This window comes from Pan troglodytes, chromosome 4, assembly GCF_028858775.2.
Source record: "Pan troglodytes isolate AG18354 chromosome 4, NHGRI_mPanTro3-v2.0_pri, whole genome shotgun sequence".
NCBI classification, from domain to species: Eukaryota; Metazoa; Chordata; class Mammalia; order Primates; family Hominidae; genus Pan; species Pan troglodytes.
Window position 1 is genome coordinate 39,282,401 of NC_072402.2, and position 415,344 is coordinate 39,697,744.

At 41.5% G+C, this 415,344-nt stretch overlaps 3 protein-coding genes and 1 pseudogene across 10 annotated transcripts; 1 reads left to right on the forward strand and 3 right to left on the reverse strand.

The window, feature by feature from the left end:
* Positions 1-25,660: 25,660 nt before the first annotated feature.
* On the reverse strand, positions 25,661-45,434 carry F2R (coagulation factor II thrombin receptor). The gene is made up of 2 exons (XM_526888.9): positions 45,010-45,434; positions 25,661-29,098 (listed from the first exon to the last, which is right to left on the reverse strand). The coding sequence occupies exons 1-2, from the start codon at positions 45,095-45,097 to the stop codon at positions 27,909-27,911; spliced, it is 1,278 nt and encodes a 425-aa protein (XP_526888.3). The 5' UTR covers positions 45,098-45,434; the 3' UTR covers positions 25,661-27,908.
* A 7,828-nt stretch (positions 45,435-53,262) lies between these two features.
* Positions 53,263-357,424, reverse strand: IQGAP2 (IQ motif containing GTPase activating protein 2). 8 transcript variants are annotated; one of them, XM_001146396.6, is made up of 36 exons: positions 357,000-357,424; positions 298,969-299,068; positions 198,678-198,834; positions 190,449-190,526; positions 185,329-185,405; positions 172,113-172,180; positions 171,351-171,464; positions 170,493-170,671; positions 168,155-168,242; positions 163,499-163,662; positions 160,148-160,308; positions 154,795-154,919; positions 149,839-150,002; positions 133,535-133,625; positions 129,084-129,251; positions 123,928-124,070; positions 120,006-120,176; positions 108,255-108,338; positions 106,812-106,883; positions 106,080-106,149; positions 102,419-102,627; positions 95,905-96,054; positions 92,240-92,403; positions 89,038-89,262; positions 87,422-87,562; positions 86,975-87,059; positions 86,299-86,531; positions 83,670-83,802; positions 77,823-77,925; positions 77,123-77,264; positions 67,580-67,667; positions 65,358-65,570; positions 62,866-63,026; positions 60,026-60,163; positions 58,651-58,759; positions 53,263-54,196 (listed from the first exon to the last, which is right to left on the reverse strand). In XM_001146396.6, the coding sequence occupies exons 1-36, from the start codon at positions 357,043-357,045 to the stop codon at positions 54,083-54,085; spliced, it is 4,728 nt and encodes a 1,575-aa protein (XP_001146396.1). In that variant the 5' UTR covers positions 357,046-357,424; the 3' UTR covers positions 53,263-54,082. The 8 variants fall into 8 exon arrangements, with proteins under 8 accessions (XP_001146396.1, XP_063667218.1, XP_063667217.1 ...); XM_063811148.1 differs by lacking the exon at positions 357,000-357,424 and adding an exon at positions 356,060-356,161; XM_063811147.1 differs by lacking the exon at positions 357,000-357,424 and adding an exon at positions 304,776-304,922.
* F2RL2 (coagulation factor II thrombin receptor like 2) lies at positions 137,628-145,547 on the forward strand. Its single transcript, XM_003310674.6, has 2 exons — positions 137,628-137,864; positions 142,387-145,547. Exons 1-2 carry the CDS (start codon positions 137,801-137,803, stop codon positions 143,445-143,447), a joined length of 1,125 nt encoding a protein of 374 aa, XP_003310722.2. The 5' UTR covers positions 137,628-137,800; the 3' UTR covers positions 143,448-145,547.
* A 25,974-nt stretch (positions 357,425-383,398) lies between the features above and the next one.
* LOC100614401 (U1 small nuclear ribonucleoprotein C-like) lies at positions 383,399-383,878 on the reverse strand (annotated as a pseudogene).
* Between the last annotated feature and the right edge of the window lie 31,466 nt (positions 383,879-415,344).

Genomic DNA, 415,344 nt, shown 5'->3' on the forward strand with positions numbered 1-415,344 from the left:
GAATCTGGGAGGCAAAGGTTGCAGTGAGCTGAGATCGTGCCATTGGACTCCAGCCTGGGTGACAGAGTGAGACTTTGTCTGATAAATAAATACACAAATAAATAAACAAAAGCCAGGAGAGCACCTCCTGCACGAGGTCACTCATCCTTGCATCTGGGCTGATGTTGAGAGGTAAGGCTGGGAACCAAAAGGAGCATTAGGAGAGGTCACAGAACCTGAAAAGCCGATAATGAGGAGGGCGGAACCAGAGAGAGGGCTGGGGTCTGAGACACTCTCCAGGGCTCAGGCTTGTGTGGGCAGCTTCATTTGAGGGCAGGAGCAAGGCAGATAATCCATCCTCAGGCTGAAGCGGCATTTATTCTGGGTTTTTGTCTTTTAGCAACAGTCCTCCTCTTGATTTTCTCACTTCTTCAATACTCCCTCCTTTTCTGGTCTTCATTCTTTTTTTGCCCACAAACCTGTTCAGAGCTCTTGCATCCTAAGCTACACAGCAATCTGAACTCATCTCTGTCTTTTCCCAGCACCTCCTCGTCATCCCTCCAGTTCAGGCACCTGGAGCTGCCGACATTCTTAGCTTCCTCTCAGCCAGACCTCTCCATATCTACCTCCCATGCCGCTGCTCTCAAAGGTGCTGACAATGTCACACCTGGTGTCCCCTGGTGCAATCCAATGCCCTTGCTTGGGAGTCATCCTATCTGAGCCCTCTAGAGTATGTGATAGCCTCTCTTGGAAACTTGTCTCCCTTGGTCCTTACCACACCCTTTCTTCTGGTTTTCCTCCTTCCTCAAGGACTATGGGTCCCTTTTAGGACTCTCTTTTCTCTTCTACTGACCCTTAAATACAAATGTCCCCCTAAATTCTGGCCCTGATATTCTGCTCTTTTTGCTCTGCATTCTTTCCCCATGCAATCTCATCACCTCCATGGTTTTAACTCAGCCGTGTGCTGATGACCTATTACTTTCAGCCCCAGGGTTGGGACCAGGATGTAAAATTTAAGGGAGTGCTAAAAAGATTGAGTAATAACAATAATTAATATGTTAATATAATATTGGAAAAAATGAAAAGTAATGTAAGAAAAATCCGTGATGAACAAAATATCAGAATTTTCAGCCGGGCATGGTGGCTCACGCCTGTAATCCCAGCACTTTGGGGGGCCGAGGCAGGCAGATCACGAGGTCAGGAGTTCAAGACCAGCCTGGCCAACAAGGTAAAACCCCGTCTCTACTAAAAATACAAAAAAAATTAGCTGGGCATGGTGGCTGGCGCTTGTCGTCCCAGCTACTTGGGAGGCTGAGGCAGGAGAATCGCTTGAAACTGGGAGGCAGAGGTTGCAGTGAGCCAAGATTGCGCCACTGCACTCCAGCCCGGGTGACAGTGCGAGACTCTGTTTCCAAAAAAAAAAAAAATCAGATTTTTCAGTAACGACAGGACCAATAACAGTGCTGCACAGAGCCATATTGGAGCCTGTCCAGAAGGAAAAATCAAGATTTTTTTTTTCTTTTTTGAGACGGAGTCATGCTCTGTTGCCCAGGCTAGAGTGCAGTGGCATGATCTTGGCTCACTGCAACCTCCGCCTCCCAGGTTCAAGCAATTCTCCTCCCTCAGCCTCCCAAGTAGCTGGGATTACAGGTCCCCACCACCACGCCCAGCTAATTTTTGTATTTTTAGTAGAGATGGGGTTTCACCATGTTGGTCAGGCTGGTCTTGAACTCCTGACCTCAAGTGATCCTCCCACCTCAGCCTCCCAAAGTGCTGGGATTACAGGCATGAGCCACCACACCCAGCTAATTTTTGTATTTTTAGTAGAGACGGGGTTTCACCATATTGGCCAGGCTGGTCTTGAACTCCTGACCTTGTGATCCACCTGCCTCAGCCTCCCAAAGTGCTGGGATTATAAGTGTGAGCTACCACGCCCAGCCTAATAATATTATTAATTATATATTAATTATAATTAATTATATATTAACACTGATAATATATTTATATATTTATAAATATATTTATGTTTATATATTTATTAACATATTAATATTACTGATATGTTTATAATATTAATATAATTAATTAATATTAATTATATAATAATGTTTGTATATTAGGTATAAATATAAATATATATTATATATACATATATATTTCAGACAGATTCTTGCTCTGTCACCCAGGCTGGAGTGCTGGAGTGTAGTGGCATGATCACGGCTCACAGCAGCCTGGACCTCCCCGGCTCAAGTGATCCCCCTACCTCAGCCTCCCAAGTAGCTGGGACTACAGGTGCACACCACCAGGCCCAGCTAATTATTTTTTATTTTTAGTAGAAATGAGGTTTCCCTGTGTTGCCCAGACAGGCCTCAAACTCCTGAACTCAAGCGATTCCCCTGCCTTGGCCTCCCAAAGAGCTGGGATTACAGGCCTGAGTCACCACACCTGGCCTGAAAAGTATCTTTAACCTCTACATAGAAGTTTGTAATACGCTGTTCGATTTGATAATTTGCTACCCTGGTAATGTTATAATTGATGTCTCCATTTTCCTAAATGGTCTGTATAACTGAGGCAGGAGAATGGGGTCTGGAGACAGGGAACCTAGGGCTGTTTCAAGTCGACTTCCTAGAATTAAACTGAAAGGAAAACCCTAACTTTCCACCCCTAAGTAACAAAATGACCTACTCCCTTTGTAAACCCTCACCTTTTTAGTGTCGAGTTGCCGAGTTGCCGCAGATGGGAAATTGGCTGTACTCAACAAATCAGACTGATTGCAGGTCCAGCCTTGGTTTGCAACTTTGTAACTTCACTCCAGCCTCTGAATGGTTGCTGTCCACAATCAGACTGATTTTGGGCGGAGTCTTCGTTTGCATAGAAGTATAACTTTGTAACTTCACCCTAGCCTCTGACTAGCTGCTTTTTGCAACCAATCAGATGTTTGCACAGGAGTGTGACCTTTGTAACCATTTCAGCCTCTGTTTGGCTGCCTTCTGCAACCAATCAGACTGATTGTGGGCTACCACTTTATTTACATGAGGTGAGCATGAAGTGGCCAATGGGAAACTTCTAGGGGTATTGGACCCGAGAAGATTCTGTGTCCGGGCCCTTGAGCTGCTGCTCGGCGCACTCCCACACTGCTCCTTGCTTTTTCATTTTCAATAAATTCCTGCTTTTGTTCTTTGGTTGCTTCACTCCTTCTTTGCTTTGCTAGGCGTTTTGTCCAATTCTTTGTTCAAGATGCCAAGATCCTGGACAACTTGCAGTCACAACTGTCAACCGTCTACTGATGACACAAGGAATGAGGCCACAGAGGCCTACCTGGGACACAGAGGACTGAGGTGGACGGAGGCTGGAAGGGTGCCCACCCACTGCAGCAGCTGCCACCCAGCCTCTCTTGAGGGAACTGAATTCAGTAACAGGAGCCACCAGGCTCTGAGTGCTGTCTAGCAACACCCAAGGACCAGGATCCAAACGGCCAAGAGCAGAAAAACTCTACCTGGAAAGGTTCACTAAGTCCTTCTAGTAATGGGACCTTGAGGTTTTTAGGCCATTTTGCAGAAACTTAGGTGACATCTGAATGCTGTAGACCTGGCCGTTGTGAGATTGTTCAACTCTGCAGTCTGAGAGAATTCAAAGGAAAATACCTGGTTATCCCTAAATAATCTCTGAGCTGAACTGTTGGAAGACAGGCTGGAAGGGAAGCAAGGAGCAGGGTAGAGAGCTAGCCCAGAAAAGCATTTTGGGGTGTGTGTGTGTGTGTGTATATAGTGACACCTCATTTTTCAGTAACATTGGAAAAAAAGTCTTGTTTCAAATGCAGGAATATTCATATAACTGAAGCTTACCCTTCTGCGCTGGTGTAGATTAAGATTGTCCAACCCACAGCCCAGGGCAGCTTTGAATGGGGCCCAACACAAATTTGTAAACTTTCTTAAAACATTATGAGATTTTTTTTTTTGCAATTTTTTTTTAAGCTCATCAGCTATTGTTAGTGTCAGTGCATTTTATGTGTGGCCCAAGACAGTCCTTCTTCTTCCAGTGTGGCCCAGGGAAGCCAAAGGATTGGACACCCTTCATGTAGATTCTTCCAGAGGCGGATCTTGAGACAGGCTCTACCTCTGGAAGAACACAACTAGTTTACCTGGGACGTGCAGGAAGCACCTCTAGGGAAGTGGGGAAATGATAAAGATGGGATAGCAGCCACTAAAGGCTATGCTACCAACCCAGTTAGCACAGTGGGTGACTGGAGCCTCACCTAGTTGGCCACTCTGGGAGACTGTGTAAGATCTCACTCAAGGGGCATGGGAGCTAATGGATTTGCACACCAATGCCTGAGGGTTATTAGTGCTGCTCCCAGGGGAGCAGGGTGTGTTCATTCTCTGGCACTCTTGGGCTGCTGATGAGTGCAACTGTGTCCGGGAAATAAGCCTTCTGGTTTCAGAAAAACCTTCAGGTATGGATTTGGGCAGTTGAAAACCAGCCAGAGGATAATAAATCAGTGAGGTTCAAGGAATGTGAGCAGAGCACTGACAGTGTCTGTTGCATTTATTAATCCCCAGACTCACTTTAGACTCCTGAAATTTTCCAACACAGTACATGGAGCATAATTTAGTCCTTTCTTCACGGCTAAGCAGCATCATAATGAGCATCAGTCATTTTAACTTCCTTTGTTGCAGCTGCTAGCAAGGTGATAGAATGGTTTGTTTTAAACCACAGGCCCTTGAAACTTCTGAGTTTGTTTTATATTTCCAGTGAATACTATTGAAAGAATGAATAAATAATTTTCCATGGCAATACATGCATTTTGTTTTTCTTGAAATGAAAATTTAAATCATAGAGGTAAACATTTGGGTACATTCTCTCATAAAAGGTTTACCCAATACATTAAAGCAAACATTCCCTTTGACCCTGCCCGTGAATCTCACTTTCCTAGTGGATAACAAAGCATAACAGTGATTTGGGTATATTCTTCCCAACCATGTTAAAGGTATCTGTACATATATATGTATACCTTTAGAAATATGTAGCTTTGTTTTTGTGTTGTATATAGATACATGTATATATCTATATTAAACCACTGTTTATAACCAAAACATTTTCATCACCCCAGCATAAACTCTATATGCATTAAATTGTCTCATTCTTTTTCATTCTCATCTTATAGATGTGCCATAATTTACTGATGGACATTGAGGTTTCCAGTTTTTTCCTAGTGCAGACATTGCTCAAGGAAATATTTTGCGTTCTTGCCATTTTGTGCATATGAAGATGTTTCTCTGTATATTCCCTGGAATTGAGGACAATTTAAACTCTTTCTTTGAAATTGTTATGCTACTTATTTCCTTATTTTTTCTGGATGTTTTTCTGGAATAGATGTTGACAGTGGAATTGGTGGGTGGTAGAGAATGCAAGTCAAAATTTTTGATAGAATAAAATTTCTTTCTGAAAAGGCTATATCCATTTATTCTCTTCAACTGAGAATGACAGCTTCCATTTCTCCATATCTTCACCCATATTGGATGTTATAAATCTTTTATTTTTGCCAATCAGGGTGAAAAAGAACCCATTTTAGCTGTTGAGATTGAACATATTTTCATATTATTAGTCATTTGTATTCTGTGAAATTCCTGTTCATACCTGATCTTATAAAAATATTCATTTTCCATATTATTAGGTTTGGTCTTTCTTTTTATTTATAGGCACTGTTATGTTATTATGGCTATTAATATTTTGTCTGTTATATATGCCAGAAATAGTTTCTTCCATTCTATAGTTTGTCTTTTGAAAGTTGTTTATGGTTCTTTTTTGCCAGCTGGATGTTTTAAAAGCTTATTTAGTGAAATTTATCCGTTTTATGGCTTCTTTGCTTAAGGAAGTCTATGCTATCCCAAAGTTATAACCACATTCACTTATGTTTCCTTTTAATTTGTCTGGAGTCTTGTTTTTCATGTTTTCCTCTTTTAATTAACCTGGAATTTATGTGGCAGCATAAAGTAAGGATCTAATTTTTTCTCCTCCCAAAATGCATAGCCAATTCTTTAATGCTTTTATTTATTTATTTATTGAGACAGAGTTTTGCTTTTGTTGCCCAGGCTTGAGTGCAGTGGCACGATCTTGGCTCACTGCAACCTCTGCCTCCTGGGTTCAAGTGGTTCTTCTGCCTTAGCCTCCCGAGTAACTGGGATTACAGGTGCCTGCCACCGCGCCTGCCTAATTTTTTGTATTTTTACTAGAGATGGAGTTTCACCATGATGGCCAAGCTGGTCTCGAACTCCTGACCTCAAGTGATCCACCCGCCTGGGCCTCCCAAAGGGCTGAGATTACAAGAGTGAGCCACCCCACCCAGCCAATGCTATTTATTTGTATCCTTTCACAATTAATATGGAATGCCTTCTTTATCAAAAAGTACACTCATGAAAGTGGATCTACTTTTCAACCTCATTCTATTTGATCGATGTATTTGTATTTTCTTGTACATTTCTGAGTGCTCGTCTCTGCTTTTCATTGGTCTTCTGTCTCTCTCTCTTTTATATGTGGATGTGGGTAGTGCCTCTGCCTCCAGCAGCATGGTTCCTTCTTAACAACTAACTCGAGTCTGCTGGGAGCTAGAAAGCAGTGGATAATCGGGCTTGTACGTATTGTGGCCAAGAAGAAAAAAGATGGCAACACAGCCTACAAATGTCCTATAAGCATTCTGGAAACACAAGGTTTATCTTCCTCCTCAGAAGCCTTTTTTTTTTTTTTTTCTGAGACAGGGTCTCACTTTGTCGCATAGGCTGGAGTGCAGTTCAGCCTTGGCTCACTGCAACCTCTACCGCCCAGGCTCAAGCAATCCTCCTGCCTCAGCCTCCTGAGTTGCTGGGATGATAGGTGTGCACCACCACAACCAGCTAATTTTTTTGTATTTTTAGTAGCGATCGGTTTTTGCCATGTTGGCCAGACTGATCTCGAGCTCCTGGCCTCATGTGATCCGCCTGCCTCAGCCTTTCAAAGTGCTCGGATTATAGGCATGGCACAGCTGGCCTTCTCATAAGCCATTCTTGCCTCTTCCTTGAAACTTGGCTGAGCATACATTGTTTGAAGAAGTAACTTTGGGATAAGCACAGGGTCTCACTTCTGATGTGCTCAAAGGGATTCCTTATACTCAAGTGCATTTGCCTTCTTGACTGAGGCCCAGGCAGGGCACCCGCCACCTGTAGTCACTGCAGAGATATTTAAGGGAGCCAAAGAGGGCCAAATAAAGAGAGACTGACTTGGTTAAAGGCAAAGTGGAAAGAACACACCTATGTGACAAAGACACATTTTAGAGAATCACAAGAGCCAACCGTAAAGCCATGTGGTTTGACTGTGGACTTCTGGAAAGTCACAGGAGCAGACTCCACAGGCATCCTGAAAGAGGTATCCGGAAAGAGGGTTTCATCCCTGAAAGAGGCTCGGGCATCTGCTGGGCCGTGAACCTTTTATTCTTCTCAGGGTGACAGCAGCAGCTGCCAGCAGAGCAGGCAGGGTCTTCACGATGTTTTCCAAAACTGTCAGGTCACAAGAACCACATGGAGCACTTGCTCAACATAGAGATTCCAGATGCCAGCTGCAGACTCCTGAATCAGCATCTCCAGAGAGATGCCTGGGCACCTCTGTGCTTCACACACACCCCAGGTGACCCTTTCGGCCTGGCACACCAGGGAAATGATGGAATGAGAGCAAAGGCAACCTTCAAAGCAGATTGAACTCAGCTGGGTAGTGATGCTGCTCATGCGGGTAACTCCTACATCCAGAACGAAGTGAAGGGAGGTCATTCCTAGCATGGGGCATGCCAGGGCCTGCAGCATCTTTGAGAGCCCAAGGAAGCGCTAATGAAACCAGACTTGTTTAAAGCGAACCTCATAGCCCAGGGTGGACTTATGTATAACACTTCTTAGATTTGCTGTAGAACAATGATTCCCAGTTGAGTAGGAATTAGAATGAGGGAGGAGAAAGGAATGGTATAGCTGAAAAATGCTGCATTTTCCAACTAACTAGTGTAGTTGGAAAAACATTCTCATTAGAAATTGCTTTGATTTGTTTTAAATCAAAAGTAATTTACTTTGAAATGTAAGAGATGTTAAAGCAGTGTGAGATTTTAATGTTTCTCAAAAAGGAATATGAGTGTAAGATGTTTGAGAGGACCTGTGGTTGACTGGGATAAACCAAGAACTACAGGTCAGATTTGCTTGAGGTATCTGTAGAATGGTAGTGACCTCCTAAAGCTCACCCTCTCCTGGCCCCTGCCTCCTGGTTGGCCCTCTCCAGCCCATCCCTCCTCTGCCATCTTTCTAAAACTCACATCACAAGTCAATAACCACCTTGACATTGTTGAAAGGTTTACTGCTACCTATGAGATAAAATCCAAACAAACTTAAGTGTGGCCTTCAAGATCCCTCTGTCTGGCCCTACCCTAAATTTCCAGCTGTACCTCCTGACCTTGCTTGCCACGTGTACTTTGTTCCCGCAACAGCAGGCTGCGGAAGTTACCCAAACACGGCCCCACCTTGGAACCTTTGCATGTGCTGCGCTTTTCTCCACTGATCTATCTGCAGATCCAGCTCCTCATCCAGATGCCTTTTCATTAAGCCTCTCCCATGTCCCATGTGCCTGGCAGAATAAATTGTTTCCATTTCCCAAAACAAGACATTTGTTGATTGACATAGAAGTCAGAGTGGGGTCTTGGGCAGGGGCAGTGGAGTCTGAAAGTCATCTGTCCATTTGTCCGGTCTTGCCCCAAGACAAGCACAGTTGATTAAGGGATTCCTTCCTTCCTTTCTTCCCTCCATCTTTCTTTCCTTCCTTCCTTTCTTTCCTTCTTTTTCTTTTTTCTCTTTCTTTTTCTACCTTTCTGTCTCTCTTTCTATCATGGTAAATAGACAAAACATAAATTTTAACATTTTAAAGGTAAAAGTCATGGGCATTAAGAACATTCACAGGGTTGTATAATCATTTCCACCATCCCTCTCCAGAACTTTTTCATCTTTCTCAACTAAAACTCTGTATCCATTAAACAATAACTACCCCTTCTCGTCTCCCCCAGCCCCTTATATTTTTTCATCTCTATAAATTTGACTACTCTGGGTATTTCATATAAGTGAAATTTGCAATATTTATTCTTTTGTGTCTGGCTTACTTCACTTAGCATGCATATTCAAGGTTCATCCATGTTGTGGCAGGTCTCAAAATTGTATTCTTTTTCGTGGCCAAATTATGTTTCACTGTGTGTGTATATCACATTTTGTTTATCCATTCACGCACTGTTAGACATTTGGGGTGTTTCCACCCTTTGGCTATTGTGAATAATGCTCTTATGAACATGGATATACAAATATCGGTTTGAGTTTCCACTTTCAATTATTTTGAGTATATACTTAGGGGTGGAATTGCTGGATCATATAGTGATTCTACATTTAATTTTTTGAGGAACTGTCATATTGTTTCCTGTAGTGGCTGCACTGTTGTACATGCCCACCAGAAATGTGCAAAGGTTCCAATTTGTCCACATCCTTGTCAACATGTGATTTTATTGTAGTTTTTTTTTTTTGTTTTTTTTGGTTTGTTTTTTTTTTTTTGAGACGGAGTCTTGCTCTGTCGCCCAGGCTGGAGTGCAGTGGCATGATCTCGGCTCACTGCAAGCTCTGCCTCCTGGGTTCATGCCATTCTCCTGCCTCATTCTCCCAAGTAGCTGGGACTACAGACGCCTGCCACCACGCCCAGCTACTTTTTTGTGTTTTTAGTAGAGACGGGGTTTCACCGTGTTAGCCAGGATGGTCTTGATCTTCTGACCTAGTGATCCGCCTGCCTTGGCTTCCCAAAGTGCTGGGATTACAGGCGTGAGCCACCGCGCCCGGCACTATTGTAGTTGTTTTTAAATAATAGCTATCTTAATGGGTGTGAAGTGATATCTCACTATGATTTTGATTTGCAATTCCCTAATGATTGGTGATGTTGAGTCTTTTTTTGTTAAAAACTTCCATTTTATTGGGGTAAAATTTATGTACAAAAAACTGCACCCATTTTAAATTCAAAGAATTTTGAAAAATGTATATATAGCTACGTAACTACCATCAAAATAAAAATATATAACATTTTGGCTGGGCACAGTGGTCCCTGCCTGTAATCCCAGCACTTTGGGAGGCTGAGGCAGGCAGATCACTTGAAGTCAGGAGTTCAAGACCAGCCTGGCCAACATGACGAAACCCCGTCTCTACTGAAAATACAAAAATTAGCCGGGCGTGGTGGCCCACACCTGTTATCCCAGCTACTTGGGAGGCTGAAGCAGGAGAATTGCTTGAACCCAGGAAGTGGAGGTTGCAGTGAGCCAAAATGATGCCACTGCGCTCCAGCCTGCGTGACAGAGTGAGACTGTGCCTCAAAAAAAAAAAAAAAAAAAAAAAGATTTCCAGTTGCTTCACATCCATGTCAGGATAGCCTTCCATTTGAAAATCTCTCTGACTTCTGGCTGAGCTCAGAGGGCCACCAGTTCCTATGAACTATGCCTGTGGGTATCAGTGACAAACATAAAGAAAAAGGGCAAAGGGGAGGAGGTGAATTTCTACAGGATTATGTTGCATAGATAATGCTGTACAATATTTTTCTATATCTCAGATTATGGAGACTGCTGATATCAGTGGTCAGCAATTTACAAAGGCAATACCTGTTCCATTGAGGCTAGTGTCTTAGTCTATAGTTTGTGCCACTATAACAGAACACCTGAGATTGGGTAATTTATAAAGAAAACGTTTATTTAGCTCACAGTTCTGCCAGCTGGGAAGTTGAAGAAGCGTAGTACTGACATCTGTTCTGCTTCTGGCGAAGGCTTCTGTGCTGCGTCATAACATGGTGGATAAGGTCAAAGGGGAAGCAGACACACGAGAAAAGAGGAAAATCCGAGGGCATCGTGGCTTTATTTTTTACTTTCATTTTTTTTTGAGATGGAGTCTTGCTCTGTCACCCAGGCTGGAGTGCTCTGGCACAATCTTGGCTCACTACAGTCTCCGCCTCCCGGGTTTGACGGATTCCCCGCCTCAGACTTCCGAGTAGCTGGGATTAAAGGCGCGCACCACCATGCCCGGCTAATGTTTGTTTTTTGTTTTTTGTATTTTTAGTAGAGACGGGGTTTCGCCATGTTGGCCAGCCTGATCTCCAACTCCTGATCTCATGTGATTCTCCCGCCTTGGCCTCGAAAAGTGCCACCACCGCACCCGGCCAGCGTCATGGTTTTATAATAATGGAAGAGAAAACCTTAGACAAATTACACCGAACAGAGTTACACTGAGCAAAGAGCGATTTGGGATTTGCGAATCGGGCAGCCCCTAAAGCACATAGGTTCAAAGAGGCTCCAGCGCAGAACTGCCTGGTGGAAGATTTATGCACAGCAAAAGGAAACCGACGTAGAGAAAACAGAAGTGAGGTACAGTAACAGCTGGATTGGCCACAGCTCGGTGTTTGGCTTATTTGAACACGGTTTGAACAGCTAACTGCCTTCAATTGGCCAAAACTTAGTGACTGGCACAAGAATAGGTTAGAGTCTGTTTACACATTCAGTAAGGTTACAGTTTGTTATGTAGGGAGAAACCTTTAGGGCCAACTTAAAATATGTAAGGAGGCCGCTTTGGGCTAAACTTAATTCAACAATAACAACCCACTTTTGAAGGAACATTCCCAGGAGAACTAATCTAGTCTGGAGGGCAAGAACTCACTACCAGGAGAATGGCACCAGACATCCATGAGGGATCCACCCGATGACACACACACCTCCCAATACACCCGCCTCTCAACATGGCCACACTGGGGATCATGTTTTGATGGGGACGAGCTCAAACTGTATCAGCTAGGATACGCTCGTCTCATACTCAAACCTCTAAAACAGATTCCAACCTAACTGTATGCATAGACTCATTGAGCTATGGCCTGATCACTGAGTGTCGCCAAGTCTTACTTCTCACTGTCTATCAGAGAGAAATGCTGCATTTTCCAGTTACTGCCTATCAGCCAATAGGACTAAATGCGAGTGGGTCAAGAAATGTTAACTGTCTAAGTAATTCCACATGCATATTAAAGTATTGAAAATTCTAGTTAAAAGGTTACATTTTAAAGATCAGGATGAGGCTACTGATAGCATCAGAGTCAGTGTCATCTTAAGAAACAAAGTTTATTTCTTAAAATAAGCAAATAGCAATTGAAATTAAGTTAAATGGAAAGCAGAAACCAGAATCACCCCTGACATTTGTTTCATAAACCTTTCAAGGGTCACTTTGTAAGCATGACTATTCTGATTTTAAAAAGGCAAAGATTTAAATCAGTATAGAATACGAAAAATAATCTCAAAAAACATGTTGACATAAAAGAATGAAAACTGTACTTGATCACACTGTTTTTCTGAAAGTGGCTTGTTAGTACATCAGCACCCCTGCTGGAGGAGGTAAAATTTTCAATTAAAATGGCACTTTTCTTTGGTACAACTTGAAACATTCTATTTCCTGTTTCCCAGAGTCATTATCCATCTTTTTCTTTTTTTTTAACTTTTATTTTTATATAAAAGTAGAGACAAGGTCTCACTGGGTTGCCCAGGTTGGCCTCAAACTCCTGAGCTCAAGCAATTCTCTGGACTCAGCCTTCCAAAGTGCTGGAATTATAGACATGAGCCACCATACCCCACCTGTTTTTCTCATTTCACATATGACAGTGGAAAGGTATATGCTGACTGACTGGGTGTAGGTCCCAGGTCTTTGAGATGTTTTCACAATTCTTCCGTTGACCTTAGAAATATACACATAAATGACTGGGTGCAGTGGCTCACGCCTGTAATCTCAGCACTTTGGGAGGCCAAGGTGGGCGGATTGCTTGAGATCAGGAGTTCGAGACCAGCCTGGCCAACATAGCGAAACCCCATCTCTACTGAAAATACAAAAATTAGCTGGGCAGGGTGGCGGGAGCCTGTAGTCCCAGCTACTTGGGAGACTGAGGCACAAGAATCCCTTGAACCCGGAAGGCAGAGGTTGCAGTGAGCTGAGATCGTGTCACCACACTCCAGCCTGGGCAACAGAGTGAGACTCCACGCCCCAAAAATATAAATATACATATACAACTGAAAAATCTTCAGAAAACAAGGACAGTTTTATAAAAGTACAATACTTGAACACTAAGCCAAGTATTATTATTGTAATGAATTTTCAGTCATTATGTACAGTAGATTTTGGTGATAGCCTCATTCTTCATCACTCCCTATAGCCATGGCCTTGCATGTGACATTGAAATTCCTTTCACTAAAGAAGCAATGTCTATTTTTCCATCGCCTTAAAACTGGGATGGCCTGTGTCTTGCTTTGGTCAGTAGACTGTGACTGTGGTGAGAACATGCCAATCCCAGTCTTACACTTCCCGATGTCCAGCATGCTTTCTCTTATCTCTAACACCTCGGCCATTGCCATGGGAATGTGCCAGGATTAGTGTACTTGAAGATGAGAGACATATGGAACCCAGTAAGTCACCCCAGTCATCCCAGTCCAGGCCTTCCTAAATCAGCCAATAGATCCCCAGACACATCAGCAGGACTACCTAGCTGGCTATCCCAGAATATTAGCAATAAATGCTTGTTGTTATATGCCTGTGGGGTTTTGTGTAGTTTGTTATGCAGCAAATATCTGACTGAGATCTTTATACATCAAAAGGAGTTTTTAAAACTGAAAGATACCATTAAAAAATAAAATGGCTTATTGTGGGCGCGGTGGCCCACGCCTGTAATCCCAGCACTTTGGGAGGTGGAGGCGGGGGGGATCACTTGTGGTCAGGAGTTCGAGACCAGCCTGGCCAATAAGGTGAAACTCTGTCTGTATTGAAAATACAAAAATTAGCCAGGCATAGTGGCGCATGCCTGTAATCCCAGCTACTTGGGAGGCTGAGGGAGGAGAATTGCTTGAGCCTGGGAGGCACAGCTTGCAGTGAGCCAAGATTGTGCCACTGTACTACAGCCTGGGCAGCAGAGCAAGACTCTGTCTCAAAAAAAAAAAAAAAAAAAAGCTTATTGTATACTCTCCTTTAGCTTTCCTACCAAAAGTAATAATGAGTTTCCAGATTGTTTTTTAAATAGATTCAACACCATACTCAAGAAGCTGTTAACTGTGGTTGTCTTCCAGGAGATGACAGAAAGGAAAGGGTGATTTTTCACTGTATATCCTTTTGTTCTTTTGAAATTTGAACCATATGAGTGTTACCTATTTAAAAAAATACAATAAAAATCCTACATGAATACAGGGCATTGACTTGTATTTCTAGAGGAGAGGAGAGACAAGGCAGAGTAAGTGATAGAGACAATTGTTTGTAAGGCTAAATCTTTCAGTGGATATAGTCAGATATTTAGGGTCAATATCTAGGGGGTTATAGCTAAAGAATACTAATATTCCGATAACTTTACTGAGAGACATGATAATATACAGGTCAACTCTGAAAAACTTTAGCATTTTAACAAATAAACTGTGGTTTACTAGGTTAGAGATTTCATGTAAAAACTAGATCCATGGTTCTCAAAGTTTGGTTTGCATAAGAATCACCCCCAGCTCTTGTTAAAAATGCAGATGATCCAGGTCCTATCCCAAACATTCTGGTTTTAGGTCCGGGATGGAGACCAAAAACCTGCATTATAACAAGCAGCTCAAAAGACTTTTGTGGACTCCATTTCCAGAAGCACTGAATGTAGTCACTGCTGGGTGGTTCAATCGACTACTGAAGCTGCCTTCATTATACAGAAGCAACAAGCCTATGGATACCAGCTTCAGTCTCACCATGTAAGAGACCATTTAATAATTGTAAGAAAATGAATAAGTGAAATTAAGGATCCAACAACATGGGTCAAAGAATGCAGAAATTAAATAAAGCTCAAGTATGTTTTAAAAAGAGCTTATGGGATAATTAATCAGATTTTTAAAATACTGAATAATAGAATGTGGGTTACACACATTCATTAATTTCAAGAATAAGAGGACTAACATAACTATGCAATAAAATCAGTCAAAGTTTTTGTTTTGTCTTGCAAAACTAATATTTGCTGCTTGATGAGGAAATATGAATTCCAGAAGAAAACAAATGAATAGCCCTTTTGGCACAAGTATAAAGACTATCAGAGTAAAAAGTCGTGCTCTGGTTATGATGACAGAATGCTGTACTGAATGTTCTGGTAGCTGCTGGGGACAAATAGAAACATTTCTGGCTTCAGAATATAGCTAATGACTTTTTTTTTTTTTTTTTTTTTTTTGAGACAGAGTCTCGCTCTGTTGCCCAGGCTGGGCTCACTGCAACCTCCACCTCCAGGGTTCAAGCGATTTTCATGCCTCAGCCTCCTAAGTAGCTGGGATTACAGGTGTCAGATACTGCGCCTGGCCATGGCTAAAGATATTTTTATGTTTTTGAGAATTTCAGAGTTCCACAAGATATTTTGGGAGAATCTTGAAGATGTCAACTATATGTAGAATCATATGATTTCCTAACACCATTATTTCCTGCTTGAATAATATATTGAGGCACAAAATACTAATTGTGGCTAGGAGATGGTCAGAAAGATTTGTTTATTTTTTCAGATTATTTTAATTTTGTTTTAATGTGGGTTGCTTTTTTGCTAGAGAGGCAGTACATACTCAGGAAAGAGAGAAGTAGAAAATACTTTAAAGGAAAAAAAATGCCCCAATTACCAAAACGCAAGTTTAAACATCTTGGTATATTTCTCATTAGTCTTTGCCTTGACTTAGATCTATTTTTCCCCATCTTGTTGGTTTTGTACTGCTTGTATATCATTGCATCTTATTTTTTAAAAAATTAAACATTATAAGCACTGCTCTGTGTCATTACATACACTTAAAACGTCTCATTGTTAAAGGGTATAATAGTCTCTGGAGAAGTCCTTTAAAATTACACATCTAGAGGAGTTTTGTCTTCTGCTAATATGCAAATAAGGCTGCTATTAACAACCAGAAGCCTATTACTTTTTTTGATGTTATTTGTAATTATTTCTTGATAGATTCCCAGAAGTCACACAACTGGGTCAAAGGTTATGAACACGTAAGGATGATGACATTTTGTCAAATTGCTTTCCTAAAGTGTGTCCACCGACATTATCTTACCCTTTCTGGTATTTATATTATTTTCCTTATTTCCTCCATTCCTTCTGTAATACTTACTAGGGAGCTGTTTTAGCCATCATAGAAAAAGATCATTGTTAATTGGACACGAGCCGGTGTTATCTTGTTTTAAATTGCAGCTATTTGATTATCGCTGAGATGTAACATTTTTTCCCACGTTGGCTAACAAATTGTAGTTTTTCTTTCATCATTTAGTTTTTTCAATCAACTTGTAAGAGGGCTTCTATAATGACGAATTTACTCCAAGTTTACTGAATGTGCTGTAAATGTGTTCCTAGAGTTGATTAACAAAATCTTTGGTTTTCCCCAGGCACAGTGGAGTCATGGATCCTCTGATGATGATCCGTGGGCTGACTCATTTGCCTTTGGGTTTGCAAAGCTTCTCATTCCAGCTCCATCAAGACTGAAGCTCCTGAATGCTAAGTAGCACCCTAGTGCTTCCCTGAGGTCACCATTTTTCAGCCAGACCCAGAGACAGGAAAAATATCCACAGCTGCTTTCTGGTAACCAGGCGCTGCCGCTATCTGCCGGGCACTATCTTTAAAAAATGGGAGTTGCCACTTTAAACCCCCAGTGTCTTCTGAAATGGTTTTATGTATAAGATTAGAGCCATTTAAGCTATCTTTTTCCCTAGAAAAGAACCAAAGAAGGGAGAAAGAGGAGAGGAAGCATACAGCAAGATAGCTATCACCTACAACAAATTTTGATTAAGAACATATGCTGCCACTACATTAAAAATTGCCCCAATTTTCTCAGAATAAAAAAAAATTGTCTCAGAAAATGATTTTAAGAATATGAGAATTGATTTTCTGGATCCCTGGACCTGCAACCTAGCCAAATTTTGCCTCGGGGCTATCTCTGAGAGCACTGCTATTCAAAGCATAGTCCAAAAGGAGCAACTTTAACTTTACCTGGGAAGTTGTTACACAGGCAGACCCAGCCTCAGACCAGTTGCAGCAGACTCTGGTAATTTGTATGCATGTTAAAGTTTGAGAAGCAGACAGATCACAGCTCACTGTAACTTTGAACTCCTAGGCTCAAAGGATCTTCCTGTCTCAGCCTCCTGAGTAGCTGGGACTACAGGCATGTGCCACCACACCCAGCTAATTCTTAAATTTGTTTTAGCAGGGTCTTGCTATGTTGCTCAGGCTGGTCTCAGACTCCTGGCATCAAGCGATCCTCCTGTCTTCACCTCCCTAAGTGCTGGGATTACAGATGTGAGCCACTGCACCTGGCCAAGAAACACTATTTTCTTTTCTTTTTAAAAAAACTTTTACTTTAGGTTCAGGGGTACATGTGCAGGTTTGTTATATAAGTAAATTGTGTGTCTTGGGGGTTTGGTGTACAGATTATTTCATCACCCTGGTAGTAAGCATAGTACTCGATAGGTGGTTTTTCAGTCCTCTCCTTCTCATCCTCCATCCTCAAGTAGGCCCTGGTATCTGTTGTTTCCCTCTTTGTGTCCATGTGTACTCAATGTTTAGTTTCACTTATAAGTGAGAACATGTGGTATTTGGTTTTCTGTTTCTGCATTAGTTGGCTTAGGATAATGGCCTCCAGCTCTATCCATGTTGCTGCAAAGAACATGATCTTGTTCTTTTTTATGGCTGCATCGTATTCCATGGGGTATATGTACCATGGAATTTTCTTTATCCAGTCTATCATTGGTGGGCATTTAGGTTGATTCCATAGCTTTGCTATTGTGAATAGTGCTGCAATGAACACCTGTGTGCAGATGTCTTTATGGTAGAATGATTTCTATTCCTTTGGGTATATACCCAATAATGGGATTGCTGGGTTGAATGATAATTCTGTTTTAAATTATTTGAGAAATCACCACACTGCTTTCCACAATGGCTGAACTAATACTTTACATTCCCACCAGCAGTATATAAGTTAAGAAGCACTTTTCAAAAACAGTGGTATTGTTGATCTAAAAGGAAGAAGCTGAGTCAAAATTAATATAAGTAGAGAGTTTATTTGGGCCAAGCTTGAGGACTGCAACCCAGTGTATATTGAAGTGTATATTCAAGTTGTCCTGAATATACAATCTGATTAGCAGCAGTTGCATGTGAATGTTTATAAAGGAAAAGAGGCAGTTACTAAGTTGTTTATCAAAATTTACATTAAAATAACATAAGCTGTTGATTGGATACACATTGTTCTTTGTATCACAGATTCCAGGAACATGAAGATAACAGGGAAGGTAGCTAGTCAGGAACAAAACGCCTTTTTTTTTTTTGAGATGGAGTCTCTCTCCATTGCCCAGGCTGGAGTGGCGCCATCTTGACTCACTGCAACCTCTACCTTCTGGCCTCCTGGGTTCAAACGATTCTCCTGCCTCAGCCCCCCGAGTAGCTGGGATTTCATGAGCATGCTGCCATGCCTGGCTAATTTTTGTATTTTTAGGAGTGTAGGGGTTCCACCATGTTGACCAGTCCGGTCTCAAACTCCTGACCTCAAGGGATCCTCTCGCCTCAGCCTCCCAAAGTGTTGGGATGACAGGCATGAGCTACCACACCACCAGGAACAAAATGACTTTAAATAATTGCCCACAGGCATGGGGGGTGGTGGGTAGGGGGAGGGTATGTGCCGGGGGTGTGACTGAAGTCCTCTACTCCCGTCTCTCTGGGCCTGATAAATTTTGCACACCTCACATAACTCAGACTGCTGAGGGATTTTTCTTTTCTTAGTATGAACCCTGGTTTAACATCAGAATCTCCTGAGGAGCTTGAAAACAATATCAATGTCCAGGCCCCGCCCCCAGAGACTGGCACTGGAATTGTTAAGAAGCTCTCCAGTGATTCTATGCGCAACCAGAGTTGAGAACTGATTTAGTTTCTTTTCTTTTCTTTCTTTCTTTTCTTTTTGTTTTTTTTTTAATTTTATTTTACTTTTATTGATCATTCTTGGGTGTTTCTCACAGAGGGGGATTTGGCAGAGTCATAGGACACTAGTGGAGGGAAGGTCAGCAGACAAACAAGTGAACAAAGGTCTCTGGTTTTCCTAGGCAGAGTGTTTGTGTCCCTGGGTACTTGAGATTAGGGAGTGGTGATGACTCTTAACGAGCATGCTGCCTTCAAGCATCTGTTTAACAAAGCACATCTTGCACGGCCCTTAATCCATTTAACCCTGAGTGGACACAGCACATGTTTCAGAGAGCACAGGGTTGGGGGTAAGGTCATAGATCAACAGGATCCCAAGGCAGAAGAATTTTTCTTAGTACAGAACAAAATGAAAAGTCTCCCATGTCTACTTCTTTCTACACAGACACGGCAACCATCCGATTTCTCAATCTTTTCCCCACCTTGCCCTCCTTTCTACTCCAGAAAACCGCCATCGTCATCATGGCCCATTCTCAATGAGCTGTTGGGTACACCTCCCAGATGGGGTGGTGGCCGGGCAGAGGGGCTCCTCACTTCCCAGTAGGGGCGGCCGGGCAGAGGCGCCCCTCAGCTCCCGGACCGGGTGGCTGGCCAGGCAGGGGGCTGACCCCCCCATCTCCCTCCTGGATGGGGTGGCTGGCCGGGCGTGGGGCTGACCCCCCCACCTCCCTCCCGGACGGGGCGGCTGGCCGGGAGGGGGCGCTGACCCCCCCCCACCTCCCTCCCGGACGGAGCGGCTGGCCGGGCGGGGGGCTGAGCCCCCACCTCCCTCCCGGACGGGGCGGCTGGCCGGGCAGAGGGGCTCCTCACTTCCCAGTAGGGGCGGCCGGGCAGAGGCGCCCCTCACCTCCCGGACGGGGCGGCTGGCTGGGCGGGGGGCTGAGCCCCCCACCTCCCTCCCGGACGGGGCGGCTGGCCGGGTGGGGGGGCTGACCCCCCCACCTCCCTCCCGGACGGAGCGGCTGGCCGGGCGGGGGGCTGACCCCCCCACCTCCCTCCCGGACGGGACGGCTGGCCGGGTGGGGGCTGACCCCCCCACCTCCCTCCCGGACGGGGCGGCTGGCTGGGCAGAGGGGCTCCTGGCTGGGCAGAGGGGCTCCTCACTTCCCAGTAGGGGCGGCCGGGCAGAGGCGCCCCTCACCTCCCGGACGGGGCGGCTGGCCGGGCGGGGGGCTGAGCCCCCCACCTCTCTCCCGGACGGGGCAGCTGGCCGGGCGGGGGGCTGACCCCCACCTCCCTCCCGGACGGGGTGGCTGCTGGGCGGAGACGCTCCTCACTTCCCAGACGGGGTGGCAGCCAGGCGGAGGGGCTCCTCACTTCTCAGATGGGGCGGTTGCCAGGCGGAGGGTCTCCTCACTTCTCAGACGGGGCGGCTGGGCAGAGACGCTCCTCACCTCCCAGACGGGGTTGCGGCCGGGCCGAGGCGCTCCTCACATCCCAGATGGGGCGGCGGGGCAGAGGCGCTCCCCACATCTCAGATGATGGGCTGCCGGGCAGAGACGCTCACTTCCTAGATGGGATGGCGGCCGGGACGAGGCGCTCCTCACTTCCCAGATGGCATGGCAGCCGGGCAGAGACGCTCCTCACTTTCCAGACTGGGCAGCCAGGCAGAGGGGCTCCTCACATCCCAGACGATGGGCGGCCAGGCAGAGACGCTCCTCACTTCCCAGACGGGGTGGCGGCCGGGCAGAGGCTGCAATCTCTGCACTTTGGGGGGCCAAGGCAGGTGGCTGGGAGGTGGAGGCCGTAGCGAGCCGAGATCACGCCACTGCACTCCAGCCTGGGCACCATTGAGCACTGAGTGAATGAGACTCCGTCTGCAATCCCGGCACCTCGGGAGGCCGAGGCTGGCGGATCACTCGTGGCTAGGAGCTGGAGACCAGTCCGGCCAACACAGCGAAACCCCGTCCCCACCAAAAAAACACGAAAACCAGTCAGGCGTGGCGGCGCGCGCCTGCAATCGCAGGCACTCGGCAGGCTGAGGCAGGAGAGGCTGCAGCGAGCCAAGATGGCAGCAGTACAGTCCACCTTTGGCCCGGCATGAGAGGGAGACCGTGGAAAGGAGAGGGAGACGGGAGAGGGAGAGGGAGAGGGAGAGGGAGACAGGAGAGGGAGAGGGAGAGGGAGACGGGAGAGGGAGCTCTTTTTTCTTTTTTTTGAGACAGAGTCTTGTTCTGTTGCCCAGGCTGGAGTGCAGTGGTGCCATCTCGGCTCACTGCAGCGTCTGCCTCCCGGGTTCCAGCAATTCTCCTGCCTCAGCCACCCGGGTAGTTGGATTACAGGCACGTGCCACCATGTCTGGCTAAAGTAGAGACAGGGTTTCACCATGTTGGCCAGGCTGGTCTCGAACTGCTGACCTCAGGTGATCCGCCCGCCTTGGCCTCCCAAAGAGCTAGGATTACAGGCGTGAGCCACCAGGCCTGGCCAACTGATTTAGTTTCTAAAACTTGTTACAAGGCAGAGCTGATAAAATTCTAAATCTGAGGTCTTCACATTTTGTGCTTCCTAACTAAACATTAAGTATTAGGATTAAATCCCAAAGCCAGTTAGCTCCTGGAGGATGGGAATATATTATTTGTCTTGTTTTTTTTTTAAAATATGTGTCAGCTAGTTTCAAGAGCAACTAGATATCCCAGGATAGGAAACAAAACAACAAAAATAGATATCAAATGATTATGGTTTTGCTCACGAATGCATTTCAGTATTGGACAGCCCACCCTTTGTGGTGTTTTCACTTCCTTGGATGGGTCGCATAGCAGCACACCAAAATGACCTGCAGATGTAGTCATTAAGATAGGCAAAACAGCCAGACTGGCCCTGCCACCATGCAGGCTACTATAGATGCAGCTTTCTTTTCTTTTTTTTTTTTTTTTGAGATGGAGTTTCGCTCTTGTCATCCAGGCTGAATGGCACAATCTCGGCTCACTGCAACCTCTGCCTCCTGGGTTCAAGCAATTCTTCTGCCTCAGCCTCCTGAGTAGCTGGGATTACAGGTGTGTGCCGCCACACCTGGCTAATTTTTGTATTTTTAGTAGAGACAGGGTTTCACATGTTGGCCAGGCTGGTCTCAAACTCCCGACCTCAGGTGATCCACCCGCCTCGGCCTCACTAAAGTGCTGGGATTACAGCGGTGAGCCACCGTGCCCTGGCCAGATGCAGCTTTCAAAGCTCATCTCCTTACTGCTTATGAGTCATTTCCTGAAGTGATAAACACACAGCCTGCTGGGTTGAAACCATACATGCTGTGTTATCTGAATTCTGAGCTGCTACTGAATTTGACCTCTGGTTTTCCGTGTGTTTCCATAAGACTAGCATGCAATCAACAGTCCCCATGACAACAAACTTGGCGCTTGAGTTTCACTTTACAGGAATGCCACCATGGGTAGAGTCTGCTGCTGTTCTGAATTGTCTCTTGGTCTTCTGGTCTGAAACTTTGCTCAGCAAGCACCTCTCTATTTCCTTTACACAGCAGCTGGCTGAAAATCAGACCTCACACAGAGCTTCCTGTTCTGTGGACCACACCATACCTGATGACGTGAATCAGTATCTTTTCTTTTTGTGACAGGGTCTCACTCTGTCACCCAGGCTGAAGTGTAGTGGCGCCATCTTGGCTCATTGCAACCTCCGCCTCCCAGGCTCAAGCCATCCTCCCACCTTAGCCTCCCAAGTAGCTGGAACTACAGGCATGAGCCATCACGCTTGGCTAATTTTTGTATTTTTCGTAGAGACGGGGTTTTGCCATTTTGCCTAGGCTGGTCTCGAACTCCTGGGCTCAAACCATTCATCCGCCTTAGCCTTCCAAAGTGCTGGGATAATAGGCGTGAGCCACTGAGCCTGGACGTTGAATCAGTTTCTTGCTCCAAGACTTGGAACCCCTCAGCTCTGAAACAGCCAGAAACCCAGAGTGGTGCCTGCAACTATAAGCCAACTCTTTACCCGTTTGCTTTTATGCTTTTATAATAATTACCAGTTTCTCTGTTTTCTTCAAGTCAATAAAGTTGGGAAATCTTGGATAAGGGCAGTGGTTTTCAAACTTCTTTTGCTCAGAACACCTTAATACACTTAAAATTATTGAGGACCAGCAAAGAGGCTTTGTTTATGTGGGTTGCATCCATTGGTGTGCTGGAGTCAACTCGTACCTGCTCACAAGAATTCAATATTCAGGAAATTTGTCAAGCCAACTGTTAAACAGTTGGGAGCTTGAAACTGGAAAAGAAGGGAGTATTCACACCATCAAAATTGGCAAATGCTAGTTTGCCAGATCAGGCTTTTTTTTCTTTTTGTGGAGATCCTGCTTAGCAGCACATCACTGACTTTTTTTCTTTTTCATTTTTTGAGACAGCCTTGCTCTGCTGTGTTGTCCAGGCTGGAGTGCAGTGATGCCATCTTGACTCACTGTAACCCTTGCCTCCCAGGCTCAAGTGATTCTCGTGCCTCAGCCTCCCAAGTAGCTGGGATTACAGATGTGCACCACCACACCCGGCTAAGTTTTTTATTTTTAGTAGAGATGGGGTTTACCTATGTTGCCCAGGCTGGTCTCGAACTCCTGGCCTCGTGATCCGCCTGGCTTGGCCTCCCAAAGTGTTGGTATTACAGGTGTGAGCTACTGCACCCTGCTGCCAATGATTTTATCTACTGATATTTTCCATATTAGACATTAAAATGGAGAACTTTTGAAAATATCTATTTCAGCTAAAAATGACAATAAGCCCATTACATGTTAAAATAAATACTATATTTTTCAAAATTTTTTCCCAAAACAATAATTTAAGGAGGAGAGTTGCATTGTTTTACATTTTTGCAATCTCTTTAATGACTGGTGTAATAGGAGACAGTCAGATTTTCGTCTCTGCTTCTGCATTCAATCTGTTGCACTTTCACATGTTGTGTAGCTTCTGGAAAACTCATCTGTCCACTTATGAGAGAATCAGACCAAAAAAGGCAAATAATATCTTGGTATTTGAAGAGAGTTTGACCTTGCAGATCTCCTGAGAGTCTCAGGAACTCTGAGAATAATTGCATTGGATAATTTCTCCTCTCTTCTCACATTGCAGCTCACTTAACCACACCTCCTTCACAAAACACAATTAGGTTTATCCTGTGGTCAATTACTCTTCACACACATTTGGTCTAGTAGTTTCGAAAGGCATAGCCACATAACAGGCTAATTATGCCAGGAAATTACCATTGGTGAACTGTTTTTCCCCTTAATTTTCACGACAGCACCTGGCTGAAGATAAGCTACTAATGGATGGTCCAGGCCCCAGAAACTTAAATAGCTTGGTCATCAATGCTGCTTAACCTTTTCCACTTGCTTCTGTAGCTCAACTTCCTCAAAGACATGCCAACGGCAAACAGTTTTTAAAATTTCTTAAATTCAGAAGTATAACCTAAAATTTTCCAAGTGTATATTCAATAGCCAAGCATTCCATTTCCTTAAAAATGCTATTTTTAGCTTGGTGGAAAAAACATTTTTTTTTTTTTTTTTGGATACATGGTCTCACTCTGTTGCCCAGGCTGTACTGCAGTGGTGCAATCATGGCTCGCTGCAGCCTCAACCTCTTGGGCTCAGATGATCCTCCCACCTCAGCCTCCTGAGTAGCTGGGACCACAGGCATGCCATCGTGCCAGGTTAATTATTTATTTATTTTTTAATTGAGATGGGGTCTCACTATGTTGCTCAGGCTGGTCTCAACCTCCTGGTCTGAAATGATCCTCTGGCCTCAGTCTCCCAAAGTGTTGGCATTATAGGCATGAGCCACCATGCCTGGACAAAAAAAATTTTTGTGTTAGCAAAACTTAAGGTTTTTTGAACTCAATCTATTCCTTGAAACACACGTGAAAAGTCCAGGCCTTAGAAACTTAAAAAGCTTGTGTGTTAACTTATAAAAATTCTGTATGTTAACAAAATCCTTGTTTAGTTGAAATAATTTTTTCATTGACTATGACTCTAGAAATAATTTATCAAAAATTTTTTTATTTTCAACCTAGAGAAGTACTAGTCATTTTGCTTTAAATTTTCCCTCCTCCCTTCTGCCTGAGGGAGTGCTAGATAGCAAAGGACTGTCATTCAGCCAGAGAAGACAGCACAGCCCTTTTACGGATTTCCTTTCTACTCTGACATTTAATTTCTCTCTCACTAGGGAAGAACTGCAGACACTACCCATGATGTCTATAACTCAGAAATTTGAATATATTCTCAATAAGCTTAAATTTTCTTAAGAAGGGATTAAGAGAGAGAGAGAGAGAGCTAATCACTCAATGTCTTTGGCAGAAATGGTGCTGTTTGTTTTATTTTTTCCTTGCATTTGTTCTTCCAGATCCCTTCTCCACGGCAAAGGAAGCTGATCTTTATGGACTACTTCACTGTGGGTATTGGGTTAAGATTAGGATCAAGGGGAGGCCTCCCAAGAGATCAGAGGGTGAGGGAGAGGCATCAGTGTGTTCCCTCCTCTACCTGGGCCTTGGCAGTAATGGCTTCCCCTGATTGCTAGTCTCTGGGGGTGCTTCACCAGTCCCTGTTGGTTCCCTTAACCCTGTCTACACCTTTGTAAATCACCTCTTCATTAAATGCTCTTCAGTTAAGCCCTTAAAGTGTGCCAGGACCAGAAAGATATAATACTAATTTGTTCCAAAGAGATACCAAGCAAATGTTCACATTTATTAATACAGGTTACGTTTTTAAGAGTGAACATAAAAACAGTGACATACTATTTTGTAAGTACATTAATGATAGCATATTTTAATATATACAGACTAATAAACAATGACAGTAAATCTCCACTGATTTAGATAAAATGAATATAGTCACTAAATTAATAAAACCAGTGCTAGCTTCTACTTACAATACAGTTATATTACTTTTACGTAAGTTATTCTATGGTATTTGGAAATAGTTTGCTCTTTTTTTTATTTTTTATTTATTTTTATTTTTTGAGATGGAGTCTTGCTCTGTCGCACAGTGGCACGATCTCGGCTCACTACAAGGTCCGCCTCCTGGGTTCACACCATTCTCCTGCCTCAGCCTCCCGAGTAGCTGGGACTACAGGTGCCCGCCACCACGCCCGGCTAATTTTTTTTGCATTTTTAGTAGAGACGGGTTTCACCGTGTTAGCCAGGATGGTCTCGATCTCCTGACCTCGTGATCCACCCGCCTCGGCCTCCCAAAGTGCTGGGATTACAGGCGTGAGCCACCGCGCCTGATCTGCTCTTTTAAATAAACATTTGCCTTCTATTTTGTTTAAAATGCTACCATTTTTTCATAAGAAAAAAGAGATACGTTTCAACCTAATTTCCAAATTACTTTGTGAATTCCATGAAGATTTTCTATACTTGATACTTAGGAGGTTAAAAAATGCTTTTAAAATCTCATTAAGTCTTAAGTAAATGGAAATTATAGAATAATTTTCCTAGATTTCAATGTCAATTCTATTTTCTTCTGTTATTTCTAAGCAGACTGACATGATTGATTCTTAAAACCTGATTTGAGCAATCTAGTGAGCAAAACATTTGTAAATAAATAGTGCCCAATTAAATCAGACTTACTTTAAAAAATATATGTCCTGAACTGCATTGTTTTCATTAAGTTATAACCACAAGAAATAGTAACCCAAATGTTCAAAGTTCTTTAGCTGACAGGCCTTGTTTGTGTGAAACATATTTATTACACATACATCACACTCTATGCATGATCTACTTTGCTCTTGAGGGCAGGTCTCTGTCTTATTCCACTCTGTACTCCCAGCACCTATTGGAGTGGCCACAGCGCATAATGGGTGCTTCCATATCAGAACTGACGTTTCAGAACAACTACTAGATGTGTTTACACCCAGTGGATGGGCATCCAGAAGTCCATGCCTTCTTTCATTGTTTTTAAGATGGGTAGAGAAGTCTTTCATGGTCATTACCTCCTAGGATATCACATTCTGCTTTGCCAGTTTCTCATAAACATGATCAGTTCACAGCCAATCCCAGGAGGATGGAGCAAATGTGGTGGCCCCAGTCTCACTGCTTTCTGTGAGGCTCAGCAGGAAGGTTTCTGGCCAATCTGTGTGTGACATGGCCCTGGCATGTGTCTGCTGCCTGGAGTCCTCCATCGGGGGCGGACACATGCAGCTCTCAGGAATAGGCTACTCTGAAAGCCAGCCTACATTCACTAGAGGACTTATGCTCAGTTTTGGCTTATGTGTACAGTGTGTAAAATGTAAAAAATACTACCCATATCAAAACAGAGGCTTTTCATCCGTTTCCATAATTTTAGGAATTCAAACTTGGATGTGTTTAAAATTGAAAACACTAGAACTTCTACGCACAGATAGTACTAAGTCTTACCTCTTAATAACTTAAACCTTGCTGTCAACCAATTTCAAAATACACTTATTTGCAAAAGTGGTACAAGCCCAAACTATGGAGTCTCTCACTGTTGATGAACACCATCAAATGTTCAGGGCTAAACTCTACCAACCTAGACTTTGCATATTAAATCAGGGAATCAGAGATTATTTTCATAATTGCTGGGGTGCGGGGGAAAGAGTGTTTTAAAGTGCCTATTCTATACTGCACTGCAAATAATATATGTGTGTGCATACATCTACATATACACACATATAAGTATGTATATGTCACCTAGCTATATCCAGAAGTGACATTCATTTATTACTGTAGCATTGGCAATATTCCCTTGGAATAACACCGTCATCTCGTCCTGTTATCTTTCTGGTAATTGACAAAAATACATGCTTGACAGCTCCCATAAAAAGCAGGTATGCAAGTCGTACATCTGTTGTTTTAGGAGGTGAAGTCAATAAAGTTTGGGTGGGGACTAATAGAATCCTCAGGTTATTCACTTTTATAAACTTTTCTTTTTAACCTCCCAGCAGTCCCTTTTCCTAAGTTAACAGCTTTTTGTATATGCTGTTATTCAGGTTACTAGAGCAGGTATCCATTTTACTTGCCATCAACTGCCCACTGCTGTTATAACTGCTGGGATCGGAACTTTCTTTGCAGCATAAGATACTGTAGACGTACCTCTGGCACTCAGAGGAAGCGTAATAGTAAATTAGGGGGTCGATGCAGCAGCTTATGCTGCTGACACAGACACAGAGGAGGTAGGCAAAGTAGGCAGCCTCTGTGGTGGAAGTGTGAGAAAGGAATGAGTAATGCGCAATCAGGAGGACGTTTGTGGGTCCGAAGCAAATGATGAAGATGCAGAAAACAGCAGCTGACAGGAACAAAGCCCGGGACTTCTTGCTGCGGTTGGCAACTGCGGAAGAGCTAAGACATCGAATGATAGACACATAACAGACCGTGGAAATGATCAGCGGCACAAAAAAGAAGACAGCAGAGAAGGCTGAGAAGTAGTAGGCATAGTAGCCTTCGAGCAGGGTTTCATTGAGCACATCATGACAGGTAGTGATGTTGAGCCCGGGCACCTGGATGGTTTGCTCCTTGAGGAGCAGAGGCACTACCCCTGCGATGGCCAAAGCCCAGATGGCCAGACAAGTGAAGGAAGCCCTTCCCAGAGTACGCCAGGAGAGGGACTGCATGGGATACACCACAGCCAGAAACCGGTCAATGCTTATGACTGTCATGAGCAAGATAGAGGCGTACATGTTACAGTAAAACGCTGCAGTGACGAAGCGACACAATTCAGACCCAAACTGCCAATCACTGCCGGAAAAGTAATAGCTGATCTTAAAGGGGAGCACAGACACAAACAGCACATCTGCCGTGGCCAGGTGCAGCATGTACACCACCGCCGGCTTCTTGACCTTCATTTTCAGGATGAACACAACGATGGCCATGATGTTTAGTGGGAGGCTGACTACAAACACTCCGGTGTACACAGATGGGACAAAGACTGTCAGCCAGGAGCTGGTCAAATATCCGGAGGCATCTTCTGAGATGAATGCAGGAAGTGGTTTTTGAAGAGGACTGCTTTTATTGACGGAGACTAATCTGTATTCAGTTAACCCACTTTCATTTTTCTCCTCATCCTCCCAAAATGGTTCATATTTATCATTGGGGTTCCTGAGAAGAAATGACCGGGGATCTAAGGTGGCATTTGTTGCTTTTGACTCTGAAAAATAAAATTTAAAAAATTTTAAATGTAAAAAGTGAACGCATCAACAAGGCAAAAGCGACAAGCGGAGAGCATATTTTACTTTTGTTTATGTTTTCTTACTAGGAGAGTGGGTGGTAAAGAGCAGATAATGCACAAATAGACTTTATTAGAGAATAAGCCAACTCAAAATACTGTGAAACATTTGTCTTGATATAAGCAATACTTCCTAAACTCTGCCCCTCAAAGGGACAAAGGTGAATGATAAGTTTTCGGAGATCTACCCTGAAGACATTAGGAAAGGCTGAGTACTTGACATAAAGGGATCAATCAGTGATTTCCACGCTAGCCACTGTCTACATAAACAAATCACTCCCAGCTTCCATGACTTCTCTTTCCTCCGCATACCTTCATGTGCACACTTTCTCCATTTAGTCTGCAGTCATCCCATGAAACCTGTCCCCTTTCAATGGAAAAATCCACATAGAAAGTTGAGGGGATTTAGGCTGGGCACAGTGGGTCACGTCTGTAATCCCAGCACTTTGGGAGGCCGAGGTGGGTGGATCACGAGGTCAGGAGCTCAAGACTAGCCTGGCCAAGATGGTGAAACCCCATCTCTACTAAAAACACAAAAATTAGCCAGGTGCGGTGGCATGCACCTGTAATCCCAGCTACTTGGGAGGCTGAGGCAGAAGAATCACTTGAACTTGGGCAGCAGAGGTTGCAGTGAGCCAAGATCACACCACTGCACTCCAACCTGGGCGACAGAGTCAGACTCCGTCTCAAAAAATAAAAATAAATAGAAATTAAAAAAAAAAAAAAAAAAGAAAGTAGAGGGGATTTCTTTTTCTTTCTTTTTTTTTCTGAGACACAGTCTCACTCTGTTGCCCAGGCTGGAGCACAGTGGCGCGATCTCGGCTCACCGCAACCTCCGCCTCCGGGGTTCAAGGAATTCTCCTGCCTCAGCCTCGTGAGTAGCTGGGATTACAGGCACATGCCACCAGAGGGGATTTCTTAAAGGTTTTGGAGTTAGAGGCAAATTAATAATGGGATTCAGGACTCCCAATTCTACGGCCAATGTCCATGACAGTAGTTTTCCTCTACAGTCTTTAGTTTGCTTACACAGGAGAATGTAGAAATCTCTCACTATATCTGGGTCCAAACCACAATCCCTGGGGTTATCTCCTAACATAGTCACAAGGTACCCATCATCTCAGTCATTCTTCTACTTCTTTCCTGAGCAGGTCAGCAGAGCAGCCGATGTTCTTGGCCACTCATGCCAGACCAACCAAGGTTTTTGGAGTATCAACCAAAAATAGGTGAACACATGGAGGTTCCTGGAAGGTAGTGCCCAAGAGAGGGCATGGAAACTCTGTGCTCCTTCCCACAATCGCTGCCCTATGCATCTCTACCATGTGGCTGTTCATCTGTATCCTCTGTAATTTTCTTTATAACGAATGGATAAAGGTAAGTAAAGTGGTTCCCTGAGTTCTGTGAATCATGCTAGCAAATTAATAGAATCTGAGCAGGGGGCCTTAGGAACTCCCAATGTATAGTGTGGTCAGAAGTCTGGAGGCCCAGACTTATGACTGCCATTTGAAGTGGAAGGCAGCATTGTGAAACTGAGCCCTTAATCTGCGGAATCTGACTCTATCTCCAGGTAGATAGATAGTGTCAGAATTGAGTTATATTAGAGGTAGATAGTGTCAGAATTGAATTATATTCAAGGATATCCAGCTGGTGTCCACTGGAGAATCTGCAGGAGAATTGGTTGCTTGGTATGTGGAGAAACAAGCTCCAGACATACGGTGTCAGAAGGATTGAGTGAAGTGCTGGGTAAGAGAAAACAGTTTGGGGAAAATAGTTTGGTTTTTCCTATATAACAGCAGTGCCTATATAACATAAAAGGTGACTAAAACCCAGATAGAAAATCCGTAGTCTTTTTGGCCTACAGAACCAGAGGACAGAGTTCAGGGCAATCACAGTCACTGGAAAGTTAGGAGAGAATCCTGGAAAGGAAAAAGTCAGAGAGGGGGAGCCCTAAATTTCAGTATAACTTCTGTCCTAGGGTTTGGCTGACCCTTGAACTATGCATTTGTAGGAAAGATGAGAAGCACCTCTGCTAAAGATAAAAGAACTGAAGTGATATTTAAGCTTCTGCTCAAGAGAGAAAGAGTCTGCTACTTGAGTAAAACCAAATTAATTGGCTGCTAAAGCAAAAACACCAACACTCTTTGAAGGAATATAACAAAATCCAGAGTCTTTTTTCCTGTAATTTATACAAGAAAATGGTTTATTGGACTTACAGTTCCACATGGCTGGGGAGGCCTCATAATCATAGCAGAAGGTAAGGAGGAGCAAGTCACATCTTACTTGGATGGCAGCGGGCAAAGAGAGAGCTTGTGCAGGGAAACTCCTGTTTTTAAAACCATCTGATCTTGAGAGACCCATTTTACTATCATGACAACAACACAGGAAAGACCCGTCTCCATGATTCAATCATCTCCTACTGGGTCCCTCCTACAACACATGGGAATTATGGGAGCTACAAGATGAGATTTGGGTGGGGACATAGAGCCAAATCGTTATCACCAGATCCAACCAATATACACAAAAGTGATAAACTCTGGATGTCTTGTCCCCCTTCTCTCACACTATATACAACAACCAACTTAAATGGATTAATGGTTTACACATAAGACCTGAAACTGTAAAACTACTAGCAGAAAACATAGAGGAAAAGCTTCATGACATTGTTCTGGGCAGTAATTTTTTATAATGACCATAAAAGCACAGGCAATAAAAGGAGAAGTAGACAACTGGGACTGTATCAAACTAAAAAGCTTCTGCACAGCAAAGGAAACAATCAACAGTGAAGAGAAAATTTATGAAATGAAAGCAAATATTTGCAAACCATACGTCTGATAAAGGGTTAATACCCAAAATATATAAGGAACTCCTATAACTCAACAGCAAGATAACAAATCACCTGATTTAAAAATGGACAAAGGATCTGAATAGACATTTTTCAAAAGAAGACATACAAATGGCCAACAAGTATATGAAAAAATGCTCAACATCACTAATCAGGGAAATGAACATTAAAACCACAATAAGTTATCACTTCATACCTGTTAGAATGGATATTATCAAAAAGATGACAGATAACAAGTGTTGGTGAGGATACAGGGAAAGGAAGCCCATCTATACTGATGGTGGGAATTTAAATTGGCATAGCCATTACGAAAAACAGTATGAAGGTTCCTCTAAAACTAAAAATAGAACTATTATATAATACAGCAATTCCACTGCTGGGCATACATCCAAAGGAAATAAAATTAGGACGTTGGCTGGGCACGGTGGCTCACGCCTGTAATCCCAGCACTTTGGGAGGCCAAGGCGGGTGGATCACCTGAGGTCAGGAGTTTGAGACCAGCCTGGCCAACATGGCAAAACCCTGTCTCTACTAAAATTACAAAAATTAGCCAGGCTTGGTAGCGCATACCTATAATCCCAGCTCCTCGGGAGGCTGAGGCAGGAGAATTGCTTGAACGCAGGAGGTGGAGGTTGCAGTGAGCTGAGATTGCACCATTGCACTCCAGCCTGGCCGACAGAGCGAGACCTCATCTCAAAAAAAAAAAAAAAAAAAAAAAAAAAAGACCAGGATGTCAATAGCTGCAATCTCATGTTCATTGCAGAATTATTTATAATAGCCCAGTTATGGAATCAAACTAGGTATCCACTGATGAATGAATGAATGAATAAAAAATATGACGTATATACACAGTGGAATACTATTCAGCCTTAAAAAAGAAGGAAATTCTGTCATTTGCAACAACATGGATGAGCCGAGAGGGCATAATGTTAAGTGAAATATGGCAGGCACCGAAAGACAAATATAGCATGATTTCACTTATATGTGGAATCGAAAACAGTTGAACTCATGGAAGCAGAGAAGAGAATGGTGGTTAGTAGAGGCTGGGGTTGGATGGGTGGGTAGGGTAGACTGGGGAGACATTGGTCAAAGGGTACAAAATTTCTGTTAAAAGGAGTAAGTTAGAAAAATCTCTTGTATAATACGGTGACTATAGTTAATAACAATGTGTTGTATACTTGACAATTGCTAAGAGAGTAGACTTTAAGTGGTCTCACCACAAAAAAATGATAAGTATTTGAGGTAATACATGTTATAAGTTTGATTTAGCCATCTCACAAGTTATGCATATTTCAAAACATTATGTTATACACTATAAATATATATAATTTTTTGTCAAATAAAAGAAAAAGGGGGCTGCCAGGTGTGGTGGCTCACACCTGTAATCTCAACACTTTGGGAAGCCCAGGTGGGAGAACAGGTTGAGCCTGGGAGATCGAGGCTACAGTGAGCTATCATCACACCATTGTACTCCAGCCTGGGCAACAGAGTGAGACTCTGTCTCTAAAAAAAAAAAAAAAAAAAAAAAAAAGTGACCCAGTCTTAAGTAAAAAGACAATGAGCGGAAACCAACCTCAAGTTGACCCAGATGTTGGAATTAGCAGATAAGGATTTTGAAGAATGTATTACAACCATGTGCAAAAAAAAAAGAAAAATATTTTATAGAAATGAACTGAAAATAGGAAATATCAGCAAAGAACTACCAAGTGGAAATTCTAGAAATAGAAAATAAAATACAATATGTTGGCATCTATTTCCAAAATGAAGAGCAAAGCTAGAGTAGTACCAACTCAGAGACAGCAGAGCAGAGCCTGGTAGTGTAGGGTTGAGGTCAAGCTACCTAAGCAAAGTTGGGAGAGGGTCTCCAGACAATGAAGGGGTGGCCTGGCAGGAGATCTGTCACAGGAAAGGAATGAATGTCTCCAGTGATGAATGTGAATACACACTTGTGTCTACATTGATCCTTAAGGGTAAGAACTGTTCCTGTTAATCTCTGAACCTCCAGTACCCTGTGCCCTGCATGTGGTAGGCACATATTTGTATTCTAATATTGACTCTGTTCAGGGATCACTTAACTTCTCTGAATTAAGCTCCGAATCATTAAAATGGAATTCTAATTCCTGTCTGGCCTACAAATCTGGCAACTGGAGCATCCCGTGTGAAACAGGACATACATTCACTTTGGAAACCATAACGATTAAGTAGTTAAAGAAATTACTATTATCCTTCCTCTCCCACTTCCATGTAGTGTGCTTTTATACCCAATTGTTTGCTCACTTAATTAAGTTAAAAGGAAATCTAGGTTCATCTTCCCTCCTACTTAGCAATGTTTATAGTTTTTTAGTACAATGAGGGAATGAACAAGTTGTATATTATATAGCTCTAGGGTTCAGAGCTATAAATCAAATTTTGAATTCACAATCTTTTCTGGAAGTATCACTCTCTTACCTTTGCAATGCATGTAACTTACTCTGTGTTCACCTTGCCCCAGTCACACAGAAGCCTGACCTTGGTACCAACAGACCCTGTGGATGTGAGGCTGTTCTCAAGATCACAATGAGTGTGTGGGTGCTGAAAGAAAAGAATGAATGGCTTCTGGCACTTAAAATTTTTTTTTTTATTTTTAATTTTTTTTGTTTGTGGTTCTGGCACTTTAATATCACAAAAACATGCATATGCAAAAATGCTGATCTAGAGGAACCATTTTTTTTTTGAGATGGAGTCTTGCTCTGTCACCCAAGCTGGAGAGCAGTGGCGCGATTTTGGCTCACTGCAACCTCTGCCTCCCCGGTTCAAGTGATCCTCCTGCCTCAGCCTCCCAAGTAGCTGGGATTACAAGCACGCACCGCCATGCCCAGCTAATTTTTTTTTTTTTTTTTTGAGACAGAGTCTCGCTCTTTCGCCCAGGCCGGACTGCAGTGGCGCTATCTCTATCTCGGCTCACTGCTAACTCCACCTCCCGGGTTCACGCCATTCTCCTGCCTCAGCCTCCCTAGTAGCTGGGACTACAGGTGCCTGCCACCGCGCCCGGCTAATTTTTTGTATTTTTAGAAGAAACGGGGTTTCACCGTGTTAGCCAGGATGGTCTCTATCTCCTGACCTCGTGATCCACCCACCTCGGCCTCCCAAAGTGCTAGGATTACAGGTGTGAGCCACCGCGCCCGGCCGCCCAGCTAATTTTTGTATTTTTAGTAGAGATGGGGTTTCACCATGCTTGCCAGCTAGTCTCATGCTCCTGGCCTCAAATGATCCACCCACCTCAGCCTCCCAAAGTGCTGGGATTACAGGCAGAAGCCACTGCACCTGGCCAAGGAACCTTAAAATAATGCAATTCTCCTCTGCAGTTTTGGAAGCCTGGCCAGATTATGGGCTTTTGTGATGCACAGAGGGGAAAAAGTGGACGTGAACATGCATACTTACATACATGAATCAAGATGACACCTGAGAGACTGACACAATGTGAAAACTAATAAATACAACTAAGCTCTTCAGATACTATCACTTAGTCTGAAAATAAAACTGTCACTAGACTTTACTCTGTATTTAGTACTTAGGCAGTAAGTACTTGTTTTAAAAAACATCTTCTCTGGGTAGGCCTCAGGCAGACGGTACTTCCAACAGGAACATTATACTTGTGGAAACATGAAATTTTTATAGGCTAGAGCTCAGGAAGAATGTATAATCCCTTGGTTAAATATCGCTGCCTAAGGTGTTACCTTTTCTTGATACTATGGGTTTGATATTCTGGTTTTTGTGAAATTAAAGAATGTCGGAAAAAAAAAGAAAAGAAAAAAATGTAGTATATACCAGCATCAAAGAAAGGACAAAACTAATGCAAGGTGACTAGACAATTCCAACTAGCTCAAGACCCTTAGGCTGAAATTTGAGTTTAAGTATCTCGCTTTTCCTCCAGTCCTAGCACAACTCAGCTCAAGGAGAAAGTGCATGTGAAGGTGCCCAAATCTCTTATCATTCATCTCTGTTTTTTTTTTTTTGGTTAAGCTATGGTTTCACAAAAAAGGCAGCAGAGGTCCTGAATTCAGTTCTCATACGATTTGCTAAGTTTCACTTAATTTAGGCTTTTCTAAATTGCTCTAGAGTAGTTTTGTTATCGAATACAGCAAATTATTAAATAGTTTAAATACGGACTCTTTAACTGTGGCGATTTTTAAAAATTAGTGAGTTAGGCAACACGTTTTCTGACCGTGATGAGATCTGTCCTGGAAGCAGAGGGGTGACTAGAGGATCTCTGAATGTCGCATTTGATCCTGGGATTTATACCACATCAGCATTCCATGACACACATGGTTTTGACTCACAGTTCTGCCCTTCGGGGCTCATGCTTTTTCAGAGTTAACAAAGCAGAAGTCCCAGGACTTTGCTCACATTCCCACACAGAGCACAAGAGTTGAAATAACACTACAGGCTAAAGAGAAATGAAGAGGAGGACAGGAAAATAACAGAAACACACTAACTCTGTCAAGTGGAAAACAGCAGCATTACTGGAATGTTTTACTCCCTCAGATTCAAACAAACACCATTTTCCAATGAAAAGAACTGGGGCTTCTTAAAGAAATGACTAGTTCCAGATCTGGGGTAGGAAATACACAAGATGAACATTGAACATCTTCAAAGAATATCAGGGTTAGGTCAAAAAGACGCTGGAGTCAATCTCAAAGGGCTCCCACTGACCAAAGATGTGACATGTTGATCACCAATTTGACCATCAAAAGAATAATGATGGAAATGAATTGAAACATTTCATACATGTTAAGATCCATGAGTTGAAGACGCAGTCAGCCAAATCCAGTATGTAGAAAAGACAGATGGCTTAGTTTCTTTGACAAATAAGAACTAAGACAGATGGCTTAGTTTCTTTGACAAATAAATAGCAATAAAAAAGGGGTGGGGGGGGCAGTTACAGATTAAAATGTAATGGTGGACCTTGTTTGAACCTGATTCAAACAAACCAACTGTTAAAAGAGACAATTTTATGAGACAATAAGGTAAATATGAACATTGACTGATTATCAGATGATATTAAGGAATTGTTAGGCCGGGCACGGTGGCTCACGCCTGTAATGCCAGCACTTTGGGAAGCCGAGGCAGGAGGACTGATTGAACCCAGGAGTTCCAGACCAGCCTGGGCAATGCAGCAAAATCCTATGTCTATTAAAATAAATACAAAATTTAGCTGGTCGTGGTGGTGTGTGCCTGTAGTCCCAGCTACTTTGGAGTCTGAGGCAGGAGGATTGCTTGAGCCCAGGAGGTTGAGGCTGTGGATGAGCCATGATTGTGCTACTGAACTCCAGCCTTAGCAACAGAGTAAGAATGTGTCTCAAAACAAACAAACAAAAAAAACAGAAGGAACTGTTCATTTTTTAGGTATTATAATTGTATTGTGGTTATGTGGAAAAAAGAGTTCTATTCTCTAAGGATGCTTACTGATGTTTTTATGAATGACATAATATGATATCTCGGATTTGCTTTAAAATTATACAGTTGGGAGAGGAGGAAAGTTGAGGGTTTAGATAAAACAAGATTGGTGATATGTAAATAACGTTGAAGCTGGATGATGGGTATGGGGAGTAACTATACTGTTCATTTTTGGGTATGTTTGAAAAATCCCATAATAAAAGTTAAAAAAACAAACAAATACTTTATGCATGTTTATTTGCCACTAGAAGTTAAGGGCAAGGGTTTTTGCTTTTTTTCTTTTGTCCTAGTTCTGAAGGGGAAAATGTTCTTGCATGCTTGTGTGAAGATTGTCTTATATTTAGATAATTTATTTGGTATCAACTCTTCAAAAGCTTTTCTGGAATATGGAAGCATTGGTGTATGAAAAAACCTTACCATCTTTTTGAGCACCTACTATGTGCCAGATACTTCACTTGCCTTAGTTCATATAATTCTAACATTTCTATGACATGAGCATTATAACTACCATTTTATAAATGACAACATGGAGGCACAGAGAGGCTAAGTAACTAATCCAAAGTCACACAGCTATGAAGTAGAGGAGCCAGGGTTTGAACCTAGGTCTGCCCAGCTCCAAAGGTCATACCTTTTGACCACACCACGCTATTCTCTCCTTAAAAACTTGTGATTCATGACCTACTTCTAAAAGAGTACCATCTTTTTCTCTTAGCATTTCACCAAACAAATGAATCTGCCCATCCTTTTAGCTACAGTAGGCAGTATGTGGACATGTGAATGGCTAGCTTAACGTGATGATGCCCAAAGCTTGGGAATTCTGGAGTCCTACTGACTTTGGCTGCACACCAACCACACATGCCAACAACTTGGTCCTTACACACAGGAGAGAGATAGCAGGGAGATATTCAAGGACAAAACAGAAAAATACATCTTTAAAACACTGTTCTAGATGGAGCAGATGCAAGAGCAGTAAGTGAACAAAAATCTCTGCTACAGAAAAAGCAGAATTAAAGACAAAATTCTTTTTTTTTTTTTTTTTTTTGATACAGAGTCTCACTCTGTCTCCCAGGCTGGAGTGCAGTGGCACGATCTTGGCTTGCTGCAACCTCTGCCTCGGGTTCAAGAGATTCTCCTGCCTCAGCCTCCTGAGTAGCTGGGATGACAGTTGTGCACCACCATGCCCGGCTAATTTTTGTATTTTTAGTAGAGACAGGGTTTCACCATGTTGGCCAAGCTGGTCTCAAACTCCTGACCTTAAGTGATCTGCGCCTCAGCCTCCCAAAGTGCTGGGATTACAGGCATGAGCCACCGTGCCCAACCTAAAGGTAGAATTCTTGACTGACTGGGAGTCAGAAGAAGCTGCCAATATCAGAGGCCTCCTCTCCTCCCATTCCATGTCCTGGAGCAGGTACTCCTCTGGAAGCATAGGAAAGCAAGCCTAAGAGGAAGCTGGGAGAAGGGAAGTTGCAGGAAAGTAAACGCAGGTGTACCCAACGCCACAGCAGGCATGAAGACTACATAAGTAAAGTGTGTGGGCTCTTGCTTGGAGCAGTCTGGAGGCCAGAGCCTGACATGGGCTGAGGATGCTAGCAGGCCTTGCCCGGGAACTACTCAGATTCCCCGGCTTTCCCCGTTTCTCCAGGTCTGTTCTCCACGATAAGTTACAGGTCCTGAGCTCTCTATCTTGGGAATGCTGATCTCTACTCTCCAACAAGACATCTAGCTAAAAGAAAACTAATTCACAGTCAAGGATGTTAATGATCACCAATTCCTCCCCAGGGCTGGGGATGGGGACAGCTTTGTATTGTACAAAATACTGTGAGTTGTACTATAAAAACTGTCCCCATGCCCAACCCTGCCCAAGTCCTTCTGCAGTCTGTATATCTGAACTCAAATAAATTAGGTTCTAGACATGATAAGAACAATAATAAACAACAGTTCCAGGAAAACAGAACTCTTCCTGAAAAGCTAATAAGGCCTTTGATTTGGCTACCATAGGAATATTCATGTAGCTGCTGCAATATGTTTTAAATTATGTTATAGATTTAGCAATGGCTATGAAATCAATTCACAAGATTGCAATAAGCATTAAAAATAGAATATAGTGTGGAAAATATCAAAATGCATACAATGCAGTAAAGGTGAGCACTGTTTGGTAAAACTTTTGTTTCATGTTTACATATATACTATGATTGTCCACACATATTTATTGAAAACACACATCCCTACCATATCACAATGTGAAGTGTTGTTTCTACAGTTCTTACTGTTGGTTACCAAAGAGGAAAATACTGTACTGGTAAACACTATTCTACAATACCATAATACCTGATTTTTAATTCATCATAGACTTGAAATATAAATAGATTACATAATGTCTTTTCCTAAAGTTATATAAATGTGTTTTCAAGGGCAAATTGCAGATTATTCCTGTTGTTTCAAAAGGCCACTTACTTTTGAAAGCAAATAATGTATATAGGACCGTCAGGGCCCTTTAAGTGGCTTCCTCCAAGTACCACGACAAGGTCAGTGTGGGAGACGGTATCTGGGGAAGTGAAAGCTCATGCCCAGAAAAAAATTCTCAGTATATAGACAGAGCTATTTATGACGAAAATTTTAGGCACAGGCAAGAGAAAGAAAAAGGCAGAATGAAAGAAATCACAAAAAAGGAAACAAACAGAAAATTATGAATGGTAAAACTATGGAGTCCTCAACACTAGTATCATAGTCAAAAATAAACCAAGGCCCTGAGTCCTAATAACTCTTCTAACAAGGATGTTTTTGTGAGTATCCGCAATGGAAGGGGAGCCTAGGTACTCATGAAAACTAGTTAAAGACTGGGCATGGTGGCTCACGCCTAGAATTCCAGCACTTTGGGAGGCCAAGGTAGGTGGATCGCTTGATCCCAGGAGTTCGAGACCAGCCTGGGCAGTGTGATAAAACCTTGTCTCTACTAAAAATACAAAAATCAGCCAGGCGTGGTGGCAGGTGCCTGTAGCCCAGCTACTCTGGAGGCTGAGTTAGGAGGATAGCTTGAGCCTAGGAGGCAGAGGTTGCAGTGAGCCAAATTTGTGCCACTGCCCTCCAGCCTGAGTAAGACACCTAGACCCTGTCTCAAAAAAACAGCAACAACAACTTTAACCCACCTAAAGTTAAGTTCCCCAGACACTAAGACCACATATTATATGATTCTATTGATATGAAATATCAAAAATAGGTAAATCCATAGAGAAAAAAGGCAAACTGGTGGTTCCTGGGGGTAGGGGAAGGGAGAATGGGATCTGACTGCTTATTGGTTTCCTTTCGGGGAAATGACAGGATTTTGGAAGTAGGTAGGGGTTTACAGTGTACATTGTACACTGTAAATGTACTAAATACCAATGAATTGTATACTTTAAAACGGTTAATTTTATGTTATGTGAATTCTACCTCAATTTTATTTTTTTTTTAAATTTAAATGATTAATTTAAATTTAAATTTTTCATTTATTAAATATTTTGAAGACAGCGTCTCTCCCACTCTGTTGCCCAGGCTGGAGTGTAGTCACATGACCATGGCTCACTGCCACCTTGAACTCCTGGGTCAGGCCATCCTCCCAGTGTCCCAAGTGCTGGGACTACAGGTGCACACCACAGTGCCTGGCTAATTTTTAATTATTTTTTTAATAGAGATGGGGTCTTACTATGTTGCCTAGGCTGGTCTCAAGCGATCATCTGGCCTAGGGTTCCCAAAGTGCTGGGATTACAGGTGTGAGCCACTGCACCCAGACCCTGAGAACCTGCTATGCTGGTATGTTCTATAAAAATAAAGGCAAAGCCACTAAAAATTATTAGATATAGATAGATAGATAGTAGGGCAGAAAATTACTTGCTGACTCATAAGAAATCTGACTTTCAGGCTTTATAGAGCTTTCTGGTCTGCTTAGGGTAGAACCACTGCTCAGTTTTCTGTCTTTCTGTTTAGGTTTACTAGCAATATCTCTTGTAACATCTGATTAATTCGTGTATTCATGAGCAGGGATCTTTTCAGAGCCTGCCTTATCATCTGTTAGCGAAAGTAAATGAGAGAACACCACAGTCCGTGCATAAATGCTTACTAAATACCTCCCTGTGCTGGGCCTGAGCTACCAAGGCGATAGGGCACAGACTTTGCTTCTATATTTTCATGAATTATCAAAAATAGGTAAATCCATACTGTACTAGGGAGCACAGTGGGGTTACTTCTCTACTGTAAGAGGTGCTGGGAGTCTAGATGGCTTCCTTTCTATAGGGGGTGTTAGAGAAAGCCTGCACTTCGGAGAGACAGGCCTGTGGTCAACTCCCAATTCCACCTCTTTTTTTTTTTTGAGAGAGAGTCTCACTCTGTTGCTCAGACTGGAGTGCAGTGGCACAATCTCAGTTCCCTGCAACCTCTGCCTTCCAGGTTCAGGCAATTCTGGTGCCTCAGCCTCCCAAGTAGCTGTGACTACAGGTGTGCACCACCATACCCAGCTAATTTTTTATTTTTAGTAGAGACAGCGTTTCACCATGTTGGTCAGGCTGGTCTCAGACTCCTGGCCTCAAGTGATCCCCCTGCTTTGGCCTCCCAAAGTGCTGGGATTACAGGCATGAGCCACCGCACCCAGTCCCAATTCCACCTCTTTCTCAACTTGTGACTTAACCATTCTGGGTCTCTGTTTTATAACCAGTAAAATGAGGATGACATCTACTCAAAGGGCTGTTGTGAGAAATAAATAAGATAGTATTGTAACGTCCCTAAGAAGGATGTCAGCTGTAGTCAGTGCTCCATAGAGGGTAGCTGTTTTTAATTAAACATGAACGTGGCGGGTATGGGATATGGGGAGCGCATTCTGGCCAGAGGGAGTGGCATGCGGACAGAAGCCAGAGAAAGCATAGCTCCTTGAAGGGAGGATCTAGAGGATGGGGCTGGGTGAACTGGAGGGTGAGTAATAGGAGATGGCTGGAGAGGGGCTGGGGACCCTCCTGCAAGGGGAGGAGCACTTCATTCCATGCCAGAGAATTGGGCTTGACTCTGTGAGTAGGAGGGTAGCAAGTGGAATTGCCCACCAAGTTCTCTCTGTCATAGTCACCACCAGCTATTCTTGAACACTTCAACCCTCTAGAGCCCCATAAAATTTATAAACATCACCTTTTACTCTTGGATGTTGGCCCTTTTAATGATCACATATCATCTCACTTAAATTGTCTAGACGAATGTAAACTGGTTGATGAATTTACACATTTCTCAACAACTATCTGCTGAGTGAACATTTGTTTTAGTCACCATGGGGATAAATAAAACTTTATAATCTTAGTTGGGAGAATGAGACACACACACAAAGTGACAAGGCAGGAAATGCCAAAATGAGTGGGAACAAAAAGTCGGGAAGTGCTGGAGGAAGGCTCAGCTTGGTGGTCAGGGCCAGCCCTGGGAGGGCTTCACAGCCCCTCTTGGCACACAGAGCTGGTAATCCTGGACAATAAACTCTATCACAGCGGTGGCGGTTCAAGGATGGGAGGCACTGTTGGATGCCTCAGAGTCCCAGCACCACTACCTTATGACAGACAATGCTTAGAATTGCCAATGCATGGTGGTAATAGAAAGTAAACCTATCTTGGGTTGATTTTATTAGTGATTTTAAATTTTCTAAAGACAAAGCCCCACTTATTCCTAATTGCTTGCACCCAGGGTGGGTGGACTGCCCCTTCCCCGCCCCACCCGCCACCATTTGCTTAGCCGCTGTCTCTGGGTCTTAGTTTCAGAATCAGCAAAAGGGAATAAATACCCACCTTAACAAGGTGTTTTGACAAGGTGAAATGAGACAATCTAAGTGAAAATTCCTTCTGGCCCAGGGCTTGACATGGAATATGGCACTTAGCAAGCACTCCTTTTCCTCTATCATACTCCTTTCTTCTTTCCCTCCCAAAGTGGTTCCAGAATCCAGTGTTGATAAACTAGCCAAGTTCATCCACCTGCCTTTCTGTCTCACCAGCGCTGTCCATATTAACATGCACCACTCCTGCCATGAGGGTGTAAGAAGCTTGGCAGAAACCAGTACGCTTTGACTTCACTCCCTAATGAGGCTACACACCTTGCTGGGAGGCCACTGTGAGAAAGGGTGGCTACAATGGATGCAGCATTTCTATAAGCTCTGTTCTCCACCCCATGATCCAAATCTCAAACAAAACACTGGGTTCTCAAGAGCGTGTCCTCAAACTACATTGTGCAAATTACATAATGGTATGTGAAATCATATCTCATCGCAAACAATTTTTCAGGAGTTCTCGGTGTTCTCTCAAACACTTTCGGCAACAATGCTCACTTATCTGCAGGCAGGCTAGTTACTGCTAAACACTGGGCCCCAGTCTGGAGCTCTTAGTTTTCCCAAAAGCATCTCAAAACTCACCCTGAACAAAGACAGAGAGGCGAGAACATGCTATGTCTTTGTCACCTCTTAATCTTGATGTGTCTACACTTTTTTTTGAGTGTGGGAGCAATATAGAGTGCACATTCTTTTAGCGATAACAAGAAAACCCGCTGGAACTTCTTTCAGCGTAAAAAAAAATGGCTCAAAGCTTATAAAATACTATTGTTATTAGGAAATTCAAAAACACTTTTCTCACTTTCTAATTAGCGCCTTTACAGGCTAAAAACAACTCATCTGTCCTGCTCTTGGGGAAAGGGATATAGAAAATATTTGACCAAATAAATTAATCAAATTTATTTATTTGGTCAAGTAGCCAGATACTTAAAAATAGACTACTAGTGGGGAAAATATTCTAGGGGAGCAACCTTCTTGCAGTGGATCAGAAATCTCGTTAAGAAATACTGGGATCCCACAGTGTTCGAGGGAGCCCGGTCCTGGGGAGGGATCTCTCTCTTCAACTCACTTAGAAGGAATGGGTTCTAGGTAACAACAAAGTCCTCCCCATGCCCCCTCCCCCGCCTCCACGCGGAGCCTCTGCTATTGTCACCATACATCTCGCACCCTGCGCACCTCCTGGACACAAGGCCGGGCCGGGGGCTGCTGGTACTGATTCTCTGCTAAACATGCCAAGGGACTGCCTGGGCTTTTCTCTACACCACTTTTCTCGCCTGTAAAATGTGCAAGAAAAAAACTTCCAACAAAGCAAAACTTCAGCGGCAGCGGTTCGCCACTTTATATTTTAAAGATCGGAACGTTTATTGGTGGAGCAACGTGAGAGCTTTTCTTTTTGGGGGTGGTCCTGGGAGAAACAGGCTACACAATGACAAGTGCAACGCAGGACTGCAGGCTCCCCCAGGGGGCTTCCGCTCTATCCTCCTCCATATCCAACACCCCGTGGCAGGCGGGCTGCACCCTCCAAGATCGAGTCCAAAGGGGCATCGGCTGGGCCCGCGAAGGGGGTGGCACGCCCCACCTAAACGTGACTGGAAAAAACTCTAGATCTCAGCCCAAATGCCAGTTTGGCTTTCGGAGGAAACTGAGGCAGGGGTGAGGAGAAGGCGCAACAGTGACCCCCGCAGTCTCCCCTCGGCGTCCCTCCGCCCGCGCACCCCATTCCCGTGCAGCTCTCACCTGGCCTGCGGGCCCGGGTGCGGGCAGACAACAGCGGGCCGCACAGACTGAAGCAGGCGGCCACCAGCAGCAGCCGCCGCGGCCCCATTGTCCCGGGCTCTGCGCGGCGCTGCTCCGGGAGGCTGCCCCGCCTCAGGCTGCTCCGCTTCACCCTCTCTCCTGACTTCTGCGGGTCGGGGAGCCGGTCTTCGCGGCAGGCAGAGCGCAGGGTGCCCACGGGTAAGATCAGGGTCCAAGCGACCCTCGGCGAACGCCGTGTCTGGGGCGGTTAGCGGGGCGGGGCGGGACTGGGGCGCGCGGTCGCGCGGGCGCGAGCGAGGAAGGGCGCCCTCCGGCGTGCAGTGAGAGTCTCTGCGCTGGAGCCGCTCGGCGCCCCCTCCCAGCGGTCCCTCAGCCGCCGCTCGCAAGCCCCTCAGGCTCTGTGCGCCCCGCCCCGCCCCGCCCCGCCCCGCCCCGCCCCGCCCTGCCCTACTCGGGGGCCCTGGCCGCCGGCCACTGCAGGGCCTAGAAGTCCAAATGAGAAGTTTTTTCCTCTGGGCACCGTTGATTCGCGAAGCTGCCAGTGACTCACACTGGCGGGGTCCTTGGAATGGGGCCGCACGGCTCGCCTGCTGCTTCCCGCGGCCGTCTCGACCCTCCTGGGATGTGGAGACGTCGACAGTGGACGCCCCGGCCAGGATGCGTCCACGCCCTTCAGCCCCGCAGCCCTGTCGTGGCCTCCCGTCCTCCCTCCCTCCGTGTGGGACACCGGCAAAGTTCAGTTTTCGCTAAAAGTCTAAAAGGGACTTCTGCTTTTGTAACGTGGGGATCACGGATTTAAAAGTTTATGATGTAGTGACAGGGTTGCCCCTAAATGAGAAAGGGCCCTTGAGTCTGGACAGAATTCCTGAACTTTTATACGTCTCTCTTTATTTCGCGAAGTTAGGCGTTTCATACGCCGGGCACTCGTTTCCCCCACACGCAGACTGCGAGTGGAATAGGAAGAGCGGCTTCTCCCGCTTCCTCCCCGCGCGGCCTCGCGGAGCTCTTCCCTTTTCCGCGCCGCCCGCCGGGGTCACCTGCGCATCTGGGAGGAGGGCGCGCGTCTGCCGGTGAGGCCGGCGTTCTAGGGCCGCGGGCGCCCAGGAGAGAAATGGCCCGGTAACTTTCCAAGTGTCCTTCACACGTTCTTGAACGATATTACAGTTTGTTTTGTTTTTGAGGCAGGGTCTTGCCCTGTCGCCCAGGCTGGAGTGCAGTGGCGCCAACACGGCTCACTGCAGCCTCGATCTCCCGGGCTCAGGCCACCCTTTCGCCCCAGCCTCCGGATTACCTGGGACCACAGAAAGGCGCGCGCCACCATGTCCGGCTAATTTCACTGCTGGCCTCAAGCGATCCTCCTGCCTCAGCCTCCTAAGTTGCGGCGATTACAGGCGTGAATCACCGCGCCAGGCCTGATAGTAAAGGAGTTTGGCTAAATTCAAGGCACAGGGCGGGGACACTCGCCTGGCAGTCTGCTAAGGGCCCCCAGGGGCGTCGCGGCTGGGGGTGGGCAGGAGGAGCCTGCAGCTTAAGTTGCTTTGGCACTGGCTCTGGTGCGTGCGCCTTTCAGACTCCAACAGGAAATGGGTCCCCAAATAGCTGTTTCTAGGAAAGCTCAGCCGCAGCCCCTTCTCCTCTCAACCCAGCGCACTGATGTGCGGGCGTATTCGGAGTTCTGTGGTTGATAAGCTGCAGCTGAGAGCCGATGGTCAGTTTTCTAAGCCTTTTTTAAAAGTGAATTTCGCACGAAGAGTATCATTCCCCCACTAGAGCCCGGACACTTACATCCGTGGAGAAAGTACGATCAGAGGCGATTTCGTTCTTCCCTGTATTCTCCCATCATCCTCAAAGGACAGTACCTTGTTGTACACGGAAGTTGATCACTAAATTGCGGAAGTACCCAGTTAAATAAAGCTATTTAAAATCTATCCCCGTTCAGTTATCCTCTGGAAACATACCCAAGAGTAAATGTGAACAGTTAAAATTACATAGTTCTTCATTCACTATTAAACTATTTTTCATTATTCCTAAGACGTCATTGATTTTACAATTCATCATTTTAACCCATTACCACAAGCCAGAAAAAAATGTGACATACCAATGATTGTAAGAAACACTCCAATTTCAGGGTTATGAAGAAAAGGCATTTTAGAATCAATGAAACACAGTGTAAAATATAAACACATATGACAAAATTTCTGATAGTTGAAGGATATGAAATGAAAAATAAATTACCTTCTGCCTCCCCTCCCCTACTTGCCATCTGACCACTAAGTTTCCCTTCCTTCCTTCCTTCCTTCCTCTCTTCCTTCCTTCCTTCCTCTCTCTCTCTCTCTGTCTTTCTTATTTTCTTTCTTTCTTTTTTTTTCCTGAGGCGGAGTTTCACTCTTGTTGCCCAGGCTGGAGTGCAATGGCCCGGTCTCGGCTCACAGCAACCTCCGTCTCCTGGGTTCAAGCGATTCTCCTGCCTCAGCCTCCCGAGTACTTGGGATTACAGGCGCCTACCACCGGGCCCGGCTAATTTTTTGTATTTTTAGTAGAGACTGGGTTTCACCATATTGGCCAGGTTGGCCTCAAACTCCTGAACTCAGGTGATCCACCCACCTTAGCCTCCCAAAGTGCTGGGATTACAGGCATGAGCCACCGCATCCAGCTACCTGACCACTAAGTTTCTGTTCACCATTCAAAAAATCATATCCACATACAAATTGCATATATGTATAGCCTTAAAATAAGAATGGAATAATACGACCACACTTTAAAATTTTATCTGTGTCATTGGTGGAAAATGTTATTTTTAACCATTTTACAAAACGATAAAGCTTAAAAGGATGCTTTGGGGTCTTAGTTATTAGAACAAAATGTACCTCTAGTGACAAAAAGACATACAATGAAGGCTGGGTGCAGTGGCTCACACCTGTAATCCCAGCACTTTGAGAAACTGAGGCGGTCAGATCACTTGAGGTCAGGAGTTAGAGACCAGCCTGGCCAGCATAGAGAAACTCCGTCTCTACTAAAAATACAAAAGTTAGCTGGGCTTGATGGTGTGCACCTGTAATCCCAGTTACTTGGGAGGCTGACACAGGAGAATCACTTGAACCTGCGAGGTGGAGTTTGCTGTGAGCCAAAATTGCACCACTGCACTCCAGTCTGGGCAACAGAGCAAGACTCTGTCTCAAAAAAACAAAAACAAAAACAAAAACAAAAACAAAAAAACCCAAAAATAATGAAATGCTTAAATGCTTTGTGCATATTGACTAAAGGATTCCTTCTAGGAATATTTCTGCCAGTTGTATTTTTTGAGGCTTGTTTGGTACATGTTTATCTAATTCTTTTTAAATAGTATACTATTCCCTTCTATACATATAATACCTTTTAGTCTTCTAAAACTATTTTATCTGTAGTGTTGTCCCCATTTATATTCCTAACATAGCTAATTTTTTGCTTTTTTCCCTTTATCTGACCAGAGGTCAGAAATGACTATTTTCTAATGCCCGTCTTTTTGCTCCGTTACTTTTATTTTTATTTATAAACACAGATTTTTAATTCATTATTTTCCTCTACTTTCTTTGAGTTTACTCTTTAGCATAATTTTTTTTTTTTTTTTTTTTTTTTTTTTTTTTTTTTTGAGACGGAGTCTCGCTGTATCGCCCAGGCTGGAGTACAGTGGCGCGATCTTGGCTCACTGCAACCTCCGCCTCCTGGGTTTACGCCATTCTCCTGCCTCAGCCTCCTGAGTAGCTGGGACTACAGGCGCCCGCCACCACGCCCGGCTAATTTTTTTGTATTTTTAGTAGAGACGGGGTTTCACCGTGTTAGCCAGGTTGGTCTCGATCTCCTGACCTCATGATCCGCCTGCCATGGCCTCCCGAAGTGCTGGGATTACAGGCGTGAGCCACCGCGCCCGGCCTCTTTAGTATAATTTTTTGAACTGATTATTTTTTACCTCTTCTCCTTCAAAAGACCACATCAGCTACATTTTGCAAGTTTTGATATGTGCATATATAAAATTCAGGTCTAAATATTTTGTCAATTTCATTCAATCTTCAACCATAAATTCTTGGATATTTTGACTGGCTTTTTGTGACTGATTTCTAATTTTATGGTCTGTTAGTGATGTTGTTTTTTGTTTTGTCCTTAGACTTCACAAAGTTCCTATGTTTATGTGCTGTTAAGAGCTTTTTTTTTTTTTTTTTTTTTGAGACGGAGTTTTGCACTTGTTGCCCAGGCTGGAGTGCAATGGCCGGATCTTGGCTCACCACAACCTCCGCCTCCTGGGTTGGAGCGATTCTCCTGCCTCACCCTCCCAAGTAGCTGGGATTCAGGCATGTGCCACCATGCCCAGCTAATTTTTGTATTTTTTTTAGTAGAGACCGGGTTTCTCCATGTTGGTCAGGCTGATCTCGAACTCCCGACTGCCGAGACCAGCTCGGTGGTGGAGACCCTAACCCAGCGGTGCTAGAGGAATTAAAGACACACACACAGAAATATAGATTGTGGAGTGGGAAATCAGGGATCTCACAGCCTTCAGAGCTGAGAGCCTCGAACAGAGATTTACCCACATATTTATTGACAGCAAGCCAGTCATAACATTTACTAAAAGTATTACTTATGGGAAATAAAGGGATGGGCCGAAACAAAGGGATGGCTCTTGCTAGTTATCTGCAGCAGGAACATGTCCAGGCACAGATCACTCATGCTACTGTTTGTGGTTTAAGAACGCCTTAAGCGGTTTTCTGCCCTGGGTGGGCCAGGTGTTCCTTGCCCTCATTCCAGTAAACCCACAGCCTTCCAGCGTGAGCGTCATGGCCATCACGAACATGTCACAGTGCTGCAGAGATTTTGTTTATGGCCAGTTTTTGGGCCAGTTTATGGCCAGATTTGGCGGCCTGTTCCTAACACCCGACCTCAGGTGATCTGCCCGCCTTGGCCTCCCAAAGTGCTGGGATTACAGGCGTGAGCCACCGCACCCGGCCTCTTAAGAGCTTTTTGAAGAAGATAACCCACTACTTCATTTGTTCCACGCCACTCCTACCAAAACCCCTTTGTCAGTTTTAAAGCAAACATCTGTAGGTTTCTGAGAGTAGAAAATCTACTTAACCAGAGATGATGATAAACATGTTGAAAATCTGCCTAACCAGAGTTGCTAAAAATATTTCTTGGAAATGAAATCTTGACTTTGCAGCATCATTCATATTGGAACCACTTGATATTAGTTTCCGATTTTCATTTTCTCTGTTTTAACTTGCCTGGTACCAAATAGTATGAGTCATTAGCCATCCTCCCATAATGTTTATGGTATTTAGTAGTGTTTTCAAACAAATGTGGCATCAACGTGGTAAACATTTTAATAACTAGATGATACGAAAGCAGTTTGATGTAAGCCATCAGATGATCTACCTGCTTCAGGTATTCTGGTTACCACTCTTCTATTTGAAGTGTTCCAAAGACAATAGTATATTCTAAGAACTTGCATAGTAATTTCCTTTTGGAAGCTAAATGATGGGGATACCAGAGCTCATATGAAAGTATTCAAAGTAGGTTGAGGCACTACCAGATTCTGTGTATATATTGCCACATTTTTTTTTAAGCAAACAGAAGGTTTGTAATCAGGTTACAAGCCAACCAACAGATGACCTGTTTCTGTCTTTCGCTGTTATAAACCTGTACTGTCAGCTTAGATTTGGAAGTTTATCTCTCATAATGGATCAACAACTATATTTCTACCATCGATAGAATGGTAGGCTATCCCTATGATTTAGGATGCTAAGCAAAGGTCAAATTCAGTATCTATTAAAAGACGACAAAACCCAAAAACTTTCATTCCAGTTAAGTAAGGTGAACACATTATCTCCTAGTTCTCCCTCTTCATTGATTTCCCTTTCAATATATTTTAGCTAAAAGATTTTATACTCTAAGGAAAACAGTGAGGCAACATAGTAAATCTGTATAAGATATTTTATTTGGAAATTGAGTTGAGAGGCTATTCATTTTTAGGCTGAGATAATAAGTAAAAGCCCCATTCATACAAGTGCCAACCTGAAGTAATAGTGGACTCCTGAGGGGCAGTGGGGGTGGTAGGGTCTGTCTGCTTTTCATTCCATTGCTAGAACCCCTGTCTGCACCTGCCATTTATTTACAAAGCATTGCCAGGCTCCGGATTTAGAGTGACTGAAACACAGATTCTGTCCTCTGGAGCTTAGGGGGCCTCTGTTGTAACCTGTTACCAAGTTTGGTTTTAGTAACATTGGCAATAGATTTTTCAAAAAGCTAACCAGCAATAAGAACATCCAGTGCTCACTATAATTTTTCAAAATAAAGACAACTTTCACCATTCAGAGTTTTGTGGTTTGCCTCTTGGAATGTTTGAGGAATACCACAAATCCCTACTTAATGACAAAGTCATAAAAATCACATCATGAATAGCATTTCTAATTTGTGCCCAACCACACACAAACACTAACGTATAATTATAGTTGAGATCATTCATATCAGACAACGGTCACACCAAGCCGGTCTTTCTTCACCACTAACTTTCAGAATAAAGCATACACATATTTTCCTTCTCCTGAAGACCACTAAAGCATATCCTTTGAGAGCACCTAGAGTGTTGCATAAGTACTTTTTGCTTTTAAGATCAAAATAATCAAAATACAGGAGTCAGTTTTGCAAAAATAAGTTATAGTTCCAATTGCTCAGTGTTTAAAAGCAAAAAAGCAAGCAAACAAAAAACCCAAACAACAAAAAACCTTTTCCATTGAGTAAGAAAAATCTATGGGCTCTGGGAGGAAGTTGGAGTCCTTAGTGGCTCAGGCTCAGGGTTATCAAGAATTGTCCTGTGGCTTGAGGGACAGTTTAGTCCTCTTAAAGAGTAGCACAGGACTTGGCTCCAACAAATCTCTGTAAACTGAAGTCTGCTACACCCAGGCCCCGATGGCCCTTGGTTTTGTTCCTTCATCATGAGCCTTCTTCTCGGGTCACCCATTCATACCGCTTAAAGATCTCACACAAATAGCAGTTGGTGATGTCTTCAACAATAACCTCATCTTGTGGGCCAACAGAGAAATCATTCACAGCGTTCCTTGAAGGTATTGATATGATGCAGGTATCTTTATTCGTACAAATAACATTCAAGCATATCATTCAGTGTTGCAGTAAGTTAAGACAAGCTCCTTTCAGAGATGCTGGGAAAGGCTGGCTTTTTCCTCCAAAACATTGCTCCCTAATTTTGGCTCCTTCTATACATTTCCACTAAAAGCCTTGCCCGGAGCAAGAAGGAAGCTTACCCCGCCCACCCCTCATTGCCCCTGGCTCCTGTTCCCCTTTCCAATGCTAGCAGTAGGGCAAGAGGGAGGTTTATTTTCAACGTGAAACTTAACTGTATATTTAATTCCTTTTACCAAAGCCTGCATTAAGGCTAATGCATTACAAAACATACATACCCGCAAACTGTTGAGATAGTGAGCATTGTTTTAAGCTATTCATCTCTTTGTCAAAAAAATATATATAGCCTGAAACCATCACTAAAGTAGCAGATTTTACTTTTTTTAATTTGAATTTTCCAAATTCTGTTGGTCTTACCCTTCAAGTTTATTTGTGCCACATGTACATAAACTAACCTACTTTCTCAATATTTTGCAATTTGTGAAAAAATAAAGCCTGTTGCAGGCATGAACAAAGTGGCAGGGAGGTTCCGGCCTGAGAGTCTGGAATCCTTTTGTGGTGGAGACTCCTAAACTGTCAGCAGGAATCATACTCCTTTTCTTCCTTTTAATAACAGACCCAATTCCCTCTCTACCTCTCTGTATTCACTGGCTACATGGCTGCCTAGTTAGGGACTATCTCTAGCTAGCTGTGTCCACGTGACTCAGTTTTGGCCAATACAATGTAAGTGGAAGTAAAAGTGATGCGTATAACTGAAAAGGCTTGCCCTGGACTTCTTCGCCATCCTCTTCCTCATCTGGCTGGGGGGAATCAGTACAAGGACAGAGCCAACTGACTCACCTGGAACTCTTTACCTTGTGGATCTGCTCACCGTTGAGCTGAATTTGAGAAAAACAAACTTCTACCCCTTGTTTTAGACACCAGGGTTTTGTATCTTTTCCTTACAGCAGCTTGCTCTATACTTTAACCAGTACAGCAAGAAATGTATTCTCTCCTAACAAACCCGACCAAGAATCTTCCCCTACCCACTAAATGACTTTGATTTATTAAGACAACTTAAAAGCCAAATTAATGGAATTAAGTAACATTTATTTTACATAAAACAATTTCCAGAGAATACATTTAAAAACCATCTAGATACTGATTTTTTAGCATTACAAAAAATTGAGAGGCACAATTGAAGTATTCAAATAAATTGTGAGGGGTGGAGGCGGGGACTATGCTCACTATCTATGTCGTTCCTTAGTCACTTAAAGGCTCTGTGTGCAAGAGTCTTTACATGAGGCAGTAGTGCACTTTCATTTAGTAGGAATAAATCACATAAAATATATACTTTTATACAGAAAGTGTTATTGTGTTGTCATTTTCAATTACTTATAAAAACTTCATTTGAATTGCACAAAAGTTCTCTTTAAAATTGATAACTCCCAGAAGACAGGGCTTAGAACTGTCTAAATAATTCATTACAAATAATTAGGTTTCCATTTATCCATAGATTAAAAAAAACTATGAAGAATTACATTATTCAAGTGGGACATTTAAAATTTTTTTCATAGGAAAATAGGTTTACATGTTTGTCCCTAGTCAGCTAAATTTCCCACCCCCCAACTTTAAAACAGATCACAGGATGTCCAAAGTTTTAAATCAGAGTACCTATACCACAGTACAGTGTGGATATGTTTCCATTAATTCATTTTATGTCTCATTCTATTATAGTATCAAATTAGCAAAAAGGCACCTGGGTACATTCTTCAGAACAGTTTTGGTCGTTTAAAAAAAATCACACATTTATAAGCAGTGATTTCAATCATGTTTAAAAACAAAAATATTAAACAAATTCATTTCCTAATCCAGATGATACAGAATCCAAGAAATTTCTGTAGGCACTTCACTTTCCATAGAACTTCTTGTTCAGCAGGTATATGAGAAGGTTTACATTCACTTTAACCTTATCAAACATTTTCATTACAGCTACTCCTTCATATTGCATCTGAAGTAAATCCTGAAATTGTAAAAAGCATCATTAAATCTCAACTTTGACATTTTGTGCATTTAAAAAACATATTAGAAGAATTTGTTGACAAAAGTCAGATTCAATTGACCTAATCACCTAGGTGGGGTCTAACTATGTTGCCCAGGTTGGTCTCAAACTCCTGGTTTAAGCTATCTTCCCACCTCAGCCTCCCGAGTAGCCAGGACAACAGGCGCATGCCATGGCACCAGGCCATAGATGGGGGTTCTAAAACTTAAGTGTACATCAGAATCATCTGGTTAAAAACATAGGCTAGTTAAAATAAAGGCTGCCTGGGCTCCTCCCACAGGAATTTCTTATTATGTAGCTCTCTGGTGGGGCCCATCAATTTGCATTTTAATAAATTCCCAAGTGATTGTGACTTAGATGAAAGAAAATAGCTTTTTGGAATTGATAAGGGCTGTATGAAAGAAAATGATGATCATTAAGTTAATGTCAGATATATAATTTCAATTTTTAATCGAAAATGTTAAAACACAAAGTTCTGGCTAGATGCATATTCTTTAGAAAGCAGTGTTTTCTGGCTGGGTGTGGTGGCTCATTCCTGTAATACCAGCAGTTTGAGAGGCTGAGGCAGGTGGATCACTTGAGGTCAGGAGAGTGAGACCAGCCTGGCCAACATGGCGAAACCCCATCTCTACTAAAAATACAAAAATTAGCTGGGCGTGGTGGTGCACACTTGTAATCCCAGCTACTCAGGAGGCTGAGGCAGGAAAATCACTTGAACAGAGTAGGCAGAGATTGCAGCGAGCCGAGATTGCACTGCTGTACTCCAGCCTCAGTGACAGAGAAAGACTCTGTCTCAAAAAACCTGAAAAACAAAAACAAAAACACAGAAAGCAGTGTTTTTTTAAAGTGAAGTGAGCAAGACATTCACTGGGGAAGCAAAAAGAATATTAGAACTCCTATTTCTATTTATTTTTTCTCGTTTTTTGGACTTTTTTGGTATATATTTTATACAGCACATTTTAGAGTACAATAGCAGAAGCATGTATACTTTACAAATAACTATGTATGGAGAGAAGTGCTCGTACTATTTCCTGATGAAGTGACCAAAGTTTGGAGACCATTGTACAAAGCGGTGGTCCGCACTTCTTGATCTAGGCTACTTCTGTTTCTGTACTGAGAACAAGCCCTCATTCTTAAGTCGAACTGTCATTCTGTTTTTCACTGCCAGCATATAAACAAAGGAAATCAACTTCTTTTTAAAATAAGTAACTGGATCACACCAGCCATATGCATGAAACTAAGCTGTAACATTTCATAGTAACATAGGTACAGGAAGCCTTTCCCAATGGAAGATATAATTCCTGAGCTGTCCTGGCCCAATATCTAAGTCTCATTTTCTTGTTTCTAGCAAGGTCAATTGTAGAAGTTGGAGTCATCTCTGAGAGAACTCTGACTCTTGGCAGCTTCCTCCTCCACTTCCTCAATTACCTCTCACTGCACTTAAGAAAACCCCTACATTATTCAGATATGCTTCTAGAACTAAAATTCTATAGGGAATTGAAGTCCTTTCATCAATAATACTTTTAGCTATTTAGAGTGTAGAGGAGATTCACTTTTCCTCTGGGAAATGCAACATCTGTTAAACAAAGTCTAGTGGAAAAGAATTAAACCAACAGAGTTAGATTGAAAAGGAATGGCATATGTAGGGGAAGTAGCTGGGTCCCCAAAGTAGGGAGCAGAGAAAACATGGCTGGACTCATGACTTGAAAAGCAGACTTTAGTTTTAGCTCTGCCATTTGCTATCTTAAGACCTTGCAACATGACATAACTTCTCTGAAGTTCTGTTTCCCTGTGTGTAAATTGGGGATAACACTGCCAATTTCACAAGGGTGCTACTGGGAATGAGATATGAGATTAAGGTATATGCAAACCCTTTGTAAGCTACTCTTGTCTTGCAGGATCAACTGGAATCCTATGAGACAGGCAGTGGACTAGAGTGATGAAGAACTTGGATCCCAGCTGCATTATCTTCCATAATTATCCCAGCTAATTATCTTCCATAATTAGCTGTCTGAACCTCAGTTCTTCATCTAGGAGAGGAAGAAGGCCCACCCTGCAGTCCCCGATAAATACCTGACATTATTTTTACAAGAAGAACATATATCACATAAGTCATATCCTCCTGTTACCTATATGGCCTATAATTATAGGATATAATTCTATCCTACGGTTTTCTTTAGGAACTGAAGGGAAAATGGGCTGAAGATAACCAAGAGACATAGAGCTGTAATGTTAGAAGGGGCTTTCTTTAGTCCTTTCAAACTTTGGTCCTGTTCCTGGTCCTTTACTCACAGTAAGGACCTGGCCATCACATTTCTCTTTGACAATTTACACATTCATGCAATTGACTGAAAGCTGCATATATAAATAGAAGTCTGCCTTTACATCTGACAGCTATCAAATGCAGGGCTGGCTCCGTGGGTATGCAATCTGTGCAGCCGCACAGGGTCCCATGCCCAGGGTTTTATTCTCTTCTGTCATCATCCTAAAATCCTTAATAATTTTAAAAACAGGGCGCTGCATTTTTATTTTGCTCTGAGCGCTGCTAAGGATGTAGCCAGTTCTGATTATGCACTACTGATTTAAAAAACCCAGGACATACTGGTCACCTGCATATGGCTAAGGATTAACATTTCACAATCCATTATGTGTATAAATGAATGGTATGAACAGCTAATCTTACTGTATACAGAATCCTTAACAAAGGAACAAGTGAAGCTTGGTTTTTGTACCAGTACTCAAAGGAAGTCTCATGGAATTATTGCTTTCTCTCTAAACACAATATAAGGTGTCTCCTGGTCACTTGTGACTCATTGGTCCAGTTGATATTGACTGGCCCTGGATAATTTCCTTCTTGGCAATCACATATGTCTTTTGCTATTTCTACAGAGGAATCACTAACCAAAGGGTATCACCACAAGCACCTTCTTTTCTCTTCCTGTATTTATCTGTTACACAAAATAACTGAAGACCCTAATTAGCTAAATTATTAAATGGATACATTTAGTGACATTTAAAGTAAGTTAGAAAACAATACTGTTTACTTAATTATACTTTCAATAATTACATAATAGCTTTCATCTTATCTCCGAATTCTAATTTACTCCATTATCTCAATGTCCTTATCAAACCCATTCAGCTCCCGTTTTTCTTTTAAACTTACAAGGGCTGCCAGAAAAGAAGGGCTCTGGCACACACTCCCATGATGGGGAGGTAATTCCAGTGCATGGAGCCCTGGGCTGCACAGACAGTGAGGCCAGAATTCACATCACTCTCAGGATCTTAGTGAGATGATTCATGTAAACATATGCAAAATACCTGGAAACCATTTTGTAAGTAGTTTGGGGCCCAGGTAAGATGTTATTTCCATTTAAAAAGTGTTACATCAAAAAAGAAAAATAAATTACTTCTTTAAATTGATTTTGTGCTAAGGATTAAGAAGTTGGGGGTAGATGAACATTTGTTTGCAGTGCCCTCTTTTTTTTTTTTTTTGCACAGAAACTGGATTTCTCGGTTTTCATTTACGTGTATTTGGCTTAAATGTGGCTCTTATGATAAAATAACGATAATTTATATTGCAAACACCATTTTTCTATGTATAGATATCTGTTTTGCATAATGCCTTTCATTCCTGTGATCCCAAGCATTTGACAAATAGAGTTAATAAATTGACATAAAAACTATTCTAGGGGCCAGGTGTGGTGGCTAATGCCTGTAATCCCAGCACTTTTGGAGGCTGAGGCAGGCAGATCACTTGAGCCCAGTAGTCTAAGACAAGCCTGGGCAACATGGTGAAACCCTGTCTCTACAAAAAATACAGAAATTAGCCAGATGTGGTGGTGTGCGCCTGTAGTACCAGCTACTCGAGAGGCTGAAGCAGGAGGATCGCTTGAGCCCAGGAGGTTGAGGCTGCAGTGAACCATGATTGTGCCACTGTATTCCAGCCTGGGTGACAGAGCAAGACCCTTTCTCAATGCCCCACCCCCACCCCCTCCCTCCACAAAAAAGAAAAACCATTCTAGGAAAGAGGGAAAAATGAGATCATGAAAGTTCCAGTCCTGGGCATACATAGTCTTAGAAAGAAATGCAAGTTTCCAATAAAAGGAAAATTTATAGCATTTATTTAATAGCTCTGAATACTTTTAAATTATATTCTTTTGTCTAAGCTTTAAAATGGAAACATGGCTTAGAGAAACTGACTGCTATGGTTTGCCAGCTAGAAGCATATTAATTTCCAATCATTTGAAAAGTCACAGCTCTTAAAAATCATCAACACTTAACAAATATTGGCAAATAAGGCTGGCACTGGTTTTCTGTTAAACTTTATTGTCGTCCTGAAGAGCGAGAGCCAGGGTAGCAATGTATGATCCACATATAAAATTTATCATCAATGTGCAGAAATTCCAGCAGCTTACCTGAATATTGAGTTGCACCTTTTCCATCTCAACACCAAGGAATTTTGATCTTACATCGAAAATGCCTACATCTTCAGTAGCTATGATATCAAATGTAACATTCTTAAACCTGTGAAGAAAGGAACATTCATACATGAGAAATTACAAATACAGATGTGCTTAAAGCTGAAACAAACTAATGGAATCTCAAATAATCATTTTAAAATAATGGCTTGTTGAGAAAATCCTAAGGAAGTCACCAAAAACCTCACGTCATCTTTCCCCCAATTCTGCTCTCCAAACACTAGGTTTGATGGCTATTGTTGAGATCTGTAGCTCACAGAGTTCTGACATAGGTGCTTTATTACAAAAGAAATAGAAGATATGGTCCTTGCTCTTCAAGAGCATAAAACATAATTGGAAATATGTGAGTCACAGAACATGAACATTATTGACCTATAGCCAATTGAGTATTTCAGATGATAACTTTTATAGAAACTTCAGGCCAGGCGCGGTCGCTCACGCCCGTAATCCCAGCACTTTCAGGCCGAGGCGGGCGGATCACCTGGCCAACATGGTGAAACCCCATCTTTACTAAAAATACAAAAATTAGCCGGGCAGTGGCATGTGCCTGTAATCCCAGCTACTCAGGAGGCTGAGGCAGGAGAATCGCTTGAACCTGGGAGGTGGAGGTTGCAGTGAGCCAAGATCCCACCACTGCACTTCAGCCTGGGCCACAGAGTGAGACTCCATCTCAGGAAGAAGCATTTTCTTCTCAGTTGGTGTTGTCAGGAGGTTTCATGGGATAAACAGAAGTCAGGCTTTGAAGGAAGGCAGGAGTTAAAGAAAAGGCAAATGCCAGTGAGTCTGGCTTCCCTTGAGATTTTAGGACAAGAAAGTGATGGAACACTGGGCTCATGACCCCTTTAAAAGGAGGCAGCACATGGTGCCTGATGTGGGGCTGTGAAGGAGGGTTTGTTTTTTCCACTACACCGAATACACACACTCACAGCATGCTTTGGAAATGGCTCTGATCCAGGGGTTGGCAGAGCCTATTTTAAATGAGAAAGGTGCTATTTTGCAATGGTAGATAATTCATCCATCAAGACCAAAAGACAGCCTTTTACTCTCATTGCTATGATTCAGTTCTGGAGGTTCACCAATCCAAACATATTGCACAAGCCACGGGAAAGACAACCACTGATCAACACTACATATGACCGACAGCACCAGATGCTGAGGCCAAGGGAAGAGTAGCCATAACAATTTGTGTATTCTTCCCTTGTCACCCATCAGTAATTGAGGTTAAGCCTTGCTAGACCAAATGGAGCTCTCTCCAAGGCCACAAGAAATCAAATGGCATGCGTGTTCTATGCAGATTCCAGGTCACACTTACTGGTTTGTTTGAAGATCATCTATATCTAGCAGGACACCTTTCTCATGCAGCTTTGCCGCAGTGTACTTCACTGGCTTCGCTCTCTTCGCCCCTTTGGGTTCTCCTTTTCCATCTAGTTTAATTGATCTCCGAGTATTTCTGACAAAATAAGAACAGAACATTTGTTGTTATGATGGCAAATGCAGAGGCTTCTGGTAGTGCAATTACCATACTCAGAGTGACATCGCTGTTCATACCTGGCCCTCAGAGCGCTGAATATACACCTTTTTATTTTGTGATAGTAGGTAATTTTGTCCATAGAGTGCAACTTCACTACTAAACTGTTTGTGGGGAAAGGGATTTCCCAAGTGACTGAAGTTTGCATTACAGACTAACATTTTTAATAAAACTTACACTCTATTTTCTCAGGTATATTGAACCAAGTGGCTATCTTTAGTCATTTCAGAAGTAACTTTGGTGCAATAACATGAACTGTGTATTCCTAGATAACGATATTACTAGGACTGTTTTAATCTATTTAACAAACACTATGTGGCCAGCATTGTTCTAAGTGCCTTATAAATATTACCTCACATTTCCAAAATTAACATTTCCATAGTACTTTTAAACTAATAAATTCCTTTGCTATATACTATATCATGTAGCTCTCATAACCATACTTGTGAGTCTGGTACTCTTTGCTTTTTGGGGGGGAGGTTTTTTTGTTTTGTTTTGAGATGGAATCTTGCTCTATTGCCCAGGCTGGAGTGCAGTGGCGTGATCTTGGCTCACTGCAACCTCTGCCTCCCGGGTTCAAGTGATTCTCCTGCCTCAACCTCCAGCTGGGATTACAGGCACATGCCACCACATCCGGCGAATTTTTGTATTTTTAGAGGAGAAGGAGTTTCGCCATGTCAGCCAAGCTGGTGAGGCTGGTACTCTTAATTCCACCTTAAGGATGAGAAAACTGAGGCTCAAAGTTCACTGAACTGGGCTCAAGATCACACGATATAAGAGAGAATCAGAACCCAAATCCAATTCGCCCGACTGTGGATCTTGTGTGAAATGCCCTAAAGTAAATCCCTAACAATCTCATTTCTACTGAAAGTAAGCTTGACCAACTTCTTCCTTGCATGTATATGTATATATTCTTCCTTCCTTCCTATATTTAGTGTATAGTGTATATGTTTATGTAATTATAAGTGCATATGCACACTATATATAGTGTGTGTATATACATATTTAGTGTATTTTTGTATATATATATATATGGAGAGAGAGAGAGCACGAGAGTGAGAGAGAGAGAGAGAGAGAGAGAGAAACAGAGAGAAGCCTGAAGCAAATGAACTATATATGGAGAGAGAGAGCACGAGAGAGAGAGAGAGAGAGAGAGAGAGAGAGAGAGAGAGAGAGAAGCCTGAAGCAAATGAACTAAAATTCAGGACTAGTGGGAGCCAAATCAATAAGGTTTAAATGTGGCTGCATCCCTTTATCAAATCTTCTGTGATTTCAGCAATCCAACTTCTGGGTGTTTACTCCAAGATGTGAAATCAGTTTGTCAAAGAGATGTCTGCACTCCCATCTTCATTGCAGCACTACTCACACGTTAGCTAAGTTATGAAATCAACCTAAGAATCTACTAACAGATGAACAGGTAAAGAAAATGTGGTATATATACACACAGAAGAATACTATTCAGCCCTAAAACAAAGAAATTCTGACATTTGGGGCAATGTGGACAGAATTAGAGGACACTATGCTAAGTGAAATAGGCCAGGCACAGAAAGGCAAATACCACATGTTCTCGCTTATATGTGGAATCTAAAAAAGTTGAACTCATAGAAGCAGAATAGAATGGTGGTTTCAGAGGCTGGAGGGTGGGGGAAATGGGGAGATGATGGTCAAAGGATATGAAATCTTAGGAGGAATCAGTTTTTTTTTGAAATCTATTGCACAGTGTGGTGAATATAGCTAATAATAGTGTATTGTACATTTAAAAACTGCTAGGAGTAAATTTCAAGTGTTCTTATCACAAAAACTAAGTATTTGAGGTGATGCATATATGAATTAATTATTTCACATTGTAATAATAAATGATAACATCACCTTGTACCCCAGGAATACATAAAATTATAGTCAATTTGCAATAAAATTTAAAAGATCTATGATTAATGCAATAGATTTTTCCATACAGCACCATTTCCTCCTGCCAATTTGATGACAAGGATTATATAAAAAATTGTATTACATATTTAAATGGGTAATTAAAATTTAACTAGCATTGATCATAGTCTAGTGATAAGAATAATTACTAAGCAAAGGATATTCATTAAAAATGGCTATACTGTATATAAAAACCTATAATACTTATGCTAATGGATAATAGACAGCTGCCAAATTTTGCCAGTTGTGTCAATAATTTTTTAAAACCATGAAGCAATTTAAAAACATTCAGCTGCTCTGTGCAATTAGCAAACACCTGGCATTATCTAATATTATCAATTATATAAAATACATTCCAAAAACAAGAGATTTTAAAAATAATAGTATTTAAAAAAATCTTTGGCTAAAAAAGACAAAAGGAATAATGAAAGTGCTTCCCTAACTTACTAATGCTATTTGCTCAATATACAACAGGTAAGCCACTTTAATTCTAGTGCTGGTGGGGAATTGAAAAGCTTTCACTTACTCCTGCCTTCTTAGTTCACAGTGGCAAATAATAAAACTGAGACTCTAGTTTTCGGTTAGAAGACAGAGCAAAAAGTTTTCTTCCATACCCAACCCAACTGCCTAGAAACACAGAATTGACATCTCATAGAAATCATGACATTACAAATGAACATGACATGATTTTAACTTACTTTCTTTTTAAGTTGTCTAAACAAGTCTTTATGTAGGTGTCATAATAATTGATTTGCTCTTCATAAAATGCTGCCTTCTTGTTAAGTGCATTCAGGGTCTGCTGAAGTTTTGCCAATTCAGCTTTTCGAAGCTTACGATAGATTCTTTGATTTCGAATATCCTAAAACAACAAGTAAGGGGTATCATATTTAAGCAGAAGTTTGCTTTATGATATTGCCAGTTTGGGACAAGAAGAATATCAAGCAGTAGTAAGTCACTATTTGTAACTTGACTTGTAGCTTATCTCAGGCACCTTATTTTACTCTCAACACCACAGGGTTCCCATCCCTTTTTACTTCAGAACTGGAAAGTGTACATATTTCACTTTAAGAGACTTGTTAACATTAATTTTTCTCTTGATGGAAAGGCAAAGAAGTTATTTTAGAATAACCACACATTTAGTTTAAGGAAAAATTGTGTTTTAAAAGGGGCACAAAGTAGCAGAAATGCAATTTCTTCAGACTTTTTTTTTTAGACATAGTCTTGCTCTGTCACCCAGGCTGGAGTGCAGTGGCCTGATCTCTGCAACCTTTACCTCCAGGTTCAAGTGATTCTCCTGCCTCAGCCTCCTGAGTAGCTGGGGCTGCAGGCCCGTGCCAATATGCCTGGCTAATTTTTGTATTTTTAGTAGTTACAGGGTTTCACCATGTTGGTCAGGCTGGTCTTGAACTCCTGACCTCAAGTGATCTGCCCGCCTCGGCCTCCCAAAGTGCTGGGATTATAGGCATGAGACATTGTGCCCAGCCTCTTCAGACTATTTTGAATATTCCTCTTTGAATAGTACTTTAAACTAAAAAAGTTTACATTTAATTGTTAAATTCATTTTTAAAATAAGAAAAGAACAAACTTTTTCATCTGACAAATATTTCTCAAGGTTTGAAAAAACAACACTGGGCTGTCAAGACTGAGTGAAAAGATTCAACATTGATAACTATTACTTGGATTTAAATAGAATTCCTAGAACATTAAGTTGCATAAGCTGCTTATAGCTTACAAGAGCTATGCTAAATTTAAACTTGCAGATATAAGTTTTTTTCATAATTCTAATTGGTAAGTTATGAAAATGTTTGACTTAAGAAAACGGTGCCTGTTTAATATTGTTTTTCTTTTGTAAACAAGTTAAAAACCATTCCCCTAGGAATTCAAAGAAATACCTACATACACATACACTCCCCCACAACTTCCCCATGCCCTTAGGTAAAATTTCTTCATTAAATAGAATATTCTTCATTAAATAGAATTCTTCATTAAATAGAAATTCTTCATATAATAGAATATTCATTAAATAGAATATCATGTCTTCATGATAGCCTTTTTCTTTTTTAAAGCAAAAGCATATATTTATCTACCCCATATTCCCAAATAGAAATATTTCTACCCCCAAACTAAAGAAAGAAATGTTATTTCCCTTGAGTCACTTGGGCTAGAAGGAATAAGCCTACTGCCAGAATTGAACATAACTTTCTATCAAAGAACAAAGCTGAGCGCATTTCCCTTCCAGAAGGTGAGAAATTTTTTTTTTCTGGTCATTTAACTGCCTTTAACCTCTAGATCCATATTAATTTGCATGTTTGAATAAAGAGAATGAAATATCCTTCTAACCCAAATATATACTTCCTTATCCTTGACAAACAGATCTCAGCCACTTCCTGTGATGTTTCATTGCACTAAGTTGAGATCCTTTGCTCAGGAAGTTTCTCAAGTGTAAAAATATTGGATAAGAAAACAGAAACTAATCTTCAAGTCTGAACTGCATTGAGGCTAAATTGCTTAAAAACAAATGATCAGGGACACAGAGTTCCATCTCAGTGGCAGGTTCTAAGAGCAACTGAGCTATATGACAACTAACATCTCAGGAGAAAACTCTTCCAATAGTGTTATTTTTAAAACTTTAAAGGTATAGACCAAACTTGTCAAGTACATTTTTTAGTATTTATTTCTGGTCTGTTTCAACTCTCCTAATGACATGAAAGTGTTGTGATTGATGACTTTCTCTTAAAAGTCATCAACTGCTTGGGAGGCCTGGGTGGATCACCGGGTCAGGATTTCGAGACCAGCCTGGCCAGCATGGTGAAACCCCATCTCTACTAAAAATACAAAAATTAGCCGGGCGTGGTGGTGCACGCCTATAGTCCCAGCTACTCAGGAGGCTGAGGCAGGAGAATCGCTTGAACCTGGGAGGCGGAAGTTGCAGAGAGTCGAGATTGCGCCACTGCACTCCAGCCTGGGCAACAGAGCGAGGCTCCAACTCAAAAAAAAAAAAAAAAAAAGAAAAGAAAAAAAGTCATCAACTGCTTTGAAACCTTGAAAAATCTGTAGCATTGAAGAGGGCAGTAACCACAGCATACGCAACCATGAATCCCTAATGCCACCTCACAGAGTGCCCAGCACTTGACTGGTGATTAGCAAATGTCTGCTAAGTGAAGGAAGAAAGAATACTGTTTCCAAAAACCTTGGCAATCTCATTGAGAATGTCTTGGTATTTATTTTCAGATGACACGTGTCCAGTCTGTTCCAACGTCCGAAGATTCCTCTGGATTTTCCTCTTCTTCTGCTCAAGAGGCAGCTGTGCATCTTCAATCATAGATTGGCTATGCTTCATTTCTTCTGGAGTCCTGGAATCTATCATTGCACGGCTCACCATGTCCGTGGCATGGTCTACCTCCTGAAAAGAGAATATCAAGATGCTGAGTTTTCTCTGATCCCCTAATTTCACAGTTCATAAGCTACACAATGCAAGTTAATGTCAAAATGAAAGTAGTCCTCCAGCCAAAGTTCAGAGACTAGGACCAGAACATGTTCTTCCTGAGTTTTGAAGTAGGTCTTTGAAAGGAATTACTTCATCTTTTCGATAGCAAGCCTTATTTGGGAAAAATTCTCAATAGCTACTTTATTGCCAAGGTGACAAATCACTATAGTAATGGACATATTTTAATGGATAACTGCTACTTTGTTCCCCAGATGGAAGCATTTCAATTCCTGGATAGGCTAGCTGAGGAAACTAAAACTAGATTACCTATTGAAATGTGGCTATGAGAACCCTGAATGTTCAGAACCCAGCTAAACTCTCACACATCAGCCATGTTTATGGAGAGTCCTAAACTAAACCAACAGTAAGGCAGTCAGAGAGCTTTATTCTTATAAGGTAATCACAAACCAGCAACTCTGAAAAACTTGCAAAGTTTCTTTGAGCCAAAGGGAATAAGAATATTCTAGCACATTATAAATTCCCAAACGATGAGTAAATGAATGAATGAATGAATACTCTTTGGATAGTCTGTTCAAGGAAACAGTAACAAAAAGAGACTATTGGTCTTCCCATTTCATTGTACTAGACAATTGACTGACCCAATAGATGAAGTCTAAGGAAACGACTATTAGTTAGGCACAGTAATCTTAGACACAGGACAGGTAGGTCAATATTATTGGAACATTATTACCAGGTTAGCAGTAAATAACAAAAGCAGCAGCCAACATTGTTGAGCACTTAATGTGCACCAGATACAGATGTACCCACTTAACATGTTTAACTGACTTAATCCTGCCTGTGAGCTGGGTACTATTATTATACCCATTTTACAGTTGAGGAAACTGCGGCACAGCAATGCTTCTAAGTGCACAGAGTTACACACCTAGGAGGTGCAGAGGTATAGTTGATCTCAGAAGTCTGTGTTCTTAGTCACTTATTCATGATACATTTAGGGGAAAATGAAAAATAGTAAGGAGTAAAAGTCTTTTATACTAACCTAGTATAATATTTTACCCACATTGTTTAAAACATATCCACATATTAACAAACGTGATTTGAAGTTTTGCTTTACATTTTTTATTAAAAATTTTTAAAAATTAGAGATGGGGGTCTCACTGTGTTGTCCAGGCTGGTGTTGAACTCCTGGGCTCAAGTGATCTACACACCTCAGCCTTCCAAAGTATTGGGATTACAGACATGAGCCACCATGCCCAGCCTTTTATATTTTTTAAATTAAAAACTATTACAAGGATTCCTTGGCAATCAATTAAATTAAGAATGATCCAGGAAAATTATGTGTAGCTGTGCTAAGAAATAGTTAATTAAATAATTAACTTTTGTTTAGGGAGCGGCAATTATTGGTACTAAAATAACAATCTTGAATTTATTTTAGAACGAACAATGACGTATTTTCAAAGATGTTAATAAAAAGCTAAATGCAAGATTGTTGTGAAACCTCACTTACGCTAACATAATGATGCTTTGACTCAGTGGACTCAACATTTGCTTCTGAAGCATTTGGAAAACATCTTTAACATGTGAGACGCTTATTTGTTTCAAGTTAGTAAATACATAAAATGTGAAAGGTATTTTTCAATATCCTGTCAGCTAGAACTCTCTCAACTGACTTATTTGCCCATTATGATGAACATTTCCGGGCTTTGAAAAACCCAGAACTATCATCCTAGGTTAAGACAAAAGTATATTCGGCATGAATTTGGTGCTGTATTTTCTACTTCATTCCCATTGATACTTCATACAGGTTTATATATGGCTGAACTAAGTCCACTGCAGTAATAGATAAAATTCCTTACTTCCGGACCATGTCAGATACAGTTTCTCTGAGATAATAAACATATGGCATAAAGATTTATGAAGAAAATCAACACCTGTCTATTATTATTTTACACTTAAAGTCAAATTACCTGTTGCGCAGTTGCTGGTGTCTCTAAGATTTCTGTCAATGTGTTCCCTGGCTGGTTCCGGATCACATCAATTATCAGCTTCTTGGTCCTTAACAAACCAGAGAAAGAGACAGACTTTCAGACTGTAGTCCTTATGCACAAAAATCTGTTTCTCCTAAGAGAGTGCACAAACACATACAATACTGAAGCTTCAAAGATAATACCTTAAAATAAAACATTCTTGCGGATATTCACCAGGTCTGCTATAAGGCTCCTGAAAGTTTATGAATGCTTGATAATCAAAGTCTGGGCTTTCTGTGCTTGATGTTGTAGCATTATACTGTCAGTAACATGGGCACAAGTGTATCACAAGATTTCCTCTCTAAATACTTTTCCTTCTTTTTTAGACGGAGACTACTTTTTGATGGGCAGGGGGAGCAAGTGCTGCTGATATGGCCTGCTACTGCAGAGTGCAGGAATGATATCTAATATTCTCCTTTCCTGACTTTAATAGCACCTAGACTTCTGGGCTGGCTTAATACCTCATAAGCCTTTAGGAGCCAGACCAACTGTTACCTTTCCTACTATCAGAAAGCTATTAAAGAGTCTGAAGACCAGTGGGAGCGAACGTTCAGTGTGGGCTGTGGAGGCTTGGTCTGTCAGCTGACACAGCAGCGAGGAGGATGGTGTTCAAGGGCCTGAGCAACTAACAAATAGGGTTAACAAAGAAACCTATTTGTTAGGTCTTCTTCCAGTCTTCAGGTGGAAGAGAATAGAAGAGCTTCTCAGTAAACAGTAAAGAGCTGGAAAATTCTTCTGGAAGTAGTTCTGAAAACCGTAGTTCTCTCATAGGTGTTCTTTATGGCAATTGGCCACCACTTCCTAGGGAGGCATCATGTTATGTAATTACATACAAAGGTTTTAACATAAAAGCTAAAGGGTCAAATTTGCTCACTTTTACATAAGGTGGAAACAGTATTATTGGAAAAGGCTTTCCTTCTAAAAAGAAAAAAAAGGGCCAGTCGCGGTGGCTCACTCCTGTAATCCCAGCATTTTGGGAGGCCGAGGTGGGCGGATCACCTGCGGTCAGAAGTTCCAGACCACCCTGGCCAACATGGCGAAACCCCATCCCTACTAAGGATACAAAAATTAGCTGGGCATGGTGGCGTGTGCCTGTAATTCCAGCTGCTCAGGAGGCCTAGGTGTGAGAATTGCTTAAACCCGGGAGGCAGAGGTTGCAGTAAGCTGAAATCGTGCCACTGCACTCCAGCCTGGGTGACAGAGTGAGATACCATCTCAGATAGATATCTAGATAGATAGATAGAAAGAAAGAAAAGAAAGAAGAAAAGGAAACACAGACAAAAGTTTGTTTAAATTATACATACACTGGTCTAATCGACATCTGAAGTTTCACTTTTACTGTAGTCCCGTTATTGCATTTAACTTTAGTTATTTCAGAGTCATTACATGATATCACTGAATGACTAATTTTTCTTCCTAAACTCTAGCAGGAAATGTTCATGTAGCATGAAATTTAGAAATGAGAACAAAATTTTCACATTTTGAAGGATATGGGGAACTACTCCCAAATGACAGAGAAAACTCTTCAAGTTAATTACAAATATATTACCTTTGAAAATAGGATAAAATCCAATAAGCCATCTGCAAACATCATTTTTCTCGTTTCCTATTTATCAGAAGTCTGTGTGAAAAGAACAATCACAATGTGTCTTCCTTGCCTCCCTTCCCCCTAGCCTTTGGAGAACCATTTCCTCTGGCCCCATGACCCTTTGCTGCTGGGGATTTACAGGCTGTCTGGGAATGCACAGCTAAATACTCCACAGAGAGTCAAAGGTGGGCCCACAGCTAATTACAGCCACGTGGGGGATGGCATGTTTCCTAAAGCGGCTGTGGCTGAGAAAGCAATGTATCCTTTCCTTCCTACACACCACCTTCCTCCAGCCATCATCATCAATGTATTAAACAGGAACACTGAGTTAAAAATAAAAGCTTTGGATGATTTAAAAAATGTCAATATAGTAACTTTCTTGTTTGAAATAGTATTCTCAGAACTAATTGTGATATACAGTTTCTAGGGAACTTCTAGTTCTTTAGAGAAGCTGTGCAATGACCAAATGACTGGAGTCAATAAAACGTGCCCCACCAAAGACAAAGAATGTTTATTTGCTCAAGAGTTGCTGGAGGACAAACTGCTCACACAGCCTGTTTCCCTTGGACTTCTACTGTACACCAGGCCTGTGGAATTCATTGCCAAAGTTCTACCTCAGACATAAGTAACCATCCAGTCCCATGACAGGGAACCCACCTCCCTCCCACTACAGTGTGTCTAGTGCTTAAGGACGACGGGGACGGACAGATTTAAAGCCAAATCTGTCTTGGCTCGGACTCTTGTTGCATATTAGCCATGTGGATTTGTGCAAGTTATATAATCCTTGCAGGTTTTGTTTTTTCGTTTATAAAACAGGAATCTCTCAGGACTGATGCAAGGATTGGATGAAAAGATCTAAAGCCTTCTGTGAGGTCTGGCACATGGTAAGCACTCACATGGTCGTTAAAGCTGTGCTGCCCATGATGGCCGCCACTGGCCACAGGTGGCACTTGAGCACTTGAGACATGGCTAGTACAAACTGAGATGTGCTGTGTGAAACACACACTGGATTTTGAAGATGTTGTATGAAACAAAGAATGTACAATAGTTCATCAATTTTTTACATTTATTACATATTTAAATATTTTTGGATATATTGGGTTAAATAAAATATATTATTAGAATTAATTTCATCTATTTCTTTTTAAAATGAGGCTTCTAGAAAAGTTAAAATTACATGTGGCTCATATTAAATTTCTTTTGGAGAGTACAATATTGGCACATTCCATTCTCAAACAGGGGCTCACTCTGAGAGGCCTGCCTTCCAGGGCCACCCAGTCATGAAACCTGGTTAGTCTTAGGACTGTGGCCCGGAGGGAGACCTTTGAAAAACAATCCAATCCCTGATTGTACAAATGTGGCAACTAAGACCTAAGAGACTAGAGCTGCAGGAAACAAGTCCAATTCCCTTTCCAAATCAGCAGCTCCTGAAAAACCTATAGAGAAATGCCAAGACTGTGTTCCTCTATCCCCTCTTCCACCATCTTTCCTTTTTCCAAGTGAAACCGCTCAGTCCCTTAAAGCTCCTCACAATGGCATCTGCAGAGAGCTCACAGTCCTGCTCACATTCCAGTTACCAATGACCTTAATATGCATCCCCCTTCCCACCCCAGTCCAAATATAACATTTTGGATATGGTCTGACCAGCATAAATCAACTGCTTAGAGTACTGGCGCCAGGGCTCTTCAAATATGTAAGATAGGTTGATCCAAACCACGGGTCTTGCTCTCCCTGAATGAGGAGGTATCTAATTTTGAAAAAGAATTAAGAAAAAAAGAGAAAGAAATACACCAGGGAGTTTATTCATCATAGCTGTGCTCAAACCCCACTGTAGATAAATGAGCCCATACGGCGCTTGTAAGCTGGTGTGGCCCCTTGGGTTTGGCCACTCCATTCATATGGTATCTATTATTACCAGTAGCATTCCTGAAGCTCCCCCTCTGTCATCTGCTTATACTGTGCCCAAGGTTGAAAAGCAATCAGTGTTTGTGGAAACTAAGGAATATTTTCAATATTTAACATCCTAACAAGATAATTTACATTATTAGCTCCAGACCTCAAATATCACCTTAGCCATTTAGTGCTCCTGCTAGTTTGGACCAAAAAACAAGGAAATCTTTCAGCTGGGATCATGGAACCTAAACTTAATCATGTGACAGGAAATTCTTAAGAGATGACAATTTAAGCACTCAAGCAGCTAAGTATGATTAAAAACCACAAATATTGCCTTCTACTTAAACACACATACTTTTGTGGGAAACTAAGCTTAATTAAGGCCATAAGGATCACATATTTTAAGTTGAATCATAAGTTATAATGAAAGGTTGACAACTGCATAGTTTTATATAATTTATATGGTATTAATTATAATTTCATGTGATCATCATAGCCCTTCCTTTCCCCTCTCCTCTATATTATGGAGGAGAAAACTGATGGCGAGGCAACTTGCTGAGTTCCATGGTTAATAAGTGATAGATTGAGGCTATAACCCTATGTCATCCTAAGACCCCTCGACTAGGTTTTTAGGATTCCTCGACCAGGTTTTGTTTTTGTTTTTTTTTTTTGTTTTTGTTTTTTTTAAATATCCCTGTGCTTGGTAGTATTAGAAAAATAGCAATAGCCCAAACTGAGGTTCGCTATTCTATAAACATACACAAGGGAAAAAGAAATAAATGTTTCTTCCTACTCCGATATGTGCCCTTTGTCCCTCCTCTTTGGTCTGGAAAGATGCTCCAGCCTCCGTTACTCAGTAACTGCTCAGCTAATAATTCTCATTATTTATTCTAAGATTCCTAAGAATGCAAAGAACAATGACCTTGCCCTCGACAAGTTGTAAAACTTTATGATCAAGAGTGTGGGCCCTGGAGGATTTAAAATCATGTGGGTTTGAATCTCTGCTCCACTTAGTAAGTGTGTTACCCAGGAAAAGGTTTATACCTGTTCTGTGCCTAGTTTCCTCATCTGTAAAATACTGATAATAACCTCCACTCTCTTGGGGTTGCTGAGAATATTACATGCATATTTTATACATGTTTATTTTAATATATATATGCACATGTTATTCTCTTTCTCTCTTTACAGATTGTGGGTCCCTTTTTCAAAATGCTTGGGCCCAAAAGTGTTTCAGATTTTTTATCTCTTCAGATTTTGGAACATTTGCATTATATACTTACTGCTTCAGCATCCTAAATCCGAAAATTCAAAACACTCCAAAGAGCATTTCCTTTGACCACTGTCAGCTCTCAAAAGGTTTGGAATTCTGGAACACTTTGCATTTGCACAGTATATAAAAACTGTCCCTGGCCATGGTAAGCACTACATAGGTGTTTGCTATTATCATCATCTTCATCTTCATCTAATGAGTAAGAATTATGAGACTAGCATGGAATTAAATTTACAAACATAATGATTAACAATGCCTCAAATTCTGCTACTATGGGGGCCTCCATGAAGATGAGTTACTCATGACTGGAAAACTAGTGACATTGTAATTAAACATAAGGGCATTTCTGAAAGTTAAGAACACAATCTGTTTCACAAAAAAGCAGAATAGTTTTTTGATAGAGAAAAGCTAGGTATTTTCACATCCCAATTGCTCTGCATTTCATGTCTGTCCACTTCATAACTTATAAAAGTCATTGTCTGATTTTAGTTAAATTTGGTTCTCTAATGAATCTCAAGAACTATATCTTATGCTTGAGTTACAAATTCGGTTTATTAGCTTGGAAAAAAGTCATCCTCATGAGAGTGTTCAAATCAAAAAAGTCATCCTCATGAGTGTTCAAATCAATATTTTAAAGGAGTGGTCCCCAACCCTTTTGGCACCAGGGACAGGTTTTGTGGAAGACAATTTTTCCATGGACAGGGTGGGGGATGGTTTCGGGAAGATGATTCAAGTGCATTACATTTATTGTGTACTTTATTTCTATTATTATTGCATTGTAATATATAATGAAATAATTATACAACTCACCATAATACAGAATGAGTGGATGTCCTGAGCTTGTTTTCCTACAACTAGACAGTCCCATCTGTGGGTGATGGGAGACAGTGACAGATCATCAGGCATTAGATTCTCATAAGGAGTGTGCAACCTAGATCCCTTGCATGTGCAGCTCACAATACGGTTCATACTCCTATGAGAATCTACTGCTGCCACTGATCTGACAGGAGGTGGAGCTCAGGTGTTAATGCCAGCAATGGGGAGCAGCTGTAAATACAGGATGAAGCTTCACTTGCTCCCCTCCTGCTGTGTGGCCTGGTTCCTAACAGGCCATGGACTGATACTGGTACTTTTAGACTTTAGTTTCCTTGCCTGCAAGAAAAAGACTCAGTTTTCAGGTTCCCTGTCAATGCTGCACTTTGTAATTATCTGTTAGTATCAAGATTTTTTCAAATATGTACTTTAAAGGAAATATATTTAGAAGCAGGGCTTGGCTAAAATCATAGAACTAATTCTATTGAACCTTTTGGGCAATATCCAAATTTCACTTTCAGGGATGGCTAACCAGTCAGTGTTGATTTCAAATTATTACCTACATTGATCACTGGGCTGCTTAGTAAAGTGGTCGGCCAACAGTAAGATCTCACAGTATGCCAAGAGGAAGGCCTTTGAGCATAAAAGACTTAGGGCCTCTATTAAAACACTGGCCTCAAGCCTTTTTTACATAAATGGAAAAGTTGATCCTAAAATTCACATATAACTGCAAGAGACCTATTCAACTGCAAGACTAAAACAATCTTGAAAAAGAAGAAAGAAGTTGGAGGACTTCCGTATTTCAAAACTCATTACAAAGCTACAGTGATCAATATGGTGTGGCACTAGTACAAGGATAGACATATAAGTGAATGGAGTAGAATTGAAAATCCAGAAATAAAGCCATACATGTATTGTCAATTAGTTTTTGACAAGGGTGCCTAGACCATTCTATGAAGAAAGAATAGTCTGTTTAACTAATAGTGCTAGGACAACTGGACATCCACATGCAAAAGAATGAAGGTGGGGCCAGGAGTGGTGGCTCACGCCTGTAATCCCAGCACTTTGGAGGCTGAGGTGGGCGGATCACGAGGTCAGGAGATGGAGACCATCCTGGCTGACATGGTGAAACTCCGTCTCTACTAAAAACACAAAAAATTAGCTGGGCATGGTGGCAGACACCTGTAGTCCCAGCTACTTGGGAGGCTGAGGCAGGAGAATGGCATGAACCCAGGAGGCAGAGCTTGCAGTGACCCGAGATCATGCCACTGGACTCCAGCCTGGGCGACAGAGCGAGACGCTGTCTCAAACAAAAAACAACAACAATAACAACAAAAAAGAATGAAGGTGGACACCTGTCTCACACCACACACAAAAATGAACTCAAAAAGGGTTAATAGACCTAACTGTAAAAGCTAAAACTATAGAACCTTTAGAAGAAAACACTGGGGTAAATCTCACAAGTAACAACAACAACAACAAAAAAAAAACAGATAAACTGGACTTCATCAAAATAAAAAAAAATTTGTGCGGAAAAGGACATTATCAAGAGAGCAAAAAGCCCACAGAAGGGGCAAAAATATTTGCAAATCATATATCTGATAAGGGTCCAGTGTCCAGAACATATAAACAACTCTTACAACTGAGGAATAAAACCACAAACAACCTAATTTTAAAATGGACAAAGGACTTAAATAGACATTTCTCCAAAAAGAATACATAAATACACAAGTGGATGACAAACATATGGAAGGATCCTCAACATTACTGGTCATTGGAAAAGTACAAACCAAAACCACAGTGAGATACGACTTCATATCTTCAGGCAAAAGTTCAAAGACATAGAGTGCAGACTAGTAGTTGCTAGGGGCTGGGCAGCAGCGGGGAATGGGGAATGACTACTTAATGGGTACAGGGTTCACATCTGATAAAAATGTTCTGGAACTAGACAACAGTGATGGTTGCACACTGCGAATGTACTAAATGCATGTACACTTTAAAGTGGCTGAAATGGTAAGTTTTATGTGTATTTTACCACAATAAAAAATAAACCCACGGCTGGCTCTACATAGTGTGGTGATTAAAGAAGTGCATAGTGTTTGTTTCCAACACACACTGGGGGGATGGGGGAGAGCCACACAAGGGCAGAGGCTGGGTAATGGGTAAGGCAAACAGGACAATGTCCCAGGTTTCCCAGGCTAAGACACATTGCTTCCAGACAGGCCTGACTTTTATGGTTTTATCTTTAAATGTGATTTCCTAGAATTTGCAGAATCATGGAGACTCATGTTCAGGAATAAGTATAAATATATATGATATTCAGATTATCTGATACTTTGAACTACTCAAATTGTGATTCTCGATATCATGCAGACATTTGAGTTGACTGGATTTAGAAAATGATGTTCAAAGAGCAGACAAAACTAATTAAGAAAAAATTTCTTCCCATTACTTCTAAAGGACAAAGCTTATGAGATCATGGGATACTTGGCCTAATTTCATTTACATGGCAAAACCACACAATCTGTATTTCCATTTATCTTTATAATTGGCACTTGTTCAGAGGAACCCAGGATGTAGACTTTCTCCCCCTTTCTCTCCTGCCCTGCCCTGAATTGTCTCCCTGAAATTTTCATCTGCCTTGGTAATCTGTAGTCAAAAAGAACTGCCCTCAACTCTTGTGAGGCCAAGGGTGAGTCCTAGTCCTGCAACTTGGTCGCGGTCCTACTGTCGAGCTGTGCTCTCCACCCCTGTAAGACAGGGGCTGTTACCAGCTTACCCACTGTTGTATCCCAGCCTCAAGCCCAGCACATGAACACAGAGTAGGTAGTCAAGCATTTGCTGCATGACTGAATGGAGCCTCAGATGATCTGAGGACAAAATCAACAAGCCTAAGAGAGGAACATATCAACACAGCACAGTGAAGAAGCTCTTCCTGTTGTTTTCACAGATGATTGAATGTTTAAAAAAAAAAATCAAGTGGAGATGAATGCTGTCTTCATTCACACTTAAAGCACACTTCAGCACATCAGTGGCAGGAGAGAAAGCTCTTGCCACAAATTAAAACAACCTCAGAACTCAGGACAGGTAGCTTGGAAGTAATATGTTTAGTATTGTTTCAACACATATTTGTTCCCTTTGTCCTCGTTTTTCCACTTCCAGTCTCCATCTCACCCCAATACGTAACTGTTCTAATGTACTGATATGCATTCTTGGGTTTGTATAAGTTCTTGAAAACTGCATTGCTTGGTCAGTGGGTGCTTTTGATTTATGGTGTTTTGATTTATGGTGTTGTATCATGAATCTCATTCTCTTTCTTACTCTGTGTGTAAAGGATGGATGTGGAATATCCTTGATTCTTTGATGGAGAAAAGATAGTATTATTTAAAGTGTGAATGCTTCACTTGAAATCTTTGGTGGCAGGAAGCAGGGTACAAATAAAAGTCAAAGCTGGTAAATATATCCAGGATCAGTTTAACAGGAAGGAAGGCCAATAAATCAGATGCTATCATAATGTCTTATTGTAGGTATATGTTTTTATATTATGATTTTATACCGGAAATTAACGTTGATTAACTGAATTTCCTCACTAATCTTCTGGCCACTCTGTAATAGATATTTCTCTTCAGTTACCTAAGGACTTGCATAAGCTGAGTTAATCATTTCTCAAAGGAAAAAAATCAAATTACTACATGGAAAACTAAAAACCAAGGAAGGTGTTGTAAACTATTATAATATTTAATTCCTTCCTAAATTCTAAAGAGTCTATTATCCTTTGGTTAGGTGTTTGATGGATATACATAATAGATTTCAATGTTCACATACTTTTAAATAAATTAGTTGGGATTTAGCCTTATTTGAATTTGCATGGTTTAAGATGTGTATTTGGAGACATGTGCCCTTTAACCCCCAAACTTACTTTATCATGAGGCTTCGGCTATCTATAGCTTCACCGTCCTCTATGTCATATTTGCTTGTCAAGACAAGAGAAATCTCGGTCTTTGAAAGCTGACTTAGTGTATTTGCCTTGTTAGGGTCATTGGGGTCAACTGCTCCTTCCCCTGTAGGGAAAAAACCTAGTGTTATTTTTCCAATTCACTCTTTGTGATGATGGCACCAACAATGTAAGATAAAGGTTCTGTGGGAAAGATAGGCTTGGTAATTAAATGGGAGATCATGGTCTTCACAAAACCCACATTCTACTATAGCTAAAGTGGCTTTTAAAACATCTGATTGAAAAATGAAAATGACATGGGACATAGGTATTTCAAATACAAATTACTAAAAAGGATAACTGTTAATAAAAGTATTTTTCATTTTCTAATAAATTTGGTTCTTTAATGATGCCTTCTTTCTGTATAATACAGGTTGACAATTCCTTTTTGACATATCTGGAGCTTACCTTCAAGAATACTGAATTATTTTATAATCCCGGACTCCATTAATTACAGAACTCTTACTGTAGGAAGGGGCAAGTGTAGTTGTTATTCTTTAAATATCCTTAAGCATTAAATTCTAAAATAATTGTTTTATCTAGGATAGGAAAACCAACGAACCAACCAACCAACCCACCCAATTAAACAAAAACCAAGGGATAAGTAGAAGGAACAAGCTCTTACCAAGAAAAGATTCCACGGTTGGCACCTCTCCCAGCGACCCCAGCAATTCACTCAGTAAGTCATTTTTCTCAGGGGCAATTGCATCCTGGTGTTCCAACAGGAGCTTTATGTAGAAAGCAACACACACACAAAGAAAAAAGTAAATTCTCAACTGTACCATATTTATATGAAATTTTTCATAATTTCCTTCTCATACCATTTAAATCTTAAATATGAGTATGACATTTATAAAAATTAGAGACATAGATACAGTTTTTATTGTATCTCAGAGGGAAGTACGTACTCTACATCAAGAAATTGTTGCAAGAAACGTGTTCATAAACCCTTTTTCAGCAAGGTCTGCCAAAGGGAAGCCTTCTACCACCTGATCTCTGTGCTTCACTCTTCCTCCATAGAAAAAGTCAAAGTTGGGGGAAAGAGTCCAGAATGAGGCAGATCTTTCAGTTAACGTTGGTAGCAAACTGGAAGGGCATTTATATCTCTATGCAGTAATCAAATACTACAGTTATCTTCTTCTTAATCACTACTATGAGCTGTTTCAATCTGTCTTGCATTGAAGATCTCTCATGGGTAAGGATGTAAGAGACCTAGATGTCCTGAGTGGTTTCCCCTTTCCTTATCCTAAAAAGGCCCAAAGATGAGTAACATCTGCTGGGGTGTCTTGCCAGGTCTTACAGGAAACAGTGTTAACTCCTGAGGGGTAGCAGCACTCGGGGGAAACCATGAAAGACAACACTTTTTTTTTTTTTTAAATTTAAACAAATTTTAATGGAGTTGGTTTAATTGTTACAACCTTACACATGAACAGCGACACATCTGTTTTTGCTTGCATTTCTAATTAGATTGAAACAACATTTCCAAAGTACGGAACTAGTAATCTTGGAGACAGGAGATAAAATTTGTTGTTCTCAGCAACTATTTTATAAAACTCTGCATCATAATGATAAAGCTAGTTCCTTTTCCATTTTCAATCTTTTTTCCAACAGCTTTACCAAAATAGAATTCAGATACATCAAATCCACTCACTTAAAATGTACGATGCAATGGCTTCTAGTGTATTCACAGAGCTGTGCAGCCATTACCACTCTCTGACTGTAGAACAGTTTCACTGCCCTAAAAGATACCGGGTACCCATTGGCAGTCACTCTCCATGATCTCTTCTTTCTATCCCCTAGAAACCACAAATATACCTGTATGTATTTGATTACTCTAGGTACCTTAGATAAGTGGTATTTGTCTTTTTGTGACTGGCTCATTTCAATTAGCATAATGTCCTCAAGGTTCCTCCATGTTGTAGCATGTATCAGAATTTCCTTCTTTTTAGAGCTGAATAATATTGTATTGTATGAATATAACACATTTTATCCATTCATCTAGTGATAGACGCTTGGCTGTTGTGAACAATGCTGCTATGAACATGAGTGAACAAATAACTCTTTGACTCTGCTTTCAATTTTTTATGGGTATACTTCCAGAAGTGGAACTGTTAGATTATGAGGTAATTCTATGTTTAATTTTTTTAAATTGATCGTGCCGCCATACTCCAGCCTCTCTGTTTAAATTTTTGAGGAAAGACTATCCTGTTTCCATAGCAGCTGCACCATTTTACATTCCCACCAACGGGGTGCAAGGGTTGCATTTTCTTCACATCCTTCTCAACACTTATTTTCTGTTTTTTTTTTAATTTTGATATTAATCATCCTACTGGGTGTGAGTGGTATCTCCTTGCAGTTTCAGTTTTGATTTCGCTAATTATTAGTGATGCTGACCATCTGTATACTTCTCTGGAAAAACATCTGTTAAAGTCCTTTGTTTATATTATAATTGGGTTGTTTTGTTGTCGATTCGTAGGAATTCTTTATATATTCTAGATATTAACCCTTTACCAGACATGTGATTTGCAAATATTTTCTCCCATTCCATACGTTATCTTTTCACTCAGTTGATTATGTCCTTTGATGTGTAATTGTCCAATTTTTAAATTGGATTATGTTTCTATCATTGAGTTGTAGGATTTCTTTATATATTCTGGATACAAGTCCCCAATCAAACACATTATTTACAATTATTTTCTTTCATTCTGTTGGTTGTCTTCTCAAGTTTTTTTTTTTTTTTTTGAGACAAAGTCTCGCTCTGCTGCCCAGGCTGGAGTGGTTCACTGCAAGCTCCACCTCCCAGGCTCAAGTGACTCTCGTGCCTCAGCCTTCCGAGTAGCTGGGATTACAGGCGTTTGTCACCGCACCTGGTTAATTTTTGTATTTTTTAATAGAGATAGGGTTTCTCCATGTTGGCCAGGCTGGTCTTGAACTCCTGGCCTCAAGTGATCCACCTGCTTCAGCCTCCCAACATGCTGGGATTACAGGTGTGAGCCACTGCACCTGGATGAAATTTTTTTTTTTTTTTTAAATGAGACAAGGTCTGATTCTGTCACCCAGGTTAGGGTACAATGGCATGATCATGGCTCACTGCAGCCTCGAACTCCTGGCTTTAAGGGATCCTCCTGTCTCAGTCTCTCGAGTAGCTAGGACTACAGGCATGCACCACTACACCCAGCTAATTTTTTTTTCCTATTTTGTCGACGAACTCCTGGCCTCAAGCATCCTCCCACTTTGGCCTCCCAAAGTACTAGGATTACAAGCGTCAGCCACCACGTCTAGCCTCAATTTCTTGATATTACTCTTTATAGCTCAAAAGTTTTCAATTTTGATGAAGTCTAGTTTATTTCCTTCCTTTGCTGCTTATGTGTTTGGTGTCATATCTAAGAAACTACTGCCTAATCCAAGGTCACAAAGATTTACTCCTATGTCTTATTTCGAAGAGATCTATAGTTTTAGCTCTTACATCTATGTCCACCACCCATTTTGAGTTCACTTTTTGTATAGAGTGGAAGGAAGGGGCACAACTACATTCTTTGGCATGGGAATTTCCAGTTGTCCCAGTACCATTTGGAGACACTATTTTCCCATTGAACTTAGTCCCCTGTCAGAATGAATTAACCATAAATGTGATGGCTTATTTCTAGACTCTCAATTCTATCCCATTGGTCTTTATGTCTAACCTTATGCCAGCATAGCACTGTCTTGATTACTGCCTTTTCCGTTCTCTTCTAATCTTTAAGATCAGTGAAGGAGAGACTATCTGTTTGATGCTAAATTTTTCTTAACATTTCCCTGACACATGGAGAGTTGTTAACAAAGAGAGAACACACCTCAGATACATAACTTCAAGGTAAGGAAGTGACTGTATCCAACTATTTTGTTTTCATTACACTTATTTTCTTCTAAAGTTTCTGTGTATGGAAAAGCAGGCTAGTTTTTCACTATAGTAGAGGTACTTTGTTTTAAAGCAAAGAAATTACGTGTTGTTTTTAAAAAGGTGAGTTGATTCAAAGAAAGGCATTAAAGAAATAATAGAGGTGATACAAAGACCAGGCAAAATCTGGAAAGGCGGTATATATGATGTTTTGGAGGGAAAATTAAGAGACAAGAACAAAATATGCAAGACGGATAAATTTATGTTCTTGTTCTCTGATGAGCCAGGGCAACTGATTTGGCTGTTTTCTTTGGAAATGATTATTTAGGTGGCCACCTTCTACCCTTTATTCTGACAAAATTTCCTGATAATGTCTTCTTAAAGAGCTTATTTGGAAGTTCTTGCATCTTCCTTAGAGAAAGGGGTAAGCACATGGCCACAGGCTTGGCAAATCCTGCTACTGCTGTGCTTGTGTCTGCACACGGACGCCTCCACACAGAAGGCAGACAGTAAACAGGACAGTCTTCCTATGAAATTACACAATTTCCCCACATTACATCTGCTTCTAACCTAACACAGGAAGGAATTCCAAATCAGTCACAAGCTCTCTTTCCCAGGATTGAATTCTGTTTTCAATTCTTGTTAACAAAAGAACAGACTATTTCTCCTTAAAGACTTCTAAGACTTCTAAATTAATACAGTAACATTTTCTCTCTGCTACCCTTGGGAAAGAATCTCTCACTCTAAACAAGTACTCCCCACCATTTTTTTCGCATGTGGATATTGCATTCAGCAAATGTGCACCCAAGATGTGCATATTCTTTGAAGACAGATAATGTACCACAAAAACAGACAAATGGGTCATTGCTCAAATATAAATGAGCCTGTCCAGTAGATAATTATTTCTGTAAGTAATGCATTGCTAGATTGCTGGACAGTTTTCCTTGTAATCTAGGGTGTTCATATATAGAGAAAAGAAGAATAGCCTATTCATTTAATCAGTACGTATTGAGAGCTTGATGTAAATGTCAGGGAAGTTCCCTGTTCCAACCCTGAAAGAAGAAAATCGATACTAGATTCAATCTTTCCTTCAAACCTACATTCAAGCTTTAGTTTCTTAAAGAGCTTAATAATAGACTGAAATTTTAAGCAGCTAACCTGCCACTTGTCAGTATGTCTGGTTTGATGGGGGCTAGAGAACAACCTTTGAGAATGTGTATTTGTTATGCTTTCCCCTTGGTTCTCTGTATAATCCAAAGTTGGGTGCATCCTTCACTGAAGCATCTAGAACTTGAATGTGCATCTGAATCCTCTGGGATCTTGATACAATGCAGGTTCTAATTTGGGAGGTCCAGGGTGCATTGCTAACATATCCCCAGGACCTTGCTTCAACTCATAAGGTCTGAAACTATTCTTGAAATGGTTACCTTTTAAAAACCAAGATTTTTTCATGAAATAAGTTCCAATTGATCTTAAAAAGAAAACAATGCAAACCCCTCAATGCTTAGCTTTTTTTTTTTAATTTTAATGTTTGAAAAGTCATCTAAAGCCTCCCAATTCCTTCCCCATGCCACTGAGCACAGTGCCCTGCACCCAACAGATACTTAATACATGCTAATGGCTGACGGCAGTGATGTCTGCATGCAAACCAGATGTAGATGTCATAACACAGCACATGATGTGAAAAACTGCCTGCTTCCAAGAAATGGGGGTTTCCAGAACAATGGAAGTGATTCTTTGCAGAAGGCTACTATTGGGTGGTAGTTTCTTGTTTTCGTTGCGTAGCCTGTTTATTACCACTCTATGTTAAAACATTAGAATAAAAAGAATATTCTCATTTCCCCCAGAAAATTACTGGAAAAGCTGAGAGGGTTCCTGGAAGAGGGGAGAGACAGGGTGTAGGTCTACATAGCATAGCTTTGGCGGATGAGAACACCATAGCCTGTCCTGGCTCAGGGCTTAAACTGCATATTTACAATCTGGCTTTATTTTTATTATTTATTTATTTATTTTTTGAGGTAGGGTCTCGCTCTGTTGCCCCGGCTGGAGTGCAGTGGCACGATCATAGATCACTGCAGCCTCAGACTCCTGAGCTCAAGTGATCTCCCACCTCAGCCTCTTAAGTAGCTGTGACTACAGGCATGTACCACCAAACCCGGCTAGTTTTTTAAAAATTTTTAGTAGAGATAGGGGTCTCACTATGTTGCCCGGGCTAGTCTCAAACTTGTGGGCTCGAGTGATCCTCCTGCCTCAGTCTCCCAAAGTGTTGGGATTACAGGCATATGCCACCATTCCAGTCACAATCTGGCTTTGTAAATGGATTATGCCAAAAGTACACTTTCTTTTTTGGGGAGAAGTTTTATTAATGTATAGGAGTCAGGGAATAATTATGTAAAAATAGAATTTTGTTGTTTGGGAGAAGGAGTTTTATTAATGTATAAGAGTCATGGAATAAATAATTGCGGGATTTTTAGGGTTAAGAATATGAGTATTAGCACATGTGTACAATAAGTCCTGTAGAGATTAAGCATTTTCAAGATAACAGATGCCTAAATCATGGGTCCATTGCTAAGATGCCTCCCCATCCCCACTTACTGAGTGTGTGCTGATGATTTCTTCAATTGAAATATAAATGACTGGTTTGCTGACTGTCACCAGGTCTGTGTATTTGTCCATATTAAACTTCTCTTCTGGCTCAGGGACATTACATGCTTCTTTGAAATATTTCCTAATAAAGGGGGGAAAAGTCTTAAGACAGACTCAAACATGTGCATTAAACAGTTTCATCAAAATAGCTAGGAAATTTTGAATGATGTCATGTACTTTGTTCCCATCTCAAACCTTGAGAGGACGTGTTACAGCTTCTTCCAGGCTGGCTCCTGGCTGTCGGAGCTGCATCCATGTTTCTGGATATTGGACCCAGCTCCTCAAACAGGATTGGAGAGAGTGGCAAGGGCCTCAGGCCCTGTTTGTGACTTAGTGATATAGTGACCTATGCGTAGGTCATCTTAAAAATGTTATTTTAAAAATGGTCCCTGAAACCTAAAAAGTCAAAAATGATAATTCTTGATCTAAGAATCAAGTCTGTGTGAGGAATACAATAGAAAAAAAAGCAATTAGTCAAATTTGCTGCTTTAAACAGCACAGGCTCCTGGGCCTACATCACCCTAATCACCCTTCAGAGCTTCTGTTACCAGTTTGACAAAAATGAGATTAAGTCTACTCTTCTTCGTTGCTGCAAATATCTGCTGGCCGATGGAAAGATTGTTAAGGCTAGACACCCAAATACATAACATGTCCCAGGACTCAGACCCTAAAAAGTCTATTTTAAGCTAAAGCAAGTTTTGACAGAGATCAAGAAAAGTGAGGCATGCTGTGATCACAGTTGAATAGTTCTATGTATTTTTTGCCTAAACAATTCTTGTGCAGGTCGAATATACATTTTATTCTATAAAGTTGTAAATGTTTCATATGCCTGAAATCATTGTCGGCATCTCTCCTACAGGCACCTGGGTCTTATGTACCAGAAATGACCTCTGCTTTCCCAGCCAGAGGCTGGGGGAAGTTAAACAGCAGAGCCCTGTTGTGGGGAGCATGTTCCCATGTGACAGTCGGCTTTCCTATGCTGCTTTGGTTATAATTTTTTGTAGATTTCTGAGAAACACAAAGGATAAATATGAGTGGAAGAAAGGACAAGTTTAGAAGAGGCTCACTTCTTTGGTCTTGTTTCTTTTTAAATAAAGAATAGGTGGGAACATAAATGACTGATAGGAATAACAGCAGTTAAAAGTTCATGAGAAATGTGGGAAATGGATATTACTTTGTGTGTGTGTGTGTGTGTGTGTGTGTGTGTGTGACAGAGTCTTACCCTGTCACCTGGGCTGGAGTACAGTGGCACAAACACGGCTCACTGCAGCCTTGACCTCCCAGGCTCAAGTGATCCTCCCATCTCAGCCTCCTGAGTAGCTGGGACTACAGGTGCTTACCACTATGCCCAGATAATTTTTTAAATTTTTTGTAGAGATGAGGTCTCCCTATGTTGCCCAGCCTGGCTATTACTTTGTTAGTCAGTGAGGAGAATGAAAAATTAGCTTGAAAAATCAACACTTTCTGTAGTAGGAGGATTTGGGGCAATTTTCTCACAAAAGACCACAAATTCTAAATAGAAATGAATAATCATGAACTACCTTTGTTTTCTAGTAAGTCACTCACTCCAAGGGAGACCGAGGAATGAGAAATGAGTTTCCAAGTGAGGATTAAAAGAGGCCAAACTGATGTTACACTTCTATGGCCTGTTGATTAAATGGCAGACATGAGAACAAACATGACAAGAGGAAAGTGTTTCCTCAGAGCTCCAGGAGGAGTGAATCTGACTACCAGACTCACGCCTTTCTTGTTAATGATTAGTGATATAATTTGGAAACACAAAATCAATAGAATTAAATCTTCTTACATGTGTCATTAAGAAAGGCTTGAGAATAGAACAGAACATATTCACATACACAATCATCAACAAATATAAAATCTGGGTTTTCCTAACCTTTCAAAATCAAGTATTCCATTTCCTACTACAGTCGTTCCTTGGTATGTTTGCGGGATTGGTTCCAGGACCCCCATACACACCAAAATTTGTGCATACTCAGGTTTGAAATTGGCTTTGTGGAACCCATGTATGTGAAAAGTCATCTGTTTGTATATATGGGTTCTGCATCCCATGAATACTGTATTTTCTCTCTGTCTTTGGTTGAAAAAATCCATATATAAATAGACCCGAGCAGTTCAAACCTGTGTTAATCAAGGGTCAAATGTATCTGACGTAGATAAGCAAGTTCTTCCTCATAGGAAAACTTTTTAAAAATGATTCCTCTCTTCTTAAGTTGAAAGAAGCAGAAATCTGCTATTTTGATTTTTAAATTCTAGGTACTGGAAGCCTGTAGCATACAAGGAAGAACAAGTATGCCATTTTGTCAGCAGCAGAAATAATACACACAGAAAAGACTCAGTGTAATAGGAGTGCTGTGGTGGGGGTGCGATAGGATCGCCAGACAGAGGCAATCTTGCCTGCACTTCCCTCTCTCCTCTTTCCCCAGTGGCTGGTAGAAGAAATGCTTGTAACCACCTGGGGTTCCTGTCCTCCATGCCCACTCTAGCTCTGGGCACAGAGCACATATTATTCTTGCCTACCATTCTTGCACGTTTCTCCAAAACTAACAGCCCCTCTCACCTGAATTCCTGATATGTCTCTGATAAATAATTGTTCATAGATGAGAGATGCTCATTTTCTCCTTCAAACAGCTTGTTGGAGGCTGCGTGCTGAAGAACCTTGGCCACTGATCCTAAGTTTCTCCTTTGGTCAGAATTTATCTGACCTCCAGCTGTCATGTCGATGATATCAAAGCCATCTGGAGCTACAATGGCTGGATTCATGTACCGATAGTACAGGAGGTTTCCAACAATCTGGAGTGACGCAGAAGTGCATGACCATTTTTAAGAGAGAAAACTCAAGAGTTTTAGTTTTCTTTTTTTTTTTTTTAAAGATATATATTCTCCTACATTTCCCAAGAGAAAGCAGATCATTTTCTGATGTAAATCCTAACAAGGAGTTTAATAAAGGCAATGAATATAATCACACATTATTAATAGCATAATTTGCAAAGTTATTTTTGATGAAAAAATGCTCATTGCCCCCAAAATGCTCTAATGCAAAGAATTTCAATAATGTCTAGGATCTCCAAATTAACCTCAGCTTAATCAATTATCTTGAGAGTCATTAGAAACAGAAGACCTGCAGCTTATTATAAATAATCATACATGGGGAATAATCTTACGAAGTTATATGTTGGTAATTTTGATTCATACCCCCAGGAGAAGCTATGGTGAGATTACCCTTGAAAATCTACCTTTAATAGCTCATCTTCTGTTGCATCGGGGAATTTCTCATGGATCGAATTCTTCAGTACTTTGGCTATATACCTCAATCCATAACTACATATAAAACAGATGACAAAAGAAAATAATGGAAAAAAGGCGGAGTGAGGAAAAAACACACAGCAATTGTTCCAGTCAACTTCAGCTGAGTAGTTTTTCTAAAAATTAAACATAAGATGAGATGGTAATGGAATCACAGGACTTCCACTGATGATAATAACTGAGCTGTGTTTGCTACTGAAGTATTGCCCCTTCTTTAGAGAACAGTCAGGAATTTAAAAGGTAAATGTAGGCAATCTTTTAAAATAGTAAACACAATATAAGGGAAAACTGCTGTCTTCACTACAGGGGCTTATTTTACATCGTATTCCAAGAACTTTCCAGGAAAGAATGTTAAACTTGCTGCAAGTACAACTTACGGCAGTAGATCAAGGGAAGAAATGATAGAATTCAGGACTTTGTCGGTGACCCTTCTCAGGTTCTCAATGGAAGCCTCCAGTTTATTTTTCACTTCTGGGTATGTTAGAGCTTGTTCTGTGGTCACATCATAAGGCAACTTGCTGAAAACACAAAGGCTTTAAATTAACTGGAGGCTTAGGTACAAGCATTAATTTTGCTGCCAAGTTGGTTCTATAGTCAAGCTTTGTATAGTGAATCGGACTTTGCCACTGACTCCAGTAACAAAATGTTTACTAAATGAGGGGAGGCTCCACCTTTACAGAGGGTACCTTCTGCAACTTGGAACAGGAAGGACTTGAGGCCTTCCCTCTGGTGTCTTCTGGCAAGATAATAGGCAGACCCAGGTAATTTAGACTCAGCTAAATTTCTTTTAATTATAAAAAGCAAATGTTCATTACAGAAAAATAAAATCACATATAATCTAAAACAATACCAGAGAGGACAACCATTTTTCTTTTCTTTTTTTTTAATTAATTATTTTTTATTTTATTATTATTATACTTTAAGTTTTAGGGTACATGTGCACAATGTGCAGGTTAGTTACATATGTATACATGTGCCATGTTGGTGTGCTGCACCCATTAATTCGTCATTTAGCATTAGGTATATCTCCTAAAGCTATCCCTCCCCCCTCCCCCCACTCCACAACAGTCCCCAGAGTGTGATGTTCCCCTTCCTGTGTCCATGTGTTCTCATTGTTCAATTCCCACCTATGAGTGAGAATATGCGGTGTTTGGGACAACCAATTTTCATACCTTAGTGCATAACTGTCCAACCTCCTCTGTGCATGTATGTCTGCGGGCCTCGCATATTGATGGGTGTAATGCAATTTGTGTATATAGACATTCTATACAGATCCTGTGTGGTGTATGTAATGAGCATTCTTTTCCCAGAAAAATGGGTTATTGCACCTAACTCCAACTGGAATATATACCCTGAACATTTTTTTCTGTGCCAACAAATGTATATCTATACCACGATTCCAAATACTTATTCCATTATGTGCTATACAAACATTTATTTAACAAATCCCTCAAAGCTAAATATTTTGACTTTTCCTGACTTTTTATTATTACAAACAGTACTGTAACAACCACCCACATAATTACATAATTCTCTGTGTACACTTTATTTCACAGACATCCTTTTACAGGAAACAAGAAGCTAGGGTTGCTTAAATCTACAACCACCCACCCAGAATAAGCCAATCCAACCTGGATTGTTAAACCTTACACCTTAAAGTTACTTGCCTGGTAACTGTAAAGAAAAGTACGTATTATCAGGTGAAGAGAGAGTCTACACCATCTCTAGGTCTAGGTTTAGAAATACACAAAGAAAACAAACAAGGGAGAGAATTATGGAAGTTGTGGCACTGGGGATCACCTGGCTCTGAAATGTGAAAATACCATTTAGTATCAAGATGTAATTTGCATGGATATGTTAAAGGGAGGTAACATTTTGGATTGATAACTGACTTTGTACAGTTCGCCTAACAAAGTTTAAGAGTATCAATAAATACACATGTAAAAATATCATAAAACATAACAGAAGACCAACACCTTCCTGACTCTATTACCTGGCCTCTCCAGTCTGTGTTTCTAGTTGGTTCACCCAAGCCTTGTACACCTCTACAGGGTTCGTGTTGATAATCAGCGACTTGTCGTCGATGATCTCCTTCACCACTGGAGCCAGGAGTTGGCGCAGGGTGTTCTGTCCCCGGGCACCTCTATTGAAGCTGACGACCATCTTGATGACTGTAGGGTTACCAGTAACTATGTCCTGTACCTGGTCCACTTTTGATCTAAAAAAGCCCAAGAAAAACAAAATGGTTTGCTTCTATGGATACAGATTTTTTTTTTTTTTCCCCCGAGACAGTCTTGCTCTGTCACCCAGGCTGGAGTGCAGTGGTGTGATCTTGGTTCACTGCAACCTCCACCTCCCAGGTTCAAGCGATTCTCCTGCCTCAGCCTCCTGAGTAGCTGGGACTACAGGTGTGCACCACCACATGCCCGGGGCTACTTTTTGTATTTTTAGTAGAGACGGGGTTTCACCATGTTGGCCAGGCTGGTCTCGAACTCCTGATCTCAGGTGATCAACCTGCCTTGGCCTCCCAAAGTGCTGGAAATACAGTCCTGAGCCATGGTTCTGGGCCTGGATACAGTTTTAAACAATGTATTCTCCCTCTGGAAGGCAAGGACTTCATGGAATTATACTTTTCTCTATGAAAATCTAAGTTGGTGTGCTTTAAAAACAAGCAATCATTTATAAGGTGTATGTTTCTTTTTTTCTTTTTGAGACAGAGTCTCACTCTATTGCCCAGGCTGGAGAGCAGTAGCGCCATCTTGGCTCACTGCAACCTCCTCCTCCAGGGTTCAAGTGATTCTCCTATCTCAGCCTCCTGAGTAGCTCGGATTACAGGCACATGCCAGCATGCCCAGCTAATTTTTGTATTTTCAGAGAGATAGAGTTTCACCATGTTGGCCAGGCTGGTCCCAACTTCTGACCTCAAATGATCTACCCGCCTTGGCCTCCCAGAGTGCTAGGATTACAGGCGTGAGCCACTGTTCCCAGTTTATAACGTGTATGTTTCTTAGATGAGCAATTTGAGGATCTGAAAATAAAGTCACAGCCTCAATTTCAATCTAGAAGGCAGGTATGAGCTGAAAATGGACCAGGACTAGCAATACTGGGTGACACGGTACAAGTACCATGCCCCTGTAGTTATCAAATTTCAGAAACAACTTTCTTGATTGAATGAACTGTTTTCACTTTTTCAAATCCCACTCAAAGCTGCAATACAGCTTCTAGCCATGTCAGATGGCTGAGAGAGCTTTTCTTGATTTATGGTTGCTGATTCTTAGGGCCTCTCTCCTCTCTTCCTCCGCTTTCTCTCTTGACCACTTTCTCTCCCTCTTCCACCTCCTTCCCCTTTAGAGCTTGACAATGCCTGGTTCTTATCTTACCCAGTCATTCCTTTTTATTTTCTTTGCTGTGCTCCTCTTCCCACCTTTAAATGCTAGTTTTGTTTATTTTATTTTATTTTTTGAGACGGAGTCTCGCTCTGTCGCCCAGGCTGGATTGCAGTGGCACGATCTCAGCTCACTGCAAGCTCTGCCTCCTGGGTTCACACCATTCTCCCGCCTCAGCCTCCTGAGTAGCTGGGACTACAGGCGCCCGCCACCATGCCTGGCTAATTTTGTTTTTGTATTTTTAGTAGAGATGGGGTTTCACCATGTTAGCCAGTATGTCTTGATCTCCTGACCTCGTGATCCGCCTGCCTTGGCCTCCCAAAGTGCTGGGACTACAGGCGTGAGCCACCGTGCCCGGCCTTTTTGTTTATTTTTTGACTAATTGTAGGTGCTTGTAAGGCGAATGAGGGTGAATCAATGCCCAAACAAAACAATAACTGGTCTACCAGAGCCCAACCAAAACCCACGTTCTCCCCTCAGACCTCACGTGCATGCACAGCTTCACCCGCCATCTCTCTGGGACCTATCCCCCTGAAGTCAGGAGTTCAAGACCAGCCTGGCCAACATGGTGAAACCTCTTCTCTACTAAAAATACAAAAATTAGCCAGGCGTGGTGGCGGGTGCCTGTAGTCCCAGCTACTCAGGAGGCTGAGGCAGAAGAATTGCTTGAACTCAGGAGGCAGAGGTTTCAGTGAGCTGAGATCATGCCATTGCACTCTGGCCTAGGAGACAGAGTGAGACTTCGTCTCCAAAAAAAAAAAAAAAAAAAAAAAAAAAAAAAAAAAAAAACAAAGAAGAAGAAAAAAGATTTCACAGATCCCCAAAAAGCAAATAGAGCCTTAACAGCTGGGCCTTTACTCAGAGTCTCCCACTACCTGGCCCTACCCTATCATTCAGGATTCATCTCCTGGTAGTTAGTAATTAAGTCACTTTCTGGCTAGACTAATCTACTTTCCTCCTGGGACCTATGCCCATGCGGTTTCCACCACCATTGTGCCTTATTTCCCTCTTCTATCTCTTCTTATAAAAATTGTAGCTGTTCCTCAAGGTTTTGGGTCAAGCACCTCCTCTTCTATAAAATCTTTACTAGTCAACCTAGTTGGAATCTTTCCTTCTGTCCTCTAACCTGATACATTGTGCATATCCTTCATTTAGACGCGTCCTTCATTTAGTACTTACCACATTCCACTGCATAGCATTCCTATTTCTCACGAATCACATGTCTCGTGGGCTTACAGACACCTGGAGGGCAGAGGTGCCTGGCTCCCATGCTCCCAAAACCAATAGGAACTAGTATAACTTAAGGTTTCCACAAGTTAGGGAGGCCACCTGAGCTAAGGACATTTCTCATGCTTGTTTCTCAGCCCACTCATTATAGCTACCTATACAATTTTTACATTAACTGAGTCAGAAAATAAATTGGCAAAAGTAGTTTAAGTTCTAGAAAGAAGGGAAGACTATTTAGGCAGAGATTGCACTCTGCATTCCCACCTGTTAATGGCTTTACTACTCAGAATTTTAATTAAGTTAAATGTTTTCACTGACTTTCAATATGCTATTGATTTTCAGTTGTTACAGGCATACAAAATCAAAAGTTAATTTAACACTAGAGAAAGTATCACTGGTGGGAGAAAATGGTACTTGAATATAGCTCTAATAATATAGAAGTATTCTCAAGAAACTTGATATATTTTAATATGTGGGAATAACTTATAAGAATTTAAAAATAATTTTAGTAAATCAAAGACAGCAACCACTAACAAAAGGATTGATTCATTGGTATTTTTACATACATATTTGTATACATACTTTATTTCTTCCTCCAGAGCAGTTTTAAAAAGCTTGAGAAGTAGATATTCTTCTCGCTGATTAGAGGCATAATTATATAGTGTGAAAATAACAGTATCCATAAATTTAGTGGACTTGTTCTGTGGCATCTGGAAAATCAGCTTAGCCAAGTATAAAGGGTTGGTCTAGAAGGAAAGAAGGAAAAAGAAAACAAAAAAAATCCCACAAAACAATAAGTTAATATATTATTAAAGCACAAAGCAGTATCTGATTCCCTGCTCTTCAATGACTTAATGTCACTAAAAGCATATAGATGAGTATATAAAATAATTTTTATGTGCCAGGTACTCATCTCTATGCTATTAGTATATAGTGTAACTTTCTACTACAGTTTCCTATAGATTGATATCATATAACTTTCTACTTTAGCTTCCTATCATATATTAATATTTTAAAATATTAATATCAAATATTAATTACTTAATATTATTCATATCATACTATAGGAAGCTATAGTAGAAAATTATGATAGGATTTAAATGATACACACCATATGATACACTTAACATATTATATCTACTTTTCACTGTTGACCTTTTTGAACCACATATTAATATTTATTGTAGAGACGCAGAAGACAGGGCGGGTAGCGAGTAGAATCTGGCGTCCAAGGACACTGGCAAAGCTTGGGCACGGCGGCTCACACTTATAATTCCAGCGCTTTGGGAGACAGAGGCAGAAGGATAGCTTGAGCCCAGGAGTTCGAGACAAGCCTGGGCAACATGGACAGACCCTGTCTCTAGAAAAAAGTAAAAATAAATTAGCCGGGTGTGGTGGTGTGCGCATGCAGTCCCTGCTACTCAAGAGGCTGAGGTTGGGAGGATCACTTGAGCCCAGTATTTCAAGGCTGCAGTGAGCCGTGATCATATCACTGTATTCCAGCCTAAACACAGACTCTGTATCAAAAAAAAAAAAAAAAAAAAGAAAGTGGACTAAGGGCCCGGCTACATAGACTGGCCTAGAAGGGTTGATAGATGAGTAGAAATGCATACTATCTTGTCAGACTGGAAAGAAAAAGAAAAGAATACATTTACAATGTGGAAACAGCAAAATGGCCACAATGTTCTACACAGAGTGAGAAGGGGGAGTGAGGTAGGGAGGCTGAAGAGAGGGGTGAAGATCAGGACAGTTGATAAGGGAAGTGCCAGAAGACCATGAGCAAAAAACAACAAAGAACTTAAAATGGACGTGGAACCCTGTGGGCTCTGATGAGGATGGACCCATTGGATACAGAACCAGCCTTCATGGTGATGTGGCTTTTCTCCAGCAGCTACACCTACCAGGTAGAAGTTCAAAGAGAACAATAATATTCAGGTTATAGAGGAAGTATGTACAAAGAGAAATTTAATACTCCTAATCTTCATCTTCTTTCTGACAAGAGAAGAAAATTTTTCCATACTTGAAAACTGGTATTCATCTAATATACTCAAGCAGTTTGGGCAGCTTTTAAGAAGCCTCAAATTCTGGTTTACTTTACCACTTAGGTTTACTTTTAAGTTCATAATGATTGGTTGAAATTTTATAAATAAGCAGCTCAGTACTTTTTCTTGATAGCTCTGTAGTGACTGTTTTTCAATGTGAAGTATATAGGAATTAGGAGAAAGGAAACTTACTCCAGAACTAAAGAAAGATGCCTGCTCACCATTCCTCCTAACGTTACCTAAAAATTTTAAATTTAGGTTCATACTGAAGAGACAACCCCCCCAAAAACCTATACTAGCTGACTGCAGCTTTGGTTAAGAATTTTTGCTAGGTCAGGTGTGGTGTCTCATGCCTGTAATCCTAGTGCTTTAGCAGGAGGCTGAGGTGGGTGGATCACTTGAGCTCAGGTGTTTGAGATCAGCCTGGGCAACATGGAAAAACCCTGTCTCTACAAAAACCATGAAAAAATTAGCCAGTCATTGTGGCAGGTGTCTGTAGTCCCAGCTACTCAGGAGGCCAAGGTGGGAGGATTGCTTGAGCCCAGGAGATGAAGGCTGCAGCGAGCTGTGGTTGCGCCACTGCACTCCCGCCTGGGTGGGAGAGTGACATCTTGTCTCTACAAAAAAAAAGAAGTCTTGCTAAAGTGTAACCAATGGGTCGAAGGAATCCAGGCCATTTGCTTTTCTATAATTTCTTTAGTGATATTGGGCTAACGCCTCAAAAGAAGAGAAGGAGAAGAAAAATATATGATTTCAAGAGAGAGTTCACTTGATACAACTGAATGGTTGCACCCTTTGGTTGTACATTTTGGATTGTTTGCGGATCAAGTTTGGTGGAATTATTCTAAAAATGCTCCTGCACTTTTTCTTCTTCCCATAAATGTGCCTCCACCTATATAATAAACAATGAGTAGATTTTAACTTATGACAAATTCTGTCAAATTGAGAAAACTAAATTCTAAAGAATCTTCAATATGCTTGAAATTTCATGGGTGTAAAAAATGATAAGTGCCTAAGATTAAATTTCAAACTGGTGGTTGACTACTAAATTAGGGAGACCAAAGTCCTTTCCTGTTTAAAGAGAGCCCCCTTTCTTTCTAGGTTTGCTGGCGTGAAGCAGTGGGTTCCACAGACAATTCTAAGTACTGTTAACCTTTTCCTTCTGTGCCGCCATGTGGTGGCCACTTGTGTGAAGATGTTCGTATGTTTGAAGATGTTCTCCAATCTCTTATTCCAAGTAGAGAATTTTCAAACCTACCAAAATTAACATCGTGTTTCTCCATGAGGTTAGCCACACCTCTTATTTATGGTTTGTGTAATGTGCTCTCTATACATCTACTGCCAGTGACATCCTCAAACAAAGATCTAAGCATCTCCAGGCTTTGAAGGAATCCCAGCAGTGGCCCCACTCTGAGAGACATCTGACTCTTACAAGGGAGAACTATGGATCCACCTCTTTGGGGAAACTTTTCCTGCTGAAGAGGATGCTTGTTAATTTCTATTGCTATCATGCAGTTTTCCTCTGTGACTAGCTGTATGTGCTAGTAGGGCTGACGGGCTGAATCAATGGTCAAACAAAACAATAAGTGATCCATCAAAGTCCAACCATAACCAGTCAAACTTATTAGTTCTCACCAACACTCAGGAAGCAATGGAAAATTACTATTCATTTAGATCATAGTAATGCCATGAAAATAATACAAGAAAAAAGAAATACTATTTTGAAATCCCAAACCCTCTGGCTCTTCCCCCATAGAAGGGGAGACTGGTTCTGGTAAATATCTGTTTTTCACATACAGCTATTTTAATTTTTTCATGGATGACAGCACCTGTTTTAGTTTTGTTATTATCAGATTTATATTGTTTCTGAAGGTAACCATAGTATAATATTGTAAAGAGCATGGGCTCTGAAGTCAAACTGCCTGCGTTTCAAAACCCCTGCTTTATCATTTACTGGCTGTGTCTGTTTTCTCATCTGTAATGCAGGAATAAAAACAGTACTCATTCTCTCACGGCTCCCAGGGTTATGGTAAGAATTAAATGAGATAATGTATGTAAAGCACCAACAACAGCACTTGGTACTTAGTAGATGCTCAAAACATGTATGCTATTATAGCTGAAGCATGACAAAATACTCCCTGTAAGCCACAAACATGTAACATAGTATTACTCCCAAACTCAGAGTGAAAGATAAATTGTTCTCACCTGTAAAAGGTAAAACAGCTGCTGATATGTTTCTAGTGTTTTTCTCCTCTCCTTACTCAAACTTTTTATTCCTTGGTTGTCGGTGTTATTCAGTATTTCCATTTCTCCTCCTTTTTTCTTGTTCAGCTTTTTACTGTGTGAAATTACATCCTGTAAAAAATTTGATGAGATTACTGCTTTTTAATTCTCACACTCTTTATCTCCTCCCTTCACATATAGGATTGAAACACACGTAATTGGAAATACAGGCATACCTCATTGTATTGTGCATTGGTTTACTGTGCTTCACAGATACTGCATTTTTTTCTTTGCAAATTGAAGGTTTGTGCAATCCTGCATTGAACATGCCTATTGTCACCATTTTTTTCCAATAGCATGTGCTTACTTTGTGTCTCTGTGTCACATTTTGATAATTCTTGCAATATGTAGAACTTTTTCATTATTATACTATCTATTACGGGGCGCTGTTATCAGTGATCTTTTTTTTTTTTTTTGAAATGGAGTCTTGCTTTGTCACCCAGGCTGGAGTGCAGTGGTGCAACCTCAGCACACTGCAACTTCTGCCTGCCAGGTTCAAGCGATTCTACTGCCTCAGCCTCCTGAGTAGCTGGAACTACAGGCACGCGCCTCCACACCTGGCTAATTTTTGTATTTTTAGTAGAGACGGGGTTTCACCACGTTGGCCAGGCTGGTCTCAATCTCCTGCCCTCTTGATCCACCCGCTTTGGCCTTCCAAAGTGCTGGGATTACAGGCGTAAGCCACCGTGCCCAGCCTATCAGTGATCTTCGATGTTACTATTGTAATTGTTTTGGGGTGCCACAAACCACGCCCATATAACTTAATCAATAAATGTGTCTGTTCTGACTGCTTCACCAACTTTCCTTTTTCTCTTCTCTTCTTGGGCCCCCTATTTCCTGAGACACAATGATATTGAAATTATGTTAATTAATAACCATATGATAGCCTCAAAGTATTCAAGTGAAAGTTACACATCTTTCACTTTAAATCAAAAGCTAGAAATTATTAAGCTTAGTGAAGAAGGCATATCAAAAGCTAGGACAGGCCTAATGCTAGGCCTCTTGCACCAAACAGCCAAGTCATGAATGCAAAGAAAAATTTCTTGAGAGAAATTAAAAATGCTACTTCAGTGAACACATGAATGATTAAAAAGACAAAATGGCCTTATTGCTGATATGGAGAAAGTTTGAGGGGAATGGATAGAAGATTAAACCAGCACAATATTCCTTTAAGCCAAAGCCTAATCCAAAGCAAGGCCCTAACTTTCTTCAATTCTATGAGGCCTTAAGAGAAGCCAGGAAACTTCGGAAGAAAAGGTGGAAGCGGGCCAAGTGTGGTGGCTCATGCCTGTGATCTCAGCACTTTGGGAGGCCAACACGGGAGGATGGCTTGAGGCCAGGAGTTTGAGATCAACCTGGGCAACAGAGCAAGACCCCATCTCTACAAACAAATTTTAAAAATAAGCCAGGTGTGGTGGCTCATGCCTGTGGTACTAGCAACTCAGAAGTCTGGGACCCGCAGTAAGAAATACATTTTCCATCTTTTATTAGTGAACACACATACACCCTCTCTCTCACTAATGGTACATGCTGATATTTTCATTTGCTTTTATTCTATTCCACTTTTAAAGATTGCTCATTGTGACACACTAAATTGATTTCATGACCCTAATGGCATGCGACTCATATTTGAAAGTCGCCGTTCTAGAACACCTCCCCTGCCACTTAACATTAGTTCACTGTCCCAGAGTGGCAAGAAAGTTGCTTTTCCTAAAACTTTTTTCAGATTTTTGACTGAGCTCTTAGCTGGACCTCCACGTGAGGACTCTATTTGCACATCAGGAATGCTGGCCCAGTGTCCTTAGAGGGGCACTATGGGCAGTGTGGACAACAGTGTTTTGCTCTGCATGCACTACCAGCGTCTATCACCCTGGCCCCTTCCCACCACCGGCTATCAGCAGGGGCCCCTAGTCATTTTCACAAGCGGACATGGGCCCGCCCCCATTTCCAGTTGCCCCTGGGGATGAGAACCACCGTCAGGTCTTGCCTAAATGGCAAGCTCTAAATCTGTTTACTTCCTGGCACCCCATTCTCCCATAGCTGGGGTCAGCCCATTGAGCAGCTGGGGTCCAGAGCTCTAGGAAGCTCTGGAGTAAGACAGTTCCATGTGGCTACATCTGTTGCCTTCCAGGTCCATGATTTTATTCTTTCTCATTCTCAGTTCAGAGAGAGGCAGCCTTGACTTACCCACTTACTTCTGTCACCCCAATTGCTTTTATAGGGAAGGAGGGAGGGGAGTTGATTTACATTCCAATAACATTTTTAAAAAAGCAACATTTCCCCCTTGTTTTACCAATATATAAAATGTCTTCAGTACAAAGAAAGGAAGTGCAGTTACCACCAGATAGAGGTCAAGGGGGAATCTAGGCAGGCGGCTGTCTGATAATCCTTATCTATAAGAAGTCCTAAGACATCACTAGAATAAATGTGGCTTACAGTGCCAGTTAATCCACATTTTTCCTCTTCAGATAGCTGGTGACATGTATGTAAATCATTCAACTCCCTCAAATACACAGAATAAATCTATCACCTTGATTTTAAATATACGACAGGAAAGTCTTGTTACCTATGATTCTCCCCTTTTCCCTCCCAAGTGTTTTCAGTGGAGGTCACTCTAGAAACTGGGGGCTTTTTGTTTTGTTGCAGACTTCATCTTCTGGTTAATGGTTTTTGCCATATACAGATGAGAGGGTAGGGGTGGTGAGCAAGATCTGGGGCAGATCTAAATTCCTCTGCATTAGAAACAGAGAGAGTTGGTGAAGGCAGGATAATGAGAGGAATGGAGGGAGGGAAGCAACGGAGGCAATGCTGAACCCAGAAAGGGGAAGAGAGAGGACGGGCTGGTGGCTGTGCTGATGGAACAGCACCTGTCTGCTGGAGCTCCAAGGGCAGAGCCCGGCACAGCAATGGGGATATCCCCTCTTCCTTCTCCCTGTGAGGTTCTGACTTGCTCCAGAATGTGCTTGTGTGAATGGAGGTTTGCTTTGGGAAGCTTGAAGATGGACACAAGAGCCAACCCAGACAAGGATAACAAACAGGGGCAGATACTTTTTATTCATCAAAACTCACTTTTCCTGATTCTTAATAAATATTGAACATTGGAGGAATACCGTGGTTTGAAAGAGCAACCGTATTTGGCTTGTTCATGATAGTCCCCCATCTCAGTATTGCCCTTTTGCCACCACCTTTCCCCTTGCTCTGATAAAGGGATATCTGCATGCAGGTAGTATGCTATGATATAAACGTTTTTGTAGAAAGTGTGGGCTAGTATGAAGGGCTTGGGCTTGGGCTTTGGAGTCATAAAAGATATGGGTATCTGCAGAGTATAATTAGCTTGGTAAACCTACACAGGTTAACCTAAGCTTCAGTTTCCTCATCTGTAGAGTGAGTGTAATAACAGCAATTTTACTGAGTTGCTGTGAAGATTAAAAATATATGTAAATCACCTAGAACATTTTCCAGGGAAGAAAACACACTCAGAGAGAGGTTAAGAAACATGCTCAAGGTCACATGTTAACATAAGCAGTGAAGTAGTATAATTAAGTATTAATAGTTAAAAATCTCAGTCCTGAGTTTCAGGTAGTACTGGCCTGCAAATCTGGGCTCCTAGATGATACATCATACTCATGAATGGGAATTTTAGCACTAGTTTTAGATTAGCTTCAGTCTCTTAATTTAGGCTTTCCTTCCAGCTAGGCTGACCTATACTTTTTTATTTTTTATTTTTTGGCTCCTGTGCCTCCAGGAAACCTCTTATTTCAGTTGCTCTGTCTTCTTTCTCCAAACCATTCTTTTTGCCTAAAACCAACGTTAGCCACTTCACTGACCTACAGATTTTGAGGATTTTAGGAGGAATGCTGATTTTAAAAGAACTATAAAAAATGTTAAGGTTACTAGCAAGAGCTACTAGCATTGTTCTATAAGAACAAAGCCATTTCCCTTTACAATCTCTCTTTTCCTCACTAAACACACACTCATTGTTAAAAATAAAAAGGTGTGGGAAGGAGGGGGAGAAGATAAACTTAACTATCACCCAAAGAAAAATCACTTAACTTCTTTCTTCTTCTGGATTATTATTTTTTGATAATAAAAGAAATCATACTACCTTAGGCACTATTTTCTCCTCTACTATATCGCAAACCTTTCCTCCTGCTTTAAAATAGTCTAAAAACTATCATTTTTAGTGGCTATGCAACATCCATATTAAACTAATTCTATCGCCCTCTGCATATTGCTTTGGGCTTCAGGTCGTTTCCCACTTTTTCACTACTATAAATAAAGCTTCAATTGCTCTGTTCTTGTATCACTACTAATATTCTGTCAATGACAAGGCTAACAGCTACATATTTAATAATCATTAATTTAACCGCTAAAAAATGCTGGATACATATCTGGTGTTTGCAAATATGTTGAAAAACTTCACAATGTTATCTATTAGAGATAAGTGGCTTTAAAAAACCCCCACAAAACCTCAAGCATTCATAAAAATCTGATAACTTGCCATGATTGTGTTTCCAAAAGATACATATTATTTAAACTATGTACTGATTTGCAACTAAGCCTTTATTTTAAAAGGCAAGACATTTCCTGTTTATGATTTTATGGGGATAGCGTGAAACAGCAGTTTAAGGCTATAAAAAGCATTCTCTGAAAATCCTTCTGGAATATATTACACTTTAAAAGTTCTCATGGATGTCAAACAATACAAATAACATTGTTTCTTAAAAAGTACTGTTGTTTTTCTGGATAAAATAATAAAAGTAGAGTTAAATGTAGAACATTTAAACTGTAGTTTTATTCCTGAATATTTAGAAGAGATGCTTATTTCTGTTTATAAAATGCTGTTTTTCTTATTTTCTCCTCCACAATTGCCCTGGTGTCTTTATGAGGTCTGGAGGACCAGCCTGGGGCATTCACATGCCCATGTAACTGGCAGCCTCCTGTGGCTGCTCATCCTCCCGTTGTCCAGAACGTTCGCTTGGTTGCTGGCCGCTGGCGCTCCACCTATGAGCCACTGTAGCCTTCTCAGAGCTTCCAGAAGGTCAGTTTCCCTCTTCGACCTATCAGTTTTCTGAAAACTGATGTGGCACATAGGAAGGGAACAGGGACAGGGAGAGTGGTCTTAGGCATCTGTTCTTGGGTAAAAATGACACTTTTTATACTTTTTTTTTTTGAGCCCCGATGTTGGCAGGTTTCACACAGATGTGAAACCACACCGTAATTTATTCAGAAGTTATCAACGGGGGCATAACGGGGGCAGTGTGTCTTTGTAGGGAGTCACATTTTGGAAATACGTAGGGGTGTTTTTTAATATCTTAACAATTGAAGGGCACTCTTGGTTTCTAGTGAGCAGGGATTGGGGATGAGAGGTGCTCTGTGATCTGCAATTTGTGGGATGGTCTTGTGTAAATAATTGCCCTCACCTTGCATGACAGAACTTTTGAATGTCTTACTGGTCATTTACGTGGGTCAAGATTCTGTTTGTAATTATCTGAGCCTAGAATCTAATTGTTTTATGTAGATGCATAATACATTTTCCCCACACAAAAGCTAGGATTTTCTAGAATTGCAACTGCTGTGTAAATTGGGTGGAGACTACACTTGGCTAATGTTGAACTTTACAAATAGTTGTTCTCCATTTTGGAAAATGAGGTCCTGCCTCATTCGCCACTGAAGCCCTCATAATCTGTAGCTGTTCTGTGAAGAGGTCTACACCTCTGGTAACTGTATCATGTCTTCCAGTGTCATCAGGCATATACATTTTCTCAATAAAATGTGTGCTTTTATTATTAATTACTCTTTAAATATCTCTTTTGTATTCATATAAAGGCCCTAGTCTTATTCTGAAGGTATATACATCAGTACATTTTATCATATAGATTTCATTTCAGAATGATAAAGAAGCCTTACAAAATGTTATAAATGGGCGGGCTTAAAATTTTACAGACGAAGAACCACTAATTTATAATAAAAACGATAAAAACTTATCCTAGATTCCAAATGAACTTAGCTAGACCAAAGTGTCATGAACATATATAACCACAAACAACATAATGTTTCAGTCAACAGTGGACCTCATATAAGACATTAGTCCTGTAAGATTATAGTACTATATTTTTACTGTATTTTTTCTATGTTGAGCTATGTTTAGATACACAAATACTTACAATTGTGTTAGAATTGCCTGCAGTATTCAGTACAGTCACAAGCTGTACAGGTGTGTAGCCTAGGAGCAGTAGGCTTTTTTACCATATAGCCTAGATGTGTAGTAGACTCCACCATCTATGTTTAGGTAAGTGCTCTATGATGTTTGCATCAGGATGAAATCACCTAATGCTACATTTCTGAGAATGTATCCCTGTCATTAAGTGACTCTTGACTGTATGTAGGCGTCTTCCCTCTTCTGGGAGCTGACAGTCCCAAAAACCCCACTGACCTCTAGTGTGATCCTGTTCTTCACCAGCAGTCCAATCTTGATGTCCATCAGGTTCAGGTCTTTTTCCAGCTGTTGATTGGCCCTGATCTTGGTCACTACTTCTTCCCTTAATCGTGCAACCTCTAGTTCTTCCTGGAAATCCAAATCACTTTGGTCCAGCAGGTATACAAATTTGCGAATTACTGTTAATGGTGGGTTTTCAGAGCCAACTGCAGTGACAGGTACAGGTATACTTTAATTAGGAAAGCTTGGAATGATTATCAACAGGAAAGAAACAAGGTCTTAAATAATTACTAGAAAAATATACCAATGAAAGTACTTGGTCTAGGGTGAGAATCATTCTACCCACCCCCACACAATTTAAAATCTGGACAAGGAAACTGATCAATAAATAAATGCACAAAACAGATATCTGGCCCCACTCTTTTCTACTTATCAACTCCCCTTTTATCCCTTTTATCAGCTCTCTCTCACACTGTTCCCTGGACTCATGCGCTAAGAAGATAGTCCTATCTGTGCCTCATTCCTCAGGAACCTGGGAAAGAAAGTTAACGTAAGTTACCTCGACCCTGAGACCTTGTGCTTGAGCTAGATAAGTGACTTACATTCTTGCTGCAGGAAGCAGAAAATGGTTTCTCCCAGCCCAAAGGATCTTTGGGAAGGAGCCGGAAGTAGGTGAAAGCTGAATTAGAAAAGGGCCAGGAAGGGAGGACTGTAAAAGCCAAACAGGAACCAACAGAATGATAAGTAAAACGAATGTTCTACTTAGCTGAAATAAAAAGATTTTAGAAATTGAAACTTGGCCCTTGTCCTTTGAGCACCGGCCAAGGGAGGGTGCTCAGAATCTAGGGGTCAGCCCCTGTTATTGAGAGGGACATTCTCACATAAATTCTAAAAGGGTTTTCCCCTTAGTACCTGGAACTTTAGGCTTTAATTTCCTGGCACTCTGACTCTTGGAAAAATATTTTTAACATGCTTAGGGAGATCAGATCTGGGTAAACTGTAAGAATAAATTGTCTGGTCCGTTGAGGACGAATGATTAGACCCAGTAATAGAAAGATGACTTGGAAGAGCTAGTCCAGCCATGGCCATCTCATTAGTTGCCCTCCTTTACACCTAGGCCCTCGACAGTCTTCCTTTTACTTCCACCTTAGTTCTGTGGTGTTTTGACACTAAAGGAGTAAGAAAACTAACACCAAAACAACTGCATAAACCACAAACAACTGCGTAAATGGCCTTTATTGGAGAATTTTCCTTGGATCATGGGACCCTTTATTTCCTGATCACTGAAGCACATCAATTTATTTTCCTTCTATTTCCAGCAAAGATGCTACCACTGACATGACCACTTCAGGGAAGGCCTTAGCAATGCACCACCGCTCATCCATGCAGCCAAGTTAGGGGAACATGAGCCCTCCCAACGTGGCCAGAGTTGATGGCTGCCTCTCCCACCCACGAAGGGTTGTGTCTCTTCTATGTATTAACAGTCCCATCGGAAAAAACTAAATTAGTATTTTAGCTTTACTAATTGTTATGGCTCGAATTTAATATTTCCTCTATCAATACTAGGCTTTTTGCCATCTTCATCTGAGAATGACTTTGTGGTACAGGTATTTTAATTTCAGGAAATCAGACCACTTTATAGTCTGCTCCTACAACTGACCACATCTTAGTTTCAGCATCTTTCAAGCTGGAATGCGTTCAGTGACATTCCAGAATAAAAGGGTGAGAACAGATGATAACAAACTTAGAAAAGTTATTTTTTTTTAAATTAGAAAATCCCAAAGCCTTACTTTTCTAAAGATGCTGAACTAAGAAAGAAATGAAAATTTATGTTTTGGTTACCATAAAAGCACCCAATTTGCTGAAGCCCAGAGAAGCTTAGATCTAACTCACTCACCGAGATGGTTTCTCTATTTACCTTTTATGCCCCAATATAAAGTTGCCTAGATTTTAAAATTGGAATTTGTCTTTGTAATAAAAAAGTAAACAAACAAAAAACATCACTATAACTGCTTAAAAAAAAAACACTTTACCTTGAATAAAATGAAAACTAGCCTGTGTTCATTTGGAAAATTTATTTTGAAGTCATCTTTCATATATAAAAGCAACAGCAAACATATTTTAGTGTTAGGGCTCAGGAAAAAAAAAATCCTCTTTAGCCTTCTTTAAAAAAAAACCAAAAACGGCTGGGTGCAGTGGCTCATGCCTGTAATCCCAGCATTTTGGGAGGCCGAGGCGGGCGGACCACAAGGTCAGGAGATTAAGACCATCCTGGCTAACACGGTGAAACCCCAACTCTACTAAAAATACAAAAAATTAGCTGGGTGCGGTGGTGGGCGCCTGTAGTCCCAGCTACTTGGAAGGCTGAGGCAGGAGATAGCGCCACTGCAGTCCTGCCTGGGCGAAAGAGCGAGACTCCGTCTCAAGAAAAAAAAAAACAAAAAACAAAGAACAAACAAAAAAAACCAACAAAAAACCCCCAAAACAACAACATATCTACCAGCTGAGAGGTGAGCTGGAATCTAGTGGAATGAGACATTATTCAGTAGATTCTGCAGGCTGGAGGCAGAGTGAGGACTTCAAGCGTCCCTAGATTTTCCTTAACAAGTACCAGGGAAGATCTTTCTTGAGCCATATACTTCATCCCTTAATTCAGACAAACTTTAGACAATAAAAGGTGCTGGCTAAACTTACTAGGCACTGTAAGTACTAGTAAATTTATCATCAAGCTCTCCTTGACTGTGCATGTTCCTATGATAATTAGAATGTTAAAAATTTAGTATATAAAGAATCAACTTATGATCTGTAAAAAACCAAAATAACAAACATAGGCAAAGTTGGGACTGTAAGGAGATAGCACAAAATGTGATTGTTATTTTTGGGTGAATTTTATTTTGCTATTTTCAAACTTTCTACAAATTTTTATTAAAAAATTTAATCTGTAATCCCAGCACTTTGGGAGGCCAAGGCAGGTGAATCATGAGGTCAGGGGTTCAAGACCAGCCTGGCACACATGGTGAAACCCCGTCTCTACTGAAAATACAAAATATTAGCTGGGTGTGGTGGCTGGTGCCTGTAACCCCAGCTACTCGGGAGGCTGAGGCAGGAGAATTGCTAGAACTGGGGAGGTGGAGGTTGCAGTGAGCCAAGATTGCGCCACTGCATTCCAGCCTGGGCGACAGTGTGAGACTCTGTCTCAAAACAAAAACAAACAAAAATTAAAAATTATTCTGTGAAAAGTTCAAAATGAAATTGTAGGAAGATATTTGCAGTTGTCATTTTTGGGAGATGAGACTATGTCTAACAAATTAAACAATTTAAATATAAGGTTATTTTCTGGCTAACTCTTTTGCATTAGATTTTTGACTCTCGCTTAGATTGAAAAAAAAATCAGCATTTATGCCAACTCCACTCTCTTTGAAGAAGAAATTATACCATGTGGCTGATCCCTTCCATTTAATAGGAAGGCCCATTTCCTTTCACCATGTGTTCCTCTGTGTACTGGTTTAGAACCTGGAGCCTGAGATGATCAAAATCTACTGGAAACAATGGGTATCCTCTGTTCTTAGCGCAGCCTCTGAAGTGACCAATATGGACCAATATGTCCTTGCCTGGTTTATAAAAAATCCTTGCTTTGTTTCAGAAAGCTCTCACTTACCCAATGTTTTGTAGTCATCTCTAGCTTTGTTCGCTCTCAACAGTGACTGTATTTTCACAATTTCATTATTCTGCAAAAGATTAAGACAAGTCTTGATCTCCCAGAGTCCCACCTACTCCATTATTTTTGAATTTAGAACATTTAAGAACTGTCAGTATTTAAGAACTGACACTACTTAGAACTGACAGTATTTCAATGTGGTGTATTCAACATTTATTTTTCCATTTTCTTTGAAGAAGAGGTCAGATAAGTCAGCTAAAAGTACAAACAAGACTGTACGGGAACTGCTTAGAGAAAGAGATCTAAAAAGGGAAAATAATTTTAGCACACAACTTAGATGATCCAATCTATGTTCCCATATCTCTTCTTTAAAGATTCAGGAAGAAATCCCTCCCAGGGGCTTCTATTTAAAGTAAGCAGTTAACAGTTGAAAAAACTACATATGCAATGCTGTAAAATATTTCTCTAGAGTCTTCTCTTTGGTGTTACTAGCCCACAGTTTTCCCCTCACCCATTTTCTATCGAGTCCTGACTGGTGAAGTCTAACTCTCAACATGATTTCTGAGTGAAAACAGTAAGCCTCCAAATATTATCATATGAAGTTCTAAGATCCATTATTTCTTAAGTGTTCATGTCCACCATTCAATAAAAATCATTCAATGCTAACTTTCAATAAAGCATTCATTTAGGTCATTATCAACCTGGATAAAATCCCACAGGCATTTTTCTTACATGATCTCTGAAATACTGTAGTCTTGAAAGATAGCTCTTTCTTGCAGTTGCCATTCGGAACCAGGACTGAATCTAAAAAGTTTTTAAAAATAGAAAAGTACAACAAAAAATAAAGAGAAAAGTCAAAGTAATCACCAAACAACCCGTAATACGGTTTTGTGTAGTTTTTCTAAAAACAATGATACTTGATAAAGAAAAAAAGCAGCCCACTGAATAATCAATCTCTAAAGCCTACTCTTCATCTTTCACTGATGTTTCTTAAGGGGTTCAAAACGCTTTACATGTTACTCTTAATTTCACCACCTTAATAAGAGAGAAGTGGGGAAAATAATTTAACTTTGTACTATTTTACGTTAAACTCAGTAAATAAAAGCCAGAAGGGTAAAGCGTTTTGCTGAGAGTTGCAATGAGTCAGGAAATCAAGTAAACTAAGTCTAGGGTTTCTTCTAACATCCCTTTAAATGCATCCAATATCCTTTAAGTTTTTACAGGAAAACATCGAAGAGGTCTCATGAGGGACCAATTGCTACCAACGGTTTTTGACAGAATAGGCATATGTTCCATAGGATGCTATTTCATCAAGGAGCTACTGCACAATGGATCTGGGTCACATTATTCTCTGTCTTCACAGTTTAAAACGTTTTTTAAATTTGTTTTTATTATTTTTTAAAATACAAATGAGGTCCCCCTATGTTACCCAGGCTGGTCTTGAACTCCTGGGCTCAAGCGATCCTCCCACCTTGGCCTCCCAAAGTGCTGAGATTACAGGTGTGAGCCACTAAGCCTGGCCTGAAAGATCTTTAAACTAATCTGATTCTACTTTCCAGTTCCATTGCTTCCACTCTCATCTGGATTTCCAAGCTGGAGACTTGTAGATCTCCAAGTTGTAGATTTCCAAGTTGATTTTTGTCCAGTCCTCTGGCTTTCAGATCCATGAGAGTGGACATCACAGTATCCTTTCTTTCTCACCCAGAGCTATTCACCTGGGTGAAAGGCTGTGTTTGACTAATTCAGCTCCCAAATATAGGCCCTAAATTAGCTCTACTTTCTCTTATCATTGGTTTTGTTCTGTTACGTCTGAGCATTCTAAATATGCTTAAGCAAATGTGGAAAGAGAAACATGAAAAAAAGCTGGGTTCTACCTAGAGTCTAAATAATCTACTTGAACTTTCTAGACAAAGAACATTTATTGGTTATAGAACACTTTCACTTGTGATTCTCATAACCACTCATAAAGGACTTGAGGTTTTATAGTGGTTTAACCAACCTGCTTGAAAAATGATTAGGTAAATGAGCAGCAGAGCTGGGATTCAAATCCAGTACTGCCTTCTGACTTCAAGGCTCACATGTACCCTCCCTTTCTATAGCTGTCTTTCAGATTAAACATGAAATGAGGGGAAACATTTAAGCCAAGCACTTGGTATGGTAGGAAAGGGTATTTACCTTCACAATAGAATCAGTATTATCAATGAACGTTTGCCGCCTGTGCATATACTCCTTCCGTTGTTTATATCCTTTCCAAAAAGCCTAAGGAAAAGAGTGGGTTATAGAATTATTTACCAGCAAGTTTCCCAGTTTATCTAGGAAGTGCAAGAGCAGAGCACATCTCAGGCCGCATGGAGCTGGAGCACTGTCAGGCACCCTCCCTTCAGATCTCATCTGGACACCCTCTCTGGGGGTAGCCAGTTAAACACAGCAGAGCACATCAGCTCACAGCTGAGACTAGTTCTAAGCTTAGGACAGCAGAGTAAGGGTGATAAATTACATGGAGAAGCACAGTTCCTGCTGGAAAGCTTAACTTTACCAAGGCCCTGGGTGGCAAAAAGGAATAATAAAATGGAATTTCTCCAAAACCCATAAACAGTATTAACTAGGTGCTAGTGGTATTTGATAACAACAAAAAATGCTTGAAAATAATGCTTAATATTAAGTATCTTTACCACAACACGTGGCCCACTGTGGCCCCGACTGGAAAGGAGGATGCTCTACCAACTTGTGGCCCTGAATCCCTTGGATCCCTGAAAACACTGGTGCTGCAACTGACCATCATTTCATATATTCCCACATAAAGTTAAACAATGCTTCATCAACATAGCTTTACCTGATTATCACCATTAAGAAGAATTTTTACAGGAAACACTTTACAAAAACTGGACACAAACTAGTATCTTTAGAAGAATTAAATTCATAACTGTTACAGTTTATTCCAATTCATTTATGAGCATCTTTTTATTGAAACATCTTTGTAACTCACCCCAATTCTGATATTGTTTTTCAAATTAGAAAGGAAGTAAAAGTTCCTTGTTAAAAAGGGCAAATATAAAAAATCAAATTATTTTTATAAACTTCTTTTCATGTCCCTATATATTTACCTCATTCTTTTTAAAAAGGGTACATGAAATTTTGTTATTTCAAAAATAATATTTTTGTAATGAGTCAAAACAATATAGTCAGGATGGAATCAAAATGACGAACTAGGCACTTGCTCCAGACTTCCCCTCAGTCCAAGTCCCTAGAAGGCATAAATATGTTTTAAAAAAAAAACCTTTTAATTTGGAATCATCGACTCCCAGGAAGGACAAAAAATTATACAATGAGTTCCGTGTACCCCTTTACACAGCTTCCCCCAAGGGTGACATCCTACAAATATACTTTTATTTTCTTAATATTTTTTGAGACATGGTCTCATTTTGTCACCCAGGCTACAGTGCAGTGGCACAATCATGGCTCACTGCAGCCTCCACCTCCTGGGCTCAACTGATCCTCCTGCCTCAGATTCCTGAATAGCTGGGACTACAGGTGTGCACCACCATGCCTGACTAATTTTTCTATTTTTCATAGAGACAAAGTCTCACTATGTTGCCCAGGCTGGTCTTGAATTCCTGGACTCAAGCAATCCGCCCCACCTTGGCCTCCCAAAGTGTTGGGATTACAGGTGTTAGCCATGCCTGGCCCAAACATACTTTTAAAGCAATCCATAATACTGCTAGAAAATAAGAAGGCATAGAGATAAAAATTATGAGGGTTCCTAGAAAACAGAAAGCAACTAGAACTGAACTGAAAGAGGAAGAGGTAGAACAAATTTCCACAAAAAATGTCAAAACTTTTTTTTATGGCTTTAAGCTTGAGGCAGTCAGAGTAATTTTGGGAAAATTCTTGCCTTATCCATATGTCAATCGGTGGACAAAGAAAGCATAGATGGTGAAGTGTGAGCTCGAGGAAACTACAAAAGGGTATAGTTTTGGGGAGGGAATTTAGCAGTATCAAATTTAAAATTATTTAGCCTTTCACCTAATATTTCCAGTTTTCAATATATCTAGCCCAGGAAAATAAAAGCACCTGTGTAGAAAAGCCCCATATATAAGTATTTTTGTCACAGCATTGTTTGTAATACCAAAATTGTGCATCCAGTAAAATGTTCACTAACAGGGGGAACAGCTAGAGACACTGCAATTGCAGTCCCACTGAGGGATGTTACACATCAGTTAAGAGTAAAGTAAGGGAGCGGGGAGGGATAGCATTAGGAGAAATACCTAATGTAAATGATGAGTTAATGGGTGCAGCAAACCAACATGGCACATGTATACATATGTAACAAACCTGCACGTTGTGCCCATGTACCCTAGAACTTAAAGTATATATATAAAAAGAGAGTAAAGTAAGGTCATATATACTGACTATGGCAATGCTCTGTATCTTGGAGAACAGGAAGACCTCTAAGATATATTGCTAATATGAAAAGGAAATTTTAGCTTACCACACATATTATGATACCACATGTTAACAAAAAACCCACAGAATAATTATACATATTTCTATGCAAACAATCTGTACCTCAATACCTAGAAGATCTATTAAAATACACAGTGAACAAAGAGAAAGGGTATACGGACCTGTGTACCCATCTCTACTTCCACCTAGCTACTTTATAAAGGGAACTACTATTTAACATTTTATTATGTATCCTCTGAAATACGCACATGTGTAAACACATATATCCCATCATTGTACACACAAATACAAATACAAACTTATATAAAGATGTTAACTGGACATGGTGGCTCATGCCTTAATATGGTTTGGATTTGCATCCCCACCCAAATCTCATGTCGAATTGAAATCCCCAATGCTTTAGAGACCTTCACAGAAGCTCCTGCCATCACAGGCTGGGAAGCCTAGGAGGGCAGAATGGTTTTGTGGGCCCACGGCCTTGCTGCACTGCACAGCCTTGGGACACTAATCCCTGCATCCCAGGTGCTCCAGATCTAACCATGGCTAAAAGGGGCTCATGTACAGCTAAGGATGCTGCTTCAGAGGGTGCAAGCTGTAAGCCTTAGTGCCTTCCATGTCATGTTAAGCCTGTGGGTGCATAGAATGCAAGAGTCGAGGTTTGGGAGCCTCTGCCTAGATTTCAAAGAATGTTTGGAAAAGCCTGGGTGTCCAGGCAGAAGCCTCCTGTAGGAGCAGAACTGTCATGAAGAATCACTGCTGGGGCAGTGTGGAGGAGAAGTGTGGGGTTGGAGCTCCTACACAGAGTCCCCACTGAGGCATTGCCTAGTGGAGCTGTGAGCAGACGGCCACTGTCCTCCAGACCCCAGAATGGTAGATCCATCGACAGCTTGTACCCTGTGCCTGGAAAAGCCACAGACACTGAATGCCAGCCCTTGAGAGAAACCACAGAGAATGAAGCCTGCATACATTCAGAGCCACATCAGCACTTCAACTGTCAACTTTAAAAACTCAAGAGTAGAAAAATGTATTTATTCATATTTTTATCCTTCTAGCTATCCTTTCTTCCCTTCTGATGTTCCAAAATTTCTCCTTTCTTGATTTCCTTTTGGTTTAGAGAGCTTTCTGTAGTCATTCTTTGAGGGAAGTTTGCTGGTAACAAGTGCTCTTAGTTTCTCCTTCATTCCTAAAGGTTATTTTTGCTGGATATAAAACTCTATGTTGACAGTTATTTTCTCTCCAGGTTCTACAAGTGTCTGGGTGCCTTGTTACAGAAGGGTGGAACTCTAGACTCCTCATTCAGCCTTTGCTTCCCCCAAAAATGTACTTCCTTCTGGTCTCCTTAGGTTACGAAAAATCCTCTGTCATTAGAACTGTCTCCCTCTTACAGGTAAGTTGTTTCTGTCTCTCTGCTTTTCAAAATATTTTCTTTGTCTTTTGTTTTCAGAAGTTTGACTATGATATGTCTTTGTGTGAATTTCTTTCACTTTATCCTGTTTGAGGTTTCCTCAGCTTCTTGAATCTGTGTTTTTGGACTATTTCCACTTTTATTTCAAGTACTTTGTCAGTACTGCCTCTTTCTCCTCTCCTCTGGGACTCCAATGACACAAATGTCAAATCTTCTGTTATAATCCCACTGATCCCTGAGGCTCTGTTCTTTATTTTTTTCAGTCTGCTTTTTCTTTGTTGTTCAGATCTGGGAATTTCTGTTGTTACAGTCTCTAGTTCACTGATTCATTCCTCTGTCCTTCCATTCTGCTGCAAAGACTATTCATTGGGTTTCCACATCTGTTACTGTATTTTTCAGTTCTAAAAGTTACTATGTGGTTTATAAACCTTTTAATTCTTTGCTGAGGCTTTAGTTTTTTTCCTGAGATGTTCTTTCTTTTGCTTCAAGTGTTAGTAATTGCTAATTGCTTAGTATAACATTTTTATGATAGCTGCTTTAAAAATCCTTGTCAGATAATTCTAACATCTGTCATTTCTGTGTGGGCACCTAGGAATTGTTATTTTAAACTTAAGTTGTGATTTTCTTGGTTCTTGACATAAGTGATTGTTGTGATTGCAATATCCAAACAGTCAAGTGATTGAACCTTAGATAATGTAGGTAGTATGGGGTCCTGGATCTTATTTAATCCTACTGTTTTAGGTGGCTTTTCCTGACATTGTTTTGGCAAGGAAAAAGTGGGGCCACTGCCTCATTACTAGGAGGTGGGAGGAGAAGGCTAGGTTCTCCATTTGGTTTCTGTCTATATAAACAAACATAACTCTCTTAAAGGTGAAGAGAAAAAAAGGAGGCTAGTGAATCTTGGGACCCAAGGAACCTTAACACCAAGGTGGGGAAGGCCTCCTCGTTATTGCTGGGCGGGGGTCCAGCTACCTACTGGACATCTCTTGATATCACTCTGGCTGGGAGAGTAGGGGTGCCTTCTTATTAGTCCCCATGTGGCCTCCATTGACCAACTGAGGGGAAAGACCTCATTACAACTGGATGGTGTGAAGGTCCTGCCTCTCTGCCATGGCTCCTCTCACATCACTCTAGCAGGGAGAGGGAGGGCTGCCACATTACTGCTCAGTGGGCACAAGATCCAGATTCTACAAGTCTGGGTGCCTTGTTACAGTCCAGGAGGGTGGAAGTCCAGGCTCCCCATTCAGGCTTTGCTGCCCTAGGTGGAGGCATTAGTTTTTTTTCATTTGTGTGTGTGTGTGTGTGTGTGTGTGTGTGTGTGTGTGTGTGTGGTGTTTGGCTAGAGTAGAGTAGTTACTGTCTGAAATTATTTTTGTCTTGCTAGCCTGTTTCTTTCTGTCCTTTGGCTACAGAGAGCAGGCTTTCATTGGAGCCTGTATTAATCTGTTTTCACGCTGATGATACAGACATACCTGAGACTGGGAAGAAAAACAGGTTTAATGGACTCACAATTCCATGTGGCTGGGGAGGCCTCACAATCATGGTGGAAGGCAAAAGGCACTTCTTACACGGTGGCAGCAAGAGAGAATGAGAAAGAAGCAAAAGTGGAAACCCCTTATAAAACCATCAGGTCTCATGAGACTTATTCACTACCACAAGAACAGTATGGGGGAAACTGCCCCCATGATTCAAATTATCTCCCACTGGGTCCCTCCCACAACATGCGGGAATTATGGAAGTTCAATTCAAGATGAGATTCGGGTGGGGACACAGAGCCAAACCATATCAGAGCCTGTACCCATTGGCATTTCTGGGTGGCCAGCCTCTTCAGCTCCAGGTCAGAAAAATATAAACAAAAAGAAAACTCAAAGAACTCACCACTATGTCATTCCTTGGGTCCCAAGGTTCACTACTTAGTCTGACTTTTTTCTCTTCACTTTTAAGAGTGTTATGTTTGTTTATATATAATATTGGAGGCTTTTAGTTGTATTTATGGAAGAACAGGGAAAAGAACATGCATTCCATTTCCCCAGAAGCAGAGGCAAGCCCAAATAATTTTTAAGTCCTTAAAGCTTACTATATTATTAAGGCTATGTGAATCTATTCCTTGACAAAATTAAAGATTTAAAAAAAAATCAGAAGTGTCAATGGTAGTTATTGACTCAAGAGGATCAACTAAAAATTTATTAGAACTAAGAGTTCATCCTGGTGACTAGTTATAAAATGAATATAAAATTGATAACTTTTCTACATGTCAAGAATAAACAACACAATAGAATAAAGATGTTATTCACAATAGCAGAAAAATATACATGAGTAAACTTAAATATAAAGGAATAAAATTATAATGGTACAGTTTGGAACAGATTAATAAATGGAAAAAGATTAATGCCTGAACTGTAAAGTTTATTATTATAAAGATGCCAATTGCCCTCAAAAAAAAACCTTAAACTTCAATGCAATCATTTAAAAACACAGGAATGAGTCTAGAATTCTATCAAATGCTTTTGCAGTAACTATTGAAAAGAGCACATGGGTTTTTCTCCCTTAAGCTCTTACGGTGATAAAGAATTATACAGGAAGATGAATTATTATCTGGAGTTTTGAAACTGGAGTGATCTTAACAGTGCTTCTCAAACTTTAATGTGAATATAAAATCATCCGAGGATCTTGTCAGAATGCAGGTTAGGATTCAGTAGGCCTCGGGGAAGGCTTGAGATTTTGTACTTTTACCAATCTTCCAGGCAAAGAGAGCATTGGGTATGTGTTCACACATTAAATGATAAAAATGTAAATAACCAAAATAAAAAATTTTAAATTAATTATCCTTTTAGAAAATGCTACCCCATGGGATTTGTCACAGTGTGACAATTCTGAGATGGGCAAAATTCTCTGATGTCACCAACAGTTGTTCATAAAAGTGGCCCAACAGCACAACAGAAACTAGGGGAAGTGGACCCTAATCGTGGGTCACTGGGATTCCATGGCAGTCCAACCAGTAAAACACGTGTTGTGATGGATCTTAACAGTTCCTATATTTTGGTGGTTAACACTGGTTTAAAGCAGAGAAGTGCAATTGTTTGAATGTATATTATAAATTCCACTCCTTCCTTAGTCCATACTGAAAGGCTAAACAAGATAATTGGAATTAGCTCTAGTTCCTATTCTGCTCTTCTGGAATTACCTAAACTCCAAAAACACTTAATTTCAATTATCTGAGATTCGCAAACATTCTGAATAAGTGACCTGTCATAGTAACAGATTATTTAATATTGAATCATTCCTGCATTGGCAAAATTACCCCATTTGTCCATTCTGTTTTTTTTTTTTTAATGTACTAAGGATTAACTATTTACCTTGAGAGCTCATTATTATGTTTCATCTCATAACTATTTATGTAAATTTTTCTGGTATTCTTCTATATTTATGAGTTTTTTTACGTTTCCAAACAAAGGCAGCTTGGCTGGGAATATAATTTTTTTGCTCCTGGATATGAAGAGACACTTCTCAAAAGAAGACATTTATGCAGTCAACAAACATGAAAAAAAGCTCATCATCACTGGTCATCAGAGAAATACAAATCAAAATCACAATGAGATACCATCTCACGCCAGTTGGAATGGCAATCATTAAAACGTCAGGAAACAATAGATGCTGGAGAGGATGTGGAGAAATAGGAATGCTTTTTACACTACTGGTGGGGGTGTAACTTAGTTCAACCATTGTGGAAGACAGTGTGGCAATTCCTCAAGGATCTAGAACCAGAAATACCACTTGACTCAGCAATCCCATTACTGGGTATGTACCCAAAGGATATAAATCATTCTACTATAAAGACACATGCACAAGTATGTTTACTGCAGTGCTGTTCACAATAGTAAAGGATTGGAACCAACTCAAATGCCCATCAATGATAGACTGGATAAAGAAAATGTGGCACACATACACCATGGAATACTATGCAGCCATAAAAAAGGATGAGTTCACATCCTTTGCAGGGACATGGATGAAGCTGGAAACCATCATTCTCAGCAAACTAACACAGGAACAGAAAACCAAACACCGCATGTTCTCACTCATAAGTGGGAGTTGAACAATGAGAACATATGGACACAGGGAGGGGAACATCACACACTGGGGTTTGTCAGGGGGTGGGGGCTAGGGGAGGGATAGCATTAGGAGAAATACCTAATGTAGATGGTGGGTTGATGGGTGCAGCAAACCACCATGGCACGTGTATACCTATGTAACAAACCTGCACATTCTGCACATGTATCCCGAACTTAAAGCATAATAATAAAAGAATTTTTTTGTTCCATAGAAGCAGAATACTACATGCCTCATATTTCATTTGCCAAAATTCTGTTTTTCTTTTTTTAGTCTGTAAGTTTTAGTTCCATTGAGATGAGCTTTTCCTATTATGTCCTAACAACAGAACTCTTGTGCATAGCCATGACATTGTAATCTCTTCTCTAATTAGAGGCTGTTTATTATAAGCAAATATGGGTATACAGTTGATATAAAGAAACTTTGAAAATTACAGACAGATGGGATTTACAGGCCAGGTGTGGTGGCTTATGCCTATAATCCCAGCACTTTGGAAAGCCGAGGCAGGCAGATCACTCGAGGCCAAGAGTTCAAGACCAGCCTGGCCAACATGGTGAAATTCTGTCTCTATAAAAAATACAAAAATGAGCTGGGTGTGGTGGCGCATGCCAGTAATCCCAGCTACTTGGGAAGCTGAGGCATGAGAATCACTTGAACCCAGGAGGTGGAGGTTGCAGTGAGCTGGGATGGTGCCACTGCACTCCAGCCTGGGCGACAGAGCAAGACTCTTGTCTCCAAAAAAAAAAAAAAAAAAAAAAGGATTTACAAAAATGGCAGTCTCATTCTCCTGCCTGGTATGGGAACTTGTGGGAAAATTTATAATAGCCATCTTATTTGTTTTGTTTTATAGTACCATAAATATATTTTCTGTGCAGAGTATCTGTATAAAAGAAGTCTGTCAAAACGCTTAGACCTCAGAGGTCATTGCTCTATTTTATAGACTTTAACTATTCCTCTCTGGGAAATCTGGCTTGATACACTGGCTGCTATGCTTGATAACTGGACACTCAGTATAGAGATATTCAAATTACCAATGCCAACTTCTGATGCACAGAATACTTGTGTGATCTCGGTTTGCCAAGAAAGCCCTAGACATTTACCTCTTCTCCCTCTCCTCAAAGGTAAAAAAAATCCAGCCATCTATAAGAGCAGTCGGTTACATTAAAACAACTGAGGACCGACTCTCCCAGGCCATCCCCTTCCTCTTGGCCTGCAGACTCTGCCGCTGCTCCTGGCGAAGTGAAGTTCCTTCAGGGTAGCTTGTTTTTCTTCACCAGGATGCTTGTGGCACTCTCTGAGCTGAAGTTCAATAATTCATTAATTCTCAGGGCTAAGTTTTGGTGTTTGCCACTATTATGTCCTTTCCTAAAAAGTAGTATACTAGCTTTCTTCAGTTCATGAAAAAAACTTCCTCCTGTAGTTACCTACTCTATCCTATTTCATTTTTTTCTGATGTTTTCCTGTGCCACATCAACAATATCAATATTGGATCCCCATTATCTGCCTTCTGAGTCATTATCTCTATCATCTCACCATTTCTAAAGTTTATCAAGCACTTGAGAAGCACATACTAGGAAACATCTGTTATGTGAATTATGCCAGTCAGTCTTCACCACCCTGCAATAAAATGGGCATTATATTTTTCAGATGAGAAAGTGTGTTTTTAATCATCTATTCTTTCTCTCATCTTTTGTGGATTTTTCTGAAGTTTTTTGTGTCTGCTCCAATTATGTTCAGTGTCTATTTTGCATTCTGCAGTTATAAATTCATTTACATTCTATAACATCATTATTTCTCTTCCTCTCCTTAGCTGTCAGCTGTCTTTTCATTTTATTATTCCATTGTCTTCTTATTTCATTAAGTCCATGTCTTATCAAATTCCTTGACAGTATAAAGCAGCTTCAGTATAAAATTTTCTCCTGTCTTCTGGAAGAGTAAATCTAGATATCTACTCCATTTATATTTTACAAGTTACATTCCTTTTTCTATTTTTGATATAAAATCTGTTTTGTTTGTGAACAGATTTTTTTTTTCTGGCTCACTCAGGCAATTTTATCGGGGACTTCTAACTGCTCAAAAATAATATGGCTATGTAGATTCTCCTTGACTTCCTCTCTATTGACCTGGGCACCTCCCAGTTAACTCCATAAGCACTTGAGACAGAGTGCTGGATGTTGATCATGCTGCACATTCTCTGTACCACTACTCATTTCCTTGGCAGACCACTGATGGCAGGGAGGGTGGTGTAGCCGGAGTATAGCTGGCCTCGGCCTAGGAGCTTTGCCTTTGTATTTCTCTCCAAATGTGTTAAGACTACTGTGTCTGGGGGGCGGTTCAGCCAGCTAGGAAGCTCACAGTGTTTTACATAGGGGACCTTCTCAGATATCAGAACATTTTCCTACTTGAACATTTCTCAGCCACTTTGGTGAGAAATGAGATTAGCATGACACCTTTTGGTTCATAGTCTCTTGGTTTTATGGGTCAGCAGGTTCCTATTAACTGCATTATTCACTTCTGGTCCACATCTGTAAAGTAGGCTTACCTTTAGGCCTCATGCCCTCTGTTTTGGAAAATTGTCAGAAGACTGAAAAAAAGGCGTGGTGAGGTGACTTCATGGTTTGATGGCTGCTTCGTCAATTCTTTTGCCTCTGCTGAGGTGGAGGAACAAGGCTCCAAATGATCGTTCCTGTCCTTACCCCATTTCTCTCATCCTTCAGCCCTGGTTTCTAATACAGAGGGATTCTGTACTGATGGGCTCTGTGGTATATCTTCCAACTGCAACACTGCTGTGTGACCTGAGACTGGAGAGTGTGGGGTCCAAATTTTATATTGGCTGACACGTGAAATTTGTGCAAAATTAGAGTCTCATCAGTGTAGATGACTATTTTTAGGCTTTTGTTCACTTCCTGTGTGTTTTGCCTACTATTTGTTTAAAGGAATAAATTGGAAACTCATTGGCCCACCTAGAAAAATCCTTTGAGTGTCAGATTTATAGTAGAAATTTCTTTTATAAAATTAATTATTTCTGCTTTGCTAATAATATCTTAAGCTCCAAGCAAATTTAAACATGTAAGCACCTATCATGTGCAAGATACAAGAAGACAAATGTTTGTAAAATTCATTTTCTGCCTTGGACATTACAGTTAGGTGGGAAAAGCAGATGAGTTCACCAGTGACCACACAAAAAAGAAGCTCTTCAACAGAAAAATGTTCAATTTAGGAAACTTCAAAGTAAAAACCCATCAGCATCAGACTTTACCAGTTGTTAATAATACCCCTTTGAACTCACAATAAAAAGAACAAACTCACAGCCTTTCACAAACCAGTGTGGTGACTGGTAGGGGGCGCTATAGGAATACAGAAGAGAAACATCTAAACCTGGCCAATTCTCCTGCCAATCAGAAAGTTTAGACAAGTCATGCAAACTTAAGAACAATTTATAGCAAAAAAATTGGGAATGAAGGTTTCTCCTGAAGGCCTAAATGAAGAGTGACAGATTACAGAAGGTAGAAGACATTCTTAGAGAGGCTAAATCTGTTTATTTCATTAGTTCTCCTGTTCTTTCAGGCTAGAACAGCACAGAAACTAAGATGCCACTCAACATCTACCTACCACAAAAAAGCCAAATTGTTAAGTCCCCAAGTCAGGTATGATTTCAACTCTGATCCAAGGTATATCCCTTTGGGTCCAACTAGGTTGGCAGCAGGTGGATCTGTGCAAATCTGCGGTGCTCCTAAATGCTCTCTAGAAGACCATAGGTTAAGTCATTCATCATCAAAATGCTTCCTATTTTAAAGCCTTAGTGAAGTAGACTAGGGGCACTGATTATGTAAAAATATGCAGTCAGATTTGTTTATAGGAATGCTGGTAGTTGACTATTCTATTATCAAATAAAACATTTTCAGGTGATATGACAGTTTTGTGTAAACAGTGGTAGGTGATCCACATACCTGTATTTTGACCACATTCTCTTCTTGTTCATGCAAAAATGATTTTCTAGCTTCAAACTCTTCCCTAAGGATGGGTCCTGAGCTTGTGGCTTGAAAGCGAAGAAGCAACTCTTCTGAAGCAGACCATATATTCTCACGAATGTAACCTACTGTGACTTCCTCAATAATGTCCTGGCAAGAGATATTTCTTATGGTTACACTTCACACATCAGCTGAAAGGCACACATAGAATAGCTTCTGATATTTTATCTTTTAGAAAATAATATGGATGTCTTCTTTTGGCTTGGTTTAAAAACAAATTTAAGCAGAGCTGAGGGATGAAACTGGCTTAACTTCTTTCTAGCAATATGATTTTGGAATCTCTGAGCTTGGTGCTGAGGTGGCAAGAGAATGCAGCTCAATGATCTCAGGATTTGGAGGCAGAGATGTATGGATGATGCTGGCAAGGACCAGGCATGAGGCCTGGGCTCCACAGAATGTAAAGGGACAAGGATGCTTGCTGTAAAAACATGCATCACCTCCTGCTTCCCTCGGACTGCCAAGGAAAAGACTGCAATGGCCATAAGGTCCTCAGACTTCTTTCCCATTTCTTCCCCAGGCCAGAGTAGGCAGACCCCTGTAACGAGCTGTGGCCAAACTCAGAATGATGCTCTGGGGCAAAAGAAAAAGGGGTGGGAGGAGCAAGATAAGTGTTATTAAGGATAGAGGGCAGAAATCTAGAAGAATGAGAAAAAAGGAAGAAGGGGGTTATAAGAAAGTTTCATGTGGGGTATGAACAGGGTTTACTTTTATGCCCGATGAGAGATGCAAAGAAAGACTGGACTGTCACTTTTACAGCTGATGACTCTTATCTAGTACAACTGGAATTAATGGTTGGTTAACTTAAAGAGCTAACAGTGAAATCATACCAAAGATGCATACATATCTTTAAGAGAAGACATATGTATGCATTCATTGAATAAAACTGGTAACTTCCGGTTGTTTAGAATAAATACAATGTTTTATAACAGTGTTAGACCTTCCACTGGTTAATAATCTTAACAGACTGATGCTTGATATAACAAAAAGTTATACCTGGGGTATATCTTGGGATGCCACATGAGCAATTTTTATTCTAAATTTTAAATCTTCGATGCTGCTGCTTTATAGTTTGATACATCTTTTCAACCATGGCATATAATTTTTTAGTATGTCTATAATTTCATTTTTTTCTTCAAAATTAGCACTAATAATCCATTGCTACAATGTCGTTTTCCTAAAAGTTGTACGACCTCTGAACAACTGAAATGAGTCAATAAACTGTGTTCTTCACTATCTTCTTGTCATTAAGCATTTTTGGTAGCATTGGTCAGACTCAGATCATGTTTTTTTCCTCTAAGTTTTAGTAAATACTGCATTGGTGATTCTGTCTGCAATACTGCCACACTGCGATATCTTTGATGTCGACTTTTAACGATTCTGTAAGATATGTGTTGTTGTTTTTTTCCAAAATAGAACTTAATTATCATCAGTATTTTCTCTTTAAACATATTTCGATGCGTGGATCCATTATCAGCAGGTTTCACATCCTTTGGGTCCAACTTTTGTTTTTGTTTTTAAATCCAAAGCAATGTTGGTGAATATTCCTTCAAGAGTATTCCTCCTAGGAAGCATTACTCACTTTTTAAAGTACCTATGTATTTCTTAAGCCACCAACTTATGTTATTAATTCCAGAGCAATGGGCACATGATATAACCACTCAGAGATACCGGTGACTGTGTCAAAAACAATGCAAAAAGTGGAAAACATACTAGACTAGAAGTTGGAAGCACTGGAAATAAATCTGTTTATTGACAAAATCTACACAAATTGCAGAATTAGTACGAACTGCTTCACCTACTCTGTGCCCCAATTTCCTCACTTAGAAAAATAGAAGATGAGAATATTTGCTCTATCTCTACTTAGAGGATAATTTAGGGATCAAAGTGATGTGAAAGTACATTGGAAAGTGAAACTCTATACAAATGAGGGGTACTTGGCTATGTTTATGGTTTCAGGAGACCTCATTCGCAGTTCTACACATTCTTTGGGTATTTGTAGGGACACCAGTTGGAAAGGTTACTTTTGGCCATAACTTGTTTCAGACATCTTGCTACAAGGGTTGATTCCAATTTCACATTCCTCTGACTTTACCCACTCCTGTTTCTTCATGGCTGCCCACCAACCTCAGACAAAGCAAAGAACCACCTCACAAACAAGGCCATTCGGCAAGATCTACCTCACTACCTGTTTATAGCTAAGTCTTTTGTTTCAGGAAATCCTCACCAAGCATTTAGTTCCCTATTCCCATGTTGCAAGAAAATATTCAGATCTAACAAAGCCATGATTATACAAATAATCTATTGTCAAAGTGCTCCTCTCATTCCCCTATGTAGGGAGGGGCAACTAAAAAATGAATGAAATTCAGTGACCTAGAACTGAAACTGAAAATAGCTCTTTTGGCTGTACTTTTTCTCCTAGCTTTGCTCTTGTTATCTTTTTTTGTAAATACTTCAGCCCTGGGCTCCTATATACATATAAAAATTGCTGAATATTTGGGAGGGAATTAGGACTACAATGGACAAGGCACATGGGGGAATCAGGAGGAGCCCTGAGACTCCAGCCAGTCTTGTTTATAATGAGAAAAAGCATCTGAACCTGAGATTCTAACATAGACTTTTCTGGGCTTTTTTCCCTCCCTGGGACAGAGTGTAGCTCTTGTCGCCCAGGCTGGAGTGCAATGGTGCGATCTTGGCTCACTGCAACCTCCATCTCCTGGGTTCAAGCAATTCTCCTGATGCAGCCTCCCAAGTAGCTGGGATTACAGGTGCCCGCCACCATGCCCAGCTAATTTTTGTATTTTTAGTAAAGATGGGGTTTCACCTAATGCAGACTTTTCTAAATGAGTTTCTTCTTTTATTTAAAATAACAAATGTCCCCCCAAAAAGAGAAACAAAAACTAACAAACGTCCTAATAGTCAATAATGACGCTATGTTCACTAATGCACTATTTCTTTACTCCTAACAAGAAGCTCAAACAGGTACTATTTATATAGTTTGGTTAAAAAGAGATGAGAGGAGGGATAAATTGCTTTCAATAAGTAAAATCTGGTAGAAGAAAGCTTTCAAATATGGGTCACGGATTAGTTAAAAGGGACCTTTAGTAGTTAAATAGAAATTCCAGTTCAATGTACCTTGTTTAACTCTTGGTTAGTACAATACATGGACACATGGCTAATTTTTATGTCAGTTAATTGAAAGCAAAGTATAAGATACACTCAATTGTGATGTTTGCACTTACATTTGGACATGGGTACATCCAGAGCTCTAGAAATGTTAAGCAATGAAAACATGCTAAGATGACCATCTCGGAAGAAGCAAACATTTAATGTTTACCCATCCTGCTCTTTGCCCAACTCTGTTCTTTGCTTCTGAAGCTGTCCTGGAGATGGCTGGGGCCATGTGTGGCAGAGATGCCCTCTCCAGCACTTTGTAGAAAAAAATGACATTTTGGTTTGAAAGGTACAATGTTAAGTTGCAGGCTGAGATGGGGGGAAAGAAATACCTTTTAAATATTGAAACCCAGGAATTATCATTAATTGAGCTTAATTAAGTCAAGGAAAATCTTAAGATTGATTTCTTAGGATAATCTACCATCCCAAATAAATAGTGAAATATTTCTTCCCCCTGCTCTATTTGGTTTTGTTAAGCCAATATGGAAAAAATTCTGTACATTAGTAACAATGCAGCCACATTCAACTGCAGTTCATGAAGACTTTATTACATATCCAGACTTCAGATAAATCAATCAGTTCCTCTCATCACTTCCATGATTCAGAAATAGAAAACCAGTCAAATTTAACTTTATACAGTGCAGTTATCCATCAAACACCAACCTCCTACCTCGATTTCTTTTCCTGTGAGCCATGATTCTTTATACAAGCATGATTCAGGTGTGACCCAGGAACTCTCTTTTGAATCAATGTTGTAATAGTAGTCATATTTTTCGTGCAGGTTGAGTTTGAGCCATGAACCGTCACTAGACACTAAAGAAAAAAGTTTGTTAAATTCTACACAGACACAGTGAACCCTTAAACATTAGTGTAGTTTCTTTAATATGTAAAATAATTGAATATGTTTTTCACCAAACCTTCAGACAGTCAAAGGCATCAGAAGTGACCCACTAACATGGAATGAATTCGATGTATTTAATGGCAGATGCCTGCTAACCCAAAGAAAAGGAAGAGACACAAATATCTAAGGCTAGCTCTGGAACTTAAATCTTTCATGAGGATGATAAAAACATGTTTGGCCAAAAACAGCCAAAGAGAAGGAAAAGCAAACAATAATTATAAGTCCCGGGTAGATGCAAACAACAACACATGTAGACAAAGGAGACCAATCGGCAAGATCCTCTTTGCTTACAAAGTTTACCTGCAATTTCTCCAATAAGGAGATACCCACAAGGACTGTGGCCCTTATTAAAGGAGGGCCAATGTTCGGCATTAAACCAAAGCAGAACCTTTGGAGACGTTACTCAAAGTACAAAATGGCATATGCACAACACAAAGGTCAACTAAAGTGGGGAAAAAGAAAATTCCTGGTTCCTCTGACTCATTTTGTGCTATGCAACCACACGACATGAGAAAAAAAATTTTTTGAAACTTAATTTTGGGGGAGGGGTGTTAGAAAATCCTATGGTAGTCATGACTTAGATTGGTCAAGAATCTCTCCTCCTCATGAATCCATGGGCTAAACTTCATATTTAGAAATCCGTTTATTTTGTTGAATGGTTACAATTCTGGTCCCCAGACCTGAGAGCTAAAAACAACAGAAAAACATAAGAAGTTCTAACTTAGATTAAGCTAAGTCAACTGTATCAAGTGAGCATTAGACTCATTACCTTTCCAGGTAAATCAAAGTTCAAGTGCATTTTTTCACAGAATATTGAAATGCATGTAAATAACTAAGCAGGGGTAACTTTAAGGCTCTTTAATATGTGTTGATGCTTCATTTGGCTTTAAATGCCCCTCACCTGTTCTTTCTGTTTGTCAATGCCCAGGAAGAGAGATGTATCTCTTTTCAATGGGCAGCCAGACAGCTGGTTCATCTGTTTAGAAACATTGGTCTACTAGAAAATACATTGTACAGTCAAGTTAGGATGTTTACAAGTAATTATTATTCTTTCTTCCTTCCTTTCCCTCCCCCCACCCTCCTCTCCCCTCCCTTCCTTCCTTCCTTTCTTTCTTGCTTTTGAGACAGGGTCTCACTCCGTCACCCAGGCTGGAGAACAGTGGTGTGACCAAGGCTCACTGCAGCCTCAACCTCCCCAGGCTCAGATGAGCCTCCAGAGTAGCTGGGACCACAGGATCATGCAACACCTGGCTAATTTTTTGTATTTTTTTGTAGAGATGGGTTTTGCCATGTTGTCCAGGCTGTTTTCAAACTCCTGGGGTCAAGCAATCCGCTCACCTCAGCCGCCCAAAGTGCTGGGATTATAGGCATGAACCACCACGACCAGCCAATTATGATATTTTCAATTACCAATAGTTGTCAGATTCATAAATGTTTTCAGAAGAATAATCACCCTTCTTAAGGCAACTGTCTCAGTGGGAAGGAAAGAAAGCAAGCAAAGCTGGTGAAAATGTTTCTCCTGTCACTTGAACTGAGAAGTAAAAAATTTGTTAGTTGGTTAAAAGACAATCACCAATGGTCAATTCACTTGAACTTTGATTTACATGGAAAGGCAATGAGTCTAAAGCTCACTTGATAGCAGCTGACTTAGCTTAGTCTAAGTTAGAACTTCTTATATTTTTCTGTTGTTTTTAGCTCTCATCCAAATATGACACGTGGGAAAAGAAGCAGGCAAGTTTAGGAGAGAGAAGATAAACTAAGTTTTTTCCAGGATGAATATGAAATTAGGATAGCTCATTAATACAATTATGTAATTCTTTCCCAGTGAAGGATGAGACAGGGGACATTACAGTAATTCCTGATGAAGAGATCTGAATGGCATTATAAGGCTTTACTTGGGTTAGGATGTCAGTAGGTAATAGGAAAGAAGAATTCCTATATTTTTCACATCTAGTTTGAATGTAGTTAGATCAGAGGCTGAGGAGAGCTACTTTCCAGCATGGGCTCCAAATAGTTTTCCTAAGAAATATAGTTGGTTTGGTACTTAGAAAAAAGACTGATTACAGTTAGTTAAGAGGTGATGAACATTCCACAAGGAGGCATACTTTTTAGATGCCTTGCAGACAAAATTATACGCGAACATATAGAAGCGTTAAACTGAGTTACAAGGCTGAATAATCCATCCACCAAATGGTGGATGTTTCAGTTTGGGAAAAGATAAGACATCCTAGAATCAGAGGTGAAAGAGATAATAAATCATCCTGTGCACGCCTGAAAACAATGCTCATAGCTCTATCGGGAGGTGAGAATCAGTCTTTAATTGCTTGGGATGCTCTTCTTTCTAGAACAGGGGTTGGCAAATGTTTTCTGTAGAGTCAGAGAGTAGGGGCTGGGTGCAGTGGCTCAAGCCTGTAATCTCAGCACTTTGGGAGGCCGAGGCAGGTGAATCACTTGAGGTCAGGAGTTCGAGACCAACCAGGTCAACATGGTGAAACCCCGTCTCTACTAAAAAATACAAAAATGAGCCAGGCATGTTGGCAGGTAACTGTAATGCCAGCTACTTGGGAGGCTGAGGCAGGAGAATTGCTTGAACCCAGGAGGCTGAGGTTGCAGTGAGCCAAGATTGCCCTGCTGCACTCCAGCCTGGGTGACAGAGTGAGACTTCATCTCGAAAAGAAAAAAAAAAAAAAGGCAAATATTTTCAGCTTTGCAGGCTATGGGTCTCTGAAACAACCACTCAGCACTACCACTGCAGCAGGAAAGCAGCCATAGACCATATATAAATTAATGTGTGGCTGGATTTCAGTGAAACTTTATTTATTAAGGTGGATGGCAGCATAAGAAATTTACTAAAAATGATTAGAATGAGTTCAGCAAGGTTGTAGGATACAAGATCAATATACAAAAATCAGTTGTACGAAAAGATATATCCATGAGAAAACCCGGACATGAATATTCATAGCAGTCTCATTTAGAATAGCCAAAAGTTGGGGGGAGGGGTGGTGCAGAATACAGGTTCCATCAGTTGATGACTGGGTAAACAAAATGGGGCATATTCATACAATGGAATATTAGCCACAGAAAGGGACGAACTGACTAATGCTACATGAATGAACTCTGAAAATATTATGCTAGGTAAAAGAAGCCAGGCACAAAAGGCTATGTATTGTATAATTCTGTTTACATGAAATGTCCAAAATAGGCCAAAGACAGAAAGTAGATTAGTAGTTGCCTGGAGCTGGGGAGTGGGTGATGGGGATTTACTGCTAATAAGTATTGGGTTTTGTTTTGGTGTGATGAAAATGTTCTGGAATTAACTAGAGGTGTTGGATGTACAACCTTGTGAATATACTAAAAACCTCTTAATTACATACCTTAAAAGGACAATTTTATGGCATATAAATTATTTCTCAATAAAAAGTCAATTGTATATCTATAAACTAGCAATAAACAATCCCAAAATATAATTAAAAAACAATATTTACAATAGAATAAAAATGATAAAATACTTAGGAATAAATTTAATGAAACAAATGCAAGCCTTATATGCAGAAAACTACAAAAAATTGTTGAAAGAGTTTTAAACTTGATTAAAAGGAAAGATACCCATGTACATGGATCAGAATATTGTTAAGATGGCAAGACTTCTCAAATTTACCTACAGATTCAATACGATCTCAGCTGACAAAAGTCTTGCTGCCATTTTTTTCTTCCCAGAAGAATGAATCTAAAGCACTTCCTAGGTTTCTGAATTGGATACACAGGGATTTGACTATAGTCACCCAAATATGACATGTGGGAAACGACATAGCAAGTTTAGGAGACAGAAGATGAACTAAGTTTTTTCCAGGATGAATTTGAAATTAGGATAGCTCATTTATACAATTATGCAATTCTTTCCCAATGAAGGATGAGACAGGGGACATTACAGTAATTCTTGATGAAGAGATCTGAATGGAACAGAGAAGGACTCAAGGGTGACCAGATGCCAAGTAAGAGAGTGGTCATTTCATTAACAGAAAATTAACTGAATTTTAAGGTGGAATCTCCAAGTTGGAAATATATGAAACTTGAAAACAAGTACATAGGGTACTACTAGACAAACATCAAGTTGAACTAAAAAAGTTTTTTTTTTTTCCTTAAGCTCTACTTCTAAGGCCACACACTGTCACACTAGTTTCTTAAAGATGAATAGTATCCTGTAGATGACCTACAATGTGGTACAAATAAATACTAGCCTAGAAGTTGACAGCCACCTTGATCCTTGACACTAGGAAATAGTAGGTGCTTAATAAAAATCTACTAAAGGAATTCTGGAATAAAAATTAATTGTCCTTGGGTCTACCATTCTTTCCCTCTGTCTGAAATCTTACCAATGTGAACTTCCAAATCTGAAAAATGAGTATCAAACTGTGTAGTCTCAAAGATTCCTTCCAGAGCTAACAATGTAGGCTCTGCCATTGGATTAAGTAGGCATAACTAGTTGCCTAGCTTTGCCAACTGATCCCTTGCAGGCTGGCTCATTGTACTTTATTTCATATATTCAGAATTACTCTTTACCCCTACTTAATACTGTACAATCACAAAGGATTAGGTGAGAGAAAATATTAGTGTAAACATCTGTTTATATCACTGGTCTACTCACACGAATAAATGAATCAATAAGCATGACCTGTATAAGGCACAGACTCCTCAAATATGACATGTTCCTAATGCCATCCGTATATTGCCACTGAGCTCATCATAGCTTTCTAAAACTAAAAAGAAACATCTAAAACTTTTCCTAATTTCCTTAGCCATAGATGACAAAAAATTACAGAAATGTTAATTTGAAAGCAATACTTGTCTTAAAATTAAGAAAATATAATACCACAGAAATGATATTTAAAATACTTAGTTTGTGCTAAAGTAACAAACCAACTTACCTCTTTCAGATTTGAGCTCTTTTGCCTTCACAAGGGCATCATAGTATTTGTCAGCACACTCCGGGATTATGTCATTTGCATTAGAAGTGGAAGACTTCAATACAGACAAAATATCACTTGATTTTTTTCCTTCCAAACACTGATTAACATCAACCACCAGAGTAACCCCTGGGTAATTGAAAAAAAAGTTTCTTGTTAATGGTTATCTTCCACTTACTTCAAGGCATGCAAATATATAATTCAACGTTTTAGGAATGCATTAGTATCAAACATTTTTACCCTTTGAGAATATTTACCACATATGCCCAAGACAATCACAAATTCACAGACCAGTTTAGTCCATAAGAAGAATTAGATACCATGGGAGTATGGTTTATTAAAAACAATAGTCTTTCCTGGTTACTCATATGTGGTATGAAGGCACTAGGTTTTGCTTGCTGTAGTAATCTATGAAATGGGGTGAATACACACGAACATAGATATGTAGCTGTAACCTAGGGCATTAACATGTATTTGAGAACTAGTTTTACAAAGACATTTGTTTACTTTAGGATAAGCAAAATCCTTTTTAAGTTATGGAAATCCTGGTATTCTCTTGTATAGTGCTAATATATTTAGCAAGATTGTCACAACCTAAACAAGTGTTCTAGAAAGGCAGAGCTGGTGGATATGTGCAACGGAGTCCTAAAACTTAATTCTGGAACCATTTTAGACCTAACAAGCATTTTATCCCATTGCAAATTTCTACCCCTCCTCATTAACAAAACACATTAAACTCTTGGTTGCCTAAGGAAAGTTAACTTAGTGAATTATTTCCCACTTTAATTCCAGGTAAGAATGTCCAATCGATAGGACTAGAGTTTTCACAACCAGTAAATGCACTGAGTTAGAAAAGTAGAACCAGAAAAATGAAAGAAGCCAAGTTAAAATACTTCCTACATGAAAAACATCTTGATGAAAAGAGAAGGGAGACATGGATGCTTTTTCTTTTTTTCTTACACGTACATCAAACTCTACAAATATTAAATTACAATTTGTTGTCATCAAATTATGTTCACATGTGCATAGCACTATGAGGGTTAAAGGAGAAAGAAAAACAGAGATTGACTTTCAACAACCTGGAGTCAAAGTCATGCAAATCTGGAGGGGCACATATAGATGAAGGGAGAACTTCTCAGGCAAACTCCAGTGGTTGTTGAACAAAAGGTATGGCAGCATGTTCTTATGCTAACAGAGGTTAATAGAACATGGGTAGACATAGCCCTTTCCTCTTCTCCAGGAAAGCTTTGTAGGATAGAGAAAATAGAGTACTGGCAATTGAGAAGTTTGTGGTCCGAGAAAAGTAATAGGAACAAGAAAATGACAAAAGTTATCACATGAACTACATGTGACAGTGTCATCTAACCCAATAAAATGCAATTTTCCTTAAAAGATATTACAAAAGGCACACATTTCTTGGATATATCATCACTAAGTGTCGATGAGCTGGTTCACAGGTCAATTTCCAGATAACTGAAGCTAATTCCTTTATGGATCAACTCTCATCTTAATAGAACCATTTTCGATGAAACTCTAAAACATGCCTTAGAGAAAATCCTAACAGGACAGCTGCTATTGCTCCTTATTTTACCCAAAGTCTATGGTATAAAGTAGGTGCTTAATGTCTGCTGAGAGCTGCCAGAAGAGTCCTTGTCATTAAAATTGTGCTGTGCTATAATCCGGTGAGTGTTATTTTCAAGGACTGTGGAGGTGTTTGGGCTTACTGGCTCCTGCACGAAATAGCCTTAATAACTCCTATGCTTCTTAGTTTTTCCTTCTTCCTTCACTGTCAGCTGTCACTTTTTACTGACATTGGTGTGCCTGCCTATGGCAGCTTAAGCACTTTACTGCCTTGTGACTTGTGGCTTCTGATGTGCTCTAACTCACAACCAACCAGGAAAAGAAACTACCAAGATAATAGAGTTTTGCCTAAGAAAAGAATCAACAGGCTCAAAGTGTCTATCTGAGGGGTGCTCAGTGAATAAAGTAGATTAACTTCAATGCGCTTGCTTTGAGATATCTATTTTGATTGCTTTTTTTCTTAATCTGTGAGTTGTAGCTAAGTTCCAGATAGTTGAAGATATCAGATAGATGACTTTCACTCCAGAAAGTCAGGTATGTTTCTGCCAAGGAACAAATTAAGAAACCTCCATAAATCTCCTAAGAGATCCAAAAAATGTTTGCTTTACATCTTAAGCCATATACCAGCAGGCTCTCTTAAGGCACACATTCACAGTGGAGGTGATAGAACCCCTAACGGGGCAAAAATTAGTTCCTGCAGGGAGGGAGTGAAAAAAATCTCTTTATGTATAAAGTACAGGTCTACATATGGCACATAAACAGGTATACAAAATATCTGTGGCATTAAAATTTCATGGTAAGGAGTGATTAGAGAAAAAACTGTCTAAAAAGATTCCTTAGGGTGCCATAATGAGAAAAAGGTAGAGAAAGACTGCTCTAAGGAATCAAAAGTAGAGGCAAATCTACTTTAAGCAAGCAAGATACTCCAGTGAATGTGGACACTGGGCCAAAATGAAAGGGACTTGAGTTACTCTGCCCTTTTAAATTTTGCTGGTGGTAACATATTTGGGCCAACACATTTTCTTTTATCATATTATCTGAGAGTGTGTGTGATGCTTATAGTGTGTGACCAGAATCTATTTCAAGTCTTCATGCAAATAATGAAGAATGTTTTTAATCAAATTCTTGTTGAAAGTCAGAAAATTCTCATAGGTAGCATTAACTCTGGAAAATCTTTTTTGCTGTTTAAGATACAGTAAAAGAAAGTATATCAGCTCTTTAAGGGACAGGACAGAGTGAAAAGATAGGATTTTAGATGTGCAATACAGAGTACAAAATCATACATTTGAGAAATCCTCTTACTTTTATAGTCAATAGAACCATGAGTCTCAATGTGAAAAACAGAATCAACTTGACATTTGCAGGCCAAATGTAAGAACAATGAATATAAGAACATTTTAAAAACCTTCTAAATTGGTTTGATTTCTAAGAAACAAATCATAACCATCTTAGGCTATTTGAATGTCTAAATTACAATCTACTTTCTCAAAACGGTCTCTTCAGACCATGGCTTCCTTCAGTTTTATATTTAAGTTGAAATTTCTTATATACACACCTCCACTTCATTATTTTTTTCTTAAGGCGTGCTAGAAAGGAAAGACTTCAAAGTTCCTTAGGGAATAAAAGTTCAGGTTAGAGAAATACACACATTTTTCTAAGCTAAGGAGATAAAGCCCAGATGTTTCTCACAGATGCTTCCGAGGTTGAAAAGCCCATCTGTGGAGTAAGACAAAGTCATCTTAAGAACCTTCTCTGACCTGATACAACAGAATAGATTCTAATTATGCCATCAGTTGGCAGGTTAGTGAAATATATTTTTAGGAATCTTAATTTATATATGGAGAACAGAGGGTTAAACAATTTTATCATTTGAACCAATGTGGGGATTCTGCCAGTTGCTGATTATGCCTATTCCGATTATGCACTCCAGAAGTGGGGAAGTAACCACAGAAGGAGTTTAGGGACCCACTGTGAGATGGATCTGAGCTAATATTCTATTCATCACCTGACCTCCACAAACCCCTACATTGACTGGTGGACAATAGTTATGTTTTGGGCCTCTTGGAATTAGTGTCAGTTCAGAGCAAGTGTCCACTAATTCCCAAAAGTCTGATTATGTACTTTCTCCTAAGTACAGTCACCCTGGTAAAAGGCCATAGGTCCCTTTGTGGGAGGGGTGGAAGAAAGACTAACAGTATAAATTTTTGGTAGTGTAGCTGAGTTTTTCCTCAAGGGGCCTGGCCTTCCCTTCATTTGAGGGGTTCTGGGTTTGTAAACTGGCCCCATTCTGGGAATTGATTGAGGGTCCATGACTATTTTTATGATTCAAGGTAGACTTCTGTTTGCTTGACCCAAAACTCATCCAGTTGTACAGATTAAGTAAGAATTGAGTAGATTGCCAGTCTATTTCACTTCTAGTTGCACCATGATCAGCTAGCCAACTCCATAGGTCTCCTATTGGTTCTGTTTCTGTGGAAAACCCTGGTAACTATAAAGGCCATGGAAAGGAGAAAAAGGCATTTATTAAGTAGAAATGGTCTAGTTCTCTAAAAGTCAAGAGAAAAAAAGAATTTTATTCAATTATACAATTTGAGAGCTTAAAAACTATTTTTTACCTTCTGGATTTTGTTCAGCAACATTGTTACATTTTGTTGGAGATAGAGTCAAATCACTGACAATAGGGCAACCAACTAATTTTGGTATAATTATGTGTCCAAGAACTAAAACTTGGTAAGAATCCAAATCTTTCAGAAATTAAAAATCGCATGACTTCAGGCACATAACCAAATCCAAAAAGGCAAGTTTCAAGAGCAAAGGAGGTGAGGGCTTACATTGTTTTGCTCTGTCCTCGTCCACGTTGGCCTCATCGACGGCTTGCTGTATCTCATCCAGCCAAAGCACTTTGGAAACACTCTCAGAGTCCTGGGGACAATGTCACAGAATAAAAAGAAAGAAGAGTGAATGATGAGGAAACAGAATTAATAACTGCTTTTGAGGAGCCATTTAATCATAATTCCCACAAATTCTTAATCAGCAACTATCCAGCTCTGCCATATACTGTACACACTGCTAATTAAGCAGACCCCAAACCCGACCACTTCCTCCTTCTTCCCCACCACTCTTTAGTCCAGCCCCCCCATCATCTCCCAACTGGACAGCTGCATCAGCCCCCTAGCAGCTTCTGCTGCATCTAAGCTTGCCCTCACCACAGTGGCCCTCTACAGAGGGCCCAGAGGATCCCTTCAAAATAGATAGCTCAGTACACCACTCCTCTACTTAAAGCTTCCCCAAAGGCTTCCCCCGGCAGTTAGAAGGAAACACAGGGTGCCTTCTCAGGGATGGCGGGGCTCCAACGGCATGGCCCTGCCTACTGCCTCTCTGGCTGCACCTCACACCCGTTTACTTCCCCCTTCCTGTTCTAGACCTTCACACGAGTCTCTTTCAGACCACAATACTCTACCCTCACTGTGTGGCTGTTGGCTTTTTCTTACCATTCAGGTCTCAACTCAAATGCTACCTACTCCAAAAAGTCTTCCCGGGCTACCCTAGTCAAACACTCTCTCCCTCAATCAATTGCTGTGGTTCCCAAACTAAGTGTCAAGGTGTCCCACGGTACCATGGGATATTTTTAATTTGATAGAAACACAGGGATCATCGATATTTATCAGACACAGAGACAAAAATTAAAAACAAACAACAACATGGTGATTGTCTTCAAGGACATAACAATGTAGTGTAAGAGACAGATGTGTCAAGACATATAGCTGGGCATGGTGGCTTACACCTGTAATCCCAGCACTTTGAGAGGCTGAGGGTGGTGGACCACTTGAGGTCAGGAGTTCGAGACCAGCCTGGCCAACATGGTGAAACCTCATCTCTACTAAAAATACAAAAATTAGCCAGGAGTGGTGGTGCACGCCTGTAGTCCCAGCTACTTGGGAGGAAGGCGGGAGGATTGCTTGAACCTGGTGGGTGGAGGTTGCAGTAAGCCAAGGTCAGGCCACTGAACTCCAGCCTTGGGACAGAGTGAGACTCTGTCTCACAAAAAAAAAAAAAAAAGAAAAGAAAAAAAAAAGAAAAAGAATTATAATACAATGTGATCAGGGCAATATATACTGCAGACACATGATCCAGACATAGGTGAGAAAGGGTTAACCTACGGTAAAGGTGTCGAGTTGCAGGGGGAGCAAAGACTAAGTAGTTAAAGATAGCTTTAGAAAGGAAGCAACAGCAGCAATGAAAATGTATTGCATTATTCCTATTATAGGTAAATATTCCTATTTAACTTTGGGTTGATTCTGATGGTCCTGCTACAAAAGCAGCCCTGACAGATATTAAGTGGAACTTCTAGGTAGCAATTGTGTTTTATAAAATCTTTTCCAAGATGGCAAGTAAATAATTATCAGCAGAGATATTTTCAGGAAACATGTGACATTTAACAAATGGGAACATTTTATCTATGTGTAGGAATAAGTGTCGTGTTCTAAATCCTAAGTCAAGACTGTGATGAATGAAAGGTAATGGATCTGGCACCGACTCCGTCATTTAAAACAAGATGGATGGGGGCAGGAAGGAGAGGAAATAGTCACTGGTTCCTCTGGCAGGCTTCTAACACTATTTTCCTCAGAGGTTAACGTGAGATAATGCATGTGGAAAGGGCTCTGAAAATGAGATAAGCTATCTGTTATTTCATCCTGCAACATCTGGGCTAAAGGAGACTTCTGGGGAAGTGTTGGTGCCTGCTTCCACAATCACCTCTAGCTACGCGGCAGACTACAAGGGAAGCATCAGCAAGATTTTCCATTTCTTTCAAGAATGGATGGGGAGGCTCAAACAGGAAGCTGGGTGGAAAGGGGAAGACTAGAGGAGGAAAAAAAGAGACAGGGAAGCAGGAGCTAATTTTTCTCTGTTCACAAGATCTAAGAGAACCCAACACTCCCCAGCTATAGCCTAAAAACTAAGCTCTATGAGTTCATTTATGTGTCTCAGTTCTTTTGAAGGGTATTTGCCTTCCTTCATAACTTATCACTGTAGAAGATACACCACACAGATTTTTACCCAGATGAGAAGGCAGTAACAATCTTACTTCAAAGCTTAAAGTATTAGTCTTATAGGCCAAACTGAAGAGAGAAATTACAAATCAGATGAATTTAAGTCAACGGTTTAAATTATGAAACATTGAACTAAAGATTACTCGAGTTAAATGTAAAACCAAAAGTAAAAGCTGAATCTTATCAATGTAAAGTCTGCTTTTTCTTATTTTATTTATTTTATTTTTGAGATGGAGTGTTGCTCTGTCACCCAGGCTTGCTCACTGCAACCTCCGCCTCTCAGGGTCAAGCTATTCTCCTGCCTCAGCCTCCCAAGTAGCTGGGATAACAGGCGCCCGCCACCACGCTCAGCTAATTTTTGTATTTTTAGTAGAGATGGGGTTTTACCATGTTGGTCAGGCTGGTCTCAAACTCCTGACCTCAAGTGATCCCCCCACCTCAGCCTTACAAAATGCTGGGATTACAGGCATGAGCCACTGTGCCCAGCCAAGTCTGCTTTTTCAGTTGCTCACCAGAAGACTGAAAATAATAGTATATTTATGGGATGGCCACACCTCCACTTCAGTTAAACAGCCAGGTTCAACATAAGAGTTACAAATGAATTAAATGACCAGAAACTAGGCCATGTGCAAATCAAGTCATAAATTCCTGAATTTAGATAACTCCCAGAAAAGTTCTAATGAAACAAAAAAAACCTTTGTCAATATTTTATGTTTTATATTTCTGCAATATAATAACATTCTATCTCAGTTTGTATAACCATATATTATGTAGTTGAAGTATTAAACACTGACCTTTGTAAAAATCTTGGTCTAATGTAATTTAATCAAGATGTGAAAGGTTTCCGCAGATCAATTTCTTCCTAGCATATCCCTAGCCTTTAAGTCTCATGTGAGATTTGTATTTTCTGATTCTTGCTGCATTTTGTAAAGAGCAGGCTGTGGGATGGTCAGGCTTCAAGTTTAAATTTTATTAACTACAGAAAAATCTGTTATAATGCAATTTTTTACTGTATATTAAGTCATACTCTACAGAATATAACAATTCATAAAAGCTTGAATTGTACAACAATGTGAATGTATTTAACATTACTGAACTGTACACTTAATACTGGTTAAGACAGTAAATTTTATGTTACGTATATTTTACCACTATTAAAAATATCTTATTGTAGACTTATTCACCAACACTCATGGAATAAAGGGAGTCCTCATTTTCATGATGTGCTATGATTTTAGTTTAACTGAACAGCGTTGTTTGGGAGGTTCCTCCAGTTATCTGACCCTAAGGGTTATTGAATGGCTCAAAACACATCAAGATAAGGCAAAAAAAAAAAAAAAGCCTGAACAAACCCCATCCTCACCTGGCGAAGAAAAACCACCACCACTCAAAAGCCAGGTTCTGGCCAGGCACTGACGACAAACTGAAATCAATATTACATTGATGGAAAATTTTCAAAGTGATTCACCGCTCAATTTGAATTTCTTAAAAGTTTGTTTTCCATGATTAATTTATAATTATGTAAACTGTTTAAGGATTAAGATTTGAAATAGCTGGGAAGATAAAGGAAAGGATAATTTATTAAGTAGAAATTACACTCTGGAACTGCATTTTTAAAACGGATAAGAAATGAAATGTGGGACAGATTCAAAACTTACTGCTGCTCAACATCTGTTTTTGGCTTAGTTCCGTAAAGGTCTGTGTAATTTCTGCCATTCTTTAAATGCAAATATACTAGGGGAGAATAACAGCACCTATTCAGAATAGATTGTTGGGGGTGGTTAAGAGTTAAATGGCTTTCTCCAGGGATAACGTAACACGTTCAGAGGCTTGGCCTGAGTCACGCTTACTGAAGCATCGAGTGGATTACATCCTTTCCCTGCGGAGGACCAGGGCAAGTTTCCTGCCTGCACGGCACAGGAGAGCAAACTTCTACAGACAGACCAAGGCTTCCATTTGCTGCTGACACATGGAACTGAGTTGAAATTGTGCTCCATGATTTTACAGATTTCATAACGTTTAAGAGACGGGACTTAGGTCATCAAAATGAAAGCCCTCATCTTTGTAGCTGCTGGCCTCCTGCTTCTGTTGCCCACTTTTTGTCAGAGTGGTAAGCAATTTTCTCAGGGGGTAGGATGGGGATGTGGGTTCCTGTTACAAATTAAGAGTCAACTGAACCTAGGTTTCTTTGCATCTCATACAAACTGTAAACCCCAAAGGCAGTTTGATCTTTATTATTAAAAGGTAGAATCATAGAAATGAACATCTATAGTTCATTCACTCTATTCAAACCTGGTCATAGACTAAGTGTTCCCTCCTGATGTTTAAAAATGTGTGGCGTATTCAAGATTTTAGATGTCTACAATTAAGTCAGGGAGCAATTTTGAAAGTAGTTTTTGTGTTTGTAAGAATTTCTCTTCTGGTTAAGCAAAGATGGCACTTTTTCTAGGGATTAAAATATATATCCTGTGTTTAAACCTCTTGGTGAGACATAAATGGGAGAAACAAGAATACTGCCAGAAAGAGAAAGTCATCTGCTTTCAATAGCTGGCAATGCTAATAAGTCAGTATTTCCGAAATGAATGACCTTTTTTGACTTTAAGTGGGGAGTTCTCCCTACTCTCATATATGATTTTTTGATTTTAAAAATAAGGTCTCCCAAATACTATTATTCAACTTTGAATGTACTTTCCACTTTACCCATCACAATGTTAGCCTGAAACCTCCTGCTTTTTCCAAAAATAACAAATTTGGGATAGGTCTGTACCTGTTACTCTTTGTTAGGTCACACACTCCAGTCAACATTGTTAGGAGTGGGAGAGGCAAAGACTGGACATAGCAAGGGAAACAAAAACAGAAATCAATGCTTTCTAAAGGAACATTGCTTAAATTCACATTTGGAATCCCTGAGCGGTTGCAGAGAGCTCTAAGAGAATCTGTGGTGATTAGCAGTAAGCACATGTGGGATTTATGAATATAATAAGTGCACGCTCTTTCTGGGAGTAGATGGGCCAATATGTTGAGAAGCAGAATTGCAAAAGAAGCAAGGTTTTCGGGGGTGGTTCCTTCAAGACGCTAGTAGGGTTTGATGGAGGTGAAAACGGGGGCCTCTGAAGGAAACAAAGAGGCAGTGAATTTGCTTTCTTCCATGGGGTGGGGGAGAAATGTGAAGGAAGAATGAAGCAAGCTTGTCCAACCTGCCTTATTTCGTTGTGGTTTTGTTTTGTTTTAGGATTTTAGCAGCCTGAAGCCATGGTTTTTAGTTTCTGTCTCTAGAGATAAACGGAAAAGAGGGATGAGGAAGGGGCTTTACTGGCTCAACTAGAAACAGAAACTATGAATCCATGACTGTATTCTCTCCCTTGGACACCCCTGAGAGGCCGGAGTTCATTCTCTTTGGATTAGTTCTTCAAGGCCTTTTCCCGGATAGGAAAACATTTCCGAAATATTATGCCCAATGGAAGCCTCTATAAAGAATTAAAATACAATAAAAAAAATTTAACAATGAGTACAATTCATAAGGAAAACCAGGCTCTGAGGAATAAAAGACTTATTTAAGTGGACCCAGATCTGGCATTCTCACGGAAAATGGAATCAAATCAACTTTTCCACAAAACACAGGCACTGTTTGGCATGTCTGGAGGCATGATGTCTTGCTAAATCCCAGAAACTTTCTGAAAACGGACAAACACTTGGTTTTAACAGCTTTTTAAAATCAGGCTAATAACTTGTACGGCATGCTCTTCAGGCACCATTCTCTAACTTTGTGCCTATCTTTAAAGGCACTTCTCTTTGGGTGATGTCAGATGCAAGAACTTTTCCAAAATGCAAAAGTGAGCAGAAGGGTTTGTGTGTCACACAACACAGCTTCTAAGATCACCTCTAAATACAGGCATAGAAGAATGCTGCCTCCCAAATTTTTCTTTCCTTTTCTTTAATCTACCTTTTCTTAAATGATACCTGATCACCTCCATACCCCTCAGTTACTAGGACACACCTCCTCTATTTTACACCGTGAATTCAGCTTGTGCAATCTCAGGTTTACGTGGAGGGTTTCCATTTCACCCGGGAGCTAACTGCTAGAGATTAAAGCAGGAAGAGAAACTGGCTCTGAATGAAACATAGGTTACTAAACACTAACTTCAAGTATTCAATATGGAGGAATTTTGAGGCCATGGGACAAGACATAATGGCGCAGTACTGGCATTTTAAATCGATAAGAATGAGGTTTATATTTGGCATAGAAGTCTATCTTAAAGGTAACATTAGAAATCTGGGAGAATCTATTTTCTATACATGTGAAAGGGTTACAAAAAGTTATATAATAATAAATGTTCAGGTTTGAGCTTTAAGATTTTGTTTTTGAAATTGCAGGAATTAGGATTATTAACATCAACATGCCAAGTAACACCAAATATTGATAGCATATAGTTGATGTGTTTCTATCTTTTAAAGAATTCATTTCCAACTTCTTAGGTCCTCATACCGATTTCATCTTCCGATTTTTCCTCCTTTGTTTCCTCTTCCCTTAAAATCTGTCATTACCCCTAAAGTCCACCTTTGGATTCTTTCTTCTCATAACTCCCCCTAGGCCATCTCAACCAATCCCATTAAATTAAACGAGAGCCTCCATGCAGACTACAATAAATCATGCCTCTAATTTGGGCTCCTGGAATTTTGGACCCACATCCAGTCTTCTAACCAGTTGCTGGACATTTTACACACTAATATTCCACCAGCAACTCATCCTCAGTCAGACTAAAAACAGATTGTAGCTTCTCCCCGATCCTGTCTCCTTGTCTCCCTCCAACTCAGTTAATGGCATCCTCTCCCTCCAAGTCATCTAGAGTAGAAACCTGAGTCATTATTGCTTCCTGCCTCTCCCTCACTGCACCCCAAAGCCAATCAGACACCAAGTCCCTTTAAGCCGCCATCAGAGTCTCACGTGTTCGCCTCTGCCTTTCCATAACCACTGTTCTAGCTCAGTAACTCACTGAGCTATGAATGATGACAGTAGCCTCCAAATCAGGTCCCCTTGCCTGTAATTTCTTACCTTTCCAATCTGTTCTCTACACTATTACCTAAGTCATCTTAAAAACAAGTCAAAATAACGGCTATATTCGTTTCCTACTGCTGCTATATCAAATCATTACGAACTGAGTGGCTTAAAACAACAGATTATATTTCTGGAGATCAGAGGTCTTAAAATCAAGGCTGTTGGTGGGGTTGTGTTCATTCTGGAGGCTCTAGGAGAGAATCAGCTATCTTGCTTTTTTCAGCTTCTAGAATCTGCCTGCATTCCTTGGGTTATGACCCTTTCTTCCATCTTCAAAGCCAGCAGCATAGCGTCTTCAAATCTCTGACTGTGACAACCCTCTTACCTTCCCCTTATATGGACTGTTATGATTATATTTGACCCACCCAGGCAATCCAGGAAAATCTCATTTTAAGATCCTTAACTGGCCGGGCGCGGTGGCTCACGCCTGTAATCCCAGCACTTTGGGTGGCCGAGGCGGGCAGATCACGAGGTCAGGAGATCGAGACCATCCTGGCTAACATGGTGAAACCCTGTCTCTACTAAAAAAATACAAAAAATTAGCCAGGCCTGGTGGCAGGCGCTTGTAGTCCCAGCTACTGGGGAGGCTGAGGCAGGAGAATGGCGTGAACCCGGGAGGCGGAGGTTGCAGTGAGCTGAGATCGTGCCACTGCACTCCAGCCTGGGCGACAGAGTGAGACTGTCTCAAAAAAAAAAAAAAAAAAGAAGATCCTTAACTAAGTTAGAGCTGCAAAATCCCTTTTGCTAGGTAAAGGAATATACTTGTAGGTTCCAGGAATTAGCAGGTAGAATCTTTGCGGGGGGCTACTATTCTGCCTAACACAATGGTCATTCCTCTGTTCAAAATTGTGTGTGCAATCCCATCATCTGTGAATAGACATATGATTTCTTAGGACAGTTTAGAGGCCCTTCAGGAATTTAGCTGTCACCCACTCTTTCAATTTCCTTTCTCAGCTGCACTTTATTCGCATAAGACAATGCATTTTTATGCATCTTCTCCACGAGTAGCATTACTTACAGATAGAAATGGATTTTATTTAAAACTTTACACCACTGACACATCAATGTACAATAAAAATTTGCTAAATCAACTTATCTGGCATTCCCAGATCCCATGATAGCCCACACTATGCTTCTGTCCATTCATCACCAGCAGAATCTTACTCATTAAATTCCATCTTTTTAGGAACCTTGCTAGTCTTTGCTCAAGTTCATCTTTTCCTTGACATTTCGCTCAAACATCTGAATCTATTAAGTATTGTCTGAATGCCTGTATAGTTTGTAGTCAACATGCCTATAATGTTCTGATGGGCTATTTTTGTTTCTTCTAATAGTATTATAAACACTTTACATACAAGGACTGATCATTTAGTTTTTGTTTCCGCACAAGATAGTGTTGTTCTGGGGCATATGATACGTATTAAATATATGCTTGTTGACTGCCTAATCTACAATAACTTTTTAAAATAAAAATGATCTTAAATTCTACAATCACAGAAATTATTTACAAATAATTAAACACACTTTCTTTTCTCTTGAACTATACATTTATGTTAATACTTTCTTTCAATTACAGGCATGGAAAATGATACAAACAACTTGGCAAAGCCAACCTTACCCATTAAGACCTTTCGTGGAGCTCCCCCAAATTCTTTTGAAGAGTTCCCCTTTTCTGCCTTGGAAGGCTGGACAGGAGCCACGATTACTGTAAAAATTAAGTGCCCTGAAGAAAGTGCTTCACATCTCCATGTGAAAAATGCTACCATGGGGTACCTGACCAGCTCCTTAAGTACTAAACTGATACCTGCCATCTACCTCCTGGTGTTTGTAGTTGGTGTCCCGGCCAATGCTGTGACCCTGTGGATGCTTTTCTTCAGGACCAGATCCATCTGTACCACTGTATTCTACACCAACCTGGCCATTGCAGATTTTCTTTTTTGTGTTACATTGCCCTTTAAGATAGCTTATCATCTCAATGGGAACAACTGGGTATTTGGAGAGGTCCTGTGCCGGGCCACCACAGTCATCTTCTATGGCAACATGTACTGCTCCATTCTGCTCCTTGCCTGCATCAGCATCAACCGCTACCTGGCCATCGTCCACCCGTTCACCTACCGGGGCCTGCCCAAGCACACCTATGCCTTGGTAACATGTGGACTGGTGTGGGCAACAGTTTTCTTATATATGCTGCCATTTTTCATACTGAAGCAGGAATATTATCTTGTTCAGCCAGACATCACCACCTGCCATGATGTTCACAACACTTGCGAGTTCTCATCTCCCTTCCAACTCTATTACTTCATCTCCTTGGCATTCTTTGGATTCTTAATTCCATTTGTGCTTATCATCTACTGCTACGCAGCCATCATCCGGACACTTAATGCATACGATCATAGATGGTTGTGGTATGTTAAGGCGAGTCTCCTCATCCTTGTGATTTTTACCATTTGCTTTGCTCCAAGCAATATTATTCTTATTATTCACCATGCTAACGACTACTACAACAACACTGATGGCTTATATTTTATATATCTCATAGCTTTGTGCCTGGGTAGCCTTAATAGTTGCTTAGATCCATTCCTTTATTTTCTCATGTCAAAAACCAGAAATCACTCCACTGCTTACCTTACAAAATAGTGAAATGATCTTAGAGAACAAGGACAGCCATCACAGAGAACGTCTGTTTTCACGAACAACATAAGCATAGTGCAAGGAGCTCCATTTCCGAGCTCCTAAGAAATATGCTTCAAAGGTCAAACATTACAAAAGCATTAGTAGTTTGTTTGTTTGTTTTTGAGACTGAGTCTCACTTTATCACCCAGACTGGCGTGCAGTGGCACTATCTTGGCTCATTGCAACCTCTGCCTCCCAGGTCAGCCTCCCAAGTAGCTGGGATTACACCACCATGCCCAGCTACTAAAAATACTTGTATTTTTAGTAGAGACGGGGTTTCACCATGTTGGCCAGGCTGGTCTTGAACTCCTGACCTCAAGTGATCTTCCGGCCTCAGCCTCCCAAAGTGCTGGATTACAGGAGTGAGCCACTGAGCCAGCCAGCATTAGTAATTTTTAAAAACACTTTATCAGTATTTTAAAAATGTTAATGCAGGAGAAAAGATATCACAACTCTATGGAAAATGACATTTCCATTTGCCTTATTGCTACTTCAAGCTCTTTAAATCACCATCTTCCCTATTTCTGTGAGTGGTATTGCCATCCTTGACATTTGACATCATTTTTTATTCTTTGGTCTCTTTTGACTCTCATGCTGGTGGCTGCCTCATCAACTGATTCTATCTTTGTAGGGTCCCTCACCAGGGTCTTTTATCTAGTTTCACCTTTGCCTTCTTTTTTCCTTTTTTTAATAGAGACAGTGTCTCGCTTCGTCACCTGCCTGAAGTGCAGTAGCCTGATCATAGCTCACGTCAGCCTCCAACTCCTGGGCTCAAGCAATCCTGCTGTCTCAGCCTCCCAAGTAACTAAGACTACAGGCATGCACCACCATACCCAACTAATTTTATTTTTTATTTTTTGCAGAGATGGAGTCTCACTGTTGCCCAGGCTGGTCTTGAACTCCTGGTCTCGAGTGATCTTCCTATCTCAGCCTCCCAAAGTGCTGGGACTACAGGCATGAGCCACTACGCCCAGGCCACCTCTACCTTCTAACCATTCTCTCCACTGCCAGCCTACCCTCCACCACTTCACAAGTCCTGCCAGATTAATCTTCCTTAGATATCAGTTAGGATACATCACTAAAACGTTTCCACTAACTCCACTGTTTCTATAATAAATCATAAATCTTTAGCCTGGCATTCAAGGCTAACTTGCTAATCACACTTCCCATTAAACCTTGCTTATGATATAGGCACCAACCAAACCTCTTGCTCTGCTATATCTCCACTCTGCCTCAGACTGAAAAGCTAGTCCTAACGTCTTTGCCTTAATTCTGTTCATTTTTTCAAGTCCTTGAAGGACCATTCTTCCCTGATTCTCAGGCTAGAAGTGTCACTTTTCTTATCTGTACTTCCAAAGCACTTTCGTATATTTTTATTATGGCATTTATATATAGTTCATTTATATTTAAATTTTAATTCCATGAACAATCAAGTACCAAGTATAATGGAGAAGGTGCTCATCCTCTGCCTTCCTTGAGCTTCTGGGTGATGCCAGGCCCAAGTCTTTGTGGCGCCCAGCTCTATGCTTTGAATACTATGTGGCTGAATGAATTTTTAAAATCTCAAAGCAGTTAAACAGCAGGAAAGCCCATTAACTTCGTACTGAAAAAGCAACATACTGTGATGATATGGGATGATATCATTTCAGGTTGGGCATACAAAAAAATAAGGAAGCTAAACTAAGACTATACTCACCAGGCCATTTAGAAGTTTTAAATAATGCCTCCGCTATTTTTTTTCTTAGACATAGCTTTTAATGGGGAAATGGAATTTTGTTATTAATACCCATTATATTCCTGTAAGTAAATGACTATTTTTCCCTTAACTCAGTGATTAGACAGGAGGGAAGATATTAGTGATTAGACAGGAGGGAAGATATTAGTGATTAGACAGCAGGGAAGATATTAGTGGTAAAGAGTGAATGATAGTAGTGAATATAAATGGGGCTGAGGAAACTTTAAGCATAAAAGATTCCTGAGATGACTTTACAAGTCTGTACGAATCTGCCTTGACTGTATATTTCATACTGCCCAACAAAACAATAAAAAACAATTTTAAATGCATATTTTTAAATGTACACAGTTTTCTATTTCATTGGACTTAAGTAAAAAGCGTCCACATGAAGACCCTTTATGATATGTGTGTGGTTATGCAAAGAGCAAAACTCAGGTAAACACTAAAGTGAGAATGAAAAACAAACCTAAAGTAAGTTTCAAGAAGATAGAAACTTAAATGGAAGGAGCTGACTTCTGAAAACTAAGTCATCAATTACAACACAGTTTTACCTAAGGAAAAAATACAGCAATATTCGTTAAAAGCACACAGTTTTTACAGTATATACAAGGAGCAAAACAGAACTTTTTGGTGGAGTATAACTCATATGCTCACAAGCAAAACCTTCAATTGTAAAATAGCACACACCACCCAGTGAACAGACATAGAAAAAGTGTTAAAGTCAACATGACCATTACTCAAGTCTCTTTCCAAGAGGCAAAAGGAATTTTGTAGCTACACAAGGTTATACTTGACATACTGCTAAAGAGGACCCAGAATCTTCACCAACTTCCATTACTGTCCTCCACCTTTGATAAAACTGGGCAGCCATTCTATGAAGATGTTACCCATTGTGACTTTTAATGGCTGTACCCTTTGGTACAGTTTTACTTTATACTGATAATACCAGCAATATAATTTTCTAATATTATTTTCCAAGGCCAGACCTTGGGAAGACAAGGTGCAGAAATACCATCATAAACACACAACTGGAAACTTCTAGGAATCAAAATAGTAGAGGATGCTGAATGTGGTGGCTTGTGCCTACAATCCCAGCTACTTGAGAGGCTGAGGTGGGAGGATCACTTGAGCCCAGGAGTTTGAGACCAGCCTGGGCAACATAGCAAGATCCTGTCTCCAAAAAAAAAAAAAAGCAGAGGGGAAAAACAAAGACATTAAAGACATTGCCAAACAACAGAATTAGGATTTTTCCAAGAAAAAAGAACAGGCTGAGAAAAGAAAGTTTCAAAGTCAATGAAGAGAGAAAGAAAACTGCTTAAAAACAGGAATTTAACCAAATATGATTCATTGCTTGGACCTACAGTATTTTAAATCTGTTTAAATCTGTTAGTAATTGCCAGTATATTTCAAACCTCTAACTATAGTCTAACAGTGGTTTAACGTCTGAAGTAGAACCCAGATCCCCAGGCTCCATATTAATGCTCTAATCACACCATGAAAGCTACTGTTTCCACACCTAGAAAGGATGCCTGACACAGAGCTGGCATGGTGTGGGCACTCAGAGGCTTCTTTCAAAGGACTCCTGTGGAGTTCCATCTCAATCTAGATTGGAATGCTCAGTCTAGAAGGGACCTATACTGCCTGCCTATGAAAGGCCTTGGGTTTGTGGAGTCAGGCTCACCTCAAAGACAAACCCCCATGTGGCTGTGGGCAGACAGGGACCCAGTTCTGTCTCTATTTGTCCTCAGAAGATCCTGACTTTGGTGTGTAAATTCCGCAGACTCTACGTCTAGTAAGAACCTTGAAGCCGGGTGCGGTGGCTCATGCCTGTAATCCCAGCACTTTGGGAGGCCGAGGCAGGTGGATAACCTGAGGTCAGGAGTTCAAGACCAGCCTGGACAACATGGTGAAACCTCGTCTCTACAAAATACAAAAATTAGCCGGGCATGATGGCAGGGGCCTGTAGTCCCTGCTACTCGGGAGGCTGAGGCAGGAGAATCGGTTGAACCTGGGAGGTGGAGGTTTCAGTGAGCTGATATGGCGCCACGGCACTCCAGCCTGGGTAACTGAGCGAGACTCCATCTCACAAAAAAAAGAACCTTAAGATACTGACATCACTCACCCCTTACTTGGGAGGCAACCATAGGTGCCCACAATAATACTAGCTACATTATTTAAGCCCTTTTTTTGGTGCCAGGCTCCATGCTAAATGCTATAGCTACACAAACACGCGCACATATTCTTCATTAATAGTACCTATAGTTATATATTGATATATATTTACATATTGTATATTCTCATTGAACCCTCACCATAATCCTATAAGACAGGTACTATTATTCCAATTTTATACATGCAAAAATAAGCATATAGAGATTTGATGATTTGACCAAGATCACATAACTAATTTGTGGCAAAGCCAGGATTTGAATGATGTCTATCTTCAAAGCAAATAACTTTGTCTTCCAATGCTTGTAAGTTTACCATGTGCCATGGCCACAGCCACCTCAGTGGAAACATCAAGGTGAAGGCCCACTCTCCTGCCCCTGGGATGTATGGACTCCAGGCTTGTGTATGAGTCCTCACTCTCCCACTCACTGGCTGTACCTTGGCCAGGCATTCGCCCTGAGCCTCAGGCTCATTCACATCAGATGAGACAGCACCCATTCCACAGGTGGTATGAGGCTTAAATGAGAAAGACTGATGTGAGTGGGGGCGCTTGGCAAAGTGAGGAGGGTCAGGCAATGCCACTGCCGTTCCTGTTGGAAGGCTGGCAGTGCAGAGGGCGCCACCATGGGGGATACATTTCTCCACCTTCAATGAGGCAGTGGAGTAGTGAGGATAGGATTTACATTGGTTTTTAAAAGTTTAGAAACAGTAATTATTTAATACACACACTCCTTTAAAAATTTAAAAATCCAAGCAGTACAAAAACAGAGTGAAAAATAAATCTCCCATCCATACTAGCCTTCTAGTTCACCTTCCAGAAGGTACCCTCCCTCCAGAAATATTTTAGACACATGTAAGAGTGTGTGTGCCCCTCCCCCAACACATACACAAGCCTATCTATATTCCATCTATGTGCACATCACAGCATGATTTTTTTTTTGCTTAACAACATTTAGGTTGTTTTTCATGTTTTGTGATTGCAAACAAAGCTGCAATAAACATCTTTTCCCATCTGCCTTAATACATAATTATAATGTTTCCGAATCAGACAGACCTGAGCTGCATGTAGTCTCAGGACTAATTACCTTTTAGATAGCTTGATTTTGTTTTATTTTATTTTATGTATTTATTTTCGAGACAGAGCCTTGCTCTGTCACCCAGGTGGGGGTGCAATGGTGCGATCTCAGCTCGCTGCAACCTCTATCTCTCGGTTCAAGAGATTCTTGTCCTCAACCTCCCAAGTAGCTGGGATTATAGGTGTGAGCCACCACACCTGGCTAATTTTTTATTTTTTATTTTTTATTTTTATCTTTTAGCAGAGATGGGGTTTCACCATGTTTGCCAGGCTGGTCTCGAACTCCTGGCCTCAAGTGATCCACCTGCCTTGGCCTCCCGAAATGCTGGGATTACAGGTGTGAGCTACTGTGCCCGGTCACATTTTAGATAGCTTTCAACAAGTTACTTAATCTTGGTTTCATTATGTGTAAGATGGCAATAATGATGGCAAAATGGTTCAGAAGGCTGTTATGAATTGTTGTGATGATTAAATGAGATGATACACATGAGTATCTAATATCATGCCTGACAAATAGTAGGTTCTCAATAAATGTTTGCATTAACCAAGGATGTTTTTCCTGTTTCGAATGAGGCAGTTCCTAGGTTCTAAAGACCTAGACAGAGGAGATGACCGCCCTTTCAGTTGGGTTTGCACCTGAAGACATGGCAGCCATAAGTAGCTAGGTCCCAGGTGGCATCACTCCCACTCTTAGGTGACAGATCATATCAGCCTCACCACTCAGCCCACTGGCCTTATCACAGAGGCCAGTCTTTGTGGGGCTCCTTATAATAGCGGTGCAAGCTCTGTACTCAGAAAAAGCCACTAGTCTTCGAGAGGACAGCTTCTGCTCTACCTCCACACCAACTTCTCTTAGGATTCTAGTCCCCGACAATCTCAAACATCCGTGAATCAATCTGTGTATCTCTCATTTTGACACTTTGCACACCCTTATCTTTACTATTACTTGACTGTTCCATGTGACAATGTCCACTGCCTCAATCAGTTTCTAAGCATTTTGAAGATAAGGTCAGAGAACATTCAAATGGTATTATGTGTCCCTCTGTATCCCCATCTTCTCTACCAGAAGCTATGGACTGAAGTGTGCACATAGTATCTACTAAGGAAATAGTCAATGAATTGAACTCTGAACAAGAACTCACCTACAACTGAGTTTTTAGTCAAAGAATTAAAGCAATAAATAGCTCTGGAGCTGGTTTCCCCCTAATGCTTGTTACCAGGAAAATAACAGCTCTATTATTTCCATTCTGATTCATGGGTAATTGTTGGGACAAGAAGTTCATGAGATTTAATGTAAATGGGTCAAATCCTCCTCCTTCCCTCCCTCTGCCACCCAGCCTGTAAAATTTAAAAGAAACAGATATACTAAAACTTACTCTGAGTTTCTGTGATTTAGCATGGTATAAAACATCCTGGTAGTGCTGGGCATGGGCTGGGTCCACATCACTAATATTCGCAGTAGGTAGGAGCAAAGTTTCTAAAGTCCTCAAAGGATTCCCTTCATCAATAGCTTCATTGATGTACCCTACAGCTACAACTCCTAGAAAATGAAGAAGTAGTTTTCCTTTTAAGTCACAGTACATTATAACTTCTCTAGTATCACCGATTGCAAAAGGCTAATTAACTAGTACAGCAAGGCTATAGGATGCAAGATGCAAGCACAAAACCAATTATGTGTCTATACACTCATAATAAGCAATCTGAAAATAAAATTAAGAACACATTCAATTCATAATAGAGTGCAACTACAAATACATTATAATTATAAATAAATATTTAGACATAATTTAATGAAAGAAACATAAGACATGTACACTGAAAACTATACAACACCACGGGAAAAAACTTATATAAATGAAAAGATAGCCAATGTTCATGAATTGGAAGATTTAATATTGTTAAGATGGAAATACTTCTTAAACTGATCTACAGATTCAATGCAACTTCTATCAAGGTTCCAGCTGCTGGTTTTTTTGGTTTTTTTTTTTTGAGAGATTCTTGCTCTGTCCCCCAGGCTGGAGTGCAGTGGCATGATCTTGGCTCACTGCCACCTCCGCCTCCTGTGTTCAAGTGATTCTTGTGCCTCAGCCTCCTGAGTAGCTCTCTACATTCTGACCAACACTTGTTATTGTCTTTTTTATTACAGCCATCCTAGTGGGTGTGAAGTGGTATCATACTGTGGTTTGGATTCGTATTTTTCTAGTGACTAATGATTTTGAGCATCTTTTCATGTGTTTATTTTCCCTTTGTACATCATCTTTAAAGAAATGAAATGTCTATTCAAGTCCCAGCTACTTGGGAGGCTGAGGCAGGAGAATCACTTGAATCCAGGAGGCAGAGGTTGCAGTGAGCCAAGATTGCACCACTGCACTCTAGCCTGGGTGACAGAGTAAGACTCTGCTCCCCCCACCAAAAAAAAAAAAAAAAAAATATATATATATATATTTATATATATATTTATATATACTTATATATATTTATATATATTTATATATACTTATATATATTTATTTATATATATATTTATATATATTATTTATATATATTTATATATATATAGAGAGAGAGAGAGAAAGAGAGAAAGAGAGAACAAGACTGACTATAGGGTTCACAAATGAAAAGCACAGAAGTCGAACTATGAAACCTGAAAAGCTTTTACAATTCTAATGAAACGGATCTATCTGGAGGTTACTTCTCAATACCTTATTATTAAAAAATAAACTATCATCCATTCATAAAAAAATGCATTTAGATACACACAGACACACACACACACACACACACACATATATATATATATATAAAACACACATATACACACACTGCCAAGGAGCTTTTGCTTCCTAGGTTAGTACTGATGGATAAGAACTGTTAAAGAAACTAGATATTAATGAACAATAAGCTTAGAATATAAGCATTTTTAAGGTCAAACTTCATATTTCTCATTTTTTCCATTAGATTTCATCTAAAATGATCACCCGTCACTTCACAACTGTGATATGCCATGAAATAGAATGAGTACTTCTCATTTTTAAAAAAAGTATCTCCAGCTTGACATTCAAGTAAAGGTAAAATATTTAGCTAAATATTTCTTGAATAGATGAGCCCATAACCACCACTTCGTTAAGAATGAAAAGATTTACCTGTAAGAAAAATGAAACCATCTAAAACTCCTAGAAATCATTCCAGACTATAATACTTAAATATGTTTGAAGAAAAAGCAGAAGTATTTCTCTAATGTGCAGGTTATATTATCTGTAAACATTGAGAGAACTCTGGAAAGTCTAAGTATTATCTATATACAAGGTACTGTCGTTTTACCCTATAGGATTTATAAACTGGAGTGCATGGAATATTCAGTGCCATTCTCTGGTCACCCCCCCTTGGGTAAGCTGTTCTAAATACCTTTAAAACACCCCATTCAAAAATGGTCTTAACAGAACCAAGGCCGATCACTTGGAAGTGAGTGCATTTCAGCTGACTTGATTGAAATCACCTGCTAAAGTTGTTGTCCGCTGCGTTTCTAAGAATACAAGCTGCTGAGGTCATAGTGAATGACATCATAGGAGCTGAAAGATTACCCAGAAGCCCTCTGGGAACATGTGCATCACTTCCTCTGTTTATAAATAAAAGGGAAATCCTATTTGAACAAAGATTGCTGAGCTTCACTCAGCCCATGGTCCACTTCTTTACATCAACACATGTTACTATAACATTCTAGTCCACAAGAGAGTGGGCGTTCTTTTAGAGTTCATGTATTTGAGGCAGCAGATGAGGTAACCTACACAGAATTGTACCTACCAAATTTAAAGAGCAAAAACTCAAAGAAGAAAACTTCCTGATGTAGGCTATAAGGTTAAAATAATGCTCCTTTATGGTTCTACTGGGAAAAGTAAACTTTTCAGTAAGAAATCAACAGAGCCTGAGGAAATGCATTCAGCAGCTAGCTGCTCCATTAAATTCACCTTCTATATTTCTCATTTTCCATAAGCTGCTTACCTCACCCACAACACAACTCAGATATGGAATTAGATCTCAGAGCATGTGGCAAGAATAAGGTGGGGAGGCAAGAGTAATGCACCTTCAAAACATCCATGAAAAATTCTCAGCTCCTCAGATGACTTAATTACTATAATAAGCAATTCCTGCCTGGTTACAATGGTGTATTTTAGAAATTTTAGATTTTGAAGAATTGCCTAAACATGATATCAAACTCAATACTTCAGGAACTCATTCTGACAAAAGAAAAAAACAAAACCAAGACACAGATAAATTAAATACTCTGTATTAAAGTTCCCAAATTCCAGAAAGGAAATATTAGTGTCTGAAATACCTTTTCTGGTTATGGTATATGTCCTTTATGACAAGATATTTAACAGAAGTGTTATAGTGGCTGTGTGAAATGTCCTAGGGAGAATAACTTAGTAGTGCTGTTACCTTGATAGATAAAAGCCACAGCAATCAAATGAGATTTTTGCTTAAAAATAATATCTACTTACAAAAGACCATTCTCTAAGTTATGCAAATGTTACTTGCTTTTTTTTCCCCCAGTAATCAAATAAAGCAAAGGCTGTACTTGATAGCCAAGAACAAAACTGGCATTTTCCCCCTTTTAATCAATGTCAACTCTACAATCTTTCAGCACTGAGAACTAACATACCTTCATTTGTGTAAGCAGCACATACAGAAATAACCAAAGCAGAACTGAAGCATGGGTATTGCCAAGAATTGGGGGAAAAGTTAGAAAGCAAAGATGGGACGTGAGTCTTTGTTTTGCCTACCAAAAGAAAGGAGTCCTACTTCTTGGGTGGCAGTTGCCGTAGCAACCAAACCACTGCTAAAGGAGATTCAGAGCATTAAGACGGAGGTTGTGGAGAAGGGCAGAAGCCTGGGGGACTGAGCTCTGTAGCAGGACACTAGGAGCAGTGGTGGTCCCCCAACCCCCACCTGATGATGTTGAACATCTGCTCAAATTAGAGCTTGCGTCTTGACTAACGTCTGGCAAGAACCATAAACTCCCAAGCCAAGTATCAGAAAAGAGCTAAGTGGGGTGTGAGCAAGCCGTCTCACTGCAGAGACTTTAAATGCTTCACTGAAAGGAAATGCAGAGGCAACAGGAAGCTGTGCCGTCTCGAAAGAAATTTAGATTTGTGCACAACTTGAAAAGGACAAAATGAAAGTGTCCAGGGATCAGTGCAACAGTGGTACATCCATGGTACCGTATATAGGGTAGCACACCTGGATCCTGTTTTATAGTAGGGGCTTAAAGTGAGAATATGTTTAAAAAACAAGAACCAAAACTGGCCTTGACTTTTGGCCCAGCACTCACAGGAAACAGCAAAGAAAAAGAAGAAAACTTTGCAAATGCAATTAATTAACAAAGTCATATGTTTTATTTCAAGAGTGATCTTAGTATTCCTAAGTTAAATACAGCATTAGAAGACCAGACCTAAGACCTTACCCAAACACACTAAAATAAAACATAATAAACTGTGAGAGAAGTATCTGCCCACTCTATCCGCGAGCTTGGAGCAAATGAGTCAGAAAAGTCAAAGCTGGAAGGTGGAGGAGAGATCAATGATTTTAGCAACGCTCACCCACTGTTGCTGACAAGTCAAAAGCTCATAAGCCACAGAAGATGGTGTTGCTTTGTTTTCATGGTGGAAAACACAGCTCGAAGCTTGAATTTGGTAATGCATACTACAGAAAAGCAGTGAATGTATGGACTGCAGAAGCTACATAGCTCCTCATTCTTCACTCTATTTTCATAAGCAAGATGCAAATGATAAAGCAGCAAGCTGACATTCAAGAAAGCATGTTTCAGGGCATATCTTCCTGAGGTTGGTATGCTTTCATGCTGGCAGCTCATAATTTCTAGAAACACAGCAAATCACCATGATTTGTGATCATTAAGCAACAGTTAGATTGTGTTCTAATTCCTCCATTTGTGGGGCAGAAAAATCGTGTCATATTTCAGAAAAAAAAGATGCCCAAATAAAAGGTCAAAATAAAATTGGGTGCTTAAAAATATGAGTTATTTAGCTGTCTCTGTATTTAGCTGTCTCTGAAGTACAAATAACCAGAAAAATCAGGCCTTGTACTTGTGTATTTTATTACATTATGAATTCCTGTGTAGGCTTTGTAACGTTTAGAACATATTGGTACAGTGGTATAGGCATAAAATCTACCTATAAATAAAGGTATGCATATTAGCGGAGTTTGCTCTCACAAAGTTCCTTGAGCAAAAACTTAAAGCCCTAATCTAGAAAACTAAGTTGTCCAGATACCTTCTTCTCCCACTATGCTAGAGAAGGAAAGCGTCTTATACTTACGGTCATTTTCTTCTTGAATTTGAGCATTAACCATATCAATACAATTCTGAATTTCATTCCAGCTTAAGTTATCTTGCCCTTGGGATAAAACTTCTAGTTTAACAGAGAGTAGTGTGTTTGCATAACTGTGGAAGAGAAAATAATCATGATGTTAATCAGAGACATTCATTCTTCGTTCCTGTTGTTTCTCAACTATGACACATGGTCAAACGTAGTTGTTATGAAGTTAGACAAAGAGTAGAAAGGCAAATAAAATTGTCTTGTGTAGCTCTGTCAACATATACCAGGCTTACTTGTACTAATGGTGTTTTCTTAAAGTATTTTTATGAACAAATTCTGTTTAATGAAAGCTCTTCAAAATTGAAACTCATACCTAACTCAAGCAAAACTGGAAACTTTCAAGTCTGTGAAATTACTTTTCCCTAGTTACTAATTTTCCTCCCCTTTGTATGTCTTGGTTCTTCTCAGTCTTCAGATGATTGTTACAGGACAAAATTCAGAGTTACCATGGGTCTCAATCTTTCTATCATCAAGGGTCCTTTTCATTATTTCTCTTGTTCCTTCCAAAATCTAAGTTTTAAAAGACCTTTTCTACTACAACCCTAATATAGAGCCACTTTGAGGCCTAATATGACACTGAGGAATCAGATAACATGCAAATGCAGTTCCAGAAACCTTGCTGAGTAGCACAATCTTTACCGTATGTTGTCCTGAAGAGGTGGCACATGAGTTAAACCAGGATATACTGAAATTCCTTTTCACCTGCCCATTTCTCCAAAGGCTCCTAGCCAATACTCAAAAATCTCTCTTAGGCCTGGCGTGGTGGCTCACACCTGTAATCCCAGCAATTTGGGAGGCTGAGTGAGAGGATCGCTTGAGCCCAGGAGTTAAAGACCAGCTTGGGCAACACAGGGAGACTCTGTCTCCATAAAAAAATAAAATTAAAATTAAAAATGGCCCTCTCACCCATTGTTTATGACCAATGACCCTTCTCACTGTGCATAGCTCTCTGGAAGATACAGTTTAGTCAACCACTCCAATTACTTTTTTTCTGCCTGGGGAAATTTCAGGGAAAAACTTACTCATACTGATATATTAAGAAACTTTTACTTCTCAATTACCAACTTTCCCACTTTCCAATTTTCACAGAACCAATGTTACAACCATAGGCTAACATGAACTATTCCAGCGAAAATTAATAAAACTAGATAGTTTAGTGTGCTTTTATGTCTTTGCACCAGGGCAATGAAGAACAATCTTCTGTGTACATAATGAGTCACTCTGCAGTTTGAATTCTGAATAGTCTCTAGGGATCTAGTAATGGCAGAGGTTAAAAGAAGAAACATTATATGAAGTCTAAAACTGTTTTCTTGGTTGTGACAAACTTTTTCAAAATTCTGCATGCTTCAAGGTGACATGCAGTGTCTTCCACAGAGAGTAGCTTGAGAGAAAAACATTCAAAAATAGGAAATGGTGGTAACAATTTATTTTCTGTAGCTGAATGAGGCCTCGCCAAGTGCAGATGTGAAATACACTAGTAATGTATAATAAATAATACTGACCACAATAACGATTTGGATAAGCGGTAACTTGCACTGGTTAGTGTCCCTCACAGATGGAGACCATTCCAAAAGCGCAAAGTCCTTACGGGCATCCCATACACTTAACGTCTAAATGCTGACCCAACAGGAGTGAAATGAGAAAGTAAAAAATAAACACAGAAAGAAATACAACTACCCATCATTTCTTTAGAAATGAACAAAAATAAGCTATAAAGGAAAAGATTTTAAAAGTAACACCATTTGACCCAGTAATCCCATTACTGGGTATATACTCAAGGGATTATAAATCATTCTACTATAAAGGCACATGTACCTGTATGTTTATTGCGGCACTGTTCACAATAGCAAAGACTTGGAACCAACCCAAATGTCCATCAATGATAGACTGGATAAAGAAAATGTGGCACATATACACCATGGAATACTATGCAGCCATAAAAAAAGGATGAGTTCATGTCCTTTGCAGGGACATGGATGAAGCTGGAAACCATCATTCTCAGCAAACTAACAGGAACAGAAACCAAACAACACATGTTCCCACTCATAAGTAGGAGTTGAACAATGAGAACATGTGGTCACAGGGAGGGGAACAACAACATACACCGAGGCATGTCAGGGGGTGGGGAACTAGGGGAGGGATAGCATTAGGAGAAATACCTAATGTAGATGGTGGGTTGATGCGTGCAGCAAACCACCATGGCACTTGTATACCTATGTGACAAACCTGCATGTTCTGCACATGTATCCCAGAACTTAAAGTCTAATAATAAAAAAAAATTTTTTTTTAAAGTAACACAAGAGAGCTCCACAGGCTTTTCCAATTGAGTATTTCTCTCCAGTACTGAAGATACCAACTTTGGGAAATATTCCATAGTTTAGCCAAACAGGTCAATGTCCTCTCCTCTCACTCCTCTCAGTTCTCTTCACCTCATCTATGGACAGACTAGTAAGGAGTCTACTAATCTAAGAGACCCGGGAAGCTCTGAGAAGATCAGTAATCCAATTTAGTTCAGCAGATGTTTGTGAGCACTTACTACATGTAAAACATGGCAGGCACTACAGGAATATTAGGAGGAAAAAGGTGCAGCCTTTATGCTTTCAGACCAGTGGGTAAGACGACAAAAATTCCAAAAAGGTATAAAAGCAGAGCACAGGAAGGGCCATTAAAGAGTCCATAAGAGTAGATATAATGGGGTTCAAAGCAAGAAGTGGAAGGAAACCCTTATTGGTGGAGCATCCTCCCTGGGACAGGCATTGAACCCAACACTAAATCCTCAAAACAGTTCTGCAAATGCAGAGTGGGGCTTTTGTTTCTTTTGTTTTTGTGCTTTATAGATGAAGGAAAAAGGCTTAGTTAGGGAGGGTCAAACTCAGATATTTTTGGTTCCAAGGCATATGCTCCTTTAACCACATCATGCTACCTCCCAGGAGAGATAACATCAGATGCTGGGGTGGGGAGAAGCACGGATATACCTCACAGAACATAATGTATGGTAGGCAGGCAGGGCTCAGAAGCTCCAATACTGTGTTTAGCTGAGCTGGGTAAAGGCACCAAGTTCCTGATGGTGACAGGACCACGCATAGGAACACAGAGACCAGAAAGTACACTTGGACTTGGCTAAAGCGCAAAATACGAGTAGGGATGGAGCTGGAGGTAAGGTCAGAGCAACATGCTTAGAATGAGAAGTCTGCTCTTAATTCGGATGTGAACAAGGAACAATCAAACAGAATTATGAATAGGGTTACATTTTAGAACAGTTAATCTGGGAACAGTGTACGCCCAAGGCGAATGTTAACCCATACAATACTTTTGTGAGAATTAGACAAAAGAATCTCTCTGGGCAAACACAGCCCCAAGAGTAGAAGCCACGGTGAATAGGGAGAGACTTTGCATGAATTTGTCAAGGTGGCCGTGCACAGCACACTTGTGCTATGAAGAACCTGCACTCTATGGGGAGAGGCCCTGGACAGAGCCGTGTTTCTCAAACTTGATAATCTGCAAAACTGGGATTCCAAGATCCCAAGTTAAGATGCTGACTTTGGAAGTAAAATGCCAAGGCTGTAGAAGATCATTTGGGGCCAATACAAGTGTCAATACAAGAACCCAAGTGGGCCCTTAAATCCCATGTCAGTACTGGGTCTTCCAGATCCAGAATGTATTTAAATTAAAAAAAAAAAAGCAAAGCACATTTTAAAAGTTCTTCACACAGAACACTCGAACTGTGAGGCTCCATCTGTAGGTCCCAGCTGGAAACTACAGGTATAAATATGGTTTTCAAATAGAATGGGACCACTTCTTTAAGGGTACTTGTAAATGAAGAAGCAGGCATTTTTGATAATCAGAATGGGTGAGTCCGGGGCTAGTGTCATGTGGAGGACAGTTGCCAGGGATGCTAAATATGTGGAATAGTCTTGACAGTTATCTCACCAAGATGCCCCATTAGCCTGTAAGCTTCATAAGGGATTGACCGGGTCTGTCTTCTACTCTAGCACTGAGAATGTATGGCAAATCCTGGTTAGGTAGGAATGATTAATGAATGGGGAGAGAAAAGAAGTAGGATGACCAATTTAGGGGTTACTACAGAAGCAAAAGTGAGAAGTCTAAGTGAGGGTGGTTGCAGGGAAATGGAAACATCTTGCAGAGGTATAAGGCACATAGACTGGCTACTGACAGCAGGCTCTTTAGAGCACAAGGGTGCCCAGCTGAGGGCAGAGGGAAACTCAAATTGAGCTTCAGGTTTCTAAGCTTACAGGAGAGAATGGTGCCATTAACAATTAACAGAAACAGTGGCGGTAGATATAAATTACCTTGGAAACACACTCTAAGGAGTCATATGAACCAGATGGCCAAATTTAAGTAGAACAAGAGAATTAGTTTCTCCAAAAAGACTAAAAACAAGGAAAACCCACCATCCTTCCATTACTTTTTGGCCATTCACTACACAGACAAGTGGTCAAATACCATTTGTTTAACCTAAGAAATCTCTGGTTTTTCCTTGGCAACTGTACATGACCCAAGAGAATTAGCCAACCTGCCTATTAGAGCCGTTCCAAAATCAGTAGCTGAAAAGAGCTTTTGTCAAGATCTGTGCAGACATCTCCCCCTGGTGGTTACAAGAATCCAAGATTCACTTATTTTAACTGGGGCTTTTATCTCAGCGACTCTCTCATCTGGCTCCCAATTCTGGCCATTTGATTTTCTCTCTAGATCCGCTATAGTGTTTTATAATAATGCTATCAGTTGTACTATCTGGTAGCACACTTCAGAAACATGAAATGAAAGATAAATGGATGTTGTTACCCACTGCCATGACCCACTGTGGTCTCAGGATTTCTTTGGCTTAATAATCAGAAGAGTGGAGTTTGGGGCCCAACTGCCCAATTTTAGGTCCATAACCCGGATTCTGTTTCTGCATCAGTGACATAAAAGAAATGGACTGGATGATTATTAAAGTTGCTTCCAACTCTTCTACATTCTGCGGTTTCCAAAAGACGCCCAAGGAAAGGTATGTTTCCAATAGTTCCCTTATTTTCAGCCTATCAAATAATCTTTGCCAATGACAAAGTCATTTATTAATTGCCACAGGATGATCACCTTCTGATTCTTCTTGTTCCCCAGAAGGAATACTGTAAACAAGGATACTAATTAGAAGGACTCTTAAAACAGACTAGTTTTCAAGAAACATGAGCATGGTATATGGATTTCTCCACCAACAGGCAAATTCCTCACTTGTAAGATCTGCCAAACATGCATTTCTGCATTGAAAGAAGGTTTGGAAAATGTTCCTTACCGTTCCACATATGCCTTGTCCAGATTGTTTAAGCCTATTGCGGGGCTTCTGAGTTGATTCTGCACAGACACAAGATCGTTGCTTTCCAAGGCCTGGTTTAGTAAAGCAACAGCAGACAACATTTCCACAGCAATCAAAAGCTCCTCGTGGGCCAAGTAGTTCTGTTGGAAAACATATGGCAACATAAGGTCCCCACACAACACACCTCATGTGCATGATGGAGGTTTACAATGCACATTTCAACAAACAACAAAAAGTCAAAGAACTTGATAGCTCAGCAGAAAGAGGAGTCGTGGCCACCTGCTTTCCACTGGCTTTAAGAACAGGTATATGGCTCCTGGGCTTTCCTTAGATGATCATTTTTTGGGACTGGGTTGATTACAATGAAAAGTTACGATTCCACAAATATCTGCATTCCCATTGCTGATCCCTATCCTAGCTATACTGGTTGCTTAAAGGCTCAGTCCAGCCATATAATTAAGCCAAGGACTAGATAACATTGTCACTGACTGAGTGCCAGGTAAGATTTTAGCACAGCTAACGATTTCCAGTTTGAATTAAGGGTTAAGGGAAGGTTGGGAGAATTTCACTGAAAAGTTATAATCTGAAGCACAAAGCAAAGTCTTCAAACCAAGACTACTGATTTAATTCAAAAAAAGTTAAAGTGACATTTTCATAAATTTTAAAATAGAAATTTTAAAATATACTACCAGGTCAAGATATTTGAAGAAATCTGAGGTGATCTTTTGGTAAAGCAAGTAAAGCTCTCCAGGTTTTTTTGTTTGGTTTGGTTTGCTTTATTTTTATTATTATTATTTTTTGAGATGGAGTTTGGCTCTTGTTGCCCAGGCTGGGGTGCAATGGCACGATCTAGGCTCACTGCAGCCTCCGCCTCCCAGGTTCAAGCGATTCTCCTGCCTCAGCCTCCCAAAGTGCTGGGATTACAGGCATGAACCACCACACCTGGCCAGATCTCCAGGTTTATATGATTTAAAATCTGGATTTAGCTTATCCAAAAAAATATGTCTTAGATTTCAGAACACCCTTCCCCTTTAATATCTTCTTCCATTTAACCATTTTATATTATCTTGGCCCAACTTCAAAAGGAATTTTTTTCCATCATATTGAAGGGACATAAGGAGGAGGACCATGAAAAAGAATCACTAAGGAAAAGCTGATACATATTTTACATTTAGGATATTACAGGTATTTAATATATTACATAATGTTCATCTTAAAATGCATTATTATATCTTTCTGGACCTCCACAGAAGTCTTGCAGCCAACTGATTTCAGAATAAAAAGGGATAGTTTAATCTTTCAAAGCAAATGGGAAGAAGGGGTTACCATCGAGAGCATGTAAGTAAATTTTATTTAAATATATTACATTAAATACAAGTTTAACATACAAAGTATCAAATTATAAGAGCAGAATGGAATCGTTTATAATTCACTTCCTCTATCTCTTTCAGTGACCTGTCCGTGGATACCTAAATTGGTTTACAGCAAAAAGGATAAGGAGAGAGGAAGAAGAAATGGGGCTGGACAGCCACAGGTTAACTATGGCCAGTTGAGGATGAATGAGTGTCCTCAAGCATAAGTAGCCTTGAGCTTCAGAGCCAGAGAAGTGGAAGAAAATATTAATGAGAGAACCTAAATGAAATTAAGAAAATAAGCTATTTTTCTTTTATTACAAATACTATATTTCTATTTAGGAAACATAGGGAGTCTTTTTAATTATTATTATTATTTTTGTAAAGATGAGGCCTATGTTGCCCAGGTTGGTCTTGAACTCCTGGCCTCAAGTGATCCTCCTGTCTCAGCCTCCCAAAGTGCTAAGATTACAGACAGGAACTACCACACTCAGCCAATATAGAAGTCTTAGTAAGCAAGAATAAGAAAACAAATGCTACCACTCAAGCTCTTTTGTGTATATCCTTTTATGTATTTTAAATTCATATATACATTTGCAGAGGTTTTGTCTTTATAACTGACTTCATTTTCTTTTTGCAAAAAACAAGATAATGCTATATATCTTAATCTCATTTTTCCCACTTAATATTAGTATGGATATCTTTTCCAGTCATTCTTTACATTATCATTTTTACTGGTTGCACATATTTCTCACATGTACAAGCACCATAAATGTTATTAATTTATAGGCAATCTGTTATTAATTAAACAGTCATTTGTTTCCTGGTTTTCAGTATTCTAAACAATGCTGTGAAACATCTCTGTGGCCAAAGCTATTTGGTTCATATCCTTCAGGCTTATTTTCTAGAACGTAACTGTCAGCATCATGGGCTTTTGATCTGTATTACTAAGACCACCCTGCAGAAAATCTGTATAATTCATACTCCCAGCAGCTGTGTAGGAGATGTTTGGGCCCCATATCTATCCCTATGCTGGGTTAAATCTTTCTAATCTTTACCAATCTAATTTTAAATCATAAGTGTACTGTGTTTTAATTTATATATTTTTTACTTCTGATTGAGTTTAAACTTTTTTTTTGTTTGTCGTTTGTATATTTCTTGTTTTACGAATTGCCTGCTCATGTTTTTGGCCTCTCTTTATTGTGTGTGGATAAGTGCTGATTGTGACTTTAAAGATCCAATGACTGTCCCGTGTTTTTCCTTAGAACTTTAATTTGTTAAATTATTTTTTATATTTAATATTTTATGTTGAAAATTTATTTTGATATATGTGTAGTGAGTTAATGTTTTCTTAACAAAGCTTAAACACTTGCAAGGATATCATTTATTAAATAGTTGTTTCCCCACCTTCTTGAAATACGAGCCTTGTTATATGCTGAATTCTTGGTTCTGCTTTCAGTAGTTTTCATTTTGTTTCATTGTTTGGCTTACAAGAGTGTTAGTAAACATGTTCTTAATTACTGTAACCTTGTATGAAATTATTGTTGAATGCTGTTGTCATATTAAGGAGCACAAATTTACAAAAATCAAACCCATGGTGCTAATGGTCTTATCTGCAGTTTCTAAAACTGCAGATTGAGCTTATTTTCTACATAAAAAACATTATATATTGTAAAAAAAAAAAAAATACCACATCGGTATAGCTAAAAATTATCCAAGGTGTCTTCAAATATCACACAGAAAATAAGAACAACCTATTTTCACAGGTATATGTATAGACCACTGCCGGAATTTCCTAACTATGCTCTTAGATTCTTTATGTAGACTAAAAGCAAGAATTAACAAGGAAGAAGGCCATGGAATTGGTACAGGTGGGCCAGTGAGACCAGGACTGGTACCCCTTTCCTAACTAGGCTTCCCTAGTGCGCCATGGCATGCAGGGTTACTGTCCCCACAGCTGGGGTCTCCTCTGACTTACCATGGTGTTCTGTTTCTGGAGGTTGAAAAGTTCGTTCTGATACATGGCAGCAGCAAAGGGATAAACAGCAGGCAGCTGGGCCTCTTGTTTCTTCAGTGCAAGCAGCGTATTCTCGGGGTCACCTTCCGGAATGACAGCATTGATATGGTCCACTGCAGCCTGCCCTGAGGATGGGGGTTCATGTTTTGTCAGAATGGTTGCTCTTTCCACTGCAGTCTCACCCAACCAGCCCTTCTTCCCAAGGATTTGAACCTAAGCAGTTACTTTTCATGAACTCTGAAAAGCTGCAGGCAGAGGGTAGGTAAGGCTTTGAAAATGTTATCTCAGTAATTCAAACTAATCCAATCCTTGGAATTAGTGCCTACAAGAACCTTAGCATTGATGGAGCTTAGGGTATGAGATCATTCCTGAGTAGCATGACTTCCTTCCAAAATCCTTCCTTATAGGACCAGCTTTGGTCTCACTTCCTCCCTGAAGCCTTCAGATTGCTCCAGTCCTTAAGGATTTCTCATCATGTGAACACCATAGTTATTTAAAGCTGGGCCATGTAGTTCCAGCAGGCATGTTCCCTATGCTCCTTGTGCATTAGTACTGTCTCCCCAAGGAGACTTCAAGCGACAAGAAGACCAGAAGCAAGCCTTGCCCTACTGTTATATCTTCCTAACACATAAGCACTGCGGTAAGCCTACAGCAAGCACTTGGACATATTGCTGCAACATCTGAGACAACCATAAACTCTGTGATATGGTTTGGCTCTGTGTCCCCACCCAAATCTTATGTTGAATTATAATCCCCAATGTTGGAGGAGGGATCTGGTGGAAGATGATTGTAACATGGGGGCGGATTTCCCCCTGGATGATAGTGAGTTCTCACGAGATACGGTTAAGTGTGTAACGCTTCCCCCTTCTCTCTATTCCTCCTGCTTTGGGCATGTGAAGATGTGCCTGGCTTCCCCATCGCCTTCTGCCATGATCGTAAGTTTCCTGAGGCCTCCCCCAGACATGCAGAACTGTGAGTCAATGAAGCCTCTTTTCTTCATAAATTACCCAGTCTCAAGCAATTCTTTATAGCAGTGTGAGAATGGACTAATACACTCTGTGTTCTCTCAACCAGTTGTAAGGTGCAGATTATAAAGACCTGAATTTTGGTGACCAAACTGAGATGCTTGGAACAGTAGATTCAGCATAGTTTTCAGAGAACAAAAATGAAATTGCTGAGTAAATGGGAGAATGAATGATGAACTCTGCCACCAGGAAAGAGCAAATCAGACAGAGATTGCAGAGTTTTGCCTTATAGAGAAGGCATCTGTGTAGCAGAAGTAACACATACCCATAAATTTTTAGAGCCTTTCAAGGGTTAGCCTGTCTGCCTAATTCGTGACTAGACTGCAGCTAAGATTCTTCTAACCCTTTTTGACAAGATGACAATTTATCTTCTCTAAATACATTCACGAGGATCTTCCCTCAATATTTTTACTAAGAGATATAATTCAATAACAGGAAATACTTATGATTAATGGAATCCTTCAAGTCGTCCCCCAGAAAACTCACACTTAACCTAAAGGACCCTGAGAACCTTAGCATTCCTATCTTTAAAATTAATGTGACAAACCAAAAAATTTCAGAAAGGAAGGCTAGTGGTTGTTTGTGGTATTTGCTGTTCTGCTAAAGTTACTCCAAGGCCTTTCAGCTGTATCTCGGATTACTCTAGGTAGGATCTTGCTTTACCTTTGATAAATTTATTATATGGGCTTGTACAGCTGAATTTCAAACATCAGAAAATCATGTCTTTAAAACACTGTTTTTTTTCTCTCTCTCTCTCTCTCTTTCTTTTTTTGAGACAGTCTTGCTCTGTTGCCAAGGCTGGAGTGCAGTGGTGCAATCTTGGCTTACTGCACTCTTGACCTACTGGGCTCTGGAGATCCTCCGACCTCAGTCTCTAGAGTATCTGGGGCTACAGTTGTGTGCCACCATGCCCGGCTAATTTTTAAATTTTTTTTGTAAAGACTGAGTCTCTCTTTGTTGCCTAGGCTGGTCTTGAACTCCTGGCCTGAAGTCATCCTCCTACCTCAGCCTCCCAAAGTGCTAGATTACAGGCATGAGTCACTGCACCTAGCCTGAAAAATACTATTAAATAAACAATTTCTTCTAAAAAATAAGGTAAGATCAACCACTCTTTTATACTCTGCATTTAACGAAATGTCCAGGCAGGGTGTGGTAGCTTTTGTCTGTAATCCCAGCATTTTGGGAGGCTGAGGTAGGAGGATCACTTGAGCCCAAGAGTTCAACACCAGACTGGGCAACAGAATAAGACCCTGTCCAAAAAAAAAAAAAAGCAAAGAAATGCAAAATGTCCAGCTCTGATCTTAACAGAAAATATCATGCAATGAATGGAATGCATTTGCTGAACCTGAAAGGTAAATGGTTATAATGTGAACAAAGCTGAGGCCTCTAACAACAGATCTGTTGATATTACCACCAACATTGTCACTGATGCTATTACTATGGTTGCTATGAATGTGGATGCCTCAACATTTTAATATAATAACCTACATGGTTGGGGAAAAGCTTGTCAAAGTAATGATTCTTACTTTTTTTTTTTTTAATTTTTTTTGAGATGGAGTCTCACACTATCACCCAGGCTGGAGTGTAGTGGCGCAATCTCAGCTCACTGCATCCTCCGCCTCCCACATTCAAGCGATTCTCCTGTCTCAGCCTCCCAAGTAGCTGGGATTACAGGTGCCCGCCACCACGCCTGGCTGATTTTTTGTATTTTTAGTAGAGACGGGGTTTCACTATATTAGCCACGGTGGTCTTGAACGCTTGACCTCGTGATCCACCCATTTCAGCCTCCCAAAGTGCTGGGATTACAGGCGTGAGCCACTGCACCCAGCTGATTCTTACATATTTTAAAGTGTACAATTGTCTCATTGTCATGTCATCAAAATGAGGGTTTTTTTCCTAAGGTTACTTTCAGTTCTACTGGACTATAAATTTTAAGATGGGGAGAGATAAAAAGACTTCAGAATAATCATGTTCTACACATTTAAAGCCATCAAACCTTGCTTTCATATTTTCAGCCGGTTTTACCATTAGTGCAAAACATCCAATGCCTTTTACTTAAAAATGGAAAAAAAAAGTATAGCCAATTTGGCATTAAATTTGCGGTCAGGAAATTATGGCACTGAGTAAAGAACTAAAACATTTATATAAAGCATTTCATTTAACATGAAAAAGAAAGCTGTTTTCATGGTTATAAATATTTCAAAAATAAAGGATGGTTAAAGGCTATGGAGCCATTTCCTCTCCAGGCTTATGGACCTCAGATGTCTCACTGGCAACATTAATTTCCTCCTGTAATTCATTTCTGTCAAGCATCACGAAATTCTCAGCTTTCGCATAGAGCAAAAAGACAAACTTTAAATTGTACTTCATGTATCATCAGTAACACGTTCAAGATTTCACAAGAATAAAAGAACAGGCACATGCACCCTAAAATGTTAAGGTGTTACCTTAAAAAAAAAAAGGCAATTGAGAGTTTTCAGCCCAGTTGTGTGTATGTGAGGCATATTCTCAAACACATTCAGTTGTGAACTCCTAGACATTTACATTAACCCTCTGGGGCTTTCCTTAATTACTGTTTGAGCCCCTTAGGATATTTCTCTCCAGCAATTTAGGAGCAGACTTCTTAGTAACACCGTGGGTGTACACTTCTTTGCAAGAGTTACAAGCAAAAAAGGATATTCAAAACTCAACGAGGATGTTAAAAGGAAGGCAAGGTTTAGGACTGTTGTAATTAGTGGATACTCCAAATTTTAATTTGGCAGGGAGTTCACATGCTTTATTAAGCAGGCTAAATGGCCTTTCATGTATTAGTTTTTTGGGTATATATGGATTATTTAGATTGACCAGGGAAAAATAAACATCAAATGAAATTTCTTACTGACTCTTCTGATGCTCAAGTAAAAATAGGTTTTGCCAGAGGGGAGAAAAGACTAATAAAAAAAATTGATGTATCTCAACCTGCATACACTTATTTTAATTACCTGAGTCTGCTGTTCTTTACAATCACACACCTGAGCCAGGTACTAAGAGGAACTCATCTGCTTGACTCCACAGAGGCTCAGGGGTGTGGGACTCAAAGCTGCCATCATGAGATTTCATCTGGCCTGTCCATAGTCCCATTCACTGGCACCAAAGTTACACAAGTGTAAGAAAAATCTTACAAACAACAGACTAATGGCTGGGAAGTCACAGAGAGCAGTGGTGTCAATAGTACCTTTTACAATTCCAATAGAACATCATCGCATAATCATGGGCAAGCAACTACAATCTGTAAGTTATAATCTTTTACTAAATGACCTTCAGTATTAGCCCCAAAAGTGACAGAATTAAAATGTGGAATGTAATGAAACAGGAAGGTAGAATCAAACTAGCTTCAGGATACTTTGTGTGGACTGAGATCACCAAAAAAAGCCCAGTGGGAAACTGCCAAATGCTGCACCATAATTAAGAGCAACACTGACACACTGAGTAGATTTTTCACTGTATAAGGCAGTTTTCCAAGTATACAAATTGAGAGTTGTGTTGGGATTCTGGCAAGGAAAGTCTGTATCTTATGGAAATATCAGTTTCCTTCATATGATCCATTACTTACTGTTGACTTTATTAATATTGCCTTGGATTTCTGCTTGTGTCAGCAGTTCTTCATAAGCATCTCTTTCTTCTTCTGAAATACAGCTATTCTGCAAAACAAAGTCTTCACTGATTTCTGAGGTTAAATAAAATATTTCCAAAACTCGAAATTCAAATGGAAAAATGTGAAGAGTGACAAAAACCATTCCCTAATTATTTAAATTCATTGCAAGCATTTGTGGAGTGCCTGCTCTGTGCAGGGGACTAGGGGAGAATGCTAGCAAAGACTACAAAGATGAATGACAGACCCGGTGACTCTTTGAAAAGGGCTAATTTTCAAATGTGGAAAACATTAGTTTGGACCACTTGGTATTGCCATTTTTGTAGATCAAAAACAGTTGAATAGTGCCAATTTCATTTGATTTGATCTAATAAAATCAAGAACACAAATAATAAATATACCTAGAAGAACAGAATAGGTTCTATAAGAGAAGTACTATAAGCATTTTTTAAGAAAGTATTCATACTTAGTTGGGAAGAAAATTTTTCAAAGAGATCATAATCAATGAGGGCTTCGAGCAACAGAATAATGTCAAGAATAGGAAACAGACAGCAGGATTTGGTTACACAGATGGAAAGCTTAGCACATTAGGCTACAGCTTGGAGTGTGTCCATGGTGAGCCAAAAAGATGAGGGGGTCAGCTGAAGGCTAAGCTAAGATTTGGTATTTAATTCAGTAGGTAATAGAGAATCGGGGCATGTTTCTGGTGGGTTAACACAAGATTTGTAGTTAAAGATCAATTTTGTAACCTCTAGCTCTAAGAGGGATTGGCTTAGAGAGTAACAGGAGGCAGAGAGACCCACAAGGAAGGTGCTTGATACAAGAGTCATGCAATGAGGTCAGAAGGGGCAGGACTGAGGCAAGACTGGTGAGACTAGAAGGTTGGCGACAGATTCAACTCCAACAAGAGTAGGCAGCAGAATCTAGCAATGCATGGGACACAGGGGCATAAAAAGAGTTCTGAGACAAAGCTGGTCATCATTCTGAACCAGGGAAGTCAGCAAGGGGAACTCTTCTGATATAATGGGGTACAAAGCCAGAGGGACACAGATGAAGTTACCTGGAGGAGGAGGAGAGAGGCCAATTTGGGACGGGCTGGCATAAAGCTGATGGCTGATTTCTTCAACAAGTGGATGAGCTCAGTGGAAGAAGAACAGAGAAGGGATTCAATGTCAGACCTTGAAGAATCCCCATACTGAGAGGGAGAAGGAAGAGGAGAAAGAGGCACAGAGGAGAACCGTGGCAGCAAGGATGCACATAAGCTAGTGAAGCAGAGAATCTCAAGGTAGGAGGCCAACCCTGCCAGATGCTGGTGGAAGCCACCAGTTGAGAAAACGCCAAAACCTAAAGTGGCTACTTTCAGTCATGGAGCTGAAACTGACATGGCAAGAGCTTAATGAGAGACAAGCTGGTGAGGAAGTAGAAGCTCTCAGTGTAGACAAATTTTTCAGTAATGGACTAGACAGAAAGGTGGTTACAAATGGAGTTAGGATTAGGAGCAGGCTGTCTTGTACAGGAGGGACATCCTCAAATATAAAGGATTGACTATTGGGAAAATATGAAGACTGTAGATTCAAAAACATCCTCTCTGAACTTCACCACACTGAATTATTAACCTCTACTACCAAATGTAAAAGTAACTTGGCTAATGTAAGGTCTGTTGATGTCTAACAAGGGATGATCATGAGTTGCTACTTCTACACTTCCTGGGGACATTAGTAAGTTTGCAACATGACTTTTAATTCTGTCAATATATAACATTCATTACAAAATTCCCTTTCTAAAAATTGAGAGAGGGTCTCACTCTGTTGCCCAGGCTGGAGTGCAGTGGCAGGGTCACAGCTCACTGCAGCCTCAACCTCCCAGGCTCAAGTGATTCTCCTACCTCAGCCTCCCGAGTAGTTGGGACTACAGGCTTGCACCACCAAGCCCAGCTAATTTTTTATTTTTATTTTTATTTTCTTAGAGACAGGGTCTCACTATAGTGTGCAGGCTAGTTTGGAACTCCTGGACTCAAAGGACCCTCCCGCTGCGGCCTCCCAAAGTGCTGGGATTATAGGCATGAGCCACCATGCCTGGCCTATAAAATTCCTTTTTATGCCTTATATAGGGATATAATCTAATTGCCTTACCTAGTGTATGGTCCTCTTGTATGCTACATTTCATTCAAATCAATTGTCTACGGCTATAGAGAACATAGCCAATTGATTTAAAAGTATTGCTTTTAACATTAAGGCTTTTCAAACTGGTAACTCATAAGCACATTCATTACTGTTTTTATTACTCAGAATCTAAGCACCTTCAGTCTTGCATTTTCCTCTTTTTTCTTTTTGGCATCCCAGAGTTCTTTCTGATATTCTGGTGCAAGGTTGTCATCCACTAAAGTTAAAACTGCATTTGGGTTTCTTAGTGTTACAACGGTTTGCTCTGCTATTCCTTTTTCAACTGCTTCATTAATGGCTATAACTGCAGCATGTACTAAAAAGTAAAGAGAGAGAGAGAAAAAGGTTTTTATCAGCAAAAGACAACATGGACAGTTGCACTGACCCTGTGTAAACTCAAGCATTTTTACTTTCTTTCTTGGCTTCCAGTAAATATGTCAAAAAGAGAACTGAGACATATTATGGAGCACCTGACAACCTCTCCACATGGCTGTCTTTGGTCCTGATCTCAGCATCTGTTAAGTAATTCTGACTCATTTATACATCACTGAATGGCTAAAATGAAGCAAGCCCTATGTCAACCACAGGAGTTAGAAGGTAAGTCAATCCTTGCCCTCTGGTCAGGGCGACATGGGTAATTTTAAAGTAACATGTTGGTTCCAAGAGATACTTGCAATTTAGCTTGCAATACTAAAAGACCTGTAACAATGAACTCTACCACTAAAATCTACAGATGCAAAAAGTAGAGAACTATGGACAATGAAGGTATTTCTAAAACCTCAATTCATGTTGTACAAGTAGAAGTCTAAAGACCAAAATCAATTACTTGGTTATATTCTGACATCCTCAAATTAATCATCTATAAAACAAATAATAAAAACTTTTAGGGTGCTTAAAGTATCTTCTAAATATTCTATTTCGAGTAATCAAAATCAATAGGTAAAGTACAGGTAAGTCTCACATCAATGGCAAGTTTGGATTTTAAATGGACTTACATGCAGCTTCATCCACGGACAGTTCATTAGCCAGAATACCACCTATTTTGCTGAAAGATGGCATCTGTATTCCATATTTCTCAAGTTCTTTTCTCATATTACTGATTTCCTCCTCTAACAAAGAACAAAATAATCATAATCATTATCAGAGAAAGCTACAGACAGAGATGGATGCAGGAATGAGTACAATCATATCAAGAAATGTCTTCATCAGGAAGTGGGGTTGTTTGTAAACAAGAGCCTTAGGAAGAACCTAGCCCAAATTTCTCATTTCACAAACATGGAGAAGGAGAACTCAGTCAAGAACAAACAAGATAGGTCTGTTTTCTCTTCTCATCAATATACAGGAATAAGGGAAATCAAAAATATCAAAATGTGGAAAAAAGGTATTGGTAATTTTTTTTTTTTTTTTTTTTTTTTTGAGGCAGAGTCTCGCTCTCTCGTCCAGGCTGGAGTGCAGTGGCACGATCTCAGCTCACTGCAAGCTCCGCCTCCCAGGTTCACGCCATTCTCCTGCCTCAGCTTCCCAAGTAGCTGGGACTACAGGAGCCCCCCCACCACGCCCGGCTAATTTTTTGTATTTTTTAGTAGAGACGGGGTTTCACTGTGTTAGTCAGGATGGTCTCGATCTCCTGACCTTGTGATCCGCCAGCCTCGGCCTCCCAAAGTGCTGGGATTACAGGCATGAGCCACCACGCCTGGCCAGGTATTGGTACTTTTTATAACTAGATTGTAAAAAATTAAAAAGATAAAGAGTAGTACCTGTGAAGTCTACTTTGCCCAACAAATCCTGGATCTGGGGTGCTATTCCTAGTTTGAACAGATATAAACTGAAAGAAAAAAACACAAAATTATCAGAAATTTTATCATCATAAGTCTTAATGTTATAAATTACATAATTCTTAATAGTTTTTTCAGTTGAAAAGACCTAAGAGATATCTAGTCTATTCATTTTGTAAATGAGGAAACTGAGTCTCTGGGTAACAGAGTCCTTGGTGAGGCCAGGATCAGAATTCCAATCTGTGTCCCAAAGACTGGTCTTCTACTATAATCCACTTCTACAGCACTTCTACAGAGCCAGCTAACTCTGCATCATCCATTTGTATGGAGAACAAGAAACACAGCTAATAGAAAACAGCAGGTAACAAATGCAATAAACATTTCTTTGAATATTCCTCACATAATTCTTATTTTATTGAAGGTACAGCATGAATTATATTTTGCTTTTTAATATTCCTCCAAGTACCACATACCCCTTGAGGAAATATTTGTTTTACATTTTCTAAACCAATAAATAGAGTGGCAAGACTATCAGTGGGTGAGGTAATGTTAAACTATGATGTGTGTATATTACCCAAGTGGAAGATGGAGAATAAATTGGATGTATTTAAAAACAAATCCATAAGGTAGTAATGATGGCATCCCTTAACCTACTCATAACCTGAGAAAAGAACTTGAGAGCTGGCATCTAAATTCTATAAAAAATATATGTGCTTTCCCCACTTTTATCACTGAGTCATAGCTTCAAGTAATAGTATATATGAGAAAGTGAACTGAATGATTTTTATGGCTTGAAATACTTCAAAATTATCACTTCAGATGTTGATGTGAGATGAAGCTCCATATTTATAGAACATAGAATTTCATTAAATGCATTAAGAAAGTTCAAGATCAAGCTTTTTTAATGGTATTAAAACAAACTCTTAAAATGTATGATTAGTCATTTAATGTAAGTAGCTTGCATTAAAACTGACAATAATTTTCTGATTTTTTTTTTTGGTTGAGACAGAGTCTTGCTCTGTCGCCCAGGCTGGAGTGCAATGGCGTGATCTCGACCCACTGCAACCTCCACCTTCTGGGTTCAAGCGATTCTCCTGCCTCAGCTTCCCAAGTAGCAGGGATTACAGGTGCATGCCACAGAGCCCGTCTACTTTTTGTATTTTTTTTTAGTAGAGATGGGGTTTCACCATGTTGGCTAGGCTGGTCTTGAACTCCTGACCACCCACCTCTGCCACCCAAAGTGCTGGAATTATAGGCATGAGCCATCGTGTCTGGCCAATTTTCTGGTAATTTTTATGAAGAGCAATTATTTAGAAAAGTAATACATGATCAAAGTAAAAAATTAGTGGCTTACGGTTTAAAAAATTACACAGAAAATCACCACACAGTTACACACTAAATATTTTGGTATATATGTTCTTTTAAAGTTGTTTCTGGACATACCTATTTTATAAACGTATATATTATTCTAGAATATGAATGTACTATAATTTTCTTAAGCAAGTGCTGAGCATTTAGATCGTTATTAATTAGTAACTATGGCAAATAATGCTTAATAAACCTACTTACATATAGACACAGACACATCTTTGTGCATATTTCTTATTTGTTACAATAAAGCCATGAAAACAAAATTGCCAGCTTGAAAGGGTATACACACAATAAAAGTTTTCAATGTTTACTGTCCAAATGTGATCTTAAAAAGAGATTATGCTCATTTATTCTTTATGAGTAAAGGGTTAAAAAACACCCTTTTTCCTTTTATATGAGAATTTGACCTTTGGTTAACTTTCTAGCTCTGTTCTCTTAGGAACCTATACTGTCAACAGTGTTATAAGCATCATTGCTTAGGAAAAAATAACCCAATTGATAAATTGTATCTTGAGAGAAGAAACCATAAATACCTAATAGGTACCATATCTTTGGGCCTTCCTGGGTTCAATGACTCTTATAACTGGTATGTTCTTTGCAGAGAACTGGGAAGCTATGCAGTACAGCTGTTACTATAGATATTGGCTCCTGGGGGCATGAGGCTTACAAGCCAGGAAGGCTCAAACCCACTTCTTAGCAGCAACGTTGTATCTTGGGGTACCAAGAATGGTGGCTTCCAGATGGCTGTATGGACAACTAAGTGGAGTGTCACGCAGGCTCCCACTGAAGAGCAACACCTGCCAGCATGCTGGCTATCCCGGCTACCTCTCTTCTGAGAAACAGGTGCCAGATATGGCTTATGACAGATGGGTCAATCTGAATATTTAGCTAAACCTAAGAACCCCCTGATGGGCATGGCCCACTAGACCACGAATACATCTGAATGCCATTTTCTTTGTCCCCTTATCACCACAGGATATTATCAATAAAGTCTTTCAAGGGACTAGCAACTGATAGCAACAAGATGTTATTTAAATTTGTATTTCCTTATGGTGGTTGGGAGGGTAAATATTTTTTCATACATGCATTGGCCATTCATATGTCTTCCATGAAATGCCTATTAATGAATGTTCGAATTTTAAAGAATTTTTAGGGGAAGAATTTGCCTCTTATTTTCCTGCTTTTCCTTTAAAACCATAGCAAAGGACAAATAACTTTTTTTTTTTTTTTACCATATGTGTAACATTAGTTTTAATACTAAATTTCAATGTGATATTTATATCTTATCCACAGAGGAAAAACTTTTATATTAGACTTTGAACATTCTTCAAAGTGAAATAGCCATTATGTATTCATAATCCCAAACTAGCAAGAGAGGATACATTCCATAGTTAAAGTTCTAGGTCTTTAGACATTATCACGGATATAAAACTGTTTACTTTACACAGCCTCTGAAGACTTTACTACCAAAGGTTCATGCCAACAAGTCATTATAATTAAAGCTAGATCATTAAGATACCATGCTGACATTTTCAAAACCATAATATTTTATGAACCAATTCTCAACTCATTATTACATAGGGAAAAAATTCCAGTTAAAAGGGTGCTCATATTACTTGGAACAATGAAATGTCAACCTCTTCACTTGCTCCTTTCTAGTAATGGGAACGACAAAATTAAACAGAATTTAACAGGCAAGATAAACTGCAAAAGAATTTGGGGGATGAATGGAGATCAAGCCATCATTTAAGAAATGAGAATACATAGCTGGGGGCGGTGGCTCACGACTGTAATCCCAGCACTTTGGGAGGCCGAGGCGGGCAAATCACCTGAGGTTGAGAGCTCAAGACCAGCCTGACCAACATGGAGAAACCCTGTCTCTACTAAAAATACAAAATTAGCTGGGCGTGGTGGCACATGCCTGTAACCCCAGCTACTCGGGAGGCTGAGGCAGGAGAATTGCTTGAACCCAGGAGGTGGAGGTTTGCGGTGAGCTGAATTTGCACCACTGCATTCCAGCCTGGGCAGCAAGAGTGAAACTCCACCTCAAAAAAAAAAAAAAAAAAAAGAAAAAAAAGAAATGAGAATAGATGAACAAATAATCAAAAATGTATAACTGTATCACTTCAATTTCTTTCATACTACCTGATTTGCACTTTCCTCCTCTTTTTACAAATTCAAAAATATACCTAATTTACAAAGAAAACTATAAAAAAAGTGAAATTTAGAAAATGTTATACAGTAAAATGTAAGCAGACATCCACAAAATGTCTTCAAGCAACAAATTTTATACTTATTTCAAGTACTTAATGTGCTGCATCTTTAATATATATTACCTATACTAATATCCTGCTGAAGTTTTAATATACTTTTACATTTTTCTATCAAAGCCTAAACTAATTGGTATCTATTATCCTTACATGCTTCCACCTCTAACTTTCCCACCTATGGAATGTTGAGATAATTTAGAATTTTAGATTCATGCTTTCTTTTTTTATTATATCCACCAATAATTTAGATATCTATAAATTTTATTAACTGTTTTTCTGATTTTATCTATACCAAATTTTCCTTCTTAGAGTTTTATCTTTGGTTCTTCCGTGTATAAATGTAAGTGCTCAATAAATATTTGTTGAACATAAATTGAACGAATCATCAATTGCACATATTTTAATATTTTCATTTGTTCCTTGGGTCTTGGTTCTGTTTGGTGAATCTAATGCTTCCTTCAGTGGCAGTTTCCTTCAAATGTCTGACATCTTCTGATCTGGGACTCATCTTGGTGTTTGAGACTTGCTGTTTGTTGGTCATTCACTGCAGATCCGCATGTCAGGAGCCAGCATTAAGAAGCTGTAGAGAGCAATGGAACGGATGCCAGGAGGGAACCAGTGTCTTTCCTTTTCAGACTGGGGACTCTCTGTTCCTTCTTGAGGTCATTAGCTCTCTTGGGTACCGGCATGCTATCCTGCTATCAGCATCTACACTTGCTGCTTTAGGGAAGGGCCATACAGTTCTGCTGGTCCTAGGCTGACGATTGCTCACTTTGAGGCTCTTCTTTTCCTTGCTGTCCCCTTTGCTTGGAGCAAACCTCACGACAGCTCCTACCTCTGCTGTATCCCCCGCGTTTTGTGGGCTGTGATCTTCTGCCAGTTTGTTTCTCAGTCAATCGAATTCTGTCTGTTTACTTCATGATAGGGGTTGTTCAAATTTCTGGTTAGTAGATGGCATTTTTATCGCAAATGTATTTTTTAAAAGTTATTACTGTAGTTAATTTCATGTTAGTTTTGGAAAGCGGATAAGACAGCTGTGCTCAATGATCTTGATGCAACTGTTTTCACATTATGCTCTGTTTATCCATTCATTCATTTAATTACTATTTATGGAACAGCTCCTATATAAAAATATTTTTCTCGGCTGGGCACAGTGGCTCACGTCTGTAATCCCAGCACTTTGGGAGGCCAAGGCAAGCCGATCATTTGAGGTCAGGAGTTCGAGACCAGCCTGGTCGACATGGTGAAACCCCATCTCTACTAAAAATACAAAAATTATCTGGGCACGGTGGCACACGTCTGTAATCCCAGCTACTAGGGAGGCTGAGGCAGGAGAATTACTTGAACCAGGGAGACAGACGTTGCAGTGAGCCACGATTGTGCCACTGCACTCCATCCTGGGCGACAGAGCAAGACTCTGTCTCAAAAAAAAAAAAAAGATTTTCTCTACCATGCTATCCCTAAATTAAGGTACTTAGGCTACCACAAAATATAGGTTTGATGATAACATGAATTAAAATGTTTATACTAAACTGTTAATTTTCCCCTTTGATGATAAAGAAGTTAGATAGCTATTTCCAATTACACTTTTAATTTCTCCACTGTGCAATGTAATATTAATATAAATCTTACAATAAACAAACATCCTGGCTTAAGTAAAAGTTACCACAAGGTGGTGCTGAGAAGTTAGCTTTCTGAACATGGAAGAATCTTTGCTTTTAAATTTAAGTCTGATATTTTCTTAAGCTAATATTGATCAGGTAAAGATCTCATTTGCATATATCAAAAAATCTCATTTACTAAAAAATTTAAAAAATATATTGTATAGTTTCTGTTTGGCCCCAATTTTCAACTTTTTTTTTTTTTTTTTTTTAAATCATTGATGTTGAGGTTTAAACTGTTAGCTTTGGAAAGATCACTTTTCATGGTATGGGCGTTTTACACCTAATCTCTGTGTGGGAGGTGCTTCCCAGCCGATTACTCAAACGGGCAAATGTTTATCAGGAAACTGTGTTTACCCAGTATTCCCATGCTGAAAAGAAACAGCAATAGCAAACTTCCTTCCCAAGCATTTAAATTCAAATGAGGCTGCTTATTACCTGAAGTATATAGGAAATCAAGTCTTAATCTAAAAAACAAAAAAGCCCATTGAATAGAAAAAATGCCAATCTCATGTAGCTCTTCAACAGTTAATTTATTAAGCACCGTTTGGTACCTAACAGCCAAGTCAAAGGGCTGAGAGCATTCCAAAGGAAGTCATGGAATTAATGTCACCTTTGCTTCTCATGTCTAAGAGAGCACTTTTTGTGAGGTAGCAAGCCTCCTACCACACCAAAAGCTACAGCACACCTGTGCAGCTGAGTGAGGCCAGCAACGGAGGGGTTGCCCAGAGGTAGCTACCGACTCATTGACCCATATGCTCCTACTTGTACAAATAATATCACTTAAAGTCCAGGAAGCAATAAAGAAAGTTTTAAAAAATACCATTTAGTGTATATCACGAAAGTAGTATATAGTAGTAGTAGTAGTAGTTGTTATCTACTGAACCAAATTTTTCCATCTTAGTCACATACATCACTGCCAATATCACATGGCATTAGTTTTTTCTACCACTTTCAAGATAAAACTAGTGGTATTAGTTTTTTCTATACTTTCAGGATATACACTAAAAGGTACTATCGTAATGAAATGCAAACTTAAAAGGCAGGAGCTAAATTTATTTCAGCTTTCTTGGATCACATTATGTGTTGCTCATTTTGTACCATAACATGTAGAATGAATGTTTGTATATCAAAGCCTCATGGTAGAGCAGAAAGACCACAGGACTAGAATCCAGAAGCGCTGAATCCTGGTCCCAAAACCGGTAAAACCTCAATGTGTGACTAAGAGCAAGTCACGAAACCCAAGCTTTCAGTTCCCTTATCTGTGAAATGAATGACTTAGACTACAATAACTTCCCAAGGCCCTTCCCCTTCTCAAGTTCCATGATTCTTCATTTAAAACATGTTAAATATAATAGCTGAGAGGCCTGTGCTGAAGTTCAAGTCTGATACCGGTGTTCTTTTAATTTTCTTAGAAGTAGGGAAATAATTGACTTCTTTTGAAGCCATTGGCTGGCTGAATTCATAATAGCACAGGTTCAGTTCTCACACATCCTGGTTTTTACTAACTGTGTGACCTTCGGCAGCCTCTCTGTGCCTCAACTGCCTTGGTGATAAAATGGGAGTAATAATAGTGACCACTGCACAGATATGTTATGAAGATAAAATGAGATTATACCAGTACAGTATTTTGTGCAGTGCCAGGCACATAGTTAAAAGCTCCATTTGTGTTAACCTTTGTTCTTACTATTCTTTGTTAAATAAATGTGTCCTTTGTATACAAACACTTATTGATAACCTATCAAAGTGGTTTTCTTACTTTTTCCAATGCCAAGAATCTCTATTTCACCACAGACTCCATGTTTGAAATAGTTTTATTTACTGAACCACATTGTTCCATCTTAGTCACATATATCACTGCCAATATCATATCAAAATCCAGGGTTCTATACCTAATTTTCAGCCCCAAACCAAAGGAATCCTGAGGTAGCCTTATCATAGAGAAATTAGTTCAATTAAACCTCCTGAAGAGTTAAATATACAAACTCCAGAGACTTTAACTTGGAATCAATAGCACGTAAGCTGTATGAAGTAACAAGATGTGGTTCATAGTCTCTTAAGAGCTCAGAATTTAGGAAGATAGAAAGGCATAACCACCATACTAATTTAGGACAGAAAGAGGAGGAAAGGGAAAGGAATTGTTCAGAGCACAGAGAGAATTCTGAGAAAGGAAGGACTTGAAAGAAATAAGCAGGTGCAACTGCCTCCCTCACCTTACTCCCAAATACTGCCATCTCCAGATATCCCTTCTGAGAACATAGGATTAGAGCCTGTCCTTTGAGCTAAGAACTGTCTTTAGAAATCTTATTTATAAATGCAAATATGTTCACTGTTAGAGATATAATCAATCTGATATAAGGGTTCAATCAGTTTCTTAGGGAAGGAAAAGGTTCTAAGGGAACAGAGTGTTAAGACAAGGAAAGTTATGCATTAATGCCTGAGGAGCAGGTTCAAAGGCCACCTGGTAAGCAAGACAGCCACCTGGCTGTGTGGGAGCTGGCTAGACAAACTCTACTCCACAAAGCTGCCAGAGTACCTGGACGGCTGGTGAACCAGAAGTGGGTCTGCCAGAGCCATGGCATCACCATTGCACCTGCAAACATGGCTGCTGCGACATAGCTACAGTATCAGCAGCGGGAAGAGTAATCCTATCACAGAGGAGAGGCAGACATAGCTTCAGTTTGTGGCTGCCCATGTAGAAGAATCTCAATGGTCAAATGAACTAGACAGCAAGAAAAGCAGAATCCAGTAAGCTAATAAGGTTAAACTTGAAAAATTAATATAAACACATGACTTTTAAGAGGAATCCCTAGAGAGTGGTGGTTCCACATGTCAAAGCAGAAATAATCAGGATAGGACTGGAACATCCTGTTGTGACCACGAGCAAGGATATTTCAAAGAATGTCAGGGAGGGTGCTAGAAGGACAAGGAAGTGGGCCAGAAAGAGCTCAGACTGACCAAGCTGAAACAATCTGGTTCATCAAAAAGAAAGAGATATTAATCTTGGTTAAGTCTGAGAAAGGCCACAGGTTCAAAACAATAATCAAGAGAATAATATACAGTGTCCAAAAAGGAACTTGTAATAAAAAAAAGAGATAAATAGCGAATGTGTATTTATATTGACTTTAACAAGTTGGGGAGCATTATTAAAACACAAGTACTTTGTTTCTTCTATATCTGTTTTTTGTTTGTTTGTTTTGTTTTGTTTTGTTTTGTTCTTTGAGACGGAGTCTCGCTCTATTGCCCAGGCTGGAGTGCAGTGGCGCGATCTTGGCTTATTGTGATCTCCGCCTCCTGGGTCCATTCTCCTGCCTCAGCCTCCCGAGTAGCTGGGACTACAGGCGTGTGCCACCATGCTTTTTTTTTTTTCTTTTAATTGAGATGGAGTCTCCCTCTGTTGCCTAGGCTAGAGTGCAGTGGCACAGTCTCGGCTCACTGCAACCTCCACCTCCCAGGTTCAAGCGATTCTCCTGCCTCAGCCTCCCGAGTAGCTGTGATTATAGGCACCTGCCACCACACCTGGCTAATTTTTGTATTTTTGGTAGAGATAAGGTTTCACCATCATGGCCAGGCTGATCTTAAACTCCTGACCTCACATGATCTGCCTGCCTCGGCCTCCCAAAGTGCTGGGATTACAGGCATGAGCCACAACACCTGGCCTATATTTGTTTATATATAGATATTTTTATACTATTTATACTACATGAAAGAATAAAGACCAAGAACTTTGAGTAAACTAAATAGTCCCAGAAAACAAAGGAAGTGCCCCAAGGTAAGGAAGAACCAAGGAGCATAGGTGGTGACAGAAACACCGGGTAAAAAGAGGGTCCAGCACTGGTGGTCACATCCACTAACTAAGTGGAGGCAGGACTAGAAACATGATCTGAGATGATAAATCAGCCCAAAAGCCTAAGGATCACTGGGTACAGTCAATCCCTTGTCTCCCAGGGGATGAAAACCTATAGAAAGCCCAACTAATTAAAAAAAAAAATATTTAAAAGGCATACATAAGCTTTTAATAATGTTAATGGATCAGGCCAATACATTATTATGACAGGACAATGGATTATACAATGCTGGTCAAGTGAGACTTAAGAAAGTAAATTATTTCAGGGTAATGGGGAAGGGGGGCAGGGGTGGGGACCAGATTGTAAATAAAGACCTACCTGAAAGCCAGGTACTTAAATACGGTCTGATTTTTTTTTTTTTTTTTTAAACAAAGAAAGTTTAGCCTGATGCCTGTGGCCAGGGTCTGACTCGCCATGGGAGAAGAACCCAAAGTTGCGCCATGTTCTGACTCACAAGTGATCCATCCGAAACCCAGATCTGTAATCATGGCAGGTTTGAAAGGGTATTCTTTTGTTTCTGGTGCCACGAAGATTATGTCAATTCTGGGTAGGTATCAAAATAATATAATAGCCAAGGACAACTCAAAACTAGTTATAAATAATAAACAAAATGAGTGAAACTTGTAGTATGGGTCTTACAGAATAGGTTCCAGTGTAGTAAGTTTGTAATAACGTACCTGGGCATTTCACCTGCTCTTTAAGGTATCTGAAGTACTCAAAACATCATTTCTACTAAATTATTCCAACTCTTTCAAGGAATTCACTTTTATGACTGTTTAAACAAGTAACAGTTGTTTAATATCATTTATTATACAACTTTAATAAGGTGGGCACTAAACAACATGTCAAAAAAGTGTTCTTACCCTTACGTAAAAGGCCTCCAGATATTTTTTAAAAATTAGTATAGTAACTAGTTAGTAAGGCTCTCACTCTTAAACTGGTTCCTTTTCAAGGCAGAGGCTTTATAACATTCCAAAAGAAGCCACAAAAGTAAAACATGCCATACGCAGTATGCACTTTAAGTTCAAAGATATCAAAATAGTTACAGTGGTTTTTACTTGGTGTTGAGATAGTGGGTATTTTAGCTTTTTCTTTAACATTCTTCCTGGATTTTCCAATTTTTTCCACAATGAGCATACATTACTTTTGAAAAAATGAGAAAAAGACAAACATTTCTTTAGAAAAAGAATGATGTGGCCGGGCGTGGTGGCTGATGCCTGTAATCCCAGCACTCTGGGAAGCTGAGGCAGGCAGATCACGAGGTCAAGAGATCGAGACCATCCTGGCCAACATGGTGAAACCCCATCTCTACTAAAAATACAAAAAATTAGCTGGGCATGGTAGTGCGTGCCTGTAGTCCCAGCTACTCAGGAGGCTGAGGCAGGAGAATCACCTGAACCCGGAAGGTGGAGGTTGCAGTGAGCTGAGATTGCACCACTGCACTCTAGCCTGGTGACAGAGTGAGACTCCATCTCAAAAAAAAAAAAAAGATGCCATCCACCGCTAAGGTGAGTCTGTCTACATTAGGTGAAGCTTGAGAATTTCCTCCCTTTGCTGCTGTGGGAATGTTCATGGAGTCTGGCTTGAGAACACCAAGCTAAACTGACACAGGGATTGGTGAATGGTAGGACACGAGACTGGGATCAGAAATAAAATGATAAGGTGAGGGGCAGGCAGCAAAGGGGAACACAGATACAAACAGGAAGCAAGCATAAGCACCCAGAAGTTAGGTTGTTAAGCCCAAATCAAGATGACAGGGAATAGGAGACAAGTTTGGTCAGGGCTAAGAGCTAACTTTTTAGATCAAGTCAGGCCCACAGGCTGGGGCAGGAAGAAGGCAGCGCCTGGCAAGCTTAACTTCCTAGGGAAACTTCCTTGCTGGCTTCTGAGTTATAATCAGAATCTCTGACCTGCCTAATTACTCTACCAGGTAATAACAACTCTCAAATACAGCAGCAGTGCTGTATTTGCAGCCAGGATATAAAAGCTGAAGACATGTTAGTTCATTTCCATCATCATTTCTAACTATGCAGCAAGAGTATTTATCAAACCCACTGTATTTATTAGAGGATTGTTCCTCAGCTTTCAAATGTGTCTTGCACAACAAAGCAGAATATCAGCCTCCTTTGAGTGACTGACTGCATTTTAAATCATAGCAGGAACAAGTTTTGATGGAAAAAGCTTCAAGATACACTTGGGACTTCTCGGCTCCATAGTGAGAGGCAGCTACACAATAATTTAGAACAAAGAAAAGCGAGGAGAATGCTATTTACTAAATAAATATTGCTTTTGAAGATAAAATATCCTACTTAAGATCAGATCTGGTGAATGACATGACCCAACAGGAATCCCCTCCAGGATGAGTAAAAGTAATGGAGATGTCTATGATGAATAACTGAAAAACACAGTCCTGGAAAATATCACATCAATATTTGTATACAATTGGCAATAATAAGCAAAAAGTTGTTTTTTCTTTGTTTACCAAGCTATTCAAGCCATTGTTAAAACCATGGCAAATACACATGTAAGTCTAAGTGCAGCTCTAGATAGCTCCTTTAGGAGAACCATGATATCACCAGAAAGGAACTTAGCATACCTTTTGTTTATAAGCTCCTTAACATGAATGTCCCAGTTGTCTATTTCAGAAAAACAATTGAAACTTATACGAGACAGCCCACGAGCATGCGACAGAACTAGAGATTAGCACTGTGATGCACACATGTAGCAATGGCATTAACTAGTCGTGGCTGGCTTAGCAGGTCATAGACCCAGTACTAACTATAGTGTTAAGTTATCATTCTAAGATCAGAAAAATATTTAATAAAGAATATCAGGCAACACAAGTTGAAAATATTCCTCAACATAAGCACTTTTGCACAAGGAGCTTTTAGAAAACCTGTGGCATAATGATACTCTCGCCACATCTGAGAAGGCAGCATGAAGTAGGTTTGTTTTCACTGTTGTTGTTTTTCTTTTTTTAACCAGTTGTTCTAAGTTACTAGAATAAAACAAAATCATAGCAAAGGCATCTACACTTGGTCTATATTTCTAGCAACTGTCATCTTCCAAAGCAATCCCATAAGTACTGACTGGGGGAAAAAGTCAAATTATATGACATAATCAAATTTCTTCTCTAGAAAGCCAACACCACCATGAATTATTGTAGAAGCATTTTCCTTTGGAGAGGAAAAGAGCCAGGAAGAAGTCAACATAAACCTCTAGGCAGAGTACTCTGCCAGGAAAATGACTTCTAGTGATGAAAACACAAGGCAGATGTTCTAAAAGTAATTTAAAATTTAATCAGACACGAAGTCTTCCAAAACCATTACCTGTGTACATTCAAGACAACAGCCACAAACTGGATTTTTAGAATAATCTTTGTTACCATCTAAAAATCACATTTCTTCCAGGCCAATAAGATAAAATGTAATCTGTGAACTAGCAGAATTTCAGCATTTTCAAAAATTAAGTTATTGAACAATTGCTTTAAAATAATGAATGTGTCTTGATTTGACTAATTTACACCAACTACTATGTTTCTTCTTTATCCTTAGGGTACAAATTCTATTGAACAGAAGATCAAAAGAAACCATTCTTACCATCATATTTTCTTAATTTGTAAGAATTGAACTAAATTATAATTTTAACTCATTAAACCCAAATTATAATGACTATTAAAGCTGCTCATTTGATATATCTGCATTATATTTGTAAACTAGGTCATAACTCAAGAATATAGTAGTACATTACAATTGGATTTCTAGAAGTTTCAACCTAAATTTTCTCTGTATTGTACTTAATGGTTTTCAATCATTTTCTGGTTTTCTATTTTGAGTTAGATTTAAAAATCAGAAAAACATTTTTCAAGTTCAAGAATTGCTTATATGTGACCATTATTTTAATTTTGTACCAGCAAATCCAAAACAATGGAATTTAATAAAAAGTTCTTCAAACTATTAAAGTAACTTAAAACCTCTTTTAAAATTGAAATTTTAGTTTTATTTAAATCTACTTCTTAGAGCATCTTTTAGCTGCATTTTCCCCCTACCTCAGTGCGTGAATGCAATATATCATTCTTGGTATGTTTTTCCGATCATAGACATCTGTTGTTTCTGGATAAAATATCTGGAAAACAAAAGAAACAATATTTATTATATGTTTTGCTTCTCACAAGTATTTTAACTTCCCAAAATGACCCTATTTTGATTGTCCTTGCTATCCTATAATTATTTAAATATAGAGGAACCTCTCTGCCATTGCTTCATCTTGCTGTAGAGATAGACCAATCGCCATATCTGGACCCCTGCCTGACAGCATGCCTCTTAGTGGTCCACAGGAGGATGGTGGGGTCCCCAGCCAGCTACTCCAAGAAGGCTGTGTCCACAGTGCTAGTGGCAGTGTTTCATTTCATAGGGCATATGAGCACATGTGGGCTCTGCCTCCTGTAGCCTTCACACTCCTGTGACTTCCCAGAGGTCCCATGGGCCTGAGAAGGGTGTCCTTGTTATTAGCCACTTTATTGCATTGTTAAAAACTTGGCATATGTGCTCTGTAGACATGTATACATGCATATACAACACACACACATACATTAAAAAAAATCTGTTTAAAGTAAGACATTTTCACCAAATAAAATCTGGAAAGTATATAAGGTATGAAGGAAAAACATCTATGACCCCACCTCCCAGATCATCACTATTAGCGATTTTGTCCCTATTTTTCTTCTGGTCTTTTTTTCTGTATGTCTCTGATTTTTTTAGGTTTATAGATATGTGTGCATGTGAAAACAAAATTGTACTTAGTGTAACCTGTTTAAAACACTTAACAGAACACAATTATTTCCCATCCTCTTCATTATTCTATAAGATTATTTTTAATAGATGTATATGATTCGTTTATATTTTTGAACCCTAGCTTAGCCAGTTAATCCATGGTTGAACATTTGTTTTGCTTCTAATTTTTCCCTATTATAAGCTACTGCAATGAATATTTCTGTATTTTCTGAGCATCTGATTATTTTGGATAATCATCTAAATATGAAATTACTAGACTGAAAGGTCTGAACCTCAAAGTTTTGAATACACCTTCACACTCTTTTCCTTTTTCTAACATGTTTTATTTTAGGTTTGGGGTACATGTGAAGGTTTGTTACATAGGTAAATGTGTGTCACGGGGGGTTATCCTACACACTATTTCTTACTCTTTTTCTTAAACTTGAAACTAATAGCCTGATAAGAAACAGATTTCAGGCCAGGTACAGTGGCTCACGCCTGTAATCCCAACACTTTGGGAGGCTGAGGCAGGCGGATCACCTGAGGTCAGGAGTTCAAAACCAGCCTGGCCAACATTAGCCAGGCGTGGTGGTGCATGCCTGTAATCCCAGCTACTTGGGAGGCTGAGGCAGGAGAATTGCTTGAACCCAGGAGGTGGAGGTTGCAGTAAGCCAAGCACGTGCCACTGCATTCCAGCCTGGGTGACAAGAACAGAACTTCATCTCAAAACAAAACAAACGAACAAAGAAATCAACAAAAGAAACAGATTTCAGAGTGAGGCACCAAACTTCTCTGTTCCTAAGCACACACAAAAAATAATTAAGCTTGAGGCTTTTAAAATTAAGATAATCATTTAGACATTATTTACTTTAAGTAAATATTTTATAAAAACTGACATCAAAAACTAAAATAATGCATCATATGGTAGTACTTGATACTCAAGTGCAATTTCCTATTGGTCATTGAGAAAAGCTGAGAAAAGAAAGAAGCAAAGTTTCTTGAGCTACAAAATATATAATTACTAAGTACTTAAAGAAATGGCAGTAGCCTAAGAAATTTAAAAAGCCTTTCCAACTTTCCTTTAATGCATTTGCTACTAAAGTATCAATGAGAAGAGGATCCCTAAATTCAGAAGAGTATTAGCTGGGCATGGTGGTGCTTTGGAAGGCAGAGGCAGGTAGATCACCTGAGGTCAGGAGTTCAAGACCAGCCTGACCAACATGGTGAAACCTCACCTCTACTAAAAATTAAAAAAAAAAAAAAAAAATAGCTGGGCATGGTGGAGCACACCTATAGTCCCAGCTACTTGGGTGGCTGAGGCAGGAGAATCACTTGAACCCAGGAGGCGAAGGTTGCAGTGAGCCGAGATGGCACCACTGCAGTCCAGCCTGGGCGACAGAGCGAGACTCCGTCTCAAAAAAACAACAAAAAAGAGTATTACCGGTTTAAAGTTCTCTATGTAAGCAGAGAACAACTACAATTGCCTCTTCCCTTTTCTTTAAACAAGAATCTTTTATATTTATATTTCTCCTGGAAAGCCATTATAAATGTCTTCCTTCAGCAAGGAGATGAGATCAATTTATCATTCACCAGAATGTTTTATGCAGCATTGTATTTCTGGCACCTAGCATGATACTGAGCACAGAGTAAGCACTTAATATTGATAAATGAAGGAATACCAGTTAAATATGATACATCAAAGTCAACTCAGTACAGTCTCTTGCCCCTGCAATGCAATATATCAATGACTTCATAATAAAAACCAATGTTAAAATAAAATCTGCTCTATAACACCACTTGTTTGGCCCTAAATACATACGATTTGAAAAGGTTTACATCAAATCTATCAAATCCAATGAAATTATCTGAATTTGATGTTGCCTTATACAAAACAATTCTGTTTAAATTTGTTTTTTATTAATCGGTTTATCATCCAGTCTCTAGTTAGTAGTTGCTACATTACAATCCAGAAATATGAATTATGTATTATAGCCAGTTCCTAGAAGGAAACAGCATTTAAAGTTCTGGGCATTTTAGGAGAAGAGGAAATAGTTTGATTAAAAATGGCAGAACAAAATTTAAACATTGATCATTTCAAGATAAAATGAGACTGACCTAAAACAGATATGAGCACAATTATATTAAAAATGGGCATTAATAAATTACATTTAAAGAATCTTCTGTTTCTGTGGTGGTGGGTGTTTTTCACTGCACACCTGGCACAACAGAGGTCTTCATAAGCCAGTAGCTTATCCTCTTGACCTCCAGCGAGACCACTCCTAAATAATTTTTTAAAAATAGCTGTACAGGCCAGGCATGGTGGCTCATGCCTGTAATCCCAGCACTTTGGGAGGCTGAGACGGGCAGATTTCCTGAAGTCAGGAGTTCGAGACCAGCCTGGCCAACATGTGGAAACCCTGTCTCTACTAAAAATACAAAAAATAGCCAGGTGTGGTGGTGCCCACCTGTAACCCCAGCTACTCGGGAGGTTACACTTGATAACTCGGGGGGTTATCCTACATACTATTTCTTACTCTTTTTCTTAAACTTGAAACTAACAGCCTGATAAGAAACAGATTTCAGGCCAGGTGCAGTGGCTCACGCCTGTAATCCCAGCACTTTGGGAGGCTGAGGTGGGCAGATCACCTGAGGTCAGGAGTTCAAAACCAGCCTGGCCAACATTAGCCAGGCGTGGTGGTGCATGCCTGTAAGTGATAACCCCGAGAATCACTTGAACCTGGGAGGCGGAGGTTGCAGTGAGCCGAGATTGTGCCAATGCACCCGAGCTTGGGTGACAGAGCAAGACTCTGTCTCAAAAAAAAAAAAAAAAAAAAAAAATAGCTGTACATACTAAGCAACACATAGGAGCAAGTTATTGACCCAGATGGGTCTCAAGGACCATATACAGAGTGGAAACGATGTGACTCAAAGGATACCTGCTGTATGATTACACTTATATATTGTGCTCAAAATGCCAAAACTATAGAGATCGAGAACATATTAGTGGTTGCCAGGGAACAGGGCTGGGGGAGGGATGCAATCAGAAGGACCACTCTTCTGTGTGTCTGTGTCTTGATTGTGGTGGTGGTTACACAGATCTATTCATGGGATAAAACTGCACAGAATCACACATACATGCACACACATGCCCACTTACACAAATAAATGCATATGAAATGGTGAAAATGGAAAAAGGTCTGTAGTCTAGTTTACACTAACACACCAATGTCAATTTAACATGTACTGCAGTTAGATGTCACCACTAGGGGAAAGCTGAATGAAGGATACACATAGAAGTACTATTTTTACAACTTCCTGTGATTCTATAATTATTTCAAAATAACAAGTTTAAAAAAATAGTTCTACAATTTTTATCAAATGTAATTATTTCCTCATTTCCTCCACTTGCCTAATTCTCTCACAGACTTTAGGATGCCTGCTCTTCAAATTTAACAAGCACTGAATGTTTGCTGAGTTAAATTATATTTAGGAGATCTATTTTAGGAATAAGAGCTATAACCCACTAGCCTTTACAAGTGATATTATGATTTATAATAATAATTTATACGCTGGGCATGGTAGCTCATCCCTGTAATCCCAGCACTTTTGGGATGCCGTGGCGGACAGATTGCTTGGGCTCAGGAGACTGAGACCAGCCTGGCCGACAAGGCAAAACCCTGTCTCTACAAAAACAAAAACAAAAACAAAAATTAGCTGGGCATGGGGCAGCTACTTGCCTGTGTTCCCAGCTACTTGGGAGGCAGAGATAGGAGAATCACTTGAACATGGGAGGCGGAGGTGGTAGATTAAGCCACTGTACTCCAGACTGGGCGACAGAGCCAGACTCTGTCTTGAAATAATAATAACAATAATTTACAAAAAATAAATTTATAATAATTTACAGTAATAAAGTGTATACTAATACAATGAGATTTCTTTTTTTTTTTTTTTTTTTAATAGAGACAGGGTCTTGCCATGTTGCCCAGGCTGGTCTCAAACTCCTGGCCTCAAGTGATTCTCTCACCTTAGCCTCCCAAAGTGCTGGGATTATAGGCATGAGCCACCACAACTGGCTGAGACTTAGAATCTTTATGTACAAATAGCAACACAAGAAAGGGAGTTGGCTATTTTAGATAGCTCACCTATCTACCAGCTATAGCTTGTTCTGCCTTTATTTTGTGCACAATTTGACCTGGCTGCTTTCAATCTGGGCACATCCCTCATTCTGAGTTCTTGCCATATGTTACTTTGGATAGGTCTTTCCATGTTTTTTAGTCCTCACATTTCTCATTTCTACATTAACATAACCCAGTCTCCAAAGTCATTGCTCATAAAGAGATGTTTGTGTACTATCCCTTTGCCTTTCTAGTTCAGATTCCAGTGTGTGAAGGCTTACCTTGGGTAGACCAATAGACTCCATCGCTCTTAACCACTGGACGGTATTATCTGTGTGTCGAAAATGAAGGCCGGACTTCTAAAGTGACGATAGGAGGGAAAAAGGGAGAGAAGGAACCACACAAAAAGTGAGTCATTTGCAATAACTTTTTTCATGTACAGGATGCTTTTCAATTGTATTTCTCCTGGAACAGAGTTATTAATGTTCACATAAAGCAAACAGAGGCATGCTAAAGGATGTATCTTGGCAACATCCCAACCATCTGTGATGAACCATGAATTTCCATAATTCACACGTTTGAGGTAAATTCTGAACTACAATCTCCAAGACTGTTTAATGTCTAGCTCATGCTTAAGGATGTTTTATGAGACACACGTACACAGGCGTGGGTGTGTACGCACATACACACACATGCATTGTGTCCAGATTTTGGCAACCATGGCTGAGAGGCCTAGCAACTTCAGAAAAAGACAGGATTTTTAGAAGACTACATTTTTTTTTGTTCTAGTCATGAATAGAATATTTCTGCAGAAAACCTGGAAAATAGGAAAATATAGCAAAATACAAAGATGAAAACAAAAACCATCCCACAATTCAGAACTAACTTCAGTATTGGTTCTTCTAATTTAACCCTGATCTTGGCCTTGTATATAAGAAACAAACCTTCAGCAGAAATATTTAACAAGATCTTTTTCTATCCCTACAATAAAAATAGCTTTTGTGTATCTCCCATTTCTTCTTTATAGCCCTCATCAGATAGTCATTCCTTCTGCACAGCCTGTAAGTATAGCATTCTTGCCTGTATCTCATAAAAATTTATCAGGAATGAACCATTAAGAACTTTAAAATGATCTTGTGCTTTTCACTAATTAAATGCATAGCACAATGTTATCTATTTATTGTAATTTTTAATAAATGTACAAAACAATAACTATAGCAAGTTTTACCATATAACTAACATTCAGTAGTAGATAATCACATTCAGAAAGTTTGGCTCTTCCCACCTTCTGTTACCTTCTACAATCTAATAATTTGTTGTATAAAAAGAGATATACCTAGTGCTAGATGACGAGTTAGTGGGTGCAGCGCACCAGCATGGCACATGTATACATATGTAACTAACCTGCACAATGTGCACATGTACCCTAAAACTTAAAGTATAATAAAAAAAAAAAAAAGTATTTTCATTGCTGTTAGAAATTATAAAGTATAAGCAAATTAACATTTGACAAATGTTTATGCCTTCTCAATGGTGGCCACTATTCGTGATTGAACCATGTGTTCCAATCACTTCATGTAAATTAACCCTAATTTTCAAAACACCCTGAAAGGTAATTATCATTCCTATTTTTTTTTTGCAGTGTTCATAACAGCTTTATTTTAATAGACCCAAACTGGGAATAATGGAAATGTCCTTTAGTGGGTGAATAAGATTAAATAACCTCTGGTGCATTCACACAATGGAATAAATTCCTATTTTTTAAAGATATGGAAAGATAGACCAAAAAGATGATGTGATTTGCCTAAAGTCAAGTAGTTGTCAACTGGCTGACCTAGGATTCAAGACTATATCTCTCCGGATCTGAAAACCTTCCCTATGCTAACACTCTACCAGAGAAGAATGAAGGACCTAGATTGTTTGATTATTCTTTGGAAGGCAAAAATTAACTACTAATGAATTAGATAGAGGAAGGGAGAGTTGAAGGAAGGGAAGAAGGAAAAGGAATAGGAATAAACAGAGCCCAGAGAGTTGACAGGTCAGGCTATACTGTTTGAGTGTTTATAACTCAGCAAAAATTTGCTTATGCAAATAATTTTCAGACAAGGCCACTCTGTGACCATGGAAGAACAAGATAGAAACAATCCACAATCAAGTCTGAACCAAGACAGGTATGAGAACCCTCTGTGCCACAAAATAAATAATGTCCCCCTCTTCCAACTAATATGCGGTACTCTGCTTTCTTTACTGATGACAATCTAAGTCCCTATTCAATCTTCCCACCACTTAGATAAAAATTACCAGGACACCAAATTGATCCCACTTTCTGACGACACCCAAAAGAAAATGGGTTCTTGCTTCCCTAAATCCCTACTAGAATCACCCAGCACAAGCCCAAATCTACTCATTTCTCTTCTCTGTGGCAATATGGGTATGCACTTTTCTTGCCCAACAAGTTAAATAAACCTAATTTTGTTTGACCACAGAGGGCTTCTGGTGTCCAAAACTGGTGGGCTCCAACAATCCCAAATTACGTAACAAAGACACCCATGTGTTTAGTGGTCTTGTTAGCAAAGTAATCTCAGGAAAGATAGAAATCTCTCTGAACCTTGGTTCCTGAGCCACAAAATGCTTCTTTGAGTTGCAGAGATTAATCTGAGAATATATGGAAGGTATTTAGTTGCAAAGTGCACCTAAGAATGCAGTAAATATTAGCTATTTTAATTATTACAGTACAAGATTAGGCTTGGAACTTTCATTTACCTTTAAGGTCAGAAAAAATTTCAGTGCTTCATGTTAAGAGGCACTGAAGAAAAGGGTGGTTATCTTGGTCATATTTCTGCAACAAATGAAATGACAGATTTCAAATCCTTCATCCTTTTAAACTACCTGAGAATGCTGACTTCAGAATCCTATGATTCATGTTAGCACACTTTCGTTAGTGAATTGCAGCAATAACATTGTCAATATACTGAGTTTGCTTCACTTAGAATGAAAATGGTCTTCTAATTAGGCTTGAAATAATCCCAGTCCACTATAATCATCTTTAACAAGTCTTTTCTTCCCGCTCCAGTCCTGTATATTACTATTAGATGAGGTGACATGTCTACAGTCAGATTTAGCCAAGCGTTGCTGTTATCCATACACCTAATTTCTTTCAGGTATTAGACCAGGAAGTATATGCTGTTTTTCCACTGCTGAGCTATTACACCAGCAAACATGGTTCATCTAGTTTAAACTGCATAGATGAGGAATTACATTGTCATCATTGGATGCTAACATCCTACATATTGGAATTAGAGCATTTTAAAACCAGGAGGTAGTTTAGAAACAAATAACATTATCCAAATTTGCTTATTTTACAGATGAGGAAACTGATGGCACAAATAAGTAAGATGCTTGAGTTGACCTAACTTGTTAGGCTCAAGGTTAAGACTCCCTTGCAGAATCCCATAATATTTGGACTTCAAGTCCAAATATTATACTCATTTTACTGCTCAAGTACCTTAGAACAAGCACTGCCTCCAATATTCACTAGATGCTCATGTCTATCAGGCACCATGCCAAGTGCCCTGCATGGATCATTTTGTGCCTCACAATATCTCCACAAAGGCAGATACTGTTGTTATTACATTGAGGATCTGTTATCTGAAATGTTTGGCATTAGAAGCGTTTCGAGTTTCTGATTTTTACAAATTCTGGAATATTTGCATCAGACATACTGACTAAGCATCCCTAATCCCAAAATCCGAAATCCGAAATGCTCCAAGGAACATTTCCTTTGAGTGTCATGTCGGTCTTCAAAAAGTTTTGAATTTTGGAACACCTTGGATTTTTGGATTAGGGATATTCAATCTGTATTCCCACTTCACAGGTGAGGAAACTGAGGCTCAGAGAGCCAAAGTTAATGGCGAAGCTAGACGCTGAAGTATTTTGATTCTACAGTTCACACTGCTAACCACTGTGTGCATGCCTTCCCTATCTAAGGCACACCTACCTATTTGACAAGAACTTATTACAAACCTACAATTATCAAGGTGCTATTCAGAGTACTATTCATGTTTGAACCTTGTCAGACTGAAACCTCTCCAAGGAAGGCCCTTCTGTCCACTCCTCTTTCTCCTGCCTGCCCCAGTCTGCTTGGGACCACTCTCTAATCTCTCAAGTCCCCACCATGGAAACCTTCCTGGCCCTTCACCACCAAACACCCCATTTAGAATGGACAGGACTGCTCCCTCCTCCTTGGTCATCTCCCACTGTCCACCCAGCTGTCTTCTCATGGCCCTCCATCCATTTCTATTTCCTTTTCAGGATCCACCCTTGGTTTTCCCTCTCGAAGCAGTTCACTTCTTGTCTGTGCAGGTCACTGCCACCTGGACTGAGTTATTCCCTCACTGGACTCTGTCTCCCCTCTCATCCTCCTTCTGGTTTGTTCTCTGTATAGCAGCAACTGATGTTTCTGAAGCGCAAACTGCATCATATGGCATCACAAGGCTTCTGATTGCTGTCCCCACAACGTAGCATGAAATCTCAGGTGCTCCATGGGGCCTGCATGGCTGTGCAATCTCATCTCTGCTCTTCCTGGCCTCATCTTCCACCACTGTCCCTTTCAACCACTCTGCTACGGACAAGCTCTTTTCCTCCTTGTGGCAAGTCTCTCACAAATGAGCTCCCTCTCTTTGGACAGTTCTTCCCGGTGCCCACCCCTGACTGCACACAGGTGACTTTCTTCTCACTCTTCCATCCTCAGAGTAAACTCCTCAGAGAAGCCCATCTCCTGGCCGTTGCTATCTACCCATAACACTGGCTTTCGTGTCTTCCTTCAGACACTTATCACAATTCACAGTTATAAATTCACTTAGTCTGCCTCCCCGCCACCACAAAACCAGGCCCTTGTCTGCTTGGCTCACTATTCTGCCGTTAGTGCCTAGAATAGTGCCTGACATGCAATGGGTCTTCATAAGTGTTGCATGGATGAATGAATTCTACCCTATATGTATTTCTATCATGGTATAACTTTATCTTCCTTCCCTACAACTGTATTGCAATTTGGTATATTAATGTTTATTCACCTATTAGAGCAGTGGTTCTCAACTCAAAGTGCAGAAGAAAAGAATCACCTGCAGGTGATTTATTAAGAGTACCGCTTCCTGGGTCAAGAGATGCTGCCTGACTCAGTAGTCTGGGGTGGGACCCAGGAATCCAATTTTTACATACACCCATTAGGTGGTTCTGCAGGAGGCTTGAGCACCGTTCTTAGAGGAAGAGCGTCACACTCAGCATACTGAGTATGTACCAAATAAAGCACAGAAGGTAAGAAAAGGAATGGAATCCTTTGGCTTATGTGAAACTATTGTCATTCATTCCTTCATCCAACAGCTATTCCCCAAGTACCTACTGTGGATAAGACCCTGCACCATTTGCTGGGGATGGGGCATAGAGGCACATACGGTGCCTGCCCACTTTACAATACACTATGGCATGTGCAAGAGAGACTGTGTCAGGAGCTGCAGTGCACATGGCGTGGGCATGTAACTCAGACCTGGTGTGGAGGGCGGAGGTGGCCATGGAAAAAATACTTATAACTGGAAAGTTGAACTCTAATACTCAGGACATCTTTCCAACCCTAAATTAATGAGGAACTAGGGTTGTACATAAGCTGACAAAGAGAAGGGGGTAGCACAAAAGCTCCTGTCTGCCTAACTGATGGTCATCAAAGCTGCCAGGGCCAAGGCTGACATATTTTATGGCTGCAGTCTAGGCAGACCCTGCAGCGAGAGCCTGAGTTCACTGAATTCATGGTTTCCAGATGGCACAAGGGGCTGGGGCTGGGTTATTGAGCGTTCCCTCGTGCTTCAACATCTTTGCCTTAGTCCCATGATTTAGCTCTCCTTGCAAAGGGCTATGTGACATGCTTCAGTCCTGAAGAACACAAGATCAGGAAGTTGCGTTACCTATTTGCTAATATTTATCTCCTTTCATTTTCCTATGAGAGATGAAAAGGCCCTAAAGTAAGATTTTATGATTACATGGCAAATCACTCAAAGTTTCCATCAAGAACACTAGGCACTTTCAGGGATTTAATAAAGAAAAAAACAAACCTCTTTTCTGCAGTCAATCCACAGAGGGGTCCTTTCCATTTGTCTTATGTTTTTTTCTTTTAGCTCAGCAAGGAGGGGCTCCCACGCCACAGCTGGCCACGACCTCCCTCCTGCTGTGCCTCCCTCCTTCCTGCCCCTCTCCCAGCGTCACCTCTGTGCCATCCGGCCTTCCAGGGATCTGATGGGGCAGGGGTGGCCTCCCTCTTGTGATGTTTCACTTGGGGATGTATGTCACCACCTGCCTACGCCCCGCAAGTATTTTATTCCATAACCAGAAATTGCAAATATTATTTCCCCTGTCCCCATCCTAAAGATAAGTTGCTATTCATTTAAATAATAGGATATCTGATGCCAGGAGGAGAAGGTACCTGTTTAAGTTGCCATGAGGCAACTGCCATGAGGGCCCCGAGCTGGTCAGGAAGGACACTCCTATATTCAAGGTATACAACATTCCAGGAAGAGAAAAGAACTAGCACACATACTGCTCTGAGGCTCACTTCCATGAAGGGCCCGTCTTCCCAGCCTGATTCTCACAGTTCATGAAAGCCAAAAGAAAATCTGTAATTCCCTTTCAGTCGAGCTGGAGCCTACTCCAACTACGCTTTAACTCTAACATCAAATCTACATATGTGTTGGTACTGACAGACCTAGATCTTCATTATAACCAAAATAAAAGCAATGAAAGAAAGACAAGCTGTAGTCTAAAATGTGGACTAATATTTATTTTGTGGAGAGAGGATACAGATGGTCTTTTTCTGGGCTTCTCTGAATTTCTAAAAACATTTCTCAAAAAATTTTTCTAAACTTCAATTTTAGCCGGCTAAGTGATTGTTTTATTGTGGAAGATTATAATGAGCTGGAACTCTGGAGTGAAACTTCATGAACACAAATTTGATTTAATAAATGTAAACATTTTTATTTATAACATTATTCAAGGCAAAAACTTTTGCTCAGTGACCTTTTTGACCAGACTAGGAAAACAGACTCAAAATAAATTTGACAAGTAATATTGTCTACTGTTAACCTTAAAGATTATTCAAACATTCTATCTGTATTTAATATACATATTTAAAGAATATATTTTGCCTAAAGAAGTGAAGGGTACTATGAATCATGCAATAAATGGGAAATCATTCCTTTTCCAACTATATGCAACATATTCCCTACAGCTGTAAGAGAAATAACTGTTCAGAATACTGGAAAATCTGCAGATAAAAAATATTGATATAAAGAACAGAATGCATTAAAAAAATAAAGATCAAGTTTCAAAGAAGCTTTAGAAACCTTGACCTGCAGCAGACAAGAGGTCACATATTGCAGAATAGAACACCAGACATTTAAAAAAATCTGTTTTGAGGATACATTGCTAATGGAGGAGCCTTTTAGGTTGGCGTTGGCCTTTTCCTTTTCCTTCTGAATATATAATTTCAAATGTAAAAAAGTAGACAGAATAGTATAATGAACTCCTATGTACCCATCATTCAACTCAACAGTTATGAACTCATGGCCAGCTTTTTATCATCTGTCTACCTTCCCCTCAATTATTTTGAAACAAATCCTAGATGTATCACTTCATCTGTACTTTGATATGTATCTCTAAAAAATCAGGATTTTTATTACTATAAAATTGATATTTATTTTAGTTTTGTTTTCTTCTCCCTGCTTCTTCTAAATTTAAATAACAGTGCAGTTTTTATTGTTGATCTTTCTTCTTCTTGCTATTATTATCTTAGAGACAGGGTCTCACTCTGTCACCCAGGCTGGAGGGCAGTGGTGTGATCATAGCTCACTGCAGCCTTGAACTCCTGGGCTCAAGCAATCCTCCTACCTTGGCCTCCAAAAGTGTTGGGATTATGGGCAAAAGCTACCACACTCAGCTGTTGTGATGTTTCTAAAAGGGCTACAATAGCTTTTTATTTTCTAATGCTTCCCAAATTAGCCCTGAAACAATTCTTAAAACTAGTTGTACACAAAGTGGTTAGTCATATCTTGCTTTAAACATGAAATGGAAAAGAATTCTTGGCTGATCATTCGACCTTCCTACTTGTTTTATCATATTGGCCCTAACTCTTTAGGGCCACAAGTTCAAGTGAAAAAAGGAGTGGTAGCATGCCCCCACTTTTACCTTTACTGGCACTAATAAAGTCAAGAGTGACTTCCATGAAGGAATAATTGGCGGAGGCATTGGGAAGCCCCATAAGTCAGAGGTGTCTTAGTGTCAGACCAGAAATAGAAACACTTTGCTTTTTAAAACTGCTGCTGCCTCAGGAATGCTATTAACAGGCTCCAAAGACATTCCCCAGCCCCCCAAATCCTTACAGAAACACTAACAGCAAAAGAAGGGAGAGGATATGAAATACCAAACTTTGACTTTTAGCTGGAAGCCAAAACCAATTAGATCTTGGTTACCTTATAACGTGTTTGTTCCACATCATAGATCTTTTTCTCTGATACCATTTTCGGGGCAAAGAACTTGGCTAACTTTGCAAGGTAAACTCCATTCCGGAGCCCTTCTTCCAATTCAGTGGTTGGTGGCAATTCTTCAACTAAGCAAACTTCCATCCACCTAAAAAGATTAAAAAAAATATTAAAGTGATTCCAGTTGGGTAACTTTCTGCAAATGAAGGCATGCAGCATTTCGCTGTGTGTGTTGGAGACAAAGGAAGAAGGATCTGAAACATCTTTCGGTGTCACTGGTGGGAAGGGAAGACTTTCTGGGTGGAATGAGGATTTTGAACATGAGACGAACAGGGGGAATGAAAGCCCAGAAGCGCTGAGCTCACTCCCATGCCAGAGCTCGTCAACTTCACCTTTATCTGAGCCTCTGCCAAGTCTCTTTTGTGCCAAAGAAGGAAAAGGCCAAACCATTTTGTATAGGTGGAATTAGTCCTGCTGACATTAAAGAAAAAATAATTCCAAGTTTATGAGCCCTTGGCAGAGGCAATTCTTATACGGTCTGTGTCTTAGGGAGTGCATAGTCCAAAGTACTATAAAATCTGCAGTTACCTCAGTCCAGGAATGACTACCAGGAAAGGTAGGAAGGCATGGAAAAGGGGCATTGGAATTAAGGAAGCAGACAAGGCTTCTTTAAATAACACAGACTCCTTTTTCCAATACCAGGAACTTATGACAACACACTTATATTTTTTGGGAAGATACCGTACTTAATGGGTTCTGAAAAAAATATTTTAGACAAAGATCAGATTAAACCTTAAGATGTTGTGCCAGTATTGTAGAAAAGAGAACACCAAGGTCATTACTGGCTCAAGGACTTACAGTGGGAGAGGAGACAGGCCAGTTCACATGTCACAATGGTGTGCTGAGGATCTGCCAGAGTCATGAGGATACTCCTTTCTCAAGTAACTATTACCTACTGCAAGATTCAAGAGGCCGGTGTGCAGTTCTCAGCAGGGAGCCCCCAGCCTCCCTGCCACCCAGCTACTGATCTACAAATCCAACTATTAGCGTGAGCACCATATCTATATAGACAGTCTCCCTAGAGGATCATTAACACAGTAGCCACTGATCCTGCCAACACTTAAACAGTAGAGCACTGTGCCCCAATATTAACAACTGATCCCAACCCAAGTTGCCAACACTGTAATATGTCTGAACTGCTTGTAGCTCTGAACAACAACTTGTAGAAGTTCAACAAGCCCCTAATAAGTGGTTATTACTGACCATTTATTAGGCACTATAAAATTGGAATCCAGTAGACCCCCCTTATCCAAGGTTTCACTTTCTGCAGTTTTAGTTACTTGAGGTCAACTAGTCTGAAAATATTAAATGGAAAGTTCCAGGAATACAAAATTCATGAGTTTTTAATTGCATATCGTTCTGAGTAGTGTGATGAAATCTCATGCTATCCCACTCCCATCCCTTCCTCATCACAAGAAGGGTAAGTGCAGTACAATAAGATATTTTGAGACAGAGGCAGAGTCCACATTCACAGAACTTTTATCATAGTGTATTGTTATAATTGTTCTGTTTTATTATTAGTTACTGTTGTTAATCTCTTTCTATTCCTAGTTTATAAATTAAACCTGAGCATAGGTATGTATCTATATGCAAAAACAGTCTATTCAAGGTTTAGTGCTATCTTCAGTCTCAGGCATCGACTGAGGGTCTTTGAACATATTTCCAATGGATGGGAGGGGAATAGTATATATGATAAAAATATAAACATAAGCCTTGCCTTCAAAGAGCATTAAATATAATTAAGAAGCAACACAATTCTAAGGAAAAGCCAGAGAACCATATGAGAGGCTATGATGTGCAATGCTACATGGTAGGATATAATCAGAAAAAGTTTGGGAGTAAAGGGGAATCATTGGGTTATCACTGCAGCAATCAAGGTAAACATTAAAAAGGTGGTAGAACCTGGACTTGGCCTTGAAGAATGGAGTACAGTAAGTCCTCACCTACTTGGAAACTATGAATTTAAGCAAAATAATGTATAACAAAATCAATTTTACCATAGGCTAATTTCTATAAACAAGTTACACTGGGCGCTATGGCTCATGCCTGTAATTCCAGCACTTTGGGAGGGTGAGGTAGGAGGATTGCTTGAGGCCAGGAGTTTGAACCAGGCTGGGCAGCACAGTGAGGCCCTGGCTCTCTTAAAAAAAAAAAAAAAAAAAAGAGCCAGGCATGGTGGTTTGCACCTGTGGTCCCAGTTACTCAGGGGGTTGAGGTAGGGGGATTGCTTGAGCCCAGGAGTTTGAGGCTGCAGTAAGCTGTAGTCAGGCCACAGCATTACAGCCTGGGCAACAGTGCAAGACTCTGTCTCTAAAAAATAATTAAGTTCCTATTGCATATTTCTGGTCACAAAAACATCAACAAACTTCTAAATAAAGACCAAAACACTTCTATGTTAAACACTGAAATAAATGTGAGCTATATATACAATTAAGAAAGATTAACATAAACTTTTAGTATAATGAAGGGACTGGAAAAACAAAAAAAGTAAGAAAATTCTTCACGCTCTTATTCCAGGTCAGGGTTTTGGGTGGCCGGAACCTATCCCAGCAGCTCAGAGGTAGGGGGTTGGGCACCAACCCTGGACAAGATGCGTTCCCATTGGAGGATACACTCAAACCCCCACCACACTCAGTGGGGACTATGTAGCCACATCAGTTAACCTAACATGCACATCTTTGGGATGTGGAAGAAAACGAGTCCCCAGAGAAAACCCACGCAGACCTGGGGAGACCACACGAACTCCACAGTGGCCCCTTCTTTTTCTTCATCAACATTATGAGGAAATGACATCAATGAAACGACATTATTGGAGGACCTGCTGTAGTTGGAAAGGCAGGGAGAGAACCGGAAGCTGGGGAGAACAGAAACTAAAGGCATAAAAGAAACATGGCTGACTCACGAAGAAAACCCAGGGAAGACAGTGGGCCTCTGGGGCTCACAGGGAGAAAAGAGCAATGAAGCTGGGCCTTCCCCGTGAAGCTAGGCTCTGGAAGGTCTAGCATGCGAGGACGGTGTTGACATTTGTAGCTACAAGAAGCAGGGAGCTCCTGGCAGCCTCACCGAAGAGGAGTAACGTGCTGACAGTGGTAATTAGAGAAAATTAATATGGTATAATGGATGCCTCAGAGACCGACTCCTCTGTCAGGCCTTTCCCGTTGTGAGATGTTGAGGGACGGGATCAGCCAGGAAAAAACGGGAAGGAAGACAACCGAAAGACAGTTCCAGGAAACAGTAAGAGGACTTGGTGACAGCTCAGAAAAGGGAGTTGAAAAACAGAGGGCCAGGTGCGGTGGCTCACGCCTGTAATCCCATCACTTTGGGAGGCTGAGGCGGGCGGATCACGAGGTCAGGAGATAGAGATCATCCTGGCTAACACGGTGAAACCCTGTCTCTACTAAAAATACAAAAAAATTAGCCGGGCGTGGTGGCGGGCGCCTGTAGTCCCAGCTACTCGGGAGGCTGAGGCAGGAGAATGGTGTGAACCCGGGAGGCGGAGCTTGCAGTGCGCAGAGATCGCGCCACTGCACTCCAGCCTGGGCGACAGAGCGAGACTCCGTCTCAAAAAGAAAAAAAGAAAAGAAAAACAGACAAGAGATTACCAGCCAGGGAGAGGCACTGGGTTGAAGGGAGGGTTCTGCACCAGGAGTCAGCCACATAGTGGTGGTGTGACTGCAAGCAAGTACCCTCACCTCTCTGAGCTTCAGTTTCTCTCCTCTGCTAAAGGAGGGGTGTTGGTGATAAGAATTTGGTGATAAAGTCCTTGCCAGCTCTAACATTCTAACGGCTGTGAAACTGGAAGAACAAGGAACAGGTAAGATGTGATGATGATGAACTTCCTTTTCACATATCATGCATATCATTCACATCTCATGTGGGCCTTGCGTCAAATAAACTGAAGTAAGAATACCATGAACTTGCTAAATTTGGAAAAGAAGAAATCAATAGTAATGCCACCTTAAAAAAAATATGGCCAAGTTAAGAGCCACTGCTCTAGACCAAGTTTCTAAGCTAAATAAACTAATTAGGGTATTAGGTGATTTCACATTAAAACACAATCTGTTTTCAAATAATTACATTTTCAAATAATTATCTTGGAAAAATGCAAGAAATTGTTTTTTACACAAAAATATATGAATGCTTTATAACAACCTGGAAATTGGGGTATATGTGTGAGGGGTAGGGGCTGGGGGTAAACTGACAATTGGTAGCAAGAGTAGGGCGAGATAAGTTGACAATTGGGAGCAAGGGGCAGGATGCAAAAATAAAAGCTCCCCGAAGTATGATATTTTAGAGTTGGGCTTGTTTTTAAAAAGAGGTAATCACATTTTTGTCTATATTAGGATATATGTGCAGTTGGTTTAAAACACTGATACCAGGCCGGGCATGGTGGCTCATGCCTATAATCCCAACACTTTGGGAGGCGGAGGCAGGCGGATCACTTGAGGTCAGGAGTTCAAGACCACCCTGGCCAACATGGTGAAACCCCGTCTCTACTAAAGACAAAAATTAGCCAGGCATCGTAATGGGCACCTGCAGTCCCAGCTACTCAGGAGGCTGAGGCAGGAGAATCGCTTGAATCTGAGAGGCGGAGGTTGCAGTGAGCCAAGATCGCACCACTGCACTCCAGCCTGGGTGACAGAGTGAGACTGTCTCAAAAAAAATTAAAAATAAATAAATAAATAAAACACTGATAGCAAAAACTTAAGTTAGCTACAACCTATTTAAAATATAGCCATGGCTAATTCTTATGACATTATGAACTGCTCAAAGGCAAAGGCCATTTCTTCTTTCTCTTTATAATCCCTTTGTGCCTGGCAACCTGTTTACACAAAGCAAGCACTTAACATATGGTTATGAAAGATTCTGACTGCTAAAAAGAAAGTTTTCCAAGCATCACAGTTACATCATAAAATATTTTAAGATATTGCCAAAGATTTACAAAATGTTACTTTTTTTAACATTAGGCATCAATAGAGATACCTCTTTTTCTCTGCCTTGAAAGTCAAAAGATGATGCTATTATTATCAAAGACAACTACTGCTTATTGAGCATGATCTTGTGCCAAAATCTGGACTTGATACTTTATGGGGATTATCATGGAATCTTCTCATGATGACCCCATAAGGAAGAGGTGCTATCAGAATCACCATTTGCTGATGATTTTCTGGTGTTTTTCTCAGATGCTGTTGATTTTCTGACATGGTATCTGAGGTTTTCCAAAGCTCAGAAAAGGCTAAGGCTACCCAGCTCAATAAGCTGACAGGGGCCAGCCTCTGCTCCTCTAATTCCAACTTTTAATTTCTCACAACTCACCAAACTGAATCCTCTAGCCTAGTGTAAAACAAAAGTAATAACGAAACACTGCAGGGCTGCTTCCAGAGTAGCGGTAGAGTTCCACGGCTTGGAGACATAGATGTTGTCACTGTTTCAGTATGAGGTCAGAAGATAGTATATTCACTGTCAGGGTTGAGTAGATTCCTGGGGCTTCATTTGTTCTCTCAGAACTTCCTCTTTGTCACCTACCTTGCAACAGGCAGGGTAAATGGTCCAGGTTTCCCCTTGTAGTGCTGTAGCAGGGCAGAGGCAGGGTATAGGAAACTTAGAGCCTATTCAAATGCAGTCACCTCCTCAGGAAGGCCCACAGGCCTAGAGCTCTCAAAGGTCCTTCCAATAAGATACAACTCGGAAACTCCTATCAATCATCAGCCCGTCTAGGAGCAACAAACAAGACTATTCTTCTAGGACAGGTGACAGACTCTGCTGACAGAATAACCAGTCAGACTGGGTACTTAACATTGCTGTAAAGGTATTAAAATCCCTCACAATGAAGCAGGAGCCATGATATGCAACTTCTAAACTTGTGCCCAGTCATCATGCGGGCTGACTAGCCTTTGGATTGATTTTTTAAGTATAAGGAGAAAACTTCAAGCCCAGATAGGGATATAGGAGTTAAGAAGAAATCACGCAGGCAGATAGCAAGGGTATGGGAGTCCTTGGTAAGGTTCTTCTTTTTAATGAAAAGCAGCCCCAACTCATTTTCTAACAAAGAGCAGCCAGCAAGCTGGGAGCTTGCACAGGTGAATGCCAGCAGGAACTAAGGAGTAGACATGTTCAAGATGGCGGCTCCATCTTCCCTTCTCTGCCAGCCACCTGTACTGTAAAGGAGCAGACAAGATGGCCCCAACAACTGGACAGCCCATTTGCATAAGAAGATTAGGGTGGGGAAACCAGCCTTCCCCGCACTATGTAAACGTCATACCTGATTGAACCAATCTATGAGCTCTAGGTAAATCAGACACTGCCTCTTGAAACCCTACTATAACACTTGAGGCATTCACCACCAGCAGGTCCTTTCTGCTGGGAGACACCCTCCTTTACAGAGGAAGCTGTTTCTCCCTCTTCTCTTCTACCTATTAACCTTCTGCTCCTAAACTCCTTGTGTATGTGTCCTAAATTTTCCTGGCAGGCGACAACAAACCCCAGGGTATATACCCCAGACAATGTAGCTGCTTCAATACCAGAGTCTGCATTCGTAGCCCCACAGCATCTGTAAGGCGCCAAGTGACTGGGTTGTAACCACAGAAGGTGTGGGGAAATGAGTGTGAGAGGTGCACCACTGCTAAGTGTGGCTCAGGAAAACCTCCCATGGATAAACCTCCTCTCTCTCCTCCCCATCTTCTGGCTGGAGAAGGTAGAAGAACTTCCATCAGACAGGGTCCCTGAATAATTGTGTGGTAAAGAACCCCATGTTTTCAAGGTCATTCTTGTTGGTTAAAAAAAAGAAAAGCAGCAGCAGCTGTTGTGTCTCCTCACTCCCACCCTACACTACTGAACCTTACAGGAGCAGGAATTAAACTGCTATTGCCAGCCTCGGTTTCAGGGGCTTGCTGATCTGTTACATGAACAAGTGAGTGGTACCTGGCCACACCAATACAAATTTTAAGTGTGACTTGTATGGTATGTTGGGGTCAAACTTCCTGTAACAATCACAATGGAGAGACAGTTGGCCTCATGTTCAGGAAGTCTGGCTCTGTGATCACCAGCTATATGCACTGGAACAGGTCGCTTAATACTCTGAGTATTCAGTGTTAGTCCATAAATCTGAAATTATAACGGAATTCAATATGACTGTGTAATTATGTAATATGACTGTGTGTGGCTTAACATCTTTATTGAGATATAATCCACACATCATACACTCAACACTTAACACGTATAATGCAATGGTTTGTAGTATATTCACAGGGTTGAAAGACCATCATCATTATCAATTTTAGAACATCTTCCTTACACCGAAAAAGAAACCTTATATCCATAAACAGTCATTCTCCATTTACCCCCAAGCCCCTAACACACTAATCTACTGTCTTTAGATTTGCCTATTCTGAACATTTCATGTAAATATAAATAGACTCATACAATATGTGGCCTTTTGTGACCTTTCACTTAGCATGTTTTCAAGGTTCATCTATGTTGTAAGATGTATCTGGACTTCATATCTTTTTCTTGGATAATGTTTCATTGTATGGATATATCACATTTATTTATTTATTCATCAGTTTTTGGACATGTTATTTTCCCCCCTAACTTTTTGACTATGGTGAATGATACTGCTGTAAACACTTGTGAACTAGTTTTTGCACTGATGTATGTTCTCATTTCCCTTGGGTATATACCCAAGAGTAGAATTGCTGGGTCATATGGTAACTCTATGTTTAATCTTTTTAGGACTTCCAGACTGTTTTCCAAAACAGCTGTACCATTTCCCATTCTCACCAGCAGTGTATGAGGATTTCAATTTCTTCACATCCTTACCAATATTCTTCTGTCTTTTTGATTACAGCCATCCTAGTGGATGCAAAGTGGCATCTCATTATGGTTTTGATTTTCATTTCCCTGATGGCTAATGATATTCAGCTTCTTTTTATATGCATACAGCCCATTTATATACTTTTGGAGAAATGTCTTTCAAATCTATTGCTCATGTTTTAGTTGAATTATTTGTCTTTTTACTTTTGAGTTATAAGAGTTCCTTACATATTCAGTATACAAGATTCTTATTTGATATATGATTTGAAAGTGTTTCCTCCATTCTGTGGGCCGTCTTTTCACTTTCTTAATGGTGTTATCTGAAGCAAAAATGTTTTTATCTTGATGAAGTCTCATTTATCTATTTCTTCTTTTGTTGTTTATATTTTGGGTATTTTATATGTTATATATTTATACCTATGTTTTCTTCTCTTTTATCTCATAGTTTAGGTCTTTGATCCATTTTGAACTACTTTTTGCATATGGTGTGAGGTGAGAGTCTAACTTCATTCTTTTGCATGTGGCTACCCAGTTGTCCCAGCACCACCAGTTGAAAAGACTACCTTTGTTGAACTGTCTTGGCACCTTTATTGAAAATTAACTGACTGTACAAGTGAGTGTTCATTTCTGAACTCTAAATTCTAGTCCAATCTATATGTCTATGACTTATGTATGGATAGTGCATAAAGTGTGCATACATAAAATCAAGTTAGAGATACTTCATGTGTCATCAAGAGCCTGTTTTCAAATTTGGCCTAAAAATCCACAGAAATGAAAACCAGAATATTCCCCCTTCCCCACCAACACTGTCCTTGCATTCACTGCTTCTTCCCCATTCCTTCTATTGACTAGTTTATTGGCCCACAACCCCAATATGTGAATGTCTTGTTTCAAAGCAAAAGTTTAAGTTATTTCTTATGAGCATCTTAAGGGTTGCTAGAGAACCTCATCTTCCTTTTTAGGGTGGGACTACTTGTGGAAGAAGGGGAGAGAAAGGAGAAATCTTTCAAATTTTAGGGCAAGAAGAAAACTTCTGTCTTGTGGGAGAAAAAAGAAAAAGAAAAAGAAAAAGAAACCACCCCACAAAAATCCTGAAGCAAACAATCCTTTCTATTGTACTACTTTGTGCCTTGCAGAACATACGAAAGTTGTTTTGTGGAGGCATTTGCTATCTGAGTTGTTACTCAGGAAATCACCAACTATAAATCTTGGTCTGTATCATACAGTGCTGTATGGAATAAGTATCCTGACGGTAGAACTGCTGGCCAAGAACAGAAAAATGTGTTTTATTTGCATAAGCCCTGTTTTAATGCAGTGCCCTGTTCTATGAACTTTCAAGTATCACAAGTCAATTTTTCCCTTAATATTTTAAAAATCAGCACATAAGACATATTCTAAAAGAATATAAGAATAACTGGCCTTTGTTTTTATGTATAGCATAGTTGGTCATTTTCCACCTTCTGTGTCAACAGGCAGTAAAAGCATCAGAAGGACTAAGTTAAGTTCTCATGGCAAAACTTTTCATTAGCTGGAGGCCAATGCAAAACTGCCACCATGATTCCATTAGCCTTATTAGCCCAGGGGAACGTGGCTGTAGGAACCCACCCTGCAAAACTAAGGTGGGCATCTACGGGCCCCTATCCTTCTCTCATACAAAACTTATTTGGTTCACTCTAAGAAAGTGACATGAAAGGCTAATTATTTTCTTTAGTAAAATTTTTGCTTTGCTTTAAGAATGCTAATTATTTTCCTTAAAACACAGGCACACAATACCATGAAAAGAATCAACATATGACTTCAGGATCTAGTAGGAGTGGAACAGACTGCAGAGGACTTATGTCTCACTCTTCTCTTTCAGGGGGAGATGATATAGTATAATCTGTTGAGTTTGGCAGGCTTCCCCAAACTGTGTTCCACGGAACGTTGTCTCAGATGCTAAGAGAGACTGTTGCTAGAAATATGGACATGAAAGGTGATTCTAGTGAGATTTTAGACAGAAATGAGGAACATGTTATTAGACACTGAAAAAAAGGCAATCCTTGTTATAAAATGGCCAAGAACATTGCTGAATTGCGTTTTTGTGTTTTGTGGAAGGTAGAGCTTGTAAGTGACAACCTTGGATATTCTGCTGAGATTTCTAAGCCAAGTGTTGAAAGCCTGTTGTGCTTTCCTTGCCACTTTCCTTTCTCCTTACTGCTTCTAGTAAAGTGCAAGAGAAGTGAGAGAAATTAAAGAAAAAATTGTTAGGCTAAACAAACCAGAACTTAAAGATCTGGAAAATTCTCAGCTTATCCATATTGCAAAAAAATGAGAATGTGTTCTGGAGAGGGCACCAACAGTGTGACTGGACAATCACTCCCTAAAGAGTGACAGTGGGACTCACAGATCTAATTGGCCATCTCAACAGAAGCCAGGAATAGAGACGGGGTTCTACCAGCAGCAGAAACACTGCTGACTTGGACTAAAGGGGACAGAGACAGGACACAACAGCACTAGGCTTCTGAGATGCTACAGGATGGGACAATAGATCTATCTGGCTCTGGGTGTGAGCGTGTATTATCCTTCAAGAAAAAGGAAGAATGGTCCCTAAAGCTACTACTCTCACCCCACAACGAAAGTGTTCAGGCCCAGGGGGCGAGGAAGGCTCTCTTCCATTTCAAAGGGTGAGGCTGTCTCTGTCTCAGTGTGAGAGGGTGAGGCTGTCATTGTCCCAGGCCTCAAAAGCAAGACTGCCACCTGGGGCCTTGAAGAAATTCTGCCAGTCCTCTCCCTCCCCCTCCCCTCCCCCTCCCCCTCTCTGTCTCCCATCTCCCTCTTTGCAAGGTCTCCCTCTGATGCCAAGCCGAGGCTGGACTGTACTGTCGCCATCTCGGCTCACTGCAACCTCCCTGCCTGATTCTCCTGCCTCAGCCTGCAGAGTGCCTGGGATTGCAGGCGCGCGCAGCCACGCCTGACTGGTTTTTGCATTTTTTGGTGGAGACGGGGTTTCGCCGTGTTGGCTGGGCTGGTCTCCAGCTCCTGACCACGAGTGATCTGCCTGCCTGGGCCTCCCGAGGTGCCGGGATTGCAGATGGAGTCTCGCTCACTCAGTGCTCAATGCTGCCCAGGCTGGAGTGCAGTGGCGTGATCTCGGCTCGCTACAACCTCCACCTCCCAGCCGCCTGCCTTGGCCTCCCAAAGTGCCAAGATTGCAGCCTCTGCCCGGCCGCCACCCCGTCTGGGAAGTGAGGAGCGTCTCTGCCCGGCCACCCAGTCTGGGAAGTGAGGAGCGCCTCTTCCTGGCCACCATCCCGTCTAGGAAGTGAGGAGCGTCTCTGCCCGGCCACCCATTGTCTGAGATGTGGGGAGCGCCTCTGCCCCGCCACCCTGTCTGGGAGGTGAGGAGTGACTCCGCCCGGCTGCCCCATCTGAGAAGTGAGGAGCCCCTCTGCCCGGCAGCCGCCCCGTCTGGGAAGCGAGGAGCCCCTCCACCCGGCAGCCACCCCATCTGGGAAGTGAGGAGCCTCTCTGCCCGGCCAGCCGCCCCGTCCGGGAGGTGGGGGGCAGCCCCCGCCTGGCCAGCTGCCCCGTCCGGGAGGGAGGTGGGGGGCGCCTCCGCCCGGCCACCACCCTGTCTGGGAGGTGGGGGGCGCCGCTGCCCGGCCACCCCGTGTGGGAAGTGAGGAGCCCCTCTGCCCGGCCGCCACCCCGTCTGGGAGGTGTACCCAACAGCTCATTGAAAACGGGCCATGATGACGATGGCGGTTTTGTCCAATAGAAAAGGGGGAAATGTGGGGAAAAGAAAGAGAGATCAGATTGTTACTGTGTCTGTGTAGAAAGAAGTAGACATGGGAGACTCCATTTTGTTCTGTACTAAGAAAAATTCTTCTGCCTTGGGATGCTGTTAATCTATAACCTTACCCCCAACCCCTTGCTCTCTGAAACATGTGCTGTGTCCACTCAGAGTTAAACGGATTAAGGGCGGTGCAAGATGTGCTTTGTTAAACAGATGCTTGAAGGCAGCATGCTCCTTAAGAGTCATCACCACTCCCTAATCTCAAGTACCCAGGGACACAAACACTGTGGAAGGCCGCAGGGTCGTCTGCCTAGGAAAACCAGAGACCCTTGTTCACATGTTTATCTGCTGACCTTCCCTCCGCTATTGTCCTATGACCCTGCCAAATCCCCCTCTGCGAGAAACACCCAAGAATGATCAATAAATACTGAAAAAAAGAAAGAAAGAAAGAAAGAAAGAAATTCTGCCAGCCCAATGGGCCTGGAGGACAGACCATCATGTAAAAAGAATTATTTTCAGGGCTTAAAATTGAACATAATTTTCCCAGCTAGGTTTTGGACTTGCTTTGGACCCATGACCCTTTTTTCTTCCTTCCAAGTTTTCCCTTTTGGAATGGAAATGTCTATCCTAAGCCTGTCCCCATCATTGTATTTTGGAAGCAAATAACTTGTCTGGTTTCATGGGTTCACAGCTGGAGAAGAATTTTTGCCTCAAGATGAATCATATACTTGAGTCTCTCTCACTTTGATGTAGATGATATTTAGATGAGATTTGGGACTTAGAATTGATGCTAGAATGGGTTAAGGCTTAGGTTGTTGAATGCAGGTGAATGTATTTTGCTGTGAGGAGGACATGAATTTTGGGGGTGCAGAGGGCAGAGTGTTATGGTCAGAACTGTGTTCCCCTCCCCAAATTTATATGTTGAAGTCCTAACCCCTAATACCTCAAAATGAGACTGTATTTGAAGACAGGGCCTTTAAAGAGATGGTTAAGTTAAAATGAGGTGATTAGGTGTGGCTACTGTCCTTATAGGAAAAGGTGATCAGGGCACAGAGAGCTCCCAGGGCTGAACGCTCATAGAGGGAAGACAGAAGGACATAGTGAAAGGGCCATCTGCAAAGCCGAGGACAGAGGCCTCAGAAGAAACCAAACACATTGACACCTTGCTCTTGGATTTCCAGCCTCCAAAACTGTGAGAAAGTAAATTTCTGTTGTTTAAGCCTCCCAATCTGTGGTATTTTGTTTATGGCAGCCTGAACAAACTAATACACTAGCTAAAACATCAACTCCCATCATCCTCTAAAATTCCTCACCCAATTTTCTCTTCACTGCATTTATTACTACCTGGCAGACTAGATATAATACTTATTAGTTTGACTGGCTCACTCAGTTAGACTGTGAATTCTACAATAGCAAGGACCTTACCTGTCTTGAGAGGCATCTAACACAATGGTTGAAAGCACACACACACACACACACTCCAGAGCTCGATGCCTGAGACTGAACCAAAGCTCTGCCACTTACCAGTTACGTGCCCCTTGGGTAACTGAATTAATCTGAGTCTGTTTCCTAATCTACAAAATGGGATAATAATAGAACTGCTTCCAAGGGTTAATAGGAGAAAAGCACTAGAACAGTGCCTGGCATATAGTAGGTACCTTTCATGGTAGCTATTGTAGTTTTTACTGCTCACCACCATATCCCAGACCATGCCCCTGCCTGACTGCCAATATAATTCACTGTTCACACCTGACCTTCAGCAGTATTTGTTTAGTTCAGCACTATTTGTTTAGGCATACAGACTTCCTTGCGCAGGAAGTATGCCAGCATTTTGACTATCAAACATGCCTTCTTCTCCCATCCCAATCTGTTGCACCCCCTGAACAAATCCACTCCTCCCGCTAAACACATCCTATTGCCTTACACTAGATACACTCTCAAATGGCATTTAGTAGGGGCTATGTAAATATTTATGTATGTTCAGGAGAGCCAGGTTTCTGCTATAATGAGACTCCCACTCTACTGATAATCCCAATGGCAAACAATTGCAGCTCACATTTACTTAGCACATGGACTAGCACTTAGCAGGTACTTGGCACTTATATGAATGTATTCTCACACTAACCTGATGAGATTGATATCACTCCCCTTTAATAGAGAAGGAAGAAGAGGCTCAGAGAGTTAAGTAATTTGCTCAAGATTACACAGGTAGTAAGCGGCTGAGCTGTGATTTAAATTCAGGTTGTCACCTCTACAGGACACCTCTCTGCCACTCTGCTCTGACAAATCACTTAAGATTAATAGGGTGAACAGGGCTTAAGCTCACTTCCTAGGAATGCTCTCTTCTTAAGCAGAAGCCTTAGGTGAAACCTTTTCTGAAACTAAAATGAGCCAATTCAGATCTTGATAAACTATGCTTTCCCAAAGCCAGGTGTGCCTGTGCTTTAAGACAGCTGAAGGTGAACATACTCTTCAGGACTGGCTGAAGAGGCTGTGGTCACTTTCGGAAGTGTCTGTGGGGGTACAGCTGTGTTCACTGGACCTTGGATCTCCAAAAATCTGGCTTCTAACTTGGTTCTGCAACTGTATTCATCTTCATTACCTTGGGGTACAACAATCTCTCTGGGCCACAATTTCCTCTATCAGAAAACTGGGTACAATACTTGCTACCTCACAGAGAAGTCATGAGAATGAAAACAGATGCTAAATGTGAAATCACCCAGGAAAAAAGTACCCAGCATGCAACAGGTCCTCAAGAAACAATTGTTAACAAAATGAAATTAAAAGGAGGTAGGCAAGTGGCCACCAGTTTAAAGCGTAATGCTACCAAGGATTTATCACACTGTTCTCCACAGAGCAGCGTGGCTACACTGATCTGAACATATGAGATCCAGTGTCTTCCAGGTGGAGACTACTGTGGGATGTGACACCCTGCAGGAAAATAAGCTGACCAAAGGGCCTTGGAGAACTGAGCTCAAAAATGGGACTCTGCCAACCTGCCTTCCCTAGAACTTGCTACAGGGCAGACTGAGCTGTCATGTCTGTTTGCAGTGCAAAGCACCTTCAGTTTTACAGGATAACCATGAGCTGGGGTGCAGAGGTAAAGTAAAGAAGAAAGAACCGAAAGTACTCAGCAGAAGTTTCCTGGCACATCAACAGTCATCTGAGGCTTACGCATACATTTTGGTCTAAATAACAACTTAAGACTTGATGAAGCAGATTCTCCTTCCTGGGTTTGTCTACACTGTGCACATGCTCTAACCACAAAATAATCACTGTTCTTGCACTTTTAACACGTCTTTGCCCCAACGTAGGCAGGAAAATGAAAGCAACAAGCTTAATAAGATCATTGTAAACTTACTTAAATTGCCACAACTCCTTCCTACACTTGACTTCCCTCTTCTAAGCCCCAAGCAAGTATTCAATATGGAATTGTTAAATAATGGACATTCCAGAACACCAAGAGAATACCATAAAGCCAGCCCATATTTCAACATAGAAGAAACATAACTGGCAAAAGCTGTATCCAGTATGAATTTCCTTCCTTCTCTTCCTCCCCTTAAACTACAGGTATCTTATGTCCAAAGTTAACCCTTTCTTGGAGGTGGTGAATGAGGGAGAGTTACACAGACTGATTCCTCTACAGCCTAAAGGATCAAAAGAGAATAGCTCGCAGCAGGTAGTGTGAAGTAATAGCACAGTGAAAAATTCAACTGTGAGGAATGTCATCTTAATACCATATTTGCAGTGCTTTCTTCCTCTAGCTATGTCCTTTGTCCAGCCCTTATTGATTTCCCCCACCTCCACTACCAGCTGTACCAAGGAAGTGACAAACAGGGACTCACTAGATGCCGTCAATCATTGTCACCAAGAAGAGAAAAAAAGAATCCAACATATGTTCTTGCAAATGCCTCCCACTCTCCACTCCCACCTCTTCCTCTTCACTGACACACAGTCTTTATAAGCAGTAGGCCACTTTTTAATATCCCTCGAGTGAAAACGTTTGAGGCACAGATAGGAGGAGCATCCCAAGCACCATTCTTTCCTGACTTGTGTGTCCATAGTTACAGTTCACAGTGCAAGTGGCAAGACCAAGTCAGTGTTGCCCACCAATGAGTTACTGCTAATCCTGACTACAGAGAGCAGAAGGGCTGCTGATGATTAAACCAATGCTGCTCTTGTGCCAGGCGTGACAGAGGAACAGAAAGATGTACAATACAGGTAGCAGATGGTACTCTCTGCAACTCATTCTGACGACATAACAGGAGTTTCCTATTTGTCTGCTGACCACCATGACGCCTGATATATCAATTCCTATGGCAACAGCTCTAAGTATAGTGCACTACAAATAAAAAGGGGTGTATTGTTTTGTTTTTTTTGAAATGGAGTCCCACTCTGTCGCTCAGGCTGGAGTGCTGTGGCATGATCTCAGCTCACTGCAACCTCTGCCTCCCAGGTTCAAGGATTCTCCTGCCTCAGCCTCCGGAATAGCTGGGATTACAGGCACACACCACCACACCTGACCAATTTTTGTATTTTTAGTAGAGATGGGGTTTCACCACGTTGGCTAGGCTGGTTTTGAACTCCCGACCTCAAGTGATCTGCCCACCTCGGCCTCCCAAAGTGCTGGGATTACAGGTGTGAGCCAACACACCCGGCCAAAAAGGGGTGTATTAAATGGATATAGACACCTGTGTTCATTTCTGGAAATAAAGCAAGAGGTAGAGTGTGGCCACTTCCATCACATGCTGTAGGAGAATTTTTCTCTGGCTCAATAATTCCCTATTGGGCATCTGTTCTGGCTTAAGAAAAAGAAAATCAACAAAGACCAATGATACGCATGTAACCACAATGATATTCAAAAATAAAAAACTTAGATGTCTGATGACAGGAGAGAGTGTGAAGTAATAACTCATTATATAAACGAAATACTATACAGCCATTAATATTTATGACAAAGCAGCAAAATGGAGGAAAGTTGATATAGTAAAGTGAGTAAAACAGTAACACAAAAGTACATGCACTTTTTGTCATGTGTGTCAACATGTGAAAAAATCTGGGTAAAAAGTCACAAAGATTGCTTCAAGTATTTTCCAAATCTCAGTTTGGCCCTACAAAGACAGATAGCAATGAAGTGGATTCACACCTAGTAAAATGGATGGAACTTTCAAAGCCTAGTAAAAAAAACTAAGGAACAGAATGAGATAGCCATACCATTTGCATAAATTAAAAATACTTACACACAAAACAAGATACATTGCAAGAATGCGCACAAATCTAAATGATACATTGTATACATATCAGAATGTTGCCTATGGGAGGGAGGGAACCGGGGATAAAAGGAAATAACTTTTAGGGGTCCAGCACAAACCAGAGTCCACCATGTGCCCAGAGATACTGTGTACCATGACCTAAAGGGTGTGTCGGCTTAACCTTTGCCCCCGAGGTCCTTCGGCAAGGCTAGGCATGGTTTTAAAATTGTAGTGTAAACTGGTGCAATTTCAGACCACCACACATTTCCTCTCCACGGCATGTCCCTTGCTCCCAAACAGTAGCTGCCTTTTATGATGCCACTTCTGTTTGGTCCATTTCTAATTTTCCTTGTGTTTAACAAGATTGAAAGGCTGCAGGAAATCATCATTAATAAGAAATATTTAATCATATCGCTATTGTATACACATCCATGTTACACAACAGTGTAACAATTGTATAGTTTTATATACATAGTTATGTGTATATATGTATGTATATGTAGAGATAACTATATAGAAGAAAACTATAGATACGTATATATGTACTGTATACAACTACATATGTATATATTTACATACAGTACATATATACATATATACTGTATATAACTACATATATACTATAGACATATATATGTACTGTATATAACTACATACATACTGTATAGAACTACATATAGTTCTATCGCTATAGAGTTATCTATAAAGTATAGATAACTATTCAGAAATTATTCCCACTAGGCTACAAAAGAAACTGGCAATAATGTTTACCTTTGGGAAGGGGAACTGGGTGGGAGAAAGATATAATTTTCACTGTCCCCTCCTTTGGGCCTTTTACATTTTGTACCACGTGTATATATGACCAAAAAAAATTAAAGCACTTAATTAAGCAACCACTCACTCTGTACACATAACATTACACAGTAGGCTTAAGAAGTAAAGTGTTCCAATTATACCAGAAGCAGTAAAAATCTGACCAAGTTCTCTCTAAGCTGCATCCTGGTGTGCCTTAGCTAGATCCATCTCCACCCAGCACAACCACAGGCAGCTCACAAGGTGGCAGCATTTGCTGCTGTGCTTGGCTATATGTCCTTGATTTTATATGTAGGTTAATAATCAATTAGAGCCCTGCCACCCAGAATATCCTCCTAGGCCCCAAGTCGGCTGGGAACTGCTATCTCTGTCAAGTGGCCCTGTCCTTGAGTCTCAGTGCTTCTTGGCTCTGAGGATTGTAGACTCTCTTGTGAACCATCGTGGGCTGTAGGAACCCCTGGGGGATTCAGGGTCTTTACTCCTTGACAAAGAAGGCATGTTAAAAATTGTTTCAAATGAAGGTTCTTATCTTAGAAGTCAGTTTATTTACTGTCTGCCAGCTTTTTGGTCAGAGCAGCAGACATTTGGGGTGCCATGGCCATGGGAACAGGAAGATGATGAGAGGAACGGGCTGCCAGGAAAGCGTGGCTTTGGACTGGCTAGAAAGTGATGCCTACCAGGACCCATTCCTACAGCATGTTCAGGAATGGGGCATCTTAACTGCTATCCACAGTAAATTCTCACTCAGAAAGACTTGCAGGCGCTTAGGAGTTTCCAGACAGATAGTTAAGTACCATTTCACCTGCCCAACAATTTCATTATTGTTCTGTATTGACATAGACATCAGAAATAGAGAAAACTTCTTTCTGTGGCACACCCTAATGGGGGGAAATGTAAGTCAACCTGACAAAACAAAAACAAAAACAAAAAACAAAAAAACCTCGTCCCATCTACCTTGAGAAATAAAAGACAAGTGGAGCTTTTAGGAGGGAGGGGCAAGATGAAGCCAGAAAACAAACTGTTACAAAATAAGAAAATACAAGTCCAAACTCACAACTGACTACTATGGCCAGTCAGGAAAAAGAAGACAGATACGAAGAGATTGATGGATGCAAAAAAGAAACTGGCTGAGAAGCAGAAGACAAACACATGCACCACAGGTTTCCCTGACAGGAAGCACAAATCATTGGTACTGACTTGGTGACAACGAGGTTCCCAGCTCCATCGCCTGGGCAAATGATCAACAGCTCCTCAGAGAAACATGCTGGAGGGCCGTGATGCCTGAGAGTGAAGGCAAGGAGGCTGGTCCGCCTAGGCTCTGAGGCCCGCTTGCACATTTACATCCCTCCAACCATCATCAAGCACTGGCTCTTGATCACTGAAATGCTTCACCTTTAATGAAGTCATTAGCGACCACACAGAGAGACGGGCTGAAAACCACAAGGGGTGTCACGCGAAGGTTTGAGGGAACAGGAGCTGGTTATAAGAGAACTCTATTCCACTCCGGCGTTCTTGAGTTTCAGGAAATATGGCTTGAGCAGCAGTACAGCCAGCTCCGTGCAATAACAAATCATGCTGCGAGGGTGTTCTGGGCCGGCTTGGGTTTCACAATGCCTCCATTTCATGGCTGTGACGCAGCTTCACCCTACACCTTCCAGTACTGATTATCTGTAAGACACAGGATCTGAAGCGGCCAATTATCATCTTCACAATCTAAACAGCTACAGCCATTGCTAACTGTATTTCCTGACCACAGACATGAAACATTTGTATTTCTTGTGCCTTAATTCTAGCATATACAAAGACTATTAAATGAATGGGCACACACACAGATATAAAGTCCTTACATATGTGAAAAGATTTCTCTGTAACGTAAACAGTGGATACAACTAGCAAGCAGAGGCCTACAATTAGGTGGCAATGACAGAAGAGCCACTCTATGTTAGAATGTGGCAGAGCTAAAAGGGTGTATCTACCTGATGGGCAGGTGCAAAACATGATATCCAATTGTTCCAGGTATGAGGAGACAAATTTAATGCAACTTTTAACCAGTAGAAACCAATCTGTTGATAAGACCTGTCCCTCAAGGGGCTCAAGGGATGCAAGGATAAATGAAGAGATTTCAGATTTTATCAGGAAAGAAAGTGTCAGAGGAGGTATTAAGTAGCTAGGTAGAACAGAAGTATTAGTCATATCTAATCACCTCAATTATTTATATAAGTTGGAATAAATCCAAACTAACTTTAGCCTCAGAAATCCACTCTAACAGGGCGGGCTTGGAAACAGATACCTGCAGGGGTGAGGCCGGTACCGGTAAGGAACGAAGCTGGCTGGGTGGGGGCTGTAAGCAACTTGGCTCTAGCTCACAGCTACTTGTGGAAATGTGGACCACAAGGGCCTGAACTTTGGGATTTCTTGAAAAGTGGAAGATTCAGATTTTTTATGAGTTCTTCTGTTTTTTTAAATGCTCACAACTAACTGAAAAATAGTGGCCGGGCACAGTGGCCCATGCCTGTAATCCCAACACTTTGGGAGGCCAAGGCAGGAGGACTGCTTGTGCCCAGCAGTGTGACACCATCTCTATAAAAATTTTTTTTTAATTAGTATGGCATGGTGTTGCATGCCCATAGTCCCACCTACTCAGAGGGCTGAGGTGGGAGCATTGCTGCAGCCCAAGAGGGTGAGGTTTCAGTGAGCTGTGATTGCACCACTTCATGCTAGTCTGGGTGACAGAACAAGTCACTGTCTTAAACACATACACACATACACACACACAAAAAATAAACATTCTGCACGTTGAATCAAATACATCTAAAACTCTTATTACAGTATTTCAAAGGAGGTGAAACTATGCTCTGTATGTTCTCATATAAGTGAAGGTTGGCTATGAGTTTATAGGGGGGGAAAGCTGCTCTTTCCAGCATTCTTGAAAAGTAGAGCTTTCTTAATGACAAGCAGGTATATAAAAGTAGAACTGGGACACCAGGGAAATGCACATCAAAACCGTAATGCAATATTACTTTATTAAGATGGCTACTGGTTTTAAAGAAACAGAAAATAACAAATGATGGTGAGGATGATGAGAAGTTGAAACACTTGTGAACTGTTAGTGGGAATGTAAGATGGGGCAGCCACTGTGGAAAACAGTTTGGTGGCTCGTCAAAAAGTGAAACGTAGAATTACTTTGTGATCCAGTATAGGTATTATAATATCCCCAAAGAATTAGAAGCAAGACTCAAATATATACCTGCACCCCATGTTAACTGCAGCATCAGTCATGATCACCAAAACATGGAAACAACTCACGTGCCCAGCAACAGATGAACAGATAAACAAAATGTGGTATATATCCATACAATACAAAGTTATTTGGCCACGAAAAGGAATAAAATTCTGATAAATGCCACACGATGAAACTTGAAGACATGACATTAAGTAAAAAAGTCAGATGGGCACCAAAGGACACATATTCTATGATTCCACTTATATGAGGTATCTAAAGTAGGCAGATCACAGAGGCAGAAAGTAGAATAGAGGTTACCAGGGGGCTAGGAGGAGGGGGAATAGGGAATTATTTTTAATGGGAACAGAGTTTCAGCTTTGCAAGATAAAAATTTCTGGAAATGGAGAATGATGATGTTGCACAATGTTGTAAATGTACTTAATGCCACTAGATTGTCCATTTAAAAATGGTTAGAATGGTAAATTTTACATTATATATATTTCATCACGATAAAAAAAAAAGCTGTGATATGTGTAGATTAGGTAGGTGTCTGTCAAAAGGAGTGCTTTTCTTACATGATGGCTTTTTCTGCAATCAATACAAGAATAAGCACTATCACTCATTCGACATTAGAGTCTGGCTATGCCCTTGATGAAGTGTTGAGGCCTTCTTACTCCATGGGAACCTTGCTGCTCTAAAGGAATCTTCCCCGGGGCCATCATGTATGGTTGTGTAGGTGGCACACTGTGCACCAGAACCTGTGTGCTACAGGCCAGGTCCTGTGCCTGGAGGAGGGAACATCTTTTCCTCCTTGAAAAGGCACTATAGGCTAAGGGTAGCCCTGATGTTCCGCACCCTCAAATTGGTCTTTTCTTCTAACTCCCTTACTTCTGTTCATGGTACCCTCTCCTTTCATGGATCCCAGATTGACGCTGCAAAGTCATTCCCTGTTCTCATTCCAGTCCGTTGTTGGCTTCCAGCAACTCTGTGCCTCTCTCTCATTTCATCCCCTCCTTCCCACTACCACTGCCACTTACTGTGGTCAGGCCCTTTGACCTCTGGTCTGAACACTGACCTATAATCTAGTGCTCCATACCTCCAACTCCTCTTCCCCTGGATGATCTAGTTTCCATACTCTGCCACCAGATTAACTTTTCCCAAAAAGAGCTAGCCATTTCACTCATACCCTCCCAGTGGTTTCCTTTTTCTTTCTTGTATCTACTTAATAAATGAACAATGAAATAGATTACCTGAACCTAATCATCAACTCTGCTATTTAAAGTAAGATTTTCCATTTATTTTGACTGTCCATTTCTTAGGTGAATATGAAGAGGAAGCAGCAAGTCAAACAATCCATCTAAGAGAACACACCTTTATATTTCTAAGTCACTGGCATAGAGTCAGGAGGGGGAAACTGAAGAAAACTTGGGGCGCTTTGAACCTCCAATTCCTGCAGCTAATTAAAATGATGTCCATGGAGACCCCTACCATACCTTTCCAAGGTGAAATACATTTTAAGCCTACTGATCAAATCCGACACAAATGCCAGTAAGTATTAGTGTGGTCCTGCCCTCACTCTGCTACTGCAGGAAAGGATGCACAGGAAGAACATCCTGGACACTACAGAAAGAGAATATTACTAATATCCTTAAAAAGGATATTGTTAAATGGGCTGTTTCCCTTATTTTTAGAATACAGCCAAGGCCAAAGCTGAGCACAACAGGGCTAAGTACCCTACTTAGAAAGCCATAAACAAGTAGGGTCAGACACTGCCCCCTATGGCTTCCCCAGGAGGTCAGAGGACCAGTCTTACTACCTGACCACAGCCCCTCTTCCCATGCAAGGACAGGGAGAAAGGTTGATGTTGGCTTTATGGGGAGGGCAAGTTTCTAGTGCAGGTTACTGTCTGCTTCCCCAACCAGGTAGGGGTTGGGGGACTTCCAAGAGAATCACTAGGAGAGACTAGGGTACCTGCAAGAAGGAGAGATGAGCATCTTGCTCCTAGTCTGACTGCTGGCTGAGCTGAAGACTTCACAGTTTCCCGCTCCCTTCCAGGCTGGCACTGCAGCAGAACGGAGCATGCCATGGAGTAGGGGGAACTTGGCATCCAGTCCCTGGAGTAGGGGCACACCCATGAGCATGACACTGGTACCCATTTTTGAGTCAGAGATTTGGGAGTGACAGGCCCACTGCGGGAGCCACATGCAAGCAGAGCCTCAAGGGAATGTTCCAGGAAAGAAGACTGCAATATTCCCGCTCCAGTTCAGTTCCCTACAACCCCTGGACAGAGAGACAGGACTGCAGTAACTCACACAGTTCCTTTTGAAGGAGTGTTGAGGTCAGAGGGGCAGGAGCCCTTGGGCTGCCAGGCAGCTGATGGGCCAAGCACCAGGACACTCACTAGAAGGAGGAGTTGAAGCCTGATGGGGCATGAACACCCAGCAATACCAAAGGGGGACATTGCTGTCCTCTGCACAGGCTGCTCACAAACGAGGCTGAGGTAAAGCCAAACACAGCCCCAAGAGAGTCACACATCACCTGAGCAGACACCCCACCATCAGAACAAACCGCACAAAAGCAGCAGGCTACGAGAGGCACTTTCTCACCACCAACTCCGCTTGGCGAGTTAAATAATTACTAGTCCCTTGCTCCCCATTTCCATCCTCTCCTCTCCACCCCAGCATCCCAGAGGACCTAGAGCTCAGAAGAGAGAGTAGGAGAGGCACAGAAGATGAACTGGATATAACATTAGGAGATTTGGAAAGATGAAGGAATGATAGAAGATGCCCAATCCACCATTCAGAGACTGGAAGGGGGGATTTAACAGGGCACAGTGGTAAGCAGTGCCTAGAGAAAGTTAAACCCATTTCATGTTGTTAGCCCCAATGAATTGAGTGAGATTCCTTAAGAAACCAGTGATGCTGACACAGAGCTAAACACACATCAATTACAAACTCTCCCTAGATCAGCTGGGTGCAGTTGAAAAACAGTCCCAACAGAATTGTAATCCGGCTTGAGGCAGGCAGAGGTCAGCTCTGGGTCCCTCATGGCCACTCTCCATGGAGCAGACTCAGACTACCTCCATTGCCCTGGAAGAGTACGTGGCAGCAGCCTGGACTCAATGGCTCTACACTTAAACCTTACCCCTTGATATGGATTGGCTGTGTCCCCACCCAAATCTCATCTTGAATTGTCGCTTCCACAATTCCCACGTGTTGTGGGAGCGACCCAGTGGAAGGTAATTGGATCATGGAGGCGGGTCTTTCTTGTGCTGTTCTCGTGACAGCAAATAAGTCTCACGAGATCTGATGGATTGATAAAGAGGAGTTCCCCTGAACAAGTTCTCTCTTGCCCGCTGCCATGTAAGAAATACTTTTGCTCTTCCTTCATCCTCTGCCGTGATTGTGAGGCCTTCCCAGACTCATGTGGAACTGTGAGTCTGTTAAAAACCTCTTTTGCTTTATAAATTACCCAGTCTCAGGTATATCTTTATTAGCATCATGAGAATGGGCAAATACACCCCTCCTCTACACTCAAATACAACATCTACTTTGTAGCAGGCAATATGCATTACTTTATCTAACAGCTCTGCGAAGCAGTGGTGGTACCCCCATATTACAGAGGTTACTTAATCTGGGTGCTGCCCCAAGGGTCCAAATTGTGACACCAGGATTCCAACAAAGTCTGACTCTAAACAAAATACATGCTGGTTCTAGCCCATCACACAGACCTGCATGTAGATAGAAGATCAAAGATGGGCAAAATGAGCCCAGAAAAGAGCTGCAAACACCCATAGTGATTTTAGAATTCGCAGCTGCTCACAAGTAGTCTAAAAATGCAAACACTTTTATTTACATTTTTAAATCATTAAAATCCAGCATTGTGATAGGATATTATAATAGAAAAACTAAGTCAATACTTCCACCCTCTTCCCTAGTAATTCAGGAACAATACCAGTACTCGACAACTACAGTCTGACCTTTAGCAGAAAGACAAAAGCACTATTGAAAAAAAAAAAAAAAAGTTGTGAACAGAATGCATCAGAACTCAAACTTGCCAAGCTGTCTGCACTTTGGAATTTTGCAGTGTTTAATGTCAAGAGTCCAAAGTTGGCCTTGTGGGTCCCTCTGAAATAATACCTTAATATCACTATTACTACCCAGCTCTATAGGTGGCATTTGAGATAATCAAAAGTGGCTGGAAACCACTGCACATTATACTATTCCAGACAGGCCTTTATTAACCTAACCTTTTAAAAGCATAAACCAGGAGACTTATCTTAACCAAAATTATCTCAGAGTCAACTTCCATTGGCCGAATCACTATGCAAATATCAGGGCTCTGAGTCATTGAAAACTGCTGAAAGGAATTTTGTTTAGTAAGCATAAGATCTTTTTTCTAGAAACGTAAACTGTGTTTTAAAAGGTGTTCACAAACTTTGCCCTCAAGATAGCTTTGGTACAGAACTTGCCAAGTAAACTTATTACAAATGAAAATGACAGCAAACAATTTCAGAATATCCCAAACTACCAAATTCCCACAGCCACTATTCTTCCCTCAGTGATACTAGAAGGGAAAATTCTATACATTTATGTCTTCAATTTTCAGAGTTAAGGAACTTCACAATTTACACCTCTTATTCAAAGCTCTGTCCGTTTTCTGAATCATTTTCCACAGGTAAAAAATAAGTGGAGAAGGAGATAAAAAGCCAAAAGCCATGTCTTACCAAATTTTTTTTTTTTTTTTTTTGGAGACAGAGTTTCACTCTTGTTGCCCAAGCTGGAGTGCAATGGCACGATCTTGGCTCACTACAACCTTCACCTTCTGGGTTCAGATGATTCTCCCTGCCTCAGCCTCCAGAGTAGCTGGGATTACAGGCGTGCACCACCACACCTGGCTAATTTTGTATTTTTAGTAGAGATGGGGTTTTGCCATGTTAGTCGGGCTGGTCTTGAACTCCTGACCTCAGGTGATCCACCCACCTTGGCCTCCCAAAGTGCTGGGATTACAGGCGTGAGCCACCGTGCCCGGCTGTATTACCAGTTCTTTAAAAAAGAAAAAGAAAGCAGCACACAATTTAACAGGAAGTCTTTTGCCCAAACCATTTTCCCTCCAAACTGTTTAAGAATATGCTCCTGGAAGCCAGGCATGGTAGCTCACGCCTGTGATCCCCGCACTTTGGGAGGCTGAGGTGGGTGGATCACCTGAGGTCTGTAGTTTGAGATCAGCCTGGCCAACATGATGAAACCCTGTCTCTACTAAAAATACAAAAAAATTAGCCAGACGTGGTGGCTGGCACCTGTAATCCCAGCTACTTGGGAGGCTGAGGCAGGAGAATCGCTTAAACCCAGGAGGTGGAGGTTGCAGTGAGCCGAGATTGTGCTACTTCACTCCAGCCTGGGTGACAAGAGCAAAACTCTGCCATCTCAAAAAAAAAAAAAAAAAAAAAAAGAATATGCTCCTGGAAAGCCAGGTAAATGGGTACGTGCTAGTAAGAAATAAATAGCTCTAAGGAACCAAATTTAATATTAATGTTACTTCCTTCTCCTAGTTTATGTTTTCATCAACCACAGCCAATAAGAACAAAAAACAATTCTCTTAATTCCCATCACCATCCCTACTCACCTCCTCCAGTCATAAATACCTGCTGCCAGTTTTGTTTCCAACATTCTCTGTAATTTACATTGTATTAAGGTTAACAAAGCCTTTGAGTTAAAGAACAGGTTACTCTGGGCGCACTGCCGATAGGGTAGCCCTGCTCTGCAAGAAGCAGTCTAAACAAACAAACAAACAAAATAACAGTAGTAGCTACACAAGCTTAGCTTATCTTTACCCCTCTGCCTAGACCACAGGAGTCATCATCAGCCTTTTTATGGAACAGGCAAGGAGAAGCTTCTCAGGGACTGACTCAAGCCATTTTGTCACACAGACCCAGAGCGTGCTGCATAGCAATCACACAGGGTCCCATGTTCGTTGAATGCTCTGCTGTTGCCATCTTGAAATTATTTTATTTTTGCACAAGGGGTCCCATGGTTTCATTTGGCAGTGAGGGCCCTGCAAATTAGGTAGCTGGTCCTGCACAGAGCTGATTTAAAAAAATTTTTTTTGTGACATGGGCGTTTTTGAAAATGTTTCATTTTATACCATACCTTACAGGGCTTTTACTCTAAACAACAGATGTTCTTTTTTTTTTATACTTTCAAATCCAATAAAGGCAAAGTATCCCTCACCTGTATCACTGCAACAGGTTTCTAGATTATTTTTTTCTGGATTCACTCTTGCTTACTGTCAATCTATCTTTACACAGCCAACGTTCTCATCTAGTACAAGCCTGATCTTGTCACCCTGCTTAAAATCCTCCCACAGCATCTACTGCCCTCAGCATCACGCCCAGTGCTTTCACCTGGACCTAGGCCCTGAAGTCCAGCCCCGACCTGGGCTTGGCCTCACTCTACGCCCTACCTGCTGTGTCCCTACCTCACCAGCCTTCTTTCTGCTTCTAGAACATGCCACGCTCCAACTTCATAGCCTTGGCACCTGCCCAAGGGACAAATACTTTAATGTATGTCCAAGGATTTTGATAAAATCAAGGTGGAACAACCGAATTCAACTGATAGTCATTATTGGTTTTAATTTCTTAAAAGAAACACAAGAGGGATTAAAAGACTCACACTTCTTAGTAAATGTTTTTCACTCACTCTATGATTTGGGCTACTTCCCCAGTGGAAAGGATAATAAGCCTTGATCTGACTGTGAAACGTAGGACAATAATGGGGAGATGTAGAGAAGGTCAGTTTTAAAGTTTTTCAAATCAGGTTAATCAGGCCTTAAAGGCATCTTCATGACCTTCACTGATCCCTGAAACACAACATTCCCAAACAGTTTGGAAGGGTTGGGGAAAACAAGTATTAATGAGGATAAATAAATCATAGGCTCACTTTAAAAAAGAATATCTCATGTTCTTTGAAGAGACTTAACTATTAAAGCTGATAAAAGATTCATACAGAACATAATTATGTAGAACCTTTTCTTGTTCAGAAAAATGAGTAAGTTGCCTACAACTGTTTTCTCATCCAGATAATCACAGATTTTAGTTCTGCCTGTATGTAAATGTTCTGATAGTAAAACTGGTCAAAGGATGTTGGGTGTTCACTCCTACAAGGGGCTTTCTCAGAAGGGTATGTATCTTCTAGACTGAGAAGTCATCTAACCTTGATCAGTAGGATGTTTAGCAATTATCTGTCATTCTCCCCACTCCAGCCACTTTAGCCCTTTGACTACCCTTATTCTAGTGGCCACACACCATGCTACTGGCTTTCCACAAACAGTGTTGAAATAACTAGCTCTCCATGTGGGAAAAAATTAAGTTAGAGTTCTACTATTCATGAAAATATCCCCGATGGATTAACCCTCAAAACACTGTAAAATGTCAACTATTACAGCATGAGAAGAATATATAGGAGAAGGTGTTTATAACCCTGGAGAAGGATGGCCTTTTTAAGCCAGACACAACACAAAGTCATTATTCATCGTGCCTTTGATGTAGTCCAATTTCCTAAAGTTAAAAGATAAGGCCAAGCTGGGAGAAAATATTTGCTATGTAACAAAGGGTTCATATTCAGAATATATAAAGAACTACAAATCAATAAAGAGAGACAATTTTTAAAATAATAGGGCAAGCCAGGCACGGTGGCTCATGCCTGTAATCCCAGCACTTTGGGAGGCTGAAGCAAGCGGATCATGAGGTCAGGAGATTGAGACCATCCTGGCTAACACGGTGAAACCCCGTCTCTACTAAAAAATACAAAAAATTAGCCAGGTGTGGTGGTGGGCGCCTGTAGTCCCAGCTACTCGGGAGGCTGAGGCAGGAGAATGGCATGAACCCAGGAGGCAGAGCTTGCAGTGAGCCAAGATCGTGCCACTGCACTCAAGCCTGGGCGACAGAGTGAGACTCCATCTCAAGAAAAAAATAAAAATAAATAAATAAATAATAGGGCAAAGGACTTTAATAGGAAATTCATGGAAAGAAAAATTAAAATGCTCAATCAATATATAAAGAACTGCCTAGTAAAGAAAAGTAAAATGGTGAGATATATGTGTCTTTTTCCTTCAAAAGCCTGGTAAAAACATTTAAAGATCAATTTTGTAAAGTGTTGGCAAGCGTGTGGCATGTACCTGAGACCCCGTCGGTGAGTAATTTAACATTCTACTGCACCATCCCTCTATCATCCAACAATTCCACAAGTAAGTTTCTAGTATACACATGATGAGGATGCTACACTGCAAGTTTTGGCTCTAACACAAGATGCTAGCAATATCAGATACCAAAGTGAGTTAAAAAAAAAACACCCATCTGCCCTTCAAAAAGAAGATAACTAAGAACTAGGCTTAAGCTCCTCTCCCACAGGGAGGGTCAAGAGCAAGATGTGAGGGAGGATTTCTTTGGAAGGAGCTGCACCGAGATCCCCATTCAGCACCCTCTTCCCATTGGGGAAAGAGTAGGAATATCAGCTTCTTACTTCACAAGCAGGATTTCAGTGAGGCCAGTTGGGGGCTTGATTTGAGTGCTCCACCATTAAAGAGACACAGAGAGGTGCTGGCACCCCTTCTCTGGGGACCTGGAACATGAGAGGCAGTGTGGCTAGCTGCCCTGGTGGCATGGGAGTGAAGGGAAATTGCTGCTGCAGTGGGTCTGGGCCATCCTCTCAGAGGCTGTGGGTGTGGGGGCAAAGAGTGCCTGATGTTTCCAAGGGCATGGAGTGGTCCTCCGACAAGAACGAGCCAGTCCAGGGCTTGTTTCAGGTCCAGTCCTCTAGGGCTGTCTGAAAGGGCAACATGATCACAGTGGCAGGACTGGTGGTGGACCCCTGGACTCCCAGAAACTGACACAGATGACAGAGCCTTTGAAGAACCCTCATGAGCACCCCATGATAGTCAGCTTTAAACCTTGACCAGGCCTAGAGGATAGGAGGCTGTCTTACCACCATATCATATGCAAAGGGTTTTCTATCACCTTTTACCCCCCACCCACCCAATCCTCAGGAAAGCATGGCAAAAGAAAAATGCTGACCTGTGTTCTCCAACATGGATCAAGTAGGAAAAAAAAGCAATTTTCATTATAATCTGTAGGACATAAAATCCATATGGGTTTTTTTTCTTTTTCATTTTATAATGATAAGGTCTTGCTATGTTACCCAGACTGGACTCAAACTCCTAGCCTCAAGCAATGCTCGCAATTTAGCCTCTTGAGTATCTGGGACTATAGACATGCGCCACCATGCCTGGTCTCATATGGTTTCTATTAGGAAACATACTTCATGAACATTTATTTACATAAACACACAGAAAATGATTACAAAACATTGATAGCAATGGTTGCCCGCAATGAACTGAATGCTTATGTCCCCCTCAAATTCCTATGCTAAAATCTTAACCCAGAATATGACAGTATTAGGAGATATGGCCTGTGGGAGGCCATTAGGCCATGAGGGTGGAACCCTCATGAATGGCACTAGAGAGATCCCTGGCTCTGTCCACCAGGTGAGATTACGTGAGCAGACAGCCATCTATGAGGAAGTAGACCCTCACCAGATACCGAATCTACCAATGTCTTGATCTTGGACTTCCCAGTCTCCTGAATTGTGAGAAATAAATTTCTGTTGTTTCTAAGCCACCCAGTTTATGACATTTTGTTATAGCAGCCTGGATAGTCTAAGACATTATCTCTGGGAAGGGAAGAAGTATTGAGTGGAGGAGACAGGGTCAAATGAGAAATTCAATTTATCCATATTATTTTAAAAGACAAAAATATAATCATGTATTCCTTGAATAATTAAATGCACTTCTTTTTAAAAAGACAGTGTTCCGAGGAACAGAGCCTTCTATAGTCTGAATATGTCCTCCAAATTTGCATGTTGGAAACTTAATCCCCAATGCAGCAGTGTTGGGAGGTGCAGCGTAATGGGAGGTATTGACATCATAACGGTACAACCCTCATGAGTAGATTAATGCTGCTATCAAAAGAGCTTGAGCTAGCCTGGCCAACATAGCAAAACCCTGTCCCTCAAAATAAATAAATAAATAAATAAATAAATAAAAATTATCTGGGCATGGTGGCACACACTTGTAGTCCTAGCTACTCACGTGGATCGCTTGAGCCTAGGGGTTTGAGGTTACAGTGAGCTATGATCGTGTCATTGCACTCCAACATGGGCAACAGAGCAGAGACCCTGTCTCTAAAAACATTAAAATTAAAAAATTAAAAAGGCAAGCTTGCAGGAGTAGGTTCTCTCTCTTCTGCCCCTCTGCCACCCGAGGACATGGTGTTCTCCTCCAGAGGATGCAGCATTTAAGGCACCATCTTGGAAGCAGAGAGACTGGGCCCTAACCTCCTGGTACTTTGATTTGAAACTCCCAGCCTCCAGAACTGTAAGAAATAAATTTCTGTTCCTTACAAATTACCTAGTCTTGGGTGTTTTGTTATAGCAGCACAAAATGGACTAATACAGAGCCCATCTGTCAGTCCTAATTACTAAGCAAGAATCTGCAAAAGTTCTAATCATTAGCACACACAACACCCCTTTGGGCTGTTCTGTAAAAATCTGACTGCCATTTTTCAGCTTTCTCTACAAAATGTTCCCATTCAAGTGCATTCTGAATGGATTCTTAAAGTTTACAGGATTCACAGCTGAAGTGACATTGTTTTCTTCATTTTAAGAAATGCTTTATGTGGTTTCCTCTATCAGCAAGGATAGGAAGAAACAGGACTTTACCAGAAGAAAACTAAGATGTACATCTGGAAATAAACTGACACATGGAGAATAAAGAATCACTTAGTAGTGAACAAAAAGGAAATTAGAAGAACTTCAAATTGTTAAGGTAAAGAGCCCTCCTGTGTGTGCATGTGCACGTACATATTTATGTACATAACACAATTTGTTTTGAAACAGGAAAAACCTAGTACTAAACTGCAGCCTTTGAAATCCAGCAACAAAACTGTACTTTGATTACACACCAAATATTTTAGAAAGCTGATATAATCAGTTTGGAGAAATTAGGAAAAAATTCCTGGTTTTGAAATGACTTTTGAAAATGAATGGTACAAGAAGTCTCAGTTGCCAAGAAAACGCTGGGTAAACTTTCTTTTCACACTATTGCAAACATATAGCAGCCTGTATTTTGTACTATTTCTTCCCGAAACTCATCCTATTCTATGTTATGTACCAGGGATTGGCACATACAGCCTGTGGGTCAAGGATATTTTTTAGATTTTTTAATGGCTGGAAAGTTTTTAAAAAAGAATAGCATAACACATTAGTTTACATGAAAATCAAACTTCATTTTCTATAAAGTTTTATTCAAACTCTGCTGCACACATTTGTTTATGGTCTATGGCTGCTTTCAAACTATAAGGACAGAGTCCACACAGCCCACAAAACCATCCAGCCCCTTACAGAAAAAATGTGCCAGCTGCTGTTACAGACTAATCAAACCTTCTTTACTCCTATTTGCATTACACAACCATCATGATTGATAGCTGCAAAAAGCAACCACTGAGCTTCTTACATGTGTTTGAGTGATTACCAGTTGCTCAGAGATGATAAACTGTTCTACATCAGTCCATCAGTGTTTATCCAAACATACTTCCTGGGCTCAAGTCACTTCAAAACACCCCTTGACACTGTCCACAGGAAAAAGAAGCCCTTGATAAATACATAATTCTAAGATTGCAAAAATACTAATCTGTGTTAAAGGACAATGAGTCAAAGGACAGGAATTAATCCCTTCCAATTTCCCCCAATTTCAAGTCTTATGAATTTCACATTAAATATTACTTTAAAAATAACCATTATTATTGTTATTATTATTATTCCGAGAGGGAGTCTTGCTGTGTCACCCAGGCTAAAGTGCAGTGGCGCGATCTCGGCTCACTGCAGCCTTCGCCTCCCAGGTTCAAGCAATTCTCCCGCCTCAGCCTCTTGACTAGCTGGGATTACAGGCGTGCGCCACTACACCAGGCTAATTTTTGTATTTTTAGTAGAGATGGGGTTTCACCATGTTGGCCAGGCTGATCTCGAACTCCTGACCTCATGATCTGCCCACCTTGGCCTCCCAAAGTGCTGGGATTACAGGCATGAGCCACTGCGCCCAGCCCTCAAAAATAACCATTTTTATTCCTAGACATATGCTTCTGGATATCCTGAAGCTCCATGTAAAAACCACTCAGTTAATTTAGTTTGAAGGTAACTTATTCATAACATCCCTTTTTCATATGTACATCATTGGTGAAAGCAGCTCAAGAAAGACAAAATAAAGAAATTAACCAGATATCAGTCATACTTCTCTTTCAACATTCTGATCTCCCCTCAGCATCACTCAACACTGCCACCTGCTCCCTCAAAACTAATCTCCCTTGCACTCTGCATTTCCCATTCTCTCCAGCTCATGAATGCTATCCGCCTAATTCACAAAACTCATCAAGTCTTCGTCTCCAGTTACAACTTGGGTAAAACTGTTTCAAAGTCTTCTCATGGTGCTTTTGCCCTTGTCTAAATTATCTTCTCTTTGCTTCTCAAGCAAACAAAATCTGGTGTTTAGAACATCTCTGAACAGGCTTTACTCCTGTCTATAGAATAGCCCTTCAATTCCTTTAAAAAGCAAAGAGTCATCTATGAGGAAGGGGTGAAAGTAAAAAGCAAGAACTTTGGAAGGTGTCCCTAGAGTCTAAATGGCATGCACTAGGCTTCAGAGCTGGTGCAAATGAATCATATTGGCCACGAATGACCCTAGAGTCGCCTGCTGGAAGCCTTGCTACAAGAAAAAGGATGCAATGAATGGCTGACACAGATATTTCTGTTACCTAGAGGTTAGACTTTTCATTGTTATTGAATTGGCATTCACTCCCTTGAGCTTGGTTTTTATGAACTGAATTCCATAAGCCTGGATCAACTTTGAAAAAAGGAGAAGATTGGGTTCCTGGTTTTGTAAAAGAGGCACACTTGATGCTGGTTGACCCCATCAAGGGTCCATCTCCTCCTATTTGAAATATCTAACTCATGACACCTTTTACCTGCTTCCTCTAAATATTTATTGAACACTTACTGTGTGGTGGTGCTTTGCTAAGAATTATAATATATGAAATAAATAGAGCAGAATACTTTCTATTAAGGAACTCTGACTTGCTGGAAAAACAAGTAATATGTGAAATAATAGAAGACCAATAGTAAACCAAATATACCAAATTGTGCAGGCGAGACAGTGAGAGAGGGATACAAGAATGCTAGGAAGGCAGTGTGGGCCAAGAATGGATAGAATTTGGCCAACAGAAAAATTCCACAGTGAAAGGACAGAAAAGAACAAAGGGTATCTGACAACAAATAAACCACCTTAATGGCGCCCAAGATCCATGTCAGTGAATCAAAGAACAAGGTCGCTAAGATAAAAGGACCTCACCTGAGGTCTAGATGGCCAGAGAAGTTGAGACTTGATAGGGAAGCAAAGGGAGATCCTTAAATAAGAGGATGATGTCATGACATCAGCATGTGCATCTGTAAATGTAATCTTTCTTCTGATTGGACTGATTAGATCAGAGAAAGAAAACCACAAAAACAGGAGGTTAGTTAGCAAGTTAATACAGGATACAATGTGAGCTTAGGGTCTTGGAAGTTTAGATTAATGGAAGAAAGGGGTAAATAACTGCAAACAGCCAAGACATGAGATCTGGTAAATGCAGATAAGACATTTCTTCCCTTTGCTTGCCAAGAATGCTTACCATTCATATGCCACATAGTTGTCAAATTGATTAGTCACTATAAATGATCACAATGATGGCCAAGGCACAGGAACCTTGTAAAGTCCTGATACCTTCAGAGATTAATACGACAATTATAGACGTCATCCTTAGTGTTTTAATAAATTATTATATGTTGAAAATTAGTGATCCATCACAGTATATTTGGCAATTCTCTATAAATTGCAACTTCTTTTTCAAGCCACACTAGGTTAGAATTTACTATATTTTCACTTTATATCCCACTCCTGCTTCTGCATTCAGAAGAGCAGGAGAGGTCTACGGGGGGCACTGAGTGATCTCAGAAGTGCAGGGCTAATGAAGGATCCCTGGCAGAGTTGGAGAAGTCATTCAGGTCCTCAAGCAGCTCCTGATTCAAACAGCTCTTGGGGGACAGGGAGCACCTCTGAGACTAGCAAGTGCACACTTTCTTGAAGCTGTTTAGACCCTGTCTCCATCTGTTCCCTTTAACAGCTTCCTTCTGCAGAGGCGAAGCTCTCCCATCTTTTCTGGCTTGCATTACTTCCAGTTTGTTTTCATAAAGATCACTATCTTGGCCAGACACTGGGAAATAAGTGAGACGACAAATCTGGTTTTGATGAAAAGGAGACATTAAATGGGGTGTTAGCCATGACCCAAGGGACAAGGAAACCCTGAAGCTCCATTGCCTCACTGATTTCACACCCTCACTGAGATGATGGATCAAACACTCAGTATCCTGCCTTTAAAAGCTGTCAGGGAGAAAGGAAGAACTGCCCAGCATCATGCACAGACATACTCAGTGGCCAGCCAGAAAAAGAACACATCCTTATGGCCTATAGGTACATGTGCTTAATAAAATATCCAGACAAAATCAAGGTGTCCACACTTTTGAGTTTCCCCTTAAGTAATAAAACTAGACTATTATCACATGTTAAACCTTAATCTAATAGAGTAGCCAGACCTTTTGGGGCTCTGCAGGTGTAGTAGTTACAATCCAAGAAGGCAGTGGTCCTGCCCCTTCCAGAAACAATCAAGACATGTCCATACTTTGCAGCCAATCAATCATCTGGGGACCTATGTCTCCAGTGGAAGAAAAAAGCTCATGCCCAAATGGAGTGGATGGCAACACCAGTTCTAGTTATTGTTAAAACATTTATAATGAACAAAAAGCTGTTTCTTTGCAACTAAAGGCTTTGGATCAACAAGGCCAGGAGGAAATTTCCTAATAGACTCCTTTCCACATATTTTATAATGCTTTCTCTTTTCTCCATATTATATCCCACTTCTGACACTCCTTAAGGGTCGACAACTCTTAAGAAAATCTAAAGGTAAAAGAGTTTTCTGCTTTCAGCGTAATCTTTGAGTTCCCTGCCTAGCATAAAGTCTGCCCCTACCTCTCAGCAAGTGTAGCAAGTGTCATTTTATTCTATCACTGCCAAAAGAAATCTGGCCAGAAGACCTAACGTGCTTCAAGTCATCATTTGTACACAAGGAGTGAGGCTAGGCATGATCTTCCTATGCCTTTCAACAACTGTACAAAGTAGGTCTCATCAACGCTTTTATAAATGAGGAAACAGACTTTTTGAGGTTAACTTGCCTAAGGTGGTACAGCCAGTAAAAGGCCATGTTAATATTCTAGCCAAGTTCTTCTAACCCAGGGGATCTTAATCTGAGATCCACAAGCTCTTGTTTTGGGGACTGGGACAGGAAAATAATTACATTTTACTTTGCATTAGCCTGTACAATTTAGCATTTTCCTTCAATTATGAATGTATGGACCACCCACCAGATATTGGCAGTATCTATGACCTTGTCTCCAACAGAAATACCCGTATTTTTATATCACTTCACAGTTGTTGCCAATTGTGAAATATCATTTATGCCCATCACCATTTCAAAATTATAGAAGTCATTAGATCCCACAACTAGAGCTTGTTATTTTGTGTGTTAGTAAAAAAGCACATACTACTGTGCCATAAGTGTTTTCTTAAATATTTTGGTAACTTTTCAATACAACTGGCTTTCTTTGTAGTCCAGCTTATTTTATGCATTTAAAAACATTCTGAGAGGGGTTCCACTGAACTCTCAGCCTGCTAAAGGGGCTCTTGCCATACAGAAAATATAAGAACTACTGGCTTTATCTAATCCCAAAGCCTACCTCTCTTTCCATTTTGCCACCCAGCCTGCCTCACACTGTATTTTCCTCCCTGGTTCTCTTCTTTTCCAGATTATCTTAAAATGGGTCCCTACACAGAATTAAAAAAAAAAATTCACTGGAAATTCAACCACTAAATCAACTAATGCACTGTCTCCTATTAAGCAGTTCTTATAAATTTGCATGGCTCCAGATTTTAAGTCCTAAATTAGCTTTAAGTATAATGGGCAAAACCACAACTTATCATTTTGCTGATATGAAGAATGATGCTGATATTCTATTTATCTGAAACCCTAGCATTGCCTAACAACTGCCGGCTGGCATGTAACAATTTCCATCAGCAAACAATGGCACAACTAGTTAAAACAAAAAATAGTATCATGAAACAACACTAAGCTAATCCAGAGAGGGATGCTAAGCTTCAGCCAAGATTCTCTGAGTATCAGGTAACATCCTTCTCTTATATTTGAAAATGCCAAGACACAGCTCTCCCCCAAATCCAGACTCACAGCAGTCTCATGGCAGTCCCATGGGAGGTTACTTAAACACCACACCAGACTCGCATGCATAATGCATAGGCATGGGTTTCCTCAATGAAAATAAGACAGAGGAAAAAGATAGCTTCCTTGTTGAATACACTGGCACAAGGCATGCATTTGTAATACATTCTAGTGCAATTGCAGGATGTCATTGTCTTGATGTTACTATAAACACATAGAAGAGTCGTAGGAAGGAAAAATATATTTCAGATTTTAAATAACGAATCTTACACTGCAAAATATTCCCTAAATCTTTCAAAGGCTATTGATGTGAACTTTCTTTTCAGAGGAATCTTCCACTCAATATACTCAAGAATGTGAATGCCCTAGTTATAAGGTTAAAGAATTTCTTTAACATAAAAATATTTCTTAGTTGATTCAACTAGGCCATGATATCATTTCTTCCTTTGGCTTGTTCAACTCTTATGTTTTTTGATTCTTAACAAAGACATTCTTTGTGGTTTCATGTCAAAAGCAGTGAGAAATCATGGCCTCCCCATTTATGCCTAGACATGTGGCTTGAACAGCCAACACTGCCTTCTCTTCTGTTTTCCCACAATCAGAATTTTTGCTTATATATCACTGGATCGGATCAGTACTAACTGATTCTCAAATGCTGGGTGCTGTTGGAGAACAGTGGCAACAGGAACCCTACTACAGTCCCTAAATTGTTATTTAAAAAACTCTTAAATGGCTTTACCAGGCTATAGCCCAGCCTCAGGGAGTCTTGAAAAGTCAAATGTATGGATAATCAAGTCACAATACACAGGATATCAAGCACAGGTCAGAAGTGAGGCTTCTGGCTAAGGTATAGCATACTTCATTCAACACCAAAGGCTCTTTGATTCCTTGCATTATTAAGACCAAAGCTGATTCTGCTACACAGGTCAATTTGGGAATAGGTTGGGTTGTCCTTTGCCTTAACTGGGGGGCCTTCTCCTAACAGAGAGTGACCCAACAAGGCTTGCACACATCTCACAGCACATGCCCCAGATTTATAGACTCCTAAAGAGATCAGCTGTGTACAGGTTTCTGCTTGAGTTTAAGATTTCTTACCTGTATTGGTAAAAGGTCACAGGGTAATGGACACCTGGGATCTAGCTAATCTTGTCTGCCTCAAAATGTACGTAAATAAAGCTCACAGTGTGTCTGAGTGGGGGAGTACGGATAATCACCCGAATCAGGATGTAATAACTCTCTAAAATCCCGAATCTTTCCCCCATCTTTGTTTTCTCCTAATCATCTCAATTTAAACAAATTAAAAGAAATGCGATTATTAATCAGGAGCTCTTCACTACTTACTAGATGAAAATTTTTCTCTTCAAAGCACTTTAAAAATGTATGCTCCAGAATAGATTGCTGATGATTCCCCCATTCTATTCAGGGCTAGAGGATGAAAACTGAGCTCTTACTGCATAGCTGATTGGACAGAAAGAGATTAGAAATTCCTCCACACACTATACTTGTAACAAGCTACATTTCCATGTCTTATTCAGCTGTGCCTTGGCTATTTGACATCTGCAGACAAAAACACATGCATTTTAGAAAGACATGCAAATTCCCTGTTTCAACCCAGGTAGCAAAAATTTGATATGGCGAGATTGCTAATGAACACAGCATACAGCATGGTTCAATAATCTTTCCCAGTGAAAATTAAGGCTGGGCGTGGTGGTTCAATGGCTGTAATCCCAGCAATTTGGGAAGCCAAGAGGGAGGATCACTTGAGCCTAGGAGTTCAAGAACAGCCCCAGCAGCATAGAGAGACTCTCCCCCTTACAAAAATTTTTTTTTAAAATTAGCAGAGTGTGGTGGTGCCTGCCTTTGGTCCCAGTTACTTGGGAGGCTGAACTGGGAGAATCACTTGAGCATGGGAGGTTGAGGCTGCAGTAAGCCATGATCACACCACTGCATTCCAGCCTGGGCAACAGAGTGAGACCCTGCCTCACAAAAAAAAAAAAAAAAAAAGGCAAAAGAAAATTAAGACTGAAAGAAAATTTGTGAGTTTGCTGATTGCATTTCCTCTCCTTTTGAGGTTAAGATCTTTTACAAAAAGGCATGTAATTTGTAATGGGGATGGATGGTGGTAAGAAAGAAAAAGGGGTCATTTACTTAGGCAGAAATAAATAGAAACATAAAAACATAAAATCTCAAGGCCAAAAAGAAACTTAAAAAGATCGATTCCAAAAACTCCTCAATTTCCTGACTAAAGCGATATTCAAAGTAAGTAGCTTCCAAGGCCCTTGTATTGAGTGTCCAAGGCACACAGAACAGATTTCCTTGGTTAATGATTGATCTTTCTACTCTACCATACTATCTCTGCTCTATCAAGGTACATAGGAGTAAAGCTTTTAGTCAATGGTAAGCATTTTAGAATGAATCATACACTGTCACACTGTAAATTCATTTTGAGTGCTGCTGAATTCTCCTTTCTGCATTCAAGTTAAGTCTGCTGTCAATATACAGAATTTAGCATGCCTAAATGAAAGAAATAAATATAAACATCGTACATTTCCTTGAGGTAAGAAATAGGACTTGAGACCCAACCTTAAGCTGTTAAATGGCCAGGCGCGGTGGCTCATGCCCGTAATCCCAGCACTTTGGGAGGCCGAGGTGGGTGGATCACTTGAGGTCTGGAGTTCAAGACCAGCCTGGCCAACATGGCGAAACTCCATCTCTACTAAAAATACAAAAATTAGCAGGGCATGATGGCAGGCACCTATAATCCCAGCTACTCAGGAGGCTGAGGTAGGAGAATTGCTTGAACTTGGGAGGCATAGGTTGCAGTGAGTTGAGATTGCGCCACTGTACTCCAGACTGGGCGACAGAGCAACACTCCGCCTTTAGAAAAAAAAAAAAAAATTCTAGGGATATGCTCCCTCCTGGTTACATAAAAGAAGAAGGCAGAAAGCAATGTGGCCCAGCTTTGTTTTCTCTCTCACATCAGCTATGGACAGGGCTCCTTAGTGGAGAAGTTTCTGTTTCCATCCAATAACTTGAGAACAAATCCATACCATCTCATTACTTGTAAGAATGATTTAGTTGTAAACATATAAGATTTTATAGAGATTCTGTTGGTTGCATTTTTTTTAAAATTATCAATTCTTTTTAATGACACAAACACAGAAATTAGAGGAATTGATCTCCAAGCAGGCCCCAAACTAGCAGCCTCAGTAATGCCTGGAACTTATTCAAAATGTAAATTCTCAGACCCATCCCAGATCTATAGAACCAGAAATTCTGGGAGTGGTACACAATCATCTGTGTTCTAACAAGCCCTCCAGGTGGTTCTGAAGTAGCTAACATCTGAGAGCAACTGAACCAGAACATTCCAAAATGCTACAGTGACGTGTGTTGATGGACTGAAAGTCCTGGGACACAGGCACACGATGGTCTCTGGTTCCTAAGAGCTTTCTCTACGGGGGCTCTGAAACTTGTACAAAGCATCAAGCTTATCCAAGTTAGATCACTTTTTGGCAAATATCTATGGCAGACGCTGTCTAAAAGTGAGTCATTTTCCAAAAGTATGGAGGAGTTTTATAAAGACAGAATTTATGACTCAGTTTTCTATTGTTTAAGTGGACAGCTAGTTCTATCCATTACAAATTAGATTTTGCCTGCTTTTCCCCAAAGACAGAAACTGTAACTGAAAATAAAGATGAGAGAAATAGGAAATAGTGACGTAAGTATGCTCTCTGGTCTGTTGTCACTTATGAAAAGCTGGCTAGACCCGTGGAATTGGTACACATAGTCACTGCCCTATTAAAGGGGACCTTCTGTCATTGAGGGCCTGTGTCCAACACTAAATAAGATGGAGATCTGGACAAATAATTATGTTTTCTAGTGTACCTACTGCAGTAAAAGAAACTTAAATCAGATTCTGAAAACATTTCTGTTAGGAAGAAAGGTAAAAAAACAAACAAAAAACCCCCAAACATCAGAATCAATGGATCCTTCAACTTTAAAGAGAGATAAAAACTATAAAACACTGATGAAAGAAGTCAGAGACAATCTAGATAAAAGGAGAGACCTAGGCCAGGCGTGGTGGCGCATGCCTGTAATCCCAGTACTTTGGGAGGCTGAGGCGGGTGGAACATGAGGTAAGGAATTTGAGACCAGCCTGGCCAGCATGGTGAAACCTCGCCTCTACTAAAAATACAAAAAATTAGCCGGGCATGGTGGCGTGTGCCTGGATTCCCATCCACTCGGGAGGCTGACGAAGGAAAATCGCTTGAACCTGGGAGGCGGAGTTGGCAGTGAGCCGAGATCGTGCCACTCACTGCACTCCAGCCTGCGTGACAGAGTGAGACTCCATTTCAAAAAAAAAAAAAAAAGAGGAGAGACCTATGATGTTCATGGACTTGAAGATCTAACACAGTTGTCACTTCTCAAAGTGATCTATAGATTTAATGCAATTCCAATCAAAATCCTAGCAGAATTTTTTCAAGGGATAGACAAGCCAATAATAAACTTTATACATGAAAATGGCAAAGGAATTTAAATAGCTAAAATGATTTTGAAAAAACAAAAGTTAGAGTACTCATACTACCCAGTTTTAAGACTTACTATAGTGCGCTGGGCGCGGTGGCTCACGCCTGTAATCCCAGCACTTTGGAAGGCTGAGGCGGGTGGATCTCCTGAGGTCGGGAGTTCGAGACCAGCCTGACCAACATGGAGAAACCCCGTCTCTACTAAATATGGTCAACTGGTTTTTGACAAAGGTATAAAGGCAATTCAATGGAGAAGGAGTAGTCTTTTCAACAAGTGGTGCTGAGATAATTAAAAATCCACAGGCAAAAAACCCCCCTTAACTTATACCTTACATCTTATATAAAAATTAACCCAAAATTGTTACAGACCTACATGTAAAACATAAAACTCTTGGGAAAAAAAACACCCAGGGAATCTCTGTGGCTTTGGATTAGGTAAAGAGTTTTTACCTAAATGACACCAAAAGCACAAACCATTAATGAAAAAAAAAAGATAAATTGGACTGTATCGAAATTAAAGACTTTTGTTCTTTGAAAGATTCTGATAAAAGTAAAAAGACAAGCTACACACTAAAAGAAAATACTTGCTTTTTATATATCCAACAAAGAACTTGAATCCAAATATACGAAGAACTCACAGAACTCAACAATAAGAAAGCCGAATTTTAAAGAATGGGCAAAAGAGTTGAGCAGATAGTTTACCAAATGAGCAAATAAAACTTCTATATGAAATGTCAAAGGAGTTTAAATAGCTAAAATAATCAGCCATTAGAAAAATGCAAAACAACAAACTACACTGAGATACTACCACATACCTGTTAGAATGGCTAAAACAAAAAGCTTAATATCAAGTGTGAGGAAGTTGCAGAAAAAAATAGAACTCACATATATTGCTGGCACAAATGCAAAATGGCACGGCCATCCTGGAAAATGGTTTGTTCATTTATTATAAAGTTAACCATACATCTTCCATATGACCCAGTACTGCTAGATACTTATCCCATAGAAATAAAAAACTATATTAACACAAAACTCTGTATATGAATGTCTATGACAGCTCTATTCATAATCAGCAATAACTGAAAACATCCCACATGTCCTCCAAGCAAACTGTGGTACCTCTCTCCAAGGCAATACTATCCAGCAATAAAAAGGAACATATCATTACATACAACATGGATAAATCTCAAATGCACCACGTTGAATAAAGGCTGCCAGTCTTAAAAGATTACATGCTTTATGAATCCATTCATGTGATATTCTGGAAAAAGTAAAACTATAGGTCAGTAGTTGCCAAGGGTTTGGAGTAGAGGAAGGTTGTGCTTAATTACTGAGAAGTAGCACAAGGGCTGCTTTTAGGAATAATGTAGCAGTTTAGTATCCTTAGTGTGGTGGTGGTGATTACAGGAATATATAAGTTAAAACTTGTGCAATTTTACACCAAAAAATGAATTCATGTATGTAAACTTAAAAAAATAATAAAAAGAGATGGAAAAAGATTTGAAACATATCTGTGTTGGGTTTGTTAGGATGGTAGACTCATTGTCTCATCTTCTCTGGTATGGGAGCAGATCTTATTTTTAAGATAATAAATTTATAATAGGAATTTCTTGACTCACAAAGTTTTAAGCATGCACAAGCCAAAAACTTGAAACTCAATCACATTAATTTACTAACGTTAACACTGGACCCAAAAGCCATTTTTTATTAACTATATTTAAATGTAACATTTTAAAGTTCTCCCAAAGAACTTTAATTTTTCTCCTGAAAACTAGGAATCAGATGAAAATGTTGTGAGTCTTTTTTGTGGTCCTGTCAACTCCATCAATAGTGTTTGGTAAATAGCTAATAAATTCAAAGAAACTTTGGGCAAATAACTTCCGTTCAATTACTGCCAAGCAGCACCCAGAAGAACCGCCGTTACTTACATATATCAAACTTGAAACCCTAAACTCTATTTATATCCCTTCTTCCACTTATGTCCCTGATATGGTTTGGCTGTGTCCCCACCCAAATCTTATCTTGAATTCCCACGTGTTGTGGGAGGGGCTGGCTGGAGGTAATTGAATCATGGGGGCAAGTCTTTCCTGTGCTGTTCTCATGATAATGAATAAGTCTCACGAGATCTGATGGTTTTAAAAAGAGGAGTTCTCCTGCACAAGCTCTCTATTTTTGCCTGCTGCCATCCATGTAAAATGTGACTTGCTCCTCCTTGCCTTCTGCAATGATCTTGAGGCTTCCCCAGCCACATGGAACTGTAAGTCCAATTAAATATCTTTCTTGGGCCAGGTGTGGTGGCTCACACCTGTAATTCCAGCACTTTGGGAGGCCGAGGTGAGCAGATCACCTAAGGTCAGGAGTTTGAGACTAGCCCGGCCAACATGGTGAAACCCCGTCTCTACTAAAAAAATACAGAAAAATTACCCGGGCATCGTGGTGCGTGCCTGGTGGTCCCAACTACTTGGGAGGCTGAGGCAGAAGAATCTCTTGAACCCAGGAGGTGGAGGTTGCAGTGAGCTGAGATCATGCCACTGCACTCCAGCCTGGGTGATAGAGCGAGACTCTTCTCTCAAAAAATAAATAAAATAAAATAAACGTCTTTATTTCGTAAATTGCCCAGTCTCAGGTATGTCTTTATCGGCAGCGTGAAAACGGACTAATACAGTCCCCTTATAAAAGCAGCAGCCCTACCATCTTAGTGAGTTCCTACTCTAAAATAGGTGCTTTAGATAGGTTTTCATTTAACCCTTACAACAGCTCATTTTCCAGGTAAGGATGTAATTCAACAATCACATACTCGTATGCGATGGATCTAACTTCTAGTTGTTGCTACCCAACTCTCTTCCCAATTCCCAACTCCTCTGGTGAACTTACAAGAAATGAAAAACTTCTGCTTTACAGTGTCTTTCTTATATACTTACTTTTTTCTTTTGAAACAGGGTCTCACTTTGTCACCCAGGCTAGCGTGCAGTGGCACATTCACAGCTCACTGCAGCCTCAACCTCAAGCGATCCTCCCAACTCAGACTCATGAGTAACTAAGACTACAGGAATGCGTGCTACTTAACATTTTAAGCAGTTCTAGAAATAGAACATTAGAATGTAAAATCAGGTAAACACGTTACTGTTATTTGCATGAATCTGTATGATTATGAATTGAAGAGTCGAATGCAGTTAGAAGGAACAAAAATTGGGGCAATGGTGAGTGGGTTTAAAAGGAACATATGAGTTGGTACTTATCTCCCTGAGATCACATCCCATGGATGATGCATATTTACATGTGTGTGCATGTATGTATCTGATGATATATAAAGTAAGAAAATATTTTGAACTATGGCATATGAGATCCAGAATGTACTTCCTTTTACACTTTAAGTGTTAACCTGACTCAGGGGAAAAAATGTATTTAGTTTTCCTTGGCAGATTGAGTAGACCATCAGAATTACTACTGACTACCAGTAGTTGGTCTCTGGCTCCTGGTTTTCTTTTGATAGCTCTCTTACCAACTGTTAATTTCTACCTTCAGCTGCTTTGGAACTCCACATTGACAGGAAAGGGGGCCACTATCTTGCCTTCTAGATATATTACTTTAAAACAAGTATTTACAAATGGAGTGTCTTTATCACTTTTTAAAATACAATGTTTTCTGGCATGAAAAATAAAAATTTTTAAGTTAAGATAGCAGCTAGTCTTTGGAAAGCAAGCAGACATGCAAAAGGGAACATATACCTTTCTTCTCTGTGAAGCACATAACTTGCAAAGAAAATCCATTTGTAAATTTTCACAGATCCAATTCACACATGTTCAACCGTCAGTTAACATCTGTGGCTATTTTCTGCTCTATTTTCTGCTCTAGTTAAAGCCCTAGAATTCTTTAGACAAGTTTCCATCATGTATTCCGGCAACCCCCTCCCCCAACACACGCACATACTCAAACACACCTTTTCTCTAAAGTTCCTTATATTTGGAGTTTCTCTGAACAATTAATGTTTCTATTATCCTGGAGAATTAAGAAATAACTTTTAATTCAACTATAATCCAGTATGAACTTGAAAAAAATATGCCATCAGCTATTGTTGGAAGGCAAACATCACAAGTTGACTTAAGTTTTGTTATAGCTGGATGATTTTTATAAGTGAAACAAATACAAAAGCTTAAAAAGTATGTCCACCTGAAATCTTAATAGGATGCTTATCTTTCCTCAAAACAGTAAAACATACTGAAACAACCTAATATTTTAAGAATGGTTCGGGCAACCACATTACATTATAGATTTATATTAAGTTTATAGTCAACTAAAATCTTAAGCCTATTTTCTGCATATTATTATTAAACTATACTTCCTTTTAAAAAGATCATCCCTGGCTGGGTGTAGTAGCTCATGCCTGTAATCTCAGAACTCTGGGAGGCTGAGGCGGGAGGATTGCTTAAGCCCTGGAGTTCTAGACAGCCTGGACAACATGGCAAAACCCCGTCTCTGCAAAAAACACAAACATTATCCAGGCATGGTGGCACACGCATAGTCCCAGCTACTCAAGAGGCTGAAGTGGAACAATTGCTTGAGCCTGGGAGGTCAAGGCTGCAGTGAGCCATGATCTCGCCATTGCACTCCAGCCTGGGTAACAGAGTAAAACTCTATCTCAAAAAAAAAAAGAAAAAAAAAAAAAAGGATCACCCCCTTGTTCCTTGATGAGGACATTTATATATCTAAATCCACTTCTGACTTTCCTGCTGATATTTTTCTTGACCTTCATTTTTAAAGAATAAAAAGAAAACAAAACAAAAAAACTACTTTATTTTTCTAAAAGCACAGTATATTCAGTATTTGGAGTTTTGCCGTTTCACATCTGGACATCTCTCAAGCTGAAATTCAACTTGGTGAAATGTGCTTTACTTAAACAATTTTTAAAGCAAATAAGAAACAAATTTGTTCCTATAGATGCACTTCTTTATCTCCTTCTCACCTCTGTCCTTAAGTCATATTCTTTCAAGTCAACTATTTTTCTTCAAGCTGAACTCTTAAATGCTAGAGGCAATAACTGAGTTGCTAAATATTTCTACTTCATCTCCCCTTTTACTTAAGATAAAGAAAAAGACTTAATGGATATATGCAACTCATTTTCACTTACTTGAAAATCTTTTACTGGAATTAAGCCACAAAAGGTTAAAAAAGAAAACTCCAGGAGAAAAATTGCTTGACAAAATAGTCACCAGATTCCTCAATCTTCAAAGAATGTAAAACAGTGATCAAAACAACAGCATCATTTAAATATTTTCAATCTTCTAAAAGGAAAAATAGGTAAAGGCAACCCTTTGTCATGTAACAAGCATGGTAAGCATATGAAGAAGCATGATAAGTACGTGCCCTTCTTTTGCCTGTGGTTAGATGTTTGACTGGTTTAAAATGTACTGGTTAAAACATATTAATACCAATCTAAACTCTTCATTCAATACATAGTAGAGCAGTCAAAGTAGGGCTACAAATCCCAAATATAATATGCCAGTGATCAAATACCAATAAATGAGAGCATTCTAATGTCAGAAACATATCAGCTATTGCACTGTACGTCACAATAACAGTCATATAGGCAATGAGTTTCTCTTCCATTTCACCTAATAGCAGAGCTCTGGATAGACTGAGAACACAGACACACTGAATTCAGCTGAATGCATTTTTCAAGGACCCACTGTATTAAAAGCACTCCAGGTGACTCAAAAACCAAGGTGGAGGGAAAACAGTCTTAGTCTTAACCATCAGGTAACCTACAGTCCAACTGAGGGGGAGGGGGAGGCAAGTACAACGTGATGTTTAATGCAAGAGTGTCTGAACAAATGTCAACAAGCTACAAACAACATACTATGATAGAGGTCACTTCTGATTTCAATGACTGCTTCTAACGAGATTTCAGAGAGGACAGACCACGTGATGCAGGTGATGGAGAAACTGAGGAGGGAGAGTAGCATGAACAAAGGTTTTTCCCCAGGGGAATGATAGACTCAGGACTCCATTTCAGGAAGATTAATTTGATGGCAGGAGGTAGGACAGGCTGGGAGTGGGTAGACCAAACGTAAGCAGCTAGCATGCTGGCAGCTGGAATGGGAGAGAGAAAACAGATAAGGAAAAGCTCATCCACAGAGCTAGCAAAATATCAAGTGTGCCATCAAGGACAGTGGAATTTTTACCATGATTGATGTCTTGTGGCCTGGGGTCAGTAATTTTAAAAATGAAGGGAATCCTGCCTGTAATCCCAGCACTCTGGAAGGCCAAGGCGAGTAGATCACTTGAGGTCAGGAGTTCAAGACCAGCCAGGCCAACATGGTGAAACCCCGTCTGTATTAAAAATACAAAAATTAGCCGGTTGTGTTGATGGGCGCCTATAATACCATCTACTCGGGAAGCTGAGGCAGGAGAATCACTTGAACCCAGGAAGCAGAGGTTGCAGTAAGCCAAGATCATCATGCCACTGCACTCCACCCTGGGTGACAGAGCAAGACTCCGTCTCAAAAAAAAAAAAAAAAAAAAAAGGCAACAAATAGACTTTTGAGCAGTTTTAGGTTTACAGAAAAATTAAAGGAAAAGTACAGGATTTCCATATAGCCCCTCACCTGTGCCCATTAATGTCTTACATTAGTGTGGAGCATTTGTTACAATGGATGAGCCAATATCCATATGTTATTAATAACTATAATCCATAGTTCATGTGAGGGCTCACTGTTGGTGTTGCACATTCTGTATTTTGACAAATGTATAATCCACTATGACAGTATCATCCAGAATAGTTTCACATTCCTAAAAATCCTCCATGCTCCACCTATTCATCCCTCCCTCCCCTTAGCCCTTGGCAACCACTGATCCTTTTACTCTCTGCAGTTTTGCCTTTTCCACGATGTCATGTACTTGGAATCATACCATATGTAGCCTTTTCAGCCTTAGTTTCTTTTGGATGGCCCAATAGCTTCCACTAACTCTTTCACTGTGGCAAATCAATATTTCTGTGGCTTATATGGAACATGGGAAGTTACTGAACTTCAATGTCATAAGTGTGTTTTATAATGAATTCTAGGAATTTTATACATATACGCAAACTAGTTTGAGTGTTTGAATTATGCCAGATTTTACCACTGTTCCAGATCATCATCCCTATCAAGAGTGGTGTTTTGGTGGCAGACAGACCTGGTTCAGACCCAGAGCTTTCCCTTCCTGCTTTGGTCTTGATCTTTGAAATCTCAAGGGTTCTTAAAAATGTATTTTGGGGAAAATGCCATGTTCCTCAAAGGAGTGCTGTAAGGACTGACTGTGATAATATGCCTAAAATATTTAGCACAGTACTTGGCACAGAAAGAGTACACAATAAATGGTAACTATTAATGTTTCATGATCTCTGTAAGCCTTCTACCAATGAAAAAGCATTTAAAACTAGCCAAGGCCATGAAAGTTCAAAAGTAACATTTCTTTTCTTTTTTTTTTTTTTTTTTGAGACAGAGTCTGACTCTGTCACCCAGGCTGGAGTGCAGTGGCACAATCTCGGCTCACTGCAACCTCCACCTACTAGGTTCAAGCGATTCTCCTGCCTCAGCCTCCTGAGTAGCTGGGATTACAGGCGTGCGCCATCATGCCCAGCTAATTTTTGTATTTTTGGTAGAGATGGGGTTTTGCCATGTTGGCCAGGCTGGTCTCGAACTACTGACCTCATGATCTGCCTGCCTCGGCCTCCCAAAATGCTGGGATTACAGGCGTGAGCCACCGCGCCCAGCCCCAAAAGTAACATTTCTAAAAACTCATACATAGTATATAGTTGATAGAGGCAAAACATTGCAATCATTGGAAATACTTTTTTCTGAAAATTGTAATTTGATAGACTGTCTAAAAATCTGTAAACTTCCACATCCTCAGTTGCCACTAGGTAACATCTGAGAAGCACTCCAGTCTCACTATAGTACTAATTAGCTTTTCCCCTGTCTAATTCAATAGATAGTATCATACTTCAGAGTTTGGTTTCTTTACAGACTGACACCAATAAGCCCAAGTTATCTCTTAAAGATCACCAATAGAGAAAGCAATTAAAAGGTTTTGATTTCATGGAATCAAAAGTTTAGCTACTAAAGCAGAAAGGTTAGCACGTGTAAACTTGGTGCAGAGAGGGATCATGAACTCGTGAAGCTCCCGGGCCTCCTAAGGTTTTAAATTTTCCTTCTCAAGATACAAAAGCCTTATACAAAGTCTGAGTTCCACACTTTCAATGTGTCTTACGATCTGTTTTTGGATGCCCAAGTAACTTCTTGGGATAGGATTCTAGACCCTCTTCTTTAATAGTAAATTCTGTATTTTGGCTAATAAGCTCCACTAGAGTTTCTGTCTTCAAATAGTTTGTCTTTCAAACTCTGACACACCCCATCTCTCAGTTTCCCTGTTACTGCAATATGAGAATAAGAATTAGAATCCATCTCCAAAGTACCCTGGAGACAATCTGCAATGTAATATAATCTTGACCTGAGGATTCTGATGAAAGGACTATATGCCAATTGTCTGTATAAACTCATTTAAGAAAGACACTTCCTTTTTTTGTTTAAATGGGATTCCAGTTTTATTTCAGGAGGCAGTGTTCCAGTCTCATAGATGGAACATGACTGGTCTACTCAACCAATACAACTCTGTTCCCTACTGTCTTAACTTTCTTCACAGCTACAGGTGCAGTGGTAGCTAGCTCAGGCCAAGGGCACCTAAGTGAAAATCTGCAGGAGGAGAGAGCAGGAAACAGGTTTCTGACAGAAGTTTTACTTTCTGATAGAAGTTGACAGGTCCAGTGAGCTTGGCCCTTCTTCTTCCCCCACTCCTTTTGTCCTTGATCACAGACATGATTCTTGGAGATATGGCAGCCATCTTGTGACCATGAAGTAACAAGCAAATGAAGGCAAGGCAAAAGGATCTCGGAGATGTGACCCCTACCATCACAGAGCTGTTGAACCAATACCATTAGCCACCCATCTCTGGAATTCATGCTATGTGGAAAAACAAACTTGTTTGTTTAAACCATCGCAACCAAGGTTTTCCTTTCCTTATAGTGGAATGTAGTCCATATAATAGGGTTATATAAAGACAAAAATGCAGTAGGATCCTTGTTCCTGGGAATGTGGAGCCAGCAGCATGTGGCTCTGCAAGCCCATCTCTGTTCTCCTTTCATTCTCTCAATAATGCTTCATGGGTAAGGCCATGATCCAACTGTCATAGATGTTGGAACTGAGGCTCCCACACTGTTCAGCATGAGTCCAAGGCCTTGCAGCTGGTGAGAGGGGTGCCCAGAGTGAGACCCTCCCCCCAGGTGCAAAGAGAATGCATCCCTGCTATCCCTTCTGGAAGGCCCAGCCTGCTGGAGGCCAGGTGTGTCTTCTGGGCTCTTGGAGGTGGGGGCAGGTGCCAAGGAGGTGGTTACTGCAAGTCTGGTGTGGGCGCCCCCAGGTACACCCTTAGGTCCGAGAGGGTGAAATGGACAAGCTTGGCAGTCTGGCTGCAGCTGCTGCTAGGCTGTTTAGCGGTGGCAGTCCCCAAAGGAGTAGAAGTAGTCACCTCCCTGGGCCCCTTTGATCTAGAGGACATCGATGGCACACTGTCTGGGTCCTTCCAGATCGTGTCCATGAGACTCTACACCTTGGCGGGGTCCAGCACAGATGGCAGCGGCCAGATGAGCACCACGGGAGATGCAGCCTGAATGGATCCTGCCACCTGTGTGCTGCTGCCTGGCCCGGGACCCTCAGGCGCCACCCCTGCCTGCATGGGCCCTGCACCATCATCACTGCATCCCCCAAGAAAGACACGTCTTTATTGCAGTTGCTAATACTATATTGGAAAACCTTCTTAATGATCCAATAACATTCAACAAGGTTAAAAATAAAATTAAGACCAGGCACAGTAGCTCATGCCTATAATTCCAGCATTTTGGGAGGCTGAGGCGGGTGGATCATCTGAGGTCAGGAGTTCGAGACCAGCCTGGCCAACGTGGCAAAACTCCATCTCTACCAAAAATACAAAAATTAGCCGGGCGTGGTGGCAGGTGCCTGTAATCCCAGCTACTCAGGAGGCTGAGGCAGGAGAATAACTTGAATCCAGGAGGCGGAGTTCACAGTGAGCTGAGATTGAGCTGCTGTACTCCAGACAGAGTGAGACTATCTCAAAAAACTAAAAAACAAACAAACAAACAAAAAAAAGAAAATTAATCATTTAAATCTATTCAGAGCTCTCTAAATACTGTTTCCCATAATTTTAAGATATGGAAAACTATTAGCAGCTCTTAGGAAATGTTGGGTGGGAAGAAAGTTTTATTATTCATTCTGCCCACAGGTACACCCTTAGGTCCAAGAGGGTGACTATCTACTAAGGGTAAAAGTACTATGGATACTTTTCTCATGTTCTGTCCTATGACCCATCTCTGCCCTCAGGATACTCCCAAGTCTAGACATAAAGACAGTTTAAAAAGGACAAGGAGTCTGGGCGCAGTGGCTCACACCTGTAATCCCAGCACTTTGGGAGGCCGAGGCAGGAGGATCACGAGGTCAGGAGATTGAGGCCATCCTGGCTAACATGGTGAAACCCCATCTCTACTAAAAATACAAAAAAAATTAGCCGGGCATGGTGGCAGGCACCTGTAGTCTACTCGGGAGGCTGAGGCAGGAGAATGGCGTGAAACCGGGAGGCGGAGCTTGCAGTGAGCCGAGATTGCACCACTACACTCCAGCCTGGGCGACAGAGTAAGACTCTGTCTCAAAAAAAAAAAAAAAAAAAAAAAAAAAAAAGGACAAGGAATTGCAAACAAATTGGCAAGTACTATAAAAGAGATAGTTTATAAGGTACAATTGCGTCTTGCTTTTCTCACTCAACAATACAATCATAAACATCGTTCAGTGTTATTATTCAGTCTTTCTACACATCATTTGTAAAGTCTGCCTAACATTCCCATTGGCTGGCTAGATTAAGATTTCCCATTCTTCACTATACTAAGTGGTGTCATGATAAACATGTGGCATTTACTGCACTTGAGATGGTTTTCTTAAGCAGAGTTTAAAGAGAGACATTAAAGTATGAAATATATATATACACACATGCAAGCATGCACACACACACATACACACACACACACATATATATACAGCCAAACTGTTTACCAAAAAGGCTCCCCCAGAGCACACTGTCATCAGCATGGTACATGGTACACCTATTTCCCCGAGAGGATCAGGATACTTAAAACAGAGGGTACATGTAGGGGCTGTATGCATGCTAGCATTTGTGCTTTTACTAAATTAACAGGTAGAAAAAAGGGACCGCATGGTTTTGTCATTTTGTGGAACTGAGCATGCTGGAAGCTTTTAGTTTTACTTTTTTGTGAATTGGCTACTCCTGTTCTTTGTCCACATACTACTAGACCATTTCGTATTTTTTCCTATGAATTTGTATGCCTCTCACTTGATCTTTTTAAAAAAAAAAAAAAAAAAAAAACAGAGACAGGGTCTCATTATGTTGCCCAGGCTGGTTTCAAACACCTGGGCTCAAGCAATTCTCTTGCCTCCGCCTCCCAGAGTGCTGGGATTATGGGTGTGAGCCACCAAACCGGGCCTGATCTTTATTAAATTTGAATACTTGATCTTTGGTTTTCAGAAGGGTTCTGGAAGCCACCCTCTGTACCAGCCCATCATAAAGGCCATTCTAAGACGTATATAGTGATATCTCATTGCTGTTTTAATTTGTAATTCCCTAATGGCATATGATATTGAGCATCTTTTCATATACTTATTTGCCATCTGTATATCTGTATATCTTCTTTGGTGAGGTATCCATTCATATCTTTTTTATTTTTTTAGATGGGAGTCTGGCTCTGTCACCCAGGCTGGAGTGCAGTGGCGAGATCTCGGCCCTCCTGGGTTCCAGCAATTCTCATGCCTCAGCCTCCCGAGTAGCTGGGATTATAGTCATGTGCCACCACGCCCAGCTAATTTTTGTATTTTTTTTTAGTTGAGATGGGGTTTTGCCATGTTGCCCAGGCTGCTCTTGAACTCCTGACCTCAAGTGATACACCTGCCTCAGCCTCCCAAAGTGCTGGGATTACAGGTGTGAGCCACTGCGCCCAGCCCCTGTTTATATCTTTGGCCCACTTTTTTTTTTTTTTTTTGAGAAGGAGTCTCACGCTCTATCACCCAGGCTGGAGTGTAGTGGCGCGATCTTGGCTCACTGCAACCTCCCAGGTTCGAGCAATTCTTCTGCTTCAGCTTCCTGAGTAGCTAGGACTACAGGCATGTGTCACCACGCCCAGCTAATTTTTGTATCTTTAGTAGAGATGGGTTTCACCATGTTGGTCAGGTTGATCTTGAACTCCTGACCTTATGATCCGCCCGCCTCAGCCTCCCAAAGTGCTGGAATTACAGGCGTGAGCCACCGTGCCTGGCCCATTGGCCCAATTTTTAATCAGATTGTTTTCTTATTGTTTAGTTTTAAGAATTATTTGTATATTTTGAATAACAGTCTTTTATCAGATATATCTTTTTTGCAAATATTTTCTCTCAGTCTGTGGCCTGTCTTTTCATTCTCTTGACATGGCCTTTCATAGAACGGAAATTTTTAATTTTAATTTAAGTCCAGTTTATCGATTCTTTCTTTCACAGATCATGTCTTTGGTATTGTATATAAAGTCAATGCCAAACCTACAGTCATGTATAATAGATTTTCTATTATAAATCTAACAAAACATGTACAATATCTAGGAGTTTTAGAGTTTTGTGTTTTACATTCAGGTCTTGTTCATTTTATGTTAATTTTTGTGAAGGATGTAAGGTCTGTGTCTGGGTTCATTTTTGTGCATGTGGATTCCAGTTGTTCCAGCACCATTCGTTGAAAAAAATTATCTTTTCTGCCTTGTATCACCTTTGCTCCTTTGTCAAAGATCAGTTGACTATATTTACGTAGGTCTATTTCTGGGATCCCTATTCTGTTCCACTGATCTATTTGTCTGTTCTTTCACCAATACCACACTGTCTTGATTGCTGTAGATTTATAATAAGTCTTAAAGTTAGATAGCGTCAGTTCTCCAACTTTGTTCTTCTCCTTCAATATTGTATTGGCTATTCGGGGTCTTTGCCTCTATCTATAAACTTTAGAATCAGTTTGTCAATATCCAGAGTTATTTGCTGGGATTTTGATTGGCATTGCTTTGGACCTATAGATCAAGTTGGGAAGAACTGATATCTTGACAACATGGAGGGTTCCTATCTGTGAACATGAAATATCTCTTCATGCATTTAGTTCCTCTTTTATTTCTTTCAGAGTTTTGCAGTTTTCCTCACATAGATCTTGTACATGTTTTGTTAGACTTATACCTGAGTATTTCATTTTTGGGGGTGTTGATGTAAACGTGTTGTGTTTTCATTTCAAATTCTACTTGTTCATTGCTAATATATAGGAATGTGATTTACTTATGTATTAATCTTTACATTGCAATCTGGCTATAATCACTTGTTAGTTCCAGAATATTATATACATTTTTGTATAAAGCAAAAAAGAAATTCTTGAGACAATAAGTTAGAAAAGTAGATGCTCTAATATTTCCTTTTCACTTTTGATTCTGGAGATCACTGTTACTGTCTATTTTGGAGTCCAGTTGTCTTAACTGTTATGTCAAATCCAAATAAGATGCATAGATTTGTGCCTGTTGGTCAATATTTTTCCCATTAACTTCCAAACTTTGAGATAAGTTCATGCCACTGCTTTCAGGGAAAAAGATAGTAGTACTTAGGAATTGCCCATTAAGTGCTTACATTTTCACACATTGGAAGCAAGAAGCCTACTGGCAAGAACTAGTACTTAGATAGGGTATGAGAATGAGGGTGAGGAAGGTGATAGAGAGAGGGGAAATAGCCCAGTCCTTCCTCCTGCCCTCAAGTAGCTCTCTTGGGTTACTTTCTGTACAATGTTTGACCTACGAATGGATCAAGTCCTCTGAGCTGTCCAGGGGTTTGAAAATCTGTAGCGCTTTTGTGGATCACAGAAAACTATGGATACTTCCTGACTTCACACTAGTTCATCTGCCCATTCTTGTGTGGTTGATGGTAGTGTAAACAGATTTCAAGGCACAGGGTGTGTCTCTTCTTAAACTTCCAAACCTAGCACAGTATCTGCTACACAGAAAGTGTCTAATTAATGTTGAACTTAAATCATAAGTTCAAGACCTCATTACATAACGAATGATAGTTCCTGTAAAAGTGTGGGGGTTGCTGAGCAGAGGGGCAATGGTAAGGAGATGCTTACCAGGAACAGGAATAAAGGTGGGCAACCAGCGTAGTGCCTAGAACATAATGGGTGCTCAGTAAAAGTTTCTTGAATGAATAAATAGGGTCTAAAGAGACAAGAACCAAAATAGTAGAGAGGAAGAGCTGAAGCAGACTGAATAAGAGCTACAAGCCAGGAGATCAGGAATACACCTGCAAAACTCTGACAGGCCTCCTCAGGAAGCAGTGGAAAGTGGACTTGGAATGTTACTTAGAGGTTGGCAGCAAAATCTCTGATCTAGCTCTACAGCTCCCCAAGCTTGTTACTTAAGAGGATTTTTTTTTTCTTAAAGAAATGACCCTAAGGAAATTAGCATCAGTAAAATGCAAGTCTCTTCAATGTCTCCCTAATTTCTCTACTAGAAGAAGTCCTGCTCCATTCTCCCTGTAGCATCACAGATTTTTATCAGTAAAATCTAACAGCAGCAACTGTCTCTCCCTCAAGGAAGCCAGTGGTAGCAGCAGAAAGAGCCTGGGCTTGGGTGTTGGCTCAGCTCTGGGTTGACTCCCCAGTTGAGATTTGCAATTTCAACGGTTTCCTGGATTAAATGAGATGTGTACAAATTGCTTGGCACAGTGCCTGACATTCATTCACTCACTCATGCATCCGCTCATTCCTTCACTAGACAAATATCTGTCAAATGCTCACCTGGTGAGGGGTCTGCCCTAGGCACTGAGCATATACTGTAAGCAAAGACAAAGCCCTTATTGCTGTGGGACTTAAGATTCTAGTGAGGGTGCCATACAGGCCACAAGAGCTTACCCCCATAGACACTGACCTCATTTGAGCATCGAGGGAAGGCTCCCCTGAGGACATGACCTTTGAACATGAAATCAGGAGGATGGTGGGCAGTGGGGAGGTGGGGTGGATTTCAGCAAGTGGGGGCTGGTGTAAGGCCTCTAAGGTGAGGAGGGTCCACCTAAGCAGGGCAGAGAGGGACAGCTGGAAATCAGGCTAGTGAGTGAGGCCAGGGCTAGATCATGCTGGGCCTTGAGAACCACATTAAGGACAGAGATTTAAGAATCTAAACTGATAAAATGTACTGAATACAGAGGGAAAGCAAGAGATTATGGTATTAACTCCCAGCTTGCAAAGTTAAGTGGATGAGAGCGTCCTTCACATGATAAGGACATGAAAGAGACCAAATATGTTATTTTGTTGTTGGGGGAAGGCTTATAGGTAGGAGGGAGGGTTACAAAATAATGAGTTTAGATTTAAACATTTAAAGTTTGAAATAGTACACAGTAGCGGAGAACGTTGAGTTTGCAATCAGACACACAGATCTGGGGCTCACAGAAGTGGCCTGGGCTGGAGCTACACATTTGGGAGTTGGCAGGAAATCTCACCTGCATCATTCTATACCATATAGAGAAGGTACAGACTGAAGAGAAGCAAGCCCAGGACTTTAGCACTTAGATGTTGGTTATACAGAGTAACACAAATGGAGGGAGAGTGGCAGTAAAATAGTAGTAATAAGAATTAGGAAGGCAGAAAAACCTTACAAGTAGATAACCCCAGGCAATGGAGGCTCAGCTACTAGTTCCCCTGCCTGACTTTGAAGGCACTTAGCTGAGCTGTATCCAAAGACTCTGCCTGCTCCCTCACCACCAGGACAAGAGGTGTCGAACAGTAGAAGGTGGCAGGAGGCTGAAGAGATGCAAGGTGCAGAGTACTGGGTGAAAGGAACACGCTCACTGATCCCTGGACATTATCCTCTTACTGTTTGGAGGAAGCAAGCTCCTCTTTGTTAGCACACTACGCTCTAAAAGTCAAGGCCGCTGCCAAAGTCAGTGCCAGCTTTGATCATTCAGGGATTCAGCAGCTTTAGCAGGGCATTTGAAAAGTGCCTAACAATCTGGTCAAGTCTTGTGAGACACAAGATTCTAGGTAGATACTGCTAAACAGCACCAACCAACAGAAGAATATCTGTACTCCACAAATGAATATCTGTCTGGCCTAAAAGAAAAGTAACCTGAGGTCAGGTGCGGTGGCTCACACCTGTAATCCCAGCACTTTGGGAGGCTGAGGTGGGTGGATCACCTGAGGTCAGGAGTTCAAGACTAGCCTGGCCAACATGGTGAAACCCTGTCTCTACTAAAAATACAAAAATTAGCTGGGCATGGTAGTGCATGCCTGTAATCCCAGCTAACTCGGGAGGCTGAGGCAGGAGAATCACCTGAACCCAAGAGGCGGAGATTGCAGTGAGCCGAGATCATGCCACTACACTCCAGCCTGGGTGACAAGAGTGAAACTCTGTATCAAAAAATAAATAAAAATTTTTAAAAAAAGTAACCTGAGAGTTCTTTTCTAAGACTCCACAAACACAGGAAGGTATGACAACAAAACTTAATCTATACCACAATAAAAATAAATGAATTAGAAAATTAAAAAGCAGCCAGGAGCGGTGGCTGATGCCTGTAATCCCAGCACTTTAGGACACTGAGTTTGTGACCAGCCTGGCCAACATGGTGAAACACCATCTCTACTAAAAATATGAAAAATTAGCCAGGTGTGATGGCAGGCACCTGTAATCCCAGCTACTCAGGAGGCTGAGGCAGGAGAATTGCTTGAACCTGGGAGGGGGAGGTTGCAGTTAGCTGAGATCGCACCATTGCACTCCAGCCTGGGCAACAAGAGCAAACTCCGTCTCAAAAAAAAAAAAAAAAAAAAAAAAAAAAAAAGAGAAAAGAAAAAGAAAAGGAAATTTAGAAGCAAAATTTAAAAATAAAGATAATTAAAAAGTCAATCTGAGCTTTACATCACATTTATTGCTTTCAGGAGTAACCTATCATAAGAAAATATTTGGAGGTCGGGCATGGTGTCTCGTGCCTGTAATCACAGCACTTTGGGAGGCTGAAGCAAGGAGGATCACTTGAGCCTGGCAGTTCAAGACTAGCCTGGGCAACATAAAGAGAACTCTCTCTCTCTACCAAGAATTTAAAAAAAAAAAAAAAAAATTGCCAGCTGTGGTGGTGCGTGCCTATAGTCCCAGCTACTTGGGAGGATCACTTGAGCCCAGGAATTCCAGGCTGCAGCGAGCTATGACTGCACCACTGGACTCCAGCTTGGGCAACAGAGTAAGACCCTGTATTAAAAATAAAGAAAATGTTTTTAAATTCTCTTCTTTTGAAACAAATTGTTTTACACTTTAGACATGAAGTAGGGCCTCATAAAACTATTTTATGTTGCACTATTCCCACAATCACAGTTTTAAAAAATCTATTTTAATTCAGGCATGATTAACTGAACTAAAACCAATGACAGCATTATTTAGGTTGGACACCTACAGTGTAAGAATTCAAACATACACAAAGTGACTGACTGCCTTCCTCCACTCCTTTTATTGTCCCTCAGCAAGTGGTGGTGGCTGTTGGCATTTAATGGCCATTTGGAAAAATCCCAGTAGTGTTTTACTATTCACTGGTCACAGGCAGGGAATTTTCCTATCCCCAAAAAACACTGTGGCAAAGCTGAAGGTGATGCTTATATTAATGAATACTTTGGTGAGGTTAACCACTACCATCTCACTAAACTTAATAACAGCCATACTTCCACCTAAACAAACACAGCCTTTTATTCATCTTCCAAATCTCTACACATCTTTGAGTTCGCAGAATGAGCCCAAGGATGCCACAGTGACTATACCTGCAGAATATGATGAGCAACTGTATCTGTGCCAAATGGAGTCCCCTCTCTTTCCAAAGATAAGCAGGCGACTTTCTAATCAGCTTTTCAGCTTGGCATTGTAGCTGCCACAGCAACCATAGCAACCATTTTATTCTTCTAGACTTTACAGGGCCACGCCTTCATGGGCAAAGCAAAGGAGGAGAGTGGCTTCCTCCCAGGTTGTAGCACAATCAATCACAGATGCACAACTGTACAACTGTAGAAAATGCAGCAGGGGCCAGGATCGGTGGCTCACACCTGTAATACCAGCACTTTGGGAGGCCGAGGCGGGTGGATCACCTGAGGTCAGGAGTTCGAGACCACCCTGACCAACATGGTGAAACCCCCGCCTCTACGAAAAACACAAAATTAGCCAGGTGCGGTGGCGCATGCCTGTAATCCCAGCTACTTGGGAGGCTGAGGCAGGAGAATCACTTGAACCCGGGAGGTGGAGGTTGCAGTGAGCCAAGATCGTGCCATTACACTCCAGCCTGGGCAACAAGAGTGAAACTCTGTCTCAAGAAAAAAAAAAAAAAAGAAGAAAAGAAAAAAGAAAACGCAGCAGGAGGGCTGCTTAGAACATAAAAGCTCAGACTTCACTTCATAGCGGTATGGGGTGGGAGGAAGGTGGGGGAATTAAGGGAGGATAAGGGGGAACACCAGACAACCCAACACTATAGACTCTTCAAATAAAAGCAGAGCATGCAATACTGTTCCGATTCTTAAAAAGTTATTTTCCTTTATAGTTTATTATTTTTAATATTCTTTTAAAATTAAAAATAGAGACAGGGGGGTCTCACTATGTTGCCTAGGCTGTTCTTGAACTTCTGAGCTCAAGTGATGCCCCCCCACCTCAGCTTCCCAAAGGGCTAGGATTACAAGCATGAGTCACTGCACCTGGTCAAGAAATTATTTTCGTTTTTCCACATTCCTTGTGGAAGCTTGCCTTCATCTGGAATTTTCTGGCACCAGTACCACTTAAAAACTAGAACTTAGTCATGTGTTATTCTTGTTTAGAATTAGGCAGAAATACTATGTTTCTGTTTATGTAGTTTCGGACTGTGTTTTTGTTCCTACTTTATCATAAGCATGTTCCCATAATGTCATCATCACATTTAATGGTCAGTTCCTTAAATGTACACGGTGTCTCCAACATACAGCCCCATAAAGTCAGCCTGTCCATGGTAGAAATGGCAAGGGTTTTGGAAACACAGACTTGGACTCTAATCTCAGTCCTTTGGCATATTCTGTCATCAAGGCAATTTACCTAAACATTCTGAAATGTAGGTTTCACATCTGTAAAATGGGGAGCCGCTGCAGCTCACAGCATGTTGTAAAATTAAATGAGTATATAAGGCACGGTACTGGAAAGGCTATTCTATGATCTGTAATTACCTTGAGCTCTAAAGATAAGAAAGCAACCTAAAATGATGACATTATTGAAAAATGCTTATGATACAGTAGGAACAAAAACACAATATAAAACTACATAAACAGAACTAACTTGATTCTAGAAAAAAATAATAATAAATGGAAGAGCCAGGCACAAAGGGGCTCATAGAGACTAGCAATGTGCTAGCTCTTAAATTGGAAAGTGGTACCCGTATATTTAGTATTCCTTAATTCATACATATATGTTCCATGCACTTTCGTAGACATGATCTATTTCACACACAAATCTAAGTTAAAAAGAAAGAGCAAAGACACCAAAATGTCTTACTACTTCTATAGAGTAAGGTTGTAAATGGAACTTATTTTTTATGCATTTCTATATTTTATAAGCTTTTTACAAGGGATAAGAAAAAAATTTTAAGTTATAGCAATGCTATGCTTAGCCACACAGTCTAGCTATGGGAAGAACATCTCCGTTTTTTAGGTCCCTACCTCTACCAATGAACAAATGCAGCCACTCTAAATCAGTATCTGCATTCATTTTTAATTACTTGGGAGATTGGGAAATGTCTATTCTTTCAGGAAGTGGTAGCATGCAACAGAAGAAAGTAAATGAAGTTCTTCTAGGCTTTTTTTCCCCCTTTCAATAGATTTTATTTATTTATTCATTCATTTTGTTGAGACAGGGTCTCTCTCTGTCACCTAGGTTGGAGTACAATGGTGTAATCACAGCTCCCTGCAACCTCAACCTCCCACGCTCAAGCAATCTTCCTGACTCAGCCTCCCAGGTAGCTGGGACTACAAGTGCATGCCACCACACCCAGTTAATTTTTGTCTTCTTTTTTAGGGATGAGGTTTCACTATGCTTCCCAGGCTGGTCTTGAACTCCTGGGCTCAAGCAATCCTCTTGCCTTGGCCTCCCAAAGTGTTGGGATCACAGGCATGAGCCACCAGGCCCCAGCAGGATTTTTTTTTAAGGAAATTAACAATTGAGTTCTTACTGTGAGCCTATTCTCTTGGTAACAATTCCGTGAGGCAGCTCTTCTTATTCTCATTTTACAGGTAGCTTAAAAAGGTTAAGCAGCTTGCTCCAGAGTTGAGTTAGTAGGCCGACTAACCATTTTGCACAGCTTGATAATACTATCTTACCTTGAAACTGGAGCCTTTCATCAAATGCTGCTGGGTATGTGTGTGATGCCATGCTTTAAAAAACTGCACAGACAACATGCTAAGGTATTAAAATCTAAGGAACAATTGGCCCAAAGAGCTCAGAGAATTTTATTTTCTGCAACACCTCTCAGGCCCCAAGTAGGGAGGTGACGGAATCTCTCCCCTTTAAGGGAGTTGTTTTATTTCTGAATGGGGAAAGGAGATTTGGACAAGAAGCAACAATACTTTTAATACTGCTTAAGAATAAATCTGCTAAGAGGCCAAGAGGTAAAGCTACTGTCTGATTCAAAGACAGAGGGGCAGAAAGAGCAAGTCCAGGTGCTTACATTTCAGAAGAAACCCTCTCCAGCACAAAAAAGACAACCAAGTTTATGGCAGCAGATCTGTGTCAGTGTTAGTACCTGAGATAGATTTTGAGAGTAGGTTAGGGGAGACGGCTTCTTGTGTTAAGACAATCATAATTGTGCTATCTCCACTGGTGGCAAATTAGAACCCAAATTCCCTGCCAGGTGGTCAGAATTCAAATCTTTGATGTCACAGTAATGGAAGCCCATCACACCTCCCTGCTCTGTTCTTCACTAAACGAATTGCTAATATGTCTGAACAGCAAATCCAAGAGTTTGCCCAAAAGCCACTCTCCTGTTTCTACTATTTTCTTTTCATCCTCTTGCCTGCAAAGCCCCTCATCCCACACCATAACAACTCTCCTGTTGGGGGCACTATCTAGAACCCCAGACATCAAGCCAGCTCCCAGGTAACCAAGCCTCAGAGATGTATCAACATTGTCTCTTCCACTGATTCTGAATTATGGGCCTAGAATGCCAGATACTCAGATCCAATGGGCCTTAAGGAGATACACCAGGTAAGCTCAACTAACACCCAGTTGTGCAAATAGCAGTATGCCAAACCCAACATAAACCACATCAGTAGCTGCCATTTACTGAGTGCTTGCAAGGTTTAGGGACGGTTGTAAATTTTCATTTAACCCTAAAAACCCTAAGAGAAGGGAGTCTCCCTATTTCACACAGGAGAAAACTGAGGCTTTGAAGTTCAGTAACAGCCCAAGGTCACAATGCTGGCATATGAAAGAGCCAAGATGCAAACCGACTCCCTGCTCTTCACCACAGCTCCTGCCTGAGGTTTGGAATGAGGAGGGCTTGGCTCTATTTCTGTCTCTGCTACAGAAGTGTGACATGACCTCAGGCAAGTCAAGTTATTGAGCCTCAGTTTCCTCGTCTGTCAAATGGATATAACACCATCTGCCACATTCCCACAATTTGGATGCATTCAATGAAGAAGAACTACAAAAACACTGAAAAGTCCAGCATTATGCAAATATGTGGCATTCAGAAGAGCGGAAATATGTAGATACTTGTTTATTCAACCCTGCATTCTGAAAAACAATTGGTCCAAGAGAATGCTGAAGCATCTCTCCGTTCTAAATTTGAATATGTATGTCATGCACAATCACAATGTCCATGGTGGGGACTGCACAGGCTTTTTGCTCTTACTATTGTGAGACAGTTGGAATGTTTGTTTTTTCCTTATCCGGGAGTTCCAAACTGTAAGAAGCCCATAACTTAACAATGCCTTGCTAAGTTTGGTCAGTGAGCCAGAAACTTAGGATATGCTGAGTACATGGAATCATAAAATATTTCAAAGTCTAATCACCAAAACACCAACCTCTCCCCACTTCAAGGGCCATAGGTGGTGGCCAGTACACCTGTGTACAGCAGAAAAAAAGGTTCCAAATATTCTTCAGGGCCTCTTAACCCTTGGTTAAGGGTGTGGTCAATCATCCTTCCTTGTCGTCTTACAAATGTACCTCCAAATCATTAAATTGTTTTGCACTGTGGTATCGTAATCTCCAACAGCACTCTCACTTTGTCGTTTGCAATACCCATATAATTCTCAGCATTGTTCCTCAACATTCTCCCATACAGAGGAGAGCTGACTGAGCATAACTCCGAGCTAGTGTAAGGAGGGGGAGCCCAGTAGAGAATACGAAGTGCCAAACTTCTCATTTAAGAATGCCAGTGTAAGAACAATCCAAAAATGGCTTTTTTCAATTTAGAAAACAAATGAAAGTTTAAAGCTTGACAATGAATCTGAGTGAAACAAAGCAATGGTTATCTTCACTGAAATAAGTACTTATTATAAACATTGCACAAATAATAAAAGAAAGTTTTACAGTTTAGAAAAGATTTTTTTAAAATCACTTTTGCAGGGATATTTCAATTATTCCTTACAAAGCAAGAAGTTTTGAGGTGCTGAAAAGCTCCCTTGGTTGGAAGATGTCAGACAGCCACGTTTTCAAAGAAGAGGGCTGTGTCCTCAATAAACTCCAAACCGCAGAAGGCAGCATTAGTGGCTGTTAACAGTTAATATCAGGCAGCACAAAGTGGCTTTATCTTGCTTTCCAATCAGTATTATTAAAATATAAGCCAATACTTTTATCAACCAAATGTTTTGCTAAAAGAAAGATTTGGGCCGGGCACAGTGGCTCATGCCTGTAATCCCAGCACTTTGAGAGGCTGAGGTGGGCGGATCATGAGGTCAGGAGTTCAAGACCAGCCTGACCAACATGGTAAAACCCTGTCTCTACAAAAAATACAAAAATTAGCTGGGCGTGGTGGTATGTGCCTGTAATCCCAGCTACTCAGGAGGCAGAGACAGGAGAATTGCTTGAACACAGGAGGCAGAGGTTGCAGTGAGCTGAGATCGTGCCACTGCACTGCAGCCTGGGCAACAGAGCAAGACTCTATCTCAAAAAATAAATAAATGAAAGAAAGAAAGAAAGAAAGAGACAGAAAGAAAGAAAAATATTTGGTACGTTTGCCTCTACTGTTTGAAACACATGTGAATATGAATACCATTTGTAGCAAACAGACTCCCTCCGCATGATCCCCCAACAATGTTCACACCTTCGTGTAGGCCCCTCTCCCTGAGTACAGACAGAACCTGTGATTTGCCTCTACCCAACAGTAGATGGCAAGGGGGACAGACTGTACTCTTGTGATTACCTTGCATCATATGAGACTCTGTCTTACTGGCAGACTTGTGCTTTGTCTTTCTCACTCTCCTTTCTTGCTGGCTTTCAAGTGCAAGCTCCTATGAATCCTTCAACCCCAGGAAATACAGTGTTGCTGACCACCACATGAGCAAGGAACCAGATGCCTTTCTAGCTGAGCCTACAGATGAGAACCCAGTCCCAGTCAACACTTTAAGGCAGCCTTGAGAGACCCTAAGTAGAGGACCCATAAAGCTATGCCCACATTTCTGAGCTAAAGAAACCATTAGATGATAAATATGTAAGTTGCTAAGTTTAGGTAACAGAAAGCAAATATATCATTACTGTAGTCATTCTCTGTAAAGTGAGTAATCACTTCCTAATTCAAGGTTTCCAAGTTTGGTTCTCTTGAAGGAAGTGCCATGCCTCCGCTGAGGGCTGCTCTTCATAAGAAGAGCCGTTTGTTCACTGAGCTTCACTCTGTGCTAAGAGCTTTGTATACACTTACCTCAACAACCTCAACACTACCTGATATGGTTTGGATGTCTGTCCTCTCCAAATCTCATGTTGAAATGTGATTCCCAGTGTTGGAGGTGGGGCCTGGTGGGAGGTGATTGGATGATGGAGGCAGATCCCTCAAGAATGGCTTTGTGCCATCCCCTTGGCGATAAGTGAGTTCTCACCCAGGTAGTTCATGCAAGATCTGGTTGTTTGAGCTGGGACCTCCCCCTTCTCTCTCCCTCTCCTGCCATGTGGTACACAGGCTACCTCTTCACCTTCCGCCATGGTTGTAAGTTCCCTGAGGCCCTCTCCAGAAGCAGATGCAAGCACCGTGCTTCCTGCATTGCCTGCAGAACCATGAGGCCATTAGACCTCTTTTCTTTATACATTACTCAGCCTCAGGTATTTCTTTATAGTGACTCAAGAATGAATTAACACACTACCCCACAATGGTCCTATGGGGAGAGGGATGATGGTTATACCCATTTCAAACACCCTTCTCCTTCCCAGACTCTACTCCTTTCAGCTAGTCCCTGGCAGCCCAGCAAGGCCTTCCCTCTGCCCTCCAGGAACTGAGTCACCTGAGCAATTCTGTCCCTCTAACCAAAAAGTGCCTAATAGACCAAATTGATCATGATAAGTCCATGTCCTACCTAACAGGCTCATGCCCTTGGACACAGCTCACTGTTAAACTATCAAACACCACGTAAAAGCATGAACATGCAGAGCAGACCGTTTGTGCTCTAGGCTGGTGCCTCTGAGTGTGGGTTCAACCAGTGCTTCTCAACCATTTTCATTACTGTACTCACCCTGAGGATATTTTTATAACATAGATACATTGTATATCTATTTATTGTATATCTTTTATATATATGCATGTATATCTGTGCTTTATACATTTAAATAGGGTTTTTAAAATTTATGTATTTATGTATGTATGTATGTATGTATGTATGTATGTATGTATTTATTTATTTATTTATTTTTGCCTTCCAAGAACCAATGTTTACCTCCTGCAGGGAGATACTGCCTCCACTGACAAATGGGTTATGTAATGAAAAGAAAACACCCTCACAGTCTAAATGGAAACTTTCCAGCTGGGAATTTAGAAAGGTCCCAATTCACTTTTGAAAGTTACTTATAAGATGGCAGGCTAGCTAATTAAAAGTTATCCAAAGGTTTGCACATGTCCACGTTCTCTGTTCTGATTTCCTGAATCTTCTTCAACAGCTTTCTTTAATGGGGAGGGGGTAGGGACAAGGAGGGTTGAGTGTATATGTGTATGTCAATGATGCATGTGTGCACAGGAAAAAAACAGGCTAGGTGACAAGATCAAAACAAAACAAAACAAAAAACAACAACAAAAAAAAACTAAAAACCTTCTGTGGCGTGGTCCTTTTAGGAATTATTCTTTTCCATCTTGTATTCTATCATGTGCTTGTATTTAGCATTTTGTGCTGTGTGTGTTTAGTTCTCGAATTAAGAGGCAACGGAATGCTGAGGGCATATACAATTGTGGGGGTATCTGAAATTCCCCCAAGATAGTAATGATGGAGAACGTGTCACTGTTGTTAGGAATAACTGGAATGCACCCAGACCATGCAAGCCAGAGAACCAGTGGACCTTATCCTCCGGTTACAACATTTTTATCCTCCACTTTAGCCTTGCAGATTACAAATCGTTTCTAATATGTGACTGAACCCTTTTGCCACATTTCTTTTATTTGAAAAGTCGCTTTCAAATTTTCTTTTCTAACTATTGTGCCCATTTTATAGAACTTTGCTCTAAGAATTTCAAAGAGAAAATACATCATTTGAAGAAAACAAATAACAGGTAAAATATACAGCTGGCCCTTCGTATCTGTGGGTTCTGCATCTGTGGATTCAACCAACTGCAGATCAAAACTAACAAGACAACAATAAAAAAATACAAATTTAAAGAACAACACAGTAGAACAACTATTTACATAACATTTACATTACATTAGGTATTATAAATAATCTAGAGATGATCTAGCATATATGGGAAGATGTGCATAGGTTATATGCAAATACTACATCACGTTATAGCATGGACTGGAGCATCTGTGGGGGCTCCTGGAGCCAATTCCCCGAGGATACCAAGGGGCAACTATATTTGGAATTTAGGCTGTGACAGGATCAACCTTTCTTTCTCATAAACAAAATCCACTTGGTAGTGGGGAAAAGTTAACTAGGCCGTACTAGTAAGAGCAAATAAATTACAAATCATTCGACAAATATTGACTGAGCTTCTTCTTTGTACCAGGCACTGTTCTAGACATTTGAGACATATCGTTAAACAAAACAGAAGCTGATTCCTGCCTTAAAGAGCCTACCAAATAAAAAGAAAAAAAATCACTAAATTAATTAATTCCAAAAAAAGAGCCACCTACGGGGTGGGGGGAGCAGTGTGGAGGATCTGACAAGAAACAACAGTAAATGACACATCATGGCAGAAGGTAATCAGTCATGACAACAAAAGGTAGGACAGGGTCAGAGGGGTCAGAAGGGCCAGGGTTAGGGCTGGGGGACAGGTTACAATTGTAAATAGGGTGGTCAGTGACACTTCAGCAGACTTCAAAGAGGTGAGAAATCAGACATGGAGACACACAGGGAAGGAGGGGCCTTGGGGAGCTTTACAGGGGTGAGAGGAACAGCAAGGAGGCCAGTGTGCTCAGAGTGGCTGGGCTGAGCAGGAGATGAGGCCAGAGGGGTGGTGAGGGGCAGGCGGGGCCCTGTGGATCTTCATGAGGACTTTGGCTTTTACTCTGGGTGCGACGGGAGCCACTGCGAGTGTGGGGAAGAGAAGTGACGCGATCTGACTTAAGATTTAAATGGATCACCCTGGCTGCCATGTTGAGAACAGAGCAAGTGGGGACAAGGGAAGCAGCAGGAGACCAGTTGAAAGGGACTGAAGTTGACAGCATCAGGGAGATGTCCGGTTAAGTGACTACAGCAGCACAGGCAGCATTGTTTGTTTCACTGTGAACAAAGCCCAGATCTGCAATCCACGATCTGCACATCCTGTGACTATGCTGGTACTCATATCAGTTAACCAGCACCCTATCACCTCCTATGGATTTTCCTTCAGGTTGGAATCTTCTCACTAGAAACGTGACAACTAAGGTGATTTTGTTTTCATGCCCCTTTCTCCTCAAGGGACACTACTCATCACAGACTCTCCATGGCCTGGCACATGGGACTCATTTTGTAGGATGAGTGAAGAGCGGACTGTGTCTTGGGTCAGGATGCTCCCTGCCTAGACTACTGCAAAAGTCTCCTTCTCTGCCCAGTATTCCTCTGCTCTCATCACTAGACTGTTTGCTCCCATTTCTTCAAAGTTACAAAACCTTCACACACTCTTCTGTATGTCAGGATAACACCCAAATATCTTTAGCCTAGCAATCAAGGCTCTCCGTAACTGGCTTCTGGGATTCCTTTCTTCCTTCCCTCCCACTGCTAATTCCAGAACAGGAAATCTCTGCTCCAACCTTTTGCCCAAATACCTTGTTCCTTCTCAATGCTAATCTTTTCCTTGTGCTCCTCCTCGTTCCTTCACCCCAGCTTATGGAAATCCTATTCATCTTAAGGCAATATCCCAGTGCTACCTTTCCCTTTAGCCTCTGACCGCTACCAGCAAGATGCTTGCTCCCACTCTGCCTTCCAGGGACAGGAGGCCTGAGCCATCCGGCACCTCACACTCCAGAGAACATGGCCTGAAAGCAGTCCACAGGTGCATGCTGTGCTCTGTTTCACTTCACAACTCCTCTGCTTAGCAGCACAGCAACCTTCCTCAGGTACATGCCTGATTTCCCCACCCCAGGTAAGAACTACTGGGGCCAAATGCATCTCAAACTTCTCCGAATCCCTTTTCACAACCTCAGAAGATTCATACAGTTGATCAGCATTTACTGATGACCTGCTTATGATGTTATTACTAAGGTAATGAACAGGGCTGTGTCTCACTGCAGCCTTTCTATGACATGGGAGATGGCAGGTGAGCAAACCAAAAAGAAAGGTGGACTGGGTGTTCCAGGAGCATTGAGAGGAGACAAATCAGTAACTCTGGGCATGTGGAGCCATGGGAGGTGCAGAACAAATGCCAGGGAGAACTTCTGGAGATGAAGGTACAACTCAAAGGTCTTAAGAGTCTTGTGAGTTATGCAGGGCATTTAAGGTGAGGGGAGCAGCATGTTCGGAGACATATAAATTAGGCAGAGAACCACAGGGTACTTGCTTTGCCTGGAGGGTGGTAGGTATGTGAGAGAAGAGAAAAAGAGGACTGAACAACCAACAGGAGCCAGGTATTTGCTGATGGCTATCAGAGGCTAAAAGCACATGTCAGGAAAAGAGAAAAGTTATGGGAAGATGAGAAACATCAAGAAATCCTGCATATCGGCCAGGTGCGGTGGCTCACGCCTGTAATCCCAGCACTTTGGGAGGCTGAGGTGGGAGGATCACTTGAGCCCAGGAGTTTGAGACCAGCCTGGGCAATATAGTGAAATCTTATCTCTACAAAAAATAAAAAATAATAATAAAAAAGAAATCCTGCATACCTCTCAAACAGATAAAAAGCCCTATAAAACTGTAACACTATTACCGATTCTATTTAGCACAACTCACAGAAACATCTATTAAAACAGTATTTTTTCACATTATTTAATTAAAGGAAGTATGAGGGAAAAAGGCATCTTCCTAATCTTTCCACTGTACTCCATCTACTAAGACTTTTTCAAGGTTTAGCAAACAAAACACACCCAGAGAGCCAGTGCTAACCATTCAGAGAAGCATCAACGAGAACATGAATAGTTTCATCATGTTTATACAAACACATCATAAAACACAGCAAGGACAACATGCAAGACAGAAACAATCTTCCAGGAAGTAGAGGAAGTGAGAGCATTTTAAAGCACATGTCAATTATAACACATTTATTACTATGTAAAGATGCAATAATGCCATGAAAGTTTCCAACTGATAAACCCAAGGACTCAAAAAAAAAAAAAAAAAAAAGATGAAAATCTCCAATGCTACATATTCTAAATGTCATATTCATTTTACTGGGCTTTCCTTTTAGGGGTGCCAAGGAATATGCTTTTAAACTTGAATATTTAAAGAAAAATGCTCAAGGTTGTTCAGCCCTTTGGTCCTACAGCCTTAATCTGTTCAGCTTAAATACATTCTGCCACACAGATTCCATAGTATTTTTTTTTTTTAACGTAATGGTATTTTCGTGTTTGAAAGTCACAATAAAAATAAAGTGGTATCCAGCTGAAAAATTTTAAAAGGCCCTATAACCTATACAGTTCCTTGCTGGGTGTTATAACAATGACAACAAAATAGCTTTTTTCTCATAGCCACTATTATGTTTTGAGCTACATTTTGGCCAGGCCGCCCCACTTGAGTGGGACCTTAGGGTTTTATGTAGTTATTGTTGAATCTTTCATTCTCTCCACATCCACTGCACTGCTCCTAAGTCCTAATGGTCTCTAAAAGCATTCCAAACAAAGGACATTAATTTTATTTTTAGATTTAAGTCACTATTTGATAAATGCCTTAAGGTAGTTCATAAATGGATAAGGAAACAAATAAAAATGGGCATTCCAGGGTGATGGCAGTTTATTAACTCAGAAATTAAATCCAGATATGAAGTTATCCTTCTCCCCTCAAAGTACCAGTAATCCCACACTGGTAAAATTCCTGAGAATACTGCATATTGTTAGATATGCAAGCTCCTAGAGTAGACCAGAGTTGCCTAAATGAATCATCCTCAATCTTGTTGCATACTAAAAAAAGAGATATCAGGAGAAAGATTTTCTCTTCAATGCTTGTAACATAAAACCTGTCTTCCTCCTGGGAAGTCCGCAAGAATGAAAACGGGTATAAGGCAATTTACATTTCAATGAAAAGCACTGCTCAGAGTGAATTGTTATTTCCAACCGGCACTCTCAATTTGAGGCACACATTTGAAATACCATGGTGAGCTGCCAACAGAACTCTCTTCACATACTGTGTCAAGGGCTAAGAAATTTCCTTGCAGCCAGATTAACAAAGTAAAGTGAATGTGAGTGGTGAAGTCCGCAGTGTGCATATGTGTGGTGTGGACGTGGAGTGTATGTGTCTGACAGGGGGGGTGAAAAGGGAAATGAGAAACAGGAGTCAGAAACAATCCTCATAAAAACAACAGCTTAATTCAGATTTTATCAAGATAAACTATTATTTTTAAAAGTGTATATGGGCTGGACATGGTGACTCACGCCTGTAATCCCAGCACTTTGGGAGGCCAAGGCGGACGGATCACGTGAGGTCAGGTGTTGTAGACCAGCCTGGCCAACAATGGTGAAACCCCATCTCTACTAAAAAAATCCAAAAGAGTTAGCCTGGCATGGAGGTGTGCACCTGTAGCCCCAGCTACTTGGGAGGCCGAGGCACAAGAATTGCTTGAACCTGGAAGGTTGCAATGAGCCGAGATGGTGCCACTGCACTCCAGCCTGGGGGACAGAGCGAGACTCCATCTAAAAAACAAACAAACAAACAACAAAAACAAAAAAGACTGCATGTAGAAGAGGTCAGGGATGGGGGTGGGGTGGCGAGATGAAAGGACATCTTTACTGGAAAAAGATGTTTTCCTAAAAAAAGTTACTTCTTGGCCTGAGAAGTGACAGAAAACAAAGGTGTCAGCTCTAGTAGACAAAACTATAGAGTTTTAATCAGGAAATGCAGCCTCCAGAGACACTCACTGGAAGGACTGTGTGCAGTCTCTGGACTGCAGGGACCAACCTGCTCCCACCAGGCAGGCTCTCCAGATCAGCTCATCCATAGGTCAAACTGTTCACCTGCGCGTTCCATGGAACCCTACCACTGCGAGGCACAGAGGGAGAGAGGACAAGGCTGTATCAGGCGCAAGCTGGGAAGGAGTTTAGAACACAGTGGAAGAACAAGGAACTGGGAGCCTGGCTTCACATCTGGGGTCAACCTTTTCCAGTCGTGTGACCCTGAATGATTACTGAACCTCCTACCTGAAGGGAGGAACAACACCTACATCATAGGACTGCTGTGGGGGCTGGACTTAACAGTGGATAGGACAACTCAGCCGGCTGCTTGGTATGATATTTATTAGCTCCCATCTGTCCTTCCCAAGCCCACACACCAAGAGAATCTGAAAGCAGAAACTTTTGCCTCTGTTTTAGAAGCTAACAGATGGCTAATCTTACTAATATAAGCTGGTGGATTAGTCCGGCCATTACAGGGAAAGGGCAAACCTACAACCTCTCTCCTTTAGGCAACACGTACCTTGTATCTTCGTACCTCCCTTACTGAAGCAAAACCTGATCAAACTGTTCAAAGAAATGACTTGCATAAACAAGATGAATCCTCTAAAGATGAATTATTGAATCTCAGTTTCTCTGACCTTTCCCCAAATGGATATGTTTTTAGATCAGAAGAATTTTATTCTAGAAAGTTGACCTTGTAGTTTATTGTTATTCAGAAGCACAGAATCTTTCGCAGGGAACTTGATATTTTATCCTACACTTCTCCCCTAGGTCAATCTTAAAAGATAGGCATTCATTATAAACTGAAAACCAAGAAAAAAACAACCAATAATTTTTTTAAAAAAAGAATATTTAATCTATAAGAGAAGGATCTGACCTTAGCTTGATCAATAGAACTTGATTAACAGATACCACAGACAAATGTCACACTTTGATGCCAAAGAGTAAGCTAATTTCTCACTAACAAGAATTTCTCCTTCCCTTCACCTCACATTTACAATAATTTAAATGAGGATTAGGAACTGACAGCTATCAGTTACCAAGTCCCAAGGAAACTGTGCTCACTGCTAAAACAGTTTTTGTATCCATTATTACATCCAGTGCTCACAGCAGTCCTATGACTTGGTATTATTCCCCAAGAAAACCACAGATGAGAGGCTCAGTGATCATTCAAGGTCACATGAATGGCAAGGGGTGATCCCCAGATGTGAGGATAGGCTCCCATGTCCTACAACTCCAATCAGCCCTAAACTCCTTTCTGGCTAGGGCCTGATAAAGCTTATTCCTTGTCCCCAGTCATGGCTTCCCAATATGGTTCTACCATTTTGAATTTTGAAAAGGACTGGACATATTCCATGTGTCTGAGTATTCAAACATGTTTTCTGACCCACTGCTTCAGGACAGCTTTGGGCTCTGTGTTCTGGAGGTGAGCTGTGCCAGGACAGAGTGGAGAACAGACAGATGCAGTGTCTGGCCAATGCACCCCTACCCCATGTAGGAAAAGACCCTGCCCCCCATTCTCTAACCTCGCTGCATAAAAAAAAAGCGCATACATGTGCCTGAGCACCACTGCATGCAGATCTGCCTGGAGGGGTGGTGAAGTGGAGGAGGGAAGCTGCCTTATGATGAAGTGTTAGAATGGCTAGACTCCAATATCCACTTTGCAACATCTTCAAACTTGAATTTGCATACCAATGTACAAATAAAAGCCAACTTCAATTAATAAATAATACTATAAAGATAAACTTTTTTCTTACAGTGATCTTAAGTGTAAGATCCACATCCACATCCCCCCATTCAAACTGACAATATGGAGTACCAATAGACGCGGTGGCTCACGCCTGTAATCCCAGCACTTTGGGAAGCCAAGGTGGGCGGATCACAAGGTCAGGAGTTTGAGACCAGCCTGGCCAACATGGTGAAACCCTGTCTCGACTAAAAATCCAAAAATTAGCTGGGCATGGTGGTGGGCACCTGTAATCCCAGCTACTCAGGAGGTTGAGGCAGGAAAACTGCTTGAACCTGGGAGGCAGAGGTTGCAGCCAGCCGAGATTGTGCCACTGCACTCCAGCCTGGGCGACAGAGCAAGACTCCATCTCAAAAAAAAAAAGAAAGAAAGAAAGAAATACCAATAAACATTTACACAGCAAAGTGTGTAAAAATGTCACTATTATATGTTACATTAAAAAAACACTATTGTGCTTAAAACAGTGTTTGGCATGGATCAAATGCTCAGTTATGATAAATGCAGGTGACTAAAAAATTAAACATCACATATTCTAGATAGTCCTCAGGTTAAATGATTAGTAACCTCCTAGGTAAGAAAATGTGCCTAGGACAGATATAAAAAGGAAAATAAATGAGAAACAGTTCACTTATTACTTATAACTGAGCTTGTAATGGTGGCTACAGTGGCAAACAAAACAAAACAAAACAAAACTCTGAGGAAGTTTAAATTCAGTGATCTTTTTTATGATATTTAGATATACAATCAGCTTCTTTTACATGGGTGTTGTCACTTTTAAGGGTGTGATAACATTCATTTTATTAAAGAAATCCTTTTTTTAAAAAAAAAAAATCACTGAATTGGCAAAATAACTTTAATTTGTTTAGGAAAAACTTCCCCCTAGTCATCTGACAGGCCTTCAGCGCTATTTAAGCAAAGTCAAATAGAAGCATCTAACAGGTTGATAACCGTGCTTAAGGTCTGAAATTGATGAAATTTATGTGTTGAGGATGAAAATGAGTTTATTTCAACATAAAGCAGTATATTAATATAAGCCGGAAACATCACTAACATTATAATCTAATACATGGTAAAATCATTTGATGGGGGGACATAAAACTGGGCAGAATTTTAAATCCATGTTTTGGAGACCCAAACAAAATTTAAGCTAATATTTATGTACAGGGCAAACATGCTGCAACCAAATGAGATTTATTTATTTAAAAGATGGCTAAAAATTCCCATGATAAGCTTTTCAAACTATAACCTTTTGTACTTTCAGTCCTTGGCAACTTTCTTCATGAAGGTTCAGCTGAACACCTTTATAGCAAAGCAAATTCTTCTTCTACATTTTAAATGAAATCTACTGTTCAAGCATATTGCTCTTTGCATTAGGAACATTCTGAATTTCACCAAAGTTACCATGGCAACTCTCATTAATTGGCCCTTGTCTGGATTTTTAAGGGGAGAAAAAGGTGAATCTAAACATCAAGGATCAAGTTTTTACAAAAATTAAAACCAGAAAAAGTGTATGTGCTGAGGAAGTCATTGACAATCTTCCTACTAAAGCTGTGGAAAAAAATAAAATTAAGACTTAAAGTTAAAATGTACTTGAAATATGTCAAATATATAAAATACAATTGGAAAAGGTCACCCTTCCTCCCATCCGGAAGCTACAAAGAACAGGACAGACCCGGCAGTGCACACCTGCTCTCTCCCTAGAGCCACACCTGGGGGGCTGTACAGAATGAGTGCCTGGCCAAGGATGACACACTCAGGATCTGTCCAAGTCCAAAACAGCAGCTCTGACACCCAATTCTGGCCACTTCTCCAATGACTACATGGACATTCAACTCCCCATGTGTGGCCTGTACTACACAAAGATATGATTTCTACAAAACCTCCAAACACTAGGACCCACTTAGGACTTTAAGAACTAACCCATGCAAATGCAAATACTGGGTGGTTTTCAATGTAACCAAGGAAAACTCCAAGGAAACCAAGGAAAAGTATAACCAAGGGGGGAAAAAAGGTTTGTTTACTCGCTATTGCAATTAAAATACAGCAAAAGAAAAATTCTGTCCTCACTACACCACAGCAAATCAGAACCTAAAACTAAAGCAAAGACATTTTGAACCTATTTATAGATAATATTTTGCCATATGTGAATATGTTGTTTAGTAAATCTTTATGTGTCAAAAGAGCTCCAAATATTCCACAAAAATATACTTACCGAAGAAGCATGGTCATCCAGAGAATTGGGTTCTGGCCTGGGCTCTGGAAATAGGCTCAGCTCTCTTGCCTCTGTGCCCATTCACACCCTACCTCGAGGTGTTATAGGGAAAGCAGGTATGAAAATGATTTTGAAAAAAGAAGGCTGGACACCATAGCTCACACCTCCCAGCACTTTGGGAGGCCAAGTCAGAGGATTGCTTAGGAGCTGGAGACCAGACTGGGCAACACAGGAAGACTGTTGCTTCAAAAAATTAAAAGCATAGCCAGGCATGGTGGCATACCTGTAGTCCCAGCTACTCGCTAGGCTGAGGCAGGAGGATCCCTTGAGCCCAGGTCAGGTCTGCAATGAGTCGTGATCATGCCACTGCACTCCAGCCTGGGTGACAGAGTGAGACCCTGTCTCAACAACAACAACAACAAAAAGAGAGAGAGAGAGAGAAATGAGGCCACCTGTAATCCCAGTGCTTTAGGAGGCTGAGGTGGGAGGACTGCTTGAGCCCAGGAGGTCAAAGCTGCAGTGATCAATGATTGAGCCACTGCACTCCAGCCTTGGTGACAGAGCAAAACCCCATTTCTTCCCTTTTTTTTTTTTATACTTTAAGTTCTAGGGTACATGTGCACAACGTGCAGGTTTGTTACATAAAGACCCCGTTTCTAAAGAAAAAAAAATTTTTTTTGAAAGGAAAAGTGCTTCATAGCCCGATATATTTAGTGATTGCTTTATAGGATGATGCAGAAAAGAACCCTCTGCCCAACATTCTGACACTTAAAAACATGATGGGGGAACACCCCATAAAGGAGGAATGAACACAGTACTCTCAAGTGGGAAGCAGAACAGACAGGTGGAGACCAGCTAGCACTAAGACAGCCCTCCCCACCTGAGGGGCCACCTGTCACAACCTGCACCCCCACATCTGCAATGGCAGCTGGACTAGGTTATTCCTTGTAACCCTGAGAAGGTGTTGACACCTGACTAAAGCCACTTTCCTCGTAAGCCTTCACAACACATGAAATTACATGCTCTATTTTGAGTTCTTTGAAGTTTCGTTTGCTCTTTCTATGGGGCTTAGCTTAAATTTAGGTTTTAAAGCAAGATTCTTCCAAAGAAATGTCTGGGGCCCAAGCTGGAAGTCATTTTAACCACCACACCTTTGCCGAGAACCTGCTGGACAGGAAAAAAAAAATTATGAACAATGAGCCAGTCTCCGCCCTCAAAAAACGTGTATCCCTAACATGCTGAAGTCAGGAAGGCTTCTCTATTCGATTCACATTGCGTCCCCTTGTTCTTTAGGGGAATTCTAGAAGGCTTCTCAGGAAGAAGGAAAAGCTATTATTCCCTTGACCCTTGCCTATCCTGTGGCTCTTCCCAGGGGCCTCTGAGAGGCTAAGGAGCTGTCTGTTTAGAGTCCTCTCCCCATCCCCCCAATTCTGCTTGGCTGGCATGGGGTGGGGATGGAAAGAAGAGGCTGCAGGACTAGCATAAGAGAACAAAATTATAAATCTGGCACTTAGCAAGAGCAGACACACACATACCCCAACCCATGGGGGAGCTGAGATGAGCCTAAATTAGTTTTATTTCAGGAGAGGTGCCGTCCCAGGGTTCCGGGTGGCCAGGAGAAAACCTGCAGCCTTTTATGTGCTTGACTCGAAAACACCCAGTCTATGTGCTGCCCACATCACCTGTAAGAGCCAGTGACTTAACATCCAGCCCTATCCAAGATGGTAGGTTAGAGAATCAACATTTTGACCATCTTATTTTTCTTTCTGAAGGAGATGCCAGTTGTTCCAATACGAATTATATTTAAAAGCTGAATTTGCTGGGCCAATATTGCTCCAAGTATTTCCTTGATGGATGCTTTCTTTACCTTGTAAAGGTATAATTAACCACATGCATATACTTCTAGGTTTAAAAAGAGGTCTCCTACTCTCCCCGTGCTACAACAGAGGGACCTGTATCTGGTATTGAGAATATTGTTTACAGAAGGAAGATTCCACTTCTAGGTTGTTCCAATGTACTTATTCTTCCCTGCATAAACCTACTCCATCTCTATTTATGCTATTCAGGAAGTAAACGTGCAAACACTATCAATAAAAAGCAGCTGAAGGCGCACATTCTTTGACTCTAATTAAGCTGGGCTGCCTGATTCACAGCTGTTCCTACTACCGAAAATGTTTTTCATAATAAACAATGGAGCTTAAGAGGTATTTTGTTCCATGTTTCCACACTTTACAATTCATAGCAATGTAGCGCTTAATTTTTAGGCTGCTTTTCACATCATAATGCTGGGATGTAGGTGTGAAAGGTGTTCCTGGACCCATTTCATAAATTCAGAAGTTGAGCCACAGAGACAGTGCTTTGCTCAAGGCCACTCAGGCACTAACAGAACCAGGACTAGGAAAAATAAACCGACTATGGTTCATACATTGTGTGAGAAGAACAAAATCAGCATGTTACCTCCACACATTTCAGTCAAGGCTACATTGAGCCTGATAATTTTATTTGGATAACGCTGCTCTGATAACCAAGGGGCTATATTTTCTATTGTTTCTGCAGCTGTACACAATGAATAACTGAGCCTTGATTTTCCTGTGGATAAAATTTGGACAATGTTTGCCTGGGTAGAAAGAGAACATCCTTCCTGGCCTTTATAACAGTAGAGACTTTGTTTTTAGTCCTGGGTATTAACATGTCGATATTGGGCCACCCTCTTCCTTCTGTATGTACTATCCTCTTCTCCCTCCAGCACCACCCTTATGAAATTAGGTAGTGTGGGCATGTCTTAATTTAATTCCAATGACTCTAAAATAGGCGGCCAATCTTGTCACAGTCCATCAAGTCCTTTATTAAGAGAAAAAGACAAATGCAACATGGATTTGCTGCCATCAGAGACACCTATTGACCAAGAAGTAATTTTTCATCACCACTTTATGAGCATACATTTTGGTTATTTAACTTCAGGAACAAAGCAAGAGGCTATCGGAAGCAGAGGCTGAGGTGGCTGGAATCACCATTTCTTCTCTACAAGCTCTTCCTGCAAAGATGCCACGCTATCATCCACTCACCCTGGGAAAAGGTAAGGCAGGTGCACAGGACAGAAGAAAAAGAATGCATCCCATGCGCTACTTGTATTCGCATAAGTACTTGGTGAGTTTCTCCTTTCTGTTGTAAATTTTTCCTGTTTCTCCTTTCTGTTGTAAATGTGAATATGGGAAGAAAACTAAGGGAGAAAAAAGTTAAGTGCACCTCATTGGTAAATTCTCTGTTTCTATTCTCTTAAAGCTTTAATTTGCCTCCTAATACATGAAACACAACCCTGTAACCTTTCTTGCTTCTTCCTGGAATAATCAGAAGATCCCTAAGAGGCTCCTGTTAGACTAAAGGATCAAGAATGCAGGGCCTATTCTCTCCAACATGGCAGCTTCTAGCCCCATGTAAGTATTAAACACTTGAAGTGCAGCTAGTCTGAGCTGCAGTGTCCTGTAAGCGTAAAATACACACCAGTTAGTAAAGACTTAGTATAAAATAAAGGACAGTAGCATATCTCATTAATATTTTTGTACATTGGGTCGGGTGTGGTGGCTCACACCTGTAATCCCTGCACTTTGGGAGGCTGAGGCAGGCAGATCATTTGAGGTCAGGAGTTCAAGACAAGCCTGGCCAAAATGGTGAAACTCTGTCTCTACTAAAAATACAAAAAATTAGCTGGGTGTGGTGGCACACTCCTGTAATCCCAGCTACTCAGGAGACTAAAGCCGGAGAATTGCTTGAACCCGGGAGGCAGAGGTTTCAGACAGCCAAGATTGTGCCACTGCACTCCAGCCTGAGCAACAGAGCGAGACTCCATCTCAAAAAAAAAAAAACAACTTTTTTTGTACGTTGATTATGTATTAAAATGACGTTTGGGATATACTAGCTTAAATAAAATACATTAAAATTATTTTACCTGTTTTTCTACTTTTTTAATGTGGCTAGTAGAAAAGGTAAAATTATACATGTGGCTCCTGTTATATTTCTATATAGAGGACAGCCCCGGTAGAGACAATATTGTCAGTTCCCATATAAGGCTGCTGCTATGGCCTGAATGTGTGCCCCCAAATTCATATGTTGAAACTTCATCACCATTGTGATAGCATTAAGAGGTGGATCCTTTAGGAGATGATTAAGTCATGAGGGCAGAGCTCTCACGAATGGGATTAGTGACCTTATAAAAGGGCTGGAGGGAACTAGGTAGGGCCTTATTGACCTTCCTTCCATCACTTCCACCAACGGAGGATGCAGCTACAAGGTGCCATCTTGGAAACAGATAACCAGCTGGTATGGGACACCAAACCCACCAGCACTTTGATCTTGGACATTCAGTCTCCAGAACTGCGAGAAACAAATTTCTGTTCTTTATAAGTTACCCAGTCTCAGGTACTCTGTTATAGGGGCACAAGAGACTAAGACAGCTGTGTGCCCAGGGATGCACAAAAAATTCTCTCACATCCTCAGTCAAGGTACACCATTATTTCATTTACATGACAACTCACTTCTTTCCCCCTGCAAAATCCCCTAGCAACTGTAGCAGACATGGTAAGAATTGACACATTGGGGCTGTATTTGGGGAGACAAGATAACATACAGAACAATAATATGGAAGTTGCCTATGTATATGAGACACAAGAACACTGAGCTTCCTCCATCTGCTATTCGTTATACGTGACACAGAAGTGATATGGACAGTAAGTGCTAGGGGCGTTCAGAAGAAAAATTACCACTATTTGGGTGACCAAGAAATCTGCAGAGAAAAGATAAGCTCTGGGTTCATCTTTGAAGACCAGGCAGACTTTAAAAGGAGTAAAATGGTAAGTGAGGGAGAAAGGAATAAGAAAACTATTCCAGAGAGAGAGGATTAGCAAAAGCATGACTGCGAGAAAGAAGTGCCATGTCTGAGAGAAGATGACCTCCTCTCCACCCAGTCCCTTGAGCTCAGCTCCATCCGGAACAGAGGCTATGTGAAATATGTGCCTTATCCCTCAGAGGACACATATTTGCTTCTCCCTGAGCAGGCTGACATTAATCTGAGGCACACAGACACCCCACTGAGTGAAGTTCTGAGGCAGAGAAGTCAAAGTCTCTGGCGACACTCCCTGCCCAGCCCCCACCTACACAAACAGCTCTGTGGGTGCGTAAAGTGGCACAAATGTCCCTTCAATTCTCTTCCTCCACACTTAAACCATATCGCTCCTCCCTTCTCCTTGACTGTGCCTGACAACTTCTCCTTTGTTCTTTGTCATCATCCAGCCTGGGAGACACATCAGGAGTAAGAAAATAATACTCCATCTACTTCTTCCTTCTATCAGTCTCTCAAAACCAACACACACACACAGTTCTACACCACACACATGAGTTTATTTTATAATTTGACTTAGCCACAAGACTTCTGAATATCATTTAAGTTTGCCGAACCTTTGTTAATTCATCCTTGAACCTGTCTTGTTGGTGTGTTTCAGATTGCAGGCAGTTCTGATGCATAAAAAGCCTACTTAAATCTATTTGTGCAGAACACATCGTCAGGGGTTGAGGGGCTCCATTTGCACAGAGGTCCTTTAAAATCCCTATTCATAATGTCATCAGCACAGAGCAGCTGCTAGACAAACTATCCCACTGAAATGGAAGGCTGAGGAGCACCCGGTCCTATGTATTCAAAATTGTGAGAGGGATGGCACGTGCTCCCCTAAATGTCTGTGAGTAACAGAGGATATGTGGAATTCAGCCATTTCCACCACACAACACCTTGCTGCCAAGCACAGCCAGCTGGTCTGTGTTCCCCAAAGCGATCCATGCAATTGAGAATGAAAATCATTCAAAGGCTATCCAACAGAATCAGCGTCCCTCACAAAGCCTCTCTAGACAAAAGCACAGGGACAAAGAGCCTAAGCCAGAACTTCTGAGATCACAACACTCACTCAGGCAAAGCAACCTAGCACCCATTCTGCACAGGCCCCGTGCAAGGCAGTGGGGTACAGCGAGTGAGAATGTCTTCCTCAGGGAGCTCCCTGACTGCTAAGAGAGGACAACACTGGAGAAAGTTACCATAAAGCATACTATGCACAGTGGAAGCAGGACAGGGACCTGAGGCATAACTGAGGAGAGAACGATCAACCATGGCGGGAAGGCGGAGGCGGTGTAAAAGGGGTGAGTATGGGCTCCTGGGCCAGGCTCAGGAGGTGCCCTTCCATGATCCTGCAGGGAAAATGGAGCCTATGAAAGTTGTGAGCAGGGAAAGGCCTAACTAAACACCTCCTGGTTTCTCCCAGATGGTACAATAAACCCCAAGTATGAACTAGATACAGAAAATTAAAATTAATGTTCTTCCTCCCAGAGATGCCTAGGAAGCAGCACCTAGTGCGGTCATGTATCACTTAATGAGGGAAATGTGTTCTGAGAAGTATGTCATTAGGTGATTCCATCATTGTGCAAACATCACAGAGTGCACTTAAACAAACCTAGATGGTGCAGCCTTCTACACACCTAGGATATATGGCCTATTGCTCCTGGGCTACACACCCATACAGCATGTGACTATACTCAATACTGTAGGCAGTTGTAGCATGGTGGTATTTGTGTATCTAAACATAAAAAGGGGGCCCGGCCTGTAGCTGGGATTACATGTGCGCACAACCACGCCTGGCTCACGCCTGTAATCCCAACACTTTGGGAGGCCAAGGTGGGTGGATCACTTGAGGACAGGACTTGTGTCACTGTCCTTTAGGATAGTGAATGTGAAGGGCTAGGACATTACCGTACACTACTGTAGACTTTATAAACATCGTACACTTAGGGTATGCTAAATTATTTTTTTTCTTGAGGCGGAGTCTCACTGTCTCCTAGGCTGAAGTGCAGTGGCATGATCTCAGCTCACTGCAACCTCCACCTCCTGGGTTCAAGTGATTCTCCTTCCTCAGCCTCCCAAGTAGCTGGGATTATAGGTATGCACCACCACGCCTGGCTAATTTTTGTATTTTTAGTAGAGACAGGGGTTTTGCCATGTTGGCCAGGCTGGTCTCAAACTCTTGGCCTCAGGTGATCCACCCGCCTTGGCTTCCCAAAGTGCTGGGATTACAGGCGTGAGCCACCACACCATTGCACTCCAGCCTGGGTGACAAGAGCGAAACTCCATCTCAAAAAAAGAAAAAAAAAGGTTCTTTCTTCAATAATAAATTAAGCCTAGCTTACTGTAACTTTTTTACTTTATAAACTTTTGAATTTTAACTTTTTGACTCATTAGCTTAACACTAACACATTTTACTGCTGTACAAAAATATTTTTCCCTTTATGTCCTTATTCTATAAGCTTTTTTCTATTTTTAACTTTTTAATTTTTTTTTTTACTTTTTAAACTTTTTTGCTATAAACTAAGACACAAACACACATATTAGCAAGATCCCACATGAGTCAGGATCATCAATATCACTGTCTTCCACCTCCACATCTTGTCCCACTGAAAGGTCTGCATGGAGCTGTTATCTCCTATGATAACAATGCCTTCTCCTCCAGTGCCTCCAAAAGGGCCTGCCTGGGGCCATTTTACAATTTGCTTTTTATTTTAAGTAGAGAAAGTTCACTCTAAAAATAAAATAAAAACATAGTAAATACATAAAGCAGTAACATAAGTATTACCATTATGAAGTATTTGTACTGTACACATTTGTATGCGCTATACTTTCATATGACTGGCAGCACAGTAGGTTTATACCAGCATCACCACAAACACGTGAGTAATGCTTTGATTGGGAATTTTTCAGCCCCATTATAATCTTATGGGATATTGTTATGCAGAACATAACTATTACCAAAACATGCTCAAGATAGTGTAAAGCACTTTATTCAAATGCGGCTGTAATGTTTTATTTTGTTTTGATTTGAGACAGGGTATCACTCTTTCACACAGGATGGAGTGCAGTGGTGTGATCACTGTGCACTGCAGCCTCTACCTCCCAGGCTCAGGTGATCCTCCTGCCTCAGCCTCCCAAGTAGCTGAAACTACGGGCGTGCACCACCATGCCTGGCTAATTTTTTTTTTGTATTTTGTGCAGAGACAGGGTTTCACCATGTTGCCCAGGCTGGTCTCAAACTCCTGGGCTGAAGCAATCTACCCATCTCGGCCTCCCAAAGTGCTGGGATTATAGCCACCATGCCTGACCTGTAATGTTTTAATGGATCATAAAATCAACACAGTGGTTCATGACCAGCATTTTCTTAGAAAATGAATTAGAACAGAATAGTAAATATCAGAGGCTGTTGCATATAGTTGAAGTTAAGCGTTGCTCAGTGAATCTTTAGTTAGACACACACGCCCACTTATTACACATATCACACAGCTACCTGGGTCATGATATAAAATTGTTTTACTCTGGGTCATAAGGTTTTAGTCACTTGCTGAAAGTGTATGTCACAGCTAATGAATTAGTAATAAATCAGTAACACAATTAGTAAATCAGTAACTCAAGATCGCTAATGGGCCCCTACCACAGTTACATAAATCTATGCCTGTTTCTGCAGTGGATTTGGTTTCCTAGTAAACTCTAGTAAAAGTCCTGACCCCCCAGAACTCATATAAAGTCATCTGTCTCCGTCCTGCTAACCAGCCCTCCTTAAACATACCCCAAGCCTATTCACTCCTTCCAATGAGCCTCTGAACTCCTGACCCGTTGTAATTCTCCTATATTATCACTTTTTGTTTACACTTTCTCTACCTACTTGTCTAATGAAAAGCTGGCTTTTGCTTCACAATCCCACCCCTCATAAACCCACTCCAGGGGTGGTTGTTTGCCAAATTTCCTTGACTCCCAGGACAAAGAGAGGATAGTCATCACTTTCCCAAATAAACGTTTCTCCCAGGCCACATCCTGTCCATCACCTCACTTCTCAGGGCTTCACTCTTCCCTCTCACCCCTAACCTTGCCACTCATTTCTTGACCTCCAGGACTTTTCCTTTCTTGCCACAATTGCTGCCTTCCTCCCAGGCCTGCCTCTGCTGGGTGGCTTCAAGAAGGTGGATGACCTTGGTAACACTCCTCCACTACACTCCAACCACACACAGGCACCACACCTTGCACGTTATCATTACCTGGAAATACTCCACCTGTAAGATCAAGGCTTCCAAATCTTGGACTATAGCCTTTCTATTTACTCACTTCTCCACTTCCTTATTCTTATAGATCCTGCCCTTTATTCTCATTATAGGTGGTTCCTTGATTTCACCCCACTCCATCTTTCCCATCCTGGCTTCATAGGCTCCTCGGCCAGATGGGACCTCAAGAACCCAATTTCAGCAATACTCTCATGAACACCCTGGAGTCCCTGTTTCCCATGCAGAGGCCAAAGGAAATCCTCCCCTTTGCCATCTGAAGGTTCTCTGAAAAAATCAACTCACAAAAGGCCGATCAATTGGAGAAAAGGCATATAAGTTTTATTAACATGTACACAAGTAGACTCACATGTTTACCCACCCCTCAAGTGACTCAGAAGCTTAACTACCGTCCCAGCAAAACAGGTTATGGGAGGGGGGCAGAAAAGGAATTTGGTTGAGATTACCAAGGAAAAGGGATGGGGAACAGAGATTAACCTGTATGTCATCCTGTGAAAGGGTCTGTTCAGGTGTGGCCACATTCCCGGTCTTACAGGGAGGGGAAGGAAAAACAATTCTTTCCCCTGGTGGGTCTCGATCTTTGGTAGATAAAGCCTTTGAAAGAGAATGTGGGATGCAGGAATGTCAGAGACACCTAGAAGCTTCTTCAGTTTGTAATGTCAAAATGCTGTATTTTGGGGCATCAGTGTCTGAGCCCCAACACCTATGACTTGGTCAGAGCCAGCAGGTCAATCCCTAGGCACAGTTACCCCATTCTTTTATCTTGTTGGAGAAATTCACATGAAAATGCTTATTGGCTCTGCAAAGAACATTTATAACTCTAATTGGATCTTCAAAACTACTCAGGCTTTCTATCCAACCCTGGCTGATGCACTACTGCTTTTTCATGCCTCCACCCTCCTCACCTCAGCAGATGGTGACTCTTAGTATCCTTCCTCTCTCCCCTCTCATCCCAGAGGAAGGGGTATCCTCCGTTCCTTTTTTCTAAGCTGGGGTGGGAAGGCTGAGAGCTGAGAGAGCATCAGCCATAGATGCTATCTCAAACGTCAGTGTGCATAATAGTGTACTCCAGTGCTCTGTTAAAAGGCAGACCTCAGCCGGACGCGGTGGCTTATGCCTGTAATCCCAGCACTTTGGGAGGCTGAGGTGGGTGGATCACATGAGGTCGGGAGTTCAAGACCAGCCTGACCAATATGGTGAAACCCCGTCTCTACTAAAAATACAAAATCAGCCAGGTGTGGTGATGCATGCCTGTGATTCCAGCTACTTGGGAGGCTGAGGCAGGAGAATCGCTTGAACCTGGGAGGCGGAGGTTGTCCTTAGAGATGGCCTTATAGGGTCAGGAGTGATCCTCAGAAGCCTGCACTCACGCAAGCATCCAAGTGACCTTGATGCAGGTGTAAATGAATTTGGGGATCACTGCCCTAAGTCACTCTCCCAGATGACATAGCTGCCTCAACTCTTGCCTTGAGAAATACCAGGGGCAGGAAAAGCTGTGTATTACAAATCACATGATGGGAAAAAACAAACAAACAAAAAAGCAACCCAGGGACATTAAGCCAAGTAGGACGGAGTACAGAGTGCAGAAATTACTAGAAATGTTAATTCCTGAATTCCTGTTCTTGCACCAAAATGGGTTCAAGTTTCTCAGCAAAAATGAAAGATCAAGGACAAGAACATATGAATGGCTAATTCCCCCAAACCATTTGCAGCATTTAACCAAAAGCAAACTTGAACTGAATCTACCAAATAAGCTTAATATTCATGTTTATATTTTTTCTTTATTGAGCTTTCTACTTTTACTACTCAACATGATTTATAGAGACTCATTTGAGCTTTCTACTTTTACTACTCAACATGATTTATAGAGACTCATTTGAGCTTTCTACTTTTACTACTCAACATGGTTTATAGAGACTCATGGAACTAAAGAGCACTGTCAAACAGTCAGGAGACCTTTATCCTAATCCCAAATCTACCACTAACTCCACCATGGATAAGTGAGATAAATTTCTGAGCCTCAGTGTCCCCATATATGAAATGGGGATTTGACTCTGTTAAAGAAAAACAAAGGTGTTCAGACTGAGAAGGCAAGGGAAGATGGCTCTACATTCTATATCACCCTAAAAATGGAAGACACAAAGAAATCATTCTGTGACAACCTTGTACAAATGTTCTCCCCCACCAGCTTCCCTAGAGTCACTCTATGCCTTGAATAATGATACCGTTTTATGACTTTTAAGCATCACAGCATGAGGCAGCTTCCGGTGGGGAGGTTCACACAGGAAGGAAGAGATCTCAGTGCTGTTTGCTACTCATACCTTTTGATGTTTCAACAAAAAGCCAAGCATTCTTTGAAACCAGTCATAATAGTGGCAAAACCAAAAAGACAATTGATGAATTGAAGGTAGTATGGAGGCCTAACCAAGAATAAAGATGCACCAAAATTTTCTTGGGTGAAGAGAACAGAATAAAGTCTACGTCATAGAGAAGTACAAATTCTTAATAATACTTTAAGGCACAGTAGCTGATGCCTGTAATTCCAGCACTTTGGGAGGCCAAGGTGGGAGGACTGCCTGAGGCCAGGAGTTCAAGACCAGTCTAAGCAACATAGTGAGATCTCATCTCTATTTTATTTTAATTGAAAAAAGAGAGAGCAAGAAAGAGCTAGCCTAAAATGAGCAAAAGAGAGAAGGAGAAAGAGGGAGGAAGAACACAAGGTAAATACAAGATAAATTATTCCCAGAACAAACTACTTATAATAGCACCAGTTAAAACAAAATAGAAACAGTTCACAGGAAAAAAAAAGAGAAAGGAAAATAAAACAATATATAGCCATATATAGCCAATGGATGGCTATATTGTGCTAATTCCACCAAAGCTTAAGTGAGAATTTATTGATCAAGAGCTAGAACTAGAACTAGCCCATATAGAACCTAAAAACCAAGACCATGTTTTGGACTTACAAGGAAGACATGATCAAAACACATTAAGAAATAAAGAAATGGGATAGTATGTTATAGTTTTTAAGCACAGTCTTTGAAGTCAGAAAGACCTAGGTTATAATACTGTTGCTGTCGCCTGTTGGCTGCGACACTGAATAAATTACTTAAGTTTTTCCAAGACTTGGTTTTTCCATCTATCAAATGGGGATAATGCTCCTTCCCACAGAGTGGTTGTGAGAATCGAGACCATGTGGGTTGAATGCTTAAAGCACCGTGCCTGGTGAGTAGACACTCGTGTGATAATCCTTGTGAGTAAAGTACATTTGCAACCATGGAAAATTCCAAACCTCTCCCAGGTTTCCAACTTTGAAGATCCTGAGAAACAAATATAAACTTTGGGATCAAATATCAGTTGCTCAACTTGTCTTTGGCTGGAGATGATTAATACCGATTATTTGTATTTTAAAATACCAGCACTCTGAAAAGTTATACTTTCATCTGTCAGAACATACCCGATTGGCACCTGTCCAACATACATCCAAAGCTAGTACAATATGTGAAACTAAAAACAAAGAACTTTTTCCACCTACTATATGCCCAAGCCTAGGCTTGGCAGACAGAGAACACGAAATGTGTCCTGCTGAGTCAGATAAGCAATGCCTTGATCTGCCCCAGGGCATCTGACCTCCCAGTGTCCTCCTCTGCTGCCCAAATCCAGACCCCTGCCAAGTCCTGTAGCTTTTTCCTTTATATCCTTAATAAGTGTTCCTTCCATTCTAGCTCCACAGCATAATCCCTGGTCACCGCCAGCTGGCCCTCAGCACCAACACCTCTCTGAGGCCCCAACTACAAGCACTACTTGTTGGCAGGTAGGGCTGGCTGGGATCACGTCTATTCCTGTGCCACGGAGATCACCCTGTTAAGACCACCTCTCCAACTCTGCCAAGCTACCCTGGACAAGGCTGGGCTCCTCACAAGTTACTCTCTCCCTGCCATTGGGATGTGCCAGGCCCTGATCTCTGCCTCGCTGGCACAGGGCTCCTGAGGCAAGCTGGTTGGAAAGCAGCCCCAAGCAGGCCTTCCCCTCAACCAGGTGCCAGACTTGCGAGGGGGTCCCTGCTCTCAGCTCACTGCACCCTCTGCCCCACCAGCTGCCGCATGGAACAACCAAGCAGTTCATCTTGCTCCCCGTGGAAAGCAGAGGTGAGGTCAGAGCCAGGGAGAGAGAGGGAAGGGAGAAATGGAGAGTTACAGTGGAAACATGAAAACTATTTATGTTTTGAAAATGCAATTAGGAATTCTTAAAAATTTCATTACTATTTTGTGTGTAGAGCAACAAAGAAAAATATTTCCCTGGAAATTCCAAGTTCTTATTAGCATTGCTTATCCATGGGTATGTCCTAGGAATAAGGATAGTGAGGTCCAAGCATGCAGAGGAAATCCATTGGATTCTCTAAAGTATTCCCCAGTCAGAAGATTCTCTTTTTTTAAAACTAATCATGAATATTGACTGTTAAGCAACTCATGGCTTTCACTTGCTTAAACATTTGAAGCACTTCTCCTTTCAAATCTGATTCTCTAACTCACCACTAGATAAGGCCAGAGCTTGAGACTTGATTTAATCAACAAGGTGTTCTTTTGGTATCTGAGTTGTAAACACTGACACAAAAGGAATCACACCCATGTTTTGTTTTCTTTCCAGGGCACATATATAACTGTCCCAGACTCACCAATATAGCCAATGGCTTGGCTCACATAAAGAGACCTTTGAAAATAATATTTCTAAACAAGCCTATCACCAAGGGAAGGGTGTTTTTTTTGTTGTTGTTTTTTGCTTAGTTTATTTTCAGAGGTAGGACAGAAAAAGGAAGCACAGCAAAAGTTTTCTGTGTGTTTTCTCTTTCCTTAAAAAAGGAATATAATATCACAGGAACTTTCCTTGGGAGACACAATAGCAGTCACATTCATAACTATTTACTCAAGCTGCAATTTGCAAACTCCGTCTCCATTCCTTGCCAAGATTCCCTCTCCTGTTTTCTGACCTTCACAATAGCTCCGGTTGGATTAAGTTCCTCAACCTAGAGTTTATCCAAAAAGAATTCTCCATCGTACATTTTTGCATAGTTGTCCTAAAAACTAAAAGACTGAATTTCTTAAAACAGATTCATTTTCATTATTTGAATAAATTTTAGGCAGATTAATATAAAATCTACTCAGCAGTACTAATTCTTTTGGAAAAGTTACTCCTTTAATTTAAATAGTAGGATTTCTGGCATCAGAGAGGACATTTCAAAGCCCATATTAGTAGTAGACTTGTCTGTACGGTTTCATTTCAGCAAAAGCCCCACAGCAAAGAAGCTATAAAGTTAGCTTTGAGGGCCTACTTGAAAAGGAAACCTAAAAAGTCCATTTAGTATTATTTTAAATGACAAAGAAATGAAAAGGCTTAGTTTAAAACAGCTCCCAATTCAAAAAAATCAAGGGAGTTGCCAGGCATGGTAGCAAGCACCTGTAGCCTCAGCTACTTGGGAGGCTGAAGCTGGAGGATTGTTTGAGCCCAGGAGTTTGAATCCAGCCTGGGCAACACAGCAAGACCCTTAAAATTAAAAACAAAAAAACAAACCAACAAAAAACAATCAAGGCAGCAGTAAGCTTAGAACCGTAAGCATTCAGATCAGGAAGGAATCAATTTCTGATTGAGTTTCTAATAGTAACAAAAATAATTTTATCCTCAAATTCCCTTTCTGGGGTCAATTTCAAAAGCCTATGAAGACACCCTGTGAAAGGCAGCTTCTAAGGTGGTGCCCAGTCATCCCCATCCCTCTGAATTCATCCCCTTGTGGAAAACTCCTCCCCTTGAGCATGGCCTTGACTTAGTAACTCGATTCTAATGAATAGGATACAGCATAAATGATGGGTGTCATTGCTAAGAATAGGTTACAAAAAGACTGTACCTTCCATCTTCTTCTCTCAGTTGCCTACTCTGATGGAAACCAGTTGCCATGTGTAAGTTTCTATGTGTAAGAGGCCCAAGTGGTGAGCAACTGAGGGAAGACTCTGGCCAACAGCAGCAAGGAACTGAGATCTCCAGTCCAAAAACCTGTCAGAAACTGAATCCTGCCAGTGTCACTGGGTGGCTTGGAAGTGGGTGTGCCCCACGTGAACTGTGAGATGACTGCAGCTTTGTGAGAGACCCAAAACCAGAGGACCCAGTTAAGCAATGACAGATTTCTGACCCTCAAAAATTCCGAGATAAATGTTTATTGTTTTAAGCTGCTAAGTTTTAGAATAACTTGTTATATAGTCATAGGCAACTAATACATATACAAGACATCCTTTGCCTCTTAACAGAATTGATTCACTCTCCACTTCATCTGAATCCTTCAGCCTGTAGGGTGAAGTAATTTGGGTGAAGAGCCAAATTACTTCTTTTTGGCCCTAAAAATAAGCCTGTTTAATATTTTGTTCATTGCCATCAATATTAGTTTTTTGAGGCCAGGAGCAGTGGCTCATGCCTGTAATCCCAGCACTTTTGGAGGCCAATGCAGGCGGATCACTTGAGGCCAAGAGTTTGAGACCAGCCTGGCCAACATGGTGACATCCTGTCTCTACAACAATATAAAAATTAGCCAGACATGGTGGCATACTTCTGTAATCCTAGCTACTTGGGAGGCTGAGGCAGGAGAAATAATCGTTTGAACCCAGGAGGTGGAGGTTACGGTGAGCCGAGATCGCACCACTGCACTGCATTCCAGCCTGGGCAACAGAGTGACACTATGTCTCAAAAAAAAAAAAATTCATTTTTTGAGTCTTAACATCTATACGTAAAGACTTCATAATTTTATAAAGTTTGAGCAATAATTTCAGCCTTAAGTCCTCCTAATACACAGGCTTCCTCTTTCTCTCTTCATTCATTCATTGAGCAATACTCTATATGCCTTTCTGGATATTTTCTAGTTCACTGTGGTATCACGGCTTATTAAGTTGTCTGGAATTCCCAGCTTCATAACTTACTGGGTCACAAACCTGTCACGAAGGACTTGCATCATCTAACTGCAATATAGAATTTTCCAGTGAAACAAAGATATTACCGCTAGGCTGGCAGTCTAGCTGTCTACCGTGAGTCTGATTCATATCCTCCTTGTTACCTCCAACATCCAAAATGTACAGAAAACAGAGCATAATCAAACCTCTTTAGTAGCGAATGATACTGATCCAACACTGGGCATTACGTTATTCATTCAAACATGCAATAGATGTGATGTCAAAAGGCCTTCTAATCGGTGAGTTTGACCTGGATGTGGAAGCCAGAGAAGGATACCCTGAAAAAGTGAGCTGCAATCTGAAGAGGAAGTAAGTCTGACTAGATAAAGAGGAATATGAAAAGCGAATAGCACATGGCAAGGTCCTGTGCAGGAGGGAACAGGGAATAAAACAGATCAATGTGGTTGAAGCACAGAGCAGTGCGGCACAATGTAAAACTAAAGAGGTTGAACTGGACTATGCAGAGCCTACGAGGCCAAGTAAAGGAGTTTGCTCAGAGTTTTGAAAAGATTTATCTGACTATAAGACAGATAAAGGATTGAAGGAGGCCAGAGACTCATGAAGAAACCAGTTAAGGGCCACTACAGTAGTCTCACAAGAGATGCTGGAATCCTTCGGCAGGCTAGCAGTGGTGGGATAGAGAGGTGAACATATGAGAGCTGTTTAGGAGGATGATGGCTGGATATGGAGATGATACACATATACAGAGAGATTAACAGAGCAAACATAAATGAAGGAAAATAACTTTAAACTCTTGAGTAAAAAGTTCAACCAAATGGCGAGTTTTTCTGAGCACAGCATTATTTGTTGCCTGAACTCCATCTCCCAAAACAACCCTTCTAGGCTTGTTTACACATAAAGGATGCTCAATAAATATCTGTAAAACAAACACAGTATTTAGATATCTCGTGTATCTTAGGGGTAGCTTCTGTATGCAATGTATCTGCTAATACCAATTGATCTTATTTAACAGCTTCCTAAGGACCTCTCCAAGCCAGTGTAAGGAAATTATCTTTAATAAATAGCTTTATTGAGATACAGCTTATATACCATACAATTCTCCCTTTTAAAGTAAACAACTCAGTGGTTCTTAGTATACTCAAAGTTGTGCAACCATCACCACAATCAATTTTAGAATATTTTTATCAGCCCAAAAAGAAATCCCATACCCAGTAGCAGTTACCCAGCATTCCTCTTCTTCCCCTAGGTCCTGGCAATCACTAATCTACTTTGTCTCTTTGGATTTGTCTATTCTGGACATTTCATATAATATGTGGCCTTTTGTGTCTAGCTTCTTTCACTCAACATGTTTTTAAGGTTCATCCATGTTGTAGTATGTATCAGTACTTCATTCTTTTTTATAGCTGAGAAATATTTCATTGTATGGATACATCACCATTTATCAGTGGGTAGACATTTGGATTGTTTCTGCTTTTTGTCATTATAAATAATGATTCTGTGAACATTTGAGTACAAGCTTTTGTATGGGCATAGATTTTCAATTTTCATACGTATATACCTGGGAGGATAATTGCTGGGTCATATGGTAACTCTATGTTTAATTTTTTAAAGAGCTGCCAGACTATTTTCTAAAGTAGCTGCACCATTTTACAATCTGTTCAGCAATGTATGAGTTTTGATTTCTCTACACCCTCACTAACATTTGTTATCGTCCATCTTTGATTATAGCTACCCTGGTGGGTATGAAGTAACATCTCATCGTGGTTTTGATTTGTATTTCCCTGATGACTAATGATGTTGACTACCTTGTCATATGCTTATTGATCACTTGTGTATCTTCTTTGGAGACATGTCTATTCAGAACTTTTGCCCATTTTAAAATTAGGCTATTAACTCTTTATGTAGAATTTAAAAGTGCTTTATTTTTATTTTTATTTTTTTTGAGATAGAGTCTTGCTCTGTCACCCAGGCTAGAGTAGAGTGCAGTGTGATCTCAGCTCACTGCAACCTCCACCTCCCAGGCTCAAGCAATTCTCCCACTTCAGCCTCCAGAGTAGCTGGGACTACAGGCATGTGCCACCACATCCAGCTAATTTTTCTATTTTTTTGTAGAGATGGGGTTTCACCATGTTGCCCAGGCTGCTCTCGATCTCCTGGGCTCAAGCGATCTGCTGGCCTTAGCCTCCCAAAGTGCTGGGATTACAGGTGTGAGCCACCTCACCCGACTAAGAATCCTTTGTATATTCTGAATACATGTAACCTTTATCAGACACATGATTTGTCTTTTCACTTTCTTGATGGTATCTCTTGAATCAAAAAAGGTTTCAGTTTTTATAATGTCTAATTTATCTGTTTTTCTTTTATTGGTTGTGCTTTGGTGTCATAGCTCAGAAACCAATGCCTAACACCCAAGGCTACGAAGATTTACTCCTGTTTTCTTCTGGAGAGATTTACAGTTGTGGCTCTCACATTTAGGTTAATAATCCATTTTAAGAAAATGTTTGTATACGGTGTGAGGCAGAGGTCGAAATTCATTTTTATGTATGGAGACATTCAGTAGTCAGCATCCTTTGTTGAAAAGGGCATCTTCTCTCACTCCCAGTGAATTGCCTTTATTCTGCTGATGAAAATCAGTTTACCAGAAGTGTTAGGGTTTATTTCTAGACTCTCAAATCTATTCTATTGATCTACATGCATATCCTTATGCCAGTACCACACTGTCTCAATTACTGTGGGCTTTGTAAGTACGTTTTGAAATTGAAAAATGAGTCCTCCAACTTTGCGTTTCTTTTTCAAGACACTTTTGACTATTCTGCATTCCTTGCATTTCCATATAAACTTTTTGTTCTTGTTTTTGAGACAAGGTCTTGCTCTGTCATCCAGACTGGAGTGCAGTGGTGTGATCGTAACTCACTGCATCCTCAGCCTCCTGAGTGATCTTCATGCCTCAGCCTCCAGAGTAGCTAGGTCTACTGGTGCATGCCACCACATCTAGCTAATTCAAAAATTTTTTTTTTGCAGAGACAGGGTTTTGCTACATTACCTAGGCTGGTCTCAAACTCCTGGCCTCAAGCAATACTCCCATCTCAGCCTCCCAAAGTGCTGGAAGATAAGCACAAGCCACCAGACCTGGCCACCATATAAATTTTAGAATCAGCTTTTTAATTTCTCCATTTAAAAAAAAAGAAGGCAGCTGGGAATATTTCTAGAAACTGTATTGAATCTATAAATCAATTTGGGACCATTGTTTTCTTAATGCTATTTTCCAATCCATGAACATGAGATGTCTTTCCATCTATTTAAGAGTTTTAAAATTTTCAATGTGATGTAGTTTTCAGTGTTCAATTCTTGTACTTCTTTTGTTAATTTTATTCCTAAGAATTTTATTGTTTTTAATGCTATCATATAGTGAATTGCTTTCTTAATTTCATTTTCAGATTGCTTATTGCTCATGTCAAGAAATGCAATTTTTACACACTACCCTAGTATCCTACAACCATGATGGACTCATTGTGGTGGGGTTTTTTTAGTGTTTTCTTCTGTTCTGTTTTTTAGTAGATTCCTATGGATTTTCTATAAACCAGATAACATCCCTTAGAAATAGTTTCACGTCTTCCTTTCTAACCTGGATGCTTTTGCTTATTTTTCTTGCCTAACTGCCTGGCTAAAATCTCCAGTACAATGTTAAACAGAAGTGGTAAGAAAAAACATCCTTATTCCTGTATTTCACCATTGAGTATGGTACTACTTGTAGGTTTTTCATAGATGTCCTTTATCAGGTTGAAATTCTCTTTTATTCCTAGTTTGTTGAACGTTTTAAGTCAAGAAAGGGGGCTGGATTTTATCAAATGTTTCTCCTGCATATATTGAGATGATCATATGGCTTCTGTCCTTTCTTCCATTAATATGGTCTATGATATTGACTTTCAGGTCTTAAACCAAGCTTGCTTCTTAGGATAAATCTCACTTGATGGTATTAAATATATTTTATATGTTGCTGGATTTGATTTGCTAGTATTTTGCTAAGGATTTTTGCATTTGTATTCATAAGAGATATTGGTCTTTAGTTTTCTTGAGATGGCTATCTGGTTTTGGTATTAGGGTAATGTAGACCTCAGAAGAATGAATTGGAAAATGTTTTCTCTTTTCGTATTTTTTGGAAGAGTTTGCAAGGACTGCTCTTAATTCTTCTTTAAACATTTGGCAGAATTCTACTGTGAAGTTATCTGGGTTTGTGGGAAGTTTTCTGATTTCTAAGTCAGGCTCTTCACTTATTATAAGTCTCATTCTGTTTATGTTAGTTTTTTTCAGATGTTTAAGTCTCTTATTGAGTCAGTTTTAGTAGCTTGTCATTCTAGGAATTTCTCAATTTCCTCTAAGTTTTCATTGGCATGTAACTGTTCATAGTATTCCTTTATAATCCTTTGTATTTCTGTAATGTTGGTAGTGATGTCCCCTCTGAATAAAGAACTTTTCAATGGCCTGATTTTTTATAGAATTTTGAAATTAATAAAACCAAAATTAAAGATATACTGGAATATTATAATTCTCAATTTGTAAAAATCTTAAGTTACAGGATATACAAACTAGATACCTTCCAATTCTCACCTCCAGAAAGAAAAACAGGTGCAAAGACAGAACCAATACATTTTTAATTAAAACGCAATAAAGTCATTTCAACCAAAATCAGAAACAAGAAACACTTCCTAGATGAATATATACAGTACAAGCATACAATTTAGTAGAAACTCAATATTCTAAGTCAACTCCATTCATGTGAACCCACATATGTGCATTATAATAAACCCAATATCACAAATTCCAAAGGTACTAATACTTTAAAAGAATCATGCAATAAATCCTCTCATCTTTTCAAGAAAGACAAATTCACCCTTTCCTGTATTTCTTGCATTCAAGACCATGAGTTTTCTGTGCACTATGCTTTCTTAAATCAGCACAACTATATGTCTAGTAGTAGCCACAAATTTTTATATAATCCATGACCAAAAATCAGCTTCTTTCAAAGTATTTGTGTCTTGGCCGAGTACAGTGGCTCATGCCTGTCATCCCAGCACTTTGGGAGCCGAGGTGCGCGGATCACTTGAGGTCAGGAGTTCGAGACCAGCCTGGCTAACATGGTGAAACTCCATCTCTACTAAAAATACAAAAATTAGCCAGGTGTAGTGGTGAGCGCCTGTAATCTCAGCTGCTTGGGAGGCTGAGGCAGGAGAATCACTTGAACCCAGGAGGCAGAGGTTGCAGTGAGCTGAGATCCCGCCACTGCAGTCTAGCCTGGGCGACAGAGTGAGACTCCATCTCAGAAAGAAAAAAAGAAAAAGCACAAAGAAAAAAAGTATTTGTGTCTTAATAAAAGATTCATAAATATATACTACATCTAATATACTCTTATCAAATAAATTTATGAAAAGCCATCTTAGAGGAAAAATTGTACATTTTGATAGTTATTTTCATGAAACTATTCCAAGGAAAGTTTTCCTCAAAGAATCTGAAATAATCATTATGCTGACTTTCTGAAACAAAATTCAACTACAGAATTTCAAAAATACTAGAGAAGATGACAAGCTTTCAAGCTACATTTATACCATTTCAATATACTGAGGAGAAAACTTTGCTTATGTTATCACCATAAACCTGACTGGCACTATAGCTTACAGAATACTTTCACCTTCTTTAAATGATTTTTTAAAAATCCTTGAATCCATGAATAAGTAGGGCAATAAGTAACATCATCTTGGTTGTCTCATTTACAGAGGGGACAAATTGAACTTCCCACAGGTTAAATGGTCTGTGGAAGGTCAAGCTGCTTGTGTAAGTGGTGGAGCTGGGACCAGGAAGTTAGGTAAACCAACTCCCAATCACATATCATTTTCCTCTACATGACACCCCTTCCCACTTGTTAAAAACAGGAGGCAAAAACAGAATGTAAAGTGAGTATCAATAGAAAAGTAAGTTTTTCTACTATCTCCTTGAACTTATTCACTGAAAGTATATTTTTTCTTTTCTTTTTCTTTCTTTCTTTTCCTTTTTTTTTTTTTTTTAAAGACAGCGTCTCACTCTGCCACCCAGGCTGGAGTGCAGCAGCCCGATCTCAGCTCACTGCAGCCTCCACCTCCCAGGCTCAAGTGATCCTCCCACCTTAGCCTCAGGAGTGGTTGGGACCACTTCTTTTTAATGCCTATGAACTAATCTCCTTATCTAACTTTTTTGCGACAACTTGACTAAAAGCATGTTTTTAATGATCTTAGACTGATAGTGAATCGCTAGCATCCTGCAACCTAACTGTAGACTTCACAGACATGTTAAACAATCTTTAAAACTTGGTTTTTAGAGCCTAAAGAAAGTTACGTGACACTACTAAAATATTAAACAACTCTGAGAAACCCCTTGAAAGCAATTTTGATGTCAAATTAGGGCATGTGTCACCAAAATACTGATTAAAAACCTCATCATTCTAGTTCTGTAGATAGCCATTCATCAGTGATCAGAGATAATTAACACCAGTGACCATTTAACCAAGTATTTATTTCTATATAGCTAAGAGGGCTGGAACATATCTTTGTCCAGGGAACAATACTGTCGCTCCACCCTGGCATAAAGCATTCAATCAAACTCTAACTCATGGTATATGAACTCTGTAGTATTCGCCCCACAAAGGATAAAGTTCTCTCAATTCCTCTCATGAGGAAAGTATTTGCACTTAGGACTCTTTATCTTCACTTTCTCCTTGGAGAACGCAACATTTATTTAATCTAAAAAGCCTAAAAGAGTCAATGTGATTTTAGAGACAATATACCCTAAGTGGCCACACACCCACGGTTTAAAGAGGAGATTGCTGTCATAAACCTACTTAGGGACTGATGGACTTCAGTCTGATATGCCACTGTCCTGCTGGGCATTTATCATCATTGGGCTGCAAGTGGGGAAAAGACCCAAGGAAGCTCTGGGGAAAAAGGAAGTTGATTTAAGTCATTGTTGCTCCTCTACATCCAAGCCAGTGAGATGAAGAATTTGAAACAATCTGCAGTTGGCCCCGTGATTTCCTGGGAGGCTCCGAGGCAGGGAAACGAATAGTTGCCTTCCTCCTAGTGCCTCAACTTTGGCTGTGGCATCAACTTTTTCTCAACTCTGCCCAACCATTTGCAAGAAATAGATGCTTCTTCTCCCATTATCCTGCTGCCAACAAGACTGCAAATGAGTTATTAGAACTATGTAGCATATGCACAGGAGTGTGATGTGCACCCAGCTGTGACTCAGGGGTGGAGCAGAGTGTGGAGGGGTCACCCCTAGCCCACTGGTCTCCTGGCATGGGAGGTTTGGCCAAATCTAAATCACTGAGTGCAGGCAAGAATCTCTCCCTGGCCATCTCCAACTACGACAACTCTTTAGAATTGCTGGCCCATTTCAGAACCCTCTGGTCATCAAATCCCACGCCCTTATCACAAAGCTTATCTCCAAGAGATGGTGCACAAATAGACTAAGTCTGGATCTTACCTTTTGGCTTCCTCTAAGTGGCACAGATATTCATAAGCAATGTTCTGCCGCCTCCTCTCATCCATCTCCTCTGCAGAGAGCCTTTCATCGTCCACAATAGCTAGAAATAGAGGATAACAACATGTGATTTACAAAGGCAGTCTTCATTAAACACCCGAGACAATCAATCAGAAAAAAAATCATATGCAGCTGAACATTTAACATTCAGAGACAGGAGTATTGAAATACCAGGCAGAGAGAGAAATTTGCCTTTGGATTTTACAATATCATTTCTTTTCCTTTATTTTTATTTTTATTTTTTTGAGACAGGAACTGGCACTGTCACCCAGGCTGGAGTGCAGTGGTGCCATCATGACTTACTGCAACCTCAGCCTCCTGGGCTCAAGCAATCTTCTCACCTCAGCCTCCCAAGTAGCTGGGACTATAGGCACACGCCACCACACTTGGCTAGTTTTTTTATTTTTACAGTATTATTTCTAACAAGTGAATCAAGGCCAGGTGCGGTGGCTCACGCCTGTAATCCCAGCACTTTGGAAGGCGGAGGTGGGCGGATCACAAGGTCAGGAGATCAAGACCATCCTGGCTAACACGGTGAAACCCCATCTCTACTAAAAATACAAAAAATTAGCCAGGTGTGGTGGGGGGCACTTGTAGTCCCAGCTAGTTGGGAGGCTGAGGCAAGAGAATCAGGAGAATCACTTGAACCTGGGAGGTGGAGGTTGCAGTGAGCCAAGATTGCGCCACTGTACTCCACCCTGGGCGATAGAGTTAGACTCAGTCTCAGAAAAAAAAAAAAAAAAAAGCAGTGTGCAAACGGGCAGGAGCTTCCATGGATGTCCTCATCCTTGTCCCACCCCCCTTCCTACCACTCCCAATTTTCCATTGTGGCTCCATTCCTTGAACATGGAGACCTCACCCCACAGCATTGATACCAACGGGTGTCAACAAAGATTGACATCTGTCAAAAACATTTTCTTTTTCTTTAATAAACTCAGTCCAATCTAAACTTTAAAACTGAGCTCTCACATTTCAGAAAAGTACAGAAGCTCTCAATCTTCCTCTGCACCTCCATTGCGAGAGTCCAGGTCTTAATGTCTCTCCCATAAACTCTCAGAACAGGTCTAGTCACTCAGCCACTACCCCTCTTCCACTCATTCTCCCCATGGCCAACAGAAGCATCTTCCTTATTACTCCCCCTCTCAAAACTTTTGATGGCTCCCCTATTTCCTACAGAACAAGTTCTAGAGCACTTTGCATCTCCCCACATCCAGGAAGCCCACACTTTAGCCAGAGCTCCCAGGCAGCACCGTGTTCCAGGACCACACCACTCCCTCCAACGCTGAGTGCTTCTGCTCCACCCTTCTCTCTGCCTGGAAAGCCATTCTCCCACCTTCTGCAGGTGGTGCCTTTCACATCATCTCAGGCAAAATTCCATGGATCTCTGAATCTAAATCCATTGGCTCTCCTTGGCACTTTAGTTCACATTTTTATTACATCACTCATCAGAAAAGCCCCCCACTGTAAATCAGTCTGTCTGTCTCTCCAAACTAGGGGATCCTTAGAGGAAGGTTTTGATCATCCTCATGTCTCCTGCGAATTTGTCAGGGCTCCTTGCACATAGATAGCACTCTACGTGTACAGAAAAACTACCTTCCAGTGAATCCTCACTAAGTGAGCTCATCATTACTGCATAATGAATAGACTTTAAAAATTATAATTTTTAGGCCAGGCACGGTGGCTCACGCCTGTAATCCCAGCACTTTGGGAGGTCGAGGCAGGCAGATTACTGAGTCAGGAGTTCCAGACCAGCCTGGGCAACATGGTGAAATCCCATCTCTACTAAAAATACAAAAATTAGCCAGGCGTGGTGGTAATCCCAGCTGTAATCCCAGCTAATCAGGAGGCTCAGGCAGGAGAATCACTTCAACCCAGGAGGCGGAGGTTGCAGTGAGCTGAGATAGCACCACTGCACTCCAGCCTAGGTGACAGTATGAGACTCTGTCTCAAAAAAAAAATTATATTTCTTTCCCTGTGTTTTCTTAAATGATACCTGCCACACTCACATACCATCACCTAATCCTCCATCTCTACTGTTCTGAACAGTTAATCCCCAAGATACCTCATGATTTCCAGTTTCTCTTTTTAATTTCAGCTTAAAGACTTTCCCATTTCTGACAGGATATTTTCATTTTATAGTACTTCAGAAACACTAAGGTTTGGATCCAAAATAAAACTCCTAGTGGGAGCCCATGTGCTTGTCACACCATCCCCAACTTGGAAGAGTGGGCACTGGGGTCACATTAAAAAGGCGGTGCTCTCCCCATCTTTCTTATGCTGCTGCACCCTTCCAGCCTCAACTAACCCCCCAGCAGGAGACAGAAGCCCCAGCAGAACCCCGTCCCTCGGCCTCTGCCCACAACTGCCTCCACAAACCATGCAAGATTGTACCAGCCCAGGACAGCTGCTGAGGGGCTCCCAAACTCTGTTATCATCCTGTCCAAATAAGAGATTTTACTTAATGTGTGAATTAAAATATACACCCACAAAGCTTTAAATTGCAATTGCAACATACTGACCCCATCTAGTGGGATCCTACCTATCTTCCAGGCTTGACCCAGTGGGCACTTTTCTTCCCAAAGTCTTCCTGATTGTCTCAGCTCAAAATGCCCTCCTATCCTGCTTTGGTTAACAGTAAACTCCTAGAAGACATATTTGTGTCCTCATGGTGCCCAGCACACCTCCCTGCACAGGCTGCATGCTCTGTAAAAATATACGATGAAAAAATAAAATATCTTATCGGGAAAGGCTCCCAAAGGGCTCCAAAATATCTCTGTGAGGTAATTTTATTTATTTACACTCAATAAGAGTATGATCATTAATGGAGCAAAGATAGCACCATTCTGTGGACTTTACTCAACTAATGTTCAATTCATAGGTTCTATGTGCCACATGTGAGTCAAAGCACCAGACACAGGGTAATAAGTATAAAAAATGTGTACCCTCATGGGACTTCCTTGTACATATCCATTCCTTGCCTTCTGACCTTCTGCCTGGCCCACTGACTTTCTAACTACACACACTTTGGCCTCACCTTCCTTGAATGGGAGAGGACACCTTTCATAATCTACTGTCAAACTGTAAGTCTAGGAAGGTTAGGGAATTTGAGAAAATCTTAACAGCAAAAGCAGATCCTTCTGGGCCACAGAGACTGCCTGCAAATATTTCTGCATTACTCAATATTTACTAAGTAGTGGCTTCTGATAAGAACCACTGGCATGGATAATAACCCTGTCATTTAAAGATCCATCATGGAGCTAATAAAATAATTCACTTAAGATGTGGCTTTACTGCCTATAAAGGATGTTTCCATATGTTACTGTGTGGTTCTGTGGTTCTGTGGTTCTCATGATCACCCTGAGAGATAGGCATTATCTCTTTCCTATAAATGAGGAAACCAAAGTCAAGCAAGGGAAAGGGACTGCCCACAGCTATTTGCTGGGTCAATGGTAAAGCCAGGGCCGGAACTAAGGTCTGTCAACATTGCAGCCCTTATTCTTTGCCCAGTACCTCCTGCTGTTAAATCTAAGTGGGCCCAGGAAGGGACTTGTCACTGCCAAGCCCAAGAAGCAGGTCATTTAAGTGGCTTCAAAATTCTTTTCATTTTAAAGTAACTTGATTAACTGCAACCTCCACAGTTCATCTTTACTTGCTGCCATGAACCACAAAAAACATGAGGACATTGTGAAGAACACAGCTTTCTGATGTGTTAGCAACACAAAATACCACTTGTAGCATCAGATGACAGTTCAAAGCAATTGCATTCTATGAAAATTATACAATAAGGCTTATTCACAGATTCAAGGAGCAGAATGAAAGCAAGTTGTTAGAGAGTATTTTGAAATAGAAGTATAAATTAGAAATGAAAGAGTCCTTTAGGAGTCCATTGCCCAAAGAATACGTAAAAAATCCAATGTAAAAATAGCCCAAAATCTACCTAATTCAATAAGGAGTTGACATGGTCACTGTTTAATTTCCCCTATTCTCTACCTGCTACCTTCACACAGAGACACCAAGGCCACCATACACTTTGTATTAAAATTCACTCATTTGTTCAACAAACATTTGAGTGGCTGCTTGGTGCCAGTTTATTATGGAGATGGAACACAAAGTGATGAATATGACTCAAAAGGTCTCTCAAAGTTTTTATTAAACAATTGAAAGTTTGGCATAATTACGAAATGCTTAGATTTGAGGGATATATTGAAGGGAGGGTTGGCAAGAGGCCCCAAAACCAGGGCTTGGAATCTGTTCTGTAATAGGGTATTATTTAGGGTGTTTCTCTTCAAGGAAAAGCAGAAAACCAGGAATTACCAATTCATAGAAATATGTCCGGCTGGGGTAGCTCCCACCACTTTGGGAGGCCAAGGTGAATGAATCCCTTGAGTTCAGGAGTTTGAGACTAGCATGGGCAACATGGTGAAGCCCCATCTCTACAAAAAAATACAAAAAATTGGCTGAGTGTGGTGGTGCAAGCCTATAGTCTCAGCTACTCGGAAGGCTGAGGCAGGATTACTTGAGCCCATGAAGTGGAGGCTGCAGCAAACTATGATCGCGCCACTGTATTCCAGCCTGGGTGACAAAGCAAGACCCTGTCTCAAAAAAGAAAGAAAGAAAGAAAGAAAAAAATATGCCCACAATTTAGCATTTATTTTGTATTTTTAAAAATTTAAACTTTATTTATTTTTAGTAGAGACAAGGTCTCACTATGTTATCCACGCTGGCCTTGAACTTACCCCTGAGCTCAAACAGTCCTCCAGTTTACGCCTCCCAAAGTGCTGGGATTACAGGAGTGAGCCATGGTGCCCAGCCTTAGCATTATAAATATACATTGTTATTCTATGTGTTTCAAAATTTCTACAAGGAATCCTAAGTATACTTGAATATATAATTCATTTCAATTGTTCATTGAACCATCTTCTAAGAGTTGGGAACTGCTTTTATCTGGAAGAAAATACCTAAAAGGATATCTGCCCCCTCTCACAACTTAAAGAATAGTTATCAGAGATGGCATTTATACATCAAAGAACACAGTAGAAGGAAGGGAACTGATTCCAAGACACTAAAACTGGGGTGGGAATGGGAGAATGGAATATAAAGATGAGAGAACCTAAAGTCCAAGATTTCAAGTAAGCTGATACCCTCTGTAAATTTGACCCGTGGTACATTCCTGCTTCATACCAGCTTCCAAAAGTATTTCACAACTGCTTAATCTTAAGCTTTAAAGGACCACATAATCAAACTTCCTTAAACTGAATTTTCTTTTGAAAAATAGGCAAACCCTAGGCCGAAGTTGTTAGTAAACCAATACGTATTCACAGGCACTCTAAAGAATCTGAAACAATGAAAGAGACTGCCACCCCCATGTTAAAAACATGGCTTCATCAAGACACTAAAATTATGAGACACTGAGCACAGGCCCTCGAGTCTCATCCATTTCTATATCCCTACCAAGGGCAAAGGAAATAATAGGTGCTTAGTAAAGGCTGCTGAATGGTGTGCTCAACTTTGTGCTTCAAGGCAGAGATGCTGTGTCCTTCCAAGTTTAGTCCTACGAAGTTTGCTGCTCTCATAATAGTCACACAAGATACTAAGGGCAGGGGAACTTTATGGAAAGCCTGCCTTCCACATCATCCCTGGAACTGTTCCCCCATGACACATTTCTAAGAACTTTCCAAAGTTATAAATCAACACACAACTTCAGAGGATATTCGGGTTAGACAAGGCTGTAAGCGATTATGGCCACCTACCATAATAACACAAAGCCCCAAATCTTCAAGTTTGGCATTAGAAGAATTTCCCAGGTGGAGAAGTGAGGGTAACTAACAGTGACAAGACAAGTTTACCAACAAGAGTTAGAGTTCCTGATTGGCTGCCAATACCCTCTTTGTTGCAGTGAGGTCACTAGGGCCTGGAATAGTTAAGAAGCTTGTCATAATTATACAGGAACATGGAGAGATAGTTTAGGCTTTACGAAAATAATTTATCCTTTTCTGCAAATATGCTTTCAATGTACATGGCATCAGGATCTACACATGAAAGAGGGTTCCTTAATCCCACTTTCATACAAAAGTCCCCAAACTTTTTTCATACTTACAAACATCTACTTAACACTTGTTGGTTTTGTTTGTTCTTTTTTTTTTTTTTTTCTGAGACAGAGTCTCGCTCTTGTTGCCCAGGCTGGAGTGCAGTAGTACGATCTTGGCTCACTGCAACCTCTGCCTCGTGGGTTCAAGCGATTCTCATGACTCAGCCTCTCAAGTAGCTGGGACTACAGGCATGCGCCACCATGCCAGGCTAAATTTTTTTTTGTATTTTTAGTAGAGACAGGGTTTCACCAAGTTGGCCAGGCAGGTCTCAAACTCCTGACCTCCTGAGGGATGCCCACCTCAGCCTCCCAAAGTGCTGGGATTACAGGTGTGAGCCACTGCACCAGACTGTTCATTTGTTTTTAAACCAAGCCTGGGTCTCCAAACCCAGGATGTCTTTCCAGAATAGAAGAATTATTTATAAATTTCACACAAGAGAAAAATTCATTTGGTCCACTGTGTAAATCTGAATAAGAATATCTAATTTCTTGCAAATCAAAACCACAATGAGATACCATCTCACACCAGTTAGAATGGCAATCATTAAAAAGTCAGGAAACAACAGGTGCTGGAGAGGATGTGGAGAAATAGGAACACTTTTACACTGTTGGTGGGACTGTCAACTAGTTCAACCATTGTGGAAGTTAGTGTGGCGATTCCTCAGGGATCTAAAACTAGAAATACCATTTAAGCCAGCCATCCCATTACTGGGTATATACCCAAAGGATTATAAATCATGCTGCTATAAAGACACATGCACACGTATGTTTATTGCGGCACTATTCACAATAGCAAAGACTTGGAACCAACCCAAATGTCCAACAATGATAGACTGGATTAAGAAAAGGTGGCACATATACACCATGGAATACTATGCAGCCATAAAAAATGATGAGTTCATGTCCTTTGTAGGGACATGGATGAAACTGGAAACCATCATTCTCAGCAAACTATCGCAAGGACAAAAAACCAAACACCGCACGTTCTCACTCATAGGTGGGAAATGAACAATGAGAACACATGGACACAGGAAGTGGAACATCACACTCTGGGGACGGTTGTGGGGTGGGGGGAGGGGGGAGGGATAGCATTAGGAGATATACCTGATGCTAAAGGACGAGTTAATGGGTGGAGCACACCAACATGGCACATGTATACATATGTAACCAACCTGCACATTGTGCACATGTACCCTAAAACTTAAAGTATAATAATAATTAAAAATATATATATCTAATTTCTTTTTTCATTATCTAGAAACCCAAAGCAGCCCATGGAGACATTAAGGCCCATATACAGAGGGCTGGCCTGCAGACTGGGTTTGTGGGTGGGGTGTATCTAGAACTCTGCTTAATTTGGAAGAATTATAGGCAATGATTCCTAGATTTGGGATTTCTTGGACAATTACAATTTCAAGACACAGTTTGGAAACCAAACCTCTTACTTATTACCAAGTAGGCACAGAGAAAATTCCATTTGCCCACTGCCTGCTCCTATACACTCTGTCCTCCCATCCCCATACAGATCTCAGTAAGAAAGAAGTGTCAAGTTTCCAAGGCCAATTTAAAAAATTTAACTCCAACAACAGAAGGTAATTTAAAAATCTGTAGTTTGGATAAGCTTCTACTATATTTAGAAGAAGGGAAAGAACCTCAACTCCCTATGACTCGGTATGAACCTTTTATGCTTGAACTGTTGGTCAGGGCAAAATGTCTCAAGTTATTTAGAACCAATCCTAAAGTAATTCTCCCTATTCTCTATAGATAATGAATAGTTTAAAGACCCAGATATTTACATAAACTTTAATACCCCATAGGAATAATAATATTTTACAACTGTTAAGCAGAATCAGCAGGTCTTATAACAACAGTCCTCTGGGCTGTTCCCAAGGAGTAGCAAGTCACTGCTAACACCCTGTCCCTATCCTCACAAAAACCACCCCAAATAGTAAAATAGCAGAGGATATTCCTACAAAGTTGGAGGCTTTAGAAGACAAGGGAACAGTGAGCCTTGGCCTAATTTTCCCTTGACTATTAGGAAAAATGAAAAAATAGATCACACATGATTCAATGGTACATGCAAGAAAACAAAACAATCTCTTGGTTACAAGTGGGTTTTTTTCTGTATATTATACAGCACATAACTTATTCCTCTAATCAATGTAAGCTCTTTATGATGTGTTAATAAAAAAACACAGACAGAAAGGATTAATACTTAACATGCACTTACTACATCACATATTTTGCATATATTACTTCTTAGTCCCTGCATTCCTCTTTAAGATAGGAATTGAAGGCCGGGTGCGGTGGCTCATACCTGTAATCCCAGCACTTTGGAAGGCCGAGGCGGGTGGATCATGAGGTCAGGAGTTCAAGACCAGCCTGACCAACATGGTGAAACACCGTTTCTACTAAAAATATAAAAACTAGCTAGGCATGGTGGCGCAAGCCTGTAATCCCAGCTACTCAGGAGGCTGAGGCAGGAGAATTGCTTAACTGGGACCTGGGAGGCGGAGGTTGCAGTGAGCCAAGATTGCACCACTGCACTCCAGCCTGGGCTACAGAGCAAGACTCCATCTCAAAAAAAAAAAAAAAAAAAAATAGGAATTGATTGGAAAATACATTTTTCGAATACGAAACAAACTCAGAGAGGTTAGGTAATTCAGTCTTTGGTAATTCTAAGATCATAAAAACAGGTAAATGGCAGAATTGGGATTCAAAACAACTGGTTCTAAAGTTCATGATCTTTCTACTAAACTGAAGTGCCACTATCTCCCTGCATTTAAATGCTTGATGACATCAGCAGCCATTAGGCTTTTCTGAGGGTGTTGCTTTTCTGAGAGTGTCGCTATTATTATAGATATCTTGTTAATCAGCAGATAGATTTGTGTGAATTTGTTTTTCCCTGAAAACCACATAAAATTAATGTTACTATCTTGAAAGTATAAAAAGTAAAATTATAGGCTTTTTTTTCAGAGATCCAAAAATCTCAAATATAGTCCAGCAAAAGAAAAAAAATTAATATTCAATATTGACAAATTAGACCACACGAGGAATGCCAGGGTTGTAATAAGATCAAAAGAAAAAACAAGGGCTGTCCCCCTTCCTGGGGGGAGGGTAGAGGGATAGCATTAGGGGATATACCTAATGTAAATGATGAGTTAATGGTGCAGCACACCAACATGGCACATGTATACATATGTAACAAACCTGCACGTTGTTCACATGTACCCTAGAACTTAAAGTATAATAAAAACAAACAAACAAAAAAAAAAAAAAAAGAAAAAAACAAGGGCTGGGCGTGGTGGCTCACACCTATAATCCCAGCACTCGGGTAGATCACCTGAGGTCAGATTTGTTCTTTTTTTTTTTTAATTCTTATACATTTTCCAAATATTCTATACCATTTACCTGTATTACTTTACTATATCTATATCAGAAATAACAATAGATTAAATTTTTTTCTTTTTTTAAGACAGTCTCATTCTGTTGCCCAGGCTGGAATGCAGTGGTGTGATCTCAGCTCACTGCAACCTCCACCTCCTGAGTTCAAGCCATTCTCATGCCTCAGCCTCCCAAGTAGCTGGGATTAAAGGCACACATCACCACGTTCATTTAATTATTTTGTATTTTTAGTAGAGACGGGGTTTCGTTGTGTTGGCCAGGCTGGTTTTGAACTCCTGGCCGCAAGTGATCTGCCTGCCTTGGCCTCCCAAAGTGCTGAGATTACAGGCGTGAGCCACTGTGTCCAGCCTAAATTTGTTTTAATGTTCAGTTACAGAAAAAAATAATAATAATAATGAGGAATAAGCATTAATACCAGGTCCACTGCAAAGGATGGCTTTCATGCATCTAACTGATCTATCTGAACTTCTAGAAAAGGATCATGGTCATTCAAAATGTACAATGAATATTTAGTCAGTTTTACTGTATTTTTAAAAATCACAGAAGTTCAAAGGCAGCAGAGAGGAAGTGATCAGAAGATGACTAATGCCATGATATCTTATTAGAAGGCCCAACGGCCTTCTAATAGCTTGGGTGTGACAGGCTAATGGGAGAAAACAGGTAGGGTACGAGGTGAGTGAAAGAGAATGAATGGAAGGGAACCTAACCTGGACAGTGACGAGAAGGCTGCAGCAAGCCTGTGTGACATGAAATCCAAATTAGAAGAAGAAAGAAAAACATGGTGATGCTTTGCATGGGCAGGACTGGCAATAGAAGGAACAAGAGGAAGAGGAGCACGGTACGGGGGAAGAAAAAGGAAGTCAACAAGTAACAGCCAGCACACTTCGTGACTTCAGATGGTGGAGGTGGAAACAAGCCATGGCTTGGCACCAGAAAGTCACCCCAATATGCCAATTTACATAAAGACAAGCTTGTACAATTAAGGGGACAAAACATAAAGGCATTTCACTGTTCCAGGGATATACTAAGGAGCTGACTTTAAGTCAAAACTTATATTTGGAAGAGAAGTTTAATATAACAGACACAATTAGAAGACTATGATGTTGAACAGACGGGTGCTATTAATGCAAGCATATGCTGTTTGTTAGTGAGTGTGAATTAACACATGATTCAGGGCAATTTAAAAAATATTGCCAAAAACTCAGCTCTCAAGTGGATCATACTATGCAAATGGGGATATGTTGACAATACAGTCATGGATCAAGAATATATTTCAATGTGATTAGATTCTGGACTAAAGCCACCTAGGCTAGTTCTCATTAGCAAGAAGTTTCTCTGGTTTAAGTAGGATATGAAAATCAGCTCGGGTCCACACATTTAGGGTTTGTAAGGAGACCAGACTCATGAGAAGTCATAAAACACTGCATATGGTGCCAACAGCAAGCAGCAAGACTTGAACCAAACATGCTGAGCTCTTCAGTTTCATAGAAGTAGTACATATTTATAAAGTGCTACCACATAAATTCTCTCATATGACTAAAACAGCTCTCATCAGATAGATGGGACAAATATTATTACCTATTATTACCTCCACTTAACTAAGATTCAAATGGGTTAAGTGCTTTACTCAAGGTCCTAGAGCTAATAGATTGCTCTATAGAGTTGGTGTGTATTTAAAACTACTCTTGGTTTTTGTTTAGTTTTCACTGACCTTTATGTTTTGGAGGTACCCTATTATATTAGTGCAAACATTTTTATTCTTTTAGGTCAACAGCACAGGAAGCAGTAGGAGGAAATGGAATGGCTGATGTGGGAAGGGAGTTGGGTTGGCAAGAGTGGGTGAGGTTCACATCGAGTTTGCAGGCTGAAGATAACGTATACAACCCGTGATTGTGTAAACTACTTGGAAAGTGTATAAAATACACAGAGAACAGCTCTCTCATGGGAAAGAATTTACCCCACTAGGGCAACAAAGCTGCAAACATTTTGGTTTTGGCTTGTTGTGTGCTTTTTGTTCTAACATGCAGTACCACTGCTCTCAGAAACTAAATGGTCCCAAGTTTAGAAAAGGATGTTCTTATAAACATAACAACAGACATGAAGGTTTTCAGATATTATGATTCTTTAGCCCAGAGCTGAAAGAACTTTATACAAGAGCCAGAACAGCAACTACCTTAAATATAATTCATGCTGTACTGCTTCAGATTTAAATAACTGATCTCCTCCAGGCGTTTAATTCTTGGCTGGGAACTGGATCGTGGTACTGTATGTAAATTCCCTCATGCCACATGTCAGCTGCAGACCAGAGGAGATAGCCAAATCTTCTCTGTGTATTAGCCACTAAATACAATTTCAGAATTAAGTCATGAGAGCCCTGCCAGCATTTGTGCAGCAGAAGTGTCTACAATTATGAAGCTAGGCAGGGATGGAAAATTATTCCTACTAATGGTCCACTAGGTGCAAAGTGCTGGCAGAGAATTATGGAGATTCAGAATCCTAAAATGCATTCCAACTGCTTTATAATTAAAACCAATAAATACAACAACAGAATGTGTTTCTTCTGATACATGGCAAAGTCTCTAACTAATGTTTAAATAGTTGCAGGGCACTTCATGGGTAGAGAAAAGGGATAAGGTGGAAGAAGGACTTTGTACCTCAGTTTACAATCTAACAGGAGAAGACCAATTTAACAGCTGGAGAAAAGTTATAAAGCTCCTTTGGAAAAAGTACCAACTCATTAAAGTAGAAAGAATAGAAAAGCCGAGGGAGGGAAAAGAGGTTGTTCAATAATGGGATTAATCAGAGCCAGTTTTCTAGATGAGGAGAGTTTGAAGTCAGGTTTGAAGGAGGGGAGAGAAAGGAAGTTAGGTGCAAAACACATCTGGAGAAGTGAAGACAAGAATAGAGAAATTGTACACACACATCAAGGCGCATTTCTGTCCCAATCCTCAGCCTTCAAAGTCTCTGTTTTATGGACACAGCTAAGAGGGCCATTCCCCTCCACCCTTCCAAGTCTTTGAGCTTCTCCAGAATAGGTGAAGGGAGACCCCCAGGTCATTTTACAGCTGTTTCTAAGCTGGGGAGATGAGAGGAGTACGGTTGTGAGATGAAAGTGAGAAGATCAGGTGACAGCTCAAAATCAAGAAGCTGGGCAGATGTTCATTCTATTGATAAAAGTTCTTTCAAGGTGGCTAACTTGGAACACCTAATAATACACATACCTGCAAGAGAATCATGTACAGTTCACTGGGCATCAATTGTTAAGTCACTGATGATATTATAATAATTACTATTAATTTAAATACTCAAACCAAGCTCATTTTGCCAGTTGACCAGTATTCATAGTCCACGTGGATCTGCTTTTTCTTGCAACATGTTTAGAGCTGCACCCATGGGAATGGGGATGGAGATTAAAGATAATGGCTCTCATCTGCCCTTCAAAATCCTTGCTTCCCCATTTCCTCTCCTAGTGCTCCACCCACTACTATCCTGATGCTTCCACTTATGGAGAGCCTTGAGCAGCACACCAGATGGGTTTCTTGCCCTTGGAGGTAAAGTCCTCTGGAGTAGTCTTCAGGTACTCCAGATCTTCAGCTACTCCAGACCCCTAGCCAGCCTTCCTTTCATCTTGATATCAGGTCTGGAGGAGTTAAGAGTTATCTAAGGGGAGACAAAGGGCAGAGAGAAGAGATCCAGCAATAAAAGAAGGCTGTGAATTCCAGCATGTAGAGACCTTGCTACATGAATAAGTAAGGATAGAGGGCTAGGAGAGGCACTAATAGAAGCAGCAGGTGAGGCTTCATCTCCTTATCCACCCTTCCACAGACACAGACAAAGCCAGCACCAGCACCTCTTCATTGCACAGCATTTAACCCACAACAATCCTATGACACTGGTATTATTCCCACTTTACAGAGTGGAAACAGAGGCTTGAGACAGCCCAACCATTTGTCCAAGATCACAGATGACACATGGCGAGCACAGCCATGCAGCAGTCTGACTCTTACCAGCCACGCTACCCTTAGGAGATGCAAACCAGCCTTTCTGAGTCTCTCTGGACCTCCACACATCCCCAGGCTTCCCAAATTGTGCAGCAATAAGCTTTTCCATAGAAAACCCTACATGCAGAAGAGAGGAAACACATGGAATGAACAAGGGGTGAAAAGGAATATTTGGGGGCACAGCTCAAAGTCCAATTAGCATAAAGTATCATGTCTGTCTCACCCTTTTAAAAAAATCATCCATTTTTCATTTTAATCCACAATTTATCTGTGTTTCAGTATTTAAAATAGAAGGGGTTCCCACCCCCAAACTTAGTAAAATTGGCATTTTTGAGAAGATGTGCTATGTGTACCCCACGGGCTGCATAGGTCTGCATACCAGCAGCTCCTGGTTTAACAGCACAGAGGTCTCAGGCCACATAAGCAACTTCATGTTTAACCAACCAAGCACCCACCCCAGCTTAGCTCACACTTGGTCAAACATGTGCAGGCAGCTTAGGGAACCCAGCTGGGAGGCATCATTCCTGGGAAGAAGCATCTTATTCAAGACACTCGACCCACCGATTCTGGCAGCTCTCGACGGACGTGGCTATGCCCCATGTTTTTTTTGTTTGTTTGTTTTTGCAGTTACAAGATTTAATAGAATGAAAACAGAGCTCCCATAAAATGGGAGGGGACCCAAAGGGGGTTGCCATTGCTGGCTCGAATGCCCAGGTTTATATCCCGATCACTGCCCCTCTCCCTGTGCTCTCAGGCGATAGATGATTGGCTATTTCTTTACCTCCTGTTTTTGCCTAATTGGAATTTTAGTGAGCTCTCTTTACTACCTGATTGGTCGAGTGTGAGCTAAGTTGCAAGCCTCGTGTTTAAAGGTGGATGTGGTCACCTTCCCAGCTAGGCCTAGGGATTCTTAGTTGGCCTAGGAAATCCAGCTAGTCCTGTCTCTCAGTCCCTGCTCTCAACATGAAAACCCAAGTGCTGTTGGGGAGGTTGGCCGACAACCGCTCTTAACTGTTTCCTGCTGAATTGGGCTATGCCCCATGTTACTACCAATCTCTGTGATCCACAAAGCCTTCTGGAAACTACTCGCAAAATAGACATGACCTTCTTAATGCACTGGTGCCCCTGGCACCCACTGAAACTTGTGCTCACAAAGTAAGGAAGCACGTCAAGAGGGAAAACACAGGCCAGAGGGAAAACACAGGCCAGAGAGGAACCAGAACTTTCTCATTCCATCTGTTTTTTCCCCACATCTTTTTTCATGGATGGGCTACTTTTATGCTGGATATGCTAAGTCTGTTCATAAAAGTTTTACAATACACTTGGAGGGTAGGATCATTCTAATTTGGTAGATGAAACTGAGCCAACCCATTTTTTACACACTGCAGTACATAAACCAAAAAGCCATTTGGTTCTAAACGAATTCTTGTTATAAACTTACTACCTATGACTTGCCTTTCTCCTTAAAAGTAGAGTGCAAAGGATGGGGGTGGGAGTATTAGATCAAGGAGAGGTTAGACGAAACACAGAAGGCGGGTTCTAGAAACACAGAAGGAGGGCTTTGCTGGTAAACATTGATTAACCAGCATCTGATTAACCAGAAGATTTCCCAAATCTTCCTTCGTCAAAATATTTTACTCATTCCTCTTTAAAAAGACTAAGGCAACAACTTAACAACACTGGATATATGACTGCTGGTTAATAAATTCCTCCAATAATTTTACATATTAAAAAATGCATTAAAAAAACGAGTGGTGGTGCAGGTGTGGAAAAAAATGAAACCTGCGTGTATCGCTGGTAGGGATATAAACTGGTGCCACTCCTGTGGAAAGCAGTACAGCAATTCTGCAAAAACTTAGACATAATATTACCATATGATCCAACAATCCCACTTCTGGGTATACACCCAAAATAAGCGAAAGCTGGGACTCCAGCAGATATTTGTACCTAAGTTCATAGCAGCACTATTCACAATAGCCAAAAGGAAGAAGCAACTCAAGAGTCCACGAACAGAGAAGCAGATAAGCAAAATGTGGTATATACATACAAGGCAATATTATTCATTCTTAAAAAGGAAGGAAATACTGACACATGCTACAGTGTGGATAAACCTTGAGGACATTATTCTAAGTGAAATTAGCCAGTCGCAAAAAGAAACACTGTATGAGTCCACCTATATGAGGTACCAAGAGTAGTCAAATTCATAGAGACAGAAAGTAGAATAGAGGTTGCTGGGGGTTATTGGGGAGGAGAGAACGGGGCGTTCATGTTGGCTGCACGACAATGTGAAGGTACTTAATGCCACAGAGACGTACACTTAAAAATGGTTGAAATGGGCCAGGCATGGCGGCTCACATCTGTAATCCCAGCACTTTGAGAGGCTGAGGCAGCAGATCACCTGAAGTCAGGAGTTCGAGACCAGCCTGGCCAACATGGTGAAACCCCATCTCTACTAAAAGTATAAAAAGTAGCCAGGCATGGTGGCTGGCGCCTGTAATCCCAGCTACTCGGCAGGCTGAGGCAGAAGAATCACTTGAACCCAGGAGGCGAAGTTTGCAGGGAGCCGAGACCACACCATTGCACTCCAGCCTGGGCAACAAGAGCGAAACTCCATCTCAAAAAAAATAAAAAAGGTTAAAACAGCCAATTTTTGCCACAGTTTAAAAATGTTTGTATAGCACGTTCTATATGCCAGGTGCTATTCTCAATTCTTTGCAAATATTAACTCATTTAATCTTCACAACAGCCCTATGAGGCAGGTTTTATTATTATTGTCATCTTCACTATTATCCTGGTCCAGAGTCACTCAGCTGGCAAGTGGCCAGAGCAGACACACAAATGCTGGTATCCAACTCCATCACCTTTCCCTAACCACTCTGCCCTGCTGCTTCTCAGTGAGTGAGACAGCCCAACCTGTGGGATTGGCCAATCATTTCACGTAGAAACGGTAACAGATGCTATTGCTCACACGCCACTGGAAGAGTCCTAGAGACACGAGGCCACCCACCCCTCACCGTGATGTACTGAGGAATATTCAAAGGGCTCATCACATAGAGACAGATCTTGTATCAAATTTAGCCTCTTTAACCAATTTCACAGAACCAAAGAGTTTCAAATTAGAAATGGTATCTCTCTGGTCTAATTCTCTTTAAGACAGAACTACTGCTAAACTACCCCAGAGAAGATACAATTTTGCTTTCTTATCTTTTATATATTTACATTTTCTTTTATTTCCAAAAAGCACTTAAGCCGATAGTCTATGAAAAAACCCAATCCCAGGAGGCCATGGGATGAAGGTTCTAGATTTGGCAGGAACCATCTTGAGCAAGTCATTTACCTTTTCTGGATTTTACTTCTTCGACTGCCAAGATAATTTTAAATCTTAAACAGTATTAGTGGCTTAAGATTAGGTTAACGTGTAGGGAAATACTTTCAAAAATTTAAAATGCTGCCTTCATAATTCCAAGCACTCAGAAAGTTGTTAAAAAATAACAATTTTGGCCAGGCACAGTGGCTCACACCTGTAATCCCAGCAATTTGGGAGGCCAAGGTGGGCGGATCACCTAAGGTTGGGAGTTCGAGACCAGCCTGGCCAACGTGGTGAAACCCCGTCTCTACTAAAAATACAAAAATTAGCCAGGTGTGGTAGTGGGCACCTGTAATCCCAGCTACTTGGGAGGCTGAGGCAGGAGATTCACTTGAATCCAGGAGGCAGAGGTTGCGGTGAGCTGAGATTGTGCCACTGCACTCCAGCCTGGGTGACGAGAGTGAAACTCCATCTCAAAAAACAAAACAAAACAAACAAAAAAACACTTGTATTTACTGATGTAAGCATCTATTTTCTCTTTCTATTATTTTAATTTCCTTTATTTTAAATAGAGACAGGGTCTCACTATGTTGCCCAGGCTGGTCCTGAACTCCTGAGCTCAAGTGATCTTTCTGCCTTGGCCTCCCAATGTGATGGGATTACAGGCATAAGCCACTGCACCCAGCCTATTGATTTTCTAACTCCATAATTCTTTCTACTATTGTGAGGAAGAGCCTTCTCTCCCATTTATTTCTATTACACTTTACAATACACTTGGAGGGCAGGATCATTCTAATTTGGTAGATGAAACTAAGCCAACTTTACACACAAGTTTAGACTTGTGAATTCTATATTCAATCCCCTCCTGTAGCCAAATTATAAGCAAAAAATATACCAATGTGGCTATGAAATAGAAAAAAGTGTCAATAACTAAAACTTTATATAAGTATCTCATGAAACTAGAGTTTGCCCAATAAATGTGCTAAAACTTCACCAATAAAGACTATAGCTGAACACTTGCTCTTTGACAAAACCCTGGATATGTTTCAGACATGAAATGTCATGTCCCATAGCAGCTGCCATTGTTAATTTACTAGGCTGTGTGCTAGTGGCCTGACATGTAAGTACTGATCTTTCTAACAACCCTGGCTAGAGAGACGGCTTTATTTTCAGAGGAAGAAAACAGTTCAGAGAGCTGGAAACCTGCCCAAGGATTGGGTGCCAAGCAGGCCAGAATCAGGGGTCAGATTCTGAAACTCATACTCTCTTAATATACCATTCTGTCCTCTCACATTTTTTTTTAATTAAAAAAAAAACAAAAAAACTTTTGGTGTTTTCAGAGATGAGGTCTCACTATGTTGGCCAGGCTGAACTTGAATTCCTAGGTTCAAATGATCTTCCCGTCTCATCCTCCCAAGTAGCTGGGACTATGGATGCATGCCATCCTCTCATATACATAAAATGAGACATAATTGAATTTTGGTTTGTAAATCTACCATAACTTTTGCTTCCATCCATTTCATACACCAGAGAACTGTTATGTTGAAATGAGGTTCTGTAATAAGCAGATGATTTAAAACTCTGGAGACTATTTGTACATATTTTCTGACTATAAATCCTGACATGTCACTCTCTGTAGGGCAATAAGCGTTCTCACTGTCCAGCTCCTTCCTAAAACAATTTTCAACTACAACATGGTGTATTTAAGCTTCCATTGCATGTCCCTTTAGATTTGAGCAGATTACGTGTGGTCTTTATTCCGGTATCATATTATTAACTGATTTTATTTTATTTATTCTTATCTTTTGAGACAGAGTTTCACTCTGTCACCCAGGCTGGAGTGCAGTGGCACGATCTTGCCTTACTGCAACCTCTGCCTCCCAGGTTCAAGTGATTCTTGTGCCTCAGCATCCCAAGTAGCTGGGATTACAGGCACCCACCACCATGCCTGGCTAATTTTTGTATTTTTTAGTAGAGACGGGGTTTCACCATGTTGGCCAGCTGGTCTCAAATTCCTGATCTCAAGTGATATGTCCACCTCAGCCTCCCAAAGTGCTGGGATTACAGGTGTGAACCACCGCGCCCAGCCTGTTAAGTGATTTTAAATGTAGGAGAAATAAGAAAGAACTGGGGTTACAGCTGAATAGGCACTCAGGTAAGCAAGTAGAGATGTTTACATGCACTCTAGGTGAAAACCCTTTATCCCTGGGCAAGGTAGCATGAGTGACCAGGTGCGTCCTCATATCTGCCTTGTGGCTCTAAAACTGTACTATGTTGTTGGTTTACTTCGTGTGATAAAGGATTCACATTCCTTTCCCTCCCCATTACACAGACAGCTTAGTTATTCACTTCTATAACTATTCAGTGGGTTAAGTCAATTCATAGGTCTGTATTATGTCAAAGCCTAAAAATGTTATAATCTAGTTTTACTGTGATGTCATTTTTATTCAAGGAAATGAGATCAGACTATTAGAAGTTAAGTAAAGCTTCTTGTAATAAATCATACCATAGGTTTTCATTTTAATTGGAAAGACAGGAAGAAAAGAATTAAATCCTCCAAAGAAAAATGGAGAAACAGAATGCATATATATTCTCAATGAAAGCACTGTAGCCCGATACGCTTTTATAGCTCCCTTAACCTTCTCCACCTGCCTCAGACAACTCTGTGTTAATGTCTCATCTGATGGGGGGATAAGATCACATAGATAAGAATTCAGCTACTTCATCTATGAGTGATTCAGGCTTTGGGTCCCTGTTTTCTTGCCAGTTCCTTTCTTTCCTCCCATGGCTATTCCCTCGCTAATGGGTAGGATCTCCCCAACCCCCATTTTATAGGTAGAACAGCTCTTCCTGCTTCCAGGCATTAATACGAGAAAAGCTGAGTACCATTTTCCTAGTCCTCAAAGTCCTGAACTTCATTCCACATGTGCCATTCTGCTGTAACTCCTACTCAACACTCAGGCTTTGAATGCCCTCTTTATGGATGGCACAGGGGGATTTCTCATTCTTGCTTTCTTAAGGAAGGCAAAATTTCTTTAGTTTTGATATCTTTTACATGCCTGATGCAAGAGTGATTCTTCATCTGCAACAGTTCAGTCTACAAAGTTAACCAAGAGGTGGAAAAGTAACAGGTATTAACAGCATAGGAGATCAAAGGTAGTGCTTGAATGGGAGCAGAACCAGAAGCGAAAATCAGCCCAAACATACCGCTGAGATTCACGAATCCTGCCACTGGCTTTATAAGAAGTAGCACTATTACAGTTGTACCTTCTCTTACCAACATGCTCGCTTTCTTCCAGGCTCTTAATTCCTTCTTTTTCTTTTGGTTCTTTTTCTCATATCCCGTGACTTAGACACAACCTCTTCAAAAGTAGGTACTTTAGGTAGTTAATTCCTGATTCCTTCCGGGAAGTAAAAAAGAGTTTACTAAAATGTGACAGACAAGACTTATAGATGAATGTGATTACACAGTGGCAGGAAGAATAAACGGGCATCTCAGACTGTCAAGATAATGACAGCAATAAAAAGCATGCTAACCACTGCTGAACACTTACAGTTGTGCTAGACATTCTCTTAAACCCTTTACACAACTTAACTAATTAACTCCTCACAAAACCTGTGTGAATAAAGTACTATTATTTCCGCTCACGAAATGAGGAAACCAAGACACAGAGCCCAAGGACACTGAGCAGTCATTTGTAGGGCCTAGATTGGCATCAATGCAGTCTGGCTTCAGGGCCCTACTCCTTTTTTTTTTTTTTTTTTTTTTTTTTTTTGAGACTGAGTCTTGCTCATGTTGCCCAGGCTGGAGTGCAATGGTACGAACTTGGCTCACTGCAACCTTCACCTCCTGGGTTCAAGCGATTCTCCTGCCTCAACCTCCCGAGTAGCTGGGATCACAGGCATCTGCCACCACGCCTGGCTAATTTTTGTATTTTTAGTAGAGACAGGTTTCGCCATGTTGGCCAGGCTGGTCTCAAACTCCTGACTTCATGATCCGTCCACCTCAGCCTCCCAAAGTGCTGGGATTACTGAGCCACTGCACTCGGCCAGGGCCCTACTCTTAACTACTTACTAGGCTATGCTGTCTCAAGCCATCTCTGGTTAGATGGCAATAATGGGCTGTATGCCCTCAATCACTGTCAACTTGGCCAGCCTAGAGTTCTTCTGCAGGTCAAAGAAATGAATACACACCCAGGATGCACTGAGGTGAGACACAGGTAACATGAGTAAGTTCTGGTATTTGTAAGTCAAGAGATCACATACAGAAATAAATATCCTATCTTTCAAAATAGTCCCTAGAAGCTCTATGCTCATTTCAACTTGGCAGTCATCACTGAGCACATCTTTGGGTGCCTCTTTTGGAATGTCCTTCAACTCAATTAATGTATTTTTAAAATTTTACCTTTAAAAATATATAATTATAAAAAATGAAAATGCTTTTAAAAAGAGAAAAGGTCTCACTATGTTGGCCAGCTAAGTCTTGAACTCTTGGCCTCAAGCAATCCTCTCACCTCAGCCTCCCAAAGTGCTAGGATTACAGGCATGAACCAACACACCCAGCAGAAAATGTATTTCTATTAAATGTCCCCTTAACTTCAGCAGAAATCTTACAAGCTAGAAGGGACTGGGGTCCTATCTTTAGCCTCAAGCAGAATAACTGTCAGCCAAGAATTTGGTATCCAGCTAAACTAAGCTTCATAAATGAAGGAGAAATAAAGTCTTTTCCAGACAAGCAAATGCTGAGTGAGTTTGTCACAACCAGACCAACCCCACAAGAAATGCTAAAAGGAGTTATAAATCTTGAAACAAAAATTCAATATGCAGCAGAATAAAAACTCTTGAAAGCATAAAACTCACATGGCCTATAAAACACTAATATAACAAAGAAAACCAAGTATCTAGGTAACAATCAGCACAATGATTGGAACAGTACCTCACATTTCAATATTAACATTGAACATAAATAGCCTAAATGCTCCACTTAAAAGATATAGATTGGCAAAATGGATTAAAACAAGGCAAGCCAAATATCTGCTTTCTTCAAAAGACTTATCTAACATACAGGGACTCAAATAAACTCAATGTAAAGGAGTGAAAAAGATATTCCACGCAAATGGAAACCAAAAGAGAGCAAGAGTAGCTATTCTTATATCAGAAAAAACATACTTTAAAACAACAACAGTAAAAAAGAAAAAAAAAAGACAAAGAAGGTCATTATATAATAACAAAAGGATCAATCCAACAAGAAGATATTACCACCTAAACATATGTGCACCTAACTCTGGAGCCCCCAGCTTCATAAAACTATTACTACTGGACCTAAGAAATAGATAGACAGCAACACAATACTAGTACAGGACTTCAGTACTCCACTGATAGTACTAGACAGATCATCAAAGCAGAAAGTCAACAAAGAAACACTGGACTTAAACCACACTCTAGAACAAATGAACCTAACAGATATTTACAAAACATTCTACCCAAGAACTGCAGAATATACATTCTTCTCAACACATGAAACATTCTCCAAGATAGACCATATGATAGTCCACAAGTCTCAGTAAAATTAAAGAAACAATTGTATTGAGTATCTTCTCAGACCACAGTGGAATACAACTAGAAATCAACTCCAAAAGTAACCTTCAAAACTATACAAATACATGGAAATTAATCTGCTCCAGAATGATTTTTAGGTTAACAATGAAATCAAGATGGAAACTTAAAAATTCTTTGAAATGAATGATAATAATGATACAAGTTATCAAAGCCTCTGGGATACAGCAAAAGCAGTGCTAAGATGAAAGTTTACAGCACTAAATGCCTATATCAAAAAATCGGAAAGATCACAAATTGACAACATAACACCTCAAGGAACTATAGAAACACGAACAAACCAAAGCTAAAACTAGAAAATAATAAATAAATAAAAGATTAGAGCAGAACTAAATGAAATTTAAACAAAAAATACAAAACATCAGTGAAACAAAAAGTTATTTCATTGAAAAGATAAGCAAAATTGATAAATCATTTGCTAAACTAACCAAGAAAATGAGAGAGAAGATTCAAATAAACTCAATTAGAAATGAAAATGAAGGCCAGGCACGGTGGCTCTTGCCTGCAATCACAGCACTTTGGGAGGCCAAGGTGGGTAGATCACCTGAAGTCAGGAGTTTGAGACCATCCTGGCCAACATGGTGAAAGTCCATCTCTGCTAAAAATACAAAAATTAGCCAGGTACGGTGGTGCACGCCTATAATCCCAGCTGCTCGGGAGGCTGAAGCAGGAGGATTGCTTGAACCTGGGAGGTGGAGGTTGCAGTGAGCCAAGATCATGACATGGCACTCCAGCCTGGACAACACAGCGAGACTCCATCTCAAAGAAAGAAAAAAATGAAAATGAAGCCCATTACAACCAACACCACAGAAATACAAAGGATCACTTGAGAATACTATGAACTCCTCTGTGCACACAAACTAAAAAATCTACAGGAAATGGATGAATTCCTGGAAACATACAACCTTCCTAGCTTGAATCAGGAAGAGACAGAAATGCTGAAGAGACCAATAACAAGAACTGAGATTGAATCAATAATTTTAAACCTGCCAAAGAAAAAAGAGCCCAGGGCCAGACGGATTACAGCTGAACTCTACCAGACATTCAAAGAAGAATTGATTCCAATCCTACTGAAACTATTTCTAAAGATTGAGAAAGAGGAATCCTCCCTAACTCATTCTATGAAAGCTAGTATCACCCTGATACCAAAGCCAGAAAAGGACATAACAAAAAAACAAAAAACAAACAAACAAAAAAACAAAACAAAACAAAACTACAGACCAATATACCTGATGAATATAGATGCCAAAATCTTCAACAAAATTCTAGCAAACCAAATCCAATGGCACATCAAAAAGATAATACCATTTGACCCAGCAATCCCATTACTGGGTATATATCCAAAAGAATATAAATCATTCTGTTATAAAGATGTATGCATGTGTATGTTCATTACAGCACTATTTACAATAGCAAAGACATGGAATCAACCCAAATGCCCACCCATGATAGACTGGATAAAGAAAATGTGGTAAATATACACCATGGAATACTATGCAGCCATAAAAAGGAACGAGACTATGTCCCTTGCAGGGACATGGACGGAGCTGGAAGCCATTATCCTCAGCAAACTAACACAGGAACAAAAAACCAAACACCACACGTTCTCACTTGTAAGTGGGAGCTGAACAATGAAACCACATGGACACAGGAAGGGGAAAAACACACGGTGGGGCCTGTGGGAAGGGAGAGGGGGAGCTATTTATCAGGATAAATAGCTAATGCCTGTGCGGCTTAATACCTAGGTGATGGGTTGATAGGTGTAGCAAACCATGACACACTTTTACCTATGTAATAAACCTGCATCCCACACACATATCCCAGAACTTAAAACAAAATAAAATAAAAAAATTTTAAAAAGATAGGCTGGGCATGGTGGCTCACACCTGTAATCCTAGCACTTTGGGAGGCTGAGGCGGGCAGATTGCCTGAGCTCAGGAGTTTGAGACCAACCTGGGCAATGTGGCAAAACCCCATCTCTACTAAAAATATAAAAAATTAGCTGGGCCTGGTGGTGGGTGCCTGTAATCTCAGCTACTCAGGAGGCTGAGACATGGGAATCACTTGAACCCAGAAGGCAGAGGTTGCAGTGAGTCAAGATTGCACCATTGCACTCCAGCCTGGGTGACAGAACAAGGCTCTGTCTTAAGAAAAAAAAAGATAATACACCACCATAATCAAGGGGCTTCAACCCAGGAATGCAGGGATGGTTTAACATACATAAGTCAATAAATGTATGCATAACATATAATGTATGTTTAACATATACATATAAATGTATGCATACATTTGTATGTATGTATAACATAAACATATAAATGTATGTTTAACATATGTAAGTCAATACATCACATAAACAGAATTAAATACAAAACCATACGATTGGCCGGGCACGGTGGCTCATGCCTGTAATCCCAACACTTTGGGAGGCTGAGGCAGGTGGATCACGAGGCCAAAAGATCAAGACCATCCTGGCCAACATGGTGAAACCCTATCTCTACTAAAAATACCAAATTAGCTGGGCGTGGTGGCGCACACCTGTAGTCCTAGCTACTCGGGAGGCTGAGGCAGAAGAATCACTTGAACCTGGGAGGCAGAGGTTGCAGTCAGCTGAGATTGCGCCACTGCACTCCAGCCTGGCAACAGAACAAGACTCTGTCCCGAAAAAAAAAAAAAAAAAAATATATATATATATATATATATATATGAATGATCATCTCAATAGATGCAGAAAAAGCATCCAATAAAACCTAGCATTCTTTTATGATAAAAACCCTCAACAAATCAGGCACAGAAGGGATACATCTCAAAATGATAAAAGTCATATATGACAAACCCACAAGCCAACATTATATTGAATGGGGAAAAGTTGAAAGCATTCCCCCTGAGTATTGGAACAAGACAGGGATGGCCACTTTCACCACTTCTATTCAACATACTACTGGAAGTTCTAGACATAGCAATCAGGCAAGAGAAAGAAATAAAGGGCATCCAAATTGGAAAAGACAAAGTCAAACTATCATTGTTTGCTGATGACATGATCATTTATCTAGAAAACTTAAGACTCCTCCAAAAGACTTCTAGATTTGAAAAATGCATTCAGTAAAGTCTCAGGTTATAAAATTAATGTACACAAATCAATAGCACTGCTATACACCAACAATGACCAAGCTAAGAATCAAATCAAGAGCTCAATCCCTTTTACAATAGCTGCCAAAAAAAAAAAAAACAAAAAACAAACAAACAAAAACCCAAACCCAAGAATATACTTAACTAAGGAGGTGAAAGATCACTACAAGGAAAACTACAAAACACTGCTGAAAGAAATCACAGACGATACAAGCAAATGTAAACATATCCTGTGCTTATGCATTGGAAGAATCAACATTGTGAAAATGACCATACTGCCTAAAGCAATCTACAAATTCAATGCAATTCTTTTCAAAATACCAACATCATTTTTCACATGACTAGAAAAAAAAATCCTAAAGTTCATATGGAACCAAAAAAGAGTTTGAATAGTCAAAGCAATCCTAAGCAAAAAGAACAAATCTGGAGGTATCACATTACCTGACTTCAAATTATACTGCAAGGCTATAGTTACCAAAATAGCATGGTATACACAGACCAATGGAACATAAATAAAGAACTCAAAGCCAAATTCAACCAAGTGATCTTTGACAAAACATACAAAAACATAAACTGGAAAAGGATACCCTATTTAATAATCGGTACTGGGGAAACTGGATAGCCACATGTAGAAGAATGAAACTGGATCCCTCTCATTGTATACAAAAATTAACTCAAGATGGCTCAAAGACTTAAATCTAAGACCTGAAACCATAAAAATTATAGGAGAAAACCCAGGAAAAACTCTTTTGAACATTGGCCTAGGCCAAGAATTTATGACTAACACCCTAAAAGCAAATGTGACAAAAACAAATAAATGGGACCTAACTAAACTAAAAAGCTTCTGCACAGCAAAAGAAATAACCATCAGAGTAAACAGACAACCCACAGAATGGGAGAAAATATTTGCAAACTATGCATACAACAAAGTTCTAATAACCAGAATCTACAAGGAACTCAAATCAGCAAAAAAAAAAAAAAAAAAGAATCCCATCAAAAAGTGAGCAAATGACATGCGTAGACATTTCTCAAAAGAAAATATAAAAATGGCCAACAAACACATGAAAAAATGCTCAACATCACTCATCAGGGAACTGCAAATTAAAACCACAATGAGATACCACCTTACTCCAGCCAAATGGCTACTAATAAAAAATCAAAAAACAATAGATGTTGTTACGGATGTGGTGAAAAGGGAATGCTTATATGCTGCTGGTGAGAATGTAAATTAGTACAACCTCTATGAAAAACACTACGAAGATTTCTTAAAGAACTAAAAGTAGATCTACCATTCAATCCAGTAATCCCACTACTGGGTATCTACCCAAAGGAAAAGAAGTCATTATGTAAAAAAGACACCTGCATGTGTATGATTAATGCAAGTGTCTTTTTCACAATTCACAATTGCAAAGATATGGGACCAATCTAAGTGCCTGTTGACCAATAAGTGGATAAAGAAAATATGGACTATATATACTATGGAATACTAGTCAACCATTAAAAAAGAATGAAAGAATGTCTTTTGCAGCAACTTGGATGGAGCTGGAGGTCATTGTTCTAAGTGAAATAACTCAGGAATGGAAAATCAAACACCGTTACGTTCTCACTTATAACTGGGGGCTAAGCTATGGGTATGCAAAGGCATACAGAGTGGCATAATGGACTTTGGAGACTCAGAAAGAGGAGGGTGGGAGGGGAAATAGGGATATAAAACTATGTATCGGGCACAATGTACACTACTCAGGTGACAAGCACACTAAAAATCTCAGAATTCACCACTATACAATTCATCCACATACCAAAAACCCTTGTACCCCCAAAGCTATTGAAATTTCTTTAAAAATTTTAAATATATCCTTAAACTTGGTCCTCAAAAGTGGATCAGGTGTTTGCAAACAACCAGTAGTCAACCTGAACCAAGCCTAGAGAATACGGTGGCAAATTGAAGGTTTAATTACTTTTAGATTATTTTTTCCTTCCTGGCTTATAATATGAATCTGATGGCAATTCTAAAAGAAAGTAACGAAAAACTCTGTACCACAGGAGTTGATTGGAAGGATGTCATTTATTGAAATATTTAAGAGCTAGTTTGTTTTATAGCCTCATAACTTCATAGCTGTATCTGACAGGTAAGAAACTTTTCCCTCGGGTTTCTTCTCAATGTAAAGATGACTATGAGAATTCCTTGGATGTGACAAATAGGAAAACACTGAAGTTAAGAATCAGCCATGACATAAAATACTCTGAATTTGAATCCTAGTTCTGATATTCACCGATCTCTACGCCTCAACTTCCTGACATTTGTAAAATGGGATATTATCTAAGTAGTCAGGGTTCAGGCAGGAAAAAAATGGTACTCAAAACAAAGTCTAATTATAAAAAGTCTAATTACAAAGAGTTTAATAACAGAAATTTTACAAAGACATCAATAAGGTAAGGGAAACTAGCAAGAATTGTTGGGTACTTAGGAGGCTAGCAACAGCAAAGCTATCACCTCCCCTAAGTCTGAAGGGGTGGGAGAGTTTATATGCATTTTTGTTTGTTTGTTTAAGTGTTTTTTGAGGAGGAGGATTAGTTGCCAGAATTCAGCAAGAATTTAGCTGCAACAACAGCTAAGAGAGGTGGCCCTGTAAGAGAGGGCCACCCTATGGGAGCTGTGGCTTTCAGCAGAGGAACATAGCACCACCAATCACCCAGAGCCTTAAGCCTTGGATCAAAGACTTAAATCTAAGACCTAAAACCATAAAAGTTCTAGAATAAAACCCAGGAAAAACTCTTCTGGACATTGGCCTAGGCAAAGAATTTATGACTAAGACCCTAAAAGCAAATGTACCAAAAACAAATAAATGGAACCCAACTAAACTAAAAAGCATCTGCACAGCAAAAGAAATAACCATCAGAGTAAACGTGAGAGAAAAGTATCTGCAAGTATTTGGGGTACCTCCCAGGTACCCCACAATTCTTGCTAGTTTCGCTTACCTTGTTCACATCTTTGTGAAATTTCTGTCATTAAACTCTTTGCAATTAGACTGTTTTGAGTACCGTTTCTTTCCTGCCTGGACCCTGACTACTTAAATAATATCCCATTTTACAAATGTGAGGAAGTTGAGGGAAGGAGGGAGCGGGGGAAATAAATACCTAAAAGCCACAGGGCAAGGGGCCCCATATGTGATCCATAATGGTCTGCCTCCCAGGGCACAGAGCATGGTGGATCAGAAAGGGCAAACAGAGAGTATGCAGCCAGGTGTATCTCTCAAAGTTGTGATGAGCTGATCTTCTCATAATCACTTATTTTATGTTTCTGTCTATCCTACTAAACCATAAATGTTATACAGGTAGGAAGTATCAGCTAACTCATTGCCCAGCCAGAGCACAGCTCAGTCCCTGGCACCGTGTAAGTTATTCTTACTACTTCTTGTCTGACACTAATTTAAATAACATAATTGTTTGAAAAATGAGGCATGATCAGGTTACCATACAACACAGGAAGTAAGTAGAGGACTGGCACCTTTAAAATGTAGCTCTAGATCTCTATCTTGGCTTCTATCCTGTTCTATTAGCTTGAGGGGTATGTGATGCTCCAAAAAACCCACCCCAGAAGATTAGCTCAGAAATAGACCAGCCTGGGCTGAGCATGGTGGCTCATGCCTATAATCCCAGAACTTTGCGAAGCCGAGGTGGGTGGATCACCTGAGGTCAGGAGTTCGAGACCAGCCTGGCCAACAGGGTAAAACCCCATCTCTATTCAAAGCACAAAAATTAGCCTGGTGTGGTGGTACATGCCTGTAATCCCAGCTATTTGGGAGGCTGAGGCACAAAAATTTTTTAATCCCGGAGGGAGAGGATGCAGTGAGCTGAGATCCAGCCACTGAACTCCAGCCTGGGCGACAGAGCAAGACTCCATCTCAAAAAAAAAAAAAAAAAAAAGAAGAAGAAAGAAAGATCAGTCAATTCCATTAAAGTCATAAATCTTTTCTAATGTCACCAAATTTCCTTAATTTGATTATTATCTATAATTAACTATATTATGAATATAGTTAATTCCATTTGGGAGATAATACAAGCATAACTGGCTCAACCCAACATGAGTATGTCTACCCTTAATTTCTATTAAAACCATTATAAAAAGATCATTTGGAATCACCACACATTCCAGGAACTGCTGCCACTGAGGAGATTGCCTGAGCAGTAAGAGGAACAAAAAACAGTAAGACTGGCATTCCTTTTTTTTTTTTTTTTTTGATACAGAGTCTCTGTCGCCAGGCTGGAGTGCAGTGGTGCGATCTCGGCTCACTGCAATCTCCGCCTCCCAGGTTCAAGCAATTTTTCTGCTTCAGCTTCCTGAGTAGCTGGGACTACAGGCAAGCGCTACCACGCTTGGCTAATTTTTGTATTTTTAGTAGAGCTGGGGTTTCACCATGTTGGCCAGGATGGTCTCAATCTCTTGACCTCATGATCCGCCCGGCTTGGCCTCCCAAAATGTTGGGATTACAGGCATAAGCCACCGTGCCCGGCCAAGACTGGCATTCTTAAATTTCTCTCGCAACTACAAAGCATGCCAAACAAAGCATGCCAAACAGACTAGTGCCCATCTGTGCCCATGCCACACCTACTGTACCAATTCATATAATAAAATACTAGGAAAGTAAAGTTCAGTAACAGTCCCAGGAAGAAAAATGTTTACCAAATTAACTAAATTAAACTTTACATTTTATAAAAATATGAAACATTTTATATTTTTATATTTATAAATTAAATTTAATGTATTTTAAAAGTTAAAATCTCACATAGCAATTCATATCATAAGAGCAATATAGGAAAACGTAATACATCTAAAAATTTAAACAGCATAGAACTATAGAATGAGAAGTGGGTTCTCCTTCCTATTACCCACCCAAGTCCTACTCTCATCTACAATAGAAATCCACACTAACAATTTAATGCAATTTTAAGACTATTTCCTGAATTTTTACATATATATGTACACATTAAGTTAAAATACTCATGAATCATTGCATACATGTTTTTCTGTAAACAATCTTTTCACTTAACAGATCTTGGACATATTCTTATATAATTACATATAGAGCTACCTCATTCTTTTTAAAGTCTGCATCATATTCCTAATATAAATATTTTATTTATAATTTATTTGAGCTACTCCCCAACTGCTAGGCATTTAGGTTAACTTGAATTTTTCTACTGAACGCAATTATTTTCATTAATTCTTCACAATATACACTGTTCATGCTTTTTCCCCCATTTACAATTAACTCATTCTTGATACAGCTTTCCTAACTTCTACTCAAGCTAATCTTTCATTGAATTAGCACCATGGTGTAGCATGAAATGGCTTATGTGCTTTTTCTGTTTACGTGGCTGTGAATTTTTTTAGTCCTTCCAGTGAGAGGTGGGTCCCTTCTCCTTGAATCTGGGGAGACGTGCAATAGCTTCTACCAAGAAAGAGTGGCAGAAATGCTGTTATCTGACTTCCAAAGCTAAGTTATAAAAATCCATGCAGCTTCCACGTGGTCTCTTGGAACATTTGTTCTCTGGAGACGCTCACTCTTGGAACCCTCCCACTTGGGAAGCCAGCTGCCATGCTGCAAGAAGCCTGAGCTCCATGAAGGGTCAACTCGCAGATGCTCTGGTAAACAGCCCCAGCTGAGTCCAGCCTTCGAGTCATCCCACCCCAGGTACCAGGCATATAGGTGGAGAAGCTTCCAGATGATTCCAGCCCCCAGCAGTTTCAGTCTTCCCAGCTGGAGCTCGTTAATTGGTCCAGTAAATGGAGCAGAGACAGGCCATTCCCACTGTGTCCTGTCTGGATTCCTGACCCAAAGAATCTGTGCAAATAAGATGGTGGTGGTTTTATTCCACTAAGTTTTGAGGTGATTTGTCACAGAGCGCTATGTAACTAGAATCACATATATAGGTCTGCCTGGCTAATTCAGGCAGGTAACATTTTTCACACCTCAAATCCTATTACTTCCAGTTATAAAGACAAGTCCAAGGAATCTGAGGGCTGCACTAGGACCTCAAATCAGTCTTTAAATCACTGGAACTCCTGTCCCCACCCACAGGCTACAGATATCTACTCTCTCTACCTAGATGGATGCTGTGAGAAAACTAAAAAATGTCCTAAATCCTATACAAATGAAATAGTCGTGTGTGTGTGTGCGTGCGTGTGTGTGTGTGTGTATCCTTTTCATTCAGCTGGAATACAAATGCAAATCCTTAGTGAACTTGGGATTGAAGGTTTGGGCAGGATCTCTGGACTTCAGTTCTCCCACAAAGACTTTCATAGATTGATGTTCTTCTAATTTCAAAGAATTATGAATAGCACAAGTTTACTTTAACACCCTTCATCAAGGTGATGGGAATGTTAACTAATTTTAACATATATATATATATATATATATAAATTTTTTTTTGAGACAGAGTCTCGCTCTGTCACCCAGGCTGGAGTGCAATGGTGCGATCTTGGCTCACTGCAAGCTCCGCCTCCCGGGTTCACACCATTCTCCTGCCTCAGCCCCCCAAGTAGCTGGGACTACAGGCACCCACCACCATGCCTGGCTAATTTTTTGTATTTTTAGTAGAGATGGGGTTTCACCGTGTTAGCCAGGATAGTCTCGATCTCCTGACCTCGTGATCTGCCCACCTCGGCCTCCCAAAGTGCTGGGATTACAGGTGTGAGCCACCGCGCCCAGCCTAACATGGATATATTTTTAAAAAGAGAAAAACAGGAATAAAAATTAAAAAGAAAAATGCCTTAAGTATACAAAATGATTATATTTGGGTAATAAGGTCAAAAAGTATCTATAAGAGAAAACATACATGACCTACTTCTCAATGGAAGGAATCACTTTTCATTTCAGATGTTTTTCTAGGAAAGCAATGTACTTCTAGAATTTTTTTTTTTTTTGAGACAGAGTCTCGCTGTCACTCGGGCTCTAGTACAATGGCACAATCTTGGCTCACTGAAACCTCTGTCTCCCAGGTTCAAGCAATTCTCCTGCCTCAGCCTCCCGAGTAGCTGTGACTACAGGCATGTGTCATCACGCCTGGCTAATTTATGTATTTTTAGCAGAGGTGGGGTTTCACCATGTTGGCCAGCCTGGTCTCGAACTCCTCACCTCAGGTGATCTGCCTGCCTTGGTCTCCCACAGTGCTGGGATTACAGACATGAGCCACCACACCTGGCTGAGAAACCTTTTTTTTTTTTTTAAGTAAGTTGGTTTAGTAAGCAATGGAAAGACACTGCCCACTTACAGATTAAGATTCAGGGTAGTCACGGTGACTCACTCCTGTAATCCCAGCACTTTGGGAGGCTGAGACGGGTGGATCACTTGAGGTCAGGAGTTTGAGACCAACCTGACCAACATGGTGAAACCCCGTCTCTACTAAAAAAAAAATGCAAAATTAGCTGGGTGTGGTGGCGCACACCTGTAATCCCAGCTACTTGGGAAGCTGAGGTAGCAGAATCACTTGAATTCGTGAGGTGGAGGTTGCAGAGATTGCGCCATTGCACTCCAGCCTGGGCAACAAGAGCAGAACTCCATCTCAAAAAAAAAAAAAAAAAAAAAAAAAGGATTCAAAGCAAACTCCTGGCGCAGAACAGTGGGTTCCTGGGCTCCCCATCTTCCTTTGCATTACCAGATTTAAACATTTTACTCACTTCACGTGGTGCCCAATACCATACCCTACTCCTTCTCCCTTCCCAGGTACCCAGCAGACCCATAGCAACAAAGGCTTCAGGGTAACAAGGGCAGCACTGAGCTAGGAAAGAAGGTGTCTGGCTGCCCATCACCCTGCAGAGCTGGGCAAGCAGAAAGGCAGGCCAAAGCCCTTCTGAGGGGCTGGCGCTCCTCTGTGAGTCTCTGCTCAAACCACACCCAGGGAGCCACCAAATAGCTCAGAGTCTAACAGTCCAAGCTGCTGCCTCTCTGGGGCCAGTTTGCCCCTTCAGTGCCCATTCAGAGGGTGCAGCCATCTGTCTCAGGCTGTCCTGTTAAAATGCTCCCCTCAGTGCCAGGTAAGGCACTGCAGGCATTGGTCCTCCCACTGCTTGACAGCCTGCAAGGCTGCAGACGGGCTCAGGGACTCACCTCCAGCACAGAGAAGGGTCTGCGAGCAGCCCCGCACACAACAGATTGCTGAAAGCTTATGCTGCCCCCGCTCAGAGCCTTTCATCATCCTCCTGGACATATGTGCCAACTTTTCTTTTATGTCAAGAACTGGTCCGTAGCAGAGCCTCACTACTAAATGTGGCCTGGAGACCTGCAGTGCCGGCATCACCTGGGAGCTTGTTACACATGCAGAGTCTCGGGGCCCAGCCCAGACCTGCGGGAACAGAATCTGCAATTTCACCAAATCCTCACATGACACACGCGAATTCAAGTGTGGGAAGCACTGTTCTAGGGAACCCTCATTTAAAATGGAACGTTTCTGTCAGATAAAACCTAGGATGCTAGTCACAGTAGAAATTTTGAAAAAATAGTTTTAAGTTGTGGGAACAAGCATAATCCTATTCCCGGCAGAAAGACCTCATTATTCATGCACTCTTGAAAGGGGAGGGGGGAGAGCTCAGCTCACTTTATTTCAAAGCCAAATCCAAGAGCATGAAAGTGAGGGTATTTCATTTTAAATCACCACCCACCGTCACAACACTAATTGGTCCAGTAAATGGTATTATAAAAGCTTAAGGTGGGAGCTTGGCCAGGCAACACACAGCTTCACAAAAAGAAATGTCCAGAAAACAATTTTGTTTCTTTATTTATAACAGTGATTCTTAACCGGGGACATGTGGCAATGTCTGGAAACATTTTGTGTTGTCACAAGTGAAGGGGACTGCAACTGGAATTGAGCGTGTCAGGGATGATGCTAAACATCCTACAATGCACAAGTCAGCACCCCACAACCAAGAATTGTCCAATCCTAAACATCAGCAGTGCTGAGGCTGAGAAACCCTGACCTACAGGATTAACTCTAATGTTATTTTCTCTTCTCTCTCAGTGCCCACCACCCATTATGTACTGATCACTCCACTATGCAACTCATTTTTCAGTAAAGTCCTGCACACACGCACACACACACACACACACACACACACACACACCCTCCATGGTTTTTCCCCGCTTGGCTCAGAGAAGAGCCTGCCATTGAGTGTGTGACAGCCAGGGATGGAGGGGCAGGGGCCCTGTCCTTTCATCAAGAATGGCCCCTACTTGTCCTTCCTCATTACCCATGCAGCACAGGCCTTAGGTTACCTATTATAAAATCATGGGCTGTGAGAGCTGGAAGGGGCCTTAGTGATCCTCTCGTCCAGCGCCCTTCGTGTATTAAAGGGGCTGCTTCCCAGCAGACTCGGCACATAGACCAGTTCCTTTACAACACAAAGCAAAAGGAGCCAGGACTCATAAGAAATGCAAAGAAAAGGAACAATGGCACAAGCCCCAGTGTTTGAAGAGCTCGAGCAACTGTTGAATGGTGATGTTCTATTTTTAGCTCAACTTTCCTGAAAAGGAACCCGGCTTCCCATTTTCTGGAATGCTGTGGCATCCTCTCCAACTGTTTGGTTTCCCTTCTGCTCCAAAGGTTGCTGTAAAGACTGTCTAGGAAAGTGAATGTCATTGCACAGACCCATCCTTATGGGCAGGGTGACCATAAGTCCTGGCTTGCCCAGGGCTGGCACAATTTATATGGTTGCCTTGGAAAAACTAACAGAATCCCCCTTTCCTAGGTGTCTAGGTTTGGATGATGATTTATACTGTAACCTTTCTTCTGGGGCACGCTGTTCCCAGGGAGAACAAAGCTCCAGGCCTGGCATGCTTTTGCAGAGCACATTAAGCCACAGACCTTAACGTGAAACTGATGTGCAATTATGTCTAATTTGGCCCTTGCTGGTGATGTGCCAGCTGACCGAAATTCTGCTCACTGAAAATGACTGGATGCCGATGAAGGGAAACCCAGAACTGCGCAAACACATTCTAATCCCGTTGACTTGAGAGCATCAAGACTGAGGATACTGGCACAGACCATGGGAAAACCTGCTCTGAAACTGATCCATGAAGTTAGTACCCAAGAATTTCCACTTCAGACTGAGTCTATCCTCCAGTTTCTAACCCCAGCATGCATGAACAACTCACATTTCTGTGTGGTATGCACGCACTGACCCATGAGGCACAGTGGTGTTATGGAGCTCAGAGGCTCAGGTAAAAGGTAACCGAAAAGCAAGGCCAGCAAAATGATTATTGGCAATTCATCCCATCAACAATGTCTACCTGGGACCTATTAGCCCACACTAGTCAAATCCGAGCAGATGAGAACTTCATCTCTCATAATCAGAAGGAATAATATGAGAACTAATGTGGGTTTTTTTTTCTTTTGCTTATAATACTTACAAGTCTCTCTGGGAAAAATGAAGACTACAGAACAGGAAACATTCTATCTAAAACAACTGTTAACAATTTGACACATTTCCTTTCAGTCCTTTCCCCGTACTATTTAGGTTCTAACTTCCCTACAGTGTATCTTGCCTTTTTGCTTCCTGAATAAGCATTTCTCCATGTCATTATAAACCAATCAGTTTATTTTAAGTTGTGTCCGTGGTTCTGCAATGGCAACATTAACAGCTGTTTGCTATTCAGACTTCAAAAGTTTATGTATAACAGAGGGTAGTAAATAAAGAGGATGGAGAAGAAAAAAGGAAACCAAGCAATAAAATTTTAATGAAGAATCTGTCTCCCAGAATAGTGGTCACCAGTGTTATGAGTGTTGAACCGATCCTCAGTCCTGCTGGAACCACTAGAGAGGGCAGCCCCCCAACTTAACTGAGCTAGCATAGTCTCCAGATGGATTAAGTGAATGCAGGGAAAGAAAGCAAGAAAGGCAGAGGCTTAGAGTCCTGCAGGAAGATAAAGAAAGCTGAGGAGGCAGAAGCAGGAAAGGTCTGACTGTGAATGCCTCCTCAGTGTCTCCAGAATACTTGCCTTCCACGGCAGTCCAGACCCTCCATGCACCGTGCTCTCCTTTCCCTAATCAATCCTGCGTGCATGATGCATTAAGGCCGGGCCTGGGCACAGCCTGTCTCCTCTTCACAGAATGCTTCCTCCTTCTCTCACTGGGCACTCTCTCTGTGAGAGTGCTTTATATTTGCTGTTCCATTTTGTCCTAATAATGCCATCAGGCAGATACTACAATTTCATTACTTCAGGTCACAGGAGAGGAAACCAGAGCTAAGCATTAGCAAATGACAGAGCCAGAGCCCAGCTCTGGGCCAGTGGGCCATGTCGCCTCCCGGAAAATCAGCTCCCTGAGGGCAGAGAGGAGCCCAACCACTCACTTGTCCAATGAACACTTTAATTATATCTCATGTTTTTCCTAAAAATATTTGAGGAGGTTTACAAAAATAGATCTGTTAGGGCCGGGTGTGGTGGCTCATGCCTGTAATACCAGCACTTTGGGAGGACTAGGCAGGTGGATCAGGAGTTCGAGACCAGCCTGACCAACATGGTGAAACCCCACCTCTACTAAAAATACAAAATGAGCTGGGCATGGTGGCACATGCCTGTAATCCCAGCTACTTAGGAGGCTGAGGCAGGAGAGTCACTTGAACCAGGGAGGCGGAGGTTGTAGTGAGCCAAGATCGTGCCATTGCACTCCAGCCTGGGCAACGAGCAAAACTTCGTCTCAAAAAATAAAATAAAATAAAAATAAAAAAAGATCTGTTAGGGAAATAAAGGTTTATAAATAAAAGAAATCTTAAAATTGGGTAAAGGGAAAATAAAAGTAGACAAGGACAATGAAAGCAGGGGGGAATAAACACACTGAAAACAATGTTGAAGCCCCTCACGAATTCTACAGTTCAGTCCCAAATTTGGGTCTCTGTTTTTGATTACCCAAGGCAAAAAATAGAAAGTGGATATTCCTAACTGAGTTATGGATATATTTCAGAAAGTCCTGTTGCTATAGAAATTATTTTAAGAACAATATATATCTCTGCCATCCTGCCTGATTAAAGAGCTTCTAAATGAGCCTATTTTCCATTTAACTGTTTGCTAAACCTACAGGTGCTACAATGTAAACGTGGTAGAAAACTGCTCTATAAAGGATTCCATGCTTCCCAGTTTCCCTATTCAGAATGTGCTGAATACACTTTAAGTCACTGAGAGACAGTGTAAATTATCATCATGAGTTACTTTCTTCTAAACAGTGATACTCTTACTGTGCCCTCTCTCACTAGCTCAGTGCCCACCATGGCTTCATGTGCCTTTTGATGCTTCTAAATCCTTTCTTGCATATCTGCTACTTCTGCACTCTTCCCACTCTTTCTTCTTTCATCTGTTTTTGTGATGACTTCTCAGCTTTGATGATGACCAAGCACTATTTCTCCTTTTTTGAGATGAAGTCTTGCTCTATCGCCCAGGCTAGAGTGCAGTGGCACGATCTCAGCTCACTGCAAACTCCGCCTCCTAGGTTCAAGCAATTCTCCTGCCTCAGCCTCCCAAGTAGCTGGGATTACAGGCTCCCGCCACTGTGCCTGACTAATTTTTGTATTTTTAGTAGAAACGGGGTTTCACCACCTTGGCCAGGCTGGTCTTGAACTCCTGATCTCGTGATCCACCCGCCTAGGCCTGCCAAAGTGCTGGGATTACAGGCATGAGCCACCAAGCCCGGCCGACCAAGCACCATTTTAATAGCGGGTACCAGCACCATTTTAATAGCAGGTACCAGCCAACCCCAGTAACTCACAGCTTCTTCCCTGGCAATGCACATCGCTGTTCATGATTAGACAGTCACTGTGCCAAAAAATTTAGAATGTCTAAAATTCTTCCTTTTCCCAAATTTAATGGCTATACTGAGTTGATTAGTGGTAATTTTTTATAGCAGGAACAAACAGGAAACTAATAAAATGGATAAATCCTTTACTCAGAAGACAGAGTACCAAGTACCCAAAAGCTGTCTTTCTAGCTTGTATTCAGCAGGCATGACAGGCACAAAGCCTGGCGTAGCATTGCCTGGTTCATTCTGCCACTTACTAGCTGTACCTTGGGCAAGTTACTTAATGTTTCTGCACCTCAGTTTTCCCACCTATAAAATGGGGATAACATTACCAACCTCAGAGTTTAGTTACAAGGATTAAATTGGGCGATTTCTACAAAGTGCTTAAAACAGCACCTGGCATATAGAAGCATCATATGTGTTTGTTATTATCTGCACCATTTGAGATTAACCTGGCAGGAAGTGTAGAAGCCGGTCCCCACTTCTTAGAGCTGTGTGTACATGCCTCCTTCTCATAGACCTGTCCTCTTCTACCAGACATGAAGCACAATCCCCCCAGATTGCACAAGGGAGCCAGAGACAGACCAGAGACTCAGGGTTAAGATCAGGATTTTTCCACTGAAGTAGGATTGTCTGCGTTTCAAAATTTACTAGGCTCTCCTGCAGAGCCAACATTTTCTCTTGTTAAATAATCCTGGGAACTCCACACAGAGTACTTAGCACAAGCTCCAAACTAATCATTATGAGACAACCACTTGGTTGCATGGAGTTAAACTGTTGTTTTTATAATTCTTGGCTAATTTCCAATGAAGGAGTGGAAGAATGATCAGCCTTCAAAAACAGCCGCCTACTGAGTCCTGGATCTACCTCAGTCAAAGCACAGTGAAGTCAGACTCCTCGGAACACACTTGCTTAATCTGGACCCTGTGGCCTCAGCAATCTATAAAAATTATCAACACTCACCCTTAGGAAATACATAGCGTCTGCTTACTTTAAGGCCACAGTTATGCTAGAGCTCTCACATGCTCCTGCCACCTTTTGCTCCAGTTAAGCACCACCATTCTAGAGCCCCCAGGCCAGTCTCATCTCAAGACAGTCAAATAGATGCCACCTCCTGTAAAAGAGTAATAACTCATTTAAAAATATCAGTTTCTGGTGTATTGGAATTGTCTAAACACCTTTAAAATCAATGGGAAATATTATATTAATAGCTTGCACTGAATGAATGCTTTCTATGTGTCAGGCACCAAGCACATAGATTAGCTTATTTCAATCTGATTACCATTATTATCCCCATTTTACAGCTAAACAACATGAGCTAGGGAAGTTAAGACCTTGTTCAAGATCGCACAGTATTTGGATGAGCCAGGTTAACAAAACAATATTCTATTTTGAAAATCCCATATGCCCCAAGAGGCAGCCTGTTACTTTGTTTTACACTATTTATAGAGGTCAAAGGCAACTTGTTGTCTATGCACTATTTAAGTCACCAATCAAAAACTTTAAAAATTCTAAAAAGTCATGATTAATGTAAATGAAAAACTGTGACCCTTGTCCTGCATATCTGAGGTCACACCTGAAGTCACAAAGAAGTAAATTTTGCCACAGCTAGATTTTTTTTTATGAGACAGGGTCTCACTCTGTCACCCAGGCTGGAGTGCAGTGACACTATCATGGCTCACTGCAGCCTTAACTTCCGGGGCTCAAGTGATCCTCCCATCTCAGCTTCCCAAGTAGCTGGGACTACAGACACACACCACCACGACCAGCTAATCTTTGTATTTTTTTTTTGCAGAGGATAGGGTTTTGCCATGTTGCCCAGGCTGATCTCCAACTCCTGGCCTCAAGCGATCCTCCTGCCTCAGCTTCCCAAAGTGCGGGGATTACAGGCATGAGCCACTGCACCCAGCTGCCACAGCTAGACTTTATACCCATTGCTCTTTATCTCGTGTGAAGAAAAGATGAATTTACACATGACCTCCCAGGAGGTAATCCAAACAGGAGCCTAAAGGCTGGCATTCTAATTGGCTTCTTCCTTCAAGTCATGGATACTTCATTCTTTGAAGTGTTCTTCAATTCACTCCATTAAAAAGTGATAGGTATCCAATTCCTCAAAAAATTAAACAGAATTACCATATGATCTGGCAATCCCACTTCTGGGTATATACCCAAAACTAAAGCAAAGGCTCAAACAGATGTTTGTACACCCATGTTCGCTGTAGCAGCACTCACAATAGCCAAAAGGTGGAAATAACCCAAGTATCAATCAATGAATGAATGGATAAATAAAATGTGGCCTGTACCTACAATGGGATATTATTCAGCCTTAAAAAGGAAGTACGGATACATGCTATGACATGGTTGAACCCTGAAGACATGCTAAGTGAAACAAGCCAGACATAAAAGAACAAATACTGTATAATTCCCCTTACATGAGGTACCTGGAGCAGTCAAATTCATAGAAATGGAAAGTAGAATGGTGGTTATCCAGTGCTGGGAGGAGAGAGAATGGGAGTTATTATTTAATGCATATGGAGTTTCAGTTTGGGAAGATAAAAAAGTTCCAGAGGCTGGGCACGGTGGCTCACGCCTGTAATCCCAGCCCTTTGGGAGGCCAAGGTGGGCGGATCACGAGGTCAAGAGTTCGAGACCAGTCTGGCCAACTTAGTGAAACCCCATCTATACTAAAAATTCAAAAAATTAGCCGGGCGTGGTGGCAGGCACCTGTAATCCCAGCTACTTGGGAGGCTGAGGCAGGAGAATCACTTGAACCCGGGAGGCGGAGATTGCAGTGAGCCGAGATCATGCCATTGCACTCCAGCCCGGGTGACAGTGTGAGACTCTGTCTCCAAAAAAAAAAAAAAAGTTCCAAAGATAGATCGTGATGATGGTTATACAACAATGTGAATGTACTTAATACCACAAAACTGTCCACTGAAAAATGGTAAGAATGATAATTTTATGTGTATTTTAGCACCAAAAAAACACATACAAATAAAGTAGGGTGGATTTAATTAATTCAATGAATTCAAACCTTGGCTGCACATTGGAATCTCCTAGGGAGGTTTTTAAAAATATCTATTCATCACCAGTAGTGGGAGGGTGGACACTGTAGCCCCTGATGTGATACACCTGGAGGAAACAGGCCTGGACTCCTCAGAGGATTCAGGGTCATTGCATTGAGAGGGAGGTGAGACCACTGTTCCAGGCTGGGGAAGGCCTTGAGGAATAACAGCCAAAGGCAATGCGAGAAACTTACCTGGGTCCTAAAACATGGCTATAAAGCATAGCAGGGGAAATCATAGTGTGGAATTTATATTGAACAATGGAACTGAACACACAGTAATGGTAACACTGAGGATGAAGCTGGAGAGAAGAATGTCTTTCTCAGTATGTGAGATGTGTGCTGAAGGATTTAGGGGTGAGCCATCCCAATGTCTGTAGATGGAATGGTGTGGCAAGATGTCAACAGGTGGTAAAGCTAAGTGAAGGGAATAGATGTTCATTGTACCCTTCTTTGAGGTTTTGAGAGCTTGAAAGTGTTTAAAACACAAAAAAAAAGAAAAGAAAAGAAAAAGAAAAAGAATACCCTAGTGAGGACAGGCATGGTAGATCACACCTGTAATCTCAGCACTTTAGGAGGCCGAGGTGGGGGGATCACTTGAGATCAGGAGTTCGAGACCAGCCTGGCCAACATGGTGAAACCCTGTATCTACTAAAAATACAAAAAATTAGCCAGATGTGGTGGCATGTGTCTGTAATTCCAGCTACTTGGGAGGCTGAGGCAGGAGAATTGCTTGAACTTGGGAGGCGGAGGTTGCAGTGAGCTGAGACCATGCCACTGTACTCCAGCCTGGGCAACAGAGTGAGACTCCATAAAACAAAACAAAACAAAACAAAAAACCCTAGTGAGACCCTGTCTCAACCAAAAAATATTTTTTAAATTAGCCAGGTGTGGTGTGCATGCCTGTAGTCCTAGCTACTTGGGAGCACAGCTTGAGCCCAGGAGTTTGAGGCTGAAGTGAGCCAATATCATGCCAATGTACTCCAGCCTAGAAAACAGAGCCAGACCCTGTCAAATAAATAAATAAATAAAGTTTAAAATAAAAACACCTATGCCAGAATATTCTATCCCCAAATAAACAGAGGATAGTGACAATATCCAGGGAACACACATTTTCTTGGTAAAGCTTTCCTGGAGTTTTCAGTGGGTAGCCAGGTTGACAACTATGAATTAGATGATCTCTAATCCAAGATGGGATATTATGCTGGTGTGGATAATAGTCAAGGGCGTGTAATCAACCTAGGAGGCTGGCCCGCTGTTGACACTCAGCAGCCCTAGGAAACCTTTTCAAGCATTAAGTGACCCCAGCCACGCTATCTTCCACACTCACCCCCCTACTTTTCCTGAGAATAAGCCATAAGCTTTATAAAGAGAGGATCTCTGTCATCAGATTAGGAGACAGAATTGCCTTCCCAAGCTTTATCCTCCAGTGTTAAAAATACAGATGTCCCCTCCCTCGCAGAGTAGTTTCCCTTGATGAAATATTTTCCTACAGCATGGGTCTCAAAGAAACTACTCTTAAGAAGTCTTTTCAATTTAGAGATTTTTTTTTTTTTTTTTTTTTTGAGATGGAGTCTCACTCTGTGACCCAGGCTAGAGTACAGCTAATTTTTAAAGATTTTTTGTAGAAACAGAGTCTCCTGACATTGCCCAGGCTGGCCTCAAACTCCATGGCTCAAGCAATCCTCCCGTCTCTGCCTCCCAAAGTACTGGGATTATAAGCGTGAGCCACCGGGTCCAGCCTCAATTCAGAGAGTCTTACTATTAACTTCTGTTTTCAAAATTCACACTTCGTAGTAAAAGAAATGCTAAGATGGACAAGGAAGAATCTGGCTAAAAATCATATATTAGGATTCAAAAAAGTTACATCTCAAAGATAGTGCTACCAAAATGCAAAATGTTGCCTTTCAAGTTGAAGGAGAAAGGAAAATCTTTTTTTTTTTTTTTTTTTGAGATGGAGTCTCTCTCTGTCACCCAGGCTGGGATGCAATGGCGCAATCTCAGCTCACTGCAACCTCCGCCTCTCACGTTCAAGCGATTCTCTTGCCTCAGCCTCCTGAGTAGCTGGGATTACAGGCGCCCACCACCATGCCCGGCTAATTTTTTTATTTTTAGTAGAGACAGGGTTTCACCATGTTGGTCAGGCTGGTCTTGAACTCCTGACCTCATGATCTGCCTGCCTCGGCCTCCCAAAGTGCTGGGATTACAGGTGTGAGCCACCGCGCCCAGCCAGGAAAATCTCATTTCAAACACCATTTCAAAAAAAAGCACATATCAGCCAGGCACAATGGCTCATGCCTGTAATCCCAGCACTTTAGGAGGCTGAGGGAGGCGGATCACTTGAGCTCAGGAGTTCAAGACCAGCCTGGGCAACATGGCGAAACCCCATCTCCTACTAAAAATACAAAAATTAGCTGGGCATAGTGGCATACACCTGTAATCCCAGCTATTTGGAAGACTAAAGTGGGAGAATGGCCCAAGCCCAGGAGGCGGAGGTTGCAGTGAGCCAAGATCGCACCACTGAACTCCAGCCTGTGACACAGCCAGACCCTGTCTCAAAAAATAAATAAATAGGCCAGGCGCGGAGGCTTATACCTGTAATCCCAGCACTTTGGGAGGCCAAGGTGGGTGGATCACTTGAGGTAAGGAGTTCGAGATCTGACTGGCCAACATGGTGAAACCTTGTCTCTACTAAAAATATAAAACTCAGCATGGTAGCAGACGCCTGTAACCTCGGCTACTCAGGAGGCTGAGGCAGGAGAATCACTTGAACCCGGGAGGCGGAGATTGCAGTAAGCAGAGATCCCGCCACTGCACTCCAGCCTGGGTGACAGAGCAAGACTTCATCTCAAAAATAATTAATTTATTTATTTTAAAACATATGTCACAAAGCTAAGGTAGCATTGCCTTTGAGGTAATGATTAAATGATAAACCCGTTTCAACACTAATAAGTCTTCACCAAAGAATTATTCAAATAAGTGGTAAATCCCTCCCCGCTGTAGACACACACACACACTTGAACAATTTTCAGAGCAATCTCCCATACCTCACCCTCTTTTGAGACAGGGTAAACATAAACCCACTTTTCAAATGTAGAAAGAAGCTCAGACCAGCCTGGGCAACATGGCAAGACTGTTTCTACAAAAAAAATTTTTTTAAATTAGCTGGGCATAGCGGTGCATGCCTATGGTCCCATCTACTCAGAAGGCTGAGGTAGGAGGATCACTTGAGCCCAGGAGCTGGAGGCTGCAGTGAGCTGTGATGATGTCACCGCACTCCAGCCTGGGTGATAGAGTAAGATCCCTGTCTCCAAAAATAAAGAAGAGCTCAGGCCGGGTGTGTTGGCTCACACCTGTAATCCCAGCACTTTGGGAAGCCGAGGTGGGCGGATCACGAGGTCAGGAGTTTGAGACCAGCCTGGCCAATATGATGAAACCCTGTCCCTACTAGTAATACAAAAATTAGCCACGCGTGGTGGCATGCGCCTCTAGTCCCAGCTACTTGGGAGGCTGAGGCAGAAGAATCGCTTGAACACGGGAGGCGGAGGCTGCAGTGAGCCAAGATCGCGCCACTGCACACTCCAGCCTGGGTGACAGAGTGAGACTCCGTCTCAAAAAAAAAAAAAAAAAAAAAGCTCGAAGAACTTATACCCAATATCACACAGTAAGTGGCACCTCAGTCTAAGTCCTCAGATGCTAGATGCAGGTCTTGCTATCACAGTGCTTCTCGTCTCTCATTGGTCTAAGGTCACGGTACTTCCATGGCTACCTCCACTTTACAGCATAATGCTGGGGCCAGTGGCAGCTTCCAAGATGCTAAACAAGACTAATCTATCTTGTTTTGCCTGTACACTGCTCACAAATGTTTTCCTTCCAATTTGAGTGACGAAAGCAGCAAATGCATTCTCCAGCTGAGAGACACTCCAAAGCTTCCTATTATTTTATACAGGCTGTGATCACATTTGACCCCTGAAGGCATTTGGTCATAAACCCTATGTAAATTCCACCTTATACATGGCATCTAGCACCTCCTGTTGAATGAAGGAATGGTCATGAGTAGTTCACCTCTTCACAGGCTCTTCAGAGTTCACTTTGTGAGTCAAGAGAACACTCCACTTTTGTGTCACAACCTTTATTTCCCCCATGGACACTAGTTGATTCATTACTACCTTTTACAGATCTGCTTCCTACACACTTTCTTTTCACATTTTTTTTTTTTTTTGAGACAGTTACCCTCTGTTGCCCAGGCTGGAGTGCAGTGGCATGATCTCAGCTCACTGCAACCTCCACCTCCTGGGTTCAAGGGATTCTCTTGCCTAAGCCTCCGGAGTAGCTGGGATTACAGGCACATGCCACCATACCCAGCTAATATTTTTTGTATTTTTAATAGAGACAGGGTTTCACTACATTGGCCAGGTTGGTCTTGAACTCCTGGCCTCCAGTGATCTGCCTGCCTCAGCCTCCCAAAGTGGTGGGATTACAGGTGGGAGCCACTGTGCCTGGCCCCTTTCACAAATTATTAACTACAACAGTTTAACAGCTATAGGGTCCTGGGCCTCTTAACATTTCTGTCCCTCATTCTCTATGCATGTACACACATACACACTTGGAAAATTAGATAGCCACTGAATCCTTCCAATAATAACTGATCTATCTTTCAGACTAATTTTCATAAGGCAAAGTTTGTAGCCAAAGAGAACTTTGTATCTTGAGCAGCAAAGGGTAACTTACAATTTTTCTAACTCAACTGTTATAGTCTAACTATAAAAACATGTATAGCTGAAAATTTGAGGAAGAAGAAAAAATATTAATCACAAAATATCTCATTACCTACACAGAATCACTGCTGCCATGTTGACCTATGTACCAGACAGTGGGGATACAGCATTGACCAAAAGATACAGTCCTGATTCCTCATGGATTTTACTGCTGTTCTATTTTGTCCACATTATTCTCAAAACATATTTTTCCAAAACACACATTTGCTTTATTTTTTCAAAGGGTAATACAGCATATGGTGAAAACTATTTCAAATCGCATTCCCACTCCTGCCCCCAGTCCCTCTTCCCAAAGGCAACTTCTAAAAAGATATTATAACCTTCTAGATTATTTGCATAACCTTCTAGAAATATTCACATGTCCACAGGATGAGGATGTCCCTCCCTGTTTGGTTTGTCTTATTTGTCCTGCTTATCAGAGAAAGGTACACATTTTCAGAGATATCAAAGCTACAATACAGAAGCACATTATAAGCTCCATTTCTTTCTCAGAGTTCCCCTAATCTAATGTGAAAAGTTACAGGCAGAGTCCAGTGAAGAGGAATAAGCAAGCACAATCCTCCAACCTGTTAACCAATTCAAACTAATAGCAAAGATTAGACTGGAGAACTGAGGAAGGAAGCTTTTGAGACTATCACCAGAATCAGTGCCAAAGCAGGGAAGGGCCTCACGTGACCCTGGTTCTCACGGAGGAAAAAATTATCTTTATATATTCATTTTTTATTTTGTTTTTGTAGAAACAGGGTCTTGCTACGTTGCCCAGATGGTCTTGAACTCCTGGCCTTAAGCAATCCTCCTGCCTTAGCCTCCCAAAGTGCTGGGATTACAGGCTGGAGCCACCATGTCCGGCCTTATATATTCTTTACAAATAAATGTATCTTTGTTTCTTTTTGGAAAATAAAACTCATTAGTAGAGAACAGAATGAGAGCAAAAGCATGTTTGTATTAGCTCTATAACTACCATTTCTTGGACAAACTTCCTAAGAGTTCAACATGCAGCGAGGCTCTGGTGGGCTGCCTTACTAGATCTTACCTGAGGAAGCACAGTTTAGGGGGCAGGTGAATGGGGAGTCATATTTCATGAGGCTAACTATGTGACTATCTTACCAGGCCCCTCATCCCACCCTGAGAAGCCTGCTTCGTGTAGGACTGGGGCAAAAAAACAGAAAAGTGACAATCTCAAGGATCAAGACTGGCTGATTACAATGGTCCCCTTTTGGGGAGGTGAGGAATAATAGAGGGGTTACTAGCAAACATCTTCTATGAAAAGTACTAGAATTTTTTTAAAAAGTGGGCACGTGAGTTGCGGCCCAGGTTTTCGATTCCTAATGGCTCCAACATTCCAGTTAGTCCTCTCAGCTGAGCTTCACTGAGCTTATGAACACAAAACTTCATTAACTTTGTAGAGGTGGTGAGGCCTGAGGGACGTTAGGTGAACCCAGTGTACCAAGTGTACTTCCTCTTCCTCACCTCCCTTCTAAACTCCCACAGGACTGGGTTCACCACAAGGTTGGCTGACCCTGGTAGCTAAGTCAAACTCTACATTCTGAAGCAAGCATAAAGATTCAAACACATTTCAAGTAGCTCCTTCCCATCTAGATAGCATTATAAACCCTCAGGCTTTTAGACAAGCAACAGCAGCAGCAACGACCAACTTCAACTTGGAAGCCTAAATGAAATAAGAGAATGCTTGGTAACTTCAGAATGACACTTCCAAGATCCCCTGCAAGATGGCAAAATATACAACACAGAAGTCCAAATGTTCTCCCCACCTCGGCTATATCTGGAAACAATAGAACATATTAGTTTTTTAAGTATACAGACACAAGGATTAATTTGGTCCCCACCCAAATTGATAGACTGAAGTATTTCCATATAGATAACTTAAGAATTTTCCCATTCTGAAGAGAAAATAGGGCTAGAGTTGGGCGTGGTGGCCCACGCCTGTTATCCCAGCACTTTCAGAGGCCGAGACGGATGGATCACTTGAGGTCAGGAGTTCAAGAGCAGCCTGACTAATACAGTGAAACCCCATCTCTACTAAAAATACAAAAAATAGCCTGGTGTGATGGCATGTGCTTGTAGTCTCAGCTACTCGGGAGGCTGAGACAGGAGAACTGCTTGAACCTGGGAGGTGGAGGTTGCAGTGAGCCAAGATCGTGCCACTGCACTCCAGCCTAGGCGACGCAGTGAGACTCCATCGCAAAAAAAAAAAAAAAAAAAAAAGAGAAAAGAAAAGAAAAGAAAAAAGAAAATAGGGCTAGGATTTTAAATCCACATTCTGTTAAAGTGAAAAAGAACAGGCAAGGAGGTAGACAAGGATACAGGTAAAGAAGGATACAGGTAAAGAAGGATACAGACCAAGGGGCAGCAGTAATGAGGGGGGTTCTGCCATCACCATCCCTGCCCTTTAGGTGTTGACTCCATGGGAGCACACTTTGAGCATGTACATTTCCATCTATTAAATCATTTAATCCTTTGATGATGCATTTTCCACCTACATTTTACAGATGAGGAAACTGAGGCACAGAGAAATTAAAACAACCTGCCCAGGTTCCACAGGGGATGGAAGCAAATCTAAACTCAACATTTAATGTTTGCATGGCATCTGAAAGCTGCCAAGATGATCTTTAATTAGACAGACAATAAATTCCTCATTTAGACAAACAATACAGTATAGACATGTTATGCAAACCTGTCATAACAGCAAATATTTACTGAGTATCTTCTAACTGCCAGGATACCAAGCTGCTGGCTAGATACTGAATCTAAGCATAAGTATGTGAAATATATGTTGCTTCAATTATATGCAAATCAAGTCTACTTATTTGGAGACAACTATAGGATATGCATTAACATTACTTAAGATTGAATTCATATTGCCAGTAAAATAAGAGAACTGAGACAAAATTATCAGGAGCTATGCCAGGCATGGTGGTACACACCTGTAGTCCCAGCTACACAGGAGGCTAAGGTGGGAGGATCTCTTGGGCCCAAGAGTTCAAGTCCAGCTTGAGCAACATAGTGAGATCCTATCTCTTAATAAAAATTATCAAGAAATAAACCACCCTAATTTTTAAAAAAATTAAAATGTCTTCCTTCAGAGATTTAGTAGTAATAGAGAAAGAACAACCAATTAGAAATCTTCTTTTTGGGAGATCCCAAGCAATAAACAATAAAAATGTCCTCCTATCTTTTATCAACAGTAAAATAAACAGATTGGTAGTTTCCCTGCAATTTGGGAATGACCTGGGTGCACTTATGTCTATCAAATAATATCTCTGCTAACATATTCAACAGTTCTAAAAATTGTGAATGAATAAACGAATAAATGAATAACACTGTAAGGTGTCCTGGAGAGAAAAAAAATGGAGGAGGAGGACATCTATCAATTCTTACTGTCCAGCCCCCCACGTGCCACCCCCAGGGATTAGAAGCTCAGAATTTCCAGGCTTAGAGTTCCCTTTCTTACACAAAAAGGTTCCCCGTTCACTCAGCCTTCCCAATGGCTCCTATAAGCCTCACTTCCAGCTGAAATCCCTGGGAAGCTAACCTTGCTTTATCTCTAGTCAGTGGAGATTTTAAACTTTTCCATTTGTTTTAGTCTGTTTTGTGCTGCTATAACAGAATACCCGAGACTGGGTCATTTATGATGAACAGAAATTTGTTTCCGCACAGTTCTGGAGGCTAGGATGTCCAAGGTTGAGGGGCCTGCAATTGGTGAGGGCCTTCTTACTGCACCGTAACATGGCAAAAGGCATCGCATGGGTGAAAGAGAGAGAAAAGGAGGCTGAACTCATCCTTTTACCAAACTCACTCTCACAATAACATTAACCCATTCACGAGGGCAGAACTCTGGTGGCCTAATCACCACTCATTAGGCTCCACCTCCCAACACTACTGCATGGGGGACTACGTTCCAACACATGAACTTTGGGGAATACATTCAAACTACAGCACCTTCCAAATCACATTTGTTTCCCAGAAGAAAGAAAAGCAAACTTAAAGTCATAGCAAAATTAATTCTATAAAATAAACATGAACCTGTAAAGTAATCAAGGCCTGGTTAGCATGTGGTTTACAAATCAAACATTCAAGAGATACTGTAAATAAAGCTTTCCATAACATACCCATGTGTTTTCACTTACTTGACAAAAACCTGCAAGCACTGTGAAGAGTAACTGTATATCAGAAATGCCTCTTTACCTTTCTGATGCTCTAGCGCATCAGAATCACCTGGAGGGCCTGTTAAAACTCAGACTGCAGACCCCGTCGCAGGCTTTCTGATTTGGCAGGTCTGAGTGGGGCCTGGGCATCTGCCTTTCCAACAAGCTCTCAGGAGATGCTCCGCTGCTGTTGCTGCTGCTGCTGCTCCAGAGACTGCTCTTTGAAAACCACTGCATATACTAAATAAACAGCTGTAAGCTCCTCTTAGGCACCTTGGCAAGAAGAAGTCATACATAATACACGATTATAAAATTAAAGGAAGGTCCAATTAGAGCTTAGTAAAATCCCACAAAAAGTCTAAATGAAAGTTCCTCAGGCAATTGCCAATGAATTGGAAACACAGTCTAAGTCATTCTTCAATAAAACTGGGATGCTGGACATTGCAGGACCATAAATCAGTAAAATCTGAAAGGTAAACATTGCCACAATTAATGGAGAGAATGAAGAAAAATGAGGTGAGAGAAACCCTACCCCCTAGAGAATTCAGTTGTCAAGATCCTTGTCCTGCTCTAAATACAACTCATTTTCTTACCTGTTCTCATTGAATTCACCTATCCTCGGCAAAACCCTCTGGCAAAGCTGTTCATCCAAAAGACAGCCAAACCCAGAAGCACAGTGAAGAGGCCGCTAAGCAGCCAGCAGAGAGGGCACCAAATGCTCACATCGCTGTCTTGCCACACCTGCCTCCCCTGTCACTCACTTCACTGGGCCACTCACCCATGTCTCTAATGAAAAGTTTGGGGTGTTTCTTTTTTTAAACCATCTCAAAGAACAAGAAGATACATCAGTAAGGGGTTGCATCAGGTGACTCTCCTCAGGACAGCTCCAATTGTCCTTTATTGCCTATATAAATAGAAGATTCCACAGTACAAATATACTAGCACGCCTTTCAGGTTTTCCTCTGACCTTCCTCAAGGTCATTTCAAATTCACAACTTTCATGAAGCCCTCCCATTGCCCCCATCCAAATCCATCCTTCTCATATCTTCTCTTCCACAGAACTTGGAAGGGCACTAAAAGTATAAGCATTTTTACTTGTCACCCAGATTCTCTGGTAAGCTATCAGCAGCTAAGCGGTGTTTCATTCATCACAATACTTTGCTAGTATTAGGTGCTCAATTAATTGAAACCATTACAACTTGTTTAGCACTATGTGCCAGGAACCACATCAGCCACCTCTATAGATATATCATTTCCACACACCTCTCAAGGTACAGGAGAAAACCCCAAGGCTACTGAGGCAGGCAATGGAAGTCAGAATTCAAACCCACATCTATTCAACTCCAAAGCTTCTGCCATTTTATCAGCACCACACTGCATCTCAAGAGAGAAAAATAAAATAGAACAGTAAGGTGACAAAGTATCAGCTCGCAGGTCAGCTTCACTACTACAAGTTTCTATTTCATTTCTCAACAATCCCAGACTTTAAGGTATGGGCAGTGTATGTAATAAAGCATGTTTTACAAATTATCCTATTAGCAATCACTGGGGCACGTCACTATATTATTATGGAAAAGCCTTTCACTTCAGCACCTCACAGTAAGAGATGGGATGTTTCTAAGTATACACAAAATCTTTTGATGAAGCTTGGATGTATTCTATGAAAAGCCCATGTAAGGCTGGGCATGGTGGCTCATGCCTGTAATACCAGCAATTTGGGAGGCTGAGGAAGGCAGATCATTTGAGCTCAGGAGTTCGAGACCAGCCTGGCCGACATGATGAAACCCCATCTCTACCAAAAATACAAAAATTAGCCGGGCATGGTGGTACATGACTATAATCCCAGCTACTCAGGAGGGTGAGGCATGAGAATTGCTTGAACCCGGGAAGCAGAGGTTGCAGTGAGCTGAGATCATGCCACTGCACTCTAGCCTGGGTGACAGAGCAAGACTCTGTCTCAAAAAAAAAAAAAAAAAAAAGCCCATGTATTCTATGCTGTTTCTTGGGAGGAAAAAATTCAGCAGCAAAATAAACTTTATGCATCTATTTATAAATGAGCACACTATCCAATGGCCACAGGTTTTTTTGTGTTGTTGTTTTTTGTTTGTTTGTTTTAGAGATGGGGTCTCACTGAGCGTGGTGGCTCACACCTATAATCCTAGCACTTTGGGAGGCTGAGCCGGGCGGATCACTTGAGGTAGGAAGTTCGAGACCAGCCTGACCACACGGGGAAACCCCACCTCTACTAAAACATACAAAAATTAGCTGGGTGTGGTGGTGCATTCCTGTAGTCCCAGCTACTTGGGAGGCTGAGATGGGAGAATCACTTGAACCCAGGAGGCAGAGGTTGCAGTGAGCCCAGATCTCACCACTGTACTTCAGCCTGGGTGACATAGTGGAACTCCATCTCAAAATAAAGAAATAAATAAATAAATAAGAGAGATTGGGTTGGGTGGGGGGCAGGCAGATCTTACTATGTTGCCCAGGCTGGAGAGCTGTGGCTATTCATAGTTGTAATCATTGCACACTACAGCCTGGAAATCTTGATCCTCCTGCCTCAGCCTCCCAAGTAGCTGTAACTACAGGTGTATACCACCACATCCAGCATAAATAGCTAGAGGTTTCTACATCTTGAGAGAATCATGACAAACTACTTAAAGACACAGAAGGGGTGAACATTTATGATTCAGGGGCAGCAAAGTTGCAACAGTCAATGAGGAAAGGCTCCAGGATCTGACAGTGCTGCTTTCAAGTTCCCCTGCCACCAGCTAGCAGGGTGGCCTTGACACACAGTACTAGGGGTTTCAGCTTCTTTGTGAAATGGAAAACCACTGGCCCTCTCAAAGGCCATAATGAGCCGATGATAACAGTAACACATGAAAAGCACCTAGCCCTTGGTATGTTCACAAACCTTTGTTCCATATCCCATATTAAACTGCCTGCCCTGTAGGACTTACCTGACCCTATCAAATCAGATGTTGAGTAGCCTTTGTTTCTCTTTTGGTTACCATCAAGACATGGTAAGCATTAGATCTGTTTGTATACTAGGTTTTGTTTTTTTTGAGACAGAGTCTCGCTCTTTCGCCCAGGCTGGAGCGCAGTGGCGTGATCTCGGCTTATTGCAACCTCTGCCTCCCGGGTTCAAGCGATTCCCCTGCTTGGGATTCCCCTATTTGGGATTCTCCTGCCTCAGCCTCCCAAGTAGCTGGGATTACAGGCATGCACTACCACACCAGGCTAATTTTTGTATTTTTAGTAGAGACAAGGTTTCACTATGCTGGCTAGGCTAGTCTCAAACTCGTGACCTCATGTGATCCACCCGCCTTGGCTTCCCAAAGTCCTGGGATTACAGGTGTGAGCCACCATGCCCAGCCTTTTAAATAGAAGGGGCTGTTAAAAAGCTTGTGTAGTAAGAGGGTAGATGGCGATAGTAAGTCATTGGTTCCCTAGAGAAAAAGGAGTTAACACCCCAAATAACACTAAATTCTAAAACAAACTCGGTATTACAAGCTTAAACTCTCCCAAACAAGTCATTCTGGCTAACAGCATGTGTAATTAAAGTTAAAACCATACTAAAATAACACTTTAGCTGTTGACCTTAAAGATCCTTTTGAAAAGCTCAACCAAAACACCAGCATATGAGGGAGCAGCTTGACTTTTTGTCTACTGAAGACAGTATCTCAAGATAAGGCTGCGTATACCTTTCTATGGTTCAAATGAAAGCACTGATAGGATGTTACAGCTGAGCTATGCTAAATACCGACTTATTCAATCACCTTTTACACAACTGCGTTTAACTACTTCAGAACTTAAATTTCATCTCAGATTGGTCATCGTAGATGGATAAGAGTTTAGTTGCACTGACCACCCCAAAACTCCAGTTTCCAGGTAACTAACTTAGTAACTTCACTATTCAGATAAGAGCAGAGAGTAGTACCCAAAAGCTCACAGTATCAGGCCAGGTGTGGTGACTCACACCTGTAATCCCAGCACTTTGGGAGGCTGAGGAGGGAGGACTGCTTGAGCTCAGCCTGGGCAACATGGTGAAAACCCATCTCTACAAAAAAATACAAAAATTAGCTAGGTGTGGTGATGTGTGCCTGTGGTACCAGCTACTCAGGAGGGTGAGGTGGGAGGACAGCTTGAGGCTGGGAGGTTTGAGGCTGCAGTGAGCCATGATTGCACCACTGCACTCCAGCCTGGGTGAGAGAGCAAGATACTGCCTAAAAAAAAAATAATAATAATGCTCAACCAGAATCTTTCTCAACTTCCCCTTCCCCGCCCCCACAACATGCTGGACTTAGGTTGCACTTTTTAAAAGAAGCAAACAGTGAAACATTGATCCCCAATTTTTGTACAATGTATCTCATGAAAGGAAGGCTCTGAATCTTGTAAAGTGTAGAAAACCACAGTTCTTGCCTATGCAATCATTGGAGACCCACTGTAGTCACTTAAGTGTTGATTGGGTTATCAGTGGTAAGTGAAGTCATCTGCCTAGTCACAAACCCCTCTTTTGCTCTTGCTGGTGTTTTTAACTCTCACGTAACTGGAACAAAACTTACGACAGATCATGGCAGCAATGTGTTTTCAGAATTAATTTGGCAGATACATCATAATCCATTACAACAACACAAGTTATTCACAAATCACACCTAAGCGTAAGTGTCATCTTAATTTGGTTGAGTATAGAAAAATACTATACATACAATATATAGTACATACTATGTCTATGTCTGCATTAGTTTAAACAGCTACCTACTATCACTTCCTTCTTCCACCTCTTCCCTTCAGAATTGTGTTACTGAATTGTTTCAGCTTTGTTTGTAGTATTAACATTATACAAAAATAGCTTCACAGATTGCAGGAAGATGTGGCCAATAACAGTGGAAATTAAATAGAAAATAGTCTATTTAATTTCAATCCAGTGCTCCTGTGTGCAAATCAGGGCGACTTCAGCAATCTTGCATCTGTCAGAAACCTGAGAAGAGTCAGAGGCCTCATGGAGAACTCATTGAGAAATCCCTCAAGTACAATTTATTATGTGGCCTTTTACAGACATTCAGCCTGGTACAGAGGAGAAAGACCATAGCAGCCCTGAGCTGAGTTAGTTACTTTGTGTAAGAACTACTGAATTAAATGAGGAGTCAAGTGGGTAGGAGAGAGAGCAGAACAGAAGCTCAGACCCAAAATAAACAATAGACAACTTAATTCAAACTACCAAAAAGTTGTGTTTAAAGCCCAGTCTCAAACATCTTATACTCAGAACGTTCAGCACTAGAACTGAAATTACAATGTATTGCTGCTTTATTTTTAAATGCTAGGGGTAACACCTGTTTCTTATAATTTGAGGTTTTACTGAACCTGTATTTACCAAACCAATAAACAAGAAAAAGCACAGCCCTAGAACACAACAGAGCAAGGACAATCCTGTGTTATCCTTCCCTAGCCTTCCCATGAAGAGCTCACAGCACGATTTTCAGTCTCATGTTGATAGGAGGCTCAGAAAGCCAACAACAACCAGAAATTACACTAACACACCAAATAGCCCTCTTCTGCATGAATAGGTAATGTTAGGTAATGCCTATTAACGCCAAAATCTATTCTGCTAGATATCATGTTCTGAATACACTGAAAATACACCATTCATAAACCAAAATTATAAAAGCGTTCATTTTAATGAGATAACTGTCATATTAAAGCCTTAATATTTCAGGGTGACAAGAAAGTCTGGAAACATAGGCAAATATTTTCCATTTTGACAGTGTTAAGTGACCAACTTGAATGCCAGCACTTGAGTGGAGGGAAAGTAACCGGGACTGATTCCAACAAGATGGCACACCACCCCCTTACACCACATTGGTGAAGAAAGCCGGATGAAGATTTCCAAAGAAAGCGGCCCTGTGGAGTGGGCTTCAGGCTTGCCAGATCTGGACTCCCTTGATAGCTTCTTCTGGAGTGCACTTAAAACACAGATTTATTCCGAGAAAATCAAGCAGCATCACAGATGTACATGCAGGGACTGACAGAAATGCTGCATTCATGTACCACATTCACGGAAATTTTGCACTATTTATTGCTCATGAGGGCCGACATCAATCATGTGATAGCAAGAAATCATTTGTTCATGTAGATTCACCTAGTTTGCAGAAGTTTGTGGTTATCTTATCATTTGACACAGTGAAGCCACCATATATTCTGAGAGCTGGTCACATTAAAGTACTTCCACCAACCTGAGGTTGGCACTGCAAACACTCAATAAGCACAGCATTCCTCCTTGAACCCAACGGGCTCTGCTGTATCTGTGGTTTACCAAAAGGCAAAAAGCTGGGTCCCACCTGAGGTTGGCACTGCAAACACTGAATGAGCACAGCGTTCCCTCTTGAACCCAAGAGGCTCTGCTGTCTGTGTGGTTTACCAAAAGGCAAAAAGCTGGGTCTCAGTCAACTGCTGAATGCATTAGAGTACAGAGGCTGTAGTCCTCAGGCCTCCCCCTCACTGCAAGGGTAACACAGGAAAGATAACCTCCCATCTTTGACACGCCAGCGGGGAGGAGGGGAAAGAACCTACACAAGTTGAGGAGCCCTTTTTCGGTTAAGCAAGTCAGTGGCCTTACGCACCATCCAAAACCACACACACACACACACAAACAAAACACCCTGCTGAAGGTATCACCACCTTAACCCAAACCTGGTACCTCTGCCACCAAGGCCAGCCTGGGCAAAGATTAACCTGTGGTCTTCGGCCTTGGGTTCACTGACAGGGCCACCTTGGAGAGACAGCAGGCCAACTTTCTGTTTGTTTTAAAGGAAATGCTTCCTGGCACATGTTTAGGACTCTGAACTCTGCACATGAAGCCACGTGGTTGGTGTTAATCTGGCTCCATCCACTCACGATCGGCCAAAGCAACCTATTTCCGAGGGCAGCCCCTGGCTGGGTAATCGACACCATCTCGTTCAAGTCACGCGGGCTCCCGCCGGATTCCCCGGAGTCTAGTGCCGCGTCCTCTCCACACAGCAATCCTCCCGCGCGAGGGGAGCGGGGAGGAAAGGGGTTGGGGGGTTTCAGAGGGGAGGGACTTACACCTGTGAGGCCAATGGCTCTAGCGGCTCAGGTGAAGTTCGAGGGCGCGGGACAGGAGGAGACTCCCGCCCTTCCAGTCAAGCCGGCTTTGCACTAGCAGAGTGCGCCGGCGCCCTACTTGCGGTGCCCACCTGTAGCCACAGCAAACAAACTTTCCTCCCCTTCTGAGTTGGAAGAATCCGGTGCCTTACGCCACCCCCTGGCCCAAGCCGGCGGCGACCCGGAGCTCCGCGGACTCCTCACCTGATACCCCTAAAATCCCAACCTGGTCTGTCCCAGAGCGCAATCCCCGCACTGCCCGCGCACCCCGTTTGGGTATGCGGAGTGGAGGGTCTGGGTTGCCAGCTGGATATTAGGAATTGGGGGGCGGGGGGAGCGGGGGGACGCGATTCACTGCCCTTTGCAACTCCAGCTCCCAACTTTGCCAGCCGCGCAGTTGCTGCCTTCCAATTTCCTCTGCGCCGCGCAACCGGCTCCCTCGGCTTCTCCAACGCCGTCCTCGGGGAGGGAGCTCCCCAAGGCCAGCAGGAACCCCGCGCGCCCGGCGCACTTACAGCCATAGCGGGGTCTCTGCAGCGACGGCAGCTCTTCGTGTGGCATCCTGCGCGTCTCCGGGGGCCCGCCCGGGGCGCGCCCCCCGCGGCTACCCTCGCTGGCCAGGCTCGCGGGCTCTGCGCCCCGCCGGCGCGCTCGGATCCCGCCTCTCGCCGATTTCCCCTGGCCGCCGGAAGATCTGCGACCCACTCCCTCGGTGCTCTCTCGCCAGAGCCAGCCACGGCCGCCGCGCGCTGACACTGAAGTAAAAGTGAACTCTCCTCCCTCGCTCCCTGGCCGGTCGCCGCCGCCTCCCGCAGCAGGTTTCCTTTCTCCTCCAGCCAGGCCCTGTTATTCACCGCGGTGGGAGCGCGCGCCGAGACGCAGCGACCCCTACCGCGTGTCGGGCGCAGCGCCCAGGCCGCGTGGACCCGCCCCTTCTCCCCCGGGGGAGAGGGAAGGGGCGGAGAGGGACGCTGGGCCGGGACCCCCTGCAGCTGGGGCCCCCGCACAGCTGGTGGCCTGGGGGTGGCGGCCACCCCGCCTTATTTCTCGGTTCTGGAGAGTTTCGAGGGTGGAAGTGAACCAACGCGGAGAAGTGCAAGAAAAACCGCAGAAGTCACAGGCAGCCCTTCGTGTCCGGGGTGTTGCTCAGTTACTGAGGGACAAACAGCGCGGTTCCTTTTCCTCTGGGGAGATTTCACGTTGACTTTTGTTCTTCTTCTTCGTCTTTTTGGTTTTTTTTTGTTTGTTTTTTTTTTGCTTCGAAAGTTGCTTCTGTCACTTTTTGTCTACAAAATAACAGGGTTCCCCTTATGACAAGAAACTGAGTGTGTGTGTGCTGGAGGAACAAGATAACCCAAGGCAACCACTCAAAACACAACTGCGAGTCATCCCCCTCCCTCCGATCACCTTGTGCCCGCCCCCGCCCCAATGTGCAGAGCCTTCTCTCAAGCCCAGCTGGGGTCGCAAGCCACAGAAACCTTTTCCGGCTAAGCTTTTAAGGAAATTAAACTGCATGTGGCTGTTTTGAAATCGGGGTTTTCATGCGGTCGCCAGGAGCTATTTTTCTCTTTGTGTCTCAGCGTGATAAAATCTGGAGGGAATGCGGGACGCTTCTGTACCTGTGCCCTCACCTGTTTGACAATTGTGGAATGTGTGGGTGACCCGATAACAGGAAAAACAAACTGAGGGAGGGCGATAAGAAATTATTTAGAGCCGGGCGCGGCAGCTCACGCCTGTAATCCCAGCACTTTGTGAAGCCGAGGCACAAGGATCCCTTGAGCCCAAGAGTTGCAGACCAGCCTGGGCAACATAGCGAGACCCCGTCTCTCCAAAAAATAAAAAAATAATATTAGCCGTATTAGCCGGGCGTGGTGGTTGCGCCTGCAGTCCCAAGCTACTCAGGAAGCTGAGGTGGGAGGATTGCTTGAGCCCGGGAGGACAAGGCTGCTGTGGGTTGTGATTGCACCAGTGCACTCCAGCCTGGGTGAGAGTGCAAGACCCTTGGAGGCGGGGTGGGGGGGGGGGGGAAGGAAATTATTTCGCTGAGGAAATGGTGGCATAGTGACACTAATCATTTTTTATTATGCAAGGATACAGAGGATGAGCAGCTGTTTTCCATTTCATATAGGAGACGCAGTCCTTCTCAAACTTGTTGAAACTCAGATTCTTGGGCCCCACCCTCAGAATTTCCGACTCAATGGGTCTGGGCTGGGGCTCATGAATTTGCATTTCTAATTTCTAGCATACTGCCAGGTGATACTGACACTGCAGAGCGTGCTTAGGGTGGCTCTGTGAGTGGTAGATGCTCACAGGGACGTAAACTGTACACAGGGAACTCTCAATTCAGACGGGATAGCAAAATATTTTTTTTTTCCCTGATGGCATTAGATTCTCACCTGTTTGGAATGGGATGAATGGAGTTTTCCTTTCTTAAAAAGCAGATGCCTCTCAGTCTAAGAACAATTCAGAGGCGAAATGGCCACATTTGAGGCACGGCACCCTGTCAATTGATATTCACCCAAAGGAGAAATGTGGAAAGGGATTTTCGTGCATGTCAGGAGATGCTGAATTAAATGATGTCTAAAGTTCATTCCATTTCTGATGTTGCATTTGTCAAGTGTTAACAATTAAGTATTGACACATAACAATTTTCGTATGAGTGTATGACTTAGAGCCCAAATAAATGAGTAGTCTATATATTTAGAGGTGGGCGAAAAAATCACTCTGAACTAAAATGGTCCAGGAAGGTGACAGGGTTTGAAAGTGTGGCTTGAAGTGGAAGTGTGGTAAAAGCTGGATGGAGAGCATCCAAGGGAAAGAAACAATGAGGTGGAGCACAAGGTTGGGTTGGAGCTGGATTGGTTGGACTGGATTGGAGCTATGAAGTTGTCATCAGGTTGTGGAGGGCCCTGAGTGTCTGGCTAAGAGGACTGGAGATTATCGTAGAAACATTCAAGAGATCTTAAAGGTTTTGAGTATGGAAGCTGCAGAATGCAAGGGAGTTTAGGGAAGGAGAATATTGGAGCAGGTCATAGGATAGGTTGGGATGGGACAACTTGGAGATGTTGACGCCCCGTGGAAGGTGTTTGGACAGAGATTGAAGAGAGAGGTAAGAAGAGCCTCAATGAGGCTGATATCAGTAAGGGAGATGAAGGGGGTGTTTTAATATACTCAAGTTGGTGCCATCAACATGTATAGATATTACACACACTAACAAGTAGATTAAGTAAAGTAAATATCTGTTAATCGTAGAAAGTGAAGGTTAAAGCATAAATAGGTGATTGGGAGGGCAGTAGTTCTAAGTTCATGTTCTAGCTGGTCAGCTCTTTGAAGAATCTGAGGTGGCTTCAAGGCCCTGTCGTGGGTCATGTTTTTATGAAGAACTTAAAACACTAAGGCGAAATTGGAAAGGCAAATGCTCTTGTTATTTTGCAAGTGCTAGCATTAATCATGGGCATTTTGGTCTGCACTCATTGGGTAACAATACTGTCTCACAGGCCACTTCACCTCAGCATCTCAGAAAAGAAATTTGTCTGCAGAATGCTGGACTATTTTCTCTTAGGATTTGATACTGGAGAATATTCAAATAGGTACAAGGCAATGTGTCAGCTTACTTTGCCATCTGATTGTGCTTGCAATAATATTAGAAACAAAAATGAAGGCCATCTAGTGAAAAAAAGTTTTCAAGAAAGCAAGGTTTTTTGTTTAATGTAAAACAAAAAACAACACTAATAAACTACTAGACATGCTGAAACAATTTTTAAGCAATATTATTTTAAAAAATTTTGTTTTTAAGGCCCATCTGTTTTCTTTTGACAAGTTGAAATAAAGGTGTTTGGGAAAATGCAATTTTTAAAATAACAGATTATATCAAGAGCATCGAAAGGGAAAAAAAGTATGTCTCAGGAAAAATCTTAGCACACTTTAATATTATATTTGCCTTTGAGATGACTTGGTTATTTTCCAATAATATCACATTATTGATCAATTTTACATGCATACCCAAAATAGTGACTGTCGCCAGAAATGAGGAATGAGGAAATCATAGGAAAGAAATTATTCAAGCCTTTTTCAAAGTACTGGGAGCACTTGGGCTATTAAAATTTTCTAACTTGCTCCCATTTCCAGAAAAAGAGAGATACTGAAAATAAATAGAAAGTATGCTTTACTGCAAAGGAGATTCCTATGTCTAAAAAGAAAACTGTTACAGTCCAACTTCAAATTTACAAAAAAATTAAAAAGAATCAGAAATGAATGAAACAATCAGTGTTTGCATTTTTAGTAGGGATGGGGTTTCACCATGTTGGCCAGGCTGGTCTCGAACTCCTGACCTCAAGTAATCCACCTGTGTCTGTCTCCCAAAGTACTGGGATTACAGGCATGAGCCACCATGCCAGGCAGAATTTGAGCTTCTTGACAACTGGAACTTGGTCTAATTCATCATTGCTATGTGTCCAGGATGTGTAGCAATGCCTGGCATGTAGTAGCTGCTCAATTATTTTGTTGCAATCATGAATTTACTATGATAAATTATATGCACCAGTCACTATACTAGAAATAGTTGTTACTTTCATTCTGGTAACAACTCTGGGAAGAAGATAGAGATATCCTTATTTAACAGTAAAGCAACAGACTCATAGAGACTGGTAGTATATGGCAGAGCTGGGTTTATCTGAGTCCACACAGTTTCCCCAACAGAAACTGATAAATTGAACTACAGTTTTCAACATTTTTGCCTTTTACCAAATACATGTTGTCTTTTCCTAGGTGAACACTAAAGGACGTACTACAAATGACCCCAAGTTACCATCATCTATTTGCCAAAATAGACCCTGGGGTCCATTTTGTATCCAGGCAATAGTTCTGATTATAGTTTTATTGCTAATCCCTTGTAGTTCTTTATTGGTCTTTATGCATGAATGAGACAAAATCTGAATGGTGCTTACTAAAGGGCTCTCTGCCATATACCTGTAAAGTTGTTCTGAATCAATGTTTTAAAATCATTTATGCTTTCCCATTGACCATACTCCAAGTATACTTTATTTTAATCTTGGATTGATCTATCTTTGGCAGTAGCTCATTGTCCTAGCTTTAATCTTCCCTGCCTGACTCATTCCCTTCTAGAAGATTCTGTATTAATTGATTGATGACAAACTTCTAAATGACCTACAAGAGCTTGGATATTTTGAATAAAGCTTCACGATTTATCAGGGAATGAAAATGAAAGCACCCATTAGGTGCCAAAAATGTTTAACAGGTGTGGGGAATCGGGAACTCTCATGCAGTGTTAAGGGGGACGTAACTTTGAGCAACCATTTCGAGGAATAAGTTGGTCATCTCTAGTTAAAGTAAAGATGTACATTTCATGAAACCTGGCAACTTCACATCTATTAAGGTGCTCTAGTGAAGCCCCCACATACAGGAGGACATGTACAAGGATGTTCACTCCAGAGAAAAACGAAACAACTTAAATGGCCTGTTGTGGCAGGATGGATGGACAGATGTCGTGGTATAGAAAAATAAGAGAAGGTCAGGCATGGTGGCTCATGCCTGCAATTCCAGCACTTTGGGAGGCTGAGGCGGGTGGATCACTTGAGGTCAGGAGTTCAAGATCCTCCCTGACTAATATGGTGAAACCCCACCTCTACTAAAAATATAAAACTTAGCCGAGCATAGTGGCAGGCACCTGTAATTCCAGCTACTTGGGAGGCTGAGGCAGGAGGATCACTTGAACCTGGGAAGTGGAGGTTGCAGTGAGCCGAGGTCACACCACTGCACTCCAGCCTCAGTGATAGAGTGAGACTCCATCTCAAAAAAATAAAATAAAATAAAGATAGAGAATGATAAATACAATGTTATACCGTATATGTACAATTATAAACACATGAAATAATAGCACATAATATATGTTGGGTTAGGTGCATATAGTAAAAGTATAAAAAACATGTACAGGAAGAACATACCAATTTCAGAATAGAAATAATCTCTGAGAAATTAGGGAAGAAAATGGAAGCCAAAGATGTAGACAAGGAACATCAAATATATCTAACATTTAATTTCCTTTTTAAAAGCCTGAGGAAATATGACATTTGTTATATTCAGGGAGTATGTACATAAGTATTTGATGTTTTATCCTCTATGTCTTTCTTTTGTTTGTGATGCTTTTCAAAACTTTTTTTTTTTTAAGGAACAAGTATTCTGTTAATATATTCAAAATAAAAGTAATGTCTTAGTTTGTTGGTTTACCACTTTTTAAAGTTCAGATTTGTTAAGTTTTCTCAATAGAGGCAAATCTATAGATTTTGAAATCTATTATTTCAAAACAAGGCCACAGTGAGATGTTGGTGGTGGCAATATGAATATGCAAACATGTATGTCTTTCTAGGAAGGTGCTCATGATTTATTGAAAGAGTTGTAGCTTCTACCCTAAAACTCAGCTGCTTCCTAGGGGGCTGCTAAGAACCACCTGCTGATGACCAGGATCTCGATTTTGGGATTGGTTAGGGACTCCTAATCCTCCTGTTCACACTTACCAAGGAATAGCTCTTCATGGATGAATGAATGAAGAGTTGACCATATGTCTGGCCTATTGTTGAAGCAGAAATTGCCACGCTATCATAAAGTACTACTTATGCATTTTGGTGGATCCTCCTTCATTATAAAGTCTGGGCCAGGCATGGTGGCTCACACCTGTAATCCCAGACTTTGGGAGGCCAAGGTGGAAGATCACTTGAGGCCTGGAATTTGGGACCAGCCTGGACAACATAGCAAGACCCCATTCTGTAAAGGAAAAAAGGAAAAAAAATATAAAAATAGAATCAAGTTTTTCTGTTTGTTTTGTTTTGTTTTGCTACCCAGCTCCTAATGCTCAGTTACTGTTTGTTAAGAGTTAACTTCACATCTGGATCTGGTCAGCCCCTGGCCAAGTGCAAAAGCCAGTAGTGAACCAAACAGTATCACGGCAAGGGAGGCAGACATCACCAAAGACTGCATTTTGTCAGACCATAAATAAAACTGCCACCCCAAACTCCACAGACGAAACCAGAATTGTTCAATTCCACCTTGCTCTTCATCTACTAAAACACATCTTTCCTCTGATTTCCATACCCTGTTAATATACACATTTTCAGTCACTTAGTTTCAAAACCTCAATCATTTTGCATTCCTTTGGAATCATTCCTTAGCATCCAGTCAGTCCCTCAGCCTTGGTGATTTTTTTGTTCCTATCACTCTCCTTGGCTGATGTCTCTTCTTTCTTCTTGGCGCCCATCATCACCCACCACTACTCTGATTCAAGCTCTCACACCATCTTACACCTGGACTGCTGCAAGGGTGATTTCTGTGCTGTTTCTTTCCTTCTTGCAATTTAGTTTGCTTGCTTCCTCCTCTGAATTCCTCTATCAAATACCATACAGTGTTATTGTGAGAAAAAAAAAAATAGCTCATAGCAGTCTGAATTCTGTGAGGTATGCGAGCCCAGAGAGACATGAGTATGGGACTTCATGCCCCCTTCCATGCCTGGGGGCAATTGTTTAAAGTCATTTTAAAGGCTGGGCGTGGTGGCTCACGCCTGTAATCCCAGCACTTTGGGTGGCCAAGGCCGGTGGATTGCCTGAGGTCAGGAGTTCAAGATCAGCCTGGCCAACATGGCAAAACCCCGTCTCTATTAAAAATACAAAAATTAGCTGGGTGTGGTGGTGGGTGCCTGTAATCCCAGCTACTCAGGAGGCTGAGGCAGGAGAATCGCTTGAACCAGGGAGCCGGAGGTTGCGGTGAGCCGAGATCGCACCATTGCACTCCAGCCTGGGCAAGAAGAGTAAAACTCCGTCTCTAAATAAATAAATAGTCATTTTATTCCTGACAGCTGCTTCACCCATTATCTTCACGTTCCTGAAATTTGTGATACAAAGAGCAACGTATAGCCAATCAATAGCCTATGTTATTTTAATGTAATTCTTAGTAAACAACTTATGAACTAACTGCCTCTTCCTTTAAAAGCCTACTTATAACTGCTGCTAATTGGGGTGTATATTCAGGGCAACTTGAGTCTATGCTTCTGGGTTGAAATCCTCAAGCTTAGTCCAAATAAACTCTCTGCTTATATTAATTCTGCCTCAGCTTTTTCCTTTTTCTTTTTTGAGATAGGGTCTCACTCCGTTGCCCTGGCATGATCACGACTCACTGAAGGCTTGACTTCCAGGCTCAGGTGATTCTCCTGCCTCAGCCTCCTGCATAACTGGAACTACAGGTGTGTGCCATCACACATGGCTAATTTTTCTTTTTTCTTTTTTTTTTTTTGTAGTTTTTTATGGAGACGGGGTTTCACCATGTTGCCCAGGCTGGTCTCAAACTCCTGGGCTCAAGTGATCCTCCTGCCTCAACCTCCCAAAGTGCTGGAATTACAGGCATGAGCCACAGCGCCTGGTCAGCTTCTTCCTTTTAGGTCAGCAATTAGTACTCTCCTTTTGTTAGCAGTGGCAAATTTGAATGGGATTGCAGCAACCTCAATTCTTGCCTCCTCAGAGGAAAGAATTCGACTGAGGGGCATAAGGCAGAGGGAGAGATCGAGGCAAGTTTTAGAGCAGGAGTGAAAGTTTATTAAAAAGTTTTAGAGTAGGAAAGGAAATATGTAAAGTACACTTGGAAGAAGGGCAAGCAGACAACTTGAGAGATTCAAGTGCATGATTTGACCTTTGACTTGGGATTTTATACATTGACATGCTTTCAGGGGGTCGCATCCCTTCTCCCATGATTCTTCCCTTGGGGTTGGCTGTCCACATGCACAGTGGCCTGTCAACATTTGGGAGGGGCTGCAGGCACGGTGTGTTTACTGCAATTGTGCACAGGCTCACTTGAGGCATTTTTCCCTTACCAACTGAGTGTTCCTAAAAGAAGGTCGTACACCAATTAACTGCCATTTTGCCTCAGAGTGCACATGCTTGAGCCCACTCACCCAACTTCTGAGATCTTATTGGGATGCTGCTGATCACCGGCTTCAGGGTTTTTCTATCTCTTGGGAGACTCCCTTGGCTGCAACCGATTATTATTTTAGAGAGACAGTGTAACAACTGCCTGAGCATCACCTGATGATCACCTGACATTCTTGGTGTGGGTTGGGGGGCCCTCTCCTGCCTGCTCATGTCTGACTAACTACCTACTATAAGACTTTGAGTCTTTAGCAAATACTACCTTAGTTGCTATTTATGTTTCTATTGTTTCCTTGATTAAAAAAAAAAAAGTCAGCATCTGGGGTTCCCAGATTTTGCTTTTATTTCCCACAATAGTAGACAAAACAAGTAACCTCAAAGGGTCCAAAACAGCAGTGCAGGAAGTTATAGCTGTTGAAATCCTGCTCATTTTCTGTTGGCCTAAAAGAAAGAAGCGGAGGCAAAGATTAATATAGATAGTTTATTTGGGCCAATAAATTTATTTGAGGACTGCAGCTTGGGACACGCTTCCGAGTTGCCTTGGGGAGCGCTCCAAAAAACGAAAGAGAAGCTCAAGGTTTTTTTTGTTTTTTTTGTTTTGTTTTTGAGATGGAGTCTTGCTCTGTCCCCCAGACTGGAGCGCAGTAGTGCGATCTCGGCTCACTGCAAGCTGTGCCTTCTGGATTCACACCATTCTCCTGCCTCAGCCTCCCTAGTAGCTGGGACTACAGATGCCTGCCACCATGCCCAGCTAATTTTTTGTATTTTTAGTAGAGACAGGGTTTCACCGTGTTAGCCAGGATGGTTTCAATCTCCTGACCTTGTGATCTGCCCGCCTTGGCCTCCCAAAGTGCTGGAATTACAGGCGTGAGCCACCGCACCCGGCCAAGAAGCTCAAGTTTTTAAAGAAAAAGATGAATCAGGAAAGGGAGTGATTATAAAAGTTGTTCTTTCAGAATTCTCGTGGTTTACGGAACTAACATTGGTTAGTGATGGGCAATACATTGTAGAACTATACAATGTGTGGCATTTTTTAGGGCTACTTCGTATCAGTCTGGAGCCCACAAAGCATATTTGGTTCAAGAGATAATTATGTAGCTCAAGGAAGAGAGAGACATGAATGCTGTTACTTTTTTTTTTTTTTTTTTTGACAGTTGCACTCTGTTGCCCAGGCTGGAGTACAGTGGTGCCAGCTTGGCTCACTACACCCTCCGCCTCCCTGGTTCAAGCGATTCTCCTGTCTCAGCCTCCCAGGTAGCTGGGATTATAGGCGCTCACCACCACACCCGGCTAATTTTTGTATTATTAGTAGAGATGGGATTTCTCTATGTTGGCCAGGCTGGTCTCGAGCTCCTGGCCTCAAGTGATCTGCCTGCCTTGGCCTCCCAAAGTGCTGGGATTACAGGCGTGAGCCACCGAGCCAGCCCTGTTATATTTTAAATGCCTCTCTGGGCCTGATAATTTAAAGGGGCTCACCTCCCTCAGATTAAAAAGTTTTCTTTCTCACTTCCATGAGTAGAATTCTAAACTAGTATTTTCTTCCTAGAGACTTTGAGAGTCTAAAAATTGAGAGGTTTCATGGAGTTGGAATTTGAACTTTATCCAGCATTCAGTAGGTGCTCGACAAAGATTTGACACTAAATAGATCTGTTTGGGTCTTGACAAGTGACGACATCAACAAAAAGTATCTGCCTACTGCATATAGAGATTATCATTTGATCTGTGTAGTTTCTAAGCCAGGTTCAGTAAAAACAATTGGTTTGAGAAAGCTTTTCATTTTCCTAAGATGTCTGTATTCGAAGCATGTTGGCGTGTTGGAGTTTTTATTTTATCAGGTCACATGTTAGATATTTTTGTGAGAATTTAATACAAACAAAGACCACATACACAGCACAAGGGTGGTGGTGTTGAGATGTAAGACAGGAACCTCCCGCTGATCAGCCACAAGGCCCTTTAGGGGAGGGGAGGCACCACAGTCACCAGGGAAACCCTGCTTCATGTTCTGTCATTTTAAACTCTTCATGTTTATTGTTAGATTTCACATAACCCTCAGCCCTTCTTCTCACTCAAAGTTCTACATGTTGTGTAGCAGTGTTGCTTTAAGTTATTTTAAAACAAATTTAAACTGTTTTCACTTTGAGAGTGAATTCTACAATTTCTTGAAAGAACTGAAGACATTCTGGGAGGTAAAATTAAACAAAATAGAACAGATTTAGTCATTTATCTTTTGCAAACTGTAATGCTAATTTGAAGTGTCCTTTAAAATGTGGTATATTAAGCTCTTCTGAATGTCTGGAGTTTATATCTTCTCAGGAAACCAGTTAATTAGTATAAACTTGAGGCCTAGAACAATGCTTCATTGAAACTATGAGGTGTGCTTTAAAAACAGACAAAAAAAGCATTATGCTGGAAATGCTGTAGAAAGGATTCATATGCCAGGTGACAGTTCCCTTTCAATAAGCAATAAAATCTTTGATCGATATTTTGAAAATCTGGTCCCAATTCATATGCAATTCCTTTTCAGGATCACCAAAGATTTAGCTGGCATTTAGCATTCCCATGGGCCCAGAAAACCCACGCTCCCTTTGATTTTCTTTCTAATTTTTACACTAACTTATTTGTAAACAAATTACAAATAATGCTTTTAAATGTTACATGGCTTTTATATTCTTTATTCTGTTTTCAGCATTATTAGAAATTTTTCTTATTCTGCTGCTTAAGTTAGTGCTTCTCTGTGGTAATATAATTTTCAATAGAATTCAACTAACACTGACTATCCACTCTGTTTCAAGGTCTTGGTCAGTTTTAGAGTAATTAGCCTCAAAAATTAGGTTTTGGATTTTTTTTTTTTTTTTTTGAGACGGAGTCTCGCTCTGTCATCCAGGCTAGAGTGCAGTGGCATGATCTTGGCTCACTGCAACCTCTGCCTCCTGGGTTCAAGTGATTCTCCTGCCTTAGCCTCCCGAGTAGCTGGGATTACAGGTGTGTGCCACCATCCCTGGGTAATTTTTGTTTTTTTTAGTAGAGACGGGGTTTCACCATCTTGACCAGGCTGATCTTGAACTCCTGACCTCGTGATCCACCTGCCTTGGCCTCCCAAAGTGGTGGGATTACAGGCGTGAGCCATCACACCCAGCCAGGTTTTGGATTTTTAAATGAGATATACTGGCATGCTTGGCTATGTACAGTGATTTATTCCCTAAATAAATACAAGTTTACGATTGAATTCAGCTATGTATAGTGACAGCCTGGCATTAACGCTACAAAGTTAGTGTTATGAAATCTAGAAGATTTCTGAGGAACAAAAGTGTTTTATGCTACCAAAAAATTGCATATAGGGTAGTGGTGGTGGAGTGAGAGATAATGTGTATGATTTTTCAAGAACTCTTCCAAAATGGTTCAGTGATTGCATAACCCTTTTCGACGCATGGTCCATTTATTTATTTTTCTATTTCTTTCTTTCTTTATTTTTGGAGACAGAGTCTCGCTCTGTCACCCAGGCTGGAGAGCAGTGGCCCGATCTTGGCTCACTGCAACCTCTGCCTCCCAGGTTAAAGCGAGACCAGCCTGGCCAACATAGCAAAATCCCTATGGCCACGTGCCACCATGCCCAGCTAAATTTTGTACTTTTTAATGGAGACAGGGTTTCACCATATTGGCCAGGCTGGTCTCGAACTCCTGACCTCAGGTGATCTGCCTACCTTGGCCTCCCAAAGTGCTGGGATTACAGGCGTGAGCCACCAAGCCCGGCCTTTTTTTTTTTTTGAGACTGAGTCTTGCTCTGTGGCCCAGGCTGGGGTGCAAAGGCATGATCTCGGCTCCCAAGTAGCTGAGACTACAGGTGCACACCACCATGCCTGGCTAATTTTTTGTATTTTCGGCAGAGATGGGGATAACGTGACCTCAGGTTATCCACCTACCTCGGCCTCCCAAAATTCTAGGGTTACAGGCGTGAGCCACCGCGCGCAGCCAATGCATGGTACCTTGAAACCCACTTCCTCCCTTGAGCAAAATAACCCACAATAGGAACAACGGTTTTCTTTGTTTTTGCTGTCTTCTTATTCCTTGTTACAGATCTTGAGACAAAGCAATTAAAGGTTTTGTTTTGTATATATTTTTTAAATTAGGTTTTGGAATTCCACTTGTGTTTACTTCTCTTGCTTTAGTTGCTTAGTCCCTTTAAAAATCCCCAGGATCTAGTGGCCAAGGACCACAAAGGGAAGAGGTCACATTCCTCCTTTCTTCCTCCCTATAATCTCATACTGGGAGGAACTGATTCTTCTCCTGTGATGCCTCTAACAGGCTTCATTGATACCTCAGATGAAAGAGTCCTATTTTAGGAACATTTTTTGAAAGTAAGAAAGAAAGAGGAAAAGGAAAGATGCAAGCTTGAGCTGGCATATAAAATGACTACTTCCAGGTAATTTTCATTTCTTCCCCAAAGAGTTCTCAGGTCTCCATGACTTGGAATGCTTCATAAGTCATCTGTTGTTCTGATTTTACAGCTCTTCAGTTTTATTCATGGCTCTATACCCAGTGCCTTGCATATAGTAGGCACCCAGTGAATATTTTTCAAATCAATGAATAGTTAACTCTAATCTCAGTTCTCTCCAAAATTAACTTATTGGTTTGTCTTCTATCACTTGCCTCAAACTGAAATTGATTTCTTGCCTCTCTCAGGCTCTTTGATACCAGCAAGGCCTGTTGGAAAGGAGAAGTTCAATAATTTCCCATATTTGGCTAATGACCAAACAGCATCTGGTTGTAACAGAGAGCTAATTCTTGGTACCTGACCTATATATGTATTAATGATCACCTACATTGCAGTATCTCCACCCAGAAAATAACAGAGCAGCAGCATAGCAGAATGATATAAAATATTAGCATGGAATCTGGAAAGAGAATCAACTCTGATGTCTCTGAGAAGGAAAAACACTGTGTAACCTCTTGGAAAGTCTCTCACAGGCTTTCAGTGCAAGCATGTTCATTCCAGACAGCCAGAAAGTTCAACTTCAAGAAAGAGTCTCATGAAACAAAATGCAACATGAATTTAACTTTCCTAGGTGCCACCCATTGTGGACAGGCTCCCATGGTGAGAATGATTCCAGCTAGAGAAAAACCCTGTGGCAACAGCAGGTCATACCGCAGTGGCTCCAGCGCCAGGAACTCCGACAGGGGGCAAAAGTTATGTCAACATGTTCTGGTAGCTCCACTGTCTAGGGACCCGGGAGAAAGAGAGTGGTCAGGAAAAACACAAGCTGCATAAATAAAGGGAGAAGAATGACAGGTTATGCCTAAGAATAGAAAAAGAAATATCTCAAGGGTCATAGTGTAGTTGAGCTGAGTCTATGGTCAACAAAACATCATCGCGGGGCACAGCTGAATGCTGGCTTCTACTCACTCGCTGAGAAGAAGCGAGCTTTGACAGAATTCACTATGCCATGTCATTTCACTATTTAGCAGTTTCTGAATTTTTTTATTTTTATTTTTTTGAGATGGAATCTCTCTCTGTCACCGAGACTAGAGTGCAGTGGTGCAATCTTGGCTCACTGCAACCGCCGCCTCCCAGGTTCAAACGATTGTCCTACCTCAACCTCTGGAGTAGCTGGGACTACAGGCGTGCACCACCACACCCAGCTGATTTTTGTATTTTTAGTAGAGACAGGGTTTCACCACATTGACCAGGCTGGTCTTGAATTCCTGACCTCAGGTGATATGCCTGCCTTGGCCTCCCAAAGTGCTGGGATCATAGGCGTGAACCACGGCGCCCAGCCAGTTTCTGGATTATTAATGCAAAGCTCTGAGAGGGGAGTGGTCAAAATGATAACCTTTTGAGAGAAGAGAAGCAGCCACGAGGGGGTTGGAGAGGATCATTCAGCTTTTTCGCATGGAAGCGGGAGAGCTAAATGCTTACTTATGGAGAAAAGACGAGTTGGCAACAATGGTGAAATTGTGGTTTGAAATGAGCATGTGCAAAAAGCAGCTCCAATACAACAAATGAAACTTGAGTGAAGCATGGAAGGACTTGCTGTACCCTCTGCCCAGAGCCAATTCTGGAGTGGCTGGGGGTTCACTGTGCAGGCAGCCTTTTAGCCTTCCTACTGTTTGACTCTAATTCTCATGCATCCTGTATTTAAGCAGTCGCTGGACTTTTTCTGTTGTTCAATTCTTCTACATATTGAACAATTTATTGGATATCTCCTTTGTGTGGGATAATATGCTAAGTGTTGAGTAGGATTAGAGAGAAAGATTAACCACGGGATGTGCCCTATAGCAGCTTATGGTTCTATTTTACTCTTGCTCTAATTTATATGCAAATCTGTGAATCCAAAAGGCCAGCTGGGTCTACATAACCTAGGCAAAATAATAGGAGTGAGATGCAGAAAGTTATTCTATTCACCTAGGCAATATTGTGGTGAATATTCATAAAAACACTGTTTACATGTTTAGTTTCACAAAAAAAAGTGATTCAAAATGAAATAGCTGAATGAAGAAGGTAATAGAAGGGAATTTGAGAAGAAAAAAGGCTCATTTTTATAATATAAAATATTACCTATCTTAACAAAAAAAAATTTATGTTCTTTTTACTGTTGAGCTCCGGTATAGCTATAATTCTCTAGTTAAGATATCAAGGTGGTATTCACAGCAGAGAAATATGTCTTGTTGTTCTAAAAGTTGTCTGTCCAGTCTTGCTGCTTTTAAATATTGTAGAGAATCACTCTGTGAGTGAGTTCAAATACTTCCTTTTATGCTGAATAAATAAACTTGCTTCCAAGTCAGGATGAGCAGATAGCTCCAAACACTAAACACTTACTGGCATTCAGTATGAGAGTCCTGGATGTGATCCCTCCAATCAGTGGGCTAGTACATCCTGAACCTTTAAGGTGAGGGAAAAAAAAGTGTATGAATTCATTATGTAGTTTTTTGTACAAATGACATTCATTTGTATATAATATTCTGCACCTTTTCATGTATATTATACACATACCTTGCTGTCGCTTAGTAAAATCACCAAACTTTTTACTCAATTAAGTGTCTTGGGGGCATCTACAGTTCAGCTGGAGGGCATCAGGTCACCAGACGTGGAATGGAGATCAAAGAATTTTAATATCACCCAGTTCACACTTTTGCCAGAGGGCATTCTTGAGTTCTGCCAAGGGCAGTGCTCTAAGTAGAAAGCTGTTAGAGATCCTCAGCCCAGAGGCTTAGGTCTATCCTGCTAATTTTATGGGGAAGAAACTAAGGCATAAGATGCAAAGATGATGGCTGCCAGGTGGTGCAGTGACTCACGCCTGTTATCCCAGCACTTTGGGAGGCTGAGGCAGGAGGATCACCTGAGGTCAGGAGTTTGAGACCAGCCTGGCCAACATGGTGAAACCCCATCTCTACTAAAAATACAAAAATTAGCCAGGCATGGTGGCAGGTGCCTGTAATCCCAGCTACTCAGGAGGCTGAGACAGGGAGAATTGCTTCAACCCTGGGAAGTTGAGGTTGCAGTGAGCCAAGATCATGCTACTGCACTCCAGCCTGGACAACAGAGTGAGATACCATCTCAAAAAAAAAAAAAAAAAAAAGAAGAAGAGCCTCATGCTGGTTAAATAGTTTTGTTATGCATTAGAGCTGGAAAGAGTGGTAGTTCAGCTGCTCCTGAAAGCAGATATGGCCTTGGGCAGAATCCTCCTTTACTATTCCCTAGAAGCCAAATGGGGCCCACAGATATTTCATTTAGCTTGTACTGTTCAGGCCCACAGTGTTTCAAAATAAATTAGTTGCCAACATCTAAAAAAAAAAAAAAAAAAAAAAAAAAAGAAATTGGTTTCCACCTTCTCTTAAAAAACAAAACAAAACAAACAAAAATCTGGCAAGTGGGGCCCACAATTCCATGCAACAGGAATGGGCTGAGAGTGGTCAGTGACTGCCTCCTTAAATGGGACACAAACCCCAGTTCAGTCAAAGCCCCAGGACCTGCTGCCTAGGGTTGTGTGCCCTGCCTGTCTCTGCCTTGCTTTTCCCACCCAAAGCCTATGGAGCACTAGTGCTTTGGGGTTTCCTAACTCACCTCTGCTATTAGACTTAGCTCTGCAGAGTCTGGCTCTATCTCTCGAAGCCCTGATTTCTTCTAGGTGGCATCCAGCAAACTGGACAGTCTTATAGGTCTGTTAAGCCAGAGCTGGAATCTTATACCCTCAGTTGGCACTTGTTCATTTTCACAGGGGTTTTTTGGACCTACTGGAAAGCATATGGTAGTGCAAATTTTAGACCGGAAGACAGGCCTGGTGGAGAGAGATTTTGGTACAGGTGAATCTGCCTATTGTGTCAGCCTGGGAGATGTGCTAGCCTTTTTGAGAGTGGGGTGAGCCAGATATTTGAGCCTGTAGTTAGGTGGTAGGGTGGTGGAGCAGTTACACCCCTCACCAGAGCTATTCCAGAAAAAGAGAAAGCTCTCCCACCCCCATATCCACCTCCAGTGGTTTCCCTCAAGGAAATTCCCTCAGGGCCTGGAGCTTCCACAGGCCTCTTTCTGGGGCCAGCCCAGCCATGACTGGGGCTAGAGCACACGAAGAAGTGCATCACAGCCACCTGATGCCAATGGGGCGCCAGGCCTTCCGGCAAAGTGCCAGGCATTGCTTAGGGAAAGATGTGGCTCCTCCCTTGCCTTGCAGGTACAGCTCCAAGGTCAAACAAGACTGGAGGGCAGCCAAGGCCAGGACGTTGGCATGAGATCCTGCAGCCCAGAAAGGGAGAAAACCTGTTTACTTATAATTCTGCCTGTGCCATTCCCCCTCCCCATAACTGGCCCTATATTCATTCTGCACTGTGATCATCAGCCTGACAGATGATTTTGTTCCTAGCTTTTCCTTTTCTCTCTCTCCAAACTTATAGAGGTGTCTGGTTTTAGAAAGTGCTTAACAAGACTTGTGTTTAAACAAGAACCCTGAGAACCTTAAGGAATGATAGGCAGAGGTCAGCAACCTTCCTCAGAGTCTCCTAGTTTTTCTTCACAGCCCAGAAGATACTGTCTGAATTTAGAAAAATCTGACTATGATCTGAGAGACTACAAGAGATGGAAAAGAGAGAGAGAGAACAGAATTTGGAAAAAAAAGTCCATAAAGCTTGTGTGTTATTGGCAAACATTTCTTATTTCCCTCAGTTTGCAGGAATCTGAGACTCAAGGAGCTGAATTTCAAGTCACACCAAATATTATCACCGTCTACACACATGGACTCACAGTCCAGATTTAGATCCTGGGGTAAAAGATGATAGGAAAATTAAGATCATACATTTAATGCTTAAAATCAAATGGTTGACTTGCTTAAGTGTAAATTTTTTTTTTTTTGAGACAGGGTGTCACTCTGTAACCCAGGCTGGAGTGCAGTGTTGCAATCTCAGCTCACTGCAACCTGCAACCTCCACCTCCTGGGCTCAAGTGATCCTCCCGCCTCAGCCCCTTAAGTTGCTGGGATTACAGACATGAGCCACCACACTAGGCTAATTTTTGTATTTCTTGCAGAGACTGGGTTTCCCAGGCTGGTCTAGAACTCCAGAGGTCAAGCGATCCACCCGCCTCGGCCTTCCAAAGTGCTAGGATTACAGGTGTGAGCCACTGTGCCTGGCCAAATGTAAACAATTTGATTCTACAGGGAAATTATTCAGTATCAAAAATTATTTTCATGAAGTCAAAGTGTATTTGTTGGGTGACTGATATGTGTACAACCTTGGCTCTAAAGGAGTTCATAGCCTAACTGGTTTAAGAAGGCATGGGTTTTGGAAAGGATTCATAACAGTACAAATCTCTGCCAAACAAGGTCAGAAAGTTATAGGAGTAAGGACATTTCTTGGCAAAAAGCAGTGCTGTGAGTTTTTACAACAAAGAGTTAGATCCATCAGGGAAGGTTTTGCTGAATTTGATGTTTAAAATGTTTTACCTCTGCATAATGGCAACCCAGTGTCTGGCCAGACAGACAGGACTATATCATATTTCCAGCATCTAGAACAGGCCTGACACATAGCAGAAGCACTCAATTTACAATTGTTGAATGAGTGAGTGAATGAATGAATTCTGGTAAAGAAAGCAGGTAGATTCCATCATTTTTAGGCATTCCTTCTAGGCACACTTCCCAGCAGAACCAATGATTATGAAAGTCAAAAGCCCCCCGTGCCCTTTGCCAAGACATCATTCTAGGAGATGCTTCTCTGCCAGGGGAAGTCTGGAGTAGCAACTTTGCTACTTACAGCTATGTGACCCTGGGCAGGCTCCTGCACCCTTTGAGCCATTGTGCCATCATCGTCAAGTAATACCCACTTGACAGGGTTGTGGGAACATCAAAGGAGATAATGTAGGCAAAGCTTTTAGCAAAGTGCTAAGAGGGGCATAATAAGTGGAAACTGCTTTCTAATTTGACTTATTCTAATTGGCATAAAAGAAAAGTGCACATTTACCTGCCCTAAGAGGCTTTTTAATTTAAAAAATTTTTATTTGGTCCTTCTCTCTCCAACTTAAAAAAAAATTTTGTTCACTGGTAAAGGAAATTTTCTAGGAAAACACTAATGAAAAGCTGGGGGGGTGGTGGGGGGGGGCAGGAGAGCCACTACTGAGGCACTTAGGGGCCTCTTACTGAGGGTTCTTTCCTCTCCAGAACAGGCCAAGTGCTTCCTGACCACACCACTACATTGGAGTGGGCAGGGTTAAACCTGGTGGTGAATTTGAGCAGCATTTCCTTGGCAGCAGCGTGACAAGCCACAGTACCTTGCAAGCTGCAGTTCTCCCCACCTTCTGCTATGCTGGAAGCCAGCCACTCCAGCGTCTTGTTTTTGTGTATGAGCTTATCAGTAAAAAGAGATTTAAATGAACAGGCTCAAAATGGTACCTGTACAAAGTCCAGGTCAAATGTCATGTACACAACTCCTCCTCCACAAACTCTACCGTCAAGCCAGTTTGCTCCCTGACAAAGTCAGAGCACCTAGAAATTCTGCGACAACACAAGATGAAATGGCTCACTGGAGGGGACCAAGAGGGGATGACTTCCAGGGAGCTCCCTGGCCTGAGTGGCAGGGCTGCCCTCCGGCATTGCAGATGGAGGCAGGAAGCTGAGGGGGCTCTGCTGGGTAGGCAGACACTCAGCCCCCAGGAAAACCAATCTGGGGTGGTCTGAGGAATGCAGTCAGAACCTTCTGTCCCTGTCTCCTGACAGCTCCTGAACCACATAACTCAGATGATTATATATATATGCACATATAAAATATACTACATATAATCATATATGTTCAAACATATATGTATACATTTAAAAATTAAATACATGAATAAAAGGAATGCATATGCTTCCATTACTTCAGTGAGAGAGTGGAATAGAACATTTACTGGGTAAGAGGAACACTGTTAGTTAGACACTCAGTTGAGGCAGTGAGGATGGTGGTTAAAATTCAAATCTTAGTTCCACCCTTTGCTAGCTGTGAGTGATTTAAATCTCTCAAAGCATCTATTTCCTCACTGTACACAGCCGACAATAATAATACCCAGTTCATAAGGGTGTGGTAAGGATTAAATGAAATAACATGTGGTAAACCCTTAGCAAGCTTAACATTGTAAGCACTAAAGAAATAGCAGCAGTTATTAGTAATAACAACTCTTATCACTGTAAGGTAGGTATAGTCATTTTGGGTTCTCCAGAGAAACAAAACTAATAGAGGATGCGTGTGTGTGTGTGTGTGTGTGTGTGTGTGTGTGTGTGTCTATGGAGAGAGAGAAAGAGAGAGAGAGATTTATTTTAAGGAATTGGCTCATGTGTGGAGCCCGGCAAGTTCAAAATCTGTGGAGTAGGACAGCAGGCTAGAGACCCAGGGAAGAACTGACGCTGGTATCCAGTCCGAAGGCCCATCTACTGGCAGAATGCCTTCTTGCTGGGGTAAGTGGAGAGAACAGTCTTTTGTTCTATTTAAGCCTTCAACTGATTGTATGAAGCCTGTCCATATTATGGACAACAATCTTCTTCACTTGAAGTTCACCAATTTAAATGTTAATCTCATCTAAAAACATCCTCACAGAAACATTCAGAATAATATTTGACCAAATATCTGGGTACTGTGGCCCAACCAAATTGACGCATAAAGTTAACCAGCACAGGAGACTTGATTAGCCCCGTTTCAAAGATGAGAAGCCTGAGGCTCCAAGAGATTAGACAGTTGCCCAGGGTTTACAGTCAAAAAGCTGGAATTCAAAGCCTGGCATAAACCAGCACCTGGCCAGTGCTTGGCCCACAGCTGACTTAGGGTTTCCTGAATGTAATCCTTTCTTTTTTCTTTTCTTTTCTTTTTTTTTTTGAGATGGAGTCTCTCTGTGTTCCCCAGGCTGGAGTGCAGTGGCACAATCCTGGCTCACTGTAACCTCCACTTCCCAGGTTCAAGTGATTCTCCTGCCTCAGCCTCTGGAGTAGCTGGGACTACAGGACGGTGCCACCATGCCTGGCTAACTTTTTGTGTACTTTTAGTAGAGACAGGGTTTCACCATGTTGGCCAGGCTGGTCTCAAACTCCTGAGCTCAGGTGATTCACCTGCCTTGGCCTTTCAAAGTGCCAGGATTACAGGCGTGAACCACTGCGCCTGGCGTGCTAAATGTATTTCTAGCTCTAGTCTCAGCTCTTACCCCTAAACTGCATCCTGGAGGAAGGGGGCACAGGAGATTATTATTATTTTTTTTTTTATTGAGGACAAAGGAAGCAGGGGAAAGAAAGAAGTGGGAGAAAGTTTGGTATGTGATGACTTTGGGGGTCATCAGCTGAGTGGTGGGGTGAGGTGAAGCAGAGTCGGAGGACCTGAGCAGTGGCTCCTGGTGGGGCCCTGGAGAGACACAAGGGGGACAAAGAGACAAAGACAGATGTATGGCCTGATCTCAGGCACCATGTTCTGGGCTGCTTTAGACCAGGTGGTAGAGACAACTTCTGACTATGTGAGGCATTGGTGTGAGACCTGGAACAAAAAAAGCTGAGTAGGGAAGGTATCCCAGGCTAGTGCCACAGAAAACCACAAAAGCTGGAGTCTGGAAGGGCTGGGACAGACTGAAGCTGGAGGCAGGAGCAGCATGTGCAGGACTCTGGGTTTCCTTCTAAAGAGACAGGAAGGCCTGGTGTGGTGTCTCATGCCTGTAATCCCAGCACTTTGGGAGGCCGAGGCGGTGGATCACCTGAGGTCAGGAGTTAAAGACTAGCCTGGCCAACATGGTGAAACCCCATCTCTACTAAAAATACAAAAACTGGCCAGGTGTGATGGTGGGTGGTTGTAACCTCTGCTACTTGGGAGGCTGAGGCAGGAGAATTGCTTGAACCTGGGAAGCAGGAGGTTGCAGTGAGCTGAAACTGCGCCACTGCACTCCAGCCTGGGTGACAGAGTGAGACTTCGTCTAGAAATAAATAAATAAAGAGATGGGAAGCCACTGGAGGGTTTAGGTAGAATTGACATTATCTGGCTGCCCCACTTGCTAGCGGATTGAGTGATCAGACCCTTTGGGTTTCTTTCTTTCTTTTTTTTTTGAGACAAAGTTTCACTCTTGTTGCCCAGACTGGAGTGCAATGGCGCCATCTCAGCTCACTGCAACCTCCGCCTCCCAGTTTCAAGCAATTCTCTTGCCTCAGCCTCCCAAATAGCTGGGATTACAGGCATGCACCACCACGCCCGGCTAATTTTTTGTATTTTTAGTAGAGACGAGATTTCACCATGTTGGCCAGGCTGGTTTAGAACTCCTGACCTCAGGTGATCCACCTGCCTAGGCCTCCCAAAGTGCTGGGATTACAGGCATGAGCCACTGCACCCAGACTGACCCTTTGGATTTCATAGCTAGCCAAGGATCCAGGCTTACAGTGGCTGCCTGGAGTCTGAAAACAGGCTCTTCTCAAATAAATACTTGAAAAGTTATTAAACTTAAAGTCTAAATATTCAATAAGGAAGCCCAGCCTTGGGATTCCCTCTGTCTTCTGCTGCCCACACCTCTGTGGGTCTGGGCCCAATTACTGGGCAGTGTGTGAGAGGACAGCTGGCCTGGAGCAAATGACACAGGTTCAAGATAGAAATGTTGGACCTTCTGCTGAGGGAGAGCCTTAGAGCTAAGACTGGCACTGTCCTTTCAAAACCAAAAATAAACAAACAAAGAGAGAGCTGCATGCCTGCAGTGAAGGAACCTAAAAGTCGAATTGATTTAAATAGTGATTGATCATCTCATGATGTTTGAGAGAGCTTCAGGGAGCAAAAATGAGATAAATATGTGTGAGGGAGACATAGAGACACCCAAAGAGATTAGAGTTCACTGTGGACAGATGGAGTCTTGCTTATCTGTAAGGAACCACAGGCTTTAGTTCTTCAAACCCAGCATTATAGGGGGAAAGAGATTCAACAGCAAAATAAGAACATGTCTGTAAATGACATGATTGAAGTTAAAAGAGGCCACCAATGGGGTATGTTATACAGGGGAAAGCCCATGGATTCCTGAGTGAGGAGACTGAGCTTGAGCTGCCCCTGACACCTCCTTTTGGGGTGATCTTAGGTGAACTGTGAAACACACAAGAGCTCCATTTTCCTTGACTATAAATTTCCCTCTGACTCCCAGAGCCACAGCCAGGTAGAGTGTGTGAAAGCCGAGGCAGGCACTGTGCTCCTGGCTTGAAATGCAAGCATCCTGAAGGGGCATGGAGAAGCAGCCTTCCCTCTCCTCTTCATGAAGACCACCCCCAGGAGGAGGCCGGGCGGGCTCCTGGGGTGGGAGGGGGCTGCTTTATGAGGATGCCTCAGTGTGAGTGGCTGAGGTCAGGGGTGAAAAAATCCCAGTTGATAAAATCCTCAATGGGCAGGACTCAAGTTCTGCAGATACCAGATTGAGAGGATTTTCCTTTGAAACATAGCAAAGGTCAGTTGAAGGCAGATTAAAAACAAACATTACTGTGACAAAAGGGGTGGTGAGCATATGGATTTCACTAAGATACATCCCACTTCCTTTTATGGGAATGACATGTAATAAAATTATATATGTTATGAGATTCTTCTTGGTGATGTATAACTGTTATGGTGGGAAATTCTAGAAAACCATCTGAGGACTCAGTGATCAAATAAAACCTGGGCTAGTAGATCCCAGTTCAGAGCCCCATAAAAAATATCTTGGAACCATGTATAGCATTGGACGACTGGCAGAGGGCTTTGCCCTGTGATATCTTATCAGATCTTTATACTAACTCTATGAACAGATTTTACTCTCCTTATTTTACAGAAGGATAAATAAAAGCTCAGAGAAGTGCCCAAAATTGCCTGTTAAATGTAGAGCCGGTTCTAAAGTCTAATTTCATTACTACAAATTCTGAGCCCCGTTCATCAGACCAGCATTAGAAATACAGATTCTATGGTCCCAAATCCCAGTGATTCTGGTTATTGGTGGGGCCAGGATTTTATTTTTTTGTTGTTGTTGGTTTTTTTTTTTTTTTTTTTTTAAAGTCCTAGGCAGCTTGGGGAATTCCTGCGTGAGATCACACAGGTTATTTATTATCTTTGATTTTAAAATGAAGAGTAAATTGGAAATAGGAATTTAATAGACAGCTAAAAAAAGGAGCTCTGTGGCTTTGAAAGGGGAGGAAACAAGAAGCTTGCTTCTGACTAAGAGGATGGCCCAGAGCACTCTAGGTAAACACAGCATTTGTCCTCATACATCCCGAGTCCAATGAGAATACTAGCTAACACTTCAAAGAGTTTCCTACATGCTTGGCACTATTCTAAGCACGTCCATACATAATTTCATCTTACCCTCACGAGAAACTGAGTTTTTCTGTCTCCATTTTACAGATGAGGAACTTGAAACACAGTTGCTTGTCCACAGCCAACTATTTGTTCAAGGTGGCCAGTGAGTACTGCGGGTCCCATTAAACGAAAGAAAATTCACCAACTGGCTGAGGGATGTTCAGACAAACAGAATGGGTCGGTGATGAGAAGACGCTGGGAAAGGCAGGACTCCCAGGGTTGAGAGCAAGAAAGACCCACGGTGCTTGCACACCTGGGGCTGCCTCCCTCCTTCCATCCCAAGAGCTGAGGAGGGGCCTCCCTCCTGTCTAGAGCTCATCCTTCCACTGTGCTCCAGCCACATGCCCTCTGTTTTTTTTTGTTGTTGTTGTTTGTTTGTTTTGTTTTGTTTTTTTGAGACAGAGTCTTGCTCTGTCACCCAGGCTGGAGTGCAGTGGAGCAATCTCAACTCACTGCAACTTCTGCCTTCCGGTTTCTCCTGCCTCAGCCTCCTGAGTAGCTGGGATTACAGGCATCCGCCACCATGCCCGGCTAATTTTTGTATTTTTAGTAGAGATGGGGTTTCACCATGTTGGCTAGGCTGGTCTCAAACTCCTGACATGATCTGCCTGCCTCGGCCTCCCAAAGTGCTGGGATTACAGGCCTGAGCCACCATGCCCGGCTGATCTTTAGCAGAGCCTTCACATCACAGATTCCTGGGCCCCTTTTTCTCTGTCTTTATCATCTCCCTTGACTGGTTCTTTCCTAGCAATCGATGAACAGTTCTCCTACTTTTTAACAGCCCTTCCCCTCAACCTCATATACCCTGTATCTCCTCAAACTAATTTCATCTGTTCCCTGACTCCAAATCTCAGTTAATGACATCACCATCCACTGGGATGCCTGAGCCGGAAATGTAGGCATCATTCTGGATTCCTTCCTCCCAACACTTTCTCATCTGATTCATCTCTAGTCTTGTAGATGTTACCCTATAAACACCTCTCCCCTTTTCTCAACTGTCTCCACCTTCAGCCACCATCCTTCTATCCGGGGTCAGCCCAGTGCTGTCTGGACCACTCTCTCCTCTTGCAGGTTTGCCAGCCTCCCCTACCTCCCATTCATGGGTTCTCTGCACAGCACCCAGAGACAACTTCACAGAGACAAAGCTGCCTCTGCCGCCCTCCTGCTTCACACCCTGCAGTGCCTCTGCCTTGCTCCCAAAAGCCTTTGGCGACACAATTCTGCTCACCTCTCCAGCCTCATTTCCCCCTTCCCCCAGGAACCCTCTTCCTTGCCACCACGCAGCTGACCCAGTCCTTCTTACCCTTCTGCCATCGATTTGGATGTTACCTGGCCTAGGACATCTCTTTCAACCTATCCTATACATGTAGACCCAGTGCTTCCCCTAGTAGCATTGATCTCACCATATATATATATATATTTGTTTGAGACGGAGTCTGGCTCTGTCACCCAGGCTGGAGTGCCGTGGCGCTATCTTGGCTCACTGCAAGCTCCGCCTCCCGGGTTCACGACATTCTCCTGCCTCAGCCTCCCGAGTAGCTGGGACTACAGGCACCCGCCACTATGCCCGGCTAATTTTTTGTATTTTTAGTAGAGATGGGGTTTCGCCATGTTAGCCAGGATGGTCTCGATCTCCTCACCTCGTGATCCGCCTGCCTCGGCCTCCCAAAGTGCTGGGATTACAGGCGTGAGCCACTGCGCCCGGCCTATCTCACCATATTATAGTTGTTGACTTGTCTAATTTTTTTTAATTAACCGAGCTGTTTATTATTTTAACCAACAAAAGCTCTACAAGTGCTAGATTTAGTCCTGCACAAGATGACTTTACTAATAAAGGGAGGATGCCCAAAGAGATTTACCATATAGCTAAGGAAAAAGAATCTCACACAGAGGACATACTGAAGAGATAATCAGCTAGAGAAACAGAACTGGAATGTTTCATTTCTTTTATAATATACAGAGAATACAGAGGGGAGGAAAAAGGGAATACACTTTTAACTAAAAGAGTTGACAATTTTATTTTCGCATTTCCCAATACAAATGAAAACTGCATCTTTTTTGTCCCACTTCTCCCCTCCAAAACTATTCTCTTTGATAGGAGAGGGGAGCAAGACTTCCTTATGCTGTCTAGAAAACCCAGCCTCACAGCAGCATGATCTCCTGGTGAAGCAGAACAGGTAATATAAAGCCGACATAATGAGCCCTCTCCTCTATCCTTATCTGTCTGGTCAAGTCTTTCTGGGCCGAGTGGGCACCATCATGGGACAGGCAGGAGGTCTTATCACTGGGGACCCAGGCATCATTGGCCTGTGGCCTCCCATAAGCGGCCTCATTCCAGGAGCAGGTCCCCCTGGCATCATCCCAGGAGGAGGAGGGCCCATCATTGGCATCATGGGAGGACCCCTCATATGGGGTGCTGGCATCATACCAGGGTGAGGAGGACCCGGAAGACTAGGGGGAGGTGGTATTATTGCTCCTACAGGACGAGGAGCAGAGAATGGAGCAGGAGGTATCTTTCCTTGTTGAAATGCAGCCGTTGTTTTGTCAATCAGGCTCTGAGCCTGCTCTTCCATCCATTTCTGATAGTAGTCTTTCACATTCTCTTTGTGTTTCCTACTACTGCAGTGTGTCTTTCTCACAGGAGGAGAGTCATGGGTGAGGTATGTATTGCAGTAGTCACACTAAAACTTGGGCATGTTGCTCTGCAGGCCGTTGGCCACTCCATTCCGTGACACCCAGAAATGAATGACTTGTCTAATTTTACTAAAGCAAAGCTCTAGCTCCTTGAGGATGGGGACTATTTTAAGTTTGTCTTAATTATCTGTATGTATTATTTTCACTGTATCTGGCATTCGATAAAACCTTAGTAACTATAAGTTGAATGAATGAATGACCCAGCAAGACCATGAGGAGTGGCCAGAAGCTCATCAGAAGGATTTGAGTTTCAGAATACAAAATATTTTCCTCATTAAGGGGCCAGGCTGGCAGCAGAGGCAGACTGAAAGTGTGCAGAGGGAGCCCCCAAGAGCTGACTCATGCTTGCTGAACACCAGTGCTGTGCTAGCCTCTGTTGCTGTTAATTATTTTTTCTTACACCTCATAGGAATCCTTTAAGGTAGATTCTGTTTTTGCTTCCACTTTAAAGACAAGAAAACTGAGGCCCAGAGAAGTTAAATAATTTGCTGCAAGTCACATAGTGGCAATGCTAAGATTCAGATATTGTCTATGCAGCTTTCTCTAGGCTACAATAAGTCTGTAGTTTCCTTTTGCAGGTTCTTTGATAAGACTCACCTTGAATCTTTAGGAAGCTGCCTATGACTTCATATGCAGAGAAAAACCCAGCAAACAGCTTGGAAGAAGAGCAAATTTCCCACCAGACTTGGGACTGTTATGCTAGAAGTCTGGGTATTTTTGCTTAGTATTTAGATAAATTCAGATTCGGTAATTATGAAATTTGAGAACTGGAAGTTATCTTAGAAATCTTTGAGTCCAGTTCCTTGAACACCTGAAGGGGCCAGTGACTTGCTGAAGGCCACTCAGCTACTGGTGGAGGCAGAATTGAAACACTGGGTCTCTCTCTCTCTGACCTGCCTGTAGAGCTATGCAAGTTTTGCCTTTTTGGTGCTTGATTTTGCTTATTGGAGTCTCTTGGTAAAACATCTCTCTTAAAACTTCAAACTGGGTGGGACGCCGTAGCTCACACCTGTAATCCTAGTGCTTTGGGAGGCAGAGGTGGGAGGATTGCTTGAGGCCAGGAGTGCAAGACCAGCCAAGGCAACATAGTGAGACCCTTGTCTCTACAAAAAATTTAAAAATTAACCAGCCATGGTGGCATGCACTTGTGGTCCCAGCTACTCAGAAGCTGAGAGAGGAGGATTGCTTGAACCCAGGAGGTCAAGGCTGCAGTGAGCTATAATTGTGCCACTGCACCCCAGCCTGGGTGACAGAGTGAGACCCTGTCTCTAAAAAACAAAACAAAGTAAAACCTTCAAACTGCACATTGCTTTGTCAGAGAAAGAATTTCAACTTTGCGAATGGCCAGTTGTGGTACAACAGTGGGCCTGGACCTGCTGGGACCAGGAAGTTTAGGGGAGCCAGAGAGCTCAGGATGAGTTGGGGGTTGAGATGATGAGGGAAGCCCAAGAAGAAACATGCTGGAAGTGGGGCCTTCCTTTCACAAACATCAGGAGAAAACATATGGGGATTTCCGAAAGTTTTCTTGAATGCATACCAGATACTAGGAACTGGAGAAATTGCCCTCAAATGCTTACAATCCAGAAAGGCAGTAGATGTGAGTACAGTCATGAGATGGGATGAAAATATAAAGGGAAAATACTCAGACAAGATGAGGGCATGAAGGATTTTGCCTGGGAAAGTCAAGAAATTTTTCCTGAAGGAAATGGACTCCTGAGTTGGGTCTTGGAGGAGAAATAGAAAGAAGAGAAAGTAGGCCTTTTTTTTTTTTTTTTTTTTGAGACAGGGTCTTGCTCTGTTGCACAGGCTGGATTGCAGTGGTGTGATCCTCCCACCTCAGCCTCCTCAGTAGCTGGGACCACAGGTGTGCACCATCATGTCTGGCTAATTTTTTGATTTTTATTAGAGACGAGGTCTCACTGTTGCCTAGACTGGTCTCAATCTCTTGGGCTTAACTGATCTTTGCACATCAGCATTCCAAAGTGCTGGGCTTAGAAGCATGAGCCACAGCCCATAGCCAGAAGTAGACGATTTTATACAGAGGGAAGAACAAGGGCAAAGTTGGAAGGGCTGGCAGGGCATGATGTGAATCATAGCAGTGGTTATCAAAGTGTGGTACCTGGAACAACAGCATCTGCATGACCTGGGAAAGTGTAAAAACCGGAATTGCTGGGGATGGGTTTTGCACTGTGTTTCATAAGTTCTCTCAGTGACTCTGATGAGTCTTAAAGGTTGAGTCCCAAGCTTGGCACAGTAGCTCATGCCTGTAATCCCAGCACTTTGGGAAGCTGAGGTGGGAGAATTGCTTGAGCTCAGGAGTTCAAGACCAGCCTGGGTAACATAGAGAAATCTCATCTCTACAAAAAATACAAAAAATTAGCTGGGCATGGTGGTGCACACCTGTAGTCCCAGCTACTTGGGAGGCTGAGAGGGTGAGAAGATTACTTGAATCCAGGAGGTTGAGGCTGCAGTGAGCCATTGTACTCCAGCCTGGGTGACAGAATGAGACCCTGTCTCAAAAAAAGAAAAGTGAGGTTGATTTCCACTGAATCTGATAATTCCTAATGGGAGCCTCCCTGCTCCCATGGTAGGACTTTGGGATGGAGGGACAGGTGTGGACAGAGCATGGGGCCTATACTCTGTTTCCCTCCTTAAATGCCTCGTGGCTCCTGTGGCTCTCTGACTCAGTCAAGTGTTATACACTGAACTGTGTGCATTCGGACATAAGCTTCTTCTCTCATCTGTGAGGTCCTAGACAGTAGGGTTTCCCCATGATCCTCAGAGCTGACCACACCAGCACTAAGAGTTCCAGAAGCCTCATCATGTCTACCACGCACACAGCCCTATAAGGGGTCTCTTCTTGGCCTCTCCACCTCCTTTCTGTCCTTTATGACCCCAATGTCACTCTCTCAACCAACCTGTGGTTGAAAATCGACATACAAGGCCCTGCTCCCGGCACTGTCTATACCCCTACCTGGCTTTTTCTCCATCACATGAATCAACATTGAGCCTATGTTTTACTCTTCATTTTTTTTCTTTCTTTTCTTTTCTTTTTTTTTTTTTTTGAGACAGAGTCTCACTCTGTCACCCAGGCTGGAGTGCAGTGGCCGATCTCGGCTCACTGCAACCTCTGCCTCCTGAGTCCAAGCGATTCTCCTGCCTCGGCCTCTGGAGTAGCTAAGATTACGGGCACTCACCACCACATCTGGCTAACTTTTGTATTTTTAGTAGAGATGGGGTTTTGCCGTGTTGGCCAGGCTGGTCTTGAACTCCTGACCTCAGGTGATCCGTCTGCCTCGGCCTCCCAAAGTGCTGGGATTACAGGCATGAGCCACTGCACCTGGCCCATTTTATTTCTTGTCAGCCATCCCAGCCCCCAGGAGAATGTGAGGCAAAGACTTGTGTTGTTTCTATTTCACCATTGTATTCTCCACGCCAGGACAGAGTGTGACATACGTGAGGTGCCCTATTTGTCAGATGAATGAATGGTTTATATCATGTGACTCTGCATGTGTGGCTTCAGGTAAATTAATTGATTAAGCCAGGAATTAGCGCCCTTACTCCAAGGCAGCTTCCTACTGGTTGGCCCATGTCCTGTGAGGGTGTCTGGCGTGAGAGCTCTGTCATGGTGACAGGTGGAACCCATAAACCCTACTGGTAGGGAGTTTGTGAGACCTTGAGAGGGAAGACCATGAGTAGGATGGGATTGAAGAAAGGGGCCACAGAGAAAAAGCCACAGAAGCTGCGGCACAGAGGCGGATAGCAGAGACTTTAGTCAGCAGGGACAGAAGCAATGGAAGCAGAGATAGAAAAATGATGAGTCATCCTAATGACAGAGAACTCCAGCCTGATAATCCCAGAGAATGACTCAGAAACCGGTTGAGATGCAAGGGCTGCTGCAGGGCTACTAGAGCTGCTCTTACATCTCAAACGATGTCCTGCATGTCAACAAAGCCCGGCCTGGTGGCTGGTTTGCTCGCTCTTACTTCTCTGCATATCCTAAAAGCAGCTTGCCATTAACCAAGATAGACTGAGGGGCCTCTGGCCCCTTCAACAAAGTCCCTGACAGCATGAGCCCGAGGACCAGCGTGGCCCTTGCCTGGCAGGGGCTCCCAGGGACTGGGCTGTGCTGGCCCTCACCTCCCGTGGGGAAGGCACCTGCACAGGGGTGGAAGTTATCAGGTCAGGCTAGGGCAGATGGCCTTGCTCATTCCAGGAAGCAGTGCTCAGCTGAGCAGTTTCCCTTCAAAGCATGGCAGTGGTCATGGGAAATCTATGCAATCCCACTTTCAACGTACCCTTTCTCTTTAATGCTGTGCAGAGAAAAGGTCAGAGTGAGGCCTTGTTGCTAAGCCAAGTCAGCAAAAAAAATCCCATGTTTGCCATTCCAGCGTGGCCCTGGAGAGGCTCCTTTGAGGCTGCCGGGGTGAGGTGGGGGAGTCAGAAGGTGGAGTGTGTGCAGAGAGAGGAACATTGCCCCTGTCCTCCCTGCTCTGGGACCTGTTTGTTACTTGGTCTACCACAGGGCCTGGCCCCCTTCCTACCTGCCTGCCAGTCATTTACTGCCTGAGTCATTTCCCAAGAACATACTTGGAAAGCTTCCCACCTGTCCAGATACAATTTTTCAATATGCTAGTTGTGCTATTATATGTACGTTTTTTTCTTTTATATTTTATATTTATAAATGTATATTTTTTCTTCATTTGTTTGTTTCATTTTGTTTTTTGAAATAGAGTCTTGCTCTATTGTCCAGGCTGGAGGGCAGTGGCACAAATCAGGGCTCACTGCATTCTCAGCCTCTTGGGCTCAAGCTATCCTCCCACCTTAACCTCTCAAGTAGCTGGGACTACAGGCGCATGTCACCATGCCCAACTAATTTTTTTATTTTTATTATTTTACAGATGGGGTCTCACTATGTTGTTCAGGCTGGTCTCAAACTCCTGGGCTCAAGTAATCCTCCTGTGTTGGCCTCCCAATGTGCTGGGATGACAGGTGTCAGTCACCACACCCTGCCACACATATTGGTTTTCATACACAGTTCCTGGCTCATAACTCCCACAGCCCTTATTACAGTAAAAAGAATATCTCTCTCTGGTCTTTCCCTGCCTTCCTTTGACCTCCCCATGGCAGGACCCTAATCTGATTGTGGGTCGTGAGACCCTTATTCCAGAGAGGGTCCTGCCCCGTACCCTAGAGGTAGAAATGCTGTACAGAGAGGCCAGGAAGAATCTGAACAGACAGAACAGGACTTGCTGGGTTTAGATCATACCTTTTTTTTTTTTTTTTTTGAGACGGAGTTTCACTCTGCCACCAGGTTGAGTGCAGTGGCACGATCTCAGCTCACTGTAACCTCCGCCTCCTGGGTTCAAGCGATTCTTCTGCCTCAGCCTCCCAAGTAGCTGGGACTACAGGTGTGCACCACCACACACAGCTAATTTTTGTATTTTTAGTACAGATGGGGTTTCACCATGTTGGCCAGGATGGTCTCAATCTCTTGACCTCATGATCTGCCCGCCTCGGCCTCTCAAAGTGCTGGGATTACAGGCGTGAGCCACTGCGCCCGACCAGATCATACCCTTTTTGTCCAATCACATTTGAACCAGGTTATCCATACTTCAATCATGCCTATCCAATGAAGTCTCCATAAATGGCCCAGAAGACAGGGTTCAAGAACTTGGCCCAGAAGACAGGGTTCAAGAACTTCTGGATAAGGCTGGGCATAGTGGCTCACATCTGTAATCCTAGCACTTTGGGAGGCCAAGGAGGGCAGATCACCTGAGGTCAGGAGTTTGAGACCAGCCTGGCCAACATGGTGAAACCTCTTCTCTACTAAAAATACAAAAGTTAGCCAGGTATGGTAGCATACACCTGTAATCCCAGCTACTTGGGAGGCTGAGGCACGAGAATCTCTTGAACCCAGGAGGCGGAGGTTGCAGAGGGCCAAGATCATGCCACTGCACTCCAGCCTGGGTGACAGAGCCAGACTCTGTCTCAAAAGAAAAAAAAAAAAAAAAAAGGCCAAGTGTAGTGGCTCACTCCTTTAATCCTAGCACTTTGGGAGGCCGAGGTGGGCGGATCACCTGAGGCTGGGAGTTCGAGACCAGCCTGACCAACATGGAAAAACCCTGTCTCTACTAAAAATACAAAATTAGCCGGGCATGTTGGCAAGTGCCTATAATCCCAGCTAGTCAGGAGGCTGAGGCAGGAGGAATTGCTTGAACTTGGGAGGCGGGGGTTGCAGTGAGCCGAGATCGTGCCATTGCACTTTAGCCTGGGAAATAAGAGCGAAACTCCATCTCAGAACAAAACAAAACAAAGCAAAACAAAACAAAACAAAAACTGTCTGGGTAGCCAAACATGTGGAGGTTTCCGGGAGGGTGAACGGTTAACAAGAACTCATGCAAGGGCCAGGAGAGTGGCCCATCCCAATACCATGAGGACAGAAGTGCCTGCACTCAGACCTTACCCTATGTTTCTCTTCATCTAGTTGTTTATTTGTATCTATTAAAATATCCTTAGGAATAATCTAGTAAATATAAGTAATTGTTTCCTTGAGTTCTGTGAGCTACTCTAGCAAATAAATCGCATCCAAAGACTGGTTCGTTGGAATCCCAACTTGAAGCTGGTCAGTCAGAGGTTCTGGATGCCTGGACTTGTCACTTGTGTCTGAAGAGGGAGTTGAATTTTTGGCACTGAGCCCTTGGTCTGTGGGATCTGATGCTATCTCCAGGTAGACAGTGTCAGAATTGAATTGGAGGGCACCCAGCTAGTGTCTGCTGCGGTATCGATTGCTTGCTTGCGGTGGGGAGAATCCCCCGCATTTCTTTCTTTCTTTTCTTTTCTTTTCTTTCTTTCTTTCTTTCTTTCTTTCTTTCTTTCTTTCTTTCTTTCTTTCTTTTCTTTTCTTTCTTTCTTTCTTTCTTTCTTTCTTTCTTTCTTTCTTTCTTTCTTTCTTTTCTTTCTCTCTTTCTTTCTTTCCTTTCTCTCTTTCTTTCTTTCTCTCTCTCTTTCTTTCCTTCCTTTCTTTCTTTCTTTCTTTCTTTCTTTTTCTTTCTTTCTTTCTTTTTTTTTTGAGACAGAGTTTCGCTCTTGTTGCCCAGGCTGGAGTGCAATGGTGCGATCTTGGCTCACTGCAACCTCCGCCTCTCGGGTTCAAGCGATTCTCCTGCCTCAGCCTCCTGAGTAGCTGGGATTATAGGTGCGCACCACCATGCCTGGCTAATTTTTTGTATTTTTAGTAGAGACGGGGTTTCACCATGGCCAGGCTGGTCTTGAATTCCTGACCTCAGGTGATCCACCCACCTAAGCCTCCCAGAGTGCTGGGATTACAGGCATGAGACACCGCGCCCAGCCACTCCCCCACATTTCATTACAGAAGTTTTCTGTGTTTATTGTTGTGTGGCGTGACAGCAGAGGAAAACATTTTGTTTTTCCTACCACTAGTGCAATTCCAAAACATCTTACTTTGGTTCTGCCTAACATTGAGATTGTTGGGGGTCATTCATTCTTCTCAAATAAAAAATATTATGCCCAGATAGCATGATGACAAAAGCTCACTCATTCCATAAATGTTTATTAAGTTTCATTAAGTGTCAGGAGCTAGACCAGATATTGAGGAAACAGCAATGACAAGAGAGAAATTCCTGCTTTTATTGAGCCTCAGTCAACAGGAAAGACAGATATTAAACAAACAATTATAAACAGGAGGAATATTTTGAAAGAGGAAGTACAAGGTGTAATAGCAAGGGGCTTATAACAGAGGAAGCTGGATGCAGTGTGGGAGTCTGAAAAAACTTCCTTGAGGAGCAGACATTTCAGCTAGGCCGAGAGGATGTAGAGGGGGTATTCCAGACAGAAAACACCACAGGTCTGTGGGTCTAAAAGAGAAATAGAGAGAGCAAGAGCAAGAGAGATGTTTGAAGAAAATAGAAGTCCTGGCTGGGCGTGGCGGCTCATGCCTATAATCCCAACACTTTGGGAGGCTGAGGCGGGCGGATCACAAGGTCAGGAGTTCGAGACCATCCTGACCAACATGGTGAAACCCCGTCTCTACTAAAAATGCAAAAATTAGCCAGGTGTGGTGGTGGATGCCTGTAATCACAGTCACTCAGGAGGCTGAGGCAGGAGAATTGCTTGAACCTGGGAGGTGGAGGTTGCAGTGAGCCGAGATCACGCCACTGCACTCCAGCCTGGGAATGGAGCAAGACTCTGTCTCAAAAAAAAAAAAAAGAAAAAAAAAAGAAAAGAAAATAGAAGTCCCGAATGGCTGAACTGTAGAGAGTGAGGTGGAATCAGTGAGAGACATCAAATACAATTTGAGGGGAAATAGAGGAGTCTTTGCTCTTCACATCCTCCAAAATTTGGCATTTGATAGACAAATGACCTTCTCTCCTCCAACTCTACATGACAAATGTTTTTACCAGTTTAGAAACAAATAGACAAACCACCTACCGTGGTCTGAATGTCTTCCATGTTCATGGTGCATCCAGAGAAAAGTTGGCCATGCAGCCTGTCACGCTGGCTAAGCTCATTGGTACAGAGAAGACACCTGACCCAGAAAAAGCCAATCTGTAGGCTGGTCAGTGACTTGCGAAAACAGCTTGCTACAAAAGCTTTGTGAAACAGAGGCAGCTTAGACTACAAACCAATTAAGAATGTCTCTCTTGGAGCATATGAATACAAAGCATCAAAGCCAGTTAGTCAACAGCAGCAGTAACAGGAGAAACAGAGGCTGAGTCACCAAGACAATGTAATGGTGAAACCCTTAAGTAGGAAATCCCCAAAACCTGTGACTGAAGGTCTTCAGGTCCCTAAAGCACAGTTCCATTGCCATGAGACCTGGCTGTCCCTGGATTCCCCTAAGGCCTGGCTGTGGGGTTGAGGGTCTTATCTTCCTATTTCCACACATGTCCCTACGGAAATCCTCATTCACCTCTGGATCATGCTTCATAAAGTGGTGTTTGGGTCCTATCAGCATTCTTCATTGCTGACCGGGGCAAGTCAGTGTTAGGGCCATCTGGAGATGTGGCCTTGATGTTTTCATGAATAATGGCTCTGTACCCTCTGATAACATTCAGTACCAAGTGGAGGGAGAAAGGAAATTAATCTTGCTGAGTACCCACTATGCGCAGGCAAGATATCAATTGTCCTTATAACTATCCTAAGAGGTGCAATTGACCTCATTTGACAGCCAGTAGAAGACAGAATCAAGACCCAAACCCAGGTCTTTCTCCCATCTTCCAGATTATTTTTGCTACATTGTGTTGCCTCCTTCATTCATTTAAATATATATTTATGGGCCAGGTGTGGTGGCTAAAGCCTGTAATCCCAGCACTTTGGGTCAAGGCAGGAGGATCACTTAAAGCCAGGAGTTTGAGACTAGCCTGGGCAACATAACAAGACCCCATCTCTACAAAAATACACACACACACACACACACACACACACACACACAAACACACTGCTCTCAAGGGGTTCTACCTTATTTACATCTTCACTGAAAACTGCAGAATTGCTTGACAAATTGCTTTGTTTTAGGAACTTTGTTTGTATCCTAACTCTTACAGAAGGCAATTATGAACAATCAAGTAAGAAAGAAAACATTTTCATTTAGATTCAGTAGCCTCACAAAGAAACTGGAAGTCTGCTAACATATTTTGTTTTTGTATAAACATGTTTTAATTATCTACATTTGTTATGTTATGAAGTTCTATTAGCTTTAATAATTCATAAATATAATTGAAATGGGTAATTCAGAAATAGGGTTGAAATTTACCTCAAAACCATTCACTTTAAAATGAAAAGCAATGTATTTTAGTTAACTCTTTAGAATGTGGTGTGAACATTACCTAGTGGTGACCGGTTGGGTAACCCAGAAATAGGGTTGAAATATACCTCAAAACCATTCACTTTAAAATGAAAAGTGATGTATTTTAGTTAACTCTTCAGAATGTGCTGTGAACATTACCTAGTGGTGACTGGATGCGTCTAACCATGGTCTACCCTTCCCTCTTGGAATTAGCAAATGAAAATCCCTGGATTAGATCTGGGTGTGGTTAATATGTTCACAGTAAGCACAAGAGATGAAGTAGATGTGGGAATTTAAAGCTCAAGATGTAGAAACAGTGGTTCTCCATCACCCCTAGAGCACGTTAAAACAAAAATCAAAAATCCAACATACAAACAAAACCCTCTACCATTGTCCAGCTTCAAAAATCATTTTAGTAGCGTGGTGGCTTTTGTTTTAAAGGGAATGAAAAATGTATATTTTAGTCACATATTAAAATTACTACTAGCTGGGCATGGTGGTGCATGCCTGTAGTTCTAGCTACTCAGGACGCTGAGGCAGGAGGATCGCTTGAGCTCAGGGGTTTGAGGTTACAGTGAGCTATGATTGCACCACTGTTCTCCAGCCTGGGTAACAGAGTAAGACCCTGTCTTAAGAAAGAAAAGAAAAGAGAAAAGAAAATAAAAGAAAGAGAGAGGAAGGGAGGGAAAGAGGGAAGCAAGGAAGGAAGGAAGGAAGGAAGGGGGAGGGAGGGAGGGAGGGATACTAATATCCTTTCTCCCTCCACCTGGTACTGAATGTTATTAGAGCCATTATTCATTCAAAACATCAAGGCCACATTTCCAGACAGCCATGACACTGATTTCCCCCTCTCGGCAATGAGGAAGGCTATAGGTCCCAAACACCACTTTATGGAACTGGATCCAGAGGTGAATGAGGTTTTCTGTAGGGACACAGAAAATAAAATTGCTGTAAGAAATTTTAAAAAGCATTTATTTATATGAGCAAAAAGAAAGAGGAACATTATTTTCACATACCCATCCAGGGTGCAGACGTGAGAGTGTCTCAGTGGGAATAGTGAAAACTTGTTTTATGCAAAAATTTTTAATCAAACACAATTACTGCCAACTAACCAAAAGTGGCTTTCCGCCTCATTGACTAAAATGATTGTTTGAGATTCAGCTATCATGTCCACATTCCAGGCAGTCTGAACTTTCTGGAAGTTATACATGACACTTCTATTTACATCCCCTTTGCTAGAACTTAGGCACATGGCTACTTCTGTCTGTGGCTATGTGGCTAGAAATAGGAAGTCTATTACTAAAAAAGAAGAAAACAGATACAGGGGCCACTAGCAATGGCAGTTAGTGTCCTCAGGGGTTGGATGATATAAATATTCAGGAGGAAACGCTTTTTAAAATTAAACTATAATAATGATAATGACTTTCCCAAAAAGGTCAAGTGACTCTCATTTATTACTCTAGGGCATAACATTGCCATTGGTCAGAGTGGAGAATAATTTCCCAAAGAGAAGCGATGCTTAGCAGGAGAGAGAGAGGAATGGATTTTCAGAACAGAGTAGGGGCTCAGGTCTGACTGGCTGCTGTCGATGGTCAGACAGAAGAAACTTTGCCTTCTCTGCAGCAGTGGTTCCTAGCACCAGCAGCTCAGGTCACCTGTTTCTTTTATCTTGGAATCAGGACAAATCATGAGTTTTGATGACTTGAAACTTGAACTCTGGATATTTAAAGGAGCCTGCAGTGTTTTTAAACCAAATGATCACATTAGGTTAAGAAAATTACTGAATTTGCTGTACATCAACCTTGGGGGTAAGCTAGAGCTATGTATTTTATATGATAGATTTGATTCCATTAAAAATAAGACAATTGGTCAGAAATAAAATTACACCTTCAGTTGTCGTGAAAAGGGGCTTTTAAATGAATCTTACTTCTCTCCAGATTAAACTATAATTTGAAAATGGATTCATTCATTTTATTTGCCCATTCACTAGGTCAAGCATTGATTGGGTATCTCTGAGTACTTGATGGGTGTACAGAGATGACCTAAAAAGCCTTGATTCTTGGCCAGGCGTGGTGGCTCACGCCTATAATCCCAGCACTTTGGGAGGCCCAGGGGGGTGGATCACCTGAGGTCAGGAATTCAAAACCAGCCTGGCCAACATGGCGAAACCCCGTCTGTACTAAAAATACAAAAATTAGCCAGGCATGGTGGCGGCTGCCTGGAGTCCCAGGTACTCAGGAGGCTGAGGCACAAGAATCACTTGAACCTGGGAGGCAGAGGTTGCAGTGAGCCGAGATCGCACCACTGCACTCCAGCCTGGATGACAGAGCAAGACTCTGTCTCAAAAAAAAAAAAAAACAAAAAACAAAAAACAGTTTGATTCTTTTATTTTCAATTATTACTTTTTTTTCTTTTTTAATAGAGATGAGGTCTCACTATGTTGCCCAGGCTGGTGTTGAACTCCTGGGCTCCAACAATCCTCCTGCCCCAACTTCCCAAAGTGCTGAAATTAGAGGCACACCATACCTGGCAGCTTGATTCTTTTGAAATCAATTTTTATTGATTTGCAGTTGTCCGTGGTTTCTAGTGACACTATAAGTTTCTTGGCTTTTTATTCAGCTGTGAAGGCAGTGTAATGGAAAGAACATTGAGTTAGTCTGGGGTGTTTTCCAAGACCAACCACCAATTCTCTGTGAACATTAAATGAATATCCTAAAATTCAATTCAATTCTGACAATAACTACTGTCAACTGAGAATGACGAGGCCCATACATGTGGAAAGGAGAGTTTTCTTTCTCATAAAGCGTTGCAGACTGCAGAGTGACAGGCTGGGAAGTGTAGGTGCTGGCCAGAAGCCAGAAACAGATGCATCAAGGGAGTGGCAAAGGGCACATGAATTTATACCGAGCGGGCTGGCCGAATATGCATATTCAATAAGCTATAGCAGGAGTTGTGAATATTTATGAAAGGAGAAACATGAGCTTCATGCCCCTTTGTGCGTCCCGTGTACAAAAACGGTGGTGATAGCATGATCTGAGGGTAGAGTTTTTGGCCCTCTGACCTCAAAAGATGAAGCAGAGGGCACAGAAACCCCTACTGCACATTCTTTGTAGACTGGCCAGAACCGCTCCGTGGTCAGTGGCCTCTTATCATGGGGCGGCAGCCTCACATGGTTGGTTGATACGAGAGCCTTTTGAAAGGGCTGGTTTCTGTTAAGCCCTTAGGAAAGAAAGCCTTATCATGCTTAGCTAGGGGGAGGGCATAAGGTGTGTCCAACCTCCTATCCCACCATGACACAGAACTAAATTTTCAAGGTTACTATGGGGTCTCTTTAACCAAGAGAGGGTCTGTTTAGTCCGTTGGGCAGTTTAGGATTTTATTTTTATTTCTCGCTGCCCAAAGCTATTACTAGCATAGACACCACAGGTTAAGGACTCAGTCCCACAAGGCTTCTCCCACTTCACATCAATTACAAGTCTCAGGTTCTGGCACTTCTGGCTATCCTTGCTACAAATCAAGAGCTACTGTAACCGCCCCCCGCCACCCCCACCCCGATTAGATAATTTGAAATAATGGCTCACAGAACTCAGGGATACCTTATTTATGTTGATCAGTTTGTTATAAGGGCTGCAACTCAGGAAGTCAAATGGAAGAGATGCATAGGGCGAGGTATGGGGATCAGGGAAAGCCCTCTCCAGACACACCACCCTCCTAGCACCTCAATGTATTCACCAACCCAGAAGAGCATCAACTCTCATTGCTCAAGAGTTGTTTGTTTTTTTCCTTGAGACGAAGTCTTACTCTGTCGCCCAGGCTGGAGTGCAGTGGCACGATCTTGGCTCACTGCAACCGCCACCTCCCGGGTTCAAGCAATTCTCCTGCCTCAGCCTCCTGAGTAGCTGGGATTACAGGCGAGCGCCACCACACCCCACTAATTTTTTGTATTTTTAGTAGAGATGGGTTTCATGCGCGTCCGTGTGAAGAGACCACCAAACAGGCTTTGTGTGAGCAACATGGCTGTTTATTTCACCTGGGTGCAGGCGGGCTGAGTCCAAAGAGTCAGCGAAGGGAGATAAGGGTGGGGCCGTTTTATAGGATTTGGGCAGGTGAAGGAAAATTATAGTCAAAGGGGGTTTGTTGTCTGGCAGGCAGGAGTGGGGGTCGCAAGGTGCTCAGTGGGGGTGTTTTTGAGCCAGGATGAGCCAGGAAAAGGACTTTCACAAGGTAATGTCATCACTTAAGGCAAGGACCGGCCATTTACACTTCTTTTGTGGTGGAATGTCATCAGTTAGGGTGGGGCAGGGCATATTCAGTTCTTTTGTGATTCTTCAGTTACTTCAGGCCATCTGGGCGTATACGTGCAAGTCACAGGGGATGCGATGGCTTGGCTTGGGCTCAGAGGCCTGACATTCCTGCCTTCTTATATTAATAAGAAAAATAAAACAAAATAGTGTTGAAGTGTTGGGGCGGCGAAAATTTTTGGGGGGTGATATGGAGAGAGAATGGGCGATGTTTCTCAGGGCTGCTTCAAGCGGGATTAGGGGCGGCGTGGGAACCTAGAGTGGGAGAGATTAAGCTGAAGGGAGGTCTTGTGGTAAGGGGTGATATTGTGGGGTTGTTAGAAGAAACATTTGTCATTTAGAATTATTGGTGAGGGCCTGGATACGGTTTTGGATGAATTGAGAAACTAAATGGAACAGGAGAAAAACAGGTATAAAAGGTCTAAGAATTGGGATGACTCAGGATATCTGATTAGAGAGTGCCTAAGGAGATTCAGCATAGTCCTGCCAGCAAAGATTATTTATTTACTTCAAGAGTTAAGAGTGGCAGTTTGGGGATAGCACCAGGAGATATCAGCTGTGATGGCTTGGAAAAACAGTGTAAACCGGCAGTGTAAACAAGAGCAGGGCATGTATGAGTAGCTGAGAATGGTGAATAGGAGTATGACTAGACAGAAGATAGTAGGGATGACAAGTTTTTGGGGGCACAGTCTAAGTTGGTCTGGTGCCTGGAATGAGACTGGGGCCTAATAAAAAGGAGCGTCTATACAGGAGCTCAAATGGGCTGTACCCTGTAGCATTCCGAGGACAGGCCTGAATTCTGAGAAGGGAAAGTGGTAACAGTATTGTCCAGTCCTTTTTGGTGGCTGAGCTTGGTGAGGTGTGTTTTTAAAAGACCTTTAGTCCATTCTACTTTTCTTGAAGATAGAGGACCGTAAGGGATATAAAGGTTTCACTGAATATTAAGAGCCTGAAAAACTGCTTAGCTGATTTGACTAATAAAGGCTCATCTGTTTTCAGACTGTATTGAGGTGGGAAGGCTAAACTGAGGAATTATGTCTGACAGAACAGAAGAAATGACTGTGGTGGCCTTCTCAGACCCTGTAGGAAAGGCCTCTACCTATCTCCAGTGAAAGTATCTACCTAGACTAAGAGGTATTTTAGTTATCTGACTCAGGGCATGTTGAGTAAAGCTAATTTGCCAGTCCTGGATGGGGCAAATCCTCGAGCTTGATGGGTAGGGAAGGGAGGGGACCTGAATAATCCCTGAGGAGTAGTAGAATAGCAGATGGAACACTGAGAAGTTATTTCCTTGAGGATAGATTTCCACGATGGAAAGGAAATGAGAGGTTCTAAGAGGCGGGCTAGTGGCTTGTACTATAGTATAACCTGCCTTTGCTGGTGTGTGGTGATTAGGCCTGGTGGACCATCAATAAATCAAGCGTGATCAGGGTGAGGAACAGGAAAGAAGGAAATATGGGGAAATGGGGTGAATATCAGGTGGATCAGAGAGATACAGTCATGGGGGTCAGGTGTGGTATCAGGAATAATGTGGGAGGCCAGATTGAAGTCCGGGCCAGGAACAATGGTAATTGTGAGTACAGCTGAAGGAGCCGGGGAGCAGAAAGTATATGCGTCAGGTATGAGGAAGAAAATAGATTTTGGAAGTTATGAGAACTGTAGAGAGTGAGTTGAGCATAGTTTGTGATTTTGAGGGCCTCTGAAAGTATTAAAGCAGTGGCAGCCGCTACACGCAGACATGAGGGCTGGGCCAAAACAGTAAGGTCAAGTTGTTTGGACAGAAAGGCTACAGGGTGTGGTCCTGGCTCTTGTGTAAGAATTCTGACCACGCTAACCATGCCTAGGAAGGAAAGGAGTTGTTTTCTAGAAGGTGCTGGGGTTTGAGAGATCAGTGGGACATGATTGGCAGGGAGAGCACGTGTGTTTTTATGAGAATTATGCCGAGATAGGTAACAGATGAGGAAGAAATTTAGGCTTGATTGAAGTAATGGGGGCTGTCTGTGAAGCTTTGCGGCAGTACAGCCTAGGTAATTTGCTGAGCTTGATGGGTGTCAGGGTCAGTCCAAGTGAAAGCGAAGAGACGCTGGGATTAAGGGTGCAAAGGAATAGTAAAGAAAGCATGTTTGAGATCTAGAACAGAATAATCGGTTGTAGAGGCAGGTATTGAGGATAGGAGAGTATATGGGTTTGGCACCACGGGGTGGATAGGCAAAACAATTTGGTTGATAAGGCGTAGATCCTGAACTAACTTGTAAGGCTTGTCTGGTTTTAGGACAGGTAAAATGGGGGAATTGTAAGGAGAGTTTATAGGCTTTAAAAGGCCATGCTGTAGCAGGCGAGTGATAACAGTCTTTAATCTTTTTAAAGCGTGCTGTGGGATGGGATATTGGTGTTGAGTGGGGTAAGGGTGATTAGGTTTTAATGAGATGGTAAGGGGTGCGTGATCGGTCGCCAAGGAGGGAGTAGAGGTATCTTATACTTGTGGGTTAAGGTTGGGGGATACAAGAGGAGGATGCAAAGGAGGCTTTGGATTGGGAAGAAGGGCGGCAATGAGATATAGCTGTAGTCCAGGAATAGTCAGGGAAGCGGATAATTTAGTTAAAGTGTCTCAGCCTAATAAGGGAACTGGGCAGGTGGGGATAACTAAAAAGGAGTGCTTAAAAGAGTGTTGTCTAAGTTGGCACCAGAGTTGGGGAGTTTTAAGAGGCTTAGAAGCCTGGCCGTCAATACCCACAACAGTTATGGAGGCAAGGGAAACAGGCCCTTGAAAAGAAGGTAATGTGGAGTGGGTAGCCTCCGTATTGATTAAGAAGGGGACGGGCTTACCTTCCACTGTGAGAGTTACCCGAAGCTCGGCGTCTGTGATGGTCTGGGGGCTTCCGAGGCAATCGGGCAGTGTCAGTCTTCAGCCGCTAAGCCGAGAAGATCTGGGAAGGAGTCAGAGAGCCTTGGGCCAGAGTTCCAGGGGCTCTGGGAGTGGCTGCCAGGTGAGTTGAACAGTCCGATTTTCAGTGGGGTCCCGCACAGATGGGACGCGGCTTAGGAGGAATCCCGGGCTGCGGGCATTTCTTGGCCTGGTGGCCAGATTTCCGGCATGTGTAGCAAGCTCCTGGGGGAGGAGGTTCTGGAGGAACGCCTGGCTGCTGCGGTTCAGGCGTTTGGAAGTTCTTGTGTGCTGGAGATGTGGCTGGGGTTTGTCTCACAGTGGAGGTAAGGAATTGCAACTTTTTTTTTTTATTATTGTACACCTTGAAGGTGAGGTTAATTAAGTCCTGTTGTGGGGTTTGAGGGCCAGATTCTAATTTTTGGAGTTTTATTTAATGTCGGGAGCAGATTGGGTAATGAAATGTATATTGAGAATAAGACGGCCTTTTGACCTTTTAGGGTCTAGGGCTGCAAAGTGTCTCAGGGTTGCTGCCAAACAAGTCATGAACTGGGCTGGATTTTTATATTTGATGAAAAAGAGCCTAAACACTATCTGATTTGGGATAAAGAAAAAGGACCATTAACCTTGACTATGCCTTTAGCTCCAGCCACCTTTTTAAGAGTAAATTGTTGGGCAGGCGGGGGAGGGCTAGTCACAGAACGAAACTGTTAAGCCCGACCAGGTGTGAGGAGGGGAGGTGATAAAAAGATTATGGGGTGGAGGAGCAGAGGCTGAGGAAGAATTGGGACTTAGCTTGGCCTGGCGAGGAGCGGCCTGGGGAGGAAGGGAGACATCAGATGGGTCTGTAGAAAAGGAAGATTAGAAAGACTCAGCGATGCTTGGGGTTGGTACTGAGGGGACAGGTGGGAGGGAGGGAAAGAAGAAAGATTGGGGACGAGTTGCACTGGGCACAGAGACTAGGAAGGGACTGATGTGTAAAAGAATGCCTGGACGTCAGGCACCTCAGACCGTTTGCCTGTTTTACAAGAATTACTTAGATTTTGCAGGATGGAAAAATTCAAAGTGCCATTTTCTGGCTATTTGGAACTACTGTCGAGTTTGTATTGGGGTCAAGTGGCATTGCAGAAGAAAATAAGGCATTTAGGTTTTAAGTTAGATGTGAGTTGAAGAGGTTTTAAGTTTTTGAGAACACAGGCCAAGGGAGTAGAAGGAGGAATGGAGGGTGGAAGGTTGCCCATAGTGAAGGAAGCAAGCCTAGAGAAAAGAGAGAGTAGAGAAACAGAGGGAAGGAGTTCGGGGGTTCTTACCTTCCAGAAAAGTGGGAAAAGGGGTTGGGGCGCAGAGATAAGAGGTCGGGGCACGGAAATAAGGGATTGGGGTGCAGAGATATAAGAGGTTGGGGTGCGGAAATAAGGGATTGGGGCGCAGAGATACAAGGTTGGGGCACGGAAATAAGGGATTGGGGTGCAGAGATACAAGAGGTTGGGGCGCGGAAATAAGGGATTGGGGCACAGGGATACGAGGTCGGGGCGCGGAAATAAGGGATTGGGGCACAGAGATAAGAGGTTGGGGCACGGAAATAAGGGATTGGGGCACAGAGATACAAGAGGTTGGGGCGCGGAAATAAGGGATTGGGGGTTCTTGCCCCGTAGAAAAGCGGGACTTGCCGCTAAGGGTGAAGGAGAAGGGGTTGAGGGGTACTTGCCCCTCACTCAGAAAAGCAGAGAAGGGGTAAAGACAAGGAGAGAAGGGGTTGGGGTACTTGCCCCTTTCCCAGAAAAGTGAGACTTGCCGCTAAGGGTGAAGGACCAAGGCAGGCGTACCTGCGTGGTCTGACACCTTTGAAATGTGGGTGAATAATCAGGCGTCCCTGCAATGATTAAACACCAAGGGAAGGCTGTCTTCCGAGTCTGTGACCGGCGCCGGAGTTTTGGGTCCATGGATAAAACGTGTCTCCTTTGTCTCTCCCAGAAAATGAAAGGAATTGAAATTAAGAGAAGGGAGAGATTGAAGAGTGGAAAGGAGAAAGTGGTTGAGGGACAGTGAGAGAGGCTGGAGAAGAGAGTAAGAAGAGGCCGCTTACCTGATTTAAAATTGGTGAGATGTTCCTTGGGCTGGTCGGTCTGAGGACCTGAGGTCGTAGGTGGATCTTTCTCATGGAGCAAAGAACAGGAGGATAGGGGATTGATCTCCCAAGGGAGGTCCCCCGATCCGAGTCACGGCACCAAATTTCATGCGCGTCCATGTGAAGAGACCACCAAACAGGCTTTGTGTGAGCAACATGGCTGTTTATTTCACCTGGGTGCAGGTGGGCTGAGTCCGAAAAGAGAGTCAGCAAAAGGAGATAAGGGTGGGGCCGTTTTATAGAATTTGGGCAGGTGAAGGAAAATTATAGTTAAAGGGGGTTTGTTCTCTGGCGGGCAGGAGTGGGGGTCGCGAGGTGCTCAGTGGGGGTGTTTTTGAGCCAGGATGAGCCAGGAAAAGGACTTTCACAAGGTAATGTCATCACTTAAGGCAAGGACCGGCCATTTACACTTCTTTTGTGGTGGAATGTCATCAGTTAAGGTGGGGCAGGGCATATTCACTTCTTTTGTGATTCTTCAGTTACTTCAGGCCATCTGGGCATATACGTGCAAGTCACAGGGGACGTGATGGCTTGGCTTGGGCTCAGAGGCCTGACAATGGGGTTTCACCATGTTGGTCAGGCTAGTCTGGAACTCCTGACCTCGTGATCCACCTGCCTCAGCTCCCAAAGTGCTGGGATTACAGGCGTGAGCCACCACGCCCGGTCAAGAGTTGTTTTTTTAAAAAAAAAATAGAGTTTACTCTCCAGCACTGCCCTTCCCTTCCTGGAGGTCAGTGAATGGGGCTAATAGTTTCAACCCTCTAATCACTTGGTCTTTTTGATGACCAGCCCCATCCTGAGGCTACCTGCGGGCCCTGCCCTAAGTCACTCATTAGTGACTTAAGCTCAGATGTGATCAAATTGCTCCTTACGAATAACAAGACACTCCTATCTCTTAGGAAATGCCAGGACTTTTTTTTTTTTTTTTGGAGATGGAGTCTTGCTCCGTTGCCCAGGCTGGAGTGCAGGGGCGTGATCTCGGCTCACTGCAACCTCTGCCTCCCGGGTTCAAGCGATTCTTCTGCCTCAACTCCTTGAGTTGCTGGGATTACAGGCATGTACCACCATGCCCAGCTAAATTTTGTTTTTTGGTTTTTTTTTTTAGAAAGAGTTTTGCTCTTTTTGCCTAGGCTGGAGTGCAATGGCGCCATCTTGGCTCACAGCAAACTCCACCTCCTGGGTTCAAGCAATTCTACCAGCCTCAGCCTCCCTAGTAGCTGGGATTACAGGCGCCTGCCACCATGCCTGGCTAATTTTTTGTATTTTTAATAGACATGGGGGTTCACCTTGTTGGCCAGGCTGGTCTCGAACTCCTGACCTCAGGTGATCCTTACCCGCCTCGGCCTCCACAAGTGCTGGGATTACAGGTATGAACCACCGTGCCTGGACAATTTTTTTATTTTTATTTTTTGACACAGAGTTTCACTCTTGTTGCACAGGCTGGAGTATAATGGCGTGATCTCGGCTCACTGCAACCTCTGCCTCCTGGGTTCAAGAGATTCTCCTGCCTCAGCCTCCTGAGTACATGGGGATTATAGGCGTGCGCCACCATGCCTGGCTAATTTTGTATTTTTAGTAGAGACGGGGTTTCTCCACGTTGGTCAGGATGGTCTCGAACTCCTGACCTCAGGTGATGCACCCGCCTTGGCCTCCCAAAGTGCTGAGATTGCAGGCGTGAGCCACCGTGCCCAGCCAAGGAAATGTCAGGCGTTTTTAGGAGCCTTGTGCCAGGAACCAGGGACAAAGACCAAACACACATACGGCAATTAGGAAAACCAGGGCTAAAGTCAGCCTCCGTGTAAACTTGGACAAGTCTCTTAATCTTTTTGGGTCCTAGTTTCCTCAACCTTATCATTTATAGTTGAGTTAGGCAAGGGGTCTAAAGTCAAATCTCTGCAGTGGCCAGGCATATGATGTAAATGAAATGATCCTGACTTCAGAAAAAAGGAGGCAGAGTCTATTCTGCTTTCCTCTTAACTCAGGCTTAAGAAAACAACAGTGAGTAGCTGGGTGCTGTGGCTCACGCCTGTAATCCCAGCACTTTGGGAGGTGGGGGCGGGCAGATCACCTGAGGTCAGGAGTTCGAGACCAGCCTGGTCAACGTGGTGAAACCTCGTCTCTATTAAAAACACAAAAAATAGTCAGGCGTGGTGGCGGGTACGGGTAGTCCAAGCTACTTGGGAGGCTGAGGCAGGAGAATTGCTTGAACTCAGGAGGCACAGGCTGCAGTGAGCCGAGATCATGCCACTGCACTCCAGCCTGGATGGCAGAGTGAAACTCCATCTCAAAAAAAAAGAAAAAGGAAAACAACAGTGCAAACCTAATAATAAACGGTCACCAAGGCTCTGCTTCAAAACCATAGAAGCCACAAGGAGCAGTGGGGACTAGAGTAAAGGGAAGAGGACATCTTCCAGGTGGGGCTGCCATAGCTTATCTGTAGCTAGGACTGTGGGCCAAGTGCTCCTAGGCCTTCTGAGTTTTCAACGGAATTAAGAAATACGGATTGTTTTTCCTATGTGAAATCTTCTGAAGTTTAAATTTTGGGCAACTAATTCAAAACTTAAGAAACAATCTCTGTGCCTTTCACTCCTGCAGGAGCCAAACTAAAACAAGTGTGGTTTGTTAGGCCACCTGTTTGTGATTTCTAGGTGACAATGTAGTTCCTAGAGCAATGCTTCTAAAACAGATTTCTGGACTCATTGGGAATGTTAGCAGGTTCAGCCTCTTGAAATCATACACTAAGCTTTCTGAGTATGCATTTTTGAGAGGAGACCATTCATAAGTTCCATTAGTGTCTTTCTTTTCTTTTGTTTCTTTCTTTCTTCTTTTTTTTTTTTTTTTTTTTTTTTGACAGAGTCTCACTCTGTGGCTCAGACTGGAGAGCAGTGGTGTGATCTTGGCTCACTACAACTTCCACCTCCTGGGTTCAAGCAATTCTCCTGCCTCGGCCTCCCGAGTAACTGGGATTACAGGCACATGCCACCATGCCTAGCTAATTTTTGTATTTTTGGTAGAGACAGGGTTTCACCATGTTGGCCCAGCTGGTCTCAAACTCCTGACTTGAAGTGATCCACTCGCCTCGGTCTCCCAAAGTGCTGGTTTTACAGGTGTGAGCCACCGTGCCAGGCCCCATTAGTGTTTTAAAAGGACTATTTGGCTGGGCACGGTGGCTCACGCCTGTAATCCCAGCACTTTGGGAGCCCAAGGCGGTTGGATCACAAGGTCAGGAGTTCAAGACCAGCCTGGCCAAGATGGTGAAACCCCATTTCTACTAAAAATGCAAAAATTAGCCAGGCACGGTGGCAGGAGCCTGTAATCCCAGCTACTTGGGAGGCTGAGGCAGGAGACTCGCTTGAACTAGGGCAGCAGAGGTTGCAGTGAGCCAAGATCGAGCCACTGCACTCCAGCCTAGGCAACAGAGTGAGACTGTCTCAAAAACAAAACAAACAAAAAACAAGAAAACTCATGACCAGCAAACTTTTTTTTTTTTTTTTAAATACCGAGCTAATTTTTGTATTTTTAGTAGAGATGGGGTTTCACTATGTTGGCCAGGCTGGTCTCGAACTCCTGACCTCATGATCCACCCGCCTTGGCCTCCCAAAGTGCTGGGATTACAGGCATGAACCACCACACCGGCCAGCAAACTTTTTAGCCCCACCAATTGGCCTTGCACAGCTTTTCAGCACTAACTCCAGAATGCCAAGCAATTAATGATGATGTAATCAGACACTTGGTTCATTCGCTCACTCATTCATTCCACAATAGTTAGTGAGCATTTACTATGTATGAGGCATCTTCTTGGCACTGGGAATATAGAAGCAAATGAAAGAGACAAAGTCTTTATTCCTATGAAATGGACATCCTAGTGGAGGGACACAGATAATATCTATAAAAGCAAAGAAGTACATATTATGTCAGGTGATGATGAGGGCTATGCAAGTTAAAAGCCTCAGGGTGGGGCAGAGGGACATTTTAAGTAAAGGCGTCTTGGTTAAGATTTTACCTGAGTAGACACCTAAGTAAAGGGAAAAGCCACTTAATCACCTGTAGAGAGCATTTCAGAGGAGGGGCAAGCAAAAACAAAGGCCCCTGGGCAAGTGTGTAAAGTGGTCTGTTTGTGGAGTTGCAAGGTTAACTACACCTCCTATTGGGAATACAAGGAGGTTTTCAGAATTTTTTTTATAAGACAAAGAATTCCTTCAAATTGTTTGTAATGCTTTTCTCTCTTTATATGATAAAGCCAAGTTTAGAAGCAGATCTTAGAAAAGAGGTCCACACCCACTAATGGCTCCTGCTATAAACTGGCTCCGTTGTTTCTGAGAGCTGTATAGTAAATTTAACGAGAGCTATAAAATAGTTCACACTTGTTGACTTGGTTACTTCACTTTGTGGGATATTTCTACAAGGCAAAAGAGAGAGAAAAAAGACAACAATAAAGAAATCTACTAAGTTCTTAGCAAGACCTTGTATAATATATTTGGAAAATTTCAAGTAATTTTAATCCTCAGAAATGGAAAGAAAGCCAGGTGCAGTGGCTCGAGACTATAATCCCAGAACTTTGGGAGGCTGAGGCAGGAGGATTGCTTGAGGCCAGGAGTTCAAGATCAGCCGGGGCAACATGGCAAGACTCTGCGTCTACAAAAAAAAAATTAAAAAATTAGCTGGGCATGGTGGCTCGCACCTGTAGTCCTAGCTTCTGGGGTGGCAGAGGCAAGAGGATCACTTGAGCCCAGTTAAGATTATAGTGAGCTATGATCATGTCACTATTGCACTCTAGCCTGGGCAACAGAGCAAGACCTTGTCTCAAGAAAAAAAAAAAAAAAAAAAAGAGGTAAAAATAAAAAAAAGAATTTCAATATGCTTAGATTCTATAAGACTGTTTAAATGACACATGGGAACAATATTAATATGTGGAAATGTATTATATGAAAAATGTAAAGTAGAAAAAAACTAAGATACAGACCTGTGTTTTTATGCTGATTAAAATTGTGGAAAATGTACCGATGCATATTAAAAAGACCAAAAGAGCATTTGGAGGGATATGAAATATTTATTGTCTAGCCAGCTTTTGTCTTAGTCTGTTTTGTGCTGCTATAACAGAATACCACAGACTGGGATCATTTATAAAGAACATATTTCTTTCTTACAATTCTGAAGGCTGAGAGGTCCAAGGGACCAGCATCTGGTGAGGGTATTCCTTGCTTCATCATTTCATGGTGGAAAGAAGAAAAGCAAGAAAGTCCAAGAGAGAGAAAGAGGGGGCTGAACTAGCTTTTATGACAAACCTACTCTTGCAATAATGAACCCACTCTTGAGAGAACGTTAATCCATTCATTAGGACAGAGCTCTCATGACCTAATTACCTCTTAAAGGTCCCACCTCTCAACAGTGTTGCACTGGGGGCTTAGGTTTCCAACACGTGAACTTCGGGGGCACAGTCAAACCATAACAGCTTCCTTTTTGGATGGAGTTGCTTACGTTCATAATTAATCTTTACTTTTTTTTTTCTCTTGTTGGATTACATGGCAGATTTTTTTGTTTTGTTTTGTTTTGTTTTAAGACAGAGTCTCACTCTGTCGCCCAGGCTGGAGTGCAATGGCGCAAGCTCAGCTCACTGCAACCTCCGCCTCCTGGGTTCAAGTAATTCTCCTGCCTCAGTCGCTCGAGTAGCTGGGATTACAGGTGCCCACCACCATGCCCAGCTAATTTTTGTATTTTTAATAGAGATAGGGTTTCACCAGGTTGGCCAGGCTGGTCTTGAACTCCTGACCTCAGGTGATCCACCCAACTTGGACTCCCAAAGTGTTGAGATTACAGGCATGAGCCACCGCGTCCAGCAGCCGATTTTTTTTTTAAAGTGAGATTTTATCCTCTGTAAAGTACAATCCCTTGATGATGATGCTGTAAATGACAGAAGTATTTGCATGCACTGAGCTCGCCATGCGAGGGTGAGAAATTTGTATACCGGGTCCACAGGAGACACGGTCTGGCTAGCACTATAGTTGGAGCTATTACAGCAAGGTGCTTTTGTTGTGGTTTTAGTATCAGCACTATAGAACAGATACACTGACTGGGACAGAAGACCAACAGCAGCTCGAGTGGAGGCAGCTAGCTCTGTAAACTGACATTTCCACTGTGGCAGGGTGTAGAAGTGCTGAAGCAATTCCCTGCTGAGACAGTTCCCATACCTTTCTAGATGCAGCCTGGCATCCAATTTCATGCTTGTCTCTTTGTGGGAAGAGGGACACCCCAGCTCATAGAGGTTTCCAAAGCAAAATACTATCTAGCCCAGACTGAACATTGAGACTTTTTTTTTTTTTTTTTTTTTTGAGACTGGATCTCACTCTGTCACCCAGGCTGGAGTGCAGTGGTGCGATCATGGCTCACTGCAACCTCAACCACCTGGGCTCAAGCTATCCTCTCACTTCAGCCTGCTGAGTAGCTAGGTCTACAGGTGCACGTCACCGTGCCTGGCTAATTTTTTTATTGTTTTTGTAGATACGAGGTCTCACTGTGTTGCCCAGTCTGGTCTCAAACCCCTAAGCTCAAGTGATTCTTCTACCTCAGCCTAACAAAGTGCTGGGATTACAGGTTCAGCTATCTCACCTGGCCTAAGACATATCGTTGTCATTCAGGTCAATGGCCGCCTCCAGAAAGCTGCCTTCCCTGGCCATTCAATCTGAAGTTGCACCGACCCAGCGATGCAGATGCATCATCCTGTTTTGTGCTCTGCATACCATCTTACAGAATTTTTTTTTTTTTTGAGATGGAGTCTCACTCTGTCAGCAGGCAGGAGGGCAATGGTGAGATCTTGGCTCAATGTAACCTCCGCCTCCCGGGTTCAAGCGATTCTCATGCCTCAGCCTCCTGAGTAGCTGGGATTACAAGCATGCGCCACCACACCTGGCTCATTTTTGTATTTTTAGTAGAGACAGGGTTTCACTATGTTGGCCAGGATGGTCTGGATCTCTTGACCACATGATCCACCTTCCTCAGCCTCCCAAAGTACTGGGATTACAGGCGTGAGCCACCGTGCCCAGCCCATCTTACAGAATTTTGTTGATCTATTTGTTTACTTATTGTCTGTCTTTCCCCATTCTGATGTAGGCTCCTTGAGGAAAGGAACAATGTATTATTCCCTTTGGTGCCTAGAAATATTTCTGGCTCATTTTAGTTCCTTAGTATATATATTTTTAGTGACTGAATAAAGATACTTGCACCAGTCAGCAACCTGCTGTCTCTAGGCCTCCGTGGTGCTATAGCTAAAGCCACCCTGAACAAAGGATTTCACACTGGAAAATGAGACCACAGAATCTGGCTGCTGCACTCATTAGAGTCTCAACAGGCATGTCACATTTCCTGAGGCCCCAGGAAAATAGTTGCTCTGGAGAAGGCAGATGACTGCCTTGCTTCTCCTTGGAGAGTTCCCCATATTCCCATATCCCTTCTTCTTCCTTCTCTCTTCCTGGCCCTTTGCTTCTCTGGGGAATGAGGGATAGAAGGTAGGTAAGTCATGGCAGACAGACAGGAAATCTCATATTTTTTTCTCTAGCAGCTAAAGGGCCCCTAGAGAGGAAAATCACATGTATGGAGGGCAGGATGGAGGAAATGGTCATGGTCACTTAAGATATGCAGATTTGTGATTGTTTAATTCTTGCATCATTTTAAACATACAGTGCACAAAATAGCTCAAGATGAAGGACGTAACACACCTCCTTGAGTCCATAAAACCAGAACCTAGCATCTGAACATCAGTGGGAAGCTAAGGCGCTTGCAATGCTATTATCAACATGAAGTTGGTTTCCGTTGTGTGGACACAGAAAAACTGTCTTACTTGTACTTGCTATAGCACGTCTTCAACTGAATACCTGGGGTTATTACTCTGGAATGTCTGATACACTGCTTCACTGTGTGAGGATTTTAAAAGTGTAGCCATTGATGGCCCAGCATGGTGGCTCCTGCCTATAATCCCAAGCACTTTGGGAGGCCGAGGTGGGAGGTTCACTTGAGGCCAGGAGTTTGAGGCTGCAGTGAGCTATGATTGTGCCACTGCACTCCAGCCTGGGTGACAAAGTGAGACTTTGCTTCCAAAAAAAAAAAAAAAAATTGAAATGAAGGCTAAAAATCCATCTCTTTCCATGTGTTCTTGTGGAGAGCCAAAACTTTCAAGGATTTTTTCTAGTCAGTCATTTTCTGACAATCTAAACTGAATTGTTTAAAATATACATGTCTTTGGTAATAATCACTGAATTATTTTATTTTTTATTTTTTGAGACGAAGTCTTGCTCCATCTGGAGTGCCCAGGCTGGAGTGCAGTGGCGCGATCTCACCTCACTGCAACCTCCCCATCCCAGGTTCAAGTGATTCTCCTGCCTCAGCCTCCTGAGTAGCTGGGTTACAGGTGCACGTCACCATGCCTGGCTAATTTTTGTATTTTTAGTAGAGACAGGGATTTTGCTATGTTGGCCAGCCTGGTCTCGAACTCCTAACCTCACGTGATCCCCCTGCCTTGGCCTCCCAAAGTGCTGGGATTACAGGTGTGAGCCACCGTGCATGGCCTAATTACTGAAATTTATTGAGGGCTTACTCTGTGCCTGACACTGTTCTAAATACTTTACATTAACTCAACAACCCCAAGAGGTAGGTACTATTCTTCTTTTTTATTGATGAAACAAATGAGGGTCAGAGAAGTTAAGCAACTTATCCAAGGTTAACTAGTTAGACATGATAGAGTATGGAAATGGACACAGGAAATTTGGCTCTAGCATCCATGTTCTTTTTCTCTTTTTCGAGACAGAGTCTCACTCTGTCGCCCAGGCTGGAGTGCAGTGGTACGGTCTCGGCTCACTGCAACCTCTGCCTCCTGGCTTCAAGCAATTCTCTGCCTCAGCCTCCCAAGTAGCTGGGATTATAGGCACCCGCCACCATGCCCAGATAATTTTTTGTATTTTTAGTAGAGATGGGGTTTCACCATCTTGGCCAGGCTGGTCTTGAACTCCTGACCTTGTGATCTACCCGCCTCGGCCTCCCAAAGTGCTGGGATTACAGGCATGAGCCACCATGCCCAGCCCATGTTCTTAACCATTACTGCTCTACAGGGCACCTAAAGATTTAGCTTTATTATATAGAGTCACATTACTCATGTACAACCTTCTCTGGTACAGTTAGCTGCTGAGTTAAGTGGGCAGTGAAACCAAATGCTGACAAGGATGTGGAGCAACAGGAACTCTCATTCACTGCTGGTGAGAATGCAAAATGGTACAGCTTTGGAAGTCAGTTTTGCGGTTTCTTACAAACTAAACATATCCTTACGAATAATCCAGCAATCATGTACCTTGATATTTACCCAAAGGAGCTTTTACGTCCATACAAAAACCTGCATATGGATGTTTATAGCAGCTTTCCTTATAATTGCCAAACTTTGGAGGCAACCAAGATGTTTGTTAGTAGGTGAATAGATAAATGGATGCACCGTGGTACATCCAGACAGTGGAATGCTATACAGTGCTAAAAAGAAATGAGGTATCGGCCGGGCGCGGTGGCTCACGCCTGTAATCCCAGCACTTTGGGAGGCCGAGGCGGGCGGATCACGAGGTCAGGAGATCGAGACCATCCTGGCTAACACGGTGAAACCCCGTCTCTACTAAAAATACAAAAAATTAGCCGGGCGTGGCGGGCGCCTGTAGTCCCAGCTACTCGGGAGGCTGAGGCAGGAGAATGGCGTGAACCCGGGAGGCGGAGCTTGCAGTGAGCCGAGATCACGCCACTGCACTCCAGCCTGGGCGACAGAGCGAGACTCCGTCTCAAAAAAAAAAAAAAAAAAAAAAAAAGAAATGAGGTATCAAGCCATGAATATACATGGAGTAATATGCATGGAGGAACCTTATATGCATATTACTAAGTGAAAAAAGCCAATCTGAAAAGGCTACATACTGTATGATTCTAACTATATGACATTTGGAAAAAGCAAAATATGAAGACAGTAAATGATCAGTGGTTGCCAGGGGTATGGGGTGCTGAAAGAGGAATGAATAGTTGGAGCACAGAGGATCTTTAAGTCAGTGAAACTATTCTGTATGATTCTATAATGGTGGATACATGTCATTATACTTTTGTCCAAAACCATAGACTGTGCAACACCAAGAGAGAACCCTAAGGTAGACTATGGACTTTCGGTGAAAATGATGTGTCAAAGTAGGGTCATCAATTGTAACAATTACCACTCTGGTGAGGGGTGTTGATAATGGGAAAGGCTGTGTGTGTATCAGGGCAGGGGATATTTGGGAACTCTCTGTACCCTCTGCTCAATTTCACTATGAGCCTAAAACTGTTCTAAAATATAAAGTCTATTAAATAACATAGCTAGGACTGGGCACGGGTGGCTCACGCTTGCAATCCCAGCACTTTGGGAGGCCGAGGCAGGCAGATCACCTGGGGTCAGGAGTTCGAGACCAGACTAGCCAACATGGTGAAATCCTGTCCCTACTAAAAATACAAAAATTAGCCGGGCATTGTGGTGCATGCCTGTAGTCCCAGCTCGGGAGGCTGAGGCACCAGAATTGCTTGAACCTGGGAAGAGGAGGTTGCAGTGAGAAGAGACTGCACCCCTGCACTCCAGCCTGGGTGACAGAGAGAGACTCTGTCTCAAAACAAAACAACAACAACAAAAAAACATGTCTGGGCATAGGTAAGAAATAAGAAGGTACATGGTGGAATGTGCAGCCGCCCAGATCTCCCTTTAAGAGCGAGGCACTCATTCCCCAGCTTCCCAGAGTTTTGTTTGCTGGTGGCTCACAGCCTAGTCCCTCTCCAGACCATGCCTTTGGCAAAGGGTGCTGTTTCACCCAAAGTTATCCCCCATCCATAGATGGCCCTCATTCAATCATGAGGTACAAATGGGGGTAAAAAGGCCCTGTCCTTTGCTTCAATATGGCACAATTCTGAAATCCATCCCATATGCTGAGCCTCCCGTCAATTTGGCTGAGGCCTCTGCTGCATCACAGCTCAGCTTTCTCCTGCCCAGGCCCACTTTCTTCACTTGTTTTTTCCCCCTCTTTTTTCCCTCTCATTTCTTTATGAGAGTTCTTACCAAGAGCTTTTTATCAATACACTTCCTGCACTTTAATCTCTCTCTTAGAGTCTGTTTCTGGGGAAATCTGATCTAAGAAAGATGCACGGTGGAAGGGCCTTCTAGGTAGCGGAGACAGCACAAGCCGAGTTGTCTTGGCAGTGTCTAGCAGCAAGCTGTGTGCAGGTGAGATGGATTCACTTGGGCATGGTGGGAAGGGAGGCGCCAGTGGGAGGCAGGGGCCAGATCACAGAGGGCCTTGTATGCAGGTTGAGGAGTCGGTTTCATCCTCAGCTTTTTCATTCATTTATTCATTCAACAAACATGAATTTTGTGTCTGCTATGTGTAAGGCACAGTCCAAGGCCCTGGGAATACAATGGCAAAAAAGTGCAAACAAAATATATACATGTATTAATCTCTTTCCTATGAGATCAAAGTGAGTGTAAAATGAAATAACATAAAGTACTGACCGCAGCACTGCCACATAGCAGGTGCTAAGTACTTGCTAAGACCTCTCCCTTCTCCCTTCTCTCCCTGGGGGTAATTTGTAGGGCACCTAAAGTTGCAAAGGAAGCAGAGGCAGGAAATTAGAGCTTAGACTCAAGCCAGAGAACCTGGGACTATATCCAGTGAAGTGCTGGAGTGTGTTGTACTGGCTCACAGAAGCTGATGCTAAATTTTCAGGAATTTTTGCAAGCCATCGTTAAACACAGCCATTGTCAAAAGCTAAGTTATATAAACTTAAAATTAAACAAATTACATTAAAAACAAAGGTAGCAAATCCTCAGAATGTATCGCGTCCTGATTGTTTTCCTACATATACCATTATGTGCGCACTTAAGGTTATTTACACCTGTTGTATCTGTATGGTGGAAATACTATAGAATGATAGGATTGCACTTCTCCCAACTCCACATTTGGAGACATTACACTGGTAGCTTGAAATTAACCATGGTGGAAGTAATTACACCAAGGAAATCTGCAAACGCTACAAATCTGGAGAGATCGTTGTTAAATACTTACCAGCACAGGTCTGGCTATATCCCTTTGCTTATTGTGAACAAAAATGACCTTTGGGCAACTAGAGCTCTGAGGAGTGGTTTCATGCATTTGGTATTTTGGGGCTTTCTACACAGAGAGGCAGTTGAGGGTGATGGAGGGGTGCAGATGCTGGAGCCTTCTGCCTGGGTGCCATGCTAGGCTCTTCCCTTGACTAGCTATGTGATGTCAGGTGGGTGACTCACTCTCACTGTGCTTCAGGTTCTTCTGTAAACAGAA

What these genes read in the sequence shown, in the direction of transcription:
- F2R (XM_526888.9), bottom strand. Translation starts at nt 45,097, where the DNA reads ATGGGGCCGCGGCGGCTGCTGCTGGTGGCCGCCTGCTTCAGTCTGTGC. An exon ending in CACCCGGGCCCGCAGGCCAG is followed by an intron (nt 29,099 to 45,009) that starts GTGAGAGCTGCA and finishes TTTATTTTTCAG; the next exon opens with AGTCAAAAGCAACAAATGCC.
- F2RL2 (XM_003310674.6), top strand. Translation starts at nt 137,801, where the DNA reads ATGAAAGCCCTCATCTTTGTAGCTGCTGGCCTCCTGCTTCTGTTGCCC. An exon ending in GCCCACTTTTTGTCAGAGTG is followed by an intron (nt 137,865 to 142,386) that starts GTAAGCAATTTT and finishes TTTCAATTACAG; the next exon opens with GCATGGAAAATGATACAAAC.
- IQGAP2 (XM_001146396.6), bottom strand. Translation starts at nt 357,045, where the DNA reads ATGCCACACGAAGAGCTGCCGTCGCTGCAGAGACCCCGCTATGGCT. An exon ending in CTAAATCACAGAAACTCAGA is followed by an intron (nt 133,626 to 149,838) that starts GTAAGTTTTAGT and finishes CATTGTCCCCAG; the next exon opens with GACTCTGAGAGTGTTTCCAA. An exon ending in GAGACATATCAGGAATTCAG is followed by an intron (nt 83,803 to 86,298) that starts GTGAGAGGGGCT and finishes CCCCTTTATTAG; the next exon opens with GAAATATTTCAAAGAAGCAT.